Here is a 421728-nt window from a genome sequence, read left to right on the forward strand (position 1 = left end):
AGATTACCTGTTTCTGTGCGTTTCCCCATTATGCTCTTGACCCCTTTGCTCATATTACCGTTTCTCCCTCTTTTGGACTGGTCTCTTCTTTTTATTGCATTTTTAAAAATTTTTCACAGTCATCTAAGAACATGTGACCATCCAATTACATTGCTCACACCGGAGAAGGCTATGAGGTGGCTTCAAACTTAATCAGCTTCACAGTAAGAATGCTCTTGTCTCGACCACTTACTAAATGTCGAGATGAAAGCAGAATGAAAATGACTGAGCAAAATTGTATCTCTAAGATCCCTATAACTCTAAAATTGAAATTTTTTCCACAGATTCCATAATGAAATCTTAGAATTTAGAATTCAGGCGTCTATTATTAAAACTTTAGACTTAAGACTGTAGAACATCTAAAAATCTGGTAAATATTGGGAAAGCAAATAAATGAAAATTCAATACCAAGGACTTTCCATATTGTGATTCCAATGCATGTTCCCAGGAGACGGGCTATACAGAAATATTAATGTGTAGACTACTGTAGCATTTTCTGTTGCATCTAATTCTGAGAGAAATTGCATTATTATAACCAGAGTTTCTTCTTAATCTTATTGGCTCCCTGTCACTTTTATCCACAGACAGACTCCCTGTTTGCATCTTCCAGGCCGGCACTGAGGTGGAAGGACCACTTTCTTCACCGGACAAGTGGGAGAGGCAGCTGATAACATTGTTTTGGGGATACATATTATTTTTCAAGCCTGGTAGTCATAGAAAAGAATTTTGCTCCAGGTGTTTGCTTTTGGATCCCCTCTGGGCTTTTTGAGTAGTAGATCTTTTATACACATTCTCTTCCAAGATAATGTTAGCTTGGAAACTTTTCTTATGCTATCTAATTTTATCTTATTCTAATCTTTTCTTGTTCTTACACTAATTTCCAATCCAGTTAAATTGATGGACTAAAAAGCTTCAAAGGAGCAGCTGGGATGTTCCCTAACTAATGTTACAATTCCTTGGGGCTTACAGTTAGCTGTGTAACCTGCTCACTTCTCGCCAGCCACAGAGGGGGATTACTTTCGTGGGTTTTGTCTGTATAACATTTTTATTTATTAAATGTCCCCCCACACTTTCTTGAATTTCTGGAATTTGGCTTTAGACAAAACAAAACACCTGGGGAAAATATGCCCCTGTGTTTTCTGCACTAGCTGCTACACTATATATAAAGTCATGTTATTATAACCAGATATTCATTTTAAACTTTGCTTAACCTTGCAACCTTTGGGGTTGCAGACTACAGTAATGCCTGCGCAACAGCAAACTATTCGTTTCAACATTTTGTAGTTTGAGTCATACTTGAATCATATTTGCCTGTGATCGGTGTCTTTTTGAGAAAGGATTCTGGGAATAGTCCATAGGTGAAGGGTGAGAACTAAAGCACACCTGGATAGGGAGTTACTTCACATCTAAGCCAGCTGAAGCAGAAACAAATTGCCCACAGCTGGACATATGGGACCCCGGAGTCTTCTGCCCAGCTGGCTAAAGCTGTCTTTAGAATGATTGTATATTGGTCCCAGGGCAGCAGGGCACGCGGGTGCTGCCTCTTGCCAGGTGTTTCCACAGACCTTCACTGATGATCCTCTTTTAAAACTGCACTAGCATGGGCAGGAGACAACGCATTTACAGTAACTGTTCTCAAAACTAAGTGGACTACGGGCTGGGGTGGCTTGGGCGGGAAGCAAGAGCCCAGCATCCACAGGCTGCTCCTCGGGACCTGCTGGCTGCGGGCGGCGGGGCGGTGGCTGTCGCTGGCTCCTCCCGGGGGGCGGGCTGCTCCGGTCGCGGGCGGGAGGAGGAGCCGCACGGGGAGCGCTCGTGCCGGCCGGGCTGGAGGAGCCGCGCTGGCTGCCGGTGCCGACTCCGGCTGCTCACGGCAGGTCAGGGCTGCGGCCACCCGCGCTCCGGCCACCGCCTCGTCGGGGCCAGCGGACGGCGCGGCCGCTCGGGGGACATGTCCGGCGGCCGCAGGAGGGGCAGCGCCCCCTGGCACAGCTTCTCCCGGTTCTTCGCTCCGCGGAACCCTTCCCGGGACAAGGAAGAGGAAGAGGAGGAGAAGCCGGGGACCGGCCAGACGACCGGCGCGAGTCGGGGCGCCTCCAGGTGGGAGCCGCGGGGGCGCTGTTCGCTCCCTTTTGCTTTGCTCGGTTTCCTCCGGTCCCGCCCTGGGTGGCTTAGATCTGGCGAAGTTCTTGTCCCAGGCCGGTTCCCTGCGCGCGCTTCCTTTCCCGCCGCCATCGGGGCTCACCAATCTGTCCACTCCACTCGGCCGAGGGAGCCTCTCCCCCTCCACGGGTGCTTTGCTGTCTTTAGTTTTTCCTCGAAGTTATTCGTAAAAGAGTTGCGAGGAGAGCTTCCCTAGACTTCATCCAGAATCCGAAGTCATCCCAGATTTGTTTATAGTTTAAATGATGCCGCCCTTCCTCGTTCCTATCTCACTTGGGGCATCTGTCTGAAGCGCTCAGATTCTGGGAACCAGGGCTGGAGCTGGTTTAATCATTAGTGCGTGCCCTCTTTCCATAATCTTTTTTCCTCTACCCCATGCTACTTTAAAAATTGACATTTTAAAAGATTCGTTTCATTAAAATGCCCGTTTTAAAATCTCATCCTCCCTGAAGGCGGTAGCTCGCTCCTTTAAACTTTTTTTTTTTTTTTTTTGGTTGAGAAGTGAGGCCAACTTCGGTTGCACCAGAAGAACCTGTAACCCATGTCCTTGGAAGGTTGCCCTCTAGAGAGCTATATTTACCTCATACTAAAGACTTGCTGATAGACTTCAAAGAAAATGGATCGGAAACAACTGACGGTTCTAGTTCCATTACTATTTAGGGTTTGTGATTTGCTGTTAGTCCTTTGTGCTCCTTGGTTTTCCTAATTGTGAAACGTTTCCATTATGATCACCTGTTAGCCAAATACATCTTTCCAAGAAATGGCCATTTATAATTGGCTGGTTATTCTCCTTGGAAGTTCAGACGCTATTGTCCTGGTTGTGAAGATTGGAAGTTGGAAGTTTCACAGCCCTTGGTGATGGTTTTGAAATCTGACAAGTCTCACCTGGGCTGTGGTTCCTGCCATGGCTGTAACAGCACTAACAATCTTCGGTGCTGTGAAAGCTGTAGGCTCAGCACGGTCAGAAACATGAGAGTGGTGGAGAGCAGTCAGCAGGCCAGTTCCTATCAGCCTGGTCCTGAAACACTGCCTGCTCCCCTGGCCTATTTGCCCTTTTAAGGCAGGCACTCCTCCATTCTGAACTCTTTCTGCCTGGGGCTGACTAATATAGCCCCTAGATCATTTTCACCTATGGCTTCTCTGACCCTCCTCACCACCCCATGGGCAAGGACTGTGGCTTTTCAGGAGGCAGTTTTGATTGCGCCCCGTGTGCTAGCACTCCTCATCTGTTTTAGAACTGGCCAGATGTTAAGGGGATTGCAGATAATCTCTGGTGTGGGTGTTTAGCTCTTTTATAGGGGCTTACATCTTTCTTTTCACTGATATAAACAAACACAAAGCCGTTATTGAAAGTGTAATGAGACAAATGGAACCACTCCGTAGTATCATTTTCCCCAGTAATAGAACAACCCTGGTGTTAACAAGATTGGAAACGGAGTCGTAATTTGTCACTGTGATCCGTTTCAGAAAGAAAGGGACATTTTGGTTGTTTCTCTTTATGGCAGTTAACCCCTTTAGTGTTAGAGCAGGGTTCACCTTTGTAGTAGTGGCTTTAGGGTAGTAGAGTTAGTCCAGTAGATGTGATGTAAATTAGTATAGTAGGTAGCCATGTAATGCTATCCAAGAAAAGGGCTCCCACATAAAAAACAGTAAAGACTACCTGTAACATGTCTAACAGTTTAAGATTTGGGAAGTGATATTTGGCACAACTTTTGACATACTTGAATGATCACAATCTATTTTCTATAAGAAAAAAAGTTTGAAAGAGAGCTGTCTCAGCACTGTGCTGAGCTCCCAAAGTCCAGTTGAAGAGTGGGAGGAGTGAGAATATGAGCAAAGAGGTCAAGACCATGATGGGGACACCCACTAAAACAGCTTACTTGAGCGAATGGGAACTTACCAACTCTGGCCGGACAGGGAAGGAGTCAGCATAGGACCAAACTAGTCCCTCTGAATATGGGTGACAGTTGTATGGCTGGGGCAGAATGAGGGGCTATTGGCAGTGGCACTAAGATTTATCCCTACCGCTCGTACTGGTGTTTTGGGAACCCATTCTCTTTGGATGTATACCTTGCTCAGCCTAGATATAGTAGGGAGGGCCTTGGTACTTCCTCAAAGCAATGTGCCCTACTCTTTCTGAGGAGTGGATGGGGTAGGGGGGGGAAATGGTGGAGGGAGGAGGGGAAGGAGTAGGAACTGGGATTGGTATGTAAAATGAAAAAAGTTTGTTTTCTTTAAAAAAAAAAACAAAAAAAGAGAGCTGCTTAAATTTAAGTAGCTATTCTTCACCTGTGCCCACAACACTGAGGCTCCTTTATGTACATGACCTATTAACATCTGCTTTTTTGTGCATATCTTGGGATAAGATGGTTTTCCCTGGCTTTCCTTGCTTAGTTAGGCTCCTCTCCTGCCTGAACTCATTGTGTTGGCCATTGCGTGTTTTATTACTCAGCTTACTCATGCCCAAATACAAAACAGGATACACACTTCTTAAGAACAGAACCCCTTAGCAGCTTCTAAAGAACAGAATTAAAAATGAAACATTAATATTAACGAGACTAATGAAAGGCAAGTTTATGACATCTCCATCCCCAGATGTTTGTTCACTACCGATGAAAACAAAGGCCAGTGGGATACGTTGGGATAAACACAGGGTTTTTGGAGGCTGCCAGGTCTCTACGATAACCCACACATTTTCGTAGTTCTTTATCTTTCCCTGTTTGGAATGTAAGACAACCTTTGTTTTCAATGTGTGCTTTGTGCTGCTTGGGCTTCACCTGGTGTGAACACATCATTTATTTATTGTTTGCTGCTACTGTGTTCTCATTAAACCTTCAGCAATCAGAGAAGGTTAAGGATCACCTTTTGTTGAGTATTTAAACTGATGTGTTAGTTGATCAGATTCTGAAGTGCTTATGCCAGCACAGATTATTTGGAAATGAAAATTAATTAAAAGTTTTCACAGGGAACTTTCAAGAACTTGCAGAATTGTCCAAGCAGTGATGGCACACACCTTTAATCCAACACTTTGGAGGCGGAGGCAGGCAGGTCTCTGAGTTCAAGGCCTGCCTGGTCTAGGGAACAAGTTTCAGGACAGCGAGAGCTATACAGAGAAACCTGTTTTGAAAAAACAAACAAAAACCTGCCAGATTTCAATGTTTCTTTTTGACAGTTGTCATTGTATTGTTCAGCTCAGTTGACTGACACATAAGACTGGACCCCTTAGAAGAGATAGAAGAGCCCAGTGGGGGTCTTATGACTTCGGTGACTTTAAATGACCTTCTGTGAATTGTGGATGTTTCTGTTGGTAGAGAACTTGGGAGGATAGGAGAAATAGGAGCAGATATGGCAGATGGTACAAGGGACCTGAAGGAATTTAAGGTGTTAGGAGAGGTATGTTGACAGGACACCGAGAGAGGCATCTAGAAAATTAGGTCTCTAGAGAGAATGGTTGGCTTTTCACTGGGAATTTTTGTTTGTTTGCTTTTTAAATGGCTTTGTTAAATGGATATGGTTGAGTGTGAAGCTTTGTAGGTGAACCCCTGCCTTCTTATTTTATCTGCTTTGTGAAAATGATTGCACAAGCTTCTTGTTGTGCCACACGGTGAACCTGTTTACAGGTTCCATGCAATACCTGTAAGTCAAAAGGGGAGTGCACACGTGATAAGACATTTCTCAAGTACTGATTGTGTACTTACCCTGGGCAGAAAACTTTTGCTTGAGTTTCTCATTTACAGGACAGGCTAACAGAGTGCTACACTTTGAAGCCTCTTACAGTTTTGAAGACACTGAGGATAAGGCAGTTCTTAATGGTGGATTCTATTTGTATTTGGGGTGTAATGGTTCTTTAAACTCACTCTCCAGTCCATTCATTGCAGGACATCTGATGCCCTTGATTTCCACCTACCAATTGCCGGTAGCATCTCTGTTCATTTGGCTAACTCAGAACACCTTTAGGCGGGTGGATGGAGGGGAAGTGGCAACACTCCCAATGGAGAGTGATTTACCTGTGATCACAGGGGAGTAAGACCCAAGGGTAAGGATTGAATTTAGGTCTCTGACTTCATTGCTTTGGTTCATTAGATGCCAGTTTCTCTTCCACCCTTCAAAATCATAGTTTTTCAACATTATGTTAAAAGATGGGTATGGCTGGGTCATTGTGGCACATACCTTTAATCCCAGCACTCAGGGAGGCAGAAGCAAGAGGATCGCTCTGAGTTTGAGGCCAGCCTGCTCTACAGAGTGAGTTCTAGGACAGCTAGAGCTACAAAGAGAAACCTGTCTTGAATAAAAAAAAAAAAAACAGAGCCAGAAAAGCTGGGTATATTGGATCATTCCTGTAGTCCTGGCATTTCAGAGGCTGAGGCAAGAGGATTGCTTCCTATTCAAGTGTAAGTTATGTAATGAATTCTATATCACAAACAAACAAACAAAACTCACATTTGAATAAAGAAGTGCTTTGTTAGAGTGGGCACTTGACTTTGACTTTCAGTGAACTGTTAAGAGTATCAGTGACAGAAGAGGGGTAAGACAGGCTTCCTAAACTCAAGGTCAGGAGTTGTGTCTTACCTTGGTGTCTTTCCCAAATACAGATAAGAGTGAATCTGTGCTGTGGTTTAAAAGAGGTCATCTAGTGACTTTTCAGCCAAGGGTAGCACTTTACTCACCAAGTGGGTTTGTGAAATGAAGTTGGAAGGTGTTTGTGCCTGTCTTCACAACTGAAGGTGTTGAATGACAGAGGTCAGGAAGCTAATGGGCTTTAGAGCACAAGATAGGATTGCAAAAAAAGAAAATCTTCTAATGACCAGGCTGAGAGCTATCGACCTTTTGGTTAAGCTGAGGTGAATAAGGACATGCCAGCAATTCATACTTGAAGTAGTACAAAATGCCTAGTAAATTCTAGAAGCCCTCAGAGGTGTGTATCTCATTATTCTGCCAGGCTAACTTGGAGCATGGAACTTACTCTTGGCAGGAGAGAAGAAATGCTAAGCTGTTTTAGGGTTTCAAGACTCTACCTTTTGTGAGATTCCCCCACCTCCCCCCTGGTTTTCATAGGCTGCCTGTGGGATCGCTCATTTGTGAATTCTTGCTGTAGGGGTCTTTGGGAAAGGATTTAGTTATGCAATCTAACTCTACTGGCATTGTAATCAGAACTCCTGCCTTTATGGAGCCAGAGATGTGTTTTAGCAGTTTTATTCATCAGTGGAAAATATATAGAAAGAATAATGACAGTTTGTAAAACAGAAAATAATCCCTCAACAAAGTATTGCATTTCTTACTCAAGGATCCAATGAAATAGTGGAAGCTTAGCTGTGTAAGAAATGCTAAATAAAACAGAGGTGGCAGGAATGTGTAGAGAGACATAAACTCAGCCCGGGGTTCCAGTGAAAAGAGAGCTGCCATGAGATAAAAGGTGAAGAGATTGTAGTTAATCCAAGTCTCTGAACTCTACGAGCTGATGTGGTTTCTTTGTGCATGTGTCCCCAATATGATGCTGCATAATGAACATATAAAGATGACTGAGTAAAACCGACCTCAGTATAAACTTAATATATTTTTGGCATGGGTGATTTGTTTGGTTCAGATCATTTTTCTGTTTAGAAAAATATGTTGCATTTATTTTGCTTATTTGTATTTTTATGTGTGTATATATACATGGATGCCTGTGTGTGAATGTTCAAGGGCAACTTGCAGGGTTCTGTTTTTGTCTCCCACCCTGAAATCCCTAGGATTGAACTCAGTTGTTAGGCTTGAAAACAATTACCTTTACCGGGTGAGCCATCTCATTATCCCGTATTTCTTCATTAACGTCATATATTGGATAAAAATTTTAATTGGGCCTCAAATCTCACAGCGGCTTTTTCCCGAGTATATTTTGCTTAGTGTTGTTAGCTCAGAATAGTGTGGGAGCTAATATGTGGTCATAGCTCCAGCTAGAGGAAGACAGTAGTGTTTTTTCTCTCTCTCTCCTCCTTGACTCTGCAGCCTCAACAAGAATTTATTCATAGGTGGAGCCAGAAAGTGCATTCCTTGAGGACTCAGCGTTCCAAGAGGGTAGTGATCTGTGCACTGAATAGTTCGAGGCTGCAAGAGGACCTGTTGGAGGTTTGCAGCTAGAAATAATTCACCTCCAGTGTTCAGCGGGTAGGTGTTACCAGCTAAGTGGTGGAACACCTCTGTCAGGACTCTCCTTCAGTGTTCAACTTCTGGAATCATTCCAGGGAAGTGTCCCCAAACACAGAAATAGCAGTCAGCTTAGCCACCTAGGTATTTTCTGGCAGATTAGCGATGACAGAATGAAACGAACATTTTATGAGAGTCCTGTGCTTGGGAATTTGAACAGATATAATTTTTTTTTTTATTGTAATCCTCTGTGCAGTGTTGGGAGAAGTTTCTTTACTTCGTCTCTCACACACATAGGATTGAAGGATTGGGTATCAAATGTCTCACGGTGCCAGCAGTAGAATCAGAAGGCAGGTGGTTCTTTCCAAATCCAAAGCCTACATTATGTGACAGTATTCTGTGCTTTAGTTGGAAAAAGCTGTAAGAGAAGACTGGCCTTGGGAAATGTGTCCGAATGGAAACAGACAATTGCATGCAGCTAGACATCTGGCCATGTGGAATAGGTCAGTGTCTGTACAGTAAAGAATTTATAGTCTTCTGAGCTGGGGGAGGAAAGCAAATGTATATATTGTATGAATTATGAATCTGTATTTAAATATACAAGTCAGTCTCAAATAGATAAAAGTTAAAATTATAGGAAGATAGCATTTTCTGTCTATTCAATAAGCAAAACTCCATTTTGAAATGGATAAACAGGATACTGCTCCTAAAGGAGGGTTGTGATGTGAATGAGAATAGCATTCGTATGCTCATATATTTGAATATTTGGTCCCCAGTTGGTAGAACTGTTTAGAAGGATTAGGAGACGAGGCCTTGTAGGAATTACGTTACTGTGGGTTTTAAAAGCCCACACCATTACCTGTTAGCTTTCCCTACCTCCTCCTTGCCTGTTCAGTTGTAAGCTCTCAGTTCTTCCAGCCATCCTATACTGCCTTTGCTCTTATGGACTTTAACCCTTTGAAACTAGAAGCCCAGTTAAATGGATTCTTTTGTAAGTTACCTTGGTCATGGTGTTTTGCCACTGAAATGTAAAAGTAACTGGCGAGAGTAAATTGATAGCACCACTTTGGAGGGAAACGGGTATTTCTAGCGATTTCAGAGACCCATTGCACAAAAGTTGGTGACAGGTTAAACTGCTTGAGAGTTTAGTGACTGCAGCACTATTTTTAGCAAAAAATGAAAATGAAAATTAGATTCCTGTGAATAAACTGTACCTCTATCTAATATTGACATATTAATGTCATGTTCCTGTTGGGAAAGAATGACAGAACTTGCTTTATGCCTTAAGGAGATGTCTCCAAGGTACGTTGGGCGGTGGTGGCGCACGCCTTTAATCCCAGCACTCGGGAGGCAGAGGCAGGCGGATCTCTGTGAGTTCGAGGCCAGCCTGGTCTACAAGAGCTAGTTCCAGGACAGTCTCTAAAAAAGCTGCAGAGAAACCCTGTCTCGAAAAACCAAAAAAAAAAAAGAAAAGAAAATGCAGCAGGGTACAAAGCAGAAAAAGGGAGGGACTGAAGGGGCTCTGCTAGAGGTGCAGGCTGAGTTAAGGGCCAGGCAGCAGGGAGACTTCCTTTTACAGTTCCTGACACTTAAAACTTGTGTGAATTACCTATTATAGAAAGAAAAGAGACTGGTCTGAGACCTGCTGAACATTTGTCTGTAAAAGAAGAAAATCTAAAAATTACTGATCCAAGAAGAACAGACTACAATAACTTTTTTCAAGGAAGAAAAAATCTGGTTAAGGATGTAAGTAGTTGTATTGTATACACTGTAGGACTATTTGTTTTTCTGTTTTTTTTTTTTTTGACACTCTCTACAGGTATAATTGAGATGAATGCATTATCAATCTATAATGTAAAACTGGGTGGAATAGGGCTGGAGACGTGGCTCAGTGGTTAAGAGCACTGGCTACTCTTCCAAAGGACCCAGCACCCACACTGTGGCTCACAACTGTCTGTAACTACAGTTGCAGGGGATCCAACACCATCACACAGACATGAGTGCAGAAAAAACACTAATGCACATAAGAAAATCTTTAAAAAAAAATGAATGAACAGATGAAATCACAGAACTCTTAACTCATTTAGAGGCCATCTGCCCTCCACTGTGACCAAGTTCAATACAGGATAATTGCCTCATAACTCCTAGGCCTAGCTTTTGCATGCCACCCAAGTCTCTTCAGGCTGATAGATATGTAAAGTGAATGTGCTTTGTATATTAGGAAAACTAATATTTTATTGGAAAATTCATATGCAAAAATGTATCAGTTCTTCCACGTGTGCCTCCCCATTTGGGTCCCATGACTTAAAAGCATCTATCTACAAGTCTACAAGACTCGAATGTCCTTTGTGTCAGGCAGTCTCCTAGGTTCTGGAATCCACCAGTGAGCAAGATGTAACCTAGGTTTCTCTCTCTCTTTACCTACCATGCCACTCCCTTTTTCTTCCTTTCCTGAGACTGGGTATCACTCTTTAGATAACCTCATACTCACCGTGTAGCTCAAGTTGGCCTTGAACTTATGACTTTCCCGCCTTAGCATCCTTGGTACCAGGATTACAGGCATACACCACCACAATGGCACACTTCTATACTCCTTTCTAAAAAAATAATTACCATGGTGGAAAGCAGCGGGATGTAGAAACAATCAAGAAGTGAAAACCCATTCTTGAGATTTTTTTTAAACATAAATTGCTTTAATTACACATAATCTATTTCTTCCAGTATTTGTGTCAGTCTAAATAATGCCTTATTATTTACTCATTTTAGGTTGTATCTGTTAACTTCCGACTATGATGAATCTTTATCTTCACTTCTTTAAACAATTACTATCATTTGAGGGGTTAAATAAAAATTGAGTCTTCAGATTTTTATTTCTGTGTAAATTTATTTTGTTTTAGATGAGCCCTGTATTATGATTCCTTTTCCTTATGTGACCTTTGGTTTTTTCCTGGAGCAAACTGCTCCATTTTTTGTTTTTCTTCACTGTTACTACTACTAGGACGCCCAAGCACGTTTACAAAACATTCTGTCCATATTTCGAAATGACATTGCCCCGTTCACCTCTATGCTCCCGAGATCTTCTTCCGCTTATCTCATTCCTCCCCTTATCCAAGTCTATACCAGCTCCCTCCATTTTTGGATTTCATGTTTGCCTTAGTTAAGTCCCTGGTTATGCAGGATTATGTCCAACAAGAAATAGTGGATGTGAGATACATTTTTTAGTTTTTACATTTCTGAACTCTTTTCTGTATGGATTCTGAAGCTATTTCTCCATTTCCTTTAATTCTCTTGCTTTGGAGACTTTTCCTAGTAATCTCATGTGGAGGCCTTTTTATATGTGACTAATTTTTCCCCTTTGTAAATTTTGAGAAAATCTAATCTCCTTTAAATCCAGTACAAAGGTGAATAATAGATTTCCTGTAGGCTCCTTTTCATGTTGGCTGGCAGTCACTGTTCCTTTTCCTTTTTCTCTTAACCGAATAGGTTGAAGAGTTTTTCCAAAACTCCCCTTTCTTTGGTCCCTTGTACTGGGCTTGGATTACAGACCTTGAAGACATTATTTTTTTTTCTAATTTCATACCAAATGTCTGTAGATTCTGGATGTTATTTGGGATGCCCTTTAACAGTTTCAGCCTTGTGTTTCTTCCCTTACTTTTGTTCTAAGTCACTGGAATTTTTCTGGAATTCTTAGGCTACGCCAAAATGACAACTGCTTTTGCAGCCATTTACACTGTGCTAACTAACCAGTTTGTCTGACTGCTCTTCCAAACTCTCGGATGCTGTACCCCTGGCTCATTTTATCTAGTAACTGATTTCCTGTTATCTACTTATTCACTGTTATTTTAGTGTTTTACAAAAGGACAAAATAGAAATGTTTTCTCAAAACTTTACAGAGAAGTCTGAGTATCACTGTTAAGCTTTTTATTGATTATGCTCTGAACTCCATAACCTTCCCTTGCTCCACGGGCCACAGTTGCTGAAGGATAGCACAGTCAAGGTCTCTACTTATTGCCTTTAATCCCAGTACCGGAAACAGAGGCAGGTGGATCTCTGAGTTCGAGGCCAGCCTGGTGTACAGAGCTATAGTGATATATTATTTATGTTTTAATAAAACCTGCCTAAATATCGGAAGGGCAAATCTCAGCTACTAGTGATGCCACACACCTTTAATCCCAGGATTTGGGAAGACAGAGGTAGGCTCTGAGTTCAAGGCCACCCTGGGCTACACAAGATCAATGCAGAAACACTTCCAGGTGGTAGTGCCTCTCACACCTTTAATTCCAGTACTAGGGAGTCATATGCCTTTAATTACAGCACTAGAGGGAATATAAAATGAGTGGAGAGAGAGGCTTAGTCTACTTAGTCTGCGGTCACCAGCCTTGGTAGATGTAAGACTTCTCTAGTGACTTGTCTTCTTTTTTGCTTTTCAGGTTGAACCCCAATTTGACTCTGGGTTTTTATTATTAGTGCTACACAGAGCTAGTTCCAGGACAGCCAGGGACACACAGTGAGACCCTGTCTCAAAAATCAAAACAAAATAAAAAAAAAACATTAGGTGTTCAGTCCAATTTCTCTGAAACTGTCAGAAGAAAGACCCATAATGATGGCTAGAACTCCGAGGTGGCTCTCAAAATATTGGTGATTTCATTGGTTGCAGTGGTTTCAATAGAAAAAGGGAGTGGCACTATTAGGAAGTGTGGCCTTTTTAGAGTAGGTGTCTTTTTTTTATTAAAAATTTCTGCCTCTTCCCCACCTCCCATTTGCCTCCCCCTCCCCCACTCAACTCCCCCTCCCTCTCCTGTCCAAAGAGCAGTAAGGATTCCTTGCCCTGTGGGAAGTCCAAGGTCCTCCCCCCTCCATCCAGGTCTAGGAAGGTGAGCATCCAAACAGGCTAGGCCCCCCCAAAGCCAGTATGTGTAGTAGGATCAAAATCCAGTGCCATTGTCCTTGGCTTCTCAGCTGCCCTCATTGTCCGCCATGTTCAGGGAGTCTGGTTTTATCTCGTGCTTTTTCCGTCCCAGTCCAGCTGGCCTTGGTAAGCTCTGGTTAGATCAGCCCCACCATCTCAGTGGGTGGGTGCACCCCTCGTGGTCCTGAATTCCTTGCTCATGATCTCCCTCCTTTTGCTCCTCATTTGGACCTTGGGAGCTCAGTCCGGTGCTCCATTGTGGGGCTCTGTCTCTATCTCCATGGTGATATGCAAGATATTCATCAGTATGGCTATAGGATCTGGCCATTTCTGGCTCCCTCTCCTCAGCTGCCCAAGGACCTAGCTGGAGGCATCTCCCTGGATACCTGGGAACCCCTCTAGAGTCAAGTCTCAGCCAACCCTAGAATGGCTCCCTTAATTAAGATATATACTTCCCTATTCCCACATCCACCCTTCCTATATCCCAACCATCCCATTCCCCCAAGCTCTCCCAATCCTCCCCTTCACACTTTTCTCTGCCCATCTCCCCTTAGCCCCACCCCACCCCACCCCCAATTTCCCAATTTTTGCCCGGCAATCTTGTCTACTTCCAATATCCAGGAGGACAATTATATGTTATTCTTTGGGTTCACCTTCTTATTTAGCTTCTCTAGGATCACGAACTATAGGCTCGATGTCCTTTAATTATGGCTAGAAACCAATTATGAGTGATCCCATGTTCATCTTTTTGGGCCTGGGTTACCTCACTCAGGATGGTGTTTTCTATTTCCATCCATTTGCATGCAAAATTTAGGTGTCTTATGGAGGAATTATGTCACCGTGGAGCTGGGCTTTGAGGTCTTATATATGCTCAAACCATGTCCAGAGAGACAGACCACTCCTTGTTGCCTGTAAATCAAGATACTCTCAGCTCCTTCTCCAGCACCCTGTCTGCCTGTGTGGTGCCTTGCTTCCCTCCATGCCAATAACAGACAAAACCTCTGAACTGTCAAGTGAGGCACCACAATTAAATGTTTTCCTTTATAAGAGTTGCCATGCTCATGGTCTCTTCACAGCAATAGAAACCCTAAGACAGTGGCATAGCATTGACATAGTGACCAATCAGAATTTTCTCTCTTCTAATTGCCAGCCTTCCTTCCCCTGCTGGATATTTTGCACTTTACATCTCAATACTGGCAACTGGTTAGGTGTGAACTCTGCTTTTGCTTTCTGGTGAAGCACCGGGGGTCATGTTCTAACTGGAGGTGGCCTCTTGCTGGTTAGTCAAAGTTGAAGCTGTGATCTATATTGACTCTGGTTGCTACACTGTTCTAAGTAGTTAGGTAAGGATATGCTTTGATAGTGTGGCATATATTATGAAACACGGAATTCGCCATTGTGCAATATTTATAGTTTGTGTCTAGTTATTTCTTCTTAGTTGTATTTTCATCAATTTCTTTTTCTATGACTCGGCTACAGTACTATATCATTTAAAACCTCTTAATAGTAATTTATGATTTTATAAAACAGACATTAAATTCTATGAAAATATAAAATAAAGGCAAGTTCAGAACTCTGTGTTCTCAAAGACATGTCCCATCCATGTATATGTCTACATATGCAGATATTTTTTACAAATAAAATGTTTCCTTTGGGATTGAAATTTATGTATATCCTCTCAACAATAGTTCTTTAATATTTTCCACAATAGTACACGTTTAAGTAATAAAACCTTAAAATTAAATCCTTATAAAAATGTTAGTTGTACCTGCCATCATTAATCAAGATCTTGTCTAAGTATCTAAACATCTTTACTTGCATAGATTTTGTATTCTGGATAAGAGAAGAATATAAATGGTATAACTTGATACATAGCATGCTTTAAAGTTTAGCAAATGCAGGATGAAAGAACAAGGCAGGATGGAAGTGAGGGGTCTAGAGTAAGGGTTAGAAAGTGTGATCATCAAAGCCTTCTACAGGTAGCACTTGAGCAGAGATCTGGACTGTACCTGGGAGTGATGCAGGGACACATCCAAACAAGAGCTTTCCAGAATAAGAGGATGCATACCATTCTGAAGGTCCTGAGGATTCACAGTATTGTGTGATGGATGGTATAGGCAGACCCAACAGAATGGAGGGAAGAGTGTCCATGATATGGGAAGGGGGCAGAACCAGATGAATTAGCAGTGGGGAGACCCTACCTAGCAAGAAGCTGAAATATAGTTTACATTTTGAATATTTTTCATGGTCATGTGCTTATATGTTTATCTTGGAATTACAGAAAAGGAAGGATATGAGTTGGAGGGGGAGGTCAGCCGTGGCTAGGCTCTGTAGAACTCTGGGAAGACAGTTTGGCTTATCTTTTGGTCTCCAGTCCTCCTTCAGAACTGTTTTTTGAATGGTATGTGGATGACTATCCTGTGCTAGTATTTTTTTTTAAACTTTTTGTGATACTGGTGAGCTAACTTCTAGCCAGTCTTGTACTTAGACAAGCCCTCTCTCACTGATTTGTGCTCCACCCCCAAATACCCTATTTTAAAAACAGTTATAGTATCAGTTTGAGAATTCCTCTCAAAGCCAACGGTTCCTGATGTTGCTTCACATCTCATGAGGTGGGTCACAGATGTTCAGAGTCTGAAGGGCGTGAGTGGGAAGGAAGAAGCAGTTGTACAAGATCAGTGAGTGGAAGCCAGTACAGCTCAGGCTGCTGGGAGTTTCACTCCACAGACTAGGACTGAACTGTAATTATGGGCTTGTGTTGTGGGACGGAGAGGGAGGACCGAAAATAAAGCATCACAGAGATGAGCATCCCAGAAGGCCAGCATATGGAGTAGAGCAGTGCCAGATACGCTAAGGTTGCAGAGCAACCAGATCTCCTCGTATCCATTACGTTTCCTTCTTCCCTGGATTTTTTTTTCCTCCAAAGATTTCTGAAATCATTTGAATGCCAGATGTTTGAGCTGAAATGCATGCTGTTTGACTGCCTGAAAATTGCAGCCTCTAGTTACCTTTGCATTTGGAGACCAGAAATAGTGTCATAACCACCTGCTTTATGTCCTGTTAATGGTCATTAAAAAAGTACAAGTACTGTTCTATTGCTGGCAGTCGTCATTTACAAAAGGACAGTTTTCCAGGTGGTTGTCTCTGAATCACTGATGTGGCAATCTCTTTCATAGAGACAGAATAGGGCTTACTAGATGGGATTGCCGGATAGTACATAAAAGCCAGCTTAATTTATAATAGACATCAGTAGAACACCGAGCAAAGTTTCATCACAGGAGTTAGGTCAGGTAAGCTGTGTGGTGAGAAGCAATGTGCCAGGAAGGACAGGCCTAACGGGGCTTCAATGGGAGACATGGCTTAGTGGTCAGGGTCTAAATCCAGCTGATATTAGTGAGGAGGGAGCAAACCATGTAGACCTGCCCTGGTGCCTTTCCCTTTCCTTGTTCTGTTGCCCATCCTGTGGCTGTAGACCCGTGAGATAGTTTCCCTTGTGCCATGGAAATGAACATGCAGAGAGGGGACACAATTTCAGGCATCACGGGCTGAGAGGAATAAAAGACACAGAGAATATCAGTTCTAAACAGAAAAGGTTAGGTGTGGCCAACTTCCCCAGGGACAGCCACTTGGCAGGTGATGCTTAGGTGTGCGGACTTTCCCAAGAGGTTAAGTGCCCTTGTGTTTAGCAGTGTTCAGAATGACTGCCGATGATGTCCTGCCATCAGAGGTTGCCTCATCTCTAGAAATGTCAAAACATCATCCATTCCAGCATCTTTAGAGCTTCTCACTAAAATTCTCCTCCATCCTCCGCTCCTGCATCTGTAGAGAAGAGGCTAAACATCCCTAAGACATTTAAGGGAACTGTACTCAGATCTTTATTAGTTCTGGATTTTTCTAACAAAGCCAGAATCATGATGTGTGATTAAAAAAAAAAATGCCACAGGAGGACAAGTGTTATAGGAGTCAGGTAGTGGAGCTCATTCTTTCCTTTCCAAGAGTGTCTTCCCCACCCCACTGACCACGCCCCACTGGCATGCTTATTTTAGAAAGAAGCCAAGCTGTTTGGAAGGCATAAGCCTAAATATTTGCTCCCCCAACCCCCAAGAAACTTTGTTCAATAAAAGGCCGCTTTGTCAAGCCTGTCCTCCCTAGGTCCAGGAAGTAGCTCTTTGACCACATGAGTTTTTTCTGGCAGTGATGTGGACTGCAGTGAGGTGATTTCTCACTGTGGATCCTACTCTGGGTGCTCATTATAGTCACAATTAGTGCTGAGTTTGAGCAGCAACACTGTTTGGAATTAATATTCTCTGAGTTTTCTAGTTAATATTTAATCTTTGTGCATCAACACTGACCCTATGAGATTAGTATTAAATAGCCATCTTCCTGACCAGATTTCTCTCTTCCCTATGTAACCACCAGGCATGGATTTCAGCTGAATTCAGAGAGGCACTCAATTCATTGTTCAAGAATATAGTGTCAGAGAGTGACCTCAGCTGAACACCTGGGAATGGGGGTGATTGTTACAATGTAGATTTCTCTGCCCACTTTAGTCTTGACAATAAGATGTTTGTTTTATAAACGCAGCACCCTGGGCTATTCTGCTATATGTTCAGAAGGCTTGAAGAAGACAAAGTTTTGTTTTGTTTTGTTTTTCTTTTCCTTACTGCCACACCCTTAGGGCCAGGGAGGATGCCTACAACATGCTTTGTATCTGTTGGGTTGGTTAATTAATGGAACCAGCTTCATGTTTCTTAGCTGTCAAGGATTCCATTATCTTGTTAGAACTTAGTTAAAAACAAGAAAAAAAGTAATTTTAGATGATGGACCAGAACCTCATGGGAATTATCTTAAGTTTAGGATGCTAATATACCTTCTGTTTTCATTATCCAGAAGTTTGTTTTATGTCTAGCACAAAGCAAGTAAATGCTTAAAGGCCACATGTTGGAGTCCTTGCTTTCAGATACCATCTTTATAAGGTTGCTTAGAAATGAGGAGCTTGTATGTTATGTTGACCTTTATATTTGTGCTCTTTTGGTTAAGTAAGACAAGGCTACTTAGAGATGCCAAGTAACTTGTGTCTGTTTGTAATAGTGGTTCTTGCCTTTTATTCCCTACGATGAGCTAACTGAATGCCTTCTAAAAATATTACTATTGAAATATTTCACATTATGAGCAAACCATAGGAATAGACTGTTGTCTTACATGATGTTTGGCACTATATGGCTTATGTTTTTGGATCTGAAAGTACCAGTTTTTTTGGGTCTCATCAGCTCATTTTTTGCTAAGCAGCATGCCAGTATCAACTATTTTGAGTGTCCTTGCTATTGTGTTTTCTCTTCCTCCTTCTCTTCCTCCCTCCCTCCCTCACTCACTCACTCATTCCCTTTTTCATAGCCTACAGTGTAAAGATGACAAAGTATCCTTTTCCTGGACATAGTTTCTGGGGGAGGGGGAGGACTAGCAAATATTGAGGATAAAAGCTTTATTAAAACATTCAAACATTTGGGCTTATTTCTAAAAGAATGCTGAGTGTAGATAGCTTTAATCTTGCCTTTGTAGTGAGAAAGGTATTCAAGAGGAGTGAAGTCTAACAGAAGAAAGTTGGTCATCCTTCTAGGGGAGGAGGAATATTTTCAAAGTTGTTCCTGAAATTAAAGCAATAAGATTCTGTTTGTTTCTTTTTTTCTGTAATGTGCCCTGTAGATGGGTCCTCTCTCTCTTTCTCTTTTTCTTTCTCTCTCCCCCCCACCCTTCCTTCCTCACCTCCTTCCTCCTCCTTTTTGGTATTTTTGAGACAGGAACTCACTATGTGGCCCAGGCTATCCTGGAACTCAAGATGTAGACCAGGCTGGCCTTGAATTCACTGAGATAAACTCTGCCTCCCTAGTGCTTAAAGGCATGTGCCAGTGCTGGGTTTGGGTCTCCTTTCAAAGAGGAAGTGATCTCATGCTTGAAATCCAACCATTCAGATTTTGACCATTTTAGGTTATGGTACTTAATCTGTGGGTTTTTGACACTAGTTATCCTTGTGTGATGCATGTACCCCTGATAAATAAGGACCTTCATATGCGTGTTGATGCAGCCTCTTAGGATAAACAACACAGTTCTTATTTAAAATGAAAATTAAAGGCTAACTTCCAATGACTTTTTGAAATTAAATTCTCTACAATTAAGAGATTATGTGAAGTATGAACAATTTTTTGGGCTGTCCTTAGTCCATAACAATTCCGTATACAATTTGTGTAATATGTTTTAAATGATGCCCAAAACACAGTAAGAAAAAAAAATTAAAATTTTTTATTTAATTAAATACTTTTGCTTCCTGAGATTTAATTTCACAGGATTGCATAACAACATTCGTGATTAATCATGAACAAAAACAAAAAAACTAAAAATAAACTCTGAAAACCATTTTGTTCCTAACATGATTCCCCTTTATTGTCCATACTGCAAGATAACACAGATCAATCATGGCTGCTGTGCCATTTTTTACACTAACTCATTAAGAAAAGTCTTATGTTTGTTACTATGGCGTTCTCAGTGGAACCTGGTGTCTGATATGTAGCACGATTAATAAAAACCCAGAGACAGAAATTGGGGTTCATCGTGAAGATCAGAAGAGCAAAACAGCCAGCCAATGGCTCCTTACGTCTACCACAGTTCGAAATGGAGATCCTGCCTCCAGGATTTCAGAATGAGACTGTGTGTGAGACCTGTCTCCTCTAGTTTTATAATCCTCCCTAGAGCTGGGATTAAAGGCATGCACCACCCAGTTTCTATGGCAAACTAGTGTGGCTACTGGGATTAAAGGTGTGTGTCACCACTGCCTGGTCTGTAAGACTGACCAGTGGGGCTGTTTTACTCTCTGAACTTCAGGCAAGCTTTCTTTATTAAAATACAAATGAAATATTACTACACTGATGGGATATGCACACACAAATTGATAACATGTTACACGTTCCAAAACTGGACACATGTTTGAGTTTGTACTTTTATTGTACTACACATCATACTGGGCTGTGTGATAGAAATGACACTTTACTGAATTTAAAAGTTCATATTTGAGTTGAGCAAATGGGCAGGCAGCTGTTACAATAAAAAGCAGGTATTTCTGGGTGCGGCGAGAGGAAAGGAAACACAGACAAAGCTGAACTATGAAAGATTAAATGTTGGTTCAGGCGGAAGTATTGCAAACAGAAGAAAGTAGTTTGTTGGCTGGAGAACTTGGCATGTTCTAGCAGTGACAAATGATTCTATGTGGCAGGGCAGGTGTATCTCAGCCAGGTAGAGAATACGTGATTTTGTGTGTGTGTGTGTGTGTGTGTGTGTGTGTGTGAGAGAGAGAGAGAGAGAGAGAGAGAGAGAGAGAGAGAGAGAGAGAGAGAGAGAGAGACCCTTCATCTTCTTTCACAGAAGAATGTTGTGATGATGTTAACAATCACTTTGACCTTCTTGTGAATTAATTGAAACAAGGAATCCTATAGATACAAGAGATCAGTTAAAACGGGACTATAATTATTTGGAGAAGTGTTGAAACCTTTACTCACACTATGATGATTATCAGTAAATCCCAATGTTAACTTATTTTTGAGAACAGAGGCTGGCTAGGTAGCCCAGATGGGCGGGCTCTCACACTTAGTCCCCTTGCCTCTGCATTGAAGAGGGCAGTGTTTCCCAGCTAACATCATCCTCTCCAGCCTAAACACAATTTTAAAATGTGTTTTTTTGTGGTGCGCATCTAAAACTCAACACATAGGAATAAGTTTTAGAGACCTGAAGAAGTTTCCAATGATGATTTAGTTGAGTTTTATTTAGTTGTTAGTACCATACTTTCTGCTGAAAACTGTTTTTCGTGTGTGTGTGTGTGTGTGTGTGTGTGTGTGTGTGTGCGCGCGCGCGCGTGCGTATGGTGTGGATGTGCGCATGCATGTGTGTATGTGTGTGTATGCACCTGTATGTGTACTTGCAGGTAATGACAGCTCCTTGCAGACTTTCTACTTTAGCTGTATGAGGCTTGTCTTAGGGTTAACATTGCTGTGAGGAGACACCATGACTACAGCACCTCTTATAAAGGAAACATTTAATTGTGGTGGCTCGAATTACAGTTCGGAGACTCAGTCCATTATCATCATCGTGGGGAGCATGGTGGAAGGCTGGCAGGCAGCATAGTGGTGGAGAAAGCCAAGTGTCTTGCAGGCAACAGGAAGTCAATTGACTGTCAACCTGAGTGAAGCTTGAGAAAAAGACGTTGAAGCCCACCCCCACAGTAACGCACTTCCTCCAATAAGGCCACCCACACCTACTCCAACAAGACCACACCTTCTAATAGTGCCACTCCATTTGGGGGGCATTTCCATTCAAACCACCACATTCCACTCCCTGGCCCGCAAATGCTTATAGCCATATCATAATGCAAAAATGCATTCAGTTGAACTACAAAAGTCCCCATAATCTGTAACAGTCTCAAATTTATTTCAGGAGATGCACTATAATCTATTAACTCTCATAACCTGTAAAAATCAAAAAGATGACATACTTCCAACATATAATGTCACAGGATACATATTACCATTCTAAAAACACAGGGAAGGAAGCATAGCAAGGAAATACTGGACCAAAGCAAGACCGAAAACCATCTGAACAAACTCCAAATTTTGCATTTCCATCTCTGATGTCAAAATGCTCTCCACATCTTCTTGGCAGGCATCCCACAACTCTGGCATCTTTAATATCTTGGATTCGCCAAGGCAATCCAGGCTTCAACTTCATAACCTCATGCAATGGTCTCACTACTAGGCTTCCATTCAGAGACACCCCTGATTCATGCCTGGCCTCAGCAGCTTTCTTAAGGGTTGGAGACAAATTGCATAATTGGTTTCTTCTTCTTCTTCTTCTTCTTCTTCTTCTTCTTCTTCTTCTTCTTCTTCTTCTTCTTCTTCTTCTTCTTCTTCTTCTTCTTCTTCTTCTTCTTCTTCTTCTTCTTCTTCTTCTTCTTCTTCTTCTTCTTCTTCTTCTTCTTCGAGACAGGGTTTCTCTGTGTAGCTTTTGTGCCTCTCTTGGAACTAGCTCTTGTAGACCAGGCTGCCCTCAAACTCAGAGATACACATGCCTCTGCCTCCCGAGTGCTGGGATTAAAGGCGTGTACCACTGCCCATCTATCTCATTTCTTCTATCAAACCGCATGACCAAAGCTGCCAAGTTCTGCTTCTTACTGAGCCTGGAACATGGCCCCCCTTTTATTTACATCTTCATCAGCTTTCTGTTCTCCTTCACTGCCTAAACTTGTATGTTCTTGAACTTGCTCTTTAGACCAAGCTGGCCTCAAACTCAGAGATCTACCAGCCTCTGCCTTCCCAGTGCTAGGATTAAAGGTGTGTCCCATCACATCTGACTTTAAACTTTTCTTTAATTCCTTTCCACAAGTTTGAAATTTAGCTGGGTGATCTTGCCCTGTGGTCACCACTCCCTATATTCTGTTTCTTAATCTGTTTATCTCCTTGAACACAGAATTTACCTTTATTCCTTATTCTGGTGCGCCCCTCAAATATTTTTCCTTGCTGAGCTTACTCCTTTTCATTATATGTCTTCATTAGTGTTAACACCAGTAACCACACCACAGAATCTATACTAAGTTGTTTTTCGATTTCTCTGCCAAGGGAGTCAATCCAAAACTCTTCACTTTTAGCCTCCGGCAGACTTTTCAAATAAGGACAAGAAACAGGTACATTCTTCACCAAAATATCACAGGAATGATCTCTAGGCAACATACAAAAATTCTCTGAAACCTCTTGAGTAAGCTGAGCCGCTCATAGTTCAAATAAGTCTTAGCACCACTGTCTTCCGTGTTCCTGCTAGTATTGCCCATTAAGCAATGCTTAAAGCATTCCTGCTTTCTAAATCCAAAGTATCAAAGTCTAAATTCCTCCAACCAAAAACATGTTCAGGCCTATTACAGCAATACTTCAGTCCTTGGAACCAACTTCTGTCTTGGTTAGTGTTTACTATTACTGTAAAGAGATGCCATGACCATGGCAACTTTTATCAAGGAACAACTTAATTGTGATGGCTGGCATACGGTTCAGAGACCCAGGCCATTCTCATAATGGTAGAGCATTGTGGCAGCTGGCAGGCATGGTGCTGAAGAAGTAGCCCAGTGTCCTACATCTTGAAGGCAACAGGAAATTGGCTGTTGAACTGAGTGAAATTTGAGAAAAAGACTTTAAAATCTACCCCCACAGTCACATACTTCCTCCAACAAGGCCACATCTAATAGTGCCACTCCTTTTGTGGGGCCATTTTCTTCTAAACCACAAGGCTGAAGCTGTATTTTCAGCAGAGCTTTTGTAACTTTTTCTAGTTTTATTTACAGTCTTAACCAGGACAGTATATTTTATAGGAAGGACTCTCGAAACTCAGGTGTGCCTGACCTTTTGATTTTGTAGCATGACTCTGTCATTACAGAGTTCTTGCATAAGAGCTACACATTTGAATGACAAAATTTAAAATGTGTTAAAAGAAAACCCTGATAACATTCTAAATAAGTTTTCAATTTTGTGTCATAATACACATGAAGCTAATCTTGGCCACATGCAGCCCATGCAGGTTAGAGCTGCATGTTGGAAATGAAGTTTGGGAAAATTTTTGGAAGTGAGTTGTTGTGTGATGTTTTACTCTTTAGGCATTTTGAGGGGCCCACCATCCAGCTCCCAAATAAATCACACACAAAGGCTTATTCTTAGTTATGAATGCCTGGCCTTAGCTTGGCTTGTTTCTTGCCAAGCTTTTCTTAAGTTATCCTGACTACCTTTTGCCTCTGGGCTTTTATCTTTCCCCATTTATGTGTACTTTTCTTTGCATCTTTCTCTGTGAGTTGCTGTGTAGCTGGCTGGCCCCTGATGTCCTCCTCTCTTTGTTCTCTTGCTCCTTTTCTTCCTCATTTCTCCTTCTGTTTATAGTCTCTACCTGCCAGCCCTGCATACCCTTTCTCTTGCCTTGCTCTTTATTAAACCATTAGTTGTTTTAGACAGGCATAGAATCAGAGCCTCACTTCATTTCATTTTTAAAAAATACAGCATAAGCAAAAGTCACATACCTTAAAATAATATTCCCTAACATTTCCCCTTTTCTCTTTCTAAACAAAAATGAAAAGTTTTAACTTTAACATAGTAAGACTGTGTAGAATAAGAATAATTATCAAGTAAAAATTACATTCACAGTGTACTCAATTCCAATTCTTTGGTGTCTAGTAAATTCATGAAAATAATCTATCCTATCTTAGTAAATCCAAAATTTTATCCTAATTTACTTTCTATCTTATCTAAGAAAAACTACAATTATAACTATATCATCAACTTTATTGAAGGAACCAGAAGAATATAATATTATTTAAATAAGCAAAAAATGCATTGCAAACTTCTGTAGTGAGGAGCAGACGGGCTGCGTTCCTGCCGCCCTGGCTCCTGCACGGCTAGCTTAAAACCCGAAATAACAACACACAAATTGTATTCTTTTAAACACTGCCTGGCCCATTAATTCCAACCTCTTACTCACGTCTTGACTAACCCATATCTAATAATCTGTGTAACACCACGAAGTGGTGCCTTACAGGGAAGTTTCTAGCTTACGTCCATCGTGGGCTGGAGCTTCATTGCGTCTGTCTCCCTGAGGAGAGGCATGGCGGTCTGTCTAACTTAGGAGAGGCGTAGCATCTGACTGAGCCATCTACCTCACTTCCTTCTTCCTGTTTGTCTATTCCGCCCACCTAAGGGCTGGCCAATCAAATGGGCCAGGCAGTTTCTTTATTAGCCAATGAGAGTCCTCCATCAGCAAACAACTTATAAAAGCTCTAGAAATGACAGAGACGTCTGACTGCCTGGCCAGTCACCCAAAGTTCCTTTGTAACATTGGGACATTCAACTTCAGCCTACAGGCCCATATTATTTGGCAGACTTTTCAGTGAAGCAGAAAATTTGAAAGACTGTTTTGCCTATATTGGCAGTCAGTCACTTTTCTCTGTGTCCTGCAGAATGTCTGGCAGTTTCTTCTGTGAAGCAGGAATAGTGAATGAGCATCCTGTCTTGTTTTGGCAAAGTATACAGCAGTCACTTTCCTGTGGGTCCTGCATGTCCTGTCTGCACAGCACATAGTCAGCAATCAAAGGCAAGCACATTTTCGTTGCTCAGTAGCTAACCTTGCCACAATGATAGCAAACTCCATAAAAAGTTTCTTCAATGCCCGTATATCTTCTCTCAAGAAAATTGGTGCTGCCAGCAGCAGATGTATGTCATTGTCATGAAAAACTTTAACATTTTAAATGCCATAATCTATAGGTCTTTGAAGTATTTGAAGACCATTTATCTTTCTAAAATATATCTCTATATGATCTGGAAAATATGCAAATTTGATTGTTACAGATGACTAACTACTGACCTGTGTTTTTTGATTTTTCTAAATAGTTCATAAAGTTTTCAAAAACTAGAACTTTACCTTATTAAATGAACAACTTAGGTACAATACCTTAAATAAGAGCAGAAACATATATATTATGTTGTAACAAAAATAACCTAAATTTTTATCAATATACAAAAACCCTTTATTTTATTTTGGCTTTTGAGACAGTTTCTCAGTAACTATGGCACCAGTCCTGGAACTTGCGCTGTAGACCAGGCTGGCCTTGAACTCACAGAGATCTACTTGCCTCTGCCTCCTAAGTGCTGGGATTAAAAGCATGCACCACTATTGTACAGCCAAAAAATTCTTTAAACAAGAGTAGAAACATATACAGTGTGTTGGAACAAAAACAAACAATTTTTTATCAACATACGAAAGTCCTTTAAACAAGGGTAAAATCATATTTAAAGTGTTATAAAATTGACTTTGAATTTGCATCCATATACCAAAATCCATGACAGTGCAAAATATCTGAGATTAATAGTTGTCTTTTTATCTTATGTTCCTATATATAACAAACATCCATGACCTACAAAATAGCCAAAGACCACCTACACCCCTTTTCTCTTGTGAATGCGGATGTTATGTTCTCTAGACTGCTTCCTGTTGAATGTGGGTGAAATATTTTTAGGGTCCCAGAGAGAAAATCTGAGATAATGGCCAAGTCCTGAGAAGGCCAATTGTAATGTTTGTTGATAAATATCACCTGTTAAGGAGGTCTCTCCTGACCAAACCAGATTCAAATTAACCTGGAACAAATCCACAGCCTCTTGTTACCTATGGAACGAAAAAGCAAAACCTGTCCTCAAAAGCATTTTTGCTTTTCATCTGACATTTTTTTCACATTTTAAAGTTAAAGCATTCTTAAATTATCTAGGCTGGTTTATTTCCACAGTCCCTCTTTCAATTCCAGGTCTCTTAGCAGCTGCCCTGTGCTTTTTAGCAATCAAAAAATTCAAAACCAACACACTAGAATACAGAAACCAGACTCCCTGCGTATTTTCCATCTTTATGTGGCTTTTTTATTTTACATTACTTTTACCATCTCTTTAAGACTTTATAATTTCCAATTTATTTATTTTTTCAATGACTGTCCATTTTCTTAAGCCTATGCACATTCTAAAACATACTTAAACCTGTTTAGAGATTTTTGTTTTGTTTTTGTTTTTTGAGACAGGGTTTCTCTGTGTCATAGCCCTAGCTGCCCTAAAACTAGCTCTTGTAGACCAGCCTGGCCTCAGACTCACAGAGATCCACCTGTCTCTGCCATCCAAGTGCTAGGATTAAAGGTATGTGCCGCCACCTCTGCCTGGCTTCTGTTTAGAGGTTTTTTCTCTGGACCTCTTTTACTGTGTATCTTTAGCCAATTTTGACCGCAGGAGCAAACTGTTAAAGCTGTTCCTGAATCATCCCTGTGCTCTAGCGGCTGGCTGCCTGCACTCTCGGGTGGGTGATGAGAGCCAAGCCTAAAGTTTGCGGGCTGGTTGGAGGTGTGTTACTGAGAACTGCATTAAACCTTTCTAGGTATAGAAGCTGGTACCTGAATTGCCACAAGATTTTACTTAGCTTGCTGTTTCTGGTTTCTATTTATTTCTGCCGGCTGAACAGCACTGCCCCTTAAAAGAGTCGTGTACTTCCCTGCCCCCCAGCTTTTTGAGAATCTACATGGAAATATGGGCCTACATTAGAACGCCAAGATGTTGTATGATACTTTACTGTTTTGGCTTTTTGAGGGGCCTCCCACCCAGCTCCCAAATAAATCACACACAGAGGTTTATTCTTAATTATGACTGTCCGGTCTTAGCTTGTCTTAGCTTGGCTTGCTTCTTGCCAGCTTTTTTTTTTTTTTTTTTCACGTGCCTTGATATTTTGCCTTCATGTATGTGTATATGGCAGTGTCAGATCCCCTGGATCCGGAGTTACAGACAGTTGTGAGCTGTCATGTGGGTTCTGGGACCTGAACCTGGGTCCGTTGGAAGAGCAGCCAGTGCTCCTACCTACTGAACCATCTCCCCAGCTTTTCTTAAATTATCCTGACTACCTTTTGCCTCTGGGATTTTATCTTTCTCTATTCCTGTGTACCTTTCTTTACTTCTTTCTCCGTGGCTGGCTGTGTGTCTGGTTGTTTGGCACCTGGATGTCCTTTTCTCTTTGTTCTCTTAGGCTCTGCTTCCTCATTTCTCCTTCTATTTATACTCTTTCAGCCCCGCCCATCCTTGCTCCTGACTTGCTATTGGCTATCAGCGCTTTATCAGACCATCAGGTGTTTTAGACAGGCAAAGAATTACAGCTTCACTGAGTTAAATAAACACAACATAAACAAAAGCCATACACCTTAAAATAACATTCCCCAACAGTGGGGTATTAAATTAAGCAGTTGCTCTATGTTTAGTTAATTACTCAGTAGGCTATTGAAGATAGAGTTCTGTGGTTCGTTTACAGGGTCAGCACAGTCAGTATTATCCCGAGCTGGTTTTTACTTGAGCTTAAGTAGACTATTATCAGTTATGTGTAATTAAAATAAAAAGAAAGAAAACTGTGAAATATAAATATCCTAGTGACAACAGGTAAGGTTAGTAAAAACTTTTTAAAAAGAACCTATTCTCCTTTAAAACTGTAATCACTGATATATTCTTATTCTGTGTAATATGTTACAGTTCTGTATTCAATATTCATTCTCATTTTTGACAACTTCATGCATGTAGCTAATGTACTTTGATTACATTTACCCCCCCCCACACACACACACATTATTTTCTTATTCCCTCTTCACTTTTGCTGCCCACCTTCCCCTTTCTAACTACTTCTCCTTTCATGTCTCTTTGGGGAATGTTGAATTTAGGCTAGCTTACATAAGGGCATAGCTGTATATCTGTGTCCTTATATTCCTGCATAGACTCTTGAATTTAGGAAATTATAATCCAGATTTTCTTTCAGGTACTGATGCCCTTTGTCTTACTCTTGTCTTTGACCACCACTGTTAATTCCTTGGATATTCTCCAGAACAGCACTGGGGTTTATGGGTAGAAAAGTCTATCGAGCACAAGTTACTTCTTCCCATCTCCTCTGCTCTGGGATTGGTCTCTATCTGATCTGAGTTTCTGATGCAGTTCCATTGCTGCACCAATACTGAGCATGGGTCCATGGTCACAGTGGGTGTGCTTGTCCATCTCAGGATTCTAAAGTCTTCACACCAAAGTCAGGACAAAGAAAGATCACATTCTGAAATGGGTTGAACCAGTTCTTCATAGAGTGGCATCGTTTAACCTCTGTTCTCATTCTCATCTGCTGCAGGATTCCCTCTGCTCATCCCAAGTTGTGTGCTCTGGTGTTAAACTAAAAACAAACAAAACATGGGTCCCCAAAAGGACTGTATTCTTGGACTCCCTGCTTTCCAACCTCCCTGGGCGGTACCGTGTGGAACATGCAAAAGCTATTGTTTGTTCTCTGCTCCATAGTAATTGTTCATTCAACAGCTGTAACATTTAACAGATGGTATTGTTAAAGACTGTGCACCAGTCTCCCCAGATAGAGTTTTGGGAAGACCCAGACTTGCTTGTCTTGATATGTGCTAAAAACCAAGCACTCTCCTTGATATGTGGTAGACAGTTATAATGGTTTTCATTGGAGGTATTCAGATTGTGAAGGATTAGAAAAATGTGAAAACATAGTAATGTTTAGACATGGATGCATTTAGATTTAAGATGTATATCTGCCTGGTAGCTATAGGCAATGCAGTTTAATTTCTGGTGTCATTTCTTGGAGCATGTGTGAATGTTCCACACAAGACCATTGAAAGTGACTGCCCTAAAATTTGAGTTACATAGGTGCTATCTCAGACAATTTGGGGCCAGATAACTCCACATCTAATTTTTAACAGCCACAGAATTCAATTCACCGAGTGAGACTATATATGTTTATATAATGTTTTGCTGAATAGAAATATTACTCAGCATAGACATTAAAATAATATCAGGCTGTGGAGAACCTTAATATAAACATTCAGAGTGCTTGCACTTTTCAGCGTTAGACTAGCTGTGTGCTAGCGTTTTGTCTGGCCCTGCTGTTGTGGTGATGTGATATTCAGCATAAGACAAAAGGTAACATAATACATTCACAGAAGTTTCGGAAGCCTGGGTGAGCAAGATTGAATGTGCTTTGCCAAGTGTAGATTCCAATCAGCCTATTCCTAGGACTCTTCGATCATTGCAGATTAATGACCTTTCAATTCTTGTTTTAAATAAACTGTACGTGTTGAATAATTTTAATTTCAGAAGACACTGTGGTTTTTGTTTTTCAGTGTTGAAAATGAACCCGTGAGTTCACCCCCAAAAAAGGGAAATGCGCTTTCATCAGAAGCAGTAAAGGTATGGTTTAAATGATTGTTTATAAATTATATGGTATAACACCAAGGACAGTTTACATTTCTGCATATTTTTCCTTTTAGGTTTTCATTTTATGTGTGTAGAAGAGCATGCTTATTTTACATTGTTAGGGTATCCAACCTAGCCCTGTACTGGCTCCATGAGATGGGATGTGGGCGAACTTTGAGAAGGTTGCACTGGCTGTAATGTGAGTGTCTGTTGAGGCATTTAGATGTTGGTGCCTGTGTTTTTAAATATCTAAATCAGAGCATATGAATTTCATTGTCTCTTTTCCAATGGAGATTTTAAAGATTAAGTTGCCTTTTCTGGAATGATAAAGACACCTCACAGTGCTTTGGGGAAGTACAAATTAGTATGTCAGGGCTACAGTGTGAGGGAAGTTTGGCTAGCTCATGTTTAAGCCTGCTGGGCACTATAGAATGAGCCCAGCAATGTACAAGCTATTTATCCCTCTGCACAGTTGCTAGTGAGTGACGGAAAGCTATTGACCTTTTCAATTTTCCTAAGTGGCTTTCTAGGAAATTGGATTTTTGGGGGGTTATTTGAACAGTTTTTGTCACCACAGTTGTGGCTTTGGGTACCAGTTGCTTTATTTATATTTGATTTGTGACAGTCAGTCAGTTAGTTCCATCTGGGTATTTTAGATTAAATTAACATTACTAGTAGAATAATAGAAAGTTATCTAAGTTTTCTGTTACGGTTGCATGTACTTTTTTAACATGTTGAAAATTTTATACAGTGTTCGGTCCTACACTAAGAAAGTTAAGGCGTGCGTTCTTCCTGCTTTCTCAGTGAAAGTGGAAATGATCTTTGCTTTATTGAAAGAAATAAGTGAGGGTCCCTGTCGCATGTTTGACTTTGGCTACTAAATCTTGCTTTCTCTCTCTCTCTCTCTCTCTCTCTCTCTCTCTCTCTCTCTCTCTCTCTCTCTCTCTCTCTCTCTTTGTCTTTTTGATGATTTATATCTTTTCTAGTCAGGGTCTCACTATGTAACACAGACGGTGTCTGTGGTCCCCACTCAGGCTTCTGACTGTTGGGATTGCAATATGCATCGCTATGCCTAACTCCACTCTCAGGCTTTCTGACTTCTTCCACCTACTTCTCTTCTATGGACAATGCTTGGCCACCCTGCTGATGTACTGTGGCATAGGCTCTGTGACTTTTTCTTTCTTCTTTAGTCACTGAGAGTTTACCTGCACAAGATTCTCACTTCTGATGCTATGCTTGAAATTTTACCCTTTTGTTTCATAGCTTCTTCTGAGATTTCAAACTTCGAGGATTCTTTGATTACCAATTCCTTTCTAACCGATCTCTTGTTGCTTCTATACTGTGGATCTTCATTAGCCCTTTCTACTTTCTTGGTTTCCTGTTCTCTTGGTCTCTGCTTAGTTCCCTACTCTGCCTACATCCACCCACCACCTATACTTTCAGTCAGCAGACTTGGATAAAGTCAACCTTTAATTTCCAGGAGTCCAATCTTCTGTCTCAAGAGACTGGCTCTAACAGTCTTTTGCATTCCTAGTTTGTGATTTTGAGCACCCAGGTGTCAGTTGCATAAATGCTACTCATAGTCATGAGGTTATTCAGGGTTTCTTGCTTATGGGGCATCCAATTCATCCATGATAAAAATGACACAGGGCACTCTTTGCAGGAACATTATGCTCCATAAAACTTGTTTTTCTGTCTTTCTGTCTGTCTTTATCTTTATCTGACTTTCTTTCTTTCTTTCTTTCTTTTCTTTCTTTCTTTCTTTCTTTCCTTCCTTCCTTCCTTCCTTCCTTCCTTCCTTCTTTCCTTCTTTCTTCCTTTTCTTTCCTTCCTTCTTTCCTTCCTTCCTTCCTTCCTTCCTTCCTTCTCTTTCTGTCTGTCTGTCTGACTTTCTTTCTCTTTTTTGGTTTTTCAAGACAGGGTTTCTCTGTAGCTTTGGGTCCTGTTCTGGAACTAGCTCATAGAGATCCTCCTGCCTCTGCATCCTGAGCACTGGGATTAAAGATGTGGTCACTACTGCCTGGCGCTCCATAAAAATTTTATTTTTTACTCATGGTTTTTCTCTGTCTCTGTCTCTGTCTGTCTGTCTCTCTCTCTCTCTTTCTCTTTCTCTCTCTGTCTGTCTCGCACGTGCATACACGCTCTCACTGTGTCCTCAACCCTCTGGAAACCATTGGTTTGGTTTCTTCAGTCTGTTTACATGGACCTATATTTTAGGGATGACTGCTACCAAGAATTAAAACAAGTATATATATTTGAGTTTTAGCATGGCTCTGAGAATGTGCCTGACTTGGGACAGCAAGGGAATGAATAAAAGATGTACAGAAGGACACAAAGAGAAGCTGGAAATAGATGGACTGACTCTTAGATGGAGAAGCTGCAACACCTCAGAGATCAGTGTGTTTCTTTTATACAGTCGAATAGAAAGGAAGCTTATTATATACAGATGATCAAGGAGATGGGGTTATTGCACGCAGGTGAACAAGGAGCTGGGGTGTATAGTCAAAAGCTGGATCAAAGAGGCAGGTTTAGCTAGTCTCAGAACGAGTGACCTCTGCAGGGGAGCAGTCTTCAGGCTGTGAGTATCTGAGGGAGGAAGCTATGGTGGACATTTTCAACACACACTATCAACATTCCTACCTAGGCCCCAGAGGGAGGCTTCACCATCCCTCTGTGCTTCTCCCAAGGGGAAAGCTTTGCCATTCCCTGGGGTCTGAGGCTGTAGGGTCCCTGATAAAGCTATGTCCATGTTAACAACGTGCGTTCACTCAGGCCTTCACACACTCGGGTCACTTCCTCTCCCAGTGTGTATTGCTAATACCACCACCAGTCACACGACTTGAGTATAAACCAGTTGAAAAAGGCTAGCAGTGGTATTTATTGTATTGTTATTTTGAGCAGTTTCACTTGGAGGTTTTTCACTTAGCAGGTGGCCTGAAGCATGCTGTTTGTTTCATTTCTCAGCACCAGTGTTCTGAAGTGTTCACTGTACTGCAGTGTGACATTTCTCATCGGATTTCCATCCTGCTCATCTGAATTGTATGCTGTTTGTAATAAGGGGGAGAGGTACAGGAGTTTCCCTCTGCAGTCTGGAACATAACATTTATGATTCATTTACATAGTCGTATATATCTCACTTTGTATTTGACATTGAGATATCAAGTCAAGATGTCAGTGATGTTGCCTGAAATGTTTGAGGAACAAAAGTTTATTTTACTTTTGAATAATTACATCTATAGTTTTATAGTATATTTGGACATCACTAACTTCTTAATCCTTAAAATGTTGTTTATATGTAGTACAAACCCTCCAGTTTTTCTAATATTGTGAGCTATTTCAAATGCTTGCATGTATTTGTCTCCTGGAATATGTATTTCTGATATGTCATTTGGAATTTTTATTTTAGCTGGAAAAACCTATCAGATATTTAGTCCTCATCATGCCATTGTCTTATACCCTTAGCATATCACTGTACCCTACAGTTTTATTTAAAAGATAGAATACATGTTATGCCCCTTATCAGTTATCAATCAGAGCATATCTTTCCCTGCCTCCCTTCAAAGATGAATTCATGAAAGATATTGGTGGCCTTCCTTCCTGCATTCTCTTTATCCTATCTTGTCTGCTTCTAGCCCTCTTCTCTGTTGGCTCCTTCCCACATGCCTCAGCTCTCCTTGTTTATATGTAAGCGAGAGCAGTAGTCTCTGAGAATCGGCTCCTACATTTTACTCAGAAATTTCATATGGAAGGAAGTCTGATGTGGGATTCCCTTCTGTATTCTGTAAATACCACTGATTAATAAAGAAGCTGCTTTGGGCCTATTGCAGCACAGAATAGGGCAAGGTGGGAATTCCAAGCAGATAGAGGAAGAGAGAGTAGGTGGAGTCAAAGAGACACCATTGAAGGAGAAAGATGCCAGCTAGAACCTTACCAGTAGGGCACAAGCCTCATAGTAAAATATGAAATAATAAAAATGGGTTAATTTCAGATGTAAGAGCTAGCTAGAAATACACTTAAGCTCTTGGCCAAACAGTATTGCATTTTATGTTTTTTTGTGTGATTATTTCGGGTCTGGGCAGCCAGGAAACAAACAAGTAGTCTCTACCAACAGAAGTCTGCCTTAAACACTTCCAGTTCCTAATGTTTTCTAGTCTGACTCCTGTGTTTCCTTTAGTGCCATTAGACCAGACTCGGGAAGCTCAGTGCTATATTTGTTGCATGTCAGGGATGCTTCTATGGCTCCTTAGTGAATGAGGGCCATTCCAATCAAAGCAGTCCATTTAAGGTCACTTAATGACCCCTTCCTACCCACACTCATAGCCTCTTATTCTCTGTTCTCAGTTTCCTTAGCCAGCTCAAACACTTCATCTTCCAAACCTTCTTTTCTCTTTCAGAAAGCTTTTTGGCTCATTTTTGCTTTATGGCACTGGGCTTTCCTTTCTACCTCTGGCTATTTCCTTCTCGTTTATGTCACTGATTCTCTCTGGACCAAATAACATCTGACGTTTCACATGGATGCTGAAGGTGCCTCTGCTTCCTTGGTGTCAGTCATTCAAGATGATTCCTTGCCATCCTTGACTTTACCTTTAACTCTCAGGTCTTTACCTTGTTTCTCGTTCCCTGGGAGGCTCAGACTTGATTACTAGCATTCCTGACCCTTTTCCATGCATGTATCTTTGAAATCTCCCTCCCTGAAAAATCTCAGTATCTTCAGACATGTTGTATACTTTTTTTGTGTGTGGTTTTATTTGGAGTGTGGGCTATGAAGGTAGAAGAATGGAATGATCTTACTGGGACTTGGATGCAAGCATTAAAAGTAGGCTAACAATGTTAGAAATTTAGGAGGATCGTCATAGCATATAAGTAATGTGTGCATATGTGTGCATGCTTGTGTGTGTGTCAGCATATATGTGCCTGGTACAAGTGTGGTAATTAGAGGATAGCTTGCATGATGTGGTTCTCTCTTTACACCATGTGGGCTCTACATATGGAACTCAGGTCATCAGATTTGGTGGCAAATTCCTTTACGTGGTGAGCTGTCTTGGTGGCCTATACAATGAATAAATCAATTTATGCATATGTTAATATGGCCTTTCTTTCCTTCATGGGTGAAACGGCAGTCAATTTAAGAATTTTACACGTTTTCTTAGTAGGAGAGACTCAGTTACTGAACTAGTTTTGTAAAATTCTGCTGCCATAATAAAAGTTTGCTATTTTTTATTTTCCTATCCATTCAAATGATAGCAGTATCATACTAATTTAATATAAAAATTGTGAAACATCTCTTTTTCGAGCGTGGGAACGCTTTTTTTTTTTTTTTGTGTGTGTGCGTCCGTTGTAATCTTCCCTGCAACGCCCTGTGTAAACAGATGAAAGCAGAACTCCCCGTTGGTGGCGGAGTCCCCTGGAGCCTCCCAGCCACTTTTGTTCTCTGCCAACTGTAGCACATCTTTGGAGCAGTTTTAAAATGACATGTGTGAAGATGGAAAGAACAGAGTCTTTGGAACCAAACATCTGGGCTTAAGTCCCACCTCTCTCATAATGTGGTTTGAAACTTGGAAAAATGTTCCCAGCCGCTCTGAACCGTGGCTCACTGCTCTGTGGTAAGGTGTCCGTTCCTTATTTCTCAGAGGTGTCGTCGAGCAGACTGAGATGATGTCTGAAGCTGTGCCTTGCTGGTCACAGGAGATAGTTGGAAAGATCTTGCTTTCTTGCCATAAAACGTGTGGCTTACATGTAAAAATGTATCTCTAAAAGGCTGGTGATGTGTTTTGGCTAAATAGTGTAGAAACTGGCTATTAGAAGTATTGGTTTCGCTTGACTCAGAATAAATGTATACTGGAGGTGTGCACTGATGAATTCGACTCCAAGCCTGAGCCCTTACCTCCTCCTCACTCCTGTTGTGAAGAGAGAATGCTGGGGGCCCAGGCAGAGAGTGCACTTTTGTCACTGTTGAATCAAGAGATTGCAGGAGCCTAACACTATTGGCTGCCTGTGCTGGTCTGCGACCTCGGGATCCCCGAGTTCCTGAGTACTGGGAGTGTTGTAAGGCATTTGGTTTGACTTGCAACAGGTCCAACCTGTTATAGATGTAGGAGGTTGCTACTTGTTAGGAAGAATTTTGTTAAAATGAAAACTGAGTCTGAAGTATTATGCACTACAGATGTATGTGAATAACTTTGCCCCAAAGGCATTAGTCATTAATTCTAGAACATGAGTCTTCTCAAACTGGAGAACTCTCTGTAGTGTAATAAGAAGGAATGACTTTTCTCATATTCCATTTTTCTTCCTTTCTCTCATTTCATTGTCTATGGTAAAATGTACCAACGTGCCTATTATAGCCTAATGTGTATTCCTGATCTTGGGGCTATACACACAATTCTCTGATGTTCTTTTCCTGCCAAAGGGTACTAGGTATAAGCAATAATATGTTCAGGGACTAGGGAAATATCTCAGTGGATAAGAGTACTTGTGCATGCATGAGGACCTAGGTTTGAATCCCTAGTACTCACATAGAAAACCAGTCATGGCCAATCATACCTGTGATCCCAGCAGTATGGGAAACAGAGACAGGCACATAATTGAAACTTGCTAGCTGCCAGCCTATCTTCAGATACAGTGAGAAGTCCTGCCTGAAATGGGAATAAGGTGGAGGGAAATGGAGCAGGACACCTGATGGCCACCTGTGGCTGTAGCACACACATGTAACATATGCACACATGCACGTAAACAACGTACACATATTATACATACACACCCCAAGAAACGTTCAAAGTTCAAAGTGTGTTCAAAGTTGTTTCCTTTTATTCTAGCTTCCTTTTAAAGTTTTTATTATTGCTATTATTTATTTATTGGAGATAAAGTCTCACTCTGTAGCCTTGGTCTAGTCTTGAACTCAGAGATTCACCTGCTTTTGCCATATGAGTGATGGGATTAAAGCTTATATTACTATACATATACTGTTTCCTTCTATTTTATATTCAAGGTCGTTTTAACTTAAAGAATGTTGAGATTTAACATCTATAAGATTTCTATGACTTTTGTCTGAACTGGGGAACAACGGAGACAAAAAGGAAGTAAATGAACTAGGTTACAGCTGGCACTATTTTAGGGGAGGAGACTTGCAGATCTTTTCTAACTTTAACACCAGGGGAAGGTTTTGTAGTTCAGAGAAAATAGAACAGTGAAGGTATAAAATGGTCATGTTCACTTCCAGATGTTGCCATTAAGGTTTCAATGAAGCCTTACATGGGGAGAAGTGCATGATAGACAGTCGGGTGTACAGGCTCATATCTCAGGAGTTTGAGCTGAGAATACAAATGTGAGGATCAGCTGATTGGTTGAGTTAATGGAAAATGAGATCTCCCGGGGAGAGCATCCAAGTACGGGGCTTACAGGCTGACCCAGAGGAAAATGCTGTATGAGAGGTGCCTACAGACATGATCTGGAAGGGTGTGAAGAGAATCATCAAACAGGAAGGCAAGCTGCAGAATGCTGTTACAGAAACCAAAGTCAGAGTCTCTCTCATTCTTGAGATGCATATCATCTCAACACAGAGGGAAATGAGTCCGTTGAGTTGGCATATGAGACAGTGTCTTTGAGGAAGCGTGGTCAAAGCATAACTGGAGAACAGGTTAGCTTGCAGGGGTGTAGGCGGTGATTGTGGTAGGGAAAGGAAGAGAGGATGTTAGCGTTAGTAATGCCTTCTTAAGGATATTGGTGCTGAGGAGAGAAGAGAATATGGATGTGTCTGAGCACAGACTTCTGCTTGGTAGAGGCATACTGAAAGGTAAATGAGTAACTGGACTCCCCAAGGAGATACTGGGGATGATGAACCAGTGCCCAGTGGAGGAATCCGTGTGTGGAGAGGCAATCTTTCCTTCCTCCTTGCACGCAAAGCTAGAGACAGTAGGTCAGAGGCCACCATGCAGGTGGAAGAGAGGTGAAGTCCAGACTATGAGGGAATGACCTTCATATAGAATGCAGGTGTTATACTAAGTGTGAGTGGATAACAGATGCTTAGTCTAAGGACTGTGAAAAAGATTTGAAAGACGCCCTGGTGAAGCCCTGCCTCACTTTAAGCTGTCATTCATTCGCCGATGTGTAAAAGATAAACTGTATTTCCCATGGTCAGGAATGGCTAGAGATCAGTGGAAAGTGACCAAGAACCAAGATAGGTACAGCCAGTGCCCCGAAATCCTAACAACTGGGCGGAGAGGACGAAAATGTGAGAACTGAAAGAAAATAAGAATTGAAGGACAGAGGTGGTTCTGAGGCTGGAGAATTGGTATGATGGGCCTGTCTATATCAGTAGGGTAAGAGTAGCAAAGATGGCAACGCGGTGAATTATACATAGCCTAGGGAAGATGGTCTAGGCAGAAAGAAAAGGGAATAAAAAATTCCCAGGAGATCTGCCAGAGAACAGTCATCTTGTTATAGTCTGGCTGTAGTCTTAGCATTTCCTACTCCTTTCTGCTTTCAGAGTTACTTTGTCCTTTGTCTCAAGACCAAGATCCTGGAGGAAACAACTTAGTCTGGTTTTGGTGTTTTCCACAGACCTCCCTGATTTCTTCTTTTCGTGAAACCTCAGTGCTCTGTCATTGGTTCCTTTTTCTTTCTGTCCTTCCGTCTTCTACCACACTCATAGTACACATCGTTCATATTTCACATGTCATACCTTGGATCTGAAGAGCTGAAATGTCACTTTCTTTATTTTTATTTTTTTATTTTTTATTTTTTCGAGACAGGGTTTCCCTGTAGTTTCTAGAGCCTGTCCTGGAACTAGCTCTTGTAGACCAGGCTGGCCTCGAACTCAGAGATCCGCCTGCCTCTGTCTCCCGAGTGCTGGGACTAAAGGTGTGCGCCACCACCGCCCGGCTGTCACTTTCTTTATATAGTGAGTCTCTACCCCCTCCTCAAGTTAGCAAGGTCCTCGTTTGTGCCCCTCCCTTTGCTTGACAACTCCCTCATCCCCAGTGATGAGCATCTTGCTCGGTTGTCAACTCCCTGAAGACCATAGCTAATCATAACCAGTATAGCTAATGCTTTCTTCTATTTCCTTGTACTGCATGCAACAGAGTGTATGTAGATCCATGAATTTAAACAAAGGACACACAACATCACAACCTACTATGTTAAAAAAAAGTAAAAATTCTAAAAACACATGTCTTCCTCATTGCAGTTACATATTAAATGTAGAAGAACTGTATCTTTGTGCATAACTGGAATTAATGTTTGTTATTGTTTGCTTGAATCTGAGAGCTTTTATTATATTGACTCCTTAGAACAATGGTAAACAGGCCTATTGGCAGAAGGAAGTGGGCCCCACCTAATGAGCCTGTGGTTGGCCTAGCTTCATTGTTTTCCAGGCCCATGGCAAAGAACAGCTGCTTTAGATCAGATTTGAAATTTTAACTATAGAAATGCAGATTTTTATTGTAGGTGTTTCAGCTAAATGTTCTTGCTTGTTCACATTTGTCTCTAAATTTAGAAACTCCCTTGTTGAGAATCTTCTAATTACTGAGGAAAAAAAATTCTCAGAAGATTATGAGAGGAAAATTAAGCAACTGAGACATTTAAAGACATTGCTGAAATCCTAGAAGCTGAAAACTGAAAATGAAGAGAAGCAAGCATTGATTCTTTTGTGAATCTCAAGCATTTTACTGATACTCAGCGGCCCATAGCTCACGTTCTTCAAGTGGCTACAAGTGAAGGGCAGTCCTTCATGCTAGTTCCAGCAAAGATTACAGGAAGAAATAGCCTGCTCAAAAAGTAGAATGAATTAAATGAAGTAGTCAAAGGACAAAAATGTGTCTTTTTGATACGTGTGAATGAACTAGCATCATGTCTTTTGCTAAATTATGAGGCAGTTGAAGTGAGGGCTCCATTGACCTAACAGCCCAGGCTGTATGGATCCACAGGGTGAGTATGGTATGTGGGCTCAAATCGCAGAGGAAAACAGTAGAAGATGAGCCTTGTAAAACTCTGGAAGTCTGGTGTACTCCAACAGTAGAGGCATACAAGTTATATCTAGTCCTAACTTGACATAACTCTTATGAAAAAAAAAATGCAATCTTACTTCTAAGGTGACCATCGACTTAAAATACTGACTTGAAATCATTTTGCTCATCATCATGTTTTTAACATTATTTTCAATGCCTTCCAGTATATTTGCTAAGTGATTAATAAAATTCCCTTTTAATCTGTTTTGGACCTGGATTAGAACGTGGTCTGAGGTGAACAGATGACATAAATCATCACAGTAGCTTTGCTGTCTTGAAGACCAGCTTCTTACAAAACTTTGTTGTGTGAGCCTGCAGTCCCCTAGGGTGGTTTTACCTTGAAGCTTGATCTTTTCCTGACTCACACTTGAGTTTTCTTTTTATGAGGACTCTTGAGCACCATGAGTGAAAGATACTTTTTGGGCGTGCATTCCATTTCCAGGTATGCAGCTATGTGAGCAAGCATGTTTGGAAGACAGGGTGAGTTGGCACATTTGCCTAAAGCTTTTTGGAAGCCTGGAAGAATGTGAGGTGAAATGCCAACACATTCTGGGCGCTCCTGGTTTAATCTTAGCTTGAACAGGTCACATGAATGATTATGTGCTTTACTGACAGTTGAATTTTGAGCAGGTAAAATGCCTCTGAAGATGCTCAGTATCTTCAAAGAATGCCTAAAGTACTCCTTTTGCATGTAATTCCCTATCAGGACTTACTGTTTTACCATGAAGGGTCTCAGTCGGCCTTTACCATCTAGGGGAACAGTTTTGCATAATACAACAGTATCATGAATTAATATCATGCTAAAATGATAACGTCAGGGTGGGTTTATTTGTCTAATTACTCTGTTTGAAGCACTACCTGGTAGCTCTATAGTGGCAAAGGGCATATTTAAGCACCTGTAAGCTTTGCCATGATCTGTCCCTTCTCTGCATGCTCACTCTTCTCCGGGTTGAATCCTGATTAATTTCCACTTATCATAAACTCCTTCAAAGCTAATGCCTCACTAGACACACAGAGAGAGGCAGAGACAGAGACAGACATTACTTAGTCAACTTTTAAGTTCTTTTCACGTGTTCCCTTCCTTCGAGAGGCTTCTGTCACCTCTTCCAAACCTAGACTGGTTACTCCTGTTTGGGGTGTTGGAGTGCTATATGTCTCCCTTTGTGATGTTAATATGCAGCTTTGTTTAATCTGCTCTGACTCTGATCTAAGAAGGTTATAAACAGCATGAAGAAACAAGCCTAGGGTTTGGTCACATGTGTGTCCCTGGCCTCTGTCATACACTAGCATCAGTTAGTCTGTTATTTTGTAAATGACGATGGCAATTTATCTTGTTTTCAGATTTCCCAAGGTGAGGACAGAAGGAACCATGCAGAGCAGCCTGCCAGTCTTCCAATGCTGGATGACCACTCAAAGCCAAATGACCTTTCTAATTCCATGTCAGAGGTCAAAACGGGAGAAAGTGAACGACAGCCAAAAGAAAGCTTTTTTCAGTTTCTTGGGAACTTATTCAATATCTCAGGAAAGTCATCTCTTGGGGAAGTTAAACAGTCTTCTTTCAAAGATGACCAGGATAAATCTGAGAAAGGCCCACAGACTCCTAGTGGCCCTCCTGATGAGGGGATCCAGAGGGAGAAGGAGATTGCCAGCAGCCCTGTGAGGATTCAGGTACTTCCTGTGGATGAGCAGGAGTCTAACTCCTCAGAACTGTCTGATGCCTTTTCTTTGGATACAACGCAGGACAGCGAACAGGAAACCACTAATACGCTGAAGTAAGTTTTTGGACCTAACTTTATGAGCCTGGGTGGTAATCCTCATTTACTGGAGGACTTGGAAAAGGTGTTCTCTACTATTTCTTCTGCCAGATCCCAGATGACATCGTTGTGTATATTCTCTAAATGTCCCTTGCTTTTGTGCCTCTTTAGTGGGCTGCTAACACCTTATTAGTGCTAAATTTATATTAGTGGAAGAATTGTCTTAAATTCAAGGTTTTCTTGCTGTGAGTGTTTCCAACTGGGAAGTGCTACTGTGTCAGGACAGGCAGGGTGCTCTGCACATGCCTCTGAGGAGCTTGGGTTGAGATTTGTATTCCCATGACTTCAGTCTCTCTCTCCTCTCTCTCTCTCTCTCTCTCTCTCTCTCTCTCTCTCTCTCTCTCTCTCCTTTCCTCCTCCCTCCTCCTTTCCTGCCCTTCCTTTCTTCCTCCCTTTCTTCCTTCTTCCTTTCTATTTCTTTTGTTCATCCTCCTCGTTCTTTTTGATGGAATCCAAGTAAAGGGGTTAAAAATAAATCAAGGAAGTAGCTCTCTCTGTGAAACTGGATTTATGAAATTCTTTCACAGCTCTACCAAAGTAGAGGTTTTTATGAATTCAAGGAGCATTTCAATACCCTTGTTCTTCTTTTGATTAAATAACAGGTATAAACTTGCTTTTTTTTATATTCAAATATACTAGACAGAGAATTTTCCATCTCCCATATTGTCATGACTGTGTCTAATACATTAGACCTTTTCTTTCCTCCTTGATAAAGAATCTCTTCTGTTGGCTAGAGTAATGCTTTAAGCAGCTATCCTGATAAATGGAAGGGCATACTGAGGAGCAGAGGCAGTTCCTGTGGGTTCATGTTGGTTAATTTTTTTTTATCATTTTTATGGTTTTCACAGGTTCACAGTCATCATGAAAAGCTATTTTGTCAAGTAGCTCTTTTCAAAAAACCAACTTTGTTAGTTATATTGCTTTCCTTTACACAGAACAGTTAAAAGCCTTCCCTATCATGGAAGAGAATATGCTTAACTATTTCCTTTGAAAGGAAGTAAATATTGTTTAAAGAATAGCTTTGTCATGTTTTTCCGAAGTGAGTTATTAAACACGTTTTCTAAAAGCCTAATTGTTTTTTGCAGTCTGCTAGACTTTTTTGTGATAAATGATACCTCTGTGGCTGAAATAGCAGGTGTATCAAGTTTATCCATACTGTAGTAGATCACTGTCCCAGCCTTTAGAGGCTGAGTAAACATTCCCATGATGTGCTAGTGTCTTGGGCATCTCTGCCTGTTTTGGTAAATACGTGTAATCTCTTAATACTTTACTTTATTCCTATAATTTGGGGATCATTTATCATTTTGGATAAAAAATCAGCTGCATAATTACACGTATGAAATTCTTTTTTCTCTGTTCAGCTTGTGAAAGACAGACCCTTTAGGTTTTGTTTTTGTTCTTCTGAGACAAGAGTCTATTTATTATTTAGCCCTGGCTCTGTAGACCAGGCTGGTCTCAAACTCAGAGTTAGGCCTGTCTCCGACTCTCAAATGCTAGGAGTGTGTGCCACCATGCCCAGATAGTCACATCTTTTTAGCAGCTCTATTTTATATAAAAATAATGAAAAATAGGACATTTTATGTTTTTATCATTCAGTTATATTGATTCTGCTGTGACCTATGAAACAGTGTAGAGACTAGACAGTGCTGGCTGACTGATTCTTTAAATCATGGCAGCATAGTTACTCAGAACTGAAGCAACTAATTATAATGCATCAAGCCGGGCTTGCGACTTTGATGTTCAATGTTTTAAATATGGTAATTGCTTTATATAATGAGTGCACACTTGGGTTACAACTATGTAGTATTTCCATCCAGGGTGCTGCAGAAGATTATCTGGTTAGAACTTTAAGCCAAAACATTAAATTCATCATAGTTGAAATTATGCAGAAAGTCCTAAAAATATAAAAGTATAACACCGATTCCTCTCTCAATACTCCAGAACTATACAAGGCATTGCTATAGGAAGATTATAATTATTGTGCAGGACAAACTGCTTTGAGATCTAGTTCAGCCAAAGCTGGTTATAAGTTATCTATATTTATTCTGCATGGCAAATAATGCTCTGCTTCCTATTTTCTCTTTCACTGGAATCATGTATATTCCTTTAATCATTTCTGGATCTGGGTCCTATTTTGGAAGAAAAGTTGTCATCTACTGAGCATAGGTTTTAAGAATATGTAGTTTTATAATCATATAATATAGTTTTAAGGAACATAACTTTGAAAAAAAGCATCATAGGAACTGATAGTTATTCCAACATCTGGATTTCAGCATGTTTTTCTGAAAGGTTCTTGTATTTTCTAAAAAAAAAAAATTTATACATGCTGATATGGGATTTGCCAGTAACACTACTTTTGTCTGTTTTCACTTTATGAATATTTTGAATAATCTGTATGAATATTCAAATGTGAAATTTTGAGTTTGACTATTTTGTCTGCATGTATGTCTGTGCAGTACACTGTGTGCCTGCCTGGGCCTGCAGAGTTCAAAGAGGTTGTTAGATACTTTGGAGCTGGAGTAAGGGTGTTTGTGAGCTGCCACGTGTGTGCAGTGAATTGAACCTGGGTCCCCTGCAAGAGCAACAAGGGCTCTTGATCACTGTGCCACACCTACAGCCCCTGTTTATGTCTTCTTAAATTTTCTTAGAAAGCCTGCCTTATCCAAAGTGAGGCTTTGTTTTCCAATTCTTTGATATAGTCTGAAACTCATACTGTAGCTAAAAGCCACTATTGCAAGGACCTAGTTTGGTTAATTGATAATGAACAATAAAACAAATGAATGGAACAGACTTTTTTTCTTGTCTATACTTACGGCATGGTAAGATTTTCAGGAGCCAGCATTTATATGAGGTGAAATAAACAAGTTCAGCTAAAATTTAAGATATATGTAAGAGATATAAAATTTAAGATATGTGCTGAAGTTTTTAAATGCTGGAGGAGAGGTACTTGGCTTTATTATTGTGATAAATCTCACTTTCTTAACATTGCTATAAAAGTCGAGATGAACTGTGTTTTTAAAGGTATTGGAAAACTAACTCGATTTTCCACATTTCGTATGGATTCTATAATAATGTTTTAGATCATGCTAGGCATTACCTGAAAAAGTCACATAGCGAATATTTCCACCATTGATCCTTATATTTAGGACCCTACATTATAACATAAGTTCAGAACTTAAACACTTTAATATCACCCTTTAAGAATCAAGATATGGAAGGCTGGCGAAATGGCTCAGTAGTTGAGAGCATTTGCCGCTCTTGAAGAGGATCCAGGTTCAGTTCCTAGCACCCAGGTCAGGTGGTTTACAAACACCAGTACCTCTAGTTCTGGAGGATTTGATGCCATTCTCTGCTGTTCACAGGCACCTGCATTCACATGGCACACGTGTGTACGTTCAGAAGCACATACATACATACATACATACATACATACATACATACATACATACACAGGCACACACACACATACACATAAAATCAAAAGTAAATGATAAAGAAGACAGCCTGAAGTAGATTGCTTTATGTTTAGAATAATTATCAGCCATATATTAATTCACACAAGGCATTGCATAGATGCTATTTTCTAGCTCTTTCGTAAAGTATTTAACTGTGCCGAGCCGATGATGGTAAATATATGTTCCCTCAGCTCGTTAATAGAATAGTCGGGAAAAACTCCTTAGCTCTCTGTAACTTAATGTGGTAAATGTTGTGGTCTGTGAATTGGGAGGGAACTGAGAAGTCAGAGCCTAAATATTTATCCTTCTTAGTAGAAGGGTTTAGTTTGGGTGGAGGTAATTTTTGAGCTCCATCCTTAGAGCTTAGGATTGAGGTTACTTTCCCTTTCACGATAAAACTAAGGGAGTAGGAATGGTGTTCATACAGGGCTGCGAAGCTGCCCCGCCTCTCCGGGAGCTTCATAGGTAGGTTCTTCACAGCAAGCTTGATGGTGAAAGCATCAGGAACTTTCTGCTGCAGTCGGCTCTCCAGTCCTTCTAGAACTCCAGGTCTGCATTCACCCAAGCACTTACCGCAAGTGGGATATTTGAAAAACTCAATATGAGAAGAAATCATTAGGAATTCTATTATGATTGAGTTAATGCCTATTCCATGTTAACTATGAGTGACACATCTTGCTCCTAGCTAAAACTTCTCCAGCTTGTGCACTTAAAAGTTGCCATTCAAATTCACATGAAAAATTAAAGGCATAGGCACTTGCCCTGATATTCTGATTTGCTAGAGAAATCAGTAATATGTAAGTTTAATGGTACCAGCACAAAGCACAGTCAGTGTTCTACCTTAGGGTAGGGTGTTTGGGGATCAGAAGAAGAACCCCAGCCATGATTTGTCATTCTGTGTTCTTTCTATTACCCACAATTAGAAATCTATATGAAGTGAGCTAAGAAGGAACAGTTCTGAGGAGTTCACGTGGTATGATAATTACATGCTGTTTGTCAGATTTTTACTATTTTTAATAAAACAAGTAAACTTTAATTAAAATTCCTAGAACATTCTCTAAAACTTGTTACAGAAGATATATTATTTGAAGGATATATACTTCACAGATATTTCGCTTGATACCTATGCTGTTTCTTTTCACAGAAGAGACACTGTTGGTAAACCCGAGAGGCCTTCGGTAACATATGCAACATATCGAGGCCCCACACAAATCAGGAAGTACTTGAAGCAGCAGACTGTGTTGGAAACTGTGAATCACTTAGACAGAGAAGACGAGAGCTCTGACTCCAGCACACACACACATACAGGCTCTAGAAATAGAATGGACCCAGTGACGGCCCCATTGTCGTCAGCCAGCAAAGAGGTAGCCACAAAAGACTGTTTGCTTGGAGGTCCATTAGAAGTCTCTAGCTACAGCCAAATAAATCTCAACATAGAAAGCCGTCTGGAAAATAACCCAGCATTGCAGAATAGTGCTTCATCTGAGACTATTTTAGATAAAAATAGCCGTGGAGGCTCTGGGAGAAGTCGGGCCTCCTCTTCTTCAGTGTCTAACCCCAGCTATGTTGTTAGGGAAGGTGACTCACAGCCTGAGAGGAGTTTGGTATGTTCATCATTGTTTATAGGAAGCAGAAGCAGCCAACTCCCTTGTCCAGAATTTCAGAGAAAAACTGCAACAGAAAATACGTGGAGAGAAAACAGCTCTGTGATGAGCGATGGGGTGTCAGTGCCAAGAGAGGAACATGTTGAGCCTCAGAGACCTGCTGTTTCTGATTTCTCTTGTAGTAAATCTGATGGGAGTGTCACTACCAAAGTGGAAAGTACAAATTTGTCAAGTCCAAATAAATCAATTAGGCATGAAGATGTACGGTCGCCAGAGAGTCAGTGTTTTGACAAGCCAGCCGCAGATAACCCATCAAGAAAGAATGTCAATCACACCAGCATTGCTGCTCTCCAGGGACATGCTGTGACAGACTCAGAGCTTGTTAATGAAGGAAAGAGGTTACCTGCACAAGAATCACAGAAAAATGGGGTTTCAGAAATCATGCAAGAAACGGAAGGTGCCTCTGGGGGTGAGCCCACAACTTTAAGTCATCAAAGAGCTCCAGAAGATGGAATTGAGTCCTTACCCAAAAATACTGAGCCACTGTGTAAAACAGAAGCCAAAAGGCTTGGTTTGGAAGTACATGGCAAAATTCACAGTATGGGAAAAAATCAAGAGGATCTTGGTTCTGTGAAATACATCAATGACTCAGCAGTTATAGCAAACGTAGAAAGTGAGACAGCACCTAACGTGAATTTTGAACTAAATAGAAATCCTGTTTCAGAATCTCCTTTCCATGCAGAGAATCCACAAAATGCTCAACTTTTCCCTGGTGCTGAGACACTTCTTAACCTTGACTGTAAAACATCTGATTGCAGTGCCTCACCGTCCACCTTTGCTTCTGGACTCGACATACTCTGCAAGTTGGATTTCCCTGGCGTAAAGAGTGAGCGATCTCTATCCAATGAAGCTGGACAGGGACACATTTTCTCTCATCCTAGTGAGTGTCAAGATGTAGGAAATCATTCTGAGGCTGCAGACAGGGAGACTCCTTCCCTTCACCTTGGACATGCATCTATCATCCTTGAGTCCAAGGAAACTCTTCCTGATAGTGAAAAATGCCAGTTTCCTTTAGGTCCTGAAACCATTGGCACTCATTTAGCTGGGGTAGATCTGATAGACTTTGAGCATGGAGGTGTCTCTGAGGATTACAATTCTGTTTTGTCTCATGGTCATAAGAAGGCAGGGTTAATGTCCTCAAACACTAAAGCAAGTAGCCCCACAGAGAAGTCTGATTCTCTTTCCTTGGAAACCCAAGCTGTTAAAATGATGCTTCAAGGAGAGGTTGATGCTCAGAGCAGCTTCCCTGTTGCATCACATTCTGGAAAAGGGAAAGCCTTGTCCAAGCTGTCTGTCTCTCAAGCAAAACCCAGAGACATTTCTCAGGATGAACTTTCTATTTCTCAGTTAATAGTTGCAGATGAGCTAGCTGAGACTGTCTTATCAGAATTAAATTCTAAGGTGATTAAAAAGGACAAAAATGGTCAATCAGTGGATCACAAGGAGATGACAGAAATGTGTTTAGGTGGTGGCTTTAAAGAGAATCACCAGGCTGGAATTTCTCCTGCTTCTCAACAACACAGTGCACAAGAAACAGAGATAGACACCCTAGATAATCCTGCATCTCTTCTCAAAAGCAGTCAGCTTGGGATTGTACCTCTTGGTCCAGAGGAGGAATGCACGAGGCACATGGCACAGAACTGTAAAGCTAGCATGTGCATAATGAGTTCATCTTTAGCCTCTTGTACGACTAAAAAGAGTTCTAGTGTCTCTGAAATGGAAGAACTGAGTTCAGATAATATTTCTCCAAAGTTCCAAGAAACTGACAACACACAGGTATATTCATCTTTTCTGGGTTCTGATGCCTGTTTGGAGAAAAGTGGGTTTACATCCGAGGACCCTAGCTCAGTCAATGTGCCCTCTCTGCTAGGGTCAGAAGGGAAAGCCTCCTCTCCCAGAGAAGACTCTTCCGTCCATACTGCTGGTGCTCATATTCCATCTTCGTCTTGTCACTGTAAAGGAGATAGCGCAGCTATAGGTTCTCATGGTCCCCCAAGTCATTTTGATTCTTTAAAAGTTACTGTAAATCCCACATATGAAGGTGCTTCTGTTACTGACCCTCTGGGCCCTAAGAGTGCTGACTTGGAATTAGAGACGTCTAGCCCAAAAGGGGCAAAAGCGACGCCATGTCAGGGCTATTTGGGGACTCAGACTAGGAAGGTATCTCTTGATTTCCCAGCCACTGACTGCTTTGACAATGCCATGAAGACAGAGATGGGAACAGTTGCTGGGGCGCCGGTGTCAGTTAACAGCTCATGCCAGCAGTGTTCTGAAGCATCTGCTGACCAGACAGAAGCAAGGAGAAGAGCACATGGCCAACTTTTACTCAAAAGTGGTTTACTCTCAAAAGCTGATACATTGGTTGAGGAGATTTTGAGTTCTGTCAGGGAAGAACTGAAATCCAAATACACGGTTGGTACCTGCCAGGAGCATCCAGCCAAAGATGATGGAATGAACCCAGTAGAAGAACTGAAATCCAAATACACGGTTGGTACCTGCCAGGAGCATCCAGCCAAAGATGATGGAATGAACCCAGGTGCTGTGAAAGAAGATAGCCCATCAGAAGCGACATTAGCGGGCATCCAACTGAAAGAGTGTTTGGAAGAGAGAAGTGTGGAAAATATGTCAGAGGTCAAAGAAGAGGAGGAGGACAGTGTTTCACCTGCAGTTGGTGAGACAAGTCTCCTTTTTGATTTCGATAGAGGGAATATCTCTTGTTTGTTAGAAGAACAGACCAGGGAATTAGTTGATGAGGTTATTTGTGCAGTCAAAGAAAATCTGACTGATGCTTTCAGTGATACCGAAGATATCCGGGTGTCTGAACCTCCGTCTAACACTTCAAAGATTCTGAACAGTGGTGGCGTTAAACCGCCTGGTATCATTAGGGAGTTCTTGGTATCAGAACAGGCAGCAAATCAAAGCACGTGTGAAATTAGTGAAAATAAACTATTAGGTAAATTCTCTTCCACAAGTAACTTAGTAAGTGGCACTGAGTCAATTAAAGGAAGAGAGATTGTTCCTTATCAGCAGCAGTCCCCAGGTTTTGGGAGCAGAGCTGAACAGTCTGATAATACACCTTTGCAGAAATCAGAGACTGTTTTACAAGCTGAAGACATGTTCCATACAAGGTTAGATGATGAAGTGAAGCCACCTTTATTTGTCAGTGAGGACCGTAAAAAGGCAGCAGAAACAGAGTGTGTGGATAATCACAAAATGGCAACAGAAGATCCTAGAACTCTTGTATTAAATTCCAATTTGCCTCTATTTGCAAATGATGATGTCCACACGCCTGGCACCTCCAAAAACAGTTTGTCTGACAGTCTTGTATGCATATCTGAAAAAAGTTTGCCAGGACATACCAAAAGCACACCCCTTGCAATGTCAGATATGGGGAAAGTACACAAAAAGGACAATGAAGTAAATGTAGGGAAAATCACGCTTATACCTTCCATGTTAGAGATAGGAAAGCCAAGTAAAAGGGATGCTAAATTGAATATTAGGAAACATGAAGCAGCCCCTCTTATGTCACAGAAAGAAAAAGCATGTAAAAAGGATGCTGGTTTGAACATTGCAAAAACTGAGTCAGAGGTTGACATTCTTGCAAGGGGAGGCCTATACCAAATGGATGCTCAGGTACATGTTGAAAAACCTGAGGAACCACCTGCCACTTTGGGAATGGAAAAAGCTTATAAGATGGATAGCGAAGGGGACATTGGCAAACCTGAGGTGACGCCTGCTATGTCAGAAATGAAAAATATCCATCAAAAAGATGCTGAGGGAGATATTGTAAAGACTGAGGTAACACCTGTTTCAATTGGGATGGAAAATATTTGCCAAAAACATGCTGAAGGAGATGTTGGAAAGGCAGGGGTCGCATCTGTTCTGTCAGAGGTGGAAAACACCTACCAAAAAGATAGTGAGGGGGTTGCTTCAAAAGCTGAAGGAATGGATCCCTTAGGAATGGAAGACACTTACCAAAAGGATGACGAAAGTGGTGTCGCAAAGACTGATGTGATAGCTGTTGAATTGGAAATGGAAGGTAGTGACCCAGAGGGCTCTGAAGGAGATTCTGACAACACTGAAGGGATGTCTGTTAGGTTCACAGCGGGAAACACTTATCAAAAAGACACTGATGGGGTTAGTGGAAAGATAGAGAGACCTATGTCGGAAATGGAAAGTACTTACCAAAAGGATGCTGAGGATGTCTGTAGAAATGCTGTAATGGTCCCATTTGTGTTAGACATGAAAGAAACACTCCACGAGATCATACATTCTTCCTTGGATATTTTGGAGAAAAGAGCTCAAAGAGATACTGAACAGTCAAATGGAACAACTGAGTCCATACCTTCTAAGATAGAAATGGAAGTAACAGCCCTGAAAGATTTTAGTGGCAGCATTGAGAGCCCTGAAGTGTTGCCTGTGGAGGTAGCCATCGAGCAAACCTATGGAACACCACCAGAGGTGAGCATTACACAAGTGGAGGTCATGCTTCCTGTTGCTGGAAGTGAAAAAGGTCCGCAAGAATACATGGAGAAGAGTGTTGAAGAAAGAGAAGAGTGGTCTGCTGACAGAAAGGAGGGATTGATCCCGCACCATGACAGACTTGCTTTGCATTTCAGAGGCTATGAGTCACCGACATTAAGTAAGGATTATGAGGGCTACCCAGCCTTAGCAATGCCAGATTTTCGAGAGGAGGACTCAGTAGTGAGGTTCAACAAAATAAAGTCTGTTACTTCAGTATATGACAAGAGGAGAGATCTGGATTATAGCGATGAAAAGGAAGAGTCGCATTTAGCCTTTATTCCTCAGGACGAACAAGAGAGTTCCTCCTTCACTATCTTGTACGAGGAGCCCCTTCAGGAGGAGGAGAAGTATGCTCCCACCGAATTAAGAGGGACACAGTCTGTCTTATTTCCTGACACTTCCTCCAACAGCGTGTCTGGCCTCGCGTGTGAAAGGTCTGAGAGCAGAACTGATCTGGTCCATCACTTTGAAAAAGAAGGTAAAATGGGCGAGGCATTTGATGGAGACAATTCAGAAATGTTCCTATCGGTGGAAGCCAAACGGTACAAAATTTACCCCTTAGCCCTGAGTCCCATTTACGAGGATGACAGCTCACAGGAGGATGTCCTGTCCAGCGAGGTCTCGCCTGGTCACCATGGCTCCACAAAATCAAGGGAGAGTGCAAACCAGCCGTCGTCTGTCCTGTCCCTCCTCCAGTCGGTGTCGGAACGCTTACAGAGGAATTTCGATGAAGATGACAGACAGGTGGCTGAGGACGATGAGGAGGAAGCAGCAGCAGCTTCCAGGAGGGGTTGGAGAGCCGAAAGGAGGGAGCGTGTCACCTTCGACTTGGCAGATCCCTCCATCACCTTTTACCCTGACGATGACCGGGAAAGCCCTGGACTCTCCAGGCCCTATGTGGAGGCCAGTGAACCGACCACCTCCAATCTGCAGCTTGGCCTGTGGCCAGAAAAGACATCACTTATGCAGAAGTCAGACCTGACTTCCAAGCTGCACTCTTCCCTGAAGAGTGCCTATCATCAGTATCTGCAGACTTCCAGGACGCATTCCTCAGAAGCAGGAACCAGATTTGGTGGTGTCTTTCAGGAGCCAGTATCCAAGTACTTCCGCGTCCAAGACCACGCAGGCAGATTGAGTCCGTATATAGAGGTAAGTTCCTGTGATCTTTAACTAGTGAAGCAGAAGCCTCGGTTGTGAGACTATCTGAAGGTTTATTAAAAAAAACCCGTGTGTTAGGAGGAGCACAGTAGCGAAGGCCTGGAAGTTTGGGAGGCTATGACAACAGAATTGCAAGTTCTAGGCTAACCTGGCATCTTAGTGGGACCCTGTGTCAAAAAAAAAGAAAAAGATCAAGAGTGGTCACCTAGCATGCAAGGATGGGGTTTACTTTACACACACACAGTACTTTGAGAAGTAAATTTTGTTGTTTTAGAACTTGAGGAATATTCTTTGAAGTGTGTCATAGCATATCTTTTAGTTATCTGTTAACAACAGGAAAACAAAATAGCTTAGAATGTAAAGGCCATATTAGAGAAACCAGTGATTTCACAGTCTTTGGCTAATAATTTCAGTGTAAATGAAATGATGATTTATTGAGTTTCTAAGATTACTGTATATTGCTACTTCCCATTTAACTTATTTATGTCATGAAAATCTCTATTCAGTAACACTTTTACTTCTTTGCCTTGTCATGTCCTTCACCCAAAGCAGGGTGCCGAGCATCCTGATAAGAAAAACAAAAAGCCACATTATAACTGAAAAATACTTTCAACTTCAGTTAATTTTTTTTTTTGGCTTAGAAACATTCATGTGTTTATTTGAATATTATTTGAGCATGGAGCTTTCTTTGTTGGCATTGCCAATGCCGTGGAACTTTCTCGAGACTCCTCAAGGCCTCTATCTTGACTTTGAACTAATTTAGTAGCTTAGTAATAGTTGAATACTGAGCAGTTATCCCACAAAACAAGATGATTTAAAAGTAAAGGACGGTATTAGATGAAATTTTGGCTTTTCTGGCGCCTGCCGCATACCAAATACAGCAGTCCCTCTTCACAGATACAGAATCTGGTTTCTGCGCTTTCCACTCCGTCTCCCCGCTCCTGACTGTTCTCCACGCTTCCACACCAAGGAACAATCAAGGTGGCTCTCTTCCTGGAATATTTCTCACAGTTATTTACTCCAGTTTTTTACTGTTTAAAATCCCGTTCTTTTAAGAGAGCCTCGCCAGCCCACAGCCTTCCTCCATCCCCTCCCTGCTGCTGCCACGAATGTGTTTTCAGTTGTTATTGGAGTTTGATCATCTATTAGTTCCTTCTGAGCTGTGCATTTCTTGAAAGCAGGGACATTATGTTAATTTCTTCTATATTTCCAGTTTGTTTTCCTGGGCTATAGAAGCGTGTACGCATGGCATGGTTATCTAGTCAATGTGTGACAAATTGGGTTTATGACTGTGGAGAATGTGGACTCTGTATGTAGACATATATTTTTTTTTTCCCCAGCTGTATCTTAGTTGTTCCACTTTTACTATTTCAGAATGTTGACGCACAAACTCTGAGGTGTAACCCAAGGCCTGGGAAGGTAAGCATGTTGTTCTCTTATGGGCTGATATAAACGCTGAAACTCTGGTAGCTTTCTGGCTTGTGGCATTGAAGACAAATCCTTTTGACGGACTTAGTGGGAGTTTTTAATCTTTTTTTAAACTTAGGATTTAACATCTGCAATAATTACTGAAAACATCTGCTTTACTCATGCAGGGAAGTTTATTGTTTATGTTCTATGACATTTTTAACTTCTTTATGCCTTCTTAAAACTAGTCATTATGCCCACCTACTTGCTATATGTTGCAGATGATTATCTATGATCTCCATGGAAGTAAATATAAACAAGAAGTCTACTGTAATGTTCCCGATGCTACAACATGGTCTTTCCCGAATGGGGCACTGATAAAAGTTGTAAGGGGCTGGTAAGAACCCTTTTGAATTAACCATGGCTTCTTATAATTATCCTCTGTGGTATTTATTAAAGTCCTATTCCCTCAATTTACTAGAATATTTGAAAGATTAATAGTGTTTTTATTATTTTATTTGCTATTTTATTTGCCTTTTATTTGCTATGGCATGCTATATCGGCTATTTTTAGTACTTAATGCAGTAGATTGTATACCATCAATGCTATTTTACAATTGAAGTATTATCTAAATACTTTGCAAGACAAGTTGAATGAAACATGGCTTTGAAGAAATGAGTTCAGAGTTGTGGGAAGCTATGGAATGTGAAGGCCACATGGAGCCATTTGTATAGTTGAATTCCTAATGTGGTCGAAAACTGATGGGCAGCCTCCTTTGTTATTATGGACACTGCCCCTTGGACATACTGGAGCCAGAGTTTCCGTGTCCAGTGTTTAGGTTAGCCCGGGCCAGTATGTGGGCTGTAAACAAGGTGGTGTAGTGTTGTCTTTGTGAAAGAAAATGGATTCATGTCTATAGTACCCAGTGATAGAACAATTAAGTCAGAAACATAACTTGGGGTCCTTAAATTATTTTTATATAAATGTAAGGTTTTATGTATGTGACATATTAAAGTATGTTTGTATAAATACATATTCAGGTCTCTATCGTAATACAGCGTTTAATGTTTTAAATTTTAATTAATATTTTTCATTTCATATGAATGAGTGCTTTGGCTACATGTATGTAGGTGCACCACATGCATGCCTGGTGCCTGTGGAGGTCAGATGAGGGTGTTACTGGAATTATGTATGATTGTGACCCATCATGTGGGTTCTGGAAACTGAGGTCAGGTCTTCTGCAAGAGCAACAGGTCCTCTTAACAGCTGAGCCGTCTCCAGTCCCCTCCCATTTTCAGAATTTTCATTTCTAATTTGTACAGATACTTTAAAACTTAAGTTAGTCTGTATTGTTATTTCTAAAGTACCATTATATGCTAATAGCAGGAGCTAACCTAGCTTTAAAAAATGCATACAGTGATCTGTGACCTATTCAGTACCCTTCCTTAGTGATGTCGGCTCACCAGCCCTTTGTGCTTCTGTTTACTCAGCTGGATTTTATATGAGAAGCCCTATTTCCAAGGTCAGAAATGTGTTTTGGAAGAAGGGGAAAAGGTCTTAAATCGGGATTGGCTTCTTCAGAACAAGAAGCACCCAGAAAGAAACTTTGTACTGGGCTCTATCAAGCGTGTCTTAAAGGTAATGCAGCCATTCATTTGCCACTGTTTTTATTTTGGTTTTAATCACATAGTAAAGTTGTCCTGTGGCCTAACACTAAGAAATAGTTTGTGCTAATGTATTAATCTTCATATTTAAATTTATACATATCAGATATTTAAGCAAATAACTTAAAGTTTAAAAAGTAAATTTATAAAATTTAATAATTTTGAATGATAGCTTAATATATATATAATAGATAAAATAATAAAATGCTAGGTATAATTACTGTAGGAATATTTGAGAAAAAAGGTAGTAATTCCAAATCTTTTTCTAACTTAAATACTGCTACTTAATATGACTGTGTTGCATGTGTGTTTGCCTGTACGTGGGTGTGTGTGTATATATGTAAATGTGCTGGGCATGTTAGAGAAGGAAAAATTGGGAGAGAAAATAAAAGTGTTGCTGTTCAGTTTTTGTTTTTTTTAGAAAGTTGTTGAAGATGAGGGAGGTCTTCCAGCACAGAGCCTCGGTGGCAGGCTTTCTTTTGGGCTGCTACCAGCTCCCATATAAAGACACAGAGACTTTTAGTTGTGAATGTTCCACTTTATGCTTGTCCCACTAGCTCTTATAACTTAATTTAACCTGTTTCTCTTAATCTACATTTTGCCTTGGGACTTTTTACCTTTCTTTCATTCTGTATGCCCTACTCCATGGCTGGCTGGCCGACCCTTGGCCACTCTTTCTTTTTCCCTTATTCTCTCTCCTCTCAAGCCTAGATTCCACCTCTTACTTATTCTGTCTGCCCACCAGCCCAGCCTTTATCTCCTTTGCCTAGCTATTGGCCGTTCAGTTTTTTATTGGACCAATCAAGTGCCTTGGGAAGGCAAGGCAACACCTCTTTACACTATTAAACAAATGCAGCATAAACAAATATAACACACCTTTACACAGTTAAAGTGATATTATTCCACAACAAGGCTCTGTGTTGGCTAGAGGAGGAGTGATTACTGATCAGGGCAGACCTCAGATAAGAATAGGATACCGTCTCCATGTCATCAAAACATAAGACATGATATAGCATAGTTACTTATGTGGTGACCATAGATATGGAGGGTGTGTGTGTGTGTGTGTGTGTGTGTGTGTGTGCACGTGTGTGCGTGCATGTGCATATAACAATAGTAATTAAGAGAATAAGGTAATTTAGGAGGTTGAGGAGCACAGGAGGAATTGGAGTGGGAGGAAGGGATATATATTCAGTGCTCAAGTATGAATTTCTGAAGAAAATTTTAAAAGCTACCAATTGTGTAGAAATATTTCATGATTTGATCCATGTTATTGATAGTTGTAGAGAAAAATTAAAGGTAGTATATAGAAATACTCAAGTTATAATTATGTGTCTATATGTATTATATATGAATCAGAACTACGAACAAATTCATATCTAACAAGTATTTGTGACTGCTTATAGACTTGATGCCTGTAGGGGGCAGTGGGAATAGACTTATTGCAGTCTTTGAGTCTTATTTCAGGTTGCTTGAAGTCTAGAGAAGAATTTGACTTGGGAAGTACGCCCAGGACATGCAGGGAAAAGGCACCACCAAAATAAGGTGCATCTGAGATAGAATCTTGAACAGAAGAACAAGAATTAGTGTGGTAGATGAGTGAGGCTTGGCAGAGCCTCTTTGGTCAAACAAATGGGAGAGCATTAATGGGTCAATGGCAGAGAAGACAGTGTCTTCTTTCATTTTTGGAACTAGCTGTGACAGTGTCTGCAAAGCCATTTAAGTGGTCATTTAATCATCAAACCTAGTAAAAGTTTCCTCAGATGAATTATCAAGGTATAGGTGGAACCTCTGAGATTTGCATAGCTTGTGGTTTTGTGGCTTCCTTGTGACTGTCGGGTACAAAGCCAAACCTAGTGGGGGAAAAGTGGAGAAGATTTGGCAACCAGCCAGTCTTGCAACTTTACTAAATAAAACAAGAGCACGATAAAACAAATTTAATCTGCTGAGTATAGAAATTTAAATACATATTTGCACATCTACCTTTTGCTTAGAATATATTATACGAAAAAATGAGTCATGCTCACATTTTTTTCTTTCTTCCATTGTTTGATCATTGAGTCATTTCTTTTTTCAGTTGTAGTGTGATTGATCACATGTCTTCAACAAACCAACTTTTAGTATGGGAGGAAAATGAAACTATTAAACCTCAAGCAGAAAATGTATATTTTAGAAAGTAAGAGCCGGGCATGGAACTCCTTTCTTCTCCAGCTGTGTCAGAATTCTGCCTAGGGATACCTTCTTTCTCATGGCAGCTCTTGTCCTGCCTAGACTTGTCTCAGCCAACGTTACCTTGCTTCATCATCTTGATTTTAGTTGCTCTCCTCTGAACTTAAGGTCCTGATTTAATGATGTCTTCACGTGATTGTAAACAAATGCAGCAGGGACCTTCAGTGTTCAGCATGTGTTGATACTATTTAAGGGTCATTATTTGCAGCCAATGAAAATGATTAGGGTTGGGGGTGACAACACAGTGACTCCAATGCAGTCTTTTCTGAAATCAGAGCCAGTGTTGTAAATTTCCTTGTTTACTATTTATTCCTTGCACATCTGTTTCAAAGGTACGATCCTTTCGTTCTGACCAGAAATCACTAGGGTTAATGCTGACATTAGTGAACCCTGAAGAGAGATTGTTGTTAGACTAAAGGCGTCTTGTACAAGATGGAGAAAAACTGATCATTCTTTTTACCCTTTTTATTAACTACAATTCATTCTTACTGTTTCTCCTCGATAACCTTAACTTGCATATATTAATCATTGAGACTTTACCAAGATACATTTGCAAAATATAGCATGCTTGGATAAGTATTGAATAAAGCCTGCACACTATTGAGTCATCTTGTTTATCGTTGCTAAGTTACCATAAAGGACCCTCTAGTCGCAAGAGTTTGACTGCCTTTGCCCATCAGTAATTATACGAGTCTTGAAAAGATGGCTGTTTTTGTGAATACTCACCCCAAAGACAGCTTAGTGGAATCTCTTTCAGTCACCTTGAATCTTGCATTTGTCGTATGTGAGGATGAAAGAAAGGCTTCTCCCTTTTGTTCTCATCGTTTGCTTGAGCTGTCATTATGCTTTGGTGGCCTTGCCATTTCCTTCTGTGTTACTGTAGACACGAATGCCTCTTAGCCTTTTCCCTTTTAAAGTCCACCACCCAGACATTGTTTGTGCAACACAATGCGGAGGAAACTTGCTTGTGTGAGACATTTAGTTCTGTATTCCACGACTGTACCTCCGCTCCCCAGGGGACCATTAGGACCACAGCATTTGAGGTAGCATTAGCAGCACTCTCTATCAACCGCACACCACAGATGGTTGAAGATTGACAGGTGACAGTTCTTTGTATTTCTGGCTAATTGTAAAGTGAAGCTTCAGAAGGACGTAAACTTTCCTATTTTAAAGGCCATTTAGGTTGTGCTACTTTAGTTCACTGCAATTTAGGGGCTTATTTCTGAAAAGGAGATGTATAAATTTGCTTGGTTTCAGAAGTATATCTGAAGGAAAACATCACAGTCCACATGTTATAATTATATATAATATACATGCCCTGCTAGTTAGTACTTTCCTAGTTTTAGAGTGAGACTTCTTTCTTTTCTTCCTTAAATTGCCTCATTTTTGGAAAGACAATGGCGATAACACATTTTCACTAATAAAATCTGTTTGGTACCTAATTCCCTAGGATAGCATATTCTAGTTGGTATCTTAAATTACTTCATTTATAATTGAGAACAATTGAAAACTAAATAAGTGGAAAGTTTAAAAAATTCAAAATAGTAAAACCTCTAATTAGAAGGAAGTTGCCCAGTCTGTAGTTAGTGGTATCTTTGATTGTTGCATATACTCATTTTATTAAAATGCCTTTATTTGTATGTCAAGCATTAGAGGTGAGAAATAGGTTACTGAAACTTGATTTGTATGATTAATCACTCTTGAGTATCTAAGGTTGTATGTTTGAACAGAATGGTATCTGTAATATTGGAAAAGGGAAAAATGATTGTGATTCTAATTCCTTAAGAAGAGACAGTATTTTTAAACATCATTCAAGAGATTATTAGATATTATAAGAAATTTCCTTTAATAAAGAAGGCTGTCTCTTTAGATGCATCATGAACAGCATGTATAAAACTTCCAGAGGCCAGTGTTGGGGTGTGACTGCCGAGCTCTGGAAAGCGAGTGTGGGTCCTGATGCTGTAGAAAACCAAAACCAAAAAGCAATCTGATGTGTATTGATCCAGGGAGTGGTGCTCTTAGAAGTTCAGGGTTTAAAGGTGCTCTCGCCTGACTCGTAGTTGTGGGTTGCGGTTACTCCTGCAGTTTGTACCAGAAGTGGATTAAAAAGAGCCTGGCAAGTGTAGTGTTAAAGGAAGGTCTGACAGTGGGTGTCCCATCTTTAAAGGGTGGGACAGAGTCAAACTTCATAATATCTTTTATCATCAAGCCAACTTGCACTGAACAAATAAGAGTCCCACAAGTAGGAAAACACATTTCCTTTCCCCTCACCTCTAGTTCCTTCTCCTTTGTTGATGAAAATTAGATAAACACAGCAGAGGGGCAGGGCCTCTCCATTATTTGTTTTTTATGTCCCCCAGGAGATCAGCTTTTCTTTAAGTCCTTTCCGCCCTTTAGGCTTTGTTAGGCTCCTGAGAAGGAAGCTGCAGGCCTTTGGCACTCAAATCGTTTAGTAACTGAGTCATTCTTAGTGGGACAAGTATTTTAAAAATGAAGCAAAAAAAAAAAAAAAAAAAAGAAAAAAAAAAAAGCAAGACAGTAGTTTTTCCAGCAACGTTCATGTGATTGTTGCATTCTTCATTCGATTCCCAAGGAAAGCTTTTTTTTTAAAAAAAAATTTGCTTAAGGCTCACCAGTTTCTCCCTTGGGTTGCTTCATGGAGACTTCCCAGTGCACAATGAAGGCATTGTAACCGTGTGTCCAGGGTGTTTACAACACCAGCCTGTGTGTCTCTAGATGATTTCAAAGGCAGTTTTTCTTTTCCAGGATTGCAGCATTCCAGAGATAGAGCTGTGTCCCGAGTCTGACCCTGGGTGCTGCCCTATCTACATCCATCGAGCTGTGCCCAACCTGGATGAACTGAACATCCCCAAGTCTGCGTCCTTCATGGTGAAGTCGGGAGTGTATGTGTCAGCTTTTCTCAGTTGTAGCAATTAATGGCCACCAGTTAACCTTTTTGCTTCACATTTCAGTAGATGACTTATGAATTCTGAGGTTTCAGTTAGTGTTGTTTATGCTTCCGGATCCCCAAGAAAGACTACTTCCTGGTTTAAAACCGATGCTGTCCTTTTTTGGATCCAATTAAGGCTTTGATGTATGACTCCAAGGAGCAGGTAGAGAGTCCCCAGCCTTCTTGGTAGATGGATCACATTGTCTTTTTATCAAACACATTTGGGAACTGGGAAGTAAAAACATGTCCCTGACTTAAAAACTTAGACCCTAAAGGATGTCTGGCTTGTGTTAACTGTTGATTCTTTCAGTTGACCATTTCCCAAACCAGCATAGCCACTGCTTTGTGTTTTACTTCCCTGTTCCTGAAAGGCCAAGGTGAGTCATTCTTGCCTTGTTGATGAGTGATCCACCCTGTGGGGCTAGCTGCAAGCAAAGATTGGCTGTTGAGTGTTGTTTTCTAAGTTGTCATCTGCTGTCATTAAGGGTACCACACATTTTAGGTCTTAGAAAATTCTAGGGCAGAAATTAATAATGTAAGCGCTTAAGAACATGTGACCATTCCTCATCATATGCTAATACTTTGCTACATCTTATTAGTGTAATCCTGGAATTTCTTGATGGCCCCCTTTCCTCTTATAGAACCAAACTGAAGCATTATTATCATACTGTAACCAACCATTTGTACCTTGTCTAGTTGGCTGGCCTACCCAGATATTAATTTTAAGGGGCAAGCTACAATTTTGGAGGAGGACCAGGGGCTCTTTGAGATTTCTGCAGCAGAAATGAAATCACTGCATCCTCTTCAAATGGTAAGCAGATTCAGCCTGAGGCAGTCCTCTTCCCCGGCACCCACCCCCACAGAGGGAATACTGCTGAGAGCCCTCAGTCTCAAGACATAAAAGCATGCACCACTGAATTGGCACACTGTATATTGTATGTTCATGTTATACAGAACGTTTGCATTTACTTAGAACTCTGGCAGACAATATGTAGAATTTTTTTAAAAAACAAGTATTCCATGAAATTTTAAATATTTATTAAAATCTGGAGATTTTCTTGTTGATGCTAATTAGAAAATGAGTTGTAGAAGATTCTCTTCCAGTTTAATAATGGATAGTAAACTCAGCATTAATAATAAATTGGTTGCTCTTTCAGTGTTTACCAAGTTAAAGATTAAATAAGGGCCTGCAGCATCTCTGTGGCAAGCTTACTTATTTTTTTTTTTTTTGAGGAGCAAGCGGTTCGATTAAGTGCAGGCTGTGTGATAAAATATGCTTGGTCCTGTGCCTTGGAAAATGGAAACAAGGACAATGCAGAAACTTTAAGTAACATCAGAATGTGGAGTAGCATTTTTAACACTTTAACGTTATGCAGGTAGGGCTTTTGTGAGACTGATGTTACTATTTATACTGTACAGTCTCGATGTGACAAGGCCATTAGGTCTGATCAGCTGTGGTGCAGAACTGGGGGGAGGAGGTGTGGAGATGGTGCTGTGCCCTAATTTAGACAGCCTGAGTGATTCTAGGGGATGCGTTTGACTATCGGATGCCTTAGAAATCTGCTCTGCCAAGGGTATCTTCTGAAGTTTTTAGCAGTCCCATCCTTCTGTTTGGGATGCTCTACAGCTGCAATTTAATCTTTAATTGGTTGTGTTTGTTTAAAGGTCCTTTGTGTTCTGATGTGAAAGCTTTTAAAAATTTCTGTCCATGCTAATATAGGTCAGTCAGTCTGACTTGGTTTTGACTACTGTAGGGTTCTGAATTTACTATAGTTAAAGCTGACTGCTGCATTGTCTTAGCTAATGAGATTTTTGTAACTTACACACAACTTGGTTACTTTCCCCCTTCTTATGTATTTACATTGTTCTTTTAATTATCTTGTCACCTTTAGGGCGGACTAAAAGTGGAAATGCCTATGAACTTGAAGGTAAGTCTTGAACTTCTAGGCCAGCTCAGAAGACTGACCACAAATCTTTAAGTACTTTGATATGAGCCCGTCCTAATGACTGGAGGCTGCAGGAGTTGGAAGTGACTGTGTGGAAGGTTTGCTGAGAGCCCAGTCTGACTGTGAATGGGGAGTGAAGATGGCTTAGAGGCCTGTAGGTTTGTGCTGTCATCTCCCGCAGACCCACTGTCAGAAGGTGGCAGGTTTGATTTTCCTTCCATGCTGAGACTGAAGCTGGGTACTCAAGTGAATTCAAGTGAACTCAGCAGGATTCAAGAACAATGCTTGGAAAGAGGTCAATGCAGAGGAGTTAGATACTGCTAGCTCCTGTTGGATGGATGTCAGTTTGAGTGCCTGAAAGGGAGGATAGAGGCAATGCAAACTGGGTGGCAGAAGTGACGGGGTCAGGCATGTTACAGGAGGAAGAAATAGTTACAAATGTGTGTGTGTGAGGGGAGATGGGAAGAAAATCTGTTCTGTGCTCAGAGATGCAAACAGCCTTCAAAGATAGGAAGTAGCCCCTCCAGCCAGAGGTGGGTATGGAAGGCGACCCCCGTCCTTGCTTTTCACAAAGTAAGATGCCATGCCTCTGGTCCCCTTCTTTCCTCCACATCACAAGTTACAGAACTGACTGATTTTCTCAGTCACATGGATGGATTCGTTTAAAATTTGCATGGCTCAGTGCATGTCTTACACCCCACCACACGCTGGGGTCATCTGAGTCTTAAGAAAACTTCAGTCTTGTCTCCCTTCTTGAATATGTTGTTGTGATTGTGAATGAGGCCAGAAAGTTTTCAAAGTTTCCCAGGTGACTGAAAATGCAGCAAAGGTTGCAGGCAGCTGATCTAACTAATAAGGGTAGAATTACCTGTGACACTCTCTCATGTGACTCCTGCTGCCGCCTCTAAGTGTTGTGAGTCACAGCTTGAGTGTGAAAGGCTGAGCTACCCTGGGGTGTTTGCACTTTGACACATTGTAGGCCTCTATGAGTAGACTGATTTTTATAAGTAATCACAACTTGCCAAATAGAAATTAATTAACATTGATGATGTCATAAGAGCTTGTTCATGAGTACTGCTTTTTACTTTACTATCATCCCAGCAGCAAATAAACCTGAATAAAACTTCATTGTGTGTATAATATTTATATATTTTAACTTTGTTACGTATCTATGATTATTATAGCTTCCTGGGAAAAGCTAGTGTGTAATTTTTTTGGTCGATAATGTTATATTTTTTTTTAGAAATAAGGTATAAGTTTTATTTAACAGTTTTATATACTTAAGCGTAGGGATTTATCACCAAAATATTTGGTTTTAGTTGTATACAGATAATTTGCATTAGCCACAGGAAGGATGAAGGGTGAGGTGTGGAGAGATCCACCCTGTTACCACAGCCATGGATTTACCTTGAGAGGTAAAGATATCAAAACAGTAGAGCCCTGCGGTAATAGTTCTGCACTGCTGTCCACCCACTTCCTGCTCTGCTCAGCATTCCACCCCCAGATTTGAACAAAATATTCATTTAGCAGACCGCTTGGCTTCCCAGTCCTTTCTTAGTTTCAGGAAGTATTGCATTTACATTTAACACTTTTGTACCTCCACCCTTTCAACGATTATCAACAACTATACAAAGCACATGGTGTTCTAAGAAGGTATATTTGGGTTTTGAACTCAGTAGGTCATTTAGTTTTATGTGCTGGAAGCTCCAAATGTTTTTCATATCTCATACCTTATAGGGTATGAGCTGAATTCACAGCACAAGAGGATACAAAGAAAATTCAAGAGCCAGCTATAAGGCCTACACAGTGTTTAGCCTACACAGTGGTCCTAGCGTTTGGGTAAGCAGAAAAATGTAACAATAGCCAGGCAGACTGATGTGAAAGAAGCACAAGAAGAAATAATTGGCCCAAAGAATGACAATGGCGCATGCATACTTTGTGAATGTCAAATGCTGTTTTCTGTTGTAAAATTAACTTTGAAAGCATATGTTGCACCCGATTCATGTTTTGTCTTTAATGCCACTAAAGTCTATCCATGGCACAGTATGAATACGTTAAATAACAGTTTCGTGTCTTTCAGGTTATCCTTTATGAAAAACCTCACTTCCATGGACATACCAAAGAATTTAGTGAACATATAGATTCTGTCCCTAAGTTTTTAAAAAGTGATAAGGACTTCCATGGCATTGGATCAATTCGTGTCATTGGTGGAGTGTGAGTGTCACATTTTCAATACATGATTTATTAGCCTGCTTTTAGCAATTAGCTCAAACAGTATGCTAAAGAAGACAAAGTTAGCCAACCTTAACCTTAATCTATCTCCCTTCTGTAATATAGTAAGTAAAATACATAACTTAATAGTGATTGGGCCTGCTTATTGGTTTTAAAAACTTACTGGTTTTCAAGATTTTGAAATAGAAACTATACTATGTATTTAATGTAAAATTTCAATACCTAGCATTTCTAAACTACCATAGAAGAATTACAAAGTAAATTTCTATTTTTTTTACAGACTATGAGCTTGGGGAAAGGCCTGGCTTCTTAATCTGCTGTTCTTTTGATCTGTTAATATTGGCTAACTTACGCTCTAAGGTAGTGAGATATCTCATTAAAGTAATAGAGTAAGCCCTGTGATCCCAGAGTCAAAGGTGTTGACATTTTCTCCTGTCCTAGAAGCACTTGGATGAAACCACCCAAAACCACTAAATACACACAACACAAGGGTGTCACTGCGACCCCAGCCTCAATCGGCATTACTCTAGCAAAAGTCCTAAGAAATTTGTAACCAGACTGGTCTTTGCCTGTTTTGTGTTCTTGTGAAGTAAAAACACCAAGCAGAAACTTGACTCATAGCAGAATTGCTGTGGAGAGGCCTGTGCCGGGATCCATCCAGAAACATTCTCATATGTCCCTTCACACGGTGGTTGTTTTGAATGTGGTTCATTTTAATATCAAGCATTGATGAAATATCATAGAACTTGTTAATGCCCCTCTAGCAAACGATGCTTTTTAAAATATCCATAGGTGTGAACCTGTCTGCAGTCACCTACGGTTCTCTTTTCACAGTTTGTGGTACGAACTGTATGATTGCCATACCAGCCTAATGAGAATAGGAGAAAATTCTAATACTAATAAGATAAGTAGGTCATAGTGATACTTGGTCTGGTATGCCGATAATCATTTAATTACTTATCCCTGAATTAAAACATTACTTGGTGTTGAAAGGACAGATAAAGTTGGGTAGATATGCTCTTAGTATATTGTGTTTATTTGTAATACTGTGTTTATTTTAATGTTCCCTGATTTGTGAACACACGTGTGTATTGCTAAAACTCTGCTATAGAAGGTTTGTCTATTTTTCTTCCTGAGACCTAAACGTTTTCCCCTGTTACCTAGATGGATTTAAAACCGATTGGCTGCCTCAAAAGTCATCTGCTAAAATTTAGTGTAATGAATATTGTTATTTTTTACAATTGCTTTTTTTTTAAAAGACAAAGAATGGCCTGGGATAGAGAATACACGCTTTCAGTTTTATGTAAAACATGATGCTCTCACTTAGAAATCACAAGCTAACTTGATTGCTTTTCAACACTTGTCTCATTTCTTGGCCTTTTAGCTGTTTAGCTTTATATATGGAGAGTGTGGGTCCTTTTTCATCCCTGCCCCACCTTAAGGAATCTGAGGTCACAGGCCTTTAATCCCAGCAGTCAGGAGGATCTCTGTGAGGTCAAGGCCATCCTTGTCTACAGAGTGAGTTCTGGAACAACCAGGGCTACACAGAGAAACTGTCTCCAAAAGCCAAAACGAAACAAAACAAAAACAAACAAACAAAAAAGCAAAAGCAAAATCAACAGAAACAAAACCCTTAATTCATCTTTTAACATTAAAGTCTTGGTACTCTTCATTATTTTTCTCAGTCAAATATAGTTCAAAATGGGCTTCAAATAACTTCCTTGATACAAAAGAAAGCTTAGACTGTGTTAAGTTTTCTGTGAAATATATTTTCACATTATAGTTTAAGATTATAATCATCGCCGGGCGGTGGTGGCGCACGCCTTTAATCCCAGCACTCGGGAGGCAGAGGCAGGCGGATCTCTGTGAGTTCGAGACCAGCCTGGTCTACAAGAGCTAGTTCCAGGACAGGCTCCAAAGCCACAGAGAGACCCTGTCTCGAAAAACCAAAAAAAAAAAAAAAAGATTATAATCATCATGTTATTACTGTCTGTATTTCAACTCACTAAAACTTACTAGTATGTTTATAGGCTCTTTCGGCGTCCTGTGGAATTCCACTCCCTAGCATTGCATATACCTAGAAACAGAAGATAAAGAGAGATGAAGAATGGCCAAATGTGTAGTAATTTGTGCTCTATGAAAAGAGTTTGGTTTTATATATACACACGGCTTCAGAGGGGTGGAGAAGGAATAATTAATAATAATAATAGGCAGCCTTCTTGGGCTTCTTTTTTTTTTCCTTCAAGTTTCTGAATTTGAAAGTTCCTAATTTGGAGGCTAAGAATAGTCAACCTTGCAGGCTATCCCTTTGGAAGGTCCCACCTTTACTTCACCATCCAGGTAAAGGCTACTTTTTTTTTTAGGCAGCACATTTTGTGAGTCATCTATGCTCACATTGCATTAGGTACTGTGGTGTAATCTTTATAAAAAGGTAAGGTTCCCAGTCTAAAAGCCTGTAGTTCTTATCAGTGTCTCCTGATGCTATGAGAGTAGAACTCAGGAAGCTTGTGTCCCTGGAAAGTACTCTGCAGAAATGCTTCCTGTTTCCATGATGAGTACTGATAAGACACTAGGATAAAGCTTTCCCACCCATAAGTATTTACAGACAGACATTCCATACATACAGGATTCCAGCTCAGTAGTCTTTCCCAGTTTCTCTTTGGGAAACCTCCCTGTATTGTTTTTTATCTGCAGCTGGTTGAAGGGTTCCTTTGGCTTAAACCCTGAGTAAATGATTAATAGTTCTTCCTTGGTTCTAGAAAGGCTTAATAGGTGTAATGAAAATGATTTCCTTGGATTTCAGTGCGGGTTTGAAACTTCTCTCATTGGCTGTGTGTACCTTGCATTATTTCTACTCGGCAGATTATTCTCTGACAATGGTGAGACACAGTACTAGTCATTTCACAAACACTTAATGAGCTTGCTCTGTTGCAATGCTACAATTAACCTTTTGTTGGGAAACGTTTCCACTCTATAAAAGTTATTGATCCACGAGATGCGTACCATTTGCCCATCTTTGTGCCTGAAAACAAACAAGGTCATTTTGAATATTAGATGAATAACTTTGTTCCTTGTCATTGTACTTTTCTCTTTTGCTTCCTTAAAACTAGTTTTATCAGTGGCTCACTTAAGTCTCCTGTGTTTCTAGGTGGGTTGCCTATGAAAAGGAACATTTCAAAGGCCAGCAATTCCTACTTGAAGAAGGAGACTTTGAAGATAGCAGTGTTTGTGGGGCATTGAGTGGTCCCATCATGTCTTTCCGGTACCTACAAGCTGTGAGTTTGCTTTCTTAACATTAATTTGTACCTGTTTTATATTTTCATAAAAATGAGACATGATTTCTGATAGAGCCTGATGTCAGCAGTATCCAACAGAACAGGACTTGCCTGTTTTTCTTGCCTGTGGTGATTATTATAAAGTATCTGTATTTTACAGTTTTTATTTTCCTTTAGTTTTTGAGACAGCCTTTCACTGTGTAGCCTTGACTGGTCTGGAACTCACGCTGTAAATCAGGCTAGCCTACAACTCCCAGAGATCTTCCTGCCTCTGCCTTCTGAGTGCTGGCATTGAATGTGTATACCTCTACACCTGGATTACTCTTTACTTTTTCATCCATTGAGTCCATTATTTTTGAGTACCTCCTTTGTTAGGTGTATTGTGATAAACACAGCATATAGTAGCCAGAGGCCCCCATACCAACATCCAGAGCCGGCAGTCTGGTAGGGAAATAGCATAGAGATAAATAGCGTAAGTACTCGGATATCCATAAAAGAGTCATTTGGTCAGTTCTCCCTCTGCATAGAACAGATGATGGCTTAGCTGAGGCTCCTGCTCACAGTCACTGGAGTGAAAAGTTTCCAGGATGGACAGATTGCATGAAAGGAAGACAGACGTGTTATTTTATAGCAAGAGATTGGCCCACGCTAGTGGGTGAAGTTGAGAGTTTACGCCATAGGTTCTCAGCTGAAGGTAATCTTTATCCATGTGACACTATCTGGAGATGTTTTGGATTGTTGATATTTCAGGGGACGTGGATCTACTGACATCTAGTGGGTAGAAGCCAGGAAATCCTGCTGTAACCCTGTGTTGTGCAGGTCTCCCCAACAATGAAGAGTAACAGGATGGGCTACTAGGATCGCTCATTGGTAGAAGTCCTTGCTGCCAAGCCTGATGACCTGAGTTCAATCCCCAGGATGCACGTGGTGGAAGGAGGAAATTGACTCCCTTAGGTTGTCTTCTGACGTGTGTGTGTGTGTGTGTGTGTGTGTGTGTGCGCGCACACACCACCACCACCACCGACAACAACAACAACAACAATAGTAGTAGTAGTAGTAAAGAATGTCAGGGCCTACAGATTCTCACAGTGCCTAGTTGAGAAACTTCCATGCGACTAAGGTGTGTGTTTAGAGATGTATGTTAGATGTGTTAATTCAGGATGTAAGAGAGAACTTTGGAAGGATGAGTACAGCGAATGAAGGCCTAGGGCCAGGGAAGAGTTCCGATTCATTCCTGAACTGATTGAGTCACTGGTGAACTTTTAGGCCCAGTGGACATTAGAAAATTAGTGGCTTAGGAAGAGTGCTTTGGTGACTCTGTGAAGAAGTAGGATAGTTAAGAGAGCAGCGATGCCGGACCTGAGAGGTCTGGAGTATCACAGAATTCCAGGCAGCCAGAGAGAGGATGGATGGATGCCACAGCGTTCCTGGGATTTGGGGCTTATCAAACATGGTGTGTCACCCTGAGCAGCCCTCTCAACCTTTTTGAAGTATCTCCAGTAATGGTTCTCAACCTGAGGGTCGACGGACCCTTTCACGGGGTTGGCATATTAGATATCCTGCATATCAGATATTTACATTAAGATTCATAACAAATACATGGCCTTAAAGAGAACCTTCACAGCAGAAAAGAGGATTTCATTCCATCAAAGGCTTATTAGGCTTGTTAAGTCACTGGTAACTATTCATATAGGTCAGGACGGTACACAGACATAATATGTTTACATGACTTTCAGATACTTTCCTAGAAGTCTATCACTAATGTGCATCCAAATTAATTATACTGAAAGAACTATTCATTTCTAGATTTAAATTTTAGATTTTAGATTTATACTAAAAGAACTATGCACTAAAATGTATGTATACATTGTCAAACGTCTTTAAAGACATGGTGTTCAAGTTACATTTTGAAAAACTGTGTGTTCCTCAGCCAGGCCCATAAGTGGGAAGGTGTGATTGTGACCCTGGTCTGGTATGACGTATCTTTTCCCCATAGGCTGGGGTGTCTGTAACCTGGGAGAGGGGGAAGCGAGGCAGTCCCAGTCTGGGTTAAAAGTCATGTGAAATCTCCTTGTGAACAGGCAGGAAAGCTGTGTCGTGTGGCGTCAGTTCAGAGACCCTGGCTGCACTACACGGAACACTCCGGATTTGCTAAGGTCAAATAGCGGATATGTTCCTCTGGGATAATGGGAACTGTGCCAGTTAGCGATTTGAAGAGGACGAGGAGAAATGCATTCCCAGTTCCAAATGAGTCACTCAGATGTTCACGTGTAGCTGATTGCTCTTTAAGAAAGTGGAGCACTGAAAGGCATGCAGTGCAGTTCAGGCTGTGGGTCAAGGAATTTTTATTCATTCTCGTCCTCAATAAAATGTGCTCTGTGTGCATGTTTTCCTTCAGTTTTGTGCTAGCTGCCTGTCTAGATTGACTTTTGCTGTTTGACTTTGCTCTTTGCCAGATCTGGGGTCTGTCTTCAGACCCCTGAACCCAGGTGGAGTTGGAGGCCACTATAAGTTAACAGATTCAGCAGGACTCCGTTGGCTCCGAGATCACAGTGTCCACCCAGGGTCATAACCCAAGGAACTCACTGGCTGGATCAGCCCAGAGCATTTGTGGAATTTAAAAGTCATCATATTGCAGAGCTCTGGGATGCATCTCCGGGCTTAAGGCGGCTCTCAGTCTTCTCTTACAGGCAGCACTCTGCTTGAGACTGTGCAGAATAAGTCAAGCGCTTAAAAAAATATAAACTAGAACATAGCCTTGGAAGTCCTTCCCTGATTGTCCATCCTGCTTGAGCTGCTAACCTACCCTCACCTGAATTCAGTGCCTTAATGTGCAGAGACTATCAGGGACGTGGTAACCTAGAACTTGTAGGTGGACCCTAGACATGGCTGCAAGCGTCTGCCACTAGTCTCTAGAACAAGGCACTTCTGTGATTTGTTTCATTGTTATGGGGGTTTTCTGGGTGCTGGGGAGGCCTGATTCATGCTGTGCAATCACTTCACCATGAACTACACTCCCAGCCTGATGTTTGCATATGTAAATCCTCACTTTGTCTGTGTGACACCTAGATGTTGATACTCCGGAGGCTGGACCCAGCACTGGCCCCTGACTGAGCACACAGGTTGGCTCTGAGCCCCAGCTCTGGCTGTCAGGGTTACTACCTCAATACTGCCAGTCAGCAGGCTCTGATACCACGTGTCTGACAAGTCTGAAAGAAAAATGCAGAATGGGACAAACCCCGGGGGAGTGGTTCAGAGAGAGAGAAGAAACTGGGAAAAGATGGAAAACAGAAGCTGTAAAGCAAGAAAAGCCACAAATAAAAGCAGAAAACAGAAAGAGGGGCGCTCCACCACTTGGGCCTTCGCTGCAGACCACTGCCAAGGCTTTGGGGATGGGAGACAATGTAGAAATCTCAAGGTGTGTGAGTCATTTTTATTAGCCTGTAAGCTTTCTGTAGTGATTCCTGTGTAAGAGGCTGCTCCTCTCCTTAGCTTCAGGCCTCACTGTCGCACATGGCCTGAGCCTCCAGACCATTTCTCAAAGGATTCTTCTGGATGCAACTGCTCCCCTCCTGCTCACATAACGTGATGTGTGCTTGGGCTTGCTCAAGTCAAGCACAGCCCTGCTAGCGCAAACCTTTCTGAATGAAAGGGCAGATAGACAACACCCATGCAAATGTCAGTGTTTCTCCTATGTCCTTCTCCAGTGAAACAGTGATCCAAAGCACATCTCAATTTACTGTGCTTTCCAGTCCTAAGATCCCAAGGCGGAGTAATGACAGGCACTCGCAGAACCAGAGGAACGAGAGATAGAGGCAGGGAGTTTGTCATGAGAAATGGGGAGGAGAGGTCACGATCAGTCACAGTGACTGAGCACTGCCCTGAACCTTTCCTTTAGGGTTAGGTCTGGCTTTGCTGGTCACTGGTGATGCTGCTTCCAAACAAGCTCCAGCCTGAGCCCAGTGCAGCCATCACTGGACCCTCACAGTTGCTGTCAGCTGGCCCAGGGCACTTTCAGCATGAAGGAACAGGGGTGTGTCTGTGTCTGGGAGGGAGCCTCTGGTGGGGAGGTTCCTGTAAAGTGACCAGGTTATTGAAGTCTCATTCCTCATATAGCCTATTTATTGTGTGCATGCCTGTGTGTGTGTGTGTGTGTGTGTGTGTGTATAAAAGCAGAGATTAGAAAAAACTAAGAAATGTGTTTTAGAAATGAAGTCCTCCTCTTCCAGAAACGAAGTTTTAATAAGAGCTGGGACATTGGCTGATCCAGCATGAACCCTTTCAGTTTATTTTTTTTAATGGAGCATGTGAAATAAATGAAGAGAGTAGTTCTCGATTACAAAGGTTCCTCTGGACATAGAATTGGAAACTCAATTGTGGGTTAGAAATTATTTTGTGATAAAATTTTAGGCAAAAGCTGTTGTCTTTTACTGTGACGTTTGATAGAACATTTGACCTCTCTTTGTCAGCAATTTTTAAATCCTTGAAAGTTGGCCAGGTTGCTTTAGCACATACCTTTAATCCTAACACTCAGGAGGCAGAGGCAGGCAGATCTTTGAGTTTGAGGCCAGCCTGGTCTACAAAGTGGGTTCTAAGACAGCCAGGTCTACACAGAGAAATCACATCTCCAAAAACCAAAAGAAATAATGATTAATAATAATAATAATAATAATAATAATAATAATAATAATAATGAAAGAAAAGAAAAAAGAAATGAACAAGTTGTTCAGTACAGGATGATTAAAGAACATTTTTCCTACTCACTAAAGAGGCTGTTTTTCTGTTTTGAACTCTGTTTTACTTACCCATAAGAAATAGTGTTCTGCCTGGAAGTCTTGTATTTATAGATCTTATTTTAAACTTAAAAAAGTAGGAAGTTCAGTATTGTGGGTTATAGAGAAATTGACAGCATTTTCTGTATTTCCAAATGGTGGACTAATAGAAAGATATTTGTTTGTGCACAGGTTCTTGCATGTGTACGTGTGTGTGTGTGTGTGTGTGTGTGTGTGTGTATTCCTGTGTGTATAGGTCAGAGGTTGACATTGCATGTCTTCCTTTAAATCCCTACACTTGGTTGTTAGAGCTGGCTTCTCTCACGGAATCTGGACATCACTGTTTAGTCCAGGCTGACTGCCAGAGAGCCCTAGGTGTACTCAACTATGCTCAGTTTTGTTTGTTTTAAGAAAATTTTATACATGTATGCAATGAAGTATGATCTTAACTGCTTACCATGTCCTCCTTCCAACTCCCCTTATGTCTCCAGTATGCACCTGCCACTTTTGTATTCATGCCTTTTTAAAATAAAAACAATTGAGAGCTCATTCAGTCCAGTTAGCGCTACTTGTGTGCGTGGGTGCAGGGCTGTCCTTTGAGTTCTGCTCTCCTCACTAGTCACGTGCCCTCCATTCTATCTCCCCAGGTGACATGCGGAGCAGCAGTGACACTGTGTCCTGCAGTTGTCTCTCCACACCTCACCTGGGGAAATGGAATGGAGGTCACATGGCTAGTGAGGAGCCGAAAATAAACTTGAGTCTAAGTCTGTTTATCCATCTACCCTGAGCTGTTAATCACTGATAAAACTGAAAGCATAAGAACTTAAGGAACAAATATTGATGGCATTACAGATATGCAAAAAGAAATGTTGATAAAGAAAATACATATATATATATATATGTAACTTATTTAAAGTCAAGAGTGTTTATCATTGGATAGAAATAGAAATTTTTGTTCAATATAGTTTTCAATTTTGATAACATGTATGTTCTTTTTTTCTTGGTGTTTCGAGACAGGGTTTCTCTATATAACAGCCCTAGTTGTCCTAGAACTAGCTCTTGTAGACCAGATTGGCCTTGAACTCATAGAGATCTGTCCAGCCTCTGCTTCCTGAGTGCTGGAATTAAAGGCATGTGCCACCACTGCGCAGCTGATAACATGTATGTTTTGTCATATATTATTTAATTCTCTTCCTGGAGGGCTGTAATACGCTATCACATCTAATCATTTTAAAGTTTCTTACTTTACTAGTGAAATTAGGAATGTACGTATTTGATGTTAATGTTGCTCCTGTGAGTGGCCTCTGTCTTTAGCTGATTATGTGTTTGTGTTTAAAGTTTTCATAAGATCATAATGTGTATTTACTTTACAAACAACTTTCCTGACCTCATTTTGATTTTTGAGCAAGTGACCTCTTTAAAGCTCAGTTGTATTTAAGGCACATAAAATTGTGTCTCCTGTTGCTCACAGTCCATTGTATTTTCACTTAGCCTCGTGAGATTTTGCTCGTGAGAGTTTATTTCCTGTAATGAGTATTACATGTGATGCATCTAATTCTAGAGGTTTTGATTAGAGCAAATAAAGGCTTGATGTTTTTCTCTAAATGATATTGGAATAGAGATTACAGCATTGTATTTCATGCCATTAAGGTTCTTCCTGGAATTATTTGTGTGAACATTATCCTGACTGTGTGAATTGTGTTGCATACGTTCTCTTAAACAGCTCTCCCGTCTCCTTTCAGAACTTTATAGAGTCTGCCGTCACACTGTTTGAGTCTGGCCTGGAAAGGGGGAAGTTCATCGACATTACAAATCAGGAAATTTCGGACCTAGAAGAAATCGGCTTTGGCAGTGAAACCAGATCCATTCACGTGAAGAGTGGCGTGTAAGTAGCCCTTGCCCCAAGAGCCTGGGGGAGTCGGCAGCGCTTAAGGCTGTGAGCATCTCGATTCTACCCCTCTCCTGTTCTCTCCCTACTAGATGGGTTGCCTACAGCCAGAAGTTCTTCTGTGGAGATCAGTACATTTTAGAGAAAGGAAAATACAAATGCTTTTTTGATTGGGGAGGAACAAGTAATACAATCTTGTCAATCCGGCCAATCCAGCTGGTAAGTGAAGTGTGGGGCAGACTGACACCAGAAGCATTTGACGGGATACAGTGACTGTGTAGAGCATTGTTTGAAAGTGATTAAGTTTAGATTCTCTTTTATGTTTCTGTACACAGTAAATAAAATACCTCATGTATTTCTACTGATTGCGGAGGGAGCTAGTAGACATGAACACATTCTTGAGGCATCAATGTACTAGAACCAGTTTATTCCTTCAGCGGCTTAGCTTCGTACTTCTGTCTTGTTAGATACTGTTGTGCTGATTCACTGGCGATACAAGATGAGTATGACTGCCCTGATGGCTCGTGATCTCTTAAAGGGAGAGAAATTGATGGGCAGTTCATTATAGTGAGGTTAATAGGAAGATGAAGTGTGTAGATCGATCATGCTGGACGAGGTGGGGCAAGGACGCTCTGTCTCTGAGGGTTAAGACCTTGTGGAAAGAAAGGACACTGGTGATTCTTAAGGGGGTTCTTCAGGCAGAAAGAAGCCCGTGGAGAGGGAGATGTGTGCAGAATCACAAAGTGTCAGACACTGTGGCTGTGTAAATGAGAAGAACCACAGAGTGACCTGGGTGTCTGTTCCTTAGTGTCGGAAATTGAGGCCCTTTCTAAAATGGGCCTGGATGCTCTCCTCTTGAGTAGCTACAGGAGTACTGGAACTAGTCATGAATACTAAAATTATTCCAAGAAAAATCCATAGGTTATTTGTTACAGAAGGGGTCATAAGTAGATGAAGGGATTTAGCAAATTGGTAAGACCATGAAAATCGTTTTCTAGGGATATTTTCAAAACATTCTGAAGCCAGCTAAGATGACATGACACAATTTTTAAAATATTTTAATGTGTCTTTCAGGAACCACTTGGGATAAATGAGCCTCCACATTTGGTATGTTTCAAAATATTCTTATCATTGGTGCAGTATTTACCAAAAGCATTTACGCTTTCTCAGATCTTTCCCTGAGATAATGTTTATGTGCCTATGTGACCAAGCAAGTTCCTATTGAACTCGGTGTCTTTGAGCACGGGAGTGTCCTTTATGTTGGTGGGATTGTCTGAGGTTTGTCACAGCATCCACAGTGGGTCGCTGGAACCCGTGCCTCTAGGTCTTTCCTATAGCCCCCTCTGCCTGCTGTCAGCTCTCTCATTACTGCATATCTCTGTGTTTCTGGAGGAGCAGAGAACTTGCAGCAGACCCCCCCCCCCCCGCCAACCTCATGCTGTGCTTACTATGAATACAGGCTTAGAAAACATTTTTACTGTGCTAATTTATTTTCTTGGGAGGGGTGTGCTCTCCTGCCACGGTGCATGTGTGTGTCAGTCTGAGGACAACTTGTGCGAGAAGGTTCACTCCTTCTACTGTGTAGATCTCTGGTGTTCACACTCAGACCATCTAGCTTGGTGCCAAGAATCTTTACTCCCTCAGCAAAAGCACCCTTACACTGAGCCTTCTCATTTTCCTGTACGTGGATTTCTGATCTTTGTGTGATTTTTTTTTTTAAACTCTAGTAACCTTAAACCTCCCTCTCTTCCTCTCTGTCTCCATTTCTCTGTCTGTCTCTCTGTCTCTGTCCCTCTCTCTGTATGTGTGTGTGTCGATGGTTCAAAAGAGTTTGGATAAGACACCAAAGCCTAGTATTGGTTTATTGTATGCTAAGGTCTAATAATTGCATTTGGTTTGTGTTGTCATAGTTCTGCGTGTATTACTCATATATGAACATAAAACTTGAGATTCTGAATTTAAAGTCGGTGTCATTATCATACAGCTAGAGGAAGGAAAGGAGACATCCTGTAGTTTCTGTTTTCAGAAGGACCTAGATAGGGACAGAAACCCAATGAAAGAGAAAGACGGGGGAGGAAAAACACTGCTTTCCCTGTTTCTTTTAAGAAACAGCCTGGTTAGAAAACTCCCTGTCCAAAGCCACATGTCGTGATTGACGACCAGTGACGTTCCCGACCGTAACATGGTGGGAGTCTGCTGAGTGTGGACGGTCCCCATGTTCCTGTCAGTGCCTGTCCGTTTCAGCTCAGCCGACTTTAATGTTCATGTTCTACTCCCTGGAAGTGCTCCGAGGGTTTCGTTTTCTAGTCAGCTGAGACCCTTTGAAACAGCTCCTCCTTGAACATAATTGAGAAGTTGGATTTAGCGATACTTCCTGCCAGAAACTTTATTTGGGATTTTGGGGAACCTCCAGCTGTGGATTTTTAAAGCTCATGTTTTTACATGAATCAAAATAGCATGTGTAGGTAAAGAGGGCTAATTCAAACTGTTTTTTTTTTCTTTTTTGAGTTTCTAGTGCAGATTGAACATCCCATTCTTCTGAGCTCTTTTCTCCTCTTCCAACTCCTTGCGCTTTGTTAAAAATGAACTTCATTGTTCAGGGGCAGGTTGCTGGACTTTCTTTATAGTGCTTCCAGACCAACTGGAAGAGGGAAACAGCAGAAGACGCCCAGTGCAATCTGTTTGCTTCATTTTTCAAGCCGTGGCTCAGTTATTGTGAAATGAGCGTTTCTGACAAGTGTATGCTAGCTGATGTTTAGTCACGTGTGTACAAAGCCTCTTTGTTTATGCAGCATTAGAACCCCTGGGTTAGGTCATTTTATTGTTTATATTTATCTAGACAAAAACAAACAAATCTTGGCAGTGTTCGCACTGAGCAAGGAGGCAGTTATATTTCAGGGTTCAAGTCAAAGAAGGATTTCTTTTGTTTTACGTTAATTATCTCAAGGGAAACTCTAAATCTGGTGATGGATAGAGATAGAGACAGAGACCCACATTGGAGCACTGGACTGAGCTCCCAAGGTCCAAATGAGGAGCAGAAGGAAAGAGAACATGAGCAAGGAAGTCAGGTCCAGGAGGGATGCGACCACCCACTGTGACGGTTGGGCCAATCTAATGGGAACTCACCAAGTCCAGCTGGACTGGGTCTGATGGAGCATGTGATCAAACCGGACTCTCTGAACGTGGCTTACATGGAGGGCTGACTGAGAAGCCAAGGACAATGGCACTGGGTTTTGATTCTACTCCATGTACTGGCTTTGTGGGAACCTAGTCTGTTTGGATGCTCACCTTCCTAAACCTGGATGGAGGGGGGAGGACCTTGAACTTCCCACAGGGCAGGGAACCCTGACTGCTCTTTGGATTGGAGAGGGAGAAGAAGGGGGAAATGGGGGGAGGGGATGGAAATGGGAGGAGGGGAGGAGGTAAAAATTTGTAATAATAATAATAATAATAATAATAATAATAAAATAAAAGGAAACTCTAAGTCACCCAAGGGAGGATAAATCTAGAAAATGTGCAGAGAGTAATATATATCATTATAGAGTTATAAACATAGGATAACTGGGAGTTTTGTAAGCATGAAATATACTTTTGTAAGTATATTTAATTGTTATACTAAAAGAAACCAGCATTTATGGTGGAGAGTGTTTTTCTCTTGAGACACAGACCCGTCACTAAGTCTGATTACCAACTAGAGAGTCACATGGCATAGTAGGACTCTCCATCAGTGGAGGTGGCATTTAATTTTGTTTTTATTCCCCCACCCCAAACAAAAGAAACAGTAAACAGAGTGTGGATTTTTGTCATTATCTCTCCAACTTAGCACATGTTAAATGTCATATTACTAGATTAAATATTATAAAAGTTAATTTCTTTTTAGGGGAGGTTATAGTGAGCTAGTATTCTAATCTATCCCGCCCTTTGACCTAATCAGTTACCTTGGATCCTTATGACCATTCTGAAGTCTGTTTACAAATATAATTGTTTACAAATATAAATAAATAGAATTCCTGAAATACAGAACTGTTGTTCTACCCTATACTTAATGGTAGCAGAGAAAAATAAACCAAGTAAATTGTTCTGTTGTGTAACTTAGCTTCAGTGGCCTTTGAAGTGACAGAGGTGTTTACAATGGCTTTGCTTACATAGGGCAGTGGTTCTCAACCTGGGTTGTGACCCCTTTGGGGGTTTCATATCAGGAGTTTACATTAGGATTCATAACAGTAGCAACATTACAGCTATGAAGTAGCAACGAAATAATTTTCTGGTTGGGGGTCAGCACCATATGAACTGTTTTAAAGGGCTGCAGCATTAGGAAGGTTGAGAACCACTGATACACGGGGACTTTTAAACTCTTATAAGGAAGACCTATTTAAACAAAATCTTGCCTGAGTGGTAAGAAAAACTATACAAATTTTATAGTATTAATTGATTGAGAAATTGATTTAGTTTGGGTATAACTGAAGATGGAAACAAAGTTGTTTTTGTTTAACAGTCTTCATGTATCTATGAAGATGGTCAAAATGGCTAGAGGAAATACTAGAGAACTTCTTAGAAATTATTTTAGTGTTAATTTAAATAAAATTACCTTGAAATTCGCTGCTAATTCTGCTAATTGAGCAGGTCTTCTGTGTTTGGTCAATAATTTAGTTACTGGATTTTTAGTTTGTCAAGTTAGACCGACCCTATTACATTTTCTTCATGTGTATCATAAATGAAAATTACAGTTAAATATAGTCCTATAAAATCTTAGTCATAAAGTGTTGGTGATAATTTGTGCCTCAAGGAAAAAATATGGCAGTGTATGTGAAAAATACCTTGTCATCAAGTGGCAGAATTTTCTTTCCTTTTCTCTCCTTTCCTCCCTTTCTCTGTCTTCTCTCCCTCCCTCTTTTCATTGTCTTGCTTCTGTATACTTCCAAGAAGGAGATTGGTCGGAATAGACACATTTCCACATGGTCCATGGTGATGCATGTAGTTTAAAGATACCTCGTATCTTGTTCTTCTATTTGCTTAGTTTCTAAGCAACGCATTGGGCTCTTTTATACATCCATTGCCCATTAAGGTCTAAAGGGAAATACTTTAGTGACTTGTGTAGCTAAGTTTTCTCCAACCTTGATTTTTCAACACCTCCATCACTTAATTTCATTAGGAATGGAAACTACAACTTAATTGTTTGAAGCTTCTGAGCTTAGTGTTGCCTTCTTATATCCCAAGAGTGCTTTTGTGGACAATCCAGACCCATTTTTAGAGTGTTACTGTGAGTTGTTTTATTCTGATGCACTGATTGGGTGGGCATAATAAGGTGATTATTTTGTAGGTCTGATCTAGTGTTTTCTTAACCATATACTTCTCATTTTAGAGGTAAAAGAAAAGTAAAACTCAAATGTACATTGAACCCAGTTTTTAAATGTGTTCCCCAAACTAATTTATCAAAATACTCTATATAAACTTAAATTCCTCTGTGTATGAAGACTAATGACTGGAAGGGGGTCATACCTGCATTATCTGAACTGTCCCACACCTGCATTACTGGTGTGTAGAATTTGACATTTCCTTACTTCACAGTGAAATGTTGATGTGTGGTTTTGTTGTTGTTGTTGTTATTGTGGGGGGCTGCAATTTGGCTCAAGCATGCTGAACAAGTTTTATACCTATAGTACCATCTCTAGCTTGAATGAAAATGAACATTAAACCCATCAATATGTGAAGAATGGACTCTACACATCAGAAACACATGTAATGAATATCTGTGAGATCCATTTTCATGTAGTTTTTCTAGTTTGTTCTGTGAAGTTTGATAGTGTTTGCAAGCTGCAAAGAAGTTTTCTACATTTTCAGAAGTTTGTGACTCGTGTCTTATGAATCTTTATGTACGTTGTGAAATATACGTCGTCTTTGGAACTTCCTCTTTTTGTGCTGTCCTACCTGGGAAGGAGCCTGAAACAGAGTGGATCTTCTCCTTGAGAAGTCCTTGGTACTTGATGATCCAAGTACAGTGTGGTTTCTCAACAGGAAGTCCTATTGTGAAAGAAGCCACAGTTGGTCAGGAGAACACTGGTGTGAGCAATGGCGTTCTCTCTCACTTCCTGTCTTTTGGCTGATCTTCAATATCAAACCAAGCAGAGTCAGGGCAGAAGGGGACTGCCAAGAAACATATCCGGTTAAAGGTCCCTTGGGAAGATGAATACAGCTCAAGGAGCCTTGTTTCTGATGGCTGCCTGGGCAGGAGGACTGTGTGCAGGTCATTTATTACGATGTGTTCCTTGCTACCATGCAAGCATGTCAGTGCAGTATGCCCCCTGGGCCAGATCAGTTAGTCTTAGAGGATTAGGAAATATTTATTTATAGGGCTCATTAATTTATTCTTGCTCATTTTAGATTCAAGGCCTCTAGAGCTGCAACTTACTGATTTCAAACTCAAGAGAGTTTTAGTTGGGATTTCATTGTCTTACCTTGACAAAAAGTCAAGTAAAAACATAGTATGATATTCAGCTATAAACTGTACATTTAAGATATTCTTACCAGAAAACTAAAGCCATAACCTGGAATGTATGACACAGATGCCTCTATCTTCACTATAAATCAGGGGCTAATCCAACACAGTTTGATACAAACGATGATGAAAATGATAAATATTGAAATGCCATTCTCATAAATATGTAAGAAGAAATAAAGGTGCATTAAGAAATATCACCATTCTTCACATAACTTTACTGATAATAAATAAAACACAAATGTTATATCCTGCTGAACGTTTATGAGTGTGTTAAAGTTTATTTGCTTGTGATGATGTTAAGCAGCCATTTCACGGTCAATTACTGCTATGTTCCCACAGCTCAAAGCATTCAGTAAAGCAGGCTTCCAAGGCGAGTGCATAGATTTTATAAAAGAATGTTCTGACCTGACCTCATTCTCGCCGTCCTCCTTCAAGGTTCTCCGTGGCTGGTGAGTGTGCTTGATTCTCCTGCTCTTACCTAAGACCAAATTTCTTTTAAGTTTACCAAGGGAGGCTGGAGAGATGGCTCAGCGGTTAAGAGCATTGCCTGCTCTTCCAAAGGTCCAGACTTCAATTCCCCGCAACCACATGGTGGCTCACAACCATCTGTAATAAGGTCTGGTGCCCTCTTCTGTCCTGCAGGAATACACGCAGACAGAATATTGTCTACATAATAAATAAATAAATATTTTTAAAAAAAGGTTATGAAGGGCAGAGGTTTTTTTTTACACAGTATTTTTTCCTTTCCTTTCTTTTTTTCTTTTTTTTTTTTTTTAAAGAATTGATCAGTTGCTAACTAGTCTATATTAATCTTGGTGAATTTGTAATTTTAGTTATACAAGTAATACAAACTATAAAAAAGTTGATTATTCAACTTTGAGCCTTTTAATGGTTTTATTTCTCAATATTTTCTTAGATGATTTTTCTAAGATTAATGTTTATGTTGTATGTTTATTGTATATGTACTGTACAGCATGATAAAATGCTACAGAATAGCCACGACTTTTGTCCAGGAAAGATATATTATTCCTGTTTGCTTAAAATAGTTTTTTAATCTGTTTTACAATAAGGAAGCTAGATTTGGAATTAGGGTTCTGGAACTACCACCATAATCACACAGCAGAAATATTTTTGTCATTTAATCATTTTTAAAAAACCTTAAATCCTTTATTCTTCCAATTCTAACATGATCATCTTTTTCACATGCGAAACTGTATATGATTCCTTTGGCTAAAGTATAGTCTATTGTTTCTATAAGAAAATATACATGGCATAATATTTACTATTTTGCCCATTTTTAAGTCTTTGGTTTGGTTGCATTCCCCATATTTCCAGTGTCTACCTAATAGCACTTCAGAATCCCCGGTGTTTGTCAGTTTCCCTTTCTTTTTCGTTGAGCCTGTGTAGACCAGTGCCCCACATTTCAGTTTACATTTTTCCCGTCAACCTTTATTCCTAGTCGTCGCTAAGGCAGATCAAGTTCACGTCGTCTTTTTCTGGGCTTATTCCATTAGCTGGTCCCAGTTTCCTTACCTCTTCTTTGTCCTTCCCCCTCCGCCAGTTGTCTTATCCATTGCCCTCTGTGCCAAGATGGTAAAGTCCCCTCAACTCCATGGGCTTGGCAAGCTCTGTTCCTGGTGCCTTACCCTGTCATAGTCTCAGAGAAGCGCGTGGCCACTGGCTTAACTGATTGAATAGGAACAGCTGAATTGTGGTGAAATTTCATTGATGCACATGGAGATTTGCATTGAATACATGTGACATACATAAAAGGTAGAAAGTAGCGGTTTTTTTTTTTAAATTTAAAAAGCATCTGAAATTTTGAAAATCATTTCAGCTTGTGGACTATATTGAAAATTAAATGATGGTTGGCACATAGTCTGTGGTCTGCTGAGCCTTGCAAAGGTTGTAGGACTTTGGTAAACAGAGCCAACAGATGATACTTATTTGTTCAATAGGATATGTTAAAACTTACATACTTATAGGTCTAGTATATATTATTTCAGCATCACCTACCCCCACTGTTCCCTTAAATGACTTTGTGAAAGCCTTCACCATTGGAAAAGATTGCTGGCATTGAGTGGATGGCATGTTTGTTCCCCACTATCTCTTAGCCATTAGGTGGTGGCCTTTCCCAATTGCTTTCACTTTTCACTTGCCAGTGCCCTTCTCATGTCCTTTATTACCTACTTGTCCTCCACTAAAGCTGCACAATTTTAAGATTTGTTTACTACTCATCCCAATATGTCCAAGCCGTGTTTTCCTTCCGGGTTTCCTTCTCACTCTTCTAATCGGATCTTTTCTGCAGTTGTTGCTGTGTTTATATTTACTTCTGAAGGGTTGAGGGTTTTACAACACTAAAATGTAAAATCTTGTAAGTTCAGAAAGATTATCTGCCACTCTGTTGTCAGAGAGAAATATGTAGCGAGGACCTGAAATAGTTTTCTTTCCATTAATTGGTTTTGAGTTTCTTCTCCACAAAGGTGAAAAAGTAAACTTTCTGCAATATGAATTTTCATTTATCAGGTAAAAAGAAACGCTAAAATCTTCCTACAGAAAGTCATTGTTTTCACTCCTGTTGCTGAAATCGAGAACACATTAGCCACATATGCCCTTATATGCTGGAAGTATAAATACTAAACTATAGTTAAATGAAAAGAATTTTAGAACCATGTGAGCACCTAGTTTTTATGAGAGACCTGGATATGAATCCAGTTCAACTCCTTCCCAACTACGTAAGTAACTCTAGGCAATGGTCTTCTCTGATCCTCAGATTCCTCATGTACAAAGGCGACAGTCCTCCAAGGACTGTCTTGTCCTCCTGGTGGTGGGAGGTCTCACTTGTGCTAGGCAAGTGCTCTACCGCTGATCCATATTGCACTAAATAAAATACTGCAAATGAAGGGCTTAGCTTCTTGCCTACTACATTTAAAGCACGTGATAGATGTCGGCAATTAAGTATTCATCACACAGGAGAAAATGACAGTAAATTGCAGTACCATCTGGCATTCGGATGGTAATACAGAATTAACTTGGTCTAGGTAAAATACTGATAGTACTAACATTTTTAAATTATGGGCTAAAACTTCAATATGCCCAAGCTAAATTACTAATAGCTAATTAATTTTTCCCTTCAGCTCCTCCTCTGAAAAGGGCGTCCTTAACCAGGATCTTGGTGTGTGGTGTATTGAATGTAACTCAACATGAAGGATTTGCTTTAAATTGTTTTTTCTCTTAGCTGTCTGATATAAAAGTGACAGATACACTTTAGAACGTTTGCCCAAAATAACTTAATTCCTATGATTAATCATCACCATAATTTGCTCCCAGGGTTTTTTATTTGAAGGCACTAAATTTACAGATGTCTTTGGTGTAAAGCAGATGTCTTTTTATTTTAGGTTTCAGATCTGCCATTTAATTGGTGAACCTTAGGAAAGATCAGCCTACCTTTTATAATCTTTAGTATAGTATGTTGATTGTGAAGACAAACTGATATCTTCAGCTTAAGCAGTTATTGATGACACTATGAAATGAGGTCTGTGACTCATGCCTGGGGCATAGTTAAGCAGAAAGTAAACAAGAGTAGTCACTATTTATTGACCAGTACTGCCCTGCACCATGACTGCTGTACCCTAGTTTCTACAGCCGGATGACAGGACAGCCTAAGGATGGAATGTAATTTGGGTGTCTACTGCTTCTTTTATAGCTGGCTCCTGTATTGCCAAGAAGATGTCTTCTATCATCAGTGTGTACTGGAAGAAGGCCTCTACGCTGACCTTACTTCCTGTGGCTGCCCGTCAGCTAGAGTCAGAGCTCTCAAGCCCATTGACTACGTGAGTAACCTACTGAGCTCATAGTTGTGAGACACAGCTGAAGAACCTGGGGTGCAGGAATTAGAGGCAAGGATTTGAGTTCAGTAGCACCGCTTCCCAGGACTGTAACTCCAGGCAGATTGGGTCGTCTCTCTGAAATTGAGCTTGCTTGTCAGCAAAGGAGCCAGGAGTGATCGTGTCTACCTCACAGGATTCTTTTTTAACAAGTCCTAAGTACAATAATGTAGATGAAAGACATAGCTCTCTGAAGAATAGTTTATAATGTGAAATTAGAAGAAATACTACCATGGAAAATGCCGAATTATCAAAACAGGAGTAATTTAATTACTTGTTATTATGAGATTGAGGTTCACACATGAAATCCAGCAAAGGTGATTTGTAGAAATGTGATCTTCAAGCATTGGAGTAATGTAGATTTGTGCTTAAATCTAGGTTTGGTACTTTTCCTCAGCTTGATTGAAATTGGCAATTTCGAATATGTTAACTATAACAAGAACAGCAAAATTGACTCTGTAAAGCCACTGAAGTTTTAAATAAGATGCTCAAAAGTTTTTATAGCTGCTTAATTATAAAAAGGATAGCATGGTAACCTTTACATTGTAATTGGTACCTTTACATCATAATAGAGTCATAGAATAGTTTGCGACTCGGGTTTCCATGGTATGATAAGATCTGGAGAACCATTGGCATTGACTTTAATCTCGAATGTGGGAAGCAGTTATTTGATTTCCCATGGAGGCCCTTGTTTGTAGAATAATTTCTTCTTTACCACACATGTCTTCAGAGATGTAAGAAAGCCAGGACTAGTATTCTGGGCTGTCAGGTCTGGATTTCTGTTGTCCAGGGTCTGTGCAGCAGAAGTGATGAGAGTCCGTGATACTCCAGGGTCCTTATTAAGATGGTTCTCCAAGGCTATGTCTGGTCAAAGCTTGAGAAGTCCACAGAACTGATGCAGAGCCCTAGATGATAGTGGGAGTGACTGACCTTCCAGCAGAGCCGATGGGCGGATGCCCATGCTCAGCTCTTTTGATCTTAACCTTAGCAGAGTCATCGTGTTTCCAAGGCATTCCTGGAGAGAGTATTCTTGGTATCAGACTAAGAATAGCATGTGGGCTGAGGAATAGGAGTAGAAATAGACTTCCTGGTGGCTCTCATTTGCCCCACAGACACTAACTCAAAAGAATGAATGGTTCCTAATGCTTCCTGTCTGTCACTAAAATGGTAAGAGTCATAGAAACAGAAAATGTGATTTTGCCATACAGGTCTTCAGGGCATTGAAAAAGCATTGGAAAGCCATCCACATTTACAGAGAAGGGGATTTTACTTTTTAATGAAATTCCACTGGCTATATCAACAGAGACAATGCTTGGTGTTCATTAACTCTTTTTGTTGTTTTTCTTTTCATTTTTTTGGTTTATTTTTTTATATTTAAAAATTTCCATCTCCTCCCCTCTTCCTTCCTCTTCACTCCCCTCCCCTCCACCCATATCCCCCCTCCCTCCCTCTTCAGGCCAAGGAGCCATCAGGGTTCCCTACTCTTATGTTAAGACCAAGGTCCTCCCAACTCCCCCCAGGTCCAGGAAGGTGATCAACCAAGCTGAGAAGGCTCCCACAGAGCCTGTCCATGCAGAAGAGTCAAAGCTCAGCGCCTTTGTCCTTGGCTTCTCAGTCAGCCTCCACCGTCGGCCACTTCAAAGAGTCTCTCTTCAGAGAGTCTGGTTTGGTCTCATGTTCCATCAGTCCCAATCCAACTGGAGTTGGTGATCTCCCGTTAGTTCTGTCCCACCGTCTCCATGGGTGAACACACCCCTCACAGTCCTGACTTTCTTTCTCATGTTCTCTCTCCTTCTGCTCCTCATCAGGACCTTGGGAGCTCAGTCCGGTGCTCCAATGTGGGGCTCAGTCATTTTCTTCATCTATTGCCAGGTGGAGGTTCTATGGTGATATGCAAGAAATTCATCAGTATGGCTATAGGAACTGGCCTTTTCAGGCAGCTGAGGAGAGGGAGCCTGAAAAGGCCAATTCATTAACTCTTAAAAGATGAAGGCACTTTGTTAAGGTTTTTGCAAGATCTTTAATTTGGAGAACTGAATCAACTAAAGTTTAGGTAATCTGTATAAAAGTAGATCCCAATGACTGGGATGCTTTAAAAGTGTGTGCAGGACATTTTCTGCCCATTGGGAAGAACACATGAAACTGATTTAGTCCCCAGAAGGCTAGTTTTTAAGGATACTATTTGGTATAAGGTATGTGTGTCAAAAAAAAAAAAAACAATTCTCTAAAAAGGAGCCGTCTCTTCAGGTCCAGTAACATAGTGTCTATGCTCCCTTTCTCTGGACAGTCCTAGACCCTGATCTTCTGTTACTCCATCTTGTCTGCTTTCTTTGTCACTCCACTTTGGTCTTAGGATGAGAAACCTTTTTGTATATGCACCTGTGCCACAGCCAGTGTGATTCCTGATTCATTGTAGGAAATGTTTCTATCCAGCTGTGTTAAGTTTGTGTATAAGGTAACCTATTGGCTTTGCTTTGCTGCAGCTTGCAAGGGTATTGCTTGAAGTTTTGCAAACATGTTAAGACCTGGTGCCTGGTTCCATAATGGTATCATATTGAAGAGCCTTAAGACTTCATCTCCATACAGGATCAGTGTGTTCTTCAAATGACAGTTTTATCCAGGCTAACCTCTGCCTGTAAAGATGGGTGTTAGAGTCTTGAGGTCCTGTGGTGTGGAATCTGCAGTGTTGCAACAACTTCAAAGTGGAAAGAGCTTTCCTGCCTTCTTTCCACATTGTTTTTTATTTGGTTTCCACTGATGTGACCAGAGACAGTCTGTTAACTTATCTGGGTCTCAACACTTCAGATAGAAACCAGTTATATCAGGTATTTTCAGACCTTTAACAGCTTTTAGTTGTAGTGCAGGTAAATAGACTGATAACAAATATAACCGGCATGTAAGAGAACCCCGCCCATCCCAAGTTCTCATGTGGGTAGAGGGAAGAGTGTGCTTTAAAGCTGACAGAAGCCCCAGAATCTTAGTACTTTTTGACACAGTGTTTATAGTTTTTGTTTTCATGTCTGTCTCAGCAATCACAGATCAGTTGAGTGGCTTCCATCTCAGACGGAGCATTGATTGTAGATTCGCATTTGTCATGTGTCTTGGTGGACAAGGGTGACTGGATCATCTTTGATCAGGGACAGGACTGTTCATGACAGTGGGAGAGCGGAAAAACTAAAATCCAACCAGGGTCACACAAGATGCTTGTGTTCAGAAAGACATCATGTGTCTCTCTTCCATGGCTGAAAGCATTTTAAGACTAAAACTCATCAATGGACTGGAGAATTGGCTTTATCCTTTCTCTCCAACATTGGTACAATTCATAAGATAATATTCAAACAGTCTTACCATCCCCATTGGAACTCAGGTTGTCTGTGTTATCAGAGTTTAGGCAATGAGACTGGGAAATTTAAAACACCTCTGTATATTCTTTGTTCTGCTCTCGTCACAGAACCAGTTGTTGGCATTTTTTGTTAAGAGAGCCCAGAGGCAGTTTGGTGATCTATCAGATGAAGAGAGAGTATGGTGCATAATGGAATATAGTACTAATTCCCTCTTTAGGTTTATTATAGAATTCACTGGGGAAGATTCCTTGGTTTTGTGTCAGTATCTGAGAAAAGTAATGGCAGAGCAGGTGGTATTGGGAAAGTGCACCGAGGCCCAGAGGTCCCATCAGCTCCGCTCGAGGTGAGATTGTGTTCCTTGGTGTAAGTTTCAAGTCACCTCAGAGCCACTTTCCTCGGGTGGTTTCTCTGGAAGAGTTCTACCAACCATGTTTGATGCGCTTGGTGATGACTACCAGATGTTTTTCTAAGATGAAAGAGATCAACGGTTAAGTTTAAAGAAGCTTAAGTGTCTTTCTTGCAACTATAGCCTTCTATATTTAGAAATGATTGTATGAGTGCAAAAGAGTAACCTGATGACAGGAAGGAAGGCCAAGCATAGTGTTTGTTACATGTGTGCAGGCTCCGGGAATAGAGGGCATAACTGTCATTTGTAATTATTAATTTGGGAGAAGGAAGTTTAAAGGTTGTTTGTTATGCTTTGGTTGGAGGGAAATGTTTAAAGTGATTGAATTCTTTGTAGAAATATTACTACTGCAAAGTACTAATATTATTGAATATTCATTTTACATTTATCTATTTACCTTACTGTGCATCTATTAATTATTGTGTACCAGATTTTTTTTAGTAAGCACTAAATGAAAGACAACAGAGAATTAGATAACTTAGTGATCTTGTGTCGTGAAATGCAGATGTCCTCTTCTTCCTGTACCCCCAGAGTGCATTTCCCAGATACCTGTCCTTGGCCACTTTCTCTCTTACCTGGAGGTTTCTGTTGTCGTAACTCTACTTCTCACCTCAGCCAATGTAGCCGGTTCCAAGCCTGTAGCAAAAGCAACAGTTGGTTGTCCCAAATACCTACATGAGGTTCCAAGTACCTCACAGGCAGAAGTGCTATGGCAGCCCATTTCCCCTTAGATTTGTTCTTTCATCCTCCAGTTCTGTTGAAATCCATCGTCATTACCATCCCTCTCTGCCTGTACTACAACCTGTCATTGATCGCTCTACCTTGTGATTTCAAACATCTAGTCAACAGCTGAGTACTGGATATATATGATACTATATTTTATTCTCTTCCCTCTCCTCATTTTCCCTCCCAAAGCACTGTGAATCCCTGTTAACTTTCTCCCTCTGAGCTGTTTTCATTTCTTACAAGCATCTTTTGTGTTCCCTTCTGGTACAGGCTAGTCCCTGCCCCATTGTCAGGTCTCCTTCACGAGGTTACCCTCTTGTTCCACCAGTGTACTTTATCACTTTCCATTTTGCGCTGTTCTGCGGAAACAAATGCACCTTTTGTTTTCTTGCCCATGTCCTTTAAGATCCAAATTAAATAACTAAAAGTGACCCTATGTCTGAACCTTGTTTTAGTTTGTTTTTTATTACTGTCACATAACACCACGGGTAGGAAAGAGTTTTGTGGTGATATCTTGTTTGTAGAAATAAAGCTTGCCTGAAGATCAGAGGGCGGAGCTAGCCACTAAGCTAATCATAGAGGTGTGGAGGCCTGTCCAGACCTGGGTGGAGAGAGGAACTCAGTCTCTTTTCGACTGGGAAGTTGAGAGGTAAGGTGGCTGTGGTTTTGTGCCTTTGTCTCTCTGATCTCTCAGCGTTTTCCCCAATATCTGACTCTATGCTTTTATTATTAGAACTTGTGCTACAAAGATTTCAACTTATAACTCTCAGGTCACACATTATCATTGAGGGGAATCAGGAGAGGAACCCAAGACAAGAAGTTGGAGGCAGGAACTGAAGCAGAGGCCACGGAGCAATGTTTACTGGCTTGCTCCTCATGGCCTTGATCAACCTTCCTTCTTATGTTCTGGACCACGTGTTCAAGGGGTGGCACCACACACACTGGCATAGGCCCCTCCCACATCAATGTTTAATCAAGAAAATGTCCTACAGGTTTGCCTACAGGCCAGTCCTATGAAGGATTCTTCTTAATTGAAGTTCCCTCTTCCCAGATGATTCTGCGTCTGTTGACACAAACAAACTAATCACAGGCACACACACATTCACAGCAGCAAAAGAACCACAAGGCAATTTGTCTGCCCTAAATGGTTATTCTCTATACTTCTGGTTTTTGTTTTTTCTTTTCTTTTTTTTTTTTTGTTGTGTTGTTTGTAAATATCCTTGCCATTAATCATAGCTACTGAACTATAGTAACCATGGACAAGGTACAGACAATTAAGTTGGTTTTGAATTGAGTAACTGTGGTAGTTTGAATGTAATTGACCCCAATAATCTCATAAGGAGTAGTACTATTAGGAGATGTGGCTTTCCTGGAGTGGGTATACCCTTGTTGGAGGAAGTGTGTCACCGAGGGGTGGACTCTGAGGCTTCCAATGCTTAAGATGCCACCCAGTGTCTCAGTCAACTTGCTATTTCCCACAAGGTGTAGAACTCTCAGCTACCTCTCCAGCACCACATCTGCCTGCACGCTGCCATGCCCTCCACCATAATGGTAATGGACTGGACCTCTGGAACTGTGAGTTGCCCCCTCAATTAAATGTTTTCTTTATAAGAGTTTCTGTGGTCATGGTGTCTTTTCATAGCAATAAAAGCCCTAACTAAGATAGTGAACTATAGTTCCCTCTGCTTTGCCCATGGCTGTAAAAATCAGGGCTTCATTATTTAATAAGTAGGCAAATGATCTAGTCCTACCAAATATAAACACATATTACCTATATACAGTTCATTCTTGTTCCCCAACTCATGGCGTCACAGGAGCTGTACTTTGGATTTGTTGTGGGCTTGGATCTCATCCTCTGAAAATGTTCTGTGTAGCTTTGAAAGTTGAAGGATGATGGGGAATGTCATTTACCACTGCCCTCTGTTAATGTTCAAAGCTAAACAGACTATTTTTAACGGGCAGCCATATGAGAACAGGGTACTGGAGCAGTTACTGGCTGTTAGAGGTGTGAGTTCCAGGCTGCCAAGCTGAGACAAGTAAATGTTGGCCCAGTGTCTTGTTGGGTAGCCTGTTACTACATCACCATGGGAGCAGTAGTCTGCAGCTTGCTTCCGCAGTGTCTCCGTGGTGGCCTGGCATAGAAATTTGGCTTTCTGAAATAATAATTCTTATCCCATGAACTATAAGCAGAAAAGCCAAGGAGACATGGTAACAAGAGCCTGTAGGGGAGTTGGAGTGAAGTTATGATTCTGATGACACATACAGTCAAGAAATAGAATCCGAATTGAGATGAATTATTCTATTTAATATACAGTGTATGTAATATCACTAAATGTTATGGAGACAGTTGCCTCCATGAAAAAGAAACAGTCCCTAAGGTCTTTTACTCTAAACACAGCCTATATATGGAAAACAAAATTTATGAATTAGAAGAAAATACAGGAAACTCTCCCAATGACACCAGAATAGGATGGTCATCTTTAGACCCAGAAAGCAGAAATTAATAAGAAAAAGAGAAGGGACAAACATGAGTCTATGCCACTTGTAATCTGTGTCTTGTTCCCTTGAGTGAATACCACAGGCTTGGTAATTTACAAAGAAAAAAATACTTATTTATCTTATGACTGTGGAATATGGGAAGTGGAAGATAGAGCTGCCTCTGGTGCTAGCCCTCTGGCTCCTGGGGGCTGCAGAGTTCTCAGGCAGCAGGGGTGGGAGAGCTGTGTGCATGGCATGAGAAACTGAGCTTCCTAGCTGTAATGTGTCCCCTCTTCCTATAAAGAGCATTCTTCCTGGATTCAGCCCCCACTCTGAAGGCCTCATTTAGCCTCAGTTATCTCCTGAAGGTCCTGCTTCCAAACACCCGTGCTGGGATGTGTTTATTTTCTTTAAACTTAATGTTGGTAGGGACACTGAAACAGCACTGCCATAAAGAATTACTGAAAATGTGGTCACTTAGCAGGAATTCACTGTCTTGCAATCCTAGGGGCTACAAGTCTGAAATGGTTTCACAGGCGTAAAATTAAGGTGCAGATAGATTTTCTTCTGTAAATTTCTAGGTGGTAAAACATTTCTTTACCTCTTCTTGAGTCTACAGCTTTTCTTTTGGGGCCTCGCTGGTCTCTGAAGTATATCCGCTCCCCTTGGCTTACCTCTGACCTGCCTTGCTTTTCCGACTTAAACAGACTTAACACTCTGATTACCTCAGTAATCCGGATTAAGATCCTGAACTACTGGTCATGTTTGTAAAGTCTCCCCTTTCTGTATTCACTGATTCCCAGAATTAAGACAATATTTTTATGTTGTGGATGGTCAGACATCAATTACTCAGCCTGCCACCACAAGCTACAAATTGAAAGAATATGCTTGAAATATTAACTCGTAAAGGTTTCGTGCACAGAATACAAGGAGAGCTCTTCAAGGGAAATGAAGACGTCAACAGCGGCTATAAACCCACCATTTGTAGACGAGAAAAACGTGGCTTAGGACGTGCAAAAGATAGTAAACCTCGAGGATGATCACAGGATCATCAGATTGAAACAATAATGGGACTCTGTTATTTTACTTTAGATATAAGTACTTAAAAATGTGACAGTATTAAAATTTGGTTTAACAGAATTGCTGAAAACGTAGGTGGTTGACAGGGATTCACTGCCTTACAGTCCTGGAGGTCTGCAGATTAATGTGATTGTTGACATGCAGCTAGTGAAAGAAGTACAGTTTAGTGGGGGCAATATGAGGGTGTTTGCTGTAATACCTGTAATACTGAGATAAGGCAGCACATTCAAATACTAGAAAGTATACAGTACAGGGTTAGCAGCTGGTAACTGTATGTATGAAGAGAGGAGTTCCAAACACCATAGGCAGGAGAAGCAGGACACCACTAAGAACTTTTGAGCTTAAATTTAGATGTACTCAGTATATTAAGTATATATACTTAAATTTTTGATATAAAATTTTGTATATTGAACTCTCTAATGTTGGTCAAGCATTAAATACCAGAGGAAAGGGGAGAATTGCTACAAGTAATCTCTAATTTTGTTAGACTTTTATTAATTTGAAACAAATGCAAATTAGAATATAAAGATTTAAATGTGATCATATTGAGTGGCTAAACACTAATGAACTCTTTTAGAATTTTACTGACATTTCCTGTTATTCATATCATCCAACTTGACATAACATTTAATGATAAATACTTGGCTATTATCAAAAATTTTGTGTATTTTTAAATATTTCATTACATGTTGCATTAAAAAACTAGAAGAGTTCGATAGTTTCATATTCAATGAAGTACAACTCTAGCTAGTATGCCTGATTTGATCATCTTACAATGTACAGTGAACCTAGGCAATATACACACATTATTTGCCAGTGAAAGTTAGAAAAAATACAAATGGAAAATCAAGATTGTGGGTCATGGAAGGATGGCCATATGCTATTTGCTCTTTAAGAAATGAATTGTACATGCCAACATGAGACAGTGAAACTTATTTTTCTAAGATAAATGCAAAGGGCTCTGTGGGAAGGGTAGCTGTTGAAGTTTGTCTCAGCTCTTGGCTCGGCTCTAACTCCACCATTGATTCCAAGTGTGTGAGTGTGTGTGAGTGTGTGTGTGAGTGTGTGTGTGTGTGTGTGTGTGTGTGTTTTCTTTAGGTCTTCATTCCGATCTACTCAAATGTGAGGATGCAATGAACTGGTGCTTAAGCCCATTAGTGCAGTGCTAAGCGATAGGGTAGCAGCCTGGACAATGGTTGGCCCATATTGATCCAGAATTAGGACTTGATAGACTGAAGGTGTTAATAGGATTTTGTAGCCCGGAGGTTATCATATTAGAGTCTTTTTTTTTTTTTAAGGTTTATGAGCCGTCTGTTAGATTACTGTCATTTCATTTAGCTTTTCCCAGTAGTTTGGCATTTCTTTAGAAGTGAATTATATTTAGGCCACACATTATGGTTCATGTCACTAAGTTAGTTTGGCTTCACTTCCTTTGCAACCGACTCAGTCTCAACATTTTTTCTCTGCTCCCCTCCCTGCCTCTCTCCTCCCCACTTCATCACTACCCCAAAGTCCCCATCCTCCCAATTTACTCGGAAGATTTTCTACTTCCCATGTAGATTAGATCTATATAAGTCTCTCTTAGTGTCTGCATTGTTGTCTAAGTTCTCTGGGATTGTTGTTTATAGGCTGGTTTTCTTTGCTTTATGTGTAAAACCCACCTATGAGTAAGTACATGTGATAATTGTCTTTCTGTGTCTGGGTTACCTCACTCAAAATAATGTTTTTTAGCTCCATCCATTTTCCTGTGAAATTCAAGATGTCATTTTTTTCTGCTCATTACACTCATTCTTTTTTTTTTTTTTGTTTTTTTGTTTTTTTGTTTTTTTGTTTTTTTCGAGACAGGGTTTCCCTGTAGTTTCTAGAGCCTGTCCTGGAACTAGCTCTTGTAGACCATGCTGGCCTCGAACTCAGAGATCCGCCTGCCTCTGCCTCCCGAGTGCTGGGATTAAAGGCGTGCGCCACCACCGCCCGGCTTCCACTCATTCTTGATCAACTCTTCAATAGGTCCAGAAGGCTTACTTCCCTGCAGATCTTTGTCTGTAGAGTAGTTAAGACCTCAGGTCTTTTGTCTTCTTCGGCCATGTTTGCTGCCACTGTTCATTTTATACCTCTGAGCAGGAATGCACCCATTAAAACTCATGTCAGGCAATCCCATGAGTACCTACTATTAGGCTTTCATAGAAACAAACTTGTGGTTCAGTTTGTTTATATGGTAGATTACATTGACAGATTTTCGTATGTTGAACCATTACTGAATTTCTGAAATGAAGCTGACTTGATCATGGTGAATGATGGTTCTGATGTGTTCTTGGATTCGATTTGCCAGTATTTTAGCAACAGTGTTCATAAGTGAGATTTGGTCTGTAATTCTCTTTCTTAGTAATGTCTTTATGTGGTTTGGGTATCATGATAATTGCAGTCTCATAAAAAGTGTTTGGCAATGACCCTTCTGCTTCTATTATGTGGAACAATTTGAGGAGTATTGGTATTAGTTCTTCTTTCAAATTCTTGTAGAATTCTGAGCTGAAACCATCTGGTCCTGGGCTTTTTTTGATTGGGAGACTTTTGATGACTGTTTCTATTTTTTCAGCAATTATAGGTCTGTTTAATTTGCTTATCTGATCTTGATTTAATTTTGATAAGTGATACTTATCCAGAAAGTTGTTCATTTCCTTTGTTTTCCAATTTTGTGGAGTACAGGTTTTCGAAATACAACCTGATGATTCTTTGAATTTCTTCCATGTCTGTTATTATGTTGCCCTTTTCATTTCTGATTTTGTTGATTTGGATATTCTCTGTCTGCCTTTTGGTTAGTGTGGATAAAGGTTTGTCTATTTTGTTGATTTTCTTGAAGAACAAAATCTTTGTCTCATTGATTCTTTATATTGTTTTCTTTGTTTCGATTTTGTTGATTTCAGCTCTCAATTTGATTTTCTGTCATCTAGTTCTCTTGGGTGAGTTTGCTTTTTGTTTGAAAGTATTCAAATGTTATGTAAATTCTCTAGTGTGGGATTTTTCCAGCTTCTTTATGTATGCATTTAGTGCAATAAACTTTCCTTTTAACACTGAAAAAAAAAAAAGAAAGAAAAAATGGCTCAAGGGGCAGAAACTCATGGAGCTTAAGTTGTTGTGCTTTACAGATAGAACTGTTCTCAGTGTTTATATTTTTTAGGTAAAAACTTCATGTTTACTGCCTATCCAGCTATTAAGTCTTGGGTTACAATCAGCACATTTTCCTTGTACACAGTGATTTGAAACCTAAAGCACTGAAGTATACAGTGTCGAACTATGTCATATATTCTTAAGAAGTTAAATTGGCACTTAGATTTAAGCTTTTTATACAGTTACATTGAAGGTGAATGTGATTGTAGTTTTTCTAGCAGAGTACATACTCTGAGGTCTCAGACCTGGTATAGTTGGCAGGTGTTTTTGATGTAGAAAGTTGGAATCTTCGATATTCCCAGCTGAGCATGGAGAAGCTAGAGTCTCAGGTAACCTCATACTTGCTGACAGCTGCTATTCTGTATCATAAAATGATTGGTCCTAGAACATTTTAGAGTAACAGCAGAGGGACTAGGAATACAGCTTCTGGGGCCATTGAGCATAAGCAAAAGCCAGCGATTCCCTTACTTTGTGACCTGTTTCTTGACCCCTTAGCTGCAGAATGTGGATAAGACTAGTACCTACATCAAAGGTAATTTAGGGATTAAATGTATAAATTAAGTTCCATATCCCTAATGTGATTGTAGTTTCAGATTTGAAATTTTTCACATTTTAAAATGAATCTATTTTTATATATGGTGTTTAGGTAAACACTCTGAGGGTTTAAGAAAGCATTCTGTAATTAAACACATTTCTATCTCTAGAATGAAATTTATATAGCGATACAGACTGGATAAATATTATAAATACACTTATGTTTACTCAGGTTAAATTTGTTGCCAAATAAATTAGGAAGAAAATTGGTTTTAGACCCTCATTATCATAGAAATATGAATATATACTTACTCATTTATATATGATATATATACCCAGTTAGACACGTAGAGCAGTGATGACAAACAAGCACTTACTAAGCAAAGGTAATTATTACTGTTATTATCTCAAAATATATTAATTTATGGGGTAAGGAGGAACTGGGTTTTTTTCTAATTTGAATTTTCACTTAAATAAATTATTCAAACATTCTTTTTCTTTCATAACCTGCCCACACACTCCTCTTTGAAACTGTATCCACTTTGCATGGCTTAGACTTGACTTGGCAGGAATGTCTTGTTATTATTGCTGACTCCCAGGGGGAACCTTTAGCCCCGAGTGGTTGGCTCTCTTCTAATTTAACATGGACCAGGGCCATGACATTTACAGAGCTCAATTTGTAATTAAAATTTTGCGGTTTCTATTGTTCTTATAAAGTAGCAATTATTCTGTCATCTTCAGTTTTGAATACTTACTATTAATTTCTGTGTCTTGCTATCATCAAAATGGGAAATGCATGAGCACACAGATGGTTTGAAAAAGGGTTTCTTGAGCATTCTTTCTGAATAATAGCTGTCTCCATAATCATGCCCACATCAGCCCTGTGTTGCCCTTCCGTATCTTCCAGTGCCTTGACTCCATATGCAAATCAGTTGTATGTATGCATTTATATTTATTTATAAAGGAAACATTTCAATTGAAACAGTTCAAAATTTAATAACTTACACACAGACATACCTGATATATCAGACTTCGAGAAGAGGAATCTTTGAGTTTAGAAACAATGGATGCTCTCAAGTGAAAAGTCTGCCGGACGGAACTATATGTTGTCCTTTCATTATCAGAAGGGAAGTGGGTCACTTCCCCACTCTGCTTTGGCAGTCATATCTCTTATTTGGTTAATGTTGCTAGGCTGTAGTGTTTGCTGGTTTAACCCACTTGCTCTCTTAAAGTATCCTTTACTGACTCAAATAAACTCTTTAAAACATTATCTCAGTTATTTGATACATTTTCCCTGCATCATTTTAAATAGAGAAATAAATCTTTTTTTTTTTTTTTTTTTGGTTTTTCGAGACAGGGTTTCTTCTGTAGCTTTTGGAGACTCTCCTGGAACTAGCTCTTGTAGCCCAGGTTGGCCTCGATCTCACAGAGATCCGCCTGCCTCTGCCTCCCGAGTGCTGGGATTAAAGACATGCGCCACCGCTGCCCGGCATATAAATCATTTTTTTTTTTTACCCTCAAACTTTCCATCTTCTTTAAGATAAATTTCCAAGATGATGACTCACTAGAGGTAAAAAATTTGATGGAGTTTTGAGCTTATAGGCAGCCTTTTCAAAAATGCTTTAACAGGTATCTGTAAAAGTAGAAGGGCTGGGTGGTGGTGATGGATGCAGATATAGGTGGATCTCAGTGAGTTCAAGGCCAGCCTGATCTACAAAGTGACTTCCAGGACAGCCATGAATATAACACAGAGAAACCCTGTCTCAAAAAAAAGATGGATGGATGGATGGATGGATGGATGACAGATCTAAAAATGGACAAGGGCATAGATACTACCCCTGCTTTACTTAGAATAATGCATATAATTTAAATTATGTTCTCATAATTTAAATGTTTTCTCATAGGCTTTTAATTATTTTCCTTCTGGGTTACAAGTTTCAATATGTAACTATCAAATTTTTACTGTATTTTACCTTTTGCAAAAGAGATTCTTTGCTGGAAAGAGTTGCTGATGGTTGATTTTGAACCCTTTTCAGGCACCTTTGCCTGTCTGAGCTTCTCCCTAAACCATAGCTCACCAAATAGATGTGCAGACAGAGGTCAGCTAAAATATTTTTTAAAACCCTTGAAGATAAGGATATTGGAAAAGTTTCAACAATAAGTACATAAGTTTCTTATGTACTTTTATCTCATTTTTAATTACTTTTATTGTGTCAACTTTTGGAATATCAGGGGAAGCAACCAGAGAATTGAGAACTTGGTATGACTAGTGGTGGATTTCTCTGCCTAGCCCAGTAAGTAGTGTTTGTTCATGGAGGAAAGGCCAATGCTTCTGAGTAGTATTTCTCTTTTAGTTTATGGTTTCTGCATAGTAGTTAATGGCTTGCTTCTTTTCTGCTGTCCTCTGATAGCCAGCTCTGCACAATCTAACCCCATATACTAGCCACATGGTTATTTAAGTTTAAATGTAATTAAATGGCCTTAGTTCATTGGTCAGATGAACTACATTCTAAGTGTTCCTTAGCATCATACCTCTAGTGCAGCCATATTAGACATGGCAGATAAACACTATTTCTGTTACTACAAAAAAAAGTCTTATAAAGAGTGCAAGACTTGATTTCTAGGCTCTTGGGAACGTAATAAGTATGCATTCTCTTTTCTAACATTGACGCCTTGTGAGATTCCCCCTTTTGTGTTAGCATGTCTGTTGGTGTAGTTTGGGCTTGTTCAGGCAGCCTTGTTGATGAGACAACAGGAACCAAAGACTGCTGAGAACAGGATAAAGAGTTTTCCCTAGGGTAGTGCTCCCAAATTGGATATCTAATACTAAGATATCAGCCTTGAAATCATATTTATACAGGGAACATTAAACAGACTGAGCAGGTTATATTTCAGAAGTGAAGTAAAGTAATTGCCTTTCAAGAGGTGCTGAAGTAATATGAACCATTAGGTTAAATTTCTTTTTTTATTGATTTTATTGAGCTATACATTTTTCTGTTTCCCTCCCTTTCTCTCCTCTCCCTTTTAGCCCCCTCCCATGGTCCCCATGGTCCCAATTTACTTAGGAGATCTTGTCTTTTTCTACTTCCCATGTAGATTAGATTCATGTATGTCTCTCTTAGGGTCCTCATTGTGTTGCTGGTGGGAGTGCAGGCTGACACAGTCCCTTTGTATATTAGATTAAATTTCTTATTTTATGGTTTATTTTTTTATATTTAAAAATTTCCATCTCTTCCCCTCCTCCTTCCCTTTCCCTCCTCTCCCCTCCACCTATACCCCCACCCCTCTCCAGGCCAAGGAGCCATCAGGGTTCCCTACTCTATGTTTAGAACAAGGTCCTCCCAACTCCCCCCAGGTCCAGGAAGGTGATCATCCAAGCTGAGAAGGCTCCCACAGAGCCCATCCATGCAGAAGATTCAAAGCCCAGCGCCATTTTCATTGGCTTCTCAGTCAGCCCCCACGATCGGCCACATTCAGAGAGTCCGGTGTGGTCGCATGTTCCATCAGTCCCATTCCAACTAACGGGAATTAGTTCTGTCCCACCGTCTCCATGGGTGAACGCACCCCTCACGGTCCTGACTTACTTTCTCATGTTCCCCCTCCTTCTGCTCCTCATCAGGACCTTGGGTGCTCAGTCCAGTGCTCCAATGTAGGGCTCAGTCATTTTCTTCATCTATCGCCAGGTGGAGGTTCTATGGTGATATGCAAGAAATTCATCAGTATGGCTACAGAAACTGGTCTTTTCGGGCTCCCTCTCCTCAGCTGCCCAAGGAACTAGCTGGGGGCATCTCCCTGGAAACCCGGGAACCCCTCTAGAGTCAAGTCTCTTGACAACCCTCAGATGGCTCCCTTAATTAAGATATATGCTTCCCTGCTCCCATATCCAACCTTCCTGTATCCCAAGCATCCCATTCCTCCGAGCTCCCCCAATTCTCCCCTTCACGCTTATCTCTCCCCATCTTCCCTTGGCCCCGTCTCGCCCCACCCTCAAGTTCCCAATTTTTGCCCGGCGATCGTGTCTACTTCCAATATCCAGGAGGATTACTATATGTTTTTCTTTGGGTTCACCTTCTTATTATCTTCTCAGGAATCCCGAATTATAGGCTCGATGTCCTTTAATTATGGCTAGAACCCGATTATGAGTGAGTACATCCCATGTTCATCTTTTTGGGTCTGGGTTACCTCACTTAGAATAGTGTTTTCTATTTCCATCCATTTGCATGCAAAATTCAAGATGTCATTGTTTTTTACCGCCGAGTAGTATTCTAACATGTATATATTCCACAGTTTCTTCATCCATTCTTCCACTGAAGGGCATCTAGGTTGTTTCCAGGATCTGGCTATTACAAATAATGCTGCTATGAACATAGTTGAGCAAATGCTTTTGTAGTATGATTGGGCATCTCTTGGGTAAATTCCCAAGAGTGGAATTACTAGGTTCTGTGGTGGGTTGATCCCGAATTTCCTGAGAAACCGCCACACTGCTTTCCAAAGTGGTTGCACAAGTGTGCATTCCCACCAGCAATGGATGAGTGTATCCCTTACCCCACATCCTCTCCAGCAAAGGTTATCATTGGTGTTTTGGATTTTAGCCAATCTGGCAGGTGTAAGATGGTATCTCAAAGTTGTTTTGATTTGCATTTCCCTTATAGCTAAGGAGGTTGAGCATGACCTTAAGTGTCTTTTGGCCATTTGAACTTCATCTTTTGAGAATTCTCTGTTCAGTTCAGTGCTCCATTTTTTAATTGGGTTAATTAGCTTTTTAAAGTCTAGTCTCTTGAATTCCTTATATATTTTAGAGATCAGACCTTTGTCAGTTGCAGGGTTGGTGAAGATCTTTTCCCAGTCAGTAGGCTGCCTTTGTGTCTTAGTGACAGTGTCCTTTGCTTTACAGAAGCTGCTCAGCTTCAGGAGGTCCCATTTATTCAATGTTGCCCTTAATGTCTGTGCTGCTGGGGTTATACGTAGGAAATGGTCTCCTGTGCCCATTTGTTGAAGAGTACTTCCCACTTTCTCCTCTATCAAGCTCAGTGTGTTCAGATTAATATTGAGGTCTTTAATCCATTTGGACTTGAGTTTTGTGCATGGTGATAGGTATGGATTTACTTTCATTCTTCTACAGGTTGACATCCAGATATGCCAGCACCATTTGTTGAAGATGCCCTCTTTCTTCCATTGTGTACTTTTGGCTCCTTTATCAAAAATCAGGTGTTCATAGGTTTGTGGTTTAAGATCCAGGTATTCTATACGATTCCATTGGTCAACTTCTCTGTTTTTATGCCAATACCAAGCTGTTTTCAATACTGTAGCTCTGTAATAGAGTTTGAAGTCAGGGATGGTAATGCCTCCAGAAGTACCTTTATTGTATAAGATTGTTTTGGCTATCCTGGGTTTCTTGTTTTTCCATATAAAGTTGATTATTGTCCTCTCAATATCTGAAGAATTTTGTTGGGACCTTGATGGGGATTGCATTGAATCTATAGATTGCTTTTGGTAGAATTGCCATTTTTACTATGTTGATCCTCCCAATCCACGAGCAAGGGAGATCCTTCCATTTTCTGGTATCATCTTCAATTTCTTTCTTCAAAGACTTAAAGTTCTTGTCAAATAAATCCTTCACTTCCTTGGTTAGAGTTACTACCAGATATCTTATGCTATTTGTGGCTATTGTGAAAGGTGATACTTCTCTGATTTCCCTCTCTGCCTCCTTATCCTTTGTGTATAGGAGGGCAACTGATTTTTTGGAGTTGATCTTGTATCCTGCCACATTACTGAAGGAGTTTATCAGCTGTAGGAGTTCTTTGGTGGAGTTTTTGGGGTTGCTTATGTACACTATCATATTATCTGCAAATAACGAAAGTTTAACTTCTTCCTTTCCAAATCGAATCCCCTTGATTCCCTTATGTTGTCTTATTGCTATTGCTAGAACTTCAAGCACTATATTGAAGAGATGAGGATAGAGTGGACAGCCTTGTCGCGTTCCTGAATTTAGTGGGATGGCCTTGAGTTTCTCTCCGTTTAATTTGATGTTAGCTCTCGGCTTGCTGTAAATAGCCTTTATTATATTTAGGAATGACCCTTGTATCCCTAATCTCTCCAAGAACTTTATCATAAAGGGGTGCTGAATTTCGTCAAATGCTTTTTCAGCATCTAATGAGATGATCATATGGTTTTTTTCCTTCAGTTTATTTATATGATGGATTACATTGATAGATTTTCGTATGTTGAACCAGCTCTGCATCTTTGGGATGAAGCCTACTTGATCGTAGTGGATAATTTTTCTAATGTGTTCCTGGATTCAGTTTGCCAGTATTTTGAGAATTTTTGCATCAATGTTAATGAGTGAGATTGGCCTGTAATTCTCTTTCTTGGTTGAGTCTTTGTGTGATTTAGGTATCAGGGTAACTGTAGCTTCATAAAAGGAATTTGGCAGTGACTCTTGTGTTTCTATATTATGAAATACCTTAAGGAGTATAGATATTAGGTCTTCTTGGAAGTTCTGGTAGAATTCCACATTAAAACCATCTGGTCCTGGGCTCTTTTTGGTAGGGAGGTTTGTGATAACAGTTTCTAATTCTTCGTGACTAACAGGACTATTTAGAGCATTTACCTGGTCCTGGTTTAACTTTGGTATATGGTATTTATCTAAAAAACTGTCCATTTCTTTTACATTTTCCAGTTTTGTGGCATACAGGCTTTTGTAGTAAGATCTAATGATTCTCTGAATTTCCTCTGTGTCTGTGGTTATGTCCCCCTTTTCATTTCTGATCTTATTAATTTGTGTGTTCTCTCTCTGCCGTTTTATTAGTTTGGCTAAGGGTTTGTCAATCTTGTTGATTTTCTCCAAGAACCAGCTTTTTGTTTCATTGATTCTTTGGATTGTTTTCTGTGTTTCTATTTTGTTGATTTCTGCCCTCAGTTTGATTATTTCCAGTCTTCTACTCCTCCTAGGTGAGTCTGCTTCTTTTTTTTCCAGAGCTTTCAGGTGTGCTATTAAGTCACCAATGAGTGCTTTCTCCATTTTCTTTAAGTAGGCACTTAGTGCTATGAACTTTCCTCTTAGCACTGCTTTCATTGTGTCCCATAGGTTTGAGTATGTTGTGTCTTGGTTTTCATTAAATTCAAGAAAGACTTTAATTTCTTTCTTTATTTCTTCCTTGACCCAGGTGTGGTTCAGTAGTTGACTGTTCAGTTTCCATGAGTTTGTGGGCTTTCTGGGGGTAGCATTGTTGTTGATTTCTAATTTTAATCCATGGTGATCCAATAAGACACAGGTGGTTACTAATATTTTTTTGTAACTGTGGAAGCTTGCTTTGTTACCAAGTATATGGTCAATTTTCGAAAAGGTTCCATGAGCCGCAGAGAAGAAGGTATATTCTTTCCTATTTGGGTGGAATGTTCTATAGATGTTTGTTAAGTCCATTTGGTTCATTACCTCCATTAAGTCTTTCAATTCTCTGTTAGGTTTCTGTCTGATTGACCTGTCCATTGGTGAGAGAGGAGTGTTGAAGTCTCCTACTATTAGGGTGTGTGGTTTGATGGCTGCCTTGAGTTCTAGTAATGTTTCCTTTACATAAGTGGGAGCTTTTATATTAGGGGCATAGATATTCAGGATTGAGACTTCATTCTGAAGGATTTTTCCTGTTATGAGTATAAAGTGTCCCTTTCCATCTCTTCTGATTGATTTTAGTTTGAAGTCAACTTTTTTAGAAATTAGTATGGCCACACCTGCTTGTTTCTTGGGTCCATTTGCTTGATAAACCTTTTCCCAACCCTTTACTCTGAGTAGGTGTCTGTCTTTGTGGTTGAGGTGTGTTTCGTGTAAACAGCAGAATGTTGGATCCTGTTTTCGTATCCAATCTCTTAGCCTGTGCCTTTTTATAGGTGAATTGAGTCCATTGATATTAAGTGATATTAATGACCAGTGGTTGTTAACTCCGGTCATTTTTTTTGTAGTAGAGTTTGTGTGTTTCCCTTCTTCTAGTTGTGCTGGTGAAGGGTCGCTAGATGCCTTAGTTATTGTGGGCGTTGTTGGACTCCTTGGTTTGTGATTTTCCTTCTATTACTTTCTGCAAGACTGGATTTGTGGCTGCGTATTGTTTAAATCTGTTTTTGTCCTGGAATATCTGTTTTCTCCATTGAAGGTGAATGCTAGCTTTGCCGGGTAGAGAAGTCTGGGATTGCATCCATGTTCCCTTAGTGTCTGTAGCACATCTATCCAAGACCTTCTGGCTTTCATGGTTTCCAGTGAGAAGTCAGGTGTAATTCTGATAGGTTTCCCTTTGTATGTTACTTGACCTTTTTCCTTTGCAGCTCTTAATATCTGTTCTTTATTCTGTATGTTTTGTTTTGATTATTATATGGCATGGGGATGCTTTCTTTTGATCCAGTCTATTTGGTGTTCTGTAGGCTTCTTGTAGCTTCATAGGAATATCCTTCTTTAGGTTGGGGAAATTTTCTTCTATAATTTTGTTTGATATATTTTCTGGGCCTTTGAGTTGTAATTCTTCTCCTTCTACCCCAATTATTCTTAAGTTTGGTCTTTTCATGGTATCCCAGATTTCCTGGATGTTTTGTGTTAAGAATTTGTTGGATTTGTTTTGTTCTTTAATCTGTGATTTTATTTCCTCTATAGTATCTTCAGAGTCCATTCTTCCATCTCTTGTATTCGGTTGGAAATACTTGTTTCTGAAGTTTCTGTTCGTTTACTCAGAATTTCCATTTCCAGTCTTCCCTCGGATTGTGTTTTCCTCATTACCTCCATTTCATTTTTGAGGTCTTGTACTGTTTCCCTTACCTGTTTGGTTGCTTTTTCTTGTTTTTCTTGGGTATCTTTGAGAGATTTATTTATTTCATCTACTTTTTTGTTTGTCATCTCCATTTCTTTATGGCAGTTTTTTATCTCCTGTTTAAGGTCCTCTATTATTTTCATGAAGTACTGTTTAAGGTCGGTTTCTTCTATTTCTTCTGGAGTAGGGTGTTCAATTCTTGTTGTTTCGGGATGACTGGATCTGGTGATGTCATGTTGCCTTTCATGTTGTTGGAGGAGTTCTTGCATTGGCGCCTGCCCATCTCTTCCTTCAAAGGGAGCTAGGAGAGACTTGGTGACTTGTTCCAATCCTTGCTCTGACTGAATCTGGGTGGATCTCCTCAGTGCCAGGGCAGGAGCTATTCCTTGCAGCACAATCTGAAGGAGCCCACACTCCCTTGCAGGGCTCCTCAGACCTGCCTGGAGGGCAGCCTCTCCCCCCTCTGGTTAGGTGGCCTTGGGACAGGGTCAGGACACTTGAATACACTAGGAAAAGCCGTCCAGATGGGACTCCACAGCACTGAATCAGGGATTCCTTGTAGCTGAGGGACGCCTCCTAGATGTGTCTTCCGGTTTTAAGATCTGATGTCTTTGCTCCCAGATGTGTTTTCTGGTATGAATATCTGGTGTCTTTGCTCCCAGATGAGTCTTCTGGTGCTAGTATTCGGTGTCTTTGCTCCCAGATGTGTCTTCTGGTCCTCCTAGATGTGTCTTCTGGTCCTCCTAGATGTGTCTTCTGGTCTTAATGTCCACTGTCTTTGCTGGCCAGGGAGTTCTGGAGAGGGCCTACCTTGCCGCAGGCAGGCTAATGAAACAAAGAAGCTCCTGCCCGCTGGTTGCACTCCCTACGCAGTCCCAGCGCCCTGCTTGGGCTGAGCTGGAGATGTTATGGACCCGAAGAGGGGAGGTAGAAGGGACGGTTTTTCTGGGTGCAAGGTGGGTGGGGTCGGAAGATGGAGGCAGTAGCTCGTGAGACTAGCCCCAGCCGGCTAGATTAAATTTCTTACTCCTTGTCTCAGCCATCCCTCTTGTCCTCCATCGTTCGGTCTTTGTGTTCATTGTGACTTCCTGTGGTGCCCATAAACAAGTTCATAGACCTTATACTCATTCTCCACATTATTATTTCTAAAGACAAGTGTGTGTGTGTCTACCCACCTTGTCTGCACTTTGTTGACATTTACTCCTCAGCCCTTACAGCCTGGATTCTCTCTTCATCTGTGTGGCACACGAGTAGAACAGGGCTTCTCATCAGGTCACCATCAATAGCCTCACTGGCTGACCCACACAACCTCACTGCTGGCTGTGACTCAGCAGGCTTGCCCTTGGAGTGTGAAAGGCTCTCTTCTCCTGTCAGTCTGTCATGATTCCCCACCTGTCCCCACCTGTGTGTCAGTGAGTACAATGATATCCTCCTCCTAGTGTCTTCTTTCAACTTGGGCTTTGGTTGTTATACAGCTCCTGGGCTTTTCAGGTCCTCTCTCTGAAGTCTGTATCAGAGCCCGGCATGTGTCCCGCAGCTCCCTCTCGCTTGTCCGTCTCCTATTCTAGGATAAGGATTTCCAGTTTTAATGATATGTTCCTAGCTCTTGTGCAGGGTTCTTCTACAGGTTTACTTGTGGATCACAATATGTCCCCGTACTTCTAGTTATGACTTTTACTTTTAAAACGTGTGTATGCATGCACATAGTTGGGCAATAGAGACCAACAGTTGAGTGGGGTGCCTTCCTTTATTACTTTCCAACCTTATTTTCTGAGACAGGGTATCAGTGAACTCAGAACTTGGCTAGACTGGTTGAGCACAAGCAGCTCCAGTGATCTGTGTTCCCAGTCTTCCAGCACCCGGGTCACAAATGTATGCCACCAGACTCAGCTTTTATGTGGGTTCTTATGACTGCACAGCAGACACTGTACCAGTTTAGCCACCGCTCCCCCCCCCAAACCCCCCCCCCCCCGCACCTTTGCACTTCCCCTCTCCATGTATCCTTAGCATACCTACTTTATCACTCTTCCAGTTTTCCTGGCTTTGCCTTGTTTCTAAATTATCCCTTCCCCTATATCGTGTCTGGTTCTCCTTTTATTGGACCTCAATTATTCTACTAGTATATTGGCACCATTATTTCCCATCTCTCTATTCTTTATTCATGGTGTTGCTGGATAAATTTCCTAGTGGCCATATTAAGAAAATCATACAGTGTGTGTGTGTGTGTGCGCGCGCACACACACACACACACACACACACAAACAATATTTACCCATATTCATTTCTGAATAAATTATAAATTACTAGGATTCAAAGTCAAAAATCAGCAAAAGGCATCTAATAAAAGCTTTTGTTCTTCTTGTGCCCTTTGCTTTCTTAGACACAGTCTCAGAAAAGGCAGTAATTTTTTTAGACAAAGTTTAGCGCATATAAAAGTACATACTTGTATGTATGAATTTTCCTTTTTCTGTAAAGCAGTCTCCTGTGAAATATGCTATTACATATCATCTCTTTTCCTGACTCTGCCTTGGTGATCTCTTTATAAAGAGCTCCTTGTCCTGCCCACGGCTCCCTAGGATTCCTCTGAGGAGTTGCCTTGTTTGTTGAGCCAGTCCCTCTTGATGGACATTTAAAGGGTTCTGTACTTTTGCAGTCCCAAACACCTCTGGAAGGGCTCACCACTCATCTTGCTCCATTGCAAGTATGTATGCAGGTCACTTGTGAGAGAGCCAGTTGGTTTTTGATATTTTGTTTTCTCTCTTAAAAAATATTTCAACTGGAAGGAGTTCCTGTGACACGTTCCCTGCTACTTAGTTTTAGTTGACTTTTCTCCTGATTCCCTCCTGTACCCTCTCCCAGGCTGTGCCACCTGCAGTACTTCCCCCTTTCACTTGACAGCACCTCTGCTCTGTTACCATTCCTACAGTCCTCTGAAGCCTGGCTTCAACACACATGCGTCTTCACATAGATAAACACGAAAATGAGACGCTAAGCACTTTTATTTACGCATGTTTGACCAGCCACTGTCCTGACTGCTTGGATACTGCTTCCTTTAGATCAACTTGCTTCACTGCAGTTTTGACGGCCTTGGCAGTTCGTCTGCCCTGTCAGAGCAGCAGGGAATGTGGCAACTCGGCCCATGAAGACAGTCAGTGAGCACATCTAACACCTTTCCTCTAGGACTTGTTTTCTTGCTGGTTGGTTCTGCTGGCTCCTCCTCTAACTAAGCCCATGCATGTCTGTGTCCCTCAGGTACACCCTTCTCAGTCTTATTTTCACGAAGCCCCTTCCCTCAACCTTCACCCCTCTACGTCTGCTGCATCGTTTTGGTCATGTACCATCATATCCATGCATTGTCATTGATTCTTCTTCCTGCTAAAAAGTAACCGTGCTTTTCCTGAGTACTCTCATCAGCTGTGTTTATTATTTTTATACTACATGTTACATTATACTATTACTATAATTCTTCCAACTTATCTGCTAGTTAATAATGCCTCAAACACTAGGGTGTGGCCTTGTTTTGGTATCCCATTTCTCATGTCTCTTGCTATCATACATGTAATAGTGAGTGAAAAAGAACATTGCTTCTATTGTCTGACATGAACTAGTTTCAGTGAGAAAACTGCACCTGTGTGCATATTCTATTGGTGTTTTTATGCCCTTTCTTTTTCTCCCGGGGATGTATTTAAGACTAGGTTGTCTTTCAGGTGTGCCCACACCTGTGATAATGCTTTTTCTCTCTTTGTGTGTTAGGTTTTTGAAGAACCTTCCATCAGCCTGTTTGCCCTGGAACACTGTGAGGGAAGAGAGTTACATCTTGAAGATGCTGTGAATTCTGTTTTGAACAAGGACCTCCACTTCTATACCCAGTCTGTGTGGATAAAGAGTGGATTGTGAGTATGGGAGAGGAGCTCAGCCCTGACTTCAGTAGGGTTGCTCAGTTGCTGTTTTCCCACCGCTGCTGCTGCATTGGCCTGCTGGTGCTCTTGTTCCTGTTCCTCTTGCTACAGTAGTAGCTTCTGTTTATGTAAGAGGAGATGGAGCCATGCCCAGTACATGCTGCTATGCAGTGATCTGGATCTGGACAAGAACCTTTTGGGGAAGATTGGTACCCCGGAGAGCATTGATCATAATGCAGTTCCACCAGGTAGCTTTTCTTACTTGGACCTACTTCCCTTTCAGGAAAAATTCCGTGAAATCATAATTTTGGCTATGAGTATCATTGCCTGTATAAGGCAAGTGACTATTTACAAGACTAAGATGGTTTGATTTTACTTTGACCTGACAGCTCATTTGTCCAAAAGCAGTTCCTACTGAAATGCTCATTTTCACTGGTTGATGCATCCTGCCTACCAACGTTTCCATTAATTTCTGTTACTAGTCAGAGTGGAGCTGATTTGCACAGGCCCTGTGTGCTTACATTTTAGGAAACTATCTTTTAAAAACATTGTTATTAATGTACAAAATGGGTAGTACTTGAGCATCTTTGTTCAGCAGAGGCTGTTGAGCCTGTAGTTGGAGCTTCGTTTCCCGGGAAATCTGCCTCTGTCCATTCCTGAGAGTGTGGAACAGGAGCCTGTTCTTGCTCTAGTATTGCTGATATTTTCAACCAAAACTCAACTATGAAAACATGCATAGCTAGTGATAGTTAATATAAAAATGACTTTTTATTGCTTATGGCTTTTAACTTGTGTAATAATTACCTGTTTAAAAATATGGGGTAATCAGAGAACCTAGACAACAAAGAGGACCCTAAGAGATACATACATGAATCAAATCTACATGGGAAGTAGAAAAAGACAAGATCTCCTGAGTAAATTAGGAATAAGGGAAACATAGGGGAGGGGGAAGGAAAGGAGGGGAGTAGAGAAAAATATATCTCAAAAAATATGGGGTAATCAATAAAAGTCAAGAAGATAAATTGAAAATTAAGTCAACTATTACAAAATGGCTCTTATGTAATGCACACATATAACAATTTAAGTTTTCCTCTGAAAAGCATTTCACATGGTTTGGCCTTTATTAAAATTAATTGGTTTATTGTCTTTGTATAGGATTCCAGAATATTACTTTCCAGTGAACTAGGACCATTTGAGTTGCATTTCAAAACCCTGTATAGGAGTTTCACATTTTTTTTTTTACATATCTAAGTTAAACCAGTATTTGACACACTGCTGGAGTTCTCACTGTCCTATTTTTACTCCTTTCTAGAAAATGTGTAGTTTCACCTTGACACTATTTATTCTTGGTAGCTTTTTAAAAAATCTATCATTCTTCTTTTTCCATAACAGAATTACTAGATAAAATTCAAGGGTAGTGTATCTGTTTAAAGCCCTTCCTTGGCTACAGTGGGTATCCAGGATAGCATTTCATGCCGAACCATCTACTCTATGACAAGTCATGTGGATCCATGATAGTAATGAGATCCCACATACCTTTTCCATGTGTGACATTCAAGTGCTGAAAGCTGGAGAGGTGGCTAAGCATCTGTGGTCATCATGACCTGCCTTTGCACATGGTTGTCTGGATTTGTGCAGGGAAGGTTCCCTACCCCGCTGCCTCAATATGCCCATCATTTGGCCAATCCTAATCTCAGTTGTGAGGAAAAGGAACTTTCCATCACAAATGTCAGTTTGAGGCAGGACTCTATGGAAGCTTTTTGGAGTTAACAATTCAGGCTTTCTTTGGTTCCTCCCTCCTGCCCACAACCTTCTGTAGGAATTGGTATCTTTTCCTGCACTAACCAGTGTCCCTCTGTAAAACTAAAGGGCAGAAGCCACTGCTATAGCAGCAATGACTTTTGTCACTATAACAAAATGCCTGAGGCACTTTGAAAAGATTTGTCTTGTTCTTAATGTTCTAGTCTGAGATTAACAGCCAGAATGCTTCAGACCTCAGTCTAGCATACCAGGATAGGAATGTGAGTTGGAGAAAAAACAACATCATGAACCACGAAGCAGAAGGATGGGACCAGGGTACCAGTGTTCCTCTAAGGACCTCCCACCAGGTGCCATATCCTGAATGTTCAAATACATCCCAGGTATTTGCAGACTATCTGCTGCAGACCAAGTGCTTCACATAGGACCTTAAGGGACACTGGTCCACAAGTCTTGAGAGAACCTGTTTCCGGGAACGCTCCCCTAGTACACAGCACACTTCCCTGCTGCTGGTTCTCCGTACCTCATCTCTTGGGTTACAGACTGATCAAATGTTAGACAAAGCATCCTGTACTTCTAGAGTACTGTGTCTGAAGCAAGCCTCATCCTCCACACTTTCTCTAAAGTGTCTCAGAGACCTTGAGTCCCTCTTAAAATGTGGGGTTCTTCTGGCAATCCTAGTGTTTAGTTACCCAGTTTGGTAACCAGTGAGCACAGGGCTCAGCAAACTGTTCTTTTGCGGGCCAGAGAGTGTTTTCAGTTTGTAGACCTGCTTCAACACTTAGGAAACTGTTGTAGTGACGCAAAAGCAGCCATAGCCAGGCTGGGAAGAAATGGACAGGACTGCCCCAGCAGTTCCTGGTTCTTGCCCAAGGCCCTAAGCACTTTCACACAACTAAGATTGAGTACAACAGTGTCAGGGAAGGTTTGCAAAGGAGCCATCATTGAATCTCTGGAGGTAGTCCTTGGTGGCCTTAGAGAGTTGTGAGCAGAGTTTTAAAAGAAATCTCTAGAGAAGTTTCAGCTCTTTGGAGAAGCTCTGAAGTACATGTGACCACCTAAGGAAGGAAGGATTTTTTTTTCTTCTATGTAAGGGTGGGAGGTCTTTTCAGTATTAAAGTGCTTTGAGATTTGCTGTGTCAAAGGCATAGAGAATTCTACAGGTGGAGGGAACCTCATTCACTTTGTAAGTACAGGAGCCTGGCATTTCATTCTGACTCCACATGCGGTCACCATCTTCTAGACCTCTACCAAGGAAAAATGTGTGCTTATATACTTTTAGAGTCTGCAGACCTCGGAGCTGTAAAGCAAAATGGCGTAACAGTTGTTTTTAGTAAGAGGATACTTTTGTTGTCTACAGTCTTCCACCTTTTTCTTTTTTTGCTTTCTTGCAGATGGATAGCTTATGAAGGATCCAATTTCTTGGGAAGGCAAATCCTCCTTGTGCCTAACGAGATCCCAAACTGGACAGCATTTAGTGGGTGGAAAACAATTGGTTCTATCCGCCCTATGAAGCAGGTAAGAATTATAGAACCAACACATTAGATAGCTTGACTTTTCTGGCAGAAATGTCATAAACCATAGTATCTGAAATATTGACCATTTGGTTACTTACGTAATGAAAGGGAGGTTATATTCTTATAGGAATCTTACACATTTTAGCCAGTTCATAAAATTTTATATATTGGGTTTTAGTGTTGAATACAAAATACCATCAGTCATATTCTTTTCACAAAAGTTAAAATACTGTAAATTCTGTGATTAAAAAATGAAAAAAAAAATGATCCTTAATATTGAATTTTACTTTGGATTTTTTTCTTATGTAACCTTCAGGTTGAATCCTAGCGATTTAAAGTAGTATTTATCACACGCCTACTGCTTGTCAGTCTTATGTTCCAAAGCTTCCCACTGCACTAGGATACAATCTGACTCCTCCTTGCTTCCCCAGCCTTGTCTCCTCACTCACATGTCTGTATCATATGCACCCACGCCCAGAGGGCCTTTCCAACCAGCTGGTAACAAGGTTGTGTCGTCTGTGTAGAATGTTTCCTCATTCTTTGCCAAACTAGTTCTTAACTATCCTTCTAATTCAATCCAATATGCCAGGTCCTCCTAGATGCCTCCCTAATCTCTCCATTAAAGTAAGAAGGGGAGGCCACTTGTTTGTTTCTTGGCTGCCCAGACTCCCAGAATATTCACACAGAAACTATATTATTTAAATTACTGCTTGGCCCATTAGCCCTAGCTTCTTATTTGTTAACTCTTACATCTTAATTTAACCCATCTCAATTAATCTGTGCATCACCACAAGGTTGTGGCCTAGCAGCAAAGTTTTAGCACATCTGTCTCCAGCAGTGGCTCCATGGCTTCTCCTGACTCTGCCTTCTTCTTCCCAGCATTCAGTTTAGTTTCCCCCACCTAGCTGTTCCACCCTACCAGGCCAAGCCACTTTTCTTTATTCATTGATAGTAATCACAGCACACAGAGGGTAATCCCACATCGCTCCAGTCTAAATTAAAACCCTCTAAGATTGTGGTTCTTTTTCTATAAGACTGTATTTAGCTTATAACCACATCAGTCCAGATGAATTGCACCCATCTCTACTCCATTGGAAACCACTTTTGAGACGCTATAGTACTTATTTTACTTACTACTCTATCTCTAGTACCTGTCACAGTGGTGAGTAACCAAAGGCTCAGAACTATTTGTTCTAAAGGAACAATATATAAGTGAATAGAGTTTTAGTGTCCTCTAAGAAGAGATACTAGACAGACCCCACTTATCCCTTAGCAGCAGTTTTGGATTAAACATTACAAACTCATTTGATCACCAGGACCCATTTTAAAAGCAAGCATGATGGTGCACATAGGTAATCCCATCAAGAGGGAAGTGGGGGCAGGAGGCTCTCCTAGCCAGCTTCCCTCGAAGAGTTGTTGAGTTCCAGGCAAGTGAAAACCCCATCTCAAAAGTAGATGACACCTAAGGGACCACACCTAATGTTGCCCTCTTACTTCTACATGTTGTGAGCCCAATACCACACAGACCTGTAGCGTCAATCAAAACAGTGGATGATCATCCATAGCCATAGGCAGTGCGGGGTACCAGAAGGGGAAGTAGTACATGCAGACCTGGAAAGTCTCCAAGTCAGGCCAGGAGTGTAACGGGTAGCAGATGAGCTGTCTCATTTCTCTTTAGAATACTGCTTAACTTGATTCTGAAAGTCTTTTAAGGTAGGAATTATCATTGGAAAATGAAGACTAAGGTAAAGTGGTTTAACAAAAGCAAACCAGGTGATTAGAACCAAGATGTGAACACGGACCTTTTATGTGTAAGTTTTTTAGGCACCCTCAAAATAAGATCAGGATCCCACTGTGTTGAGAGAGCCAGAAAAGTTCTGTTGAAGGACACCAAAACATTTAGTGTTAAGTATTTTCTTAAGATGAGCCTCTCCACCAACACAAATGCCAATCAAACCAAATGAAACTGAACTAAAAGATACCTATGTTTAATAGATGACCTTACTCCCAGGTGGACCCCTGGAAACATGGACAGGGGAAGATCCTGTGCTCATTCTCTGGGGGCAGTTTAAACAGCCTGTGGGCGTGGTCTGGACCTTCCCTGAGGATGGTCACCTTCGCTGGGCTTTCTCAGAGGTGGAGTTTAGAGTGAGGTAACTCCCAGGGGAGGAGCTTAGGCCAGGAGCCAAACAATTAGTGGTTTCTCGGTGCACTAATGGGACAGAATTCTTCTCACCCACAATCTATGGGATAATGGGTAATCCAACTTAAGCAAGTGGCTTTGAAAGACCACCTAGTAATAAGAATCCTATGTTCCAAAAAATGTGGTCGCTAGTGTGATATGATGCTATTTTGGCTTCCCATGCTGGGTTTCAACTAAAAGCCTCATGTATGGTCAGCCTCTACCATTGAATTACATCCTCAATCATCTGTTTTGGGTGACTTCTCTACTGGACAAGATCCATTTCCATTGTTCAGGGTCCTGTGATAATGAATGCTTAGAATAACCGCTTGACAAGCTTTTTTGCATAATTTTAATTAAAATATAATTACACCACTTCCCCTCCTTGCAGCCATTTCCCACATCCTTACTCCCTCTTGAATTCATGGTCATTTTTACACACACACACACACACACGTCTTTTGGTATTGTCATTGCTGTATTTTTCTGTCATAGGCTCCACCTCCTTGTAAGGCGAAGCTTCTTTGAGGGGTGAGAGCTACACTTCTCTGAGTGTTTTAAGTATTTAGCATGCAGTTGGAATTGTGTAGGCTTAGTAAAGGAGTGGTACCTCTTTAAAAGGTTCTCTTTTAAGATCTATGACCTCCCTAGGTCTGGCACGGTTTCCCTCTTGCTGAGTGTGCTTTACATCCAATTAGAAAGCTGTCAGTTATTGCAAAGTTATGATTGCCACTATGGTGCCTTTAGGGTTATCTGGCCATGCTGGCTAATGTGATCCACAGGCACCACAGCTGGTCAGGACTATTGATTGCCTCCCTCCCTGGCAGTTTGGATAGCATCTTCTGTACTCTGAAAGTAAGTCCTTGGGGAGGAAGCTGTCAGGTCAAATCCAGTTATCTTCGGAGTTTTGTGTCTAAAGTACATGGTGTCTTCAGGAACAGGACTTAACGTTAACCTTTCAAATTCTTGATATCAATTTCAAAATATTGTTTTAGATTATTTCCTCATTGTTTAGCTAAGTTAGGTCACCAATTTGAAACTCTGAACCAAAGAATCCAGTTTTGAAAACATCAGTTTTTTTACTAAATGTAACTTGGTATCAGTATTGGTACTGTTGTTTATATCCTTATTGAGGAACCAGGGAATAATTAAAACGTGGTCTTCCTTGAAGCTGGGAATCCAGAAGTCACAAAGATACTTACAATGCATCTCAGTGACTTTAACTGTAATTACAGAAGTTAGACGACAAACGGTAATAAGGGTAATGAGTACCTTGCTTGGTCTGATTAGATCTGTGATGTTTAGTCCTAAAGTAACTGGAGTTCTGTCATCCATGAAGGTCATGCGTGTTTTGCATGTGCAAGGTAATGAAACTATGACAGGTTCACTGCAGCTTCAAGAAAAACTGTTAGTGTGGAAGACAACACTGAGCTGTGGGTACTAGGTACATTATTACAGTTATAATTATTGATGCCAGAGTTCTTAGAGTAAAAGCCTGGGAAACAGTAAAAGGAGGGACAGAGTTTATTTCAGTGTACAATATTCATAATAATAATAAGGCATCCCACCCACTCAGACTGCTTTGGAGACAAGGAATAGGTTTAAATAGAGGGCTAGAGGGATTAGAAGGATTAAGCAGTCCTTCTCAAGGTTTGGATCCCAGCCCTGATGGTGGTGGAGTAGTTTAGGATCAAGGCTGTTCTGTAAGGTGTTCCTGTAAGTTGTCAGAACTGTGCAATGTCTTGAACAGCTTTCCTGTTCTCTCAGCATGGGATTCCTGCGGAACTTTCCAGGAGGCCAGGGCCACACAGGTCTCTAAGACACCTGTCCTACCAGGATGGTTACAAGCATGAATGTGGAAGTAGTTTCCACCTGACAAGAAGTACTTTTTATTCACAGCTCTGTGGTCAAATCATTTGCCTACCTGGTAATTTAAATACTTAGTTTCCTTAGAAATGCTAAACACAGTAACAATTTACCAAAATGCAACCAGTTTCACGTTGATGTGTCTTAAGTTTCAAAAGTACACTATTCATTGGTGGTCTTGCCATAGACTCACACTTCACTTATCCCCAGTGAAGGCATTCAAGTCGCAGATCATGTATTACCTAGCCAGAGTTCTATTTGGGATGCAAACTCTCACCCAGAAGGGATAGTGGTGTTTTGTACTTTCTGGATGCTTCCTGTTGAGCAGTTTTCAGTGTTTTATAACTTACAAGGGGGACAGTGTCATAAGGATAATCGTGTTCCTGTATGGTCTCTCAGGCATCCTGCCAGTGACTTGTGTCCCTATCTGTGCTAGCTTTATTTATAAAACTGAAGGCACAGATGTTTTCTCTAAAAGGTTCTGGTCATTCTGATAAAAGTAAAAGCACAGAAGACATTTACCACATGGCTTAATGTCTCAAAGGCTCAGCAAATAACTAGATTTATTCTTAATGGCCTCAGATTTATTGTGGAGTGCAGTCTAACTTTTGTTTTTATTTTAAAAACATTTCCTCATTTTACATACCAATCCCAGTTCTCGCTCACTCTACCCCACCCCCATCCACTCCTCAGAAAGGGTAAGGCTTCCCATGGGAAGTCACCAAAGTCTAATACATTGCTTTGAGGCAGGACCAAGGTCCTCCTACTAGACTAAGCAAGGTATCCTTCCAAACAGAATGGGTTCCAAAAGCCAGTATAAGTAGTAGGGATAAATCCTGGCCTCACTGCCAGTGGCCCCAGTCTGCCCCGCCATACAACTGTCACCCACATTCAGAGGATCCAATTTGGTTCTATGCTGGTTCCCCTGCTGTCAGCCCGACACACTCAGGTAAGCTGTCTGAGTTGGTATCTTCGTTATGGTCCTGACCCCTTTGCTCATATTATTGTGTTCCTCCCTCTCTTGGGCTGAACTTTGGGATTTCAGCCCAATGCTCTGCTATGGTCTCTGCACCTGTGTCCAATCTGGCTTTTGAATGCAGTAGTTCTTTGTTAAATAAAGATAAAAGGCCTTGCTCTAGGTGTTTCAAGACCTTCCTTACCAGCTGCTGACCACTTAATGACTGCTCCAAACTGTGATTATCATACTTGCTGTTCCTGTGATAAGTCACCAAGATCCACCTTGGGCAGTACCTGGCCTTTCCTCTCCCCAGAATATCTGAGATGTGATGAAACTCACAAAATCCTTATTTCTTCTCTGCTGCAGCCTTGCCACACTGAGTTCTGGTGAATGCAACTATTACCTTTCACCCTTTCCAGTGGTCACCTCTCAAAGTGTTTAATAGACATTATTACACAATTTAACCTTTGTGCTCAAGGATTTATCATTAGAAAAATACTTAAAGAAAATGAGTGAAACCGTATTTATTAAAAAGTACCTTCTTACTTTCCTGCTTTGGGGAAATATTTTTCCAGTGTGGAAGGTTCCTCCCACCCCCCACTTAAATGGCTTCCTTCTTTCTCGTAGCCTGCAGTATACATCAGAATAAGGAACCGAGCCCAGGATGAGTATTTGACAGTCACTGGGAACCTAGCTGATGCACGGACAATGTCCGTGTGCATCTCTCCCTACAGTGGGAAGGACACTCAGATCTGGCACTACTGCCGGGGACTCTTTAAATCTAAGGTAAAGATCGTTTTTTTCTGATGTTGGCATTTCTATGTTAACTACAATACTGTCAGCTGGCATGCTGAAAACACTGTTGAAAAAGATCACTGTACAATCATGAAAATGCTGACACATGTAAAATGGACTTAAGAACCCAAACTGTATTTCTACATTAAGAAAAAAAATCTTAACACATACTTTAATGATTCCTTCCAAATCAGACACTATGCTTTTGAGAATGGTTCCTTATTTGATGACCCAAATAAAACCCATTGTACCCATGATTCCAAAAGTATTAAATACTTCTTTTCAGAATATACAGAGGAGTTATAGAAGAAACTGTTATGAAAGATGCTTAAAAAATGAAATGCAAGCTTCCCCCTCATCATGCTTGATGCTCTGGGAATAGAATACTAATTCAGAAAAATATTAAGGTGTCTTGATTTTATCACCAGCAACATGGAAAGCATTTAAAAGTAATATCTGAATTATCTTTGGTACAGTGTTTTGTTATTTTAACACAGAAAACCAACTATCACATAGTATATTTAAGGTAGCAGGAATTTAACATTTCAACAGGCCTTTTCTGAAGACCTGTAGAAGCAGGGCCTTTTAAAAATAAGTGTACTTTAAAATCAATCAGAAAGACATTTAAAGATAAATTGCAGTTATACAAATGTCAGTGATTTATTAAGGAAAGGATGCCCTGTTTATATTATTTCTTAATCACAGGCCAGTGATACATGTCTTGATGTGATTGGTGGCCGGGACACACCTGGAGCCAAGGTAGCCTTGTGGACTGAACATGGGCAGTTCAGGCAGAAGTGGAGACTGAACAGAAATGGAACTATCAGCTCTTACCTCAGTGATGAACTTGTCCTGGATGTTAAAGGTAGGCCTCTGATAATAAATGTACTCTAGAGTCATGTAGCCAGAGAACAACAAAATCCAAAAACGAAGTCTAAATACATTTCCCTTCATTAGAAAAGTTTTCACTTACAACTTTAATTTTTAAGAACTGCTGGAATTCTAAAGTTGAAGCACCAAAATCTACAAAATAAGGGATACCATCTGTTTCTTTCCCAGAACATTTTTTGCACCGAATAGCTGTGATCCTTAAAATCCCTGTTATGGCAGGAGCAACTAACCTTGTTGCTCTAGTCGGGTTAGGCACAGGCGCTGCTGCTGCGGAAACAAAAGCAGCGCCGACACTTGGCTGGCGTACTGGGGCTTTGTTTTGTACGGCACAGGACTATCATTCACAATTGTATCTTCTCGCTTTTCAGTTTGACAATAAAGTCCAATTTGAAGTGAATAATGGCTATGTTGTTTAAACTGTTTTCCATCTCAAACTGCTTTGAAAATAAGAAAAGGTTGTGAAGTTGTGCAGCTGCTAATCATCTGTGTAACAAACTCCTCTTTTCTTTTGTGATTTCTAAGGTGGAAACTATTATGACAAAACTCATGTTATTGTCAATCAGCCCCTGGAAGGAGAAGAAACACAGAAATGGGACATTGAAATCTTGTGAGAATCACAGACAACCTGCACCCTCATTGCCCCGTGTGCATGGGAAGGAAGCTGCTGTGTCCACATTGCTCACACAAAAGACCTTTCTCCTAGCAGTGAGCTACTGTTCCATGGAAAAGCTAAAAATATTCTCACCGGTTATGCATGTCCTCGTGAAGCAAATGTAATGATTTTTCCTGATGGATTCAGTTGTGGTGACCAATTTCCTGAAAGCTGTACTCCGGTCTCCTAACCACCAAATATGAATCCCATTCTTGATGGCCAGACAATGCTGTTACCTGCATTAGTATTAGCATCCTGTTCCATGCTTGTGTGAGGGAGGGTCAGGGAAACAAATGCCTACAGGTTGTCATATCCTGCAGGAAGATGAGTACTTTAGCACCACCGAAGAAACATTTAATAAGCTTATTAAGCTGCTGCTGTATTAAACCATAGGGTTTCTATATAGAAGCTTTTTTATAAAAAACACCCGTAAGTATTTATACTCTTCAATGAACTGATCTCAGGAAGGGACGTCGGCTTCTTGAGGCAGGAGGCACTAGTACTCTGTATTTTCTGCTCTATGTCCAATCTTTACTGCTTTCTAACTACAAATGTATAAATAACCTTGGAGCACCCACCAAGTATCCCGGTGTTAACCAGGATGTTCTAAAGTGACAATACTCTTAATAGTGGTGACCTTTACATTTTGCCTGTTTTTGTCCTTAAGTCACTATCTTCCTTGAGTAAAGGATTACGCAAAGGTTCAGATAAAGCAAAACAGAGCTATTTTGTCTCTGCCACCTAACTTTCTCTACTCAGTGACAGACAATTCAGGGTCACCATCATTACCTGTATAGGTCAACAGCCTGCACTTTCTGAGATGGACAAGACTAATTGAGACAGCCTCTGCTTTCAGCCCCAACTTTTGTCAGAAAGAAAACAATACTCTATTTTTACATAAATTCTCCAGGAGTATTTTAAAAACCAACAACCTCTATGCACTTTAGACTCAAAGACCTCTAACTTTGAGTTTTTTTATACACTTGGTCTTTCCATGTTTATACTGGTCTTTGGGTTTTTTCAGTCTCTGGCTTTTCTGCCATCTAAGCAGTGTCTGGAAGCCCCTCACAGGTGTGGCAGTATTTCATGAAACATTTACGTTAATGGGGAAAGGGGCCATGTAAACTCAAATATATGTATATTTTCACTGTAAAAACAATAACTTTCTAGGTTTTAATTGTTGAAGTATTTTTGGAGCCACTGAGGCTCTTTAAAGGAGTTATTTTTCTTCCAAAGAACCAAGACAAAGCCAGGTTAATGACATAATTCTCTATGACACATGTCCTGGAGTTGTGCCTTTTCTACAACACTGGATTAAATAAACTTGTGACAAGTCCTGACCTGCTCTCCCTCTTGTGTCCCTGAGTACGTGTGGCAATGTGCCAACTTCTCCCTGCTTTGTGGTATAACCACGCCTCCACCCAGGGTGTTAACCAGAGCACCAGGAGTCACCTAGAATTAAATTCCGCCTTTACTGAAAATGTGTGCATAGGAAATAGCAGTTCTCTGTATACAGGCACTAGAATACTTGTATTAAACACTCCGTCCAGAGAGAGATTGCCAGGTTGCTCTTTTCTTCATCTGTGTGAAGTTTCAGGTCCTTGATAGGCACTGCTGAACCACTCCAGATTTGCTTCAGAGCATCCATATGTGATAAAGGAAAGCGAAGTCCATAAAGCTTTAGAGGGATAGATTGTTTAGTACCAAAGGAAAAGAAAATTCTAGATTTTTGTATAAGCTTATATAATTCTCTCATGAAATTTGTTTTGGAAAAAATCTGTTACTTCAGTAATTATCTAATTCACAAAAGTAACAATGTACTTCAACAGTAAAGTTGTTGCAGAATGCTTGGCATTCATCACACTTTTCCTTTAAAACTGTGTGGTTTTAAAGCTGCTGCCTAATCATCCCTGTGCAAGTGTCCTATCAGTCAAGTAAAATGGTGGTCCACACTGCACCTATAAATTGCACATGACCTTCAATCACAAGTAATTATCCCAAACAGGAAAAGACATGTTTTTAGCTGAAACACACCTGCGTTTCCTCATGTTTTCCCATCATGTGCGCCTGTCTCAGATTCTTCAGAGAATGATAGATGTAAGCCATCATTTGTGGAGCTTCATCCTTTAAAGAAAACGTTATCAACAAGAAAAAACTTGAGGGCTTCAGTACTAGGAGGGTTTAAAAATAATTCACCAACAAGGAAAATCTTTTGTGGGGAGCTAGGGGAATCCTCATTGTGTAGCTCTGGCTGGCTTAGAAGTAGCTATGTAGCCTTAAATTCAGAGACCTGCCCGAAATGGAGGCATACAGCATCATGCCTAGTCCCAAGGAAAATCTTAAAGCCTTGGGTCTTGGTCCTCCAGCAAAATTTACTCAATTCTGTTCAGAATTACAAAGTTCACAATAAATCACAAAGTTACAAATACAACAGTTGATACTTGAAGCCACTGTTTCAGAGAAGCCAGCATGTTTAATAACTTGATTTATGGATTTATGTGTCAATTTATCAGTTTCTTCCTTGAATCGTCTGCACTTTGTTCTATCAAAATTTGATGTTTCTAGAACAAACTAGTAAGTTATGAAGTGGCCAACTGTTGACATATGAGCTATGTTATTTACTAAAACTTGCATTTAAATTTCAATAGTGTCAAAATGATCTCTACTCCCTTCCGTCCCCATCCTAAATGGGGCATCCTATTTTATTCCACAACCTTCATCATTCCTTGTCATTGCTTAGCTAATAAAAGGCCTGGGCCAACATACAATGTCTCACACTTAACAGTTATCAGAATCATTAGGCTTTTTTGAAAACAAGGTATGAGTATATACTTCAGTGGTTTTATTTATGTCATCCTTCTCCAGGCTTTGTCCTGACGGCTGCAACCTGGCTTTTTGCAACCCCCTCAATGTTAGGAATTAACAGGTAAAGTCCTAAGTATAGAATATTTCTCATAGACTTGGTATTCTTTGGGGGCTTAGTGGAAAGAATCCATTTCAAACCAGGTGAAACTCGAGAATTTTTCTTAAAAAAAATTTTTTTATGTCTGAGTGCTGTGCTTGTATGTATGTCTGCATACCATCTACATGCCTAGAACTTATGGAGAATAGAAGACATTGAATGCCCTGGAACTGGAGTTAGACAGTTGTAAGCTGCCATGTGGATATTGAGAATAGAACCTGGGTTCTCTTTGAGTATCAACTGCTCTAACTACTGATCCATCACTCTAGCCATAGAAATTTACAATTTTAGAAAGCATTCCTATTAGCCAGTTTAGAGAACCACTGACTAAGAAGGCCAAATTATAGGGTATAGATTTTGTTCTCTATGATCTACACTATAGAATTTATGCCAGATCTCTGCAGTATAGAGAATGAGAGGAACTGACACAGGGAAATTCAAACCAAGTTCTTCATGCAAGAGCAGTGTAGCCTGCAGTAAATTAGAAAGCAGAGAAAGAAGAGGATCTGGGGATGAGGTTAAGCCCTAAACTCCCTATAGAAAGGACAGTTTAGAAGAGAACTATGAGACAGTCATTACCCGACTGGAGTAACTTGAGATTCATGGCAGTAGTATAAACAGAGGACATCTCTTCCTTCTGGATACTCACAGAGTGATCCTCATCTGGCCCTACTGTGAGGACAACGTGGTCTCTAAACTGCAGTCTTATTGTGCTGTCCAGCGTTGGGAACTTTTCAGCTAGAACAGAAAACCATCCATCAAAAAGGAACCAAGAGGTTCAAACTTGCTTGCAACACATCTTTTAGCTCACATTCTCCCAAGTACTCACTCCGACGTGTATGGTGATAATTAAAAGTGCAGCTTGCACCCCCACGGATCTCAATCTTAAAAGTGACGCAGACATATCATTATGTAAATAACAGCACAAGTTAATAGTGAATTAGAGGGCCAGGTGTGGGGCTCTGTGAGAGGGTGCTTATCTAGCATGAACCTTTGTATTTGTGCCCTGTATCAATTCCCAACCCCACACAAAAAGTACATTAAATAGGTATAAATAAGCCCACCAAAGCACAGCAGATGGAAAGAACTGTGTTGTTTTCTGTGCAAATGCTCACCTCTCTACACTGGAAGGAATGAGCTGTATGACAATGGCACATGATCTAGTCCAGTAAGTCAAGTACTGTGTCCTTTAAGACTATCCAGTCTTTCTAAAGCAAATTAAAAGAACCATAAAAAACAAGCTGGCCTTATAGGGTCATTTGGTCTGGAAAGCATTAAAGAATCATAACTTTATTGAATATAGTAGCTAAACTTGGGAAACCATTAAATAAGCATTCTGGACCATAAGTAGAGATTTACTTAGCAAGTTACGTTCTCCTAAAGATTAATTACTGGTAAAATATGCCATTGTTAATAGATACAATCAAAACTAAATGCTAAGCTTCCTTCAAATACTGTATTATAAAGATGTATATAGAATCATTGTAAATAGGGCCTTATGTACTTTAGTGGTTGTCACCTCCTGATAGGTAAGACTTTTCTAAGGAAAAAGATTCTTGCTGGCCTGAGACAAAGGGTTGGCTCCAGTCAGCACTAGGTCTCAGCATTCTCTTGAACACTGCTTAACAGAATATCATTGTCAGCCAAAATCACGGTGACTGACTGGTCAAAATGTAAAAGTATCACCACACATAACTACATCTGAACTCAAGCAAAAATAAAAACACTGCTCAAGTGTTAGTGACCCAACCCTCCTCTACCCTGCTTCCTGAGTGAAGGTGTGGCTTATCTGAGGTAACTTACGCCTCAACCATTGTTTCCACACACTGGGTAATACCTAAGGAGCGACCCACTTACTTCCAGACAGCACCAATTCATACCAATGCTTTGCTTCCATGAGTGCTCTCGAAACTGAAATGCCCTAGGTTAACCCCACACATTGTAAATTCTTTCAAATGCCTTTTTCGGAGATACTCCATAGTTCTCAATGTGTGCAGCTTTCTCATTGCAACATATCAAATTAAACAACTTTGAATTTAGGAACATATTCTTGATAGCTTTTGCTAAAGGACACTGACACCACCTATCTGGTAGTGCATTGTATCAGCTGAAGACTAGACCTATCACATTAGCCACCTACAACTTGGGAGATCCATGCTATCTTTGACCATTCTTTTATTTACCTGGGGGTGACAGCATTTTAACAGGCTTGCCTTAATTCTAATAAAATGTCAATAATCAAGTTCTCCAACAGTACTCAAGAGGAATAAATCACTACTCAGAAATACATTCCTCAATCAAAATTAGTTACTTCCTAAAATACTGTAGGCAAATTGTTATAATGGGAGCAGCATTGTCTGTCAAATCATATACACTAAAAAGAGATTGCTGTCCACATGAAGCCTAAAATGTTTCATATGTTCCATCAAGATAGAAACCCACCCAGTAAGGCATCAAGATGTCCCAATACCCCCAGCACCCAGAAGGAAACATCAAGTTCTACCTGGTTCCAACAAATCTGTTCCATTTTCCAAGAAGTAAGGAGGAAGTCTGCACATGACAAAATCCTTCTTCATGTCTGATGACAGCAGTCCTTTCCTGTCCTCTAGCTGGTCTGCAAGAGTCCTGAGAAAGCCACTCACCTTTCTCTTTGCAGCAGTTGGAGTTTCCACTTGCTGAAAGTAAAGATGTGAAGCCTGACTTGATGCTGGTGGAGGTAGTTGCCTGGGTCAGTTTTCACTGTAGTAGGCTAAGCCTCAATCACAACACTATAGCCTAACATTCACTGATATAAAGCATGCCAACCCATGGTGGGGAGGGATAGCCTGGACCTTAAGAAAGTGAAGCCTATTACTTCCTTGCTCATCTTACATTGTCTATCACTTGTTAAAATGTAAATAAAAACAATTAGAACAATTTTCAGATTTTTGCTTAGAAAGGGGGCTCCTTGGAAATACAGTCCAGGCTCTGTCTTTGGAAAGCAAGTCACTGATGACCTTAGGTAATAAAGCAACCTCTGTTCTACTCAGCCTCAATCAACTTACTGTCTAAAAGCTAGCCAAAGTGTACTCCTATTCCAAATGCAGAAACAAACACCAAGGCCCAGATCTGCATGTGCCTATTCTCAAACTAGAAACCCGGTATGTGCTCTGTACAGATCTGGGGCCATGTTTACTTCTTCAACTATTTATTCAGCCAGTATTCTCAGTCTTACTACTGCTGTGAAAAATAAAAACAACAAAAAACCACCAAAACAACAATCACAGATGGTCACAGATAAATGGCCCCACATGAAGCCACACTCCATTTGCTGAATAAATCCTGCAGCTCAAAACAGAAGGCTAGCTCATTTCATCTTGGAAGAATGTCCTTGGGTCCTTAGGAGGCAGGGCTTTGGCTGATCTGGTTCCCCTGGCTTGCCACCTCCATTTCTATCTGCTTCTGTTCTTACCATAAGCATCTTCTGGGGTATTCCAGTCCTTAATGCCACATCTTCCTTTGCAATGTCAAATACAAGCGCAGAAATGGAATCCAAAAGGAAATCTCCCCATGAACTAGAACATGAAACAAGAAAATGAAAATAACCAAAGTAGGTAATGAGCAAACAATATATGTAAATACCCATTACTAGCAAGGCTGCCAAACGGGATCCCCCTTGCTCATTTCCAAGGACTCAGAAAACCAAACAGATACTACTACAAAAACGAAACTTCAAAGGATCAAACTAAACACACGCCTTTATGGGGACAGCTTTATAGAAAATTCTGACAGCCAATAAAAGTCCTAGGTAACAGACAAATCTCTACTTGTGTTGCAAGGAGGGCCCACTTATTCATCCCAGCCACCTGGCTAGCTTAGCCCCAAAATAACCACATAGAAACTGTATTAATTAATACACTGCTTGGCCAATTAGCTCTAGTTTCTTATTGGTTAACTCCTACATTTTTATTTAACCCATTTCTATCAATCTGGATATCACCACAAGGTCGTGGTCTACCAGAAGAGTTTCAGCACATCTACCCTCTGGCTGCAGATCCATGGCGTCCCTCTGACTCTGCCCAAATATTGCTTATAATTGTTTGTTTACATTTAAAGGGGGATATGATATAGATATGAATAATCTGCATTGGTATGAATCTTGGTTTATTGATACAAATTAAAGGTCAATTTTGTTATATGTATTTCTGCTCTTGATCAAGGAAGGTATTGAGATTGTGTAGTTCATTTAAAAATGTATAATTTAAAAATATAGATTAATAGATAATCATCTTTAATAGTCAGGATTGTAATCATGTTAGATTTTCTAGATGCATAGAGATATATTTCAGTTAGTTGGGTATTCAAATCAAACCTTCAGAATATGGCATTTAAATGTTTTAAAATTTTAGGACTTTTCATAACAACGAGACACATCTGCTCCTGGCAACACCTATCTACTTCAAGAGAAAGATAGGCATTAAAGAGGCTCCTTATGGATCTGGTTAGCCATTTGAGCAAAAAAACTGCTCTTGCCTGGACTGCTTCACTGGACATACAGGACCCGCAAAAAAATGACTGCTAAACTTGCCTAAAGGTGAGATGATCCTTCGGGGTTCCTGTTTCATAAGAGTCTGCAAGACATTCTGCTGGATACAGAAAAAAAAATGTCTGAACTGTCTTTAAAATTTCCTACTTCATAAAAAAGTCTGCTGGATACTATGGGCCTGCAGGCTGAAGATGGATGCTCCAACAGTACAGAAGAACTTTGGGTAACTGTCCAGGCAGCAAGATGTCTTTGTCAATTGTAGAGTTTTGGAAGTTGCTTACAATGCACTTCTAGTTTACATAGGTAATATTATATCCTTCTGAAGTCTTCAAATTTCATAACTTTGTAACTATAAATTTAAAAAATTATAGTTATAGTTTTCCTTAGTTATGATAAAAGATAAAGTAGATATAAATATTGTAACTACAATTCTTGCTTGATAACTGTTTTGTTATATGTAATTTTACTATGTTGAAGTCTTCCTTTTTGTTTAAACAGAAAATAGGAAATGGTGTGGGGGGGTCCTTCTGTCTTTGTGTTGCTTTCATTGGTTAATAAAGAAACTGCTTTGGGCCTGTTGATAGGGCAGAATTTAGGTAGGCAGGGAAGACAGAACTGAATGCTAGGAGAAAGAAGGGCAGAGTCAGAAATACGCCATGGATCATCAGAAACAAACACTGGGAATTCCACTGGGTAAGCCACTGCCACGTGGCGATACACAGATTGATAAAAATGGGTTAAATTAAGATGTAAGAATTAGCCAATAAAAAACTAGAGCTAATGGGCCAAGAAGTGATTTAATTAATACAGTTTCTGTGTGGTTATTTTGGGGCTAAGCTAGCTGGGCAGGCGGGACAAACAAGCAGCCCCCCTTGCAACATACTTCAACAGTGATATGCCACATTTTACTTAATAAGGGGGAAGCTGATCCTCAGTAAAATATCCACCACCAACAGTTTAAAACAAAATTGATTTCTAATAATGGCTTTACTTGAGGAGAGGGCAAGCCAGTGGCCAAAAATAATACCTAGAGATAAATATCAGTGTTCAATTAACTTTGCCTCCTCTGAGGTAGTTAGAATTGTCTCATTTCTGCCTCTGTGGCAGTTAGAACTGGCTCTTTCCCAACCATGTACCAATTTAAGTAAGAAAAACACTCTGTGGGGTTACTTTCTTTAAACACTTATTAGCTTGTTTAAATTTTTCCAGTGTCACCAGCAGATTTCAAATTGAGGGCTATATACAAAATGAAAATCATACAGCTTCTGCTTCCGAGGAAAACTGGTACTCTCTTGCTTCCCATCCTACAAGAGTGGCAAAGGAAGGCACAAAAGCCTTGAGACATTTTCCCCAAAGCCTCCACTATGGGATGGTCATACTAATTGTATGACTTAATGCCTCAGTCTCCATAACCCTTGCTGAATGTGGAGAACAGAGAAGATCTGTGAACAAGGAAAACACATGCTCCCTTTGCAGGGTTTTGGGTGGAAAGCACATGCCAACATCTCATATAGGAATTTGATGGCAGACAGTGTTCTTCTCAGAGTAAGAATATTGATCTTGGGAGTTTCTAAAAATTAGGAATAACAACACCTCCGGGATTTGCTTTGTATTACTTAATTCAGTCTGCAGAAGTCCACACAGCAGGCCCCTGCCATTTCAATGATGCCTCTTTGAAAGGTGTTAAGAGAAAGCTGTCCGTTTCCTTACTACAGTAGGAGCCCAGGTTCAGAGCACAGAACACCTCTTTTGCATTCTAACTCTTTTTCTTTTTTTTTTTGGTTTTTCGAGACAGGGTTTCCCTGTAGTTTCTAGAGCCTGTCCTGGAACTAGCTCTTGTAGACCAGGCTGGCCTCGAGAATTCTAACTCCTTTATTTCCTATCCAAATCAGGTCTAGACTCGGTACATCAGTCACAGCGCCCACTCAAAGCCCAGACCAGCAATCTGTAACCTGGAAAACTCTTCCCTAGCCCCAGATGATTGGTTTAAGGTAACAAAAGATGGGCGAAATTGATGATAACATTATATACACAAGGTGCAAAGGAAAAGGAAGAGAGTGAACAACAACAAGGCTGGCAAGATGGATCAGTGAGTAATGGCACTTGCCAGGATTGTCGGATTGTGACCCTGGAACCTACAGTGGGAGGAGAGCACAGCTAGCTAGCTCTTGCACGCTCCCCCTCCCCCAAGTTCTTGCTCTCACACACTAAAGAAGGCTTGGAGTAGTTAAAAGAACTTCTTGAGGACTTAGCTTTGGTTCCCAGCACAAACATATGGTGGCTCACGGTTATCTGTAACTCTAATTCCAAGGCATCTAACACCCTTCTGTGGCCTAAAAGGGCACTAGGCATATATGCAGTACATATGTACAAACACACATTCAGCCAAACATCAATATACAGAAAACAAAATAATCTTTAAAAACAAGGAAAAGAAAATTAAAAAAAAAATATGATAATGACAAGAGCAATGAAAGGAAAGCAGGAGTAAGAAGGCCAGAATTCTACCACAAAGCCACCAATGCTCTGACCAAGCAAAATTAGCAAGTGAGGGATTAACTGTATAACTGTAATGATGGGCACCAGAAGATAGACATTTATAGGGCCATCTATGTGATTGCCAAGCTCACACTCTTTGGCCTAGAACTTTCAGGGTTCCTATGACTCCCTCCCTCCATTGTCCCTACTCTTCTTTTTCCATGTGTGTGAAAATGCGAGAATATTTGTCAGTGTGTGTGCACGCATGCTGAGGCCGGAGAAGGAGATCAGGTGTCCTGTTCTACCACTCTGCCATATTCCTTTGAGAGAGGGTCTCTTAGCAGAACCTGGAGCCATGCTGGTAGCCAAGTGCCAGTGATCCCCTCATCCCTGCTGTCCATAGCACTAGGGTTATAGGTATATGCACACCATCCCAAACTCCATTACTTTTACACGGATGCTGATATCCAAACTGAGGTCCTCATGCTTGCATATTAAGTACTCTTATCCACTGGGCCATCTTTCTATCACCCCTCCTCATTTTGACTGGCCTCTGAGATTTTCTCTTCTTTACCTAGTCAGGTATTTTCAAAAACGAAAACCTGATACCAAAATTTAGGCCTTCCAATTGTGTGCAAGTGGCACTAACCTCAGGACAGCCGGGATGCAGCTACTTCCCCTAGTAAATCTCCTGAACATTGGGCGAGTTTCAGGGAACAGTTCATGAGGAAGCACAGTTATACTTACTAACTTGATTTACAAGTTACTGCTCTTCAGTAGGAGCAACCTGATGTTCTTTGATCCTGGAATGCCTTCTCCTACCTCCCATGACCTTCTGACCCATGCCTACTTAGTCATCTATTGAGACTCACTCAGATGAATGTCAAGTCTTCCCATGAGTGATGGCCAAGTTAAGCTAAACATATTCTTCTAAGCTCCAGGGGTCCCTTATAACCTTCTGTGATCTACCCATGGCTACAGGTTTTCTGTTTTTCTTTCCCTTGCCTCCCTATGGTACCCTCTATCCTCTTATTTTGACACTTTCCAGTATCTCTTACATAGAATGAGACATATGAGGTTTACAGTAGGATATCTAGCAGGCCAATCACATAAGAAAACACATTAAAGAAATATGGATGTCAACAGAAGAGGCAGCACAGAACAAAAGGGAAGTGGACAACTGCCTCAGGTCTATCCTGAATGTGGCTGTGGTGAGCGATAACTCAGAACTGTCCTAAGATACTAGGTTAGTAGTAAGCAAAGGCCTTACTTGTTCTGGTAGGTGCTAATGGTCACATGAGTAGAGTGGGTCAGGCCTGACGGAGTTTCAGCCTGATGAATGGTCCCTCTGGGAAAGTACAACAAATCACCAGGCTTTGGGGGGAAAAAAATCAGAGTTAAATACACATTAGTCTTTTTTGCTTTAAGATGCTAAACATGTTTTAAGTTCTATATTCTAGAAACCATTTTTCCGGGAACAGTCTCTGTGCTTGTTTCTTATGGTAACTATGAGCCCATCACTGTGTTTATTTTCAAGGAGACACCAGCTGTATAGGATTGAGATGCAAAAGAGGTAACACCCTGTTTCTGGAGCGGCTACTCCTCTTTCAGTCATAGAACCAGTGCAACTTGCTTATCTGCCCCTCACCTCAGTTTCTCTATCACTAAAATGGGACAACAGCCTCATAGCCTACTGCATTATTCAGAGGATTAAGGAAATGCTGTTTCCAAGCACTGGGGTAGCAACGGGGGTATGGTTTTATTACAGTCACTGCCCATCTTCATCTCTTAAGAACTTTCCTTAGATCTTCCTAACAGTATCTTTACCATACCTACCATGAACTTCTCAGAGCCTACCCCAGAAAGAATGAAGTATAGAACATAGATCAATATATAGACAGATAGATGATCTAGATTTAAGAAACTATCCTATCTCTATCTAAACCTAAAATCTGGATGAAATTAAAAATAAGTAGCTTTCATGGAGAGGTAAGCTATTTCTAATCTATCCTTTTCTCTCTTCTAAACCAATGACAGAAATACTCTGTTCTTCTGCCCTGAGATACTTTTGCCTCAATCTCATTCAGAATACATTTGTCTAGTAACTAAGAAGAAAAGGAATCTTGAGCTGCTCAACTCCTCTTTCAAAGTAAAGAAAGCAGTCAAGATCTGTTGAAAACTCAAGAGCCGAGGAAACAGTGCTCAAACACGTCAGCTTAAAGGGAATTTAAAAGATTTTCTTCAAAACAAGAGAAAATACACGTCTGTATGTGTGCATAAAGTAGCATATGTGTATACATGAAGTATAACATGTGTGCATGTATGTACGAAATGTACATATATGTATGTGTATTCCTTGTGTGTGCTATGTATATATTATGAAGTATGAACATATGTGTGTGTATGTATCTCTGTGTAAGAGCTTGCTTGGCTGCTGGTTTACTCTAAATGATGTCAAAATGGCAGTACTTCAAGTAAATATTTTTTTTAATTATACCCACTATTTATTAATTCTATATTACCCTGAGGCCTTCACAAATATAATTCATTCATTCCACAAGAATCTGAATGCTGCCCTCATTCCTTTTGGGAAAGAGAAAGATGCAGATTCTCCCCAGAAGGAATGAAGTTCTCCTAGCACCAGTGAGGCCATCTTAAGACTTCTGACTTTAGGGACTAATATAAATTAAATCTATGTTGATACAACAATCACTATAATAAAGAGACTTACAGACATACAGACATCTCACCCAAGGAATTTTATTGTAAAGGAAGTCCCAAAATGTTACACTTCAATCCACACAGCCTGAAAGGTATTATGATCTCCTGATTTAGATAAATAATTTTTTGCTAAAGGGAGCTGCAGTTAATTGACATCAGCTTAATTCATATCTATCTATGCCACACCCTTAGAGTAGAAGGGCTTCTGCATCCTGAGACCCACACATAGACCCACTACACAGGCTAACTACAATAGTGGGAAGGTGGATAATGGCTTTGGCATTCTCACTGCAGCTCCCCTACTTCTGCCTCAGAGTGTGGTGGTTTGGAAAAGAATGGTCTTCACAGGTTCATGGTTAAACACGTGGTTCCCAGTTGGTGGCTGCTTGGGAAAGATTAAGAGGTGTGGTCCTGTTGGAGGTGTGCCACTGGAGGCAGGCTTGAAGCTTTAAAGTCTCCCTGCCTGTTTGCAGTATGAGATGTGAGCCCTCAGCTGTTCCTGTCATCATTATTTCACTCCTCCATTATGGACTCTAACCCTCTGAAATCCTAAGTCCAATTAAGTGATTTGTTTAAGTTACCTTGGTCATTGTGTTTTATGCCGCATTACAAAAGAAACTAATACAGAGTCCATCCGAAGAGGCTTACTGTGCAATCTGTGGTTAACAGGCCCCACAACAGAGTAGAATGTGAGCAGGACAATGCATTTTGAATGGGTATGACTGTGCTCTAGTAAGCTATCTAGCATGCCAGCATTTTGGTCAAAGTGCACATAAAAACATCATTTATTCATATTTCCTATAATATAAGCACCCAATCAAAATGAAGATACTGTTTCCTCCTAGCTTTTAGCAGGCAAATCTTAAAATCAGGAAAGAGATATATGTACAGATAAGAATTAGGCACTAGTTATATCCAAGATACAAGAAATATGGGAACATTATCTACACAAAAAGTAAGAATCTCTGCAGTGGTCTAAGTCAATCATTCTATATTGGTACTAATGAAAACATTTCCTAATAAAGGGCAGGAAATGAAGTGTATTTATGAAGTATTTCTGTATCTTTACATCCTTTTCTCAGGACCCTCTCCCGCCTGAGCCTGGCCATGTTCCCATCCAAACTAACTGAGCAAGATACCAAGGAAGCAATACATGGCCAAGCTACTTGGATCCCTGGAGAAGGAACTCATGAGCACTTTCCTAGCTACTACTCGCCTAGCAACCCTATGCTGGGGAGGGGAAGAGCTACACTATCAGGAAGAAAACAGGTGGTACTGGAATTTCTGCCATGAAAGGAAGGGCACCTTGGCTGTGCTCTGGTTACATGCTAACACTGACTTCAATGTGGAGAAACAAGCCAAGGTCAAATCTTCCCCATTTATTTTAGAGAAGTTGGTGATTCGATTCATTCAACTTATTTCTGCTGAGTTCAATTATATATGGAGACAGGATAGTTCTGGAAGATGAACAGAAGATTAGTTTTCTTAGACCTTACAGAAGCCCCCTGTTCTGGTGGGTGACAGTGAGAGCTACCCATCCCTGGAATCCTCAGGATACATTCCCACAGGGATATTTTCACTACTTGGAAACTGCCTGAACTTGTCATAGTAAAAGAAACAACCAGCTCAGGAGATGTGCATATGCCCCACCCATACCTTCAATATGAAGTCGTGCGTTGGTGTGCCAATCCGGGCCTCAGGCTCCACACTGTACTCACGTGCCAGGGGCACAGTTGGGGAATAGAGACGCCAGTGTTTCTCTCCCTCCAGCTGCAGGATAAAAACCTACAGAAAGCCATACATCCGAGAGTATGAGAAAGCTTCCTGACAACCTGTTAGCAAGGAGCTTCTAGAACCTTCAAACATCAGCAATGCCCACCCCTTACACAAACCAAGGAACCGTGGGGCTGCACTCATTCTTCTCACCTTGCCAGACACCCCTGAGCTCTTTATATTCGACTAGCTTTTGACTCTTCTATCAGCTAGGCAGCGGAAAGTCATAACCTCTGATAGAAAAATCTGATATAAGAGAACAACCCAAAGCTTAAAAATTACAAAGAGCCTTGGAAGATATGAAAACACTAATTTTTTATTCTTCATTTGGCTAAAACTATCTTAATATTCTCCTAAGAATATTTAAAAAAAACAAACTCTTAGACAATATGTTTATAGCAAATAGCTCTCAGAGGAATAAAGGGTTTTTTTGTTAATATCTGTGTTCACACCTTGTATAAGTACAGAAATAATACTACAAAATAACCAAGTCAATGAGTTAACTTTTTTGGAAGTCACATAAGAATGAAATCAACACTTGTCAACGTGCCTGGGCTTAAGTAGAACCAGGACCTTCATTCAAACTGCACCAAGATTTTTACAAGTGGAAAAAATACACATATTGTTGGCAGTCACTGAAAACAGACAAAGTAAAAGCAAATGTAAGGACTGTGATCTCACCTTCTTTACTTTGTAATTTTTTGTAAGTCATTTTTTCTTTGTTTCTATAGAGAATTTACAAAAAAATCCTGTTTCTAAAGACTGTGGTTTTTAGTCTTTGTATCAGCAAAGCTGCAGCCAGGCCCCTGCCTTGAGGATGAGCAGGAAACCAGTCTGGGGATACACTTTAGCTCAACATCCCAACTTGGAAATGAGGTCGGGATCTCCAAAGAGGTCAGAGAAGAACAGTCACAGACCTGGTCTACCAGCCCTTCAGAGTAATAACGTCAACCCTGACAACCGACCAAGCCTGGCTCTCAGCAGCTCCTGCTTTCCAGCCTGGGCACTATGATTCCTCTCTTACCTCGACATCATCATAATGAGGAGGGAGGCCCTGAGATCCTGCTGGAGTCATGTATACATTCGAGCCGACCAAGGAGCCAAAGTAACATTCCAGCTTTTCCTGGATCCTCCAAAACTCATTCTTTGACAAAGAAAAAAGAAAACGAGTGTGAACAGAAAACAAAAAAGCAAATGTTCTAGTTATGATGTTTTGAAGCCAGTCTGAGGCTCTAACAGGAAATAAGTAAAAGAATTTACATTTGGGAACTCCTGAAAAATAGTTAAAGCAAGGGGAGCAGAAATGACAATCTGGGAAGGGGTATTGACAGGAATGAGAACAAGACGAGCTAAACTTCCTCTTGAGTCACTCATCAGCTGTAAGGCAGACTGAGGAGCCATATAAGCCAGAATTGAGAGATCTGAATTACCTAATACAGGTAAGAAGTCAGCAAGTGGGCCTTGTAGAGAACAATATATCCTACTTCTAAGTTCTTAACCCCTGCTAATTTAATACCCTTTATAACAATTCTGTCTCACAGAGTAGGAAATCATTAACACCAGTTTACAAATAAGGAAAGCAAAGCAGAAAAGCACACAACCATTAACCTCAGCCAAAATACCAATCTGGGCAGCCTTGCTCCAGAATCTACACCTTCGAGACAATTTAGAAAAGGCAAGTCACTTATTCTAAACATAAAGTAAAGAGAGTAAGCTTCATACATATGAACAAAAGTGACTGACATATAGATGCTATATTATAAACATTTGGTTTGTTGCATACACCAGTAAACACAGCTGGAGTTCTATCACTTAACTGAAACGAATCTAGTGTTAACAGGTGGGGAAGAACAAGGTCAGCATGAAAAAAGCTTTTAGAGATGAAGACCACCAGATTTCCTTATTTACAAATCTGAGAGGTTCTCCTTAGCACATAAAAAAAATAATTTAATGGCCTCCAAATAGCTCTGAAGAGTTAACAGAGCTCCCAGAGAGCCTAATTTATTTTGGATAGAGGCAACAGGACCTGGCTCTCTAATTACTTGGTATCTGGCACCACTAAGAAGCCAGGCCTCGGCTCTTGCTCTCTAGTGTCCCAAAAGATCTTTTAGGAATGTATAGTAAATCTGTGGCTCCATAAACATCAGTTACCAGTAAGTGGCAGAAAAAAGCACTGGTAGATAATTGATGCATGTATCTCTTTTATTAACTGTTACCCAAAATGCTACCAGTTCTGCTGCTTTCCCACTTATCTTGGCTCTCTGATTTTTGTATCTTCAAACTGTGCCTATTATTAAAAGATGTAGAATCAAACCATGTTTGTCAAGGTTGCAGTTACAAGCTCAGTGACTATATTTACTAAAGGATGCTATCCTCACAATGACCACCCAGAAGCTCAATGTCACAAGTTCTGTTATTAATATATTAACATGCCTTTCTTGGCTACCCATCTGGTAAATCATCCTGTCACAGCCCTCAACTCTGAAGCCTCCACCTGGAAAGATGTAGGCAATAAAGGGAAATCAGCTCAGTTTTCACCTTGATGCTCCCATGTGCCTTAAAATACAGCAATAGGGCAGAACACAGAGATCCCTCTTACATTATCCAAAAATTAATCAGTGCATTAAACACATCCTAGAGGTGCAAGGTTACTTTAATAAAGCTATAAACTTTGGAGTCTGGTTTTTGCAGCTCTATGATACCTAAAATATCTATCTATCATTGCTGGAGATTCAAAATATTTAGTCAGAGACTGGGGAGATGGCTCAGTAAGTGAGAACATCTGTTTTACAAACAGAAGAACCTGAGTTCAGCTACTTAGTATCCACGGAAAAGCTGATGTAGCAAAGAACTTTTGTAATATTAATACTGGAGATAGGGAGCAGAGACAGTTGAGCCCCCAAGCTCAGTGACTATCCAACCTAAACAAATAGCTCCAGAATCAGTGGGAAACCCTGATCTCAATTATATAAGGTGGAAGCAATCTAGGAAGATACCCAACATTTTTCTGTCCTCCCTCCACACATGGATGTATAAATGAGCACATTCCATACACAATTTCATCAAAAAGTAGATGTCCTCCTAAGTTCAAATGTATTTAAAGACCAAACAGATGTTATGCGTTCTCAAAATGATTTTCATCTTCAAATCATACATTCAGTCTTAAGCTGATGTGTGGCCAAATGCTACCATTTTCATATGTATGAGAACTTTGCTATGGGGAGATCCATTACCTTAAATCTCTGTGGTTGATGAAACTGAATTGTTGCCCTCTTCTGATCAAAATCTTTTCTCAGCTGAAGGAAGTGTACTTTGCCATTCTTATTTAAAACCTTCTTCTTCCCATTGATGCACCGGCAGACATTCACATCTTTTCCATAATACAACCCTTGAAGGCAGAGCTTTTTCAGATCTGAGAATCTGAACAGAGACTGGTAATAGGTGGCCAGTGAAGGGTTATCCCTCTGGATGAGAAGGGGCTTTTGTTCCCAGAATTCCTTGAAAAAAATCTCTACCTTGATGGGTGAGATTAAACTTTCAAAAAGAGCAGTGGGGCTGTCGAAATTTAATATGGACAGCTTGTCAGACTCATCTACCTTCGCCTTCTTACAGGGAACAGGCCCATCTTCTTCTGGCCCATTCACTGTAGGCTGTGCTTTCTCTGACATTGTTCACAAATTGGGAGGGAATGCAAACCTGCCAAAAAAAAAAAGACATGGTTATGAATACACACACACACACACACACCATGTGACTGCAACCACTTTGCCTCTTTGAGAAGTCATTAGTCAGTACTACTTCCTTCAAGATGAGACTGCCATAAGCCAATGTCACTTCTTCCAAGATGATTCAGCCTTAAACACTACTCAATTTATACACTACACTCATTTAAGGAAAACACAATTTTCTATGTATACAAGCACTAAATCCTGGGAATCATTATTAATTAGGAGACTTAATTACCCCAAATTAAACCATTCAACTCTCTCAGCAGTTCTTACTCAAACGTTTAGCCTATGGCCACGGAAACAGTGAAACCAAAAATCTTGAGTTTGGCTGGAATCAGCACCATGTCCTGAATTTAATTAGATGCCCTCTCTATTACAAACATTTGATAGAGAATCAGGAACAGCTGTCTGCTGCCAGGTGCTGCTCAACGTAATACCATATTAAACCTTCCCAAGTAGAAGCCAATGTGCCCTTGGCAGTGATGTCACCTGGTGCCTGGAATGTGAATCTAAACACTGCAAACTCCATTTTCAAATGAGATTGTTTTTGAGAAATATCACTATCAGGGCACTTTCCCTTTGCCCATTAGAAAATTGAAATGTTTTAAAAATGAAGGTTAAAAACAGGTACATGACAGGTCTTCAAAATGATTAAATTTTTTAACTGAAACAAGACATCAATCACCACTACCATTAATCTCTAACAGCACTTCTCCAATTTAACGTCAACAAAGACATGAGGCATCAAATGGACCAGATACCCATGGTGACAGCACTGCTGGTCTGGGACATACATCTGGGTATCGAGAGGATCAACACTCCCAATGATCCCCAACAATTCGTATTACTTATATAAGTCCCTTTCATGTAGGTTTAAGAGCCATCAATTCAAACTATACAAATATTCATAGAATATAAAATTTGCAAATAACATTTGCAAAAGTATGTTTGATTTTGGAGTGCCTGCAACTATATAACAAGGCATGTAGTCTAAGCCTGAAATTGTGTATTTGAGGTAACCAACTAAAGGAGGAAGGACTGATTTTGGTTAAGTCTCAGGGGCTTTCGTCCATTGGATGGCTTTGTTGTCTGGAGCTTGTGGAGAGTCTCAGCATCACAGCCAAGAGGATGTGTTACTCATGGTAGTGGGGAAGCAAAATGGAAAGAGGCTAGGGTACCAATATCAAGGGCACCCTTCATGAACTAACTTCTTTCTACCAAGCCCTGAAGAGTCTACTCAGAAATGCCATGACAGAGGCTAGCAACCAAGCTTTGAGCACAAAGGCTGGGGGAAAGGGACCATTTTAAAACCAAATGCATTTATCCTTCATATACAGTTTAAATGCACAGCCTGGTGGTAATTCTATGCCTATTTCATGTACCTCCAACTTGAGGTCAGGAAATTGTTTTCACTTACAGCATCATGTTGGTGCTCAGAAGTTTGGGGCATATCAGATCTGGATTAGAAATGTTCACCCTGTACAGCTTTTCTTTTTGTCTTTCTGATCCTCAGAAGAGGTTCCATTTCTCTGATTCCTAAAAAACTGCCTATTCCCAAAGAAGGCTGAGAATCATAGTGCTTATAAAATACCAAGTGTTCCTCAAGGCTTGTAACTTAAAATGCTATCACTTCCTATTGTGTTGAGTTCCCAGGATGCAAGAAGCTGTCTCCCTCTCATCATCTCTGGAGCATTTAGCAACTCTGCGGAGTGAATGAGTAGTCTGGTCTTGGAAGTTCTAGAATGATCTGCAGCAACTAATTTTTAAAAGAGCTTTAAAAATGCAATTCATATGTAAAGCAGACAAACTAAAAAGTGGAAACTGAACAAGTCTGAAACTCAACAGTCTGATTTTTATTTTAGCATCTAAATTTTGTAACACCAAGAAGCTCAGGTCTTTCAAGAAGCAGAAGAGCATGGTGGCAAACTGTGACAAACTTATCCTACCAACACAGAGTGGGAGCCAAGGACAATTTGTAAACTTAATGTTAGGATATGAGTTCAATGAGATAAACTTTCAGAAAATACTTTCGATATCCATTTTAATTCAAACCAAATTGCTTCAATCTTAACCTAAACCCAAGTAATTGAAGCTTTGGAAAAAAAAAAAGAAAAGAAAAGAAAGAAAAGAAAAACCTGCCATAGCTGGAATTCTGAAGAGATATAGAAATATAAATATGAAGACAGACTCAGTAAAGAACTCTTGTGTAGACAGTGAAGGAAGAAGGCTATCACTCCTGTCTGAAAAGCCAGCTTGTGGCTGATACTGGGAGCTAGATATTTCTGGGGAGTTTTTTACTACCATTAGATAAAATATGCAACCAACACAGCTGATACCCTTTCTTCTGAAGGTTTGAGCTTTTGGTACATGCCAAGCAACCTGGCGGGCAACGGTTTCTACCTGCTGATACAACCAGGTCTGAAACAACTGAAAGCGACTTCATTAGGAGACCCTGGAATGTTGCACCTGGTCACTTCAGGAATTCATTCCATGAACCTTTCTCCTGTGCTAATTTTGGTTAGCATTTCACGTAGCAAATTGCTGAGCCTCTCACATTTAACTTTTAAAACTGTTAAGACTATTCTCTTACAGCACTAAAGGTGCTATCTTAGGGTACTGCTGTGAGGAAACACCATAACCCAAGTTACCTGGGGAGGAAAAGGTTTATTTGGCTCTCATCATTGAAGGAAGTGAGGGCAGGAACCTGAAGGCAGGGGCTAATTAAGAACAAAATTGGTGCCACGTGACCCCTGAACCAGGTTGCTTTTCCACTCTCGCCACCGGCTTCCGGCTCACTCGGTGAGTGTTCCCCCCCCCCCCCCCCCCCAACGGTTGCTTCCTTTGCCAGGGTCCTGTGGATTGGTCCCGGGGACCAATCCGCCCGCGCATTAGCACTGCACGCTTTCTGTGCGGTGCATTCGACTGAGGACCAGGTCCTCGGTTTATCTGTTTTTCCACCTCTTTACTTTTTTCTTCTCTCAACGGTTAACCGCCGCTCGGAGCGGCTCCCTCTGGCATCTCTGGGTTCTGGGTTGCCAGAATCCAGCTAGGTCATAGCACTCAGGTCACGGGACCCGGGTGTTCGCACGGCTCTGCATCCCGCCTATATTTCTTTCAGAAGACGCTCTGATATAGGCTTGGGTGCTTCCAAGGGGTTTTCACGATTTTGGCTCTGGATAGCAACCGGCTCTCCGGCTTTTAAACTTCCAGCCGCCTTTTTTAATTCCAGCTGTGGCGTGGTGCAGTTTTTTTTTTTTTTTCGGTTTCAGCCTTTTGTCCCTCCCCTGTGGCTTCTGCTATATCATGGCGGCTCAGCAACAGAGCAGATCATGCCTTTAGGTCCCTCTCATTAAACTTAAAGTCCTTATGGCTCAAAAATTGTAACTCCCCCCCCCCCCCGCAACACGTGGCTGCCGCCATCTTGGCTGAGAGCCAGGTCAGGTGACCAAGCTCTCCCAATTTCACACTGCCTCTTCACCAGGTCTTCACTAAAATTCTCATGTTAACTCTGCTACATGTGTTTTGTGCAAATGGTATGTCTCTGATAGGGCCCATCAGAGTCATCCACGTTGCTCAATTCCTGTTCACTCTATGTATAATAATTGTTCATTACATCTCATTTCAGATTACAAAATCCTAAATCTCATATTTTAAACTGGTATGTACTTTTAAGTCTCTTACAAAAATGCCTTAAGCTGTTCTCTACCATTTTCAGTTCTGGCATTAACCTTCCATTGCCAGCAGTTTCTTCTTTCTACCTTTTTACAGGTCTGGATCTTACCTGTTAAGAGCCAGTATACTACAGCTGTATTTAATCCAGCCCTCAACTGTTCAGAGATCTGGGGAATGTGATATTTAAATATTTAATTATTAAAAACTTTTCATAACAAAAAGAGACAGGTTGGCTCCTAGCAGCAGCTCTCTGCTCCCTCCAAAGACAGACGCGCACAGGACAATGTCCTTCTACAGTTCACAGTGACTGCCGAGCGCTGACCATTGAGCAAAACTGCCTTTCATCCAAAGACCTCTAGAAGTGGACAGGATCACTGGAATTGACAGCCTAGCTGCTCAGGTCAAGGTAGGCCTGTCTTCCTACAGATTTCTTAGCCCACAGAGTCTTCTGGAACCTGGCAGGACTGCGCTAAATAAAAAAGGTCAAGCACAAACTTCAGCGACCATGGAGGACCCAAAAAGAGTAGCTCTGGGTGCCAACCAAGTAAGTTCTCTGTCATTTTTTTAATAGGTAACTCAAGTAAAATCTTATCCTTCTCAAAGATCTCTGACAGTTTGACAGCTGAGAGGTTTTACCAGGTCACCTCACCAAACAAATTTATCTCTTAAAACTTCTGTTTTCACAAACCCAAGGAGTTCTTGTGAGTTCCAGGGAGTCGAATTAAGAAATCCATTGTAAACAGGTCAGATACCCACTCAATTCCCTGGTCCAAAATTTTTTTTCCTTAATTTAACTTTGTTCTTTGTTCTGCCAATACCTTAGAGACACCAGACATTTCCATGCCACAGACACCGGTCAGAAGCAAAGAGACCAGCTATGCCAGGATGTGACCGGCACCCAGCCTTCTCTCGTGTTCCCCCCCACACAAAGACGACGCCCACAATCAGCCGGAAGCAGTCTTGAGAATTCGCCGCCCCAATTCCTTCAAACTGTGATGTCTAATTTTTTTTGCTTTTTATTGTAAGAAATACCCGGGAATGTTATTCTTTTGGTCCCCGCCCCTTTCCACGCCCACTCCCAGCGACCTCAGGTCTCTTGGAGTCATCCTGAATCTTTTCTCTCTTCTCACTGTCCCCCTTTTGCGTGTGCACACGCGCCCCCCCTCTTTCTCTCTTTCTCTCTCTCTCCCTCTCCCCCTCGGCTCTCCTTTAATAAAGCTTTATGTCTATTTTCTGTGTCTGTGCCGTTAACCCGCAGCTGCACCGCCTGTTCACCTGCTGCCCTGGTCACACGTGTTCCGCGAGTCTCCGCGCAGCTACGCGCAGCTGCCCAGCTACTAAGTCTTTAAGAATAAAAGTCATGGCCATGGAGGGGTGCTGTTTACTAGCTTGCTCCCCGTGTCTTGTTCAGCCTTTCTTATGGAACCCAGGACAACTAGCCCAGGGAAGGCCATACCTACAATGGGCCGAGCTCTCCCCCATCAATCACTAATTAAGAAAATGCCTTACAACTGGATCTTAGGAGGCATATTCTCAGTTGAGGTTCTCCACTTTCAGATAACTCTAGCTTGTGTCAAGTTGACATAAGACTAGCCAGGATTGGTAACTTCCAAAGTAAACTTATACTTAAGGCACACATCTCTTACCCTCACAATTGCTCAGTTTGGTATTTGAAGATGAGAGAAGAATGCCTTAAGAATGCCTCTGAATGAACTAGCACAGTCACCAAAAGGTTAAAGTGCACAAAATACTTAATAAAACTACTTAAAGATTTTTCCCACCTACAGTCACCAATAAAAGTCAACCCCAAGATGAAGAACTTACCTTGCCTACTATTACACCATCTATTTTCCCCCCTTATTCACACTGAAATGATCTGAACCCCAGTCAATTAGAAACTAAGTCGTATGTTACTGTGTAAATATATACTTTACCGTACACAACTTTTTTTTTTTTACACGTTTTGGAGGGCAGAGCAGAGTAGGTACATATCTACCCCATTAAGCCTTCTCCAAACATCCCAACCATTTACAACCATTCCACAACCATTTCAAATGCAGTAAAAGGCTTAAGATGGAACAAATTTCCAAGAATACAGTAATTAAGAAGTGACTGCTTAGTCTAGAAAGGTGCAGTGCCTGCCTGTAAGCCCCGAAGACCACACAGATAGGAATATTTCTTTCTATAAAGCTAAGCGGAAAGGGGGAAGCAAGCTCTACAGAGGAATTATTTTCAGTGAGTTGATTTCAGGCAGGTAAAGGTAAAAAATTTCAAAAAGAGTCCCAGTTTATAAACTGGTAACAGAGATGCCACTAATAAACTCTACAAAAAATACTACAGTAGACAAATTCAGTCTTTACATTTTAGGGCGCCCTAATTTTTCTCATGGCAAAATTTAATGACAAGAAGTCACAAGAGCTTCTTAAGGGACAACTAATACAGCACTGCCAGAACCTAGTCAAGTATGACAGCAAACAGTCAAGTCAGAATTTAATCATAAGAGTATACCAAAACTTCAAAGGCCTTACCAAAACAAAACAAAAACAACCCACAAAACAATAGTTGGGAGACAGGAGGCTTGCACGAAAAGACTATTCTGGGGGAGTCACCACAGACACCAGTACCTAGCAGCTGGGGGACAGGATCCTTCTCCACCTGAGCAGTATTTTAACAGCAAAGCTTCTAACTCGCAAATTTCTAGATGGACATCAAACCTCTTGGATTACCACTTCTAATGCCGGAGGCAGAAATCTATAGTCACAGAAGTTCTTAATCAGTGCGAGGCCCAGCAATCTAAAGAACACTGGGTTGATCTCGGTTCCATTAAACACACCTGACAACTGCATCCTGCGGGCCTGACAGATGGCTGATCCCTGACCCCCCACATAGTGGAAGGAAAGACTCCCTCAAAGTGTCCTCCGGCCTTCACTGGCACACCATACCATGTGCGCATCCACACATACAGAAAATAAAGAAAATGCAGAATTTTAAATTATAAATCGCTGTAACAAGATCAGCTGGAAACCTGAAGTAACTCTTCCACACGCAGAAAGTTTCATTAATTCAGAGATGTCTCACTGACTGTTTGGGGGCTTTGTACAAACAGAATACAAATTGTGTCGTATTGATGTACTAGGGGGTAGGGGGAGCAATGAGGTCACAAATAATGCAGCCCCAAAGTTACAGGCATCATGGCTATAAAGTGAGCCGGTAAAGCACGTCTCCCGGCACCGGAAGCGCAGATACTGAACGGTGGGACGGGCACCCATACTTCCTGAAACCTGTTTCTAGTCACCTGTTGGACAACCAGGGGTCAGGCAGTCAAGTCTTCCGCAAGAAAAGGGAGAAGCGGCAACGCATGCTGCCCTCCAAGTCCGGACCCAGCGACCAGCCCTGCGCCCCGCCTCCGCCGGCAGCAGCTCCGCTCCGGGCCGCCGGGCCAGCACGTGGCGCACGCCCCTCCCCGCCGCCCGGTCTGCGCGCGCAGCCGGGCTCTAGCACGCCGGGGACGCGGACCCCGCCGCCAGACCCGCGGTCCACGCCGTCCGGTTTCCAGCCCGCCAGCCGAGCCTGGGCCCTCCAGAGCCGCACCGCTCAGTCCGACCCGAGACACCCAGGCACGGGCCCACCGGGACCACCTCACTCACCCCGCACGGCCTGTTGCGCGTAGCAGCGCACTGTCAGGACCACGGCATGGAAGGGCGGGACGGCGTGGGCACGTCCAAGGCGTGCTCCCGCTCTGGGCGCCGCCCCCGAGTATAGGCCCCGCCCCCTTGCCCTCGGGCCCCGTAGCACACACAGCCCCGCCCCTGCCTGAGCCTACTGGGCTTCTCTGCCTAGTGCACTACCTTCAGGTGTGAAAGGGAACTTCTATGAGCTTCTACCTCATGCCTGAAAGGTGGCATCTATGAACTTAAAAATCGGAGTATGTGAACTTCCTTTTTATGGTTGATACTTCCGAATCTGAACTTAGGGGGAAAATCTAGAAATTTGGACAGTTCCCTTTACTAACACATGCATAGAAACATGCTGTCCTCGCTTGGTCCAAAAAAAGATCCAAATTGTTTTTTATTACTGATGGTTTTAATATTTATACAATTATTACTACCCTAACAATTTTGGTACCAACCATTTTATTATTTAAATGTGTTATATTTCATTCCGATCTTTTAAAAAGATTTTTATTGACTTTTTTCATACAATGTTTTTTGATCGCATTCATTCCCCTCCCCCAACTCCTGCCAGATTCTCCCCACCTCCCTACTTACCCAATTCATGTTCTTTCTCAAGCATGGAATCTTTTTTTTTTTTTTTTTTTTTTTTTTTTTTTGCTAGCCAGCTATTCCTGAGTATGAGGCCTGCCCTAGAGCGTGGCAAATATACCCTTTGGAGAAAACTGATTTTTCCCTCTTTCAGTATGTATCAATTGCGAATAGCTTCTTAGTCAGGAGTGGACTTTGCACTTGTGCAGATCTTCTACAAGCTGTCAGTCTCCATGAGTTCATGTGAGCATCAACCCTGTAGTATATCCGAAAGATGCTGTTCCTTGGAATCATCCGCTTCTGGCTCTTAAAGCTTCTGCCTCCTCCTTTTCATGGTTCTTTGAACCTTGAGGGGAAGTTTTCATAAGAGGTGGTTTTTTGATTTTTTTTTTTCTGACTGCCCAGCTTTTTAACATAAGGAAACTGAGAAAGAGTGAGTTCAAGTAATTAGCTTTAAAGAATACAACTGTTGTCTAACAGAACTGGGACATGAATCAAAGGCCCACTGGTTGTCTTTTGTTGAAATGGGGAAGGTTTACCAAATTATTAATGATTGACTATCTTATAAGCAACAGAAACCCACTTGTTTCGAAGTCAGGGAGTTCAGATAGCAACACATTCTGCATTTCAGTGTGTCTGGAATGGGTTCCCCTACCCAAATTTGGTAAATGAGCCCTTTGGTGAGCATCCTCACAGGCTGGAAAGGCAAGACAGCTCTTTGGAATACACACACACACACACACACACACATATATAAATATATACAAACTGAAATATATATGTGTATATGCATATATGTGCATGAATACATATACACTTATATGTAGGTTGAGTGTGTGTGTGTGTGTGTGTGTGTGTGTGTGTATATATATATATATATATATATATATATATATATATATATAATGAGTCACCTCTATTTGTGGGAGCTCTGCTCTCAAGATCTGACCTCATCCCAAAGGCAGTGCTACTGGCAATGATGACTTGATTTCATCAACTACATCTGGAGTAGACACAGATATTCAGACCACAGAACTGCTTCTCCTTACTTTTTTTAGGCTTCAGTTTCTGTAGCTATGCCGGTGCTTCATTTTCTCCTATGTAAGAAAGCTGCTGTGAGACCCCAATGACACAGAATAAGCCCAAGAGTCTCAAAACTTCAAAGTGCTAGGCACCTGAGAAGAATTTGACAAATCCCAAATACCATCTCAAAAATATCTCCAGGGGGTGAATTAAATACAATTGGCTCTATGAGGAAACTCATCAAGCAAGACAAATTAATGTAGCCACAGCACCTTGTGATAATCTTTGTGTTTAATAATTTCAGAAAAGCCAAATTTGCTTAATAATGGCCCAGTCCAAGGTCTTCAAAGATTCTACATATGATAGATCTCCCGAAATTCAAAATATTTAATTTGATAAATATATACCACCACTGACTAGAAAAATTTACACATTCATGTAATTGTGTAAAATTACAGGGAATAGGAAATGTGCTTAGTTCATTTTGAGAATACCAATATTAAGTATTTATTACTTGTGCTTCTAGGACTGAGTTAGCCTTCCTATTTTCTTTACTGCTTATAGTATAGCTTTTTTTGCCGCCTGATTTAGATTACATAATACTTTCTTATACAGTCTTCCCTTCCCCATAAGCTCTAAACAGTAGATGAAGATATGACTGTTCTCCTTACTTGAGATGTTTTGTTACTTATCATTTTATCCATAAGCCTTGAGATATACTTATTCCTAGTTCTTATGTAAAATGAGATGCACTCCCTCATAGATACTTTAGGGTCATCTTTGGAGGCGCTTGTAAAGAAGTAAATAAGGTTGTATAGAAGATGCTTTCTAGCATTGTACAGATGGACAGAGCCCAGCATCAGGATGGTAGAGTGATTTTTCTGCTTTTTGCTTTAAAATTATCATGAATAGGGCTGGAGAAATGGCTCACTGAGTGAGAACACTGATTGTTCTTGCAGGGGACTCAAGTCCAGTTTCCAGCACCCATGATGGTTCATACCACTTCTGTCTCCAGTTCCTGGGTATCTAATGTGTTCTTCTGGCTTCCAAGGGCTCCTGCATGCAGGTGGTATGCATACCTATACTAAGGCACACACCCATACATAAAATAAAGATTAAGTCTTTTAAAAATCAAGAACTAAATGCAACCAACTGCTCAAAGTGATCGTTCTCAGGAACTGACAGTTTATAAATGTCATTGCTCGAACTTCCAACAAGACGAAGAACAAACTTCTGAAGTCCAGTTTGTATTGGCCATATCCTCACTGGATCACGGTCACACTCCCAGTGGCCAGCTCCTTAAAGAAAACTGAGTCCTTCCCCACTCCCACCCCTGCCAAAGACGTCAACTGCACAGAGCTATACTTCAGGATCTCAATCACAATTTTAAAGAGTTCTCTTCTATGGTGTCCTGCCTGTATTGTTTTTTTTAGCTGGTAGGGGGTGTAGAGTTGGGGGTGTGGAGAAACGTTGTCACAAAAGCCGTCTATGTCTCTCATTGGCAAATGTGTGTCTGCCGTCATCAGTACGACTGCAAAAGACGCTTCCTTGCCCTTTATGGTCAGTGGCAGTACAGATCATGAACTTCGACCTGATTTCAGGCAGTACAGACCACAGACACCATCATGGCCAAGGACATCAACATGGCCTCTGGTGGCAACACAGGCCGCGGACAGCAACACCACTTCAGGTAGCTTGTCTCTGACTCTTTTGCCTGCTCTTGGGACTCTTTTGCTCCTGCTATGTTGCCTTATCCAGCTTAGATTTGAGGGCTCTTGCATTGCCTTATTATATCCTGTTTGGTCATGTTTAGTTGTTGTCCATTAGAGGCCAGCACTTTTCTGATGGGATACAAATGGGGAGTATATCTGGGGAAGAGGGGTGTAGAGGGAGCTGGGAGTAGTGGAGGAAGAGGAAATTGTGGTTGGGATATGAGAGAAGAATCTGTTTTCAATTAAAAAAAATAAAAAGTAAAAGAAAAACACTGGAACTGAAATTTAACTTTTATGGTAATAAAACATGGAGAACTCCATATAATTAGACTAAACAAGAAAAAAGATGCTGTTAAAAGAAAACTAATATAAAATATTAAATGTCTAGTTCTTAGTAGACATACTTTTTATCAATTTGCTATCCATTTTTTAAATAGTGAAGCTATACTTTTTCTAATTATAACAAGAACCATAATTCTATGTTCAAATATACCCTTTCATAGGTTTCCTTGTGTAGTCTTTACAAACCTACCCATTTCTATATTTAGGCAGGGTTTACAAGCTGACTGGCTTTAAAAAAAATCTTACAAAGCAGCTTATGTTCTGAAATCCTCCCGTTTTAGCCAAGCTTATCCCTCAGTGAACGCTCTTGCGCAGTCTGTCCAGGGTTGTGATCAGTAAATGAAGTCAAAATTGAAATGAGGTAACTATTATATGCTCTCTGTTGCACATATCTTTTCCAGATAACCATGCTTTCATTCTTTCTGATACAAGAACCTACCAAGAACCCTTGCCTCTCCCTTGTAGAACTAAAGCCACCGGGAACAGTTCTATTTCACAAATGGTGTATTTGATGAGAAGCATACCAACTAACATCCTTGCCGCTCATTCTGAATGGTCTGATAATTCCCTGGTGCAGTAAACTGACTTTATTTCTAAGTGTTAGACATTTATTAGTGGAAGATATACTGCCTGTGTTTCTAGATATTAGCAAAAGTTACATTTCATTGGCCAACAGTTGTGCATCAATGCCCCTCAACAGAACATAGAGAATATGTGGCGTGTGACAGAGGCCCATTCTTCTAGCCTTGATTGCAAGTGTACCCAGTGACGCATCTGATTTAAAACAGTGGAATGAATATGGTCAGGGGAAGCATCAGGCACTGTGAGTGCTGCAATTCAAAGAATGTGAAAAACAGACATCTCTGAAGAGTCAGATAACTGGATTAAGGGAAGAGTGGGGCTGTTTCTATCTCTACATTTTTGTTTTTTTAATCACAAATAGAATTTGTGATTAAATTCTAAATCATAAATATAACCCAACTATTACTATAGTAGTTAATAGTTATAGATCTTCAACCACCTAGGATATTAATTTCCAAAATATAACCCTATAAAATACCCCTATTAAATCAAGTTTAACAGCCATTAAAACATAATTAAAAATAATTAAAAAGTTAAATTATCATCTATTTACAATAAATGAAGAAAGTCTAAAATAAATATTAGCTCACTTTTGGATAGTATGCTAGAAAAAAATACAATCTGAGATGTTTTGAAAGACTTGGAAAATTGTATTTTTCTATTTCCAAATAATTAAGACTATAGAATTAAGTTCCTCAGAATTAGTATGTATACCAGAAGTCATAATATAGAAAGAATTCTTTTAGTCCTCCATACCCAGGGGGAAGGGAAAATTTTCTGAAGCCTATGTGGCTCATAGGAGGCAAAAGCAATGTTACTGTCAGTAATGCCAGAAATTATTTGTTTCTTCAACTGGCAATGAATAATTCAAACCATTTTGTTTGATAGTGTGCGAAAATAAAAGGCAATACATTCAACTGACTGTTTTATTTAATTTTCAACTGACTGTTTTATTTAATTTATTCTCTTAATTCATTTCAACGATCAAAATAAGGAGGAATTTTCTGATTTCCTGCCAAGGGATTTATTCTAAATTGTGCCTTTCAAATAAAATACCCAACTCTGAGCCATGTACACTGCCAATCAGAAAAATGAATGCAGATCATGGGAAGGTTTTCTGTGGAACAACATTTATGTAATGTCCTCTTGACCTGATTTACTTGTAGCCACGCAAATCACTGTGGGATGCATACATTCCCCTCCATTTCTTTACTTGGTGTTTTGTCCGCACAATCTTCAGTTGTTTAAAGCTGAGAGACTCTTCACGCATGCTCTTTTCCATTCGCAGACACCCCCCTTTCAGGACAGTATTCCTAATTCCATGCTCATGACCACTAAGTTAGTTTTTCAACTAGTTTGTCATTCTTTCATGGCTATGAATTCAGGGGAGGAAGAAAAGGTTATTTCTTCTTCTCTTTTTAGTTCATAACAGTTAATAAAGTGCCTTTTACATGTAGGCTGCCAATGAACATTTTGTGACTAGAACTCAGACAAACACTGCGATGGTCTGGGTAAGAATGTCTCTCAAAGGTTCACGTATTTGAACATTTGGTGCCAAGTTGGTGGCACTATTTGGGGGAAATTTAGCAAATGTGGCATTGTTGTAGGAATTACATAACCAGCACCAGGGACAGGCTTTGAGAATTTAAGGATCTGAGCCTTTTCGATTCATTCTGCTTGTGGTTTGAAGATGTAAGTTCTCATCTGGCTCCTCCTGCCACCATGCCTGCTGCTAACTGTCATGTTTCTCTGCCATCATGGGCTCTGGAACTGGAAGACCAAATAAACCCTTTCTTCTAAAAGTTGCTTTGGTCATTATGTTATATCACAGCTACAGAAAACTTACTAATAAAAACATAAATGAAATTATGACACCCATAACTCATTTACAAAACACTAAATATTGTTACTGATGACTGAAGGTGAATATAATATTATGAATAATGACTTAATGAAACAAATATTTTTCCATTTTTGACTCAATAATATACAAAACATGATACATAGAAAATGTGACTACAGATGAAAGAATGGGGCTGTTCACAGGACTCTGAGTTGTGTGTGGTAGAAACCACTTGAAGATGGAAGTTCTCCCTTAGGACAATGTCTTCTGTCACTTGGCAGACACTAAGATGTCAGTTATCCTTGAATAAATGCCACAGTCCAGCTTATTTCATTATTAAATCATTTTCATGAAAAGAGAAGATAAGGATAAAATAGTTACCAAGTATTTATTCCTGATGGAAAAGTTGCCTCCATAATACACATGCTTGTGGGGCTTTATTTATAGAGCCAAAATTTCCCAAGATTTGAGCATTACATTAACCATAATCAACCAGAATTTACATCTTCTTTAGGCCAAGAGACAAGACTGGTTCTGTCCCAGTTTAACTGTCTAGGTCCTATCCAGGAGGTAAATAACACCATATGACTCTAATAGAAGTTTACAGTAAAAATTCCTCTTCAGGCTGCAGATGGTAGAACACTTACTTAGCATGTGCAAGGTCTAAATACTGCAAAGAGAAAATAGTCAATAAACAAAAACGTCCTCCTCATAAATATATACCCCAGTAAAACAAATTAAATATAATATAAACAATGGGAAACGCAATTCTAGAATAGGTATCAATGGCATGGTTGTTTTCTATGATGATTCTACCAACATTTCCTCCCACAGGTTTTCTCTTTAACTGAGATGAATCTGTGCAAGGGCTTCCGGTGAACTTTGTTCCCATGGAGTCCTCTTCTGAGTGCTGATAGAATGAAGTCTGGTCCACATCGGTCTCACTGTCATGGTAGCAGCCATCAAAAGCCATGGCTTGAACTGCATCAATAGTGTACATTCCAGAAATCTGTCAGAAAGACTTTTCTTCAGTTAGTCGCAAAAGTGATACTATGGACAGGAACGACAGAAAATGTAAGTCAGACACCAAATAATTTCCATAAACATTAAGCTTGCCCTGTTCATTATGTTTTTTAAAAAAACGGAATTCTAGGTTTGCTTTTGGCATTTGACTTAAAAAAAATCATCTAATATTAAGTGGAAAACATCGCCTTGCAAATCCTGATGTAGAAAGGAGGTTCATATTTAATTCCATGGAATATTTAGGCACTACATGATTAAGTGCTATACAAGTTTAATGCCAATAATTTCTAATACACTCCTGAATTGATACTCAGTTGTCCCAGATGCTTGCACTCACTCCTCTTTGTTCTGATCATTCTGCCATGGCTTTGTGAGTTGAGGGTGACTGTGATTTATTACATCACCAATATAGGCTCTTGGATTTGCTTTCCAATTCCATTTTCATCTTTATAGAGAACATAATAATACACAGATCCATGTCTTTTGTTTTAATTTTGGGTCTCAAACCAGAAAAACACTAACTGCCTACTTACACTTAAGTTGGGGTTGAATTAGTGAAAGGGTTTTACTTCTTTTTAAAAATGAAACGAGCCAGGCCTTCCCATTTTTTGCCTAAAACCACTTCTAACACCGCTAACCAAGCACAGTAAACTAAAATGAAATTGGCTTATTTTTCTAAAGAAGTATTATCAATGATGTCTAGTCTGGTTGGATCTATACTGACTTTTTTAAGCTTTGCTTTGGGAGGTAGTGACTCTCACAGACATGGAACAGTGTCTAGGAAGCAGCTGTTAGTAATTGCTTTTGGAGAAAATAAAAACCTTGATCTCTGGGGAAGTTGAAATATGAACAAATAAGGAGAGGCTATTCTAGATGAAATTACTTAGAATTTAAATTGGAGGCTGCAGAGTCAACTCTATCAAAATGCATATTTGGTTCATTGCAATTTAAAACTATAATATTTTACTGAATCAAAAATACACAGAGACTTCTGTGCATTCAGTTAACTAACTAGTGGGGATCTACACTGTTGAATTACATTACCCGTTTTTGCTTTAATAATTGTAAAGGCATATATTAAAAATCTATATTCTATGGCCAAGATCAACAACACTGATGACAACTGATGATGGAGAGGTTGTGGGGTAAGGGAACACTCCTGCATTGCTGGTGGGAGTGCAAACTGGTACAGCCCCTTTGGATGTCAGTGTGGCAATTTCTCAGAAAATTAGGAACCAACCTTCCTTAAGATCCAGCAAAACTACTTTTGGGTATATATCCAGATCTCCAAAGCTAAACCTCTACACTTCCAAATACACACACGCACACGCACACACACACACACACACACACACACACACACACACACACGAGGAAAGAAGAAAGGAAGCAGGGAATAACAGAAATAGGAAAGGCACATTAATCCCTGCAAAAGAGTTTAAATATTGACACTTGGGTCAACATTCCTGAAATGAATTACATGACCTCCCTTCTGGTGCTTATAATTCCTCAGAATTGGGTCTCCTACAGGAACTCAGACCTGCAACAGGCCCAAACAGGAAAATCCATTTCTGTGCACATCTTAATGTGGCAGGGGGGAGTGGGCTGATGTGGGATGTCCTTCTGTACATGTGGTGCTTTTATTGATTGATGAATAAAGCTGTTTTGGCCAATGGCTTAGCAGAGTAAAGCCAGGCAGGAAATCCAAACGGAGATATAGAGAGAGTAGGCAGAGTCAAGGAGATGCCATGTAGCTGCCAGAGTCGCCAGAACTTAACCCAGTAAACCACAGCCTCATGGTAATACACAGAATAATAGAAATGGGTTATTTTAAGATATAAGAGCTAGCCGATAAGAAGCTTAAGCTATTGGCCAAACAGTGTTGTAATCAAAAAAAGAAAAATTTTCTATATTTTAAAAAATCTAGAAGAAGAAAGGAATTGAAAGAGACACTAGAAGATGAATATACTCATGGAATATGGATATCATGGTAATAACTTTCTACTAAAGACAATCTACAAATTCATTGTAATTCAATGCAAGTTTCAGGTCCATTTTTCATAGATTTAGGGAAAAAAACAATCAAACAGGCAAAAACAATCCCAAACAAAGTAAGTATTGTAGGAAATAACACATTTGATTTCAAGTTATACTACAGAGTCATAATAATAAAAATACCACAGTAGTGGAAACAAAGTAGACTCATAGCTAAGTGAGATAGAATGGAGAACCCAAATATAACTCCCTAATTACAGCTACCTTGTCTTTGATGAAGTCATCAAAGAAAAATACATTGAAGAAAAGACAGCATTTTTAACAAATAGTACTGAGAAACCTGGGTATTAGCATGCAGAAGAATAAAACTTCAACGCTAACTCTTAACCTACACAAAACTTAATTCCAATGGATCAAGAACCTAAGCACAATGACTAATATTCTGAAAATGCTGAAGGAAAAAATGTAATAAGTTTCTAAATAGTACTCTGATGGTACAGGGTACATCTGTAAAGAGGGTCTCATGAAATTTAGGTCTTCCTTATGGTAAAAGAAACTGTCTGTGGATAAAAAGGTAGCTCACAAAATGAGAGGAAATCTTTGCCATCTATACATCAAACAGAGGGTTCCTGTCAAGAATATACAATGAAATAAAAACAAAGCAAGCCTCCTCCCCCCAAAACACTAAATGTTAATTATTTAAATAATCTAATTAAAATGGCTACAGAAGTAAAGAGATTTATCAACAGAAGAAATAGAAATGGCTAGGAGTCACTTTAAAAAGTATCCAGCATCCTTAACCATGAGAAAAATGTTATTAGGCAATGTCAAAATATGATGAGTCATAGACTCAAAAGATAATCCTGATTGCCCTTTAGTTCTGTGAGCTTGGGTACACTTACTTTATACCTGCAAAATGAAGGTGAGAAAACATTGACCTCTCAGAGATACTATGGAAATCAAATTCCATAAAATATTTTAGGTGTTGGCATAATTCTAATATAAAGTGAACACTAAATACATTCTAGCTATCACCGCCACCACCACCAACACTACCAACACCACCAACACTACTACCTTTTAGAAAGCGTGTGGTTTTACAACAATCCTTTCTTCTAGTGGGGCAGAGTCAGTGCACCAATGTACACTGAGAACAAGTCTGCATGCACAAAAGCCCCTGGTTAAAGTGAGTGAGAATGCTGAGGAAAAAGCCATCCTGGAGCAGCGATTAATGTTCTACCTTTTACTGTTCCAGTATTGCTCAATCCTGCCAAGGCATTTGGATTTAATGCGAGAGTTTTAAAAACTGTAATCAGAAGTTTATTAAAGAAGTTTGTCTTTGTGCTTGGAATGTTTATTATAATTGTCATTTTGACAGAATCTAGAATCACTTGCCTTGCCAGATGGGCCTATGGGCTAGTAGTGTATTGTTTGAGATGGGAAGCCCCTCCTACTGTGGGTGGTACTTTTCCCTGGCTAGGACCCTAAACTATATAAGTTCAGTGGGTTTCAACCTATCTAATGCTGTGACCTTTTAATACAGTTCCTCAGATTGTGGTGTCTCCAACTATAAAATTATTTTTGTTGCTACTTTATAACTGTAACTTTGCTACTGTTATGAATCATAATGTAAACATCTGTGTTTTTCAATGGTCTTAGATGATCTCTGTGAAAAGGTTGTTTAACCCCATGGGTCATGCTCCACATGTTGAGAACCATTGAAATATGTGAAGGGGCAATAGTTTGCATGAATAGTTTGCTGTTTCTGGATGGTGGATGCAATATGCAATAGGACCTGCTGCTCTTTGCTGCCTTGATTTCCTCACCATGATGGTCAATGCCCTTGAACTGTGAGTCAGAATAAGTCCTCTTTCCTTGACATTGTTTTCATTAAGGTATTTTATCACAGCACAAAAAGAAACCAAGCCAGCCCCATTTTGAAAAGGAGCTGACCCCTCAAAGCAAAGTCGTACCTTTCTTCTCCTGTTGAGTTGCTTCCACTCTTCCACTGTGGTGAGGTAATTCACAGCTGCATACTCAATGACCGACAGAAATACAAAGAGGGAGCTGACCCACATGTACACGTCCACTGCTTTGACATAGGACACCTGGGGCATGGAGGCATTCACACCAGTAACGATTGTGGACATGGTAAGCACTGTGGTGATTCCTGCAGTTGAAGAAGAGTGAGGGAGAAACTCAGTGAAACTGCCATTCATTTTCTGGATCATCAATGCAAGTCCCTTGGAAACAAAATCAATCTGGTGTCCCAGAGCTGGAGTGAACCTCTGCATGCTAGCTTTGGATACCTAAAGGGTCTCACTGAATTTTTTTTCTGCCTCTGTGTCTTGCTGTTTCCTACAGAAACTTCTGATTATCCCAGAAAGATAAAAATGTGCCAGCTTAAGGCATTCTTCTTGGAAAGAAATGACAAGGTCATTTTCAGAAACTTTCTCTAAATATTTAATAACTGTTGCTCTTAAGAAGTTGTTGTCTTTATGTCTACCATTACTCTGTCATGGAGCAAAGGGAGCTCAGTCTTTCTTGGTTGATTTTCAGTACTACTACTACTTCTCCACATTTTTCTTTCACCAAAAAAAAAAAAAAAAAAAAAATGCCAAAAAGAAAAAAAAAAAAGCCATCATTATTTTCTTTGGACTCCCATAAAGGAAACGACACTTCCACTAAAACTCAGAGTGCCTGTGTGCTGCTGTTGGAGGCTGTGTCTGAGCAGCTAGCTGGTCATTACCCTTCTTTCTCACCTCCCCTCTGCTTTCACTGTTTTCTTCTCTTCCTTCCCCTTTTCTCGAATCTAGAAGCCTCCTGCTTCCTTCCATTTCTTTTTTTTCCTTCTCTGTTTTCTTTCTTTTGTCTCTTAAATGAGCACTCTTGGTGAATAGATTTGAGTTCTTGGTGAATAGACAAATAAAGGAAGAAGTGACTCAGCTTTTAGGAAAACATTAGTTACAGGAGCTGTTAGATTTCCACCCTAATCTCTCAGGAGAATATTACTAGTTTTGTCTGGAGAGAAGGTGCAATGTTGTAAATATCTGAAGCGCATACTGGCTGCAGTGGTTTTATGTGTTAACTTTTCACGAGGGGGCTACAAATGAAATCCTCGTGAACTTATGAATTGCGGAGTCCCCAACAGCAGGAAGAGCACTGTGATTTACTCTTGCCTGTGAGACACTTTCACCAAGAGGCTTCTATCCTCTCTCCAGGATTGTGTGAGGTTCTCCTCCAAGGAAGCCCTATGCCAAACACAATGGCAACTCTGTAGAGGCACTCAATTTCAAATGAAGTTTTAGTTTGTATAACAAAGCACATTACAGCTTTGTAGTTTGATAGTTATGATGGGAAAAATCCAGAATCTCATCTTGACGCTTGAACATTTCTAGCTCTTAACATTAAGCAAAGGGACTGTCTCATTCAATCTCAGATTTCCATACAACAACAGTAACAATAAACAAACAAACACAAGCAAAGACAACAATGAACAGTCTTCATGCAGCTCTGTGTTGTCTCCGTGCTTTGGATTCAAAACATACTTGTTATGTAAACATGGAGTCATGAATTTTTTATTAGTGCAACACATAGAACGGAAACCAAAACTATAGCTTAAAAGTTGTTTGCCTCCATCAGATAGTTACCTGCCATGCACTTTGGTAAATGTTGGCCATAGATTACAAAAATGAAATAAATGCTGAGAATAGCTGAGTGATTGGCCCACAGTTTGTCAGGAGTAGGATTCTGACTCTGTCAGTGTTAAACCTGTAATGTTTAGTTTTGCTTTTTAAATTGTATACCTACTGCCTCTCGTTTTATACCTGAAAGAGAATATCTTTTGTTTATGAGACTATCAATCAGTTTCCATATGCGGAAGATCTCTGAGAGAAGATCCTACAAAGTATAGGGGATATGTCAAAGGGCATGAAGAGGGTACTCTACTTTCAATGGGCCAAAAGTCTTAATCCCTTTAAGATGTCCTAGGAACTGAGGGAATCCTGAGCTCACACTCTTCTACAGTAACTTCCATCAGTAGTTCAAAAAAAAAATGTAAACGTCTCCTCTTCATTTTATAAGATATGGAGCATAGAACGCCATTGTTTTTCAATAGACAGTAATATGGATTTAGTAGATAAAATAAAGGTTTAGAAAAGTTATAAGTGTACATGAGTTATGAGTATACACTGGGATCATTGACTATTTGGATTAATAAAAATGAACCACAGTGTCTACATTTTCCAGGGAGGAATTAACTATCAATCATTTTCTTTAAAAGGATGCCTAGCCCAACTAATTTACCACTTCTTTATTTAAATAGCCAGCAGTCCTGATTTTCATTGCATAAAATCAGCAATAATAAGAATGATAAAATTAATGAGAGTGTGGGGAGGAAGAATTGTTGGATGGGGGAGTAAATGATGAGATAACTGCATAAACTCTTCGAGCACTACAAGTGGAGGTTGAGACAATTAGGGTTACATTAAACATCCTTATTATGTCTTGAGCCATCCCTTGAAAATACATTAATCTTGATAAGTGGTTTTCCTTGCAGATCCATTAAAGTTAACATCCCAGTAAAGGAGTTTTGAATCACATGAACTGGCCATTTATTCAAGGAAAGGTCATATATTACATTAGAAAATTATATTCCCACCTACTGATATCAGTATGCATAGTTAGAAAAGTGTTATGAGAAAACATTCCGTCAGGCCATTGGACTCAGCCCCCTTGAACCCTTGCAGTTTCACCATATTAACTTTTTAGGACATGCGTGTGTAAATTAAGGACCGTCTGGGGAGAATTCTTCCTGTCTGTGTTTCATTGACTGGCACGGTGGAGCAGCAGTTCATTAACCATGATGACGGCAGTAGGCACACAGACGTCACTTGTTGGACTTCTGACCTTGTTCACCCCCTCAGTGGATGTGCTATAAACAGTTTTCCTGAGGGAGGGGCGGTCTTCCTTTGCCTCCATGTAAGTAAGAACGTTTTTCCTATGCTCATAGACAGAATGACAATAGGAGGCATGTAAGGGAAAGATATGGACTGGATACTGCAGCATCACTCAAGTGGTCAGTAGCGACAGTTTCTGCTCATAGGGGCTACCAGAGTCTAGTGGTTGCCATTAGAGGCTTTGGTCATCCCTGTGATGGTTACATGAATTTCTCTTGCATGTGTTCTCTTATTTGAGCCATTTTGTAGGATGGAATGTGAAGTTGATACAGTGCTTTTGCAAATCAAAGTACAAAGGCCATTTTGAGGAAAACCCTCAGTGATAGGAGTCAAGGGCAGAACTAGACAATTACTTGATCACCAGTTCATTAATTATTTGTGGTACTGCTGATCAAACACGGGACTTCACACATGTTATAGTAAGCTCTCTACCACTTCCTATCCTCCTCTTCAGTGAAATACTATTTTTATGCAAAAGAACAGGCAAATCAATCACCATAATTTGAGTATTTGGTACTGATTTTCTTAAACCTGGGCGAATCACTCTATCAAATCAAGTGAAGGAACAATGTCTCTCATTGTTAACCATGTACCCACACTTTCAGTCCCACCCTAGATTGCCACCAAACTTGTATATGTCATTGTGAACCTCCTACTTTTCAATTTCCATGAGAAATTAATGGTAATATCAATAGTTTTTCTGATGTTATACAATAAACTGCAGAAATATTTGGGAGATCTGGAGGTTACTCAGTAAGCTAGTGCTTCTCAAGTAACTAAGCCTGTGGGTAAAAGACCTTTTCACAGTACTGAATCCACTGGTGGTTTCATCAAACAGGCCGTTTCAGATTCCACACTGGAACTAACATTTTAGAAACTATCATTTACTGAACTATTTAATAAGATCACATTTCTTAGTATTTTCAGTGAAAATTTATTGCAACAGGCTGAAGAAATCGATCAGATTACTTGTGTGAACATAACACCCCAAACACTGAACTGCTAGAAGAAACTAGAGGGAAATACTTCAACATATTGGTACAGGTGATGAATGTTTGGATGACACTCCCGAGACACAGGAAATAAGAGAAAATTAGACAAAAGTGGCTAAATAAATTTAAGAAGTTCTTTACAGCAAAAGAAACAAACACAGTTACCAGACAACCTACATAATGGGAAAATATTTTTGCTAACTAGCCCATTAGCTTGACAAAGAAATTATATCTAAAGTATACAATATACATTAAAAACCAAACAACAAAATAAGTAATCCAATTGTTAATGAGCAAGAAATATGAGTATACACTTCTCAAAAGAAAAAAATCATTGCTGGCTGTTAGTGGTGCACACCTTTGATCCCAGCACTTGGGAGGCAGAGGCAGATGGATCTCTGAGTTTTGAAGCCAGTCTAGTCCACAGCATGAGTTCCAGGACAGCCAGGGTTACACAGGGAAACTGTCTCGATCAACCCCAACACAACCAAAAAGAAGAAAATTTAATTTTCCAGCAATTTGCAAACATTTTCAAATTCTTTGTAAACATTAGAAATGCATGTCCAACTATAATTAGTGATCATCTTACCCCAATTAAAATGGCCAACAAAGACACACACACACACGCACACACACACACACACACACACACACACACACACACACCAACAAGTTCATGAAGAATGGTATGGAAGGTCCTCAAAAGACTAAAGCAGATTTACCATATGATCTAGCTACCTCCTTCTTGATATATGTCAGAAAAAAATAGTGTCAGCATATCAGTGAGATAACTGCACACCTGTGTTAATTGCTGCGTTGTTCAAAACAGCTAAGACATACAATGTTTAGCCTGTGTGCTTGTCAAAAGATACATGGATGAGAGCTCCATTTATCTGTAGGTATAAGGATAAGTATTAGAATTTAGGTAGGGGTTATACTGGTTGAAAATTATTTTTGCAAGCAATGGAAGTCATTACAGTAACCACAACTGATCAACTGACCAACATCAACTGATACATCTAAAATATAACCCTTACCCCTAAGGCACAGGAAACATCTTGGAAATGAGTACAGAAAAATTCTAAGAGTCAGAGAACTAGGATATCTGTTGGAAGATGGTGTTTTCTGTATAAGACGGGAAATCTATGCCCACAAAATCTGAAAAATATGGCTACTGAAACAGGAACAATGACACCAGTTCACTTGATAGCATGGATGGGGGAAATCTCATAAGGCCCTACCCTAAGGTGAAAAACTGCAGGCAGTCAATGGTCCTCCATTGAGATGAGTTCCCTAAGTGATTATCCAGTATCAAGTGTCAGTCCTAAAAACATATGAGCAACACTTGATGTCCTAAATAGGTTTCATTTATGTATCTATGTGTGTACATGTAGCAATACCAATGAAAAGAAAAATGACTACAATAGAGATAATCAATAAAAGTAGAAGGAGACTTTGGTGTCAGAGGAAGGGAAAAAGTCAGAGCATGAGTAGGATATGGTAATAGGGGATTAAAGATGATCAAAATATATTATATACACAACAAAAATATCACAATGGAGTCCATTAGCTGTTACAATTAACAAATGCTAATAAAAATAAAAGGACATATGGATAAAAAATTCCCATATACACAATGAAATACTATTAAGTCATAAGAGTGGTAGTCCATTGTTTGTAGCAGGTGAGCAGAACTGGAGGATACTATGTTAAATGAAGTAAGTCAGAACAGAGAGACAGTATGACATATTTCCTTAATTCAGAAGCTATTTAAAAAGTTACCAGAATGAATAATACTAATTATGCATTATTATTATAAGAGGATAGAAAGGGTGCAGGGATGAGGAGATAGAGAGATACAAGTAGTGAGTGTTCAGACACAAGCAGAATGGGGTCTAGTGTTCTCTAGCACATGTAGGGATTACAGTTTATAATAGCTTACGATATAGTTTGTGACTAACTAGGCGTTCAAAGGCACCAAACAGAAACTAATGAGGAAGAGGTGGAAATCTTAATTACCTAATGTGATCAATACACATTATAGCCATGTTTTAAAATACCACACTGTGCCTTCCAGGAACTGAGCAACACTGCATTGAGAAAGGGAAGAAAACAAAGGCAGGACTTGAAGGTAGTAGGAATCAAAGGCCTGGGAACACAGCTGTGTTATGGGAAAGTGATTATTCATTGCAGTAAAAGTGGGAGAGGGGTTGCTCAGATTTGGTTGCTAATTTACGTAAATCACAAAATTTTCCTGCCTCTCAGGGATAAATCCAGAGACAAGACAGAAGTTCAGAGAGACTTGACATAGAATTTCTGCATTCATACTTCCCTTCAGCCTCCTAGCTCTTAGAGCTGCCATTATCACCATATAAGTACAGAGCAGTCAGCTTGAGAGATATGACTAGAAGGCATGGGAATATACATTTAGACTGATGAATGTCTTTCCCAGTCGCTCTTGCGGGCTGGAATATGCTCTCAGACCCTCGTTTGGTCTATGCTTGCCCTTGCTGTACTGGGGTCAGGACACAGATGTCCTGATATGAAGACACAGTCCAAATAATTTAATTACTCATTTAGATGATATTTTTCCTTGATATTAATATTAATAATTTGTGTCTTCAAATGATCTTTTGAAGTATGAATAAAATTTGTGAACATTGACTTCTAAAATGATCCTTTCTAGGATAAATTTTATTATTGTTCCAATGATTGTGAAGCCCTTAAAATCTCTCAAGATAGAATTTTACAGGTTAAAAAAATGCACAAAATGAGGGGAAACCAGAAATTGTCCTAAACCAGACAAGAAGGCAAGTGGCATTAACTCGTGGATTTTTGTTAACGTGTTTTCCAAGTGCTTAGCTTAGCACATCCCACTTAAGACTCAATGACCACCAAGTGGTTCTGAAATGGTTCCCATAAATCAAGGTGTGTGGCAGTGGCATATAACATGCTAGATGGATTAGCTAATCATCCTCTTGTGGAGACTCAATGAGGCAGGCACTGTGTTTCCTCTGAAATTCTACTGTCATTGAATCTCATTCTGACCTTTGAGTTAAATTCTAATGTCTCATGGGCACCCATGTTCCCAAATTAAGCACGCCCTGTCCTGAGATTTATGAAGACAGCAACAGCGCAGTGTGAATTACTTTAAGGGTTCTTCCTTCTATGCTGTAAAACGGTTTTCTTGCAAAGCCAAATAAACTTGGTAAGGTATGGGGGGGGGGGGGTTCTTTATTTAAGTGAGCTCGTGTTTTGCTTCATAACCCTACCCTGTTTTATTACTACCCATCGCTCAGCTGCTGATCAGTCAGCCGTACGTTTGTCCTCAAACACTCAGTTACCAAAGAGCCCAATTACAATTTGTCCTTGGAGCCAGCTAAAGATAAACACTTTCACCTGAACACACACGAGCCCATCCTGACTAATCTACCACTATTTTTACTTCTCCCTGCAGCGTCGTCTTTATGTACCTCCTTGCCCTTCCTTCTACATTATAATTTTAAAACAAATGGAAAGCTTTATTTACCCAGGGACACTCTTGCAGGAACAGCTCTCCGGTCAATCCAGAATGAAACCCATGACAGCATCACCATCAGCATGGCTGGGAAATAGGTCTGCAGTACAAAGAAGAAAATATGCCTCCGCAGCACAAAATTGATGAAAAGCCTATAGTACCAACCTAGGAGAAAGCAAGATTTTCCATTAGACAGGCTTCCAGGAGACACCGTGCTTAGCTACACTCTATGTTTTTCAGAGGGCAAGCTCTCAGCCGTCATAGAATGTGACACACCCAACTCTGTTTCCTCAGCACTGGCTGGCACCTGGGCTTCCATTCTAACGCTGTTAGACAGCCGGATTAATTATTCCCTCCAAAAATCTGTTTACCTTCTACACCCAACCTTGGGGGGAGGGGTGAACGGTAATTACATTTGTGTATGGTCTTTGAAGACCCTTTTACACACTTGTGTTGTTCTCAGGGTTTCTACAAGAAGGAAAGGCTTCAGTGCTAATTGATGATTGCATGTCATAGTTCATAATAATTTATCAGCTGTCACACATGAAGAACAGTCTACCTGTAAGAATAGATTTGGAGTAGATAACTCAAATCTCAAAAGGTAGAAGAATTATATGACCTTAAGAGAAACCAGAGTATATAAAGGAGAATTTTATGAAAAGAGAAACCAAAGTATATAACAAGTTTAAAGCCACATTTTCTAGCCATTGGCAGGACATCACTGAGCATTATTCATCATGTTCTAGATTATGAAGCATGGATAATAAAAACTCAGAGAGAGAAATTGGGGTTCAACCTGAAGATCTGAAAAGCAAAGCAACCAGCCACCGGCTCTCATCTTTACCTCAGTCTGAAATGGCAATCCTGCCTCCCGGAATCTCAGAATGAGACTGTGTCTGAGAGCTGTCTCCCCTCATTTTATATTCCTCACTAGGGCTTGGATTAAAGGCATGTATCACTGGATTTAAAGGCATGCAGGACCTGATTGCTATAGCAACTAGTGTGGCTACTGGGATCAAAGGTGTGTATTACCATGACCTGGTCTGTAAGGCTGACCAGTGGGACTGTTCTATACTCAGATCTTCAGGCAGTATTTATTTATTAAAATACAATTGAAATGCCACTACAAGACTATGCTGAATAATTATGTTTTTCATTTTCCATTCATGCTTACTTATTTTTATGTGTGTGTGTGTTGCTTTTCAGATCTTCAAGTTGGATGTATGTACTCTATTTGCATAACTGGTGCCTATGTAGGCCAGAAGAGGATACTAGATCCCCCAGAACTGGAGATACAGATAAGTATGAGCCATCATGTGAATGGTGGGAATCGAATCTGGGTTCTCTGGAAGAGCATCCTATAATCTTAACTGCTGAGCCATCTCTCTAGCTCTTTACTCATACTTTTCAGTGAATATATATATATATATATATATATATATATATATATATATATATATATATATATATATATCCAGTCTCTGACTTTCAGTGAGCTGCTTATTATACTTCTCATCTGATTAGACACTAAAATTCTCACTGTTAGCTGACACATATACCTTGAAACATACATACTGCAAGATTATTAATTTCATTCACAGTGGAAATAAATGTTACATCATGCAGCGCATTCTGAGGTTAAAATATACATTACCTTCTGTTCCCACTCATGGACTTGCACTTGCATTTGATTTTAGCTAAAAGCTTGGAAAGAACCATTGTTTTGTATTGGTCACTAAGTTTGCTGTGTGTGAAACTGAAAGTTTTGATTATGCCTGTACAGCAGAATAATAATATACCAACCTCTACAGTTCATACAACTGTTGGAAGATTAAAATAAAGAATAATTACAAACATATTTTATAAATAAAGATAGAATTCCAATATAGTTACTTCTTCAGATGTGTAAAGGGATTGGTTCCAGGGACTCTTGGGTACTGATGTCTATAGAAGTTCAGGTGCTAATTTGAAATCCTGTAGAATTATTTGCATTTATATCTATCTATATATTTTAAGTAATCTCTTTTATTTGTAGTGCCTAATATAATGTAAATGCAATGTAAATAGCTGTTATATCGTATTGTTTAGGGAGTTGTGATAATACACAGCTATGCTTATGCCCAATACAAGTATGTTTACAAATATTTTCAACTCACAGTTGGCTGAGTTCATAGATGTGAGAGCAATGGATACAGAGAGATGATTGTATATGGTTTTCTGTTCATTATTGAGTTCTTGAAATAAATTTAGGTGGCTATTCTTTTAATGAATAGTCATTATTATTATTTATTATTATTTTGCAACATTAAGGATTAAACCCAGAGCCTCATAATACATATCATTAAACTGCACCACTTGATTTTTTAAAACATTTTTTCTAGAGAATTGTTTTCTGGGACTTGGTTGCTGAGGCTGGTGCAAGGGATGAACCATAAAGGAAGAATGCTGCTCTACCCTGTGGATCAGAAAGGGAAGACCAAGATGGTACTGTGGGTAGACAGTAGGCCAGCAGGGCTCCTTTACCTATTACAACAGGTCATGCTGCCTTGTCAGAAGGTTGCATCATCACTCCAGGTAGTGTAATAAGTGTCTGATTTCATCTTTAATATTAAAGAACCAAGAGTTCCCAGGCCCCGTTTCTATGTCCTTTTCTACCTTATAGATAAACTAAAAATCAAAAACAAATAATGATGTTACTAAACTCTGCAACACAAAAAATGAAACAAAACCTCTTTTGGTACCCGTGAAAAATTCAAGCCATCAGTGTCTACTGCACCAAAGGGAACATCCTTGACCTTAACTCTACCCAAGCCACCATAAATTTAACCTCAAGTCAATTGCTCCTTTCTGTGCTATTTTCAGACTTGTTTGGCAACCTGAATTGTTCTTTCTAGGAAGCTCATAATGTGAGTCATAAACTCTTCATACTTTGATGTGTATAGCATCATCCTTTTTACAGCATGAACTCAACTTTAGACATGTGCATAGTGTTAGATCCCCATTGCCTCCATCAGTAGAAAAAAGTTGAACCAAAGACTATGAGGAAAGCACTGGCAGTAATTGAGGTGCCATCCGAAGACAGCAGTAAAAGCTTCTTCTATGCCTATTAATCGTCACCTTTAATCACTTTCTGACACTAAGACTCTGGATTGTATTAAAAGCATCACAATGAAGATGCTGATGGAAGTGGTGATGATGAGCTTTCTAACTACTATTACCCAAACACTGCCCATATAGTTATTAGCTACAAAATCCTATGAGATAGAGACATTGGGAAACACCATATTAAAGCTAAGGAAATAGAAGGCTGGATCAAACAACTCTTCCAAGGTTATCCTGGTGGTAAGCGATGGAGTAGAGTTTGAACTTAGGTAGTTGTCCCTGTACTTTAGTTTCGATAAATAATTTTCCAATGTGTTCCATGGGGGTAGGAGTCTTTCCTTGGTGAACTCAAGGTATGTGAGTTAGAAGAGCACTGAAACCCTCTCCTATTTGTTGATGTCACTGGGTGGTTGTGGGTTTGTGCAGAGGCAATGGGAGTGACGAAAGCATCGAACAAGAAAAGTAAGACTCTGTGGTCCAGTTAAAAGTGGAAAGTAAGTTTCTATCTACAGCTCCCTCCAACTCCAGTTTTGACAATGGGAGCCTATTTTCCTATATGGCTATTTTAGGATGATGGTTATAGTTGGTAGTTGTGATGATAGGTATAAGGAAAATATTTACAATCATTTTCATGATACTAAAATATTTAAACAGGAGGGTACCACATTTAAAATGGTGGATAACGTGGGGCAGAGCAGTTATTCATGAACTGAAATCAATTTCTAAGGCCATTTTTTTCTGAAGCTTAGGAACTAGATAGATCTGGATGCAACTATTAATTTGATATAAGAGCACAGCTTTCAAAATGCTGTGCTCTTGCATTTTTCTACTCTTAGAACCCACTTTATTCCTTGTCAATAAAATGTGCATGTTTTAACAGAATCAGAACTGCAAAGTATAGAAATAAAATTGAAACTTTTTCCAATCTTTTCCCAATCTCTACCCACTTCTCCAAATTTTAAAACAGACTGGCACACACAAACATACCCACATCTATATAAATCATTTCTTCAATAACAGATATGGGTTTTTGTTAAAGACTCTTCTATTAGTCACTTTTAAAATTAGAGCAAGCTCACATCATGCTATACAAAGCTTTTGAAACGGAATCTATCTTAGTCCATTTTTTTCGCAGAAATTAATGGTTTATTTCTTAAAAGTGTAATTAAACTGAAATGTTAAGGCTTCATAGTTCATTTAAAAAAAAAAGTAAAAGCATCTTTGTGAACAGATTTTCAGCGATGTTTTGTCTGAATTTTGCCAGACTCAAAAATATGATGAGAAGAGGATAAAAATTTCCCAGTGTTGATCCTGCCTTGGTGACAGCACAGATAACAGTGAATGGGAAGTCTTAGAGGGAGAGTTAAGAGCTGGAAGACTTACCCTCTACTATAAAAGGAATAGTTAAATTTCTACCAAATATTTACATGGACACTACGCTTCAAAATTGTAGGAAATGCAGTTGCTGTCATGATAGGTACATTGTATTGATTGGTACAAGGATACCACCCTTAGATTTTGGTGTTTCCCATATATCACATTATAATAACATTAAAAAGAAAGATTATAGGTGCAATTTATCATGTGTCAAGTTATTTTATCACAGAAGTAATACAGAAAAATTAAAACTCAGTTATATCATTTTCACCATATATATATTAATTTATTTAAATGCTGACTTAATTGAACTGAGGACTAAAAACATTAACTTCCTGACACCACATTTGAAAAAAGGAGCAAGAGAAGCAGAAAACTGAATCACAGCAGCTTGTCTGCATGAGGTGTTCCTAGTATTCCAAGGACTCTTAAACTTTTGAAATTCTTTTTGAATTATCCACCACGTATTCATTTATTCAACAATTCGATTGCAAGGATCTTCTATGTGCCAGGGATATATCAGTGATCAAGGAACACAAATGTGTGTTATTTGCATATCAGAAAATGCAACCAACAAGATGAAAATTAATAGCAATGCTCGTTGAATGTCAAAGAATGCAAGCCAGCCGGGCGGTGGTGGCGCACGCCTTTAATCCCAGCACTCGGGAGGCAGAGGCAGGCGGATCTCTGTGAGTTCGAGACCAGCCTGGTCTACAAGAGCTAGTTCCAGGACAGGCTCCAAAGCTACAGAGAAACCCTGTCTCGAAAAACCAAAAAAAAAAAAAAAAAAAAAAAAAAAAAAAAAAAAAAAAAAAAGAATGCAAGCCAACAGGGTGAAACAGACATTTCTTCCCGATATAAACAGCTAAAGACACATTGGTCCCGGGGATGCAATTAGCTTCTTTGAGATTTAAATTTTGGCTGTTCTCTTAAGACACAGACTTTTAGATAGATAATTGCAGGGGTGCGACAGACAACTCAGAATCTGCTCCTCAAACTCCAAGGCTGTGCAGGTGAGAAGGATTCTAGCCAGGACAGCTGCAAGCACACCTTGTAGCCTGAAGACTGCTCCTTTGAACCACAAATGATACTTTCTCTGGTTAAAATGACAGAGTACTTGTCACTAGCAAGATGGTGGAAAATGGCTGTGGGGAGTGGGATATTGTGGAGGAGGTCAGAAAGAGGCTGCTCCTAACTTTAATTAACAGCCAGATCAGTTTTAAAAATTCCTGGGATAAATGCTACCAAATCAGAATACTGCCAAACATGGTGAAAATTATATACTATACTGATTCTAAACAGATTTTTTTCTCTTTAGGACAACAGCTCATCTTGTTGACTCAATTGTGTCAGGTGATTTTTATTTTTTGATATGCTAGGCATATTCTAGGATCTGGGAAGAAATGGTTAGCAAGGCAGATAGTTTCTGACCTCTTTCCAAAGATAGACCTAGACAATAGACAATGAGGCATCTACTTCAGTTGGAAGTATGTGCTGTGAAGACAGGAAATAGTGAGGAAAGAGGCCTAGCTTTGAAGGGCTAACTAAGATATCGCCATTTGAGAAGATAATTTGCAAAGTTATAAGTAAGGCGGGTAATTGGTCATGAGATAGTGGGGCAGGGCCAGAGCAAAACCACATAGAAGAAATGAGATGAAAGTGTCTTGAAGCAAGTGAGGGGGAGGTAGAGGACATTATGATATAGGAACAGGGGTTGGTGTGAGTCAGAGAAGCACGCAGGATGGAGATCATGTTGAGAACCTTGCCCTTGGATCTAAGTGCGATTCCAAAGGGTTTTGATCTGGAAAGGGCTTTAAGCTGTGATTTCCATGTTGCAAAGACCATTCTGTAAGTTCTACTAAGCATATCATGGAGGGACCAAGAGCAGAATCAATATGTCTTGTTGAAAGAGTTTGCGTGGGTATTGGAGGGATGAGTAGTTGCCACAGAATTATCTGTACATAGAAGACTGTACCTGTGCTGCTATAGAAAGCCAATCCACTGGATGCGCTGAACTCCTCGATGAAGAACTGAGAAAGGGAAATGTGCTCTTCAGTGTTTAAGGACTTGTTGCCATGTTTCCAATACAACATTAGGTCCTCTTCATTGTAGGCGTCTAAAATAACACAGACGGTTCATGTCTTAGCAGTTAGGTGAGGTCTGTTTTCAACAGTTCTGAATCCCCAGTTCCTGGTTCAGAGGTATGCATGTGCTATGAATTGAAAGATACTTTCCAAGGGACTGAACAAACCCACACTTCAAAAAGGAAATAAAGACAAACAAACACCAACCCCACAACCATCTCTAAAATCCAGAGCCTGAAGACTGTCAGGACAGAGGCCTTTCTCCCTCTGTGATGTTTACAGTTCTCCAGTGTGCCTGTCTGCATGCATTCTTATATAAAATTAAGCTCGACCTCAGGGTAAGGCCAGGGCACTGCCTCGCAGGGGCTGAGTCCATGCCTCTAAGTTTCTTTAATGGACTTCTCTTAGATAAAATTCTAAAATGAGCTTTACACTTTTTTTATTGTGTCATAAAATGTTTGTAATAGATGTGTACAAAGGAGCAGATATGTAGACAGCATCCATGGAGAGTCAGAATTTCAGTCATAAGACTGAAAAACTGTGATCAACTTTTAAGCTGCCTTATCAAAAGTAAATGTTGGGTAACAGCTATTGGCATGGAGCTAAACCAGACGCCTCTTAATGGAGTCTGTGCCCTAAGCTGGGCTGCTCTGGGAAGCTCATACACATTTAGTAGAGGATCCGTACTTGTCTAGCTATAGGATTCCCGGATGTAGAAGGTCAGTGCTGAGGTTGGAAAGCTGCATGCTCTAAAGGAGCTGCCTTTTTATTGCTATTGTGAAAATCCTACTACTTAATGACTAAAGCATTCCCCCCTCCCCGAATCTCCTCATTTGAAAGATGATCTGTCATTTTCATCATTAGAAAAAGGTTGGTGGTGTAACACTGAAAAGACACTCTAACTGGAAAATGGAGAAAGGTGATACGATGCTTAAATGACTGCTAAGCACATGCTTATTTCCGGTGATGGTGTGCAGTGTGTTCTGATGATGGTGCAGGCTTGTTTCAGGAGGCAGAAAGACTTACAACTTTCTAGTTCAAGAGAGCAGTTCTGAGTGTCCAGAGGAAACCTGCTGAAGTCCATAAGGCACATGGCTGAAACCGTTATCCTGTAAACGGAGTAAGGAAGAGAACTGTGATCATTTAGTCATATGGCCCAACTAGCATGCAGCAATGACGCTTGCTAGTGTTTGCTTGCTTTGGGTGCCTTTCAGGGATAATGAGAAACAGGCCTGAGTATCTTGTGTCCAAATAACAAGGAAGCAAACGCATAGGGGTAGGGATTGCTCAAGACAGAGATTGATGAGTGAATTCTTACACTTGTCCTGATCTCACCGTTTTCTGCTTAGCTCCTTCTGCATTTTCTGGCTCTGATGACTATTTTTTTTTTCAGAAAAACACTTCAAAGTCAGATGCTTTCAGTGGATTTAAACACATTCTGCTCTCTAGAAGATGCAAAATTGAGTAGTCTCCAGTAGAAAAGAGTTGAAGTGGTGAAACCACAAATATAGGTAAAAGGTTTCCTTTATAAAGCACTATGAAATTTTCCTTGTGGTACTGAGGCAAAGCCGGGAGCATGTTTAGTGATAGATCCATATGCATAATACATTATTCACAATCTATTAAGGCAAAGACTTGCATATTGATGAGGCTTATTTTTTTCCATAAAATTTTATATTCTCCTGGATTTTCCTGGCTCCAGGCAGAGGCTGCCGTCCTGTGATCTTGCCTCAGAGTGAGAGCTGCAGTAGCCACAATAGCAGATTAGAGGTTCATAAAAGGCCCCCAAGCTAGTCTGCAAAAACAAAGACAACAGATGCTCCTGCCTGTGGTGCCCCTGAGTTAATCAGAAGAGCAGAACCATTTTATCTTCTGTGATCTGAACTTTATCATCAATAGTCAGAACAGAAAATTAATAACAGAGATGTGTGGATTTTTTTCTGTGCAAAATGCATACTTTGTCTGGTGTGTTCCTAGTATGTTAAAAGAATTATATTCTGATGTCTTTATACCACTTGTTCCATAGTATACACGAAGAAATGAATGACTGAAGAGGATTTTGGCTAGATGGCCTCAGAACCCAACCTGATACCAGGTACCAGGAGATCTGGATCTGTGCTTGGACTGTTTTTTTTGTTGGACCAAAGAGCTATGCTTACAACAATTTTGAGTCCTCTTGAGTATGGGCACCTCTAAGACTACCTCCAGGGCTAAGCTTCTGCAGAAAGACTCTAAGAATCAATATAGCTATTATGCTCATGGGTACACCTGAATGACATATACTGCACTTTACTACAATAAGGATTAAAACAGTAACCAGAAAAGGCAAGAGGGCCAAGTCTAGGAGAAATCACAAGTTTCCAGTTGTCCTTCCTGGAAAGTGTGACATCTACCAGTAGTGATACACCTGACATCATTCACAGAGCACTGGGGACCAGGAAAGCTCACACAGGCCTTGGTGAGGGAAATCTTAACTGAGAGTTGACCAGCTAGATGAGTGATCTTAGATTCATTCTCTCCAGATGTGAGAATGACACTGTGGCATAAGGAACTCACCATAACCACCATGAGCATATACTCCCAGGTATGGCTTATGGACTCCAGATTAACAGAAACGTTCTTCATAGGCAAGATAATCCAAGAGATTAAAGTTGATTTCACCATGTATGGCAAGAGCCAAACAGACATTGGAATATGCAAAGTAAACAGGATCCCCAGAGTTAATCTATTACAGTTCGTCTTCTCACCAAAGTAACTTTAAAACAGCTGATTCTTTGGTCAGATTCTGTTTTTTCAATTCTTTTCAATTCTTTTTTAATACTTTTGACAGTAGTACTTATGAGTCCTATAGAAAACAGTACTGGGAGTGCTAGAGAGATGACTTAGTAGTTAAAGAGCACTGACTGCTCTCCCAGAGACCAGGGTTCAAATCCCAGCACTGATATGGCAGCTAACAAATCTGATGCTTTCATGTAGGCATAAAGTCAGACAAAACATCAATGTACATTTATATAAAAGAATGAAAACCATACTGTTCATTAATTGCATTAATAGCTCTTTAAAAATGGCTGCTGATAGCCATTCTGTGAATGATACTTATGATGAGCAAACATAATTTCTTATTGCTGCTATAACGTCTTATCACAGTATAAATGTATTATTTCAGAATTCTGCAGCCCAGAGGTCTGATTAGATTCTCTGGTGCAGAATTACTCTTGTAACATTTTTCAGGGGAAAATCCACTCACGCTGGTTGACACCAGCTGACCTTGGCTTGGTAACTCATTGTCAACTCGTCTTTTGTGTGTATCAGATTTCCTCTCCTTTTTCTTTTATAAAGATTCTTATGCTGCATGTAAAGCCACAACAGAAAATATAGGACCATTTTCCCACATAGAGATCATTAATTTAGGGCTAGATGTTATGGCTCATACATTTAATACCAGTACTCGGGAGGCAGAGTCAGGCAGATCTCTGAGCTGAGGACAGTCCTTGACACTCAGAGGTCCAGAACAGCCAAGGCTACACAGAGAAACCATGTGCCTAAAAACAAATAAACAAGCAGAGTGGCACATCATTAGCCTAGCACATTTGCAAGGATCCTCTCCCCCCATACAGAACAACTCACACGATTTACAAGAATAAAGACCTCAGTTTTTAAAACATACTATAGACCCTGTTTCAGATTTTCAGAGTGTTAAAAGAGCTGAGTAGCTTGAATGTACATATTTTTTTCTAGAATTTCTATTATAAACTGCTCCACATATACAGAATTTATTTAGCTAAAATAAAATATGGATGATTAAAGATGAATGCCTATAATAGCATAGTGCTGGAATACATGTTTTAACTAAAACTAACAAGGAAAAACAAGTGAGAAAATATGTTAACTTGTATTGTGATTGTGCATTATATTACAAATGAAGGAGCTAACCGAAGAAAGTATTTTTGACAATTTAAGATTCTAAACTAGTTGGTGAAGTACAGGGATAGGAAGGAAATGGTTAATAGGAATAGGCTCATATAACTAAATAACTGTGTGTCAGATTTTTAAGGATTTCCAGAATTCAGCCCCACTCTATCTGTCTAAACAATATGTGGCCAGAGTGGGAATATACAGAATAGAAAGAAATTCCGTAAAGTTTTGGATATCAGAAGCAGGGAAAATTACATAATCTGGGTGTGTCCCAATCTTCAGCGTCATGAACCAGAAAGCAGTGCTGGTAGTTTAGTTGTGGCATGAGACTCAGCAGCTTTGGTTAGATGGCCGTGGTCGAAGGATGCCAAAAGCCGTAGGAGCCCTCATACCTGAGACTGAAGAGGACATTTCCATCCGGGTGTACACGCAGCATGATGTTCTCCACGGTTGTGTCGTGGATGAAGGATCTTTTAGAGTGGACAAAGAAGATATCAGGCACCCAAATCTTTTGAATCAGTCTGTGATCGAAGGTCATGCTTTTGTTTGTAGTGCTAGCAAAGGCGAGTCTCTCATCCTTCCAATAGTGCCTGAGATAAAATGTCATTGCAAAGTCCTGGGCAGAGAGAAAGGGGCCGGTGAGAACCAGTGCTCTCACCACCACTTCAGTCTTAGGAGCTCCCCGAGAGCCACGGTGTTTGTGCTTGTAAGTCATTATTTGCACCGAAATCTCAGAGAGATGTAGGATGAAGCTAGTCCCTTACTTTGTCCTCACAACCCTTTTCCACTCCTGTCTCTGAATCCTTCCCATCCCATTCTTCCTTCCCTCTCTTCTTCCTTTCTTTCTCTCCCACTTCCTACTTCTTTTTTAAACAGAAAATTTACAGTCTAGATTTAAACCCATGATCCTGTTGCTTTGGCTTCCTGGGTGCTGGGACTATAGCATATTTAAGAAAAATCTATAGATGTATTCCCTTTTAAATTTGTTTTTTATGTTCATTATTTTGTGTTATTTTTTTAAAAACAGATCTCCCAAATTGAATACACTATAGTCCCACAAGAACGCGAACACAGACAGTGTTTATTAGTGGAAAGCCAGTAGCTGGAAATTCAAGGCTATAGATGGTAATACATTTATAGAAAGGTTACTGTGAAATGGTGGCTTGCACAAGAATCTCCTATGAAGCTTCTTAAGACGCACACTCCCAAGTAGCAAGTTATCAGCACTCCCAATTCAGTGTGGCTCAGGGATCTGAACTGGCATTGTGTACACCAACTGTAAGAATATGGCAGCGGGGCGGTGGTGGCGCATGCCTTTAATCCCAGCACTCGGGAGGCAGAGGCAGGCGGATCTCTGTGAGTTCGAGACCAGTCTGGTCTACAAGAGCTAGCTCCAGGACAGGCTCTAAAGCTGCAGAGCAAGTCATAGAAATCTAAGTTAGCATCCAGTTCTGCACAGCTCAAGGGGATGAACTGGTATCATGCATGCCAGCTATAAGAATATAAAGATGAGGAATAAAATCCTATACTAACATTACAGAAAAAAAACCAAAGATTTAGGAATTTATTTAGCTAACTCTGAATTTGGCATTCAGATGTCACTGTTAATATTTTGGTTGGTTGAAAAGAAATTCTTATCTTCTGTGTCATTGGGTCTGGATATTAATAATGTGTTTTACTTTTCTTGATTATATTTCACTTTTTACAATTATTTACTTATCTTTCACAACCCAAATGCAAATTTCCTTGCACTGATGTGTATACATAACTTTGGCATTCATTGTACAAGCAGAAGATAAGTCTCAGTTGATTGCAAATAAGTTATCAATTGTTTGTCCAGCTACATTGTTTTTCTTGAGTTCCAAAAATGTCCACTGAATGATTGCTGTGAATTAACTGTGACCTTTAGGTATGGGTGACTGTGGCTTAGAGTGAAGGTTAGTAAACAGAACCATTTCTTCTACATGACACTATTTCCCGGGGAATTCTGTGGGTTTGATGGAGGAGGGTCATCTGTCTATGTGTTACTTTCATTGGTTAATAAAGAAACTGCCTTGACCCTTTGATAGGACAGAAAATTAGGTAGGTGGGGAAGACAGAATGGAATTGTGGGAGAAAGAAAGCAGAGTCAGACAGACGCCTCAGGCAATCACCATGCATCTCCTCTCCGAGACAGACACAGGTTAAGATCTCTCCTGGTAAGCCACCCCTCGTGGTGCTACACAGATTACTAAATATGGATTAAAGCAAGATATAAAATTTAGCCAATAAGAGGCTAAAACTAATGGGCCAGACGGTGTTTAAAAGAATACAGTTTCCATGTAATTATTTTGGGACATAAGCTAGCCAGGCATGTGGAAGCCGGATGGCGGAAAGCAGCCCACCGCTCCCATCACAACATGGGTTCCTGGGGGGATTGGCTTAAGAGGCATATACTTGGAATGATATGCTCAGTGTGATGTGGAGGTCACTGGTCAAACACTGAACATATGAAGTCAGATAGCCTACACTGGTGCCTGCCTTTGAGGCATTAGTGTTACTTAGCCAACACTCTCTTGAGTACCAAACTGAAGTTTGCTAAGTGGAGAGTGAGACAGAGTTTAAAAGGAGCTCATAGTGAGGCTAAATGGATGGGGTGATAATGTATAGAACACTAGAAAGACTGACCTTTCACACAAAGTAAGGTACAATAGGTGGAGGTCACTCACATTTATAAAGTATTTTCTAGTTGGCCATGATGAAACCATCTTATGTTTATCTGATACTGAGCAGCAAAGTAAACCTAATTTAGGGGAGAAAGACAATACCTAGTTTGGGGTTTGTAGAGAAGCAGCAGGTATTAAGTAAGGCTAGATCACTAAGTATGACTTAAATATAATTTAAATCCATTTTAGAATTTCAATAGAAAACAAGAAGTATTAATAAGAGCTGCCTTTGGGTCAGGAAGTATGGATATTCAAGTCATTGTTTTAGGGAAGTCCTTGCTACTATCATTTGGGCAAGTTCTGGGGAAATAAAGGATGTTTAACTTAAGACCTTTGTGAACTAAATAGATATTGGTGAAGAAAATTTTAAGATCAGATTGGGACATAGAAGACTTTGTTTAAATGCACCTGGAATTTTTGTTAGATGCATCTGGAATTTTCATAACTCCTGAAGTTTTTATTCAGTTAGGAGGAAGGATAACTATAAAAGATATATGATTAAATAAGCAGCTGAAAGAGTTATGACTCAGGAACTTAAATTCTTTAGTTCCCTTAAGAGAGTCTTGCAGTCAGTTGGTGGTGGTGCACACCTTTAGTCTCAGCACTCGGGAGGCAGAGGCAGGCAGATCTCTGTGAGTTTGATGCCAGCCTGGTCAATAGGCTCCAAAGCTACACAGAGAAACCCTGTCTCCCAAAAGAAAGTCTAGCTTTGCTTCCTTTCTTACTTTCTCTCTCATACTTTATCCTTAATTGTGGTATTTACATATTTATTCATATGTAAAATCTAAATTCAAAGTTATTTCTACAAAAATAAGGATACATAATACAGATTATATATCAAAAAGTTTTATTTTAAATATCTATAAGCAACTTTTGAAAATTTCATTAGCTCATACATGTGAAAGCTTCAGATAAAGAGAATGAATTATAAGGATTCATGAATGTAGAATCCCTTGTAGATATTAACAGTTTTCTTCAGCTAAAAACAAAATTTAGAATGCAAATACTTCAATTTTCCCCTGTTAATGCAGAAAGTAGCCCTTGACTTTATTGAAGGAAAATATCACACATGTGGAAGATCCATATGTGGATATTCAAATAGTTGATCTCATCCTGGTTGTGAGTCGAATGTTGGTTACTAGAACCTGAGAGGAATAGGGAAGTGGGAAAAGGTAGATAAACAGGAGCTAAGTTACAGCAGGTCAGGAAGACCTCATGTAATGTTATACAGAAAGATCCTGTGTGATATTATACAGGAAGTTCCAGTGTGGTATTATACAGGAAGACCTAATGTGGTATTACACAGAAGACTGACTGCAGGTGTGTGTTTTTCATCACCAATATGCTGTGTATTTCAAAAAACAAGAAGAAAGTTGAGTACTTTTGCAGGAAAGTGTGAGAAGATAGCCGTGTTTTGATGGGAATACTGTGCCTTTTATATGTGTCTATCTCATAAATTGCACAACTTTGAAATTTCAATTTAAAACACTTTTAACACCCCAGCACAAAAGTCCAGGCTATGATGTTTAATGTGGAAAAGGAAAGATGATTACTACCAGGCTAACAGTTGCAATCTCAAATAATGCTAAGGACCAGCTGGGTAGCTTCAATGAAAAGAGAGACTAAATCTAGAGAGAAACAGTGTAGTAGGAGGCCACCCAGAACCGAAATAACCACACAGAAACTGTATTATTTAAATCACTGCTTGGCCAATTAGCGCTAGCTTCTTATTGGCTAACTCTCACATATTAATTTAACTCATTTCTAGTAATCTGTGTGTCACCACATGGCTGTGGCTTACCAGGTAAAGTTCTGGTGTCTGTTTCCAGCTGGGCTACATGGCTTCTCCCTGACTCTGCCCTCTTTTCTCCCAACATTCAGTTAAGTTTTCCCTGCCAAGCTCTGTTCTACCATATCAGGCCAAGCCAGTTTCTTTATTAACCAATAGTATTTGCAGTATACAGAGGGGAATCCCACAACAAAGCAGCACCTGGAGTCTAGGATCAACACATGGGTACAGGATCCATCTGAAGGCTTCATAGTCAAATCAATTCAGGGGGCACTAAGATGCAAAGTACACCCCAAAAGACCCATAATCTTAATGTTACTGGTGCTGGGTACCTGCTAAGAGTATTTGTTATTTACATGCACACATAATCAAAACAAAGGAAACCCATGTAAAGAGGGCAGAAGAGACAACAAAAGTGGGGGTGGGGGTTGCTACTCATCTAGCAGGGTTCCGGGGACAAACCTGAATGGTGCTTCCTGGGATTGAAGAAAAGACAAATACCCACACAGTCAAGCAGAAATCTGGGATTCTGTGGTCTGGACTTTCTGCTGAAGAAGCCTGTGCATAAAGGACCCTCAATTTGTTTATTATATAGACTTGAATGGACAGCAGGGTTGTTGCACACAGCTGAGCAAGGAAGCTGATTATTACATACAGATGGACAAGCAGGTGGGGGCTTATAATATACAGCTGGACCAAGGGGGCAGGTTTAGCTAATCTCTGTAGGAACTGTCTCTGTAGGGGAGCAGTCTTCAGGCTGTAAATGTGGGAGGAGGGGTAAAGCTATGCTGGACTTTTCTGAACATACTGTCAATATTTTAGTAGTGGACCTTTGCCATCACTCCTTGGGTCTGAGTCTCTGCGTTTCTGTCAACAAAATAGTTACTTGGGATTTCCCTCATTCAGGGCTTCTTCTGGTCTCTACAGATGCCGGCAGCCATTAAGGGAAACCAGGAAAAAAATCACTGAAAATGTGCCTTAGAAAGGCACTGGATTTGGCATGCAAATATGTAGGAAAGGGTTCATCAAATCTCGGAGTAGATGAAATTAACATAAAATAAGGAGGTAAAACAAATCCACCTGAAAACCAAGTATGCAAGTACAGAAGCTGGGCCCAGTCTTAACTCTCATTATAGTAAAGTACCCTCCATGCTGAAAACCACTTAAATGAAAAACTACTTGGAAAGTTACCCAAAGAGAGTCCTTATACATTAAAAATAGGGAAAATGAAATGGAAAAAGTATGGTCGAGGCCATTAAAACATAAAAGTGGCTAAAAATGATGAAACTAAGTTAAAGAAGAGAAAAGGGCAGAAAAGGCAAGTAAAATCGGGGAGAGGACTGGGAAAGCTAAAAGGAGTACTGAGAATAAAAGGTGACTATCATGTATTTTCTTTTTAAATTTCACATCTATGTGAAAATGTCTACTTTATTGTTTAATAGACATTCCAGTAATAGACATTCCGTTAATCCTGATGCTTCATTTTCTCTTGTTTTGAAGTTTTTAAATGTGTATTCTCATGAAATGTTTAAAAAGTAGCTTTTAAATATTTTCTATTTATTTTTCATAATCTGTAGGGTTTTTATATTAGAGCACACAGCATACAATTCCAGGTGAATGAATACTAACATTTTACTAGAAGCATGAAATCTGAGAGTGGAGATTTTAAAAAAAAAATATTTTTGGTATATAAGCTGTAACAAGTATAGTTATTTCTGTAGACATAAGTTTTGAATTTATTTGTATCCGACAAGTTAGTTTTTCTTTTATTTTTTTCTTTCTAATATACATATGTATATAAAATAGTTATATTAACTATTTTTCATATATGACTACAAATAAAATAGTGATTTTTAAAATAAAAATGTTCTGTGAAAATGTAAGTATTACACTGTAAAATAAAACATCAAACTCTTCTGTATTTCTATAACATACCATGGGATAGACAAAATTTTCTAAATTAAATATACTGATCATGAATCTTAAAATGCCCTGTCTTCTGATAATGGTTTCTTAGAGACAAGCAGAATTAATATCAACCGAAACACCTGGAAATAATAAAGCTTGGCATAGGAGTTTATCATCTTATGAACAAGGCCTTGGGGCTGAGATTTCATAGTTTGCTAACTGTATGGCTGTTTTCTAACACACTTGTTTTCAACTTGTGACAGATAGCAAATTTACCACGATATGCTGCAGGAAGCCTTAAATGAGAAATCACGAGACAGAAATGGGAGGAGAGAATGAGCGTGTAGTCAGAGGGAGAAAAAGGGAATGGAGGGGAGGAGAGCAACAGAACTCTACTATGAGGCCAAGAAGGAAAGACTACTAACATAGGTGCCGGAAGCGACTTATTCAAAAACCAAAACCCAATGACCTTAATTAAAATGATCATTTTTCTTCTTTTCAGAAAAAGCTCAATTTCCTACGGGAAAACTCACCATGTTGACCTCGGAAATGCTGTCGATGCTTTCAACCTGGACATCTATACCTACTGGCACTGGGGAACCTTCAAAAAGAAAAATGAATAATTTACTGAGAAATGCATTATAATCATTTTGGACATTTTCCAAAACCAAGAAACACCATTGTTCAACAATTGAAGGTGATTTATTTTATCCAGTATTTTTATTCATCATTTCCCCTATTTTCTATTGAATCATTTATCATACCATCAAATATAATAACTAAGGCACATGCACAAATAAATGCTACGTCTATCATCATTGCTCACATGCTTGGAAAAGCCTAAGGATTTCCTTGTACAATATATTCTAGAACTGGTGCTGTCCGTTTTGTTATTCTGTGTTTTGGCTGGTAGGGTTTTAAAGAGGAACAATGTTTTGGAAACATGTGTAAGAGCATGCCAGATTGTGTATTTTGTATAATAATAGCAGTTCAGTGAATTTAATAGAGTCCTTGGCTCTGGGAATGTCAATCCCACTTTTCTCTTTCCCCCAGTGTCAGCCTTTCTCATTCATGAAGCAGTTGGTGGCCTAGAGATAGACAGATGCTCGAAAGCTATACCAGGGATGTAGACTCAGACATGCCTTCTTGTAGATCAGTAGCCACAGAGGGCACAGGAAAGAAGCAAACAGTATAGGCACTTGGATGAAATACACTCTGACAGAAACTGAAGCAATCTCAGACAGTGGACTTTAAACTCACTGGCAGCTGGGACTCCTGGAACAGGGTTCCTGAGTCCAGAAAATGTAGAAAACAACCAAGAGAGTCCAGGTCAGACAGCCATTGTGGCTTTTTCCAGTTCCGCTAAGAAGGAATTGCAACCTCCCACGCACCCCAGGCTCTCGCTCTCTCCTCTCTGTATCTGTAGGAGAATTGCTCTTAATAACTTTATCATTAAATTTTGGGTATGAAATTTGATCTGCATTTATCTACGTTGACACAATCCACATGTTTACACATAATCTCTGCATGCATTTTCTTACCGTAATAAAGTCATTCTTATTTAAACCATATTGCCTCATCGAGTTAAAAGAACTTTCAACTATTAACAAATAAAGATTAATCCTGCACAGCTGAGTCCCAGCTATTTAATCCAGATGTTGGGACTTAGATAAATCCATCCTGAGAAGCTTCCGTACTTGACTCAAGAATGACTGAGCATGTTCTATGTGACGCACATATGCACACAATTCAACAGCCTTCTAGATGCATAATACAGTATAAAACAAGTCAACTCCTTTCATACTCTTCTGGGACCTCATTAATTCTTGATGCTACCTTTAGTAACATCAAAAGTTCTTTGTTTTAAATTATCATTTGCTACTTAGAAGAATCTCAACTAGCCAGGTACTTGGCCTGTCACTCAAATATCTTCCTGTCTCACCCTTTTATAGTGCCTTACTTGTGTCATAACCATCTTCTTCGCATATTGGATCAGTTAGCTTGTATGACACTGACTCCACAAATAGTGTTGTTTACCACCGATTCCAACTCCACATGAACTTGGAAACAGCTTGACATGATTCCTTTGTAGGGTTCAGCACTGGTGATTTAAATTTGTCCTTTTTCTTGACTTAATAATCAAAAGAAAAATTCATGAAAACATCTCATCCATTGCTTTACTTGGCACTTCATGGTGAATAAATCTTTCCATTAATTCTAATACTGTCAGGGGATAAGATTTTTGAAAGGTCTTGAAGGGGTGGCAGAATGTCCAGGATGAAGTGTAAACACAAATTCATTGCCATTATATATTATGCAGTAAAATATTTTTTCCAAAGGTTGGTTTCTTTCACTACAAAAATCTGCCCAGAGATACTCAAAGAGTACCACTACAGGTCATAAACAGTACAGTTTATAGACTTATTTGGATCTTAATAAATTAACATTACTTGCTTAGTTATGCAAAAATGCAACTAGAAGGGCACTATTCTTAACCAAACACTCAGGCATACTGGTTATCAATACATTGTTTTAACACATACACATGTGTGCAAGAGCACACACACGCGCATGTATACACATACACACACACACACACACACACACACACAACCCTACAGTGATTTCCCACCACTCATTTTCTGAAGAAACTAGAGAACAGCTTGGATTTAGGATCTTTTAAGGACAATTGGGTATTTGCCTGATTAACAACAATTTACATAGCCTCTACATTGTACAAGGTATTAGAAGTAAGCTAGAAACAATTGATAGACAATGGAAGAATTAAGATAGGGTATACGTAAATGCTGTGCCTTTTCATACAAAAATAAACATCTGCACAAGTTGGTGTCTTTTTAGGAATAGTGGCAGAGTGGAAAATAATCCCTTAAAATATGGAGAGATGGACTTCTCAGAAAATTAGGAAACAACCTTCCTCAAGACCCAGTGATATCACTTTGGGGTATACACCCAACGGATGCTCAATCGTACCACAAGGACATGTGCTCAGCTAGGTTCATAGCAGGATTATTTGTCATAGCCAGAACCTGGAAACAACCTAAATGCCCTTTGACCAAAGAATGGATAAGGAAAATCTGGTACATTTACACAATGGAGTACTACACAGGGGAAGAAATAATGACATCTTGAAGTTTGCAGGCAAATGGATGGATCTAGAAAACATCATATTGAGTGAGGTAAGACAAATATAATAAGTAATCACTCATAAGTAGCTTTCAGATATAAAGTGAAATAAAATCAGCCTGCAGTTCACAATCCCAGAGAACCTAGACAACAAAGAGAACCCTAAGATAGACACACATGGATCTAATCTGTACGGGAAGTAGAAAAAAGACAAGATCTCCTGAGTAAATTGGGAGCATGGCGATCATGGGAGAGGGTAAAAGGGGAAGGGGGCTGAAGACAAGAAAGCATAAAAAAAATATAGCTCAATAAAAACAATTTAAAAAAGAAAAAGATATGGAGAGTTGAGTGCATATCCTAGTTGTTAGTGGCTATTTCTGAAATCTTGAGGACTCTGCTATAATGCTAGCTCTCAATGATATATTTACCCTACTGCTGGGCATGCAATGGAATCTTGAGGCTTCTTTTATACTGAAGGTAATATATGGCTCGGTTATTTGAATCAAGTTCCCGTTATCTTCTATTTCTTCTCTCTTCCATTTCCATCTATACTGTTATATGGAGATGAGCGCCTCAGATTCCACAATGTGTACCTGTGGGATGCTCTCTGACCTCATGCCTGTCTCCTTTGAACTCTTTGTCAAGGGCACCCAACTTCTGTGTAGAAGGAGTTGTTACAGTTGAGGGCTGAATACGAGGTGCAAGGAACAAAGGCAAGACTGAGAGTTACAGAATATTGGTTACTCTTCATACTGCCAAACCTCATTCTTGTGCTATCAGGTAAAGAGAAGTGTCAGACAAAGTGACAATTAAGTACGGGTGTTAAAATGCCAACATCTGCAGTCACACAAAATCAAAGTAGGGCTAAAGTTCTGTGTATCTCCTTATTCTTTATACTTCTGTTTGTTCATCAATCAAGAGAACAGATACGGAGCCCACCTTGTAGGGCTCTTGCGAGAATACATAAAGGAGCGCATACCACATCCAGCCCTTGAGCCCATCCAAACGTTCTTCTACCTAACATCTGCTCTCTGTTGGGTCAGCAATAGATTTAACACCTTAAATGATAGTACCTTTATAAGAACTTTGACCAAGTTTATAGATAAAATCAAGTAAAAGTTATCTAAATATTAAACCCCTTGACAATTAAATTCCAAAAATCACTAGGTAATAACATATCTGTAAACTTTTTCATGTATATATTTGGATTTTTTCTTCAGGTAGACTAGTTAGGGTTAAGTGGAAATTATGTCTCCATCTCTGGAGTGTCATTACACTACATTCGACAATGTATCATTTCATATCCTTACTCGGACTCCACTTGGTAGATACACGAAGCTTTCTAGCTCTAGGTGACCTCTGTATGAACTTATGTGGATAAATATGAACTCTTGTTTGAAATCTGAAGCAAGGTAGTGGTAGGAATGGGAAAAAGTCCTTCTGACTCTCAGGCCTGTTATGTGACATGTGGGGACGGCAAGAAGCTTTGATAATGTTAGCTTTTGTCTCAACTCAGCTGCCAGAATCGAGGTGCTGAATTGACTTTAGCAAAACAAAGAAATCATCACCTGGAAGGACTGAAACAAAAAGTCCTTACTTATAGGAGACATAGTGGGCGGGAAAACATAAATAAAGAAAACGAGCTGCAATTTATAACCCGAGTTCAACAAAAAGCTCCCTAAATTTACATCCTCCTGTTTCCACATAATGAGTCAATTAATCTTCCAATGCTTTATAAAAGTGAAAAAAAGAAACCCACCCTGGTAGCAGCTGGTTTTAATGCTAAACCTAATTAGAAAAACACATTAAGGCAAGGGAAGTGCTGAAGTTACATTTAGCTGAGAGGAGAGAAGTATGCTCATGAGCTTCTGCTGTGGACAAGGAGAAGCGAGGATAGATAAATTAACGCTTGCCTTTTGTATTCCACAGCCTGATTTCCCCAAAGAAAGCAGCCATTTGAGGACAGAGAAATGAGTCACCATATAAGGTACGGTTCTGCTCAAGCTGAGCAGATGATCGTTAAAGACTGTTTCACAGAGCTAGTAGACAGACACTTCTGCCTGGACTCAGGGATTTTTCCTTCCTGAATGACTCAATAAACCATCTGAACACCGTTTAACCCAGTTTATGATTGTCAGAAAAATTCTTAATTGTGAGATGATCTGCCACCTGTCACTAAGTATGAGTCACATGTTTCAACTGCATATTTAATAATCTCATAAAGTAGCCCCGGGAAAAATAATTTAAGTAGAGATGAATACTTTGCACTGGTATGGATTTTGGTTTATTGATACAAATTAAAGGTCAATTTTGTTAGATGTATATTTATATTTTTGTTTAAGATATGTTTATACAACTCATTTAAATATGTAATGTATAATTAAGAAATACGGATTAATAAATAGTCATTTATAATAATAGTCAAACTTGTAGTCATGTTATTTAGGTTTTCTAGATATACAGAGATGTATTTCAGTTAGATAATTTTCAACACTTCAAAGACATATGGAATATGGCATTTAAAATGTTTTAAGAATTTAGACTTTTCTAAGCTTCTGTAAAGCAAAGGACATGGTCAACAAGACAAAATGGGAGCCTACAGAATGGGAAAAGATATTCATTAACCTCACATCAGACTGATCTCCAAAAAGAACTCAAGAAATTGGTCACTAAAAGAATAAATAATCCAATAAAAAATGGAGTACAGACCTAAACAGAAAACTCTCAACAGAGGAATCTAAAATGGCTAAAAGAAACTTAAGGAAATGCTCAACATCCTTAGCCATCAGAGAAATGGAAATCAAAACAACTCTGAGATTTCATCTTACACGTATAAGAATGGTCAAAGTCAAAAACACTGATAACAACTTATGTTGGAGAGGTTGTGGGTAAAAGGGAACATTCCTCCATTGCTGGTTGGAGTGCAGTCTGGTACAGCCTCTTTCTATATCAGAATGGTGATTTCTCAGAAAACTAGGAAACAACCTTCCTCAAGAGCCAGCAATAGCACTTTTGGATATATACCTAAAGGATGCTCAATTATACCAAAAGGACATATGCTCAACTATGTTCATAGCAGCATTATTTGTCATAGTCAGAATCTGGAAACAACCTAAATGCTCCTTGACCAAAGAATGGATAAGGAAATGTGGTACATTTACACAATAGAGTACTACACAGCAGAAAAAAATAATGACATCTTGAAATTTGCAGCCAAATGGATGGATCTAGAAAACATCATATTGAGTGAGGTTACCCAGACCCAGAATGACAAATATAATGTATACTCACTCATAAGTGGTTTTTAGACTTAAAGCAAAGAAAATCAGCTTACAATTCACAATCCCAGAGAACTTAGACAACAATGAGGACTCTAAGTGAGACATACATGGATCTAATTTATATGGGAAATAGAAAAAGACAAGATCTCCTGAGTACATCGTGAGCATGGGGACCATGGGAGAGGGTTGAAGGGGAGGGGAGAGGAAGGAAGGGGAGCAGAGAGAAATGTAGAGTTCAATAAAATCAATAATAAAAAAGAATTTTGACTTTTCTAAACAGTGAGACATGTCTGCTACTGACATCACCAATTACTTCAAGAGGATGATGATCATTGAAGAGCCTCCTTATGGAGTTTGCTAGCCATTTGGGCAAGAAATTGCTCTTGCCTGGACTGCTTGATTGTATGCTGTATAAACTGGACATGCAGGACTCATAGAAAAATGACTGATGAAGTTATCTAAAGAAGGTGAGATGGTCCTTCAGGGTTCCTGCTTCATGAAAGAGTCTGCCAGACATTCCACATGAGACAAAAGAAAGTGACTGATAAACTGCCAATATAGACGAAACAGTCTTTTAAATTCCTGTTTCATGGAAAAGTCTGCCAGATGCTTTGGGCCTGTAGGCTGAAGATGGATGCCCCAACATTACAGAAGAACTTTGGGTGACTGTCCAGGCAGCAAGATTTCTGTCAATTCTAGAACTTTGGAAGTTACTTACAATGTACTTCCTGTTTATTTAGGAAATATTATATTCTTCTGGGGTCTTTAAGACAGATAATTATAATTTTCCTTAGTTATGTTAAAAATAAATTAGATATGAAACTTTAGACTAAAAAAGGAATATCATAACTGTAATTCTTCTTTGATACCTGCTTCGTATATATAAAATTTTACTATGTTAAAGTTAAAAACTTCCTTTTTTTTTTTTTTAGACAGAAAAGGGAAGATGATGTGGGATTCTCCTCTGTATGCTGTTAATATGTTTTATTACCATTGGTTAATAAAGAAGCTGCTTCAGCATATAGCAGGTCAGAATATTGCCAAGCTGGAAGATATATGTGTGTGTGTGTGTGTGTGTGTGTGTGTGTGTGTGTGTGTATATATATATATATATATATATATATAGAGAGAGAGAGAGAGAGAGTAGACAGAGTCAGAGAGATGCCACATATCTAGGGAAGGAGACAGAGCCAGACCCTTACTAGTAAGCCACAGCCTTGTGCCCATACAAAGATTAATAGAAATGGGTTAATATAAGATGTAAGAATTAGTTCATAAAAAGCCTGAATTAATAGGTCAAGCAGTGTTGTAATTAATATAGTTTCTGTGTGAGTATTCGAATCTGGGGATGAAAGTGTTGTCTCCGCTTACATCTTAGAAAGCATACCACTTAGAACTATTATTATGTATTTCCTAATGATCAGACAAAGAGAGCCTGTTGGGCTGGTGTTTTATGCTTTTCTAGAGGGTGCAGGATGAAAGTGTAGACATTTTACCTTGACAGGAGGGTGCAGGCTTTGCATTCTGCAGACTCCATAGTCACTCACCTGGTCATCCTGTTACCACTCAGAGTTACAATGTAGGCTTTGGGCCTGAGCTTCAGAATCTAGATGGACTCTCTGGTGTTTCTGCTAATTCACGAATCATATGAACAATAAGGTGTCTGTGGATTGTTTGCTGTGAGGTCCACTAATAAGTATAGCCATCTCTCTCTCTTTATTGCTAATGTCCCTATAAAAGACCCTATTAAACAACAACAACAACAACAACAACAACAACAACAACAACAACAACAACAACACTTCTTCCCCTATCCCAGAGAACAACTTAATTGAGGAACCAACTTCAGGAGTTATGGCTTGAAGTCATCGCTAGAGCAGGAAGACAGCTGAAACAGGTGAAGGGGATACAAATAGGAAAGGGCGACATCAATGTGCCCTTCTCTAAAGACTCCACCTGAAAAGCACCTACAGCTGATGCACTTTCAGTGAAGCTATCAAAATTAACACAAAAACCAGTAGTAGCCCTCCTGTATACATATGACAAACATAGTGTGAAAGAAGTCAGTAAAAACAGTTCCCTTCACAATAGCCTCAAAACAAACAGACAAACAAATAAAATAAATAAATAACAGATAAATCAGCCAACCAGTCTTGAATTCCTATTGAAAAGATTCATGATTCATCCTTTTTTCAAGGATGAGGCCAGTTTCTAACAATTCATGTGCGCCTGGTGCCTCCTAGTGGCCTCAAAGGATGCAACACCGAGCTTCTTTTCCTGATTTTTTGAAATCACAGAATGGAGCAAACTACTCCAGCTCACCTGTACCATAGTTCTAAGCTATATTATCCAAACTTTGGAAAATTCTTTTCTGGATGAGCACAAGTTTATTGAAAATTGTAGTTAAGAGTTGTGGAATCTTTTGAAAGCTTGTCAGAGAAATAGTGAGGTAGAGAAAGAAGAAGGGGAGCTTCAGAAGGAGAGTGAAAGGAATACCTTTTGCTTTTAAATTAGCATTTTTACTTATTCTTTGATAATTTTACACACACACACACATACACACACACCGTATTGTGATTATATCCACACCAATGCCACAGTCCCTCATTGGATTCCAACGTTAATCCTGACCACTCCCCAAGTCCTCTTCCTTATTTTTCTCTTTGAAAAATCAAATCCAATTAGTGGTGCTAGCATAAGTATGGTCAGACTTTCAGTAGCCGTATACTCCAGCAAAAATGATGCTGTCTCCTGAGGGAGACATCAATTGTCAATAGCTCCTCAGCTCGACACAAAGCCGCACGATCTCCTCTCCCACCCATTCTGGAACAATTGACTGGTTTGATCCTGTGCTGCGCTTGTACAGGTATGTTCTCTGATCAGATATGGGGCTTAATCCACAGGAGGAAATTGTTTCCTAGCGCTGCAAACCTGATAATAGTCACTGGGGATGACTGTAGGAGGGAAGGCATTGTCAAACTGCCTTCTAGTCATTCACATTTATACCTATAGACCAGTGCTGTTCCCAGCCTTGGTCACAGAAGCTTCTTTTGGCAGTGGTTAGCAGTCAGTCCAAAGCCCCATAATTTCTCAGAGTACTGAGAATGTGCAACTGTTGAGTGCTCAGCGCTAAATAAGAATATCTTTAAACCTGAATAATTTCCAGGCTTCTACGACTGTAAATTGCAATTCAATAACTGTGATAAATACTCTGGAAATCAAAAGTAACAAACACACCAAGACTTAAATCTGATGATGTTATGTTAACCCAGTGGTTCTCAGTGTGTGATTCTCAGAGCCACAGCATCAGCATCATTGACAATGCAATGTCAGCAGCATCTGCAAGCTGTGCAACTCTCAATCTCCTTCACCTAGATCTAGTGGGTCAGGAATGCTGGAGATGCGGTCCAGGACCCTGACTGATAAGAGCCTTCTCCACTGTTCTCATGATCAGGACAGTCTGCATCACTAATGAAATAGAGTTTAAATCATGTCTTTAGAATGGCAACCCAGAGGTTTCTGGAAAATTACCAAAGAAAACTAGTGGTCGGGGAGATTGCCTATCAGGTAAAGTGTAAGGGTAATAACCAAAGTTTGGATCTCCAGCACTCATATAAATGTTGATGGGCATGGCAGACTGTCTAAAATTGCAGCACCTGGAAGGTAGGGACACAGGATCCCCTGAGGGATCTGCCTAGCCAAACTAGCTATACCAAGGAGCTCTGCATTCAACTGAGAGGTGTTGCCTCAATGAATAATGAGTATTGATCAAGGAAGAGAGATCAAATAGCTCTGGACTTCTGAATGCATATGTAATCATGTGAATCCACACTGGCACATGTGATCTCACATCTGTGTGGACACACATCTACACAGAACATACTGATACATAAAAGAGAGAAAAATCACACCAAACCATAACAAACCAAAACAGCCCTTCAAATAACAGGGCTTGAAAATTTATTTTTTTCCATTAGAACATCAACTTTTCATGGCATTTACAGGCCTGCCTGCTTCTCTTGGCTGTGAGCATAACATGCAATGATTATTACGTTCCTTCTAATTCTCACTGGTTTTTCATCCAAGCTCTGGGGCTGCTTTATTGTCAGAGGGTCTTGTTTCTTCTTCATCTACTCTTCCCTTATTTGCATATTCTAGCATTTTGAAAAGTTGTCAGTTTGAGAATTGTAAGGGTGAGATTTTGTTTCCATAATACAAACAAACAAACAAAAACCAACCAGGCAGACTCAAAGAAATTTAGTTTATCTGAAAGATGTCAAGCTCCCTGTACATCTCGGGAAAACATGGCCCCTCAGTGATGAAACCTTGTAGAAGAGCTGCAAGAGAAGAACACTACAAAGCCCCTTTCTGGGGCCCTGCTCCACCATCCACAGCTCCCTCAGGGGATTCTGTGTCCCTACCTTCCCGGTGCTGCCAGGACATCTTGCTTCAACCACTTACTACTTGGGATGCTTTCTAACCTCCCTAGCCTTGGGTTGTTACATTGGGATATGAAGGTTCATGATGGTGCCATGACTGTGAAGGTAAATGGTACAGTACAATAAAGGACTTAACACAGTGCCAGATATTAAAAATGTTTTAATTGCTAAAATCATTAAAAAGAAGGAAAATAAACTCAGCAGAGCGAGTGGTGGCATCAGATATTGCTATTGTTCCACTGTTAAAGTCAGGCATTCTATCTTGTAGGAATAATTGGTGAGATTCTACAAATTAGCATCATGTCATCTCATTCAGCTTAGAGTAGAAAAAGCAAGTTGCCAGGTTGCAAAGCTATGTGTCTTCTAAATATTGAGTACATTTTATTGGCAAGGGTGTCAAAAATAGAAAAAAGGAGTTTGAATGTCAGTATAAAATGTATATGTTGTCACTTTTTCCCAGTCAAAGGAAGATAATCATACAGGTATTTGAAAGTATTTAGTTATTTATTTACTTACTGACTTTAGTAGATTATTATTATAGATTATTAATTATATTATATTATATATTATATTAATTATATTATATATAAATATATAAATATAAATATATTATATATTATATTAATTATATTATAGATTATTAATTATATAGATTATTAATTATTATTATAGATTATTAATGCTTTGGTACTAATCGCGTCAATTTTTTTAGTCCTATCTTGAGTGTGCGGTAGACTTTAGCCTGGGTTTTTGATGAAGACACTCACCTCCAAATCCAGGCCTTGTGGAGAAATCATGGTCCTCAATGTGCAACAACTGCTTACGCTTCAAGGGCCAGACTTTCGTACTGTCGTCTTTCCTCATTTTGGTTTCCCTTATGCTGTTCCTCCGAGAAAAAGATACATATATATCTTAGTTAGGGTTACTTTCACTGTGATGACATGCCATGGCCACAGCAACTTGTGGAGGAAAAGGTTTATTTTCTGTGTACTTCCACATCCATAGTCAATCACTGAAGAACGTCAGGACAGGAACTCAAACAGGACAGGAACCTGGAGGCAGGAACTGATGCAGAGGCCATGGAGGGGAGCTGCTTACTGACTTGCTCCCCATGGCTTGCTCAGCCTGCTTATTTTCTTTCTTTGTTTCTCTCTTTGTTTTCTTTCTTTCTTTCTCATTTAAAAAACATTTTATAAATTTCACATCATGAATTCTGATCTTATTCATCTTTCTTTCCTTTCATATCTGTCCTCTTCCCTTACAACCTCCTCTCCAAAATAAAATAAAATTTAAAAGAAAAACCAAACCAAACCAAAGCAAACCAAATCAATCTACCAACCAACCAACCAACCAAACAAACAAACAAACAACCAAACAACCAAACAAACAACCAAACAAAAGTCTTGATGTGTAAACTGTAGTGTGACACAGGGAGTCACATAGTCTGTACATCTTTACTTGTTATGTGTTCATGGCAATGAGTCATTGATCCGGTTAGAGGCATCTCGCTTACATCCGCTACACCACTGATACTGGGCCCTCCTTGGGACGATTCTTGAATATCATGTTGTTTCCTTGTGTCATGGAGATCCTGCATCTTTGGATCTGCAAGTCTAGTCCATTCACGTGCTCCAGTGGTTCATAGATGAGGTCAATGTTGGGGAGAATGAGCCCTGCAACTCTAGAGAGGGGACCTTGTACTTCACCTGGGAAAAGCAGTAGAGCTGACCCTGGTGGTGTGGGTGTGGGCGAGCTGGCTCTGAGGGGTGAGAGCAGTTGGTCTGCCTCCTGGACTGGGTGAGCTAGTCAGGGAGGTGCTGAAGAGCTTTCCCTGAGAGTGATGATGAGGGAAATTTGGCAGACCGACCAACCCAGCTACCACCCAGGCTCAGAACCAGGGCTATGTGTTGGCCTAGCCTGCTTTCTTATAGAACCCAGGATATGGTACCATCCACAATGGGTTGGACTCCCCTCATCAATCACTAATTAACAAATGCCCTACAGCTGGACCTTGTGGAGGCATTTTTCTCAATTGAGGTTTCCTCCTTTCAGGTAGCTTTAGTTTATGTTAAGTTGACAAAAACCTAGCTAGTACAAAATATTTCTAAGTTACATTTATTTATTCATTCTTATTATCCATCTTGCTTAATGTAGTGTCGTCTAAAATAAACACATAAAATTTCATCTTGTTAGTTCAGATTAAGCCAAATATCTATCAACATTTGTATTTTTGCCACATAAGGGTGGAGCAGATAGGTAAAAGTTTTAGAGTACTTGAAATAGCAAACACAAAGGCATTTAATACCTAGATAGACACCATTTCTCACAGTACATACGTTAGATGAGAAACAATAGGTGAGTAAAGGCAATCAAAGGTCAGATTCACGGACACCCATATCAGCTAAGGCAAACTTTGAGGAAACAGAGCCTGGGGGCGAGCATTTCAACAAGACACATTCAACAAGAAACTGCCTGGGAATGAGCATTTCAACAAGCACCCAAAAGACTGACATTGATTGGACAATCTCTGCCTTAAAGCAGTAAGGAGGTGAAAACATTACAAAACTGTAAACTGATGAAAACAGGGTTTTCAAAGCCAGAACAAGCAGAGACTGTGGGACAGACAGAGATTGCATGTAGAAGGACAGATGGAGATTGCGCTAGAAGGCCTACTGGAGTTGGTAGGCTCAAAGGTTGTTGGATCTGGACAAACCTAACAATGGTATAGGCAACTATTTCTACCTCTCCCTCTCTAGGTCAAAGTGCACATGGCAAGTCTTTTCTGTGGTGTGCTATGTGGAAACAAAGTCCTGTCTCTCTGGGCATCTGTGAGTGTGAGCAAGGGAATGGGACAAAGGGAATACTTTTCTGCTGAGCCCCCATTTCTTAGGAACATTGATGCAAATTTTAACAAAACAGTTTTTTTTAAACAAAACAGTTTTTTAGAAGCAATTTATTTAATGGTGTTTTCTTGCCACACTTTTCATTTATATATTTATTTATTTATTTATTTATTGATTGATTTTGTGTGTGTGTGTGTACATAAGCATATGCTCTCTTGTGTTTCCCATGACACCGTTGTGTAGGACAGAAGACAACTCGTGGAATTCTCTTGTCTTCTTCCATCCTGTAGGTCCTAGAGATTAAACCAAGGTGCTCACCCTGGGTAGTATTCACTGAATAATCGCACTAGCACTGGAGGCATTTTCTTGACTCAAGAAAATGACTCTGACTAGGAGAATTTCACATCCTGAAGCAGCTGATGGAAGAGGGTTTGTGAGATGGTCCAGTGTGATCTCTCAATAGGGTGGATCCTGGATGAATCCTCAGGGATTTAGAGATGCATTCTTTTTCTAATAATATGAATAGATAAGTTTGGGAAAGGAATCTCTTTTGCATAGAAGGCAATGGATTTGAATTTAAATATATTAAATCTTTATATATTGTGATGTGATTAATTGAACACATAGAACTATTTCTCCCAAGAAACTAGAATAAACTAGGGAAAACATTCTAAGGAGCCAGGATAAACTATTTATTAAAAAAATAATGATAGAGGACTTGGGAGATAACCAGTCATAAGGTAATTCCTGAGTAGGCATAGGAACCTGAATTTGATCTCTCTAACTACCCCCACCAAGTGAGTCATGGTGCCACATGTGCTTGTAATCCCAAAGACATAGACAGGAGGATCCCCAGAGTTTGCTCATCAACTAGTAGCTTAAATGGTGAGCCTAAGACAATTAGATACCCTGTCTGAAGGCAGAAGGTAGACAGCTCATGAGAAAGTGCATCGAAGTTTGACTTCTGACCTCCACATATGTGCATATACACATGTACCCACATAAACACCACCCCACACATGTATACGCTAATAGCAATTACTTCTAAGTAATGCCTACTATATTCAAGACATCAGCCCAGATGTTTGGTAAGCATCCAGCTCTTCTGGTTTCCTGGGTCTCTGCCCAGAGTTTCTGATTCAGTAGGTTTGGGGCATAAAATTGCATTTGTAACGTTTTTTTTCAGGATAACCTGTTCCTGTAGAAAATAGCATGCAGTTAATAAAAAGCTGGCTAGTTGTTTTTGTAAATCAAAAGTGTAGATATAACATGTAATGGGAAATTTGTAAAAATTACTCCTCTGGTAATGATATTTTGGATACAACAAATAAATGACATGTGACTAATGTGTCTTTTCAGAAGCATTCCTTTGCAGGAGACTGAAGTACAGATGCATTTTAATTAAGAACTCCACGTATGCTGAGCTCAGGCCTGCTGAGAAATGCTCTCTTGGCAGCAGAGGGGTACAGGCACCAGCACTTATCTGACCTGCACTGAGTGGTCCATGTTTATTTCATCTGGATTTCTTTTTACCTTAATTAATTTCTTTGCAAGGAGAATATGTGGGCTGTACCCACAACACAATTTTACAAATTCTTGCACTGTACCATACATGTTTAAATAAATACTTAAAGGAATTGGAGAGATGGCTCAGTGGGCAAGAGTGTTTCCTGCCATGCAAAAGGCAGGAATTTGGGTCCCAGTCCCCATATGGGGCGACTCAGAGCAGCCTGTGACCCCAGCTTCAGGGGCTCTGACACCTTTAGCTCCATTGGCACCTACATTTGCAAACTCCCCTCCAAGAGACAGACATAGAACCCCTCACTACACAGACACACTCAGACACCACCACACAGACACACACAGACACCCCCACACAGACACACACAGACACACACAGACACAGACACACACAGACACACACAAACATCCTCCCCAGAGATACACAAACATCCCCCCCACATAGACACTTCTTCACAGATACACATAGTCACCCCCCCACAGACACACATACACACCCCCAAACAGACATACAGACACACCTCCACAGACTTACACAGACACACACCCCACAGAGACACACAGACACCCTATACACAGACACACATAAATACTTCCCCACAGACACACACAGACACACCCCCACAGGCTTACAGAGGCACATCCCCACAGACATGAACAGACAGACACCTTTGCAGACACACACAGAACCCCACACACAATTAAAAATTATAAAATAATTCCCCCAAATATAAATTGCTTCTATAATTCTTTCATTATACATTTAAAAATACCTAGATATTAATTATTTAGAAGGACATTCTTCCTTTAAAAGTACCCAGTAACTTGAATACCTACATTAAGTATTTAAAAATAAATGAATATTTCTTCTTTAAATTATCAGAAAATTTATAATATTTTCTAAGAACTTGTATTTCCATTTCTTGCTTCATAAATTTTTCTTACCCATCATACAAGTATTTTTGGAAAGAAAATGTGTATATACATTGATAATAAATTTTAAATTTAATATTACCTTTACAAAGAGAACAAAATAATTTATATAAATGTTGACTCCTACTAAGTTTAAGAATAAAACTTTAGAGAAAATAAATTTGTTAATGAAATGGTGGTATATTTTCTTCAGTTATTTTATGTGTTAAATGGATTTAGTCATTGTTAGAATGAAACTAGGTTTTGCATAAATTCCCTTTTTATTAGTTTTATAGAAACAAGTACTGAATTTTGTTCAAATGTGTGTGAGTACATTGAATATCAAAAAAACTTTTCACATTGTTTGAAAAATGCATCTGAATTATCTAAATACCCCCTGGCTCTTATTTTAAAAGTCACATTATGTGACTTTTAAATCATTTTCGGTGATTTATCATCTAACAAATTAACTAGGTTCTTCCTTTAATTTTGTTAAAAGAAGGCGGGAAACAAGCCAGTGTGAAAATGATACATTACTTGGTATAGAATCAGTCACTATTTCAACCTCAATATTTATAATTGTCTCTTTGTTCTCATGAAGCTTTGTACGAGAGGGAAGCACACAACACGGTTAGGAAAAAGAGAGATGCCTGTATTTCGTCACATGAGGCAGAGCAATCGTTAAAGGGAGGTGATGAAGGAGATGGGGTGAGTGTTCAGGTTAGTCTACTTTATTTTTTTTCTCATGGTTTATTATTTTATATTTAAAAATTTCCATCTCCTCCCCTCCTCTTCCCCCCTCCCCCCTTCCCTCCTTTCCTTCTCCCCCTTCCCTCCCCTCCCCTCCACCCATACCTCCCCTCCCTCCCTCTCAAGGCCAAGGAGCCATCAGGGTTCCCTACTCTATGCTAAGACCAAGGTCCTCCCAACTTCCCCCAGGTCCAGGAAGGTGATCGACCAAGCTGAGAAGGCTCCCACAGAGCCCGTCCATGCAGAAGAATCAGAGCCCAGCGCCATTGTCCTTTGCTTCTCAGTCAGCCCCCGCTGTTGGCCACATTCAGAGAGACGGGTTTGGTCGCATGATCCATCAGTCCCATTCCAACTGGAGTTGGTGATCTCCCTTTAGTTCTGTCCCACCGTCTCCATGAGTGAACGCACCCCTCACGTTCCTGACTTTCTCCCTCATGTTCTCGCTCCTTCTGCTCCTCATCAGGACCTTGGGAGCTCAGTCCAGTGCTCCAATGTGGGGCTCAGTCATTTTCCCCATCTACCGCCAGATGGAGGTTCCCTCACGGTCCTGACTTTCTTTCTCATGTTCTCTCTCCTTCTGCTCCTCCTCAGGACCTTGGGAGCTCAGTCCGGTGCTCCAATGTGGGGCTCTGTCATTTTCTTCATCTATCGTCAGGAAAGCGGTCATAAAGAATGGAATCCAGAAATTGTTTAGAGATTGCATTTGACGACATGCCTCTCAGATAGCTTGCATGTACCCTTGTAGATACATGATACCTTATGAATACAGGTGTTTGCTTTGAAAACCTCTGACTTGGTGTTATATATGTTTATAATTATACTCAATTGTGTATTGTTTATAATGCATGGAATAGTCATTATAAACTGTGTTTTATATTGTATGAGAATACCAGCGTTGTTATCTTTTATTGCTTTTGACCACAAAGTGCTACAGACATTAAAAAAATTATTGCTATAAGTCTTGGTAATAGCCAGAACCTTTCCTTTTGATGGAGGACACTTCTTTTCTGGATCAACAAGGAGCCCTGTTTTTGTGGGGCTTCTAAGAAGTAGATCTCAGTCTGTAACTAGGAAAGCAGTAGCCCGAGGCAGGGGAATTAAGAATTTGGTCGATTTCAGGGCCTCTAGGATCTTTGAGGCCATATTAGAACTAAGAATCAAAACATTTTAGCATTGTCTGGGGAGGATCAAACATCTTTCTGGCACACTTGAAATTTTATAAGTGGATGTAAACAAAACTCTCTTATGATGTCTATGAAAATGTGGAAATTACTCAAAGAAAGTATAAAATTATTTCTATGCTCTAGCATTTGACATGGAGACATAAAGGAGGTATTCCCTCATAAAGATTAAAAGTGCTTTTTATTTTTTATTTCATTTTTATGCATCAGGTAATTGTGTAAGTATTATGGCTTTTGGTTTTGTATTTTGTAGCATTCTTGAGAATATGAGTGAGCTAGTCTTTGTGTCTTGGCTGTTTTCTGTGCCTTTTCTTGGGCTCTTTTCCTTCTCTTTGTTTTATCCTACTTCTATTTGTTTATCTTTTTTATTTCAGTATTAGTAATCTTTAGGTGCTCCTTTGTTTGCTAACAAGACAGAAAGGGGGTGTATCTGGATGATAAGGGAGGTGGGGAGGAACTGGGAGGAGTGGAAGGAGAGGAAACTGTAATCAGGGTATATTGTATAAAAAAACTACAGAGCTAGTTCCAAAGCCACAGAGAAACCCTATCTTGAAAAACCAAAAAAAAAAAATGATATTTGGGGTAGCCTGAATCCATGTTTCCAGGTCATGGTCACATTCTTAGCTACCGAAAAATGTCTCTCATTCTCTGTTTTTTAAAAAGTGATCTTGGAACCTCCTACATTCCATCCATTTTCTAGAGTTACTATAGACATCACCTGCTCTCATTCTAGAAGCATGTCCTGTTGTGCAGATGATTTTCTTTACTATTATTATTTTTTACTATTATACTATATATAATATTATTATATAACAATATATTGATACTATATAATTAATATACAATGCTCTTATGTAGTAATTATATATTATATTACTATTATCAATAGCTTTTGTCTACAAAGGGAATAGGTCAGCAGGTGAACATCTCTGTGGTTGAGACAGCCAGGGAGTGGGCTCCACTAGAAACATGGCAGCTACTGTAATTCATCTGGGTCTGTAACAGGTCATGAACTCAGTGCTGAGGGTTCAGACGCCCTCATGGAATTAGGAAACCAGACCAATTTTAGAGTTATTCTGTAGTCATGATCTGGAGCTCATATGGTACGGTAAGTTACAAAAATTTATATGAAACTTGGAGTTTGAATCTTGTTTGAAGAAGAAGCAGAAATCTGCTAATTGTGCTACTGTGCTCATGACCTTTCACACCATGTGGGGTTTGGATTGAAATGCTGAAGGAATGCACATAAACTGAAAAGCTTCTGCAAAGCAAAGGACACGGTCAACAAAGCGACAGCCTACAGAATGGGAAAGAATCTTCACTAATCCCACATCAGACACAGATTTGATCTTCAAAATATACAAAGAACTCAAGAAATTCATCACCAAAAGAACACATAAGCCAATAAAAAATGGAGTACAGACCTAAACAGAGAACTCTCAACAGAGGAATCTAAAATGGCTGAAATACACTTAAGGAAATGTCCAACATCCTTAGTCATCAGAGAAATGCAAATCAAAACAACTCTGAGATTCCATCTTATACCTGTAAGAATGGCCAAGATCAAAAACACTGGTGACAACTTAGGCTGGAGAGGTTGTGGGGAAAAGGGAACACTCTTCCATTGCTGGTTGGAGTGCAAGCTGGTGCAACCCCTTTGGATGTCAGTGTGGCAATTTCTCAGAAAATTAGGAAACAATTTTCTTCAAGATCCAGTAATACCACTTTTGGGTATATACCTAAAGGATGCTCAATCGTGCCACAAGGACATGTGCTCAACTATGTTCATAGCAGCATTGTTTGTCATAGCCAGAACCTGGAAATAACCTAAATTCCTCGACCAAAGAATGGATAAGAAAAATGTGGTACATTTACACAATTGAGTACTATAGAGAAGAAAAAAATAAAATCTTAAATTTTGCAGGCAAATGGATGGAGCTAGAAAACATTATTTTGAGTGAGGTAACCCAGACATAGAAAGACAATTATCACATGTACTCGCTCATAAGTGGTTTTTATTTTTATTTATTTATTTATTTATTTTTGGTTTTTTGAGACAGGGTTTCCCTGGAGTTTCTAGAGCCTGTCCTGGAACTAGCTCTTGTAGAACAGGCTGACCTCGAACTCAGAGATCTGCCTGCCTCTGCCTCCTGAGTGCTGGGATTAAAGGCATGTGCCACCAGCTCCCAGCTTCATAAGTGGTTTTTAAACATAAAGCAAAGAAAACCAGCCTACAAATCACAATCCCAGAGAACTTAGACAATGAGGACGCTAAGAGAGAATACATAGATCTAATCTACATGGATAGTGGATAAAGACAAGATCTAAGTAAATTGGGAGCATGGGGACCATGGGAGGGAGGCTTGAAAGGGGGAGGGAAGGCAGGGAGAGGAGCAGAGAAAAATGTAGAGCTCAATAAAAATCAATAATCCCCCCAAACAACAACAACAACAACAACAAAATAAAACAACAACGAAAAAGAATTATATTTAGGTTATTATAGAGATCTCTTCTAGTGTCTGTTCTGAATCATTAATAAGAGTCACTGTTCAGTTACCAGGAAATTTATAAGCTTGCTATAAAATAAAATAGTATTACGATTGGCTCATAAGATGTACAAGTAAATATATTAGCATTTAAGTATGCATAAGCAAACAAACAAACCAACTATGATAATAGGCAGGCCTATTATAGGTTAGTTTAATAATTACTAAATTCTGCCTTAGAGCTATAATTGGCCTAAACAGTCCAAGGATATAGCATGATTACTGTAGAACAATATGTCTTTCCCAGGCAAAGAAATACATTTTCACTTGCCCAAAATTTCTGTATTCATAGTTTCTCCCCACTGTCTTTCTCAGAAACCTGGGGAATATTAGAATAAAAGACTTTAAAAAAATGTTTAGCCTAAGGAAATGTTATTTTTGATAGAAAGCAATATTTTTATAATCTGAATGAAAATAAATAGCCTTATTTATATAATATATACAGATCTGACTGAATGGAAAGCAGGGCTCAGAATAATTGATACAACCACAAAGCAGTGTACAAAGTGTGTGATTTTCTAACAAAGACTGTCTTCCTTTCATCTCCATTCTGTTAGTGTTCATGTGTTATAAGGAGTAGATTGTTAATCAGTTGTACCATTACTTGTTGTGGGTAATCAGGTTGGGTATCGAGCAAAGAACCTCACAATATTTATTTACAAGAAAAGTATGGAGAAGCCTACCCCTATCCAGGCTTCACTGTATATTTGCCAAATGCTTTAACATTTGCATGAGCGAATGCTGCTACCAGTGTAGAAACTGGTTCTTGGATTAGTGTGTTCACTCAGGGAAAGAGCCTCTGTTTCATCCTAAGTGGCTGCTTTGAACCAGGGTGGTGGTTTACACAATCCTCATTGCCCTGGAGGATTGCTCACTGCAGAACACATGCAGCAGACATAAATTTTAATGAATCATATTTTGGCTTGTGGCCTGAAGGGCTCTTCAGTTAGTACACAGAGAAGTGGAAAACAAGCATTTGGAACTCAGACAACAGAAACCTGAATATTTCCCCTGTGGGAAACCTGACCCATAGAACCCTTAAGTTGTTTTTCTTTTAAAAGGAAATAAAAAGAGGCATTTAACCTCAGGAAAAAGGTCCCCCCTTACCAGAAAGACTTTGTGTTCCCTGTTGACTTAAACAGTGTAGTAAGCGATAAATCTAGCTTTTTAAATTTAATGCTCTTGTTTACAGTTTCATACATGCACACCTTGCACACTGACCACTTTTAACTCCCACCTCCCCACCATACAAGCAAATTTTTCTCCATGCACAAGTCTAATTTTTTATAACCCACTGAGCCTAACCAGGTTATCTGGAGCTGTCTGTTGGAGGCTGGTGGGTTGAACAAAGGCACAGAACTAAAGACAGTGATTCCATCTCTCCTGGAATCTGCTGATGGCCAATAGCTCAGAGGTAAGGGCAAAGCCGTCTGAGTCACCTGCGCCTTTCTTGATTCATTGTTGACAGGGCTTGCCTTGTATGTGCCCAGCGCAGCTAACTCCCTCCTATCGATGTAGGTGAATGATGACACTAGTTTTGTGATGGGTTTTTTTTCACCTATAGCTACTGTGACATAGATGCGGACTAGTATGATGGAATAGCTCTTATTATAATTTATCCTTCCCTTCCGTTAACATCAATGGGACAGCCAGAAAAATCTATTGCCTTAAATGACAGATGATAATTAATATACTCTCCATTTATTATAAAATAAACTACATAAATATTAGAAGCAACCTGAAACAAACAAAACCAAAAATCACACATAGTCTGACATAATCTTTCATTCATGCTTAATTTCCTTGGAGAGGATCCAGAAAGAAGTTAACTTAACTAGATCCTGTGTCATCTCAGGTCTGTGGTCTGAGAACAGACTGGAAGAAAAGTGTAGGAGGTACACTTTACAAAGCAGGACCAAAGTGACAGTAGTAGATTTCCTTCTCAGGCCCATGACCCCATGAGCTCTGGGAAGTTGGCTGGGTCCAGTACCAGGCATGATTTCTCTCCTGTTGAGTGGGCCTTTAAGTTCAGTCAGACAGCTGTTGGTTGGCACCAACATGTGAGTGACACTTAATGCATCTTTACCTATATCTTGCCTTGTTGGTCATTGTCATGGTTCATAGGTAGAAAGATTGTAAGAGACAAATAAGAGGACATCTGCTGTGAAGTTTCCTAGAAATGACTGCATCGACAAGACTGGAACAATGGCAGTATCAGTGGACATGTGAATGTGGAAGGTGGAAGATTTCATAAAATCCCACTCCTAGCAAAGAACTAAAAGTGACTAATGAGGGCTGAGAGAAGGATCCCCCCTTATTGGTTGTCCAATAAAGACTGATCCACCCTGACACTACATACATGCAGATAACAAAATTTGGTCTCAAAATGGTTATATTTGTATATTTGCGTATATACATATGTACACACACACATATATATGTATGTACACACATATGCATATGTAAATATACACATCCATATACAAATATACATGAATACACATATACATATACACATATGTACATGCATACACATACACATGTTTGTGTAACAATAATAGTCAAAGAAAAAGAGTCTATCAACTTGAGAGTTTGTTGGGGCACTGGAGGGGTTGAAGGGGAGAAAAAGGAAGGGGAAAATGATGCAATTCTATTTCAACTAAGAACATATTTAACAATGACAATGAGTCAATCTTCAGGAAGATATTTTAAATTAATGAATACTTTTCAACAGATAATAAATGGTGTTGATGCTTCCTTACACTATCTCTTCAAAGTATAAAAAGCTATTTTGACCTCCAAAAAAACTGACGTAGAAAAAAGTTGTTTCTTAAACTACATCTAATTCAAAATTTGGAGAAACTGTAAACATGTATCATTGTTAATGATAAATGCATGCTACACTGAAGAGACCAGCTCTCTGAAGGATGACCCATATGTGAAACATTTAACTATTTTCTTCCCAAATAAATACAATTAAATAAACAATGCCAAAGATGGAAGAGTCCATGCTTTTGGATGTTAACCAGAGGTGATTTATTCTGATGGGTCAGACACAGATACTGCAACAAAGATGGGCTTCCCTTAAAGATACGTTTCTAGATCAGCAGAAGGTCTGAGGAAGTTGTTGGGAGAAAGAGGGAAATTGTCGATGACTGTATTTCTGTATCTTACCGTGTTTGTCTCACTGAAGCCAGGCATTGCTGTTGGTGCTTCTTGATGGCAGAAGTAGCAGAAGCATCTGGAATCCACGTGATCCAGGTGTAGATGAAGAAGACAAACCAAACAGCCAGCACCATGTCTTCCAAAGAAAGTGTAGAGAGATGCCACCAATACAGCTACTATTTCCTGCCCATGTGTCTTTCAAAAAATAATTATTACGTCATGAAAATGAATGAAAGAGAAAAAAAAGCAGATATTGTCTTCAATGCCGTCCATTGTTTCTGTAGATTAAGAAGATTAGCATCGCACACAGTTATGTGTCTGTCTACATTGTCAGCAATGTAAGGAAAATAAGGCAACACCTCTTGTTTGCCCTCTTTCTAAGGGAGCTGCTTAGCACGATGCTTGATTCCCCACTGACATCCTCGGCAGACAAAGAAGCTAGGTTAGGTCCTAATCCGCTTAATCCAATGCAATATGATTTGTATATATGTAATGACTCTGTAAAATAATATGCTTAATGAGAGAAAGATGATTAATTTAATCTTAATTACACATTGTAAACAAGGCTTTTTCTTTTATCCTGATATTTCATTTAATCTGGAATGAAATTCTTTCCTCTCCTTAAATACACAGCCCTTCCTGCACAGCAGAAAATAGTATTTCTGTACTTTCAAGTAAACTATCACATTTAAGGGTTTATTCCCTTCATAACAAAAGTAGTTCACTTTAAGGGTAAATATAGTAACAAGCCTCTACATGAAGTATTACTATCCTGGATAATGCACCAAACATTAACCTGTCTCTGTTAAATTAGAGTCCTATGCTTTTCTAAAAGCAGGCTGCCTATATTCCTGCTTGTAGGTACTATGCCATGTATGTCTTAGGTAGGGCTCCCCATGCTGTAATAAAACATTGTGACAAAAAGAAGCTTGAGGAAGAAAGGATTTATTTCATTTTACCTCTCAGTCCCGAGTCCATCATTAAGGCAAGCTAAGCCAGGAACTCAAGCAAGAACCTGGAGGTAGAAACTGGAGCAGAGACGATGGAGGAATGCTGTTGACTGGCTTGCTTTCCATGGTTTCCTTGTTCGGTTTGTTTTATAATGTTTGCCAGTACCACTTGCTCAGGGCAGCACCATCCACAATGGGTCAGATACTCCTTCATCAATTATTAATCAAGAAAATGCCTCACAGGCTTTCCTACAGGCCAATCTTATGGAGGTATTGTATTTTCTCAATTGTGGTTGCTTCCTCCAGATGAATCAAGTTTGTACAAAATGACAGAAGACTAGACAGAAGACTGTCTGGATGTAAAATGCCATGGAATGGACACTCAGTGAAATTAACTTTCTATAACTAGAATATTATAAGATAGGGAGCACAGTGACAGAAACAGTGGGAGGAGATCTGCACATTGCTTCAGATAGACGTGTGAACTTAACATCTTGTACGTATTGTTAGAAACCTATGCATTAATATATTTTAACTCAGACTGTGTATTCTTTTAGCTCATGGGTCAAAGCCTCTTGTGTTTTAGGCATGTTGTTATTGTTCTTCTTCTTTTCCTTTATCTTCTTCTTTTTCTCCCCTTCTTCACCTCCATCCTCTTTTTTATTCTGTTCCCTTGCAGTATCTGATAACTTTGTTCTTCATTTTCTTTCTTGTTTTATTTTTAAAGATTTGTTTATTAGGTATACAGTGTTTTGACTGCATGTATGCCTTCATGTCAGAAGAGGTCGCCAGATCTCCTTATAGACGGTTGTGAGACACCATGTGGTTGCTGGTAATTGAACTTAGGACTTCTGGAAGAAGTGGTCTTAACCTCTGAGCCACCTCACTAGCTCTATTCTCTGTTTTCTATCTATTCTTTATAAATAGTGAACAAATAGAAAGTTCAGTATTTCCATAGAAACCCTTTATTTTTCCTGGTCTCTTTAAAAAAAATGCCTAATCTTCCTCTTCTTCCCAATCCTCTATGGCTATTAAATATAGCTATTTTGAAACATTTTGTTCACACAGACACACACAGGGTAAATATATGAGAATAGAGTAAAGGTAGGGTGTGCTAACAAATGAGCCACTGGGCCTCAAATCTTCCTTAAAACAAACAATTTGACGACAGACAGACAAAAACTTTCAAACAAAAGATGTTCCTCTAAAACATCCAGTTTGGGAAATTATTGCTTACAGGTAGAACCACGCTTTATCAAAATGCTATTGCTATGATTCTAAAGCTGTTTATGATGACTATTAAACTTTTAAGTTCATAGTGAAATGTGTGACCTGTTAAAACTCAGCAATGGAGAAGGAGCTCTTAGAGTACATGCTCCTGAGTAAACTGTGAGCATGGGGAACCTGGGAGCGGGTTGAAGGGGAGGGGACAGGCAGGGAGGGGAGCAAAGAAAAATGTAGAGCTCAATAAAATCAACAAAAAAGAAAAAAAGGAAAAAAGTACATTTCACCCAAAGGAATGCTTTTTTTTGTTTGTTTTTGAGACAGGGTTTCTTTATATAAAAGTACTGGTTGTCCTGGAACTCACTTTGTAGACCAGGCTGGCCTCAAATGAATGAGTCTTTAAATTGGAAGCATCTGCACTAAAGAGCTGAGTGGACCTTCTCAGGACACCTGCTTTTCAGAAATGCCTGTCAGTTTAGCTTACCTCCTCATCACTTGTAGCAGGCTCAGATGCCTGGGGTGCCCCCTTCATCATAAGGACAAATCAATGACGAGACCTCATCTGAACTCTTTGTTGAGTCTTTTCTTTTTTTCACGTCTAATATTGATATTTAATATATTTAATGAATATAATGTTTAATTATAACACTTTATAATTTTTGTGATTAATTTTTAAGTCAGAAATGGTCTCCATAAAAATACGAACAAGCCAGTGACTTAATGTGGAAACAGCTGGCTCATAAGCGGCCTTAGCGTTTTCATTCAATTACAAGGAAGCATCTGTCTCTTGAGGCTGAGAGGGCTTGTGGATCTTATCCCTTTAGTGTTTTTCTTTGCAAACCCAGTAAGTATCTTAAGAAAAAAAAATCAGAAAACCACATCTGTCAAAATGAGAAACTGGCGATTATCAGGAAACAAAGTATGGTGCTGGCCCTGGAGAAGCTGGTAGTAGCTTCAGCTGGCCCTTAAGCTGGCCCTTGCATAAGTTGCCTCATTCACTCTTCCTCCATTCGGATGATGTTTGCCTGTTTCTCTGGCAAGGAACCAAGAGTGAACTCAGGTAGAATGGCTGGGCCCTCAAATTCTTCTTGGGTATGGAGCTGTCATTAGCCCACAATAGAAAAGAATAGTAAAGCCAAGCTCAGTTTAAAGTTGGATCAAATGTAATCAACAACAACAATAGCAACAGCAACAATGACAATAATTCCAGTGCTTCAGAAATTTTCAAGTGAGCTTCTTGAATATCACATAGACAAATATGTTGATCTAGAAGTTGTAGTCATAAAATGTTGATCCAGAAGGATTTTTGGAGGTCATTTGGTTCACATCAGCTCTTCTTTTTTTTCTTTTTCTTTTTTAAAAATGCAGTCACCCCATGGCATTACTGAAGAACTTATTCCAGAAGCCAAATGAGGCTGAAATACAAGGATTCTCATGCCTTACATATGATATGTATGTTCTGCCTGTAATCTGTTCACAGCCCCAAATGTAGCATGGATTCTAATTGTTCTTAATAATAAAAACCTGATGTCAGCTATCAGGGGGTGAAAGCTGAAGGATCAGAGAAGCAGAGAGGTCAGCTTCTAAAGTTCTTACCTCTACTAGTGCTCAGAGCAAAAGGGTGATCCTGTCCTCAGACTGCCTGCTCCTCAGACTGCATCCTCAGGCTGACTGCTTCAGACTGACTAATGCTTTCCCAGACTGCCTGTCTCAGCCTTTTGCTCAGAGTGACCCTCAGACTGACTGCTTCAGACTACTGCTTAGACTGCATTGCCTCCTGTCTCCTCCCACCTTATATTTCTCTCTCTCAACCCAGCCATATCATTTCTGTCTCCACCTCCCTAGTTCTGGGATTAAAGGTGTATGATCCCAAGTGTGAGGAAAACCTTTGTGTAAGCTCTGTTTCTCTTTTAGATTGGATCAATTTTGTGTAGCCCAGGGGGGCCTTGAACTCACAGAAATGTGTCTGCCTCTGTCTCCTGTGTCCTGGGATTAAAGTATGTGCCACCACTGTCTGGCCTCTAGTGGCTTAACTCTGCCCTCTGATCTTCAGGCAAGCTTTATTTGTTAGATTACAAACAACGTATCACTACACCCCAAAACACATAAAAATTATTTAAAACATTTATTAGATTTATTATTTTTTCCACATGTGAACATGTCATCTCTCTCTCTCTCTCTCTCTCTCTCTCTCTCTCTCTCTCTCTCTCTCTCTCTCTCTCTCTCTCTTTCTCTCTCTCTCTCTCTCTCTCTCTCTCTTTCTCTCTCTCTCTCCTCTCTCTCTTTCTCTCTACATGCGGAGATCAGAAGACAACTTTTGGGAGTCAGTTTTCTCTCTCTGCCATGTGGGTCCTGGGAATCAAACTCAGCTCATCAAACCTGTCAGTGGGTGCCCTTACCTACCAAGTCGTCTCATTGACTCCTCCTGTATTCTTTAAACCCTCCCCAGATTACGAATAGTTCTGGTATAATGTAGATTCTGTGTAAATAACTCTCTCACTGTATGGAATGGAAGAGAATGGAAACAGGCTGCGTATGTACCACACAGGAAAATGTTTGGTGATAAGTTTAGATCAGCAGTTGTTTGAAACTACGTATATCTGACCTGGGATTAGGGAGAAGCAACTGTAGAGTGAAACTAGGACAACAGTGAGCAGTCAGTCCATCTGTCTGTGCTTTCAGTTTATGTCAGAAATTGTTTACATTTGGAAATATAATGGCGTATCAGAAATATAATTGTCTGTGACATGGCATTTTCCCTTTCCTGTAAATTTTTTCTCTCAATTAAGAGTTCTGTCTCAGTATATTGCTATTCGCATGAAATATGGTTCTTTCACTCCCCTCTCACACCCTTGCTAGAATCAGCTGTGGCAAGAGCGGGTACCAGATAAAGCCACTAGAGTGAGACATGCTAGTTAAGATGTAATTGCTCGATATTTCCACGAGATGGAAGCAAAGCACACACATTCCTACCTGCACCCCGGCATTTTCTTAAGCTGTCTTTTTAAAAGAAAACCCACAAACTGAATGAAAATTAATTTGTGCTTGTCAACACAAGAGAGAAGGAAAGAGAAGATTAATGACAAATACTATAATGGTTTAAACAATAACCAAAAAGAGAAAATTATTGAAAAATAGTCAAATGGTTTAATCAACAATAAGAAATTAAACCCTGTTACTAAGATAGATGCATTTTTCTCTTTTTGAATGTGGTTAGTGTTTATTTCTTATATTGAATAGTGAGCACAGTTTAAGGTTCTACTTTCTGCTATAGAAAGAAAATTATTTTTATTTTTAAATACCAAGAGCTAGAGAAGAATGCAGTGGAAACAAGAGCTTTCTATCAAAAAGACTTGCTGACACGAATACTGTTTGACATGAGATTCACAGGGCCTGGAAGGTGCGGCTCTGGGACTGGATGAAGAAGGTTCTGGATGATTCTCTTTTTGGGGGTCGAGCATTATTTGGCTTACACTTCCACATTGTAGACCATTGTTGAAGGGCAGGAACTCAAACAGAGTAGGAACCTGGAGGCTTCATACCAACAATAACAGCAACACCCTTAAGTAGGTATGGGTCACTCTGGAATATTACAAAGAGGCAATAAAACATAGTAGTCTTGAATGTAATAGTCAGATTTTCTGAAAATGGAATATAGTTCCACTTACTGGTTGTGTGAATATTAACAACAACAACATTTTTCTATATGTCAGTTACTTCATATTTCCTTGAATTCATGGTTCAGACATGTCAACACATTAACTCTGCTTATCCAAGAATATAAAAGTCTTTCCATTTTCTTGTTTCTTGATTTCTTCAGTGTTTTAAAGCTTTCAATGTAGATATCATTCACATCTTCTGCTGGAAATATTCTAGCAGTGAGTTTCTTGTCTTCCATCCAACTTCTGTGTTTTTCAAATGGAGAGTTAAGACTGTTTACCAGTTGGGGTTATTATTGAAAGTGAACTCTCTCTAATTTTATTCTCACATGTCTTGAATACATTTTCCTTATTTCTTCTCTCTGCAGTGTGAGAAGCCTGAGGGGAAGTGATGGAAGTGAACAGGATTCAGAGCTGCAAGTACCCTTGTTCCTGGTGTTCTTCATTAATATTAATTCTGTAAGATCTCAAAATGACAAGGTAACTAGGAAGGAAAAGGCCTATGGTAGATTCAGGTTGAAATATTTATTTTAAAATGTTAATATGTTATTTATTTTTCATCCTTGAATATGTCTCATTTTTCTATTTAAATCACTACATAACTTACAGATAGCATGAGCTAGATGTAAAAACTTTTAAGTATAGAGTTAAATTTTTATTACCATAAATTGCCAACAGGAGAGCATATGCCTCAGTTTTATTCTTCTAAGCCTTATCTATTACAAAAAAGATGAGCAAATTTCTCTCTACAAAAATCAAATGCTAAAAGTGAGTTAAGTCACCATTTTATACTCCTTACTCTCTGTCAAATACAAGAAGGACTTGATATTTATTCTTTCATTTTGCTCCTGTTACACCTTGTTAAACTCCTATTATTAATTTTAAAAGTGAGGATACCAAGACTTAGAGAATTTACTTGATTAGTGTTTTCGAGGCAAAGACCTTTAACTGGTGTGCTTTAAAGTCTATGGTATTAACTTTGTAACTCTGCCTCTCCTATGGCTGAATGCAGAAACATAGTATTTTTTTTGTATCTTTAACATTTTATAGTGATATGAAGCATAATTTCAATTGTCATTGCTAACTTTATGAAATGTTGCATGTTTTTCCTTTGTTATTTTTGAAATTTATGTAAGTTTTTGTATAAGATTACCTTTCAGATTAATATAGTTTTCTAGTCAAAATATTTCCTAATTATTCTATCTTAAGTAGGATTAAAATTATATATTATTTTAATCGATTAAAACCCCTAACTGGTTGACTATTCATAATCAAGTTGTTACGAATATCAAGATAGTGGCCTAAAGTTAGACATATTGAGCAGAATACAGAAATAAACAAATAGCAAAACCTTGAAAACTGATAGTCTTCAATTAATAGTGTTTAAAATTACACGTTTTTATTGAGAAAATTAAAGTTAACTGATATTCTCATTATATGTAAAAATCAATTCAAAATAAGCTATTTGCTTAAATAAAGGTATATTACAAACTCTATTACTCCCAAGAAACAAAAAACCTCTTACATTTGCCTGGACAATATTTGTTGAATATTAAGCCCAAAATTATAAGCATGAAAAGTTAAAATAGACTGTAAAGATTTTGCATAAAATAACCAAAAATAACTGAATGAGATTATAACCTATATGGTGGGACAAAACATATGCAGGTCATGTATTTGATAAACATAAGATATGAAAAATAAAGAACAGAAGCAAGAATGTCATAAAAAGTGATTAAAATGAGAAAGTATAGATATTTTGTGATGAGGAAGTAAAAAATATCCAGCAAATAACACACATATACATACACACAAACACACAAATTACTTTTGGCTAGTCTAAATTTTATAATGTTATATTTCCAAATATATATTATAAATCTGCTCATTGTAGATTTAAGGAACAAAATTCTGAGCAATATTAACTTAGTTTGACAATGATTTTTAAATTCTAGAAGTTTAAAAATAATAAATTCTTAATAAAAATAATGTAGCCAGAAAAACAGATCATGGTTTCAGATTATTTGCATATGAGTTTGTGAGTATTTAACATTATTGCTTAAAATAAATGTAAAATGTGCGTGTACAGTAAATTAATTTTCTAATAGCATACACTAGTACTGCATGTGGAAGTCTGAGAAGTCAGAAAAATGCATATATGAAAATGTTATTTGTGTTCACCAGGGATCAGTGAGATTGAAGCAATTTCTTTTCTTTGTGTTTTTGCATCACTTTATTACCTTAATTATTTTGAAAAGAAATCACAGCTGACCTAATTGACAGCTAGGGAGCCTTCATGGGACTACTTAGGCCCTCTGCATGAGGGTGACAGTTGCACAGCTTGGGCTATTTGTGGGACTTCTAGCAGTGGGATCAGGACCTATACCTGCAAATGAGATGACATTTTGGAACTTATTTCCCATACTGGCATGCCTTGCCCAGCCTTGATGAAGTGGGGGAACTGAGTCCTGCATCAACTTGATATGCCACAGTTTGTTGAATCCATGGGAGGCCTGCCCCTTTCTAAAGGGAGGAGGAGTAGTTGGGATATATGGGAGGTGGTGGGGAAGGAAGAGTAATAGGAAAGGAAGAGAAAACTGTGGTTGGTATGCGAAATATATGAAAAATTTTAATAAAAATGTAGATGGAGATTACATTTTGTTTCTCAGCCACTCAGAAACTGCATTAATTAAAATGTTTCACTGTTGAGAAAAGTTTAAATTTTTAAAACATTTTAAATGTCACATTTTGTAGGTCTTTGAAGTGTTGAAGATTATCTATCTAACTGGAATATTTTTCTAAATATCTAGGAAACCTAACTAACATGACTACTAGTTTAACTAATATAACTGTCTGTTAATTTGTAATTTTTATTATACTTTACAATTTTTAAATGAACTATATATACATAATACCTTAAACAACAGCAGAAATACATATGCATAACATAACAAAATTGACCTAAATTTGTATCATTAGAACAGAATCCATACCAATGTAAAGTATTTATTTCTATATCATATCCTTCCTATTTTCATTGCCTATTTATAATCAACCCTTTTAAAATGAAAATAAACATTTATAAACAATAATTTTGGGAATTTGGGCATTGTTTTTTCCAAACTGCTTTCTGCTGCTTGTTGGGTGAAGTATTTTTAGGGTTTATAGAGACATTTTGGGGGGGAACTTGTTCCATCAAACCATATTAGTTTAGAAGGAATCCACAGGTCTCATCTTCTGTGGAAAAAAAAATCAGAACTTTCTTTTCCAAAGTAACATATTCTTAGACTCGACTTTTGGAATCAATATACATATATAAAATATATAAATGTTTAACTTAGCAGTCAAGAGAATAAAATGTCTCTTTGCAGTAAAGAAATTCAAAAAGAAAATGTTTCTCTGCAGTAAAGAAATTTAAAGATAGCACACTAATATAAATAATCTAGACTCTCTGTGTATTTTCATCTTTAGGAAGCTTATTTTTAACTCTATTACTTGTAGAGAGGAGCTGCAGGCAGGCCTGCTTTTCGTCTTGCCCGGCTCCCGCATGGTTAGCTTTACACCGGAAATAACAACACACAAACTGTATTCATTTAAACATTGCTTGGCCCATTAGTTTCAGCCTCTTACTCACATCTTGACTAACCTGTATCTAATAATCTGTGTAACACCACGAGTGGTGTCTTACTGGGAAAGATTCAGCATGTCTGACCTGGCGGCTGGCTCCATCGCATATGACTCAGGTCAGAGGATCATGGCGACTGCCCAGAGAGGAGAGGCATGACATCTGCCTGAGGCATCTGCCTCACTCTCAGCATCCTGTTCTGTCTACTCCACCCACCTATGTTCTAACCTATCAGGCCAAGCAGTTTCTTTATTAATTAAACAATGAAGCAGCAGATAGATAGAAACACTCCTACATCAATTACTTTTTAATATTTATTTTATTACCTTGCCTCCTTTAATCTATGCCTGTCTGTAATCTTTTATATTACTTTTACTGTCTCTTTTAAGACTTTGCTTTATTTTTTGAAACTATTTTTTATGTAATTATCCATCTCTTTTTCCTCTCTCTCCCAAGCCTATTTATATATTTTTTATTTTTTCTATCTATTTATTTATTTATTTATTTATTTATTTAAAAATTTCTGCCTCCTCCCCGCCTCCCATTTGCCTCCCCCTACCCCTCCACTCCCCCTTCCTCTCCTGTCTGAAGAGCAGTAAGGGTTCCCTACCCTGTGGAAGTCCAAGTTCCTTCCCCCTCCATCCAGGTCTAGGAAGGTGAGCATCCAATCAGGCTAGGAGCCCCCCCCCCCCAAGCCAGAATGTGTAGTAGGAGCCAAATCCAGTGCCATTGTCCGTGGCTTCTCAGCAGCCCTCATTGTCCGTCATGTTCAGGGAGTCCAGTTTTATTCCATGCTTTTTCAGCCCCAGTCCAGCTGGCCTTGGTGAGCTCTGATTAGATCAGCCCCACCATCTCGGTGGGTGGGTGCACCCCTCACGGTCCTGACTTCCTTGCTCATGTTCTGCCTCTTTCTGCTCCTCATTTGGACCTTGGGAGCTCAGTTCGGTGCTCCAATGTGGGGCTCTGTCTCTATCTCCATCCATTGCCAGATGAAGGTTCTATGGTGATATGCAAGATATTCATCAGTATGGCTATAGCATCTGGCCTTTTCCGGTTTCCTCTCTTTAGCTGCCCAAGGAACTAGCTGGGGGCATCTCCCTGGATACCTGGATACAAGTCTCTTGACAACCCTAAAATGGCTCCCTTAATTAAGATATATGCTTCCCTGCTCCCATATCCACCCTTCCTGTATCCCAACCATCCCATTCTCCCAAGCTCTCCCCATCCTCCCCTTCACACTTTTCTCTCCCCATCTCTCCTTGCCCCCATCCCACCCTGCCCCCAAGTTCCCAATTTTCGCCTGGCAATCTTGTCTACTTCCAATATCCAGGAGGATAACTATATGTTTTTCTTTGGGTTCACCTTCTTATTATCTTCTCTAGGATCACGAATTATAGGCTCAATGTCCTTTATTTATGGCTAGAAACCAATTATGAGTGAGTACATCCCATGTTCATCTTTTTGGGTCTGGGTTACCTCACTCAGAATAATGTTTTCTATTTCCATCCATTTGCATGCAAAATTCAAGATGTCATTGTTTTTTATCACTGAGTAGTACTCTAATATGTATCACCAGAACCCAGCAATCTTACAACAGGAGGATTTGAAGACCTCAATCAAGAAGAAGTAGAAAACCTTGACTTTTTGAAAGTGATAGAGGCCCTTAAACAGGAGATGAAAAACTCCCTTAAAGAAATGGATAAGAAGAATAACAAAAAGTTTGAATAACTGAGTAAATCCGTAAATGATATCCTAGGAAACCAAGGAAAAACAACCAAACAGATAATGGAAACAGTTCAAGACTTGAAAACTGAAATGGAGGCAAGGAAGAAAACACAAACCGAGGGCTGGCTGGATATGAAAAATCTAGGTAAACAAATAGAGACTACAATAACAAGCATAACCAACAGAATACAAGAGATAGAAGAAAGAATCTCAGATTCTGAAGATACCATAGAGAAAATAAATGCACTGATCAAAGAAATCAACAAATCAAACAAATTCTCATCACAAAACATTCAGGAAATCTGGGACACAATAAAAAGACCAAACCTATTTATATTTTTAAACATATTATGCCTCATCTAAAGGTTCATTTTTGTCTAAATCTGTCTTTAATGTGTATCTCTAATTCTTTTGTGATCACTGCTTTGAACTGTTAAGTAAACGTGGGTAAGACCAGAGTGCTTTGGCTGTTGGTTCTACCCTTTGCAGTCTATTTACCACCAGTTGTGGGATGCATGTTTACCACCCCAACTCTGGGAAGCAGTTGGCCCATGCTGACACCAAGTAACTTGTAGCATATTGCTCACAAAACCCATTCAAGCTGGACCTCCCAAAAGAGCCAGAGCCATTCTTGCCACCAGCACAAATTAAGAAGCCATTTCTTTTCTTTACTTTTTGTTCTTTTTTTCTTTTTCATTTTTGGTTTTTCAAGATGGGGTTTTTCAAGGAAGCTATTTCTTAAAGAAATCAAGCAGGGTTTTCTGCTAAGGCTGAGTCAGGAAGCCTTCTCTTAAAGGAGCCACGCCTCTACTTGCTGTCAGCAAAGAATCTATCTAAAAACTTGTGGCTACGAAGAAGCTCCAATTGACTTGTATTTTTGTGGGTCTAGAAGCCCTCTTATTTTTTAAGCTTTACTTTTAGGTCTTATGTGAATCCATGCTCTGGATGGTGGGCCTCATTCTGTAGACGGAGACAGTATTTTGTTTTCTGGCTACCCAGACCTGAATAAACACACAGAAACTATATTAATTACACATGATTTGGCCCATGTCTTAAGCATATTTCTAGCTAGCTCTTACATCTTAAATTACCACATTTCTATTAATCCATGTAACAACACAAGGGTGTGGCATACCAGTAAGGTTTTGGCATCTGTCTCCTTTGGAAGCTATATAGATTCTCTGTGACTCCACCTACTCTCTCTATATCTCTTTTCAGATTTCCTGCTTGGCTTTACTCTGTTAAGCCATTGGCTGAAAGAGCTTTATTCATCATCCAATAAAAGGAATTCATATACAGAAGGGCATCCCAAATCAAAATGAAAAGAAAAAAGGAAATATTTTTCCAATGTAGACAGCGTGGTTGTTGCTTAGAAGTAAAGTTAGATAACATATTATTATTATTATTATTATTATTATTATTATTATTACTACTACTACTACAAATTTTCACCTCCTCCCCTCCTCCCATTTCCTCCCACTCCCCCCATTCCCCCTTCCCCTCCCTCTCCAGTCCAAAGAGCAGTCAGGGTTCCCTGCCCTATGGAAGTTCAACATCTTCCCCCCTCCATCCAGGTTTAGGAAGGTGAGCATACAAAGAGACTAGGTTCCCACAAAGCCAGTACATGGAGTAGAATCAAAACCCAATGACATTGTCCTTGACTTCTCAGTCAACCCTTCATGTAAGCCAAGTTCAGAGAGTCCGGCTTGATCACATGCTCCATCAGACCCAGTCCAGCTGGCCCTGGTGAGTTCCCATAAGATCGGCCCCAACATCACAGTTGGTGGGCGCACCCCTCGTGGCCCTGACTTCCTTGCTCATGTTCTCTCTCCTTCTGCTCCTCATTTGGACCTTGGGAGCTCAGTCCAGTGCTCCAGTGTGGGTCTCTGTCTCTATCTCCATCCATCGCCAGCTGCTAAGGTTCTATGGTGATATGCAACATATTCATCAGTGTGGCTATAGTATAGGGTCAGTTCAGGTGCCCTCTCCTCCGCTGCTCAAGGAACAAGCTGGGGACATCTCTTTGGACACCTGGGAACTCCTCTAGAGTCCAGTCTCTTGCCAATCCTCAAATGGCTCCCTTAATTAAAATATATACTTCCCTGCTCCCATATCCACTCCTCTTCCATCCCAACTGTCCCATTCCCCCAAGTTCTCCCCATCCCTCACTCAGGATAGTGTTCTCTATTTCCATCCATTTGCATGCAAAATTTAAGATGTCATTGTTTTTTTTTTTTTTTTACCACTGAGTAGTACTCTAATGCGTATATATTCCACTTAAAAATATCATTTAAACAATGTGGATGTATTAAATATTTCATTTGACTTAAAATTGACCTTTAGCTTTAGTTTTTGAAAAAAGTAGAGTGTATAAGGACAGTTACAATAGCATTATTAGTTTTGATCTGATGATTAGTGAACAATACCCAGCAGATTGGATTTATCCTACTGGGAGTTTTTGTCAGCATTTAGGGAGTTTCAGTGTTCATCTCACAAACGGGATTGAAGATTTGAAGAAATAAATATCATTGCCTCCAAACTGGGCTTTTTAAGAAATATTGACACAGAAAGAACAGCTTTTGATATACTTGTTCCTTCACTTAAAATATTTTTCATGAAGATTTTTCTTACATCCATAGGTAAGAGATAATATTTTATTTTACTTTCTTTTAAAAGAGTTAAATGATGCCTGTATCAGATATGAATTTTTCCAAACATATTTAACATTATATGTGGAAATATCTTTTTAGGGGATTTATCTAATAAATAGAACACAAAGCAGTTCCAACTGAACTATGGACTCACAGGTACCTGTTTGTGAACCAAATAATTGTTCCCTATCATGATGTTTTGTGAAGTCTTTGTAGGTAACCTCTATGCAATGCTTCTTATAAATAATATGGGGGAGTTGAGATTTTTTTTTGACTACTGAGGGCTATTGCATCATAGAAAATATCATACACTGTGGTGAAACTTGAACCAAACTTTATAAACATGTATATGAATAATAGTAAGTCAAAGGTGGAAATGAGACTCAATGGTTCTGAAAATTTGAGTTCTGTATGCTTAATTAAGACAATGTAATAAATTGAAATTTATTTTAAAAATATCGTGGAATCCAAGTTAAGCCACTCAGAGGGGTGTAACATCGAGGCAGTTATCTGCCTGCTTCCTTACCTGGTTCTTGGTTCACATAGTATTCCTGGAAGCATAAAGAAAGGAAGGGTCCATCACCCTGGTGCATCAGTTACATTAGTAAATTTGTGGTAGGTAATAATTATAAGGTTATAATCTTACAGTTTTTGAAGTTCAGATGTTTGATTCTTTAATGTCTTCACAAGCCTAATAAGACTAAAAACAATTTCTTTTCTCTTTTCCCAGTAAGGAGCGAGAAGGCAACACTTCCCAGGACAGTGTTTGTTTCTGAGTGAAACAAAGGCCCTAATAACATTCTATGTAATGATCAAGTCCTCCATGTTTTTACTTTAAAATTATTATTAATTGACGTGATTGTTCTTTAATTCTGCATTCCAATAATTCTCCATCATTTTTTTGGTTTGTAACAATGGATCTTGGAAAAATTGCCTTCAGAAGACCACAGATATGAAGATGAGGACTTTAGTTACATTCATAAGAAAATGATGAGATAAAAAATGAAAAAAGTATTGGTACAAATCTATTTGTCTAGTCTGGTAACAACCCATGTCTGTCTACTGTTTAGACACTCATGCCTGTTGTTTACAGTTGGCCTGTTCCTTAAACAGGCTTAAACTTACCAATGCAGTGTTGTGTATACACAAACACATTATGTGCAGGATTCTGTACATTTTGTCATTACAGAAATGTGATGCGATGGTGGTGTCTTCATTTCCCTTCTGCTTGATTTCTACTGGATATAGCTTAATTTCTTGGCTTATTGAACATATGAATACATGTTGATCTTGGTTTTCTTCAACATATATATATATATAATTATTTTTAATAATAATTTGTTTTTGAATTTTGATCTCATGATTTTCTTTTTAAAAAATAAATTTAACTTATTGCTTTTGTGTCTTCTTGGATGTTTTCTCTACTGGATGTATGTGCACTTGATATATGCCCTCTGCCCTCAGAGGTCTGAAGAGATTTTTAACTCCTAAGGAACTGGACTTACATATGGTTGTGAGTCACCGTGAAGGTGCTCAGAACTGAACTATGATCCTTTGGAACAGCAGCTAGTGATCTTAACCACTCAGGCCCCTTTCCCATGCCCTCTATTTCTTTCAGTCTCACTGTTTTTCTTTGTAAGCATCTCAAACTTCAGCACTTAAAATGAATACAACTGTTGAAATATTAACCTTTCTTTCTACTCTTGTTTCTTTTGTAATATTTTCTATTCTGCCTTCACTTTGAAAAATCTCACTCATGAAATTGAAAGGAACTTACTGCTTTTTTTAACCATAATTTTGTTGAGAGAAAATAAGAAGGATGAGTGTCTCCTAAAGACATTTTATTATAAGCCTCGCTTAATGGCATGTGCCTTTAATCCCAGCATTCTGGAGACAGGTAAATTGATCTGAATTTGAGGCTAGCCTAGTCTGCATTTTAGCACCAGGACAGCCTGGGCTATGCAGATAAACCCTGTCTCAATAAACAAAAACAACCAATCAATCAAAAATGACATTTTAGTATAAAATATATTATGTATTTTTTCATTCTAAATTCGGCATACAATCTCTTTATCTCTCTCTGTCTTTCACACACATATATGCAATTTAAAATTTATTCGGGTATGCTTGAGAACAGATAAATTAGTGTTTATTGATTTATTATTTTTTTCAGATAATTGGATATGGAAAGTTTAAACATTAAAACTGTTCAGAAAGTATTTTCTGTTTCCAGCATGATTAAAAAGCAGAAACATAACATCTTCCTATCTATTGACTGTGGAGTACCTGAAGCACATGAGTGTGGTCTCAATATGATCCTATTGTTACTAAGTCTTAGTCACATTTTAAAAAACTCTCCTCCTTCCTTGCAGTGAGCAGCCTGAGCAGGTGTGATGGAAGGAAACCAGACACAGGTGACTGAGTTTGTCCTCAGAGGAATAACAGATCGTCCAGAGCTGCAAGTCCCCCTGTTCCTGGTGTTCTTCTCCATCTATGTCATCACCATGGTGGGCAACCTTGGCTTAATCTTTCTCATCTGGAAGGATCCCCATCTTCACACTCCCATGTACATTTTCCTTGGAAATTTAGCCTTTGCTGATGCCTGTTCTTCATCCTCTGTGACTCCTAAGATGCTTATGAAATTTTTAAATAAGAATGACATGATATCCCTGGGTGAGTGTTTCTCCCAATTTTATTTTTTTTGTTCAAGTGCGACCGCGGAATGTTACCTCCTAGTAGCGATGGCTTATGACCGCTATGTAGCCATATGCAACCCTCTGCACTATGTAGTTGTAATGTCCAAAAGACTCTGTGTTAAGTTCATATGTGTGTCATATCTAATTGGACTTCTACATGCCTTACTTCATGTAGGATTGCTATTTAGGTTAACTTTTTGTAGTTCTAATATAATCGATCATTTCTACTGTGAGATCTTACCACTCTATTCAATTTCTTGCACTGACCCATCCATTAATGCATTGGTCATTTTCATTTTTGTTATCTTTATACAAGCAAGTACTTTTATGAGCATCATAGTTTCTTATATCCGTGTCCTTTTTGCCATCTTGAAAACAAAGTCTGAGAAGGGCAGACGCAAAGCCTTCTCCACCTGCAGTGCCCATCTTGTGTCTGTCTCTTTGTTCTATGGCACCCTCTTTGTTATATATGTGCTCTCTGGATCTGACACCCACAGTTTTCAGGGTAAAATGTATTCATTGTTCTACACCATCATCATTCCTCTGCTGAACCCCTTTATTTACAGCCTTAGAAACAAAGAAGTTTTGGGTGCCTTGAGAAAACTCACAAAATGATGATCTTTTCTGAAAACTTCAAGGTGTTTCATTTCACCATATTTTCTCTTTTAAAGTTTATTATAATATTTGCCCTGTACTTTGCACATAGTATTTTTTTACATGTTGTTAGGTAAGCAATAAAATGTAGACTAAAATCCCTGTATTACTGTTAATATTATTGTTATTGTTATTATAAAAGCAGTGGTCTTTAAAGAAAAAGTATAAATTGTTTTTGAACTGACAAAGAACATGAATTATTCTCAAATTATTATCATAAGAACAATAAATTTTTTCCTAATAAATGTGTTTGTATATTATTGAAACAAATCTCCATGTGTATGGATTTGACTTCTATTTTTTATTTATTGATTATTTTTTGTTTTATATGGGAATGTGTTGCATATGATTGTATCACCCACTGTCCCCTCTCATCCTCCCTCCATACGCCTGTTGATTTTCTTCCTATTGCCCAGCAGTGCCCCTCCCTACTCTTATGTCTTAGTTTATGTAGGCATTCCCCACAGCTGTCTGTTCATGATTGCCATGGCCATGATGAATACAGTGGCAGTGTTTCACAGACTCCCCTTCTTCCTCTGGCTTTTATATTCCTTCTGCCTTCTCTTCCATCTTGTTCTGTAGGTCTTACAGCAGGTGTTGTAGTTCTCTGATTCAGGACCGAGGACTCTAGAATTGCTTATTTTCAGCTTTTTGACCAGGTTTTTTTTTAAGTGTGTTTTTTTGGAAATTTCATTTATGAATACAATATGCCATTTCCATTCCTCTGTCTTTCACCTCCATTTTTTTTCCTGTCACCTACATCTTCTCATGGTCAAATGCTCTGCTTTGAATCTCTGCGTTAATCATTAGTCTTATTCCTCCAGAATAAGAAGCTTCTCTAATCAAGGTTGAAAGCTGTACTAGTCTATGGCTAATAATATACCTATTTAGAATGCAATTTGGCCACATGTTAATTTAGCACAATAAAAAGTAGTAACTCTTAACCTGTGACTCTCCCTAGCCAGGCGCGTTTGTTCATGTTTGTAGTACCAGGTATACATTTCCTTCCTTGGAATCTGTATAAGATACAATCAGAAAGTCATTGATTAGCCCCTAAGTAGCTATCACTATATCTGTGGGCACAAGTTGCTTGGCAGGCATCAGGGCTGTTAATGAGTGTTCTCCCTGTGTAGGCTCAGTATCACCTTCTGGTACTCTGAGGGCTAGGGCTACTCAGCAAGCAGAGAGCTTCTAGCTTGGTTTTAGTCTGTTGGCTCCCTGTTCTGGATCAAGTGTGTAGTGCTTTCCTTAATAGAGTATTACCATGTAGTTTGGTAGACACCTAAGAGAAAATGCAACAACTTCTACTGCTTTGGGATCATCTGGGATCTCCACAGTTAACTCACAGAGTTATCCTAAACTTGACAATGGTATTTTTCTTAAACACCTATGGATTCTGGTATCAGAATTAATCAACACGTCAGAGTGCATCGATTCAAATTTCTTTTGTTTTAATTACCTATATTGTTAATATTGTTAGCCAGCTCTCAAAGCAGTAGTTTTCCTTATTTACTCAACTAAAATATATTATTTCAAATAATCTTAATTGCTTCTCTCTGATTTTCTGAAATGTGATTACATAATCTGTATACAATAGGGATATTTTTATTTTTATAATAACTGAGTATTACACACATCACACTGTATTTGATGGAGTCTTAATAAGAACAATACTGGCAGCAACCCTGAATATTCCACTCTAAATAATAATATCACACATATGAATGTTTTGCTTAATAGTTGTTGACTTTTCTTCACTTGATAATTGTTGACTTTGCCTTTTAGTAAAAACTACTTTCCTTACATTGCTATTTCTATAACTCTTTTTAACTGTAGTATACACAGAAGTATATATATATATATATATATATATATATATATATATATATATTACATTTTATTCATCCCATTATCCCCTTCCCCCCATTCCTTTCTCTCTGGATACCTTCTTCTTATCTAGTTACCTTCAAGCAGCAGGTTTCTATGTAGCTCTTTCATGCACCAACAGTTTTGGTTTACTTTCCCACAACCTTCACTTTCTCCTATGCCCGCTTCCCCATCCCCATTGGTGCCTCCCCACTCCTGATATATTCTATTTTCATACTGTTTCTGTTTTACTGTCCTCACCAAGACCACACCCAATATTCCCACATCCTCTGGCTCCTCTCTTGTTTTCTGTCTTGTAAAGACACTCTCTCAACCTTAATCACACAAATAAAAAAATTCTCAAAAGTAAGATCATTAGTGAGGAGTAACATGCAGAGTTTGTGTACCTGAGTTACAGCACTTTCTATAATATTTTTAGTTCTACCCATTTTCTTATAATTTCCATATTTCATTTTCTTACAGATGAACTAAACTGAATTGAATTGTGTGTGTGTGTGTGTGTGTGTGTGTGTGTGGTGTGTTTGTATCACATGTTAGTTTTCCATGCATAATTTTTGACTGTCGTGTTTGATACTATTTCTCAGCTATTGTGTACAGAGCAGCAATGATCATGGTCTTCTAGTACCTGTATCAGAAAGTATAGAGTTACATTCACAGGGATGGTAGAGCTGGGTCTCATGACATTTCTTTCTTTCTTTTTTTTTTTTAGCTATTTGAGAAAACTGTGTATGGCTTCCCTGGTTGTTGAACAAGTTCAGAGCTTCTCAAAATGATCATAATGGTTCCTTTTTCTCTATATCACACCAGCATTTCTTTTCTTTTTTCTTTTAAAATTCCACAAATTTAAGGCATAATGTTCTGGGTTCAAAATCCCTTTCATCACCCTCTCCTAATCTCTTCATTTCTCACCAGATATTTTCTTCTTTCCAAGTTCATGCCCTACTTTCCTGGAATTTTGTAGGGATAGAGTACTGAATTTAATTAAGAGAATAAATCAGAGGTTATTTAAAAGATGACAGTGTATGAGTGGATATGCTACTGGAGAATATAACTGTATTTCTTCCCTGTTAGCCTTCATAGCAATTCCTGCATGAAGAAAGCTAGCCAGCAGGGAGGAAACTTCCATGTCAGTTCAAGAATGATTCATCTATTTTCTGTGATAAAAGTGAGTGCTGTCTACAGCAATAAGAGCTTACTGTCTAACTCACAAGTACAATGAAAAACAGAGTTTGTTCAGCCCATGGCTAACACAGAAACATTTGTTTAATAACTCATGTCTTCTGAAAGAAACATTGTCTCTCATGAAGGCTATCAACATTCAAACTCCTTTCATAAGTTATATTTTTAACATTAGCCTATCAACTAGCATATAAAGTTTTTTATTCATTCTTGGGTTAAAATATTATTTTATGTTTGTCAGTTTTCCTGTATATATGCATATGTACATGTCTCACATATATGAAGAGTACTTTGACATCAGAAGAGGGTTTTACATTCCCTAGACCTGGAGTTATAAGTACTTGAGAGCCACTTTGTGAGTGCTGGGAACCAAACCTCTGCAATGCTCCCTACTTTACTTTTTCAAGTTCTTAATTGTGTTGCATTTCATCTTGTTTATAATGGTATATAATAATAATAATAATAATAAATAATGATGATGATGATGATGATAATAATAATAAAATATGGAAATATACAAATGCAAAGAAAGTAGAAGTTGCATGCATGAAAATATTACCTGTATTTTCCAGTGGATAGGGAGATCAAAGTGATTTGTTTCTTTTGTGATTTTTTATACATTTTTATTTTTTATACATTTTATTTTTAAATGTTTTTCAGATATCCTATTTGAATGAACCACAGTAAAATTTTTGGTTTCATATCTAAGAAATGATTAGATATATTTATCATATATTCGAATAAAAATTATTCTCAATGGCAGCAGGTGTGAAATAACCTACTAACCTTTTTCTAGATGCTCAATTCTCACAACTTTGGTTGAAAGTAGCAAATAATATGAGAAAAATTTATAATTGTCATAAAGAAAATTAATACACATATTCACATACAATATATTTAATAATATAAATATTTTTCTATGATATAGATCATATTTTTTTTGTTCAGATTTAAGTTTTGAGAGAAAACCAGTTATATCATCTGAGGAATCTTTTTGGAGTACACATTTCATTTAACTTTAATTGGCCTCTAATTTGGAAGTTTGAATGGGGTGATATTTTGTTTGTATAAATAAAGCTTGACTGAAGATAAAGTAATCATAGAGGTCTGGAAGTCTGCATAGACAGACAGGAAGTGATATGGCTGGGCAGAGAGAGGAAGTGATAAGTTGGGAGAAGACAGGAACTCAGTCTTTTTTTGACTGGGAAGTTAAGTAGGTAAGGTGGTTGTTGTTTCACTCCATGTCCCTGATCTCTCAGCATTTTTCCTTATATCTGACTCTAGGCTTTTATATTAAGACTATTGGTGTTCAACTTAAAGGCAGGAATTCATGAAAAAGCTGCTTACCTGTGGCTTTGCAGCCACCAGCACAGGCTGGAGCTGCATGTGGGGTTCCTGCCAGAGCCACCACCTTGCCTGGCTAGGTGTAGTGGGAGTGCCACTCTATTGTGATATGAGTGCGGCGGGCAGCTTCTCACCACCTGGCTAGCTTTACCCGAAATAATTACATGAAAACTGTATTCATTTAAACACTGCCTGGCCCATTAGTTCTAGCCTCTTACTGGCTAACTCTTACATCTTGATTAACCCATATTTAGTAATCTGTGTAGCACCATGAAGTGGTGGCTTACCGGGAAGATTCTAGCCTATGTCCATCTTGGGTTGGAGCTTCATGGCGACTGCCTCACTTCCTTTCTTCCGAGCATTCTGTTCTGTCTACTCCACCCATCTGTGTTCTGACCTATCAGGCCAAGCAGTTTCTTTATTAATTAACCAATGATTCAACAGATAGATAGAAACACTCCTACAGCATTTCCCCTTTTTCTGTTTAAACAAAAAGGAAGGCTTTAACTTTAACATAGTAAAATTACATATAAAAACAGTTATCAAACAAGAATTATAGTTACAATATTTATATCTACTTTATCTTTTATCATAACTAAGGAAAATTATAACTATCTATTTATTCTTCAACTCCATCAAAGACTCCAGAAGGATATAATATTACCTAAGAAAACAAGAAGTGAGCAACTTCCAAAACTCTAGAAATGACAGAGACAACTCGCTGCCTGGATAGTCACCCAAAGTTCCTCTGTACGGTTGGGGCATCCATCTTTGGCCTTCAGGCCCATAGTTTCCAGCAGACATTTTCATGAAGCAGGAAATTTCAAAGGCAGTTCAGTCAGTATCTGTTGTGTCCTGCAGAATGTCTCGCAGACTCTTTCATGAGTCAGGAACCCCAAAGAATCATCTCACCTTTAGGCAAGTTCAGCAGTTCTCTTTCTGCGGGTTCTTTGTGTCCAGTTCATGCATCAGTCCAGGCAAAAGCAGTTTCTTGCCCAAATGGCTACCAAACTCAATAAGGAGACTCTTCGATGCCCATCTTCTTTTTGAAGTCACTAGTGCTTCCAGTAGCAGACGTGTCTCATTGTCATGAGCAGTTCTAACTTATTAAAGCATTTAAAATGCCATATCTGTAGTCTTTTAAGGATATGAAGAATGTCTAACTGAAATATCTCTCTATATATCTAGAAAAATCTAACATTACTACAAGCTTGATTATTATTGATGATTATCCATTAACAACCTATGTTTCCTAATTATACATTACATTTTTAAAATGAACTACACAATCACAATACCTTAATCAGTATCAGAAATACATATACATATAACAAAATTGACCTTAAAATCCATACCAATGCAAATTATTCATATCTATATCATATCCCCCCTTTAAATGTAAAAGAACATTTATAAACAATATTTGGGTATATGGGCACAGATATTTCTCTCCAAACTGCTTCCTGCTGTATGGGGGCACTGTTAATCAGGTCTTTCATGGTATAACCTGTGTACCAGGTTCATCTCAGTCAGCAGTTGAGTGAAGTAATTTTTTGAGAGTATTCACAGCAACCTTTCAGGAGGGTGTGGTCTATCATACCATATTGGGATAGAAGCAATCCACAGGGTCTCATCCTCTGTGAAAACAAAGAAAGACCTTTTCCAAAGCATCATGTCCTTAGATCTGAATTTTGAAGTCAAGGTATTTTCAAAATATCTATGTTGGATTAGTTCAGCAGCATTTATAAACAAATATCTTTTAGCAGCTGTTGCTCCTTCCTCAGCATTCAAACAATTCAAAAAGAGCATAATAGCACACAATATCAAGATTCTCTGTGTATTTTCCATCTTTATGCGGCTTTACTTAACCTCTATTTCTTTTATTTTTAACTTTTTTTGAGACAGGTTCTCTGTATATCTTTGTCCTGGAATAACTCTGTAGACCAGGCTGTCCTTGAACTCTCAGAGATCCGTCTGTCTCTGCCTCCCAGGCATTGGAATTAAAGGTGTTTACTACCACACCTAACTACTCTCTTTTTTCTTTTTTAACTTTAAGAACTTTAACTTTTAGCCTGCATATATTTTTAACACACTGTAAATCATTTAGAGGTTTTCTTTGTTTTTGAATGTCTCTTTACTATATCTCTCTCTCTTTTTCTGACCACATGAACCTTCAAGTTACTGAGCAATATAGGTAGGATTAAAGCCATGGCTTTGACGGCTAGATCCAGCCCATTCCTTAGTTTTCCAGCCTTGTGGCGGAGGCACTGGCTGTAGCCATGTTTATTGCCACAACTCTATGGTGTTTCAAGGTCCCTGTTAGCAAGCAAGCTGCAGCATTCTGCTCACAGATCACCCTCAGTTGGACTGCCTGTCTGAAAGAGTCAGAGTTTGCCCTGGCAGGATGGCCTAGAAAGCCGGTATTTTAAAACAGTGCAACTTTTTTTCCTGCTATAGCTGAAAACCGAAAAGCATGCGGTCGGCTTTTCATCAACACTATGTAAGTGTTTCATGGCAGGACCTAGTAAAAGAGCTGCAGGGTTTTGCAGCTAAAGCTGAGTCAGGAAGCCTCTCTTAGATGAGAGTGTTTGCTTGCCTCTAGCAAGCAGAGCGACCTGAGAAATTGCTGCCACCAAGAAGCCATGCTTTACTCTATTCTTTCCCAAGCTTTCTCAAGCTTTCTGTGGATTCAGTTATCCACATGGGCACCATTCTGTAGTGATGAGACAAGGAGGCCTGCTTTTCATCCCGCCTGGCTCCCGCACTGCTAGCTTTACACCCGAAATAACAATACACAAATTGTATTCATGTAAATACTGCCTGGCTCATTAGCTCTAGCCTTTTACTAGCTAACTCTTACATCTTGATTAACCCATATTTAGTAATCTGTGTAGCACCATGAAGTGGTGGCTTACCGGGAAGATTCTAGCCTACGTCCATCTGGGGTTGGAGCTTCATGGCGACTGCCTCACTTCCCTTCTTCCCAGCATTCTGTTCTGTCTACTCCACCCACCTATGTTCTGACCTCTCAGACCAAGCAGTTTCTTTATTAATTAACCAATGATACAACAGATAGAAACACCCCTACACCAGCTAGGTTTTCTTTCTTTTTTCCCTAGCTTGTATGTTAGTTTAAGAATTTTTAATGTTGTTGCAGCATCTCTGCAATAAACTCCACAGGCCCCAAAGTATATAGGCACCTGGACTCCAAATGCCATAGTACTTATTGGTCCTAGACTGATTGTCTCTGCCTTCAGGCAGATGTGCATTTTCTGCATAATCCTGTGTGCATTTTTTCAGATAGTGCTCTCTCTCTCTCTTTCTCTCTCTTTCCCTTTCTCCCTCTCCCCCTCCACTATGTTTTGTGGGTTTTCCCTATACCCACTCTCCTTGGGCTGCCACTCAACTCAAAGCTACAGTATTTTCTCTAAGTTTATCAATTACTAATGGGTTAGCTATTATTGATGTATTTATTGCCTGTATATCCTATATATAGCTATTGTGCTTATTGTATATAGTTTTTCTAATACTAGTTATAACCCTTTTTAAATTTTTAGACAAAAAGGAGAAGTATGGTAATGCCTTTTTTAAAAAAGGAAAATTATATTTTCATTATAAATACCAATCCAAGTTCTCCCTCCCTCCCAACCTCCCATTCCTTTTTCCTTTCTCCCTACTCACCCCCATCCACTTCTCAGAGAGGGTAAAGCACATTGCTTTGGGGCAGGTTCAAGGCTCTTCCTATTATATCTTGAGCAAGGTATCTATCCAAAAAGAAAGGGTTCCCAAAAAAAGCCTACAAGCAATAGGGATAAATCCTGTTACCACTGCCAGTGGCCTCACAGTCTGCCTCAGCCATACAACTGTCACTCACATTCAGAATGACTAGTTTGGTTCTATGCTGGTTCCTTCCCTGTCTGGCTGGAGTTGGTGAGTTTCCATTAACTCAGGTAAACTGTTTTAGTGGGTGTCTCCACAATGGTTTTGGCCTCTTTGCTCATATTCTCACTCCTCCCACTCTTCAACTGAACCATTAGAGCTAGGCCAGTGCTCTGTTGCAGGTCTCTGCCTCTGTTTCCATCAGTTGCTGGATAAAGGTTCTATAGTGACATTTAAGATATTCATCAATCTGACTACAGGGCAAGGCCAGTTTGGGCACCATCTCCACTATTGCTTAAGATCTTAGGGTCTTAGCTGGAGTCATCCCTTTGAATTCTTGGGAACCTCTATAGAGCCAGGTTTCTTGCTGACCCCATAATAACTCCCTCAATCAGGATATTTCTTTCCTTGCTCTCCATCTCTGTTTTTCCTCCATATTGACTATCCCATTCCCTCAAGTTCTCACCCCCTCCCCTTTTCCTCTCCTCTTCCCCTTCCACCTTCCGTCCCCCAACCCTATGTTCCCAATTTTGTCAGGTATCTTTTCTATTTTGACTTTTAGGTAGATCTATGTATGTTAATTTTTAGTGTTCTCCTTGTTACTTAGCTTCTCTAGGATCTTGAACAATAGGCTCAATATTCTTTCTTTATAGCTAGCATCCACTTATGAGTGACAACATACCATATTCATCTTTTTGGGTCTGGGTTACCTCACTTAGGATGATGTTTTATAGTTCCATCTATTTCTGTGCAAATTTCAAGGTGTCAATGTTTTTTTTTCTTTTTTTTTTTTTTGGTTTTTCGAGACAGGGTTTCTCTGCAGCTTTTTTAGAGCCTGTCCTGGAACTAGCTCTTGTAGACCAGGCTGGCCTCGAACTCACAGAGATTCGCCTGCCTCTGCCTCCCGAGTGCTGGGATTAAAGGCGTGCGCCACCACTGCCCGGCTTTCAATGTTTTTTTAAAATTTTTTTACTGCTGAGCAATACTATAATGTGTAAATTTTCTTTTATCCATTTTTTGGTTGAGGAGCATCTAGGTTGTTTCCTTGGGTATTACAAGTAATGTTGCCATGAAAATACTTGAACAAATCTCTTTGTAGTATGATTGAACAACTTTTGGGTATATGCTCAAGACTGGTGTTGCTGGTAATACCAATCTGTTTTCATTACTGTAGCTCTGTAGTAGAACTTGATGACAGGGATAGTGATGCCTTCAGAATTTCCTTTATTGTACAGATGGTTTTGGCTATCCTATTTCTTTTTCCCATATGAAGTTGATTATTTTACTTTTGAGGTCTATGAAGAATTGTCTTGAGATTTTGATGGGGATTGCATTGAATCTATAGATTGCTTTGGGTAGGATTGCCATTTTTATTATGTTGATCCTACTGGTGATGCCTTTTTGTACAAGTAAAGCTTGTCTGAAGATAAAAGGGCAGAACTATGCACTAGCTAACCAGAGAGATCTGGAGGTATGCATAGATAGGTGGGAAATGACATGGCTGGGCAGAGAGAGGGGAAATGATAAGGTGGCAGGAGACAGGAACTCAGTCTCTTTTCATCTGGGAAATTGAATAGATAAGGTGACTGTGGTTTGTCTCCTTTGCATCTCTGATCTCTCAGCATTTCCCCCTCTATCTGACTCCAGGCTTTTATGAAAACCTATTGGAACTCTTGCTACATAACTTGGAAGTTTGAAAGAACAAAAGCTTATGTGAGGCCAGTTACAATCATCTGTTAGTTTTTACTTGCTGATTAGCGAACAATGCCTAACAAGTTGTCTTTATCTTTTAGGGCGTTCTTGATAGTATTGAGAGAGTTTTTTTATATTGATATAGAGTTGAAGATTATAAGAAATAAAATGGTATTCTCTCTAAATTGATATTCTTAGGGAAAATTGATGTGAGATGGACAGTTATCACTGATAACTTTGTTCCTGCAGTGTATCTTCATGAAGATATAACTCCTGTGGCATCTGTGCCTATACACATTTCCATAGGTATTGGATGAAAAGGTAGTATTTTTATTTTTTGACAATTTAAACATTTGATCATTTCTATACCAACAATTTCTCATAGTTTATATTAAAATATAATGAAATATATTAATTTATATGAGAATATCTTTTCAGAGGACTTATTTAACAAATGGACATAAAACATCCCTGAAAATCTAAGTGAAATATTTTGTGTACTTTCTCTAAATTTCTATGTGCTCACAGCTATGTGTTTATGGTCTAAAGATTTGAGATCAGTCATGTAGATTTGTAGGAGTCCATGTGGTAAATGTCTATGCAAGATTTTCATGCTTGTTTCTCTAGGGGATGTTGAATTCGCATGCATATAACAAAATATCATTTATCATTTGTACTCATAAATAGATACAACCATAATTTTCTGCCTAGATTACTCTATAAAGGAAAAATAGAACAGATTTCATGTGTGGACTCTATGTGAGGGAATGGGAACATGAATGATCAGGTGGAATGGTGAAGAGGGGTACTGAAAGAGGCCACTGGAAGGGGGTGGGACACTTCAGGGTCAGGGGAAAATCCAGCACAAGGGAATCTCCTAGGAATATAAGGATGATCCCAGCTAAGATTCCTAGCAATAGTCAATAAATAGTCTGAACTAGTCATCTCCTTTGACTAGAAAGGTTTCTATTAGCTACTGATGAAAACAGTTGCAGAACAGAGCAAAATATTAGACATTACTTAGTGTATTCTGCAGAAGATTAATGAAAGAAATGTAATAGCCAGAGTGATCATAGACACCCCAAGAAAAATCACAGAATCAACTAACCTGGGCTCATAGGGTTTCACATAACTGGAAACCAGGAAGCCTGCATGGGACTGGACTAGGCACTCTGCAATATGTTACAGTTGTGTGGCTTGGTCCTCTTGTGGTATTCCTAACAGTGTGGGGGAGAGGCTGTCTCTGACTCTTTAATAGGCTTTTGTGACCCTATTCCTCATACTGGGTCGCCTTGCCCAGTATGGGGAGGTGCTTAGTCTTACTGCTGCTTAATGTACCATATTTTGTTGATATTCATGGGAAACCTGCTCTTTCGCGAACAGAAATGGAGGAAAAGTGGATTGGTGATTGAGAACAAAGGGGAGAGGTGCTGGGACGAGAGGAAGGAGGGGAAATTTTGGCCTTATGTGAAATAAAAAAAACTCCAATTTTTAATAAAATTTGTTAACTTACACTTCTTTATAAAATTTTATAGCTTTTCCAAATACATGTAAGTCAGGAATATTTGGCTGATTTTATGCTATGTTTTTGTCGATATAGATATGTAAACATTTGCATACAAATAAATATAGTATGTTTGTTATTTTTGGCATGCAAAAACCAACATGTGTTGCCTATGGATATGCAATATAATGATTACAATATGACTATAGAATCATTATAAAAGTGTAAGATAACATCCTTACCAATGCAAACATAATTGAATGCAATGCTTTACAATTTTAAAACTTTAAAATTAGAGATAGTCATAGAACATTTTTTGAGACTAGAATTTTTTAATTACATTATTTTTTCTTTCTTTTCCTTCCTTCAAACACTCCCATATAGCTTTCTCTACTCTCTTTTAAATTCATATCTTTTTTTCCTAAATCTAGTATTGAATGATGTATTAAAATTGTTTTAGCATATGAACCTGTCCAATCTATATAATGTTTCTTGTATGTATGCTTTCAGGGATGACCATTTGATACTAGACAGCCAATTGGTGTGCTCTTCTCTGGGGAAGGCCACATCTCCTGCTCTCTCTCTCTCTCTCTCTCTCTCTCTCTCTCTCTCTCTCTCTCTCTCTCAGTAGACTATAGCTCTTCTTGTAGGGTTAAAGTCTCATGGGATTTTGTACATCTTGTTTGGCAAATTTATTTGTGTAATTCTGATTCAACTCACATTTGGCTGATGATGATAATTTATGGGTATTTCTTCTGATATTACTAGGAGACACACAATCGTAAAGCCAACTCCCTGATCTTTGTACACTTACAGACTATATGCCCCTTCTCCAGCAATGTTTCTAGAGCCTTAGTTATGGGAACATTTTCACAAAACCTTTATAACCCAAAAATAAGGTTCTGAAATTTTAAAATTAATTTTTATCCATTAATTAATGTTTTTCATCATAATCACAGTTTCCCCTCTCTCTGTCCTCTCCTCCCAGTCCATTCCTCCAACTTCTTCTGTTCTGCCAATCCCCAATTGACTCCTGTTTTGGGACAATGGTTTGTACCCTGTGTAGATTTGTTACTTGTATTTTAATAAAATGCTCATTGGCCAGTAATCAGGCAGGAAGTATAGGTAGAGTGACCAGAACAGAAGAATTCTTGGAAGAGGACAGGCACAGTCTGGCAGTCTGCAGTTGTCACCTAGATGCAGAGGAAGCAAGATGAGAATGCCTCACTGATAAAAAAGGTACTAAGCCACATGGCTGACACAGACAAGAATTATGGGTTAATGCAGGATGTAAGAGTTAATAAGACGTCTGAGGCACTAGGCCAACCAGTTTATGATTAATGTAGACCTCTGTGTGTTTCTTTTGGACTGAACAGCTGTAAGACTGGGCCAGATGGAAACCACTGTCAACACACTCCTCCTTCTTGCTCTTCTGAAAAGTACAGACCTCCCATTGTATCAGCCAGCCAAGCTATATCAATTTACAGTAACTAGGTACTATACCTCCTCTCCCACTGAGGATGGACAAGACAACCCAGTATGAGATAAGAGTCAGAAGCAGGTGTCAGAGTCAGAGACAGCCCCTGCTCTCACTGTTAGAAGTCCCAAATGAGGAGAAAGTTGCACAACTATCACATAGGCAGAGGGCCTAGGTCAGTCCCATTCACATTCCTTGGTAGGTGAGCCCCCATGCGCTCAAATTAGTTGATTCTGTGGTTTTCTTGTGGTCCTCTAGTGTTCACAATTAAGTCCAGGAATTTTTAAATTAAGAGATTAGAAAATATGTCACTTATTTTTAAAGAAAGTATATATACATTCATAGCACTTTGTTTTTAACATATATGTGAATACTATATACATAGTATATATAAATGGAAAAACATGGATGGGTAGAAGGAAGGAGATGATTGCATGAAAATGCTGTCAGTATTCACCAGTAATCAGTTTGATTGATGCAATTTGTTCTTTTTATTATCTTAGATATTTTCATTGCTTTCAACATTTTCTGATATTTGATTATAGTAAGTGATGTTAGATTTGTTGCTTTTATGTTTGATAAATCTAGTCATATAGGAAATATTATATTTCAATAAAACTTATTCTCAGTGGGAGAAGGGTGCAAACCAATCTATTCCATCATTGATTGAATCTGAATTAGTAAATGCTGGCTTTAATATGAACATGCTATGAGAACACTTGACAATTGTCATAATGGTAAGTAATATTCATACGAATATATTATATATGTATTAATAAAATATTTTTCTAAACATTATAATATGGTTATTGATTAAAGATTAATATTGATGGTAAATCAACTCCACCTAAAATATCTAAAGAATGTTAATGGAGTGAATACATTCATGTATAACTAAACTTTAATATTAGGGTTTTAGAAAGCAAGCAATCTTATGTAAGACCAGTTACAATAGGTTAATTAATAAGAATTAACTGAATAAAAAACAATGCCCAGCAGATTAGCACTATCCTATAGGGAGTTTTTGGTAGCATTGAGGGAGTTTTAGTATTGGACTTAAAAATAGGAATGAAAATGATAAGAAATAAATATCCCCTACAATTTTCTTTTATTAAAGAAAATTGACCTGAGAACAGTTATCACTGACACCTTTGTTCCTAAAGAAAGCTTCATGGAATCCATGCCTACAGCTGTTTTCATAAGAATTTGGTGAGAAAAAAATTTTATTATCATATTTTTTATTCAATCATTATTAGTAAAAGTTTGTCATAATGTGCCAATACATTTACAGAAATTATAATGTGGAAATATATTTTAGGGGAATTATCTCACAAATATGAAACATAGCATTCCTGCAAAGTTAAATGAATTATTTTGTTTACTTTTAAAATCCCCGCCGACTCACAGCTTTGGTTTTATACACAGAAGACCTGAACCCAATCATATGAGTTTCTTAGAGTACATAGGTCAACTTCTGCTGTGATTCTTTTTTTCTTTTCTTTTCTTTTCTTTTTTTTTTTTTTAGAGCTTGTCCTGGAACTAGCTCTTGTAGACCAGGCTGGCCTCGAACTCACAGAGATTCTCCTGCCTCTGCCTCCCGAGTGCTGGGATTAAAGGCGTGCGCCACTACCGCCCGGCTTCTGCTGTGATTCTTATGGGGTAAAATTACCCTTTCTGACTTTAGCTATGGAAATTTCCATAGTCAAGATGAATTCTGGTTTCAGGAGTCATAGAACTATGTGGCTTCTTACAGCATCTATGCCTTCTTTCTCATCTGGCCATTGGATTCCTTGGGGATCCTGAGAATATAAAGAAAGGAAGAGTAGCCCACAATAACAGCATCTGTTTCATTTTAAATGCGTGGAAAATGTAAAAAAGATCATCTTAATTATTTTTGACTAATGACTGTTGATTGTTTGATAATTTTGACAAACATTACCTGATTCTCTGCCATTGTTTTTCAGCATCCAATAATACTGTAAGCAAACTCAATCTTTCCTATTCTCAGTTAAGATGAAGGTGAACGATTTCTACATAGTAGTTTTTCTATGTAACTGGAACAGACAAGCCAAAAGTGCCATGTACAATTTTCTGTACACTATTTCAGTTCAATGACATATTTCCATTGCCTCAAGATTAATTTTTGCATATTCCCTTAAAAAGATCTCATTTTCCACTTCTTTAAATAAATAAAGCAAATGATTTGAGAAAAGTAACTTTTTCAAGTGTATTTTCTTCAAGAATTGCTTCAAAATAATACTTCACAGATGGGAATGGAGCTGTTACCTAATTCTATTTGACTACTAAGATTCAAAAAAATTAAAGTTGATCACTCCAATTTTAGATCAACAATACATAAAACGCCTTATGCCCAAAGTGTGCATATTATCATTACAGAAACATAGCAATGCAGTTCCAATTTGAATGCTCTCCCTGCTGTATTCTAGGATCTGGCACCACTGTCCTGCTGATTAAACTCATGAGTATATGTGCCTTGGTGAAGTTTTCTGCCTTGCATGTTATTTCTGTGATCATTGTAAATCAGGCAGTTTTATGTTTTACCTATTTGATTTGTTATATAAATGTAATGTTTATCATTTATGCAAGGCCAGATATTGGAGACATTGGTCATTCATTCTATGGTAATGTGTTCTGTGATTTTTAAACAGTACTTTTAATTACTCAATCTCCTTCAAGGAAATTAAATACTTAGGAAACATTGCAACATTGTTAGAATCTCTTCAAAACTATGCACAATTCAAATATTAAAAGACATCCTTAATTGATGGGGTATTTTCCACAAAGGCATATTTAAATTTCATTTATTAAAACAGTCATCAATATGTAAACAAGTTTTGTACACATGTGTGTATGTGGGTTTTAACTTAAAACGAAAGTGCTTTTAACATCATGGATTAACATGTGTAACAGGTTCAATTTTTACACTTTAAAAATGATAATATTTTAATTCTGTTGTCTTTACCTATAAAGAAATGAATTAATGATTCTTTACATGTATTTTGTTGAAAAAAAAACATGAAAAATTATACTCAAAATTTGTTGTACTTAGAAATGTATAAACAGGTAGCATATATGAAAAGGATAGATATTGAAGAAGAAATATTGCAAATTACTATCTTATTACCTGACATGTTCATATATTAGAATAATAGATACAGTAATAGGTAATATCAAATACCAAAACACAGTCCATTCTCCCAGATAAGAATACTTGAAAGTTATGGGTGAAAAGGCAGTAGGGTGGTGCTATTTGAGAAGATGAAGGGAACCATCAAAAGAGGGAGAGAAAATTGAGCATGAGCATTTTCAAAATCCATTTAAAACAAGTATAAAAATGTTATTATATTAGGTAGTACTTCATGCAATGAGACTTTTTATTTTGGGCTTGTTTTTAATTATTTTAGGATAAAGTATATTGTGAACTTTTATTATTCTAATTTTGTATAAAAGTTATATAACATATATATTAAAATGAAACATAATCGAAATGTACATTAAATTATAAATAACTTATAATTTTTAAGGGTAACATATATAATGTCAGGTAAGTAATTGTCTATGGCCTTCTCAGATACTTTTCAGATAATTGCATGTTTAAAATGCAGTATCAATATTGTTCAGAAATTATTCTGATTTCAGCAAGGCTTCAAAAGCAGAAACAGTACACTTCATTCTTGTTTATTAAGGAGATTTTGGCATGTACAATGTGAACTATAATATGATCCTCTTGTCAATGAGTCTTGGCCATATTTTTTGGCTCATCTCTTGGCAGTAAGCAGCCTGAGCAGGTGTGATGGAAGGAAACCAGACACAGGTGACTGAGTTCATCCTCAGAGGAATAACAGATCGTCCAGAGCTGCAAGTCCCCCTGTTCCTGGTGTTCTTCTTCATCTATGTCATCACCATGGTGGGCAACCTTGGCTTAATCTTTCTCATCTTCAAGAATCCCCATCTTCACACTCCCATGTATCTTTTCCTTGGAAATTTAGCCTTTACAGATGCTTGTACTTCATCCTCTGTGACTCCTAAGGTGGTTATGAAATTTATAAATAAGAATGACATGATATCTCTGGGTGAGTGTTTCTCCCAATTTTATTTTTTTTGTTCAAGTGCGACCGCAGAATGTTACCTCCTGGTAGCGATGGCCTATGACCGCTATGTAGCCATATGCAACCCTCTGCACTATGTAGTTGTAATGTCTAAAAGACTCTGTGTTCAGTTCATATATGTGTCATATCTAATTGGACTTCTACATGCCTTACTTCATGTAGGATTGCTATTTAGGTTAACTTTTTGTAGTTCTAATATAATCGATCATTTCTACTGTGAGATCTTGCCACTCTATTCAATTTCATGCACTGACCCATCCATTAATGCATTGGTGGCTTTCATTTTCGCTATTTTTATACAATTGAGTACTTTTATGAGCATTATAATTTCTTATATCCGCGTGCTTTTTGCCATCTTGAAAACAAAGTCTGAGAAGGGCAGACGCAAAGCCTTCTCCACCTGCAGTGCCCATCTGGTGTCTGTCTCTTTGTTCTATGGCACCCTCTTTGTCATATACGTGCTCTCTGGATCTGACACAGAAAATTATCAGGGTAAATTGTATTCATTATTCTACACCATCTTCATTCCTCTGCTGAACCCCTTTATTTACAGCCTAAGAAACAAAGAAGTTTTGGGTGCCTTGAGAAGGCTCACAAAATGATGATTAATTCCTATAAACTTCAAGGTGTGTTTTATCTCCAAATTCTCTCTTTTTAACTTCATCATATCTTGTTCTTGACACATAATATCGATTGGTTTTTCTTACATATTGTTAAGTAAAGCAATAAAATGTAGACTAAAATGCCTGTATTATTAACAATGGTTTTACTATTATTATAAAAATAGTGGAATGCCTAAGGAAAATAGAGAATAAAGGAAAACAATATGTCCACAAATTAATGTTAATAAATTCTTTTTCTATTAAATGTGTCTGTATATTATTGAAACAACATATAAGGATGCTATTTTTTATTTATTGATTATTTTTTGTTTTATACATTAATTGTTGCACATGATTGTAGTATCCACTGTTCCCTTTTATCCTCCCTCAGTCATACCTGCTGATTCTCTTATTCCCAAGTAGTGCCCCTCCCTACTCTCTTGTCTTAGTTTATCCAGGAATCCTCCAGTTGTTCATAAGTGAAATGACCATGTTGAATACAGAACCCCTCCTCTTCCTCTGGCTTTTACATTTCTTCTACCTATTTTAATTTTCCATCATGTTCCTTAGGCCTTGGAGCAGGTGTTATAGTTGTTCCCTGTAGGACAGAGTTGCTTATTATCAGCACATAGACATTTAAAAAATATGTTTTTTGGAACTTTCATATATGAATAAAGTGTTTATACCATTTCGACTATTCTGTCACCCCCTCCAACATTTTCTGTCACCTATATCCTCTCTCACTCAAAGCCTCTGTTTTGAGCCTCTGCATTAATCAGTGTCCTCCACAATAAGAGGCTTCTCTGATCAAGGCTGAAATCTGCACTAGTGTATGGCTAATAATACACCTCTTTAGAAAGTAGTTTGGCCACATATCCATTTAGAACAATAATAAGTAGTAAATCCTACCCACAAGACTTGTGACCTCCCTAGCCAGGTGCTTTTGGTCATGTTCACTGCACTGGATATACATTTCCTTCCTGGAAATGGGTATAAAATTCAGTCAGTAAGTCATTGATTAGCCCTGAGGTGTCGCCTGGCACTGAATCAATGGTCTAAACTTGCTTGGTAGTTGTCAGGGCCATTAATGAGTGTTCTCCCCCAGTAGCTTCAATAGCGCTTTCTAGTACCAGGAGGGCTAGGGCTACTCTGCAAGAGGAGAACTTCTAATTTGGTTTCAGTCTGTTGTCTCCCTGTTTTGGGTCAAGTGTAAACTGCTTTCTGTAATAAATTAATACCACATGTTTCTGGTAGGCACCCAAGAGAAAATGCAACAACTTCAATTGCTTTGAGATCCTCTGGGGCCTCCACAGTTAACTCATGGAGAGTTACTCTGAACCTGACAATGATATTTTCCTTAACACTCATATGGATTCTGGTATCAGAATCAATCAGCAAACCAGAGTACCTAAGTTCAAATTTCTTTTATTATTACTGTCAATATTGTTATTATTGTTAGCTAGCTATCAAAGTGGTAGTTTTCCTATTCATTCAACTAAAATCTTGTATTTCAAAGCTTAATTCTTTCACATTTTCTGAATTGTGATTACCTAATCTGTATACAATAGGGATATTTTTATTTTTATAATAAGTGTTTATTATAGAATCATCTTGTATTTGATGGAGCCTTAAAAATAATATTAGCAGTAACCCTGAATACTTCACTCTAAATAAACAACATGAGACATTAGAAACTTTTGCATTTTTCTTAATTAGAAAGTAGTCACCTTGCCTTTTGGTAAATAATATTTGCTTTATAGTGCAATTTTCAGTGTCTTTTTAACTTTAGCTTTTTTTCACATATATACACATACACACACATTCATCCCATCACTGCCCTCCCCGTTCCCCTTTTCTTTATCTCTGGATACCTTCTTCCTACATAGTTATATTAAAGCTGTAGGTTTCACTATAGCTTTTTCATGCTCCCATAGTTTTGATTTACTTTCCCACAGCCTTCACCTTCCCCCTATCCATACCTTCCCCATCCCCATTTTTACCTTCCCACTTTTGGTATCTCCTATTTTCATACTGTTTGTTTTACTGTCCTCACCAAGACTTCACCCCAAATCCCCACATCCTGTGGCTCCTCTCTTGCTTTCTGGCCTGTAAGGATACACTCTCTACCTTAATCACACACACAAAAAATTTCAAAACTAAGCTCATCAATGAGGAATGACATGTAGAGTTTGTCTGTGAGTCTGAGTTATGTCATTTAATATACTACTTTTTGCTCTCCCCATTTTTCTGTAATTTCCAATACTTCATTCTGTATACAGCTGAACTGAATTGAAATACACACACACACACACACACACACACACATATCATGTTAATTTTCCATCCATATTTTTCTGTCTTGGTTGATTATACTTCCTAGCTCTTGTGTACAGAGTAGCAACAATCATGGGTGTACTAGTATATGTATCAGAGAGTGTAGAGTTACTTGGCTATATGCATAGGGATTGTAGAGCTGGGTCTCTTGATATTTCTTTTTCAGCTATTTGAGAAACCTGTGTACTGCCTTCCCTGGTTGTTGCTTAAGTTTACGCTCTCTCCATGTGATCATAATGGTGCCTTTTTATGTCACATCAGCATTTGTTTTCTTTTTAAAGTTTATTTTCACTTATAAGTCCACAAATTTAAGGCATAATGTTCTTTGTTCAAAATTCTTCTGTTGAAAGAGGTTTCTGTCTCACCTGGTCCCACAGTTGTTCAGTCTCAAACAAACACACAGAGGTCTACATTAATTATAAAATTGTTGGCCTATTATCTCAGGCTTTTTATTAACTAATTCTTACATCTTAAATTAGCCCATTATTTTTGTCTGTGTTAGCCACATGGCTTGGTACTTTTTTCTGCAAGGCATTCTCATCTTGCTTCTTCTGCATCTGGGTGACAACTTCAGACTGACCTTTCCTCTTCCCAGAATTCCCCTGTTCTTTTTGCTGTGGGACCCTCACCCCCTTATTCTCAAAGGAGCAAGAAGAAATTTCCTAGCAGATTGTTTTCCCAGGAAGATGGTGGCTTTCCCCTCTCCCACACAGGAGATTCCGAGCACAAGGTCACTTAGCTCAGCCCAGCCAGCCACCTGGTACAGGCTGATAAAGATGGCCTAACTACTGATGATTATCTTGCATATTACCATAGAACCTTCATCTGGTGATGGATGGAGATAGAGACAGAGACTCACATTGGAGCACTGGACTGAGCTCCCAAGGTCCTGATGAGGAGCAGAAGGAAGGAGAACATGAACAAGAAAGTCAGGACCGTGAGGGGTGTGTTCACCCACTGAGACGGTGGGACAAATCTAACGGGAGATTACCAAGGCCAATTGGAATGGGACTGATGGAGTATGTGATCAAACTGGACTCTTTGAATGTGGCTGATGGTGGAGGCTGACTGAGAAGCCAAAGACAATGGCAATGGGCTTTGATTCTATGGCATGGACGGGCTCTGTGTGAGCCTTGTCAGTTTGGATGCTCACCTTCCTGGACCTGGGGGGAGTAGGGAGGACCTTGGACTTCCCATAGTATAGGGAATCCTGACTGCTCTTTGGCCTAGAGAGGGAGGGAGTGGGCGTATGGGTGGAGGGGAGGGGAGGGAATTAGGAAGAGGGGAGGAGATGGAAATTTTCAATAAAAACAAAATAAAAAAAAAGAACAGTGGCCTTGCTCTAAAAACAAGGAAAAAGCTGAGTTAACAGAATGGGAGGGAGCAAAAGTCTTTGTACCTGTTCTAAAGCATCTTCAAAGATTCTCTTTGTAGTTATGCCTTTAAAAGCTTACCCAACAGAAGAGATACTACTCATCTCTACACCTTGCTGTAATGGGGATGGAGATGAGTCCCAAACATGTTTGTATTGTGCTGATTAAACCTTGCTTATTACAGTCTAGGCCTCTCTGGTGGTCTCTCTCTGGGGGTCATAATCTGGGCACAACAGTTGCCCTACCTCTACTCCCTGCTTGGTCACCTCACCTATACTTCCTGCCTGGCTACTGGCCAATCAGCATTTTATTAAAATATAACTAACAGATCTTTACAGGGTACCAGACCATTCATTGTCCCACAGCATCCCTCTCATTATCCCCTCCTATTTTCTTCATTTCTCACCAAATACCTTCTTCTTCCCAAGTTGATTCCCTTCTTTCATGACTTTTTTGCAATTGATAGGACACTGCATTTAATTAGGGTTACCTAAATGAGAATAAATCAGAGATTATTTGAATGAGGATAAGATATGAGTGACTACACTACTAGAGAATATAATTATATTCCCCGTGTAACCTTTAAATAACTGTAATTCCTCTGAGAATGAGGTCACATGATCCATTCCTCCATTCATGATGTAGTCATTCATGGATTCAGTGCCATGTAGGGTTTGTGTGGAAATCCATATTGTGTATTCATGCACACATCGGCCATGTCATGTCCAGAAGACGACAGTTTATATCACTCCTTCCATTCTTCAGCTCTTATATTCTTTTTGCCTCTCTTTCTTCAAAGCTCCACAAGCCTAGGAGGGATGATTTAGACATTGCATTTAAGGCTGAGAACGTAGCAGTCATTTGTTCTCAGAGCATTGCCTGTGTATTTGCATCTGTTTAAGTATTGCCAATCACAAACCGAAGCTTTTCTGACCAAGGATGAAAGCAGCACTTAGATATATGCGTATAAAGGACAATTTTCAGGGCAGGTTTCACAACACATGAGAACTGCGAATACCTTTGTACCTGGTGTTCTTTTTCATTTGTTTTAACTCTGCCAGATCTCAAAATTGCAAGTCAATTAGGAGGGAAAAGGTCTATGGTTGATGCAGGCTGGAGCATTTATCTTAAAATGTCAAATGTAAGTGTTATTGAAGCATAACTACACCTACAGTTATTTTTCTTAAATATGTCTCATTTTTTTCATCTAAATCACGTTCTGTTCTCCATAACTTACTGGTAGCATGAACTAGATGTGAAAAATTTATAGAGGTTGGAGTTAAATTTTTACTATCATAAGCTGCCAACAGAGTAAGCATATGTCTTGGTTTCATTTCTCTTAGCTTGTATCTCTTGAAAAAAGAGATGAGCAAATGTCTCTCTCCAGAAATCTAATGATAAAAATGAGTTAAGTTACTATTTTATACTCTCTGCTCTCTGTCAAGTACAAGAAGGACTTGATATGCATTCTTTCACTTTGCTCCTCTTATACCTTGTTAAGCTCCTATTATTAACTTTAAAAGTGAGAATACCAAGGCTTAGAGAATTTATTTGATTAGTGTTTTAGAGTCAAAGTCCTTAAGCTGGTGTGCTTTAAAGTTTATGGTATTAACTTTGTAACTCTGCCTCTCTTATGACTTAAAGCAGAAACCTAGTATTTTTTGTATCTACAACAGTTCATAGTCATATGAAGCATAATTTCAATTGTTATTGCTATCTTTATGATATGTTGCAATGTTTTTTCTTTATTATTTTTGAAATTTGTGTAAGTTGTTCTGTAAGATTACCTTTCAGATTAAAATCATTTTCTAGTCAAAATATTTCCTCAGTATTTTATCTTAAATAGGATCAAAATTATGTATAATAATTGATAAATTAAAAACCTCCAAAATTTGACTGTTCATAATTGATTAGCATCAGGATAGTGGTCTAAGATTAGTAGAGTAAGGAATTTAATTACATAGCACAGAAATATACAAAGAGTAAAACCCAGGAAACTGACAGTCTTTAATACAGGGTTTTCCCGTACAAGAGCAGCATAATAAAGCAACCCCATTGGCAGTTTTGTGACGAGCCTGCCCCAAAGTATAAACAACATGAGAGAGCTGTCTTCATTGAAAGAAATGAAATTTATGCCCTGGCAATGCTGAAGCATGCTTGGGTAGCCAGTATATGGTGGTTCTGTTGAACTTGTCCATATTGGGTTTCATGGTCTAAGTTGATGAAGACGACTGACCAGGTTTCTTCCTCATGATGGCACCAGATCAGGAGATAACTGGTATAAATACAAGCCCTCATTTCTATGAAAGATTGGCGAAAGTCTCCCTTTCTGCCTATATAAGAAGACTATCTGGCTCACTTTTTGAGCCAACTAATATACACTCCGGTGTTGCCTCCCTTTATGTTGCAACATTAGGCTCGATAAAAAGAATTTCTCGGATGGGCTTTTCTTGCCTGCTTGAGCAGACTGAGCTGGAAGTAGAAACAGACCGTAGTGGCTTGAGAGACAGGAAGTAGCCACAGCAGCACTGACCGGGACAACAATGTGGTAGCAGCAACAGCATACCATTCTAAGAGGCTACAGAGTTTCCAGTTGCTTTGACAACAGCAGATGAGGCAGATCCATCAGCTGAGTTGCAAAATTAAGCCAAACCCACACCCGCCTTGATATGCATCAGAGGCTTGGAGCTAAACAATTGCCCAGTAGAGACAGACAGACGGCAGAGGCAGAGCTGAACAGTTGCCAAGCAAAGTTTCAAGTAAAGTGAAGAGGCCAGGTGCACTGACAGCTACAGAAGAGATTGGATACAAAACAGGCTGTGGCCCAACAGCCAGCAGAAGCAGTACCAAAAAACAAAACAAAACAAACAATCAAACTAAGGCAGTGGTAGCTCCCTACCAAGTGGTGGCAGTCATGACAGTGGCCAAAGCAAGCTATACCAATTGCTGCTCTGAAGGGCGGGGACATCCAAAACTTAGGCCCCTAAACTGCAAGGTCAGCTACCTTGAAAGGCTGAGGAATCCTCAGGAACCATAACTATTGTAAAACTAACTGTCCCAGTAAATAAAGCTAACAAGAGCTATATACAAGACACTAGAGGGTGCTACCTACTATTTTTACTGCATGCCTGCTGCCACTGGTGTCAAACACTAAGACACAGGAAAGGTGGCCAAGAACAATACTTGAAGACCTTCTCCTTGCCTACCCATGTTCCAAGTATAACAAAGGACTTCAGCCAACTGATGGATAAGGCCACATCCTGAAGCATCCACTCTCCATAGCTGGCTATCTGAGATACAGCAGGGTGCTGCTTCAAAGGATGAGGAATGCTAACACTGGCTAGTAGCGTTGGCTTTTCTGTTTGTTTTTAACAGCACAATAATTTATATTCTTTGAATTCTGACTTACTGCACAGAAAAGAACCCCCCCTGCCCCACTAGGAGCTGTTGTGGAAACAAAGGTTATCTTCATATTTCCCTCTGCTTATTATTAGCACAGGGCTGAGGACAATGAAAATGCTCAGCAGATGTGTGCTCCAGGATTTACAAAGACCGTTCCAGCAGTTACCGTCTGAAAACTGACTGCACTTCGTGCCTTTCCTTTTTCTATGCTTGCCACTGTCAGATCCAGATCCTGAGGGGAAGCATGGAAACACCTTTACAACAGTAAAATATAATCCCAGACTTACTGAGAACAGGTCAGTGTTTGCCACACGTGGGTTTAACACAGGCAGAACAGTTATTCTATTCCAACAACATGCTCTGGCTTTTGCTATTAAGACAACACAACGCTCTCCAGGTTCAAAAACCTAACCGTGTTCAACAAAACTGAAGATATCAAATATTTCACAGAAGAGTTTGGTAACAGAATCTACTAGCTACACAAAATTTTACTTGGAAATAGCTATACTTGTTTTGAACTAATTTTAATTAAATTACTTTTATCTTAAAAAATAAGAGGGCACCAGAACTCATTACAAATGGTTGTGAGCCACCATGTGGCTGCTGGGAATTGAAATCAGTACCTTTGGAAGAGCAGGCAGTGCTCTTAACTGCTGACCCATCTACTCATCTAAAATGTGGCATGAGTTGGAGAGAGACAACCCTGAGGCTAGAAGGGCAGGGGAGCTGCCAATGTCCTCCACCCACTGCAACTCTCAGGAGAGTGGGAAATGCACATCATCTGGGCAGCACAATAGGACCAATCCTGTTGGTGGAGTTGTGGGTGAGTCATCCCTGTAGTCATTAGCATGGGAGAACTGTCCCCATTAGTCATCTCTCATGTTGTGCCATTGGCAGGAGAGAGATCCCCCCCCCCCCCATCAATGCATGAGGCAGGTAAGAGAGCTGGCCCTGCCTCTCATCAGCTGTAGCACTCTGGAGAGTTGCCCCACCTCATGTCTGGGCAACACAGTAGAACTGACCCATAGTTGTTGGGGATCTGACCTCGAGGACATGAAAGAAAGAGAAGTTATATTGCCCCTTGCTCAATGCTGTAAGGTCTGAACTTGCCAGGGACAGAACAGAAGACCTCGCCCTGTTGTTTGAGGTTTCTGTCTTGCCCAGTTCCCACAGTCATTAAGTCCGAAAGAAATCACACAGAGGTCTACATTAGTTATAAACTGATTGGCCCATTAGCTCAGGCTTCTTATTAACTCTTATAACTTATATTAGCCCATTATTCTTGTCTATGTTAGTCATGGCGCTTGGTACCTTTTTCAGTGAGGCAGTCACATCTTGCTTGCTCTGTGTGTGGATTATGACTGCAGACTGCAGAATCCTCTTCTCAGAATTTTCCTGTTCTCACTGGCCCATCTCTACTTCCTTCCTGGTCGCCCACCTATACTTCCTGCCTGGCTACTGGCCAATCAGCATTTTATTAACCAAGTACAAGAAACAAATGTTTACAGGCTAAAACCATTTTCCAACAGCACCCTGTTGGTGAGGATAAGGGAGAGCTGGTGGACTGACCAAACCTGCAATTATCCAAACTCACAACTAGGGTTATATGTTGGCCTACCCCAACATCCACCCCATCTGTGGTCTGCTGAAGCACTTGAATGAACCAGTCCTGAAGACCCAAGGCTGAAGAACCAAGGTTGCAGTTTTCACAGACAGGGCAACAACAGGATAACTATTTCAGTGAGGGCCCAGCATAGATAGTGTAAAAGAAACCACATGTTTTGACCCAGATTAATGTCTTTCTCTAATGAACACTTGCAAGAAAAGAGATATATTGATAAATGGGTACTGGGTGACTCACTGTGCTGCACTGCAGCTTCAGTTTTTTCTCCTTTTTACTTTTTACTCTCTCTCTCTCTTTTATTTTGCAGGGAAACTTGTAATGGCAGAGGGTGGATACAAAGGGATGAGGAAATGAATGGAATAGAGATACATGATGTGAAAGACACAAAAATAAAAAATACAGTGTGCTCAACATTGCCTATTCATAATCAGAAAAATTAAAGTGAACTGATATTCTCATTTTATATAAAGTCAACTCAAAATAAGTTAATGGCTTACATATAGGTATAGCATAGATTCTATTATTACCCAGAAGCTATAGTTCTCATGTGTTATCCTGGACAATCATTTATTGAACATTCACCACCCTATATGGTGGATGAAAATATGCAAAACAAGTATTTGATACAGGTTATATATAAAAGACATTAAGAACAAAAGCAAGAATATCATGAAAAGTGATTAAAATAAGAAAGTACATGAAATGGATATATGATTATTTTATACAATGGGGATGTAGAAATATCCAGCAAATCAAACACACACACACACACACACACACACACACACACACACACACAGAGAGAGAGAGAGAGAGAGACTTCTAGCTAGTCTAAAGTTTAGAATGTTATATTTCCAAATATGGCTTATAAATCTGCTCATTGCAGATTTACAAACAAAATCCTGAACAATGTAAACAATCATCTTTCAATTCTAGAAGGCTAAAATAATGAATATTAATGAAAATAATGTGACCAGGAAAAACTTTATGTTTTCAAACTATTGGAATATGAGAATATGAGTATTTGACATTTTTGTTTAAAATGAATGTAAAAGTATGTGTACAGTAAGTTAGTTTTCTAGCAGAATAAACTAGTAGTGTATGTGGAATATTAACACACAGATACTTAGAAGGCAGAAATGCATATATGAATGTGTTATTTGTATTCACCAGTGATCAGTGTAATTGGAGCAATTTCTTTTCTTTGTGTTTTTACATCATCTTATTGCCTTAAGTCTTTTTTTTGGAAATCTAATTAGAGTGAACCACATTAAATTTTTGGCTGCATATGCCAGAAATGATTACACATTGCCAATGTCACTATTCAATAACAATTTTTCTCTGTGTAAGAAGGGTATAAAAAAAAACCCTACTGCCTAATTACTAGAAGCTGAATTCTCATAACATTGTCAAAAAGTAGCAAATACTATGTGAACTTTTGGTGAAGAATTAATAATATACATATTCAAAGATAATGTGTATGTATTCATAGACATATTTTTCACTGCAGGACAGCATGGTTGTTGCTTAGAAGTAAACTGAAATAACAAATCTATTATATCATTGAAAGAATATTGATGGAGCAAACATTTTATTTTACTTATAATTGACCTATAACTTTAGTTTTTGAAAGTACTAGACCAACAAAGACAGTTAGAATGCTGTTATTAGTTTTGATTTGTTGATTAGTGAACAATGCCCAGCAGAGTGGATTTATCCTATAGGGAGTTTTTGCCATCATTTTGGGAGTTTCAGTGTTCTTCTCACAAGCAAAATTGAAGATGGAAGGAAATAAATAGGCCCTTTAAACTGTGCTTCTGAAGGAAAATTGACACAGAAAGAACAATTCTTGATGCCTTTTTCCTTCACTTAAAGTATTCTTTTTGAGGAATTTTTCTTATATCCATGGGTGAGATATAATATTTTATTTTACTTTCTTTTTTTAAAATAAATAATGCCTGTATACAATATAAAAGCTTTCCCAAATGGGTTTGACAATATATTTGGAAATATCTTTTTAGGGGACTTATTTTATAAATAGAACACAATGCAATTTCTACTGAAAGAGCTAAATCCCTATGGACTCACAGGTACCTGTATGTGGACCAAAGATTTGATCTCTGTCATATGGGTTTGTAAATTCTTTGCAGGTAACCTCTATGCTATGTTTCTTATTAATAATATTGGGTAATTGAGTTTTTTTGGGTACTGAGGGGAACTGCATTGTAGAAAACCTAATACACCATGGTAAAACTGCAAACCAAACTTTATAAATTTGTATATGAATAATAGTAAGTTGAAGGTTGAATTGGGTTCTGAAAATTTGGCTTCTAATACCTTAATTAATATAAAGTAATAAAACCTTCACTATGTTAAGTCCAAGATCCTCCCAGCTCCCCCTAAGTCCAGGAAGGTGAGCAACCAAACTGACAAGGCTTTTGGCTTGGAGAGGGGTGGAGTGGGGGTATGGGTGGAAGGGAGGGGAGGGAAGGGAGAGGAGGAGAGGAGGAGATGGAAATTTTTAATAAAAAAATGAGAAAAAACTACAACCCCCCCAAATAAAGTAATAAAACCAATCTGTCAAGTAATTCAGTTAATTTTTAAATTATTTTCATTTAAAAAAATTCCTAGAATCCATGTTAAATCACTCAGAGGTGTGTGACATCTAAAAATTACATTTATTGGAGATCAGAAGTTTGAATTTACTTCAAATATACCAGCTTCATTAATGCCTTCATAGGGCTAATACAACTCTAAATAGAATTTCTTTCCCTATTCACAGTAAGGTTGGAGAGGAAATACTTCCCAGGGTAGTGCCGCTATTTAAATAAAACATTGTCTTGAGGTCAATTTTCAAATTGAGCTAGTGTCTTTTTAAGATATTTTATTACAAGCCTGGCATGGTGACATGTGCTTTTAAATCTGGAGAATGAGGCAGGTGAATCTGAGACTGAGGCCAATGTAGTCTGCATAGTATCACTAGGATAGCCTGGGCTACACAGATAAACCCTGTCTCAATAAACAAAAATAAATAAGAAGACATTTAGTATAAAATGTATTATGTATTTTTTCTTTATACATTCTGTACACAATCTCTGTATCTCTCTCTCTCTCTCTCTCTCTCTCTCTCTCTCTCTTACACACACACATACACAATTTATAATTGATTCAGGTATGCATAAGATCAGATAAATTAGTGTCTACAGTCTCATTATTTATCCTTCAGATGATTGGGTGCAGAAAGTCTATATATTAAAACTGTTCAGAAAATATTTTCTGTTTCTGGCATGGTTAAAAAGCAGAAACATTACACCTTCTTAATTATGGAGCACCTAAAGCACACGAATGTGGTCTCAATGTGATCCTACTCTTACTGAGTCTTACATGAAAAAAATTTCCCTCCTTGCACTGAGCAGCCTGAGTGGGTGTGATGGAAGGAAACTGGACCCTGCTGTCTGAGTTTGTTCTCAGAGGACTAACAGATCGCCCAGAGCTGCAAGTCCACCTGTTCCTGGTGTTCGCCTCCATCTACGTCATCACCATGGTGGGCAACCTTGGCTTAATCTTTCTCATCTGCAAGGATCCACATCTGCACACTCCCATGTACTTTTTCCTTGGAAATTTAGCTTTTGCTGATGCCTGTACTTCATCCTCTGTGACTCCAAAGATGCTTATGAAATTTTTAAATAAGAATGACATGATATCCCTGGGTGAGTGTTTCTCCCAATTTTATTTTTTTTGTTCAAGTGCAACTGCAGAATCTTGCCTCCTGGTAACAATGGCCTATGACCGCTATGTAGCCATATGCAACCCTCTGCACTATGTAGTTGCAATGTCCAAAAGACTCTGTGTTCAGTTCATATGTGTATCATATCTAATTGGACTTCTACATGCCTTACTTCATGTAGGATTGCTGTTTAGATTAACTTTTTGTAGTTCCAATAAGATAGACCATTTCTACTGTGAGATATTGCTACTCTATACAATTTCTTGCACTGACCCATCTATTAATGCATTGGTTGCTTTCATTTTCGCTTTTTCTATACAATTGAGTACTTTTATGAGCATCATAATTTCTTATATCCGTGTGCTTTTTGCCATCCTGAAAACAAAGTCTGAGAAGGGCAGAAGCAAAGCCTTCTCCACCTGCAGTGCCCATCTTGTGTCTGTCTCTTTGTTCTATGGCACCCTCTTTGTCATATACGTGCTCTCTGGATCTGACACAGACAGTTACCAGGGTAAAATATATTCATTGTTCTATACTATCTTCATTCCTCTGCTGAACCCCTTTATTTATAGCCTAAGAAACAAAGAAGTTTTGGGTGCTTTGAGAAAACTCGCAAAATGATGACCTCTTCTGAAAACTTCAAAGTGTTTCCTATCACCAGATTCTTTCTTTTTAACTTCATCATAATATCTGGCCTTGTACTTTGTGAGTAATATGGATATTTTTACATATTGTTAAATAAAGCAATAAAATTTAGGCTAATATGCATGTATTAATATTATTATAAAAATAGTGAAGTCCTTAAGGAAAGATAGAGCATAAATTGTTTTTAAATTCCCACTCAAAGGAGAACGAGTCATCTGTAAATTATTGTCTTCATAAGATTAAATAATTCCTTTGCTGATACATGTCTTATCATATTATTGAAGCATGACTCAATGTATATGGATTCAACTTGTATTTTTTATTCATTGATTATTATTTATTTCATATATGAGTGATTATAAGTATCTCCCAGTGTCCCCTCTCATCCTCCCACCACACCTGCTGATTCTCTTCTTCCTGTCAAGTATTGCCCCTCCCTCCTCTCATGCCTTTGTTTATACAAACATACTTCAAAGATGTCTGTTTATAATTATGAATTGTCTGTTCATAACTGCAATGATCATGCTGAATACAGAGATTAGTTTTTCACAGAATCCCTTCTTTAAAATCCTTCTTTAGCTTGTACATTTTTTCTGCTCATTCTTTCATCATGTTTCTTGCAGCAGGTGTTATAGTTGTCCCATTCAGGATTGATGACTCTAGGTAGAGATGCTTATTTTTTAGCACTTTGGACAGTTTTTTTAAAAAGTTACATTTTTTTGAAAATTTCATATATGAATATAGTATTTATAGCAATTCTATTTCTCTGTCTTCTCCATCCAAATTTTTTTCTGTCACCTACATCCTCTTACATTCAAAAGCTCTGTTTTGAATCTGTGCATTAATCATTGTCCTCAGCAATAAGAAGCTTCTCTGATCAAGGCTCAATGTTGCCCTTGTCTATGACTAATAATACACTTGTTTAGAAAGTAGTTTGACCATTTAGCACAATAATAAGCATCAAATCTTACCCACAGAACTTGTGACCTTCATAGTCAGGTCTTTTGGTCATGTTTACTGTACCAGGTATACATTTATTCCTTGGAGTCCATGTAAGATGCAATCAGAAAGATGTTGATTAACCCCAACCAGTCGTGCTGGCACTGAAACAGTGGGCAAAGCTGCCTGACAGGTATTAGGGCCATTGAGGAGTATTCTTCCAGTGTAGCCTCAACAGCACTTTCTGGTACTCTGAAGGCTAAGGCTGCTCAGCAGGGAGAGAGCTTCTAGCTTGGTTCCAGTCTTTTGGCTTGCTGTCTTGGGCCAAGTGTGCAGTTCTTTCTGTAATAGATTATTACCATGTAGTTCTGGTCCAGGGCCCCAGGAAAAATGCAACAACTTCTATTGCTTTGGGATCATCTGGTATATCCACAGCTAACTCACAGAGAGTTATCCTGAACCTGACAATAGTACTTTCCTTAAAACACCCATGGATTCTGGCATCAGAATTGACCAGCACAAATCAGAGTACCTTGATTCAAACTTCTTTGATAATAACCATCTATATTGTTAACACTGTTAGCTAGGTCTCAAAATAGTAGTTTTCCCTGTTGACGCCTCTAAAACCTGATAGTTCAAATCTTGATTGCTTGTGTCTTATTTCCTGAAATGTCATTTAATAATCTGTATATAATAGGGAGTTTTTATTTTTATAATAACTGTATAGTACACACATCACACCATTTTGATGTAAGTCTAATAAACACCATCACAGCCAGGTAATCTCTGAGTATTCCACTCTAAGTATAAGCATCAGATACCAGAATGTTTTCACTCTCTTATTGGGATTGTTAAACTTTCTTCTGTTAAACACTACTGGCCTTATTATTTCAAGGTTTCTATGCGGGTGAACGAAGGGGGGGGACAGCAGCGAGCAGTCGAGCGAGCGAGGAGAAGCGAGCGTAGCGCGCTGCGCGCGCGCGCGGAGCGAGAGCGAGCGAGCGTAGCGAGCGATCGAGATAGATAGCGAGCGAGCGAGCATCAGAGCGAGCAGGGAGCGAGCAGCGTGCGAGCGAGCGAGCGAGCTATCGGCGATCGAGCGGCGAGCGAGCGATGCGAGCGAGCGAGCAGAGCGAGCGAGCTATGCAGCGAGAGAGAGGACGAGGCGATGCGATCGAGGAGCGAGGCTAGCGAGAGGATCGAGGATCGAGCGAGCTAGGAGCGAGTCGAGATAGCGGAGCGAGCTAGCATCGAGCGAGATAGCGAGCTATCGATCTAGCTATCTATCTCGCTATCGATCTATCATCTATCTGAGCTATAGATCTATCTGAGTCTATCGCTATCGAGTAGCGAGGCGAGATAGCTAGCGACGATCTGAGCGAGAGAAGCCCATGTATATCATAGATCGATCGAGTCGTAGCTATCATCGTCTATCAGATCTGAATCTATCTATCTATCTAGGCTATCTATCTATCTAGCATCTATTCTATCTAGTCATCGATCTAGCATCTATCTATCTTAGCTATCGAATCTATCTATAATCTATCTATCATATATCTATCTATCTATCTATCGTATATTATATCTATCTCTCATTCACCCCATCACCCACTTTTCCCTTTCCTCTCTCTTTGGGGAGACTGCCTTCTTACCTTCATATGCAGCAGGGTTTATAGGTAGCTCTTTCATTACCCATAGTTTTGGTTTTACTTTCCAAAACCTTCACTTTCCTCCATCCCACTTTCCCATTCCCATTTGTACCTTCCCACTCTTGGTATCTCCTACTTTCATACTGTTTGTGTTTTACTGTCCCCAACAAGACTTCACCCCAAATCCCACATTCTATGGCTTCTCTTTTGTTTTCTGGCCTGAGGAGATACTCTTAATGATACTCTTTCTTTTGTATACTTTTTTATTGATTTTTATTGAGCTCTACATTTTTTTCTGCTCCCCTCCTTACCTCCCCCTGCCTTCAACCCTCTCCCGAGGTCCCCATGCTTCCAATTTACTCAGGAGATCTTGTCTTGTTCTACTTTCCATGTAGATTAGATCACTGTATGTCTCTCTTAGGGTCCTCATTGTTGTCTAGGGTCTCTGGAATTATGATTTGTGGACTTGTTTTCTTTGCTTTGTTTTTAAAACCACTTATAAGTGAGTACACGTGATAATTCTTTTTCTGGGTCTGGGTTATCTCACTCAAAACGATGTGTTCTAACTCCATCCATTTGCCTGCAAAATTCAAGATGTCATTATCCGAGAAAGGCAATTCAAAACAATTCTGAGATTCCATCTTATGCCTTTAAGAACGGCAAAGATCAAAAACACTGATGACAACTTGTGCTGGAGAGGTTGTGGGAATACTCCTGCATTGCTGGTGGAATACATGCTGGTTCAGCTCCTTTGGATGTCAGTGTGATGATTTCTCAGAAAATTAGAAAACAGTCTTCTTCAAGACTCAGTAATACTATTTCTGGGTATATATATGTGTATATATATGTATATATGTATATGTATATATATATATATATATATATATATATATATATATATATATATATATAGGATGCTTAATTGTGCCACAAGGACATGTGCTCAGCTATGTTCATAGTAGCATTGTTTGTCATATCCAGAACCTGGACTCAACCTAAATGCCCCTTGAATAAAGAATGGATAAGGAAAATGTGATAAATTGACATAATGGAGTACTACACAGCAGAAAAAAGTAATGACATCTGTGGAAAAACTCTTTCAAGCTTAATTACACAAATAAAAATTGCAAAACTAGTTCATTAATGAGGAATATTATATAAAGTTTGTCTGTGTGTCTGAGTTACATTACTTACTGTAATATTTTTAGCTCTACTAATTTTTCTGTAATTTTCATAATTCACATTGCTAACAGATGAATTGATTTGACTTATGTATATATATATATACCATATGTTAATTTTCCATATTTTTCTGAATGTCTTGGTTGATTGTCTTTCCCAGCTATTGCATGTAGTGCAGCAATGATCATACATGTATTGGTATCTGTATCAGAGCGTGTAGAGTTACTTGCCTTGTACGGGGATGGTATAGCTGGGTCTCATGATATTTCCTTTTATGCTATTTGAGAAACCTGTGTACTGGCTTTCCTAGTTGTTGCACAAGTTTACAGTTCATCCAAATTATCAGTATGGCGCCATTTAATGTCACATCAGCATTTATTTTAAAAATTATATTTTTCATTTATAATTCCACAAATTAAATAATAAGGTCCTTTGTTCAAAATATGTCTCATTATTCTTCCCAATTCTCTTCATCTCTCACAAAATACCATTTTCTTTCCAAGCTGATGTACTAATTTCATGACCTTTTTTGATGGATAGGGTGCTGCATTTAATTAGGGATACCTAGATAATAACAAGTCAGAGGTTATTTGAATGACAACAATGTATGAGTGACTGCAATACTGGAGAATATAATTATATTTTCCCTGTGACCTTTAAATGGTTGTAATTCCTCTGAGAGTGAAGTCACATGGTACATTTTTCCATTTATGGTGGATATATTAATGGACCATGTGCCATGTAGCTTTTGTGTGGATATCCATATTGTGTATTCATGCTCTCATCCACCATGTCATATCCAGAAGATGAAAATCTATATCAGTCCTTCCATTCTTCAGCTCTTATATTCGTTTGGTCTCTCTTTCTGCAATTCTCCACAAGCCTGGCAGGGAAGATTTAGATATTTCCCGCAAGGCTGAGAACTTAACAGTCATTTGTTCTCACTGCATTGACTCTATATATGTATCTGTATTAAGTGTTGCCAACTGCAAGCTGAAGCTTTTCTGATCAAAGATGATAGAAGCAATTAGATATATGAGTATAAACAGGACAATTTTCAGGGATGTTTAACACCATATCTGTTTCCCAAATACAATCATTTTTCTTTCCCCCTAGAGGGCCTATGACCTCCCATCATATACTCTTATCAAATGTCAAGTGCCAGCTATGAGTTCCTTTATGGTATAGGTCCAAAATCCAATGAGAAGGAAGACGTTATCCTCACCTAGCCATGCCACTGTTGCATATATGTGAGAATTTTGCCTAGAAGGTAGGTATCAGTTTAAATTGCTCACAGCTGGTTAGGCAAATTAATAGCTTTCTCCCTGAGAATCTTCTATAAGACATTTAAGCATGAAGATAGTTTGCCAGCAGGGAAGAAGTTTTCCTGTTAGGTCAGGAATGATTTATCTGTTTTCTGTGGTCACAGAGTTTGCTGTGTTCAGCAATAAGAATTTACTGTCTAACTGACATGGGCAACGAAGAACAGAGTCTGAGTAGGTCTCTGACAAATAAGGAATGAAGAAGTAGCCCATGGCCAAGAAAAAACATTTGTGTAATAACTTATGTCTTTGGAGAGCAACACTCTCTTCCATGAATGCTATCTAGATTCAAATGCCTTTCATAAATTACATTAAAAAATAGCCTATAAAGTAGTATATTTTCTTCAGTCTTTTTTTACTTATTCTTAGATTAAAATATTATTTTATGTGATGTGAGCTGGCCAGGATGTATATATATGTAAGTGCATTGCATACATATAGGAAGCGTTGGACATCAAAAGAGGATTTTAGATCCCCTAAAACTGGAGTTACAAGTGCTTTTGAACCACTTTGTGAGAGCTGAGAACCAAACCTCTCCAGTACTTTCTCTTTTTCCATTTGTGTTTTATATTTTTTGGGTTGTATTTCATCTTGTTTTTTAACAGTATATTATCATCATTTTATTAGTAGTAGTAATAATAATAATAACAATAATATGATGTGGAATTTCCCTCTGTATGCTGTGAATATATTTTATTACGATTAATAAAGAAGCTGCTTTGGTCCTATCACAGGTAAGAATAGAGAAAGCCAGTAATTTTAAGCAAAAATAGAGGGGAACCAACCATGTAGCAATACACAGATTAATAGGAATGCGTTAATTTAAGATGTAAGAGCTAGCTCAAAATATGCATAAACTGTTGGCCAAACAGTATTGCAAATAATATAATTTCAGAGCAACTACTTTGAGTCTGTGTTGCTGGGAAACAAATGAGCAATCTCTGCATATAATAATAAAAAAGGAAACACATGAATGGATAGAAGGTGAGAGTAGCATGCATGAAAATATTACCTTTATTCACCCGTGATCCAAATTGAAGCAATTTTTTGTCATTTTATACATTTTTATTTTCTTTAATATTTTTCAAATATCCTATTTGAGTGAGCCATACTAAATTTATTGGTTTCTATCAAGACATGATTACATACTAAATTTATTGGTTTCTTATCTAAGACATGTATATCATATGGTCAAATAAAAAATATTCTCAATAGCAGCAGGTGTGAAATAATCCACTAAACTATTGTTAGATGTTGAATTCTCAGAACATTAGTATAAAGTAACAAATACTGTGGGAAAATTTGATAATTTCCATAAAGAAAATTAATATACATATTCACATGTAATGTATATATGTGGTCATAGAAATGTTTTGATGATGTATATTATGTTTGTTGTTCAGATTCAAGTTTTCTTAGAAAACCAGTTACCTCATCTGAGGACTCTCCATGGAGTAAACCTTTTATTTTTCTTTAATTGGCATCTTAGTAGTTAAACAATAAATGCTTAAATAACATCAGTTACAATCATCTGTTAATTTTAATTTGCTGATTAGTGAACAATGCCCAACAAATTGGCTTTATCCTTTGGGAAGTTCTTGATAGCATTGACAGAGTTTTTATACAGATAGAGAGTTTGAGATCGCAAGAAATAAATGCCATTCCCTCCAAACTGCTATTCATAGAGAAAACTGATGTGAGGAGGACCTTTGCTACCGAAACCCTTATTCCTGCAGGTTAAATGTCTTCATTTAGATATGTCTTGTGTTATCTGTGCCTATGCACATTTCCATAGTATTGTGTAAAAACTATTTTATTTTATTGTAATTTTAAACATATGGTCATTTTGATACCAACAGTTTCTTATAATTTATACAAGATATAATGATATGTATGTTAATTTATATGAAAATATCTATTAGGGTACTTATTTGACAAATGGGACATAAAGCTTCCCTCAAAATCTAAGTGAAATATTTTGTATACATTCGCTAAATTTCTATGCACTCACAACTGTCTGTTAATGGTTTGAAGATTTGAGATTAGTCATGTAAATTTGTAAGAGTTCATGTGGTTAACCTCTATGCTATGATTCTCATTAATAACAATAAAGAAGCATATTGGGAGAATACACCTTAGAAACCCAACACATTTTATAAGCCCTCAAAATAAGGCTCTTGAACTGATTAAAATAAGGCTGGAAGATTCTGAAACTTGGGATACAAACCCTTTATTCAGATAGTGTTGTAAAATTGAACTGTTGAATACTTTATTACATAAAGCATCCTTTCTGAGTCTTTAGAAGTAGTCTTCCAGAATCAGGAATACTCTACAACTAAGAGTTATAGAAGTATGTGACTTCTCCTTTTTTTCCACTCTTTGTTTTTGAGACAGGGTGTTTCTGTGTAGCTTTGGAAACTGTACTAGAACCCACTCTGTAGACTACACTGGCCTTGAACTCACAGAGATCCCCCTGCTTCTGCATCCCGAGTGCTGGGATTAAAGGCATACGCCAGCCACCGCCTGGCATATGTGACTTGTTAGGATGTTTGCACCTGCTTTCTCAGCTGGTTCTAGGTTTATGTAGTTTCCATAATATGAAGTAAGGAAGTTTGCCATATCCACTGCATTGGCTTTATCATTTTTTTTCAAATTTTATATAAATTTTCATATTGTATATTTTGATTGTGTTTTTTCTCCTTTCTTAACTCATCCTAAATTCTCTCCATCTCCTTACCTCTCAATTTTTTTGCTTTTCTTCCTATCTCTTTAAAAAATAGGCACAGAGGAAAGTCCACAAGGCCTCAGCCCTACACAAAGAACTATAGGCTACCAAGGAAAGCTGGAAATAGGAGAGGTGGTCCTTCCCATGGAAGAGAACAGCAAGCAGTTTTCCAGTCCCAAATGGTCAGACCTGAAAAGTACATACAAGTAACACCCAGACTGAACAGTGCTGAAGGAACTCCTTCAGCCAGTAGCCTTTAAGAAGCTAGCCAACTTGGGCATGGCATCTCATATTATAATGCCAACATAAAACACAGGCTTGCTCTCTCTCTCTCTCCTGGATTTTGGATTTGGTTCCTGTTTCCTGTTCATGCAAAGGACTGTGATCTGTGAGTCTACCCCTAAATAACTAACCCTTTATTGTATGCAATTCTGAGCTAGTGTGGGATTATTTTGTAACTTTTATCTTCAGCATAGGTTATATTTAGGGAATTTTGTGTATATTTGTATATACATATGCTTGGACTAAAACATTTTGAAAATAGAGGCCCTGAATTTGAAAAATTGTAGAGAGGGCTATAATAGCAGGTTTTGAGGGAGCAAAGGGAAGGGAGAAATCTTGAGATTAAATTATAATATCAAAATATCAATAAAAGTTATAAAAAAGAAACATACAGAGGAGAAGATTGCAAGAATTCTGGAGTAAAGGTTAGAGTAAAGAATGAAGAATGACAACAGCCACTAGAGGCCAGAAGGGTAAAGAGAGGAGTTTCCCATGGATCTCTAAAGGGAATGCATCTGACTCACAGTGTTGAGTGTCAGCCAGTGATGCTGATCTTAGACTGCTGACATCCAGAGAGGTCAAATAATACATTTAGGTTGTTTTAAAATACATTTGGATGTACTAGCCACAGGTATCCAAAACTAATACTTTTATTTCTCAGTGAAAGTATTCATACAATCAATTTTAATGATGTAAGTATTTCTAGGCTTTTGGAAGAGCTCTGGAGAGGACTATGCCATGAGCTGAATTCTGAGGGTTCCATATTTAGAGGGTCTAATGAATAAAAATGATATTTTCTGACATAATGGATCAAGATAAACAGAATTCAACCCCACAGGCTATTTCAGAGTAACTGACTACATAGGGTTTTTGATTGACTGAGACCTTTTAAGAACATCAGAGATATAAACATTATTTTATCTCTCTTTCCTTATAAAAATATCTCTACAGAAATACAAACACAAAAATTAATACAAACAAATAAAAGCACAGTAAGACAAGTCAGTACTGTCTGACAGAAATGTATACTGATAATTTTTACACAATTATTATTATTTTATTTTTGGTTTTTCGAGACAGGGTTTCTCTGTAGCTTTGGAGCCTGTCCTGGAACTAGCTCTTGTAGACCAGGCTGGTTTTTACACAATTATTACATAGACATCAGTTTCTCTGTTAATGTGTTTAGATGATTAATTCAACTTCAAACAATTTTTTTCTTATTCCCAATAAAGATTTAGGAGAACCCATCTCATGAAAAGTTTTGTTATTTAAGTGGAACAATCATATCACAGCTCCTTTCTATGAAATATTTCAGGGCTTCATGCTTAAAAAATTTGAAATTATATTTTGTGTACATACTTTCCTCTATAAACTCTCTATTAAATTTGACATAATTTTAATTTTTATTATTTTATAATTTTATTTTATTTTTCATTTTTTCAAGATAGGGTTTTGCCGCATCTTTGGAACCTGTTTGGAATTAGCTCTTGTAGACCAAGCTGGCCATGATCTGACAGATATACGTCTGCCTTTGCTTCCCAAGTGTTGCAATTAAACGTCTGCGCCACTATTGCTTGGCTTATTTTCATTTTTAAAAGTAAAGAAAATGTTTTGACAAAATTAGTTGTTTGGAATCACATATTTGGGTATGAGGTTATTAGTTAATTGTATAAAGAATTGGTGACTGTGATAAATCTAAAAGTTTTAGTTTGTAGACAAGCCATATAACAGATCAAAAACTGTAAAATAATCTGGCTAGCCCTATTAATAAATTAATAGCCCTTAGTCACTTAAGCTGTCTCTTTCTATTTCCCAACTCATATTTTAAATCAGAAGTACAGGTATGTCATAGTATAAATCATGCTATGTCTAGAATATGCATATTTTATCATGGCAGAAATGTACTATGGTGTTGATTAGAATTTCCTCCTTCGTGATTTTCTACATCATCTATCCTAACTTCCTTTTTTGTTACATTTGTAGGTATCAACTGAGACTGAAATTTTCTGTCCCTTCTCAATTATATCTGTAGTTGTTAATAATAAGTTTGCTTCATTTTTCCTCAATGTTTTCTATAAAAAACTTATAACTTGGCTTTTAAGTTGAATTCAGATATTTAAAATCCTAACCATTGTATCTATACTATCATTTTTTTGAGTTCAATCTCATCTGCTCTTTGGTAATCTCTCTATATATTTCATTGAACAGAACCACACATGTCTTGTTTAGTCTGTGAATGTTTTTATAAATATGTTTCAGATAACACAATAGCAAGTGAAAGAAAACAACATAAGATTTTTATCATTATCTTGTTAATTGACAATGTCTTTGGATGACAGAATAATGCACACAATAACAAAGGTATTTTTCAGTCTTACATAAAATATTTGGAAGTTATATATGAAATTAAAGTAGAAATGGCATATTTTAGGAGGAAAATGAGATTAGAAGGGGGAAGAAAAATGGAAGAGCCTTTTGAGAAATAAATATGTTCAGTGGGAATTTTACATTTTAGTGAAAATGCCATTTGGTAAAACACTACATTGTATAGCCTCATTAAAATATAACAAAACATTTTATATGGAATTGAAAAAGAGACTTTTCACATTCAATTAGTCTTTAAAATGTTTCAGTACAAAATGAACTATACATTTTCCCTGTAAATTATGTATACAACCTATCTGTCACATGTATGTGCACCATTTACAGTAATTGAGACTAACAAGCATAAAGTCAAATCAAAAATTGGTTTCCATGGCCTAATCTATTAATATTCAGATAACTTCATGTTAAAACTTTGTATATCAAAGTTAGAAAATACTTTGTGTTTTCAGTATGCTACTAAATGCAGAAACATTACATTTTCATATTTTGTGATTACGGATCAAATGCAGCATATGCAGCACAGTTCCATGTGAGAATGTGATGCCATTCTCAGCAGCTTTATTCAGATCTTATGTCCCTTCCTTCTTCACAGTGAGAGTCCTGAGCCAGTGTGATGGAAGGAAATAGGACCCTGCTAACTGAGTTTGTTCTTAGAGGAATAACAGATCGTCCAGAGCTGCAAGTCCCCCTGTTCCTGGTGTTCTTCTCCATCTATGTCATCACCATGGTGGGCAACCTGGGCTTAATCTTTCTCATCTTAAAGGACCCCCATCTTCACACTCCCATGTACCTTTTCCTTAGAAATTTAGCCTTTACTGATGCTTTTATTTCATCCTCTGTGACTCCAAAGATGCTTATGAAATTTTTAAATAGGAATGACATGATATCTCTAGGTGAGTGCTTTGCCCAATTTTATTTTTTTTGTTACAGTGTAACTAGTGAAATTTTCCTCCTGGTAGCAATGGCCTATGACCGCTATGTAGCCATATGCAACCCTTTGCTCTATCTTGTGGTGATGTCCAAAAGACTCTGTACTGTGCTAATAAGTATGTCATATATAATTGGTTTTGTAAATGCTGGACTTAATGTAGGGTTATTATTTAGATTGACTTTCTGTAAGTCCAATGTAATTGATCATTTCTACTGTGAAATCTTGCCACTCTATACAATCTCTTGTACTGATCCATCACTTAATGCATTGGTGACTTTTATTATTGCTAATTCCATACAAATCAGCACCTCTGTGACCATTGTAGTCTCTTATGGCCGTGTCCTATTTGCTGTCCTGAACATGAAGTCTAAGAAGGGCAGAAAGAAAGCCTTCTTCACCTGCAGTGCCCACATGTTCTCTGTCTCTTTGTTCTATGGCACTCTCCTCTTCATGTATGTGAGTCCTGGGTCTGGACCAGGTAAAACCCAGGATAAAATGTATTCACTGTTCTACACGGTTGTGATTCCTCTGCTAAACCCCTTTATTTACAGCTTAAGAAACAAGGAAGTTTTGGGTGCTCTGAAAAAAGTCATAAAATGATAATCATTTTCAGAAAATTTCAGTCTGTTCTACTAGCGTCTCTTTTCTTTTGCAATGCATCATAATATTTGAACCCATGTTATGTACATAATTGAAATTTTATGTACTGTTAATTAAAAAATAAAATATAGACTGAATGGCTGTCTTAGTAATATGATTATATAATAGTTAACAAGAACTTTTTAAAAATTAATTATTTATTTATTAAAAATTTCTACCTCCTCCCCTCCTCCCATTTCCCTCCCACTCCTCCCACTCCCCCTCTATCTTCCTCTCCAGTCCTCTGAGCAGTCAGGTTTCCCTGCCCTATGGGAAGTCCAAGGTCCTCCCCACTCCATCCAGGTCTAGGAAGGTGAGCATCCAAACAGACTAGGCTCCCACAAAGCTAGTCCATGCAGTAGAATCAAAACCCAGTGCCATTGTCCTTGGCTTCTCAGTCAGCCCTCATTGTCTGTCACATTCAGAGAATCCAGTTTGATCACATGCTCCTTCAGTCCCAGTCCAATTGGCCTTGGTTTAATAAGAACTTTAAAGCTAATCCCTGTCATTTGTTGTTTTGAAATTCATATTCACTGAGAAAAGTTACTTCATTAATTTCTTCATTAGACTGACAAACTTTAGTTTTTAAGATCTATATTAATAATCTTTGAATTTATTTTTATCGAAAAGCAAACTTAGGCTTTGAAATGATTTGTTTAAAACCCATTTTCCCTTTTAAATAATTCTAGAAGAAATTACATTTAAATTATAAACAATCCATTATTATACTATCATGCACAGGTAAATAATAATTATTTAACATGTGACAAGGAATACCTCTCAAACATGTAAAGGTGGTAATTTCTTGAGATTTAAGAGCAATCTGAAAGAGATAAATATTTATGTTGTATTCATTGAAAATTCTCAAAGATAAAGTATTGAAAATGAAAATAAGCATTTTTTTAATGTAGCATAAACAGAAAATTTTAAATTATACAAAACATCTATCTTTTTGCTACCTGTGCCTTCTTATTGTGGAGGACAATGATTAATGTAGAGACTCAAAACAGAGCTTTTGAGTGTGAGAGGATGTAGGTGACAGAAAAATTTGATGTGGGAGAGAGAGAAATGAAAATGCTGCAAATATTGTATTTATATATAAAATTTTCAAAAAGCACAGTTTTTTTTTAAAGAATAAATGCCCAAAGTGCTGAAAATAAGCAACTCTAGAGTTCTCTGTCCTTAATGGGACAACCATAACACCCGTTCCAAGGCCTAAGGAATATGATGGAAGAGTGGGCAGAAGAAATGTAAAAACCAGAGAAAGGAGAGAAGTTTTGTAAATTCAACATACACTAGCATGTTCTAATACTCTGAGGGCTAGGGCCTCCTCAGCAGGGAAAGAGATTTTAGTTTGCCTCCAGTCTGTTGTCTCACTGCTTGAGATCAAGAGTGCATTATTCCCATCCTCCTCCCCCTTCCCTCCACTCCCCTCCACCCATACCTCCCTCCCTCCCTCTCCAGGCCAAGGAGCCATCAGGGTTCCCTACTCTATGTTGAGACCAAGGTCCTCCCAACTACCCCCGGGTCCAGGAAGGTGATCGACCAAGCTGAGAAGGCTCCCACAGAGCCTGTCCATGCAGAAGAATCAGAGCCCGGCTCCATTGTCCTTTGCTTCTCAGTCAGCCCCCACTGTTGGCCACATTCAGAGAGACTTGTTTGGTCGCATGATCCATCAGTCCCATTCCAACTGGAGTTGGTGATCTCCCATTAGTTCTGTCCCACTGTCTCCATGAGTGAACGCACCCCTCACGTTCCTGACTTTCTTTCTCATGTTCTCTCTCCTTCTGTTCCTCATCAGGACCTTGGGAGCTCAGTCCAGTGCTCCAATGTGGGGCTCAGTCATTTTCTTCATCTATCGCCAGTTGGAGGTTCCCTCACGGTCCTGACTTTCTTTCTCATGTTCTCTCTCCTTCTGCTCCTCATCAGGACCTTGGGAGCTCAGTCCGGTGCTCCAAGGTGGGGCTCTGTCATTTTCTTCATCTATCGCCAGGTGGAGGTTCTATGGTGATATGCAAGAAATTCATCAGTATGGCTATAGGAACTGGCCTTTTCAGGCTCCCTCTCCTCAGTTGCCCAAGGAACTAACTGGGCTCGTCTCCCTGGAAACCTGGGAACCCCTCTAGGGTCAAGTCTCTTGACAACCCTCAGGTAGCTCCTTAAATTAAGATATATGCTTCCCTGCTCCCATATCCACCCTTCCTGTATCCCAAGCATCCCATTCCTCCGAGCTCCCCCCATTTTCCCCTTCACACTTTTCTCTCCCCATCTTCCCTTGGCCGCGTCTAGCCCAACCCTCAAGTTCCCAATTTTTGCCTGGCGATCGTGTCTACTTCCAATATCCAGGAGGATTACTATATCTTTTTTTTGGGGGGGGGTTCACCTTCTTATTATCTTCTCAAGGATCCCAAATTATAGGCTCGATGTCCTTTAATTATGGCTAGAAATCGATTATGAGTGAGTACATCCCATGTTCATCTTTTTGGGTCTGGGTTACCTCACTCAGAATAGTGTTTTCTATTTCCATCCATTTGCCTGCAAAATTCAAGATGTCATTGTTTTTTACCGCTGAGTAGTATTCTAGCATGTATATATTCCACAGTTTCTTCATCCATTCTTCTGCTGAAGGGCATCTAGGTTGTTTCCAGGATCTGGCTATTACAAATAATGCTGCTATGAACATAGATGGGCAAATGCTTTTGTAGTATGATTGGGCATCTCTTGGGTAGATTCCCAATAGTGGAATTGCTGGGTCCTGGGGTAGGTTGATCCCAAATTTCCTGAGAAACCGCCACACTGCTTTCCAAAGTGGTTGCACAAGTGTGCATTCCCACCAGTAATGGATGAGTGTACCCCTTACCCCACAACCTCTCCAGCAAAGGTTATTATTGGTGTTTTTGGATTTTAGCCAATCTGACAGGTGTAAGATGGTATCTCAAAGTTGTTTTGATTTGCATATCCCTGATAGCTAGGGAAGTTGAGCATGACCTTAAGTGTCTTTTGGCCATTTGAACTTCTTCTGTTGAGAATTCTCTGTTCAGTTCAGCGCCCCATTTTTTAATTGGGTTAATTGGCATTTTATAGTCTAGTCTCTTGAGTTCCTTATATATTTTAGAGATCAGACCTTTGTCAGTTGCAGGGAAGGGGGAGGAGGAGGGGAGGAGATGGAAATTTTTAAATATAAAAAAATAAAAATAAAAAAATAAAAGCTCTACTATACTATCTCATGTAAAAAAATAAAATAAAATCAATCAAAAATTATTAAAAATAAAAATGTAATGTATAATAAAGAAATACAGGTTATTAGTCATCTATAACAATCAAGTTACAGTCATGTTAGGTATTTTTTAAGGTCAAATAGAGAAATGTTTTAAGTATATGGTCTCAAAACACCTTAGAAACCTGTAGTATATGGCATTTTAAAAGTTTAGCTAACATAATGCTTTTTATGACAGTGAGACACATCTGCTACTGGTAGCACAATTTACTTCAGAGAAGATGATGGCCATCTAAGAAACTTTGTATAAAGTTTTCTTTTAGTGTGGCAAAGATAGTCATTTGGACAAGAAACTGCCCTTGCCTCAACTGCTGACAGTATGCTGTCCAAATTGTACCAGTGGGGCACAAAAGTAAGTGACTACCAAACGTTATCAAGCAAAAATTTTATCAAGACAACGTAGAACAGTTCTTCAAAATTCCTGTCTCATATAAAAATCTGTCAGATTTTCTAGGCCTGTAGGCCAAAAATGGATGCTCCAACATTTCCAAGGAACCTTGAGTGGCTGTTCAGGCAGCCAGATGTCTCTAACATTTCTATACTTTCAGAAGATCTTGGAATCAACATAGTGTAGAGAACCCTGATGGCTCTTTGGCCTGGAGATGGAGGGAGTGGGGGTATTGGTGGAGGGGATGGGAGGGAAGGGGGAGGAGATGACAATTTTTAATAAAAAATAAATAAACTGGGAAAAAAGAGTGCATTGTTCTTTGTGCAAGCATTCTCCACAACTGAATGTTCATAATTGCAATGACCATGTTGAATACAGAAGAACAAAGACATGAGAGTAGGGAAGGGCTTTATTTGGTAATAAGAAAAGAATGAGCAGATTAGTGTAATGATCATGTGCAGTACATTCATGTAAAATAAAAAATAATAAATAAAAATAATAGTCAAATCCATATATATGGAGCTTTTCTTTCAATAATAGACAAACACATGTATTAGAAAAAGAATTTATTAATCTTATGAAAAAATAATTTGCAGATAATTCATGATTTCTGAATGTGAATTCAAAAACAATTTATACTGTATCTTTTGTTAGAGACCTTACTATTTTATAATAATAATAATAATAATAAACAGAGGCATTTTAGTCACATTTTATTGTGTTACTTAATAATATGTAAAACAGTCCATATTTTGCAAAAAGTACAGGGTCAAATATTATGATGAACTTAAAAAGTGAGGATCTGGTGATATGAAACACCTTGAAGTTTTCAGAAAAAGTATCATTTTGTGAGTTTTCTCAAAGCACCCAAAACTTCTTTGTTTCTTAGGCTATAAATAAAGGGGTTCAGCAGAGGAATGATGATGGTGTAGAATAATGAATACAATTTACCCTGATAATTTTCTGTGTCAGATCCAGAGAGCACGTATATGACAAAGAGGGTGCCATAGAACAAAGAGACAGACACAAGATGGGCACTGCAGGTGGAGAAGGCTTTGCTTCTGCCTTTCTCAGACTTTGTTTTCAGGATGGCCAAAAGCACACGAATATAAGAAATTATAATGCTCATAAAAGTACTCAGTTGTATAAACACAGCAAAAATAAAAAGGAGCAATGCATTAATGAATGGGTCAGTGCAAGAAATTGTATAGAGTGGTATGAGATCACAGAAGAAATGATCTATTATATTGGAGCTGCAAAACGTTAACCTAAATAACATCCCTACATAAAGTAAGGCATGTAGAAGTCCAATTAGATACGACACAATTATGAACTGAACACAAAGTCTTTTGGACATTACAACTACATAGTGCAGAGGGTTGCAGATGGCTACATAGCGGTCATAGGCCATCGCTACCAGGAGGTAACATTCCGCAGTCGCACTTGAACAAAAAAAATAAAATTGAGAGAAACACTCACCCAGGGATATCATGTCATTCTTATTTAAAAATTTCATAAGCATCTTTGGAGTCACAGAGGATGAAGTACAGGCATCAGCAAAGGCTAAATTTCCCAGGAAAATGTACATGGGAGTGTGAAGATGGGGATCCTTTAAGATGAGAAAGATTAAGCCAAGGTTGCCCACCATGGTGATGACGTAGATGAAGAAGAACACCAGAAACAGGGGGACTTGCAGCTCTGGACGATCTGTTATTCCTCTGAGAACAAACTCAGTCAGCAGAGTCCTGTTTCCTTCCATCACACCCACTCAGACTGCTCACTGTAAGGAGGGAGGAGATTTTTTTAAATGTGACTAAAACTCAGTAATAATAGGGTTGCATTAATACCACTTTTGTGTACTTCAGGTGCTCTGAACTGAATGGATAAGAAGGTGTCATATTTCTGCTTTTTAAATATGCCAGAAACCAAAAATATTGAGACAATAAACACTAATTTACCTGGTTTCATGCATACTTGAATCAATTATAAATTGTGTGTGTTTTTGTGTGTGTGAAAGAGAGAGAGAGAGAGAGAGAGAGAGAGAGAGAGAGAGAGAGAGAGAGAGAGAGAAAGAGAGAGGAGCAAGTTTATACAAAATTTAGAATAATAAATACATAATTTTTATAAGAATATGTCATTTTTGATTTTTTGTTTATTTTTGTTTATTGTTTATTAGGTTTTATCTGTGTGGCTCAGGCTGTCTTGGTCCTAATATTAAGACTAGAGTGAAATCAAACTCAGATATACCTCTACCTGTCTCTGTCTCGGATTAAAGGCATGTCTCATTATTCCAGATATATAAAATACTGTCATGAAGAGACACTACCTCACTAAAAAGTCTTTTGCATTTTTCTGCATTTTTCCACAAAATTTTATATGTTCTCATTAATAAAAATTTTTATACAAAGTAATAGTTTATTACATATAAACATATGTCATATTTATTTAATTGTATTATGTACTTTGAAAATATAATGAAGAGTATGTCACATTCTTCCCTCTTTTGTAATCTCTCTTTTTCCAAATGATATTCTTTTTACTTTCATTTTATATATACTCATATATCTTTCAAAAGTTTTATGTGGTAAAGATACTTAACAGATCTTTGGTATTATTTATGTGCTTAATTCTTTAATCTTAACATGTTAGTAGTCAAGTGATAAGATAACAATTAAAAACCCTATTTATGCATTTCCTTATTTATGCTCCTTTCACCATGATAACTTTCTAGTAGACCTCTTTATTTCCTCTCAAGAGAATTATGTTAAAAAAGCCAGTAAGTTCATTTCACTTTCTGAGTAAGATTTTCAACATTAAGGCAAAATTAAACATTAAAAAAGAAACAACAGTAGAAAGGCTAATGTTTTCAACAGCTGGATTCAATTCAAGTGGTGAAAAGGATACAAAGAAAAACAGAAATAGAGGAGGCAGGAAAATGACTTAGTGGATAAGAGCACTAGCCACTATTCCAAAGGATCTTAGTTTAGTTCCCAGCAAAGACATCCAGTAGGTAAAATACCCCAAACCATAAAACAATAGAAAAAAATATGTTTTAAGAAGAAAATCCTGCCTTCTTTAAGTTGCTTCTTATCCGGCTTTTGAACACACAGATTAGAAAAGTCACTAAGTTTGTGGGTTGTGCTGCACACACGATGGAGAGTCCGTGCTCAGACTACTGCATGAAGGTGCTTTCATGGGATGCAATATGTGAGTCTTCACAGATGATTGTTGTGAACACCCACACCTCTGATATCTCCTCTTATGAGTTAGGATGCCCACCATAACAGTTCATTACAAGTAGCCTAAAAAAACAAAAAAGAAAAGAAAATCATATTACCAAAATTCTGCAACAAATTGATTGATAATAACTATATACATAATAAACAAAGAAGAAAAAAGATCAAAATGAATCCATGAGTGCAATAAGCCAGAAAGTAAAGATTGATCCAGTAGAAACTAAAGAGGAGAGAAATGAAGACAGTACCACTACATTGCATTTCTGGAATGCCAAAATATGCAGAATTCTGCACATAATGTGTTTGTGTACATTAACATTTCTCTGGTAAATTAAAACAGGAAGAGTTCAATTTTAAGCAGCAGGCATGAATGTCTAAACAACAGACAGTCCTGGGCTATTAAAAGACCACACAAATAGTTTTGTGCCAATATATATTTTTTATTTTTTTACTTTACCATTTCATTATGAAATTAACTAAAGATGTCATGCTATTGTCTGTGGTCTCCTAAAAGTAATCTTAAAATTATCATTAATTACATCATTATTACAAACTGAAAGAAAAATGGAAAACTATTGGAATATAAAGTCGAATAAAAAGTATGTTGACTAAGAATAATCTTAAGGATGTAAAAATATTGAGAACTTGAGTATTACATAAAAAGTTATCAAGGAATGTTGTTTTCCGTGAATAGAGGCAATATTCTTGGAAGGATTTCCTTCTCCATCCTACTGGAAATAGGGAAAAGAAATTCTGTTTGTAATTTTATTAGGCTTGTAAATACATTAATGGAAGCTAGTATAGTTGAAATAAATTCAAACATCTGATCTCCAAAACTATAATGCCATGATCGTCATTTGTCAAAAATTTACTAATGTAACTGATATTTCCAATGTGGTGGACTCTTCCTTTTTTCATGTTTCCAGGAAAGACATGTGAACTAAGAACCAGTCAGATACTGCCTAGATGTCACACACTTCTGAGTGACATAACTTGGATGCTAGGACATTTTAAAATAAAATTTATTTAAAAATTTACTGAAATTTTGACAGATTGGTTTTATTACATTGTCTTAAGGACACAGAACACAAATTTTCAGAACCTATGAGTCTCAATTGCACCTTTGACTTACTATTACTTATATACAAATTTATAAAGTTTGGTTTAAGTGTTCACCACAGTGTACTAGGTTTTCTGTGATGCAAAATCCCTCAGTAGTAAAAAAACAAACTTCCCAGTGTTATTAATAAGAGTCATAGTGTAAGTTTACCTACAAGGACTTCACAAAACCTCATGATGGAGGTCAAATCTCTGATCCACAAACAAGTACCTGTGTGTCCTAGGGATTTAGCTCTTTCAATAGGAACTGCTTTGTATTATTTTTATTAGTTATGTCCCCTAGAAAGTTATTTCCACATATGTTGTCTAATATATTTGAGAAAGCATTTACATTTGATATGGGCATCATTAAACTTTTTTTTTTTAAAAAGAAAGTAGAAAAAAATCTCTTACCCTTGGATATAATATCAAAATACTCATGAAGGATACTTGAAGTGAAGGAACACGTGTATCAAGAATTGTTCTTTCTGTGTCAATTTTCCTTATGAAATACAGTTTGGAGGGAGTGATATTTATTGTTCCCATCTTCAATCCCGTTTGTGAGATAAACAGCGAAACTCCCCAAATGCTAGCAAAAAACTCCCAGTAGGGCTAATACAATCTGCTGGGCATTATTAACTAATCAACAGCTCAAAACTAATAATGCTATTGTAACTGTTCTTATATGGTTAATTTCTTTCAAAATCTAAAGGTATAGGTTAATTATAAGTTAAATAAAATGTTTACTCCATCAATATTCTTTCAGTGATATAATAGATTTGCTCTCTAAATTTACTACTAAGCAACAACCATGCTGTCCTGCATTAGAAAGCATTTATTTTTAAAATATTTTTCCATTTATTTTACATAACAACCACAGTTTTCCATCCTTCTTCTATTCCCATTCAAACCATCACCTCCTGTATTCCCACAATCCACTCCTCTTCTGTTCAAAAATTCCTCACATGGGACTCAACAAAGCATGACATATCAAGTCAAGGCAGGATCAAGCTCAGGTTCTTTATGTAGGCACTTAATGGTATGAACTTTCTTCTTAACACTGCTGTCATACTGTCATATAAGTGTGGATATGTTGTGTATTCATTTTCCTTGAATTCTAGAAAGTCTTTAATTTCTTTCTTTATTTCTTCCTTTACTCAGGGGTGACTCAATTGAGTACTGTTTAATTTCCATGAGTTGGTGGGCTATCTGCAATTAATGTTGTTGTTGAATTCTAACTTTAAGTTATAGTGATTCAATAAGATACAGGTGGTTATTCCTTTTTTTCTGTATTTGTTGAGGTTTGCTTTGTTACTGAGTGTCTGGTCAATTTTGGATAAGGTTTCATGAAGTGCCAACAACATATATATAATTTGTGTGTGTGTTTGGGAAGAATGTTCTATAGTTGTTTTTTTTTTTTTTTTTTTTTTTTTTTTTTTTTTTTTTGGTTTTTCGAGACAGGGTTTCTCTGTGGCTTTGGAGCCTGTCCTGGAACTAGCTCTTGTAGACCAGGCTGGTCTCGAACTCACAGAGATCCGCCTGCCTCTGCCTCCCGAGTGCTGGGATTAAAGGCGTGCGCCACCACCGCCCGGCTTATAGTTGTTTTTTAAGTCCATTTGAGTCATGATTGTAGATGGTGCGGCGGGGCTGTGTCCCACCACCTGGCTAGCTTTATACCTGAAATAATCATACGGAAACTGTATTCTTTTAAACACTGCCTAGCCCACTAGTTTCAGCCTCTCATTAGCTAATTAACCCATATTTAGTAATCCGTGTAGCACCACGAGTTGGTCGCTTACCAGGAGAGACCTTAACCTGCATCCATCTTGGAGAGAAGAGGCAAGGCGACTGCATATGGTGACTGCCTGAAGTGTCTGCCTCACTGCCTTCTACCCAACATTCTGTTCTGTTTACTCCACCTACCTAATTTTATGTCCTATTAAAAGGGCCGAGGCAGTTTCTTTATTAACCAATGAAATTAACAAATAGATACTTCTCCATCACATAATATCTGTTTATTCCCTTATCTCTCTGTTAAGATTCTGTCTTGTCAGTACTGTCCAGTGGTGAGAGTGGGGTGTGAAAAATTTACTATTAGTCATTAGGGTTTGATGTGTGATTTAAACTTAGATACTTGTTTTGCAAATGTGTGTGCCCTTGGAGAATTAAGACTTCATTTTGATGAATTTATCATGTGACAATAAGGAAATATCTTTCTTCATCTCTTTTTTTTTCTTTTTTCTTTTTTTGGTTTTTCGAGACAGGGTTTCTCTGCAGCTTTTTTAGAGCCTGTCCTGGAACTAGCTCTTGTAGACCAGGCTGGCCTCGAACTCACAGAGATCCGCCTGCCTCTGCCTTCCGAGTGCTGGGATTAAAGGCGTGTTCCACCACCGCCCGGCTCTTCATCTCTTTTGATGAATTTTAGTTTGGAGTCAATTTTGTTAGATATTAGGATAACTATACCTACTTTGTTTCCTAGCTCCATTTGATTGGAAAATCTTTCCCCAACCCTTTACTCTGACATAATGTCTTTCTTTGAAGTTGAGGTGTCTTTCTTGAATGCAGCAGAAGGATGGATTGTGTTTTCATATCCATTCAGTTAGCTTGTGTCTTTTTATAGGTGAATTAAAACAATTGATATTAAGAGATATTAATTACTTGTGATTGTTAGTACCTGTTAATTTTGGTTTTAATGTTTATGGTGGTATCATGTGTGTGTGCATTTTCCCTCTTTGAGTAGTGCTAGTGTGAAATTATCTATTGCCTGTGTAGCTAGTTTCCTTGGGTTGGAAACTAGCTTTCCTTCTAGTGCTTTCAGTAAGGCTAGATTTGTGAATAGGTATTGTTTAAATTTGGTTTTGTCGTGGAATATCTTGCTTTCTCTATCCAAGGTAGTTGAAAGCTTTGCTGGATATCCCAGTCTTTATTGGCATCTGTGGTCTCTTAGTGTCTGCAGAATGTCCTTTTGGATCTTCTGGCATTCAGAGTTTTCACTGAGAAGTCCGGTGTAATTTTGATAGGTCCGCTTTATATGTTACTTGACCTTTTCTCTTTGTAGCTTTAATGTTCTTTCTTTATTCTGTATGCTTAATGTTTTGATTATTACGTAGCAAGGGAATGCTTTTTGTCCTGTCTATTTGGTAATCTTTAATCTTCTTTGTTTTTAATAGGTATTGTCCTTCTTTAGGTTGGGAAAGTGATTGTTTATGATTTTGTTGAATATATTTCCTGTGCCTTTGATCTGTAGTTCTCTTCTTCTCTCCCTATTATTCTTAGGTTTGTTCTTTCCATGGTATCCCAGATTTCCGGGATATTTTGTGTCAAGGATTTGTTGTGTTTAACAATTTCTTTGACTGCTGAATCTATTTTCTATCTTTATATCTTCCACACCTGAGATTCTCTTTTCCATACTTGTATTGGGTTGTTTGTACTTGTATCTGTAGGTCCTAATTGCTTAGCCATATTTTCCATCAGAATTCCCTACATTTGCCTTTCTTTCAGTTTTCATGACTTGAACTGTTTTATTTGCCTGTTTGATTATATTTCTTGGCTTTCTTTAAGGGATTTCTTCCATTTTTTTTGTCTTTTTTCTTCTTCTTTAAGGAAAAATTTCAGTTCCTGTTTAAGGGCCTCTATCTCTCCTTAAAGTTATTTTTGAGGTTGTTTTCTTCTGATTCATCTGCATTAGGATGTTTCAGATCTTGTTGATTTAGAACCACTAGTTTCTGATGGGGTCATATTGCTTTTTATGTTGTTGAATGTGCTCTTACACTGCTGTCTGCCACCTCTCCCTCTAGTCTCTTTAAAGACTTTACCCCATTTTTAGAGCATTAACTTTATTTTATGACTCTCTATCCTTTTTTCTTCTCCTTTCCAATCTTATGTACATTCATTCAACACTATGACTCATTTATACATTCTTTTTTAAACTGGATTTTTCTTTATTGCATATCTGTAATTATTTTCTGACCAGGAGTGCTTTTTATAATGCCAAGTTTTTCTTAAAACTTAAGCCGTGCCATTATTATGATATATATCGTACTTCCTGCTCCATCAGCACAGTCTCTCAGCACAGTCCAGCATGACGGAGTTACTCACAGCCTCTGAGAGACATGCACAGTGCCCCATCTCTAGGCACACAGCCAATCCATGCCTCCATTAAGCAAGCTGCAGCAGCCTGCTCACAAACCCCATTAAAATGCTTCTTCTCTTGAAAGAGCCAGAGTTTGAAATGGCAGCATAGTCCAGAAAGCTGGCATTTTAAAACAGCCACAGCTTTTTTGCTGCTATGGCTGAATCAGGAAAATCTCTCTTAAAGGAGCTGCAGTAAGCTGCCAGCAAACAAGAAGAAACTGTGTTAAACTCTGTACTTTTTGTCTAGAATTCCTTATTATGCCCTCTCACAATTTATGTGGATTTACTTGGCCACATGGGCACCAGCAATTTATTCCAGAGAGAATGTTGAGCACCAAAGATACTCGGAGTTTGTTTTCTTTTTGGCAAAACTGGCCTTTGTGCAAGGAACTGCCCATGCCTCTCCCACTGACAAAATGCACAGACTGGACAAGAAGGATACAATAAAAAAGACTGTCAATCCTTGCCTACCCAGGGTAAGAATGTTTTAAAAACTTTCTCTCCTCTGAATAATCTGTCAGTTACTTTAGGCCTAAGGCAAATTTGGTTGCTTCAATGTTGCAATTGAGACTTTTTGTGGTTGTCCAGGTAGCCAGTTGTCTCTGTCATCTATTGCACATTTTGGAAGCTGCCTGATTACACTTCCTGCCTAATTAGGCTTTCATTAGGGTTGAAGACTAGATAGTCATAGTTACTTTCCTCTTATGACTTATCCAAGCCATTTCTAATACAAGACTTAGACTTCTTAAGACAGAATAATTATTGAAACATTTAGCATATGTTTCTTGCTTAATATTGTTTATAGCTGTTGTAATTCTAATTTTTATACTTCATATATGTTCTTATTTTATATAGTTTTGTATTGGGTTTGGAACTCTATTATTTACACAAAAGGGAGAGGTTATGGGAGACATACTTCTTTGAGAGCCTGGACCAGGTTGTGGGTGGCCTTATATACCAAAAAAGCACCTGGGTCTGCCTTTTTGTTCTCTTGCTCCTCACTTGCCATTCCTGGATGATGGATTCTGTTCCTGTTCCTCATTGTGATCTGTGAGTTTCCTTTTAATAAAGAACACCATTTTATACCCTATTTGGAGTGAGCATGGGATTACTTTATTTGCATTCCCCTTCAGAAGTGATCTCTTTAAAACATCTTGCTTGCCTCTGGAATATATTGCAGGTTCTTACTAATAATTTTGCTTTGTAACTGACAAAATTAAGATTAAAAATAATTATTTGATCAACATTTTAGAGGCAATATCTCCAAATCTGTATGTTCCAAAGAGGTAGGAACTGGTGTCAAAAAATAAGAAGCCTACTGTATGAGTGCTCCGAGAAGAAGTCTGCATTGTCATGTCTACTGTAGTATCCTTCACAATGCCCAATGTATTAAAGTGTCCACATGCCCACTAATGGGTGGATTGACTAATGGGTGGAAATTCTGTCATTTGGAAAACCATGGATTAATCTGAAAGTTATACCAAATGTAAAGATGTCTCAGAATATCTCCTCATCCTACGGAAAACTTCCTTTAGCAAACCTTTCCTCAGTCTGTTAATTCTCCAGACTCTGATAATTACATATTATTCTTCTATGTGTTTTACTGTTTCAGATTCTTTATAACATGGTGACAATGGCTCATCATGAAGTACTGTGTAAATCTATCAAAACATAATTTTGTACTCATAAATAGATGCAACCATAACTTTCCAGTTCTTAATAAAGTTTAAGGTGACTTAACCCTCTATATAATTATAAAATATTATAGATTTTCAAAATCTATGTGGGTCAGGAATATTTTATGCTATGTTCATGGAGATGCTTTACAGAAGCTTTTCAGTTTCTGGAGATTCCATTTATTAATTTTCAGTCTCAATGTCTGTGCTATTGGTGTTGTACTCAGTAAGTTGTATCCTGTACCAATGCATTCAAGACTACCTCCCACTTTCTTATAAATCAGGTTCCTTGTAACTGGGTTTATCTTTAAGTCTTTGATCCACTTGGCCTCCAGTTTTATGCATGGTGATCGATATGGGTATATTTGCATTCTTCTACATGCTGACTTCCAGTTATGCTAGAACCATTTGCTGAAGACACTTTATTTTTTCTAGTGTTTAATTTTGGCTTCTTTGTCAAAAATTAGGTGTTCATAGGTGTGTGAATTTATATCAGGGTTTTTTATTTGATTCATTGATGTACATGTCTGTTTTTATGTTAATACCCTGATGTTTTCATTACTATAGTTCTATAGTAGAACTTGAAGCCAAGAATGGTAATACATTTGGAAGTTCCTTTATTGTACAGGATTGTTTCAAGTATCTTCGGCCTTTTCCTTTTAGCTATGAAGTTGAATAGTTTTCTTTTGAGGTCTGTGGAAAATGTGAATAAAATTTGATGGGGATTGCACTGAACCAGTAAATTGCTTTTGGTAAAATTACCATTTTTAATGCATTAATCCTACCAATCCATATGCATGGAAGATCTTTTCATTTTGTAATATCTTCAGTTTCTTTCTTCAGAGACTTTTATTTCTTGTCATATAGGTCTTTTACTTGTTTGGTTAGAGTTGTCACAAGATATTTTATATTAATTGTGATTATTGTAAAGGGTGTTGTTTCCCTGATTTTATTCTCAGCTCATTTATCATTTGTATATAAGAGGGATACTGATTTTTTGAGTTTATCTTGTAACTACAATATCACTGAAGGTGTTTGTCAGCTTTATGAGTTCCCTGATAGAATATTTTTGTTCACTTATGAATATTATATAATGTGAAAATAGCAAAAGTTTGACTTCTTCCTTTCCAATCTCCCTTTGTTGATTTATTGTTGATTTATAGCTAGATTTTTTAGTAATATATCGAATAAATATAGAGAGAGTGGATATTTTATCTGATATTGTGGAATAACCTTGATTTTTCTCTTCATTTAATTTGGCTGTTGTCTTGCTGTATATTGCTTTTATTGTTTATGTACATTCCTTGTATCCCTGAATTCTCCAAGACCTTTATCATGAAGGGCTATTGAATTTAGATAAAGTCTGTTTCAGTTTCTAATGAGATGATCATGTGTTTTTTCTTTCAGTTTGTTTATATAGTAAATTATATTGTCAGAATTTTGTGTGTTGTACCATCCTTGCATATCTTCGGAATGAAGTCTTCTTCATCATTGTGGATGATTTTTTTTGATGTGTTCTTGGATTCAGTTACCAATATTTTATTGGCATTAACTTTGGTAGGAGAAGGCACTTGGTAAGAGATGGAAGAGAATAGGGGAGGATAATGAGAGGAATTTGAACAGAGTACATTATGTATTAAATTTCTGGAATTATAAGAGAAAAATCAACTTTAGTATGGAAATGGATGCTGGTGTGACATAGAGAAGCAGGAACCATCATGATCACTTGGAGACACTGTAAACTTATGCAACAACCAGGGAAGCCAGTACACAGGCTTCTCAAATAGCTAAAAAGAAATATCATAAGACCCAGCGATACCATCCTGTGTATCTACCCAGGAACCTGTACACTCTCTGATACAGATGCCAGTACATTCATAATCATTCCTTCTCTGTACACAGTAGGTGGGAAATATAAGTAACCAAGATAGTCAGCAAATTGTGGATGGAAATTTACTTGTGATATATAGTATATGTATTGTATATATACATATATATGACACATACATATACATAGATACACACATAATCCAGTTTGGTTAGCTGAACTGAATTATTAAAGTTAAGTAATTGAAATAACAAGAAAAATCAGTAGAACTAAAAATATTATATTAAGGGACATAATTCAGGGAAATTGACAAATGCTACATGTCACTTCTCACTGATAAACTTATTTTTGAGATTTTTTTATTTTTGTTAATAAGGTTGAGAGAATATCTTTATAGTCAAGAAAGCAAGAGAGGAGACACAGGATGTGGGGATATTGGATGAAGTCTTGGTGAGGACAGTAAAACACAAACAATCTGAAAATAGGAGATACCAAGAATGGGAAGGTAAAAATGGAGATGAAGAAGTGAGGTAGGGGGAAAGTGAAGGTTTTGGGAGAGTAAATTAAAATTATGTGTGCATGAAAAATCTACATAGAAACCATCTCTTTTAAGGTAACTAGGTAGGAAGAATGTATCCAGAGAGAGAGGAATGGATGAATATATATATATATGTGTGTGTGTCTCTGTGTGTGTGTTTGTGTGTATGTGTGTGTATAATTATCAAAAATTATAGCTTAAAAGACATATAGAAAATTGCAATGTGAGACAAATGGCAAAGTCAACCACTGTCAATTGAATAAATGTGCAAAATAGTCTGATGTCTGATGTCTGATGTTGGTACTTACAGTAGAATATTCAAGGTTACTGCTAGTATTGTTTTTTTTTTTACTGGATTTCAATACAGTATTATGTGTATAATATGCAGTGGTTATAAAAATAAATATGTCCCTATTGTTTACAGATTATGTAATCACATTTCAGGAAATTTTATATAATCAATCAAGATTTGAAATGGGTTTTAATTGAGTAAAAAGGGAAACTAAAACTTTGAGAGATAGTTTACAATATTAAATGATATAGATAGCTTTGATAAAAGAAATTCAAACTGAGGTCTTTGACATGCTGGCCATTTCTGATACCAGAATCTCTGGTAATTTTAAGAAAACTACAATTATCAAGTGTGGGATAATTCCCTGCTTGTTAACTGTGAAGGCCACAGAGCATCCCAAGGCAAAGTTTTTGCATTTTTCTCTTGGGTGCCTAACAGAAACACATGGTAAAACTTTATTAGTGAAAGTAGTTCACTCTTGACCCATAACAGTGAGGCTACAGACTGGAGTCAAACTAGAATCTCTCTCCCTGCTGAGTAGACCTAGCCCTCAGATTACCAGTAGGTGATATTGAGGCTATAGGGGAAGTTCACTCATTGATGGCCCTGACATCTGTCAGGCACTCCTTCCCACTGATTTTCTGAGAGCACAAGTCTTAGGGGCTAATCAATGGCAAACTGATTGGATTTCATACCCACTCCATGGAAAGACATGTATACCTGGTACTGTAAACATGACTAAAAGCACCTGACTATGGCAGCCACAAATCTTGTTGTGGAGGATTTACTACTTATTATCATGCTAAATGGATACGTGGTTAGACTACTTTCCAAACAGGTGTACTATTAGCCATAGTTTTCAGGCTTGATTAGAGAAGCTTATTACTGTGAAGGACAATGATTAACGCAGAGACTCATAACAGAGATTTGAATGTGAGAAAATGTAACATAAATAATTGGAGGGGGAAAACAAAAGAGTGGAAATGCTGTAAATACTGTACTTATATATAAAAATTTCAAAAAACACATTTTTTAAATAAAATAATGGTTAATGTGCTGAAAATAAGTAACTCTAGAGTCCTCAGTCTGGAAGGGGACAACTATAGCACTTGCTCCAAGGCTTAAGGGGCATGATAGAAGAGTGGGCAGAAGAAATGTTAAAGCCAGAGGATTAAGAGAGGTTTTGTGAAAACTACATTCTATAGCATTCTCTGGTACTCTAAGGGCTAGGGCTACTCATCAGAGAGAGAGAGCTTCTAGCTTGACTCCAGCCTGTTTTTTTGCTGTTTTGGATCATGAGTGCAGTGTTCTTTGTGCAGCATCCTCCACAGCTGTATGTTCATAATTGCAATGATCGTGTTAAATACAGCAGTTGTGAAAAAACATAAGATTAGGGAAGGGCTCCCTTTGACAGTAAGAAGATAATCAGCAGGTGTGTGGGAAGAGGATGAGAGGGGACGGTGATGTTAGTTATGATCAATTGCAATGTATTTATGTATAAAAGAAAAATCAATAAATGAAAAATAGAAGTTGAATGCCTACACATGGAGTTTTTGTTTCAATAATATACAAACACATGTATTAGAAAAAGAAGAATATATTAATCTTATGAAGAAAATAATTTGCAGATAACTCATGTTCTCCTTTGAGTTTAAATTAAAAAACAATTTATTCTCTATTATCCTTAAAGACTTCACTATTTTAACAGCAACAACAACAATAATAATAACAGGCATTTTCATCTATGTTTTATTGCTCTACCTAACAATATGTAAAAAATTCACATTATCTGCAACATACAGTGCCAAATATTATGATGAAATTAAAAAGAGAGAATCTGGTGATAGAAAACACTTTAAGGTTTTTAGAAAATAGTGATTATTTTGTGAGTTTTCTCAATGCACCTAAAACTTCTTTGTTTCTTAGGCTGTAAATAAAGGGGTTCAGTAGAGGAATGATAATGGTGTAGAATAATGAATACAGTTTACCTTGGTAATTTTCTGTGTCAGATACAGATATCACATATATTACAAAGATGGTGCCATAGAACAAAGAAACAGACACCAGATGGGCACTGCAGGTGGAGAAGGCTTTGCTTCTGCCCTTCTTAGACTTTGTTTTCAGGATGGCAAAAAACACATGGATATAAGAAACTATAATGCTCATAAAAGTACTCAATTCTACAAAAACAGCAAAAATGAAAAGAACCAAGGCATTAATGAATGGGTCAGTGCAAGAAATTGTATAGAGTGGTATGACATCACAGAAGAAATGATCTATTATATTGGAACTGCAAAAGGTTAACCTAAATAACAATGCTACATGAGTTGAGGCAAGAAGAAGTCCAATTAGATATGACACACTAATGAACTGAACACAGAGTCTTTTGGACATTACAACTGCATAGTGCAGAGGGTTGCATATGGCTACATAGCGATCGTAGGCCATTACTACCAATAGGAAACATTCCGCAGTTGCGCTTGAACAAAAAAAATAAAATTGGGAGAAACACTCACCCAGTGATATCATGTCATTCTTATTTAAAAATTTCATAAGCATTTTTGGAGTCACAGAGGATGAAGAACAGGAATCAGCAAAGGCCAAACTTCCAAGGAAAAGGTACATGGGAGTGTGAAGATGGGGATCTTTCAAGACGAGAAAGATTAAGCCAAGGTTGCCCACCATGGTGATGACATAGATGGAAAAGAAAACCAGGAATAGAGGGACTTGTAGCTCTGGACGATCTGTTAGTCCTCGGAGAAAAAATTCAGCTAGCTGGGTCCAGTTTCCTTCCATCTCACCTGCTCAGACTGCTCACTGCAAGGAGGGAGGAGAGTTTTTTCAATGTAAGTAAGACCCAGTAGAATAGGATTGTATTGAGACTACTTTTGTATGCTTCAGGTACTCCACAGTCAATAGATAGGAAGATGTCTTGTTTCTGCTTTTTAATAATGCCAGAAACAAAATATTTTCTGAACAATTTATTGTACAAACTTTCAGACCCACTTATCTGAAAGATAAATAGAGTCCATGCACACTAATTTACCTTCCCCTGCATATCTTAATCAGTTATAAAGTGTGACTTTGTGTGTGTGTGTGAGAGAGGTGGTATAGAGACATTTGAATGAAAAATATATAATCCTTTTTATACTAAAATGTCACAAGTGATTGCTTGTTTGTTTTTGTCTTTTTGAGAAAGGGTTTATCTATATAGCCCAGACTGTTCTGGTGCTAATATTCAGGCTAGACTAATCTCAAACTCAGGTCTATCTACCTCTGTCTCCAGAGTGTTGGGATTAAAGGCACATGTCATCATTTCAGGCTTATAATAACATGTCTTAAAGAGACACTAGCTCAATTTAAAAAGTTGTTTATGGTTTCCTACAAAATACTATATTTTCTTATTAATAAATAATTATTATACAAAGTTATAGTTCATATGATGTCATTTTCATTATTTTGTATTATGTGCTTTGAAAATACAACTAAGAAATCTCACATTTTCTCCCTCTCCTAATCTTTCTTCTTCCTGATGATATCCTTTTTATTTTCATTTTATATATATACATTCATCTTTAAAATATTATATGTTAAAGGTATGTAAACATGTGTTTGGTATTACTTATGTGCATAATCCTTTTATATGTACATACTAAATGTCAAGAAATAAGATAGCAATTTGAAATCTTATTTATGATTTTTCTGCTCCTTATACCATCAGCTTTCTAGTTAGACCTTTTTATTTCCTTGCAACAAAATTATGGTAAAAAACGCTGCGTTCCTTTCAACTTCATGAGTGAGATTTTAAAAGTGAAGGCAGATTATATAACATTACAAAGGAAACACGAGAGGATCTGACAATCTCTTCAGGCATTGAGTTCAAGGGGCACATCATTGGGTTCACAGATATCCAGTAGGCAAAGCACTCAAAGGCACAAAACAGTAAATTAAAGTTATTTTTAAGAGGGAAATCCTTCCTTCCATAAGTTGCTTCTCACCATACATTTGAATACAGAGACTATAAAAGTCACTAAGTATGCGGGCCATGCTGCACACACAATGGAGAACCCATGCTCAGACTACTGCAGGAAGATGTGCACAGGCAGTGCACTATGTGACCCTGCACAGATGATCATTGTGAATGCCTAATCCTTTGATATCTACCTTTGAGAGATAGCGTGTCTACCTTCACAGTTCATTACAATGTAGCCAAGAAAAAAAGAAAAAAAAAAGAAAATCATATGACAAATTTCAGAAACAAATTGATTGATAGTGACTATGTTAATAGCAGACAAAAAAAATGAAGGTCAACATGTATCCATGAGTGCAATAAGCCATGGGGTGAAGATTGATCCAGTCTAAACCAAGGAGGAGGGAAATTAAGACACCACCATCACATGGCATTTCTGTAATGATAAAATATGCAGAATCCTGCACATAATGTGTTTGTGTATATACAATACTGCATTGGTAAACTAAAATAGGAACAGGTCAACTGTCAACAGCAGGCATGAATCTCTAAACAATAGACAGCCATAGGATGCTAAAAGACCAGACACATAGGTGTGTTCCAATACATATTTTTTTTAATTTTTCACCTTACCATTTTATTATGAATTTAACTATAGACCCCAAGCTCATATGGGTGGTCTCCTGAAAGTAATTTTTTCCAAGAATCATCACTACAAACCAAAAGAAAATGGAAAACTGTTGGAATATAGAGATAAATAAAAAGCATGACGACTATGAATAACTTAAAAAAGTAAAAATATGAGGAACGTGATTATTACATAGAAAGTTATCTAGGGACTTTGTTCCCCTTAAATAAAAGGCAGTATTCTGGGAAGTGTTATCTTTTCCATTTTTACTGGGAATAGATAAAAGAAATTCTGTTTCTAGTTTATAAGGTTGTAAAGACATTAATGGAAGCTGGTATGTTTGAAATAAATTAAAACATCTGATCCTTAAAAATTGTAAGGTTATAATTGTTATCTGCTAAAAATTTACTAATGTAACTGATGTTGCAGTGTGGGGGAATCGTCTTTCTTCCTGCTTCCAGGAGTGCTATGTGAATCAAGATCCAGGGGAGGAAGCAGACAGATACTGCCTAATTGTTACAATCCTTTAAGTGATTTAACTTTATTTCTAGATTATTTAAAAATAAAATTTATTACAATGTTAACTGAAATTTTGACAGAATTTTTTTACATTATCTTTTTCTTTTTTTATGACAGAGTTTCTATCTAGCTTGGGATCCTGTCATGTATCTTCACTCTGTAGACCAGGCTGGCCTTAGACTCAGAGAGGTCTACATGTATTTGTCTCACAAGTGCTGGGATTAAAGGCATGTGCCATCACTTTCTGGCTATCTTAAATAAGGAAACAGAATCTTAATTTTCAGAACATATGAGTCTCAACTCCACCTTTGACTTATTGTAATTCATTTAAAAAGTTTATGAAGTTTGGTTTATGGTTTCACCATGCATACTAGGTTTCTATGATGCAATACCCCTCAGTAGTTTATGAAGCTAAACTCCTTAGTGTTATTAATAAGAAGCACAGTGTAAAGTTTACCTACAAGGATTTCATAAAACCTCATGATAAGATCAAATCTTTTGTCCACAAACAAGTACCTGTGAGTCCATATGGATTTAGCTCTTTCAGCTGGAACTGCTTTGTGTTCTATTTGTTAGATAAATCCCCTTAAATGATATATTTATATATATAGTTAAATATACTGGGAAAGTCTTCATATTTGATATGGACTTAATTTAACTTTTTAGAAATGAAAATAAAAAATTATCTCTCACCCATGGATGTAAGAAAAAATCCTCATGTAGAATAGTTTAAGTGAGGGAAGAAGGGTATTAAGAATTGTTCTTTCTGCATCAATTTTCCTTAACAAAAACAGTTGTGAGGGAATCATATTTATTTCTTTCTACGTTCAATCCTGTTTTTGAGATGAACATTGAAATTCCCTAAATGCTGGCTAAAACTCCCTGTAGGATAAATGCAATCTTCTGGGCATTGTTCGCTAATTAGCAGATCAAAACTAGTAACAGTATTGTAGATATCCTTACATATGCTCTATTTCTTTCAAAAACTAAGGACAACGGCAATGAACATGAACTCTACAGCATGGACGGGCTTACTGTGAGCCTTGTCAGTTTGGTTGCTCACCTTCCTGGACTTAGGGGGAGCTGGGAGGACCTTGGACTTAACATAGTGAAGGGAACCCTGATGGCTCTTTGTCTTGGAGAGGTGTGGAGTGGGGGTATCGGTGGAAGGGAGGAGAGGGAAGGGGGAGGAGATGGAAATCTTTAATAAAAAAATGAGAAAAAAAACCCTAAGGATATAGGTTAATTAATTATAAGTCAAATGAAAAGTTTGACCCATTCATATTTTCTAAATAATGTAACATAATATCAATCTAAATTTACTTGTAAGCAATAAAGATGCTGCATTCAAAAATTTATTTTAAATATTTTTCCTTTTATTTTACATACCAACCACAGTTTACCCTCCCTACTCTCTTCCTCTTTCTACCCTTACCCCTTTACCCCATCCACTCCTCCTTTGTTCAGAAATGGCAGGTCTCACATGGGAATCAATAAAGCATGACATATGAAGTTGAGGTAATATCAAGTTCTGCAGGCTGCACAGACTGGGCAATGCATCTCAGTATGGGGAATAGATTTCTAAAAGTTAGCTCATGTGCCAGGGACAGGTCTTAATCCCATTGCTAATCCCCCCCCCCCCCCCGAAAAAAAGACCAAGCTACACAACTGTCATTCATATGCAGAGGGCCTAGGTTGATCCCATGATGTGACCCTAGTTGTCGATCCAGACTCCATGAAGTTTCTCTACCTTAGTGCAGTTGTCTTTGTGGGTTTCCCGATTCTGTTCTTGAACCCCTTTGCTCAAAAAGCCCTTGTTCCTCCTTTCAACTTCAATTCTGAAGCTCAGTCCAGTGCTTAACTGTGGATTTCTACATTTGCTTCCATCAATTACAGCATGAAGGGCCTCTGATGACAGTTATGGTAGGTAGACACCAATCTGATTACAGGAGAAGTCCAGTTCAAGATCCCTATCCACTAATGCTAGGAGTTTTAGCTGGTGTCATCAATGTGGATTCCTGGGAGATTCCCTGGCACTGGGTTAACTTAATCCAAAATGCCTCCTTCTATGAGCATACTTCTTTCAGTACTCTCCCCTCTGTCCTTCCCACAACATGGCCAATGAATATCTCTTTTCCATCCCCCATCCCTTCCTCTTCACAACCATCCTCCCACTCCTGGTTTACCCAGGAAATCTCTTTTATTTTCCTTTCAAAAGGATGCATGTGAATCTCTTAGAGTCCTTCTTGTTACCCAGGAAATATCTTCTGTTTCTCCTTCTCAAGAATACATGTTAATTTCTTAGGGCCTGTCTTGTTACCTAACTTCTCGTTGGATGTGGATTGTAGCCTGGTCATCCTTTGCATTACATCTATATTCACTTATGAGTGAGTACATACCATGTTTTTCTTTCTGGGTCTGGGTTACCTTACACAAGGTGACTTTTTCTAGTTTCATCCATTTTCCTGCAAATTACATGATGTCATTTTTTTTATTGTGAGTAATATTCCATTGTGTAAATGTAACACTATGGTGGCACCCACCTTTAATTCCAGCACTTGAGAGGCAGAGGTAGGCGGTTCTCTGTGAATTCCAGAACCTGGTCTGCAAAGAGAATTTCAGGACAAGCAAAAATACACAGAGAAATCCTGTCTCAATAAATAAATGAATGAATGAATGAATGAATGAATGAATAAATAAATAAGTAGACTTTAAAATAAAGCCACAAAAGATGGGAAATACACAGAGAATCTGGGTACTGTATGTTATTTTGTTGTCTTTGAATTGTTTGATGGCTGAGGAAAAAACAACAGCTGCCAAAAGACATTTGATTATAAATGTTGCTGGATTAATCCAAGCAATATATTTTGAAATTGCCTTGACTTCAAAATTTAAGTTAAAAGATATGTTACTTTGCAGAAGAGGTTTTTACTTTTGTTTCCACGGGAAATGAAGAGCTGTGGATTCATTTTCGATTAAAAAATCAGGTTTGATTAAGGAAGACCCTCCTGAAGAAATCTCCAATAGGAACAGAAGACGCAGATGATCCAACATTTCAAAGGAGCTCTGTTGGAGTTTCCTCTGTGTTCTACATCTAGAACAGCTTCAAGATTACTGAATGTGGCCGACAGTGGGGGCTGACTGAGAAGCAAAGGACAATGGTGCTGGGCTCTGATTCTTCTGCATGGACGGGCTCTGTGGGAGCCTTCTCAGCTTGGTCGATCACCTTCCTGGACCTGGGGGGGAGTTGGAAGGACCTTGGTCTTAACATAGAGTAGGGAATCCTGATGGCTCCTTGGCCTGGAGAGGAAGGGAGGGGGGGGTATGGGTGGAGGGAAGGGGAAGGAAGGGGGAGGAGGAGGGGAGGAGATGGAAATTTTTAAATATAAAAAAATAAACCATGAAAAAAAAGAAAAAAAAAAGGAAAAAAAAGATTACTGGCTGTGAAGATCAAGTCTTACAGAATATTCCATTCAGGACTTGACCATAACTCTAAATTTTCTTTAGGTCCCTATAAGTTTATCAGCACCCCAATCAGCAGGAAGTAGCCTAGTAAACTGTGCCCACATTCTCAAAAATGGATTATGAATGTTTGTCTTTGTTTAGAGTACTGATTACAAGTTGTTATGGATAATGGTCAGGAAAAAAGCTAAACCAAAGAGATTAAATTCAGAGTTTTTGTTTTTAAAAATAAAGTGGGAAGTTCTGTGCAACAATTGTCTTGTACACTGTAAAGACTTATCACTTTTATTGGTTTAATAAAATGTTGATTGGTTAGTAGTCAAGCAGAAAATGTAGGTGGGGTGACGAGAACAGGATAATTCTGGGAAAATGAAAGGCTCAGTCTGCATTTGTCACTCAGACACAGAGGAATCAGTTTGAGAATGCCTCACTGATAAAAGGTACCAAGCCACTGACAAAAATTATGGGTTAATGTAAGATGTAAGAGTTAGTTAATAAGAAGCCTGAGCTAATAGGTCAAACAGTTTATAATTAATGTAGACCTCTGTGTGTTTCTTTGGAACTGAATGGCTGTGGGACCAGGCAGGACAGAAACCTCAAAAAACTTACCATATTTTTTTTTGTTTATTCCACAGTTGAGGGACATCTAGGTTGTTTCCAGTTTCTGGATATTGTGAATAATGCTGCTATGAACAGAACTGAGCAAGTGTCCTTGAGGTATGATTAACTATTCTTTGGATATATGCCCAAGATTGGTATAGTTGGGTCTTGAGGTAGATTGATTCCCAGTTTTCTGAGAAACCACCATACTGATTTCCAAAGTGGTTGTAGAAGTTTAAATTTGTGCCAACAGTTGAGGAGTGTTCTCCTTACTCCATATCTTCTCCAACATAGGCAATCATTGGGGTTTTTGATCTTACCCATTCTGACATGTGTAAGATGGTATCTCAGATTCATTTTTATTTGCATTTCCCTGATATCTAAGGATGGTGAGCAATTCTTTAAGTGTTTCTAGGCCATCTGAAGTTCTTTTGTTTATTCTCTGTTTAGATCTGTACCCAATTTTTAATTTTTTAATTTTTATTTTTATTATTATTTCAACTTTTTTTCTTGTTTTTATTAAGCTATAAATTTTGTCTACTCCCCTCCCTTCATCTCCTCTCCCCTTCTACTCTTTCCAATGACCCTCACAATCTCAATTTACTCAAGAGATAATCATCTTTTTTTGGCTTCCTATGTAGTTCCAGTATGTCTCTCTTAAGGTCCTTTTTGTTGTCTAGGTTCTCTGGGGTTGTGAACTATAGGCTGGTTTTGAAATGTTTTATGTATAAAAGCTACTTAGGAATGCAGACATATTATATTTTAATGGGAGCCTTAAAGTGTTTCATCTTTAAGACTCCTTTACAGGATTCAATTAGGGAGCCATGAACAACTAAAGGGGCAATAAAGATCTGAGGGTAAAAAAGTCTACCCACAACAAGTTCAATAATAATTATTTATTCTTCTCTCTTCAATCCATCACTTCTCATTGTTCCTTCTTGTTCCCCCCTGTTCTTAGTTCTACAGTGTTCTTCCTTGTCCTCCTCATTACAAATGTTCCTAGTCATATATACCCTTAAAAACAGAATTTTTTCAGCCTTAGCAGGTTTAGGGGCCAGAATTCTTTTGCCCCATAAAAAATCAGATAAGTGTTTTCACACACACAGATCCATGGGAGTGGCTAGTACAGGTCTGGTGTACTCCTTAATGAAAAAAAAATAGTTAAGAAAGGAATCAAATCATCAGAAAATTCTAGAGAGGAAAGTTAGTGTGATATGCTGCATTTTAAGTGGTAGATAAAAAGGGTAAAAGCTTTATTTTCAGTAGAATTATGAATAGGTTATGGATTGTTTAAATCAGTACTCTGCTTGTTTTCCCAGCAAGCATAGAATCAGGTAACCAAGCAACTTACTTAAACAGTCAGGGAGAAATTGATGACTCTTGATCAGATAGCACATAAACCAGATCCTGCAGTATCTATGGGCCTAGGTCTCCTATAAGTGAAGAAGGGACACAGGCCTCTAAATTATCAGTTGCAGGTTGAGCTATTATCAGTCGTTCTGGTCTTAGTGTAAAACCAGAGCAGTGACTTGGGCAGGTAGTAATTCTATCTCCTTGGAGATCTGTGAATATCTTAAATGGGATGGATGCCCTTGCCCAAATACTGACCAAATGCCTGCTTATAAAGATAACTGCAGGAAGACAGACCTCTGCACTTACCTAGGAGAAAGGAACAAGGCCTGGCCAGGGGGAAGCAGTTTTCACCAAACAGCTCTGAACTGAAGGAATTAATCCCCAAATATGTAATAGAAAAGGAGTTAGCTACAGTAAAAAATATACAGCAAAGGACAGGCATTTTATTCACAAAGCCATAACATCAAAAAGTCTTGCCTTTTGGTTTAGTGTTTACCAGATCCCTTGGTTCTCATAAGTTGCTCATGAAAAATGGCTGAACAATTACTCTATAATGTTGTGGCTTGCAGCAATATTTGTCTTTCTGGTTCTGGGTTACCTCACCCAATATATATATATATTTTCTAGACATATCTATTTGCCTGCAAATTTTAAGATGTCATTGTTATTATTATTATTATTATTAATTATTATTACTACTACTACTACTACCATGGAGCTGTTCTCCATTGTATAAATGCAACATACTTTCTATATCCATTCTAGGTTGTTTCCAAGTTCTAGCTTTATGATATTATGAATAATGCTGCTATGAACATAGTTGAATACATGTCCTTGGGGGTGTTATTGAACATCCTTTGGGTATATGTACAAAAGTGGTATTGTTGGGACTTGATGTAGATTGCTTCCTAATTTTCCAAGTAATCACCATACTGATTTGCAAAGCAGCTGTATAAGTTTGCACTCCCACCAGCAGTGGAGGAGTCTTCCCCATACCCCACATCCAGCATAAGCTATCATCAGTGTTTTTTCTTTATCTTAGACACTTTGATATGTGGAAAATGTAATCTTAGAGTTGTTTTGGTTTGCATTTCTCTGATGGTAAGGATGCTGAGCATTTCCTTAAGTGTCTTTCAGTCTTCTGTGATTCTTCTGTTGAGAGTTTTGTATTTATATCCATACCCCAATTTTTCTATTGGATTATTATTTGTTCTTTTAATGTTAAGTTTTTTGCATTCTTTATATATTTTGTAGATCAGCCCTCTTTCTGATGTGGGGTTGGTGAAGATCTTTTCCCATTCTGTAGGCTACTGTTTTGTCTTATTGACCATATACTTTGCTTTACAGAAGCTTCTCAGTTTCAGGAGTTCCATTTATTAATTGTTGATCTCAGTGTCTATGCTACTGGAGTTATATTTAGGAAGTGTTCTCCTGAACCAATACATTCAAATGTACTTCCAAGTTTGTCTTCTATGAAATTCAGTATGGCTTATTTCAATTTTTTATTTTATATAACAACCACAGTTCCCCCTCCCTTCTCTCCTCCCACTTTACCTACCTCCTCCTACCCCATACCCATCTTCTCCTCAGAGAGGCTAAGGCCTCCAGTGAATAGTCAACAAAGTCTGATGCATCAAGTTAAGTGAGGCCCAACCACTTTATCCTGCATCACGTTTGAGCAAGGTATCTTACCATAGGCAATGGTCTCTATAAAGCCAGTTCATGCACCATGGATAAATCCTTATCCCATTACCAGGGACCCTACCATCAAACCAAACCACACTACTGTTACCCACATTCAGAAGACCTAGTTCAATCCTCTGCAGGATCCCCAGCCATCATTCTAGAGTCTTTAAACTCTCACTAGTTCAGGTCAACTGTTTCTGCAGGGTTCCCTGTCATTGTCTGCCACCTATCATACTGTATCTCTCCTCTCTCTTCAACTGGACTTCAGGTGCTCTGCCCAGTGACTAGTTGTGGATTTCTGTAGCTGCTTCCATCAGTCACTGGTTGAAAGCTCTATGATGATAATTAGGCTAGTCATCAATCTCATTAAATGGGAAGATCAGTTCACTCTCCAATATTGCTAGGAGTCTTTGCTGGAGTCATCTTTGTGGATTCCTGGCAATTTTCCTAGTGTCAGGTTTCACCCTAACTGTACAATTGCTCTCTCTATCAAGACATCTCTCTCATTGCTCTCCCTTTCCATCTCTCCCTCTACTTGACCATCCCATTCTCTCATGTTTTCATCCCCTATTCCTTTCCATATTTATCACATACCAGTTGACCCAGGTTATTTTATCTTATTTCTGTTCCTAGGATGATTGATGCTTGTCCTTCTTAGGTTCCTCTTTGTTATCTAGTTTCTCTCTTGGTTTATGGATTGCAGCCTGATTATCCTTTGCTTTACATCTAATATCCATGTATGAGTGAATACATACCATGTTTGTCTTTCTGGGTCTGGGTTACTCACTCAGGATGATTTTTTCTAGTTCCATCTATTTTCCTGCTACATAAACTGACATTTGTGTTTTTGATCTTAGTTATTCTAACAGGTGTAAGACAGTATCTTAACTGTATCTTGATTTTCATTTCTCTGATGGCTAAGGATGCTGAGAAATTCTTTAAATATTTTGGCCAATTGAGATTCTTCTGTTGAAAATTCTTTGTTAAGTTCTGTAGCCTGTTTTTTTTATTGGAATATTTGATATTTTGATGTCTAGCTTCTTGAGTTCTTTATATATTTTGAAGTTCAGCCCTCTGTCGGAAGTGAGGTTGAAAAAGTTATTTTTCTGTCTTGTATGCTGCTGTGTTGTCTTATTTACTGTGCCTTTTGCCTTAAATAAACTTATCAGTTTCAGGAGGTCCCATTTATTAGTTGTAGCTCCTAGTGTCTGTACTACTGGTGTTATATTGAAGAAGTAGTTTGTACCAATATGTTCATGCTACTTCCCACTTTCTCTTCTATCAGATTCAGTGTAATGGGATTTATGTTGAGGCCTTTCGTTCACTTGGACTTGACTTGTATACAACACATGACAATAGATATGGATTTATTTGCATTCTTCTACATGTCAATGCCAGTTATGTTAGTACCATTTGTTGAAGTTGCTTTCTTTTTTCCATTATATAATTTTTGCTCAGTTGTCAAAAATCAGGTATTCACAGGTGTGTGGATTAATTTCAGGGTATTTGATTTGATTCCATTGATCAATGTGTCTATTTATACCAAATACCATGCTGTTTTTATTACTATATTAGAGCTTTAAGTAATAGTTGATGATTCCTCTATATGTTACTTTATTATTCAGGATGGTTTAAGTATTTTGGGTCTTTTGGTATTCCATGTGTAGTTGAGCATTCTTCTTTTCAGTTCTGTGTAGAATTGTGGTGGGAATTGCATTGAATCTGCAGATTGCTTTTGTCAAGATTATAATTTTTACTATGTTGGCCCTACTGATCCATGAGCATGAGAGATCTTCTCATTTTCTGATAGCTTCTCCAGTTTCTTTCCTCAAAGACTAAAAGTTCTTGTCATAGTTGATTGTGTATGATTATTTTGATGTTTTTTTTGATTTGGTTTGTCAATATTTTATTGAGTATTTTTGCATCATTTTTTACAAGGGAATTTGGTCTGTAATTCTCTTTTTTTTGCATTTTTGTGTGGTTTTGTATCAGGGCATCTGTAGCCTCATAAAAAGGTTTTGAAAGTGTTTCTTTTGTTTCTCTCTGTGTGGAACAATTTGAGCTGTATTAGAACGAGCTGTTCTTTGAACTTGTGGTAGAATTCTGTTCTGAAACAATCTGGCCCTAGCCTTTATTTTTTTATTTTAATTTGGGAGACTTTGAATGAATGTTTCTATTTTCTTAGTACTTATAGGTCTATTTAAATTGTTTTTCTGGTCTTGATTTAATTTTGGTATGTGGTACCTGAAATTACCCGGTGCAAGTGAGAAGGAAGCATAGAACATGCAACAAACCCGCTTAGGAGTTTATTGAGGGGGTACATTGACTCCCTGGAGCTTATGAAAAAAATGTTTGAAAAGAAATAAATTTTAGACATATGAAAAGCTTAGGATTATGATGATATATTATTGGAATGGAAGATAGTTGGTAGAAAGAAGGGGGAAATTATTGAAAAGGATAATTATTAGATTGTTTAATGTTTTACCTGAAGTAAATCTTAAGGCACTTGTTTTCATTTAGCATCATGGTATTACCTTAACACCCAGAAAATATTGCTGCAGCCAGTGATAAATCTGTTATGTTAAAGTTTGTTTTGTGAGTTTTTTGGAATTATGGCTGAAAAATTTGTTATTGTTTCTTACCACCTGGTTTTTGACAGTCCTTGTACCTCTGGGTCTATGTTAAACAATAGTCCCTGTAATAACAGATGAGTGGTTAACTGGAATTTAAGCATGACATTGGAGATATGGAGAAGTTGGTAAAGCATGGAGGAGAAAGAGGGAGTATATGGAGTTTTTGGCATAGAAGAGTTGAGTAAGGATGAGACTTTTATTTTTCTGGAACTAGAGAAAGAGTGGCTGATCTTGATGCCCTCTGGAACTTAAGGGAGCAGGGCCCTGTTTGAGTTACCATACATGAGGTGGTATCTTGAGCTGGAAGAGTAAAAGGTTTAAGATGGGACAGGTGAATTCAATAAGCTTGGCAGCTGTGGGAGTTACAAGAATTACTTTAAAAGGGCCCTGCCATTTAGGGGAAAGGGATGAGGGGCATTGGTCTGGGGAAAAGAATAGAACCTGATCCCCTATTTTAATCAGTGGTGAGCATGAATTACCACATGGTTGAGGTAATGAGTAGTCAGTAAAATCCCAGAATAGGGAGCAAAGATGGGATAACAGCAGAGTAAGCAAATGATCAGGAAGGGGAGAGGTTTTAGGTGAGAGGCTGGGAGTAAAAACTGGCCACCCCTACATAAGTTCTAAGAGCCAAATGAAAGGGGGGCTTTTGGGGAGAGCCCTAAGCCTTAGAAGGGCCAGAGGCAAAAGTTTTCCCCAGTTGAGTTGAAGCTCCTGTGACATTTTAACAAGAACATTTTTAAAAAAGAAATGGTTAGTTCATTCTACTTTCCTGAAGACTGAGGGAAGTATGGGATATGAAAATACCAAGGAATGTTAAGAGACCTAGACAAATTTTGGGAAATCTGGGAAGTAAACTCTGGGCCATTATCCAACTGAAGAGAGGTTGGTATTCCACACCATGGAATGATTTTTTAAAAAAGAACATGAGAAACTGTTTGAGCCCTCTTATTAGTGGTGGGGAAGGCTTCAATCCACCCAGACATGTGTTCACCAAATCCAGGAGATATTTAACTCTTCTTACAATGTATTTATGAGTAAAATTCAGCTGCTAGTCAGTTCCTGGAAGGGAGCCCCTGGTCTGGTGGGTGGGAAAAGGGATATTACAATATTTGGTCTTAAGATCTGACTTTTGACAGATTTTATAAGAGGCAGTTATAGCTTTTAAGAATTCTAAATCCCCAGGGGTGGGTTGGAGGTGAGCCTTAACAAAATGAAATAGAGCTTTGCTATTAGGATGAAAGAGCTGATGTAGGTAGGACAGAATTTCCTGGGTGTCAGTGGGTGTCTGCAAAAAGGTGGGCTATATTTTATGAACCCCCTAAGGTGACTGAGGTAGGTTTGGGCTCTGAAATGCTGCTGTTCTAGCTGCTTGGTCAGCCCAATTATTTCCCTTGGAAATAATGGAGCTGTCAGTCTGATGAGACTGGCAGTGAATAATTCCCATAGCCTTGGGGAAATGAGAGGCTTGTAACGAGTCCATAATGTAACCCGAGATAGTTATGGATTCTCCTTTTGTCATAAGCCCACACTCCTTTCAGATAGCTGTATGGGACAGGAGGATATGAAAGACATATTCAGAGTATGTATAAATATTTAAAGATTGTCCCTTTGCTAACTGGAAGGCATGGGTAAGAGCTATTAACTCAGCTTGCTCGTTAGTGGTATGGGCAGGGAGTGCCTGTGCCTCCACTATCCCAATATATGATACTATGACATAACCTGCTTTACAGGTCCCTTCACATAAAAATGAGCTGCCATCTGTGTACCAGGTATAAGTCGTCTGGGACAGTTTGCCGTCCTGTATATGTAAGGGGTGGGGCAGAAGATCCTCGAAAAGAAGAAGTCAAACTTTTGCTATTTGCAGATAATATGATAGTATACATAAGTGGTCCTGTAAACTCTATCAGGTAACTCCTACAGCTGATAAATATCTTCAGTAATGTGGCAAAAAGATCAAGTAAAAAAAATCTATATACAGTTGACAAAGAAACTGAGAAAGAAATCAGAAAAACATTACCAGCTATGTGACAGGACACCCCACTCTCAAGGCCCTCTATAGTGGGGCAAAACACTGGGTACCTTCCCCACCTGTCTCTGCTTATCTAGTCAGCAACAGAAGAGTTTATTGCTGAGAGGACCAAGAGAGAAACTTTAAAGTATAAGCTATTACTGCACAGAGTTAACCAAGAGAGTGAACCAGGAAAGAAGACAAAGAGAGCAGGTTAAGCGAGACCTCATTGGCTCCCTGAGACACAGACATTGACAGTATGGAGTAGACCAAGAACAATTTCCAAATACCCAGGCAGCCACTGCAAGGATTGGACCAATACACAAAGGCACTGATGGCATCAGTTGAATGAAGAGATGGGTAGGCACCAATGCAAGAACTCATCCAACAACCTAAAAAGCAACATGGTAGACCCAAAACCCAGTGGTCATACAACAGGAAGACTTGATCATCCTAACCTAGAAGAAGCAGAGGAAAACAATTTTACACTTTAGAAAGATGATGGAGACATTTAAAGAAGAAATAAAACACTTCCTTAAAGAAATGGAAGAAAACATAAACACAAATCTGAGAAATTAATAAATCTCTCAAAGAAAGCCAAGAAAAACCAAGAAAAAGCAATCAATAAACAGGTGAAGCAAACAGTTCAAAGTCTTGAAGACTGAAAGAGATGCAATAAAGAAAACACAAACTAAGGGAGTTTTGAATATGGAAAATCAAGGTAAATGAACAAGAACTACAGATGTAAGTATAACTAACAGAATAGAAGAGATAGGAGAGATAATCTCAGGTGTTAAAGATACTATAGAGGAAACAGATTCAAAGAAAACATTATACCCAAGAAATTCTTAACACAAAGCATCTGGGAAATCTGGGACACCATGGAAAAGACCAAACCTAAGAGTAACAGGGATAGAAGAAGGAGAAGAACCCCAGCTCAAAGGCACAGAAAATATATTCAATAAAATCATAGAAGAAAACTTCCCAACCTAAAGAAGGATATCCCTATGAAAGTACAAGAGCTTACAGAACATCAAATATTGAATAAAAAAACAAAAAAACAAAACAAAAACCTCTATCATTGCCTTATAATAATCATAATGCAAAACATACAGAATAAAGAAAGAATATTAAGAGCTGCAAAGGAAAAAGGTCAAGTAATATATGATAGCAGACCTATCAGAATTACACACGACTTCTCAATGGAAACCATGAAACCAGAAGGTTCTAGGAAGATGTGCTGCAGACACTAAGAGACCATGGATGCCAGCCCAGACTACTACACTCATCAAAGCTTTAAATAACCATAGATTGAGAAAACAAGATATTCCATGATAAAACTAAATTTAAACAATTCCTATCCACAAACCCAGCCCTACAGAGAGTACTAGAATGAAAACTCCTGCCCAAGGAAGCTAACTGCACCCACAAAAACACAGGCAACAGATAGGCTCCCACCAGCAAAACTGAAAGAAGGGAATCACACAACAAGCACCACAGAAAAAATAACAGAAATTTATTGTCGGAGAGGTTTCTGTCCTACCTGGTTTCTATCTTCCCACCAGGTCCCACAGTTATTTAGCCTCAAAGAAATCACACAGAGGTCTATATTAATGATAAACTGATTGGCCCATTATCCCAGGCTTTTTATTAACTCTTATAATTTATATTAACCCATTATTCTTATCTATATTAGCCACATGGCTTGGTCTTTGTACCTTTTTAAGCAGGGCAATCACATCTTCCTTTTTCTGTGGTTGAGACAGTACTGAAGAGGAATGGGCTTCATCCTTCCCAGAATTCTCCTGTTCTCATTGACCCACCTCTACTTCCTGTCTGTTTGTCTCACCTATACTTCTTGCCTAGCTACTGGCCAATGAGAGTTTATTTAAAACATAATTGACAGAATATAGACAATTGTCCCACACCAGAAATTAACAATCACTGGTTAATAATATCTCTTAATATACCTATTAAAAAATTCAGGCTTTGTTGGAGGGAGGCCGCTTGTTCTTCCCAGCTGCATGGCTAGCTTAGACCTGAAATAATCCCACAGAATACATATCATTTAAATTACTACTTGGCCCATTAGCTCTAGTTTCTTATTGGATAACTCTTCCATCTTAATTTAACCCATTTCTAGTAATCTGTATATGACCATGAGGTTGCGACTTACTGGCATATTTTCAGCATGTCTGACTCTGTTGGTGGCTTCATTGCATCTCTCTGACTTTGCCTTCCTCCTCCCAGCATTCAGTTCCATCTTCCTTGCTTACCTAAGTTCTGCTTAAAACACTGCTATAGGTCCAAATCAGTTTCTTTATTAATTAACCAATAAAAGCAACACACAGACAAAAGGACCTCCACACCAAGGCTAAGTGAATGGATATGAAAACAGGATCCAGCCTTTTTCTATATACAAGAAACACACCTCAACCTCACAGACAGACATTACCTCTGAGTAAATGGTTGAGAAAAGATTTTCCCATCAAATGGACCTAAGAAAAAAGTGGGTGTAGCTTTCTTAATATCTAGCAAAATATATTTCTAAATAAAATCAATCAAAAGAGATGGGTAAGTACACTTTATACTCAAAACAAGAGCAATCCATCAAGATGCAGTCTCAATCTTGAACATCTATGTCCCTAATACAAATACACACACATATGTAAAAGAAACATTACTGAAGCTTAAATAACACATCATACCCTACACAGTAATAGTAGAAGACTTCTACACTGCACTGTTACCAATGGACAGGTCAACTAGACAGAGACAACAGAATTAAGAAAACAGAGGTCATGACTCAAATGAACATGACATACATCAATAGCACATTCCACCAAAACACAAAAATACCTTATTCTCAGCACCTTATAGGACCTTCTCTAAAACTGACCACATAGTAACAAAGCAAACCTCTAGAGATACAAAAAATTCGACTAACCCTCTGTATCCTATTGGATCACCATGAGTTAAAGTTAGAATTTAATGAGAACACTACTCTCAGAATGCCTACCAGCTTATGAAAAATGAACAGTAAACTATTGAACCACCCCTGGGTCAAAGAAGAAATAAAAAAAAAGAAATTAAATACTTTCTAGCATTCAATGAAAATGAAGGCACAACATACCCAAACCTATGGGACACTATGTAAGCAGTGCTAAGAAGGAAGTTCATAACACTAAGTTCTTACATAAAGTGGATAAAACTCACACTAGTGACCTAACAGCACACCTGAAAGCTCTAGAACAAAAAAAAAGCTAATGCACCCAGAAGGAGAAGAAGACAGAAATATCAAACTGAGGGCTGAAATCAATGAAACAGAAACAAAAAAAATACAAAGAATCTATGAGAAAAAGAGATGGTTCTTTAATAAAATAAACAATATAGGCAAATCCTTATCCAAACTACTCAAAAGGCAGAGAGAAAACATACAAATTAACAAAATCAGAAATGAAAAAGGGGACATAGCAACAGACACTGAGGAAATCCAGAAAATCATTAGGTCATACTACAAAAACCTGTACTCCAGAAAACTGGAAAATATAATGAAATGGGCAAGTTTCTAGACAGATACCATATACCAAAGTTAAATTAAGAACAGGTGAACAATTTAAACAAACCTATAAACTACAAGAATATAGAAGCTGTCATCCATAGCGTCCCAACCTAACAAAGCCCAGGATTGGGTGGTTTTCGTGGAGAATTTTATCAGAACTTCCAAGAAGAGTGAATACCTATGCTCCTCAAAGTGTTTCACATAATAGAAATAAAAGGAACATGGTCAAACTCTTTTTATGAGTCTACAGATACCCTAATACCGAAACCACACAAAGACTGAACCAAAAAATTGAATTACAGACCAATCTCACTCATGAACATAGATGCAAAATCACACCATAAAATACTGGCAAACCGAATCCAAGAACACATAAAAAAATCATTCACTATGATCAAGTCGTCTTCATCCCAGAGATGTAAGGCTGGAGCAGCATATGAAAATCTATCAATATAATCCATCATATAAATAAACTTAAAGCAAAAACATATGATAATATCATAAGATGCTGAAAAAGCATTCAAGAAAATCAAACATTCCTTCATTATAAAGGTTTTGGAGAGATCAGGGACACAAGGAACACATCTAAATGTAATAGAAGCAATATAGCACAAACCAACAGCCAACATCAAATTAAATAGAGAGAAACTCAAAGAGATTCCACTAAAATCAGGAACAAGACAAGGCTGTCCTCTTTCTCAATATCTATTCAACATAGTTCTCAAAGTTCTGGCTATTGCAATAAGACAAAAAAAGGAAAAGAAGGTGATTCGATATGGAAAGGAAGATGTCAAACTTTTCTTATTTGCAGATGATATGACAATATACATAAATGGTCCCCAAAACTCTACCAGGGAACTTCTACAGTTGATAAATACCTTCAGTAATATGGCAGGATGCAAGATCAACTAAAAAAAAATCAGGAGATCTCCTATATACAAAAAATAAGGAAGCTGAAAAAGAAATCAGAGCAACATCACCTTTTACAATAGTCTAAGTAACATAAAATATCTTGTGGTAACACTAACCAAAGTAGTGAAAGACCCATTTTACAATAACTTTAAGTCTTAGAAGAAACAAATTGAAGAAGACACCAGAGAATGGAAAGATATCTATCCCATGCACTTAGATAGGTAGAGTCAACATAATAAAAATGAAAATCCTACCAAAAGCAATCTATAGATTCAATACAATTCCTATTAAAATCCCAACATAATTCTTCACAGACCTTGAAAGAACAATACTCAACTTCATATGAAAAAAAAACCAGAATAACCAAAACAATTCAGTACAATAAAGAAATTTCTGGAGGCATCACCAGCCCTGACATCAAACACTATTACAGAGCTACAGTAATGAAAACAGCATGGTATTGACATAAAAACAGAGAAGTTGACAAATGGAATTGAATAAAAGGCCCATATATTAATCTATACACCTATGAACACATGATTTTTTTTATAAAGAAGCTAAAGTTATATAAGGTAACAAAGGAAGCATCTTCAACAAATTGTGCTGGCATAAATGGATGTCAAGATATAGAATAATGCACATAGAGTCATATCTATGCCCATTCACAAAATTCAAGTCCAAATGGATTAAAGATCTTAATATAAATCTGACCATACTCAACCTGATAAAAGACAAAGTAAGAAGTAGCCTTTAATGCATGGGCACAGGAGACCACTTCCTAAATATAACCCCAGTTCACAGACACTGAGAGCAACAATAATTAAATAGGACCTTCTTAAACTGAGAAGCTTTTGTAAAGAAAAGAACACAATCAATAAGACAAAAAGGCAGCCTTCTGGATAGGAATATATCTTAACCAACTCCATATCAGACAAAAACCAATCTCTAAAATATATAAAAAACTAAAAGAATTAGACATAAATGATGTGGGAGAGTTTTCTGTTTGTATTGATTTCATTCATTAATTAAGAAACTGCTTTGGCCCATTTTATAGGCCAGACCTTAGGTGGGTGGAGTAGACAGAACAGGAAGAAGGAAGTGAAGTAGATGGCTCAGGAAATCGCCATGCCTCTGCTGTCTGAGCCAGATGCGATGAAGCTCCGGCCCAAGATGGACGTATGATAGAATCTTCCCGGTAATGGTGTTACAAAGATTATTAGATATGGGTTAGTCAAGATGTGAGTAAGAGGCTGAAACTAATGGGCCAGGCAGTGTTTAAAAGATTACAATTTGTGTTTTGTTATTTCGCTTGTAAAGCTAGTCGTATGGGATCCGGGCAGGATGAAAAGCAGTCTTGCTCGCCCCTTACTACACATAAAAATTCTAAATAACTCAATTATTAAATGGAGTACAGAACTAAATAAAGAATTCTTTATAGAAGAATCTCAATTGGCCAAAAGACACCTAAGGAAATGTTCAATATCCTTAGATATCTGAGAAATGGAAATTAAAAAAAAAAACTGAGATTCCATCTTACACCAGTCAGAATGGCTAAGATCAAAATACCAATGATAGCTTATGCTGGAGAGGATGTAGAGTAAGGGGAGCACTCATCCATTGCTGGTAGGAATGCAAACTCATACAACGACTTTTATTGTACAATCTTGTACAATTAGTATGGCAGTTTCTCATAAAATTCAGAATGCACATATCTCAGGATTCAGCAATACCAGACTTGGCCATATACCCAAAAGGTAGTCGACCATACTACAAAGAAATTTATTCAACTATGTTCATAGCAGAATTATTAGTAATAGCCAGAACCTGGAAACAACCTAGATGTCTTTCAACTGAAAGATTGATAAATAAAATGTGGTACATTTAAACATTAGCATACTACTCAGTGGTAAAAATCAATGTCATCTTGAAATTTGTATGCAAATTGATGGAACTAGAAAGCACTACGCTGAGTAAGGTAATCCAGACCCCAAAAGATGAATATGGTATATACTCACAAGTGGATACTAGCTATAAACAAAAGATATTGAGCCTATAGTTCATGATCCTATAGAAGCTAAGTAATAAGGTGAACCCTAAGAAAAACATAAATAGATACCTGGAAGGTCAAAATAGATAAGATAACGACAAAATTGGGAGTACGTGTATGTGGGCAGAAGGGAGGGTCATAGAGGAAGAGCAGAGTAGAAGGGAAAGGGGGAAGAGAAGTTGAGGGAATGGGATAGTCAATATGGAGAAACGACAGAGATAAGAGGAGGAAAAGAGATATCTTGATTGAGTGAGCCATTATGGGATTAACAAGAAAACTGTCTCTAGAGAAATTCCCTGGAATTTACAAGGGTGACCCCAGCTAATACCTTAAGCAATAGAAGAGAGGGTGCCCAAACTGGCCTTGTTCTGTAGTCAGACTGATGAGTATCTTAAACATCACCATAAAACCTTCACACAATTGATGGGAAAGGAGGCAGACATCTGCAGTGGTGAACTGGGCTGAGCTCTGAAAGTTCAGATAAAGAGTGGGAGGAGTGAGAATATCAGCAAAGAGGTAAAGACCATAATGAGGACACCCAATGAATCAGTTTACCTGAGCTAATGGGATCTCACCAAGTACAGCTGCACAAGGAAGGTATTAGCATAGGACTGAACTAGACTCCCTGAGATGTGGGTGATAGTTGTGTGGCTAGGGAAGACTGCAGGTCACTGGCAGTGGCACCAGGATTTATCCCTATGGCTTTTACTGGATTTTTTGGGAACCCATTGTCTTTGGAGGGATACCTTTTTCAGCCTAGATATAGTAGGGAGAACCTTGGACCTTCCCCAAAACAATGTACTTTACACTCTCCTAGGAGGGGGTGGGGAGTGTGGTGATGAGGAAGGTGAGTGGATGGGTGGGAGTAGTAACTGGGATTGTTATGTAAAAAAATATTTTTGTTTAAGGCCAGTTCCTATAGCCATACTGATGAATTTCTTGCATATCACCATAGAACCTCCACCTGACGATAGATGAAGAAAATGACAGAGCCCCACCTTGGAGCACCGGACTGAGCTCCCAAGGTCCTGATGAGGAGCAGAAGGAGAGAGAACATGAGAAAGAAAGTCAGGACCGTGAGGGAACCTCCAGCTGGCGACAGATGGGGAAGGTGACTGAGCCCCACATTGGAGCACTGGACTGAGCTCCCAAGGTCCCGATGAGGAGCAGAAGGAGCGAGAACATGAGGGAGAAAGTCAGGAACGAGAGGGGTGCGTTCACTCATGGAGACGGTGGGACAGAACTAATGGGAGATCACCAACTCCAGTTGGAATGGGACTGATGGATCATGCGACCAAACCCGTCTCTCTGAGTGTAGCCAACAGCGGGGGCTGACTGAGAAGCAAAGGACAATGGCTCTGGGCTCTGATTGTTCTTCATGGACGGGCTCTGTGGGAGCCTTCTCAGCTTGGTCGATCACCTTCCTGGACCTGGGGGGAGTTGGGAGGACCTTGGTCTTAGCATAGAGCGGGGAACCCTGATGGCTCCTTGGCCTTGAGAGGGAGGGAGGGGAGGTATGGGTGGAGGGGAGGGGAGGGAAGGGGGAGAAGGAGGGGAGAGAAAGGGGAGAAGGAGGGGAGGGAGGGGGGAGGAGGAGGGAAGGAGATGGAAATTTTTAAATATAAAAAAAAATAAACCATGAGGAAAAAAAAAATACAAGACAGAAGAAAGAAGGATTCTCAACTGCTAAAAAAGCTATGAGAAATTTGAGGAAATATATTGGTATTTCCACTGAAAGAAAAAATGTAAGGTATAATCTAAAATAAATAATAATAGTCACCTATAACAGTCAAACTTATAGTCATGTTAGGTATATATTCAAAACCATGCTCAGATATATTTAGATAGATAAATATTCTTCAAACACTTGAAATAGTTACAGAATATGGCATTTAATATCCTTAATAACCTAAGACTTTTCATGACAGGGAGACATCTTATCCTGGTAGCATCAATTTACTTCAAAGGAAGATGATGAGCATTGAAGAAGCTCTGTATGGGGTTTGTTTTCTTAACAGCAAAAACTATCTATTGGGACAAAAATATGCTCTTGCCTCAATTGCTGTCAATATATTGCCAACCTGGATCAGTAGTATGCAAGAAAGGTGAGTGATGAACTTTGCCAAAATAAGATAAAACAATCCTTGAGAATTCTCTGCTAAACAGGAAAGTCTGTCAGATATGCTAGGCCTGTAAGACAGAGTTGAATGCTACAACCTTGCAGAGGAACTTTGGGTGACCATCTAGGCAATCTGATGTTTCTTTTCATTCATCTTTCTGGGGTCTTTAATACAGTTATAGAATAAATAGTTAAAATTATAGTTTTTCTTAGTTATGTAATAAAGCAAATTAGGTATATAAGTTTGAACTCACAAAGACAGGAAAGATTATCAAATATTTACTCTGATTTTGCCAAGTACAAATGGATTGGCTATTGAGACTGTTATTCTTATTTGATAACTGTTTCTTTTTATATAATTTTACTATGTTAAAATTAAAACCTTTCTTTTTTAATTAGAAGAAAAGGGGTAAATGCTGTGGAACAATCTTTGCACACTATAAATATGTATTGTTCTTAAATTTGATAAAAGTTGATTGGCTCGTAGCCAGGCAGGATAACCAAACTAAAAATGCTGGAATGGGAAAATCAGCATCAGAGAACTGGCCAACCAGATGCAGAATGAACTGGACATGCAAAATGGGATAGAAGTAAAAGCCACGAGCATAACATACATTAATAGAAATGGCTTGAGCTGTAAGAACTAGTAAGTAACAAGCATGAGCTCTCAGCCATACATTTGCAATTAATATTAAGTTTCTGAATTTTTATTAGATACAGGGAGTTCTTGACAGGAAAACCCCGGCAACAGAAAGGGCACAGGATGTGCTTGGGGTTTAGGGTCTGGAAGTTGGGACAATTCAGCTGGTTTGGGTTGTACCTGTCTTTGTTTATGTTTTAAGGGCTGACCATTTGAAAATAGGCAATCAATTGTTTTGTCTTTCCGTGGGGAAGAACACATCTCCTGCTCTCAGCTCTCTTCAGTTGCCTATACTTTTAAAAATATGGCTGTGGTCTCAGGTTTTTCTGTGTCTTGCTTAGCATGCTAATTTGTGTCGTTCTTACTCAGCATACATTTGACTGACAATTTTGGCGGAAATATATGGATATTGCTTCTGATATTACTAGGATGCATAATCTCACAGCAAACTTCCTGATCTTCTTCTTAGAAAATATCTGCCCTTTATTCTGTAATATTTCCTGAGACTTAAGTCAAAAATGTTTTCAAAAACTTTTATAATGAGGAACTATAAGCCCATGTATTTTCAAGTTAAGAGACTTGAAAACATGTCATTTATTTTGTTATGAAAGTATATGTACATTTAAATGATTTTGTTTTTAACAGTATATACTTATACTATATACTCAAATGGAAAGACATGAATGAGTAGAAAGAGTGAAATGTATGCATTAAAATGCTAATCCGTGTGACGGAAGCAATTTCTTCTCTATATGTTTTTATATATTTTCCTTGCCTTAAACATTTTTCTGACATTTTATTGCAGTAAACCACATTAAATTTGCTGATTTTATATGTGAGAAAAGCATTCATACTGGAAATACTATATGATTCATAAAATTTATTTACAGTGCAAGAAGGCATTAAAGAATTAATTTCACCATTGATTGAATCTAAATTAGTAAATGCTGTTCTAAAATGAAAATGATATGAGAACACATGAGAACTGTCATAAAGGTTAGTAAAATCCATACTAATATTATGTGCTAATAAAATTTTTCTAAACATTATAATATGAATATTAATTGAAGATAAATAAAGATGCTAAGATAATTGCATCTAAAATATCTAGAGAATATCAGTAGAGCAAACACATTTCTTCATAAATGACCTTTAATATTTGGGTTTTAGAGAGCAAGAAAACCTGTGTATGACCAGTTACAAGAGATTTGTTAGGAATAATTAGCTGAGTAATAAACAATGCCCAGCAGATAGACTTAATCCTATTGGGAATTATTGGTAGCACTGAGGGAGTTTTGAAGATGGCAAGAAATAAATATCCCCTACAAACTGTTAAAGGAAATTTACCCAAGAAGGACAGTTGTCACTGACACTCTTGCTCCTGAAGCTAGAGTAGTTTCTTGGAGATATAAGCTTCTTGGCATCTACTCCTGCATCTATTCTCATGGGAATTTGGTGAGAAAAATTATTTTATTGTCATCTTTAAGAGTTCAAACATTTCATTACCAAAAATTTCTCATAGTGTGTCAATACTTGTGTGAAAAGGATCACATAGAAATATGTTTTATGACCCTGTCCCGAAAAATCAAAAAAAGAAATATGTTTTATGTGAATTATTTTTTAATAAATATGACACACAACAGTCCTAAAAAGCTAAATTGATTATTCTGTTATTTGTTCACTTTCTCTTAATCCCTGCTGACTCACAACTATGGTTTGTACTCAATCATGTTATTTTATGAGTCCATGTGATAAATTTTTATGCTTTGATTCTTATTAAGTAAATTTATCCTTTATGACTTTTACTTTTGAAATTGCCATAGTCAAGATGAATTATAGTTAATGGAATCACAAGACTGTATGGCAATTCATCTATGCCTGCTTTCTTACTTGGTCATTCGAATCCTTGGGAATATTGGGAATATGAAGAAATAAATGGTCCCCTGTATATCAGGTAATTGCAACAGCATCTGTTTCAAGCTAAATGCTTAGAAAATATAAAGCAAAGATTATCTTATGCTTTTTGAGATTTGACAGTGGAACATGAGATTTCCAATGGGACATTTAATAAATTTCACAAACATACCTGCTTCTATTTCATTGTATTTCAACAACGAACAAGTCACCATGCAAAATTTCTCCTTAATATTCACAGTAAATATGGAGATGAATTAATTCTACAGAATAGTTGTTTTATTTAGTTGGAACAACTGACAAAAAGTTTCCTGTGAAACTTTCTGTACAGTATTTCAGTTCTACATATTTTTATTACCTCGATTATTTCGTGTCTATACCTTTAAAAAGATCTCCTTTCCCACTCCTTTAAAAAGTAAAGCAGATGATTTGAGAAAAAAAACCAGTTTCTTCAAAGCACAGATTTGGGGATGGAGCTGCTAGCTAACTCTATATGCCTACTAAGATTCAAAGAAGTAAAAGTCCATGGTGGTAGGAAACCCACTGGTCTGGACTTGTCTTAAGACTCCATGGCTATTCTATTCATTGGATGTTTAGACCCTGAAATCTGATATTTCTAATGATCACCTCCAATTTCATATCAACCATGCAGTGATGCAAACACAACAACCACCTTGTGCCCAGAATGTGAATATTATCATTACTGAAACACATCAATATGGTCCCAACCTGAATGCTCACCCTGCTGTATTCTAGGATCTGGCACCACTGTCCTGACTAATTAGACTCATGGGTACATGTGACTTTGTAAACTTTTCTGCCTTGCATATTATTTCTGTGATCATTGTAAATCAGGTAATTTCAACTTTTACCTAATTGATTCTTTTTTATATAAAACATAGTGTTTTATCACTTTTGCTGAATGCAGATATTGGAGATACTTGCCATTTTTTCTATGGTGATGTGTTCTGTGATTTTAAGCAACATTTTTAGTTTTACAATTTCTCTCAAAGTAATAAAAGATTCAGGAACATTGCAACATTGTTAAATCTCTTTAAAATTATGGAGACCTGAAATATTAAAAGACATTCTTAATTAATGGGACAAATTCAACACAGGCATGTTTATATTTCATTTATGAAATCTATCATCAATATGTAAACAAGTTATGTACACTTGGGTGTATGTGGGTTTTAATTTAAAATGAAAGTGATTTTAACATTGTGGATTAAGATATGAGTAACAGGTTCTTTGCTGCAATCTAAAAATTATGATATTTTAATTCTGTTGTCTTTATTCTCATGAGGAAATAAATAAAAGCTTCTTTACATGTATTTTGCTAAAAAAAACCTCATGGAAATTTGCATTTAATATTTGTGGTTGTTCTTATAAATACACATTCAGATAGCATATATGAAAAGCATAAAAGGGCAGAAATATTTTAAATTACCAACTTAGTTGTTGACCTGTTTATGACTTAGAATAATAGCCACACAAATATAGCGACTACCAAAAGCACAGCTCATTTTCATCCTATATAAGTGTACTTGAATGATAAATATGAAAAGAGGGTAGAATGATACCATTTGAAAGGTGAAGGTAAACATAAGAAGAGAGAGAGAAAATTAGAGAGTGTCACCATGTACAGAATCCACTGTAACCATGAGGATGTCATTACGGAAAGCAAGACTTCATATAATGAGACTTTCAATTTGAGCTTTTTTTTTAAGCATTTTGTATTTTGGTTGTGAATCTAGCCTTTAATGACTGAGCCGTTGCTTCAGCTCTTAAAATATTTTAGCATAACATATATTTTGAATTTTTATCATTACAATTATTGTATAAGATTTATATATTACAAATGTATTCAAATTAAAGAAAATCTAAATATGCATTAAATTATACATAATTTGTAATGATTTAGGGCATTGTGCATAATGCCAGGAAAATCAGTGTCTATGACCTTTTCTGATAATTGCAGGCTTACAGATCAATACTGCTCAGGAAGTTATTTTGATTTCAGGAAGCTTTCAAAAACAGAAACAGTATACCATTATCTTGTTTATTAAGGAGATTTTGCCATGTACAATGTGGACTATAATATCATCCTATTCTTACTGAATCTCTGACATATTTTCTTTGTTTCATCTCTCGATGTAGTGAGCAGCCTGAGTGGGTGTGATGGAAGGAAACAGGACCCACCTGACTGAGTTTGTTCTCAGAGGAATAACAGATCGTCCAGAACTGCAAGTCCCCCTGTTTCTGGTGTTCGTCTCCATATATGTCATCACCATGGTGGGCAACCTTGGTTTAATCTTTCTCATCTGGAAGGATCCCCATCTTCACACTCCTATGTACCTTTTCCTTGGACATTTAGCCTTTGCTGATGGTTGTATTTCAACCACAGTGACTCCAAAAATGCTTATGACATTTTTGTATAAAAATGTCATGATATCCCTGGGTGAGTGTTTTGCCCAGTATTACTTTTTTTGTATCAGTGCAACTACCGAAATTTTTCTCCTGGTAGCGATGGCCTATGACCGTTATGTAGCTATATGTAACCCTCTGCACTATGCAGTTGTGATGTCCAATAGACTCTGCACTGTGTTAGTAAGTATGTCATACATAATTGGTTTTGTAAACTGTGGAGTTAATGTAGGGTTATTATTTAGATTGACTTTCTGTAAGTCCAACATAATTGACCATTTCTACTGTGAAATCTTGCCACTCTATACACTCTCTTGTACTGATCCATCACTTAATACATTGATCATTTTTATTTGTGCTTCTTCCATACAAATCAGCACCTCTGTGACCATTGTAGTCTCTTATGGCCGTGTCCTATTTGCTGTCCTGAACATGAAGTCTAAGAAGGGCAGAAAGAAAGCCTTCTTCACCTGCAGTGCCCACCTGCTTTCTGTCTCTTTGTTCTATGGCACTCTCCTCTTCATGTATGTAAGCCATGGGTCTGGACCAAATAAAACCCAGGATAAAATGTATTCACTGTTCTACACAGTTTTGATTCCTCTGTTAAACCCCTTTATTTACAGTTTAAGAAACAAAGAAGTTTTAGGTGCTCTGAAAAAAGTTGTAAAAGGATAATTATGAATTTAAAATTTGATTTTTGTACTTACTCATTTCTTTTGCAATGTACCATAATATTTGATCTTTGTGTTGCACATAATTGTAATATTACACACTATTACATAAAATATAAAACATAGACCGTTAAAGGCTGTCTTAGTAATATAATTGTAAAATAAGAAGGACTAAAGTTAATCCCTATTATTTGTGATTTTGAAAGTCATACTCACTATAAAAATCTATGACCTAATTTCTTCTTTAGACTGACAAACTCTGTCAAAAAGTTGTCAATAAAAATTGATAAATTTATGTTAAATATTTTGAAGTTATTTTTAAACTCATAGCACACATAGGCTTTGCAAATGATTTGTTTAAAACATATTTTCCACTTTCAAATAATTCTTGAGGAATGGACATTCAAAACATTTAGCTACCTGTAACTATATATTACCAGTACATAAGTAAATATTATTTATGCAACCTATTACAAGGATTAATACACAAATACTTAACTTGGGTATTTCTTGAGTTTAAGAGTAATATAAAAGAGATAAATAGTCATATTACATTCACTTACATTCTCAAACTATAAAAAACAAAATGAGCAATTTTTCATGGAGCATATAAGGCAATTTTAAATTCTTAAAATGTGTTTGTCACATTGATGCCTTTGCTTATCTTTTGATTTCACTTATTTCTTTGGCTCTGCATCAGAAATTTGGCTGCATCAACTGAATAAGAACTCCAAATGATTGTCATTAGGAGCAATTCTTGCCAGGACTTTTTATAATTCTTCTGGGTGTTGAAATAATATAAGAAAGAGTAAAACAAGTTGAACAGTGTCAGTTTTAAATAACACAACACAGAATATATGAAAACATTACTATACCATTTACACAGACTTTTGAAGGGAAAAAAGGAAACATTATTATTATATAGTGAATGTGAAAAGGCCCCAGAGGCTCTCACATTGGGCACTTAGTTTCCATCTGGTGTCGCTGTTTGGGAAGGCTATGTAATTTTTTGGAGGTGCAGTTCTGCTGGAGCAGGTGGTCAGGGTCAGCACAAGCAGGCCTAGAGTTTCTATAGCCCCAACCCACTTCTTAAATTTCCTCTCCCTGAAGGTGTATAATGTGGCCGCTGCTTTAGACTTGGCTATAGAGACTGTAGTCTCCAGGACCTGCAAATCATAATCCGTGTTTTACCTTATACATAAATCAGCTCAGACACAAGATTGGCACCTGGTAGTGTTGTTGTTGTGATTGTTTTCATCTTGTGGTTCTTAGGTCTTTGAAATTCCTTTATAGCAAGAGCATGTAAAAGTTTGAAACATTGGACAAGAAAAGCCCTTTCGTGCTACAAGCAGAGTTTAATGCACACTATAATGGAAGTTTGGAATGTCAGGAGAAAAGGAAAATATGGAATTGAAGCCTGTAACACGCTGTTACAGAGATGTTGAGAGTAAGGATGTCCTAGAGGTATTCTGTGGGTGAATTGAGACTGAATGAAAATATACTTCCTAATATGTTCCATAAGAGAAATTTTAATAAGTGGTTATGTTGTGTAATGGTTGTTTTCCACTGTTCTCATTCAGATACACAGAGGGGAGGGGAAGGAACCAGTCAAAGGAGATATAAAATGTGACTATGATTAGGTCATAAGATTGCACTTTTCAAGAAGGGGAATGTATGTTGCATCTGTATCTGATAAACGATTAGTTCCACTGAAGTGAAACTTGATCCTCTGCACTGGAACACTAAGAAAGGTGCTTGAGTGGAGAAAAAAGCCCACCTGAAAACAAATCCAATGAGTGAAAATGCAAATAAATATGAATTCAAAGAGGCTTATATCAATGAAGAAATATTTTCTTAATTCTGGTAAGCACCTACATAGCAGAATGCTTTTTCAGAATCTAAGAAACTAATATAATTGTGATGCATGGGTACAAACACATTTAATGCCGACTGCAGGACTTGCCAACATCCTTGTGGTACTATCTTTATGGAATAAAGTTGCAAGATTGAGGTGGTTTAGCAAGCATCACTGTCCAGACATGTGTCAGTTTCAGCATCCATGCAAGGGGATTTTTGAGGGCACTTTGTGGGAAGTTATGAAGGCAAAACAGTGGATACAAAAGCAAGTAGGAGGGGCCAAACCATGGGATATCTGCTGAGGGCAGCTGCACACATGAATTCAAGTTGGAATAACACAGTGGTTGTATGACCCACAGGCAGCAGAGTTGCAGAGATCAGGCCTTCAAGCCCCTTGTTGCTGAGATGATTCCTTTTCATGTCATGGACTGGACATGGAGCTGCAGCATTTGATTTTAGTCCTCCTGAATACTGTTTATAACATTTAAATGCCATATTCTGAAGGTCTCTGAAAGATTTGAAGAAAACCTATCTAACTGAAATCTCTCTATATATATCAAGAAAATCTAACATGAGTACAAGCTTGACAATTATAGATGAGTATCTATTAATTTATATTTCATAATTATACATTACATTTTTAAATGAACTGCACAATTAAAATACCTTAATCAAGAGCAGAAATATACATATAGCAAAATTGATCTTAAAATCAATTTTATCAGTAAACCAAGATCCATAGCAATGCAAATCTCTATAGAATATCACCCTTTAAATGTACAGGAGCATTTATAAAGAATATTTGGGAATAAGGGCATAGTTTTGTACATACTCCTTCCTGCTGTTTGGGGCTGCTATTAATCAGGTCTTTCATGGTGTATCCTGTGTTCTCTGTTTATCTCAGTCAGCAGTTGGGTGAGTAATTTTTTGAGGGTATTCACAGTGACTTTTCAGGGTATCATGCTCTGCAAAACCACACCAGTCTGGAATCAATCCACAGGTTCTCATCCTTTGTGGAAACAAGTGAAGAACCTTTTTTTTTTTTCCACAGCACATATCCTTAGACCCAAATTTGGAAATCGTGTATCTTTATAATATACATGCTGGTTTAGGTTATCAGCCCATACAATGAAATGCTTCTCTTAGTACATTCACAGTCAAAAAATTGAATGAAAACACAATAGTATACATAATCAAGACTCTTTGTGTATTTCCCATCTTTATGTGGCTTATTTATTTTTATTCTGTCTCTTTAAAGTTTTTACCTTTTTAAAAACCATTTATTTTTTTTTCTATAACTCTCTATACTCATTTTCTTCTTTCTCCCAAGCCTACATACATTTATCAAATACTGTGACCCATTTATAGGTCTTTTTTTTTATCTCGATTTGTCTTTATTGCATATCTGTAATTATTTTCTGACCAGAAGTGCTTCTTAAAATGCTAAGTGCTTAAGAATCTAAGCTGTGACATTACTAGGATACATATGATACTTCATGCTTGTTGTGCCTATACCATTATGGCAGAGCTGGTTGCTGCTTCCTAGAGCCACACACACCGCCCCACTTCCAGGCACATAGCTGGTCCACATTGCCATCAGGCAAGCCACAGCACACTCCTCACAAACCCCATTGAAATGTTGTCTCCTGAAAGAGCCAGAGGTTGCACTGGTAGCAAGGTCCAGAGACCTGGCATTTCAAACAGGAACAGCTTTTCTTCGGCTATGGCTGAATTAGGAAACCTCTCTTAAAGGAGCTGCCACATGCCAGAAAACAGCAAGAAACTGTGTTCTAGAATTCCTTTTCAAGCCCTCTCAGGTTTTTAAGTGGATTTTAATTTGCAACGTTGATACCATATTGTTGCAAGGGACCACTCATTTGTTCATGCTGCTTAGCCCCAAAATAATCACACAGAAAATGTAATAATTAAATCACTGCTTGGCCCACTAGCTCTAGCTTCTTATTGGCTAACTCTTACACCTTAATTTAACTCATATCTTTTAAACTGTGCATCACCACGAGGGCATGGCCTATCAGCAACATTTCACGACATCTATCTCTGGCAGTGGCTCCATGGTATCCCTCTAACTCAGCCCTTCTTTTTCCCAGTATTCAGTTTAGTTTTCCCCACCTACCTAAGTTCAACTCTGTCAGGCCAAGGCAGACAATAAAGGCAACAAATAGACAGAAAGATTTCCCACACCAATTTCCTTATGTGCCAGCTGCTTCAAATTACTATTGCATTGACCTTCCTGCCATAAAGGACTGTACCATTATGGCACTATGTACCCAAAACTGTACGTTCTCTCTGAATTTTTTGGTTTAGGGCACTCTGTTATACAACAGGAGCATAACATAGGTACTTTCATGAAAAAAAAAGTGACTCAGATGTAACCTTATGGTAATTTGTAAATGTTAGAGATGCCATAGTGTTAGCTGATCAGATATCAAAGTGGTATTGACTAAGGATAGAAACATCTGTAACTTAGTGTTGCAGTATAAAGCATTCTCCTGTGAAATGTTATAATTATCATTAAAAATGAGAGTAATCTCCTACGATAAACTACTCCAGCTGGTATTTTTCTTCATTTACTCCATCTAAATAACTGTTCTTCATCTCCATGTCAACTTAACGGTGGAGTAAAAGGTGTTTTGTATAGAGTTAAATTAATTTTCCAATGAATAGCATATATCTCATATTTTATTCCCCAAAAGAGGAGGCTTGAGAAAGAAATGGGCAGCCTTATTTATGAATATGTAAATGACCACTAATGCAATTCAAGTCACCATTATGTATGTCTTAACCAGTTTTCACCAATAACAAGAGCTTTCCTTTGTTTCTTCCATTTGACTCTCTGGATACATAGGAACACATTAATAACTTTCTTTTGTAAGTAAGTTTGTTTTGTAACATTAAAATTAAGAATAATTCATTGGTAAATATCTTATAGGTAAAATATCCAAACCTGTGTGTTTCAAACAGGATGTAACCAGCTCCAAAAGTAACAAGGAAACATATAATATCAGTACTCTGAGATATCTCCACTGCCATGTCATTGCATGAACTTTCACAATGCGCAACATATTACAGCGTCCTACATGGTCACTAATTGGTAGATTGACAAAGTAAATGAGCCTGCTGAGTTAACAAACCATGGAAATAGATGGTAACAGACAATGTTTAAATGGTATAAGAAGACATTTTGGGGCATCTTTATCAATTTGTGGCAATGGCTCATCATGAAGAACTGTTTGAATCTATCAAAACATCATTCTGTCCTCAGAAATAGATGCAACCATATTTTCCAGTTTTCAATAAAGTTAAAGGTAAATTACAGCTCTTGGTAAAATGTTATTATTTTACAAATACACGTAGGTTGGGAAATATAGTGCTATATTTTTGTAGAGACATGTTATCATGTGCATACATATAATTATGAGATGTTTGTTATTTTTGGCTTTTATCGAAATGCAACATGTGTTGCTTCAGGATATGTAATATAAATGTTAACATAGATCTATAGAATCACTGCAAAATTGTAAAAATGCATCCTTAAAAATAAGAATATATTTGGCTGTAATGTTTTTTAATTTTAGAACCTTAATATTAGAGATAGTCATAGAACTTTTCTGAGATTATAACTTATTATAATATTTTTCTTTTTCCTTTCCTTCCCCCAACACTCCCATATACCCTTTTGTACTCATCTTCAAATTCATCATCTTTTCCAAAATTAATATATATATATATTAATATATATACATACACACACACATATATATATATAATTAAAATTGTTATAGCATACAGAACTGTTCAGTTGTAACAATTGTTTGAGGAATGTATTTGTACACTCTGTGTAGATATGTCTCTGTCCTTCCTCAAGCACGTAGGGTACCTTCTGATTACTTAATCAAGACCTTAATGTTGATTAGTTAAGCAGAAGAGGACAGGAGAGACACTTGGGGGAGAGAGAGTAACTCTGGGAAAGAATCAGAGGCAGAGGAGATTTACCAACCAGATTCAGAGGAAATCAGAAGTATGGCACAGAAAAATGGTAGCAAGTAAATTGCAATGTATAATAATATAGACGAGTTCATTTTTATTGATTTTTATTGAGCTCTGCATTTTCTTTGCTCACCTCTCTGCCTCTACCCTCCCCTTCAACCCTCTCCCAAGGTCCCCATGCTCCCAGTTTACTCAGGAAGTCTTGTCTTTTTCTACTTCCCATGTTGATTTGGTCTATGCATGTCTCTCTTAGAGTCCTTATTGTTGTCTAGGTTCTGTGGGATTGTGATTTGTGGGCTGGTTTTCTTTGTTTTATGTTTAAAAACCACTTATGAGTGAGAACATGTCATAATTGTCTTCATGAGTCTGTGTTACCTCACTCATGTTTTTCTAACTCCATCCATTTGCCTGCAAAATTCAAGATGTTTTTTTTTTTTCCTGCTGTGTAGTACTTAATTGTGTAAATGTACCACATTTTTTTTATCCATTCTTTGGTTGAGGAGCATTTAGGTTGTTTCCAGGTTCTGGCTATGACAAACAATGTTGCTATGAACATATATGAGCACATATCCTTGTGGCATGATGGAACATCTTTTGGATATATACCCAAAAGTGGTATTACTGGGTCTTGAGGAAGGTTGCTTTCTAATTTTCTGAGACATGGCCACGTTGACATCCCAAGGGGCTATACCAGCTTGCATTTCTACTAGAAATGCAGGAGGGTTCCCTTTACCCCATAACCTCTTCAGCATAAGTCATCATCAGTGTTTTTGATTTTGGCCATCCTTACACGTATAATCTCAGAGTTGTTTTGATTTGCATTTTTCTGATGACTAAGGATGTTAAACATTTCCTTAAGTGTTTTTAAGCCTTTTTAGATTTCTCTGTTGAGAGTTCTCTGTTTAGGTCTGTACTCCATTTTTTTTTTGTTGGATTATTTGTTCTTTTGATGATCAATTTCTTGAGCTCTTTGTATATTTTGGAGATCAGACATCTGTGCGATGTGGGGTTAGTGAAATCTTTGCCCATTCTGTCGGGTGTCATTTCGTCTTGTTGACATACCTTTTGCCTTACAGAAACTTCTCAGTTTTAGGAGGTCCCATTTATTAATTGTTTCTCTCAGTGTCTATGCTACTGAGTATCCTGTGCCAATGTGTTCATGTGTACTTCCCACTTTCTCTTCTATGAGTTTCAGAGTGGCTGACTTTATGTTGAGGTCTTCGATCCATTTGGACTTGATTTTTGTACATTGTGATATATAAGGTTCTATTTTCATTCTTCTACATGTTGATATTAAGTTATGTCAGCACATTTTGTTAAATATGTTCATTTTTTATTATTTTTATTTATTTATTAAAAATTTCCACCTCCTCCCATCCTCCCATTTCCCTCCCCCTCCCGCAACTCTCCCATCCCCTTACTCTCCAGTCCTAAGATAAGTTAGGGTTCCCTGCCCTGTGGGAAGTCCAAGGCCCCGCCTCCATCCAGGTCTAGGAAGATGTGCATCCAAACAGACTAGGCTCCCAAAAAGCCAGTACATGCAGTAGAATCAAAATCCGGTGTCATTATCATTGGCTTCTCAGTCTGCCCTCATTGTTAACGACATTCAGAGAGTCTGCTTTGATCACATGCTCGTTCAGTCCCAGTTCAGCTGGCCTTGGTGAGCTCCCATTAGATCAGTCCCACCATCTCCTTGGGTGGACGTACCCAGTGCCGTTCTGACTCTCTTGCTCATGTTCTCTCTCCTTGTGCTCTTCATTTGGGCCTTGGGAGCTCAGTCCAGTGCTCCAATGTGGGGCTCTGTCTCTATCTCCATCCATCGCCAGATGAAAATTCAATGGTGATATGCAAGATATTCATCAGTGTGACAATGGGAGAAGGCCAGTTCAAGCTCCCTCTCTTCTGCTGCCCAAGGACCTAGCTGGGGAAATCCCCTTGGACACCTGGGAACCCCTCTAGAGCCAAGTCTCTTGTCAACCCTAAAATGGCTCACTTAGTTAAGATATCTTCTTCCCTGCTCCCATATCCACCCTTCCTCCATCTTAACCATCACATTGTTGGTGGGAATGCAAACTTGTACAACCACTTTGGAAATCAGTGTGATAGTTTTTCAGGAAACTGGGAGTCAACCTACCTCAGGATCCTGCAATTCCACTCATGGGAATATACCCAAGAGATGCCCAATCTTACTACAAAAGCATAGTTCAACTATGTTCATAGCAGCACTATTTGTAATAGCCAGAACCTGGAAACAACCTAGGTACCCCTCAATAGAAGAATGAATAAAGAAGGTGTGTCACATAACACTTTAGAGTTCTACTCAGCGGTAAAGAAAAATGACATCTGAACTTTGCATGCAAATGGGTGGAAATAGAAAACAGTATCCTGAGTGAGGTAACCCAGACCCCAAAAGATGAATTTGGTATGTACTCACTCATAAGTGGATTCTAGCCATAAACAAAGGACATTGAGCCTATAGTTTGTAATCCTAGAGAATCTAAATAAGAAGGTGAACACAAAGAAAAACATATATTTATCCTCCTGGATATTGGAAGTAGACAAGATTGCGGGGCGAAAGTTGGGAGCAGGGGGTGGTGGTGGTGTTGGGGGGAAGGAGAGATGGGGAGAGACAAGGGAGAAGGGGAGGATTGGGGAGACCTTGGGGGAATATGTTCATTTTTTTAAAAAAAAACTAGTTGGAAGCAAGCCTAAGCTAAGGCCTAGCTATCATAATTAATTAGATGTATCCATTTCGATATTTAGGAATAGTCAGTTCAAAGAATGACCAGGTACATATATCGTTTCTTTTATGTATTTTTTCAGGGCTGATCATTGCACTAGGCAACTAGTTTGTGTGCCTTTACTGAGGAAGATCACATCTCTTGCTCTCAGATCACCACAGAAAACTGTTTCTTTATGTAGGGATGTGGTCTCATGGGCTTTTTTTAGATCCTGTTTGGTATTTTCACTGGTGTCATTCTTACTCAACACAAATTTGCCTGAAACGTTTGTGAGAATTTATGGATGTTTCTTCTGATAGTCTTAGGAGACATACCTCATAGAAAATTTCTGATCCTCCAGCTCTTATAAAATATCTGCCTTTGTCCTACAATGTCCCCTAAGCTTTAGGTGTGGGAATGCATTCACAAAGCTTCTCTTATGAGGAAAAATAAGCTCATAGATTTTCAAGTTAGGAGATTAGAAAATATGTCACTTATTTTTAAAGAAAGTATATGAATATTCACATCATTTTGATTTGGGCAGTCTACATAAATACTATATGTAGAAGAAGGGAGACGAATGCATGAATATGCTATCAGCATTCACCAGTAATCAGTGTGTTTGAAGAAATTTGTTCTCTTTATGTCTTATATATTTTCATTGCTTTAAACGTTTTTCTGAGATTTGATTTCAGTAAGCCACATAAAATTTGTTGATTTTATATTTGAGTAATGCATTCTTATTGAAAATATCATGTTTAAATAAAATTTATCCTTATTTAAAGAAAGATGTGAAATAATCTATTTAACAGTTATTGAATCTGAAATAGTAAATTTTGTTTTAATATATAAATTCTAGGAAAAGATTTGAAGATTGCCATAATGCTAAGTAATATCTATATTAAAATGTAATGTATATACTTAGGCAAACAAAAAATTTCCTAAGCGTAATAATATTATTAATTGAAGATGTATTAAAATGGTAAGTCAGTTGCTTCTAAAATATCTTAAGAATGTGAGTGGAACTAATAAACTTATACCTGACCTTTAGCATTTGCATTTTAGAAAGCTAGAAAGTCTATCTAAGACCAACTATGATAGGTTTGTTAGTAATAATTATCTACGTAATGAGCAATGCCCAGCAGATTGATTTCATTCTGTAGGGAGTTTTTTAGCACTCAGGGAGTTTTAGTATTAAATTTAAAAATAGTATTGAAGATGATGAGAAATATATATCCTTTAGAGTTTGTTTTTGTTAAAGAAAATTAACCTGAGAAGAACAGTTGTTACTGACACTCTTGATGCTGAAGCCTGAGTATCTTAATGAAGAAAAATGCTCATGACATCTGTGCTTGCAGCTATTTTCATAAGAATTTGGTGAGAAAAATAATTTTATTTTCATCTTTAATGGCACAACCCCTTAATTGGAAAAAGTTTATCATAATGTGTGAATATTTGTATAAAATTATCATATCGAATCATCTTTTAAGGAAAATTTCTAACAAATATGACAGACAACAGTCCTGAAAGACTAAAAGAAATATTTTGTTTATGTTCTCTAAATCCCTGCTGACACATTTTTGTGGTTTTATACATAAAAGATTTGTGCTCAGTCATGTGACTTTATAAAATTCCATGCAGTCAACTGTTCTGATTTGATTCTTAAAAAGAAAAATTACCCTTTCTGATTTTACTTTTGTAATTTTCATAGTCAAGATGAATTATGTTTCCTGGAATCACAGGGTTATGTGGCTTCTTATGGCCTCTATGTCTTCTTCCTCACCTGGCCATTGGGTTTCTTGGGAATCTGGGGAACGTGAAGAAAGGAAGGGTGCCCCAATCAATTGCATTTTATTTATGTTAAATTCTTGTAAAATATAAAACAAAGATTATCTTATGTTTTTTTAAGATTTGACAGTAAAATATTTAATAAATTTCACAAACATACTTGCTTTTATACTATTGTGTTTCAGCATCCAATAAATTAAAGGAAAATTTTCTCTTTCAAAATTTCCAGAAAATATAGAGGTAAACACATTTCACAGAATAGTTTATATGCCTATTTGGAACAACTGGCAAAATGTCCCCTGTGCAAATTTCTAAATAATATTTCAGTTCTACATATTTTCATTGCCTGAAGATTGTTTCTTGCTTATTCATTTAAAATGATCTCCTTTACCTCTTCTTCGAAAATAATACAGATGACTGGTGAAAAGTAGTCTATACAAATTTCATATTCTGGAATGGAAGTGTTAGATAACTCCATCTGACTACTAAGATTCAAAATATTAAAATTCAGCTTGGTAGGAAACCCATCGTGTTGGACTTGTCTTAATACTCCATGGCTATTCTATTCAATGGATGTTTAGACCCTGAAACCTGATATTTCTAGTGATCAGCTCCAATTTTAGATCAACAATACAGTGATATAAACACACAAACAAACTCATGCTAGAACTGTGCATATTAGCATTACAGAAACATGTAAAGTGGTCCCTACTTGAATGTTCTCCCTTCTGAATTCTAGGAACTGGTACCACTGTCCTGACTGATTAGACTCATGGGTACATGTGAATTTGAGAAAATTTCTGCCTTCCATGTTATTTCTGTGGTCATGAGGTAAGTAGTTCCATGTTTTTCTTACTTGATTATTTATATATATGTAACATTTATCACTTGTGCCATGCAGATATGGCAGACACTGGGCATTGACTCTACAATGATGTGTTCTGCAATGTTAAACACCACCTTTAGTTTCACAGTCTCTCTCAAGGAAATATCAGTGTTAAGAAACACAGTGAAATTGCTAAAATTGCTTTAAATCCATTTACAAATAAAATATTAAAGCATTCAAAATTCACCGGGCAACTTTAAAAATTTTTACATTTTTGCAAAATTATATTTCTTATATCTACTATTAATACACAGAAGTTGTGTATAAATGTGTTTTATCTTAAAGGAAAGTACTTGTTACATCATGCACTAACATAGAGTTACAGGCTTATTGTCACAAACAAAAATCATAATTTTTTTCAGATGTCTATAAACCCATAAAGAAATGAATAATGTTTATTTGTCTTTAATAAAGTTATAATCAGGTAACATATATGAAAAGGATAGAAGAAACAGAACATTTTAAGTTACCTTATTACGTGGCATGTTCATATCTTGGAATATTACTACTTAGGATATGACACAAATACGACTCTAACAAGTACAAGAATAACTAATACTATTTTACTACCATAAAAAAACATTTGAAATGCTTTTGTGAAAAGAAAGTAGAATGATGTCATCTGAGAAGACAAAAAGAAACATCAGAGGATGAAGAGCCACCTGAAGAGCATCAGCATGTTCATAATCCAGTATAGTTGAGAATAAAAATATTATGTAAATAATATTTCATAAAATGTGACTTTTTCAACTTGAGCTTGTTTCTAATATTTTAGCATAAAATATATGTTACATTTTCCTCAATCTAAATTGCGTATTAATATTATATATTGTAAATGTATTTAAATTAAGCAAAGGATATATATAATACATATTAAATTAAAATTAATTTATAGTTACTTAAGGCAATATGCTTAATGCGAGGTAAATTGATGTCTGTGGCCTTCCTAGTTACCTTTCAGATAATTGCATGTTACAAAATATATATAGAAAATTTGCTTAGAAAATACTTCCTATGTCAGGAAAAAACAAAAGCACAAAGAATATTCTTTGTTCTTATTTACTAAGGAGCATTTGGCATTTATTAATGTGGACTATAATATGAAACTATTCTTATTTCATCTTGGTCATGTTTTCTTTGTCTCATCTCTTTGCAGTGAGAGTCCTGAGTGGGTGTGATGGAAGGAAATAGGACCTTGCTGACTGAGTTTATCCTCAGAGGACTAACAGATCGTCCAGAGCTGCAAGTCCCCCTGTTCCTGGTGTTCTTCTCCATCTATGTCATCACCATGGTGGGCAACCTGGGCTTAATCTTTCTCATCTGGAAGGACCCCCATCTTCATACTCCCATGTACCTTTTCCTTGGAAATTTAGCCTTTACTGATGCCTGTACTTCATCGTCTGTGACTCCAAAAATACTTACAAAATTTTTAAATAAGAATGACATGATATCAATTGGTGAGTGTTCTGCCCAATATTACTTTTTTTGTTTCAGTGCAACCACAGAAGTTTTCCTATTGGTAGCAATGGCCTATGACCGCTATGTAGCCATATGCAATCCTCTGCACTATACAGTAGTGATGTCCAAAAGACTCTGTACGGTGTTATTAAGTATGTCATATATAATTGGGTTCCTAAATCCTGCAATTCTTGTAGGGCTATTATTCAGATTAACATTCTGTAGGTCTAATATTATTGATCATTTCTACTGCGAAATCTTGCCACTCTATACAATCTCTTGTACTGATCCATCTCTTAATGCATTGGTGACTTTTATTATTGCTTCTTCCATACAAATCAGCACCTCTGTGACCATTGTAGTCTCTTATGGCCATGTCCTATTTGCTGTCCTGAACATGAAGTCTAAGAAGGGCAGAAAGAAAGCCTTCTTCACTTGCAGTGCCCACCTGCTCTCTGTCTCTTTGTTCTATGGCACTCTCCTCTTCATGTATGTGAGTCCTGGGTCTGGACCAGGTAAAACCCAGGATAAAATGTATTCACTGTTCTACACAGTTTTGATTCCTCTGTTAAACCCTTTTATTTACAGTTTAAGAAACAAAGAAGTTTTAGGTGCACTGAAAAGAATTATAAAATGATAATTATTTGATTATCACTTTAAATTTTTGTATAATCGTTCCTCTCTTTTAGCAATGCATCATAAAATTTGACTCTGTGTTTTGCCCATAATCAAAAATTTACATATTTTTAAAGGAATAAAGGTTATATTGTGAAAGTCTGTATTAGTAACATTATTCTAAAATAGTTAATGAAGACATTAATAGCTAATTCCTGCCATTTGTTGTTTTGAAATTCAAGCTCTCTCAAAAAGTTTCTTCACTAAGTAATTACTTTTTTAATTAATAAATTTTTGGTTTAAGATAAGTATTACAACTCTTGGAGCTTATTTTTATCAAAAAGCAATTCAGGAGCATAAATGATTGGTTTAACACCTATTGTTCCCCCCTAATCATTTTCTGAGCAAAGTTCATTTAAATAATCTTTAGTTACATTATGTGTACATGAGTAAATAATCCTTATGTATCATATGACATGGAAGAATAACATCAAAACACTTAAATTTAGATGCCTGGCATTTAAGAATAACATGATAGAGAAAAATATTTATTTTACATCCATGGAAATTCTCAAAGTTACACTATTAAATATCACAATAAACATTTTGTTTTTCATAAAACATAAGAAGGAAACTTTAAATTTTTACAAATCATCTGTCTTTTTGCTTCCTATGCCTGTCTCTTTTTTTTCACATATTTCACATATGACATGTGGCTCAGAGTCAGACATCTGGGTGCATCTTCTAGCCAAGATTTCAAAAGGCATTTGATTAGGAGAAAGATGAACAGATGCACTGTGCTTCTTGAGCCACATGAAGTCAATGACATCGATCAGGAATATTCTTGTCATGACTAATATTTCTCTGGATGTTGAAACAATATGAGAAGTAAACAAGATGAACAGTTACAGACACAAAAACCACCATGTAGAATATATGAAAACATGACTATTACTATTTACACAGACTTTTGAAGGGAAAAAGAGAAACACTGTTATATAGTGAATGAGAAAAGACCCCAGAGGATCTTACATTGGGCATTTAGTTCCCATCTGGTGTCACTGTTTAGAAAGGCTATGGAATTCTCAGGAAATGCAGTTCTGCTGGAGGAGGTGGGTCAGCACAAACAGGCATAGAGTTTCTATAGCCACCCCACTTCTTATTTTTGCTCTGCTTCCTGAGTGAGCATGCAATGTGGCCATTACTTTAGTCTTGGCCACAGGGACTGTTGTCTCCGGGAACTGCAAGTCTTAATCCATGCTTTTCATTTTACATAAAGCAGTTCAGACAGAAGATTGTCACAAAACAGTGTTGTTGTTGTGATTATTTTCATCTGTGGTTCTTAGGCCTTTGGAATTTCTTTATAGCAAGAACATGAATTAGTTTGAAACATTGGACAAGAGAAGCTCTTTCCTGCTACAAGCAGAGTTTAATATGAATTCAAATGGGAGTTTAGAATGTTGGGAGAAAAGAAAAATATGGATTTGAAGCCTGTCTCACGCTGTTATAGATATGTTGTGAGTAAGGATGACCTAGAGGTATTCTGTGGCAGGGGCCTTGAGAGGAAAAAAAGCTCACCCATCAATGAATCCAAAGAGTGAAAATGCAAATAGGTATAAAACCATAATGCCCAATCTCAAAGAAGAAATATTTTTTTGATCCTGGTAAGCGCCGGCCTAGCAGAATGCTTCCTCAGAATCTAAGAAGCTAATATAATTGTGATGCAAGGGTACAGGATGCTGGCTGCAGAACTTGACAACATTTTCCTTGTGGCATTATCTTTGATGGAATGAAAGTTGCAAGATTGAAGGGGCTTATAGCAAGCGTCACTGTACAGACAACATGTGGCAGGTTCAGAATCCTTGCAAGGGGGCTCTGAGAGCACGTTGTGGGAAGTTATGAAGGCAAAACAGTGGAGACCCCGGTGAGTAGGAAGTGCAAGAACAATGCGATATCAGCTAAGGACAGCTGCACACATGGAATCGAGTTGGGACAGCACAGTGGTTGTATGTGCCACAGGTAGTGGAGTTGCAGAGATGAGGTTTTCAAGCCTGTTTTTGCTTAGATGATTCCTTTTCATGTCATGGGCTGGACATGGACCTGCAGCTTCTGTTATCTCTCCTGTATACTGTACTTACTTTGGTCCAATTTGCCCTCTATGCTCCTTTTCTTCTTGTTAGAATGGAAATGATTGCTCTGTGTTGCTGCATGATAGAAGTGGAAAATGTTTTAAAATTTAATTTACTGGGTTGGTATCACTATTTGGAGGTGACCTTGTGTTCACCCTTATTTAGGGAATCTACTTTGAAACTTTTGACTTTTGGCTGGTACTATGACTGATTAAGACAATGAGGCTTTAAAAGTTACACTGAATTTTCTATGCATGAAATGGGCACCATTATCAAATGGAACCATGGCTGGAATTCTTTTGTTTGAATGGAAAATATTCACCCTGGGGTCCTTGGTTTGAATCTTGGTCCAGTTTTTGTTATTCAGAATGGTCGTGAAACTTTTAGGATGTATAGATTTTGATGGTAAAAGTTGTTTACTGGCAAGAGGCGTTAGAGGCTTTCTAGCCTTGCCCTACTCTCTGTTATTGCTCTGTTTGCTTATTCTGGGAGCAATGTGCTATCTGCTTCAAATTACTATTGCATTGACCTTCCTGCCATGAAGGATTGTATCATTATGGGACTATGAACCCAAAACTATGCTTTCTCTCTGAATTTATGGTTTAGGGTAATCTGTTATACAACAGGAATGTATCTTAGGTACTTCCATGGGAAAAATGTCTCTTAAAAAAGAATATCTCAAATGTAACCTTGTGAATTGTATTTATAAACACTGGAGATTCCATAGTGTTAGTTGATCAAATCCCAAAGTGGTATTGAGTAAGGACATGTGTTGTTTCAGGATTTGTAATATAAATGATAACATAACCCAAAGAATCACTACAACATTGTAATAAAACACCCTTAACAATAAGAATACATTTGGCTGCAATGTTTTCAATTTTAGAACTTTAGTATTAGAGATAGTCATAGAACTTTTCTGAGACTATAACTTATTTTAATATTTTTCTCCTTTCTTTCTTCTCCCAAACACTCCCATATACCCCTTTCTACTCTCCTTCAAGTTCATGATCTTTTCCAAAATTACTATTGCATACATTTATGTGTATAAATGTACTGATATAAATACATATGTATTACATTTGCTATAGTATACAGAACTGTTCAGTTGTGTAATTGTTGGGATAATATTTTTGTACACTATGTGTAGATGTGTCTTTGTCCTTCCTCATGCAATTAAGGCACCTTCTGATTAATTTAATAGAGAGCTGAGTTGTCAATAGTTAGAGAGGAGAGGACATTATAGACTTCTGGGAAGAGATAGAAACTCTGGGAAAAATATGAGTTGGCAGAGATTCACTAGATAGGTTTGGAGGAAGTCAGAAGTATGGTACAGAAAAATGGTAATGAGCACATTGCAGAATGTATATTAATATAAATGGGTTAATTTTTAAAGAGCTAGTCGCGAGCAAGCCTAAGCTAAGGCCTAGCTTTTAAAATCAATTAGAATTGTCCATGTTGTTATTCAGGAAAAGCAGAATGATCAGACACATATAATGTTTATTTTATGTACTTATTTAAGGCTGATAATTTGCACTAGACAACCAGTTTGTGTGCCTTTACCCGAGGAAGACCACATCTCCTGCTCTCAGCTCTCCACAATAGACTATATATATATTTTTTATATAGGGCCGAGGTCTCATGGGATTTTATGGATCTTGTTTGGCATTTTCATTGGTGTTATTCCTATTCAACTCATATTTGCCAGCAACGCTGGTGAGATTTTTTGAATGTTTCTTCTGATATTCTTCTCATATGTGTGATAGGAGACATACCTCACAGCAAACTTTCTGATCCTCCAGCTCTTACAAAATATCTGCCTATCCAACAATGCTTTCAAACTTTAGCTTTCACAGATCTTTTATAATGAGGAAAAATAAGCCCATAAGAGCAGGCCCGCGGCAGTGAACTCCAGGAGAACAGAGGGAACAGGAGCAGATCCAGACCAAGGACATTTGCAGAAGCAGGATTGGGCCAGAAACCTCTGCCAGAACAGGTCTGAGGCAGTTAACTCCACAAAAGCAGGATTGAAATAGCGTCCTGGGCTGAAGTGGGTCTGGGACAGTGAACTCCATGAGAATGGAGGTCAGGAGCAGATCCAGACCAAGGACATTTGCAGAAGCAGGATTGGGCCAGCGACCTCATCCAGAATAGGACTGAGGTAGTGAATTCCACAAGAGCATGACTAAGCCAGTGACCTAGGCCAGAAAAGGCCTGAGATGGCAAGCTCCACAAAATCAGGATCAGATCCAGATCAGGGACATTTGCAGAGGCAGGACTGGGCCAGTGGCCTGGGCAGGAACAGACCTGAGATAGTGAACTCCATAGGAGTGGGTACAGGGGAACAACTGCTGAGCAAGTGGGCTGGAGCCAGAGTCACCTCTGAGAGTCCAGGCAGGAATCTGGGACCTTTGAGGGTGTATACTTGAGCCAGGACCCCTGTGGGTCTGGGTGTGAGTCTGGGACCTCTGAGGAAATAGGTCTGAGCCAAGTTCTCTGCGGGTCCAAGTATGAGACCTCCAAGGAAGAAGATCATAGCCAGAGACCTATGCAGGACTACCCACAAGCCAGGGACCTCCACAGGAGCAGATCCAGACCAGGGACATTTATAATAACAGGTCTGAGCCAGCAACCTATCAGAGCAGACCAAAGACAGCAAACTTCATGGGAGTGGAGCAAACCCTGGGAGCACTGAGAGACCTCCAGGAATGTGGAGTGATCAATAGGATAACTAGAACCATGGCACTGACTGTACCATGAGGAACAATCATCTAAGCCTTGGATTAACTTGCACCAGGAAGATGAATTGTAGATGGAGCGGTGGGGCTGAGTCCCACCACCCGGCTAGCTTTACCCAAAATAATTACACAGAAACTGTATTCTTTTTTTCTTTTTTTCTCTTCTTTTTTTAATTTCTTTCTCTTCTTTTTTATTTTTTTCTCTTCTTTTTTTATTTTTTTCTCTTCTTTTTTTATTTTTTCTCTTCTTTTTTTTCTCATTTTTTTAATTAAAGATTTCCATCTCTTCCCCCTTCCCTCCCCTCCCTTCCACCCATACCCCCACTCCACCCCTCTCCAAGACAAAGAGCCATCAGGGTTCCCTTCACTATGTTAAGTCCAAGGTCCTCCCAGCTCCCCCTAAGTCCAGGAAGGTGAACAACCAAACTGACAAGGTTCACAGTGAGCCTGTCCATGCTGTAGAGTTCATGTTCATTGCCGTTGTCCTTGGTTTCTCAGTCCTCCTCCACCGTCAGCCACATTCAGAGAGTCCGGTTTGGTCCCTTGTTCCATCAGTCCCATTCCGACTGGACTTGGTGGTCTCCCGTTAGATCTGTCCCACCGTCTCAATGGGTAAACGCACTCCTCACGGTCCTGACTTCCTTGCTCACACTGCCTGGCCCATTAGTTTCAGCCTCTTATTGGCTAATTAACCCATATTTAGTAATCCGTGTAGCACCACGAGGTGGTCGCTTACCAGGAGAGATCTTAACCTGTGTCCATCTCGGAGAGAAGCATGGCGACTGCATATGGCGACTGCCTCGAGCCTCTGCCTCACTGCCTTCTACCCAGCATTCTGTTCTGTCTACTCCACCTACCTAATTTTTTGTCATCTTAAAGGGTCAAGACAGTTTATTTATTAATCAATAAAAGTAACACATAGACACTCCTCCATCAATGAATCACCAGAGTCACAGACAGTCCCAACAATACCAATTAGAGGAAAAGAAAAGTAGACAAGGTAAGAACACACACAACACAACAAAGAGCAACACGACATCACTAAAATCTAGTCACCCCACAACAGCAAGACTTGAACAATTAAATATACATGAAGCAGAAGAAAATGACCTAAAAATAACTTCAGGTGAATGTTTGAGACTCTTAAAGAGGAAATGAGAAATTCCCTCAAAGAAATAGAGGAAAAGACAAAGAAAAAATTGGAAGACATCAGTGAATCCCAAAGAAAACCAAGAAAAAGCAATCAAATATATGAAAAAAATACTATTCAAGACTTAAAAACTGAAAATAGAGATAATAAAGAAAACACAAGACAAGGGAATTATAGAAACAGAAACCATGAAAAAACAATCAGGTACCACAAATGCAAACATAAACAGCAGAATACAAGAGATGGAAGAAAGAATCTCAAACACTGAAGATACAATAGAGAAAATAGACTCATTAGACAAAGAAAACATTAAATCTAACAAAGGCTTAACATAAAATATTCAAGAAAAGACCAAACTTAAGAATAATAGGTATAGAAGAAGAAGAAGTTCAACTCAAAAGCACAGAAAATATATTAAGCAAATCATAGAAGAAAACTTCCCCAACCAGAAGAATGATATGCCTATGAAGGTACATGAAGCATACAGAACACCAAATAGACTGTATCAAAAATATATCCCCTTGACACATAATAATCAAAACACTAAACATACAGAGTAAAGAAAAAATATTAAGGGCTTCAAAGGAAAAAGGCCAAGTAACATATAAAGGCAGACCTATCAGAATTACACCTGATTTCTCATTGGAGACAATGAAAGCCAGAAGGTTGTAGTCAAGCATTATGCAGACATTAAGAGACCTCAGATGCCAGCCCAGACTATTACACTCAGAAAAACTTTCAATCACCATAGAAGGACAAATAAAGATATTTTATAACCAATATCTAGCCACAAACCCAGTCCTTCACAAAGTACTAGAAGAAAAACTCCAACCCAAGGAAGTTGGCTATTTCACCAAAACACAGACAATTGATGATCTCACAGCAGCAAACCCAAAAAAGGGGAAAACACACAAATTAACATCACTAACAATGAAAACTAAATTAACAGGAGATAGCAATCACTGGTCATTAATATTCCTTAATATAAATGGACTCAATTCACAATTCACCTATAAAAAGACACAGGCTAAAAGATTGATACAGAAGCATAATCCATCTTTCTGCTGCATACAAGAAAGACACCTCAACCTCAAAGACAGACATCACCTCAGAGTGAAGGGTTGAGATAAAATTTTCCAATCAAATGGACCTAAGAAACAAGCTGGTGTATCTTTACTAATTTCTAACAAAGTAGATTTCATATTACAATCAATCAAGAGACAAAGAAAGACATTTTATATTAGTCACAGGAAAAAATCCATCAAATTTCAATCTCAATACCGAATATCTATGTCCCAAATACAAGGTTACCCTCATATGTAAAAGAAACACTTCTAAAGCTTAAATCATACATTAAATCCAACATAAAAATAGTGGGAGACTTCAACAATCCACACTCACCACTGGACAGGTCAGTCAGACAAAAAACAGAGAAATAAGGGAACTAATAGAGGTTATGACTCAAATGGACTTACCAGACATCTATAGAATATTTCATTCAAACACAAAAGAATATGCCTTCTTCTCAGCACCTACAGAACCTTCTCAAAAATTTACTACATACTTGGTAACAAAACAAACCTCAAGAAATAAAAAAAATTGGATTAACTCATGTAAAACTAGAATTCAACAGCAATACTAATTCCAGAATGCCCCAAACACATGGAAATTAAACAATGCTCTCCTGGATCATCAATGGGTCAAGGAATAAATAAAGGAAGAAATTAAAGATTTTTTAAAATTCAATGAAAATGACCATACAACATACACAAATTTATAGGACACAATAAAATCAGTGTTAAGAGGAAAGTTCATAGCACTAAATGCCTACATAAAGAGGCAGGAAAAATCTCACACTAGTGAATTAACAGAACATTTGAAAACTTTACAACAAAAAGAAGCAAACTCACCCAAGAGAACTAGATGACATGAAAAATCAAATTGAAAGCTGAAATCAACAAAATAGAAACAAACACAACAATACAAAAAATCCATAAGACAAAGAGTTGGTTCTTCAATAAAAATCAACAAAATAGACAAACCTTTATCCAAACTAACCAAAAGGCAGAGAGATAATATCCAAATTAACAAAATCATAAAAGAAAAGGGGTATTGAGACTAATGACTCCTGGCCTTCAGCTGGATGTCGGGACTAATGAGTCCTGGCCTTCAGCTGCTCTTCCCTGCTAGAACCTTCTAATTGAAGTTACTAGAAGCTGTGGCTAGCTTAGAGGATCAGAGGATGGGATTTTCACCTGTTGGCCATTGACTGCAGTGTATCTAAGCCTACATAGTGCTATTAAAGAGGGGCTTTTGGTACAAGTGTTTGAAGGTCTGGGTGTCTTCTGTCTCTGCATGTGTTTTCTCAACCTCCAGACCCTTGCCCGAAGCTCATGAACTGGGGTCTAGCACATAGAGTGTAGACCGGGGCCGCAGTGCCTGGCAAAGGGGAACATAACAACAGACATGGACGAAATTCAAAGAACCATCAGGTCATATTTCGAAAACCTGTACTCCCCAAAATTGGACAACTTTCTGGATAAATATCACTTACCAAAATTAAATCAAGACCAGATAAGCAAATTAAACATATCTATAATTGCTGAAGAAATAGAAACAGTCATCAAAAGTCTCCAAATAAAAAAAAAAAATAGCCCAGGACCAGATGGTTTCAGCTCAGAATTCTACAATACATTTAAAGAAGAACTAATACCAATACTCCTCAAATTGTTCCACACAATAGAAACAGAAGGAACATTGCCAAACTCTTTTTATGAGGCTACAATTACCATGAAACTCAAACCACATAAAGGCATTACTAAGAAAGAAAAATACAGACCAATCTCACTTATGAACATTGATGCAAAAATACTAACTAAAATACTGGCAAATTGAATCCAAGAATACATCAGAACCATGATCAAGTCAGCTTCATCCCAAAGATGCAGGGATGGCTCAGCATACAAAAATCTGTCAACATATTCCACCATATAAACACAGACAAAGGACTGCTTCTGGATAGGGGAAAGACTGATGTGGCCCATAGGCAAATGGTGATTTATAAAGGTAAAAGGGGAAACCCCTGTTAGGATGAGGTGTTAAATTTTAATTGGGCATGTGAATTAAGTGAGCCAAAGGGGGCTTTCAATTGCTGGACTTTGGTAGTCAGCTTCAGGAAGAATAAACCAAATAAGGGAATAAACCTTGGTGGCTAGCTTTAGGAATGTCATCTAATGGTTTTTACCAAGACAGAGGGAATGGGAAGAGGGCCAAGGCCTGCCAGAGCCACATGTTGGAGTGGGCTAGCATCCTATCACCCCAGTTTGCTCTAATGAGATGACCTGATGTGGGGGACATAGACAACCTCAGGGCATTGATACCCCAACTCTTTCTCTCTGAATTATACTTCCAACACCTCTAAAACTATTTTTAACATTACACACACATCATATGTCAGGGACCATTGTCCTAAAGGATAGCAGAGGTCATTGCCCTAAGGATGTTTGCGGAGAACCCGCCCCACATCCCAACCATCTTAAGAACCATTTGTTTATGGAACCCTCCTCATATTCCAACTATCTTGAAAAATGTTAATGGAATCACAGTTTCGTCTTACACCAGGGGTACTGACTGATGACCTTCTGCTACCCTGGCAAAGTTCCTTCCTACCCCTACCTCCACCCTATTCAAGGGCTATATAAGCTGTAACCTTTATCCTAGTAAACGAGACCTTGACAAATAGAAAAAAATAAACAAACTGAAAAAAAAGCCACATGATTATCTCATTAGATGCTTAAAAAGCTTTTGACAAAATACAGCATCACTTCACAATAAATGTCTTGGAGAAAGCAGACATAAAAGGAACATACCTAAACATAATAAAGGGAATATCCAGAAAGCCAACAGCCAACATCAAACTAAATGAAGAGAAATTCAAAGCGATCCCACAGAAAGCAGGAACAAGACAAGGTTGCCAACTGTCTCCATATCTATTAAATATAGTTCTGGAGGTCCTAGCTAGAACAAAAGGACAACAAAAGTAGACCAAGGGTACACAATAAAAAAGAAGTCAAACTCTCCTTATTTACTGATGATATGATAGTTTACATAAGCAACCCCAAAAATTCTACCAAGGAACTTCTACAACTCAAACACTTTCAATAAAGTACCAGAATACAAGATTAACTTAAAAAAACCTCCTGTAACAGATGTTAAATGAACTGAGAAAAAAATCAGAGAAACATCACCTTTCATAATCCAAAAATAGCATACAATATCTCAGAGTAACTCTAACCAAATAAGTAGAAGACTTGTGTGACAAGAACTTTAAATCATTGAAGAAAGAAACTGAAGAAGACCCCAAAGTGGAAAGATCTCCCTTGCCCTTGGGTAGGAGGAATGAATTAACATAGTAAAAATGACAATCTTAACAAAAGCAATCTATAGATTCAATGCAATGCTGATAAAAATACCATCAAAATTCCTCATAGACCTTGAAAGAACTCAACTTCATTTGGAAAAGCAAAAAAGCCAGGAGAGCCAAAACAATTCTGTACAATAAAAGAATTTCTGGAGACACCACAATCCCTGACTTTCAAACTCTACTACAGAGATACAGTACTGAAAACAGCCTGGCATTGGCATAAAAACAGAGAGGAGCACCAATGAAGCTGAATCAAAGACATAGATATTAATCCACATACCTACAAATGCCTGTTTTTTGACAAAGAAGAAAAAAAAACATAAATTGGAAAAAAGAAAGCATATTTATCAAATGTTGCTTGCATAACTGGATATCAGCATGTTGAAAAATAAAAATAGATCCATATCTATCACCATGCACAAAACTCAAGTTCAAATGGATCAAAGACCTCAACATAACCTCATAGAAGAGAAAGTGGGAAGTACACTTGAACACATTGGCACAGGAGACCACTTCCTAAAGATAAGCCCAGTAGTACAGACACTGAGAGTAACAATTAATAAATGGGACCTCCTGAAACTGAAAAGCCTCTGTAAAGCAAATGACACGGTCAACAAGACAAAGCAACAACCTACAGAATGGAAAAAGATTTCACCAACCCGACATCGGACAGAGGTCTGATCTCCAAAATATACAAAGAACTCCAGAAATTGGTCATCTAAAGAACAAGTAACCCAATAAAAAATGGAGTACAGACCTAAACAAAAACTTTCAACAGAGGAGTCTAAAATGTTTAAAAGAAGCTTAAGAAAATGCTCAACAGCCTAAGCAATCAGATAAATGCATTTCAAAACAATTCTCAGATTCCATTTTACACCTGTAACAATGGCCAAAATCAAAAACACTGATGACAACATTTGCTAAAGAGGATTATGGGTAAAGGGAACCCTCCTGCATTGCTGGTGGAAATGCAAGCTTGTACAGCTCCTTTGGCTATCAGTGTGGCAATTTCTCAGAAAATTAGGAAACACCTTTCCTCAAGACCCAGCAATAACACTTTTGGGTATATATCCAAAGGATGCTCAATCATGCCACAAGGACATGTGCTCAACTATGTTCATAGCAGCATTGTTTGTCATAGCCAATATTTGGAAACAACGTAAATGCTCCTCAACCAAAGAGTGAATAAGGAAAATGTGACACATTTATACAATGTAGTACTACACAGCAGAAAAAAATAACAACATCTTGAAATTTGCAAGCAAATGGATGGAGCTAGAAAACATCATTTTGAGTGAGGTAACCCAGACCCAGAAAGACAATTATCATATGTACTCATTCATAAGTGGTTTTTAAACAAAAACCATCCCACAAATCACAATCCCAGAGAACCTAGACAATAATAAAAACTCTTATAGAGATATACATGGATCTAATCTTCATGGGAAGTAGAAAGAGACAAGATCTTCTGTGTAAATTGGGATTTGGGGGATATTGGCAGAGTGAGGAGGGGAGAGAAAAATTAGAGCTCAATAAAAAAATTAATAAAAACCCATAAATTTTCAAGTTAGGAGATTAGAAAATATGTCACTTATTTTTAAAGAAAGTATATGTATATTTGGTGTGGGACAATTTTCTGTATTCTGTCAATTATATTTTAAATAAACACTGAGTGGCCAGTAGCCAGGCAAGAAGTATAGCCAGGACAACCAGACAGGAACTAGAGGTGGGTCAATGATAACAGGAGCATTCTGGGAAGAGGAAAGCTCTTTCTGCAGTCCTGACCGAGCAACAGAAGAAGAAAGATATGACTGCCTCACTGAAAAAGGTACTAAGCCATGTGGCTGACATAGACAAGAATAATGGGCTAATATAAGTTATGAGTTAATAAGAAGCCTGGACCAATCAGTTTATAACCAATGTAGACTTCTGTGTGATTTCTTTGGGACTTCACAACTGTGGGAACTGGGCATGACAGAAACCCTGACAAAATATATTTACATTATTTTGATTTTGACATATACCATATATTCAAATTGAAACATATGTATGGGTATAATATGGAAGATGAATGCATGAATATGCTATTAGCATTCACCAGTCATCAGTGTGTTTGAAGAAATTTGTTCTCTTATGTCTTATTTATTTTAATTGCTTTAAGCATTTTTCTGATATTTGAATTCAGTAAGCCACATTAAATATGTGAGTAATGCATTCATACTGAAAATATCATGTTTAAACAAAATTTATTCTTAGTGGTGTAAGGGTGTGAAACATTCTATTCCACAGTTATTGATTCTAAAGTAATAAATATTTTATCATGTAAATTCTAGGAGAACCCTTGAAAATTGCCATAATGGTTAGTAATATGTATATTAATATAATATATATATATATATAAACTTTTCTTAAGCATAATATTATTATTAATCAAAGATTTATAATGATGGTAAGTCAATTGCATCTGGAATATCTAATGAATGTCAGTGGAGCTAATAAACTAACTTATAACTGACCTTTAATATTTGAATTTTAGAAAGCTAGCAAGACTATATAAGACCAACTATAATAGGTTTGCTAGTAATAATTATCTGAGAAATAAGCAATGCCCAGCAGATTGATTTTTATTCTATAGGGAGTTTATAGCATTCAGGGAGTTTTACTAGTAGATTTAAAAATAGTATTGAAGATGATAAGAAATAAATATCCTTTAGAGTTTGCTTTTGTTAGAAAAAATTAACCAGAGAAGAGCAATTATTACTGACACTCTTGTCGCTGGAGCCTGAGTATCCTCATGGAGAAAAACGCTTCATGGCATCTATGCCTGTAGCTATTTTCATAAGAATTTGGTGAGAAAAATAATTTTATTTTCATCTTTAATGGTTCAGCCCCTTAATTGAAAACATTTATCATAATGTGTGAATATTTGCATGAAAATTATTATGTGGAAATATCTTTTAAGGAAATTTTCTAACATTTCTAACATAAATGTGACATACAACAGTCCTAAAAGGCTAAATGAAATATTCTGTTACATTGTTAACTTTCTATAAAACACTGCTGACATACTGCTATGGTTTTATCCACCAAAGATTTGTGTTCAATCATGTGACTTTGTTAGATTCCGTATGGTTAACTATTCTGATTTCATTGTTAATAAGTAAAATTACCCTTTCTACATTTTACTTTTGAAATTGCCATAGTCAAGATGAATTTTGTTTCCTGTAGTTAGAGGACTATGTGGCTTCTTATGTCCTCTATTTCTTCTTTCTCACCTGGTCATTGGATTCCTTGGGAATCCTGGGAACATGAAGAATGGAAGGGTCCTCTACTGTAACAGTATCTTTTTAATGTTAAATTCTTGGAAAACATAAAACACAGGTCATCTTATATTTTTTGAGATTTGATGGTGGAATACTCAATACATTCCATAAACATACATGCTTCTATACTATTGTGTTTCAGCATTTCATTATAATTCCATGCAACTTTTCTCCTTCATATTTCCAGTAAATATGGAGGTGAATGAATTCCACAGAATAATTTTGGTGTTTAGTTGGGACAACTAACTAAATGTACCTTGTGCAAATTTCTATACAATATTTTAGTTCTATATATTTTTATTGCCTACAGATTATTTCTTGCCTATTTTTAAAAAGATCTTTTTCCATTCTTTTAAAAAATAAGGCAGATAATTGGAGAAAATAGTCTATCCAAATTGCATATTCTGGTATGTAGCTGTTAGCTAATTCTATTTGACTACTAAGATTTAAAAAATTAAAGATTATGTTGGTAGTAAACCCAGTGGGCTGGACTTGTCTTAATGCTCCATTTTATTCATTGAAGGTTTATATCCTGAAACCTGATATTTCTAATGATAAGCTCCAATTTCAGATCAACAATACAATGATGTAAACACACAAACCACCTTATGCCCAGAATTGTACATATTATCTTTACAGAGGCATAGCAACACGGTCCCATCTCGAATGCTCCCCCTGCTATATTCTAGGATCTGACAGCATTGTCCTGGCTGATTACACTCATGTGTACTTGTGGTTTTGTGAATTTTTCTGCCTTGCATGTTATTTCTGTGGTCATTATAAATTAGGTAATTTCATGTTTTCCCTACTTGATTGTTTATATAAATGCAATATTTCTTACTTAGCCTGAATTCAGATATTGGAGACACTGGCCATTTATTCTACAGTGATATATTCTGTAGTGTTAAACAGTGCCTTTGGTTTCAAAATCTCTCTTAAAGAAACCAGACCCAGGAAACACAGTGACATTGTTAAAATTGCTTTAAATACATTTAGAAATAAAATATTAAAAACATTCACAATTCATTGAGCAATTTTCATATAGGCAACATAGGCAAAAAACTATATTTCTTAGCTATTAATATATAAAAAGATGGGTGAAGATGTATGTTTATGTGTTTTATCTAAAAATAACGTACTTATATCCTTATGGAATAACATAGAGTTACAGGTTCATTTTCAAAAATAAAAATCATAGTATTTTAATTCTGATATCTTTAATACCATAAAATAAATGTTTATTTGCATGTATTTTGTTAAAAATCAAATGAAAAAAATGTAATGAGTATTTGTGGTTGTTTTTAATATATGAAAATCAGTTAGTATATAAGAAAAGGATAGAAGTAGCAGAATATTTTTAGTTATAATGTTATTACCTGCCATGTTCATGTTTTAGAATATAACTAGAATATAACACAAATATATCTCTATCAAATACAAAATAATTAATACATTTGACTTCCATATAGGAAGTTTTGAGGATATATGTGAAAAGAAAGTAGGATGAAGCCATTTGAGAGGGCAGAGTGACAAATCGGAGGGTGGAGAGCGACCAGGAGAGTGTCAACATGTTCAAATCCCATTATAAACGAGAATCAGTAAACACTTCATACAGTGTGACTTTTCAACTTGAGTTTCTTTTAAAAATATTTTTGTATTAATTGCATTTTGCATTTTCCTCAACGCAAATTGTGTATTAAAGCTATATATTATAAGTGTATTTAAATTAAACAAAGTCTAAAATTAATTGATTTGTAGTTACTTAAGTCAATATTTTTAATGCCAGGTAAATTGATGTGTGTGGCCTTCGCAGTTACTTTTCAAATAATTACTTTTCAGATAATATATGTATATATATATATACATACATATATATATATACAAACTATATATATATATATATATATAGAGAGAGAGAGAGAGAGAGAGAGAGTTTAGAAAATGCTTCCTATTTCAGGAAAGCTAAAAACAGAAACAGTTCTCTTTGTTCTTATTTACCAAGGAGTGTTTGGTATGTACTAAAGTGGACTATAATATGACCCTATTCTTGTTAAATCTCGGTCATGCTTTCTTTGTCTCATCTCCTGTTGTAGTCAGCATCCTGAGCCAGTGTGATGGAAGGAAATAGGACCTTGCTGACCGAGTTTGTTCTCAGAGGACTAACAGATCGTCCAGAGCTGCAAGTCCCCCTGTTCCTGGTGTTCTTCTCCATCTATGTCATCACCATGGTGGGCAACCTTGGCTTAATTTTTCTCATCTGGAAAGACCCCCATCTTCACACTCCTATGTACATTTTCCTTGGAAATTTAGCCTTTACTGATGCCTGTACTTCATCGTCTGTGACTCCAAAGATGCTTATGAAGTTTTTAAATAAGAATGACATGATATCAATGGGTGAGTGTTCTGCCCAATATTACTTTTTTTGTTTCAGTGCAACCACAGAAATTTTCCTATTGGTTGCAATGGCCTATGACCGCTATGTAGCCATATGCAATCCTCTGCACTATACAGTTGTGATGTCCAAAAGACTCTGCACTGTGTTAATAAGTATGTCATATATAATTGGGTTCCTAAATCCTGCAGTTCTTATAGGACTATTATCCAGATTAACTTTCTGTAGGTCTAATGTTATTGATCATTTCTACTGTGAAATCTTGCCACTCTATACAATCTCTTGCACTGATCCATCTCTTAATGCATTGGTGACTTTTATTATTGCTTCTTCCATACAAATCAGCACCTCTGTGACCATTGTAGTCTCTTATGGCCGTGTCCTATTTGCTGTCCTGAACATGAAGTCTAAGAAGGGCAGAAAGAAAGCCTTCTTCACCTGCAGTGCCCACCTGCTCTCTGTCTCTTTGTTCTATGGCACTCTCCTCTTCATGTATGTGAGTCCTGGGTCTGGACCAGGTAAAACCCAGGATAAAATGTATTCACTGTTCTACACGGTTGTGATTCCTCTGTTAAACCCCTTTATTTACAGTTTAAGAAACAAAGAAGTTTTAGGTGCTCTGAAAAGAGTTATGAAATGATAATCATTTCCTTATTGTTTTGATTTTTTGTATCACCTGTCCTCTCTTTAGCAATGAATCATAAAATTGGAACCTGTGTTATGCACATAACAGAAAATTTTTGTATTTCTCCATAAAGGAATAAAAGCTGAAACTGTGAATTTCTTTCGTAGTCACATTATTATAAAATAGTTAATGAGAACTTTAATATCTAATCCCTGTCTTTTTTTAAATTCAAACTCTCTGTGTAAGTTCCTTCATTAAATTATTTACTAAATTAATAAATATTCGTTTAATATATTTATTACAACTTCTTGAGTTTATTTTTATTAAAAAGCAATTCAGGTCTGTAAACGATTGGTTTAATACATATTATTCCCCTTCTAATCATTACTTGAGCAAAGTTCTTTTAAATAATCTGTGGTTTTATTACCAGCAAAAAGTAAATAATATGTATTTTTCATATGACAAGGAAGAATAACACACAAGCACTTAAATGTGGTATTTCTTATTTTCAAGTTATCTGATAGACAAAAATATTTATTTTACATCAGTTAAATTTCTTAAAGTATTAAAAATTACAATAAACATATTTTTTCATAGAATGTAAGAAGATAGTTTTAAATTCTTACAAAGTGTCTGTCTTTTTGCTGTGTATGTCTTTCTTTTGTTTTCACATATTTCTCTGGCTCAGAGTCAGACATCTTGGTGTGTCTACCAGCAAAGATCTCCAAATGCATCTCATTAGGAGTAAGATGAGCAGGTGAACTGTGATTCATGCCTTTTGCCACATGAAGTCAATAGTGTCATTCAGGAATATCCTTGTCACGACAGTTTATAATTTCTCTGAGTGTTCAAACAATATAAGAAAGGGGGAAACAGGATGAACCGTGTAAGATGCAAAAACCACCATGTAGAATACATGAAAACATGACTATACTATTTAAGGAGACTTTTGAAGGGAAAAGGATCAACAATGACCTTGAATGTGTAAAGGCCCCATAGGCTCTCACGTTGGACACTTAGTTCCCATCTGGTCTTTCTGTTTGGGAAGACTATGGAATTTTTAGGAGGTGCATTCCTGCTGAAGGAGGTGCATCAGCACAAGCAGGCCATAAATCCCTATCGCCCCATCCCCTTCTTATTTTTGCTCTGCTTCTTGAAGGTGTACCCAATGTGGCCAATGTTATAGTTTCAGTCATGGGAACTTTAGGCTCCAGAAACTGCAAACCTTAATCCATGCTTTACCTTTTACAAAAAGTGGTTCAAGCAGAAGACTGGCACAAGTCAGTGTGGTTGCTGTGAGTGTCTTCACCTTGTAGTTCTTAGGCCTTTGTAAGTCCTTTGGAGCAGAAGCATGGATGAGTTTGAAACTTTGGGTAAGCTACAAGAAGAAATTAATAGACCACTCTAATTGGAGTTTGGGATGTCAGGGAATAGAGAAAGGATACTGAATTTTTAAGTCTGTCTCATGATGTTACAGAGTTGAATAATGGTAACATAGAGGTCTCTCTGTGTATACTGTGGCAAAGAATCTCATGGTGCCTCTAAAAAGTAGATTTAGACTGAATTGAAAAGTAGTGGCCTAATATATTCCATAGTAAAAATTTTGTTAGGATAAAATTATTGTGCTGCAGTTATATATCATTATTTTAATCAGAAATATATAATAGACTAGAAGAGAGAGGGAGAGAGAGAGAGAGAGAGAGAGAGAGAGGGAGAGGGAAGGAGGGAGGGAGGGAGAGAGAGAGGGAGGGAGGGAGAGAGAGGAAGAGAGAGAGAGAGAGAGAGAGAGAGAGAGAGAGAGAGAGAGAGAGAGAGAGAGAGAGAGAGAGAGAGCTTGATTGTGGGAGCCATTATGGGGCTAACGTGAAACCTGGCATCAGGGAAATTCCCAGTAATCCACAAGGATGACCCCAGTGAAGACTCTAAGAAATAGTGGAGAATGTGGCTAACTTGGTCTTCCTCTGTAGTCAGATTGATGACTATATTAATTATCATCATGGAACCTTCATACAGCAACTGATGGAAGTAGATGCAGAGATCCACATTTAAGCACTGTACTGATCTTCCAGAGACCAGTCCAGGAGAGGGAGGAGCAATAATGTGAGCAAAGGGGTCAAGACCATGATGGGAATAACTATAGAAACAATTTACAAACTCAGTGTGAGCTCACTGACTCTTGACTGATAGCAATGGAACCTGCATAGGGCCAAACTAGGTCCTCTGAATGTGGGTGTCAATGTGTGGTTGAGGTCGTCTTTGTAGCCACTAGCAATGGGAGCAGGATTTATCCCCAGTGCTTGAATTGGCTTTTGGGGGCCCATTCTTTTTGGAGAGATACCTTATTCAACCTAAATATAGAGAGGAGGGACTTTGTTCTATCTTAAAGTAATGTGTCAGACTTTGTTGACTCCCAATGGGAAGCCTTACTTTCTCTGAGGAGTGGATGGGGGTATGGTGGGAGGAAGGTGGAAGAAGCAGAAGGAGGGGAGGGAGTGGGACTGGGATAGGTATGTAAAATGAATAAGATTGTTTTAAAATAAATAAATTTTAAAAAGAAAGTAAAATAAGTCACCTTGAGTCCAACATTAGTTAAGTCTCTTCCATGAGATTTTGAACTTTTGACCAGTTCTAGGACTAGTTTAAACATTGGGGGTGAGATAGGTCTGTGCAGGTGGTGTCCTGAATGACAGACTCCGACCTGGTGTCCTAGGAGACAGGCCTGTCCTTATCTGACCAACTCAACTGCCATTTAGTCCCAGATTCTGTGCTCTGGGTCAATCCTCCAAAGCAGCTACAGGGCTGGTCAGGGGCCCACTGGTCATCGCCCAGTATGGAGCCACTGTGGCTGTAGACTAAGATGCCTGCCCTGCTGGGAGACAGAGAGCTCTGCTATCTGCAGTTTATAAACCCAAAAGTCAAGCCTGGCAAGCCACAGGGCAGCCAACATACAGGATAGGGAGGTGTGCAGCAGCCTGAGACTTCCATGGAATGCTTTGCCTTGTCACAAAATCACCATGATTCTGGGCAACAGAAGGTTATCTGAGATAAGTCTCAGCAATGGCTCAGTATTCATGGTGTCAGAAACCATAAACCTCGAACCAGACTAGTGACTCTTTGCAAGGGATATTTACATATAAAGGTGTCTGGACAAAAAAATACTGTGTGACACACTGCAGTTTCCAATGCCAGGATGACAAATGAGTATGAGAGCAAGAGGTAGGAATGTTGGAGGAATGGGGCTCTGGGTGAGCACTGGAGAAGGAGGAACAGGAGACTTGATGGCAGTGATGGGTGTGAGGAAGGGCTGCAGTTGACTGGGAATGTGTCCTTCCTGTGTATGGCTAACAAGGGTGTGTGCAGCCAATGGAGATAGCATTCTGTTTCATCCCCCAACACACTGTAGAGTTGCGAGTCTGCCCTGGTTCTAGGAAGTGAAAGGATGCCTAAAATGAAGAATAGTTTATATCTGGATTGAACCTCCTTAAAGACTTCTATGGGCTATGCTGAACCTGGAGACCACTTTGGTAGCTGTGAGCCACTGCTCCAGGCTGTTTCAAAGCCAGAGGTTAATATGGTTATCCATGATCATACAGTAACCAGGAGCCGGAGGAGGGAAGGAGATGGAAATTTTTAAATATAAAAAAAAAAATAAACCATGAGAAAAAAAAAAAAAGAAGTAAAAAAAAAAAAAAGAAAGAAAAACAAAGACAATAGGAGCATTAAACTTATACTGAATGTTCTTGCCATTAAGTGGACCATGAATATATGGGGTCCTCAGCTAGAATGTTTTAATTTGATCGAAAATATTCACTGTGGGAATCCTGGGTTTGAATCCTGGGTTTGGTTCCAGCTTTTGCTATTTGGAAAGGTCCTGGAACTTTTAGGATGTGCAGGTTTTGCTGGGAGAAGTTGGTCAATGGCAGTAGGGTTTTTAGTCTTTCTATCGTGGCCCTATTCTCTGTTATTGCTGTTTTTTGATTGAGGGTGCAATGATCTACTCTTTCAATCTCATGCTACTTTGATTTTCTGATCATGAAGTACTGCATTACCATGGAACTATGAACCCCAAACTACGCTTTCTTGTCAGATAATCATTTTATACACCATGAAGATGTGTCTTTGTTTTTACCACAGTAGCCTAAGGCATCCTTTAATTGTTTTAATAAAGAACTGAACAGTCAATAGGTAGGCAGGAGAGAATAGGAAGGACTTCTGGGGAGAGGAAGGAACTTGAGGGAAGATTATGAGGTGAGGATTTACCAGCAAGATGCAAAGGAAGTCAGACATATGGTAAAACATAGATTAATATAACTGGTTAATTTAAGTTATAAGAGCTAGTTGGGAAGTAGCCTAAGCTAAGGCCAAACTTTTATGCTTAATTAGAAGTCTCTATGTCATTATTTGGGAGTTGGTGGTCTTAAGAAATTCAGACTACACTTTCTCTCTAAAATTGATGGTTTAAGGCAATTTTGTTACAGCAATAGGAACATAACTAAGGTACTCTTCATGATAAAAAGAGACTCTTGAAAAGGAAAGACTCAAATGCAATCTTGTAAAAAGTAAGTATGAACACTGGAGAAGGGGACATAGTGTTAACCTAGTCAGACTTCAAAGTTGTATTGTAGTTATGAAGGAAATGTCTATGGCCTAACATTGCAGTCTGCTACACTCAGCTGTGAAATGTTATAATAATTATTAAAAATGACAAAGCTGTCTCTAAAATGGACTATACCTGCTGGTGTTTTTTCTTCATTTACTCCACCTAAATAACTTTCTGTTCTCCATGTCAAGTTAAAGACGGAATGAACTATGTGTAAAAGTTTTCTTTTGTGTATAGAGTTAAATTTCCACTTAACAGCACATATCTCACTTTTGCTGTCTGCAGCTCGATTTACTTGTAAAAGAGATGGGCAGTTTCCTTTATGAATGAGTAAAACAACCACCAATACAATTCAAGTCATTACATGGATTTTTACCATCTTGTCACCAGTGACAAGAGCTTCCCTATCATCCTTCCATTTGACTCTCTGGAAACATTGTAGGTACACATTAGTAACTTTACTTGGCAAGTGAGGAAATTAAGTTTAAGAATTTTCATTTGATCAACATCTTAGAGGCAAAAATCTCCAAGTTTGTATGTTCCAAATAGTATGGAACCACCTTCAAAACCAAGTACATCTACTGTATCAATACTCTGAAAAAATGACTTCATTGTCATGTCCACTGCAGTATATTTTGCAATGCCCAAAGTATTGAAGTATGCTGCATGACCACTAATGGATAGATTGACAAGCTAAATGAGGTGAACAGATTACTAATTAAATGATGGAAATACTGCAATTCTAAAAATCAGGGATGAGCCTAGAAGATATGCCACAAGGATTTATGTAGACCTGGAAGGACCAGTACTTCTTCATCTCACTTAAATGGAGAATCTAAAACAGCGAGATGCATAGATGACTAGACATGCAGCTGCCAGAGCCTGGAGAGTTGGCAGACTGAGGAATGGTGGTTAAGGGAAGGTTTCAATGGTAAAAGAAGACATTTGGTGGTGGTGACATCTTCACAAAATAATGACAATGGATAACCATGATGCACAGCATGTGTGCATAAAGACATCACTTTGTCCTCATAAATAATTGCAACCATATTTTTCAATTTTCAATAAAATTGAAGGGAACTTATAAATCTTTATAAACTTTACAATTTTTCCAAATGCTTGTAAATCAGGGAAATATGATACTATGTTAATGTAGGTATAGATCTATTTTCATGTGCATACATATAAATATAATGTGTTTGTTATTTTGGGCCTGCATAAAAAAGCAACATGTGTAGCTTTTGCATAATTAATGTAAATGCTATTAGCGTTGATCAGCAATCAGTGTGACTGAAGAAATTGTTTTCTTTATGTTTTATGTATTTTCATTGCTTTAAACATTTTTTCTGATATTTGATTACAGTGAGTCACATTAAAATTTGTTGATTTGATATGTGAGAAATACATTCATACTGGAAATATCATATAGTTCAATAAAACTTAGTATCAGTGGGAAAATGATGAAAAGCAATCTATTTTACCATTGACTTAATTTGAATTAGTAGGGGAACAGAAAGGAGAACTTGAGAGAACAGGATAGTTGAGATGGAGGGAGGACAGAGATGAGAGCAAGGAAAGAGGTATTTTGATTGAAGGAGTCATTATGAGGCTGGCAGGAAACCTGGCTCTGGAGAAATTACCAGGAATCTACAAGGACCCCGGATAAGACCCTAAACAATAGAGGAGAGGGTACCCGAACAGGCCTTGCCCTGTAGTCAGAGTGAATATCTTAAATATCACCATAGAACCTTCATCCAGTAACTGATGGAAACAGAGGCAGAGACCCACATTGGAGCACTAGACTGCGCTCCCAAAATCCTGATGAAAAGTGAGAGGAGTGAGAATATGAGCAAAGAGGTCAAGACCATGATGGGTACACTGTAACAGCCTACCTGAGCTAATGGGAGCTCACCAATTCCAGCTGGATTGGGAAGGAAACAGCATATGTTCAAACTAGTCCCTCTGAATGTGGGTGTCAGTTGTATGGCTGGGGCAGACTGTGGGGCCACTGGCAGTGACACCAGGATTTAACCCTACTGCTTGTACTGGCTTTTTTGGAACTCATTCTGTTTGGATGGATACCTTGCTCAGGACTTGGACCTTCCTCAAAGCAATGTGCCTTACCCTCTCTGAGGAATGGATGGGGGGTAGAGTGTGGGTGGTTAGGTGGAAGGAAGGGAAAGAGGGGAGGGAGTGGGAACTGGGTTGGGATGTAAAATGAAAAAAGATTGTTTTCTTTTTTTAAAAAAGTAAATTCTTGTTTAAAATAAAGACACCATGGGAACATTTAATAATTTCCAAAAAGGCATCTTCATAGTAAAATGTATGTATTTATAAAATATTCTCCATGTGTTACAATATAATACAGATGGTGAGTCAATTCCATCCAAAATACCTAAAGAATGTCAGTGGAGTAAATGCTTTTATTTATAGCTGACCTTTAATACTGGGGTTTAGAAAGCTAGCAAGCCTATGTAAGTCCAGCTATAATAGGTTTGTTAGTAATAGCTAGCTGAATAATCAACAATGCCCAGCAGATTGACTTAATCCTACAGGGAAATTTTGGTAGCACTGAGGGAGTTTTAGTTTTGAATTTAAAATAGTATTGAAGATGATAAGAAATAAATATCCCCTACAAACTGCTTTTGTTATAGGAAGCTGACCCGAGAAGGACAGTTGTCACTGACACTCTTGCTGCTGAAGCTAGAGTAGTTTCTTGGAGATATAAGCTTCTTGGCATCTATGCTTGCAACTGTTTTCATTGGAGTCTGGTGAGTAAAATATTATTGTCATTTTAATAGTTCAGCCACTCCATTAGAAAACATTTATCATAATGTATGAATGTCTGCATAGAAATAATAACATGGACACATCTTTTAAGAAAATTTTCTAACAAAAGTGACAAACAAAAGACCTGAGAATATAAATGAGATATTTTGTTATCTGGTTCACTTTCTCTAAGTCCCTGCTGACACCCATATGTGCTTATACACCAAAGACTTGTGCTCAATCATGTGACTTTGTAAGAGTTCATGTGGTCAACTATCATGCTTTTATTCTTAATAAGTAAAATTACCCTTTCTTCCATAGTCAAGATGAATTCTGGTTCATGGAACCACAAGGCTTGTGGCTTAAGTCACCTATGCCTGTTTCCTCACCTGTTGATGGATTCCTTGGGAATTCTGGGAATATGAAGAAAGGAAGATTCCCCCATGGCAGCAGCATCTGTTTCATGATAAATTTTTAGAAAATATAAAAAATAAAAATATAAGAGTTATCTTTTTATGCTTTTATGAGATATGACAGTGAAACATTTAATAATTCTAACAAACATTACATTTTTTCTGCTATTGTGCTTCAGCATCCAACAAAGTTCTAAGCAAATGTTCCCTTTCCTATACCCAGTAACGATAGAGGTGAACTATTTCCACAGAACAGTTTTTCTTTTTAGTTGAAATAGTGAAATTAAAATACCCTGTGAACCTCTATAAAACACTTCCATTCTCCTACATGTTTTATTGCCTTAAGAATATTCCTTTCTTATTCTTTTAAAAAGAACTCTACACCCTTGAAAAACACAAAACCAATTATTTGAGAAAAATAGTTTCTTAAAAACACTGATGAGAACTCAGAGCTATGGGCTAACTTTATAAAACATATTGGTTGCTAAGCTCAAAAAACAAATGCAAAGAGTATGCTGGTAAGAAACCCATTTGGCTGTCCTTGTCTTAATACTATGGCTTTCCTTATTCATTGGGTGTTTAGCCACCAAAATCTGATATTTATAAGTGATTAGCTTCAATCTTAGATCAACAATACAGTACTGCAATACGTAAACCACCTTATGCCCAGAACTGTGCTTATTTTCACACAGAAACATAGCAATGTTGTCTTAACTTGAATGCTCACCCTGCTGTATTCTAAGACTTTACCCCACTGCCCTGACTAATTACACTCCTGGGTACATGGATTTCAGTGAAATAATCTGCCTTGCTTGATATTTTTGTGGTCCTTATAAATTAGGTATCTTCATGTTTTACCTACTTAACCCTTTTTATATAAAGTTTTTAATATCTTGGGATAAAATGCAGATATTGGAGACATTGGTCATTCATTCTACTGTGATGTGTTTTTTTTAAAGAATCTTAATTTTTAAAATTTTTTTTAAAGATTTATTTATTTATTATGTATACAGTATTCTTAGTACTCTGACTGCAGGCCAGAAGATGGCACCAGATCTTATTACAGATGGTTGTGAGCCACCATGTGGTTGCTGGGAATTGAACTCAGGACCTTTGGAAGAGCAGACGGTGCTCTTAACCAGTGAGCCATCTCTCTAGCCCCATATGATGTGTTTTATAATGTTAAACAGCATTTTTAACTTTACAATAACCCTCAAGAAAATTAAAGGCTCCAGAAACACTGTGACATTGTTTCATTGTTTAAATCTCTTTAAAATCGTAGGCAACTGAAATATTAAAAGTCATTCTTAATTCTAAAAGACAATTTTCCAAACAGGCATGTTTAAATTTTATTTCTTATCTCTTTCATTAATATGTAAAAAATATGTAAAAAATGTGTGTATATGTGTTTTATCTTAAAATAAAAGTGATTGTAACATCATGGACTAATATATGATTAATAGGTTCTTTGTTGCACACTAAAAATCATAACATTTTAATTTAGGTGTCTTTAATCCTGTGAGGAAGTGAATTAATGCTTCTTTACATGTACTCTGCTGAAAACAAAACATAAATGTTGTGTTCAGATTTCATTGTTGCTTTATAGATGTATAATCAATATGAAAAGGATAAAAGGAGCAATAATATTTAGTATTAGCTGACCTGTTTATGTCTTAGAAGGAATAACACACAAATATTAGTAATAACAAAAGCACAGTCCCTTTTCTTCTCATGTAAATACATTCGAAAGATGCAGATGAAAAGAAAGTAGGATGAAGCCATTTGGAAAGGCAGAGAAACATCAGAAGAGGGAGAGATACATGAAAAAGTTAGCTGTTCAAAATCCACTGTAAATGTGAATGAAAATGTCATTATTGAAATATTGAAAAAAGAAGACATTTTGACTAGAGTTTTTTTTCTTTTTTTTTCCTCATTTTTTTTTATTAAAGATTTCCATCTCTTTCCCTCCTCCTCCCCCTTCCCTCCCCTCCCTTCCACCCATACCCCCACTCCACCCCTCTCCAAGACAAAGAGCCATCAGGGTTCCCTTCACTATGTTAAGTCCAAGGTCCTCCCAGCTCCGCCTAAGTCCAGGAAGGTGAGCAACCAAACTGACAAGGCTCACAGTGAGCCCGTCCATGCTGTAGTTTGTTTTTAAAATATTTTAGTACAAAGTATGTTTTGTATGTTTAATCATTCTAAATTACATATTATAAATGTAATTAAATTAAACATAATCTAGATATATATTAAGTTAAACATAATTTTTAGTTATTAGGTCAATGTACATAAGGCCAAATGAATCAGTATTTATGGCTTTTTCAGTTACCTTTTCGTATAATTGCATGATATAAACTGGGACTGGAGAGATGACTCAGCTGTTAAGAACACTGGTTCCTCTTTCATAGGACCTGTTTGAATTCCAAACATCCACATGACAGGTCACAATGGTCTGTAACTCTGGTTACAGGTTACCAGACATTCTCACACAAACATTCGTGTAGGCAAAACACCAATGAACTTAAATTTAAAAACTATTCATCAAAATTGTTTAAAAAATATTTCCTATTTCAGGAGAGCTACAGAAGCAGACATAGTCCACTTTGTCCATATTTACTAAGGAGTATCTGACACGTGGGAATGTGGACTACAATATGACCCTATTCTCTTTGACAGTTGGCCATATTTTCTTTTTCTCATCTCTCTCTACAGTGAGCATCCTGAGCCAGTGTGATGGAAGGAAATAGGACCTTGCTGACTGAGTTTGTTCTTAGAGGAATAACAGATCGTCCAGAGCTGCAAGTCCCCCTGTTCCTGGTGTTCTTCTCCATCTATGTCATCACCATGGTGGGCAACCTTGGCTTAATTTTTCTCATCTGGAAGGACCCCCATCTTCACACTCCCATGTACATTTTCCTTGGAAATTTAGCCTTTGCAGATGCCTGTACTTCATCCTCTGTAACTCCAAAGATGCTTATGAAATTTTCAAATAAGAATGACATGATATCTCTGGGTGAGTGTTTTGCCCAATTTTACTTCTTTTGTTTCAGTGCAACCACAGAAATTTTCCTATTGGTTGCAATGGCCTATGACCGCTATGTAGCCATATGCAATCCTCTGCACTATACAGTTGTGATGTCCAAAAGACTCTGCACTGTGTTAGTAAGTATGTCATATATAATTGGGTTCCTAAATCCTATAGTTCATGTGGGATTGTTATTCAGATTAACATTCTGTAGATCTAATATTATTGATCATTTCTACTGTGAAATCATGCCAATCTATACAATTTCTTGTACAGATCCATCTCTTAATGCATTGGTGGCTTTTATTTTTGCTTCTTCCATACAAATCAGCACCTCTGTGACCATTGTAGTCTCTTATGGCCGTGTCCTATTTGCTGTCCTGAACATGAAGTCTAAGAAGGGCAGAAAGAAAGCCTTCTTCACCTGCAGTGCCCACCTGCTCTCTGTCTCTTTGTTCTATGGCACTCTCCTCTTCATGTATGTGAGTCCTGGGTCTGGACCAGGTAAAACCCAGGATAAAATGTATTCACTGTTCTACACAGTTGTGATTCCTCTGTTAAACCCCTTTATTTACAGTTTAAGAAACAAGGAAGTTTTAAGTGCTCTCAAAAGAGTCATGAAATGATTACCATCTCCCAAAATTTTCATGGTTTTAAGTATGTTTTTCTTCTCTTCTGCAGTATTTCATACTATTTGATAGTGTGTTTTGAATATAATAGAAATATTACCTATGGCTGGACTATACATCCATGTCTAATTATGCAATTATAATTAAAATATTAAATGAATGTTTTAAGAGATATTCCTGGTCATTTGTTGTTTTATGTGTGTACTCCTTATTGTTCTAATCCATAGAAATCTTGTCTCTGATTTCTGCCTGTTTTTGGAACTCTTTTCCTTATATTGGGTTGTCTTTGCCAGGCTACATATGTAGTCCTCTGCCTTGTCTTACTATATCTCGTTGTGTCGTGTTTTATTGTTTTTGCTTATTTTCTCTTTTCTGAAATGAATCTTAGAGAGAGGGGAGGTGGGGAACATTGGGAGGGGTTGGGGAGGGGAAACTGTAGTTGGAATGTGTTTTATGAGAGATTTTTAATAATAGTAATAGTAATAATAATAAAAGAAATAAAAGTAAGAATCTCTTGTTTTTAAGTTACATACATTCTTAAATTCTTGATTTTATAGTATTTAAAATATTCTTAAATCCCTTATTTATATAAAAGACACACACATACAGAGGGAGAGAGAGAGAAAGAGAGAGAGATTGAGAGAAAGACACCTGCTATGACTGTGTTACTGCCCCCAGGAGCCAGAGTGAAGTTCTGAATGGAGCTTGAGTTTTAGGCAGCTAGGGATGGTTGATCTTCTGGAAAAGTAGCACATCCTTTGATAGCTGAGTCATAGCCCCACCCCTACTTCAATTTTAATCCATACTCACTACATATTTTTAGTAGGCTGTTAAACTTTTCCCCACAGTTTTCATGTATTTTAGAACTCTGCTGACTTTTTAGCTGAATATATGTGTAATTCCTCTGATTACACACCTTTTTTTCTTCATTCTTGAGGAAGTTCCATAAAAAATCTTTTGTTTAAAATATGTGTAATTATGCCAAATTTAAAAAATGAAGCATTTAAAGTAAGTATTTCTTGAGAAATATGAGTAGTCTTAATGGCCTAAAGAATTCTATCACTCCCAGTGAAAATATACAAATTTATTAGCTTAAAAACAAAACCAAAAAAATAATAGAAAGCTTGGTCAATAGCTCAGCAGTACAATATTTGTTGCCAGGTCTGTCAAACTGAGTTAGAACCCCAGGACCCACTTGGTGGAAGGAGACAACTGACTCCATCAGGTTCTTTTCTGACCTGTACATCATGGTATGTAACCGCCATCAATCAAACTAATATATGAAGAAAACCTAAAAATTTAATGGAGAATAAAAGAAAAATGTAAATTTTACAAAACTTCTACAATTTATTTTTAAACTTATATTGTTTTATACCTTCATTCCTGACTTGCAGATGCCAACTGATTATAGCTATTTTCTATAATTGAAACCTTCAACAGGTAATGTGGGAGTCCCCTCTGTGTGCTGTGATTACCATTAATGAATAAAGAAACAGCCTTGGCCTGTTGACAAGGCAGAAGTTAGGTAGGCAGGGAAGACTGGACTAAATGGTAGGAGAAATAAGGGCAGAGTCAGGGAGATGCCATGGAGCTACCGCCAGAGTCAGACATGCCGAATCTTTGCTGGTAAGTCAATGTCACGTGGATATACAGATTAATAGAAATGGGTTAAATTAATATGAGTTAGCCGATAAGAAGCTAGAGCTAATGTGCCAAGCAGTGATTTAATTAGTGCAATTTCTGTATGATCATTTCAGTTCTGGGTAGCTGGGACAAACAAGCAGCCTGCTGCTACAAACAGGAAATTAAATCAACTTTTCCTCCTCTAAAGTAAGGATGAGTGTGTAAGGCCATCATGAAAGTATATGACCTCTTTGTCCTTCTGACTATGTTGGATACAGACTTCTGAATATGTAAAATAAACGAAAAATGTCTACATGTACATGACATGTTATACCCTACCTTTTAATTAAAATTGAAAAGTCTAGTGAGTCCTATAATACTCAGCCCACAGAGGACAGATTGACTTCAAGTTTGTTGGTTTTGTTCCTTCTGTATCTGTCTTTCTATTCTGACGTACAGGCTCCAATACAAGCAGGTTGTTTCTTTGTGAATGAAGACTCTGAAGAGATTATGTCTCATTTTAAACATAGTGCAAAACTCTAGATTTTTAATGTTTGTAACTAATATGAATCCATCTTATGCATTTGCCAAATGCTAATAATATATGTATGACTTTGTCGGCTGTATTTATCTGTAGTTTCATGAAAGTCTGTACTAAGTAACAACATGACTCACTCAGTATGAAACTATGCAGTATTGTTTCCAGCCATATTTATTTAGAGCAGGAGAGTGGATAAAAGAGCTGCAGACAATTCATGTTTCAAGTGGAAAAAGATTACAATGAATATTTATTATTATCTTTTAATTTTTTCTTCCATGATCACCCAAGACAGTTACAGTCAATAGCTGCCTTCTTTTTATAAAATAGTCTTGAAGAATATACATTCTGAGTTTAATTTTTGTGCTACCTTTGTAGGAGGTAAGAGTAGTTGTGGATTTTCTCTCTAGTACAGAACATATGACATTTGTCTTTCTGGGTCCAGATTACCTCATTCAATATAGTATTTTCTAATTCCATTCACTTACCTGCAACTTCATGATTTCAATTTTCTTATTGCATAACATGTTTTTATTATCCATTCATCTCTTTAGTGAATTTATGTCATGTACATCTCATAGCTATTGTAAAGAGAGTTGCAATGAGTACAGTTGAACACATCTCTGTGATGTAGGAAGTTGAGTACTTTGGGCATATAGCAAGGAGTGGTATACCTGGGTCATAATCATAAATGATAAATTTACTAATTATTTCCTTAAATGTACCATTTAGATTTTGTGTCTGTGTTATTGCTACAGTCAATATGTGCTGTCTCTGTTGCATATACCTTTTTTTTTCTTCAAGAAGGCCTCTTATTTGCAGCATGATCTATGAAGTAGAGAACTGCATTGAGTAATGACTACAGCACAGACAACTGAGGAGCCAGAATAGGATTGCAACGCTTTCATATTCTGTGACAAACAGGGGGCAACAGATCACACATGCCTATAGGTGCAGACTTCAAATATAAAAGTTGTGAGCTTGACATGTAGTAATGAGTCAGAAGACACTGATAAGACTTAAGCCCCCCCCCCCACCCCGAAAAAAAAAAAACTATTAGAAGCCGCGTGATGGAGACATACACCTTTAATCCCAGGACTCTGGAAGCAGAGGCTGGTGGATCTTTGTGAGATCGAGGCCAGCCTGGTCTACACAAGGTAGTTCCAAGACAGGCTCCAAAGCAACACAGAGAAACCCTGTATCAAAAAACAAAAAACAAAAGAAAAAAAAAGACTTAAGGTACTTCCATTTGTTTCCAAAAGACCAAATATCACTTCTGCTCCAAATTTTCATGCACTATTAGCCACTTTCAATTATCTCTTACAAGCTTCCTGAGGTTGAGACCTTAAAAGAGGAATAACTTATTTGTTCAGCATTTAACACATATTTCTAAAACCTATGTCAGAAGCTCCTTTGATTACTAATTGACAATGAACATAGAATTTCACAGTCAAAGTACAGAGGATAGGAGATTCTGGAACAATCAATTGTAAGCTGCTCAGCAATATCGTACCCCTTCCTTTGGGGGATAGGTATTGTTGTAGAAGATGGAAATGAGATTGTAAAAGTCAGAGATAATAGATGACTTCAAGTAAACAATATCTTCTGGATACAGTAAAACAGCTATACATATAACAACATGCATAAGACCTGTGCAAGTTCAGGTCAGACAAAATTCCATGTGGTGGGTATGTGCATGGGCATGAATTCTCATCCCAACCTGAGGAGATAATGGTAAATGATAGTTTTCAGAAAAAGGAAAGTTGGTTTTTTGTAAATGTATAGATAGAGTAAATGAAACACATTCTGTAATATGGCTGCAAAGCTAATAGTATATTGGCAACTCTAATTGGAATTATGCATTAAAAATCTCTGGCCCTAGGAATTTTTGGGGGGGAGGTTAGGAGATTTTTAATCACTGCTTTTATTTCCTTTGTGGTTGGTTATATGTCTATTTAAATTGTTTTTCAGATATTGATTTAACTTTGGTAAATGGTATCTATCAAGAAAATTTTCCATTTCATTTAGATTTTTCAATTTTGTGGAGTACAAATTTTTGAATTATGAACTAATGATTCTCTGAATTTCCTTGGAGTCTGTTTTTATGTACCCCTTTTGTTTCTGATTTTGTTGATTTGGCCTCTACTAAACCTGGCTGGATTATGGGCCCTAATTTTGAGTCCAGTGGAGGGGGAGAAAACACAATTCTTTACAGACCTTGAAACAACAATTCTCAACTTCATATGAAAAAAGAAACACACTCCAGATCCCTCTGCAGTGAGGATTAGCCTTCAGCAGCTCAGGGATTGAGTCAGAAATCACTATCTGAGGTAGTAAAACTTAGTTCTCTGGAGCCAACGAAAGGGTACAAAACTTATCTCTGTGGGTCTGGTGAAAAAAAAAAAGGTGGGGGAAAGACCCAGTTAGGGCCTGTCTATCATCTTTTCTCTCTGTTCTTTATTTCTTTTCCTACCTCTATTCAGATGTATCCCCTTCTGTCTCTCTTGATGTTTTCCTTATAATTAACTTTATTTTGTTCCTTACAGTTTATGTACCTCAGAAAAATCTTTCAAGCACTATAAAATTTAAAATGTTGTTACATTTTATTTATTTTATTTAAGTGAGTGATTACAATGAACACAAGTAAAAAATGACATGTTTTTCATATTCCTTAAATGATTAAACGTTTTACATATTATGGGTCAAAAATGAATTGTCTCAAACATCCCCATACATTCATACTCATTCATACTCATTCATACTCAAGCAACTTGCTATAGAGTAACTGGGTGTAAGCAAACAAGGTATTTTTGTTAGCAAGTACTTTTGCTAGTAGACTGCATTTTGCAGTTACAAAGAAAGTGCTAATAATTTTATTAATTATCTCAAAAAGTTATCTTAAAGGAATCTTAGAAGAGTCACAAATATAATCTTCTATATATGACCAAGAATCAACTATTTCTATTTTAAATCCTTAGGGTGCATACCCATTCATCAACAGTATTTTATCTCAGGAATCTAAGGAGAGAAATGAGTACAAGGAATTAATAATCATTGTCTTTGATCATCAACTCATCATAGCAAAAAAAGCATGTCAGCCAACAGTAACAAGACTACCATGGTCCCAGCTCCCTGACCTCAATAAGTACCTTACTCAGCTATTAAAATTATTCATTTAAATTATTTTTGAAGGTTTCATTAAACCTCAAAGCCTTTAATGAAAATGTCTTAACTTAACCTTGTCATGTTTAAATATTTTTTTCTAGCAATGATGCACACACACACACACACACACACACACAAACACACAAAACCATGTCACATCTCACAACATTAAGATTAAAAGAACATGGATTAATTTAGCTTTTGGGACTCAATTATTTTTCTTAATCATTAACATAAGCCACAATCTATACAGCTTCTCAAAAGAAACTAGCTGAGTGATATTTTCTTGTTCTTATTTTATATCCTTTTCAGATGTTTTTATCAGGGTTGGGCAATACCATATCTTGCCTTTACCTCTATTACTTTTTACACTAAGCTAATCTTTACCACAATCCCTTACTATGTTTATTCATGATCCTCACTCATCAAAATCCTGTTTAAAGTAACAATATTATTATATGAAATCATTGCATCAGTTAAATGATGCAGTTTAGGCAGAAATCATCTTCTTCCTAAACCATAGGTAAAAATGCCAAGTAGGACAGGGTATTTCCATGGCATAATCACACAATATTAAAGGCACTGGGAATCTCCCCATGCCCATAAACACCATGCCAGATACCAGAGAAAAATGGCAGCAGCAAACATATAAAGACACAGTAGTAGCAAGAGGAATTCTAGGGCCAAATCCCTCAGAGCCTTGGCTATCTGAGATTCACCCTGCAGAGATTTGTTCTCTGGTGGATCAACCTCCCAAACTTCAATTGCCATCTTCTGCTATTCTGGCATGGCCACTGGTACCCGGATAGCTAAAACAATCCTGAAAAACAAAAGCACTGCTGGATATATCACCATTCCCCATTTCAAGTTACACAACAGAACTATAATACAGTAAACCACATGGTATTGGCATGAAAAAAGAAAGATTGATTAATGGGATCGAATCAAAGATGCAGACTTAAATCCACAGAGTCTGGACACCTTATTTTCAATAAAGAATATAGAGATACACATGAATAAAAAGAAGCAACTCTGACAAATGATTTTTGCAAACTGGCTGCATGTAGAAGAATGCATATAGATCTATATCTATATCTATCATTCTGCACAAAACTCAAGTCTAAAGTAGATCAAATATATCAACACAAAATGAGATATACTGAACCTGATAGAAAGGAAAGTGTGGAATAATCTTTAAAAATTAGCATATGAGATGACTTTTTATACTGAACATTAATAAAGCAGGTACTAATATTGATTAATAAATAGGACCTCATGAAACTGAATAGCTTCTGTAAGCAAAAGATACTCATTTGGATAAAACAGCAGCCTCCAAAATGGAAAAAAAAATTATCAACTCCACATTCACTAGAAGATATGTAACATATATGAAAACTCAACAAACTACATATCAAAATATCAAATAATTTAATTAAAAATGGGATACATATTCAAACATAGAATTCTCAGTTGAGTAATCTATAATGACTACATGGGAAATGCAAATATAAATGACTTTGATATTCCAACTTACACCTGTCAAAATTGTTAAGATCAATAACACAAGTGACAGATCATGCTGGAGAGGATGTGGAAAAGCCAGAACACTCCTTCATTGCTTGTGGGAATGCAAACATGTACAACTAATATGGAAATCAGTATGGTGGGAAAATTCAATATGACAGGTCCTCAGAAAAATTGGAATTGACCTACTTTATAACCCAGTTGTACCATTGTTGGGCATATACCTAAATCATGCTGCATTCTACCACAATAATCCATGTTCATTGCAGCTTTCTTAATAATCCAAAACTGAAAACAATATAGATGTCTTTCAGCAAAAGAATGGAGAAACAAAAGTTGATTGAGTTACACACTGGGGTATTACTGTTTAAAATGATATCATGAATATTTCAGGCAAATGAATAAAATTAGAAAAAATATTCTGGGTGATGTAACCCAGAAAGATAAATATGATATATATTCACTTATAAAGAGATAGTAAACATTAAGTAAATGATAACCAAGCTATAATCCAAAAATGTTAGAAAAAGAGGAGGAACCAATGGATCTCCCTGGGAACTGGAAACAGAAAAGAATTTATGGGTCGTTTGGAAGCCAGTACGGATAGGAGTGGGAGGTACCAGGTGTAGAAGGAATCAGGTGAGTGGGGGAGTTGGGATGGAGGGAGAATTGTGGTGATAAATGTCTAGAATTGTGGGGCATTTAGCAGATAATGTGGAAACCTAATGTAGTGGAAACTTGCTGGAATCTATGAAGATGGTGCTAAAGAGGCTTTCTAGTAATGGGAGATATCGAATCTCAACTGACTGCTTCTTGTATCCAGGCAAGACAGTGGCAGGTCTGGGTAGGATTCAATTAAGTTGTTGACCAAGAGGGTCCCATGGAAATTCCCAAGCAACCCAGGCTGTTGATAAGATCAAAGGGTTTCTCTCTGAAAATGGATAATAAGATCACATTACCAAGGATGAATCTATACAACTCACTGAACATGGGGAAATGGGGTTGGTGCTTATACGATGCTCTTCCCACTATGTTTTAGTCTCCTTGATATGGGAAAATATTCTGCAGACTACCTAAAAAGAAATGCAAACACAAACACAGACACAAAAATCTTTGACCTATAGTCTGTTCTTACTGTAAAATATGCTAGCAATGATGGCACAGAACTTGTGAGAGTAGCCAGACAAAGTCTGATTTTACTTAAGGACCATTCTATGACATGGAACCCATACTGGACATGGCTTGAGAGACTAAAAACCATAAACTAGATAGGCAAGAGACTTACAGTAAAACCAAATAGGACTGGTAAAATAAAAAACAAAAATCCAACAAAACACACACACACAAAACAAAACAAGTCATAAAATGATGCCTAATGCTATTTTGCTATACTCACAGATTAGTGCCTTATCTGGTTTTGATCAAAGAGGTTTCCTCTGGCAGCGTATAGGAACAGATGGAGGGACCCACAGTCATACATTATTTGGAGAGATTCTAAATTTAAAAGCTCTATCAAATCCCCGTCCTCAGCTTTCAGGGAATCTGTCAGAAGAGAATGCAGAAACATTTTGAGAGTCAGAGGGGTTGGAGGACACCAGGAGTACAGGGACCTTTGAATTAACCAAGCAAGGCACAGATGAGTTCACAGACACTGGAGCCACAAACATATGGCCTACATCAGGTATTCTGCAAATATAGTATATCTATTAGATCAGTTTTTTTAAATTGAACTCCCAAATATGAAAATGAGTGTGTCTCTGACTCTTATGCCTGCTCATGGGACTCTTCTCCTCCTATGGGGTTACCATGTCCAACTCAAATATGAAAGTTCTTGCTTCATTTATTATATCTTATTTTATCATGTTCTTTTGTTATTTCTTAGAATTCTGTTCTTTTCTAATGAGAGTCAGAAAGGAAAAAAATCACAGGGTGTGGCAGGTGGGAAGGAACTGGGAAGAGTGAAGGGATAGAAATTACAATCAGGATGTATTTTATGATAAAATAATCTGTTTTAATAAGAATAAGACTGTATGATAACATCAAATGTAGAAACAAATATAAAAAGATTATTGTGAAACATATTTTTGATGACAAATAACAGGAAAAGAAAACACTTTGGGATAGAAAATAATTTTGGATTGTAAATTAGTTTAGATATAACAGTAAAGGATTCTTCAAAATTTAAATGTATAAGGATGAAACTAGAATGGTTAACTATTTAGTACAATGCCTGAGCGATAAAATGTATAGGTAGTGTGAATGTGATTAAGTTCACTAAATTAAAAGCTATTAAACTTTCCTTAGGTCTCCTCACCCCTCTCTTTTACCACTTCTCTTCCCCTTCCACCCTCCCTTGTCCCTTCACCCCCATGCTCAATATTTTGTCAGGTAATCTTGTCTGTTTCCAACCAAACTAGTCCCACTGAATGTGGTTGATAGTTGCATGGCTGGATCAAACTGAGGGGCGACTGGCAGTGGCATCAGGATTTATTCCTACTGCATGTATTGACTTTTTAGAAACCTATTCTCTTTGATGGATACCTTGCTCAGTCTAGATATAGTAGGGAGGGCCTTGGACCTTCCACAAAGCAATGTGCCTTACTCTTTGTGAGGATTTGATGGGAGTGGATGAGAGGGCATGTGGAGGGAAAGGGAGGAGGGGAGAGAGTGGGAACTTGGATTAGCATTTTTAAAAATATAATAAATTATTTTAAAATGTACATAATAAAAACAATCTTTGAAAAAAATTAGGTCAAAATTAAATATACTGACAAAAATTAATTTTCTCTTTATACTTACAAAATTAAGGTTTTATGTTTATTTTAAAAGGAAAGAAATCTAGCTTCGATGTAGACAGAGACTACACTTTTATTTCCTGGCTATGCATACCTGAATAATACACAGAAACTACATTAATTACGTCACTGTTTGGTTGCTGTTTCAATCTTATTTTGAGTTCATGCTTCCATCTTAGCTTAACACTTTTCTATTATTATATGCATTGACTTGTGGCCATGGTGTTATCTCATTTTCTACATTTTTTGTTTCCTCAGGGCATAGTTGGCATCTTGACTCTTCCTACTCTCTCTCTATATCTTTGTTCTGATTTCCTGTCTGGCTTAACTCTGCTAAGTCATTGGCCAAAGCAGCTTGACTCATTAACCAATAGAAGCAGCACATATATAGAGGAACATCCCACATCATTTCTTATTTTCTGTCTAAATAAAAAGGAAGGCTTTAACTTCCATACAGACACATAGTAAAATTACATATACAAAACAGTTATCAAACAAGAAATATAGTTGCAATATTTAATCTATTTGCATTTGGAAAATTAAGGAAAATACTTTATCATCTATCCAATCTTGCATTCCTGAAGTTTTATATCTAATTTATATTTTATCATAACTAAGGAAAACTATAACTAACTATATTCAACTCCATCAAAGACTCCAGAAGAATATTATATTACCTATGTAAACAGGAAGTGCATTGTAAGCAACTTCCAAAGCTCTAGAAATGACAGAGATATCTCACTGCCTGGATAGTCAATCAAAGCATTTAGGAATGTTGGGGCATCAGTCTATAGGTCCATAATATTTAGCAGACTTTTCAATAAAGCAGGAAACTTGAAGATCTGTTTTGCCTTGCACTGGCAAAGTTTGTCATTTGCTTTCTTCTGTGTCCTGTAGAATATCTGGTGGTTTCTTCTGTGAAACAGGAACCATGAATGACTATCTCACATTCTTTTGGCAACTTCAGCCATCATTTTTCTGTGGGTACTGCAAGTCCGGTTTATATAGTATACCATCTAGCAGTCCAGGAAATATCAGTTTCTTGCCCAAATGGCTAGCATTGTTACATTGAAGACAAATTCCATAACAAGTTTCTTCTATGATCACTAGCCTCTCTAAAGTAATTGGTGCTGCCAGAAGCAGATATGTCTCATTGTTGAGAAAGGTCTAAGACCTTAAAGCTTTTTAAATGCCATATTCTGTTAGTCTTTAAAGTGTTGAAAATTTTCTAACTGAAATATATCTTTATATCTAGAAAATCTAACTATCATGAGTATAAGGTTGACTATTATAAATGACTATCTATTAATCTGTAATTTTAAATTATACATTACCTTTTTAAATGAGATGTTTAAACATAATACCTTAAAGAAAAGTAGGAATATACATAAAATTGACCTTAAATTTGTATCAATAAACCAAAGTCCATACCAATGTACAGTATTCATTTCTGTATCATATTCCCTCTCTGTTTGTTAGAAAGAGATTCATTGTGACAATTAACTTCTATAATCAACACCCATTAAATGAAAACAAACGTTTATAAACAATAATTTTTGGAATTTGGGCATTGTTTTTTTAACTCTGCCTACTCTCTTTATATATCTCTGTTCATATTTCCTGCCTGGCTTATCTCTACTAAGCCACTGGTCAAAACAGCTTTATTCATTAACCAATGAAAGTGACACATATACAAAAGGACATCCCACATAACTGGTAGAACAAAAATTTTATGCTCTATCCATCTATGGGATGGATTATTTGAAACCTGATGAACAGAATGTATCTGTGTGCCTCAAGGATATGATTAAAATATGTCTTAATGCTAAATCAATGTTTTCTATTGATTTGAAATCTTCAATAGTCAGAATGTCATTGCCTCAGCAGTAGTGAATATTTTGCTTGTAGTCATTATTCCTACTTGAAGAATTCTTGCTAAATAATATATTTTATGTGTATTTGTTGTTGTTCTTGTTGCTTTGCTTTGTGAGAAGAAACAAACTTGGGTAGGTAAGAAGGTGAGGAGTATCTGGGATCAGTTTGTGGAGGGGAAAGAATATGAGCAATATATATTTTATGAAAACATTTTAAATAAAAAAGATTAAAATAAGCTTTAAAATGACTAGGAATTATGTGATGTTAAAATAATTTAAACAATTTTATTCATTTAAATGTTAAAATTTGGTAACTTCAATATATGATGAAAAATTGACCTCTTCAAAAGTCTTGTTAAATCTCACATAAACAGTAATTTGAGGGCTGGGAAGGTGGATCAATGAATAAGAGAGTTTGCTGTGCAAGCACGTTGTACAAACCTGAGTTTCAATCCTCTGTATCTAAAAAGTCAAGGTCACCAGTAGCTAAAGCAAAGCAGAATCTGGAGACCATAAGATCACTGGGACTGGCTGGACAGAAGCTATCCTCGAGGTTAAGTGAGAGCTTATGTCTCAAAATCACTAAATTGGAAAACGAGAAGCAGGACAACTGATACCTTCTTCTGGCCTCGCTCCCTCTCTCTCCCTCTCTCTCTCTCTCTCTCTCTCTCTCTCTCTCTCTCTCTCTCTCTCTCTCTCTCTCTCTCTCTCTCTCTCTCTCTTACTCTCTCTCTCTCTCTCTCTCTCTCTCACACACACACACACACACACACCACATTTCTTTAAGTAAAGAGAGAAGTTACTACATAAGGTAAGAGCTTCACTTAGAACCAAGAGTCTCTGTAGAGCAAATATGGAATATAAGTTTTCCTGTTATTATTAAAAATCAACTTAAATTTTCCACTTTTAACCATTAAATAGAAATGCATTAAAAGTAGTAAAACATGTTTTTGAAGAGTATAAACATATTTTAAAGAAAGGATTTATACAAAAAAGGATTTTCTTAGGAAATATAAATCCAAACCATTATTAAAATTTATACAGCTGTAAACACCACAGGTTGCTTATGTTACAAGGAGATTTAATTTGTTGAGTTAATTTTAATTTATCTGCATGGATTTCAAATAACAAGTAATGAAAATCTATATTTAAAGTATGCATTGATGATTTAGAAATCTATAATATTTCTATGACAATTGCACAGACTATGTTTAAATAAAGATTTCATTATTTAACAGTATATTAGCTTGCTATATGTGACAATACAAGACTAGAAATTTTTTAAAAAATAAACACCTAATATTTTTTGAAAATCATTTATGACTTTATGAGATTTCTCTTTTTTTGGTTTTTTTTTTTGTTTTGTTTTTCGAGACAGGGTTTCTCTGTAGCTTTGGAGCCTGTCCTGGAACTAGCTCTTGTAGACCAGGCTGGTCTCGAACTCACAGAGATCCACCTGCCTCTGCCTCCCGAGTGAGATTTCTCAGAGCACCTAAAACTTCTTTATTTCTTAAACTGTAAATAAAAGGGTTCAGCAGAGGAATCACAATGGTGTAGAACAGAGAATACATCTTATCCTTATATTTACTTGGTCCAGACCCAGGGCTCACATACATGAAAAAGAGAGTGCCATAAAACAAGGAAACAGAGAGCAGGTGGGCACTGCAGGTGGAGAAGGCTTTGCTTCTGCCCCTCTCAGACTTTGTTTTCAGGATGGAAAAGAGAACATGAGCATAGGAGACCATGATACTCATGAAGGTGATAGCTTGTATGACAGCAGCAAAAATGAACACCACCAATGCATTAATAGATGGGTCAGTACAAGAAAGTGTAAAGAGTGGCAAGATCTCACAGTAGAAATGATCTATTATATTGGACTTGCAGAATGTTAATCTAAATAATAATCCAACATGGACAAGTGGATGCAGAAAACCAATTGTATATGAAATACCTATCAGGCAAGTGCACACTCTATTGGACATCACCACAAGATAAAGGAGAGGATTGCATATGGCAACATAGCGGTCATAAGCCATCATTACCAGAAGAAAACATTCTGTGGTGGCACTGAATCCAAAAGCATAATATTGGGCCATGCATTCAAATAGAGAAATCATTCTGCCACGGTCTAAGATGTTGACAAGCATTCTCGGAGTCACCGAGGATGAAGTACAGGCATCTGCAAAGGCCAAACTTCCAAGGAAAAAGTACATTGGAGTGTGAAGATGTGGTTTCTTCCAGATGAGAAAGATTAAGCCAAGGTTGCCCACCATGGTGATGACATAGATGAAGAAGAACACCAGGAACAGGGGGACTTGTAATTCTGGACGATCTGTTATTCCTCTGAGGACAAACTCAGTCAGCAGGGTCCTGTTGACTTCCATAATATCCCCTAAGCCTGCTAACTGTAAAGAGATTTAGATGAAGAAATTATGAACAAAATTCAAGCAAGGTAAAATTGATGTCAGAGTCACATTTTCTCCCTCAGATGCTCATCAATCAACCCATGTGAATATAAAATATTTCATATTTTACAAATACACCAAACATATGATGCTTCTTAGAATGATTTTGAGATAGAGTAAATTTTTTTCATGGTTTATTTTTTTATATTTAAAAATTTCCATCTCCTCCTCTCCTCCTCCCCCTTCACTCCCCTCCCCTCTACCCATACCCCCCCCTTCCTCTCCAGGCCAAGGAGCCATCAGGGTTCCCTACTCTATGTTAAGACCAAGGTCCTCCCAACTCCCCCCAGGTCCAGGAAGGTGATCAACCAAGCTGAGAAGGCTCCCACAGAGCCCGTCCATGCAGAAGAATCAAAGCCCAGCACCATTGTCCTTGGCTTCTCAGTCAGCCTCGATAGAGTAAATTTTAATGGAATGTTTTTATGAGAAATATTAAGGAATAGCCTAAAAACACCAATAAGGTCTTAGTGTACCATCATAGTTACTCAAGTTGCATAGATAGTTGTAATGTTTATACACAAGGAAGAATAAAAATACTTAATGGTTATCCACTACAGCTGCTTTAACAACACCGATAAAAGTACAAAGGTGCATAATCAATATCTCAAATGTTTCTTACCTTCTTTATACTGAAGAACAAAAACAGAAAGTTTAGCTTTAATAATATATTTTAATCAATAGTTTTTATCTAAGACAAACAAAGATAAAAAGATAATAATTTGAACTCATATCAAATATTTTTTTATTTTTTCAAGAAAATTTTACTGAGAAGCTATTAGTTCATTTAGAAAACTATTTTGTATCTTCTATATTATGACACTATAATTCTTATCATGACATAGAATTGATAACAGGTGATATGCTCAAGATATTAAAATAACTATTATAAGAGAAACATACTAGTTCAAACACACTCAAGTTATTTGCTGCATATTACAGATCAATACAAGTACTGTATATACACTTTCCAACTCCAAAGAGCATGCAGCTGATAATTTCTTTTAACAGTTTGATTACACATGCTTCTAAGGAGATTGTAACAATTGTACATTTGTTCCTATAGTAGTACAAAGGGAGTTATCAAAATTAGAAGATAACATTACAAAATAAGCCACAATTCTGCAACAAATAAGTTCATAAAAATAAGTAAAAATCTTCTATAGGAAGAACATACCAATTGGTTACCTGAAACTAATTGGTCAGCTTTGAACACATATACAAAAATAACATTATACAGACTGAAAAGTTTGTTTTGATGGCTAGGAATACATACATGTATGTAAGTATATATACACATATATGTGCATCAAAACAATTAAAGAAAAAGAAGACATAAATTTGAAAGAGAGCAGTGGTAGAGAGTTTATGGGAAGAGATGGGTAGAGACAAGGAAATTATGTAATCATGTAAGAATCTCAAAAATAAAAATTATATTGAAAAATAGTCACAATAAGCAAAAATTAGCAGTGTCATCATTATTTGGATTCTACTTAAGTGTTCAAATTGCACATTTAAAGAAAACAAAAAACAAATTGCAAATTTTGTTTAAAGAGAAAATCAGTTGAGGAGAACATGATAATGTCAATTAATGCAAAATATCCATGACAAAGATACATAAAGCAAAATAAATTCTCAAAATATGTTTGAAAATTTCACAAACAGGAATATAATAATAATGGATTGATTCTGCAAAACTTGGGCTTAGGGAGGGAAATCCAAGTCAACATTGTCAGTTAAACATTTAGTCAATGACACATTAGGCATGATTATGAGCATAAACTATATTTCAGCTATTCAATTTCTTGTATTGCTGATACACACCTATATTTTTGCTTCTGTATCATATTGAAAATTCTTTATGTACTTAGGTAAATATTCCACACCTCAGTTTGTGACTGCCAGAAGCTGATTTTCTCAAAGCATGTGCTTTCTAATTATCCAACCCTACTATGCAAAACTGAGAGTTAGTTAACAAAAAAAGGAAGCTGCAAAGAATAACCTTAAGACAGTAAAGTATATGGATATACTAAAGGATTTTTTCTGAAACAAAGAAGTAATATTGTTATATTGTAGAAATTATTCCTTTCCATTTTTGTTGAGAATATGAAACAAAAATCTTTTGTTTGGGGTTTGACTTGACATCATAATATATTAACTAACAGAGAAGTTTTCTGTGAGTCTAATAATTATTTGGTATTCTACACTAAATCTGCAGAGGCATCAGATTATCCTCGTCTAGTATTTGCCAAGAATTCAGCAATGAAAGTGACTCTTCAGATACAAGAGTGTTCTACATTTTTCTAGGAATTATATCTAAAGCATGATCTAGGTTAGGACAGTCCTCAGTATACAAAGATCTCACACACTTATATGGTTCTCAGCAGTTGGGAAAGTCTTTCTGCTACAGGAAAGTTTGCAATGTCAGTGCCAGAAAATATTTACTTAGTAAAATATCCAGGATATTTGTTCTTTATTCTTATCTTACAGGAGCATGTATGTGCACATGCATACACACACACACACACACACACACACACACACACACACAACACACACACACTTAATTTCAAAATCTTTGATCCTCAATTACCACCTCTAAATAACTGGGTTGTCTGCACTAATAAATCTTGTAAATCTTTTTATTTTCCTACAAAGTTTTGACTTCATCAACATGCATATCCTCATCAATATTAATCCGTGGTTTTTCATTGATGTCAATAAGCAGCACAGCAAAAAATCTAAGCACAGAGTTATTCACACATTTATATTACTAGATTCTAATTCCTGAGGTACAGATACCGAAGTGTATGCATAAGGATTAAGAGTACCAGACAAGATGTTTCAGATATTATCACAATCAGTTCTGCTTTCTATTTCATTTGGTATTCCACAGATCCTCTCACCAGAGATATCTTAGTATATTAGTACTTTTATGAAAAAAACTCTTAGTATTAAGAGATTCTACTTTAAAAAATAGTTTTATTCAAATGAAATACTCTATCTCACCTAATGCCTATAAGAAGACGTACTGATATGGATGTCATGAGATCTACATCATCATGAAGAATGCTTATGGTGAAGAATGAAGACAGCATAGACAATTTTTCTCTTCATGTCAATTCTTTTTAAAAACTGTTTAGATGGAATGTTTTTTTTTTCACATCTTAAATGCTGCTTGTGAGGTCAACACTGAAATTCCTTTTATAGTACTAACAGAATCCCAGTAGAATAGCTAGTCTCCTGATAGTATTCAAAAATTAAGAAGTCACTTCTAACAAACCTATTATGACAATTGTTTCCATGTTTTCATTCTTTAGAAAACAAAAGCATTACAATTTAATGATAAGACACACATTCCATTAAGAGTCTTCTGGTGTTTTAGATGTACTGACTTTCTATCTTGGCCGCAGATATGAAGTAAGAAACCAAGAAAAACTACAAGGCAGGTGACATATATACTGATGCCTGTATATGGGAACAACTCTAAAACTGGATGAGACATGATTCATCTTGTTGGCTACAAAGACCTTATTGCTTACTGAATATCATTCTTTCCAATAACATGATTAGAGATTTATATCACAGTTTGGTTAGATAGTCCAAAATGCTTTATAAGTTGTGAGATGTCTTTTGCCAGTTTAGTCACAGAACAGAAAATCATCTTTAGCTGATTTGTGCACACTACACATTCCATGCTGGTATTAATGTAGATATGTATGTTTCCTTTAAAAGTTTGTGCGCTTTTTGAAAACAAAAAAGGACCAAACATCAATGAGGAGAAGTAGCCAGGTTATCTATCCTCTCAGAGTGTATCTGTTGCAGTTTCCTCAAAAATCTGCATCTAGAACAGCTTCAAAGTGGCTAGACAAGATCGTCCAGTCTCACAGACTACTTCAGCCAGGATTTCAGTTAAGCCCTGCATTTCCAATCACAAATAGACCAGACAACAAATGATACAGTTAGCTCTCCCTGGACTTTGATATTATTCCAGTTTTCTTGGGGCTCCCAAAAGATGCAATTGCCTCCAGACTGCAGGGAATAATTTTAAGAACATGGTGCCCATATTTCCCAAAGCTGTCGTGGGTGGTTTTTGGTCATTCAGTTGGTGGTGAACATTTGTTATTGTTGGTAAGGGGGAGTAGGTGCAAGTTGCTATTTGTCTTAGGGCAGAAAATAAACAATGAAGTTTAGATTAAAGGATTTATTTCCTTCTCTTCTATCTAGTGAAAAAATGGCATAGGGATATAGGAATGATAGAATAAAAGGGTAGATTACTAAATCAACTTTTAAACTAAAAAGCAACTACTAGTCTCAAATATTTTACATTTGTGTGGAATTTGAATACTGATATAACTTTAAGGTTATTTTTTATACCATTCAATTAATCTATCTATCATCTATCTATCTATCTATTTATCTATCTATCTGTCTATCTATCTATCTATCTATCTATCTATCTATCTATCTATCTATCTATCTATCTATCTATCTATCTATCTATCTATCACCTATCTATATCTATCTATCTATCATCTATCTATCATCTATCTATATCTATCTATCATCTATCAATCTATCTATCATCTATCTATCTATCTATCTATCATCTATCATCTATCTATCTATCTATCATCTATCTATATCTATCTATCTACTTTGTTTAGGATATTGTACTTATTTAGCTAATTTAAAATGCAGTATAAGGTTCTACTCCTTGAAAGCTATTATTACAAATTATTTAGGATAATTAAGAAATGCAGGTTAGTAATTAGTTATCTATAACAAAGTTGTATTCATCTTAGATTTGTTTTCAAGGTTAAACAGAGGTATATTTCAGATATATAGATTATTTTCACGCACCTCAAGGATCTATAGAACATAACATTTAATAAATTTTAATGATAAGTTTTTTTTATGACAGTGAGATATGTCTTCTCCAGCCAGCACCAATCTATTTCAGGGAAGATTTTGGACATTGGATACCCTCCATATGGATCTTGCTTTCAATGTGGCAAAGCCAGCCACTGGAAAAGAAATTGTCCTTGCCTTAGCTGCTGACCATATGCTCTCCAAATTGGATAAGAGGGAACAAAGGTAGTCAACTGTTAAACATTGCCAAGATAAGGTAGGCCAGTGTCTCAAAATTTATGCTATAAAGAGAAGTCTATTGAATATTTTAGGTTTGTAGACTGAAAATGGATGCCACAATGTTGCAGAGGAACTTAAGGTGACTTTCTAGGCAACCAGATATCTCTGTTATTTATATAGGTTTGGAAGTTGCTTGTTCTGCACTTTCTGTTTACTCAGGTAATATTTGATCTTTCTATGGTTTCTAATCGGGGTAAAAACTAAGTAACAGTTTTAGTTTTCCTTGTAATTAAATCAGAAAATAAACTTACAAAGAGATGTAAAGTTTATAGGGTTCAGAAATATAAAAGCTTAAGTTGTTTATCAAAGAAAATATTTTAACTCCTAAAAGGATTGTTTTTATGTAGGTAACAAGTTATGATTAAAAATGGTTTAGTTTTTACAAATAGTGCTGCTATGAATGTAGTTGAACAAATGCTTTTGTAGTATGATTGGGCATCTCTTGGGTATATTCCCAAGAGTGGAATTGCTGGATCCTGGGGTAGGTTGACTCCTAGTTTTTTGAGAAATCACCACACTGATTTCCAAAGTGGTTGTACAAGTTTGCATTCCCACCAGCAATGAATGAATGTTCCCCTTAGTCCACATCCTCTCCAGCATAGCCTATCATTGGTGTTTCTGATTTTAGCCATTCTGACAGGTGTAAGATGGTATCTCAAATTTGTTGTGATTTGTATTTCCTTGATCACTTAAGGAGGTTGAACATGACCTTAAGTGTCTTTTGGCCATTTGAACTTCTTCTGTTGATAATTTTCTGTTCAGTTCAGTACTCCATTTTTAATTGGGTTAGTTAGAGTTTTAATGTCTAGTTTCTTGAGTTCTTTATATATTTTGGAGATCAGACCTTTGTCTGATGTGGAGTTGGTGAAGATCTTCTCCCATTCAATAGGCTGCCTTTTTGTCTTGATGACAGTGTCCTTTGCTTTATAGCAGCTTCTCAGTTTCAGGAGGTCCCATTTATTCATTGTTGCTCTTATTGTTTATGCTACTGGGGTTATACGTAGGAGGTGGTCTTCTGTGCGCATATGTTGCAAACTACTTCCCATCACTTTCTCTTCTATCAGGTTCATTGTGGTCAGATTTATGTTGAGGTCTTTAACTCATATGGACTTGAGTTTTGTGCATGGTGATAGATATGGTTCTCTTTTCATTCTTCTACAGGTTGACATCCAGTTATGCCAACTCCATTTGTTAAAGATGCTTTCTTTCTTCCATTGTATAATTTTAGCTCCTTTTTCAAAAATCAGGTGTTCATAGGCTTGTGGATTAATATCCAGGTCTTCAATTTAATTCCATTGGTTAACATCTCTGTTTTTATGCCAATACCGGCTTTACTGTAGCTCTGTAATAGGGTTTGAAGTCAGGGATGGTAATGCCTCCGGAAGTACTTTTATTGTATAGGATTGTTTTGGCTATCCTGGGTTTTTTGTTTTTCCGTATAAAGTTGAATATTGTTCTCTCAAGGTCTGTGAAGAATTTTGTTGGGATTTTGATGGGGATTGGATTGAATCTATAGATTGCTTTTGGTAGAATTGCCATTTTTACTATGTAGTTCCTCCAAATCCAAGAGCAGGTGAGATCCTTCCATTTCCTGTATCCTCTTCAATTTTTTTTTTCTTCAAAGACTTAAAGTTCTTGTCAAATAGATCTTTCACTTCCTTGGTTAGAGTTACCCCAAGATACTTTATGCTACTCATCCATTGCTGGTGGGAATGCAAACTTGTGCAACCACTTTGGAATCAGTGTGGCAGTTTCTCCGGAAACTGGGAGTCAACCTACCTCAGGATCCAGCAATTCTACTCTTGAGAATATACCCAAGAGATGCCCAATCGTACTACAAAAGCATTTGTTCAACTATGTTCAAAGCAGCACTATTTGTGATAACCACAACCTGGAAACAACCCTAGGTGTGCCTCAATGGAATAATGGATAAAGAAAGTGTCGCACATAAGCACATTAGAGTACTACTCAGTGGAAAAACAACAACAACAACAACAACAACAACAACAAACCAATGACATCTTGAATTTTCCATGCAAATGAATGGAAATAGAAAACACTTAACTGAGTGGGATAACCCAGATCCAAAAAGATGAATACGGTATGTACTCACTCATTAGTAGATTCTAGCCATAAACAAAGGACATTGACCCTATAGTTCCCGATCCTAGAAAAGCTAAATAATAGGTGAACCCAAAGAAAAACATATATTTATCCTCCTCAAAACTGAAAGTAGACAAGATCTCTGGGAAAAAGTTAGGAGCACAGGGGTGTGGGTATGGTGGAGGGAACGGGAGAGGGGAAGAGAGAAGGGAGAAGAGGAGGATTGGGGAGAGCTTGGGGGAATGGGATGGTTGAGGTGGAGGAAGGGTGGATATAGGAGCAGGGAAGAAGATATTTTAACTAAGGGAGCCATTTTAGGATTGGCAAGAGACTTGGCTCTAGAGGGGTTCCCAGGTGTCCAAGGGGATTTCCCTAGCTAGGTCCTTGGGCAGCAGAGGAGAGGGAGCTTGCACTGGCCTTCTCCCATAGCCACACTGATGAATATCTTGCATATCATCATTGAACCTTCATCTGGCAATGGATGGAGATAGAGACAGAGACCCACACTGGAACACTGGACTGAGCTCCCAAGGTCCAGATGAAGAGCACAAGGAGGGAGAACATGAGCAAGGAAGACAGGACCACAAAGTGTGTGTCCATCCTCTGAGACAGTGTGCCTGATCTAATCGGAGCTCACCAAGTCCAGCTGGACTGGGACTGAATGAGCATGTGATCAAATTGGACTCTCTGAATGTGACTGACAGTGGGGGCTGACTGAGAGGCCAATGATGATGGCACTGGGTTTTGAGGTTTTGATTCCACTGCATATACTGGCTTTGTGGGAACCTAGTCTGTTCAGATGCATACCTTCCTAGACCTGGATGGAGGGGGGAGGGCCTTGGACTTCCCACAGGGCAGGATACCCTGACTTCTCTTAGGACTGGAGAGGGAATGGGGAGGGGGAGTGGGGGTAGTGGGAGGGAAATCGGAGGAGGGGAGAAGGTGTAAATTTTTAATGAATAAAATAAAAGAGAAGAAAATGGGAAGTTTTGTGTCAATGGTTTAAAAAATTCTGCAATAAGATAAAAAATTATGGAAACACGTTGCAAAAAAAGTTAATTGAATAAGTGAAATGTTCCCTACGTGCTCATGTTAATGAGGAGACTGATACAGTAGTTCTGTTGTGCTGCTAGGAAAAAAGTTATTAATTTACCTCATAGAACAGACTTAATTAACATGTTCTCCTTAGTATACATTGAATCATATCTCTTCTACAACATTAATAATCTTTTGTATTTTCTTTCGGTTTTACCTTTTAATAAGTGGTGAGGTGAGACTCTTTAAGTTGGACTTGCTAATCAGCACTGTAATAATAATAATAATAATAATAAAATAATAATAATAAAAAGAAAAAAATAATTCATTAAGGGTGGTTTTCAATGATAAAACAGAACCATAAAATAGTGAGGTTAAATTGTACAACTTCTTACTGAGGATTGTAGATTATAAGTACAATTATTAGACAATTAGTTCTTATAGAATTCATTAGAGTCAGCGTGATATCCAATTTCAATTTTCAAAGATTTCTAAAACTTAAGATAAAAACAACAAACTTGAACATTTGAAGATTTGGTCCTGTTTGGGTCCCTGAGGATATTCTGTATTCCCCAAATTTTGCAATAAAAATGGTTCCTGTTTGAAAGACCAAAACTGAATAAATTTTAAGATTATTATAGTATGAAATATTTTTAAACAAACATAATATGCACAGTGCTGATAAAACTGAAAACTACCAAATGCAAAGGCTAGAATGTACCTAAATACATGGTAAGTATTTAAAAGTGATAAGCTTTATTTCTTTCACTATAAGATTTGCAATAATTTCGTCAATAAAATGTTAAATTCTGGACTTTCAATTTCCCCGGGGAGATAAATGAGTCAAAACAGCTGTGAAAGAGGGTAAGTTAGGGTTCTAAACTTTGTTTGCTGTAAACACAATTCATTCTACATTGCAGGAGTGATCATGGTCAGGGTAGAAAGCGATATAAGCCTTTAAGGACACAGTCATTTTAATTTAAAGTATAACCTTTGCAGAGTTGTTGACTAGACAAAATTTGAAATGTCGTTTTCTTGTCTTAGAGATATGTGTTACACTGTTTTTAGAGTCTGCATTCCATTAAACTATAGAGTAACATGCTTTCTCTATAAGAGAAGCAATTAATTAATTAGGTAATAAACAACAAAGTAAAAAAGGCAAAACTTGGGAGGCATTGGATGCCATTATCTTAATTTTCAGGAAGTTGTGTCCCATTACTTACATGAGAGTATTTCCATGTTGTCAATGTCAACTAAATATCATCAAATCAATTTTGAATTTTAGGGCATGCTTCCCCAATTAGCTGAATTCAAATTTTAAGGGTTAACAAGGAAGTAACAGTAAATTTGCAGCATGGCTGTAATAATTATTTTGTGTGTGCTTTAGAAATCACTTTTATACATAAAATAGTGATATTTGTAAGTTTTGTAGATTTTTTCCCTTAATCAATTGACAAATAGAGAAGTTTGATATTTAATTAAGCCTATTTGTCTATATTAAAAACTAAATATGTTTTTCCTCACTGCTTATAAATATTCAGTGCTTCAGTAATGCAAATAAATAAATGGCCCTCTCCATTTCATTCTGTATAATTTACAACAGATCAAAGATTATAACATGGTACAGTCAGAGTCAAATTGAATTGCATTTATTACTCACAAAAATTATTGCCTAACCCAACAAAACCATTAAGAACCAATTATATTGTGTGTTTGTTCAGACACATATATCCATATACTTTATATTTAGTTTAGATACCTAACACTTTTAGATTATATATCGAGTTCTCTACTATAGAAGTAAAGCTAGAAACATTAAAAGACTATAATGTTATTTATATGAATGTATTTATGAAAATATCAGTCTTCTGGCCTTTTCAAAAATATACTAACATTGATTTTTAATGAAACACAAAGTTTAAAAGATACATGATTGTTCATCTCAAATTTTATCATTTTCATGACTGTTGCGAACTCCTTTTCAACAAGTGATTTAATTCTACACTTGTACTGGCTTCTTAACCCTGATCTTAATAGATGCATGCTTAGAAAATAAAAGTTCTCTCCTAGTGAACAGATCAATCTTTGTTATATACATTGATTTTCCTTTAAAAAAATTGTCTTTATCAATAAACTTCATAAACACAATGTCTCTTAGTTATTTACATATGGTCCTTTGTGAAGTAAGCTCTAGAAAATGGTGTTTAGAATACTAATTTGCTGCCTTTTTTAAAAGGAGTGAAACATTTGCTGTTCTTCATCAACACTTTTAAGTTATACTCTACAGTCTCTAGTTGGAATACAACCTAGTGAAGGGAGACAGCAAAAGACAGAGAGGGAAGGTGAGTCATAAATTCAAAGGAAACACCCTGAATGCTGATGTTATTTTTTCCTTCCCATAGGAAACCACAGCCAGATATCTTGAGTGCCTGTTGCTATTAAAGTGATGGATGTCAATGACAATGCCCCTGAATTTTGCCGCTGAATATGAGGCATTTTTATGTGAAAATGGAAAATCCGACCAAGTAAATATCTCCATGTGTTATGCTGAATATGTTTGTATACAACTGTCCCGTATTTACTTAATCTGCATCATCGTGTGCATTTGCAGTGGTTTGCTCTACAAAGTCAGAGGCATGAACCTCATCCAAATGGGAACAGAAAAGAATATTTGTCTTTTTCATATATTAATTCTCCTCCTACTTATGACCAAATTGTCTCATAAAAGTGTAATGTTCTGTTCTGCAATGAACCCAAAGCCAAATCATTGTATTAAGATTCATCAGATATGGGTGATGTGTGGGAATTGTCTTACAGTGCAGGAGTTTAACTCAACCTTCAAATAGCAAGAATCTAATCAACAGCTCCTTACAGACATGCATTTTTGCTTTTTATTTAAAAGAGTAACACTCAATTGGTGACCCAGGAAAACTAGTAGTTTATAGGAAGCTTTAGGTAACTATTTCTATGTCAGTACACGTGTGTGTAAATTTAAGTAATCATATGGTAGATATCAATTTTTAGAAATGCCCAAAAGGCAATTATATGTGTAATGATGGGACTCACATTGCATAGATAGAAATAATGAAGACAGAAAGATAAAGAGCAGAAAATCAGGGCATAAAGGAGAGAAGACAGAATGATGAAAATACAGCAAAATAGGGAAGAAAGGAGGGGATGAGAGAGGGAGGAAGGAAAGAAGGGAAGGATGTGGGAGAGAGGGAGGGATGGAAAGAGGGAGGGAGGGAGGGAGGGAGAAAGGATGGAAAAGAGGGAGGGAAGGATAGGGTGGGAGTGAGTAAAAATAAGAACAAAATCTACAGAAGTCACTATACTCTGAATGTTGAAATGAAATTGGCCTATGTAAAGTATTACAAAACCACAAATGTAATAGATTTATTTTAACAAGGTGCTGAAGTACTGTATGTTTAAGAAATTTATCATTTTTCAACTTCCTAATTTATTTCTGGATGGTGACATTTTCATTTAAATAAACATCAGCTGACAGCATGAAAAGAAGTTATTTTCTACTTTTAATCATTACTATTTCTATAACCAATAAATTTTCCTGGACCAAATGCTCTTTATTTTCCAATTTCTTTCTTTCTTTTTTTTTGAGCTCTACATTTTTGCTGTTCCCCTCCCTGCCCACCCCCTTCCCCTGAACCCTCTCCCAATGTTCCCATGCTCCCAATTTACTGGGGAGATCTTGTCTTTTTGTACTTCCCATGTAAATTAGATCTATGTATGTCTCTCTTAGGGTCCTCATAGTTGTTTGGGTTCTCTGTGATTGTTATTTGTGGGCTGTTTCCTTTGCTTTATGTTTAAAAACTACGTATGAGTTAGTACATGTGATAATTGTCTTTCTGGGTCTGGGTTACCTCACTCAAAATGATATTTTCTAGCTTCATCCATTTGCCTGCAATATTATGCCTGTTTTTCCAAATAAGAATAATAGGATCACCTTTTGATCTCTTGGTTTTCCAATTATGAGGTTTTGTCAGATATATAATACTTGTGTTTCTTTCTATGAAATGGGCCTTAAATTCAATTAGAAAATGGCTGGTTACCACCATAACACTCATGCCACTTTTACACCCACGGGTATATCTTGCCATGCTGATTGTTATTGAAGCTCACAGTATCTATAGCTGGCTAAGGCTATTGATGGATTTTCCCTATTCCCCATCAGCCTACCTAGCATTTTCCAGTAATTTGGGAGTGAATGAACAAGGAGAAATCTTCTTGGTCAGTATTGACCTAATCGTTGTACTTTTAGCAGGTGGGTATTTTTTTTATCAAGTTCTTCTTGACAACCAAGAGAAATTGGAATAATCTATATTGTGTTTGGATCTCTGAAGCATCATCTGATGGGTGATCATTTTTATATCCACCACTGGGCCTTTTATTTGGAGATCTATGACTTTTGTGAGGAGCATAATCCCCCATGTAATGTAACTCAAATTAAACTCATGCATCATATAAAATAGGATGTTCCCATTTACAGCTTTTAAAAACATTCTGAGATAGTTATGCCTTCCCTAAATCCCTTCTTTGCTAAAGTTTTTTTAATTCTTTTTTTTATAAAAAATTTCCATCTCCTCCCCTCCTCCTCCCCCTTCCCTCCCCTCCCTTCCATCCATACCTCCACTCACTCCCTCTCCAAGCCAAAGAGCCATCAGGGTTCCCTTCACTATGTTAAGTCCAAGGTCCTCCCAGCTCCCCCTGAGTCCAGGACGGTGAGCAACCAAACTGACAAGGCTCACAGTGAGCCCGTCCATGCTGTAGAGTTCAAGGTCATCGCCATTGTCCTTGGTTTCTCAGTCCTTCTCCACCGTCAGCCACATTCAGAGTCCGGTTTGGTCCCCTGTTCCATCAGTCCCATTCCAACTGGACTTGGTGGTCTCCCGTTAGATCTGTCCCACCGTCTCAATGGGTAAACGCACTCCTCACGCTCCTGACTTCCTTGCTCATGATCTCCCTCCTTTTGCTCCTCATCAGGACCTTGGGAGCTCAGTCCGGTGCTCCTATGTGGGGCTCTGTCATTTTCTCCATCCAATGCCAGGTGAAGGTTCTATGGTGATATGCAAGATATTCATGAGTATGGCAATAGGATCTGGACATTTCTGGTACCCTCTCCTCAGATGCCCAAGGAACTAGCTGGGGGCGTCTTCCTGGACACCTGGGAACCCCTCTAGAGTCAAGTCTCTGCCAACCCTAGAATGGCTCCCTTAATTAAGATATATAATTCCTTGTTCCCATATCTACCCTTCCTATATCCCCCAAGCTCTTCCCATCCTCCACTTCACACTTTTCTACATCAACTAGATAGGCAAAATTTCTCAGCACAGAGGGCACTGGGAAGAAAAGCAGAGACACCAGCAGTTCCAGCACAAGCAGCACAAGCATTAAAAATAAAGGTAACTAAGTCACATAAAAGCATGTAAATTAAAAGATATGGGTTAATTTAAGTTATAAGAGCTAATAAGAAAGAAGCCTAAGCTAGCTGCTTGGCTTTTGTAATTAATTAATAAGTCTCCCTGTTGTGATTTGGGAGCTGGTTGGCAGGACAGAGAAGAACTGGCTACAGTAGGGAACAAAGAATCCTTGAGAGAGTGAAATCCTAAATAAATACGTATTGGATGTGAGCATCATCTGTTGAAGTCTCCAAGACCAGTTGACTCATGGGAAATTGGCAAAGATATTACTTAAGTGGGCCATGCTCAAGACAAAAATGTAAAATGTTTCCTCAGGAGTCTGAATATGAGTGCTTGGGAACTGTTTCATGCAAATACTATCAGCTGTGGCTTCTGCCTTCTGGATGTTTACAACCTAAGCCTATTTTCATATAGAGACACTCTACAAAGACTAGCTAACCCCTGACAAGTGTTATACCTAGTAAACATGTTGAGGTTCTGGGTTGCTGAGGTAGGGAGCACTAGAAAACACCATCTGTTTCCATTTTCGCTCTACATGTGTTTCTGTGTCTGTTTTTTCTTCATTCCCTCACATCCACCAGCCAGGGTTCTGAGACCCAAGCAACATGGGATATGGCCGGAATTCACAGATGACTTTCATTTGAGAGATTCCACGTTTCTGTTGTTTACATAAGTAGATTTAATAGAAGAGAAATTATCTTATCAACTTGACTGCCTAAGCGTGAGCTGAACAAGGACAGCATGAAACATTGGATGAGGTAAAAGACCATGAGATCACAAACAAAGAACCACAGACAACAAAGAAATGCTGAGAGTGTGAGAGTGGGAGAAATAGTCTTTTCCTGGGAATAACAGAATTGATCATCCAATACCAAATGGTCATCCGTGAAATCATACATACAAGTGATTTGTCACAGACTGAGTAGGTTGCACTTAGGAATATATATATATATATAATTTATATATATATGTGTGCGTGTGTGTGTATGTATGTATTTATATATCAACAATTAATTTAAAAGGAGACTATGAATCTGAAAGAGAGTAGGAAGGGTATATGGAGGGAGGAAAAAGAAGTGTTAAGTGATATAATTATATTATAACCTCAAGAATAAAGAAAATAGAAAGCATCTGCTAAGCATCAGGATTACAAGGATGAGCGTGTGATCAAACCAGACTCTCTGAATGTGGCTGGCAATGGGGGCTGACTGAAAAGCCATTGATATTGGCACTGGGACTTGTTTCTACTGCATGTACTGGCTTTTTGGGACCCTAGTCTGTTTGGATGCACACCTTCCTAGGCCTGGATGCAGTGGGGAGGAGCTTGAACTTCCCACAGGGCAGGGTACCTTGCCCTCTCTTAAGACTGGAGGGGGGAGTGGGTGAGTGGGGGAGTGGGAGGAGAATGGGAGGGGGGAGGAAGTGGAAATTTTTGAATGGAAAAATAAATAAATAAGCCGGGCGGTGGTGGCGCACGCCTTTAATCCCAGCACTCGGGAGGCAGAGGCAGGCGGATCTCTGTGAGTTTGAGGCCAGCCTGGTCTACAAGAGCTAGTTCCAGGACAGGCTCCAAAGCTACAGAGAAACCCTGTCTCGAAAAACCAAATAAATAAATAAATAAATAAATTAATAAATAAATAAATAAATAAATAAAGGGAAAAAAGACAACTGCATATATTGTCTATGGAAACAACTCTATCATTGTATGCATAAAAAAGCTATAATTAAAAGCTTCTGGAATAGCTTAGTGAGTAAAATTCTTGTTCTGCCAGCATGAGAGTCTGAATCCAGTCTGCAACATCCATATAAAAGTCTTGGCATTATGGTGAACCCGTGGCAATGATAGAGGTTATGACAAGCACAGTCTGGTGTCTCACTGCTTAGCCAGGGTAGACAACACAGAGAGCCCCAGGTCAGTGAGTTAACTTGTCTAAAAATATTCTAAAAAACTAAAAGCAAATCTAAACAAAATCAAAGAAACAAACAAAATCCATTGTAGAGAGTACTTGAGGAAAGACATTTGAGATTAATTTCCATTTTCCACGTGAATATACAAAGCTGTGCACATACACCTTTACAAACAGTTACATCCATAAACATATAAAACATTTATGTAAACACAAACCCTACAATTAGTTTTATTTACAGAAAAAATATACATATATATATGAATACATATGAATATAAATACACACAAACACAACATAATACATATTTTACTAGTTGAACAAATTGAATAACTTTGATTTCTTCTTTTTTCCTTTGTTCTATTCTCTCACCTGAACTGAGACAATAACTGTTAATGATTTGAGTTGATAATTTCATTTAATCTTTATGATTTTAACTGTAAATATATGCATATAAAGAAGAATGAGAATTTTAATAATTTGAAGTGTATTAATTGTGATAAAAGAACACATACATCTCGATGTTTTATTTTTTATTATTTTGGCTATTTATTAAATAGTGGAAATACTCTATCATTATGTTCTCTATAGATTGTAAGAAAAGAACTATGAGCAACTGAGAAAAGCTGGGAGTGGGAGAGATAGTCCTCTCAGGGAGGAGCTTATGAATTAGCTGTCCAGTGGTCAACAGAGAGCTTTTAAAGCATAAATATAAGTAACATTATATGGACTGAATAATTTATATTTAGAAATTTATTTGCACATACACATACATATGCATGAAATAAAAATTAATGAAAGAAGATCCCATGAATTTAAAAGAGTATGAGGAGTGCTGTATAGGAGGTTTTAGAAGGAGGAAAGGGAAGGACAAATGTTGTAATTATAAGTTCAAAAAGAGAAAACTACAGAAAGAAAATAAGAAAATGAACATCTGTCATTTTATTCTAAGTAACATGGACATAGCCAACAATCCTGTCTTCCTTACTAAGATGGATGGAACTCTATGAAATTATGAGCCTCAACAAATGATATTTGGTGTGGGAGAATTGTCTGTAATCTGTCAATCCTGTTTTAAATAAATGCTGATTGGCCAGGCAAGAAGTATAGGTGGGTATTTGTGACAAAGAGGAATGAAAATAAACTTATTCTAAGTTTTTGCTCAGTGACTTTTTTTAATAAACAGTCTCCCCTGTGAACTCTGAGGACACAATGCATTTTTATTGTATTAGCTTTGTGTATGATGTGATGATTTGTTCTCAATGCCCAATGGAACAACTTTGACTTTATCCTGCTAGGGATACCTTGGGAAATTAAGAGAATTTGAAGATGATTTAAATAATCTGTTTTCCATGAAAGAAAAGATGCTAAATCTCTTCATTTTGGAGTTTGTAGGGGGAACTTGGCTCACAGATAATACTACTTTCCCCCATATGATTAACATAAATTTCAGAAAATGAGCACATTTTTAGTTGCCTGGTATTTCACAGATATTGGGTGAGAAAGCAGATTTCCAAATTTGTAATTTATACAGAATATTTTCATAAGAAATTAAAAAATTTTAAAAGGATTTTATAAAAATTAGCAACAGAAAAGAAGACAGACACCTACGAATGGCAGTCTGAAAAATATATATCATTTGGGATTGCATTGCATCAGTAACACTCATTAAGAATGATCTCACTGATCAGACAATGAAGGTAAAAAATGAATAATGATAAGAAAATTTTAATGTATTCAGTGGATATTTTGTAGTGTGAAAGGTTTTCTTAATTAAGACATGATTATGCCACAATTATTACTTATTTATAATATTTCTGAATGAGAAATTCTCTCTTAAGTGATCATGGTTGAGTGAAATAAAATTTCTTCAAATTCACCAAATCATGTGAAGCTAAGGAAAGCAACTGCCACAGACTCTACTTGTCTCCAAGTGCTTCATGAAACTGTTCAGCTAAATAATTATCATTGAATTAATATTCTTACTGTTAAGTTAAAATTATTAATTCTAAGCTAAATTATATATCAAAATAACTGAAGACAGTTACAATAGTTATATCTGGCCATACATTTTATCCTGATGTATGTTTAGGACTCTATGTGTTTAAAAGTAAAAGTTCTCAAATGTGATTTTTATTTTCTGTTAGATAGAACAGCAGCTCAAAAATCATTCCTTATACCGATATTCAATTCTTAGAAGAAAATGTGTTTTCATTTTAAAGTTATGGACAGCCAATTTCTGCACATTTTTACACATAAAAATGTTCTGAAAGTTGCATATAGGATAGCAATATCTATGCTTTTATTTATTCATTTTATTTTAAATTATTTTTCATATGAAAATTTTTGAAGTTTTTCTGTGACTAAAAATATTAAAAAATCATTTTGTTTATACAATTTTAAAAGAAATATAAATCTTATATTCTAAACAGATGCTCACAGAGCTCACAATGGAAATATTTTAATAAGAACATTTTTGAAGTTAAAAGGTATCTAAAATCTTCCCTAAGTATTACAAACATATATATATGTATATATATATATATATACACATTCTCAATGCCAAAAATTTCTTTCCTATAATAGCTAAAGAAATATGAAAATATCTTGGAGGTTATTTCTATATTTCTATTGAACTTTGCTTATAAAAAATTAAATTATTGCTTTTAAATTTTCATGTCACAAAATATTTTTTTAAAAAAAGACAGTATCAAGACTCCATTGTTCTCAAGTTTATAAGCTATTAACATGTTTGATAAAATTCTTTTACCCACCACTTAATATATGCATATTGATGAGAATATCTACATGTAGATATAATTTTGTGTAAAATATTAATTATATAAGTCTGCTTTTATGAAATACCTAGTTGGTTTTTCCTTCTTTCCCACCTCTCCCTCTTCTTCCAAGTATCTACTCAGATACCAAGACAACCAATATTATAAATATAATGTGTTTTAAACATATTTTTGAAATTAAGAGTATATTTTAAAAATCAGAGCTTATTTGTCTACTGTATGATTATGGCAATTTTTACTCCTGCATATTTTGGTCTTCAGAGATAATATTCATTGTGGTAATTCCAGTACAACTGATAATAGTTCTCTTTTGAATGTACCAAGAAATATCTACCTGTTTCTCTTATGTGCTCCTTTTGATGAATTATATATTCTTTGTATATCTGTTTTTATACAGTAATGTTTAGATTTCTAAAGTATAACTAAAAGAATGGTAGGTTTATTAGTAAGTATATTTTATTCAAATAAATTGAATTTTGTAAAGTTGTATCCCAAAGGTTGTTTCAATTAGTATTTCACAAGTAATATGGGAAAACATCAATTTCTTCACCTTAATGTCGAGTGAGCACTGTGATGTCTTTTACTTTATGCTAATCATATACCTGAGGAGATGTGATGTGTGTTCATTTTCCTGTAGGTATATGCAGAGTACACAGTAGGAATTTCATTCTATGTATTTCCAGATTACAGCTGACAGTGCTAGCATAATCTGTCACATCAGTTACACTTTCCCACTGTATGACAATGCATATTTGTTTAAGTATTTATTCTTTTTATATTAGAATTGGAGAGCTCTTCTAATCCCACTTCTCTATTATGCAATGTCTAAATATCTTGATTATTTAATCTTTAAGCTTCAGTTTAACATCAAATACACTCAAGTGTATCAAAAAGATTATTCTCTTGAGAGGGGAATCTGTTTTATTCATGTGAGTTTCAAATGAGATATGCAGTTCTAAATATGGAAAACACAAACTACATTCATAAAATTTAAAGATATTTTCACAGTTGGGTGGTGGTGGCTTATGACTTTAATCTCAGCACTTGGGAGGCAGAGGCAAGCATATCTCTGTGAGTTCAAGGCCAGCCTAGACTGCAGAGTCACTTCCAAGACCACTGGGGCAGTTACATAGAAAACTCATGCCTGACCCCACCGGCAAAAAAAAAAAAAAAACAAAAAGGATTTCCACTAAATGCACATATTACTTTAGTTGTGTTAATGTTTAATTTTTTTAATATTCAGAAATTGTAATGCATATTAAAGTAGACAATGACGAAATTTTTAAAGTCCTGGTTTAAGAAACATCCATTTGGAATATACTAGTGACAAGGATATCACAAATTTTATAGTTTTAGGAACTCTGTATTTATTGATTCTTTCATTTTAGTGACTGTCCATGTCAGACATGCCAGAAGAAAACCACACTCTGGTGACTGAGTTTATCCTCACGGGACTCACAGATCAGCCCACTCTAAAGGCTGCCCTCTTCCTACTGTTCCTAGTCATCTACCTTGTCACTATGGTGGGCAATCTCGGACTGATTGTTCTCATTTCGAAGGACCGTCACCTTCACACCCCTATGTACTTATTCCTCAGCAGTTTAGCCTTTGCCGACTCATGCACTTCATCTTCTGTGACTCCCAAAATGCTTATCAACTTTTTGTCTACAAATCATGCGATATCCCTTATTGAGTGCTTTGCTCAGTTTTACTTTATGGGTTCCAGTGCAACTACAGAATGTTTTCTCCTGTCTGTGATGGCCTACGATCGCTATGTGGCCATATGCAAGCCTTTGCTTTATCCAGTGCTGATGTCTAATAGACTCTGTACTCAGTTTATAGCGGTGATATACTTACTTGGTGTTCTGCACCTGGCAATTCATGTGGGTTTGTTACTTAGACTGACTTTCTGCAGATCCAACATTATACAATATTACTATTGTGAAATTTTACAACTTTTCAGCATTTCTTGCATTGATCCTTCAATTAACATGTTTGTGCTTTTAGTATTTTCAATTTCTATACAAGCCTTCACCTTTGTAACCATCATCGTCTCATATGTCCGTGTCCTCTTTGCCATCCTGAGAAAGAAGTCTGAGAAGGGCAGAAGCAAGGCCTTCTCTACCTGCAGTGCCCACCTGCTCTCTGTCTCCTTATTCTATGGAACTCTTTTTCTCATCTATGTTTGCCCTGGGTCTGGACCAGTTGGAGACAAAGAGAAGATGCTTTCTTTATTTTATACAGTAATAATTCCCCTGCTCAATCCATTTGTTTACAGCCTCAGGAACAAAGAGGTTATAGGTGCCTTTAGAAGAGTTGTAAGGAAATACTAATTGTACAAATTTAAGACATTTCTCCCTCACATTACGTGAAAAATAAGATGACATAATCAGCAGAAAAGAAAAGAGCTCCTATGTACTGACCAGAACTCTGTCATTCTCCTGCAGGGTCAGTGCCCTCTGCTGGGGACAACTAGCTTTGAATTTTAGGTCTGAAACCCCATTGGTTTCTTTCATAACGGTCAGAGAAGCTGTGGGATCACAACTCATAAACACCTTGTCTAGAAATAATATTCTCTACTTTATTTGGGTTTTTAGATTTTCATGTTAACTATTTTCTTTGTCATTTCCAAATTTTCAGATGTGAATTTGTAGTTTTACTAAGACATCCTGAGACAAAATTGCCGAGACAATAACTCTAATCATCTTTGGCAAATATAATTAGCGGTTTTCAGGAAGGAAAAGCTTACTCCTCTTTAATAAGGTTTTTAATCATTTACTACACTAAAAAACACTGTTAAAAACAAAAAAATTCTCTATTTCATGATGGAATGCATTCTTGAGAAGATATGTACTATTGAATATCAGAAAAAAAGAAAATGCAATTAAATATAAAGATGGTATCAATGGATATAGGAAGAAAAATGGAGTAGCCATAACTTAAAATGTTCAAAATGTGTCATGTCTATATTTAGAGCCCAGGCTACCATTTTATCAATGATAGTAAATAATAATTTATAATATTTATAATAATTTATAAATTTTAACGCAGTGAAAAGCAATTTCATAAAGCTTCATGGTAATTACATTACTGTTGTTTTCAATTTTAGTTAGAGTTGAAAGTGGAATTTACAAGATTGTCTGGCACCTAAAATTAAATAAATACAAAGTTATGCTAATGAATTCTCAACTATAGAAAAATAATGATTGCAGGTACACATCAGATGTAAATTAATTGATAATATACCACACAATTGTATATTTTAGTTTAATGAGTGTTATTTTTGTAGACATATGTAATTCATTATTTTTTAAAAAGAGTAATTATATTATTTCAATATATTTATTTGTGAAAAATATCAAAATTTGTGAAAAGTATCAAAAGAATTAGCTTTAAATTGTTGGACTACTAACAGATATGCCTTGTTCTACTAGTTGGAAGCAGCTTATCTGCATGTCAGTGGCAACAACAATACCAAATATTTTCTATAAAGAAAGCTGTATGATGCCTTTATTTAATTACTTAACCATAATCAAAATGCACATTATTAGAAAAAAGTCAACTTTTGTATCTCATCCTAAAATAAATACCCTTATTTTCTCTGTGACAAAAGTCCTTTAAAAATATACTACATAACTAAATTCATTTTAAAATTATTTGTATACAGGCATGGTGGTACATTAATTTAATCCCAGGTTTCAGGAGGCAGAGGCAGGCAGCTCTCTGAATTCAAGGCCAGCCTGGTCAAGAGTAATGTTCTAGGACAGCTAGGGCTGTACAGAGGAACCCTGTCTTGAAAAATCAAAAGAAAAGTTATTTATATGTACATCTAATTTAAAATGTTGAATTATTTTCCTAACATTGCAATCTGCTTCCTAAACTTTCTTTTTATCTATGCTTTAACATATTTTAATTGGCATATCAACTTAAAATCTATGTTACCAAATCTATCTGTCTCTCTCTGTCTGTCTGTCTCTCTCTCTCTCTCTCTCTCTCTCTCTCTCTCTCTCTCTCTCTCTCCCTCTCTCTCTCTCTCTTCAGTTCTTGTTTCTCTGTGTAGTCCTGGCTGTCCCGGAACTCCATCTGTAGACTTTGCTGGCCTTAAACTCAGAGATTTGCCTTTCTCAGTCTCCTGAGTGCTGAGAATAAAGGCATGTGCCACCACCAACCAGCTCAAAAAGTCTTTACTATCCCTGAAATTTTACAAATTAACTCTGTTTTTAAAAGCATTTGTTACTCTTATATAATACCTAGTTCAGTTCTCCATGTCCACTATACAACTTCCAACATCCTGTAACTCCAGGAGATCACAGATCTTGTTCTTATTCCCATCATCACCAAGCACGCACATGGTACATATATAATCATGCAGGCAGATACACATCCACCCTCCCATCAGGACCAAGCACACACATACCACACATACAATCATGTAGGTAAATACTCATCCACATTCCCCTCAGCACCAAACATGCACATGGTACAGTGGTACACATGCAATCATACAGGTAAATACTTATCCACACTCCCATTGACACCAAGCATGCACACGGTACACATGCAATCATGCAGATAAATACTCATTCACTCTTAAAATAGCACCAAGCACGCACATAGCACACATACAATCATGTAGGAAAATACTCATTCACACACAAAAAGTCATTCTTTTTGAGTTTACAAGTATAATTATGTCATAATTCTTTTAACAAAAATAATCAGATACCATATTACTTCAAAGAGAAAAGCTTAATTATTCACATGTAATTGTGGCTTGACTTGTAGTAGGGGCTATTATGGCAAATTGTGAGGGTTATCAATGAAACTTAGATGATAGATTCAAATCCTGCTATAGTATCTAGAGTATAGGCACAAGAGATGAAAGGACATTCAGTGAATTAATTATACTGTATTGTATTATAAACAAATTGGATAATTATCTAACATAAATGAACCATTAAGATGATACTCTGAAAACTGAGAAATAAACATAATTTTAATAATAAGATTATTAAAAAATAATGCAATACTTATGTCCTTGTGTAGTCTCACATACAATGAATGTGAGAGAGCCCACTGGCTATCTCTTTAACTTTAAACTTAGTTTTTGAGAATTTTATATACAAGTAATATATTTACATCATTTCCACCCTTAACTTTCTCCCCTTCTCCTCCTGTGTCCCTACAAATTCCACTCATTTTTATGAACTTTTATATAATCATAGTTGCACCATGTATATACATGCACACACACAAAACACACACACACTTAAAACTAATTATTCTTTTTCTTATATATGGGTTTATAGTTGGTGACTTATGATTGGATAACCTATTAGTGGGCTTAACTTTGCAAATAAATGGTTGTTGTACTTAGTAGCGTCCACCTTCTGAAGAAAGATGTCTCGCTGCTGAGGGGTAAGAGTAATACCTATTTGTGAGTACATAAGAATTAAGAATGCAGTTTGAAATTATATTGCTATAGGAAAGTTACAGTAATTGGTTCTCACTTAGAACCTCTGATGTCTACAGCCACAGGTTTTTGGCTAAGTTTACAGTACTGGGCTGAAGTTCCATCCTGAGTGGGCCTTATTTATATTCATCTACACGAACGTTGTTTACCCTAAAAATAACACTAATGCTATTTTGCCTTTGTGGGCCTCTTCCTGGTTGAACATTGTTTGTAGCTTTTAAATTTGGATAAGATTATTGATCTTTTTTCTCCCTTGGCAACTTGCATAGTACCTTCAGACCTGTGTTCATTTGGTCTTAGGTAAAAGTCTTGCTGGTCTTTTTCATCTGGATTCCTTGTATTTAAAGTGTGTTTTTATTTTAGCAATGGGGTCTAATCTTTAAGTTTTGGGATGCAATCAAGGACAATGGCAATAGTCCATATTGTTTGGTGAATCTCTTTGACACCTTCCCCTCAACAGCACAAAGGGAGATTTCTAAGCCTGAAACTGGATCTTCCATCAGATAGTCTATGGCTCTTGAAAGAACCATTATGGCCCTATGTAATGTCATTCCATTTAAACTTTCCTCATACCCTTTTCAAGTACTCTGAGGGTTAGTTATCTCTTCTTTTTCTTCCTCTGTATTAACCTCAACCTCCTTTTCAAAGTTGTAATTTCTCTCCTAGTTTTTTTTTTTTTTAAATTTCACTTCATAGCTCCTGTGTCCCATTATCATCCTCTCTAGAATTATTCTGTTTTCCCCTTTATCCCATGGTCACCCTTTACCTCCCTGGCTTCTGCAGTTATCAGGATAAATACTCAAATCTAAAGCCTCTGAGCCACGATCTGCAAAGAGAGAACATGTTTTGCATTGCCTCACTCACTACAATATTTTCTGACTTTATTACTTTCCCTGCAAATTTTAGGATCTCACTGTTCTTCTCAGCTGAGTGGAACTCATTGTGTGAGTGTACCACATTGTTATTTCCCATTCATCAGTTGAAGAACATCCAAGTTGTTCCCAACTCTGTTGAAGATTCTCAGTTTCCTTTCAGCCTTTCCACTCTGAACTAATCAGTCTTAGCATCAACAGATCCCTTCCATAGACATAATGCATGAAAGCTTTTCACTAAACTCAAACAGAATTTTCAAACCCTTCCATCCCAGAAAATTCTGTCTGTACTAACCTTTACATATATTCTGGTCAATTCTCATTTTACATACCAATCCCAGTTTCCACTCCCCACCTCTGCCTGCTCCTTCCACCATACACCTTCCACAGACACTGATCCTCATCCACTCCTCAGAGAGGGTAGGGCTTTCCATGTGGAGTTAACAAAGTCTAGCACATTGCTTTGAGGCATAACCAAGGCTCTCCCCATTATATGTAAGCTGAACAAGGTATACCTCCAAAAATAATGGGCTCCAAAAAGCCAGTTAAATCAGTAAGGATAAATTCTGGTCTCACTACTAGTGACACAACAGACTGACCCAGCCATACAACTGTCACCCATATTCACAGAACCTAGTTTGATCCTATGCTGGCTCTCTCACTGTTAATATGGAATCGGTCAATGAGCTCCTATTAGCTCAGGTAAGGTGTTTCAATGGGTATCCCCATTATGGTCTTGACACATTTTCTCAAATTATCACTCCTCCTTTTCTTTGACTGAACTTTGAGAGCTCAGACCAGAGATTCGTTGTAGATATCTGCATCTGCTTCCATAAGTTGCTGGATAAAGGTTCTATGATGAATTAAGGTATTCATCAATCTGAATACATGGAAGGCAAGTTCAGGCACCTTATTCACTATTGTTTAGGATCATAGTTGGGGTCATCCATGAGGATTCCTGAGAGTTCCCAGGAATTCTCTAGTGCTAGTCCCATAATGACTCCCTCAATCAAAATATCTCTTTCATGGTTCTCCTCTGTCCTTCCTGGATCTCAACCATCCTGTTCCCTCATGTTCTCCTGGTACTAGAGAGGTGGTTCAGAGGTTACAAACATTGACAGCCCTTCCAGAGTTTCTGAGTTCAATTCCCAGCAATCACATGTTGTCTCACAACTATCTATAATGAGATCTGCTGCCCTCTTTTGGCCTTCAGGCAAACATACAGATAGAACACTATACATAAATTAATGAATCTTAATACAAAAGAAATGACATTTTTTTACCTTGTATTATTGTTTAAAGCAACAGCTGTAGATTTTTAGGATGTAGAATTTTCTACAAAATTGGTTCAAAGAAATGTTTGATATATTCCAAATTGTCATATTACAATGCTTTATCATAGCATTGATGTTAGATGTGTACATAGTGGGGACAAAGTTTTAAACACTAAAACTTTGAAATATTAAATGCAGAGTAAAGACCAGCTCTCATAGTAAAATTATTTTTGAGCTATTCATAAATCACATAGAAATATATTCTCCAAAACTCAAAATGTTGATTTTGTATAGTATATCACACACACACACACACACACACACACATATATATAATCAGTTGATAAACTCAGATTAAAAGCAGTACTATAAATAACAACAACAAAAATGTAATTTTAAAGCATTTTAATAAAAGTGCCTTAGGATGGGAGAAGGACCAAACCTAGGAGTTCAAAATTTTTTATGTCTTTCATTTTGTATTTTCCTGAGCTGAATTTGTATTTGCTTTTTTGTATGCCAGTCACCATGTGTTCTTCTAACTTGATCTGGTATTTAAAATTAACAGAAAACATGAGAAAACCTTACATGTCTACAGAAAACTAAATATGACCCTCTACCAGGGAAGCTCATGAACAATTTTAAAATACTTGAGTCAGTCTATTCAAGTCAATAAACATTTGTGAAACTGTGCATTTTTAAAGATTGTATTGTGTAATAATTAAACAAAGCTTTGAGAGTTTATCTGAAAAAATTATTCAGATAAAGGAAGTGCTAGACCATAATTTTATAAGTATGAAAGGAATTTGTAAGTTCTTTTTTTTTTTTTAGAATAAGCACGGCTAAGATTCCATTAAAGGCTTCATGAGAACTGTGAACACTGCCAGCTGAAAACAGTAAAATGTTTTGTATCTCAGAAGCATATACTTGGCATTTTCATATAAAATCAGGAATGATGGATCTCAGAGACACAACAACTGTTGCGAGGGTGATTCTCACTGCATTCCCAGTGTCATTTCTGTTCAGTCTCTGCACAATCACATGGACCATGAATGTCAATGGTGGAATGTCAGGAGTACAGGATGATTTGCTGCCTGTTGCTACTGATGTGCCAGTTGTATGGTCTTAATGGGAATGCTTGGAATGAAATAAGCATATAGCTACTAAGTGTGCAAACTATATTATTTTTAACACGTGTTATAAAAATGTCAAAGGTATTTAACCTTCATCTTGTAAGGATGACAATATACTCTACGAATTTCGTCAAAGGGCTAGACGTTCTCTATTTCTTTGAAGTGGATGGAATCTTTACTGCCTGAATGATGTGGGATTCCCCTCTGTATGCTGTGAATGCCATTGGTTAATAAAGAAGTTGCTTTGGGCTTATTGCAGTGCAGAATAGGGCAAGGCAGGAATTCCAAGCAGATAGAGGAAGAGAGAGTAGGCAGAGTCAGGGAGAAGACATATAACCTCCACAGGAGACAGATACCGGATGATGGATGGAACCTTATTGTAGGCCCCAACCATGTGGTGATACACGGATTAATAGAAATGAGTTAATTTAAGATATAAGAACTACCCAATAAGAAACGTGAGCTAATAGGCCAAGCAATGGTACAATAATAACATTCCTGCATGATTATTTTGGGTCTGTGTGGCTGGGGACAAATAAACAGCTTCCACCAACACATGTATTTTCATATCAACAGCCTCATCTGTTATTATGACAATATTCTGTTAAAGTTCTTAAAAATATTCTACAGTTATGTAAAGGACATATGCTCAATAGAATTTGAGATGTCTGACAAAAATTTATGTACTGACTATACATATTTAAAACATAAGGCAAAATTAAAACCTTTTAAAATTTATTTGTATCTATACAAAGACCAATGACATCAAAATTTGTTAGATAGAAATGATTATCACCTGTAGGTATAAGAATAATAATGTAGTAAGATATTATGCTATATTAGCAAATGGCAACAGTAGATTTTTTTCTAAGATCCATGATCTATCTTAATAGCTCTAGCAAGCTAGATAGGTCTTATACCCTTACACCCACAGAGAAGTGAAACTAATAACCTTCATTAAAGAAAGTTTGTTATCACAACAAATGAAGACCATCACAGAAAAATACATGGACACAATGCAGAGACCTAGGGATCATGCAAACCCAGCACCAATAGTGCATCTATATCACAGATCCTTATAACTATTGTGTATAGAACATTGCAGGAGAAGGGTCAGAAAGATTGTAAAACCCAGAATATCAGGAAATCTGCTGCAAAATAGTTTGTCTTAGAAACGGTTCATAAACAACACAGGAACAATGGCAGTATCAAGGTGAGCAGAATGCATCACACGTGGGGGGGTGCAAAACGTGAGTAAAGGAATCCCACACTAGCTTCGAATAGGGTATACTAAGTTTTTTCTTTATTAAAAGGGAAACTCGCAGATCACAACAAGGAAATAGGAATGGTGTCGACATCCGGGTTTGGCTTGAGGGAAGAAGAGCAGCAAGCGGGCAGGACGGCAGCTTTTTCATAACTAAAGCTATGCCCCAACCTGGTCCAGCATCCCAAAGACCATTGGCTGAAAAGGGGTCCCCATCATCAAGGGACATGTAAGCATGAAAAGGGGACTATCACGGGTTCCACCCCTAGAGAAAGAACTACAGGCAACTAAAGACTCCTGGAAGAATTAGCCTCTCTTAGGGATGAGCCATCCTATTGATTGTCCAGTGCAGTGTGGTCTATCTTGAAACCATTTAGATACGGAAACAACAAAAATGGATGCTAATATACATTACATATCTCTTTGTGTGCATAGATATACATGTGCATACATATACATGTATATGTGCCACAAGATGCTATCAACTTTTAAAATAATTTCTATTTCTATTTCTGTGAAAAACAACATTTTGATATTGATCAGGATTCCTTTGCAATCTATAGTCACTTTGTGTCTGCTTCCTTCCTCTGTTTGGCTCTTAGAAGTCTTTTACTCACATATACTTCCTGTATGTTTTGAACCTTCTTATTGTTTTTATTGAGCTATATATTTTCTTAACTCCCTTCCTCCCCCAACCCCTTCTAACCTCTTCTATGATCCCAGGCTTTCAATTTACTCAGGAGATATTATTTTTTTCTACTTTCCATGTATATTAGATCCATGCATGTATCTCTTAGGGTCACTTTTGTTATGAATAGCTATTATAAATAATGCTTCTATGGACATAATTGAGAACATGTCCTTGTGGTAAGACTGAGCATCCTTTGGGTATATACCTCAAAAAAGTGGTACTGCTGTGTTTTGAGGTAGGTTGTTTCATAATTTTTTGATAAATTTCCATGTTGATTTACAAAGCAGCTGTACCAGTTTGCATTCCCACCAGCAACAGAAGACTCTTCCCTTTACCTCACATCCTCTCAAAACACTAATGACAGGTTGGACCTCTCTGTTTTAAGCCAATGCTTCTGTTGTATGTGGTTGTTGCTCCTTTTCAAGGAGAGGGTATGTAGTCCTCAGAGATTCATGATTCATGGATAATATCTGGAAAGACTCTATTTTCCTGTTATGCTACACAAAATGTCCTATTTTACTTTATTATTGAAAGTAAAGATGGCAGCCATCATATACCTCTTCTGATATTCGTCATTCAATTTTCCTCAATTTATCCACTGAAAATTCCAGTAGACTATTCTTGCATATCTTTCACCATCTTCCTCTCATGTGGGATTCCCCTCTGTATGCTGTTTATGAATACCATTGTTTAATATAGAAACTGTCTAGGGTTGTGCAGGGAAAAACTAAACTGAATGTTGGGAGAAAGAATGTGGAGTCAGAGAGAAGCCATGCAGCCCTACCAAAGACAGATGCTAGAATTTTACACAGTAAGCCACAGCCTCATGGTGATACACAGATTAATGGAGATGGGTTAATTTAAGAAATGAGTTAGCCAGAAATACGACTAAGCTACTGGCCATACAGTATTGCAACTAATATGGTTTCTGTGTGATTATTTCAGTGCTGATCAGCTGGAAACAAACATGTGGCCTCCTACTACATTTGTCTTCTCTCCCAATATTTTCCACTTCCAAGGGACAGCCTCTAGAATTTTTACATCAATTATAGAGATAGAGAAAAACTTATTTTTATTATACATTAATAAAAATTGGGAACTTGACAGTGGTGGAAAGGAAGGTACTGAGGCAAAGGTTCGAGGATATTTTCCTGTTTGTTTTGAGTAATTTTTTCCCCTGAGATAGGAAGTCCAAGAGAATACCAATTGGGGGGGTATAATCAACAAATATGTGAACTGTATGGCACATTTGGTATTTCTAAACAGAAATCACTGTGTTAAGTTATAGAAAATAAGTTTTTCACTTGCTTGGTTAAAGTTACCCCAATACATTTTTTAGTACATTGTGAAAGTTATAATTTTCGTGACTTTTTTCTCAGTCCATTTTCCATTTGTGTCTTGAAGGCTTCAGATTTTTGCATGTCAAATTTTATTTAATGGATTCCTGTGTGTTGAAATGAAGTATGCCTCTGTACTCATATGCTACTTGTGGTTTTTCATTAGTTCCTTTTCTTCTATTTGTTTGTTTTATCCCATTTCAAATTGTTTTTGTTTTATTTTATTTTACTATTAGTCCTTAAATGCTTGTTTGTTTTCTAAGGAAAAACAGAAAAGATGTGGATATGAATGGGAAGAGAGGTGGACAAGAACTGGAAGGAATAGGAGATGATAGTCGGAAAGTATTATATGAAAAAAAATCTACTTTCAATAAAATTATAAAATAAAAAGATTAGAAAAACTGAGTAAAAAAGAAAAATCTCATTCTAAACTTGATTCCCTGGTATTTTATAAACAGGCCCTGCAGGACACACAGTGGAACTAGTTATGTAGATAATTTGGTGATTAGTTCACCATGCCCAGAACAACCTTGACTTCATCCCCCTGGGGATCTCTGGGATGTATACAGGGAATTTTGAAGTGTTTTAAAGAATCATTTTGATATAAAAATAATAATGTTATGTCTCTTGGTATGGAATGTCCACACAAATAATATTGCTTCTTCCTATACTTTCTGTGTTTCTTCCTGAAAACTAGCAGCATTCCGTTTCTACTGCTTTAAAGGATTTAGGTGAGAGTGAAAAAAGATTTTCAGAATTCTGTTATTTCTTTGTAATGTGTCTGCAGATAACAAAGTAAGAGATTAAAGTACTAAATAATCTTAAAAAAATCAGCACCTCAAATATTTACTAGCACAAGTAATTACTCACATAAACATAAACAATGGACATTTTATTGTTTCTAAAGGTAACAAAATTTTCAGAAATTAGGGATATAAACTTCCAGTAAGAGAAAATAAGTGAATGATTAGAAAGCTTCAACAAATTGTTTGTAAATTTTTCTATCTGAGACTCAAATATTATTTATTTTTGCTTTTAGATTGAGTAAGTTTTGGCTTTAGTATGTATCTGTCTCTGTGTGTTTGTCTGTGTGTATATGTGTCTGTGTGTTTGTGTGTGTGTGTGTCTGTGTGTGTGTAATATAAGCTATTTGATTTCATGGATAATAAGACTATTGGTGGTTAACAAATGTAATGATAATAGGATCCTTATACATCTTGTGTATCAAAGACTAAAATTTATGAAGAGAAAACTTTACATAACAGTTTTATTTGCATGATTCATACCTGTTAGTAAGGATATTCTTATTGTAGTAGGTGGAATATAAGTTTTGTATAAGTTTTTCTAACTGAAGTGCAATCTCATGCTCAATATTACTTTATATTTAGAATAAGAAAATTTGGGCTTTAGAGGATGTGTCTGTTTTTGTGTGTGTTAACTGTATTAGTTAATTCATGATAAAATTCTCAACTTAAAAACATTTTAAAATTAATGAAAAATAGGCCATGAATTTGGAATAGGGCCTGGAGAGTATTCTGGGAGGATATAAATGGAGAAAACAGAATAGGGAAGTGTTGTGATTATTTTACAATCTGGTAAAATAAAAGAAGTAATAAAAGCATTGTTGGGCTTGTTTATTTAATGGATCTTTTAGTACAATATAGAGGTAAGAATTATGAAGTTCATTCATTCTTCTTGGATTTTTTTAGAAAAAATAAGCGGAGATTTCAAAATTGGTTAATTATGGAGATTTTTATCTTTTAGAAAGGTAGCATTTAGTTATATTTCAAAAATGTATAATCCCTGTTTTATACAATTTTTCATTGTGAAATATTTTTGTGTTTCTTAAGCATTGGGAATAGTATCCTATAATTAAGGAAGTTGGCAAGTGTGGAAGAAACACAACAAGGCATATACATACTTCCAAGAATTTTTTTCCTTTTCAAAACTATTAAGCAGAAAATAGTAGCATGTATTTACAAACCCAGCATTCAGGTGACAGAAGCAGGAGGATCACTTTTTATTCAAGGTCAATTTATTTACAAAGCAAGTTTCAGGCCATCAGACTATATAGTAAAACCTTAAATTGAGAAGAAAAGAATTAAGAAAACCAAGTTCCTTCAGATACTATTTATTAGTCATAAATAAAGTCTTTATTTCATGGAAATAGTAAATTTTATATTTATAAAGCGACAGAAAATACAGGAATAAATAAAATGTTACATTATTGAAATTACAGGAAAATTTTCAAATTCATTTCTATGAATTGTAAATATAGACAATAACACAGTTCTTAAAACCTGTCATACTGAAAACAAATTATCCATATTGAATGAGTTATTTTGAGAATCTAAAAATATTGTGCTTATATACTTAGGAATATATGGGGTATATATATATATATATATATATATATATATATATATATAAACAAAGAAAGAAAAAATGCTGAGGACTTAGGAGAGAGTCAAAAGAGATATACTGGAGGAATGGAGAGGGAGACAAAGACATGATGCTAATATATTTTAACTTAAAAATAGACTATGAATTTTTGAAAGTTGACAAATAAAAAAAAAGGTGTACACGGATGAACCAAGAAGCTTTCTTTAGGAATACATCGGTAGCACGAGTAAAGACAATTGTGTCATTTCTTTGACTGTTCCTTACTTGTTATTTCATTCCAGTGATTGTCCAGGGCAGACATGACAGTAGGAAACCAGACTCTTGTGACTGATCTTGTCCTAGTAGGGCTCACAGATCAGCCCAGGCTGCAAGTTCCTCTCTTCCTGGTGTTCCTCATCATCTACCTCATCACTATGGTGGGCAACCTTGGACTGATTGCTCTCATCTGGAAGGACCCTCACCTTCATATTCCCATGTACTTATTCCTGGGAAGTTTAGCTTTTGCTGATGCATGTGCTTCATCCTCTGTGACCCCAAAGATGCTTGTCAATTTTTTATCTAAAGATCATAAAATATTTTTGGCTGAATGCTTCACCCAGTTTTATTTCTTTGGATCCAGTGCAACCACAGAATGTTTCCTCCTGTCGGCAATGGCCTATGACCGATATGTGGCTATATGCAATCCTTTGCTTTATCCAGTGATGATGTCAAATAGCCTCTGTATGCAATTTATACATGTTTCATATGTTGTTGGTTTTCTGCACTCAGCCATTCATGTGGGTTTGTTAGTGAGATTGAATTTCTGCAAATCCAACATCATACATTATTTCTACTGTGAAATTTTGCAACTATTCAAAATTTCCTGCACTGATCCTACAATTAATGTCCTCCTGGTTTTAATATTTTCAGCTTTTATACAAGGTTTTACTTTTATGACTATTATAATTTCATACTTTTATGTTCTTTTTGCTATCTTGAAAACAAAGTCTGAAAAAGGCAGAAGCAAAGCCTTCTCCACCTGCAGTTCCCACCTGCTCTCTGTGTCTTTGTTCTATGGTACTCTATTCCTCATGTATGTTCGTCCTGGGTTGGGGTCAGGTGAAAATAATGACAAGATGTATTCTTTGTTTTACACAATAATAATTCCCTTTCTGAATCCTTTTATATACAGTCTGAGGAACAAAGAGGTAATAACTGCCTTGAGAAGAAAAATGAAGAATAAATAGTAGCGAGATAATTTTCAGAGTATTTCTTCCTTCTGAAAGGGGCAGAACAATCAATAGAAAGATGGACTAGAATGTGTTCTTCAAGGTCACCAGTTTCACCTGAGCTCCCTGTGAAGGAAATGAGTTTCTCATTAACTTCCCAGTGAACTTTGGTAATGTAACCCACAGTTAGAACATTCAGAAACACTATGTGCCTTTGCATCTGAGCATTTAGTTTATGCAGACTAAGTATTTTTCTCTACTTGGTTTTGCGAGACAGGGTTTCTCTGTGTAGCTCTGGCTGTCCTGGAACTCATTCTGTAGTCCAGGCTTGCCTTGAACTCACAGAGATCAGCCTACCTCTGCCTCCCTGAGTGCTGGTAAAGATGGGCACTACTGCTGTCTTGCTTAAATACTCTTAGAGAATTCCAAATTTATAATGAATAATTGGAAATACTACTTAGAAACAGTACAAAATTATTAAGGAAAGATAATTTCACTTGAGGCAAGAACATGGTTAGTTTCTTGAATCATCTCAGCCCACTCTCCTTGACCAAAAAGTCAGTGTGGCTTTTTACATTTTTGACATGTGCAGAGAGGTGAAAATGAGTCTCCATCTTGGTAGAGTATATTCCCTAAGAAATGTGGAATTTCAGGACAAACATTTAGGAAATAATAAAGAGTTCAAATCAATGTTGGAGGATCATAGGAAGATAAATGAAAATTGGAATAAGTTTAAAATGATAAAGTATTAAAACAAATCATTGCTCATGCTTCTAACTCAACATATATTTGATTAATATTTCAAGTATTGAGGTATTCAGGAATTTATAATTTTAGAATGTTTTGGTATAGTAAAATAAATGGCAAAAATCGGTCTTGTGGTCACCATTTCCACTGTTACAATAATTGATTGGAAGGTAAGGAAAGTATATCAGTTATGTGAAATTTACTAAGAAGAATGAAAATCTATAGCAATAAATTCTCTCTCAACTACTGGCTAAGAATTTATTCTCACAATTTTTTACTTTATGATTATTACATAGAATTGGATGAATCAACATTGAAGAATATAGTTATATTCCTCATTCAATCTGGCTCCTTTGCGAACATTTGTAAAAGAAAATAATCATTAAAAAGGGGAACTAAAGTCTTGTAGTTGATGAAAAAAATAAGTCATTTGTGAATAAAGAAAAAGCAGTTTAGTAATTGTTAATTCAATAATTCCAAGAAGTTTGCCATGTTTTTAGCTAAATATTTAGGTATGAAAAATAGCAACTATCACAAATCTCTTGATAAAATACATTTTTAGAGTAGTATAATTTCTTTATTATAACCTTCAGAGTCTCTATTTTAGGTTTCCAAATAGCAAAAGATCAAAATTTCTTATAAAATTATTCTCTCTCATAATATTTGATTTTATTGTCTTTTATTTTGATCTGTACATGTAGGAAAGTTTTGCAATATTATATAGCCTATGAGATTCATTTTATAAATATTAAAGTAAAAATTTCCTTAAGAAGTTTATCCTTATTCTTAGAGAAATTATTTTTTCTACATTTTAGCTTTGATCCTTTAAATATTTAAAGTATTGGCCCAAATATTTTTAACTATTTATAAACTCATGAATAAATTTATTTCTTCAAGTGTATTTTATATATTTGTATCCTCTTGTCTCTATAGTCACATATTTTACGTGTTAATTTTGCAAGGCTTATTTGTAATAAAGTTTACTCTCTTACATTAGACTGTCTTTGGTGGAAAACACTAACAGTTCCTTCAGGTTGGAGGAAGTAACATTAGATGCTTTATAACCTCAACACAAACAGCCATTATTGCAAGGCAAGACAGAATTCACCTGAAATGACTGCTGAATGGAAATGTTCATGAGTCTATTGTTCTTCTTACTAGTTGTAGTTTTTCACTTTATAGCCTATATTTTATAAAATACAGCTTTACTAATAAATGAAAGCAAATCAAATATTCTTGCAAATGCAAGATAGATATCTAAAGGAGCTATGTATTAGAACTTAACTTTTTCCATTTCAGATCTCTGATGTGATGAGCAATGATGTTAGAAGAAAATTAAAAACCTTTCATCAAATAACCCATTATGTTTCTCTAGGAGCAGAAAACTTTTGCATGAACAGCAACAACAGCACAATTCATAAATAGTCTGGACTCTGAATGAAGCTGTTCAGCAATGACTTCATTGGTTTTGCTTGTCATGATGAATGTGTACTTTTAAGAACAATTACTTCTACTTTTTGACTTTATACTATAATTACATCATTTCTCTCTTTCATTTCCTCCCTTCAAAGTCTCCCATATACACCATCTTCCTCTCTTTCAAATCTATAGCCCCTTTTTTAATTGTTTCTGTATATATAGTCCTAAATACATAAGTACTACCTGCTCTGTCTGCATTATGCTGCTTCAGTATGTGCTTTTAGGGATGACTTTTGTTGGGTAACTAATCAATGCATGCTTCCCTGGGGAAGACAACTTCTCCCACTTGCTTTAGTTGTCTGTAGTTCTACTTCTTATTTCAGTACCAAGACTTGCCCCACTGCAACTTTGCAAGCACTAACACAATTACCTTGGGCTCCCTGCTTATTTGAATTTGAAAAAAAAAAACAATTTTGGGTTGTTGTGAATCAGAATTGGCACTGTGTCATGATTCCACATAGGATCAAACCCCATAGTTTAAGCAGCTGGCATTTAGTTCTCCAGCCATAAGTCATATTTTGGTTAACCTTCACAAATCCATCCTAGTCAAAGCCTTCAGAGTGTGGAATTTCATCTATACAGTTTGTCTAAACCTGTCAACATTGCCATCTTTGATGGAAAACAATAGTATAAAGTAGAATTTTGGAATTAAAATTCTAATACCTTACTGTATTGGATATTTATTAGTATCAAGTATGTGATGCTCTGAGGGACCAATTTGGGCTTCTTGTAAGCGACCAAACCCACAGTGCCCAGTAGAGCAGCCTCACCTGGTCCTCCGGAGAACCCTGAGCTTTTGGGAATTTCAGTTCTCTTAGCCCTTCATTCTCTGTAAGAATCAACAGTGATGCAATTGGTAGGTTCTTTATTGAGTGGAAATTCATGTAAATAAAGTTTCCTGGGCTTGGGCAATGAAACTTTTAAATGTGTCACCAGGGGAAGAATTTCTATCTATGGTGCCTTCAAGTTCCACCGTGTTCTGCTTTGGAAAGCACAGTGCTCCCAAAGATAATAGATCTGTCTTTTGAGATATGGTTAGTAGAGAAAAGAGTTCTATAACATGCACCGTACCTTCCCTAGAGATTTAAAAATGCTGTTTCTTTTATAATAATTTTATATTTGACTTTGGATGCCTACACACCATTGGTATAAATGAAGGCAGCTGCAACGATGAAATATACATATATAAATATACATATGTATATGAATTTCATGACTGAATATGAATAAGCAAAGTATGTTGAATTGTTCTATTAAATGATACTTCGAATTTTTAAACTAAGTATTGGCTTTTAAATTCTCATGGATTAGAGTGTTAGTTTAAAATTCAGTTTAAAGATTCATATAATGATTGCTGTATAAGCAGTGGTTCTGATGATTTCCAGTACAAAGATGAACTGTTTTCTGTTTAGTCACATATTCTAAGTCTTTAAAGGTGAGTAATTAAAGTGTTCACTAACTTATGTAATATTTTACCTCTAAAAATTACTTGAGGTAATATGTAAAACTTTATATTATATGTGAATAAATATATAACAGATGTATGGAATATGTTTCGTGGAATATTGTTTTTATATGTTCCTGTTCACATACAGAGAGATACATATAGGAAACATGCAGGAAATTCTTCTCACTAAGTTTTTTTACACTTATGATTTAATTATGTCCCATATGCTAACCTATTTGAAAATTTGGATTTTTGCTATGATTGAGCCTCTATAGAAGAAATATGAATTTACCTAAAATTTACTAATTTTCATACCATGTTTACATCAGTATATATATATATATATATATATATATATATATAGGAGTTGGTCTAATCAATTTTATTCTGTTAAAACAAAATAACAGGAAAATATTGTTGAAGAGAGTGTGTGTTTTAATAAAAGTTCAAGTTGAAATATAAGATTTCTAGGATAATGTTTTTTTAATTCATTAAATTATAATGAAAATCAGCATATAACACAGGAAGAAATTTTAGACAATGACTGTATGTGTATTTATGCATGTCACACAAACAGAATGAGGGAAATTTTAATATTTATGCCTTATAAATATATATTCTATAGGAAAATAAATTTTCACTTGTACAAAACAAAAACAAGCAAGTACCTCTGTAGTAAATTATAGAACTATTTGTGTGTATTTTAAGAGTGATATTGCCGGTTCTTGAGGTAGATCTATTTTCATTTTATGAGGAAGCTCCATATGTAATTCCACAGTTTCCATAGTGGCAATACCAATTTGCACGCCCAGCCGCAATGAATAAGCACTCCTTTCTTCCGCAGTCTCATCTGTCTATGCTGTCACTTGTTTAATTAATCTTAGCTATTTTGGCTATAGTAAGAGAAAAATCTCAAGTTAGTATTGATTTTCATTTTCCTCATAACTAAGGACTTTAAACACTTTAAAAAGGGTTTCTCTGCCATTTGTGTTCCTTTTGAGAACTCTGTTTAGTTCCGTGGTACGTTTTTTTTTTTTTCTTTTTTTTTTTTTTTTTTTTTGGTTTTCGAGACAGGGTTTCTCTGTAGCTTTTTTAGAGCCTGTCCTGGAACTAGCTCTTGTAGACCAGGCTGGCCTCGAACTCAGAGATCCGCCTGCCTCTGCCTCCCGAGTGCTGGGATTAAAGGCGTGCGCCACCACCGCCCGGCTCCGTGATACGTTTTTAAAAATTAAGCTGTTGCTTTTCTTTATGTTTAGTGTTTTGTTTGGTTGGATTTTTTGTTTCTGTTTTGTTTTTTTGGGTTTTTTGTTTTGTTTGAGACAGTGTTGCTCTGTGTAGCTTTTGTGCTTTCTGCTTAGTTTTTAAAGTTCCTTTGTATACAAGAGATTCATGTGATGGTGAACTGCATTAAAATTTTAGTATTAGCTGTAGCAAATAAACACCAAGGCTAAGACAAACATTAATCCTAAGTCTCTGAAACTTGCAAAAAAAATTAGAAATTCTTCTAATTTTCAGGCTTCCTGAAAATTACTTCCTGTCTATTCTTTGTCTTCCCTTTCCACAGCTATCCTTCTACACCTTTATTGTATACTTCCTATTTTTCTTCATTTCCCTCTTTCTCCTACCAAAATATTGTCCTTTTCTGGTCTTCCTATAATTTCCTCTTCTCTCCAGCCACTGTCTATCCCTTGTTGTAAAGCTCTTCTTACTGTAGCCTTGAATCACTGAACAAATGCTAACTCTGTTCCATACTTTCTAGAATATTCCACATCATTCCTCATTTTTAATGTTATTTCCTCTCTGCATGGCTATTTACTTCTCATTAATACCAATGTTCTTTTATGTAAATTCTGTGGTATGCAGTAAGGTGTCTTCACCTAAGCCATTACAAATTTCTTAATTTTTCAACACTTGGAAATCTCTAGTCACTCCTTCAACCAGATCCTTTATTTCGACCTCCGCCACTGGGCAGAAAGGGATGCAGGCAGTCACATGTAATTATGATTAAGCCTTAGTAGACCTCCCAAAGATCTACACCTATGTCTCCTGTTTGCTTTGTGATAACAGCAGAGTAGTGCACCTAAATTCTCAAGCTACATTCTAAAACACCTTCTATACGGCTACCAAAGTATTTTGTTCCTATTTATTAAACATCCAATTTATGTCTTAAAACAATGCATAGTATGTGCTCTATATTATGAATCATTTGCAGTTTATATGCTTTTCCTCATAATATCTTCCAATGTCCATTTACACGTAACAGTTAACTTCAATTGCATTTAAAATCATCTGTAGACAATGTAAAAGATAGAGAAATTTTTATAAATTGCTGAACCAATATCTGTAGTTACATCTCTCAATATATTTTTTCTTTGGAATTAACACAGTATACTATGAAAAGTTAATTTAATTAAGAGGATCTTGCAATAGGGGCAATATGGCCTTTGTCTGTCCTGGTCACCCTTAGGCCTGTAATCAAACTGGGAAGGATAGCCTAGTCATTTTCTGAGAACAAAACCTCACCAGCACTAAGGCCAATCTAGTGCAAAGTCAGTCTTCAAAGGCCATAGGGAGTCAGGCTTTTATGAATTAATTCTATTTTATTTATTTAATTTTTTTCATTTACTTTACAACCTGACTGCAGTTATCCAAATTTATTTTTGAATATATGTTCACATACAGCGCTGATATAAAATCTGCTTTGGAAGCTTCTGTACAGAGTAAGGAGCTACCTTTACCGTTGAATCTAGTTCCCGATCCAGAACCCCACTTTGTTACTGCTATATGATTAATTAAAATTAATTTTGAGATATTTCCTCCTGTCATTATCTATTATGTTCATTTTTCATTAAGGAAGTATATTCTAATTGACTGAAATAACAAAATTTAGCACACTTTATAATTTATAATTAATAATTTTTACAATAATGTATAATAAATTTAAAAATTTATAATCTTTGCAATGGCAGTGAGTCTATTATGCAGGCACTGAATTTTCCTACCAAATCAATGGATATTCCATGCATTTCAGAAATGTTTAGAAGTATCATGGTATTGTTAAATCTATTAAAAAGTTTACATTTTATTTATTTATTTTTTAAATAATGGATCCATGCTTTATTGAGGTTGGTGTTGCTGTATCATGATTATAATATAATGAAAGACATTAAAACAGCTTTTAGTCACAGTGAGTAAATTTTTTATCAAGTAAATGAGGATATAAATTGAGAAAGGGAACCAACAGGATGACTCAGCAAGTAAAGGCAAACTTAGCAACCCAAGTTTGATCCCTCCAACACAGTGGAAGGAGAGACTAGATGCTACAGACACAGGCTGAATTAGTGCTCACTTCTTAGATAAGAAACAGACTTTTTCTATCAGAGTCCTCCTAAGAGCAAAGGGACAAGGAAGATTCCTGAGCTGCTTTCATAATTATTTTATGATATCTATGTCCTCACAACCTAATCTGCAAATGGTCTACCTCAATATGCATCTCACTGAGGTTAGCTTTCAACCCAATACTTTTGGGGGAGAGACCCAAATGTCATTCTATAAAAGCAACCAAAGAAATTCTTTTTTCTTTGTCTTTCTTGTTTAGTGAAACTTGGCTTTCTGATTTTTGTCCTTAAAAGATACAGCAAGTGTTACATTTGCATTTAATTATAAGTAAATGAGCGTGGTCTCCAAATAACATATATGTATGGCAAGAATTAAAATTGACAAAACTCAAGTGGTTTACTCAGGTTAATTTTTCAATTCTGACAGTGTAGGATTTCTTTTTAAAGTTGTGTTTCTGAATTTCAAAGCAGGACATTACTTTCAAATGTCAATGAATACTAAAATGTGGGTTTGCTTTTGAATCAGAAATGTGTTCAGTGTGGTGAAGATGGGTTTTTGCTGTTGTTTTCCATTCTTAAGACTATATAATAGAGCGAGCATGATGATGCCACACCCTGCTTGATTACATTACCAACTCCGGAAGATTAACCAACACTTTCAACACTCACGCTATGTCTGGGTTCTAGAAAAAAAAAAAAACCTGTTTTGTTTTTTTGTTTGTTTGCTTGTTTTTTAACATAAGGCTTCTAGCTTGTGTTCTGATGCTTGTTCACCAATTTATTTTATATTTAAAAATGTATTTCTTCATTTGTATGTGGACATATGTGTGCATGGTGTGTGTGTGCTGGCATGGGTGTAATGGCAATGGTGCATGTATAGAGGTCAAAGAAAAGTTTACATTTTAAAATTATATTAGTGAACTGAAATTATTTCTTAAATTTTAGGAATAGTTTCCATTTATTATATTCAAACTGCACAAAATTTAAAGGTCATTCTGACAAATATATGGCTGTATTTCAAGTACATTAGAAAAATTTAATTTACAAGTCTTTAGTGAATACTATTTGAAATTTGCTGCCTTTCATCTCAGGGACATCCAGTGAGGACATGGGAACAGAGAATGCAACAGTGCTGACACAGTTTGTTCTCACAGGACTCACTCATCTGCCACAGTGGAAAATCCCCCTGTTCCTGCTCTTCTTGGTGATCTATCTCATCACCATTGTGGGGAACCTTGGTCTGATCGCTCTCATCTGGAACGACCCTGGCCTTCACATCCCCATGTACTTATTTCTAGGGAGTTTAGCACTTGTGGATACTTGGTTATCATCCACAGTGACACCAAAAATGCTTCTCACCTTCATAACTAAGAGTAAATTGGTCTCTCTTTCTGAATGCATGATACAGTTTTTTTCATTTGTAATGTGTGCAACCATGGAATGCTTTCTTTTGGCAGCAATGGCCTATGATCGTTATGCAGCCATATGCAAGCCTTTACTCTACCCAATGATGATGACAAACAGACTGTGTGTACGTCTGCTAGTCTTGACCTTTGTAACTGGAATCCTTCATGCTTCAATTCATGAAGGCATGTTATTCAGATTAACCTTCTGTAATTCCAACACAATACATCACTTTTACTGTGATGTTATGCCACTGTTAAAGATTTCCTGTACTGACCCTTCTCTTAATTACCTAATTGTTTTTATTTTTTCTGGGTCAATACAAGTATTCACTATTTCAACTATTTTAGGCTCATACACACTTGTTCTGTGTACAGTCTTAAAAAAGAAATCTGCCAGAGGCATAAAGAAAGCATTTTCCACCTGTGGAGCCCATCTCTTATCTGTGTCTTTATACTATGGCTCTCTTCTCTTCATGTATCTGCTTCCTGCATCTCAAAAAGGGCAGGATGAAGACATGATGGACTCTGTATTCTACACTGTCATAATCCCTGTGATGAATCCAATTATCTACAGTCTGAGAAACAAGCAAATCAAAGATTCACTGTCAAAATTCCTAAAGAAAAATGTTTAGGTTCCATGTTTCTATCTGTTGTCTGTTTATCAAAATATCACAAACATGTATTGGCTTAATTTTGTTCATATAGTTTCATGTACTTTCCAATTGTACCTGTTCTAGGACTTTAATGAATTAATATGTAAAGGTCTATTTCTCTCTAATATTTTTATGTGTATTTTCAATCATGCAAAGACATAATCAAACATTATATTATGATAAAATAAATGTAATAACACATGAAACTGGTTTTCATGTTCTTCATTGTGACTTCAGCTGCTATAGGAGAGTAAGCCCTTAGCAAAAGACTTCAATGTGATTTTTATTTTCAAGTTGGAAGCTCATATCACATTTATCTGGGTTGAAATACAGTTTTGTATTTCAGTGACAGACAGGAGTGTCTAGTGTATGACTAGGAACTTGAAATATTAATAATAAAGTGGGAATCTTATTTATTACTAATATTTTATTAATTTATTAACTTGGCTATTTAAAATGATTCATTGATTTTCTTTCTTTGTGTACATGTACACATATATTTTCTTCATTCTACTTTTTAAATTATTGTCAAAATTATCTTATTCCTTATAAAAAGAAGAAAACCATTACAATTTAGGAATAAATCAACAATCATTGTACACTAGGTAGTTTTTTTCAAAAGAAATCAGAGTCACTTAGAAAGAGAAAGGCTCATTTGCAGAATTTCTACCATCTGATTGGCCTTTGGGGACATTTTTCTGACTGATGAATGTTGTGGAAGTGTCCAGCTCATATGACGGTGCTGCCCATACATAGGTGGTTAAGAGCTATATAAGAAAGTAAACTGAGATGCTATGGAAAGAGGACTGTTAGCAGTACCCTCCACAATCTTGGCTTCAGTACCTGCCTTTGCTTCACTTGACAATGAACTATAAGCTGTAAATTGAAATAAATAATTTCCTCCACAAACTTCTTTTGATCATGGACTTGATCACTGGGAAGAGAATGGCAGCTCAGACACATAGAGATAAAAATCAGTTTGGATCATGTCCTATTAATGCAGATTGCTGCTGAACACCTATTCAAGAGTGTCTTTAATGACTATCATTGATTTATTTTATTTGCTAACTGACTCTTTTAAAAGAGTCTTTGAATGTTTAATAAGAATTAAAAGTCAAAAAAAGCTTGTGAAAGCACAACCTATCTTGCTCTACTTTGATAGTATCTAATTCAGCAATGTTAATAAAGTTGGTTTGGAATCATACTTAGAAAATTACTGCTCAAAAATCATGTTTTGCAAAAATTCTATATAAAATAAATATGTGTAAGTCAAAGTAAAGTGTCCACATATTTACATTAATTATTTAAATTTGAATAAGAGAATATCAAGATTCATATCATCTGCTTTTACTTTCCCATGCTTAGTGAGTTAGATCAGTATTAAAAGTATTTGAAGGAGGCATTTGCTAACTTTCTGGGTACGGTGTTGACAGTGACAATAGTTAGCTAGATTCTGTGGTATTATTTAAGTGTAGCTAGCATGAGGAGTTTATATTAATTACAAAAATATTATTTATCAAAGGAGTCAATTTTGGTGTATAGTTTTTATAGTTTATGTATAAGACATCCATTTGCTTAAAATATATTATTTTTACTTTTTTGTTTGCGTTCATTTTGTGTGAGATTTATTTGAAGACATTAACTTGCAATTATATAATTATATCTACCTTTTTATCAAGGAAAAGATAATTATATCAAATATGAAATGAGTGCTGCATGGTTACAAATTTGAATATGAACTTCATATGAAAATGAACTTATAAGATCCATATTTCCAGTCTACTCCATAGATACCAACAAAGCCCATGCTTAGCTCAAAGTTTAGATAGGATTATAACCAATAGTGTTACATAGTCTGAATATGAAGGCCTGAAATTGATTTATACCAGTGGGAGGAGAAGGTCAATAAGTATAATGGGTGGAAAATGAACTCAACCTTTCTCCAAGTTTCTTTTTACTGAGGTACTCAGTTGACATAATGATGGCTCTACATATTTTGAGGTAAAATAACTATTTATTCCAACAACTCAAATATGCAACACACTTAACAAAGAAATCCCCTGACAGATTCATCTAGAAATTATGGTTTACTTATTACCCTAGGTCTTATTCAAGTGGACAAAGAAAATTAGCTGTTCTTCCTACACACTCTTAACTCCTACTTTCTTTTTCTTTTTCTTTTTTTTTTTTTTTTTTGGTTTTTTTCGAGACAGGGTTTCTCTGCAGCTTTTTTTTTTAGAGCCTGTCCTGGAACTAGCTCTTGTAGACCAGGCTGGCCTCGAACTCACAGAGATCTGCCTGCCTCTGCCTCCCGAGTGCTGGGATTAAAGGCATGCTCCACCACCGCCCGGCTTATTTATTTAACTCCTACTTTCTGAGGACTCCACATTTTTGGGACAGACCCAATTTCTTCTAGGTCTGCCAAAGACCATCTCAGTGTTTCTTCCTAGCTCTCTCCAGTCTTCTCAGTCTTTCTTCTTAGCCTTCTCCAGTACACTACCTACTTACTTGCAAAAATACATCCTAAAATGGTCAAAGCAGCCACCACATTTCCTAGGGTACATGAAGGACAACCCAAAGAAAAGAACACCCACCCAACAAAGGCCAAACCAGATATTACCATGAAGAAATGTCCCAAATATCATATCAGAGTCTTAGATCCCAGAATAAAAATACATATGTCAACAGATAAGACAATATGCCTCCACCAGAACCAAGTAATAATATTACAGTAAGTCCTGAGAAAGGCACTATAGCTGAAAGACTTCACAATACAAACTATTAATATGTTCAATGACCTTAATGAAGATATGAGTAAATCCCTGAATACACAAAGAAACAGTTGAATGAAATGATGAAAAGATACCCACATATAAAAGTGTAAATAGAATCACTAAAGAAAGTGCACACTGAAATAAAACAAGCATTGAAAAATTTAACAAATCTAATAGAGATTCCAGAAGTAAACCTTATCAACAAATTAGAGGACATGGAATAGAGAACCTCAGGTGTTGAAGACAAGGTAGAAGAAATGAATATTCAATCAAAGCAAATGTAAAACTAATCAAACAAGCAAGCAAACAAACAATACAGACACAAAACTTCCAGGTAATCTGTGATACTCTGTTAAGACCAAGTCTACAAATAAGAATAGGGATAGAAAGAAATCAAACCCAAATCAAAGGTATGCAAAATAATTTTAACAAAATTATTAAAGGAAGTTTTTCTAACTTGAAGAAGGAGGTGCCCAGCAAGGTAAAAGAAGCAGACAAAACACTAAATAGACAGAACCAGAAAAGAATTTCTCATGACACATAATAATCAAATTGCTAGATACATGATAAAAAGAAAGGATATTGAAGGCTGCAATTGAAAACGATTAAGTCATATATAAAGGCAAGGCTATTGGAATAATACTTTAGTTCTCAATGGTGACACTAAAAGCCAGAAGGTATTGTATGGATGTCTATAAACTCTGCCAGAAAATAATTGCTCTCCCAGACTACTATATGCAGCAAAACTATCAATCACAATCCAGAGAGAAAGACAAAAAAAAACCCAAATTTTAACAATTTCTAGTTTCCAATTTAGTTCTACAAATGAACTAGAAGGAAAACTTTAGTCTGAAGTGGTGAACTACATCCAAGAATATAATAGAAAAGAATAATCCCAGATGAGTAAATTGAAAAAGAGGGGGAAAAATTCATATGCTCAAACTAAAGTAGTAGGATTTAATAAATATTACTCAATGATAACTCTCAATGGTCTCAACTGCCCAATAAAAAGACAGACAAATTAGTTGAAAAAGCAGGATCCACATTTCTACTGCATCCAATAATCATATGTCATCATTATGGATCCAGGAAACAAGCAGCAGAAGAAACTTTAATATCTGATAACATACATTTTATACCAAAACTAATTAGAAAAATGAAGAAGGACATTATCTACTCATCAAGAGAAAAATTCACTGTGAGGATGTTTCAATCCTAAACATTTATGCACTAAATTCTAGGGCACTTAAATTTTTTTTATTTTTATTTATTTTTCATGTTTGATACCTTTATTTTTTATTTTTGTATTTTATTTATTTATTTTTATATGGTTTATTTTTTAAAAAATTTTCCATCTCCTCCCCTCCTCCTCCCCCTTCCCTCCCCTCCCTTCTACCCATACCTCCCCTCCCTCTCCAGGCCAAGGAGCCATCAGGGTTCCCTACTCTATGTTAAGACCAAGGTCCTCCCAACTCCCCCCAGGTCCAGGAAGGTGATCAACCAAGCTGAGAAGGCTCCCACAGAGCCTGTCCATGCAGAAGAATCAAAGCCCAGCGCCTTTGTCCTTGACTTCTCAGTCAGCCTCCACCGTCGGCCACATTCAGAGAGTCCGTTTGGTCTCATGTTCCATCAGTCCCATTCCAACTGGAGTTGGTGATCTCCCATTAGTTCTGTCCCACCGTCTCCATGGGTGAACGCACCCCTCACGGTCCTGACTTTCTTTCTCATGTTCTCCCTCCTTCTGCTCCTCATCATTTTTATTCACTCCTGTCCCTTCCTCCCCTCTCCTCTTCTACCCACCCCTGTGACCCTCATGCTCCCAATTTACAAGATTAGGAGAGCTGGTCAGTTTCTCCTTCCTATTTAGATTCATGTATGTCTCTCTTTGGGTCCTCTCTGTGTTTGTGGATTGTAGGCTGGTTTTTCTCTGCTATATGTCTAAAAGCCACTTATATGTAAGTACATATTATACTTGCCTTTCTGGGTTTGAATTACCTCACTTAAGATATTTTTTCTAGATCCATCCAAGAAGCAAGCTTATAACACCAAGTGCCTACATTAAAAAATGGCAGGAAACACATTAGAAACACAAGGGATCTCTTGAGTGGTGGCAGGTATAATAGTTGGTCTGGGATAGACAATAAAGATGTTGGATATATGGTTGGGTAGAGTGATTGGATATCGAGAAATCACCTGTGGGTTGTGGCAGATAGAGTAGGTACAGGTTAGACACTGGAGAAGACTGTGGAATGTATGACTATATGAGTACACTGGGTAAAAAGAAGGGACCTAGGAGTGGTAGCATATAGGGAAAGCCCACACTAGACTATGGGGTGCAGAAGGGAGTGACCAAACTGGGCAGGGGCATTGAATGAGATCCAGACTAGATTTATGTGCTGGGGAGAAGCATGTAGAGAGGTTCAGTGAGACTCACTTTTATCAATATTGGTCCTTGAGAAGAAATTGTGAGATCTCTAAAATGGATTTTCAATATTTAATATTCAGTTTTCTTCCAACATTGGAAATTTATGAAATTTAACCATGTGATACTCATTGGGACTAATTTGGGCATTTTATAGGGTTCCAAATCTATGGTGGCCAATAGAGCAGTCTTATCTAGTTCTCTAGAGAACATTTAGTTCAAATGGGAATTTCAGTTCTCTAATCAATCCTCTTCTAGAAAGACCTTGCAGGGATATAATCTGATTCTTGTGTTGAAGAATAGAGTTCCTATAAACAATATATTTTGAGTTTGGACAGTTAAACTTCCAAAATGAATCACTGTGAGAAGAATTGCTACACATATTACTGCCTTTTTGCACCTGCTCAGGTGTGTTCTTTTATGATTTAGATAGTGCCACACAGTTTAAGTATCTCAAGGGTTTCTTGCAAGATATGTTAAAGTGAGAAATAAGTTCAATAATATCGACCATGTTCAAGAATAGTTTTTATTCTATTACAATGTTATACTTGGCTTTGGATTTCTACATAGTTTGATACAAATGAAAACAAGAGGAAAGGATTAGGAATATTTTTAACATCATCACTAAATAAAAGTAAGTAAGATAGCTTGAATTGTTTCCTTAATGGTGGTTTTTAAAATGTTTCAATCTTGCCATAATGACTTTTGAAATATTATGAAGCTAGTATTTTAATCAATTTCTCCATGGTCTGTGACTCAAGTGTGTGATTTATGAAGCAACAGGAACATGCTGTCATGTTCTGAAGGGTTCCAAGAGAGAAGGGCATAGACTGTTTGCCGGGTGGAGTGAGTATATGTGGGCTTACTCAAAAAGGAGGTTTTCATTTGCGAGCATAAGGTGTCTTTTTGGGATTTTGTGCCCTCCCTACTGTAGAGTAACTCCATTAATCTTCCCTTTCCAGATTTATGCTTTTTGTACTTATCTTTCCTGTGCTTTTTTCACATAATGTATATTCCTCCCACTTATAATTTCCCTTTGTTTATAATTAATGGAAAAGTTCTCCACAGGTAATAGATTATAGCAGCCTATGTATGAGTGCTTAATAAATGCCTATTGTCCTCACATTTCTTAGACTACAGCAGTCCTATACCATGTAGCCATCTATTTCTCCTATTACTTCTATTTTCCTGCATCGGCTCTATAATGTGCAGGAAACTGTTTTCACCAAAGCTGTTAAAATTCTCTATTTTCAACATGCAGGGATCTATAATCAGTTGTACTTCACCTTTTCCCTTTCATTACCTTTTCTTTCTTGGTGATCACAACCTTAAACTATCTGGTTATGTTTTTTTGCCCAAAGTATATTTGTATATTTCATTGGAGTGACATAGATTCATGGTTGCAACAAGAAATATTTCTTTGCAAATGAGATTGGCCCTAAGATAGAAATTCTTGTTGAGGGTAGAGTAAGTCATTGCAGAAAAAGGAAAGGAACCAAGAACACATTGTGATTAAGCCTTGATAGTGCGGCTCTCTTGTTCATAATAAAAACACAGACTGATTTATCTAATTTCTCAAACTCAAATTAAAGATCCAATACAAAGCTTACAAAGAGGTTTGGACTTTTTGTTTTCATTGAACATCTAGTTAGCATGCTATAGTTCACTTCTTAGTAGTAGGTCTGTATTAAGAATTCTTTGTGATTTACCATTCTGTGCTCTAATTATCCCCAGTGTCCTACCACATATACATTTAATTTCATGTAATCTAAAGTAATTTGGGTATGTTTTGAAAGATAAACTATTAGACCTTTTTATACTAATGCATAAACTTTTTCTACAGTTCTATTTCACACAAATGTTGCAGAAAATTTTGATATATAACCTGACTTGGAAGTTTCTGAATACAGTAAGGACTTTCTAATATTGCTACTTCCAGCCCAACACCTCCTAAAACCTGTTTCTTTATACCACTGTATACTAACTTTAGAATTAATTTTGTGGCATTTTGCCAGCTAGTCCCTATGTTTAACTTTCACCTGAATATTAGTCCCCCTCTTCCAATTGGTTGAGACTATTCATTTCAGTCTAAGATGCAGTGCAGGTACTTAAAAATATTTTCTCTTGGCTCATAATCTGCAACTTAAATACAAATTTTTTTATCAAGAAAAATGAGATTTCTATACATTTTCTGAATGTTTGAAGCTTCTGGTTGCCCTTCGTCTGTCATCTGCTGGTACATTCACATTTAACATTTGGATAATGAACTTGCATTGTTCTAAAATATCAAGGATAGTTTCCATCTATCAAGATAACATTGGGTAAAATAAAAGGGCATTCTTATAACTACATGGCTGCATTAAAGTTGCAACACAGAGAAATTCAACTTACAGACTCATATTAATGCTATATGGCTTTCAGTGTCTTTCATTTCAGGGACATAAAGAGAAGACATGGGAACAGAGAATGCAACAGTGCTGACACAGTTTATTCTCACAGGACTCACTCATCTGCCACAGTGGAAAATCCCCCTCTTCCTGCTGTTCTTGGTGATCTATCTCATCACCATTGTGGGGAACCTTGGTCTGATCACTCTCATTTGGAACGACCCTGACCTTCACATCCCCATGTATTTATTTCTAGGGAGTTTAGCCCTTGTGGATACCTGGTTGTCATCCACCGTGACACCAAAGATGCTATTTGACGTTTTTGCCAAGAGTAAACTGATCTCTCTCTCAGAATGCATGGCACAGTTTTTTTCATTTGGAATCAGTGCAACCACAGAATGTTTTCTCTTGGCAGCAATGGCCTATGATCGCTACATAGCCATATGCAAACCTTTACACTACCCAGTGATCATGACAAACAGACTCTGTGTACGTCTGCTAACACTGTCCTTTATGGGTGGGTTTATTCATGTTTTGCTTCATGAAGGTTTTTTATTCAGACTAACCTTCTGTAATTCCAACATAATACATCACTTCTACTGTGATGTTATGCCACTATTAAAGATTTCCTGTACTGACCCTTCTCTCAATTACCTAATGCTTTTTATTTTCTCTGGCTCAATTCAGGTGTTTAGTATTTTAACTATTCTTGTCTCATATACACTTGTTTTGTTTTCAATCTTAAAGCAGAAATCTCTCAAAGGCATAAAGAAAGCCTTCTCCACATGTGGAGCTCATCTCTTGTCTGTGTCTTTATACTATGGCTCTTTGCTTTTTATGTATGTGCGTCCAGCATCTTCACAAGTCGATGATCAAGATATGATGGACTCTATATTTTACACTATTGTAATTCCTGTGCTAAATCCAATTATCTACAGTTTAAGAAATAATCAAGTAAAAAATTCACTAGTGAAATTCTTAAAGAGAAATGCTTAGGTCTCATATTATCTTTGGTTGTATTCTTATTAAAACACCATAAAATCATAAAGTCTTCATGTATCTAAATTTTGTTTTTCTTTCTAAAATATTTGGCAGTTATAGATCCTGTAATGTTTTTGCTGGTTTTGTGTATATGAATGTATGGGGTATATGTGTATGGTGTATGCACACTTATGTGCATATTTACATTTGACCATGTACACACTTGGGAAGGAAAAGGAGTTCACCTGACATCCTGCCTATAGCCTAACTGTTTTGGAAAGAGATCTTTTCCTATAGCTAAGTTTGCATCCTGCTAAACCCAACAATTATTTCAACAACTCACATCACTGATTACAGGTATATGTGCGGCCATGATCTTCTCAATGCTGAAATATTCAGCTTTCTTTTTTCCACTGACATTTGCATGCTATGTTGTGTGGGATGCAAACACAGTTATTCATCTCATGCAGCAAGAGCTCGTACCTGCTGAGCACATTCCTCTTTCCCAGAGCTAGCATTTAAAATAGACTTGGATATATACCCATTTCCATAAAAATATTTTAAATCATGTAAAAAATTTACTAAAATGTTCTAGTATAAGAAAATAAACAAAGTAGAAACTAAATTTAAACATCTTAATAACAGGTTGGTATTATATTCACTATGACACCATAAATACATTATTTGGTGTAGTCGTTTAATTCCTGTGTAAAGGACAGATATATGATGCCATTGATAGCAAGATGTCTCATATCCCACTTATATGTGATGAGGAAGTGATATGTTTCAGTAAGAAGACATAAATTTTCAGAATATTGTTAGAAATTTGAACAGATTTTTCATTAAATTTAGTTGGGGAATGATGACTTTCATTTCTTATAGCAATTCCACCCGCAATTCCCACAGTGAAAGAAAAAGCTACAGGAGTATAGGAGTGATATTTATGACAATGGGTAGACTGTCAAACGTTGCTCTGTTCTCAGAGTGGTGTATGCTTTAAATCACTATCTAGGCTGCCTCCGAGACTCTTTCTTGCTCTCTGTATTTTACCACCATCTAGAAGCTTCACCAAATAAAGAAGCTAACAGCTTCCATGAAAGAATTAAGCTGGGGAGTTTTATTGAGGAAATGTTATAAGATCAAGGAAAGGTCTCAATAGCCTAAATTTTATAACAGTTAAAGAATTTAGGTTAAAATCTGGTTGTCTAAGAGTTACTTGAGTATATAGTTGATTAAAACATGCTTTAAGTGCACATTACCTATGACCAAACAGTTACAAGATATTATGAATATTCCTACTACCTGCTGACTTTTTGGAATAGTTGGGAAACAGAGCAAAAAATGAGCTTTACAGTTTGATCAGAGAAATAGAAATTTGGGAGAATGCTTCAGGAGGGAAATGGAGGTAAACACAGAGGAATGTAGAAAGAAGGAAAAAGGGAATTGAAAAATATAAGTGAGCTGACAGAGGGAATAGAAAGGGGGCTACTTAGAGATGAGGGAGGGAGAGGGAAGTGCATTAAATAACAATACAGATACCTTAAAGAATCATATATTATTACCTATTTACCAAAAAGTCCTATAATATTCACAC

General features: G+C 37.9%; 18 protein-coding genes across 21 annotated transcripts; 13 read left to right on the forward strand and 5 right to left on the reverse strand.

Moving 5' to 3' along the window:
* Positions 1 to 1896: 1896 nt before the first annotated feature.
* Positions 1897 to 121799, forward strand: Crybg3 (crystallin beta-gamma domain containing 3). 2 transcript variants are annotated; one of them, XM_038344795.1, is made up of 22 exons: positions 1897 to 2139; positions 29985 to 30051; positions 41400 to 41830; positions 46472 to 52664; positions 54048 to 54092; positions 54362 to 54477; positions 55571 to 55718; positions 60737 to 60873; positions 61617 to 61731; positions 62813 to 62848; positions 64947 to 65080; positions 68247 to 68373; positions 74888 to 75030; positions 75126 to 75252; positions 76108 to 76140; positions 81872 to 81981; positions 85239 to 85365; positions 109695 to 109834; positions 112993 to 113116; positions 118749 to 118907; positions 119622 to 119781; positions 120330 to 121799. In XM_038344795.1, exons 1-22 carry the CDS (start codon positions 1991 to 1993, stop codon positions 120416 to 120418), a joined length of 8910 nt encoding a protein of 2969 aa, XP_038200723.1. In that variant the 5' UTR covers positions 1897 to 1990; the 3' UTR covers positions 120419 to 121799. The 2 variants fall into 2 exon arrangements, with proteins under 2 accessions (XP_038200723.1, XP_038200724.1); XM_038344796.1 differs by lacking the exon at positions 118749 to 118907.
* A 113-nt stretch (positions 121800 to 121912) lies between these two features.
* On the reverse strand, positions 121913 to 146055 carry Riox2 (ribosomal oxygenase 2). Of its 2 annotated transcripts, none has more exons than XM_038344797.1 (10): positions 145966 to 146055; positions 138152 to 138614; positions 135943 to 136062; positions 134802 to 134930; positions 131695 to 131798; positions 126873 to 126975; positions 125925 to 126096; positions 124071 to 124159; positions 122494 to 122583; positions 121913 to 122137 (listed from the first exon to the last, which is right to left on the reverse strand). In XM_038344797.1, exons 2-10 carry the CDS (start codon positions 138584 to 138586, stop codon positions 121979 to 121981), a joined length of 1401 nt encoding a protein of 466 aa, XP_038200725.1. In that variant the 5' UTR covers positions 138587 to 138614; positions 145966 to 146055; the 3' UTR covers positions 121913 to 121978. The 2 variants fall into 2 exon arrangements, with proteins under 2 accessions (XP_038200725.1, XP_038200726.1); XM_038344798.1 differs by lacking the exon at positions 145966 to 146055 and adding an exon at positions 145614 to 145743.
* Positions 146056 to 152791: 6736 nt separating this feature from the next.
* Positions 152792 to 205363, reverse strand: Gabrr3 (gamma-aminobutyric acid type A receptor subunit rho3). Its single transcript, XM_038346451.1, has 9 exons — positions 205239 to 205363; positions 193079 to 193191; positions 181981 to 182048; positions 175438 to 175661; positions 172157 to 172239; positions 171022 to 171162; positions 164580 to 164732; positions 157074 to 157270; positions 152792 to 153091 (listed from the first exon to the last, which is right to left on the reverse strand). The coding sequence occupies exons 1-9, from the start codon at positions 205361 to 205363 to the stop codon at positions 152792 to 152794; spliced, it is 1404 nt and encodes a 467-aa protein (XP_038202379.1).
* A 16093-nt stretch (positions 205364 to 221456) lies between these two features.
* LOC119825274 (olfactory receptor 5AC1-like) lies at positions 221457 to 222374 on the forward strand. Its single transcript, XM_038346044.1, has one exon. It carries the CDS (start codon positions 221457 to 221459, stop codon positions 222372 to 222374), a length of 918 nt encoding a protein of 305 aa, XP_038201972.1.
* A 16815-nt stretch (positions 222375 to 239189) lies between these two features.
* Positions 239190 to 240107, forward strand: LOC119825361 (olfactory receptor 5AC1-like). The gene has a single exon (XM_038346196.1). It carries the CDS (start codon positions 239190 to 239192, stop codon positions 240105 to 240107), a length of 918 nt encoding a protein of 305 aa, XP_038202124.1.
* A 12160-nt stretch (positions 240108 to 252267) lies between these two features.
* On the forward strand, positions 252268 to 253188 carry LOC119825337 (olfactory receptor 5AC1-like). Its single transcript, XM_038346164.1, has one exon. It carries the CDS (start codon positions 252271 to 252273, stop codon positions 253186 to 253188), a length of 918 nt encoding a protein of 305 aa, XP_038202092.1. The 5' UTR covers positions 252268 to 252270.
* An 11121-nt stretch (positions 253189 to 264309) lies between these two features.
* Positions 264310 to 265227, forward strand: LOC119825302 (olfactory receptor 5AC1-like). Its single transcript, XM_038346101.1, has one exon. The coding sequence runs from the start codon at positions 264310 to 264312 to the stop codon at positions 265225 to 265227; it is 918 nt and encodes a 305-aa protein (XP_038202029.1).
* A 4545-nt stretch (positions 265228 to 269772) lies between these two features.
* On the reverse strand, positions 269773 to 270693 carry LOC119825320 (olfactory receptor 5AC1-like). Its single transcript, XM_038346129.1, has one exon. The coding sequence runs from the start codon at positions 270688 to 270690 to the stop codon at positions 269773 to 269775; it is 918 nt and encodes a 305-aa protein (XP_038202057.1). The 5' UTR covers positions 270691 to 270693.
* Positions 270694 to 283611: 12918 nt separating this feature from the next.
* On the reverse strand, positions 283612 to 284529 carry LOC119825385 (olfactory receptor 5AC1-like). The gene has a single exon (XM_038346231.1). The coding sequence runs from the start codon at positions 284527 to 284529 to the stop codon at positions 283612 to 283614; it is 918 nt and encodes a 305-aa protein (XP_038202159.1).
* A 27438-nt stretch (positions 284530 to 311967) lies between these two features.
* On the forward strand, positions 311968 to 312891 carry LOC119824215 (olfactory receptor 5AC1-like). Its single transcript, XM_038344376.1, has one exon. The coding sequence runs from the start codon at positions 311971 to 311973 to the stop codon at positions 312889 to 312891; it is 921 nt and encodes a 306-aa protein (XP_038200304.1). The 5' UTR covers positions 311968 to 311970.
* A 12429-nt stretch (positions 312892 to 325320) lies between these two features.
* LOC119825172 (olfactory receptor 5AC1-like) lies at positions 325321 to 326241 on the forward strand. The gene has a single exon (XM_038345878.1). The coding sequence runs from the start codon at positions 325324 to 325326 to the stop codon at positions 326239 to 326241; it is 918 nt and encodes a 305-aa protein (XP_038201806.1). The 5' UTR covers positions 325321 to 325323.
* A 15855-nt stretch (positions 326242 to 342096) lies between these two features.
* Positions 342097 to 343014, forward strand: LOC119825225 (olfactory receptor 5AC1-like). The gene has a single exon (XM_038345967.1). It carries the CDS (start codon positions 342097 to 342099, stop codon positions 343012 to 343014), a length of 918 nt encoding a protein of 305 aa, XP_038201895.1.
* Positions 343015 to 353514: 10500 nt separating this feature from the next.
* LOC119825169 (olfactory receptor 5AC1-like) lies at positions 353515 to 360032 on the forward strand. Its single transcript, XM_038345877.1, has 2 exons — positions 353515 to 354420; positions 360015 to 360032. Exons 1-2 carry the CDS (start codon positions 353515 to 353517, stop codon positions 360030 to 360032), a joined length of 924 nt encoding a protein of 307 aa, XP_038201805.1.
* Positions 360033 to 362320: 2288 nt separating this feature from the next.
* Positions 362321 to 368338, reverse strand: LOC119824216 (olfactory receptor 5AC1-like). The gene is made up of 2 exons (XM_042055803.1): positions 367411 to 368338; positions 362321 to 362358 (listed from the first exon to the last, which is right to left on the reverse strand). The coding sequence occupies exons 1-2, from the start codon at positions 368336 to 368338 to the stop codon at positions 362321 to 362323; spliced, it is 966 nt and encodes a 321-aa protein (XP_041911737.1).
* Positions 368339 to 388254: 19916 nt separating this feature from the next.
* Positions 388255 to 394557, forward strand: LOC119825147 (olfactory receptor 5AC1-like). 2 transcript variants are annotated; one of them, XM_038345840.1, is made up of 2 exons: positions 388255 to 389149; positions 394523 to 394557. In XM_038345840.1, the coding sequence occupies exons 1-2, from the start codon at positions 388255 to 388257 to the stop codon at positions 394555 to 394557; spliced, it is 930 nt and encodes a 309-aa protein (XP_038201768.1). The 2 variants fall into 2 exon arrangements, with proteins under 2 accessions (XP_038201768.1, XP_038201769.1); XM_038345841.1 differs by lacking the exon at positions 394523 to 394557 and having other exon boundaries at positions 388255 to 389181.
* A 7034-nt stretch (positions 394558 to 401591) lies between these two features.
* LOC119824217 (olfactory receptor 5AC1-like) lies at positions 401592 to 402518 on the forward strand. Its single transcript, XM_038344378.1, has one exon. It carries the CDS (start codon positions 401592 to 401594, stop codon positions 402516 to 402518), a length of 927 nt encoding a protein of 308 aa, XP_038200306.1.
* An 8101-nt stretch (positions 402519 to 410619) lies between these two features.
* On the forward strand, positions 410620 to 411549 carry LOC119825315 (olfactory receptor 187-like). The gene has a single exon (XM_038346117.1). The coding sequence runs from the start codon at positions 410620 to 410622 to the stop codon at positions 411547 to 411549; it is 930 nt and encodes a 309-aa protein (XP_038202045.1).
* Positions 411550 to 419219: 7670 nt separating this feature from the next.
* On the forward strand, positions 419220 to 420149 carry LOC119825158 (olfactory receptor 187-like). Its single transcript, XM_038345857.1, has one exon. It carries the CDS (start codon positions 419220 to 419222, stop codon positions 420147 to 420149), a length of 930 nt encoding a protein of 309 aa, XP_038201785.1.
* Positions 420150 to 421728: the final 1579 nt, after the last annotated feature.

This window comes from Arvicola amphibius, chromosome 10, assembly GCF_903992535.2.
Source record: "Arvicola amphibius chromosome 10, mArvAmp1.2, whole genome shotgun sequence".
Classification (NCBI taxonomy): domain Eukaryota; kingdom Metazoa; phylum Chordata; class Mammalia; order Rodentia; family Cricetidae; genus Arvicola; species Arvicola amphibius.

Excerpts from the sequence above, each read along its gene's own strand:
- Crybg3 (XM_038344795.1), top strand. The coding sequence starts at position 1,991 with ATGTCCGGCGGCCGCAGGAGGGGCAGCGCCCCCTGGCACAGCTTCTCC. Across the intron at positions 2,140-29,984 it reads GCGAGTCGGGGCGCCTCCAG|TGTTGAAAATGAACCCGTGA; the intron begins GTGGGAGCCGCG and ends TTTGTTTTTCAG. Across the intron at positions 113,117-118,748 it reads CTATCCGCCCTATGAAGCAG|CCTGCAGTATACATCAGAAT; the intron begins GTAAGAATTATA and ends TCTTTCTCGTAG.
- Riox2 (XM_038344797.1), bottom strand. The coding sequence starts at position 138,586 with ATGTCAGAGAAAGCACAGCCTACAGTGAATGGGCCAGAAGAAGATGGG. Across the intron at positions 131,799-134,801 it reads CGCACGACTTCATATTGAAG|CCTGGTGATTTGTTGTACTT; the intron begins GTATGGGTGGGG and ends TTCCCCCCAAAG. Across the intron at positions 122,138-122,493 it reads GAAAACATGAGGAAACGCAG|CTTTATGGACTTCGCTTTCC; the intron begins GTGTGTTTCAGC and ends ATCCCTCTAAAG.
- Gabrr3 (XM_038346451.1), bottom strand. The coding sequence starts at position 205,363 with ATGGTGCTGGCTGTTTGGTTTGTCTTCTTCATCTACACCTGGATCACG. Across the intron at positions 172,240-175,437 it reads AATGTCCTCTTCAGTCTCAG|GATAACGGTTTCAGCCATGT; the intron begins GTATGAGGGCTC and ends CTCCGTTTACAG. Across the intron at positions 157,271-164,579 it reads TCCTGCAAGAGTGTCCCTGG|GAATCACCACAGTGCTTACC; the intron begins GTAAATAAAGCT and ends CTTCAACTGCAG.
- LOC119825274 (XM_038346044.1), top strand. The coding sequence starts at position 221,457 with ATGGAAGGAAACCAGACACAGGTGACTGAGTTTGTCCTCAGAGGAATA.
- LOC119825361 (XM_038346196.1), top strand. The coding sequence starts at position 239,190 with ATGGAAGGAAACCAGACACAGGTGACTGAGTTCATCCTCAGAGGAATA.
- LOC119825337 (XM_038346164.1), top strand. The coding sequence starts at position 252,271 with ATGGAAGGAAACTGGACCCTGCTGTCTGAGTTTGTTCTCAGAGGACTA.
- LOC119825302 (XM_038346101.1), top strand. The coding sequence starts at position 264,310 with ATGGAAGGAAATAGGACCCTGCTAACTGAGTTTGTTCTTAGAGGAATA.
- LOC119825320 (XM_038346129.1), bottom strand. The coding sequence starts at position 270,690 with ATGGAAGGAAACAGGACTCTGCTGACTGAGTTTGTTCTCAGAGGAATA.
- LOC119825385 (XM_038346231.1), bottom strand. The coding sequence starts at position 284,529 with ATGGAAGGAAACTGGACCCAGCTAGCTGAATTTTTTCTCCGAGGACTA.
- LOC119824215 (XM_038344376.1), top strand. The coding sequence starts at position 311,971 with ATGGAAGGAAACAGGACCCACCTGACTGAGTTTGTTCTCAGAGGAATA.
- LOC119825172 (XM_038345878.1), top strand. The coding sequence starts at position 325,324 with ATGGAAGGAAATAGGACCTTGCTGACTGAGTTTATCCTCAGAGGACTA.
- LOC119825225 (XM_038345967.1), top strand. The coding sequence starts at position 342,097 with ATGGAAGGAAATAGGACCTTGCTGACCGAGTTTGTTCTCAGAGGACTA.
- LOC119825169 (XM_038345877.1), top strand. The coding sequence starts at position 353,515 with ATGGAAGGAAATAGGACCTTGCTGACTGAGTTTGTTCTTAGAGGAATA.
- LOC119824216 (XM_042055803.1), bottom strand. The coding sequence starts at position 368,338 with ATGGAAGTCAACAGGACCCTGCTGACTGAGTTTGTCCTCAGAGGAATA. Across the intron at positions 362,359-367,410 it reads CACTCGGGAGGCAGAGGCAG|GTAGTCTGCAGAATATTTTC; the intron begins GTGGATCTCTGT and ends ATTTCTTTTTAG.
- LOC119825147 (XM_038345840.1), top strand. The coding sequence starts at position 388,255 with ATGCCAGAAGAAAACCACACTCTGGTGACTGAGTTTATCCTCACGGGA. Across the intron at positions 389,150-394,522 it reads CAGGAACAAAGAGGTTATAG|AATTTTCTACAAAATTGGTT; the intron begins GTGCCTTTAGAA and ends TTTAGGATGTAG.
- LOC119824217 (XM_038344378.1), top strand. The coding sequence starts at position 401,592 with ATGACAGTAGGAAACCAGACTCTTGTGACTGATCTTGTCCTAGTAGGG.
- LOC119825315 (XM_038346117.1), top strand. The coding sequence starts at position 410,620 with ATGGGAACAGAGAATGCAACAGTGCTGACACAGTTTGTTCTCACAGGA.
- LOC119825158 (XM_038345857.1), top strand. The coding sequence starts at position 419,220 with ATGGGAACAGAGAATGCAACAGTGCTGACACAGTTTATTCTCACAGGA.